Genomic DNA, 576,716 nt, shown 5'->3' with positions numbered 1-576,716 from the left:
TACAAGCCATGAGCCTGTTTCTGAATATACCAAGCCTAGATGCATAAAAGAACTAGATGCGCTCTGCATCTAGAACCCATTTGTGTCTAGATGGGCAAATTTCCAAACATTATTATTTTGGCTTAGATTTGTTACATAAACTCCTATATATTTGTTTATATTGACTGTTTTTGATAAGACAAACTGGCTTATAAAAAAATTGTTGTTGCTAATAGATATACACAGTAACTGAACCAAAAAGACTGGAATACTTGTTGTGTTGCCCTCATATTATAATCTTTATAATTCAAAGTTGAATAAATGTTTAAAGAGATATATTTTAGTTTAAGATTCCTTAGGACCAAAAACACTGGACAGATGCCTATGGACCAGCACATCTCTGAAAACAGCTATAGACTCTATGCTCAACTGCAGAGGATGAGAAGTTTTGAGGCTAGATCATGTAGCCCCATCCGAGAGTGGGTGCCCTGCACACGATCAGACCTCCAACTATGAGCCTATGGACTCTATGAACTGTTACATCATTTGCTTATAGATTGTTGTATTGTTGCTTTCTTTGAGTTTCTGAAGTTATATAGACATTTGATTCTAAATGCTTTCAGACAAGTTGGAGTAGTCCCACACCAAACTCAATTAGCCCAAAAGTCATATATTGATTCTTAAAGGTGGTTATTGATATTAAGTGGCTGAAGATATGCTAAAAGGTTAGAGGCAAAATAATAATCTGGGGAAAAAAGGCTTCACAAACAACACTGTTGTTTTTAATGTATGTCCTGAAAAGTGCCGAAGACTCGTCGTTTTTTCCTAGTCCTGGTCATGACACTCAGAGGTTGTTCTAAAAGGGGTATTAGATACTGTCAGAGGCCCTCCTGATATGTTCTCCAAGTCCCTGATGGCCCAGATGCCGCCAGGATCAGATGCTTGAGAGACAGGGCATTGAGGGCTGGGTAGAGCTTTGGTGTTTGCAACGTATATATAATGTCACCTCTGGCCCCAGCCGTAATGATGGCTGTGTGGAGCTCTGGTGTACAACATCACCTCTGGCCCCAGCCACGCCTTGTGGGCTGACATATCACCCCATGTTCACTATGTTCCAGCATTTGTTTCGGAGAAGAGGTTAAAGATCTAGACATGAATTCGTTCCATGGCACAAATGGACTATAACATCCAGAAATTATAGCAATAACAGTGTTGCTTGTTAAGTCTGAAGGAAAAAACTATCCAATTGGTAGATGTAGTTCTACAAACACAGTTGAAAATGGATTGGTTAAACCTCATGGTTACCTAATTAGACATGGCTTAAGAGTCTGTTTATATTGATACTAAAAATAAGAGTAATATTCCTTGTTACTCACTCATTGTTTCTCACACATTGCTCAGCGGTATAGGGGGTCAATAGAGGCTTTGTTCAAAGGTTACATAACACAAAAAAAAAGAAAAAGAAAAACTGAGGAAATGAAGTAGGCCTCAAGGGTCTCTGAGTAAGGGGCTTTTGGGTGAAAAGCTAACAAAAATCAGCAAAAGAGAGAGATACGCTTTCTCTGACATAAAAAGAGCAATATGGAAGAAAGTGTTTTTTAAGAAACAAGAAGTGACATTTAAAATGTACTTCCTACACAGGTTGTCTGTGGTTAGCTTCAAAGACTGTTTTTAAAGCACAGAGGCCACGTGCACAAAAAGATACTTCCATCAAAAGGTCAGAAAGAGGAGGCTGGAAAGAGAGTACTTTTCCATGACAAAAAATGTTCCTGTTTACTTGAGGCTATATATTTGGTGGTCAAAAGCCGACGGCACGGCAGTCACTTGAAAGATGGCATCTGCGTATGCTATCGGCTGTCCGTCTTTCTTCTGGAAGAAACTAAAATAAAACCTTGTTTTTTTTATCTTTCATTGGGACTGTCTCCTTCCTTCCATGCTCCCGCGACTGGACCTAAAAAGACCCAAATTTAGGGTCTCTAACACTTGTAGTGCCTTTGCCAAAATGTTTGCACGGACTCTTTTCTGCGCTGCCTTCTGTTGGATGCACGACAACTTTAGCTTCACCTCTAACTCGGCTTGTGTCCGCTCGAAGTTCAGGCCTAAATCTGTAGCTGCTGCCTCAGCTTCAGCCTCGAGAATTTTTTTCTGCAGCTCCATCCGCTTGGCTTCTTTGTTGTAAAGGGCCGCCATCGTTGAGGAGCTGCTCCTGCTGATGGAAGACCCTGAAGCAGAGCCATGTCTGCTGCTATGCTTCCTGCTGGTGTGGCTGTGCTTGCTGTAGGCAGATGTGCTTGCCTGGCTGCTCTTTGCACTTGAAGCCTTTGGGGAACGCTTAAGTGGCTCAGAAGTCACACTGCCAGCGGGCGAAGCTAGACCTTCTTTGTCCTTTCTCGGGGAGGGACCAAAGTTGGCCGCCTGAAACAAATGGGCATAGCTAACTTCCCTAAGCCTCACACTGTTTAAAAACTGAATTGCCCTAGAATCTGCATCCCGATTGTTAATTTTAGTAAGGACCTGGGCGATGTGGTCAACCAGGCCCCTCCACTGATTAACCAAGACTTTAAGATCTGCTTTGATGTCTGGTGACTGCTTTATATCCCCTGAACATTGCAACTGGTTGTCCAATTTGACAATAGAAAGCCAGATGTTTTCAGCCCTATCTGTGAGCTAAACTTCTTGCTGCAGAAGTAAATCTAAGGTTTTGTGCGATGGGTGTCTAGAACCCTGGGAACGGAGACTATAAGCTTTACCTTCAGACTTTGGGGAACCTGAGATGTGAGCCATGACAGCAAATTGCCCAAACAGTATAGCAATACAGGTAAGATAAAAAGTAGAGCAATCAGTATATCAATAACCAACAGTCAATAGAACACACAATATAAAATGCGATCATAAGCACAAAGAGCAGGCGATATAGCATGCAGTAATAAAGCAGTCAGTGTAATAATGCAGGTACAACAAGCAATATTTCGATGCAATTTCAATAGGATGCAGCAAACAGCATATAAATGCAATTGCAACAACAAATAGAGCAAGCAATATAACAGTGCAATTGGCACACACAATGGCTTATCACTCTAAGGCAGAGAGTAAAACACAGTAGACACAATAATTCAAATGCACATTAAACTTTTGTTGTAAGGCTGCAAAAAGCCAAAAGGAAGGTGCAAAAGCCCCTCTGCAAACCGGAAAAGCAAAGCACCAAAGCTGTTGCAAAGCTGAGCTCCAAAAGGGCGGGAAAAGCTTGCTCTTGTGGCCGAAGAAATGTAGCAATGCTGTGCAGGATTTAGCAGGACTTGCTACAAAAGGGCGGAAAAACTCTTGCTTCTGGCTGGAAACTGTAGCTGGAACAAACTGTTGCAGTTCCGTGAAGACTTGCTGTGCAAAACTGGAGGAGGAATGTAGCAACTTGCAAACTGCAGAGTAGATCTTCAAAAGGGTGGGAAGAGAGCTGAAGCAAAGAAGGAGGCTGCCAGCCCCTTCCTTCTGGTCTTCCAAGATGGCCGAAAATGAAGAAGCACGAACAGATGGGCTCCTCTTCAAGATGGCCAAAACTCTTCAGACAGACACAGATGGATGCTGGTAATAAAGGCTTGAAATGGCTGATACAGGCTTCTTTATACGCTGTTTGTAACTCTAAAAGTCCTTTTTCTTTACTCCCGGGTGACAAAGGCCACCAGCATCATTCCTCAATGTTCTGTCGCCACTGGGTCCGAACAAAATGTCTTTATTCTATAGAACACACACTTTAAACCCAGTGGGAAGCTGGGGTGCCCGAAGAGATATTGTTAGAGACTTCCAAAAATAATGGGCTTTAGAGTCTTTAAAAGTACAACGAAGTCTTTATTAAGGAACAAATCTTCAAACAAAACTTCAAGGCTTTACTATTCAAGTCTTTAAGAGACTGGCACTAACTTGGTTTGACTGTACTATCTCAGCATAAGGAAGAACTCTTTATAATCCCTCCCAGGCCGCTTTCTATCTATACCTAGTCGGCGTGGGTGCTGCTACCAAAATCCACATGCGTCTGGGTATCGAGCAGACCTTACCGGCTGAGGCTTGAAGATATAGCAGCTGGAGTTCCGTTGTTCTGTAATGCTGTCCTGTGGAAACTTCAGGACTGTTTTCCCCCTCTGGTGCTGTGAGGCTGAGAGGCTGTGAGGTCTCAGCCAGAGCATTCGGGACCTTTACCTTCCGTTTCCCTGGAACTGGATAGTCAGTTTGGACCCCGGATGGTCACTGGATGGACCCCGGATCGCTGTTTCTATTTTCCCGGAAGGTTTTGAGGAATGAAGCCTTTCCTACGGGACAAACTGATTTGCGTCCTATAGGCTGGCTTCCTTGTGAGTGACTGAAAAATGGCCCCTTCCCTCCAAAAAACCCCCAGAGAGGGGCGGGACCAGGGATCCTAACTCTTATTGACAGGTGGCTTGCCCTATGAATGCAGCCAAAGGAAGCCACCTATCTGCAAAGTCCCTGAAACTTAGGACTATGAACAAACACTCAGTGCAAAACACAAAATTGGAGCCCCTGGAACACCTGTTCCAGAACATCCTCACTTACTTCAACTTTAACAAAGTAGCAAAAGTTGTTTACTTGTTTTGCTTTATAGCTCATCTACACTGATTTATCTGCAATCAAAATGAGAGAGAAAATATTATAAAATTACCCTTGATATTCAGAATATTTTACGATTTCTCCAGGAACAACCACTGGGCTCCAAAACATAAAGTGCTTCATATTGGTGGAGACAATTGGGATGTTCTGAGGGGCTGGTAGTAAAGCACCTTTGCACGGGAATCACAAGTGATGCAGAAAGGGAGTAAATCAGAAATTATAGCTTTCTTACAAAGGAATTGAGTTACTATTGTATTACTCTGAAGGATGTAGACAACCAGAGGAACAGTGGACATAGAATCACGGAATCATAGAATTGGAAGAGACCTCAGAGATCCAGTCCAACCCCTTGCCAAGAAGCAGGAAAATCTCATTCAAAGCTTCAATGCATGACAGCTCCAAGAAAAATGCAGGGAACAAAATCAACCTCTTTACATCACATTCATTGATATTGCAAAGGCATTGACACAGTGAATCGCAGTGCTTTCCACACCATCATTCAAAAAATCAGGTGCCCTGACAAATTTGTGAACATCCTGCACTGAAACTGGGGTCAGCTGTGACCAACGGTGCTGCAGAATTCGAAGATGTACAAATGGAGGGCGAAAGCGAGAAGCGTGTCAAGAGGAAGGAGCATCAACCCAACTCTGACTGGGACTGCCTTCTACCTGGAAACTGATGCCCTCACTACGGGAGAACATGTGGATCAAGAATAGAGATCCACAGCCACCTATGGATCTATCGCCAAGACACTACACTTGGAGGACCATCATCCTCAGGTTACAAGAGATTGCCAAAGTGAAGTGAAGACAAGTAGATGGATACTGGAATACAGTGTATGTTCTGTATCTCAAAAACAAAAGCTGATAGGGGAAAACGGGTGCCCATTTTGGAATCAGCAGGTCAAATATACCCAGGCACAGGTCCAATAGTTGAGGCATCAAAATGTGTTCAGTCTTCCATGTGATCTAGAGAGCAGTGCTAAAGAAAGTGGTGGCATGTAGATATGGGATTTCGCCTTTTACATCGCAGGACCACAACCTAACCAAACCTAACTATTTTTTAATGATAATAATAGAATTTAAGTGTGCCAGGAAGCCCAATTAAGCCATAATGTTGATTTGTTTTAGGGTTGTTGTTTTTTGTTTTTGTTTTTGCAATAACTCATCTTAAAGCCCAATTAAGCCATAATGTTGATTTGTTTTGGGGTGGTGGTGGTGGTAGTTGTTCTTGGAATAACTCATGTTAAATTATTTGCCACCATGCTATAAATGTTACAGAAGAATTTAACATTTTTGGTGATGGCAGAAGCATGATCAATATTTTAAGCTGTATTGCATATTTTTATGGTGAAATAGCTATATGTGCAATGCTATACAAAACTGGAATTAGTTTGACTTAGTTTTATGAAGGCACGCATAAGGTTGCAGTGTGGAGGAAATTTTGTTTCACAAGCTGTAGGCTGGGGAAAAAGAGGTCACAAGACCTTGTGTGTCACCTTTCGAGGAGAGAAATACTCAGAAGCCTATGTGTACAATTCATTCCTTATTACTCATAAATTTGTATTTGTTCCTCTTTTTTTTTTTGGAGAATGGGTCATATATTTAATAAAAAATAATAATAACACTTTATTTATATACCGCTCTATCTCCCCCAAGGGACTCAGGGCGGTTTCCATACATGCAATAACACAGAAAATATATACATAGTATTCAAAACATAGACACAAGGTTATTAACACACAAACATATACATTAAAACCAGTTCAAAACTATTCTATCATATGGAATGAGCTGCTAAAGGTCGGAGTAGTTGAGGGGCCTAGACCATCTAAAGGGGCTGGGTGCAGGTTAGTGCAGAGTAATATAGGACCGGGGAGATGGAGAGAGTGCAAGGAACCGATCCTAACAGTGACCATAGTAAGGCCTGGGCTACATTTCCAGGACCTATTAATGGACTATGAGACTGGAAAGAACAAATACTCAAAGATGACAGGGGTCAGGAAAGAGAATGAAGAGCAAGGTTGAGACCTAGCTAAGGCCTAAGGGCTGGAACAAGTTAGACCTGGGGGCTAGGACTAGTAACTAGTCATTCTCAAAGGCCTGATGAAACCACCAAGTCTTCAAGTTCTTGTGAAAAGAGGAAAGTGATGGGGCCTGTCTTAACTCTCTGGGGAGGGTGTTCCAGAGGTGGAGGGCCACCACTGAGAAGGCCTTCTTCCTCATCCCCACCAGCCAAGCATGAGACACCGTGGGAGCAAGAGATGGCCCTCCCCGCAGAATCTTAGGGTATTTGCCCTTAAAGTAGTGTTCCTTTAGTGAAGAAAGTATATTTTATGAAAACCTTTGTAATGCCTTTATAGCAAAGAGTCAGTGAAGTGGTTTAAGTGTTCAGCCGAGACTTGGAAGATTGGGACCATCTACCAAGCATGGGCAAACTTTGGCCCTCCAGATGTTTTGGACTTCAACTCCCACAATTCCTAACAGCCAGTAGGCTGTTAGGAATTGTGGGAGTTGAAGTCCAAATTCCTAACCGGCTCTTAGGAATGGTGGAAGTTGAAGTCCAAAACACTTGGAGGGGCGAAGTTTGCCCATGCCTGATCTACACTGACCAGTGGCAGACTGGGTCTAAACATATTGGTTGCAAGAAGATAAAGCATGCCTACCCATAACTATAAGGCTATCATTTAATTTTTATAAGAAATAAATGCATTTTAAAAATACATAGGTAGAAAAAGGTAGAATGAAAATTATTATTCGGTTCTTGTGGGTTTTTTCGGGCTATATGGCCATGTTCTAGAGGCATTTCTCCTGACGTTTCGCCTGCATCTATGGCAGGCTTCCTCAGAGGACTGCTGGAGCTGGGAAAAAAGAGGTTTATATATCTGTGGACTGACCAGGGTGAGACAAAAGGCTTTTGTAAGTTGGGCTAGGTGTGAATCTTTTCAACTGACCACCTTGATTAGCATACAATGGGCTGACTGTGCCTGGAGCAAACTCTTAATGAAGGTGCTTAGATGTCCCTGCCTGTTTTTCTCTCTGCTGTTTTAATTTTAGAATTTTTTAATACTGGTAGCCAGATTTTGTTCATTTTCATGGTTTCTTCCTTTCTGTTGAAATTGTCCACATGTTTGTGGATTTCAATGGCTTCTCTGTGTAGTCTGACATGGTGGTTGTGAGAGTGGTCCAGCATTTTTGTGTTCTCAAATAAAATGCTGTGTCCAGGTTGGTTCATCAGGTGCTCTGCTATGGCTGATTTCTCTGGTTGGAGTAGTCTGCAGTGCCTTTCATGTTCCTGGATTCTTGTTTGGGCGCTGCGTTTGGTGGTCCCTATGTAGACTTGTCCACAGCTGCATGGTATACGGTAGACTCCTGCAGAGGTGAGAGGATCCCTCTTGTCCTTTGCTGAACGTAGCATTTGTTGGATTTTCTTGGTGGGTTTGTAGATTGTTTGTATGTTGTGTTTCCTCATCAGCTTTCCTATGCGATCAGTGGTTCCCTTGATGTATGGCAGGAACACTTTTCCTCTGGGTGGATCTTCATCTTTACTCTTGTGGCTTGTTCTTGGTCTTTCAGCTCTTCTGATGTCTGAGGTGGAATATCAATTGGCCTGGAGATTATTATTAAAATAACAATACAACACAAGTTTTAGTTGCATACAGTAATAATACTGGGACTTCTATTACCATACATTTTCAAGCTATGAAAAGGTCATGTACACTTTTAATAGATCAAATATTTAAAGGGACCCCTTGCCATTGGGCAAGCTGACACACATTTAAGGGTATACAGCATATTAATAAAAGTTACAGGAAAGTCTAAGCTCGGGCAAATAATGTTCTGCAGGAGATGCCAGTGCATTCCAGATCCAGGGAGAAATCAGTTTCACAAAATAGGGAATGCATTGCACCCTACTCCCTCCCTTGCCTTAGTGCATTCTAGACTCCAGAACAGGAACGGCTGAAAAGCAGTCCAAGGTCATAGCTGAGGAGCAGAGGGGTAACTAGCCCCTGGGAAGGGTAATTGATAACCTCATTCATACATGCCCTCCCTTTGCCATGCCAGTATGCCTCCAGAGCCCTGATGTGCATCCCTCCCAGAAACGGGGTGGGGGGAGACCCACACACTGGTTTGAGTCCAGATTTTGCATTCAATATAATGACCCACTGCCCTTAAAACAGATTCAAACCTGCCAATTTTATTATCTACAAAGTAAAACCAGTTGTTCCCAAACCAGTTCTATTATTATCATCCATGTATATGTCTCCTGATGAGACATAGTCACACTGAAGCATATAATTCACAGGGTGGCCTAGAGCCAGCAATTCTCTCTCAGCTTGTCTACTTTTGCAGGGTTTTTGTGTGGATAGCATGGAAAAGAGGTGAGCCCCCTATTGCGCTTGAACTTTGGATACACACTTGGGAATATGTTTGACTGAACTCAGAGGCCAGATTAGCATTCAGCATGAAACTTTGGTTTATTCTGCATAATTGTGGTTTGCCTGTGAGATCAAAGCACCCCAGCCAGCTAGGACCAGGTCACATGTGCCCTAGGTAAAGTTTAATGGTTTTCCTTGATGTTAAGTCTAGTCATGTCTGACTTTGGGGATTGGGGCTCATCTCCATTTCTAAGCCGAAGAGCTGGTGCAGTCATGTGGCCTGCATGACTGCATGGAGCGCTGTTACCTTCCAGCTGAAGCGGTACCTATTGATGTACTCACATTTGCATGTTTTTGAACTGCTAGGTTGGCAGAAGCTGGAGCTAACAGCAGGAGCTCACTCCGCTCCCCAGATTCGAACTGCTGACTTTTTGGTCTGCAAGATCAGCAGCTCAGCGCTTTAATCCACTGTGCCACTGGGGGCTCCCGCATATGTCCTAGTTTTCCCCAAACATTGTAATTTTCAGCTTGGTGACAGTGCTAACAATTCTGTGTTGCTCTCTAATTAAGATCCCCAGAATCCTCTGGGAAGAATATGTAATATGTCATGTAGATGTATCAAGGATATACTATTTCCTTATTCATCTATCTCTCTTTCTAATGTTTCATTTTTCTCCCAATATGGGACCCATAGTGTTGCTAGGTCAGCAGTAGTCCATTCCCTACAATTCTAAGGACAAAACTTAAAATCAGACTGATGTAGAAGGGCAGAGTCTTGTGATAAATGTCACATTACAAGAGTCAGGCAGTGAAGCTAGGTGAGTCACCTAGGTGGGGAAACAGGTGAAACCCAATTAACCCAAGGGAAAATCCCATTTTGTTAGTTATTCAGATGCTAAAAAGCATCCAACAGCTTCAATTGTTTGTCACTGTGATCTGCCATTTAGGGAGAGCTATTTGGAATTCTTAGCCAGAGAACCCTAGCGCCTCGCCAAATTACAAACCCCACGGTTGCATAGGTTGCGGAGGAATCCTAGTGCTGCAACTGTGTATGGTGGAAGTCCCCTGTGCTAAATGTATAATCACAAGCAGCACACTAAGCAAAACTTTCATTAAGACATTACATTATATTTTGAGCATTTAGTCCCCCATTATGTCTAAATGTTATGTTGCAGACATTGTGGGCCCTTTCATGTTATACCACTATAGTTCTGTGGTTCCAATTTAACTGCCAAGCAACATCCTGGCAGTTAAAATTTACAGTTAACATTTGTAGTTTTCAGAGAGATATTTTAATGTTCTGCCACATGGCTCTAGTGCCTCATGAAACTACAAACCTTAGGATTCCACAGGATATTGCCTTAGAAATTAAAGTGGAATCGTAGTGCTATAATAATGAAGTGGAAAGAGCTCTTACAACATTAATTTGAAAACCAAATATAACCAGAATAGGTTTTTCTGATCACACTGAAAGCACTATGACAACAAGGAAGAAAGTACACCGTGCTCTAGTGAAACAATAGAGATTTTGTTCTTTTAGCCAAGACCACGACAAACAGGATCAACTTGCAAATTGTTGAATCATTTGCACTTTGGTGCTTCCAGTGCACTTGCAATGGATTTTGGACATAGTGCTATTACCAGGGCTAAAAATGTGGCTTGACACATCTAGTAACAGCCTGGGGCACGCCTACACTGACCACATACTGCAAAGGGAAGTAAATCAGTTTTGTGGCAATCAAATTATGCACGGAACTGATCTGGGTTAACATGGGGGAAAGCCACCTTGATAGGGCCTTGACCTGCATTGACCAAAGTTGTGGGTTGCTCTGAATCCTGCTACAGAATTCAGAGCAACCCATGACTTTGGGTCATGTTAAAAATTGGGCTGATTCTAAGATGGGACGTAAGTCTTTACTTAGCATCCTCTTCCATTCTTTGCAGCTGCCATTTCTGGGAGTAACATGGTTTCTGCCAGTTAGTTGACATTGACCTGGGTGGTTGCGGATGGGAGGAGTGATTCCTCCTCTCCTCCCTCACTGCAGTGTTGCCCTAGCCAACGTCACTGCAGGTGAGGACTATCTGGCAGGACCAATGTCATGCTCAGAGACTGTCTCAACAAGGAGAACAAAAAGGGGTATTAAATTTGGCTTACCAGCAATGCCAAACTGTTTTGGCACTTTTGGACAACAAAGACTCCCACCTCTACAGCAGCCAGGGAAGTGGATGGTCATAAACCAGGCCTGCACAACCTGCGCCTCCCCAGATGTTTGGATCTGCAACTCCCAGAAACCCTAATCAGCATGTCTGATAGCCAGGAATTCTAGGAGCTGAAGTCCAAATCACCTGGAAAGCCACAGGTTGGGCAGGCCTGTCGTAAACCATACGGGTACCATATTGGCCCTGGGATGACAGGTCAGTGTAGAACTGCCACTGGAGCCTCAACTTTTCATTTTGCCTCCATCATATTTATACTATAAGTTATCTCCTACTGCCACTACCTGTTTTCAAAGCCAGATTAAGATGCTTGTGGTTCTGGAGCAGTTTAAAATGTGTTGTGCAATGCTAGCTCTATAGTGTCCAGAGGAAGAGGGCGTCTCAACAGATCAAAGGTCTGGATACCATGAATAATTCCTCTGACGAGCGTCTTAAAGAGATGGGTATGTTTAGCTGCAGAAGAGAAAGTTGAGACATGAGAGGAACCATGTATAAATATATGAAAGGGTGTCATAAGAAAGAGGGAGCAGACTTCCTTTCTGCTGCCCTGGAGACTAGGACTCAATGGGGCCATGGGATCAAAGGACAAGAGAAAGGATTCCACCTGAACATTAGGAAGAACTTCCTGACTGTAAAAAGATCCGTTTAGCAGTGGAACTCTCTGGTTTGGAGTCTGGTGGAAGCTCCTTAAATAGAAGCTGGATAGCCATCTGTCTTTGATTGTGCTTTTCCTGCATGTCAGGTGGTTGGACTAGATGGCCCACATGGTTTTGTCCAACTCTATATTCTATGATGTACTGCCTCTACCAGAAAGAAATTTCCCTGGGCAAGAACCAGCCCACATTTCAGGCTGGAGCAAGGGTGCCTTTGAGCACCCACTCCTTCTGTATCCTAGTTGTGTGGTAATTATAGCATATACTTCCTCCTGATAGGAAAAAAAACTTTTTCAAATTGCAGTCAAAGATACAGACACACACACCACTAGCAAGATTTGGTTCAGCTTACTCTCCCAATTTAAAAAAATCACAGGAACAGAGAAAACATCTTTATATCACTGTCTACAACTTCATCTATAAAATGGTCAGGCACAAGATAGACTGGAATCTACTGAAATGGCTCTAGACAATTTGTGGCATAGAGCTTTGGGTTTCCATAAATGGTGGTGTGTTCACTCCTCTCTCCCCATGGGATTTTCCAGCCTGTGTTATTGTTATGCCTTTGTTGAAATATGAGTTGCTTATTGCTCTACATCACTTGAGCTATACTGAGATCATCTGGACCAGGGGTCCTCAAACTTTTTAAACGGGGGGCCAGATTACTGTCCCTCAGACCATTGGAGAGACGGACTATAGTTTCTTTAAAAAACGATGACCAAATTCTTATGACCATTGCACATGTCTTATTTTGCTACTGTTATGAATCGCAATGTAAATATTTGATATGCAGGATGTATTTCTATTGTTACAATCTGAACCTAAATCACAAAAACAATATACATTGTGAAATATTTATTTCTAATTACAAATAAATGAAATTTTGATTTCAAGCATGTCACAGCATGTGTAAGAGTCTTAATATAACAGCAGGAAATCCATGAATATGTTTACTGATCAGCCTATCACCTGAACTATCAGCAGTGTGGATTCAGATAACCCAGGGCAATTCCACACTGCCAGATAACTCAGAATATCAAAGCAGAAAACCCCACAATATGTGGTTTGAATTGGATTATATGACAGTGTGGACTCAGATAACCCAGGGCCTTGACAGTGCAAGCCAAGGACATTGTAAAACTACAAATCCAGGGATTCCATAGCTTCGAGCCATAGCATTTAAAGTGACGTACCATTGTTTTGTTTTGTTTTTAGCAGTGAAAGCAAAAGACATTGTAAAACTTCTATTTTTCCAGACATATATATCTGGTGGTGGGGTTTGGGCAGTTTCTGATAAAATCCACACTGTTCCATTCACCAGGTAATATTTGATGCTTTTCAAGGGCAAGAAATTATTTACCTTAAACAGAATTGAGCCTTTGGTGTTTTTCTCCAATACTGGGAGGTGTAGTATGATATGTTACTGGCCCTCTTAAGCAGAGAGGAACTGAACTTGTGTTGGTTGAGGTGATGTCAGACACCGGTTCTTCTCCCTTTTGGTGTCCTCCAGCCCTTTAAGGCAACATGTGAGGTCACCAGCACCACTTGAAGTTAGACAGGCAGGAAGGCACTTTGCAGGCTTGTACCTCAGGCTGCAGCCTGGCCCCTTTCTGAGAGGTGTGGAGGAGGGAGCAGCGATGCAGTACATTCTGCACCATTTCCTGAGCTACTTTGTTATCCCTGCCTTGCTCCTTAGCTGTTTCTCTCCTTCCCCTCTTCCTTCTCCTGCAGCCAGCTGGAGGAGGAGAATCGGGAGGAACAGGGTGGCGGTGATGCTGAGCACCCCCCCGCAAAGTAAGGGATAGTGACTTATAGTTCTGCAAAGGGCAAGGGCACCAGACTACACAACATGGGTTAAGTCTTGGTCACACTGCCAAGGCACTGACAACAACAAGGACCCCACGAGGCTTTTGGGAAATGGCTGGATCTTGGGACTTCTGCCCTTTGTGAGAGTTGTAGTTTCCAAAAGCGTGAATCAGTTGCAGCACAGCTGGGGTTTCATCTGCCAGCCTTCCCAATGACCATGGACCCTCGGCCTGCATGTCTTGGACTTCACTACATACTATCTCCCTTTTAAAACATTGGACTTCAGGCTTCTTCATGAAAATTAATTCTCTTATTAAATATACTTGGAATGTGGGACAAAGATGGGTTTTTTGTTGCTATGGATGCTTATGATTTGAATGTATGTATCTTGCTATGAAATATTGTCTTCCCCCTTTGCCTTTTGCCCTAGAAAATGTGACCCAGGACTGTTGAAATGCTTGAGGGAGAACCCCTGCCTCCCTCGAAACTTCTTTTTTGATTAACTCATCAGCATGGACAAAAAAAGCCATTTATGATTTCCTTTGTCTTGCTCTCTGAGTTGGTCTGGTGAGATGAGGAAGTCTATTTGGATACGGACATTATAATTGATTCTACAAAGGGCAGCATTGATCCCCCCCCCCCCCCGAGGTCCGCTGCCCTGATCCTGTTTGTTTTTTTGGTGAAAGCCTTTGTTTATGGAGATCACACCTTGCCAGCCAAAACAAAGCCTCACATTCCAGCTGGCTGGCAATCCATAATCCCATCATTTCCTCCATTGTCCACGGTCGGCCCGCCTTCTCGCTTCTGATTCGTCCATCTTCAGAAGCGAGAGAAATGTGCTGATTGGCCCTCCAGAGGCGGAGGAACTCGTTGATTGGCCCAGAGCAAGGCGGGCTGCCAAGCCTCCTCCCCGCTGTTTGAGTTGTCAATCAATCAGCGCGAAGCCGGGCGGAGAGGGGCGGATGGGTAATTCAAAAGGTTTTACTGTGTTTTCTCTATAAATATGATTGTAAATTCTTTAAGGGCATGCTTGTAGTGGAATTATTCCTACAATGCATCCGATCTCAGCTGAATCGCTAATAAAGACACCTCGGTCGCTGAACTTCTTCCGCTTTGGTGAGGATTTATTATTTTAATTATTTTTGCTGCTGAAATTGGCTTCGCTGGCCTCACCAAGATTCAAGGACTCTCTTTGGTGCGGTCCTCAGGATCTCCTCGGCTGGGGAGATCCTCCTAAAAGCTGCTCGATATCAGCAGCAGACTGGACACTGTCTCTCTCCTTCTTTCCCCTCTTCCTTCTCCAGGAGGAGGAGGAGGAGGATGAGGAGGAGGAAAGGCAGCCCTGGCAACTTTTCTCTCCTTCTTTCCCCTCTTCCTTCTCCAGGAGGAGGAGGAGGAGGATGGGGAGGAAAGGCAGCCCTGGCAACTTTTCTCTCCTTCTTTCCCCTCTTCCTTCTCCAGGAGGAGACGGAGGGTGGGAGGAAAGGCAACCATGGCACCTTTTCCCTCCTTCTTTCTTCCTTCTCCAGGAGGAGGAGGAGGAGGAGGAGGAGGAGGAACGGCAACCCTGGCACCTTTTCCCTCCTTCTTTCCTCTCTTCCTTCTCCAGGAGGAGGAGGAGGAGGAGGAGGATGGGGAGGAACGGCAACCCTGGCACCTTTTCTCTCCTTCTTTCCCCTCTTCCTTCTCCAGGTGGAGGAGGCTGGGGAAGAAGGGAGGAACAGTGTCCCTGGCTCCCTTTCTGTCTCCCCCCCTTCCTTCCTTCTCTAAGAGGAGGAAGATCGGGAGGAACAGTGGCCCCGGTGCCGTTTCTTTCATTCTCCCCGTGTCACCTGAACCATTTCTCTCCTTCCCCTCTTCCTTCTCCAGCAGCCAGCTGGAGGTGGGGGAGGAGGAGGATCAGGACGAACAGCTTGGCCTGGGTGCCCCTGTGCAGTCTCCGCAACTTTTTCTCCTCCTCCTCATGGCTAGCTGGCTTAGGAGTCTCATGTACAGGCTCCGCTGCCAGGCTTGACTCGAATATAAGCTGAGCCTGAAGAAGGAGGAGGAGGAGAAGCAGCAGCAGCCGCCTTGCCGTCATCGTCTCCACCTTCTTCTTCGAGCCGCTTCGTGAGCAGTAGCAGTAGCCGCCGCCGTCCTCCTCACCATTGGCAAGCCGAAGTGGGAGGGGGCCAGCCTCCTCCCCCTCCGCCGCATCTGCCTTTTCCTCCTCCACTGAGGCTCCGCGCCCTCTGTGCCCTGCAGCTGCCACCGTGCTTGTCTGCCCTGTTCCTTAGCGGCTCTTGGCTCCCAGGTTAGGCCACGGGGAGCGGATAAATGCCCTTGGCGGGCCACATGTGGCCCGTGGGCCTTAGTTTGAGGACCCCTGATCTGAACGGTCACAGGTTCATGTAAACATAAAACCATGTCTTATACTGAAGCCCTATTCAAACATATCACAGTGTGTAAAGAGAGAACTAAAGAGTCTTGTGGTGCCTTGAGGACTCACCAGTTATTGCAGCATATGCTTTTGTGGACTACAGATCAATATGATGAAATAAATTGGCTAGTCTTAAAAGCATCACAAGACCATGCTTTCTTTCTTTTTTTCTTTTGAAACAGATTAATGTGGCTACATTTTTACATTTTGTAATGTAGCTTGAGTAAACATCTCCACATCCAGTTTCTATCCATATGAGGAGGCTCTCCGTGTATTCTGTTTCCTCATTATCCAGAACTCTCTTTTTCCAGAATTCTGGATTATATGGAAAGCCTCCAACACATAGAAGAGAATCTCCTTTTGAAGTTAGTCACTTCCCAGGTGCTCCTTTCCCTAATTTCCCCTTTATACAGCTGTCTGGTCTACCTAGAGCAGTACTGTTTACAAAGACTGGCAGCGGCTTTTCAGGGCTTCACAAGGGATAGTCTTTCTTAACCATAATGGAAATGCTAGGGTTTGAATCTGGAAATTTCCAGGTGCAAAGTATGTGCTCAGTCTCTGAGCTATAGCCCTTCTTCCCAAAACTTACTATAATAAAATCTTAATACTAGCAATGAAATAGCATAATCCTCTGTATCAGAAGACTAGAGGCTAGCTGAGTGGGCTCAGGTGTAGAGGAAGGGGTGCCATCATTCCCTTCATACACCCAACATGTACTGCCTGAGACTAAGGACTTTCTAGTCATATTTTTTGTTTTTATTTTGTTAACATGACAAAACACACACACACACACACACACACACACACATATCTCAAAAGTTCCCTGAGTTGCCATAGACTCTCTGTGGTGCTGACCTATCTATCCAGCACCATAGTGAGTCTATGGCAACTCAGGGAGCTTTTGTATTCTTATTTGAGCAAAAATATCTTTCCTCACTATCTGGAGAAGGGATCTAAGAGCACAGCCCTGGGTCTGTCCCATGGTCATCTTGGCCGTCAGCACTAAGGTTAAAGGACACTTTTTATTTATTTTTTGAAAGCCGTGCGTAAGTTTAAGTCTGCTTTATGACAGCTGCATTACTCTCTTGGCTAAGTCTACATCTGATGCAGTGGGTCACACACCTCGTACCTCTCTAACAATTTGTCCAAACTACATTTTTAAATTAAACTTCTGCCTCCCTAGATGTTGTTGAACTATAGCTTCCATCATTCCTGGTCATGTTGACTGGAATGAAAGGGTCCAGCTATAAAGCCAGTGGTTTATTGATTTCCATTATCTTTGTCACCAGAGACAACCCTTTGTTAGGAGCAACTTCGGGTTCTTCTACACAGCCATATAACCCAGAATATCAAGGCAGAATAATCCACAATATCTGCTTTGAACTGTGTTATCTGAGTCCACACTGCTATATATCCCAGTTCAAAGCAGATAATGTGGGATTTTATTCAGCTGTGTGGAAGGGGCCTTAGGAGCATAACAACATAAGATAGGGCAGCTAATGTCAGAAGGCATTATTGTCTATCGGCTTGTTCTTACAATGTATTTGTAGTTAGACAGTGGTTAAAATGTACCAGTTACTTGAAATGTCTCATTGTTATAATGATTAAATAATCACCCACCTGAGATGAAAAGTGGCATCATGAAAAGGAAAAAGGAATGGGAGCTAATTGCCATTTCACTGTACATTAGGAAGTTTGCCCGGATGTAGCTGGAGGTGGCATTTTCTGCTCTGGGTCCCAGAACCACTACATGTTCCAAGTGAAGTGCTGACTGTAGGAGGATCTCCTTTGCTGCTCCTATAGTAGATAAACTGCTCCTACAGTTGAGAGCTGCTACTACTAGATCCTGCCTTCACACATTGCTCAGGAAGGTGTGGCCACCTGTAATTTAGGTTCAGTCATAGGTTTAGCTAATTTCATTCTGGTATTTTCCAAAAAGTTGTGTAACTGACCTGGAGAGAGAAAACTGAAGCTACTTATATGGTGCAATCAACATCTTGGAGGACAGCAGAGTTTAGGAATCTGGCAGTTTCCAAATCCTGAAATTATTTCTAAGGACTTTTGGGAAAAACCCCACAATTAATTTTTACTGCAACCAGTCAGTATTTTGGGCACTTGTAGGAAAGTCGTCCATGACTCCATGAAGTGGTGGGGTGGTTAGGCTCACACTACAATCATGCCTGCTGTATCCAACTCCCATTTAGAGAAGCAGAATCCTGTTTAATAATCCTTCATAGGTGGCACTTGATCAACAGACATATCGAGAGTTCTGCACTAATCTCCAAGAAGTCACTAAATAAACAAACCAAACTGCCACCACTATCACAATCCACCTGAAGTTGTCTTAGATTCATACAGATAGACAGAAAGGGAAAGTGCTCCATGTAGATCTAAGGCTCTTGATTTGACCTCCCTGGAGTTCCCTCTTTTTTTTTCATAGGTAAGGATCACCCCAAAATTAATGCTCCTAAAGACACTAGGAAATGCAGTTTACCAATATGTTGCCATGCATCCCACTCTAGTATCTGAATGGAAAGCAAATTTACAATGATTTTGAACTCATATTTTGGCAAATTGAACGTAGAAAAAATAGATTGATGAGGGTCCACAAATAACATGAATTTAGGTAGCTGATTTTTTTTTACAGTCACAGACTAAGGGGCTACACACACACACACACACACACACACACACACACTTATTATTCAAACCTATATGCCGCCACTCCCCTGGGGCTCGGAGCAGCTTACAAGAACAGGCTAAAATCTAACACAATTTAAAAACAATTTAAAACAATTTTAAAACAGCAATATCAAAAATCAAAGGCCTGTCGAAACAGATATGTCTTATATGCCCTGCAGAAAGCTGATAAGTCCCGCAAGGCATGGACTTCAGGTGGCAGAGTATTACAGAGTGATGGTGCCACTGCTGTAGAGGCTCTGCGTCTGGTTGCTGTTAGATGCAAGGTCTTGACATTGGGAATGTCCAACAAATCTTGGTCCTCAGAACGGAGGGATCCCTGGAGTTGGTAGGGGGTGAGGCAGTCCCTCAGGTGCATGGGCCCCAGACCATGCAAGGCCTTAGGTCAGTACCATCACTTTGAAAGTGATCCGGTGCTCAATTGGTAACCAATGCAGCTGTAGTAAGACTGGTGTTATGTGGCATCTCATTGGAATTCCCACAAGAAGCCGAGCAGCTGCATTTTGTACCAACTTGAGCTTTCGGATCACCGAGGAAGGCCAATGTAGAGGGTGTTACAGTAGTCCAGTCTTGAGATGACTGTAGCCAGGATCACCGTAGCTAGGTCAGCCATCTAGCCTGCCGCAGATGGAAAAAGGCGGTTCTGCTAACGGCGGAGTCCTGGGCCTCCATCATCATCAGAGGGTCCTAAAGGACTCCCAGACTTTTTACCAATGATGACGGGTGTAGCACCTAGCCATCCAGAGTAGGCAGCTGGATAGCCCCACTGCCCGGTTGACCCAGCCATAGGATCTCCGTCTTTGCTGGATTCACCCACAACCTGCTGGCACGCATCCAGTAACAACTCTTACTTATTACTGATGGAAATAATTGGGTACAGAGTCTGGTTGGCCTTCCATCATCAGCACAAGCTGAGTGTCATCAGCGTACTGGTAACACTCAAGCCCAAAAGCTTGAATGAGCTGAGCAAGTGGTCGCATATAAATGTATAAATGTTGAGGAACCCCACAAGATAGAGGGGACCTCTCAGAGACCAGGCCTCCCCTCTCCACTCGCTGTCCACGGTTGTGAAGAAAGGAGGACAGCCAATTTAAAGCTGTCCCCCTGACTCCAACAGCAGCAAGGCGGTGGGTCAAAAGATTGTGGTCGACTGTGACAAATGCTGCTGTGAGAGCCAATAACACAAGCAGCGCCGACCCGCCCTGGTCAAGCTGGCATTGAAGGTGATCCGTGATGGAGACCAGAACAGTCTCTGTCCCATGCCGCACACAGAAGCCGGACTGGAAGGGATCTAGTCCGGCTGTGTCGTCTAGGAATTGCTGCAACTGCTCTGCTGCTGCCCTCTCAATTACCTTGCCCAGAAACGTGAGATTCGAAACTGGGCGGTAACTGGAGGGAACCGAAGGATCTAAATCTGGTTTCTTCAGCAGGGGAGAGACCACCGCCTCTTTTAAACCCTCTGGAAAAACTCCTTGCTCAAGGGAGCTGTTTATAATCTTCAACAGAGGGTCACATAATCCCTCCAAGCAGGATTTCACCAACCAAGAGGGACACGGATCGAGGGAGCAAGTGGTCAGTCTAACTGGAGTTATGAGCCTATCGACAGCCTCTGCGTCCAGCGCATGAACCGGTTGAGGACGGGCCCAGCAAGTGGCCACAGAGTTGTTCTGGTACAGCCGCACCAGGAGCTCCAGCTTATCTTGCTATTTGTTGATTACTGCATGTATTTTAAAGTTTTATGCCGTTGCAGTTAGATGCCTTTCCCTAGTTTGCATTTATTGGATCTATGACCTGTCAATTATTGTTAGGTTCTCTCGTCCCGCCCCCTTTTTGGGTTTTGGAGGAAATAGGAGCCATTTTGGGTCAGTCCACACAGAGAAGTCTTTCATACAGGACATAAAACCAGGAGCTCCTGTAGAAAGCTTCGTCTTCTACAGCTTGGCCAGGGATATACAGCCCATAGATTGGCCAGGGATATAAAGCCCCATAGCTTGGCCAGAGAGATGCAGTCTCAGCACAGCTCTTTTGCAGAGGATTTTACAGCCTTACAGCTCCTTTCCTGAGGGAATCTGGTCCCACAGCACTTCGGCCAACCATCACTGAAACCTGAACTCCTTCCTTTCCCCTGGAAGTCTACAAAGCTCTGCTTGGTAAGGGTCACTCACGGCAGCCAGAAGCAATTGGTACCGGGTGTAGGGGCTCTCTACGCCAACAGAGGCAAAGACAGACTGCCCACATAAGAGGTTAAAGATTTCCCCATTAGTTAAAATACAGTTATGAAGATAGTGCCTGTTCCCTGTGGAGAAGATTGAGAGAGCCCAATAGACTATTAAGAAAGCCTTGAGGTAGCTGTTTGATTTCAATAATAAAGAACTTTGTTGAACCTTTAAGCAATCTAAAGACTCTGTTTAAGGAAATCCAAAGGCATTTAATCTGAGGCAGCCTCGGCGTCCCATTGGGCACACGGAATTTATGTTCTGTCTGCAGTCTTTTGTTCTGGCCCAGAGTGCGACAGCACACTAGAAGACATATGCTGGTGGCTTCTGTCACCCAGGAGTAGAGAAAAGGACCTTTAGAGCTACAAAACAGTGTTTAAGGGAGCCTGTACAAGCCATTTCAAGTCTTCATTAACAGCATCCATCTGTTCGTGTCTGGGGAGTTTTGGCCATCCTGGAGAGGAGCCCATCTGTTCGTGTTTCTTCATTTTTGGCCATTTTGGAAGACACCCCATGTGACCATAAGGGAGGGGCTAACAGCCTACTTCTTTGCTCCAAGCTCCACCTTCCTTGCAAGAGGAGCCTGAAGGTCTGCATCAGCTCTCTTCCCGCCCTTTTTGAAGATCTACACAGCTAGCTTTGCAAGTTTGCTATAATTCTTCCTGCCCTTTTTGGAATCTTGCACATTATTGCTACAGTCTCCAGCCAGAAGCAAATTCCTGCCCTTTTGAAGCTCAGCTTTGCAGCAGCTTTTGGTTCTTTGCTTCTCAGGTTCCTGGAATGGAGCCCTTTGCAATTCCTTTTGGTTTTGCAGACTGCCAGCAAGAGTTTAACCTGCATTTGATTTATTGTGTCTGCTTTAAAGTGATAATTTTTTTTAGTGTGCTTGTAATTGCACTAATATATTGCCTGCTGTGTCTATTCCCTGCCTTAAAGTGATAAGTTTTTTGAGTGTGCTTGTAGTTGCACTGTCATATTGCTTGCTCTATCTGTTATATCTGCATTGATACACTGACTGCTTTATTACTGCATCTGCTATGTCGCCTGCGCTTTGTGCTTATGATTGCATTTACGTATTATGTGTACTATTGACTGTTGGTTAGTGATATACTGATTGCTCTGCTTGTCATTTTACCAGTTACAGCATTTGGAGGATTTAGAGAAATCTCAGGACCTCAAGGCACATCTTAAGGTTTTGATTAAGAAGTGGAGATGATTAGTTGATGACATCACCCAGTTGCTTAGCAAAATAAACAGCCAGGATACAGATCTTAGGGCAATTCAGTTTTTGAACAGTGTTAAGTTTAGGGAAACTAGTTATGCACACTTGTTTCATGTAGCTGATTTTAGCCCCTCCCCCAGAAGGGAAAGGGATGGTCAGGTCTCTCCCACTCATAGTGTGATCCCTGAGCTCCTTAAGCATTCCCCAAAGGCTTCAAGCGCAAAGAACAGTCAGGCAAGCGTGTCTGCCCATAGCAAACATAGCCTCGCCAGCAGGAAGCATAGCAGCAGACGTGACTCAGCATCTGGATCATCTTTCTCCAGAAGCAGCTCCTCATCAATGACAGCCTTATACGCCAAGGAAGCAAGACATCTCGAACTGCAAGAAAAAATACTTGAGGCTGAAGTTGAGGCAACAGCTGCGGATCTAGGCCTGGACTTTGAGCGGGCTTAAATAGAATTAGAGACAAAGCAGAAGTTGTGACAAGCCAAGTTAGAGGCGAAGTTGAAGTTGTCGTGCATCCAGCAGGAGACAGCGCAGAAAGGGGTCTGTGTCAGCATCCTGGCGAAGGCGCTGCAAGGAGAGCTGTCTCAAGAAAACGTCAACCTTTTGCCAACCCCTCCAACCACGCCTCTTCTGCCAGCCCATGTTGGTTTCCAAGACAGCAAGCTGGTGCATGCGGACAGCGACGTCGTGCCACACAGGCAGGCCGAATAATTCAGGGCCAGGAGTCCGCAGGTGTCCCTTGGAATGGACCTTCTAGATTTCAGAAGAACTTCACCATTACACCTGACCAAACACCCCTTCCGTTTCTGCAAACTCCTCAGTCACAGCTTGAGTCTTTGTTCAGGATCCCGAAGAAGGATTTGAGGGACAAAGGTGTGGAAAAATTCTCTGACCGGCCAGAAGATTTCCTGCTTTGGAAAAAGACCTTTCAGCGAGCCATACAGAGTTTAAGACTCACCTCTGAGGAACAATTGACTCTTATGATCGCCTGGCTCGATCCAGTATCAGTTCAGCAGGTGAGATGGATTTTCTCTGCTCTCATCGACCAACCAGTTAGAGCATTGGACACTGCATGGACGAGGCTTGATCAACGCTACGGGTCCAGCACCCAGATCGAAGCCTTGCTGATGGAGAGACTTTATCAGTTCCCAGTGCTCAAACTTAAGGACTTTAAACAGCTTTGGGACCTGTCAGACTTACTGATTGAGCTTCAGTCAGCCAAGGGAAACCCACAGCTTCCAGGGTTTGCCTGCCCGGACCAACACTTGTCCCAAACTGCCATCACTCAGAAACTGCCGTTCTCCTTACAAGAAGAATGGGGCAGAGAAGTCTTCAGATTCAAGCAGGCCAACCATCAGGTCTACCCACCGTTCACCCATCTTGTGGATTACAAATGCCGCCATGCAACTCAACGACCCACAGACGGGATTTCCAACTCTTTATGGGACTCCAAGGATGGACAGGCCCATCAAAGAGCCCAAGAAACCTGCAAAAGACAGTGGCACCAAGAGAAACATTGCCGTCAAGTCCACGGAGACCAACCCTTCTCCAGATGATGCTAAGACAACGCCTAAGAATGTTTTTTGCCCACTGCATGCAAAACCCCACAGTTTGGCCGACTGCAGGCAGTTTGCCAAGAAGCCTCACGCAGACAAGGTTGAGATCCTCAAGAAGTCCAGGATCTGCTTCAGGTGCTGCGGTGCAACTTCCCACCAACGTCATGCAAAGAAAAGATAAAGTGCGAGGTGTGTCAATCCAAAAAGCATTGCTCAGTCATTCAAGACAAGGATTTCATGCCCTCCAAGGTCAACAGCGGAGCCAAGTCAGCACTCCCCAGAAGTTTCAGCTGGACCTTCACCGAAGCACCCTCTGTGGCCTGCACACAGTTGTGCGGCGGCCCAAAAAAGACTAGGATTTGCCACCCCATCTGTTTGACAGAGGTCTATCCTGCCAGCAGGCCTTGGATGAAGAAGAAAAAGTACGTGACCCTCGACAACCAAAGAGACGGGTCCCTGGCTACCCCTGACTTCTTCAGAATCTTTAAGGGGCAGGCAAAGACTTTTGACTATTGTATTTCTACTTGTACAGGCAAACAACGAAGACAGGGCCGCGTTGCATCTGGATTTATCATTTCGCCATGTGGCAAAGACATTTGTTTTGCGTTACCTGACCTTATTGAGTGTGCGTCTATCCCACGCAATAAGGACCAGATTGCTACCAGAGAGATGATGCAAGCGCATCCTCACCTGAAAGGACTACAGGACCTCATTCCACCCTTTGAGCCGGGCATTGACATAGTCCTGCTCATCGGATCGAACTGCCCCAGCTTGATGAGCATCCGAGATGAAAAGAAAGGTCCTCCTGGTGCACCTTTGGCACAGAAGACTCCTTTAGGATGGACCATACAGGGACCTGTATGTGTTGACAGAATGCATCCTCCATCTTCTCTGTGTCCAGATCAGCCAAACACCCTCAGCTGTGGCAGAGTCACCCTCATGCAAAGTTGCCTCAGCCACATTTCTGTTTGCTGCCAAGGAGTTTCGTCTGAGTTCTCATCCATCTTCGACGTATCCCGGGATGACGAGAACACAGCGCTCTCCCGAGATGAGCAAGCGTTACTGAACATCATGAACTCCAAGGTCACTCTCAGCGAGGAAGGGAATTGGATCGCCCCTTTGCCCTTCAAAGCAGACAGGCCTACCCTGCCTCCCAACAGACAGGTAGCAGAGAAGAGACTGCAGTCTTTAAAACGCAAAATGCAGCGTGATCCCAAGACTAATCAGCAAATCGTTCAGTTTATGGATGACATGTTTACAGCAAGGTATGCTGAGCCATCCAGCCCTGGCTCAGACAAAGAAGAGTCTTGGTTTCTTCCCTTCCATAAGGTCACTCACGCGCAGAAGCTGGAAAAGGTGCGCATTGTGTTTGATGCCAGCACCAAATGCAAGGACATCTCATTGAATGATATGCTCCTGAAGGGACCAGACCTTCTGAACAGCCTCATCGGAGTCATACTTAGGTTCAGGGAATCCAAGTATGCTGTCATCGCTGACATCTTCAAAATGTTTTATGCGTTCCTGGTCACACCGGAGCAAAGAAAGTTCTTAAAATTTTTATGGTTTGAAGACACCCAGGCTCTGGCGGGTTTAAAAGCTTTCCAGAGGTGGGTCCATGGAGACACGCCATCTCCTGCGGTGGCCAACTACGAAAGACTGCTGAGAGGTTTGGACATTCCTTTGACCCTCGGGTTGCCCAAGTTATCAACCTGAATTTTTATGTTGATGACTTGCTCGTGTAATTTTCCACCATACAATCTGCAGTTAGTAGAGTGAAGGATGTCCAATCCCTGTTAAAAAAGGCCAACATCAGGCTGCACAAGATTAACTCTAACAGCACCGACATTTTAAGAGCCTTCCTGACTGAGGATCTGATGCAAGACAATGTATTGGAGTTGTTCCAGGATGTGAGCGCCCAGTCCAGCTTAGACTTGCTTTGGGACATTCGTCTGGACCTCTTGTCAGTCAGGGCCACAAGGTTCACTGGCGTGAACCAAGAGACAGATGTTATTGGCAACTAATGGTGTTTTCGACCCATTGGGAATGGCTGCCCCTGTCATGATAACAGCCAAGCTCCTCTTTCAAGAGGTCATTGAAAGCAAACTGAACTGTGATCAGGAAGTTTCTCAGTCCATTAAAAACTCTTGGACTGCTTGGGCTGCCCAGGCCCAAGATTTACACAAGCTGAGCATCCTGTGCCAATTCACGCCCAGGAGCCCTTTGCAAGGCTCACACACTGAACTCCATGTCTTTTGCGACGCCTCGGAGAAAGCCATTGCAGCTGTGGCTTACGCCAGGCAAAAAGACTCTAGATCTTGTACTTTAGGTTTTGTCATGGCCAAGGCCAAGATTGCTCCATCTAATGCCACCATTCCTAGGTTAGAACTCTGTGCTGCTGTGCTAGCCATCAAATTAGCTCAGATAATTAGGAGAGAGACTAGCCATTTCTTTTCAGTCATCTTCACTTGTTTAGTCATCCGAGCCATTCACATCGAGGTGATTGAGTGTATGGATACTTCAGCCTTTTGAATGCAGAAAAGGTTACATGGCTATTTAATGTACCGCATGGGTCTCACATGGGGTGTGTGTGGGAATGTATGATTGGTTTGTGTAAAAAGATTTTAAATGCTATGTTTTTAGAGTGTAAGAATTTGACTCATGATGTTTTGGTCACATTAATGGCAGAAGTGATAGCAATTTTAAATAGCCGCCCATTGGTGCCCATCACTAAAGACTCAGACATTCCACAGCTTCTCACTCCTGCTTCCATTTTGACTCAAAAGACTTCTGAATGGCAGGAAATTATGTATCCTGTCCCCGAAGGATCTTATAAAGCACTCTGGAAACAAACTCAAACTCTTGCCAATCAGTTCTGGAGATGCTGGAAGGCAGAGTACCTGGCTCAACTCCAGAGTCGCAGGAAGTGGAAAGACTAAACCCAACATCCAAGTTGGAGACATTGTTTTGCTGAAAGACAAATCCTTACCTCGTTTCAAGTGGCCTTTGGCCAAAGTTACAGAGACCTTGCCAAGTCCGGACGGATTGATAAGGAAGGTAAAGCTAAGAGTGTGCCAAAATGGCAATGTTTCTGTTTTACACAGACCAATTTGTGATATTGTGTTGTTGATTATATAGATAACTGTTTTGTCACCAAATCGGATTTGGTAATTTTATACTGTAGATTTCTTGCCATTGAGAAATCTAGGCCAGGAGTGTTCTGGTACAGCCACACCAGGAGCTCCAGCTTATCTTGCTATTTGTTGATTACTGCATGTATTTTAAAGTTTTATGCCTTTGCAGTTAGATGCCTTTCCCTAGTTTGCATTTATTGGATCTATGACCTGTCAATTATTGTTAGGTTCTCTCGTCCCGCCCCCTTTTTGGGTTTTGGAGGAAATAGGAGCCATTTTGGGTCAGTCCACACAGAGAAGTCTTTCATACAGGACATAAAACCAGGAGCTCCTGTAGAAAGCTTCGTCTTCTACAGCTTGGCCAGGGATATACAGCCGCATAGCTTGGTCAGAGAGATGCAGTTTCAGCACAGCTCTTTTGCTGAGGATTTTATAGCCTTACAGCTCCTTTGCTGAGGAAATGCGGTCCCACAGCACTTCAGCCAGCAATCACTGAAACCTGAACTCCTTCCTTTCCCCTGGAAGTCTACAAAGCTCTGCTTGGTAAGGGTCACTTGCGGTAGCCAGAAGCAGTTGGTACCGGATGTAGTGGCTCCATGCCAAAAGAGGTAAAGATAGACTGCCCTGATAAGAGGTTAAGGATTTCCCCATTAGTTAAAATACAGTTATGAAGATAGTGCCTGTTCCCAGTGGGCAAGATTGAGAGAGCCAATAGACCATTAAGAAAGCCCTGAAGTACCCATTTGATTTCAATAATAAAGAACTTTGTTGAACCTTTGTTGAACCTTTGTTGAACCTTTAAAGACTCTGTTTAAGGAAATCCAAAGGCCTTTAATCTGAGGCAGCCCCGGCGTCCTATTGGGCACACAGAATTTATGTTCTGTCTGCAGTCTTTTGTTCAGGTCCAGCGTGCGATAGCACAGGAATCTCAAATTCTCTCACTGTATCAATTGTGGCGGGGAGGTCCCGGTGAAGTAGCGAGATCTTGTCTGCAAAATAACTCTGAAAAACCTCGGCTGAAGGGGCCTGATCACCTTTTGGGACGGTAGGAACCGTTGTTAGAGATCGAATTATTTTGAACAATTTTGCCAGGTGTGAGCTAGCAGATGCTATCAAAGAAGCATAATATACTCGCTTTGTCTCGGTGATACATGCTCATAGGACTCCCTAAATGCCTCATAAGCTGATCTCGATGCTCTGTCACGGAGTTCTTGCAACAAGCCCTCTAGCCATCTCTTTTCCCGCTTCATCAGTCGAAGTTCCTTGGTGAACCAAGGAGACCAATTTCGGTGGGGTCAGAGAGGGCATCTAGGGGTGATCTCATCTAGTGCATTGGATAGCCTATACTAGAGGATCTCAAACTTTTTTGTTCCATGGACCCCTTCTCAGAATTATGTGACAGATAGTATTCTGACACTCAATGTCATGTCCTAAATTAAAGTTTAGCTTGTACACAGCAGAACTGTGATCATGTGTGAACTAATATCAGGTCTAACTACTGAATTGTGATATCAAAAGCAGGAGGGCAGAAATAAAGTGACACTTAAAGATGAGAATCAAGTAGAAAGTTAAAATCAGCAGGAAATGAGCATTAGGTTTGTAGATTAGTTCTGTTTAGGTTGTACTTGCAGTCACTCCTGACACGACAAAAAAAAAATGTACAGTCAGTCCTTGTGTCAGAATCCACTTGAGAAACTGCATGTCACTTCTGGTGTGAGAATTGGCCATCTGAAAGGACATTGCCCAGGGGATGCCTGGATGTTTTACCATCCTGTGGGAGGCTTCTCTCATGCTGGAACTGCCAGATGGGAGCTCACCCTGTCTCGTGGATTCAAATCACCACCTCCAGGTCAGCAGTTCAGCCGGTGCAAGGTTTTAACTAGGGCTGGTCAATTCGTTTCGTTAATTCGTAATTCGTTAAAAAATTCATTAATTTTTGAATTACGAAACGATTACAAAACTTTTTTTTAACCTGGAAGTGTTTTTAAATATCAAAACGGCAGGTGCCAAAAATTTTTGTATTTCCGTCCATTTTGGAAATACGTAAGATGGCCACCTGCCGATGCTTGCTGGGAGCTCTCCTCTCTCGGCGCCGGCTGAGCAAGCGAGCGAGAGGGCGAGCGAGAGGGGCGAGCGAGCGGCGAGCGAGCGGCGAGCGAGAGGGCCCGCCAGAGTGAGTGCCTGCCTTCCCTCCTTAATAATAATTTTAATTTCTCCTCCCTATTCTACTAAATTAATAATTAAATTTAAAAAATATTGAAAAAATATTGGAAAAAAAAAGGGCGCCATCTTTACAAAATGTTTTGTAAATATTTACAAAATTTCGTAAATACCAAACTTTTTTTTGGGAAAATTTTGTAATTATTTTAAATATCGAAACAAAAAAAAAACCCCAATTACAAATCGATTTTAGAAACAAATTTTTGCGTTGTTACCCAGGCCTAGTTTTAACCCATTGCGCCACCACAGCTCCTTGACTTACAAATGACTCAGTTAAAAAAGGGGAATGATACAGCATACAATGATAAATATATTCCTAGGAAAGGAAATTCACTCCTGAAATAGTGATTATGATGGAAAGATGCCTCTGCTTAAGCTTTATCTCCAATCCTTGTTTCTACAAAAAGCCAAAATATTCAAAATCCAATTTTAACTGGGACCAAAAGTGAGGTTAAATTTTCCAAGCAAACGCATAGACAGAAAAAAACCCTCATTCTCATGCTAGCTGGTAGTACTTTTTGCTTCATTCCTTCTGTATTCTTAGTTTTACTTGTTTATTTCTTTCATTTTGTATAAGTCTGTATATCTGATATGTTTGAATAAAAACTATTTTAAAAATAACTACTGTGATTTCAAAGTTTTGATGAGAAGTGATTTAAAAAAAGATATGCCACAAGTTCAACATGAAATGAATACCACTGCAATGTACTGCCAACATACCTAAGTGAGGGAACAAGCCCTATGAGGAGTGGCTTAAAGAGCTGGGCATGTTTAGCCTGCAGAAGAGACATGATGACCATGTATAAATATGTGAGGGAGGAAGGAGCAAGCTTGTTTTCTGCTGCCCTGGAGACCAGGACGCGGAATAATGGCTTCAAACTACAGAAAAGGAGATTCCACCTAAACATTAAAATGAACCTGACTGTGAGAGGTGTTCAGCAGTGGAAAAATTCAAAGTTGGCCAACAAGGTATTTGCTGGAGGTGCAGGAAACAGAAAGGGACATTCTTCCATATGTGGTGGACCTGTGTTATCATACAGGAATTTTGGGACAAGGTAATTAAAGAGACAAATAAAATGTTACATAACAAGATTTAAAAAACCCAGGATTGTGTCTGCTAGGTCTACATAGAGAAAACAATAATCAAAAGGACCAAGAAATATATCAATATAGCTTTGCAGTGGCAAGATTGACCATAGCCAAAGATTGGAAAGGGGAAAAAGGTCTAACCAAAAAAGATTGGAGGGAAAGAATGGGAGAATATATGCTAATGGCCAGACTAAGTTATAACAGGATGAATAAGAGCAATGAGGACTTTTTAGAAAAATGGAAGTTGGCCATGACATATCTGAATAGAGAGTCAGTAATATAGAGGAGCTCCATTAGGAATTTAGGTTTACCATGAATAAGAATAGATAAATAGGCTTAAACGCTTCATAGTGTTTCAGTGTGGGAAGTCATGGTGAAGGGTGCACGGGTGTGGGGATGAGGGTTTATTTTGTTTAGGATAGGGGTTTAGGGATGAGTGTAAGGTCTGATGTGTGTAAAATGCCATGTGCTGATTTCCTGAATGTTATAGAAAAAAATTAATAGAAAGCTTTGACTGAAAGCAGTGGAAAACAGGCAGAAATAGCAGATCTATGTGTATTAAGATATGTAAATGATAATAATTTGTACTTAACGTCAAAATTAACTGATTGATTGAATAAGGTAGATAGGCATGTACATGTCAAAAATATTGGTATCTGATTATACCTGCCATGATTTGCTTTTCTGTTATGTACCATAATCAAAATAAATAGTTTTAACAAAAAACAAAAACAAAAAAGAATCCTTTATATTGAGTATTTAATGCAGTTTCAAACCAGTATTGGATGTCAGAGGATTACATAGGAAATCCTGTAACCAGTTTGAGGCCTGTTGGTGGTGATTCCAGGCACCACATAGCACCCAGGCACATTAAGGAAGTTATTTTGTGCACTTTTTTGGGAGCTTGAATGTCTCAATCTAGTTTCGAATACATATTATGTTGAACTGCATTACAATGGTTAGTGCAGATGGGGGACAAAAAGTTCAGCTGCTGAAAGCCACGGATATTTGTCTAAGACCCCTAGGGCCCTTCCACACTGCCCTCGGATAACCCAATTGAAAGCAGATATAGGATTTTCTGCCTTGATATTCTGGGATATAAGGCTGTGTGGAAGAGCTCCCAAACTATCATGGAAGAAAATCCTATATCTGCTTTCAATTGGGTTATTTGAGTCCACAGTCAGATAATGTAGGTGTCTCTGCTTTGATATTCTGGGTTATATGGCTGTATGGAAGGGTCCTGAGAAGACATGGCTATTAGGCCTGGGTAACAACGGAAAAATTTGTTTCTAAAATCGCTTTGTTTTTTGGGGTTTTTTGCGTTTCGTTATTTAAAATAATTACAAAATTTTCCTTTTAAAAAGTTTGATATTTATGAAATTTCGTTATTATTAACGAATCAATTAGTTAAAACGGCGGACCCCCCGCGCATGCACAAATCACTTCCGAAACTTCGTTATTAAAACGGGGTCGATTTGTTAAGGTAATAACGAATCGATTCGTAAAAATGGCAGAAGCGATCGCGCATGCGCAAAAACGACTTCCGAAACTTCGTTATTAAATACGAATTGATTCGTTATTAAACTGATAACGAATCGATTCGTTAAAATGGCGGACGCGATTGTGCAATGCTAAATGCTCTATAAACAAAATCATTTCATAAAATAAATCAAATCAAATAATCAAATAGAACAAGATATTAAGATATTAAATAAAAAAGTAATAAGATAAAGTAGCCAAAACTGAGTCAAATAATATAATGAAATAAACAATAATATAATAATTAAATTTAAATAAATATAATAAATAATAATAATAATTAATAATAATAAATATTAATAATAAATAATATAAAATTATATAATATAATATAATATAATATAATAATATATTATTATATATATAAATGAAATAAATAATAATATAAAATATAAATATTTAAATAAAATATAATTAAATTTATAAAATATTTATAAAATATAATTATAAATAATAATAAAAATAATATATAAAATTAAATTATAAATTATTAATAATATATAAAAATAATGTTATTATAAAAACTTAGAAAGTAAATATAAGAAATAAATAAAGAAAAAGTAACAAAAAGTAACAGAAATTGCACTTTGAAAAAATTATCTGGGAAGTATTGCATACATACTAATTTCTGTAGCAGTATTGCAAGTTAAGTAAGAAGGACCAATTCCCACTGGGTGGGTGGGTGGTTGGTTGGTTGGTTGGTTGTTTGGCTTCAAAATCGATATCATTAAGTATATAATTTAGAAATTAATTTATAAATGAAAAAACATTACATATCCGTCCCCTAGTGAGACAGCCTCTAAGACCTCCCGGGGGAGTGGGGGTGGGGTGGGTGGGCTTGACCCTGCCCCCCCCCCCAGGGTTGGCTGCCTTTTTGCCTGCTGTGAGAAGGCCAAAGCCCTTTCCCGGCCTGCCCCCCCCTCCCGGATTGGCTGCCTGCTGCTTGATTGCATGTTGCCTGGGAGATGATGGCTCTCCACCAGCCATCATCTTCCAGGCAACATGCAATCATGCAGTATGGTGGAATGGGAAGGTTTTCGCTGATTTGTTCAGTTCACCTCCTGGCACCATGGTACAATACAATATCCCGAATCGCAAAACTTTCTCTCGAACAGTCATTCCCCTTTGTTCGAGGGATGCAAGCAACGTCTCAGAACCCTGTTGAACAAATCACAACCCGTCCATGTACATTTCACCTCAGACATCTGGACGAGCACGGGAGGAGGGCTTTCCTATTTGTCCCTGACTGCTCACTGGTGGGAGACGGAGGGTTGCCTAGACTCGAGTCATCGTTGGGCACTCCTGTCACTGGAGGTGATCGATACGGATCACAGGGCCGACACCATTTCTGAGTACTTGAGAGACTGGATGCAGCATACTCATTCAGGTGGTACTAACTCGGGACTTATGGTCACAGACGCAGGAAGAAACATGATCCGGGCGGTCGAAAGTGCCGGCTTCTCAAACGTAACATGCATGGCGCACTTCCTGCATAACTGCGTAAAAGATGGCTTCAAGGGGCCCGATGAGAACAGCGCCACCGCCGTCACTCAACTCATTGAGCGCTGCCGCAGAATCGCGGGCTTCTTCCACCGTAGCTCTAAGTCTGCAAAACTGGAGTGCCTCCCACAACACCGGTTACTGCAGGATGTCTCAACCCGCTGGAACTCCACCTACATCATGTTGGAGCGCATGGTGGAGCAACAGAGGGCAGTCCATGCTGTCTCACTATCAATTGCGGCTCCGATAAACAAGCTGGTCCCCAACAACCAGGAGTGGATGACCATCACTCAGCTGGTCGAGATCCTAGAACCATTCAAATTAGCCACCGAAAATCTTTCAGCACAGAAAGCACTACTCAGCCATGTGGTCCCTGTCGTCCTGCGTTTGAAGAGGCATTTGGAGTCGCTGGGTGGACAAAGTACATTGCAATCGTCACCCTCCAACGTAACTCGCTCGACCCCCTTGCTGTGGAAAAGCTGGTCTTCTTGAAGGCCAACTTGCCAGTTTTGGGCTATCCTCTGATTTTGATAGCACGGACCCGTAGATCACTACAGCCTTTTTTTTTGTAAGTCGCTGGGTGGACAAAGTACATTGCAATCTACGGCTGGGCCCCTGTTGACTCCACAGGCTCAGGAGGTGGTCAGAAAGTTGACTTTCGCCATCCGTAAACGTCTTCACATTTGTCTTTGGTGAAACAAAAGCTGTTTCACCCAGTTGTTGTGTGCCCTGTGGCTGTTTCGCTCCACAACAGGGCAAGCATTTCATTTGTGTAGTTCCAACCAGTGTGGCCCATAAGCCAACACAAAGTGCTTACAGTGCTCATTATTTGTGTAGTTCCAACCAGTGCGGCCCTTCTGCTGCGACCCCCAGTTGAAGACCTAAGGCCAAGTTGACACACATATTAACCACAATGACCCGGTTTATTTTCTTGCAAGATTTGGGGGAGGACAGACAATGGCTTAAGGGAAGTTTACTAGGGCTGGGTGGTTTCGTTCGTTAAAATTGTATTTCGTAATTTTTTCGGGGGGTTTTTTTTTGATAAAGAATTGATTTTGGTTTTTCTTTTAACCAGGAAGTGTGTCTTAAATTTCAAAGCAGCATCCGCCATCTTTGAAACGATTTCCGCCAGTTTCGGAAGTGACGTTACAGATGGTAGGATGCTGGGAGCGCTGGTAGCCAATACGGGGTTAGTAAGGGCAGCCATTGCCCTTTAAAAGCGGCTGTGCGTCCGTGTGGCAGCATTGTAGCTGGGGAAGCGAGGGTGGACGGAGGGCTTTTTCTTGCGCAAGTGGTGGGGAGTCTGGCTTTGGCATGCATGGGGCTGGGGACAGGGAGCTTGTAGCTGTATGCCTCCCAGTCCCTGGCTGTGGCTTGTGCTGGCTTTTTTTGGGAGGGGAAGCATTGGGTTAAATTTATCTTTTATTATTATTGTTTTTATTTGTAATATTTATTAACAATTATTAATTACTTTTAATTCATTATAACGAAATAATTTCTTTTCTTTTTTTTCTGAAACTGGTGGAAGTCATTTCAAAGATGGCGGATGCCGTTCCTCTTTTTTGGTGCCAAGGGGATTTCTCCGTGGCAATAAGTGTGTTTTGGAAATCCAGTGTTCTTTGCTTTTCTGTTAACTCAAAAGTAGTTACTTACAACCAGTGACTGTCTGCGGCCTTTATGGCCCATTTTGGTCCAGCCCTTTTTGAAATATAATTGCCAGATAATTTGCAAGATAATTTGGCCATCATTTAATATCTTCATAGTTTGTTTCAACAGGAGCAGGGAGGGAACAACTGGGGAAAGGGTGTATGAAAGGGAGTTGGGGGGGGGGAGGGTTCCAGAGTAATTGCAGTGCTCGTATTTGGATAGATCCAACTGATCCAGACTCACCCAGTAATCAAGCAGTAGTTGCCCGGAGACAAAGGAGGTAAAGAGGAATTTTTGTCCAGGACGGGGAAAAAAAGAGGATGACCGTATAGGTCAGGGATGGGGACTGACTTACAGCTGGCATGAGAAAAAAAGGGAGGGGTCAAAGGCACTCCGTCAAACTTCAGGAGTACGTTCCTTTATTGCGGTCAATTCTGGGAGGGATGGGCATGCCATAGCAGTTGCACGCGTAGAGCAGAGAGTTGTGGAGTAGAGGAGTGCCTCTTTTCCGGGTAATGCCCAACAGGGGTAATGCCCAACAGGTAATGCCCAACAGGGGACCGGCAGGGAACCACTGGGGAAAGAGTGTATGAAAGGGAGTTGGGGGGGGGGGGAAGCGTACACAGTAGAGGAGTGCCTTTTTTCCAGGCACTCCAGAGGTGATGCCCAACAGTTAAGGAGTCAAAGGCCAATAATACCCTTCCCAGCCTTAACCAAGTCCTCCCAGGGGGGGGGGGGGGTAGTGTCTAGGCCTGGGTAACAACAGAAAAATTTGTTTCTAAAATCGATTTGTTTTTTGGGGGTTTTGGCGTTTCGTTATTTAAAATAATTACAAAATTTTCCTTTAAAAAAGTTTGATATTCACGAAATTTTGTAAATGTGAAAAAAATACAAAACAATAACGAATCGATTTCCGAAACAATAATGAATCGATTCGTTAATGGCGGACGTGACCGCGCAATACGCTAAAAAACCTCCAAATGGGACAGGGGGAACTTCTGAAGCTTAATTAAACCAAAAACAACTATAAAAACCCTTAGAAAACCAAAAACAACTATAAAACTTGCCCCAGACATGCGGAAATAATAATGAAACGACCTCAAAACGATAACGAAACGAATACAATAACAAAATACAAAACATTTACGAAACGATTTAAAAATTCGTTTTTTTAAAAAAATTGCTCCAGACTGGTTTGTTATCGTTTTGTAATTGAAAAATTAACGAATTTTTAAACGAATTACGAATTAACAAAACGAAACCGCCCAGCCCTAGTAGTGTCCCCCCGGTAGTGTCTCTCTGCAGTAATCTTTCACAGCATATCAGTCGCGCTCCAGTGAGACTGCCTGCAAGGGGCGGCCGGTAACGACTGGGGAAAGGGTGTATGAAAGGGAGTTGGGGGGGGGGGGAAGCGTACACTGGAGTACAGGAGTGCCTCTTCTCCGGGCACCCCAGAGGCGATGCCCAACAGGCTGAAAGGGGAAAAAGGAAAAAAAACAGGGGCACAGAGAGATTGAAGCCAAGAATACAGTGGCCATGCTCTAGGTATGCTGCAGCATTCGGTCGGAGGAGAAAACCAACACTGTTTGGGATGTCAAAGAGAAGAGGAAGAAACCAGGCACCAGCTATGCATAGAAAATGTCATCCAAAGACAAAGGAAACTTCTGAGAACATCACTGTGTGGCAACACAAAGCAAAGTAAACTTGATTTTCAATGTTCCCACATTGATTTTTCCGAATTGATTTTCAAGAAGGGCAGGAAAACAGTGGGGCACTGTATTACAAAATGATACACTGCAATAAGTAAATAAAGTAAAAAAGTAGTTTCCAAAAAGCACTGATTGCCAGGGATAAATCCCCTTGGCAACCAAAACAAAGGATCAACACTACACTACTAAAGTACTAACTATTTATTTATAATTATTTGTAATTTTTATTTGTAATATTTTTTTATTTTTTTTGGTAATTTTTTTAATTAAATAAAAATATTATATAACCCTAAAATAAATTGTTAAAAATAAAAATCAACTAAATGCTTGCCCTCCCAAGATTCAGTAAGGCAAGCAACAGCCACTGCCAGGGACTGGGACTTCTCCGTGTCCCCAGCCCCAAGTAATCAGTGCCACCAGTTGAAGGAAAAAAGAACCCAAAAAGGCAGTCACAAAGGCAATGTTGTTCCCGCATACAGCAGGCAATAGTAATTTTAGGCAACACAAAGCAAAGTAGACTTGATTTTCAATGTTCCAATGTTCCAAAATAATGCGTGGGGCTCTCCATCAAACTTCATAGGAACGTTCATAAATTTCATTAAGTTCTGGGTGGGATGGGCATACCAAGCCGCCTTGACTATCTCCCAGGGAGGAAATAAAATAAAGAGTACTGAAAAAATGTAGCAGCTCTGTTCTCTGATAAATAATACATGCAAGTCCCTTCATTTCTAATGGGTTTTTTCATTTTTTTGTTTGTTTTTTGGGTGGGTTTTTTGTGGTTTTTTTGTGGGTTCTTTTGTGGTTTTTTTCTGGTTTTCTTGTGGGGTTTTTTGTTTTGTTTTTTGGGGGATTTATTCTTGTTTTTTGTGGGGTTTTTTTGTTTTTGTTTTTTAAAAAATTAAATATATAAATAAATAATAGAGGCAGTTTTTTGGTGAGTTTCTTTGTTTTCCTTTTTTAAATAATTAAATAAATAAATAATAGCAGCTGTTCTCTAATAAATATTAAAATAAAAATATACATGCAAGTCCCTTCATTTTTAATGGGTTTTTCATTAGGTTTTTTTTGTAGGTTTTTTTTATGAGGTAGGTAGTTTATGGGTAAGGGAGTTGGGGGAAAGCGTACACAGGAGTAGAGGAGTGCCTCTTTTCCGGGCACTCCAGAGGCAATGCCCAACAGGCTGAAAGGGGACCGGCAGGGAACGACTGGGGATAGGGTGTATGAAAGGGAGTTGGGGGGGAGGGTTCCAGAGTAATTGCAGTGCTTGTATTTGGATAGATCCAACCAATCCAGACTCACATTTTTCCTCACACTATTACGAAATGGATCTGTATTTGATTGTAAAATAATTTAATTTCAAATCATTAATGAAATACAAAAGTATCAAACGAAAACGGCCAAGCCTACTAAGTCTTTTGAGGGACCCAAATGGGTACCGTGGTTGGATCTTGCGATCGAGCTGGCAGTCTGCCGCGAGGCGAGCTACCGCCAGTCCCAGCCCCTGCCTCTCGGCGCTCCCCCTGTGCTCTTAAATGAGTGTCCCTGTGGTCCGAAGCGTTTACTTTGAAAAAATTAGTGTGTTCAAAGCAGGCCGCTCGCATTAATCAAGAACGAAAGTCGGAGGTTTTTGTTTTTTTGTGGATTTATTTCTTGTTTTTTGTGGTTATGCATATTTTCTATCTAGAGGTGCCTGTGGTGAGGTCAAGCTTGCTTTTGAAAGAGAAACTTGCCTAAAAGTCGCCATTAAAATCATCAATAAAAAGAAGTGCTTCCACGAAAATGTAGAGAGGACGGCGCTCCCCCAATGCTCTTAAATGAGTGTCCCTGTGGTCCGAAGTGTTTACTTTTAAAAAATTAGTGAGAGCTAAGGGCACGCAAACACTGGTTGAAAGTGACAGCAGGCAATACTTATATTACAAAAGCCCTATGCCTGGCCCTCTTTTCCAGGCACCCCAGAGAAACGTAGGCTGAGAAGTGCACCCCAGAGGCGATGCCCAGCAGGCTGAAAGGGGACCGGCAGGGAGTGACTTGGGAAAGGGTGTACAAAAGGGAGTCGTGAGTAGGGGGGAAGCGTACATTGCCACAGTGGGGCAATGTTTCCGCATTCAGCAGGCAGTAGTAATATTAGGCACGAGGCAACACAAAGCAAAGTAAAGTTGTTTTTCAAAGTTCCAATGTTCCCGCATTCAGCAGGCAGTAGTAATTTTAGGCAACACAAAGCAAAGTACACATGGTGATCAATAAGGGCAATGTTCCCACATTCAGCAGGCAGTAGTAATTTAAGGCAACACAAAGCAAAGTACACTTTTTTTTCAATTTTTTGTTTGTTTTTTGGGTGGGTTTTTTTGTGGGTTTTTTGTGGGTTCTTTTGTGGGGGTTTTTTGGTTTTCTTGTGGGTTTTTTTGTTTTTTTGTTTTGTTTTTTTGGGGATTTATTTCTTGTTTTTTGTGGGGTTATTTTTGTTTTTTGTTTTTTAAATTGAATAAATATATAAATAAATAATAGCAGCAGTTTTTTGGTGAGTTTCTTTGTTTTCCTTTTTTAAATAATTAAATAAATAAATAATAGCAGCTGTTCTCTAATAAATATTAAAATAACAATATACATGCAAGTCCCTTCATTTTTAATGGGTTTTTCATAAGTTTTTTGTGTTTTTTTTGTTTTTTGTGGGTTTTTTTGGTTTTTTGTGGGTTTTTGTGGTTTTTTTCAGGTTTTTGTGGTATTTTGTTTTTTTGTGGATTTATTTCTTGTTTTACGTGGGTTTTTTTGTTTTTTGTAAATTAAATAAATATATAAATAAAGAATAGCAGCTGTTTTTTGTGAGTTTCTTTGTTTTCCTTTTTTCCTGTAAATTAAATAAATAAATACATACATACATAATAGCAGCTGTTCTCTAATAAATATTAAAATAAAAATATACATGCAAGTCCCTTCATTTTAAATGGGTTTTTCATTAGGTTTTTTTTGGTGTGGTTTTTTTGTGTTTTTTTTTAATGAGGTAGGTAGTTTGTTTATGGGTAAGGGAGTTGGGGGAAAGCGTACACAGGAGTAGAGGAGTGCCTCTTTTCAGGGCACCCCAGAGGCGATGCCCAACAGGCTGAAAGGGGACCGGCAGGGAACGACTGGGGAAAGGGTGTATGAAAGGGAGTTGGGGGGGGGGAAGCGTACACTGGAGTAGAGGAGTGCCTCTTTTCAGGGCACCCCAGAGGCAATGCCCAACAGGCTGAAAGGGGACCGGCAGGGAATGACTGGGGAAAGATGGGCAGAGATGCTGTGAAAGCGAAGTGCACAAATGACAATCCCAGGGGCGGTAGGGAATGACGGCTCCCTTGTTATGAATGCCCTATGCAGGCGCCCTCTTTACCGGGCACCCCAGAGAGACGTAGCCTGAGAAGTGGACTTTGGCCACAACAGGAGGTAAGGGAGTTGGGGGAAAGCGTACACACTACACAGGAGTAGAGGAGTGCCTCTTTTCCGGGCACTTCAGAGGCGATGCCCAACAGGCTGAAAGGGGACTGGCAGGGAATGACAGGGGAAAGGGTGTATGACAGGGAGTTAAGGGAGGTAAAGAGGACGTGAAAGTGTGTATGAAAGGGAGTTAAGGGAGGTAAAGAGGAATTTTTGTCTCATTGCAGATGTCATCCTTCGATGCCATGGCAAAGTCAAACTTCCATTTGAGCGAGCGAGAGGGACGGCAGAGATGCTGTGAAAGCTAAATGCACACATGACAATCACAGGGCGGCCGGTGACGACTGGGGAAAGAGTTGGGGGGGGAAGCGTACAGAGGAGTAGAGGAGTGCCTCTTTTCTGGGCACTCCAGAGGCGATGCCCAACAGGCAGAAAGAGGACCGGCAGGGAACGACTGGGGAAAGGGTGTATGACAGGGAGTTGGGTGGGGAAGCGTACACTGGAGTACAGGAGTGCCTCTTCTCCGGGCACCCCAGAGGAGATGCCCAACAGCTGCCTTTTTGCCTGCTGTGAGAAGGCCAAAATCTTCCTGGCCTTCTCCATGCCCTCCCGGGGGGGGGCATAGGACATTCACAGCATCTTTCGCTGCATCTTTCACAGCATCTCAGCCGTCCCCCAGTGAGACAGACTGTAAGTCATCCCGGGGGAGGGGCTCTTGACCCTGGCCCCCCGGGATTGGCCACCTGCTGCTTGATTACTGGGTGTAGGCCAATACCCTTCCCGGCCTTCTCCCATGCCCTCCATGCCCTCCCGGGGGGACATTGGTCAGTGCCCCCCGGGAGTGTCATGGTGTGCACTTATCTTTCACAGCATATCAGCCGTCCCCCAGTGAGACAGGCTGTAAGTCCTCCTGGGGGGGCTCTTGACCCTGGCCCCCCGGGATTGGCCGCCTGCTGCTTGATTACTGGGTGTAGGCCAATACCCTTCCCGGCCTTCTCCCATGCCCTCCATGCCCTCCCGGGGGGGCATTGGTCAGTGCCCCCCGGGAGTGTCATGGTGTGCACTTATCTTTCACAGCATATCAGCCGTCCCCCAGTGAGACAGGCTGTAAGTCCTCCCGGGGGGGCTCTTGACCCTGCCCCCCGGGATTGGTTACCTTTTTGCCTGCAGTGAGAAGGCCAAAACTTTCCCGGCCTTCTCCATGCCCTCCCAGGGGGGGCATTGGACATTCAACCCCCCCCCCCCGGAGTGTCATGCTGTGTACTTATCTTTCACAGCATCTAATCCCAGCTGTCCCCCAGTGAGACCGACTGTACGACCTCCCGTGGGGGGGGGGCTTGACCCTGCCCCCCTGGGAATGGCTGGCTGCCTGCTTTGTGAAGGCCAATTCCCTTCCCGGCATTCTCCAAATCCTTTCAGGGGGGGGCCTTGACCCTGGCCCCCCGGGATTGGCTGCCTTTTTGTCTGCTGTGGGAAGGCCAAGACCCTTCCCGGCCTTCTCCCATGCCTTCTCCCTTCTCCCCCCGGGAGTATCATGGTGTGCACTTATCTTTCACAGCATATCAGCCATCCCCCAGTGAGGCAGTGAGATAGTGAGACAGACTGTAAGCACATGCTTATGTTGCGTCTGAATGACCGCTCCTCTGCAGTGATGGTGCCTGGTTTCTTCCTCTTCTCTTTGTCAACCAATGCTGTGTTGACACCCCAAAGAATCTCTGGCTGTACAGGAGGTCAGGGTATGAATATGCCCATGAAGTAATCGGGTTGGGTGGTTTCGTTCGTTATTTTCATATTTAGGTTTTTTTTTATAATGATAACACAATGATATCGATGTTTTTTTCAAACCCGGAAGTGTATTTTCTAAATCGAAGCATCATCCGCCATCTCACAGGGAGCTTGTAGCTGTCTGCCTCCCGGTCCCTGGCTGTGGATGCGGCTTGTGCCACCTTTTTTTTTGGGAGGGGAAGTATTGGGTTAAATTGATATTTTATTATTATTGTTTTTATTTTTAATATTTATAAACAATTACAAATTCCTTTTAAATCATTACAACGAAATAATTTATTTTCTTTTTTTTCCTAAACTGGTGGAAGTCGTTTCAAAGATGGTGGATGCTGTTCCTCTTTTTTGGTGCCAAGGGGATTTCTCCTTGGCAATAAGTGTGTTTTGGAAATCCAGTGTTCTTTGCTTTTCTGTTATCTCAAAGTAGTTACAACCAGTGACTGCGGCCTCTGTGGCCCATTTTGGTCCAGCCCTTTTTGAAAATCTACTGTGCTTTGCAGTGGCAGAGCAAGATCGAACTTGGCGCACAGAGCCAACATAACCCACTCTACATTCAGGGGATGAGTGGAGAAGGATTAACCATGCATAATGGGATTTGATTTGCAGTACCTTCACGAACTGATAACCGATAAAGAACACCTTCGTAACATTATGCCTTTCTCAAGTAATCCTGCTTGCGCCATGTCCCCAATGTTGTTGTTGTTGTTCATTCGTTCAGTCGTCTCCGACTCTTCGTGACCTCATGGACCAGCCTACGCCAGAGCTCCCTGTCGGCCGTTACCACCCCCAGCTCCCTCAAGGTCAGTCCAGTCACTTCAAGGATGCCATCCATCCATCTTGCCCTTGGTCGGCCCCTCTTCCTTTTGCCTTCCACTTTCCCCAGCATAATTGTCTTCTCTAGGCTTTCCTGTCTCCTCATGATGTGGCCAAAGTACTTCAACTTTGTCTCTAGTATCTTTCCCTCCAGTGAGCAGTCGGGCTTTATTTCCTGGAGGATGGACTGGTTGGATCTTCTCGCAGTCCAAGGCACTCTCAGCACTTTCCTCCAACACCACAGCTCAAAAGCATCGATCTTCCTTCGCTCAGCCTTCCCTAAGGTCCAGCTCTCACATCCGTAGGTGACTACAGGGAATACCATGGCTTTGACTAGGCGGATCTTTGTTGCCAGTCTGATGTCTCTACTCTTCACTATTTTATCGAGACTGGACATTGCTCTCCTCCCAAGAAGTAAGCGTCTTCTGATTTCCTGGCTACAGTCTGCATCTGCAGTAATCTTTGCACCTAGAAATACAAAGTCTGTCACGGCCTCCACGGTTTCTCCCTCTATTTTCCAGTTGTCAATCATTCTTGTTGCCATAATCTTGGTTTTTTTGACGTTTAGCTGCAACCCGGCTTTTGCGCTTTCTTCTTTCACCTTGATTAGAAGGCTCCTCAGCTCCTCCTCGCTTTCGGCCATCAGAGTGGTGTCATCTGCATATCTGAGGTTGTTAATGTTTCTTCCAGCAATTTTCACCCCAGCTTTGCATTCATCCAGCCCCACACATCGCATGATGTGTTCTGCATACAAGTTAAAAAGGTTGGGTGAGAGGATGCAGCCTTGCCGTACGCCTTTCCCAATCTTGAACCAGTCTGTTGTTCCGTGGTCAGTCCTGACTGTTGCTACTTGGTCCTTGTACAGATTCCTCAGGAGAGAGACAAGGTGGCTTGGTATGCCCATCCCACCAAGAACTTGCCACAATTTATTATAATCTACACAGTCAAAGGCTTTAGAGTAGTCAATGAAGCAGAAGTAGATGTTTTTCTGAAACTCCCTGCCTTTCTCCATTATCCAGCGGATATTGGCAATCTGGTCTCTCGTTCCTCTGCCTTTTCTAAAACCAGCTTGAACATCTGGCAACTCTCGCTCCATGTATTGCTGGAGTCTTCCTTGCAGGATCTTGAGCATTACCTTACTGGCATGAGAAATAAGGGCCACTGTACGGAAGTTGGAGCAGTCTTTCGCATTTCCCCAATGTAGTTTGTAATAAATGTCAATTTGTAACACCACGAACGAGGAAGACAAGGAAGCCTTTAAGTGAATTTATGCAGTACTCCTTATATCGGGTAACACAAAAAAAAAAAAAGACAAAAAGGTAACTCATCAAGGAATGTCGAACAGAGCACAGATTCATAGAGTGCAATCAGTTTGCAAACTGTGAGCAAGTAAGAACCACTAACACTCTTCAAGCTGAGGATGATGGTGGAGGCAAATCTGGGATGAAACATGATTTTCTTCACCAAGGGTCTTATGACTCTTATTCATTAGAGAAACGTGATGGTTGTACCATCAAGGTACATCCTCTGCCGATAGATCCAACCGATCCACACTCACCCAGTAATCAAGCAGTAGTTGCCCGGAGACAAAGGAGGTAAAGAGGGAAGTTTGTTATGGGTGGATAGCAGACAGATTGGAGTTCCAGGAGCAGGGAGGGAACAACTGGGGAAAGGTTGTAGGAAAGGGAGTTGGGGGGGAGGGTTCGAGAGTAATTGCAGTGCTTGTATTTGGGATGGCAATTTGCATTGCATTGCATTGCATTGCATTGCATTGTAACACGGGATGAAGTACTGGCCTACACACAGCAGGCAAGAAGACATTTCAAACCAGAAAATTTGTACATTTTCCAAAACGGCAAGAGAAGACTCACAGAACTGCCCTGCAAGAAATCGTGCTTGAGAAGAAAAATCGACGACTAATTGCAGAAACGTCCCAAATCCACCTAGAACGAAACTCTTGCAGGCTAAGGGAAAGCACATTGGTTCCACCACGGAAGAGTGCACTAATAAGTTCTGGCCCAACTTATCTATCCGAACGGATCTCAGCCTATCAGCCCACCAGGACACTAAGATCTTCTGGGGAGTCCCTGCTCTCTATCCCGCCGGCTTCACAAGTGCGGCTGGCGGGAACGAGAGACAGGGCCTTTTCTGTGGTGGCCCCTCGGCTTTGGAACACCCTCCCCATAGAGGTACGATCAGCTTCTTCGCTGATGATGTTTCGGAAGAGATTGAAGACATGGATGTTTTAACAAGCATTTGGTTAATCCGTTGCAACGAATTTTGATGACTAAGGATTGGTAATCATGGACGACGAATCTTGAATTGTGATTTCAGTTATGAGATGCGTAGGATTTTTATTGGTGGCCCAATAATTTGTACTGTATATGTTGTTTTATGCTTTTAAATTGAATACTGTTTTTTAAATGTTGTAAACCGCAATGAGTCGCCGACTTAGGCTGAGATATTAGCGGTATACAAGCGTATAAATAAATAAATAAATAATAAAGCAGTAAAGCAGACACACGACCACCACAACACAGCAGACATACTGAGAACCCTCAAGGAGAGGAAACCTACGGTAAGCTCCAGAGGTTAGAGAGTATGCAACTGAAGCAGACTCTTGAAAACCTTGGAAGGCTCAGAACAAGCAAGAAGCATTGAGCAGAGGATACTGTATTCCAGTTGAAACTCTGCGAAAAAAGAACTTGCCTACACAAAGCAGCCAGGCAGACACAACCCTCTGGGTACCATACTATTAAAGCGTTAGGAAAACTAGTTTCTTAGGAGTACTCCTTTTTTATAAACAAAAAGAAATTAGGAGGCCACCCAGGAATTGCACACATAAGGTGATGTGAGGCAATCAGAGTAATTCCGGATGACAGCGCACGTAACACAGAACTTTGTAATGCATCGGAAGATGGGAAAGACGATTACAGATTTCCGAACTAACGATCACGTAGTGGTCCAGGAGGGAAGAGAAACGGAGATTGTAACACTTGCACCAGACATACAAAAAAGTTACAAAACAATTACAAAAATTGAAGTCATTAATTTGATTCTTCATTGTTCCTCACACTATTACAAAATGGCTCTATATTCGATTGCAAAATAATTTAAATACAAATCATTAACAAAATACAAAAGTATTGAACGAAACTGGCCAAGCCTAGTAAGTCTTTCGAGGAAACAGAAAGCAAAGTAAAATTGATTTTCAATAAGTGCTGGACCCCAAACGGCCAATGTCCCCGCAATAAGTGCTGGGATTTATTAAAAGTGTGGCCAATGTCCCCGCATGCAGCAGGTATGTGTGTCTGTGTAACTCATTTGAGGTTAAAGTAAAGCAAAGCAAAATTGATTTTCAATAAGTGCTGGACCCCAAAGGGCCAATGTCCCCGCAGACAGCAGGTGTGTGTCTGTGTAACTCATTTGAGGGTAAAGTAAAGCAAAGTAACATTGATTTTCAATAAGTGCTGGGATTTATTAAAAGTGCGGCCAATGTCCCCACATGCAGCAGGTGTGTGTGTCTGTGTAACTCATTTGAGGTTAAAGTAAAGCAAAGCAAAATTGATTTTTAATATGTGCTGGACCCCAAAGGGCCAATGTCCCCACAGACAGCAGGTGTGTGTGTGTGGGCAGGGGCTGTGGGAAGGGGCTCCGGGAATGCCTGCCTGCTTGCCTGCTGTGAAAGCTAAATGGATCTTGGGATCGAGCTGGCGGTCCGCCGCGAGGCGAGCTACCGCCTGTCCCAGCCCCTGCCTCTCAGCGCTCCCCCGATGCTCTTAAATGAGTGTCCCGGGGGTCCGAAGCGTTTACTTTGAAAAAATTAGTGTGTTCAAAGCACTTTGTGTTGGCTTATGGGCCGCACTGGTTGGAACTACACAAATGAAATGCTTGCCCTGTAGCTTGGCAAAAACAGCTACAGGGCAAATGTGCAGTGTTTTCTTTTTAAAAAAATATTTTTTAAATTTTTTTTAAGAATAAAAGAAATATATTTAGCAGGAAAAGTTTTTAAAAAGAAAATAATCAAAATGCTTGCCCTGTAGCGGGGCAAAAACAGCCACAGGGCACACAATAACTGGGTGAAACAGCTTTTGTTTCACCAAAGACAAATGTGCAGTGTATTCCTTTTTTTTCCAGTATTTTTTATTTTTTTAAGAATAAAAGAAATATTTAGCAGAAAATTATCTAAATGCTTGCCCTGTAGTGGGGCAATATTTTTTAAAAAATTTTTATGAATAAAAGAAATATTTAACAGTAAAATTATCTAAATGCTTGCCCTGTAGTGGGGCAATATTTTTTTAATTTTTTTATGAATAAAAGAAATATTTAGCAGTAAAATTATCTAAATGCTTGCCCTGTAAAAATAAAAATACAAATAGTGGGGCAAAAACAGCCACAGGACACACAACAACTGTGCAAATGTGGAGTGTATTCCTTTTTTTACAGTATTTTTTTAAAAAAGCAAAAGTACACATGGTGATCAATAAGGGCAATGTTCCTGCATTCAGCAGGCAGTAGTAATTTAAGGCAACACAAAACAAAGTAAACTTTTTTTCAATGTTCCGATGTTCCCGCATTCAGCAGCCAGTAGTAATTTAAGGCAACACAAAGCAAAGTAAACATGGTGATCAATAAGGGCAATGTCCCCGCATTCCACAGGCAGTTGTAATATTTGGCAACACAAAGCAAAGTAAAGTTGTTTTTCAAAGTTCCAATGTTCCCGCATTCAGCAGGCAGTAGTAATTTTAGGCAACGCAAAGCAAAGTTGTTTTTCAAAGTTCCAATGTTCCCGCATTCTGCAGGCAGTTGTAATTTTAGGCAACGCAAAGCAAAGCAAAGTTGTTTTTCACAGTTCCGATGTTCCCGCATTCAGCAGGCAGTAGTAATTTTAGGCGACACAAAGCAAAGTACACATGGTGATCAATAAGGGCAATGTTCCCGCATTCAGCAGGGAGTAGTAATTTAAGGCAACACAAAGCAAAGTACACATGGTGATCAATAAGGGCAATGTTCCTGCATTCAGCAGGCAGTAGTAATTTAAGGCAACACAAAGCAAAGTACACATCAGGACAATGTTCCCGCATTCAGCAGGCAGTAGTAATTTTTCAAGGCAACACAAAGCAAAGTACACATCAGGACAATATTCCCGCATTCAGCAGGCAGTAGTAATTTTAGGCAACACAAAGCAAAGTACACATGGTGATCAATGAGGGCAATGTTCCCGCATTCAGCAGGGAGTAGTAATTTAAGGAAACACAAAGCAAAGTACACATCAGGAGAATGTTCCCGCATTCAGCAGGCAGTAGTAATTTTTCAAGGCAACACAAAGCAAAGTACACATGGTGATCAATAAGGGCAATGTTCCCGCAATCAGCAGGCAATATACCGATCTACGGGACAGAGCAAGGGTTAGGGTTAGGGTAAGGGTATTCAAAGTAATTCAATTCGGGTTTTTGAAAACAGGAGGCTACTAAGGTGATCTACGGCACGGAGCAAGGGTTGCTGTCGAAATCAATCTCTGGGTAGCCCAAAAGTGGCAAGTTGGCCTTTAAGAAGATCAGCTTTTCCACCGCAAGGGGGTCGAGCAAGGTACGTTGGAGGGTGATGACATCTCCTGCCAGGCTGAAGACCCTCTCACTCTGCACGCTAGTTGGTGGGCAGCTGAGATACTTACATGCAACGGTTGAGAGGTCAGGCCATGTATTGCTTCGGGAGGACCAGTACGCCAATAGATCGCTGGGTACAATCTCCTGAGGCTCCTCAAAGTAACGACTGACAGAGAACTCTGCCGAGTCAATCTTTGCCGCTTGGGCCGACAAAGATGTTCCTTTCCCTGCCATCAAAATGATACTGTCGGTTATGAAATGCTCCGCTCTCCTCTTTTTCAGCTGCACTGCTCTTCCTTCATCCCTGGTAGGTGGCAAGGTGGGACTAATGTTATCGGTGCTGCCGTAACCGCTGGTGTTTCGGGGAGTAATGGCAGCAGGAATTTGCTCTGAGCGTTCCCCCACCCTCCGAGAGTATTCTTCTCTCACGAGCGAGAGAAGTTCGGCCTTCCACTTTGGCAGTTCTTTGGGGCAGACAGAGTCCTTGATGCAAGGGTCACAGAGTGCTGCCAAAACATGAGTCTTACTCTCCGTCAACGGTAGAAGACGTTTACGGAGGGCGAAATTCAACTTTCTGACCACCTCCTGGGCCTGTGGAGTCAGGGGCCCAGCCATAGACTGCAATGTACTGTGTCCATCCAGCGACTCCAAATGGCTCTTCAAACGCAAGATGACTGGGGCCACATGGCTGAGTAGTGCTTTCTGTGCTGAAAGTTGTTCGGTGGCCAGTTTGAATGGTTCTAGGATCTCAACCAGCTGAGTGATGGTCATCCACTCCTGGTTGTTGGGGACCAGCTTGTTTATCGGAGCCGCAATTGATAGTGAGACAGCATGGACTGCCCTCTGTTGCTCCACCATGCGCTCCAACATTATGTAGGTGGAGTTCCAGTGGGTGGGGACATCCTGCGGTAACCGGTGTTGTGGGAGGCACTCCAGGATCTGCCTGTCACGCAGCAGTTTTGTGGACTTAGAGCTACGGTGGAAGAAGCCCGCGATTCTGCGGCAGCGGTCAATGAGTTGAGTGACGGCGGTGGCGCTGTTCTCATCGGGCCCCTTGAAGCCGTCTTTTACACAATTATGCAGCAAGTGCGCCATGCATGTTACGTTTGAGAAGCCGGCATTTTCGACTGCCCGGATCATGTTCCTTCCTGCGTCTGTGACCATGAATCCCGAGTTAGTACCACCGGAATGAGTATGCCGCATCCAGTCTCTCATCATCTCTCGCAAGTACTTAGAAATGGTGTCGGCCCTGTGATCCGTATCTATCACCTCAAGGGACAGGAGTGCCCAACGATGACCCGAGTCTAGGCAACCCTCCGTCTCCCACCAGTGAGCGGTCAGGGACAAATAGGAATGCCCTCCTCCCGTGCTCGTCCAAATGTCTGAGGTGAAATGTACATGGACGGGTTGTGATTTGTTCAACAGGGTTCTGAGACGTTGCTTGCATCCCTTGAACAAAGCGGGAATGACTGTTCGAGAGAAAGTTCTGCGACTTGGGATATTGTACCATGGTGCCAGGAGGTGAACAAATCGGCGGAAACCTTCCCGTTCCACCATACGGAAGGGCTGGTGGTCCAGAGCCATCATCTCTCCCAGGCGACGTGTTATTTCCTTCACTGATGGCGGCTTAAATCCAGATCTCACCCTTGTAACTTGCACGCCCCAAGCATCGATGGTTTTCTGCATGGGGCCTGTTGGTGTGGTTGGAGTGCTCTGTGTACTGCTGCATGTGCTGGCGACTTCAACTGCGTCCAACTTCACATTTGGGTGGTGTCTCTTAATGTGCATCCTTAGCCCTGTTGTGGCAAGATGCCTCATATCTTTTCCTCTGCTGACGCTCACACCGCAATGCCTGCAAACTGCCAAAGTGGCCCTCTGATTATGGACGTCGTAATGATCCCATAGGAGCGATCTCAGCCTACCCCTACTACGCACTTCAGATGTACTCATGCTCATGTTTGGACTGTCGGTGTTTGTGGAAGGGAGTATAATTGTTGGTTTTTTTCTGTAGCTCGCCCTCCAGCAGCATGCAGTCCTCTTGATCACTAATTCCTGTGGTGGAAGCAGATTCCATATTGTCTTCCTCCCATTCCTCTGACACGTCCGCCTCCTCGCCCTCCTCTTCGTAACAAGTAGTATAAGAGGTACTTGGAAGGACATCAGGATCTGAACGTAGAGTCTTTTGAAATGATGAAGAAGGTTCTGCTATCTCACAGCTGGTTGAAGCATCTGTGGGTGTTTCAATAACCATCTCGTTGGTTGAATGTTCCCTTCTTGTCAATGTGTTCATCTTCAGTCCCCTGCCTTTCTTAGGTATTTGCGATAGCACTTGGCCCTTGCGACTAGAAAAGCCGGGAAGGAAGCGTTTCATCACACTGGTTGGAACTACACAAATAAGGAAGGAGCAATGTATTATAGCACTTTGAGGTGGCTAATGCGCCGCACTGGTTGGAACTACACAAATAAGGAAGGAGCACTGTATTATAACACTTTGTGTTGGCAACTGGGTGAAACAGCTTGTGTTTCACCACCAAAGAGAAATGTTTCTTTTCTTTTTTTTGGAATATTTTTTAATTTTTTTTAATAATAAAAGAAATATTTAGCAGAAAAAGAAAATTAACAAAATGCTAGCCCTGAAGTGGGGCAAAAACAGCCACAACAAATGGGTGAAACAGCTTGTGTTTCACCACCAAAGAGAAATGTGGTTTTTTTCTCTTTTTTTGGAATATTTTTTAAATTTTTTTAATAATAAAAGAAATATTTAGCAGAAAAAGAAAATTAACAAAATGCTAGCCCTGAAGTGGGGCAAAAACAGCCACAACAACTGGGTGAAACAGCTTGTGTTTCACCACCAAATAGAAATGTTTTTTTCTTTTTTTTTGGAATATTTTTTATAATAAAAAAGAAATATTTAGCAGAAAAAGAAAATTAACAAAATGCTAGCCCTGAACAACAACTTGAAACACACACACACAGCAAGCAATGCCTCCTGCTCTCTCCCACCCTCCTCGCTAGTCCCAAGCAGCAGCCTCCTCGCTAGTCCTCCCTAGTCCCAAGCAGCAGCCAGCAACGCTAAAGCCTCCCAACCCGCTCCTCCCGGCTCCTCGCCTCAGCCCAGAATGAGAAATGTGGCCACGTGGAGCCGCTTTTAAAGGGCAGCCCGCCCAATCAGAATGAGCCACGGTGCTTGGGAGCGCCGGATTGGCTCCCGGCGCACCCAGCATCCTCCATCCTTAAACGTCATTTCCAAAACGGGCAGAAGCACGTAAAAAAGATGGAGGATGCCGTTTCGCTATTTAAAAACACTCCCGGGTTTGAAAATAAGTTTTTAAATCATTTTGTAATTGTTAAAAATAACAAATAATTAACGAATTACAAAATTAACGAAACCGCCCAGCCCTAATGGCTATATATTCCAGATCAAAGCAGAAAAGGTGGTATTTTGTTCAGCTGTGTGGAAGGGGGCTGGGCGCTTTTCCACACAGCCCTATATCCCAGGAACATCAAGGCAGAATATCCCACATTATCTGAGTGTGGACTCTGATAACCCAGTTCAAAGCAGACATTCTTGGATACAGCACTGTGTGGAAGGGCCCTTCAACACATTATCTAAAGTTTAGGTGGAAATCCTTTTCCTGCTATTTGAATCCATTGCTCTGTGTCCTAGTTTCCACAGCATCTAGATAAAAAGGCTTGCCCTCCTCAATGTCGCATCCTTGCAAAGATTTAATCCTGTCAGGGCCCTTCCACACAGCCACATAGCCCAGGACATCAATGCAGCATCCTTTGTAATCCTGCAGTTTGGAACTTGATCAGAAAAGCAACCAGGCTGAGAATGCAATACTTCTAAAAAAAAACCTGCCAAAATGGAGAGGTTTGAAGATTATACTATGGCTGGATAATCCCCGCTCAGGGCCCTTCCACACAGCTCTATATCCCAGAATATCAAGGCAGAAAATCCCACAATATCTGCATTGAACTGTAATAATAGGCAGCATGGACTCAGTTAACTCAGTTCAAAGCAGATAATATAGGATTTTCTGCCTTGATATTCTGGGATATGGGGTTGTGTGGAAGGGCCCTGAGAAATGAAAACCCGACAGACAACCTTCGCCCTTTCCACACACACAGTTGAATAAAACCCCACATTTTCTGCTTTGAACTGGAATATGGGTTATCTGAGTCAGTGTGGACTCAGATAACCCAATTCAAAGCAGATATTGTGCCTTGATATTTTGGGTTATATGGCTATATGGAAGGGCCCTTTTTGCAAGTTACACACTAAGGGCTCTTCCACACAGCCCTATATCGCACAATATCAAGGCAGAAAATCTCACAATATCTGCTTTGAACTGGGTCATCTTGAAATGGCAGGGTCAAAGTTTCAGGAAAGGAGAGGCAAAGAGAGTTCTGGAGGTCTAAAAGCACGGATTTATTACCAGCTGGGACCCTGGGCTGGACTAGCGCCCAAAAGCAAACCAGATGCAAACCAGAGCAAATGATAGAGGGCCGCACTGTGGCTTTTATAGATTCCAGGTTCAGGCAAACAAAGAACATGCTACTACATACATTTACATGATTCACTGCGTCATCTTAGCATCATAAGAATATCAAATTCTACCTTCCAACATGCAAGAAGGCATATCTGTGTATTTCTAGGAGCAGCCTGCATCCATCAGTCAAGAGGCCCACTTTGAGTTGTCAGGAGGGAGGGGGGAATTGGCTCCTTCCTAAGAAGGAAGACACTGGGCCTTTCATACCAGCCTCTGTGGCATATCTCTCTCTTGGATTGTTCCCCCTCCCTCTTGGCTGTGCCTGGGACGTAGCCTGCTTGTCTTGTCAGCATTGGGTTTCTTATAGAGAGAGAACTTGATTTTTCTATACATTTAAAGTACATATAATTTTATGCATAAATCAATAAATATCTATTTTTCCAGGTTCTTGTGGGTTTTTTCGGGCTGTAGGGCCATGTTCTAGAGGCATTTCTCCTGACGTTTCGCCTGCATCTATGGCAAGCATCCTCAGAGGTAGTGAGGTCTGTTGGAAATAGGACAATGGGTTCATATATCTGTGGAATGGCTGCGGTGGGGCAAAGAGCTCTTCTCTGCTAGAGCTAGGTGTGAATGTTTCAGCTGACCACCTTCATTAGCATTTGAACGCCTGCCTGAGCCTGGGAAAATGTTCTGTTGAGAGGTGTTAAGATGTGCCTGGTTGTTTCCTCTCTGCTGTTTTGCTGTTGTAATTTTAGAGTTTTTTTTAATACTGGTAGCCAGATTTTGTTCATTTTCATGGTCTCTTCCTTTCTGTTAAAATTGTCCACATGCTTGTGGATTTCAATGGCTTCTCTGTGTAGTCTGACATGGTGGTTGATGGTGTGGTCCAGCATTTCTGTGTTCTCAAATAATATGCTGTGTTCAGACTGGTTCATCAGGTGCTCTGCTATGGCTGACTTCTCTGGTTGAAGTAGTCTGCAGTGCCTTTCATGTTCCTTGATTAACGTTTGGGCGCTGCGTTTGGTGGTCCCTATGTAGACTTGTCCACAGCTGCATGGTATATGGTCAGCCGCAAGGCCGAAGAGGGCATAGGGTTACAGCCTGTGTTGGATGGGGTTGCACTCCCCCTGAAGATGCAGGTTCACAGCTTGGGTGTGACCCTGGACTCATCGCTGGGCCTGGAACCCCAGGTTTCGGTGGTGACCAGGGGAGCATTTGCACAGCTAAAGCTTGTGCGCCAGCTGCGCCCATACCTTGGGAAGTCTGACTTGGCCACGGTAGTCCACGCTCTGGTTACATCCCGTTTAGACTACTGCAACGCTCTCTACGTGGGGTTGCCTTTGAAGACGGCTTGGAAGCTCCAACTAGTCCAACGCTCGGCAGCCATGATTTTAACTGGAGCGGAGCGCAGGGAGCATACAACCCCCCTGTTGCGCCAACTCCACTGGCTACCGATTTGTTACCGGGCCCAATTCAAAGTGCTGGCGTTGGCCTTTAAAGCCCTAAACAGTTCCAGCCCAAGCTACCTATCCGACCGCATATCTGCCTATGAACCCACCAGGACTTTGAGATCTTCCGGGGAGGCCCTGCTCTCGATCCCACCTGCTTCTCAAGCACGGCTGGCGTAGGCGAGGGATAGGGCCTTCTCGGTGGTGGCTTCTCGGCTGTGGAACGCCCTTCCTATGGACATTAGACTAGCACCATCTCTAATGGTGTTCCGCAGGAAAGTGAAGACCTGGCTGTTTGAGCAGGTGTTCGAATAATTAATGCAATGATTGCTTAATGAACATTGGAACAGAATAATGGATGACAAATCTGGATCATGTTTCTGATGGTGAGACAATAGCGAATAGTGAATGGTTACTGTAGTAATTGTTTATTAATTATGTAATATGTTAAGTTGTTAACTGTTTTTACACTGTAGCATTGAATTTTTGCTGTTCTTATCTGTTGTGAACCGCTGTGAGTCGTCTTTGGGCTGAGAACAGCGGTATATAAGTAAATAAATAAATAAATATAGGGCTGTGTGGAAGGGCCCTTAGATTACCCAGTTTAAAGCAGATATTGTGGGATTTCCTCCCTTGATATTGTGGGATATAGGGCTGTGTGGAAGGGTCCTTAGATTAACCAGTTCGAAACTGATATTGTGGGATTACCTGTCTTGATATTGTGAGATATAGGGCTGTGTGGAAGGGCCCTTAGATTACCCAGTTCAAAGCAGATATTGTGGGATTTCCTGCCTTGATATTGGGGGATATAGGGCTGTGTGGAAGGGCCCTTAGATTACCCAGTTCAAAGCAGATATTATGGGATTTCCTGCCTTTATTTTCTGGGATATAGGGCTGTGTGGAAGGGCCCTTAGATTACCCAGTTCAAAGCAGATATTGTGGGATTTCCTACCTTGATATTTTGAGATATAGGGCTGTGTGGAAGGGCCCTTAGATTACCCAGTTCAAAGTAGATATTGTGGGATTTCCTGCCTTGATATTGTGGGATATAGCGCTGTGTGGAAGGGCCCTTAGATTACCACCTCTTGGGGTAACAGTAGCTGATAATTCTCAGGGGAGAATTCTCTCAATCTTTTGAGCTCCCTTTCCTCTTGTCCTTTCCTTAGGTTATTGTATTTGTTATCACCATCTTCTTCTTCGTCTGTCTCCAATGCTTCCTCTGGGTTCGTTTTCTGCTCCTTTGATTGTTTCCCCTTCGCATTGCCAAATGACTTTTTCTGTGTTGGCTCTTGCGTTTTGACTTTTATGTGCTCCATATAAAAGGCTCTCGCCTTTCCTTCGTGTTCAACCAAATAATCCCCAAATCTTGGGAGATAGCCAACATAACTATAATCCATAAAGAAGACATTGACCCAATGGAAATCAAAAATTATCGACCGATATCATTATTAAATAATGATTACAAAATCTTCACATCAATCATGGCTGAAAGATTAAAAGGATTTCTAAAAAAACTGGATCTCGGAAGACCAAGTGGGTTTTCTCCCAAACAGACAAATAAAAGATAACACAAGAATATTGCTAAATATGATAGAATACTATGAGAAACACAATGAGAAGCAAATGGCACTACTCTTTATAGTTGCTGATAAAGCATTCGACAAAGTAAGTTGGAAGTACTTAAAACTATTATTAAGTGAATTAGATATTGGATATCAATTTAAAAACGCAATAGAGTCTATATATACATTACAGGAAGCAACCCTAATTATAAATGGCCAAGAAGTCCAAAAACCAATTAAAATTATGCAGGGGACCCGTCAAGGTTGTCCATTCTCCCCACTTTTATTTATTCTGATAATAGATACCCTAATAAGGAATATAAATAACAACCTAAATTTAAAAGGAATGAAAATCTTAAAACATCATTACAAAATAAGAGTCTACGCTGATGACGTGGTATGTATAATAGAGAATCCATTAGATAACATCAAACTTTGGCTAGAAAAGATAGGTTTTGGTAATCTGGCAGGTTTTAAATTAAACATGCAAAAAACCAAATTACTAGTTAAAAATATGGACAAAAAACATCTAAGAATTCATTACAAGAAATTCCAGGAATAAAATTGAGAAAAAATAAAATATTTAGGAGTAATTATTACACAGAACAACTCAAAGCTAATATAAATTAATTATGAAGCTCTGTGGAAGAAGATACAGAAGGATTTAGAAAAATGGAAACACCAAAACATCTCATTACTGAGATGAATCGCAATAGTGAAAATGACTATACTCCCCCAACTCCTATTTCTTTTCCAAACCCTACCAATTAAAGCGGTGCTTGGATACAACCCAAAAAATGACAGAATTATCTCAATTCGAGTGCAAGGAAAGCCTTTCAACATTACAGTGATCCAAATATACGCCCCAACCACAGCTGCTGAAGAAGCAGAAGTAGATCAGTTCTATGAGGATCTGCAGGACCTACTGGATAATACACCAAAAAGAGACATTATTTTCATTACAGGAGACTGGAATGCCAAGGTGGGAAGTCAAATGACAACTGGGATCACAGGCAAGCATGGTCTGGGAGAACAAAATGAAGCGGGACGCAGGCTGATAGAATTCTGCCAGGAAAACTCGCTGTGTATAACGAATACTCTCTTCCAACAACCTAAAAGACGGCTTTATACATGGACCTCACCAGATGGTCAGCACCGAAATCAGATTGACTACATCCTTTGCAGCCAAAGGTGGCGGACATCCATCCAGTCGGTGAAAACAAGACCTGGGGCTGACTGTAGCTCAGATCACGAACTTCTTATTGCCCAATTTAGAATAAAACTAAAGAGATCAGGGAAAATACACAGACCAGTTAGATATGATCTCACTAACATTCCTAGCGAATATACAGTGGAAGTGAAGAACAGATTTGAAGGACTTGATTTAGTAAACAGAGTCCCAGAAGAACTATGGACAGAAGTCCGCGACATTGTTCAGGAGGCGGCAACAAAGTACGTTCCAAAGAAAAAGAAAACCAAGAAGGCAAAATGGTTGTCTGCTGAGACACTGGAAGTAGCTCAAGAAAGGAGGAAAGCAAAAGGAAACAGTGAAAAGGGGAGATATACCCAGTTAAATGCGCAATTCCAGAGGTTAGCCAGAAGAGATAAGGAACTATTTTTAAATAAGCAATGCATGGAAGTGGAAGAAGACAACAGAATAGGAAGGACAAGAGACCTCTTCCAGAAAATTAGAAACATTGGAGGTAAATTTCAGGCAAAAATTGGTATGATAAGAAACAAATTTATTTATTTATTACAGGTTCTTATACCCCGCCCTTCTCACCCCGGGGGGGGGGGGGGACTCAACAAAGATGGCAGGGACCTAACAGAAGCTGAAGAGATCAAGAGAAGGTGGCGAGACTATACAGAAGATCTGTATAGGAAGGATAACAATATCGAGGATAGCTCTGACGGTGTGGTGAATGAATTAGAACCAGACATCCTGAGGAGTGAGGTTGAATGGGCCTTAAGAAGCATTGCTAACAACAAGGCAGCAGGAGATGATGGGATCCCAGCTGAACTGTTTAAAATCTTAAAAGATGATGGTGTCAAGGTGATGCATGCCATTTGCCAGCAAATATGGAAAACACAAGAATGGCCATCAGACTGGAAAAAATCAACTTATATCCCCATACCAAAAAAGGGAAATGCGAAAGACTGCTCAAACTTCCGTACAGTGGCCCTTATTTCTCATGCCAGTAAGGTAATGCTCAAGATCCTGCAAGGAAGACTCCAGCAATACATGGAGCGAGAGTTGCCAGATGTTCAAGCTGGGTTTAGAAAAGGCAGAGGAACGAGAGACCAGATTGCCAATATCCGCTGGATAATGGAGAAAGGCAGGGAGTTTCAGAAAAACATCTACTTCTGCTTCATTGACTATTCTAAAGCCTTTGACTGTGTGGATCATAATAAATTGTGGCAAGTTCTTGGTGGGATGGGCATACCAAGCCACCTTGTCTCTCTCCTGAGGAATCTGTACAAGGACCAAGTAGCAACAGTCAGAACTGACCACGGAACAACAGACTGGTTCAAGATTGGGAAAGGCGTACGGCAAGGCTGCATACTCTCACCCAACCTTTTTAACTTGTATGCAGAACACATCATGCGATGTGCGGGGCTGGATGAATGCAAAGCTGGGGTGAAAATTGCTGGAAGAAACATTAACAACCTCAGATATGCAGATGACACCACTCTGATGGCCGAAAGCGAGGAGGAGCTGAGGAGCCTTCTAATCAAGGTGAAAGAAGAAAGCGCAAAAGCCGGGTTGCAGCTAAACGTCAAAAAAACCAAGATTATGGCAACAAGAATGATTGACAACTGGAAAATAGAGGGAGAAACCGTGGAGGCCGTGACAGACTTTGTATTTCTAGGTGCAAAGATTACTGCAGATGCAGACTGTAGCCAGGAAATCAGAAGACGCTTACTTCTTGGGAGGAGAGCAATGTCCAGTCTCGATAAAATAGTGAAGAGTAGAGACATCAGACTGGCAACAAAGATCCGCCTAGTCAAAGCCATGGTATTCCCTGTAGTAACCTACGGATGTGAGAGCTGGACCTTAGGGAAGGCTGAGCGAAGGAAGATCGATGCTTTTGAGCTGTGGTGCTGGAGGAAAGTGCTGAGAGTGCCTTGGACTGCGAGAAGATCCAACCAGTCCATCCTCCAGGAAATAAAGCCCGACTGCTCACTGGAGGGAAAGATACTAGAGACAAAGTTGAAGTACTTTGGCCACATCATGAGGAGACAGGAAAGCCTAGAGAAGACAATTATGCTGGGGAAAGTGGAAGGCAAAAGGAAGAGGGGCCGACCAAGGGCAAGATGGATGGATGGCATCCTTGAAGTGACTGGACTGACCTTGAAGGAGCTGGGGGTGGTAACGGCCGACAGGGAGCTCTGGCGTAGGCTGGTCCATGAGGTCACAAAGAGTCGGAGACGACTGAACGAATGAACAACAACAACAACCAATTATCAGAAACAATTTTCTTTTCAAAAAATGGAACACGGACATAATTAAATTTATTTGGAAAAATGGAAAGCCAAGAATAAATAAATAAATCTTAACTGATGAAAAAAAAAAGGAGGCCTAGGACTCCCAAACTTTAAGGCCTATTATGAAGCCTGTAATCTGGTTGGGATCAAAGAATGGGCAACCCTAAAAAATACCAAATTATTAACCCTTGAATGCCATGACCTGAGGGCAGGTTGGCATGGTTATTTGTGGTATAATAAAAGAAAAGTGGAAAAAAAATTCAACAATCATTACATCAGAGTGGCATTAATAAAAACATGGGAGAAATATAAATTAAAATTTTATAGCAAAATGCCATTATGGATAGCCCCAATAGAGGCAAGGCATAAAAGAGAATTGGGAGAAGAAAATTGGCTAACTTATCACCAAATATTAAAAAAAAGATGGGAAACTCGAAATATTATTATTATTATTATTATTATTATTATTATTATTAAACTTTATTTGTACCCCGCTAGCATCTCCCAAAGGATTCGATGCGGCTAACACAGGCCGAGGCCTCAACACACAACACAACAATACAATCTAAGCAAATCAAACAATTAAAAACAGAATAAAGCAAAATAAACAACAGGCACAATACACTAAACACAATAAAACTGGGCCGGGTCAGAGTAATGGGTACAAGATTAAAAGTGCTGATGTGACAGGAGGTGTATATAGGGCTTCCAGGGCAAGTGCGATGTGCGATGTGCAGCAATCATTGGTTCTGATAAAGTGCTTATGGGACTTGGTAGTGGAGATTTCCTAATCTGGGAAGGCACATCGGAAAAGCCAGGTCTTCAAGTTCTTTCTGAAGACAGCCAATGTAGGGGCCTGTCTAAGGTCTTTGGGGAGAGTGTTCCAGAGTTGGGGGGCCATCACGGAAAAGGCGTCAACTGTCCCGCGTCCCCACCAAGCGCGCTTGCAATGCCGGTGGGATCACGAGCAGGGCCTCTCCAGATGACCGAAGTGAACGTGTGGGTTCATAGATGGAAATGCGGTCACGCAGGTAGGCTGGTCCCAAACCGTTCAAGGCTTTGTAGGTAAGCACCTGCACCTTGAATTGGGCTCGGAAAATAAATGGCAGCCAGTGGAGCTCCTTGAACAGGAGGGTTGACCTCTCTCTGTAAGGGGCCCCAGTTAGCATCCTGGCTGCTGATCGTTGGACCAGTTGGAGCTTCCGAGCAGTCTTCAAGGGCAGCCCCACATAGAGCGCATTGCAGTTGTCCAATCTGGAGGTGACCACTCCGGCCAGACCTGCCTTCGCAAGGGACGGTCGCAGTTGGTGCACGAATCTCAGTTGTGCGAAAGCCCTCCCAGACACCGCCGACGCCTGAGCCTCAAGCGTAAGCATTGAATCCAAGAGGACTCCCAAACTGCGGACCTGTGACTTCAGGGGGAGTGTAAGCCCGTCCAGCACAGGTTGCCACCCTATACCCCGGTCAGGTTTATGATCGACCAGAAGGACCTCTGTCTTGTCGGGATTGATCTTCAGCTTGTTCCTCCTCATCCAGATAGACACAGCGGTCAGGCACTAGTCCAGCACCCGAGAGGCCTCCTTGGAATTAGGTGGAAAGGAGTAGTAGAGCTGTGTGTCATCTGCATAGAGGTGGCACCTAGCTCCAAAACTCCGGATGACCTCTCCCAGTGGTTTCATGTAGATATTAAAGAGCATGGGAGACAGAATAGAGCCTTGCGGGACCCCACAGATCAAAAGCCAGGGGTCCGAGCAGGCGTCTCCCAGCTTCACCATCTGGGATCGACCTTCAAGGAAGGATCGGAGCCACGACAAAACCGTGCCCCTGAGACCCATCCCAGAGAATCGTCCCAGAAGGATACCATGATCGATGGTATCAAAAGCCGCTGAGATGTCCAAGAGAACCAACAGAGTCACACTCCCCCTGTCCAGCTCTCTACGGAGGTCATCCACCAAGGTGACCAAGGCTGTCTTGGTACCATGACCAGGCCTGAAACCAGACTGTGACTGATCTAGGTAGTTGATGTCATCTAAAAAGCCCTGGAGCTGGGAGGCAACCACCCGCTCCAACACTTTACCCAAGAAAGGGAGGTTGGAGATCGGTCTGAAATTGTTCAGTACCGTGGAGTCAAGGGAAACCTTTTAAAGGACTGGACGAACCACAGCTTGTTTCAGGAGAGATGGAAAAAACCCCTGCTCCAATGATGCATTGATGATCAACCCAAACCAATCAACCAAACCCTCCCTGGCCGATTTAATTAGCCAGGACGGGCAAGGGTCCAGAGCTGAAGTGGTTGCCCTCACAGCCTCAAGGACCTCCTCCACAGTCTCAGGAGGAACAAGCCTAAAAGAATCCCACAAAGTTGGACAAGCAGATGCCTCAATCACCTCCTCTGGCACTGCGGTGAAATTGGAGTCGAGCTCAAGGCGTATCTGAGCGACTTTGCCTGCAAAATGGTGTGCGAAATCGCTACACGAGTTTCCGGGTCGTGAAAAACCTCCTCCACCACAGGTGGCTGTATAGCCATGGTATACGCCCTAAGAGAGGCTGTAGCCCGTGCTCGATCAGACATGTCCGAGATCTCCTCCAAGTGCGCTCTAGCCCCCTCCTCGCATGCTTCATCACAGCCAGCTCCCCGGTGAACCAGGGAGATGGCTTGTCATGACTCAATGTGATGGAGCGTTCGGGGGCGATCGTATCTATCACCCTGGTCATTTCCCTATTGTAGAGATTGACCAAGACGTCGATCTCTACAATAAATAAATAAAATCATTTAAAGAAATAAAGCAATTAACAGCCAAAATAAGCTGGCTGCAATACTATCAAATTCTTCAGGATCATAGAATCATAGAATCATAGAATCAAAGAGTTGGAAGAGACCTCATGGGCCATCCAGTCCAACCCCCTGCCAAGAAGCAGGAATATTGCATTCAAATCACCCCTGACAGATGGACATCCAGCCTCTGCTTAAAAGCTTCCAAAGAAGGAGCCTCCACCACACTCCGGGGCAGAGAGTTCCACTGCTGAACGGCTCTCACAGTCAGGAAGTTCTTCCTAATGTTCAGATGGAATCTCCTCTCTTGTAGTTTGAAGCCATTGTTCCGCGTCCTAGTCTCCAAGGAAGCAGAAAACAAGCTTGCTCCCTCCTCCCTGTGGCTTCCTCTCACATATTTATACATGGCTATCATGTCTCCTCTCAGCCTTCTCTTCTTCAGGCTAAACATGCCCAGTTCCCTAAGCCGTTCCTCATAGGGCTTGTTCTCCAGACCCTTGATCATTTTAGTCGCCCTCCTCTGGACACATTCCAGCTTTTCAATATCTCTCTTGAATTGTGGTGCCCAGAATTGGACACAATATTCCAGATGTGGTCTAACCAAAGCAGAATAGAGGGGTAGCATTACTTCCCTAGATCTAGACACTATGCTCCTATTGATGCAGGCCAAAATCCCATTGGCTTTTTTTGCCGCCACATCACATTGTTGGCTCATGTTTAACTTGTTGTCCACGAGGACTCCAAGATCTTTTTCACACGTACTGCTCTCGAGCCAGGCGTCACCCATTCTGTATCTTTGCATTTCATTTTTTCTGCCAAAGTGGAGTATCTTGCATTTGTCACTGTTGAACTTCATTTTGTTAGTTTTGGCCCATCTCTCTAATCTGTCAAGATCGTTTTGAATTCTGCTCCTGTCCTCTGGACTATTGGCTATCCCTCCCAATTTGGTGTCGTCTGCAAACTTGATGATCATGCCTTCTAGCCCTTCATCTAAGTCATTAATAAAGATGTTGAACAGGACCGGGCCCAGGACGGAACCCTGCGGCACTCCACTTGTCACTTCTTTCCAAGATGAAGAGGAAGCATTAGTGAGCACTCTCTGTGTTCGTCCACTTAACCAATTACAGATCCACTTCACTGTAGTTTTGCCTAGCCCACATTGGACTAGTTTCCTTGCCAGAAGGTCATGGAGGACCTTGTCGAAGGCCTTACTGAAATCCAGGTACGCTACATCCACGGCATTCCCCGCATCTACCCAGCTTGTAGCTCTATCGAAGAAAGAGATCAGATTAGTCTGGCATGACTTGTTTTTGATAAATCCATGTTGACTATTAGCGATGACTGCATTTGTTTCTAAGTGTTTGCAGACCGCTTCCTTAACAATCTTTTCCAGAATCTTGCCCGGTATCGACGTGAGGCTGACCGGACGGTAGTTGTTTGGGTCATCCTTTTTTCCCTTCTTGAAGATTGGGACCACATTGGCCCTCCTCCAATCTGCTGGAACTTCTCCCGTTCTCCAAGAACTCTCAAAGATGGTTGCCAATGGTTCCGAAATGACTTCCGCTAGTTCCTTCAATACTCTGGGGTGTAGTTGATCTGGCCCTGGGGACTTGAACTCATTAAGAGCGGCCAGGTATTCCTGGACGACTTCTTTCCCAATTTGAGGTTGGATGTCCTCCAATCCCTCATCCACTCCATCTTGCTGGGGTTGAAGACTCTCTTTTTGTGAGAAGACCGAGGCAAAGAAGGCATTAAGTAGTTCTGCCTTTTCCCTATCCCCTGTCAGCATTGCCCCGTCTTCTCCGCGAAGAGGTCCTATCGCCTCCTTGTTTTTCCTTTTTCTACTGACATAAGAATAGAAGCCCTTTTTATTGTTTTTAATGTCCCTGGCAAACCTGAGCTCGTTTTGTGCTTTAGTCTTGCGGACCTTTTCCCTACAGGTGTTGGCTATTTGTTTGAATTCTTCTTTGGTGATTTCTCCCTTTTTCCACTTCTTGTGCATGTCTTTTGTGTCTTAGCACAGTTAGAAGTTCTTTGGACATCCATTCTGGCTTCTTTGCACTTGTCCTATTTTTTCTCTTTGTTGGCACGGTTTGCAATTGCGCCTTGAGTATTTCACTCTTGAGAAATTCCCATCCATCCGTAACTCCCTTGTCTTCTAGTATCTGTGTCCACGGAATGCTGCTCAACGTTTCCTTCATTTTTTGGAAATCAGCTCTCCTAAAGTCCAAAATGCGGGTTTGACTTGTCTTAGTTTCGGCCTTCCTTTGTACCTCAAATTGCAGGAGCACATGGTCACTTGCCCCTAAGGATCCTACCACTTCAACCGCATCGATCAGGTCCTCCGCATTTGTTAGGATGAGATCAAGAGTAGCCAATCCCCTTGTTGCCTCTTCTACCTTCTGGACCATGAAATTGTCTGCAAGGCAAGCGAGGAATTTGTTGGACCTTGTACTCTTGGCCGAGTTTGTTTTCCAGCAAATATCGGGATAGTTGAAATCGCCCATGACTACTACATCTCTTCTCTGTGCCTGTTTGGTCAACTGTTGGCAGAAGACTTCATCAAGTTCTTCCTCCTGGCTTGGGGGTCTGTAGTAGACGCCTACAACGCCATCTTTTTGAGTCCCAGTTCCCTTGATTCTTATCCAGATGATTTCAAGCTGGTTTCCCAGATTGCTGTCTTGAATCTCTTCTGCAGCATAAGAGTTTTTGACATATAAGGCTACTCCGCCTCCTCTCCCCTTTGTTCGGTTTCTGTGAAAGAGGTTATACCCCTCGATATCTACATTCCAACGATAGGAGTCATCCCACCAGGTTTCAGTGATCCCTATGATATCATATTTGTGGTGTTGTGCTAAAAGTTGGAGTTTGTCTTGTTTATTTCCCATGCTCTGTGCATTAGTGTAAAGACATGTGAGCCCCTGGGATCTTCCCTTGAGCTGTTTAATTGGGATTATTGTGCTTTTGGTATTTGGTCCTTGTTGTGTTTGTGCAGCCCTCCTGGCGATTCCCAGACATTATGGGTAAAGTAGTGTTCGCAAGGCTGTTGTCCCCCTCCCCCGGTGGACCTAGTTTAAAGTGCGTCTAATGAGGTTTGCAAGTCTGTGAGCAAAAAGGTGTTTTCCTACTTGTGTGAGATGCACCCCATCCCTTGCCAGTAGGCCATCCTCCTGGAAAAGCAGGCCATGGTCGAGGAAGCCAAAGCGTTCCTCCTGACACCATTTTCTAAGCCAGTCATTGACCTGTACTATTTTTCTGGCTCTTGTGGGTCCGTGTCTTACAACAGGGAGGAGGGATGAAAAGACCACCTGTACATTACATTCTTTTAGCTTTGCTCCTAGAGCTCGAAAATCATTTGTGATCTTTTGAAACGTATGCTTTGCAGTATCATTGGTTCCTACATGAATCAACATGAGGGGAGGACGGTGATAGGGCTTGAGGAGCCTGGTGAGCCTCTGAGTGATATGGTGTATTTTTGCTCCCGGTAGGCAGCATATTTCTCGAGCCATCCCATCCGGTCTGGAAATGACAGCTTCCGTTCCTCTAAGGAGGGAGTCGCCTACTACCAAGACCTGTTTACTTTCAGGAATGACAGGGCCCCTTTTGTGCAATGTAGTGTGTAGGTCTCCAGAAAAGTGATCCTGTTGGTGTAAATTGTGTAGGTGAAAAGTGTTGTCCTCCTCCTCGACATCCCCGGTGCATTCGTCAAGGACAATCCATTGAGATTCGTCCAAGAGCCTATGGTTCTCCTGTATGTGTTCCTGTTGCTTCTGGTCTATGGTTGGGGATGGTACACCTGCAGGATTGTGCAAGTGTGAATGTTGTGAAGTGTTGTCCCAGTCAGGGCTATCCCCTGCACACTGATCAAGGATGAGCCACTGATCAGTATCTAAGCCATTCTGGTCTTCCCCAATATGTTGTGTTTCTTGGTCAGGTGGTAGTTGTGTGAGAATTTGGAATCTATTGTGTAACTGCAGCTGAGCGGAAGTATTCTGAGGAGGCTTCCGGGTCCTATGTGTCCTTCTAAGGGTGACATTTCTCCAAGCCTGAGGGTTGTCGACATCTGAGGTGCTGTTCTGTTGAGCCTCCCCGTAATGTTGGTGTGATATGGGCTGCGTGTCTAGGCCAGTGTGGTGTGTGGTGTCTAAGAACAGCTCAAGTTCCTGAATGTCCTTAAGGGTGTTAATACGGTCCTCGAGTTGTCGTATCCTGTGTTCCATGCGAGTGATCTGTGTACACTTGGGGCAGATGTAATTGCGTAATTGTAGTGTGATAAAGCTGAACATGCCACAGCTTGTGCATGAGACGGGAAGTTTTCGTGTTTGTTCCATCTGGAGGTTGCTAATGACCTCCTCTTGGTGTGTGTTTGATGTTGTCTGTATGCAGGGGTGAAAGTATAGGTAACTGAGTGTACGAGTGTACGAGCCCCGCCTCCTCAAACAAGGCAGTAAATTTTTAAACTCAGGAAGCCCCTCCTCTCAAACTAAGCTGTGCTGAAAGCAGCTAAATTTAAACAAAGCTTACCCTGAAGCAGAAGGAAACAAAATGGGTTCCTGCTTCCTCAACTTCTGTGGAAAGCCCAGAATACAAAGAGGATGGAAAAAATGGCTTTAGAATAGATAAAGGAATTTGGGACTCAGTATTATCGAAAAGTAAAAAAATAATTAAAATTTTATACCAACAGCTGCTAAGCTGGTATACAGAAGAGCAACAAATAAAAGAATGTCAAATTAAATGGGCTAGGGATTTAAAAACAACATATTAACAAAACAATGGGAAGAAATTTGAAAAATTAAACTAAAATACACAATAGCAAGTGATTTGTGGGAAAATTGGTATAAAAATGTTTTACCAATGGTACTATTCACCAGAAAAACTAGCAAAATTTAATAAAAATATATCAAGTAGCTGTTGGAAATGCAGAAAGGAGAAGGGATCCTTTTTCCACCTATGGTGGTCTTGCAAGAAAGTTACAAAATATTGGAAGAAAATTCATCAGGCAACACAAGAGATATTAAAAATTAACTTCCCCCTAAAACCAGAGATTTATCTACTAGGTATAACACCACAGAAATTAAACAGAAATCAGGACAAAATATTCTTCCTAGAGAGTACGGCAGTGAGAATACTGCTGGCGAAGTCATGGAAACAAAGAGAAATGCCAACCATCGAAGACTGGATCCTGAAATTATTCGACATTATACAAATGGAAGGACTTTCACAAAGAATAAAAGGAGTAACCAAGAAGACGGACTGGTCAGGTTTCAAAGATTTTATTGTAAAAAGAGGTGTTCCAATACTATTAGACTTATCCAGCATATAAAAAGCATCAGTGACAGAAGAAAAGCTGGAAAACGGACTTGAGAACATAAGAATGAACACAAAGAGAAGATATAGGTCTCCTATCTCTTGATATACTCTCAGAAGACATTGGGAAGTCATATCACGGGCACTAAAGGGAATCATCCAGGGATTTGTTATTCCTTGTGCCTACTTTTTCCCCCCTCTTCTTTTTTTTTTAAATTTTCCTTCTCTTTCTAGTCTATTTACTATGCATATTACTTATTTGTCTATTGTTAAGAAGCACATAAAATAATAATTTTTTTTTAAAAAAAGCAGATATTGTGTGATTTCCTGCCTTGATATTGTGGGATATAGGGCTGTGTGGAAGGACACTTAGATTACCCAGTTCAAAGCAGATTTTGTGGGATTTCCTGCCTTGATATTGTGGGATATAGGGCAGGGTGGAAGGGACCTTAGATTATACAGTTCAAAGCAGATATTGTGGGATTTCCTGTCTGTATATTCTGCCTTGATATTGTGGGATATAAGGCTTTGTGAAGTTCCCTTAGACAACCCAATTGAAACAAGATATTGTGGGATTTCCTGCCTTGATATTCTGGAATATAGGGCTGTGTGGAAGGGCCCTTAGATTACCCAGTTCAAGGCAGATATTGTAGGATTTCCTGCCTTGATATTGTGGGATATAGGGCTGTGTGGAAGGGCCCTTAGATAACCCAGTTCAAAGCAGATATTGTTGGATTTCCTGACTTTTTATTATGGGATATAGGGCTGTGTGGATGGGCCCTTAGATAATCCAGTTGAAAGCAGATGTTGTGAGATTTCCTGCCTTCATATCGTGGGATATTTGGCTGTGTGGAAGGGCCCTTAGATTACCCTGTTTAAAGCAGATATTGTGGGATTTCCTGCCTTCATATAGTGGGATATAGGGCTGTGCGGAAGGGCCCTCAGATTATCCAATTCAAACCAGATATTGTGGGATTTCCTGCCTTGATATTGTGGGATATAGGGCTGTGTGGAAGGGCCCTTAGATAACCCAGTTCAAAGCAGATATTGCTGGATTTCCTGACTTTTTATTATGGAATATAGGGCTGTGTGGATGGGCCCTTAGATAATCCAGTTGAAAGCAGATATTGTGAGATTTCCTGCCTTCATATCGTGGGATATTTGGCTGTGTGGAAGGGCCCTTAGATTACCCTGTTTAAAGCAGATATTGTAGGATTTCCTGCCTTAATATTGTGAGATATAGGGCTGTGCGGAAGGGCCCTTAGATTACCCAATTCAAACCAGATATTGTGGGATTTCCTGCCTTGATATTGTCGGATATAGGGCTGTGTGGAAGGACACTTAGATTACCCAGTTCAAAGCAGATTTTGTGGGATTTCCTGACTTTTTATTATGGGATATAGGGCTGCGTGGATGGGCCCTTAGATAATCCAGTTGAAAGCAGATATTGTGAGATTTCCTGCCTTCATATCGTGGGATATTTGGCTGTGTGGAAGGGCCCTTAGATTACCCTGTTTAAAGCAGATATTGTGGGATTTCCTGCCTTGATATAGTGGGATATAGGGCTGTGCGGAGGAGCCCTTAGATTACCCAATTCAAACCAGATATTGTGGGATTTCCTGCCTTGATATTGTGGGATATAGGGCTGTGTGGAAGGGCCCTTAGATAACCCAGTTCAAAGCAGATATTGTTGGATTTCCTGACTTTTTATTATGGGATATAGGGCTGTGTGGATGGGCCCTTAGATAATCCAGTTGAAAGCAGATATTGTGAGATTTCCTGCCTTCATATCGTGGGATATTTGGCTGTGTGGAAGGGCCCTTAGATTACCCTTTTTAAAGCAGATATTGTAGGATTTCCTACCTTGATATTGTGAGATATAGGGCTGTGTGGAAGGGCCCTTAGATTACCCAATTCAAACCAGATATTGTGGGATTTCCTGCCTTGATATTGTCGGATATAGGGCTGTGTGGAAGGGCCCTTAGATAACCAAGTTCAAAGCAGATATTGTGGGAATTCCTGCCTTGATATTGTGAGATATAGGGCTGTGTGGAAGGGCCCTTAGATTACCCAATTCAAACCAAATATTGTGGGATTTCCTACCTTGATATTATGGGATATAGTGGTGTGTGGAAGGGCCCTTAGATTACCCAATTCAAACCAGATATTGTGGGATTTCCTGCCTTGATATTGTGGGATATAGGGCTGTGTGGAAGGGCCCTTAGATTACCCAATTCAAACCAGATATTGTAGGATTTCCTGCCTTGATATTGTGAGATATAGGGCTGTGCGGAAAGGACCTTAGATTACCCAATTCAAAGCAGATATTGCGGGATTTCCTTCCTTGATATTGTGGGATATCGGGCTGTGTGGAAGGGCCCTTAGATTACCCAGTTTAAAACAGATATTGTTGGATTTCCTGATTTTTTATTATGGGAGATAGGGCTGTGTGGATAGGCCCTTAGATAATCCAGTTGAAAGCAGATATTGTGAGATTTTCTCCCTTCATATCGTGGGATATTTGGCTGTGTGGAAGGGCCCTTAAATTACCCTGTTGAAAGCAGATATTGTGGGATTTCCTGCCTTGATATTGTGGGATATAGGGATGTTTGGATGGGCCCTTAGATTACCCAGTTTAAAACAGATATTGTTGGATTTCCTGACTTTTTATTATGGGATATAGGGCTGTGTGGATGGGCCCTTAGGTAATCCAGTTGAAAGCAGATATTGTGAGATTTTCTGCCTTAATATCGTGGGATATTTGGCTGTGTGGAAGGGCCCTTAGATTACCCAGTTGAAAGCAGATATTGTGGGATTTCCTGCCTTGATATTGTGGGATATAGGGATATTTGGATGGGCCCTTAGATAATGCAGTTGGAAGCAGATATTGTTAGACTTCCTGCCTTGATAGTGTGGATATTTTGCTGTGCGGATGGGCCCTTAGATTACCCAGTTCAAATGAGATATTGTGGGATTTCCTGTCTGTATCTTTTGGGATATAGGGCTGTGTGGAAGGGCCCTTAGATAACCCAGTTCAAATCAGATATTGTGGGATTTCCTGTCTGTATCTTCTGGGATATAGGGCTGTGTGGAAGGGCCCTTAGATAACCCAATTCAAAGCAGATATTGCGGGATTTCCTTCCTTGATATTGTGGGATATCGGGCTGTGTGGAAGGGCCCTTAGATTACCCAGTTTAAAACAGATATTGTTGGATTTCCTGATTTTTTATTATGGGAGATAGGGCTGTGTGGATAGGCCCTTAGATAATCCAGTTGAAAGCAGATATTGTGAGATTTTCTCCCTTCATATCGTGGGATATTTGGCTGTGTGGAAGGGCCCTTAAATTACCCTGTTGAAAGCAGATATTGTGGGATTTCCTGCCTTGATATTGTGGGATATAGGGATGTTTGGATGGGCCCTTAGATTACCCAGTTTAAAACAGATATTGTTGGATTTCCTGACTTTTTATTATGGGATATAGGGCTGTGTGGATGGGCCCTTAGGTAATCCAGTTGAAAGCAGATATTGTGAGATTTTCTGCCTTAATATCGTGGGATATTTGGCTGTGTGGAAGGGCCCTGAGATTACCCAGTTGAAAGCAGATATTGTGGGATTTCCTGCCTTGATATTGTGGGATATAGGGATGTTTGGATGGGCCCTTAGATAATGCAGTTGGAAGCAGATATTGTTAGATTTCCTGCCTTGATAGTGTGGATATTTTGCTGTGCGGATGGGCCCTTAGATTACCCAGTTCAAAGGAGATATTGTGGGATTTCCTGTCTGTATCTTTTGGGATATAGGGCTGTGTGGAAGGGCCCTTAGATAACCCAGTTCAAATCAGATATTGTGGGATTTCCTGTCTGTATCTTCTGGGATATAGGGCTGTGTGGAAGGGCCCTTAGATAACCCAGTTCAAAGAAGATATTGTGGGATTTCCTGCCTTTTTATTATGGGATATAGTTCCCTTATATAATCCAGTTGAAAACAGATATTGTGAGATTTCCTACCTTAATATTTTGGGATACAAGGCTGTATGGAAAGGCTCTTAGACAACCCAGTTCAAAGGAGATATTGTGGGATTTGCTGCCTTGATATTCTGAGATATAGGGCTGTGTGGAACGGCCCTTAGATCACCCAGTTCAAAGCAGATATTGTGGGATTAACTGCTTTGATATTGTGGGATATAAGGCTGTGTGGAAGGGCCCTTAGATTACCCACTTCAAATCAGATATTGTGGGATTTCCTGTCAGTATATACTGGGATATAGGGCTGTGTGGAAGGTCCTTAGATTACCCACTTCAAAGGAGACATTGTGGGATTTCCTGCCTTCTTATTGTGGGATATAGGGCTGTGTGGAAGGGCCCTTAAATTACCCAGTTCAAAGCAGATATTGTGGGATTTCCTTCCTTGATATTGTGGGATATAGGTCTGTGTGGAAGGGCCCTTAGATTATCCAGTTTAAAACAGATATTGTTGGATTTCCTGACTTTTTATTATGGGATATAGGGCTGTGTGGATGGGCCCTTAGATAATCCAGTTGAAAGCAGATATTGTGAGATTTCCTGCCTTCATATCGTGGGATATTTGGCTGTGTGGCAGGGCCCTTAGATTACCCAGTTCAAAGGAGATATTGTGGGATTTCCTGTCTGTATCTTCTGGGATATAGGGCTGTGTGGAAGGGCCCTTAGATTACCCAGTTCAAAGCAGATATTGTGGGATTTCATGTCTGTATATTCTGGGATATAGGGCTGTGTGGAAGGGTCCTTAGATTACCCAGTTCAAAAGAGATATTGTGGGATTTCCTGCTTTGATATTGTGGGATATAGGGCTGTGCGGAAGGGCCCTTAGATTACCCAATTCAAACCAGATATTGTGGGATTTCCTGCCTTGATATTATGGGATATAGTGGTGTGTGGAAGGGCCCTTAGATTACCCAATTCAAACCAGATATTGTGGGATTTCCTGCCTTGATATTGTGGGATATAGGGCTGTGTGGAACGGCCCTTAGATAACCCAGTTCAAAGCAGATATTGTTGGATTTCCTGACTTTTTATTATGGGATATAGGGCTGTGTGGATGGGCCCTTAGATAATCCAGTTGAAAGCAGATATTGTGAGATTTCCTGCCTTCATATCGTGGGATATTTGGCTGTGTGGAAGGGCCCTTAGATTACCCTGTTTAAAGCAGATATTGTGGGATTTCCTGCCTTGGTATTGTGAGACATAGGGCTGTGTGGAAGGGCCCTTAGATTACCCAATTCAAACCAGATATTGTGGGATTTCCTGCCTTGATATTGTCGGATATAGGGCTGTGTGGAAGGGCCCTTAGATAACCAAGTTCAAAGCAGATATTGTGGGATTTCCTGCCTTGATATTGTGAGATATAGGGCTGTGTGGAAAAGCCCTTAGATTACCCAATTCAAACCAAATATTGTGGGATTTCCTACTTTGATATTGGATATAGTGGTGTGTGGAAGGGCCCTTAGATTACCCAATTCAAACCAGATATTGTGGGATTTCCTGCCTTGATATTGTGGGATATAGGGCTGTGTGGAAGGGCCCTTAGATTACCCAATTCAAACCAGATATTGTAGGATTTCCTGCCTTGATATTGTGAGATATAGGGCTGTGCGGAAAGGACCTTAGATTACCCAATTCAAAGCAGATATTGCGGGATTTCCTTCCTTGATATTGTGGGATATCGCGCTGTGTGGAAGGGCCCTTAGATTACCCAGTTTAAAACAGATATTGTTGGATTTCCTGATTTTTTATTATGGGAGATAGGGCTGTGTGGATGGGCCCTTAGATAATCCAGTTGAAAGCAGATATTGTGAGATTTTCTCCCTTCATATCGTGGGATATTTGGCTGTGTGGAAGGGCCCTTAGATTACCCAGTTCAAATGAGATATTGTGGGATTTCCTGCCTTGATATTGTGGGATATAGGGATGTTTGGATGGGCCCTTAGATTACCCAGTTTAAAACAGATATTGTTGGATTTCCTGACTTTTTATTATGGGATATAGGGCTGTGTGGATGGGCCCTTAGGTAATCCAGTTGAAAGCAGATATTGTGAGATTTTCTGCCTTAATATCGTGGGATATTTGGCTGTGTGGAAGGGCCCTTAGATTCCCCAGTTGAAAGCAGATATTGTGGGATTTCCTGCCTTGATATTGTGGGATATAGGGATGTTTGGATGGGCCCTTCGATAATGCAGTTGGAAGCAGATATTGTTAGATTTCCAGCCTTGACAGTGTGGATATTTTGCTGTGCGGATGGGCCCTTAGATTACCCAGTTCAAAGGAGATATTGTGGGATTCCCTGTCTGTATCTCTTGGGATATAGGGCTGTGTGGAAGGGCCCTTAGATAACCCAGTTCAAATCAGATATTGTGGGATTTCCTGCCTTTTTATTATGGGATATAGTTCCCTTATATAATCCAGTTGAAAACAGATATTGTGAGATTTCCTACCTTAATATTTTGGGATACAAGGCTGTATGGAAAGGCTCTTAGACAACCCAGTTCAAAGGAGATATTGTGGGATTTGCTGCCTTGATATTCTGAGATATAGGGCTGTGTGGAACGGCCCTTAGATCACCCAGTTCAAAGCAGATATTGTGGGATTAACTGCTTTGATATTGTGGGATATAAGGCTGTGTGGAAGGGCCCTTAGATTACCCACTTCAAATCAGATATTGTGGGATTTCCTGTCAGTATATACTGGGATATAGGGCTGTGTGGAAGGTCCTTAGATTACCCACTTCAAAGGAGACATTGTGGGATTTCCTGCCTTCTTATTGTGGGATATAGGGCTGTGTGGAAGGGCCCTTAAATTACCCAGTTCAAAGCAGATATTGTGGGATTTCCTTCCTTGATATTGTGGGATATAGGTCTGTGTGGAAGGGCCCTTAGATTATCCAGTTTAAAACAGATATTGTTGGATTTCCTGACTTTTTATTATGGGATATAGGGCTGTGTGGATGGGCCCTTAGATAATCCAGTTGAAAGCAGATATTGTGAGATTTCCTGCCTTCATATCGTGGGATATTTGGCTGTGTGGATGGGCCCTTAGATTACCCAGTTCAAAGGAGATATTGTGGGATTTCCTGTCTGTATCTTCTGGGATATAGGGCTGTGTGGAAGGGCCCTTAGATTACCCAGTTCAAAGCAGATATTGTGGGATTTCATGTCTGTATATTCTGGGATATAGGGCTGTGTGGAAGGGTCCTTAGATTACCCAGTTCAAAAGAGATATTGTGGGATTTCCTGCTTTGATATTGTGGGATATAGGGCTGTGCGGAAGGGCCCTTAGATTACCCAATTCAAACCAGATATTGTGGGATTTCCTGCCTTGATATTGTGAGATATAGGGCTGTGTGGAAAAGCCCTTAGATTACCCAATTCAAACCAAATATTGTGGGATTTCCTACCTTGATATTATGGGATATAGTGGTGTGTGGAAGGGCCCTTAGATTACCCAATTCAAAACAGATATTGTGGGATTTCCTGCCTTGATATTATGGGATATAGTGGTGTGTGGAAGGGCCCTTAGATTACCCAATTCAAACCAGATATTGTGGGATTTCCTGCCTTGATATTGTGGGATATAGGGCTGTGTGGAACGGCCCTTAGATAACCCAGTTCAAAGCAGATATTGTTGGATTTCCTGACTTTTTATTATGGGATATAGGGCTGTGTGGATGGGCCCTTAGATAATCCAGTTGAAAGCAGATATTGTGAGATTTCCTGCCTTCATATCGTGGGATATTTTGCTGTGTGGAAGGGCCCTTAGATTACCCTGTTTAAAGCAGATATTGTAGGATTTCCTGTCTTGATATTGTGAGATATAGGGCTGTGTGGAAGGGCCCTTAGATTACCCAATTCAAACCAGATATTGTGGGATTTCCCGCCTTGATATTGTCGGATATAGGGCTGTGTGGAAGGGCCCTTAGATAACCAAGTTCAAAGCAGATATTGTGGGATTTCCTACCTTGATATTGTGAGATATAGGGCTGTGTGGAAGGGCCCTTAGATTACCCAATTCAAACCAAATATTGTGGGATTTCCTACCTTGATATTATGGGATATAGTGGTGTGTGGAAGGGCCCTTAGATTACCCATTTCAAACCAGATATTGTGGGATTTCCTGCCTTGATATTGTGGGATATAGGGCTGTGTGGAAGGGCCCTTAGATTACCCAATTCAAACCAGATATTGTAGGATTTCCTGCCTTGATATTGTGAGATATAGGGCTGTGCGGAAAGGACCTTAGATTACCCAATTCAAAGCAGATATTGCGGGATTTCCTTCCTTGATATTGTGGGATATCGCGCTGTGTGGAAGGGCCCTTAGATTACCCAGTTTAAAACAGATATTGTTGGATTTCCTGATTTTTTATTATGGGAGATAGGGCTGTGTGGATGGGCCCTTAGATAATCCAGTTGAAAGCAGATATTGTGAGATTTTCTCCCTTCATATCGTGGGATATTTGGCTGTGTGGAAGGGCCCTTAGATTACCCAGTTCAAATGAGATATTGTGGGATTTCCTGCCTTGATATTGTGGGATATAGGGATGTTTGGATGGGCCCTTAGATTAACCAGTTTAAAACAGATATTGTTGGATTTCCTGACTTTTTATTATGGGATATAGGGCTGTGTGGATGGGCCCTTAGGTAATCCAGTTGAAAGCAGATATTGTGAGATTTTCTGCCTTAATATCGTGGGATATTTGGCTGTGTGGAAGGGCCCTTAGATTCCCCAGTTGAAAGCAGATATTGTGGGATTTCCTGCCTTGACATTGTGGGATATAGGGATGTTTGGATGGGCCCTTAGATAATGCAGTTGGAAGCAGATATTGTTAGATTTCCTGCCTTGACAGTGTGGATATTTTGCTGTGCGGATGGGCCCTTAGATTACCCAGTTCAATGGAGATATTGTGGGATTTCCTGTCTGTATCTTTTGGGATATAGGGCTGTGTGGAAGGGCCCTTAGATAACCCAGTTCAAATCAGATATTGTGGGATTTCCTGTCTGTATCTTCTGGGATATAGGGCTGTGTGGAAGGGCCCTTAGATAACCCAGTTCAAATCAGATATTGTGGGATTTCCTGTCTGTATCTTCTGGGATATAGGGCTGTGTGGAAGGACCCTTAGATAACCCAGTTCAAAGAAGATATTGTGGGATTTCCTGCCTTTTTATTATGGGATATAGTTCCCTTATATAATCCAGTTGAAAACAGATATTGTGAGATTTCCTACCTTAATATTTTGGGATACAAGGCTGTATGGAAAGGCTCTTAGACGACCCAGTTCAAAGGAGATATTGTGGGATTTGCTGCCTTGATATTCTGAGATATAGGGCTGTGTGGAACGGCCCTTAGATCACCCAGTTCAAAGCAGATATTGTGGGATTAACTGCTTTGATATTGTGGGATATAAGGCTGTGTGGAAGGGCCCTTAGATTACCCACTTCAAATCAGATATTGTGGGATTTCCTCTCAGTATATACTGGGATATAGGGCTGTGTGGAAGGTCCTTAGATTACCCACTTCAAAGGAGACATTGTGGGATTTCCTGCCTTCTTATTGTGGGATATAGGGCTGTGTGGAAGGGCCCTTAAATTACCCAGTTCAAAGCAGATATTGTGGGATTTCCTTCCTTGATATTGTGGGATATAGGTCTGTGTGGAAGGGCCCTTAGATTATCCAGTTTAAAACAGATATTGTTGGATTTCCTGACTTTTTATTATGGGATATAGGGCTGTGTGGATGGGCCCTTAGATAATCCAGTTGAAAGCAGATATTGTGAGATTTCCTGCCTTCATATCGTGGGATATTTGGCTGTGTGGATGGGCCCTTAGATTACCCAGTTCAAAGGAGATATTGTGGGATTTCCTGTCTGTATCTTCTGGGATATAGGGCTGTGTGGAAGGGCCCTTAGATTACCCAGTTCAAAGCAGATATTGTGGGATTTCATGTCTGTATATTCTGCGATATAGGGCTGTGTGGAAGGGTCCTTAGATTACCCAGTTCAAAAGAGATATTGTGGGATTTCCTGCTTTGATATTGTGGGATATAGGGCTGTGCGGAAGGGCCCTTAGATTACCCAATTCAAACCAGATATTGTGGGATTTCCTGCCTTGATATTGTGAGATATAGGGCTGTGTGGAAAAGCCCTTAGATTACCCAATTCAAACCAAATATTGTGGGATTTCCTAGCTTGATATTATGGGATATAGTGGTGTGTGGAAGGGCCCTTAGATTACCCAATTCAAAACAGATATTGTGGGATTTCCTGTCTGTATCTTCTGGGATAGAGGGCTGTGTGGAAGGGCCCTTAGATAACCCAGTTCAAATCAGATATTGTGGGATTTCCTGTCTGTATCTTCTGGGATATAGGGCTGTGTGGAAGGACCCTTAGATAACCCAGTTCAAAGAAGATATTGTGGGATTTCCTGCCTTTTTATTATGGGATATAGTTCCCTTATATAATCCAGTTGAAAACAGATATTGTGAGATTTCCTGCCTTAATATATTGGGATACAAGGCTGTATGGAAAGACTCTTAGACGACCCAGTTCAAAGGAGATATTGTGGGATTTGCTGCCTTGATATTCTGAGATATAGGGCTGTGTGGAACGGCCCTTAGATCACCCAGTTCAAAGCAGATATTGTGGGATTAACTGCTTTGATATTGTGGGATATAAGGCTGTGTGGAAGGGCCCTTAGATTACCCACTTCAAATCAGATATTGTGGGATTTCCTGTCAGTATATACTGGGATATAGGGCTGTGTGGAAGGTCCTTAGATTACCCACTTCAAAGGAGACATTGTGGGATTTCCTGCCTTCTTATTGTGGGATATAGGGCTGTGTGGAAGGGCCCTTAAATTACCCAGTTCAAAGCAGATATTGTGGGATTTCCTTCCTTGATATTGTGGGATATAGGTCTGTGTGGAAGGGCCCTTAGATTATCCAGTTTAAAACAGATATTGTTGGATTTCCTGACTTTTTATTATGGGATATAGGGCTGTGTGGATGGGCCCTTAGATAATCCAGTTGAAAGCAGATATTGTGAGATTTCCTGCCTTCATATCGTGGGATATTTGGCTGTGTGGATGGGCCCTTAGATTACCCAGTTCAAAGGAGATATTGTGGGATTTCCTGTCTGTATCTTCTGGGATATAGGGCTGTGTGGAAGGGCCCTTAGATTACCCAGTTCAAAGCAGATATTGTGGGATTTCATGTCTGTATATTCTGCGATATAGGGCTGTGTGGAAGGGTCCTTAGATTACCCAGTTCAAAAGAGATATTGTGGGATTTCCTGCTTTGATATTGTGGGATATAGGGCTGTGCGGAAGGGCCCTTAGATTACCCAATTCAAACCAGATATTGTGGGATTTCCTGCCTTGATATTGTGAGATATAGGGCTGTGTGGAAAAGCCCTTAGATTACCCAATTCAAACCAAATATTGTGGGATTTCCTAGCTTGATATTATGGGATATAGTGGTGTGTGGAAGGGCCTCTTAGATTACCCAATTCAAAACAGATATTGTGGGATTTCCTGTCTGTATCTTCTGGGATAGAGGGCTGTGTGGAAGGGCCCTTAGATAACCCAGTTCAAATCAGATATTGTGGGATTTCCTGTCTGTATCTTCTGGGATATAGGGCTGTGTGGAAGGACCCTTAGATAACCCAGTTCAAAGAAGATATTGTGGGATTTCCTGCCTTTTTATTATGGGATATAGTTCCCTTATATAATCCAGTTGAAAACAGATATTGTGAGATTTCCTGCCTTAATATTTTGGGATACAAGGCTGTATGGAAAGACTCTTAGACGACCCAGTTCAAAGGAGATATTGTGGGATTTGCTGCCTTGATATTCTGAGATATAGGGCTGTGTGGAACGGCCCTTAGATCACCCAGTTCAAAGCAGATATTGTGGGATTAACTGCTTTGATATTGTGGGATATAAGGCTGTGTGGAAGGGCCCTTAGATTACCCACTTCAAATCAGATATTGTGGGATTTCCTGTCAGTATATACTGGGATATAGGGCTGTGTGGAAGGTCCTTAGATTACCCACTTCAAAGGAGACATTGTGGGATTTCCTGCCTTCTTATTGTGGGATATAGGGCTGTGTGGAAGGGCCCTTAAATTACCCAGTTCAAAGCAGATATTGTGGGATTTCCTTCCTTGATATTGTGGGATATAGGTCTGTGTGGAAGGGCCCTTAGATTATCCAGTTTAAAACAGATATTGTTGGATTTCCTGACTTTTTTTTATGGGATATAGGGCTGTGTGGATGGGCCCTTAGATAATCCAGTTGAAAGCAGATATTGTGAGATTTCCTGCCTTCATATCGTGGGATGTTTGGCTGTGTGGAAGGGCCCTTAGATTACCCAGTTCAAAGGAGATATTGTGGGATTTCCTGTCTGTATCTTCTGGGATAGAGGGCTGTGTGGAAGGGCCCTTAGATTACCCAGTTCAAAGCAGATATTGTGGGATTTCATGTCTGTATATTCTGGGATATAGGGCTGTGTGGAAGGGTCCTTAGATTACCCAGTTCAAAAGAGATATTGTGGGATTTCCTGCTTTGATATTGTGGGATATAGGGCTGTGCGGAAGGGCCCTTAGATTACCCAATTCAAACCAGATATTGTGGGATTTCCTGCCTTGATATTGTGAGATATACGGCTGTGTGGAAAAGCCCTTAGATTACCCAATTCAAACCAAATATTGTGGGATTTCCTACCTTGATATTATGGGATATAGTGGTGTGTGGAAGGGCCCTTAGATTACCCAATTCAAAACAGATATTGTGGGATTTCCTGTCTGTATCTTCTGGGATAGAGGGCTGTGTGGAAGGGCCCTTAGATAACCCAGTTCAAATCAGATATTGTGGGATTTCCTGTCTGTATCTTCTGGGATATAGGGCTGTGTGGAAGGACCCTTAGATAACCCAGTTCAAAGAAGATATTGTGGGATTTCCTGCCTTTTTATTATGGGATATAGTTCCCTTATATAATCCAGTTGAAAACAGATATTGTGAGATTTCCTGCCTTAATATTTTGGGATACAAGGCTGTATGGAAAGACTCTTAGACGACCCAGTTCAAAGGAGATATTGTGGGATTTGCTGCCTTGATATTCTGAGATATAGGGCTGTGTGGAACGGCCCTTAGATCACCCAGTTCAAAGCAGATATTGTGGGATTAACTGCTTTGATATTGTGGGATATAAGGCTGTGTGGAAGGGCCCTTAGATTACCCACTTCAAATCAGATATTGTGGGATTTCCTGTCAGTATATACTGGGATATAGGGCTGTGTGGAAGGTCCTTAGATTACCCACTTCAAAGGAGACATTGTGGGATTTCCTGCCTTCTTATTGTGGGATATAGGGCTGTGTGGAAGGGCCCTTAAATTACCCAGTTCAAAGCAGATATTGTGGGATTTCCTTCCTTGATATTGTGGGATATAGGTCTGTGTGGAAGGGCCCTTAAATTATCCAGTTTAAAACAGATATTGTTGGATTTCCTGACTTTTTATTATGGGATATAGGGCTGTGTGGATGGGCCCTTAGATAATCCAGTTGAAAGCAGATATTGTGAGATTTCCTGCCTTCATATCGTGGGATGTTTGACTGTGTGGAAGGGCCCTTAGATTATCCAGTTCAAAGGAGATATTGTGGGATTTCCTGTCTGTATCTTCTGGGATAGAGGGCTGTGTGGAAGGGCCCTTAGATTACCCAGTTCAAAGCAGATATTGTGGGATTTCATGTCTGTATATTCTGCGATATAGGGCTGTGTGGAAGGGTCCTTAGATTACCCAGTTCAAAAGAGATATTGTGGGATTTCCTGCTTTGATATTGTGGGATATAGGGCTGTGCGGAAGGGCCCTTAGATTACCCAATTCAAACCAGATATTGTGGGATTTCCTGCCTTGATATTGTGAGATATAGGGCTGTGTGGAAAAGCCCTTAGATTACCCAATTCAAACCAAATATTGTGGGATTTCCTACCTTGATATTATGGGATATAGTGGTGTGTGGAAGGGCCCTTAGATTACCCAATTCAAAACAGATATTGTGGGATTTCCTGTCTGTATCTTCTGGGATAGAGGGCTGTGTGGAAGGGCCCTTAGATAACCCAGTTCAAATCAGATATTGTGGGATTTCCTGTCTGTATCTTCTGGGATATAGGGCTGTGTGGAAGGACCCTTAGATAACCCAGTTCAAAGAAGGTATTGTGGGATTTCCTGCCTTTTTATTATGGGATATAGTTCCCTTATATAATCCAGTTGAAAACAGATATTGTGAGATTTCCTGCCTTAATATTTTGGGATACAAGGCTGTATGGAAAGACTCTTAGACGACCCAGTTCAAAGGAGATATTGTGGGATTTGCTGCCTTGATATTCTGAGATATAGGGCTGTGTGGAACGGCCCTTAGATCACCCAGTTCAAAGCAGATATTGTGGGATTAACTGCTTTGATATTGTGGGATATAAGGCTGTGTGGAAGGGCCCTTAGATTACCCACTTCAAATCAGATATTGTGGGATTTCCTGTCAGTATATACTGGGATATAGGGCTGTGTGGAAGGTCCTTAGATTACCCACTTCAAAGGAGACATTGTGGGATTTCCTGCCTTCTTATTGTGGGATATAGGGCTGTGTGGAAGGGCCCTTAAATTACCCAGTTCAAAGCAGATATTGTGGGATTTCCTTCCTTGATATTGTGGGATATAGGTCTGTGTGGAAGGGCCCTTAGATTATCCAGTTTAAAACAGATATTGTTGGATTTCCTGACTTTTTATTATGGGATATAGGGCTGTGTGGATGGGCCCTTAGATAATCCAGTTGAAAGCAGATATTGTGAGATTTCCTGCCTTCATATCGTGGGATGTTTGGCTGTGTGGAAGGGCCCTTAGATTACCCAGTTCAAAGGAGATATTGTGGGATTTCCTGTCTGTATCTTCTGGGATAGAGGGCTGTGTGGAAGGGCCCTTAGATTACCCAGTTCAAAGCAGATATTGTGGGATTTCATGTCTGTATATTCTGGGATATAGGGCTGTGTGGAAGGGTCCTTAGATTACCCAGTTCAAAAGAGATATTGTGGGATTTCCTGCTTTGATATTATGGGATATAGTGGTGTGTGGAAGGGCCCTTAGATTACCCAATTCAAACCAGATATTGTGGGATTTCCTGTCTGTATCTTTTGGGATATAGGGCTGTGTGGAAGGGCCCTTAGATAACCCAGTTCAAATCAGATATTGTGGGATTTCCTGTCTGTATCTTCTGGGATATAGGGCTGTGTGGAAGGGCCCTTAGATAACCCAGTTCAAATCAGATATTGTGGGATTTCCTGTCTGTATCTTCTGGGATATAGGGCTGTGTGGAAGGACCCTTAGATAACCCTGTTCAAAGCAGATATTGTGGGATTTCCTGCCTTGATATTGTGAGATATAGGGCTGTGTGGAAGGGCCCTTAGATTACCCAATTCAAACCAGATATTGTGGGATTTCCTACCTTGATATTGTCGGATATAGGGCTGTGTGGAAGGGCCCTTAGATAACCAAGTTAAAAGCAGATATTGTGGGATTTCCTGCCTTGATATTGTGAGATATAGGGCTGTGTGGAAGGGCCCTTAGATTACCCAATTCAAACCAAATATTGTGGGATTTCCTACCTTGATATTATGGGATATAGTGGTGTGTGGAAGGGCCCTTAGATTACCCAATTCAAACCAAATATTGTGGGATTTCCTACCTTGATATTGTGGGATATAGGGCTGTGCGGAAGGGCCCTTAGATTACCCAATTCAAACCAGATATTGTGGGATTTCCTGCCTTGATATTGTGAGATATAGGGCTGTGTGGAAAAGCCCTTAGATTACCCAATTCAAACCAAATATTGTGGGATTTCCTACCTTGATATTATGGGATATAGTGGTGTGTGGAAGGGCCCTTAGATTACCCAATTCAAAACAGATATTGTGGGATTTCCTGCCTTGATATTATGGGATATAGTGGTGTGTGGAAGGGCCCTTAGATTACCCAATTCAAACCAGATATTGTGGGATTTCCTGTCTGTATCTTTTGGGATATAGGGCTGTGTGGAAGGGCCCTTAGATAACCCAGTTCAAATCAGATATTGTGGGATTTCCTGTCTGTATCTTCTGGGATATAGGGCTGTGTGGAAGGTCCTTAGATTACCCAATTCAAAGGAGACATTTTGGGATTTCCTGCCTTCTTATTGTGGGATATAGGTCTGTGTGGAAGGGCCCTTAGATTATCCAGTTTAAAACAGATATTGTTGGATTTCCTGACTTTTTATTATGGGATATAGGGCTGTGTGGATGGGCCCTTAGATAATCCAGTTCAAAGGAGATATTGTGGGATTTGCTGCCTTGATATTCTGAGATATAGGGCTGTGTGGAACGGCCCTTAGATCACCCAGTTCAAAGCAGATATTGTGGGATTAACTGCTTTGATATTGTGGGATATAAGGCTGTGTGGAAGGGCCCTTAGATTACCCACTTCAAATCAGATATTGTGGGATTTCCTGTCAGTATATACTGGGATATAGGGCTGTGTGGAAGGTCCTTAGATTACCCACTTCAAAGGAGACATTGTGGGATTTCCTGCCTTCTTATTGTGGGATATAGGGCTGTGTGGAAGGGCCCTTAAATTACCCAGTTCAAAGCAGATATTGTGGGATTTCCTTCCTTGATATTGTGGGATATAGGTCTGTGTGGAAGGGCCCTTAGGTTATCCAGTTTAAAACAGATATTGTTGGATTTCCTGACTTTTTATTATGGGATATAGGGCTGTGTGGATGGGCCCTTAGATAATCCAGTTGAAAGCAGATATTGTGAGATTTCCTGCCTTCATATCGTGGGATGTTTGGCTGTGTGGAAGGGCCCTTAGATTACCCAGTTCAAAGGAGATATTGTGGGATTTCCTGTCTGTATCTTCTGGGATAGAGGGCTGTGTGGAAGGGCCCTTAGATTACCCAGTTCAAAGCAGATATTGTGGGATTTCATGTCTGTATATTCTGCGATATAGGGCTGTGTGGAAGGGTCCTTAGATTACCCAGTTCAAAAGAGATATTGTGGGATTTCCTACCTTGATATTGTGGGATATAGGGCTGTGCGGAAGGGCCCTTAGATTACCCAATTCAAACCAGATATTGTGGGATTTCCTGCCTTGATATTGTGAGATATAGGGCTGTGTGGAAAAGCCCTTAGATTACCCAATTCAAACCAAATATTGTGGGATTTCCTACCTTGATATTATGGGATATAGTGGTGTGTGGAAGGGCCCTTAGATTACCCAATTCAAAACAGATATTGTGGGATTTCCTGCCTTGATATTATGGGATATAGTGGTGTGTGGAAGGGCCCTTAGATTACCCAATTCAAACCAGATATTGTGGGATTTCCTGTCTGTATCTTTTGGGATATAGGGCTGTGTGGAAGGGCCCTTAGATAACCCAGTTCAAATCAGATATTGTGGGATTTCCTGTCTGTATCTTCTGGGATATAGGGCTGTGTGGAAGGGCCCTTAGATAACCCAGTTGAAATCAGATATTGTGGGATTTCCTGTCTGTATCTTCTGGGATATAGGGCTGTGTGGAAGGACCCTTAGATAACCCTGTTCAAAGCAGATATTGTGGGATTTCCTGCCTTGATATTGTGAGATATAGGGCTGTGTGGAAGGGCCCTTAGATTACCCAATTCAAACCAGATATTGTGGGATTTCCTACCTTGATATTGTCGGATATAGGGCTGTGTGGAAGGGCCCTTAGATAACCAAGTTAAAAGCAGATATTGTGGGATTTCCTGCCTTGATATTGTGAGATATAGGGCTGTGTGGAAGGGCCCTTAGATTACCCAATTCAAACCAAATATTGTGGGATTTCCTACCTTGATATTATGGGATATAGTGGTGTGTGGAAGGGCCCTTAGATTACCCAATTCAAACCAAATATTGTGGGATTTCCTACCTTGATATTATGGGATATAGTGGTGTGTGGAAGGGCCCTTAGATTACCCAATTCAAAACAGATATTGTGGGATTTCCTGCCTTGATATTATGGGATATAGTGGTGTGTGGAAGGGCCCTTAGATTACCCAATTCAAACCAGATATTGTGGGATTTCCTGTCTGTATCTTTTGGGATATAGGGCTGTGTGGAAGGGCCCTTAGATAACCCAGTTCAAATCAGATATTGTGGGATTTCCTGTCTGTATCTTCTGGGATATAGGGCTGTGTGGAAGGGCCCTTAGATAACCCAGTTGAAATCAGATATTGTGGGATTTCCTGTCTGTATCTTCTGGGATATAGGGCTGTGTGGAAGGACCCTTAGATAACCCTGTTCAAAGCAGATATTGTGGGATTTCCTGCCTTGATATTGTGAGATATAGGGCTGTGTGGAAGGGCCCTTAGATTACCCAATTCAAACCAGATATTGTGGGATTTCCTACCTTGATATTGTCGGATATAGGGCTGTGTGGAAGGGCCCTTAGATAACCAAGTTAAAAGCAGATATTGTGGGATTTCCTGCCTTGATATTGTGAGATATAGGGCTGTGTGGAAGGGCCCTTAGATTACCCAATTCAAACCAAATATTGTGGGATTTCCTACCTTGATATTATGGGATATAGTGGTGTGTGGAAGGGCCCTTAGATTACCCAATTCAAACCAGATATTGTGGGATTTCCTGCCTTGATATTGTGGGATATAGGGCTGTGTGGAAGGGCCCATAGATTACCCAATTCAAACCAGATATTGTGGGATTTCCTGCCTTGATATTGTGAGATATAGGGCTGTGCGGAAAGGACCTTAGATTACCCAATTCAAAGCAGATATTGCGGGATTTCCTTCCTTGATATTGTGGGATATCGGGCTGTGTGGAAGGGCCCTTAGATTACCCAGTTTAAAACAGATATTGTTGGATTTCCTGATTTTTTATTATGGGAGATAGGGCTGTGTGGATGGGCCCTTAGATAATCCAGTTGAAAGCAGATATTGTGAGATTTTCTCCCTTCATATCGTGGAATATTTGGCTGTGTGGAAGGGCCCTTAAATTACCCTCTTGAAAGCAGATATTGTGGGATTTCCTGCCTTGATATTGTGGGATATAGGGATGTTTGGATGGGCCCTTAGATTACCCAGTTTAAAACAGATATTGTTGGATTTCCTGAATTTTAATAATGGGATATAGGGCTGTGTGGATGGGCCCTTAGGTAATCCAGTTGAAAGCAGATATTGTGAGATTTTCTGCCTTAATATCGTGGGATATTTGGCTGTGTGGAAGGGCCCTTAGATTACCCAGTTGAAAGCAGATATTGTGGGATTACCTGCCTTGATATTGTGGGATATCGGGATGTTTGGATGGGCCTTTAGATAATGCAGGTGGAAACAGATATTGTTAGATTTCCTGCCTTGACAGTGTGGATATTTTGCTGTGCGGATGGGCCCTTAGATTACCCAGTTCAAAGTAGATATTGTGGGATTTCCTGTCTGTATCTTTTGGGATATAGGGCTGTGTGGAAGGGCCCTTAGATAACCCAGTTCAAATCAGATATTGTGGGAATTCCTGTCTGTATCTTCTGGGATATAGGGCTGTGTGGAAGGGCCCTTAGATAACCCAGTTCAAATCAGATATTGTGGGATTTCCTGCCTTTTTATTATGGGATATAGTTCCCTTATATAATCCAGTTGAAAACAGATATTGTGAGATTTCCTACCTTAATATTTTGGGATACAAGGCTGTATGGAAAGGCTCTTAGACAACCCAGTTCAAAGGAGATATTGTGGGATTTGCTGCCTTGATATTCTGAGATATAGGGCTGTGTGGAACGGCCCTTAGATCACCCAGTTCAAAGCAGATATCGTGGGATTAACTGCTTTGATATTGTGGGATATAAGGCTGTGTGGAAGGGCCCTTAGATTACCCACTTCAAATCAGATATTGTGGGATTTCCTGTCAGTATATACTGGGATATAGGGCTGTGTGGAAGGTCCTTAGATTACCCAATTCAAAGGAGACATTTTGGGATTTCCTGCCTTCTTATTGTGGGATATAGGGCTGTGTGGAAGGGCCCTTAAATTACCCAGTTCAAAGCAGATATTGTGGGATTTCCTTCCTTGATATTGTGGGATATAGGTCTGTGTGGAAGGGCCCTTAGGTTATCCAGTTTAAAACAGATATTGTTGGATTTCCTGACTTTTTATTATGGGATATAGGGCTGTGTGGATGGGCCCTTAGATAATCCAGTTGAAAGCAGATATTGTGAGATTTCCTGCCTTCATATCGTGGGATATTTGGCTGTGTGGAAGGGCCCCTAGATTACCCAGTTCAAAGGAGATATTGTGGGATTTCCTGTCTGTATCTTCTGGGATATAGGGCTGTGTGGAAGGGCCCTTAGATTACCCAGTTCAAAGGAGATATTGTGGGATTTCATGTCTGTATATTCTGGGATATAGGGCTGTGTGGAAGGGTCCTTAGATTACCCAGTTCAAAAGAGATATTGTGGGATTTCCTGCTTTGATATTGTGGGATATAGGGCTGTGCGGAAGGGCCCTTAGATTACCCAATTCAAACCAGATATTGTGGGATTTCCTGCCTTGATATTGTGAGATATAGGGCTGTGTGGAAGGGCCCTTAGATTACCCAATTCAAACCAGATATTGTGGGATTTACTGCTTTGATATTGTGAGATATAGGGCTGTGTGGAAGGGCCCTTAGATTACCCAATTCAAACCAGATATTGTGGGATTTCCTGCTTTGATATTGTGAGATATAGGGCTGTGTGGAAGGGCCCTTAGATTACCCAATTCAAACCAGATATTGTGGGATTTCCTGCTTTGATATTGTGAGATATAGGGCTGTGTGGAAGGGCCCTTAGATTACCCAATTCAAACCAAATATTGTGGGATTTCCTACCTTGATATTATGGGATATAGTGGTGTGCGGATGGGCCCTTAGATTACCCAGTTCAAATGAGATATTGTGGGATTTCCTGTCTGTATCTTTTGGGATATAGGGCTGTGTGGAAGGGCCCTTAGATAACCCAGTTCAAATCAGATATTGTGGGATTTCCTGTCTGTATCTTCTGGGATATAGGGCTGTGTGGAAGGACCCTTAGATAACCCAGTTCAAAGAAGATATTGTGGGATTTCCTGCCATTTTATTATGGGATATAGTTCCCTTATATAATCCAGTTGAAAACAGATATTGTGAGATTTCCTACCTTAATATTTTGGGATACAAGGCTGTATGGAAAGACTCTTAGACAACTCAGTTCAAAGGAGATATTGTGGGATTTGCTGCCTTGATATTCTGAGATATAGGGCTGTGTGGAATGGCCCTTAGATAACCCAGTTCAAAGCAGATATTGTGGGATTTCCTTCCTTGATATTGTGGGATATAGGTCTGTGTGGAAGGGCCCTTAGATTATCCAGTTTAAAACAGATATTGTTGGATTTCCTGACTTTTTATTATGGGATATAGGGCTGTGTGGATGGGCCCTTAGATAATCCAGTTGAAAGCAGATATTGTGAGATTTCCTGCCTTCATATCGTGGGATATTTGGCTGTGTGGAAGGGCCCCTAGATTACCCAGTTCAAAGGAGATATTGTGGGATTTCCTGTCTGTATCTTCTGGGATATAGGGCTGTGTGGAAGGGCCCTTAGATTACCCAGTTCAAAAGAGATATTGTGGGATTTCCTGCTTTGATATTGTGGGATATAGGGCTGTGTGGAAGGGCCCTTAGATTACCCAATTCAAACCAGATATTCTGGGATTTCCTGCATTGATATTGTGAGATATAGGGCTGTGTGGAAGGGCCCTTAGATTACCCAATTCAAACCAGATATTGTGGGATTTCCTGCTTTGATATTGTGAGATATAGGGCTGTGTGGAAGGGCCCTTAGATTACCCAATTCAAACCAAATATTGTGGGATTTCCTACCTTGATATTATGGGATATAGTGGTGTGTGGAAGGGCCTTTAGATTACCCAATTCAAACCAGATATTGTGGGATTTCCTGCTTTGATATTATGGGATATAGTGGTGTGTGGAAGGGCCCTTAGATTACCCAATTCAAACCAGATATTGTGGGATTTCCTGCCTTGATATTGTGGGATATAGGGCTGTGTGGAAGGGCCCTTAGATTACCCAATTCAAACCAGATATCGTAGGATTTCCTGCCTTGATATTGTGAGATATAAGGCTGTGCGGAAAGGACCTTAGATTACCCAATTCAAAGCAGATATTGCGGGATTTCCTTCCTTGATATTGTGGGATATCGGGCTGTGTGGAAGGGCCCTTAATTACCCAGTTTAAAACAGATATTGTTGGATTTCCTGATTTTTTATCATGGGAGATAGGGCTGTGTGGATGGGCCCTTAGATAATCCAGTTGAATGCAGATATTGTGAGATTTTCTCCCTTCATATCGTGGGATATTTGGCTGTGTGGAAGGGCCCTTAAATTACCCTGTTGAAAGCAGATATTGTGGGATTTCCTGCCTTGATATTGTGGGATATAGGGATGTTTGGATGGGCCCTTAGATTACCCAGTTTAAAACAGATATTGTTGAATTTCCTGACTTTTTATTATGGGATATAGGGCTGTGTGGATGGGCCCTTAGGTAATCCAGTTGAAAGCAGATATTGTGAGATTTCCTGCCTTCATATCGTGGGATATTTGGCTGTGTGGAAGGGCCCCTAGATTACCCAGTTCAAAGGAGATATTGTGGGATTTCCTGCCTTAATATTTTGGGAAATAGGACTGTGTGGAAGGGCCCTTAGATTACCCAGTTTAAAACAGATATTGTTGGATTTCCTGACTATTTATTATGGGATATAGGACTGTGTGGATGGGCCCTTAGATAATCCAGTTGAAAGCAGATATTGTGAGATTTTCTGCCTTAATATCGTGGGATATTTGGCTGTGTGGAAGGGCCCTTAGATTCCCCAGTTGAAAGCAGATATTGTGGGATTTCCTGCCTTGATATTGTGGGATATAGGGATGTTTGGATGGGCCCTTAGATAATGCAGTTGGAAGCAGATATTGTTAGATTTCCTGCCTTGACAGTGTGGATATTTTGCTGTGCGGATGGGCCCTTAGATTACCCAGTTCAAATGAGATATTGTGGGATTTCCTGTCTGTATCTTTTGGGATATAGGGCTGTGTGGAAGGGCCCTTAGATAACCCAGTTCAAATCAGATATTGTGGGATTTCCTGTCTGTATCTTCTGGGATATAGGGCTGTGTGGAAGGGCCCTTAGATAACCCAGTTCAAATCAGATATTGTGGGATTTCCTGTCTGTATCTTCTGGGATATAGGGCTGTGTGGAAGGACCCTTAGATAACCCAGTTCAAAGAAGATATTGTGGGATTTCCTGCCTTTTTATTATGGGATATAGTTCCCTTATATAATCCAGTTGAAAACAGATATTGTGAGATTTCCTACCTTAATATTTTGGGATACAAGGCTGTATGGAAAGGCTCTTAGACAACTCAGTTCAAAGGAGATATTGTGGGATTTGCTGCCTTGATATTCTGAGATATAGGGCTGTGTGGAACGGCCCTTAGATAACCCAGTTCAAAGCAGATATTGTGAGATTTCCTTCCTTGATATTGTGGGATATAGGTCTGTGTGGAAGGGCCCTTAGATTATCCAGTTTAAAACAGATATTGTTGGATTTCCTGACTTTTTATTATGGGATATAGGGCTGTGTGGATGGGCCCTTATATAATCCAGTTGAAAGCAGATATTGTGAGATTTCCTGCCTTCATATCGTGGGATATTTGGCTGTGTGGAAGGGCCCTTAGATTACCCAGTTCAAAGGAGATATTGTGGGATTTCCTGTCTGTATCTTCTGGGATATAGGGCTGTGTGGAAGGGCCCTTAGATTACCCAGTTCAAAGCAGATATTGTGGTATTTCATGTCTGTATATTCTGGGATATAGGGCTGTGTGGAAGGGCCCTTAGATTACCCAGTTCAAAGCAGATATTGTGGTATTTCATGTCTGTATATTCTGGGATATAGGGCTGTGTGGAAGGGTCCTTAGATTACCCAGTTCAAAAGAGATATTGTGGGATTTCCTGCTTTGATATTGTGGGATATAGGGCTGTGCGGAAGGGCCCTTAGATTACCCAATTCAAACCAGATATTGTGGGATTTCCTGCCTTGATATTGTGAGATATAGGGCTGTGTGGAAAAGCCCTTAGATTACCCAATTCAAACCAAATATTGTGGGATTTCCTACCTTGATATTATGGGATATAGTGGTGTGTGGAAGGGCCCTTAGATTACCCAATTCAAACCAGATATTGTGGGATTTCCTGCCTTGATATTATGGGATATAGTGGTGTGTGGAAGGGCCCTTAGATTATCCAATTCAAACCAGATAGTGTGGGATTTCCTGCCTTGATATTGTGGGATATAGGGCTGTGTGGAACGGCCCTTAGATAACCCAGTTCAAAGCAGATATTGTTGGATTTCCTGACTTTTTATTATGGGATATAGGTCTGTGTGGATGGGCCCTTAGATAATCCAGTTGAAAGCAGATATTGTGAGATTTCCTGCCTTCATATCGTGGGATATTTGGCTGTGTGGAAGGGCCCTTAGATTACCCTGTTTAAAGCAGATATTGTAGGATTTCCTGCCTTGACATTGTGAGATATAGGGCTGTGTGGAAGGACCCTTAGATAACCAAGTTCAAAGCAGATATTGTGGGATTTCCTGATTTTTTATTATGGGAGATAGGGCTGTGTGGATGGGCCCTTAGATTACCCAATTCAAACCAAATATTGTGGGATTTCCTACCTTGATATTATGGGATATAGTGGTGTGTGGAAGGGCCCTTAGATTAACCAATTCAAACCAGATATTGTGGGATTTCCTGCCTTGATATTGTGGGATATCGGGCTGTGTGGAAGGGCCCTTAGATTACCCAGTTTAAAACAGATATTGTTGGATTTCCTGATTTTTTATTATGGGAGATAGGGCTGTGTGGATGGGCCCTTAGATAATCCAGTTGAAAGCAGATATTGTGAGATTTTCTCCCTTCATATCGTGGGATATTTGGCTGTGTGGAAGGGCCCTTAAATTACCCTCTTGAAAGCAGATATTGTGGGATTTCCTGCCTTGATATTGTGGGATATAGGGATGTTTGGATGGGCCCTTAGATTACCCAGTTTAAAACAGATATTGTTGGATTTCCTGACTTTTTATTATGGGATATAGGGCTGTGTGGATGGGCCCTTAGGTAATCCAGTTGAAAGCAGATATTGTGAGATTTTCTGCCTTAATATCGTGGGGTATTTGGCTGTGTGGAAGGGCCCTTAGATTACCCAGTTGAAAGCAGATATTGTGGGATTTCCTACCTTGATATTATGGGATATAGTGGTGTGTGGAAGGGCCCTTAGATTACCCAATTCAAAACAGATATTGTGGGATTTCCTGCCTTAATATTATGGGATATAGTGGTGTGTGGAAGGGCCCTTAGATTACCCAATTCAAACCAGATATTGTGGGATTTCCTGTCTGTATCTTTTGGGATATAGGGCTGTGTGGAAGGGCCCTTAGATAACCCAGTTCAAATCAGATATTGTGGGATTTCCTGTCTGTATCTTCTGGGATATAGGGCTGTGTGGAAGGGCCCTTAGATAACCCAGTTCAAATCAGATATTGTGGGATTTCCTGTCAGTATATACTGGGATATAGGGCTGTGTGGAAGGTCCTTAGATTACCCAATTCAAAGGAGACATTGTGGGATTTCCTGCGTTCTTATTGTGGGATATAGGTCTGTGTGGAAGGGCCCTTAGGTTATCCAGTTTAAAACAGATATTGTTGGATTTCCTGTCTTTTTATTATGGGATATAGGGCTGTGTGGATGGGCCCTTAGATAATCCAGTTGAAAGCAGATATTGTGAGATTTCCTGCCTTCATATCGTGGGATATTTGGCAGTGTGGAAGGGCCCTTAAATTACCCAGTTCAAAGGAGATATTGTGGGATTTCCTGCCTTAATATTGTGGGAAATAGGACTGTGTGGAAGGGCCCTTAGATTACCCAGTTCAAAAGAGATATTGTGGGATTTCCTGCTTTGATATTGTGGGATATAGGGCTGTGCGGAAGGGCCCTTAGATTACCGAATTCAAACCAGATATTGTGGGATTTCCTGCCTTGATATTGTGAGATATAGGGCTGTGTGGAAGGGCCCTTAGATTACCCAATTCAAACCAAATATTGTGGGATTTCCTGCCTTGATATTATGGGATATAGTGGTGTGTGGAAGGGCCCTTAGATTACCCAATTCAAACCAGATATTGTGGGATTTCCTGCCTTGATATTATGGGATATAGTGGTGTGTGGAAGGGCCCTTAGATTACCCAATTCAAACCAGATATTGTGGGATTTCCTGCCTTGATATTGTGGGATATAGGGCTGTGTGGAAGGGTCCTTAGATTACCCAATTCAAACCAGATATTGTAGGATTTCTTGCCTTGATATTCTGAGATATAGGGCTGTGCGGAAAGGACCTTAGATTACCCAATTCAAAGCAGATATTGCGGGATTCCCTTCCTTGATATTGTGGAATATCGGGCTGTGTGGAAGGGCCCTTAGATTACCCAGTATAAAACAGATATTGTTGGACTTCAGGACTTTTTATTATGGGATATAGGGCTGTGTGGATGGGCCCTTAGATAATCCAGTTGAAAGCAGATATTGTGAGATTTTCTCCCTTCATATCGTGGGATATTTCGCTGTGTGGAAGGGCCCTTAGATTACCCTGTTGAAAGCAGATATTGTGGGATTTCCTGCCTTGATATTGTGGGATATAGGGATGTTTGGATGGGCCCTTAGATTACCCAGTTTAAAACAGATATTGTTGGATTTCCTGACTTTTTATTATGGGATATAGGACTGTGTGGATGGGCCCTTAGATAATCCAGTTGAAAGCAGATATTGTGAGATTTTCTGCCTTCATATCGTGGGATATTTGGCTATGTGGAAGGGCCCTTAGATTACCCAGTTGAAAGCAGATATTGTGGGATTTCCTGCCTTGATATTGTGGGATATAGGGATGTTTCGATGGGCCCTTGGATAATGCAGTAGGAAGCAGATATTGTTAGATTTCCTGCCTTGACAGTGTGGATATTTTGCTGTGCGGATGGGCCCTTAGATTACCCAGTTCAAAGGAGATATTGTGGGATTTCCTGTCTGTATCTTCTGGGATATAGGGCTGTGTGGAAGGGCCCTTAGATAACCCAGTTCAAATCAGATATTGTGGGATTTCCTGTCTGTATCTTCTGGGATATAGGGCTGTGTGGAAGGGTCCTTAGTTAACCCAGTTCAAAGCAGATATTGTGGGATTTCCTGCCTTTTTATTATGGGATATAGTTCCCTTATATAATCCAGTTGAAAACAGATATTGTGAGATTTCCTGCCTTAATATTTTGGGAGACAAGGCTGTATGGAAAGGCTCTTAGACAACCCAGTTCAAAGGAGATATTGTGGGATTTGCTGCCTTGATATTCTGAGATATAGGGCTGTGTGGAACGGCCCTTAGATCACCCAGTTCAAAGCAGATATTGTGGGATTTACTGCTTTGATATTGTGGGATTTACTGCTTTGATATTGTGGGATATAAGGCTGTGTGGAAGGGCCCTTAGATTACCCACTTCAAATCAGATATTGTGGGATTTCCTGTCAGTATATACTGGGATATAGGTCTGTGTGGAAGGGACCTTAGATTATCCAGTTTAAAACAGATATTGTTGGATTTTCTGACTTTTTATTATGGGATATAGGGCTGAGTGGATGGGCCCTTAGATAATCCAGTTGAAAGCAGATATTGTGAGATTTCCTGCCTTCATATCGTGGGATATTCGGCTGTGTGGAAGGGCGCTTAGATTACCCAGTTCAAAGGAGATATTGTGGGATTTCCTGCCTCAATATTGTGGGAAATAGGACTGTGTGGAAGGGCCCTTAGATTACCCAGTTCAAAGCAGATATTGTGGGATTTCATGTCTGTATATTCTGGGATATAGGACTGTGTGGAAGAGTCCTTAGATTACCCAGTTCAAAAGAGATATTGTGTGATTTCCGGCTTTGATATTGTGGGATATAGGGCTGTGCGGAAGGGCCCTTAGATTACCCAATTCAAACCAAATATTGTGGGATTTCCTACCTTCATATTATGGGATATAGTGGTGTGTGGAAGGGCCCTTAGATTACCAGATTCAAACCAGATATTGTGGGATTTCCTGCCTTGATATTGTGGGATATAGGGCTGTGTGGAAGGGCCCTTAGATTACCCAATTCAAACCAGATATTGTAGGATTTCCTGCCTTGATATTGTGAGATATAGGGCTGTGCGGAAAGGCCCTTAGAATACCCAAGTCAAAGCAGATATTGTGGGATTTCCTTCCTTGATATTGTGGGATATCGGGCTGTGTGGAAGGGCCCTTAGATTACCCGGTTTAAAACGGATATTGTTGGATTTCCTGACTTTTTATTATGGGATATAGGGCTGTGTGTATGGGCCCTTAGATAATCCAGTTGAAAGCAGATATTGTGAGATTTTCTGCCTTCATATCGTGGGATATTTGGCTGTGTGGAAGGGCCCTTAGATTACCGAGTTGAAAGCAGATGTTGTGGGATTTCCTGCCTTGATATTGTGGGATATAGGGATGTTTGGGTGGGCCCTTAGATAATGCAGTTGGAAGCAGATATTGTTAGATTTCCTGCCTTGACAGTGTGGATATTTTGCTCTGCGGATGGGCCCTTAGATTACCCAGTTCAAAGGAGATATTGTGGGATTTCCTGTCTGTATCTTCTGGGATATAGGGCTGTGTGGAAGGGCCCTTAGATAACCCAGTTCAAATCAGATATTGTGGGATTTCCTGTCTGTATCTTCTGGGATATAGGGCTGTGTGGAAGGGCCCTTAGATTACCCACTTCAAATCAGATATTGTGGGATTTCCTGCCTTTTTATTATGGGATATAGTTCCTTTATATAATCCAGTTGAAAACAGATATTGTGATATTTCCTGCCTTGATATTTTGGGATACAAGGCTGTATGGAAAGGCTCTTAGACAACCCAGTTCAAAGAAGATATTGTGGGATTTGCTGCCTTGGTATTCTGAGATATAGGGCTGTGTGGAACGGCCCTTAGATCACCCAGTTCAAAGCAGATATTGTGGGATTAACTGCTTTGATATTGTGGGATATAAGGCTGTGTGGAAGGGCCCTTAGATTACCCACTTCAAATCAGATATTGTGGGATTTCCTGTCAGTATATACTGGGCTATAGGGCTATGTGAAAGGTCCTTAGATTACCCATTTCAAAGGAGACATTGTGGGATTTCCTGCCTTCTTATTGTGGGATATAGGGCTGTGTGGATGGCTCTTAGACAACCCAGTTCAAAGCAGATATTGTGGGATTTCCTGCCTTGAGATTGTGGGATATAGGGCTGTGTGGAAGGGCTCTTAAATTACCCAGTTCAAAGCAGATATTGTGGGATTTCCTTCCTTGAGATTGTGGGATATAGGTCTGTGTGGAAGGGCCCTTAGATTACCCAGTTTAAAACAGATATTGTTGGATTTCCTGACTTTTTATTATGGGATATAGGGCTGTGTGGATGGGCCCTTAGATAATCCAGTTGAAAGCAGATATTGTGAGATTTCCTGCCTTCATATCGTGGGATATTTGGCTGTGTGGAAGGGCCCTTAGATTACCCAGTTCAAAGGAGATATTGTGGGATTTCCTGCCTTAATATTGTGGGAAATAAAACTGTGTGGAAGGGCCCTTAGATTACCCAGTTGAAAGCAGATATTGTGGGATTTCATGTCTGTATATTCTGGGATATAGGGCTGTGTGGAAGGGTCCTTAGATTACCCAGTTCAAAAGAGATATTGTGGGATTTCCTGCTTTGATATTGTCGGATATAGGGCTGTGCGGAAGCGCCCTTAGATTACCCAATTTAAACCAGATATTGTGGGATTTCCTGCCTTGATATTGTGAGATATAGGGCTGTGTGGAAGGGCCCTTAGATTACCCAATTCAAACCAAATGTGGGATTTCCTACCTTGATATTATGGGATATAGGGGTGTGTGGAAGGGCCCTTAGATTACCCAATTCAAACCAGATATTGTGGGATTTTCCTGCCTTGATATTGTGGGATATAGGGCTGTGTGGATGGGCCCTTAGATAATCCAGTTGAAAGCAGATATTGTGAGATTTCCTGCCTTCATATCGTGGGATATTTGGCTGTGTGGAAGGGCCCTTAGATTACCCAGTTCAAAGGAGATATTGTGGGATTTCCTGCCTTAATATTGTGGGAAATAAAACTGTGTGGAAGGTCCCTTAGATTACCCAGTTGAAAGCAGATATTGTGGGATTTCATGTCTGTATATTCTGGGATATAGGGCTGTGGAAGGGTCCTTAGATTACCCAGTTCAAAAGAGATATTGTGGGATTTCCTGCTTTGATATTGTCGGATATAGGGCTGTGCGGAAGCGCCCTTAGATTACCCAATTTAAACCAGATATTGTGGGATTTCCTGCTTTGATATTGTGAGATATAGGGCTGTGTGGAAGGGCCCTTAGATTACCCAATTCAAACCAAATGTGGGATTTCCTACCTTGATATTATGGGATATAGGGGTGTGTGGAAGGGCCCTTAGATTACCCAATTCAAACCAGATATTGTGGGATTTTCCTGCCTTGATATTGTGGGATATAGGGCTGTGTGGAAGGGCCCTTGGATTACCCAACTCAAACCAGATATTGTAGGATTTCCTGCCTTGGTATTGTGAGATATAGGGCTGTGCGGAAAGCCCTTAGATTACCCAATTCAAAGCAGATATTGTGGGATTTCCTTCCTTGATATTGTGGGATATCGGGCTGTGTGGAAGGGCACTTAGATTACCCAGTTTAAAACAGATATTGTTGGATTTCCTGACTTTTTATTATGGGATATAGGGCTGTGTGGATGGCTCTTATACAACCCAGTTCAAAGCAGATATTGTGGGATTTCCTGCCTTGAGATTATGGGATATAGGGCTGTGTGGAAGGGCCCTTAAATTACCCAGTTCAAAGCAAATATTGTGGGATTTCCTTCCTTGATATTGTGGAATATAGGTCTGTGTAGAAGGGCCCTTAGATTACCCAGTTTAAAACAGATATTGTTGCCATTGAAATCCACAAACATGAGGACAATTTCAACAGAAAGGAAGAAACCATGAAAATGAACAAAATCTGGCTACCAGTATTAAAAAATTCTAAAATTAAAACAGCAGAGAGAAAAACAGGCAGGGACATCTAATCACCTTTCAAGAAGAGTTTGCTCCAGGCACTGTCAGCCCATTGTATGCTAATCAAGGTGGTCAGTTGAAAAGATTCACACCTAGCCCAACTTACAAAAGCCTTTTGTCTCACCCTGGTCATTCCACAGATATATAAACCCCTTTTTCCCAGCTCCAGCAGACCTCTGAGGATGCTTGCCATAGATGCAGGCGAAACGTCAGGAAAAATGCCTCTAGAACATGGCCATATAGCCCGAAAAAACCCACAAGAACTGAGTGATTCCGGCCATGAAAGCCTTCGACAATACAGATATCGTTGGATTTCCTGACTTTTTATTATGGGATATAGGGCTGTGTGGATGGGCCCTTAGATAATCCAGTTGAAAGCAGATATTGTGAGATTTTCTGCCTTCATATCGTGGGATATTTGGCTGTGTGGAAGGGCCCTTAGATTACCCAGTTGAAAGCAGATATTGTGGGATTTCCTGCCTTGATATTGTGGGATATAGGGATGTTTGGATGGGCCCTTAGATAATGCAGTTGGAAGCAGATATTGTTAGATTTCCTGCCTTGACAGTGTGGATATTTTGCTGTGCGGATGGGCCCTTAGATTACCCAGTTCAAAGGAGATATTGTGGGATTTCCTGTCTGTATCTTCTGGGTATAGGGCTGTGTGGAAGGGCCCTTAGATAACCCAGTTCAAATCAGATATTGTGGGATTTCCTGTCTGTATCTTCTGGGATATAGGGCTGTGTGGAAGGGCCCTTAGATAACCCAGTTCAAAGCAGATATTGTGGGATTTCCTGCCTTTTTATTATGGGATATAATGCCCTTATATAATCCAGTTGAAAACAGATATTGTGAGATTTCCTGCCTTGATATTTTGGGATACAAGGCTGTATGGAAAGGCTCTTAGACAACCCAGTTCAAAGAAGATATTGTGGGATTTGCTGCCTTGATATTCTGAGATATAGGGCTGTGTGGAACGGCCCTTAGATCATCCAGTTCAACGCAGATATTGTGGGATTTACTGCTTTGATATTGTGGGATATAAGGCTGTGTGAAAGGGCCCTTAGATTACCCACTTCAAATCAGATATTGTGGGATTTCCTGTCAGTATATACTGGGATATAGGGCTGTGTGGAAGGTCCTTAGATTACCCACTTCAAAGGAGACATTGTGGGATTTCCTGTCAGTACATCCTGGGATATAGGGCTGTGTGGAAGGGCCCTTAGATTACCCAGTTGAAAGCAGATATTGTGGGATTTCCTGCCTTGATATTTTGGGATACAAGGCTGTATGGAAAGGCTCTTAGACAACCCAGTTCAAAGAAGATATTGTGGGATTTGCTGCCTTGATATTCTGAGATATAGGGCTGTGTGGAACGGCCCTTAGATCATCCAGTTCAACGCAGATATTGTGGGATTTACTGCTTTGATATTGTGGGATATAAGGCTGTGTGGAAGGGCCCTTAGATTACCCACTTCAAATCAGATATTGTGGGATTTCCTGTCAGTATATACTGGGATATACGGCTGTGTGGAAGGTCCTTAGATTACCCACTTCAAAGGAGACATTGTGAGATTTCCTGTCAGTACATCCTGGGATATAGGGCTGTGTGGAAGGGCCCTTAGATTACCCAGTTGAAAGCAGATATTGTGGGATTTCCTGCCTTCATATTGTGGGATATAGGGCTGTGTGGATGCCCCCTCGATGGACTGTCACCTTGTCGTGGTGAGGGGGCTTGCGTGTTCCGATGAACCTGTGGGCACAACAACTGGAGTCGTGCACTCCCAGGAGTGGCCGCGGGGGAGGTCCCAGACCAAGCACAGTCCGAAGACCCAAAGACCTCAACGGCGGAGCAGGCGGAGGATAACATTGCACATGTTACAACGGCTGCGAAGGCGGAAGAAAGCTGCAACAGACTGAGAAGCCATGGTCATTTGTTAAACTACATCACCAGTGGAACCTCATCTGTGAAGACTGTGTGTTGTTCAGTTGTGCACTGACCTCCACACATTAAAAAAACGCACGCACAGGCGTCTTCCAAAGAAAATAAAAACCAAGCAACCAAAGTCCCATGCCGATCAGCGAGTGGCGACGGGGGCAGGACTGTGAAATCTGGAAGCCCCTAGTCACAGACTGGCACATGGGCGGTGGGTACGGACTCAGTCGTTCTACTTATGGCTCTTAGACAACCCAGTTCAAAGCAGATATTGTGGGATTTCCTGCCTTGAGATTGTGGGATATAGGGCTGTGTGGAAGGGCCCTTAAATTACCCCGTTCAAAGCAGATATTGTGGGATTTCCTTCCTTGATATTGTGGGATATAGGTCTGTGTGGAAGGGACCTTAGATTATCCAGTTTAAAACAGATATTGTTGGATTTTCTGACTTTTTATTATGGGATATAGGGCTGTGTGGATGGGCCCTTAGATAATCCAGTTGAAAGCAGATATTGTGAGATTTCCTGCCTTCATATCGTGGGATATTCGGCTGTGTGGAAGGGCGCTTAGATTACCCAGTTCAAAGGAGATATTGTGGGATTTCCTGCCTCAATATTGTGGGAAATAGGACTGTGTGGAAGGGCCCTTAGATTACCCAGTTCAAAGCAGATATTGTGGGATTTCATGTCTGTATATTCTGGGATATAGGGCTGTGTGGAAGGGTCCTTAGATTACGCAGTTCAAAAGAGATATTGTGGGATTTCCTGCTTTGATATTGTTGGATATAGGGCTGTGCGGAAGGGCCCTTAGATTATCCAATTCAAACCAGATATTGTGGGATTTCCTGCCTTGATATTGTGAGAGATAGGGCTGTGTGGAAGGGCCCTTAGATTACCCAGTTCAAAGCAGATATTGTGGGATTCCCTGTCTTTAGATTGTGGGATATAGGACTGTATAGAAGGGCTCTTAAATTACCCAGTTCAACGCAGATATTGTGGGATTTCCTGCCTTCATATTGTGGGTTATAGGGCTGTGTGGATGGATCTTAGACAACCCAGTTCAAAGCAGATATTGTGGGATTTCCTGCATTGAGATTGTGGGATATAGGGCTGTGTGGAAGGGTCCTAAGATTACCCAGTTCAAAAGAGATATTGTGGGATTTCCTGCTTTTATATTGTGGGATATAGGGCTGTGCGGAAGGGCCCTTACATTACCCAATTCAAACCAGATATTGTTGGATTTCCTGCCTTGATATTGTGAGATATAGGGCTGTGTGGAAGGGCCCTTAGATTACCCAATTCCAACCAAATATTGTGGGATTTCCTACCTTGATATTATGGGATATAGGGGTGTGTGGAAGGGCCCTTAGATTACCCAATTCAAACCAGATATTGTGGGATTTCCTGTCTATCTTCTGGGATATAGGGCTGTGTGGAAGGGCCCTTAGATATCCCAGTTCAAATCAGATATTGTGGGATTTCCTGCCTTTTTATTATGGGATATAGTTCCCTTATATAATCCAGTTGAAAACAGATACTGTGAGATTTCCTGCCTTGATATTTTGGGATACAAGGCTGTATGGAAAGGCTCTTAGACAACCCAGTGCAAAGAAGATATTGTGGGATTTGCTGCCTTGATATTCTGAGATATAGGGCTGTGTGGAAAGGCCCTTAGATCACCCAGTTCAATGCAGATATTGTGGGATTTACTGCTTTGATATTGTGGGATATAAGGCTGTGTGGAAGGGCCCTTAGATTACCCACTTCAAATCAGATATTGTGGGATTTCCTGTTGTATATACTGGGATATAGGGCTGTGTGGAAGGTCCTTAGATTACCCACTTCAAAGGAGACATTGTGGGATTTCCTGTCAGTACATCCTGTGATATAGGGCTATGTGGAAGGGCCCTTAGATTACCCAGTTCAAAGCAGATATTGTGGGATTCCCTGCCTTTAGATTGTGGGATATAGGACTGTATAGAAGGGCTCTTAAATTACCCAGTTCAACGCAGATATTGTGGGATTTCCTGCCTTCATATTGTGGGATATAGGGCTGTGTGGATGGCTCTTAGACAACCCAGTTCAAAGCAGATATTGTGGGATTTCCTGCCTTGAGATTGTGGGATATAGGGCTGTGTGGAAGGGCCCTTAAATTACCCAGTTCAAAGCAGATATTGTGGGATTTCCTTCCTTGATATTGTGGGATATAGGTCTGTGTGGAAGGGCCCTTAGATTACCCAGTTTAAAACAGATATAGTTGGATTTCCTGACTTTTTATTATGGGATATAGGGCTGTGTGGATGGGCCCTTAGATAATCCAGTTGAAAGCAGATATTGTGAGATTTCCTGCCTTCATATCGTGGGATATTTGGCTGTGTGGAAGGGCCCTTAGATTACCCAGTTCAAATGAGATATTGTGGGTTTTCCTGCCTTAATATTGTGGGAAATAGGACTGTGTGGAAGGGCCCTTAGATTACCCAGTTGAAAGCAGATATTGTGAGGTTTTCTGCCTTCATATCGTGGGATATTTGGCTGTGTGGAAGGGCCCTTAGATTACCCAGTTGAAAGCAGATATTGTGGGTTTTCCTGCCTTGATATTGTGGGATATAGCGATGTTTGGATGGGCCCTTAGATAATGCAGTTGGAAGGAGATATTGTTAGATTTCCTGCCTTGACAGTGTGGATATTTTGCTGTGCGGATGGGCCCTTAGATTACTCAGTTCAAATGAGAGATACTGTGGGATTTCCTGTCTGTATCTTCTGGGATATAGGGCTGTGTGGAAGGGTCCTTAGATATCCGAGTTCAAATCAGATATTGTGGGATTTCCTGTCTGTATCTTCTGGGATATAGGGCTGTGTGGAAGGGCCCTTAGATAACCCAGTTCAAAGCAGATATTGTGGGATTTCCTGTCAGTACATCCTGGGATATAGGGCTGTGTGGAAGGGCCCTTAGATTACCCAGTTGAAAGTAGATATTGTGGGATTTCCTGCCTTCATATTGTGGGATATAGGGCTGTGTGGATGGCTCTTAGACAACCCAGTTCAAAGCAGATATTGTAGGATTTCCTGCCTTTAGATTGTGGGATATAGGGCTGTGTGGAAGGGCCCTTAAATTACCCAGTTCAAAGCAGATATTGTGGGATTTCCTTCCTTGATATTGTGGGATATAGGTCTGTGTGGAAGGGCCCTTAGATTACCCAGTTTAGAACTGATATTGTTGGATTTCCTCACTTTTTATTATGGGATATAGGGCTGTGTGCATGGGCCCTTAGATAATCCAGTTGAAAGCAGATATTGTGAGATTTCCTGCCTTCATATCGTGGGATATTTGGCTGTGTGGAAGGGCCATTAGATTACCCAGTTCAAAGGAGATATTGTGGGATTTCCTACCTTAATATTGTGGGAAATAGAACTGTGTGGACGGGCCCTTAGATTACCCAGTTCAAAGCAGATATTGTGGGATTTAATGTCTGTATATTCTGGGATATAGGGCTGTGTGGAAGGGTCCTTAGATTACTCAGTTCAAAAGAGATATTGTGGGATTTCCTGCTTTGATATTGTGGGATATAGGGCTGTGCGGAAGGGCCCTTAGATTACCCAATTCAAACCAGATATTGTGGGATTTCCTGCCTTGATATTGTGAGATATAGGGCTGTGTGGAAGGGCCCTTAGATTACCCAATTCAAACCAGATATTGTGGGATTTCCTGCCTTGATATTGTGGGATATAGGGCTGTGTGGAAGGGCCCTTGGATTACCCAATTCAAACCAGATATTGTAGGATTTCCTGCCTTGATACTGTGAGATATAGGGCTGTGCAGAAAGGTCCTTAGATTACCCAATTCAAAGCATATATTGTGGGATTTCCTTCATTGGTATTGTGGGATATAGGGATGGGTGGAAGTGCCCTTAAATAACCCAGTTCAAAGCAGAAATTGTGGGATTTCCTTCCTTGATATTGTGGGATATCGGGCTGTGTGGAAGGGCCCTTAGATTACCCAGTTTATAACAGATATTGTTGGATTTCCTGACCTTTTATTATGGGATATAGGGCTGTGTGGATGGGCCCTTAGATAATCCAGTTGAAAGCAGATATTGTGAGATTTTCTCCCTTCATATCGTGGGATATTTGGCTGTGTGGAAGGGTCCTTAGCTTACCCAGTTGAAAGCAGATATTGTGGGATTAACTGCCTTGATATTGTGGGATATAGGGATGTTTGGATGGGCCCTTAGATTACCCAGTTTAAACCTGATATTGTTGGATTTCCTGACTTTTTATTATGGGATATAGGGCTGTGTGGATGGCCCCTTTGATAATCCAGTTGAAAGCAGATATTGTGAGATTTTCTGCCTTCATATCGTGGGATATTTGGCTGTGTGGAAGGGCCCTTAGATTACCCAGTTGAAAGCAGATATTGTGGGATTTCCTGCCTTGATATTGTGGGATATAGGGATGTTTGGATGGGCCCTTAGATAATGCAGTTGGAAGCAGATATTGTTAGATATCCTGCCTTGACAGTGTGGATATTTTGCTGTGCAGATGGGCCCTTAGATCACCCAGTTCAAAGGAGATATTGTGGGATTTCCTGTCTGTATCTTCTGAGATATAGGGCTGTGTGGAAGGGCCCTTAGATAACCCAGTTCAAATCAGATATTGTGGGATTTCCTGTCTGTATCTTCTGGGATATGGTGCCCTTATATAATCCAGTTGAAAACAGATATTGTGAGATTTCCTGCCTTGATATTTTGGGATACAAGGTTGTATGGAAAGGCTCTTAGACAACCCAGTTCAAAGAAGATATTGTGGGATTTGCTTCCTTGATATTCTAAGATATAGGGCTGTGTGGAACGGCCCTTAGATCACCCAGGTCAAAGCAGATATTGTGGGATTTACTGCTTTGATATTGTGGGATATAAGGCTGTGTGGAAGGGCCCTTAGATTACCCACTTCAAATCAGATATTGTGGGATTTCCTCTCAGTATATACTGGGATATAGGGCTGTGTGGAAGGTCCTTAGATTACCCACTTCAAAGGAGACATTGTGAGATTTCCTGTCAGTGCATCCTGGGATATAGGGCTGTGAGAAAGGGCCCTTAGATTACCCAGTTCATAGCAGATATTGTGGGATTACCTGCCTTTAGATTGTGGTATATAGGACTGTATAGAAGGGCTCTTAAATTACCCAGTTCAACACAGATATTGGGGGATTTCCTGCCTTCATATTGTGGTATATAGGGCTGTGTGGATGGCTCTTAGACAACCCAGTTCAAAGCAGATATTGTGGGATTTCCTGCCTTGAGATTGTGGGATATAGGGCTGTGTGGAAGGGCCCTTAAAAAACCCAGTTTAAACCCGATAATGTTGGATTTCCTGACTTTTTATTATGGGATATAGGGCTGTGTGGATGGGCCCTTAGATAATCCAGTTGAAAGCAGATATTGTGAGGTTTTCTGCCTTCATATCGTGGGATATTTGGCTGTGTGGAAGGGCCCTTAGATTACCCAGTTGAAAGCAGATATTGTGGGTTTTCCTGCCTTGATATTGTGGGATATAGGGATGTTTGGATGGGCCCTTAGATTTTCAGTTGGAAGCAGATATTGTTAGATTTCCTGCCTTGACAGTGTGGATATTTTGCTGTGCGGATGGGCCCTTAGATTACCCAGTTCAAATGAGAGATACTGTGGGATTTCCTGTCTGTATCTTCTGGGATATAGGGCTGTGTGGAAGGGCCCTTAGATATCCCAGTTCAAATCAGATATTGTGGGATTTCCTGTCTGTATCTTCTGGGATATAGGGCTGTGTGGAAGGGCCCTTAGATAACCCAGTTCAAAGCAGATATTGTGGGATTTCCTGCCTTTTTATTATGGGATATAGTGCCCTTATATAATCCAGTTGAAAACAGATATTGTGAGATTTCCTGCCTTGATATTTTGGGATACAAGGCTGTATGGAAAGGCTCTTAGACAACCCAGTGCAAAGAAGATATTGTGGGATTTGCTGCCTTGATATTCTGAGATATAGGGCTGTGTGGAAAGGCCCTTAGATCACCCAGTTCAACGCAGATATTGTGGGATTTACTGCTTTGATATTGTGGGATATAAGGCTGTGTGGAAGGGCCCTTAGATTACCCACTTCAAATCAGATATTGTGGGATTTCCTGTCAGTATATACTGGGATATAGGGCTGTGTGGAAGGTCCTTAGATTACCCACTTCAAAGGAGACATTGTGGGATTTCCTGTCAGTGCATCCTGGGATATAGGGCTGTGTGGAAGGGCCCTTAGATTACCCAGTTCAAAGCAGATATTGTGGGATTCCCTGTCTTTAGATTGTGGGATATAGGACTGTATAGAAGGGCTCTTAAATTACCCAGTTCAACGCAGATATTGTGGGATTTCCTGCCTTCATATTGTGGGATATAGGGCTGTGTGGATGGATCTTAGACAACCCAGTTCAAAGCAGATATTGTGGGATTTCCTGCCTTGAGATTGTGGGATATAGGGCTGTGTGGAAGGGCCCTTAAAAAACCCAGTTTAAACCCGATAATGTTGGATTTCCTGACTTTTTATTATGGGATATAGGGCTGTGTGGATGGGCCCTTAGATAATCCAGTTGAAAGCAGATATTGTGAGGTTTTCTGCCTTCATATCGTGGGATATTTGGCTGTGTGGAAGGGCCCTTAGATTACCCAGTTGAAAGCAGATATTGTGGGTTTTCCTGCCTTGATATTGTGGGATATAGGGATGTTTGGATGGGCCCTTAGATTTTCAGTTGGAAGCAGATATTGTTAGATTTCCTGCCTTGACAGTGTGGATATTTTGCTGTGCGGATGGGCCCTTAGATTACCCAGTTCAAATGAGAGATACTGTGGGATTTCCTGTCTGTATCTTCTGGGATATAGGGCTGTGTGGAAGGGCCCTTAGATATCCCAGTTCAAATCAGATATTGTGGGATTTCCTGTCTGTATCTTCTGGGATATAGGGCTGTGTGGAAGGGCCCTTAGATAACGCAGTTCAAAGCACATATTGTGGGATTTCCTGCCTTTTTATTATGGGATATTTGTTGTTGTTCATTCGTTCAGTCGTCTCCGACTCTTCGTGACCTCATGGACCAGCCTACGCCAGAGCTCCCTGTCGGCCGTCACCACCCCCAGCTCCTTCAAGGTCAGTCCAGTCACTTCAAGGATGCCATCCATCCATCTTGCCCTTGGTCGGCCCCTCTTCCTTTTGCCTTCCACTTTCCCCAGCATCATTGTCTTCTCTAGGCTTTGCTGTCTCCTCATGATGTGGCCAAAGTACTTCAACTTTGTCTCTAATATCTTTCCCTCCAGTGAGCAGCCGGGCTTTATTTCCTGGAGGATGGACTGGTTGGATCTTCTCGCAGTCCAAGGCACTCTCAGAACTTTCCTCCAACACCACAGCTCAAAAGCATCGATCTTCCTTCGCTCAGCCTTCCCAAAGGTCCAGCTCTCACATCCGTAGGTTACTACAGGGAATACCATGGCTTTGACTAGGCGGATCTTTGTTGCCAGTCTGATGTCTCTACTCTTCACTATTTTATCGAGACTGGACATTGCTCTCATCCCAAGAAGTAAGCGTCTCCTGATTTCCTGGCCACAGTCTGCATCTGCAGTAATCTTTGCACCTAGAAATACAAAGTCTGTCACGGCCTCCACGGTTTCTCCCTCTATTTTCCAGTTGTCAATCATTCTTGTTGCCATAATCTTGGTTTTTTTGACGTTCAGCTGCAACCCGGCTTTTGCGCTTTCTTCTTTCACCTTGATTAGAAGGCTCCTCAGCTCCTCCTCGCTTTCGGCCATCAGAGTGGTGTCATCTGCATATCTGAGATTGTTAATGTTTCTTCCAGCAATTTTCACCCCAGCTTTGCATTCATCCAGCCCCGCACATCGCATGATGTGTTCTGCATACAAGTTAAAAAGGTTGGGTGAGAGGATGCAGCCTTGCCGTACGCCTTTCCCAATCTTGAACCAGTCTGTTGTTCCGTGGTCAGTTCTGACTGTTGCTACTTGGTCCTTATACAGATTCCTCAGGAGAGAGACAAGGTGGCTTGGTATGCCCATCCCACCAAGAACTTGCCACAATTTATTATGATCCACACAGTCAAAGGCTTTAGAATAGTCAATGAAGCAGAAGTAGATGTTTTTCTGAAACTCCCTGCCTTTCTCCATTATCCATCGGATATTGGCAATCTGGTCTCTCATTCCTCTGCCTTTTCTAAACCCAGCTTGAACATCTGGCAACTCTCGCTCCATGTATTGCTGGAGTCTTCCTTGCAGGATCTTGAGCATTACCTTACTGGCATGAGAAATAAGGGCCACTGTACGGAAGTTTGAGCAGTCTTTCGCATTTCCCTTTTTTGGTATGGGGATGTAAGTTGATTTTTTCCAGTCTGATGGCCATTCTTGTGTTTTCCATATTTGCTGGCAAATGGCATGCATCACCTTGACACCATCATCTTTTAAGATTTTAAACAGTTCAGCTGGGATCCCATCATCTCCTGCTGCCTTGTTGTTAGCAATGCTTCTTAAGGCCCATTCAACCTCACTCCTCAGGATGTCTGGTTCTAATTCATTCACCATACCGTCAAAGGTATCCTCGATATTGTTATCCTTCCTATACAGATCTTCTGTATAGTCTCGCCACCTTCTCTTGATCTCTTCAGCTTCTGTTAGGTCCCTGCCATCTTTGTTTCTTATCATACCAATTTTTGCCTGAAATTTACCTCCAATGTTTCTAATTTTCTGGAAGAGGTCTCTTGTCCTTCCTATTCTGTTGTCTTCTTCTTTAGCGAATTTCTTATTAATTATGAAGGCTACTCCATTTCTTCGATGTTCCTCTTGTCCACAGTAGTAGATCTGGTGGTCATCTGATGTGAAGTGGCCCATTCCAGTCCATTTCAGTTCGCTGACCCCCAGAATGTCTATCTTTAGTCTTGACATCTCACCAATAACAACATCCAATTTGCCCTGGCTCATAGATCTTACATTCCAGGTTCCTATAGTGTGTTGATCTTTAGAGCATCGGATTCGTCATTCACCTCCAGTACCGTCGGCCGCTAGCCTTCCTTTCGGCTTTGAGCTAGCTGCGTCATCACATCTGGGGCTACTTGAACTTATCCTCTGCTCCTCCCCAGTAGCATTTTGGCCATCTTCCGACCTGGGAGTCCCATCTTCCAATGGCATACCGACATATCTCTGGTTGTACTGGTCCATTTAGTTTTCTTGGCAAGGATACTGGAGTGGTTTGCCATTGCCTTCCCCAGGGATCACGCTTGGTCTGACCTCTCTGCCACAACCGTCCCGTCTTGGGTGGCCCTTCACGGTTTCGCTCATGACATCATTGAGGTGCTCAAGCTCCAGCACCCCGACAAGGCGGTGATCCTTTGCTGGAGATTATGGGATATAGTGCCCTTATATAATCCAGTTGAAAACAGATATTGTGAGATTTCCTGCCTTGATATTTTGGGATACAAGGCTGTATGGAAAGGCTCTTAGACAACCCAGTGCAAAGAAGATATTGTGGGATTTGCTGCCTTGATATTCTGAGATATAGGGCTGTGTGGAAAGGCCCTTAGATCACCCAGTTCAATGCAGATATTGTGGGATTTACTGCTTTGATATTGTGGGATATAAGGCTGTGTGGAAGGGCCCTTAGATTACCCACTTCAAATCAGATATTGTGGGATTTCCTGTCAGTATATACTGGGATATAGGGCTGTGTGGAAGGTCCTTAGATTACCCACTTCAAAGGAGACATTGTGGGATTTCCTGTCAGTACATCCTGGGATATAGGGCTGTGTGGAAGGGCCCTTAGATTACCCAGTTCAAAGCAGATATTGTGGGATTCCCTGTCTTTAGATTGTGGGATATAGGACTGTATAGAAGGGCTCTTAAATTACCCAGTTCAACGCAGATATTGTGGGATTTCCTGCCTTCATATTGTGGGATATAGGGCTGTGTGGATGGATCTTAGACAACCCAGTTCAAAGCAGATATTGTGGGATTTCCTGCATTGAGATTGTGGGATATAGGGCTGTGTGGAAGGGTCCTTAGATTACCCAGTTCAAAAGAGATATTGTGGGATTTCCTGCTTTGATATTGTGGGATATAGGGCTGTGCGGAAGGGCCCTTACATTACCCAATTCAAACCAGATATTGTTGGATTTCCTGCCTTGATATTGTGAGATATAGGGCTGTGTGGAAGGGCCCTTAGATTACCCAATTCAAACCAAATATTGTGGGATTTCCTACCTTGATATTATGGGATATAGGGGTGTGTGGAAGGGCCCTTAGATTACCCAATTCAAACCAGATATTGTGGGATTTCCTGTCTGTATTTTCTGGGATATAGGGCTGTGTGGAAGGGCCCTTAGATATCCCAGTTCAAATCAGATATTGTGGGATTTCCTGTCTGTATCTTCTGGGATATAGGGCTGTGTGGAAGGGTCCTTAGATAACCCAGTTCAAAGCAGATATTGTGGGATTTCCTGCCTTTTTATTATGGGATATAGTTCCCTTATATAATCCAGTTGAAAACAGATACTGTGAGATTTCCTGCCTTGATATTTTGGGATACAAGTCTGTATGGAAAGGCTCTTAGACAACCCAGTTCAAAGAAGATATTGTGGGATTTGCTGCCTTGATATTCTGAGATATAGGGCTGTGTGGAAAGGCCCTTAGATCACCCAGTTCAACGCAGATATTGTGGGATTTACTGCTTTGATATTGTGGGATATAAGGCTGTGTGGAAGGGCCCTTAGATTACCCACTTCAAATCAGATATTGTGGGATTTCCTGTTGTATATACTGGGATATAGGGCTGTGTGGAAGGTCCTTAGATTACCCACTTCAAAGGAGACATTGTGGGATTTCCTGTCAGTACATCCTGTGATATAGGGCTGTGTGGAAGGGCCCTTAGATTACCCAGTTCAAAGAAGAAATTGTGGGATTCCCTGTCTTTAGATTGTGGGATATAGGGCTGTGTGGAAGGGCCCTTAAATTACCCAGTTCAAAGCAGATATTGTGGGATTTCCTTCCTTGATATTGTGGGATAAAGGGCTGTGTGGATGGCTCTTAGACAACCCAGTTCAAAGCAGATATTGTGGGATTTCCTGCCTTGAGATTGTGAGATATAGGGCTGTGTGGAAGGGCCCTTAGATTACCCAATTCAAACCAAATATTGTGGGATTTCCTACCTTGATATTATGGGATATAGGGGTGTGTGGAAGGGCCCTTAGATTACCCAATTCAAACCAGATATTGTGGGATTTCCTGTCTGTATTTTCTGGGATATAGGGCTGTGTGGAAGGGCCCTTAGATATCCCAGTTCAAATCAGATATTGTGGGATTTCCTGTCTGTATCTTCTGGGATATAGGGCTGTGTGGAAGGGTCCTTAGATAACCCAGTTCAAAGCAGATATTGTGGGATTTCCTGCCTTTTTATTATGGGATATAGTTCCCTTATATAATCCAGTTGAAAACAGATACTGTGAGATTTCCTGCCTTGATATTTTGGGATACAAGTCTGTATGGAAAGGCTCTTAGACAACCCAGTTCAAAGAAGATATTGTGGGATTTGCTGCCTTGATATTCTGAGATATAGGGCTGTGTGGAAAGGCCCTTAGATCACCCAGTTCAACGCAGATATTGTGGGATTTACTGCTTTGATATTGTGGGATATAAGGCTGTGTGGAAGGGCCCTTAGATTACCCACTTCAAATCAGATATTGTGGGATTTCCTGTTGTATATACTGGGATATAGGGCTGTGTGGAAGGTCCTTAGATTACCCACTTCAAAGGAGACATTGTGGGATTTCCTGTCAGTACATCCTGTGATATAGGGCTGTGTGGAAGGGCCCTTAGATTACCCAGTTCAAAGAAGAAATTGTGGGATTCCCTGTCTTTAGATTGTGGGATATAGGGCTGTGTGGAAGGGCCCTTAAATTACCCAGTTCAAAGCAGATATTGTGGGATTTCCTTCCTTGATATTGTGGGATAAAGGGCTGTGTGGATGGCTCTTAGACAACCCAGTTCAAAGCAGATATTGTGGGATTTCCTGCCTTGAGATTGTGGGATATAGGGCTGTGTGGAAGGGCCCTTAAATTACCCAGTTCAAAGCAGATATTGTGGGATTTCCTTCCTTGATATTGTGGGATATAGGTCTGTGTGGAAGGGCCCTTAGATTACCCAGTTTAAAACAGATATAGTTGGATTTCCTGACTTTTTATTATGGGATATAGGGCTGTGTGGATGGGCCCTTAGATAATCCAGTTGAAAGCAGATATTGTGAGATTGCCTGCCTTCATATCGTGGGATATTTGGCTGTGTGGAAGGGCCCTTAGATTACCCAGTTCAAATGAGATATTGTGGGTTTTCCTGCCTTAATATTATGGGAAATAGGACTGTGTGGAAGGGCCCTTAGATTACCCAGTTCAAAGCAGATATTGTTGGATTCCTTCCTTGATATTGTGGGATATAGGTCTGTGTGGAAGGGCCCTTAGATAATCCAGTTGAAAGCAGATATTGTAAGGTTTTCTGCCTTCATATCGTGGGATATTTGGCTGTGTGGAAGGGCCCTTAGATTACCCAGTTGAAAGCAGATATTGTGAGATTTCCTGCCTTCATATCGTGGGATATTTGGCTGTGTGGAAGGGCCCCTAGATTACCCAGTTCAAAGGAGATATTGTGGGATTTCCTGCCTTAATATTTTGGGAAATAGGACTGTGTGGAAGGGCCCTTAGATTACCCAGTTTAAAACAGATATTGTTGGATTTCCTGACTATTTATTATGGGATATAGGACTGTGTGGATGGGCCCTTAGATAATCCAGTTGAAAGCAGATATTGTGAGATTTTCTGCCTTCATATTGTGGGGTATTTGGATGTGTGGAAGGGCCCTTATATTACCCAGTTCAAAGGAGATATTGTGGGATTTCCTGCCTTAATATGGTGGGAAATAGGACTGTGTGGAAGGGCCCTTAGATTACCCAGTTCAAAGCAGATATTATGGGATTTCATGTCTGTATATTCTGGGATATAGGGCTGTGTGGAAGGGTCCTTAGATTACCCAGTTCAAAAGAAATATTGTGGGATTTCCTGCCTTGATATTGTGGGATATAGGGGTTTTTGGATGGGCCCTTAGATAATGCAGTTGAAAGCAGATATTGTTAGATTTCCTGCCTTGATATTGTGGATATTTTGCCGTGTGGAAGGGCCCTTAGATTACCCAGTTCAAATCAGATATTGTAGGATTTCCTGTCTGTATCTTCTGGGATATAGGGCTGTGTGGAAGGGCCCTTAGATAACCCAGTTCAAATCAGATGTTGTGGGATTTCCTGTCAATATATACTGGGATATAGGGCTGTGTTGAATGTCCTTAGATTACCCACTTCAAAGGAGACATTGTGGGATTTCCTGTCAGTACATCCTGGGATATAGGGCTGTGTGGAAGGGCCCTTAGATTACCCAGTTCAAAGCAGATATTGTGGGATTCCCTGCCTTTAGATTGTGGGATATAGGACTGTATAGAAGGGCTCTTAAATTACCCAGTTCAACGCAGATATTGTTGGATTTTCTGCCTTCATATTGTGGTATATAGGGCTGTGTGGATGGCTCTTAGACAACCCAGTTCAAAGCAGATATTGTGGGATTTCCTGCCTTGAGATTGTGGGATATAGGGCTGTGTGGAAGGGCCCTTAAATTACCCAGTTCAAATCAGATATTGTGGGATTTCCTGACCTGATATTGGTGGATATAGGTCTGTGTAGAAGGGCCCTTAGATTACCCAGTTTAAAACAGATATTGTTGGATTTCCTGACTTTTTATTATGGGATATAGGGCTGTGTGGTTGGGCCCTTAGATAATCCAGTTGAAAGCAGATATTGTGAGGTTTTCTGCCTTCATATCGTGGGATATTTGGCTGTGTGGAAGGGCCCTTAGATTACCCAGTTGAAAGCAGATATTGTGGGATTTCCTGCCTTGATATTGTGGGATATAGGGATGTTTGGATGGGCCCTTAGATATTCAGTTGGAAGCAGATATTTTTAGATTTCCTGCCTTGACAGTGTGGATATTTTGCTGTGCGGATGGGCCCTTAGATTACCCAGTTCAAATGAGATATTGTGCGATTTCCTGTCTGTATCTTCTGGGATATAGGGCTGTGTGGAAGGGCCCTAAGATATCCCAGTTCAAATCAGATATTGTGGGATTTCCTGTCTGTATCTTCTGGGATATAGGGCTGTGTGGAAGGGCCCTTAGATAACCCAGTTCAAAGCAGATATTGTGGGATTTCCTGCCTTTTTATTATGGGATATAGTGCCCTTATATAATCCAGTTGAAAACAGATACTGTGAGATTTCCTGCCTTGATATTTTGGGATACAAGTCTGTATGGAAAGGCTCTTAGACAACCCAGTTCAAAGAAGATATTGTGGGATTTGCTGCCTTGATATTCTGAGATATAGGGCTGTGTGGAAAGGCCCTTAGATCACCCAGTTCAACGCAGATATTGTGGGATTTACTGCTTTGATATTGTGGGATATAAGGCTGTGTGGAAGGGCCCTTAGATTACCCACTTCAAATCAGATATTGTGGGATTTCCTGTCAGTATATGCTGGGATATAGGGCTGTGTGGAAGGTCCTTAGATTACCCACTTCAAAGGAGACATTGTGGGATTTCCTGTCAGTACATTCTGTGATATAGGGCTGTTTGGATGGGCCCTTAGATAATCCAGTTGAAAGCAGATATTGTGAGATTTTCTGCCTTCATATTGTGGGGTATTTGGATGTGTGGAAGGGCCCTTATATTACCCAGTTCAAAGGAGATATTGTGGGATTTCCTGCCTTAATATTGTGGGAAATAGGACTGTGTGGAAGGGCCCTTAGATTACCCAGTTCAAAGCAGATATTATGGGATTTCATGTCTGTATATTCTGGGATATAGGGCTGTGTGGAAGGGTCCTTAGATTACCCAGTTCAAAAGAAATATTGTGGGATTTCCTGCCTTGATATTGTGGGATATAGGGGTTTTTGGATGGGCCCTTAGATAATGCAGTTGAAAGCAGATATTGTTAGATTTCCTGCCTTGATATTGTGGATATTTTGCTGTGTGGAAGGGCCCTTAGATTACCCAGTTCAAATCAGATATTGTAGGATTTCCTGTCTGTATCTTCTGGGATATAGGGCTGTGTGGAAGGGCCCTTAGATAACCCAGTTCAAATCAGATGTTGTGGGATTTCCTGTCAATATATACTGGGATATAGGGCTGTGTTGAATGTCCTTAGATTACCCACTTCAAAGGAGACATTGTGGGATTTCCTGTCAGTACATCCTGGGATATAGGGCTGTGTGGAAGGGCCCTTAGATTACCCAGTTCAAAGCAGATATTGTGGGATTCCCTGCCTTTAGATTGTGGGATATAGGACTGTATAGAAGGGCTCTTAAATTACCCAGTTCAACGCAGATATTGTTGGATTTTCTGCCTTCATATTGTGGTATATAGGGCTGTGTGGATGGCTCTTAGACAACCCAGTTCAAAGCAGATATTGTGGGATTTCCTGCCTTGAGATTGTGGGATATAGGGCTGTGTGGAAGAGCCCTTAAATTACCCAGTTCAAATCAGATATTGTGGGATTTCCTGACTTGATATTGGTGGATATAGGTCTGTGTAGAAGGGTCCTTAGATTACCCAGTTTAAAACAGATATTGTTGGATTTCCTGACTTTTTATTATGGGATATAGGGCTGTGTGGTTGGGCCCTTAGATAATCCAGTTGAAAGCAGATATTGTGAGGTTTTCTGCCTTCATATCGTGGGATATTTGGCTGTGTGGAAGGGCCCTTAGATTACCCAGTTGAAAGCAGATATTGTGGGATTTCCTGCCTTGATATTGTGGGATATAGGGATGTTTGGATGGGCCCTTAGATATTCAGTTGGAAGCAGATATTGTTAGATTTCCTGCCTTGACAGTGTGGATATTTTGCTGTGCGGATGGGCCCTTAGATTACCCAGTTCAAATGAGATATTGTGGGATTTCCTGTCTGTATCTTCTGGGATATAGGGCTGTGTGGAAGGGCCCTAAGATATCCCAGTTCAAATCAGATATTGTGGGATTTCCTGTCTGTATCTTCTGGGATATAGGGCTGTGTGGAAGGGCCCTTAGATAACCCAGTTCAAAGCAGATATTGTGGGATTTCCTGCCTTTTTATTATGGGATATAGTGCCTTTATATAATCCAGTTGAAAACAGATACTGTGAGATTTCCTGCCTTGATATTTTGGGATACAAGTCTTTATGGAAAGGCTCTTAGACAACCCAGTTCAAAGAAGATATTGTGGGATTTGCTGCCTTGATATTCTGAGATATAGGGCTGTGTGGAAAGGCCCTTAGATCACCCAGTTCAACGCAGATATTGTGGGATTTACTGCTTTGATATTGTGGGATATAAGGCTGTGTGGAAGGGCCCTTAGATTACCCACTTCAAATCAGATATTGTGGGATTTCCTGTCAGTATATGCTGGGATATAGGGCTGTGTGGAAGGTCCTTAGATTACCCACTTCAAAGGAGACATTGTGGGATTTCCTGTCAGTACATTCTGTGATATAGGGCTGTGTTGAAGGGCCCTTAGATTACCCAGTTCAAAGCAGATATTGTGGGATTCCCTGCCTTTAGATTGTGGGATATAGGACTGTATAGAGGGGCTCTTAAATTACCCAGTTCAACGCAGATATTGTGGGGTTTCCTGCCTTCATATTGTGGGATAAAGGGCTGTGTGGATGGCTCTTAGACAACCCAGTTCAAAGCAGATATTGTGGGATTTCCTGCCTTGAGATTGTGGGATATAGGGCTGTGTGGAAGGGCCCTTAAATTACCCAGTTCAAAGCAGATATTGTGGGATTTCCTTCCTTGATATTGTGGGATATAGGTCTATGTGGAAGGGCCCTTAGATAATCCAGTTGAAAGCAGATATTGTGAGATTTCCTGCCTTCATATCGTGGGATATTTGGCTGTGTGGAAGGGCCCTTAGATTACCCAGTTCAAATGAGATATTGTGGGTTTTCCTGCCTTAATATTGTGGGATAAAGGGCTGTGTGGATGGCTCTTAGACAACCCAGTTCAAAGCAGATATTGTGGGATTTCCTGCCTTGAGATTGTGGGATATAGGGCTGTGTGGAAGGGCCCTTAAATTACCCAGTTCAAAGCAGATATTGTGGGATTTCCTTCCTTGATATTGTGGGATATAGGTCTGTGTGGAAGGGCCCTTAGATTACCCAGTTTAAAACAGATATTGTTGGATTTCCTGACTTTTTATTATGGGATACAGGGCTGTGTGTATGGGCCCTTAGATAATCCAGTTGAAAGCAGATATTGTGAGATTTCCTGCCTTCATATCGTGGGATATTTGGCTGTGTGGAAGGGCCCTTAGATTACCCAGTTCAAATGAGATATTGTGGGTTTTCCTGCCTTAATATTGTGGGAAATATGACTGTGTGGAAGGGCCCTTAGATTACCCAGTTCAAAGCAGATATTGTGGGATTTCCTTCCTTGATATTGTGGGATATAGGTCTGTGTGGAAGGGCCCTTAGATTACCCAGTTTAAAACAAATATTGTTGGATTTCCTGACTTTTTATTATGGGATATAGGGCTGTGTGGATGGGCCCTTAGATAATCCAGTTGAAAGCAGATAATGTGAGATTTCCTGCCTTCATATCGTGGGATATGGTAGGATCCTTAGGGGCAAGTGACCATGTGCTCCTGCAATTTGAGGTACAAAGGAAGGCCGAAACTAAGACAAGTCAAACCCGCATTTTGGACTTTAGGAGAGCTGATTTCCAAAAAATGAAGGAAACGCTGAGCAGCATTCCGTGGACACAGATACTAAAAGACAAGGGAGCTACGGATGGATGGGAATTTCTCAAGAGTGAAATACTCAAGGCGCAATTGCAAACCGTGCCAACAAAGAGAAAAAATAGGACAAGTGCAAAGAAGCCAGAATGGATGTCCAAAGAACTTCTAACTGTGCTAAGACACAAAAGACATGCACAAGAAGTGGAAAAAGGGAGAAATCACCAAAGAAGAATTCAAACAAATAGCCAACACCTGTAGGGAAAAGGTCCGCAAAGCTAAAGCAAAAAACCAGCTCAGACTTGCCAGGAACATTAAAAACAATAAAAAGGGCTTCTATTCTTATGTCAGTAGAAAAAGGAAAAACAAGGAGGCGATAGGACCTCTTCGAGGAGAAGATGGGGCAATGCTGACAGGGGACAGGGAAAAGGCAGAACTACTTAATGCCTTCTTTGCCTCGGTCTTCTCACAAAAAGAGAGTCTCCAACCTCAGCAAGATGGAGTGGATGAGGGATTGGAGGACATCCAACCCCAAATTGGGAAAGAAGTCGTCCAGGAATATCTGGCCGCTCTTAATGAGTTCAAGTCCCCAGGGCCAGATCAACTACACCCAAGAGTACTGAAGGAACTAGCGGAAGTCATTTCGGAACCATTGGCAACCATCTTTGAGAGTTCTTGGAGAACGGGAGAAGTTCCAGCAGATTGGAGGAGGGCCAATGTGGTCCCAATCTTCAAGAAGGGAAAAAAGGATGACCCAAACAACTACCGTCCGGTCAGCCTCACGTCGATACCGGGCAAGATTCTGGAAAAGATTGTTAAGGAAGCGGTCTGCAAACACTTAGAAACAAATGCAGTCATCGCTAATAGTCAACATGGATTTATCAAAAACAAGTCATGCCAGACTAATCTGATCTCTTTCTTCGATAGAGCTACAAGCTGGGTAGATGCGGGGAATGCCGTGGATGTAGCCTACCTGGATTTCAGTAAGGCCTTCGACAAGGTCCCCCATGACCTTCTGGCAAGGAAACTAGTCCAATGTAGGCTAGGTGAGGTGAGGTGAGGTGAGGTGGATCTGTAATTGGTTAAGTGGACGAACACAGAGAGTGCTTACTAATGCTTCCTCTTCATCTTGGAAAGAAGTGACAAGTGGAGTGCCGCAGGGTTCAGTCCTGGGCCCGGTCCTGTTCAACATCTTTATTAATGACTTAGATGAAGGGCTAGAAGACATGATCATCAAGTTTGCAGATGACACCAAATTGGGAGGGATAGCCAATAGTCCAGAGGACAGGAGCAGAATTCAAAGCGATCTTGACAGATTAGAGAGATGGGCCAAAACTAACAAAATGAAGTTCAACAGTGACAAATGCAAGATACTCCACTTTGGCAGAAAAAATGAAATGCAAAGATACAGAATGGGGGACGCCTGGCTCGAGAGCAGTACGTGTGAAAAAGATCTTGGAGTCCTCGTGGACAACAAGTTAAACATGAGCCAACAATGTGATGTGGCGGCAAAAAAAGCCAATGGGATTTTGGCCTGCATCAATAGGAGCATAGTGTCTAGATCTAAGGAAGTAATGCTACCCCTCTATTCTGCTTTGGTTAGACCACATCTGGAATACTGTGTCCAATTCTGGGCACCACAATTCAAGAGAGATATTGAAAAGCTGGAATGTGTCCAGAGGAGGGCGACTAAAAATGATCAAGGGTCTGGAGAACAAGCCCTATGAGGAGCGGCTTAGGGAACTGGGCATGTTTAGCCTGAAGAAGAGAAGGCTGAGAGGAGATATGATAGCCATGTATAAATATGTGAGAGGAAGCCACAGGGAGGAGGGAGCAAGCTTGTTTTCTGCTTCCTTGGAGACTAGGATGCGGAACAATGGCTTCAAACTACAAGAGAGGAGATTCCATCTGAACATGAGGAAGAACTTCCTGACTGTGAGAGCCGTTCAGCAGTGGAACTCTCTGCCCCGGAGTGTGGTGGAGGCTCCTTCTTTGGAAGCTTTTAAGCAGAGGCTGGATGGCCATCTGTCAGGGGTGATTTGAATGCAATATTCCTGCTTCTTGGCAGGGGGTTGGACTGGATGGCCCATGAGGTCTCTACCAACTCTTTGATTCTATGATTCTATGATATTTGGCTGTGTGGAAGGGCCCTTAGATTACCCAGTTCAAAGGAGATATTGTGGGATTTCCTGCCTTAATATTTTGGGAAATAGGACTGCGTGGAAGGGCCCTTAGATTACCCAGTTTAAAACAGATATTGTTGGATTTCCTGACTTTTTATTATGGGATATAGGGCTGTGTGGATGGGCCCTTAGATAATCCAGTTGAAAGCAGATATTGTGAGATTTTCTGCCTTCATATGGTGGGATATTTGGCTGTGTGGAAGGGCCCTTAGATTACCCAGTTCAAAGGAGATATTGTGGGATTTCCTGCCTTAATATTGTGGGAAATAGGACTGTGTGGACGGGCCCTTAGATTACCCAGTTCAAAGCAGATATTATGGGATTTCATGTCTGTATATTCTGGGATATAGGGCTGTGTGGAAGGGTCCTTAGATTACCCAGTTCAAAAGAAATATTGTGGGATTTCCTGCCTTGATATTGTGGGATATAGGGGTTTTTGGATGGGCCCTTAGATAATGCAGTTGAAAGCAGATATTGTTAGATTTCCTGCCTTGATATTGTGGATATTTTGCTGTGTGGAAGGGCCCTTAGATTACCCAGTTCAAATCAGATATTGTGGGATTTCCTGTCTGTATCTTCTGGGATATAGGGCTGTGTGGAAGGGCCCTTAGATAACCCAGTTCAAATCAGATGTTGTGGGATTTCCTGTCTGTATCTTCTGGGATATAGGGCTGTGTGGAAGGGCCCTTAGATAACCCAGTTCAAAGCAGATATTGTGGGATTTCCTGCCTTTTTATTATGGGATATAGTGCCCTTATATAATCCAGTTGAAAACAGATATTGTGAGATTCCCTGCCTTGACATTGTGGGATACTACGCTGTATGGAAAGGCTCTTAGACAACCCAGTTCAAAGAAGATATTGTGGGATTTGCTGCCTTGATATTCTGAGATACAGGGCTGTGTGGAATGGCCCTTAGATCACCCAGTTCAAAGCAGATATTGTGGGATTAACTGCTTTGATATTGTGGGATATAAGGCTGTGTGGAAGGGCCCTTAGATTACCCACTTCAAAGGAGACATTGTGGGATTTCCTGTCAGTACATCCTGGTATATAGGGCTGTGTGGGAGGGCCCTTAGATTACCCAGTTCAAAGCAGATATTGTGGGATTCCCTGCCTTGAGATTGTGGGATATAGGACTGTATAGAAGGGCTCTTAAATTACCCAGTTCAACGCAGATATTGTGGGATTTCCTGCCTTCATATTGTGGGATATAGGGCTGTGTGGAAGGGCTCTTAGACAACCCAGTTCAAAGCAGATATTGTGGGATTTCCTGCCTTGAGATTGTGGGATATAGGGCTGTGTGGAAGGGCCCTTAAATTACCCAATTCAAATCTGATATTGTGGGATTTCCTGCCTTTTTATTATGGGATTTAGTGGAGGCTTCAAGGGTCTCTGAGTAAGGGGCTTTTGGGTGAAAAAGCTAACAAAATCAGCAAAAGAGAGATACGCTTTCTCTGACGTAAAAAGAGCAATATGGAAGAAAGTGTTTTTTTAGAAATGAGATGTGACATTTAGAAGGTACTTCTCACACAGGATGTTTGTGGTGAGCTTCAAATATTGTTTTTGAAGTGCAGAGGCCACGTGCACAAAAAGGTACTTTCCATCAAAAAGGTCAAGAGAGGGGGCTGGAAAGAGAGTACTTTTCGATGGCAAAAATGTTCTTGTTTACTTGAGGGTATATATTTGGTGGTCAAAAGCCAAGACGGCATGGCAGTCACTTGAAAGATGGCATCTGTGTATGCTATCGGCTGTCTGTCTTTCTTCTGGAAGAAACTAAAATAAAACCTTGTTTTTTTTTGTCTTTAATTGGGACTGTCTCAGTCCTTCCGTGCTCCCGCGCCGTGGACCTAAAAAGACCCAAATTTTGGGTCTCTAACATAATTTGGGGGCTCGTGGCCGGGATGTTAAAACAGTCGCGGTGACTGCATGGAAGGAGTGAGCCAGGGACTGTTGCCAGTCCGTTCTGACCTGACAGTTGGCGCTGGGTCGCGACATACCAGGGAGAGTTGAGAAGGATACCCGAAAAGCAAATAGACCAACTTCCTTGGTTGTCCTGATCAGGAGCCGTCTGTCCGAGGGAATGCTCGGATAGGAGAGACAAAAAAAAAAACAACGTCAGAGGTTCTCCTGGATTGGAAAAGCAAGAGGAAGAATCCAGGACAGGCAAGTATTTTTTTCAGATTTATGGAGAAAGAGAAGCGCGCTAGGGAGGCCAGGGCCGAAGAGTGGCCACCAGTTCCTGGTAGTCTAGCCTTTGAAGTGAGATACGGAATGGTAGACTCTGCCTCAGACTAATAGAAGTTACCTGTGAGAGGGGTAGAGGTCAAGGGGACCACTAGTCTAGTCTTGAAGCTTGCAACAGATAGATAGACACTGCCACAGGAGGGTAACTTAGAAGTTGGGTAAATGGGATCCCAGGGTTAGGATCCAGGATGGAACCTTTTCTCAGTAGTAAAGAGACCGAAGTGGTCCAAAAGGGGACCGCAGATAGAAGCCAAAAGAGAAACTAAGGTGTCAAGGATGGTCATTTGGACAATAAAAAGCCTTAGGGGAAAGATAGGATAAGAAATAGTTGACAGGTAAAAGGGAATTCAATGATAGGGAGAGTATTATAGGAAAAGAGTAATAGTAAAATCAGTGGACATTGGATTCCTCAAGAAGTAACAAAGATCGTATGAAAATTGTGTGTGAGAATGATTTGTCTTTGAAAGGTGTGTTAAAGATTTGGTTGAAGAAAGTGTCAACTGTCTGTCTTTTGTTCCTTGTTGTTTGTCTTTTGTTTGGCAAGCCAAAAACTTTATACATACTTAAGATAGTAAACTAGTATTGATACAATTCATCCAAAAGGAAAGGATAAATTTGTTTGTTTTTTTCAGGAGCAATAAAGATAAATAATGATTATGTCTGCATTTGTGTCCGCATACAAGAGAACAAAAACCACTTAAAAGACAAATAAGTCAAGAGAAACGTGATAAAGAAAATGTTTGAGTGTGCTGTTGAGGGCTTTCATGACCGGAATTGCTAGGTAGTTGTGTAGTATTTTCCTGGAGGGCATTCTCGGAGGTTGTGAAGCCTGTTGAAAAAATAAACAAGTGAGGTTTACATGTCTGTAAAATGCCCAGGATAGGATAGAGGTTTTGCCTGCTTGAAGAACATGTGAATGTCTTGATTGATCACCTTGATAGATATCTAATGGCAAAATAATTCCAGTAAGGTTAAAAGTGACTAAAAGTGGATTGGATATGCTGACATATGTGGGATGTGAATGAATGGATTCTCTGCATGTCTAAATGAATATTTTTGGCCAGTTATATTATATTTCTAACAGAACAAAGCAAACAAACAGACAAAATACAAAATTTGTGAGTTTGATAGTTGATTAAAATGTCCCTTGACCAGTAGCTGGCCACTTGAAGTGCTTCTGGTGCTGCTGCAAGAGGGTCCTCCATTGTGCATGTGGCAGGGCTCAGGCTGCATTGCAACAGATGGTCTGTGGTTTGCTCCTCTCCACACTCGCATGTCATAGATTTCACTTTGTAGCCCCATTTCTTGAGGTTGGCTCTGCATCTTGAAGTGCCCGAGCGCAGTCTGTTCAGTGCCTTCCAAGTCGCCCAGTCCTCTGTGCGCCCAGGGGGGAGTCTTTAATTTGGTATCAGCCTTTGATTGAGGTTCTGGGTTTGAGCCTGCCAATTTTGGACTCTCGCTTGCTGAGTTGTTCCAGCAAGTGTCTCTGTGCATCTTAGAAAACTATTTCTAGATTTAAGTCGTTGGCATGCTGGCTGATACCCAAACAGTTTGAAGTTAGATGGTCCAGTGAATGGAATGTGTGAATATATGAATTACTAGCCGCTCCCTGCCACACGTTGCTGTGGCCCAGTCTGGTGATCTGGGAGAGTAATGAGAAAGTGTTGGTTTTTAATGTATGTAATTTCTTTATGCTTGTGGGAAAACAGTATTTCTCCTTGTTTCTTTGTAAGTACTGGTGTGGAGATTGTCTGGTTTGCCTACTCTAGAACATGCAGCATATGGTTGTCCTTCTTTAGGGGTCTTTTTCTGAAATCTGTGATACTATATGTCATATAAATATGTGTGTGAATCATATCTATCTATATCTATGGCTAGATAGTTGTTTGTCAGGAGGGTTTTGATTATGTTTCCTTGCCCTGGTGAAGGTAGTTGGACTGGATGGACCATAGATAGCATTTCTCAACGTGGGGGCTGGGACCCTTGTGAAGGTCATGAGGGGACTGTGAATAAAGTTGTTGTTGTAGTTTTTCTTTCGGGCTATATGGCCATGGTCTCTCCTGACGTTTCACCTGCATCTATGGCAAGCATCCTCAATGGTAGTGAGGTCTGTTGGGACTGGCAAAATGGGTTTATATATCTGTGGAATGATCAGGGTGAGACAAAGGACTCTTGTCTGCTGGAGCTAGGTGTGAATGTTTCAACTGACCACCTTGATTAGCATATAATGGTCTGACTAAGCCTGCGGCAAATTTTTGCTGAGATGTGATTAGATGTCCTTGTTTGTTTCCTCTCTGTTGTAATTTTAGAGTTTTTTAATACTGGTAGCCAGATTTTTTTCATTTTTATGGTTTCTTCCTTTCTGTTGAAATTGTCCACATGCTTGTGGATTTCAATGGCTTCTCTGTGTAGTCTGACGTGGTGGTTGTGAGAGTGGTCCAGCATTTCTGTGCTCTCAAATAAAATGCTGTGTCCAGGTTGGTTCATCAGGTGTTCTGCCGTGGCTGAATTCTCTGGTTGAAGTAGTCTGCAGTGCCTTTCATGTTCCTTGATTCGTGTCTGGGCAATGCTGCTGCCTTTGGTGGTCCCTCTGTAGACTTGTCCACAGCTGCATGATACACGGTAGACTCCTGCAGAAGTGAGAAGATCCCTCTTGTCCTTTGCTGAATGAAGCAAGTGTTGGATTTTCTTGGTGGGTCTACAGATAGTTTGTATGTTGTGTTTCCTCATCAGCTTTCCACTGCGATCAGTGGTTCCCTTGATGTATGGCAAGAACACTTTTCCTCTGGGTGGATCTTCATCTTTACTCTCGTGGCTTGTTCTTGGTCTTGCAGCTCTTCTGATGTTTGAGGTGGAGTACCCATTGGCCTGGAGAGCCCAGTTGAGGTGGTTCAGTTCATCTTGAAGGAGGTGGGCTTCGCAGATTATTTTTGCACGGTCTGCCAAGGCTTTAAATGGTGCTTCTTTTCAGTTTGGTTCAGTTCTATCGTTGGTGGGGTTCGGAGTGCCCTTTGATTATGGATGAGCTGTGGATCCCAGAAACTACAACTCCTAAATGACAATCTACATTTTATTCATACAGATGTGTATATGTTTAAAATATTGATAAACTCACTCATTTTTGCCTTTCTGTGATTGCTTGTTTAAAAAACAAATCAAAGTGGAAAATGAATCAATTTGGCTGAAAGAAAATTAATTAAAATGTCATTACATTGTCGGGAAAGCATCCAAAGCTGGCCACTTGGATGTTCTCCGGACGCAAGTGAAAAAGATTATTATAAGGTAATTGAAATTGTGGACTTCCGGTTGGTGGCCGCAAAATGGTGGACGTGCTTTGAAGCCCTGCAGATCAGGCTTCAGAACAACTAGTTTTTGCAACGTCAGGGGGGAGAGCCCCCACCCGCTGATGGTCGGAGATCACGGGGGAATACCCTGGGTGCCATTGGCCGACGGCTTCTGAGCGGTACCCCCCTCAAGGGGGTGTCCAAGACGCCCGGCAACGAGGCACGACAGGAGGGCGCAATCTCGTGGTGGGAGGCAGCGGCAGCGGTAGCCTCCGATCCTCCATTGACCACCAACACACCGAATGAAAGAAATGTAAACAAGAACTCCAAAACACAAAGCGAACAGTTCATCCGGGATTTAGCAGCCGACAAGAACAGAACAAAGGGTGATAACATCTACCAAGCTGCAAGACAGAAAAGTACTCCGAAAGTGATAAATAGAGGAATGCTTCGTGCCAAGAATCAACAAAGGTAAGCAAGGAGCAAGGAGAAAAGAACGTGTGGGAAGAGAAAGAGCAGAAAGAGAGGAGAGAAGTGAGAGAGGGGAGAAGAAAGAGAAGGATAGAGAAGATAACAGAGGAACGGTGGAACGGAGGAAAGAGGGATCGAACCAATCAGATTGCCACAGTTGGGTAGAGCGGAACGCTCCCTCCCAAAGGGACAGCAGAACCAAGAGTTCCTCCATACCCAAAGGACCGTCCTTAAAGGGCCGGCGATGGGAGTTTGGAGGCCTGAGGTATTGTGGGCTGTTGTGGACAGAAAGCATATGATGGACTTGAAAGAAAGAAAGAGAGAACTGTAAAATATATAATACATAATACTTGGGAATAATAAATATATTATTGAGAACTACAAAAGAAGGATCTCCACCCCTCTTTCAAAGCCTACGTACACAAAACCTCTACAATAACTCTCTCCCCTGTATCTATACTATTCTGACCTTGAAGACGCGCTGGGCGAAGGCCAGCAGAGAGGCGGAAGACCCATTCTTATCAGAAGAAACCTGAAACCGTCCTTGGAAAGGCCTGCCTCCACCCACGCAAGGGTCTGCAAACAAACAAGCAGCAAGCTGCAAGGCTCTACGACGAGCTCTCGCGAGACTGCAGGAGATTACGCTGATCAACACGAGGACCTCCAAAGAGCAGTGCTCTCGCGAGAAGAGGCAATCCTGGGACGAGAACAAATCCAACCTCGCGAGAAGAGAATAGCAGAGGACAATAAGAAAGCAGGAAGCGGGAAGGCAAGAAAGGGACGTAACGAATGAAACTCAGCCTCTGGTAAAAGCTACGGAAAGGAACAGAAAAGGAAAAGAGGGGCACACTGAAGAAAGGAAACAGAAGAGCAACCAGAGAGAGGAGAACAGAATGCAGAAGGAAGGCGAAGAGGGGAAAAAGGTAAGAAAGTTATATAATTTCGGGTCCAACACACACAAATGACCTGAGATTAATTGAAGACAAATAAGAAGACAATATTATATACAAAACTCAGCGACAAATAGTGGTTAATTAAATATGGCAAAATATTAAGGGGAAAAACCTACAGACAACCAAAGGTCAAACGAGAAGAGACACCCTCTGTAAGCTAGACCCCACAATCGAAGGACAATTAAAGAAAGACCAACCGGCAGAGGACTCCGTTCTGGACAAAATCCTAGCGGAAATTAAGAAGCTTTCTGCGAAGCATGAGGAACAACACAAGGAATTGAAGACTGAAATACACAACATGAAAAAAGAACTAAAGGAAGAAATCAGCAAAATAAAAGAAGATGTAGATAAGATGAAAACAGAGAACCAGAAAATAATTAAAAATCAAGGGAAAATGGAAACAAAAATAAATAAAATGGAAACGCTCACGCAAAAAATACAACAACAAGCAGAAAGGTTAGAATTCAGAGAGTCTGAATTTCAACTAAGAATCCGAAATCTTCAAGAAGTAAAGGACGAAAACGTGAAACAAAATCTGATCGAACTTCTAGCCGGGTTATTAGATGTGAGCACCGAAACCATCGGACAGGATGTTGATAGAGCATATAGAGTACCGACAGGATACGCGAAAAAACATAAGACCCCTCGCGATGTCGTGGTAAGCTTTTGCCGGAAGAGCACTAGGGACGAAATCCTCAAGGAAAACATGAAAAAATCAATATTCTTCAAAGATCAAAAGATAACGATTATGAAGGAAATTCCTCAACAAATACTGGCGAAACGAAGGAAATTCTTCTTTCTCACAGAACAACTAATAAGGAAAAAAATAAAATTCAGGTGGGAAAAAACTGACGGCATAACGGTGACACTGAATGACAAAAAATACTGGTTAAACTCAGAAGAGAGTGCCCGGACCTTTTACAACATGCATATTAAAGACAGTACGTCCGAACCAAAGCAGAGGAAATTTCATAACAGCACAAAGAGGAACGACTCAAAAGGAGAGAAAAATGACCCAAAAATGGACAAGGAAACAGAAGACGAGGAAGATGAAGGAGGGAAAAATGCATATAAATGGTCAAGGGATCCATTAGAAGAAGACGCAAGAGAACTTAAAAGACTGAGAGAGTTCTCTCCGGAGAACTACCAGCTGGTGGTACCGCAGGATATGCTACAATGGGAAATGCCTGAAAATAACTATGAACAGGAAAAGTGTCAGAATATACTCTAATAATATTAATGGCCTAAATTCTCCCAGCAAGAGAAAAAAATTCTTCAATTTCCTAAAGCAAAAGAACTTTGATTTGATAACTCTGCAAGAGACACATATAGCTGATAGACACTCAAAACACCTAACCCAAGACAAATTAGGAAAGACATTTCAAGCATCCTTTAGTGAAAAAAAAAGGAGTCGCAACTTATGCCAAAAAATGGCTAAGCCCAAAACAAGTTTTTAAAGATACACAAGGAAGATACTTAGGAATCACAATTGTAATAAAAAGTCAAAAAATCTTATTGTGTAATATTTATTGCCCAAATGGGCCAAAAATCAAATTTATGAAAGACTTGGTCAAAGAGATAAATAATTCCGAATACGATGAATTAATCCTTATTGGAGATTTCTATGGGGTGGTTGACGGGTTGCTAGACAAATCTCAACATAAAGGGAAGAAAAATAGAGGCACAAATAGAACTGGCCTGCTACCTAAAAAATTCATATCACAACTAGAAAAATTAAACTTAAAAGATGCATGGAGGCATCATAACAGAACAAATGATTATTTATTTATTTATTTATTTGCTTTATTTTTATACCGCATTTTTCAGCCCTTAACAGGTGACTCAATGTGGTTTACATGGTACAATTATCAACAGTGTCAGTGCGATTGAAACATAACAATGCAACAAACAGGATCAACAGCATCGATCCACAACAGTTAACAATCAACAAGACAGAACAACAAAACAGACATAACATAACGCCTCAGTTGAAATCAGATCCATTCTCATAATCCTTGTGCCATTCCTATGTTCCATTTACCATCTTCCTATGATTGGTTGCACTGCTTAACCAAACGCTTGTTCATAAAGCCAGGTCTTAACCATTCTCTGAAACGTCAGCAGCGAAGGTGCCTGTCTGATGTCTGCCGGTAGGGCATTCCATAGCCAAGGGGCCACCACTGAGAAGGCCCTGTCTCTCGTCCCCGCCAAGCGCACCTGTGACGCAGGCGGGATCGAGAGCAGGGCCTCCCCAGACGATCTTAATGTTCTGGTCGGTTCATAGGTGGAGATGCGTTCAGAGAGGTAAGCAGGGCCAGAACCGTTTAGGGCTTTATAGGCTAAAGCCAGCACCTTGAATTGTGCCCGGTAGCGGATTGGCAGCCAGTGGAGCTGGTTCAGCAGAGGAGTGGTATGCTCCCTGAGTGCCGCTCCCGTTAGCAACCTGGCCGCCGAGCGCTGGACCATCTGAAACTTCCGGGCAGTCTTCAAGGGCAACCCCACGTAGAGCAGTTGCAGTAATCAATCCGGGATGTAACCAGAGCGTGGACTACCATGGTCAAGTCAGACTTCCCAAGGTACGGGAGCAACTGGCGCACAAGTTTGAGTTGTGCAAATGCTCCCCTGGACACCGCCGAAACTTGGGGTTCCAAGCTTAGCAAAGAGTCCAGGATCACACCCAAGCTGTGAACCTGCGTCTTCAGGGGGAGTGTAACCCCGTCTAACACAGGCTGTAACCCTATACCCTGTTTGGCCTTTCGACTGACCAGGAGTGCCTCTGTCTTATCTGGATTCAGTTTCAATTTGTTAGCCCTCATCCAGTCCGACACAGCGGCCAAGCAGCGGTTCAGGACCTGAACAGCCTCCTTAGTAGTAGGTGGGAAGGAGTGACAGAGTTGGACGTCATCTGCGTACAGATAACACTGCACCCCGAAACTCCGGATGATCTCTCCCAACAGCTTCATGTAGCTGTTAAATAACATGGGGGACAATATTGAGCCCTGCAGGACCCCACAAGACAAAGGTTGTGAGGTAGAGCAGTTGTCCCCCAGCAACACCTTCTGAGTACGATCCTCTAGGAAGGACCTGAGCCACTGCAGAACAGTGCCACCAAGGCCCATTCCCACGAGGCGTCTCAGAAGGATACCGTGGTCGACGGTATCGAAGGCCGCTGAGAGGTCCAGCAGAACTAACAGGGACACACTCCCCCTGTCTAGCTCCCTGCGCAGATCATCCACTGAGGCGACCAAGGCTGTCTCGGTACCATGTCCCGGCCTGAAACCAGACTGTGCCAGATCTAGATAATCAGTGTCTACCAAGAATACCTGGAGTTGTGAGGACACCACACGTTCCAGGACTTTGCCCAAAAAGGGAAGATTGGAAACAGGCCGATAGTTGACGAATTGAGTGGGATCCAGTGATTTCACATACTACTCAGGAAGACATGATTCGTGGACACGAATCGACATGGCTTGGATTAGTAACTCCCTAAACACAAAAATAAAAAAAATCGAGATAATGCCAAGGGTCTTCTCAGACCACTGTGCACTCGAGCTCGTAATTAAAGGGGACAATATACCAAATAGATGGAGATTGAATGAAAATTTATTAAGAAAGGAAATTGATATCGAAAGGAATAAAAAATTACTAGTTGAGTACTTAGAGCTAAACAAAGGGGAAGAAACTTCAAAAATCACCCAATGGGAAGCAATGAAGGCAGTTATGAGAGGCTACCTGATACAACAAGAAGCCATAAGAAGGAAAAAAAACAAAGAAAATGTGGAAATAATGGAAAAGTTAAATAAAACTGAAGATTCCCTAAAGAAAAAACCAAAAGACAAAAAATTATTACATACCTCCAAAATGCTTAGAAAACAATTGGATCTATTACAAACAGAAGCTATAGAGAAACAAATGAAGTTTACCAAATTATACCACTTCCAAAATGCTAATAAGATTGGGAAATGGTTGGCCAGGAAAATCAAGAAACGTAAACAAAAACAGATAATTACAAAAATAGAAGCAAAAGGGAAAATATACACGGCAGATAAAGACATAGCGGACCAATTTTTCCAATTTTACCAAGGCTTATATAAAAAAAAAATATTCCCCCGGAAAATATCTCAAAGCATCTGGGTAACTTAAAAATACCAAAATTAATGGACGCACAAAGAGAAATCCTGAATGGTAATATCACCCCTTTTGAAATAGAGGAGGGTATCCGCAAACTTAAACCCAACAAGTCACCAGGCCCAGATGGCTTTACAGCCACCTTCTATAAGATATTTAAGGATGAACTGAGCCCCCTGTTAAAAGACATCTTAAATAATATTCTAGAAAATAAAATAATACCCAAATCGTGGGAAAAAAACCAATATTGTCCTGATACAGAAAGAAGGAACGGACCCAACAGAAGTAAAAAACTATAGGCCCATTTCGCTTTTAAATACGGATTATAAGATATTTGCAATAATCATGGCAGAGAGGTTGAAAAATTTTCTAAAAAAATGGATTTCAATGGATCAGGTGGGATTTCTCCCAAATAGGCAAATAAAAGACAATATCAGGATAATTATCGACACAATAGAGTATTATGAGAGGCATAATGAGAAACAATTAGCCCTTATGTTTATTGATGCCAAGAAGGCTTTTGATAGAATTAATTGGAAATATCTAAAATTACTAATAAAAGAATTAGATATGGGGTTTCATTTCAAAAATGCTATAGAGGCAATCTAAACAAACCAGGAGGCTACACTCATAATAAATGGGGTGGAGACCAAAAAAGTCATAAAGCTCACGCAAGGCACACGTCAGGGATGCCCTCTGTCCCCCTTACTCTTTATCCTAGTTATGGAGACACTGATCAGAGTGATAAACGAGGATCAGGCACTAAAAGGGATCAAAGTAGGAGGCTACCACTTCAAACTAAGAGTTTACATGGATGATGTGGTATGCATAGTAGAGGACCCAATAAGCAATATTAAGAAGTGGCTAAACAAGATAGAGAGTTTTGGAGAGGTAGCGGGGTTTAAATTGAACAAACAAAAAACAAAACTACTGACCAAAAACATGGACCAAAAGGCAAAAGTGACATTACAAGAGCTTGCAGAAATAAAAATCAAAAATAAGGTAAGATATCTAGGGATAAATATTACAAAAAGTAACATAAATTTAATAAAAAATAATTATGAGCCATTGTGGGGTAAAATTCAAAAGGACATGAACAGGTGGAAATACCAGAATATCTCGCTATTAGGACGAATTGCTATACTTAAAATGACAATATTACCCCAACTCCTATTTCTCTTCCAAGCCTTACCGGTGCTTAGGAACGACTATCTATTCAAAAAATGGAAATCGGAGATGATTACATTTATATGGAAAGATCATAAACCAAGAATTAGTCTAAAAATACTAACTGATGAAAAAAAAAGGGGGAGGCCTCGGATTGCCAGATTTTAAACTCTACTATGAGGCGTGTAATTTGGTTGCACTAAAAGAGTGGGCTACATTAGAGAACCAACCATTATTGGCATTAGAAGGACACGACCTCAGGGCCGGGTAGCACGGGTACCTGTGGTACAATAAGAGAAGGGTGGAAAAAGCTTTTAGCAATCACTATATTAGATCAGCCCTAATAAAAACGTGGGAAAAATACCGACCTAGGCTATATACCAAAACGCCGCTGTGGATATCTCCAACAGAAGCGAAGCATAAAAGAGAGTTAGAAGAAAAGAAATGGTTAACATACCAGCAGTTATTGAAGAAAAACGAGGAGGAGGAGGGGGGGGAGCTTGATGTTAAAATCGCTAGAAGAAATTAAACAGAAAAACGAAAAGATCTCATGGCTTAACTATTATCAAATCCATCAAGAATTTAAGGAAGATAGTAAATTGGGTTTTAGTCAGGACCAAGGAATTTGGGAACTGGTAATGAAGAAGAAAAGCAAGCTTATAAAAATCCTCTACCAACAATTACTTTCGTGGAGTACAGAGGAAGAACAAATAAAAGAATGCCAGGTGAAATGGGCAAAAGACTTAGGACATAATGTTTTAATAAAACAATGGGAAGAAATTTGGATGACTAAATTAAAATATACAGAAGCCAGTGATCTACGCGAAAACTGATATAAAATGTTCTTTCAATGGTATTTCACCCCTGTAAAATTAGCAAAATTCAATAAAAATGGGTCAAGCATGTGTTGGAAGTGTGGGAAAGAAAAGGGAACTTTCTTCCACCAGTGGTGGTCCTGTGAACTAGTTAAAAAATATTGGAAGGAGATACATAAAGCAACCCAAAAAATTATGAAAATTAAATTTCCTCAAACACCAGAAACATATTTATTAGGTATCACAAATATAAAATTAGATAAGAATCAAGAAAAGATGAGCTTCCTCCTCAGTACAGCCGCAAGAAGGCTTCTCGCTAAGGTCTGGAAACGGAAAGAGATCCCAATCCTGGAAGAATGGACTATAAAAGTACTGGATATCATACAAATGGATAACCTCTCACAGAGACTTAAAGAAAAGCACAAAGACACAATCTGGGCAGGCTTCATAGACTTTATTAAAACTGAAGGCTTTCCGCTTCATATAGACCTGTCTAGCTTGTGAACAAGGTAAAGTACAGAAGTCGGAGCTGGCAAGAAGAAGAAAGTAGAATGCAATCACAAAGGAAGATTCCGGAAGACTGGCGGGAAGTCACCACCAACCCCCACCCCCCCCTACCCCGCTACATTACCCAACCCACCCCTCCCCTCCCCCCTTTCCCCCCTCCCTCACACGTTTTCCTCTACCCTGCACCCCGTACCCCACTTTTCCACCCTTTGAATCATGTATAATCAAAAGCTCAATAAAGATTATTAAAAAAAAAAGGTAATTGAAATTGTGGGATAAAAATTGTATCTTCAAAAATGTTAAATTACCTGCTTTATAGAATGCTTCCATGAATCTCAAACTGAAGAAAGATATTGACAAGCAAAAATGTGTCTAGAAGAGGGTAACTAAAAATGATAAAGTGTCTGGAGAACATGCCTATGAGGAGTGGCTTAAAGAGTTGGGCATGTTTAGCCTGGAAGAAAAAAGCTGAGAGGATACATGATAGTCATGTATAAATATGAGAAGGTTATAAAGATCAGGGAACAAGTTTGTTTTCTGCTGCCCTGGAAACTAGGATGCAGAGCAATGTTTTCAAACTACAAGAAAGGAGGTCTGAACTTTAGAAGAAATTTCCTGATTGTGATTGCTGTTCGACAGTGAGGCTCTCTGGCCCAGAAGCTCCTTCTTTGGAGGTTTTTGTGCAGAGGTTGGATGGCCCATGTGGTCTCTTCCAACCCTACGATTCTATGAAATGTGGAATAAAGAGTGTTTTTAAATCATCTCTAAATGCAATGTTTTTTTTAAAAAAAACCTATGTGCTTCAAAAGGTCTATTTTTTTTAAAAAAAGTTAAAGACTGTGTTAATGTAATAATTCTTTGATCCTTTTTTTAATGCATCAAACAGAAGAAAAAAAACGTTGCGGTAAACAGCTTCCTCCAAGCTATAGTCATTTCGAAACTTGTTAAGAAGAGGAAGTATCTCTTATCAAAAGAACTGATGCATTAGAAAGGGGTTCTCAAAAACAGAGGTCATCCAGCCTCACCCCCGTTTGTTGAAAAAAAAACCAACAAAACACAATGCTAATATAATGAGGTGTTTTAAATATATTGCATAAGGAAGAGGTGATGATAAAATAATATGTTTGCCTATGGAGGGGATTAGTTTTGCTAAACAAAGATAATTATTTGTTATAAAAAAAACATGTTTGTTAAAATGATAGAATATATTTCTAGCTTTGTTCTGACTGCAGCAGCGGTGGTCTTAATGTTAACACTAATAACTGTCTTAGAAAATGTTGATTGTGCTTGTTCCAGTATTGGGAATTTGCTTAGGCCCCATATTTCAGTTCAATATGATATCATGGGGATAATTTTTGTTTTGTAAACTGTGAACTATCTGAGATAAAGATCCAGAATATCTATGAGATAGCAATCTTGCCAGTATGTTAGAGCATGCCCTAAATTTTGACTGCACAAGACTGTAAGTTTACAAGCCATGAGCCTGTTTCTGAATATACCAAACCTAGATGTATAAAAGAACTAGATGCGCTCTGCATCTAGAACTCATTTGTGTCTAGATGAACAATTTCTGAACACCAGTGTTTTGACTTAGATTTGTTATATAAACTCCTATATATTTATATTCTACTTCAAGAGGACCAGACATATGTTGTATGTTGTGTTTATAATGACTGTTTTTGATCAGACAAACTGGCTAATCAAAAAAAAATTGTTGTTGCTAATAGATATACACAGTAACTGAACTAAAAGACTGGAATACTTGTTGTGTTGTCCTCAGATTATAATCTACACTTTGTAATTCAAAGTTGAATAAATGTTTAAAGAGATAGATTTTAGTTTAAGATTCCTTAGGACCAAGAAGACTGGACAGATGCCTATGGACCAGAACATCTCTGAAAACAGCTATGGACTCTATGCTCAACTGCAGAGGACAAGAAGTTTTGAGGATAGATCAAGTAGCCCCATTCGGGTGCCCTGCACACGATCAGACCTCCAACTATGACCCTATGGACTCTATGGACTGTTTACATCCTTCGTTTATAGATTGTGATATTGTTGTTATAATCTTTGCTTTCTTTGAGTTTCTGTAGTTGTATACACATGTGATTTTAAATACTTTCAGACAAGTTGGAGTAGTTCCACACTGAACTCAATTAGCCCAAAAGGTATATATTGTTTCTTAAAGGTGGTTATTGGTATTAAATGACTGCAGATATACTAAAAAGATTAGAGACAAAAATTTATATTCTGAAAAAAAAGGCTTCACAAACAACACTGTTGTATTTAATATATGTCCTGGGAAGTTCCGAAAACTCGTTTTTTCCTAGTCCTGGTCATGACACTCAGAGGTTGTTCTGAAAGGGGTATTAGATACTGTCAGAAGCCCTCCTGATATGTTCTCCAAGTCCCTGATGGCCCAGATGCCGCCAGGATCAGATGCTTGAGAGACAGGGCAATGAGGGCTGTGTGGAGCTTTGTGTGAAACACCTCTGGCCCCAGCCACAATCATAGAATCATAGAATCAAAGAGTTGGTAGAGACCTCATGGGCCATCCAGTCCAACCCCCTGCCAAGAAGCAGGAATATTGCATTCAAATCACCCCTGACAGATGGCCATCCAGCCTCTGCTTAAAAGCTTCCAAAGAAGGAGCCTCCACCACACTCCGGGGCAGAGAGTTCCACTGCTGAATGGCTCTCACAGTCAGGAAGTTCTTCCTAATGTTCAGATGGAATCTCCTCTCTTGTAGTTTGAAGCCATTGTTCCGCGTCCTAGTCTCCAAGGAAGCAGAAAACAAGCTTGCTCCCTCCTCCCTGTGGCTTCCTCTCACATATTTATACATGGCTATCATATCTCCTCTCAGCCTTCTCTGCTTCAGGCTAAACATGCCCAGTTCCCCAAGCCGCTCCTCATAGGGCTTGCTCTCCAGACCCTTGATCATTCCAGTCGCCCTCCTCTGGACACATTCCAGCCTGTCAATATCTCTCTTGAATTGTGGTGCCCAGAATTGGACACAATATTCCAGATGTGGTCTAACTAAAGCAGAATAGAGGGGTAGCATTACTTCCTTAGATCTAGACACTATGCTCCTATTGATGCAGGCCAAAATCCCATTGGCTTTTTTTGCCGCCACATCACATTGTTGGCTCATGTTTAACTTGTTGTCCACGAGGACTCCAAGATCTTTTTCACACGTACTGCTCTCGAGCCAGGCGTCCCCCATTCTGTATCTTTGCATTTCATTTTTTCTGCCAAAGTGGAGTATCTTGCATTTGTCACTGTTGAACTTCATTTTGTTAGTTTTGGCCCATCTCTCTAATCTGTCAAGATCGTTTTGAATTCTGCTTCTGTCCTCTGGAGTATTGGCTATCCCTCCCAATTTGGTGTCGTCTGCAAACTTGATGATCATGCCTTCTAGCCCTTCATCTAAGTCATTAATAAAGATGTTGAACAGGACCGGGCCCAGGACGGAACCCTGCGGCACTCCACTTGTCACTTCTTTCCAAGATGAAGAGGAAGCATTAGTGAGCACTCTCTGTGTTCGTCCACTTAACCAATTACAGATCCACCTCACCGTAGTTTTGCCTAGCCCACATTGGACTAGTTTCCTTACCAGAAGGTCATGGGGGACCTTGTCGAAGGCCTTACTGAAATTCAGGTACGCTACATCCATGGCATTCCCCGCATCTACCCAGCTTGTAACTCTATCGAAGAAAGAGATCAGATTAGTCTGGCATGACTTGTTTTTGATAAATCCATGTTGACTATTAGCGATGGCTGCATTTGTTTCTAAGTGTTTGCAGACCGCTTCCTTAACAATCTTTTCCAAAATCTTGCCCGGTATCGACGTGAGGCTGACCGGACGGTAGTTGTTTGGGTCATCCTTTTTTCCCTTCTTGAAGATTGGGACCACATTGGCCCTCCTCCAATCTGCTGGAACTTCTCCCGTTCTCCAAGAACTCTCAAAGATGGTTGCCAATGGTTCCGAAATGACTTCCGCTAGTTCCTTCAATACTCTGGGGTGTAGTTGATCTGGCCCTGGGGACTTGAACTCATTAAGAGCGGCCAGGTATTCCTGGACGACTTCTTTCCCAATTTGGGGTTGGATGTCCTCCAATCCCTCATCCACTCCATCTTGCTGAGGTTGAAGACTCTCTTTTTGTGAGAAGACCGAGGCAAAGAAGGCATTAAGTAGTTCTGCCTTTTCCCTATCCCCTGTCAGCATTGCCCCATCTTCTCCGCGAAGAGGTCCTATCGCCTCCTTGTTTTTCCTTTTTCTACTGACATAAGAATAGAAGCCCTTTTTATTGTTTTTAATGTCCCTGGCAAGCCTGAGCTCATTTTGTGCTTTAGCCTTGCGGACCTTTTCCCTACAGGTGTTGGCTAATTGTTTGAATTCTTCTTTGGTGATTTCTCCCTTTTTCCACTTCTTGTGCATGTCTCTTTTGTGTCTTAGCACAGTTAGAAGTTCTTTGGACATCCATTCTGGCTTCTTTGCACTTGTCCTATTTTTTCTCTTTGTTGGCACGGTTTGCAATTGCGTCTTGAGTATTTCACTCTTGAGAAATTCCCATCCATCCGTAACTCCCTTGTCTTTTAGTATCTGTGTCCACGGAATGCTGCTCAGCGTTTCCTTCATTTTTTGGAAATCAGCTCTCCTAAAGTCCAAAATGCGGGTTTGACTTGTCTTAGTTTCGGCCTTCCTTTGTACCTCAAATTGCAGGAGCACATGGTCACTTGCCCCTAAGGATCCTACCATTTCGACCGCATCGATCAGGTCCTCCGCATTTGTTAGGATGAGATCAAGAGTAGCCAATCCCCTTGTTGCCTCTTCTACCTTCTGGACCATGAAATTGTCTGCAAGGCAAGCGAGGAATTTGTTGGACCTTGTACTCTTGGCCGAGTTTGTTTTCCAGCAAATATCAGGATAGTTGAAATCGCCCATGACTACTACATCTCTTTTCTGTGCCTGTTTGGTCAACTGTTGGCAGAAGACTTCATCAAGTTCTTCCTCCTGGCTTGGGGGTCTGTAGTAGATGCCTATAACGCCATCTTTTTGAGTCCCAGTTCCCTTGATTCTTATCCAGATGATTTCAAGCTGGTTTCCCAGATTGCTGTCTTGAATCTCTTCTGCAGCATAAGAGTTTTTGACATATAAGGCTACTCCGCCTCCTCTCCCCTTTGTTCGGTTTCTGTGAAAGAGGTTATACCCCTCGATATCTACATTCCAGCGATAGGAGTCATCCCACCAGGTTTCAGTGATCCCTATGATATCATATTTGTGGTGTTGTGCTAAAAGTTGGAGTTCGTCTTGTTTATTTCCCATGCTCTGTGCATTAGTGTAAAGACATGTGAGCCCCTGGGATCTTCCCTTGAGCTGTTTAATTGGGATTATTGTGCTTTTGGTATTTGGTCCTTGTTGTGTTTGTGCAGCCCTCCGTTTAGCCTTCTGGCGATTCCCAGACATTATGGGTAAAGTAGTGTTCGCAAGGCTGTTGTCCCCCTCCCCCGGTGGACCTAGTTTAAAGTGCGTCTAATGAGGTTTGCGAGTCTGTGAGCAAAAAGGTGTTTTCCTACTTGTGTGAGATGCACCCCATCCCTTGCCAGTAGGCCATCCTCCTGGAAAAGCAGGCCATGGTCGAGGAAGCCAAAGAGTTCCTCCTGACACCATTTTCTAAGCCAGTCATTGACCTGTACTATTTTTCTGGCTCTTGTGGGTCCGTGTCTTACAACAGGGAGGAGGGATGAAAAGACCACCTGTACATTACATTCTTTTAGCTTTGCTCCTAGAGTTCGAAAATCATTTGTGATCTTTTGAAACGTATGCCTTGCAGTATCATTGGTTCCTACATGAATCAACATGAGGGGAGGATGGTGATAGGGCTTGAGGAGCCTGGTGAGCCTCTGAGTAATGTGGTGTATTTTTGCCCCCGGTAGGCAGCATATTTCTCGAGCCATCCCATCCAGTCTGGAAATGACAGCTTCCGTTCCTCTAAGGAGGGAGTCGCCTACTACCAAGACCTGTTTACTTTCAGGAATGACAGGGCCCCTTTTGTGCAATGTAGTGTGTAGGTCTCCAGAAACGTGATCCTGTTGGTGTGAATTGTGTAGGTGAAAAGTGTTGTCCTCCTCCTCGACATCCCTGGTGCATTCGTCAAGGACAATCCATTGAGATTCGTGCAAGAGCCTATGGTTCTCCTGTATGTGTTCCTGTTGCTCCTGGTCTATGGTTGGGGATGGTACACCTGCAGGATTGTGCAAGTGTGAATGTTGTGAAGTGTTGTCCCAGTCAGGGCTATCCCCCGCACACTGATCAAGGATGAGCCACTGATCAGTATCTAAGCCATTCTGGTCTTCCCCAATATGTTGTGTTTCTTGGTCAGGTGGTAGTTGTGTGAGAATTTGGAATCTATTGTGTAAGTGCAGCTGAGCGGAAGTATTCTGAGGAGGCTTCCGGGTCCTATGTGTCCTTCTAAGGGTGACATTTCTCCAAGCCTGAGGGTTGTCCACATCTGAAGTGCTGTTCCGTTGAGCCTCCCCGTAATGTTGGTGTGATATGGGCTGCGTGTCTAGGCCAGTGTGGTGTGTGGTGTCTAAGAACAGCTCAAGTTCCTGAATGTCCTTAAGGGTGTTAATACGGTCCTCGAGTTGTCGTATCCTGTGTTCCATGCGAGTGATCTGTGTACACTTGGGGCAGATGTAATTGAGTAATTGTAGTGTGAAAAAGCTGAACATGCCACAGCTTGTGCATGAGACGGGAAGTTTTCGTGTTTGTTCCATCTGGAGGTTTATTTATTAGTACACTTGTATACCGCTAATATCTCAGCCTAAATCGGCGACTCATTGCGGTTTACAACATTTAAAAACAACAATATTCAGATTAAAAATATAAAACACAAGTACATATACAATACACAGTATTGGGCCACCAATACAGACCAAAGCATCTCTTAATTAAAATCATAATCCAATTTCGTTGTCTGTGATTGCCAGTCCTTGATCATGAACTTCATCGCACCGGATTAGCCGAATGCTTGTTCAAACATCCATGTCTTCAGTTTTTTTCGAAATACCATCAGCGAGGAGGCTGATCTTATCTCTACAGGGAGGGCATTCCAAAGCCGCGGGGCCACCACAGAAAAGGCCCTGTCTCTCGTTCCCGCCAGCCGCACCTGTGAAGCAGGTGGGATAGAGAGTAGGGCCTCTCCCGAAGATCTTAGGGTCCTGGTGGGCTGATAGGCCGAGATACGTTCGGATAGATATGTTGGGCCAGAACCGTTTAGGGCTTTAAAGTCCAATGCCAGCACTTTGAATTGGGCCCGGTAGCTAATCGGCAGCCAGTGGAGCTGGTACAGCAGGGGAGTTGTATGCTCCCTGCGCCCTGCTCCTGTTAATACCATGGCTGCCGCCCGTTGGACTAGTTGGAGCTTCCGAGCCGTCTTCAAAGGCAACCCCACGTAGAGAGCGTTGCAGTAGTCAAGGCGGGATGTAACCAGAGCGTGGACTACCATGGCCAAGTCAGACTTCCCAAGGTACGGTCGCAGTTGGCGCACGAGTCTTAACTGTGCGAATGCTCCCCTGGTCACCGCCGAAACCTGGGGGTCCAGGCTCAGCGATGAGTCCAGGATCACACCCAAACTGCGAACCTGTGTCTTCAGGGGGAGTGCGACCCCGTCTAACACAGGCTGTAACCCTATACCCTGTTCGGCCCTGCGACTGACCAGGAGTACCTCTGTCTTGTCTGGATTCAATTTCAATTTGTTCGCCCCCATCCAGACCGTCACAGCGGCCAAGCACCGGTTCAGGACCTCGACAGCCTCCTTAGTAGCAGGTGGAAAGGAGTGACAGAGTTGGACATCATCTGCGTACAGATGACATCGCACTCCGAAACTCCGGATGATCTCGCCCAGCGGCTTCATGTAGATGTTAAACAACATGGGAGACAGTATTGAACCCTGAGGGACCCCACAAAACAAAGGTTGTGGGGTAGAACAGGAGTCCCCCAGTAACACCTTCTGAGACCGACCCTCGAGGAATGACCGGAGCCACTGCAAAGCAGTACCTCCGAGACCCATCCCCGCGAGGCGTCCCAGAAGGATACCGTGGTCGACGGTATCGACCACGGTTGCTAATGACCTCCTCTTGGTGTGTGTTTGATGTTGTCTGTATGCAGGGGTGAAAGTATAGGTTACTGAGTGTACAGTGGCGCGCGCGACACTGGTTTATATAGGATAACCAGGAAGCCCCGCCTCCTCAAACAAAGCAGTTAATTTTTAAACTCAGGAAGCCCCTCCTCTCAAACAGAGCAGTTAATTTTGAAACTCAGGAAGCCCCTCCTGTCAAACAGAGCAGTTAATTTTTAAACTCAGGTAGCCCCTCCTCTCAAACAAAGAGGTTAAACAAAGCTTACCCTGAAGCAGAAGGAAACAAAATGGGTTCCTGCTTCCTCAACTTCTGTGGAAAGCCCAGCTTCCCCTTGGGTTCAGACACTGGTTTATATAGGATAACCAGGAAGCCCCGCCTCCTCAAACAAAGCAGTTAATTTTTAAACTCAGGAAGCACCTCCTCTCAAACAAAGAGGTTAATTTTTAAACTCAGGAAGCCCTTCCTCTCAAACAAAGAGGTTAATTTTTAAACTCAGGAAGCCCCTCCTCTCAAACAGAGCAGTTAATTTTTAAACTCAGGTAGCCCCTCCTCTCAAACAAAGAGGTTAAACAAAGCTTACCCTGAAGCAGAAGGAAACAAAATGGGTTCCTGCTTCCTCAACTTCTGTGGAAAGCCCAGCTGCCCCTTGGGTTCAGACACTGGTTTATATAGGATAACCAGGAAGCCCCGCCTCCTCAAACAAAGCAGTTAATTTTTAAACTCAGGAAGCCCTTCCTCTCAAACAAAGAGGTTAATTTTTAAACTCAGGAAGCCCCTCCTCTCAAACAGAGCAGTTAATTTTTAAACTCAGGAAGCCCCTCCTGTCAAACAGAGCAGTTAATTTTTAAACTCAGGAAGCCCCTCCTCTCAAACAAAGAGGTTAAACAAAGCTTACCCTGAAGCAGAAGGAAACAAAATGGGTTCCTGCTTCCTCAACTTCTGTGGAAAGCCCAGCTGCCCCTTGGGTTCAGACACTGGTTTATATAGGATAACAAGGAAGCCCCGCCTCCTCAAACAAAGCAGTTAATTTTTAAACTCAGGAAGCCCCTCCTCTCAAACAAAGAGGTTAATTTTTAAACTCAGGAAGCCCTTCCTCTCAAACAAAGAGGTTAATTTTTAAACTCAGGAAGCCCCTCCTCTCAAACAGAGCAGTTAATTTTTAAACTCAGGAAGCCCCTCCTGTCAAACAGAGCAGTTAATTTTTAAACTCAGGAAGCCCCTCCTCTCAAACAAAGAGGTTAAACAAAGCTTACCCTGAAGCAGAAGGAAACAAAATGGGTTCCTGCTTCCTCAACTTCTGTGGAAAGCGCAGCTGCCCCTTGGGTTCAGACACTGGTTTATATAGGATAACCAGGAAGCCCCGCCTCCTCAAACAAAGCAGTTAATTTTTAAACTCAGGAAGCCCCTCCTCTCAAACAAAGAGGTTAATTTTTAAACTCAGGAAGCCCCTCCTCTCAAACAAAGAGGTTAATTTTTAAACTCAGGAAGCCCCTCCTCTCAAACAGAGCAGCCAATGATGGCTGTGTGGAGCTCTGGTGTACAACATCACCTCTGGCCCCAGCCGCGCCTTGTGGGCTGACGTATCACCCCATGTTCACTATGTTCCAGCATTTGTTCCGGAGAAGAGATTGAAGATCTAGACATGAATTCATTCCATGGCACAAATGGACTACAACATCCAGAAATTATAGCAATAACAGTGTTGCTTGTTAAGTCTGAAAAAACTATCCAATTGGTGGATGTAGTTCTACAAACACCACCTTTTTCATCACACAAATCCGTTAAAAATGGATTGGCTAAACCTCATGGTTACCTAATTGGACATGGCTTAAGAGTCTGTTTATATTGATACTAAGAATAAGAGTAATATTCCTTGTTTCTCACTCATAGTTTCTCACACATTGCTCGATGGTATAGGGGGTCAATAGACAGCACAAAGACATGACACAATAAAAAAAGAAAAAGAAAAGAAAAAGAAAAAATGAGGGAATGAAGGAGGCCTCAAGGGTCTCTGAGTAAGGGGCTTTTGGGTGAAAAAGCTAACAAAATCAGCAAAAGAGAGATACCCTTTCTCAGACTTAAAAAGAGCAATATGGAAGAAAGTGTTTTTTTAGAAATGAGATGTGACATTTAGAAGGTACTTCTCACACAGGATGTTTGTGGTGAGCTTCAAATATTGTTTTTGAAGTGCAGAGGCCACGTGCACAAAAAGGTACTTTCCATCAAAAAGGTCAAGAGAGGGGGCTGGAAAGAGAGTACTTTTCAATGACAAAAACGTTCTTTTTTACTTGAGGGTATATATTTGGTGGTCAAAAGCCAAGACGGCATGGCAGTCATTTGAAAGATGGCATCTGCGTATGCTATCGGCTGTCCGTCTTTCTTCTGGAAGAAACTAAAATAAAACCTTGTTTTTTTGTCTTTAATTGGGACTGTCTCAATCCTTCCGTGCTCCCGCGCCGTGGACCTAAAAAGACCCAAATTTAGGGTCTCTAACAATAGTGCTGTATGGATGGGCCCTTATATAACCCAGTTGAAAACAGATATTGCGAGATTGCCTGCCTTGATATTGTGGGATGTTTGGCTGTTTGAAAGGGCCCTTAGATTACCCAGTGGAAAGCAGATATTGTGGGTTTCCTTCCTTGATATTGTGGGACATAGAGCTGTGTGGAAGGGCCCTTAGATAACCCAGTTCAAAGCTGATATTGTGGGTTTTCCTGCCTTGATATTATGAGATATAAGGCTGTGTGGAAGGGCCTTTAGATTACGCAGTTCAAAGCAGATATTGTGGGATTTCCTGCCTTGATATGGTGAGATCTAAGCCTGTGTGAAAGGGCTCTTAGACAACCCAGTTGAAAGCAAATATTGTTGGATTTCCTCCCTTGATATTGTGGGATATTACCCTGTTTAAGCAGGCTGTGTGGAAAGGCTTTTAGACAACCCAGTTCAAAGCAGATATTGGGGGATTTCCTGCCTTGATATTGTGGGATATAGGGCTGTGTGGAGGGACCCTTAGATTACCTAGTTGAAAGCAGATATTGTGGGAATTCCTGTCTGTATATTCTGGGATATAAGGCTGTGGGAAGGGGCCCATACATAATCCAGTTGAAAGCAGATATTGTGATATTTCCTGCCTTGATATTGTGGGATATAGGGCTGTGCGGAAGGGTCCTTAGATTACTCAGTTCAAAGCAGATATTGTAGGATTTCCTGCCTTGATATTGTGAGATAAAGGGCTGTGCGGAAGGGCCCTTAAATTACCCAATTCCAACCAGATATTGTGGGATTTCCTGCCTTCATATTGTGAGATATAGGACTGTGTAGAAGGGCCCTTAGATAACCCAGTTCAAAGCAGATATTGTTGGATTTCCTGCCATTTTATTATGGGATATAGGGCTGTGTGGATGGGCCCTTAGATAATCCAGTTGTAAGCAGATATTGTGAGATTTCCTGCCTTCATATCATGGGATATTTGGCTGTGTGGAAGGGCCCTTAGATTACCTTGTTTAAGCAGATATTGTGGGATTTCCTGCCTTGTGGGAAATAGGGCTGTGTGGAAGGGCCCTTAGATTACCCAGTTCAAAGGAGATATTGTGGGATTTCCTGCCTTGATATTGTGGGATACAAGGCTGTATGGAAAGGCTCTTAGACAACCCAGTTCAAAGAAGATATTGGGGGACTTCCTGCCTTGATATTGTGGGATATAGGGCTATGTGGATGGGCCCTTAGACAATCCAGTTGAATGCAGATATTGTGAGATTTCCTGCCTTGATATTGTGGGATAAAGGGCTGTGTGGAAGGGCCCCTAGATTACCCATTTCGAAGCAGATATTGTGGGATTTCCTGTCTGTATATTCTGCCTTGATATTGTGGGATATAAGGCTTTGTGAAGTTCTCTTAGACAACCCACTTGAAACCAGATATTGTGGGATTTCCTGCCATGATATTGTAGGATATAAGGCTGTGTAGAAGGGCTCTTAGACAACCCAGTTCACTGCAGATATTGTGGGATTTCCTGCCTTGTGGGAAATAGGGCTGTGTGGAAGGGCCCCTAGATTACCCAGTTCACTGCAGATATTGTGGGATTTTCTGCCTTGATATTGTGGGATACAAGGCTGTGTGGGAAGGCTCTTACACAACCCAGTTCAAAGAAGATATTGTGGGATATCCTGCCTTGATATTGTGGGATTAAGGGGTGGGTGGAAAGGCCCTTAGATTACTCAGTTAAAGAAGATATTGTGGGATTTCCTGCCTTGATATTGTGGGATATGGGTCTGTATGGAAGGGCCCTTAAATTAACCAGTTCAAAGCAAATATTGTGGGATTTCCTGCCTTTATATTGTGGTATATACGACTGTGTGGAAGGGCCTTTAGATTACCCAGTTCAAAGCAGATATTGTGGGATTTACTGCCTTGATATGGTGAGATCTAAGGCTGTGTGGAAGGGCTCTTAGATAACCCAGTTGAAAGCAAATATTCTTGGATTTCCTGCCTTGAAATTGCGGGATATAAGACAGTGGGCCTTATTTCTCATGCCAGTAAGGTAATGCTCAAGATCCTGCAAGGAAGACTCCAGCAATACATGGAGCGAGAATTGCCAGATGTTCAAGCTGGGTTTAGAAAAGGCAGAGGAACGAGAAACCAGATTGCCAATATCCGCTGGATAATGGAGAAAGGCAGGGAGTTTCAGAAAAACATCTATTTTTGCTTCATTGACTATTCTAAAGCCTTTGACTGTGTGGATCATAATAAACTGTGGCAAGTTCTTGGTGGGATGGGGATACCAAGCCACCTTGTCTCTCTCCTGAGGAATCTGTACAAGGACCAAGTAGCAACAGTAAGAACTGACCACGGAACAACAGACTGGTTCAAGATTGGGAAAGGCGTACGGCAAGGCTGCATACTCTCACCCAACCTTTTTAACTTGTATGCAGAACACATCATGCGATGTGCGGGGCTTGATGAATGCAAAACTGGGGTAAAAATTGCTGGAAGAAACATTAACAACCTCAGATATGCAGATGACACCACTCTGATGGCCGAAAGCGAGGAGGAGCTGAGGAGCCTTCTAATCAAGGTGAAAGTAGAAAGCGCAAAAGCCTTGTTGCAGCTAAACATAAAAAAAACCAAGATTATGGCAACAAGCATTATTGACAACTGGGAAATAGAGGGAGAAAACGTGGAGGCCATGACAGACTTTGTATTTCAAGGCACAAAGATGACTGCAGATGCAGACTGTGGCCAGGAAATCAGAAGACGCTTACTTCTTGGAAGGAGAGCAATGTCCAGTCTCGATAAAAAAATAAAGAGTAGAGACATCAGACTGGCAACAAAGATCCGCATAGTCAAAGCCATGGTATTCCCTGTATTCACCTAAGGATGTGAGAGCTGGACCTTAGGGAAAGCTGAGCGAAGGAATATCGATGCTTTTGAGCTGTAGTGCTGGAGGAAAGTGCTGAGAGTTCCTTGGACTGCGAGAAGATCCAACCAGTCCATCCTCCAGGAAATAAAGCCCGGCTGCTCACTAGAGGGAAGGATACTAGAGACAAAGTTGAAGTACTTTGGCCACATCATGAGGAGACAGCAAAGCCTAGAGAAGACAATTATGCTGGGTAAAGTGGAAGGCAAAAAGAAGAAGGGCCGACCAAGGACAAGATGGATGGATGGCATCCTTGAAGTGACTGGACTGACCTTGAAGGAGCTGGGGGTGGTGACGGCCGACAGGGAGCTCTGGCGTGGACTGGTCATAAAGTCACGAAGAGTCGGAAACGACTGAACGAATGAACAACAAAAGACTGTGTGGAAAGGCTTTTAGACAACCCAGTTCAAAGCAGATATTGGGGGATTTCCTGCCTTGATATTGTGGGATATAGGGCTGTGTGGAGGGAGCCTTAGATTACCTAGTTGAAAGCTGATATTGTGGGATTTCCTGTCTGTATATTCTGGGATATAGGGCTGTGGGATGGGCCCTTACATAATCCAGTTGAAAGCAGATGTTGTGATATTTCCTGCCTTGATATTGTGGGATATAGGGCTGTGTGGAAGGGCCCTTAAATTACCCAATTCAAACGAGATATTGTGGGATTTCCTGCCTTGATATTGTGGGATACAAGGCTGTGTGGAAAGGCTCTTAGTCAACCCAGTTGAAAGAAGATATTGTGGGATTACCTGCCGTGATATTGTGGGATATAGGGCTGTGTGGAAGGGCCCTTAGATAACCCAGTTCAAAGCAGATATTGTGGGCTTTCCTGCCTTGATATAGTGGAATATAGGGCTGCATGGAAGGGCCCTTAGATTATCCACTTCAAAACAGATATTGTGGGATTTCCTGCCTTGATATTGTGGGATATAGGGATGTTTGGATGGGCCCTTAGATAATGCAGTTGAAAGCAGATATTGTTAGATTTCCTGCCTTGATATTGTGGATATTTGACTGTGTGGAAGGGCCCTCAGATAACCCAGTTCAAAGCAGATATAGTCTGATTTCCTGCCTTTTTATTATGGGATATAGTGCGCTTATATAATCCAGTTGAAAATATATACTGTGAGATTTCCTGCATTGATATTGTGGGATAGATGGCTGTTTGGAAGGGCCCATAGATTACCCAGTTGAAAGCAGATATTGTGGGATTTCCTGCCTTGATATTGTGGGAAATAGGGCTGTGTGGAAGCGCCCTTAGATAACCCAGTTCAAAGGAGATATTGTGGGATTACCTGCCTTGATATTGCGGGATACAAGGCTGTATGGAAAGGCTCTTAGACAACCCAGTTCAAAGAAGATATTGTGGGATTTCCTGCCTTGATATTCTGGGATATAGGGCTGTGTGGAACGGCCCTTAGATCACCCAGTTTAAAGCAGATATTGTGGGATTTACTGCGTTGCGATTGTGGGATATAGGTCTGCGTGGAAGGGCCCTTAGATTACCCACCTCAAATCAGATATTGTGGGATTTTCTGTCTGTATATACTGGTATATAGGGCTGTGTGGAAGCGCCCTTAGATTACCCACTTCAAAGGAGATATTGTGGGATTTCCTGTCAGTACATACTGGGATATAGGTCTGTGTGGAAGGGCCCTTAGATTACCCAGTTCAAAGCAGATATCGTGGGATTTCCTGCCGAGATTGTGGGATATAGGGCTGTGTGGAAAGGCTCTTAGACAACCCAGTTCAAAGCACATATTGTGGGATTTCCTGCCTTGACATTGTGGGTTATAGGGCTGTGTGGAAAGGTTCTTAGACAACCCAGTTCAAAGCAGATATTGTGGGATTTCCTGCCTTGAGATTGTGAGATATAGGACTGTTTGGAAGGGCCCTTAGATTACCCACTTCAAAACAGATATTGTGGGCTTTCCTGCCCTGATATAGTGGGATATAGGACTGTTTGGAAGGGCCCTTAGATTACCCACTTCAAAACAGATATTGTGGGATTTCCTGCCTTGATATTGGGGGATATAGAGATATTTAGATGGGCCCTTAGATAATGCAGTTGAAAGCAGATATTGTTAGATTTCCTGCCTTGATATTGTGGATATTTGCCTGTGTGGAAGGGCCCTTAGATTACCCAGTTCCAATCAGATATTGTGGGATTTCCTGCCTTGAGATGGTGGGATATAGGGCTGTGTGGAAGGACCCTCAGATTACCCAGTTCAATACAGATATTGTGGGATTTCCTGCCTTGAGATGGTGGGATATAGGGCTGTGTGGAAGAGCCCTTAAATTACCCAGTTCAAATCAGATATTGTGGGATTTCCTGTCTGTATATACTGGGATATAGGGCTGTGTGGAAGGGCCTTTAGATTGCCCACCTCAAATCAGATATTGTGGGATTTCCTGTCTGTATATACTGGGATATAGGGCTGTGTGGAATGGCGATTAGATTACCCAGTTCAACTCAACTATTGTGGGATTTCCTGCCTCAATATTGTGGTATATAGGGCTGTGTGGAAAGGCCCTTACACAACCCAGTCCAAAGCAGATATTGTGGGATTTCCTGCCTTGAGATTGTGGGATATAGGGCTGTGTGGAAGGGCCCTTAAATTACCCAGTTCAAATCAGATAGTGTCGGATTTCCTGCCTTTTTATTATGGGATATAGTGCTGTATGGATGGGCCTTTATATAATCTAGTTGAAAACAGATATTGTGAGATTGCCTGCCTTGATATTGTGGGATGTTTGGCTGTTTGGAAGGGCCCTTAGATTACCCAGTTCAAAGCAGATATTGTGGGTTTCCTGCCATTTTATGATGGGATATAGTGCCCTTATATAATCCAGTTGAAAACAGATATTGTGAGATTTCTTGCCTTGATATTGTGGGATAGTTGACTGTTTGGAAGGGCCCTTAGATTCCCCAGTTGAAAGCAGATATTGTGGGATATCCTGACTATTTATTATGGGATATAGGGCTGTTTCGATGGCCCTTTAGATAATCCATTTGAAAGGAGATACTGTAAGATTTCCTGCCTTCATATCGTGGGATATTTGGCTGTGTGGAAGGGCCCTTGGATTACCATGTTTAAAGCAGATATTGTGGGATTTCCTGCCTTGATATAGTGGCCTATAGGGCTGTGTGGAAGGGCCCTTAGATAACCCAGTTGAAAGCAGATATTGTGGGATTTCCTGCCTTTTTATTATGGGATATCGTACCCTTATATAATCCAGTTGAAAACAGATATTGTGAGATTTCCTGCCTTGATATTGTGGGATAGTTGGCTGTTTGGAAGGGCCCTTAGATTCCCCAGTTGAAAGCAGATATTGTGGGATTTCCTGCCTTGATATTGTGGGAAATAGGGCTGTGTGGAAGGGCCCTTAGATTACCCAGTTCAAAACAGATATTGTGGGATATCCAGCCTTGATATTGTGGAATACAAGGCTCTGTGGAAAGGCTCTTAGACAACCCAGTTCAAAAAGATATTGTGGGATTTCCTGCCTTGATATTCTGGGATATAAGGCTGTGTGGAACGGCCCTTAGATCACCCAGTTCAAAGCAGATATTGTGGGATTTACTGCTTTGATATTGTGGGATATAGTGCTGTGTGGAAGGGCCCTTAGATTACTCAGTTGAAAGCAGATATTGTGGGATTTCCTGTCTGTATATACTGTGATATAGGGCTGTGTGGAAGGGCCCTTCAATTACCCAGTTCAAAGCAGATATTGTGGGATTTACTGCCATAAGATTGTGGGATATAGGGCTATGAGGAAGGGCCATTAAATTACCCAGTTCAATGCAGATATTGTGGGATTTCCTGCCTGGATATTGTGGGATATAGGGCTGTGTGGAAAGGCCCTTAGACAACCCAGTTCAAAGCAGATAATGTGGGATTTACTGCCTTGAGATTGTGGGATATAGGGCTGTGTGGAAGGGTCCTTAAATTACCCAGTTCAAATCAGATATTGTGGGATGTTTGGCTATTTGGAAGGGCCCTTAGATTACCCAGTTGAAAGCAGATATTGTGGGATTTCCTGCCTTGATATTGTCGGATATAGGGCTGTGTGGAAGGGCCCTTTGATTACACAGTTCAAAGCAGATATTGTGGGTTTCCTTCCTTGATATTGTGGGACACAGGGCTGTGTGGAAGGGCCCTTAGATTACCCAGTTTAAAGCTGATATTGTGGGTTTTCCTGCCTTGATATTATATAGGGCTGTGTGGAAGGTCCTTTAGATTACCCAGTTCAAAGCAGATATTGTGGGATTTCATATCTGTATATTCTGGGATATAGGGCTGTGTGGAAGGGCCCTTAGATTTCCCAGTTAAAAGGAAATATTGTGGGATTTCCTGCCTTGATATTGTGGGATACAAGGCTGTGTGGAAAGGCTCTTAGACAACCCAGTTCAAAGAGGATATTGTGGCATTTGCTGCCTTGTTTTTCTAAGGTATAGGGCTGATTGGAAGGGCCCTTAGATTACCCAGTTTAAAGCAGATATTGTGGGCTTTCCTGCCTTGATATAGTGGGATATAGGACTGTTTGGAAGGGCCCTTAGATTACCCACTTCAAAACAGATATTGTGGGATTTCCTGCCTTGATATTGTGGGATATAGAGATGTTTAGATGGGCCCTTAGATAATGCAGTTTAAAGCAGATATTGTGGGCTTTCCTGCCTTGATATTGTCGGATATAGGGCTGTGTGGAACGGCCCCTAGATCACCCAGTTCAAAGCAGATATTGTGGGATTTACTGCTTTGATATTGTGGGATATAGTGCTGTGTGGAAGGGCCCTTAGATTACCCAGTTGAAAGCAGATATTGTGGGATTTCCTGTCTGTATATACTGTGATATAGGGCTGCGTGGAAGGGCCCTTCAATTACCCAGTTCAAAGCAGATATTGTGGGATTTACTGCCTTAAGATTGTGGGATATAGGGCTATGTGGAAGGGCCCTTAAATTACCCAGTTCAATGCAGATATTGTGGGATTTCCTGCCTTGATATTGTGGGATATAGATATGTTTAGATGGGCCCTTAGATAATGCAGTTGAAAGCAGATATTGTTAGATTTCCTGCCTTGATATTGTGGATATTTACCTGTGTGGAAGGGCCCTTCGATTACCCAGTTTCAATCAGATATTGTGGGATTTCCTGTCTGTATCTTCTGGGATATAGGGCTGTGTGGAAGGGCCCTCAGATTACCCAGTTCAATACAGATATTGTGGGATTTCCTGCCTTGAGATGGTGGGATATAGGGCTGTGTGGAAAGGCTCTTAGACAACCCGGTTCAAAGAGGATATTGTGGCATTTGCTGCCTTGTTTTTGTAAGGTATAGGGCTGATTGGAAGGGCCCTTAGATTACCCAGTTTAAAGCAGATAGTGTGGGATTTCCTGCCTTGATATTGTGGGATATAGGGCTGTGTGGAAGGGCCCTTAGATTACCCAATTCAAACGAGATATTGTGGGATATCCTGCCTTGATATTGTGGGATACAAGGCTGTGTGCAAAGGCTCTTAGACAAACCAGTTGAAAGAAGATATTGTGGGATTTCCTGCCTTGTTATTGTGGGATATAGGGCTGTGTGGATGGGCCCTTAGATAATCCAGTTGTAAGCACATATTGTGGGATTTCCTGCCTTCATATCGTGGGATATTTGGCTGTGTGGAAGGGCCCTTAGATTAACTGTTTAAAGCAGATATTGTAGTATTTCCTGCCTTGATATAGTGGGATATAGGGCTGTTTGGAAGGTCTCTTAGACAACCTAGTTGAAAGCAGATATTGTGGGATTTCCTGCCTTGATATTGTGGGATATAGGGCTGTGTGGAAGGGCCCTTAGATTACCCAGTTCAAAGCAGATATTGTGGGATTTCATGTCTGTATATTCTGGGATATAGGGCTGTGTGGAAGGGCCCTTAGATCACCCAGTTCAAAGCAGATATTGGGGGATTTCCTGCCTTGATATTGTGGGATATAGGGCTGTGTGGAGGGACTCTTAGATTACCTAGTTGGAAGCAGATATTTTTGGGAATTCCTGTCTGTATATTCGGGGATATAGGGCTGTGGGATTGGCCCTTACATAATCCAGTTCAAAGCAGATATTGTGGGATTTCCTGCCTGGATATTGTGGGATATAGGGCTGTGTGGAAAGGCCCTTAGACAACCCAGTTCAAAGCAGATAATGTGGGATTTACTGCCTTGAGATTGTGGGATATAGGGCTGTGTGGAAGGGTCCTTAAATTACCCAGTTCAAATCAGATATTGTGGGATGTTTGGCTATTTGGAAGGGCCCTTAGATTACCCAGTTGAAAGCAGATATTGTGGGATTTCCTGCCTTGATATTGACAGCGAGCGCAGCCGGTAGCCCCGCCTTTACATTAGTATGAACTGCAGCAGGGAGTTCCGCAGTTCCTGGGCCAAGCTTTGAGGCCAGCAGATGAAATGTGCCTCAGCCGCCAGCTCCAAGACCAGGAATGCCTGCAACCTCAGCTAACTTTCCCTCTCCCTTTACTTTGTATCATTCCCCAATATAAACACTTGAAAGTTGAAACTTTTTGTCTTCCCGCATGCTACTTTTGTATCCCTTCCTGGCTCAGCACTCCATGAACGCTTCCATAAACCCCTTTCTGGGCTCCGGAGGGCCGTGAGCCCGCGGGGGGCGCCTCCAGGTGCCCCCCGGACCCCGAATCTGCGTTAAATCAAACCGCGGATACGGAAACCTCCATTACAAACCCCGCTATCCACAAAAACACATAACATGGCGGATCGCCGCCGTTCCAATTTTGCCTTGTTCTATGACTAATTCTAAGCCTATCTGCCATCTCCTTTTCTCTGTTTTGGGCTGCACCTCCCGGGAGAAAAATTGGTTTTGTTTTGAGAACCTCTGTCTTGCAGAGAAACAGCTGATTGTCAGTTAGCCGGGTTTCCCGCTTCTTCGCGGCAGTACTCGCTCCACGTTGATCCAAGCCGCCTGGGACCTGCGGCAGCCGGCTGCAGCAGCCCCGGGGAGGGGGCCAGATGGGTCCCAGGTCTTGGCTGGGAGATGCAGTTCTCCAAAGGACATTGCCCCACTCTCCACCATTTGCGGACTCTTTGCGGACCTTTCTGCCCTCACTGATTGACTTGATGCCCCATCATCATGAACTTCCTTTACGAACTCAAAACCAAGCCGCTTGGGGAGAATGGCCCCCGCGTGTGTGTGTGTCCTTGCTAAGAAGATCATACCTCAAGAACTCTACTGATTGCCTTTATCAATTGCTGTGGTTTTCTAATAAACTTTGCTGGGATGGGGATGGGATGGGGACCCCCTTTTATGAAATCTATGAGTTTATGAAAGTCTATGAAGAGTATATATGAAATATATGATATGAGATGAGATGTACCCTCACCCTCTTTCCTTACTTTTCCCCTTTTGAACTTTACCCTACTAAAGTATGTGACCTGGGGATTACAGTTAAGGAATCCAATTTCCTTAGAAGAAACTCCATTCATATGGACATTGCATGGATCAGGGCTGGCAATATCTTAAGGCTTTGTTTTCAGAGTCAGACAAACAGAGCCAAAGATTTGTCAGCCGAAAACCCGGAGAATGGACTGATTAAATCAATCATGGTATTTGTGTACGCTCCTTTGTGACTAAGGACCCCCTTTGTCCACAAGGTTGAGATCCAAATGCCACCCATAGCCCTCCCTTTATGCCTATACACATCTGTTATCGGAACTCAGGAAATCCCTTGTTTCCTCGGTCTGCCTCCCTGCCGTGTAAGAACAAAAGATTATCAATCAGCTGGCGGACGCCTCCCAGGCATTCCGCCCCTCTGCGCTGTCAAACTACATCCCGCCTCCTGGCCGCTGATTGGACGATCTCCAGAGGCGCTCCGAGGGCTCTGATTGGCCCCCTGGAGGCGACAGCGGCCGGCGATTGGAGGGAAGGCGGGACCAGCGGCCAAGCCTCCTCCCAGCTGTTCCGGAGCCGGCCAATCAGGACAAAGGAAACTGACAGAAGGCGGGCGGGAGATTCAAACCGGGTTTTCTTTGTTTTGCCTGTATAAATATGCCTGAAAATCACTGTACTGTATGCTTATGGAGGATTCATCCCTGTAACGCATCCTTTTCAGCTGAATCGCTAAATAAACGCCTCGGTTGCAGATTTCTCTTCAGCCTGGTGAGATTGATTCTTAATATTTTTGCGTCTTTTTTGGATTGGCATCCGCTGGCAGCTCACCAAGGTCAGGACCCCATTCGCGGTCCTTAGGGATCCCCCTCGCTGGGAGAACCCCCCAAAAGAGCTCGATATCATTTGGCTTTACCACGAAGGGACTCTGCTTGAGGTTCCAGACTAAATTATAGCCTAAATTCTCAAGCAGGCGCCTTGGACTGATTCTTCGGGCCAGTGGCGGCGGAGGAGCGGCTCGGGAAAAGAGGCGCCTCTCCCAATTCGGACTTTCATTTGACCAGCTAACCAAAACTACAAATTCTCCCGCAGCCACCTCCTCCCAAGCTCTGACCTGGGGTTTCAGCACAAAGGAGCGCCAGGGAAGCCTTGATCTAAGGACTTCCAGGAAGAGGAGCGACCGACGCGGAAAAGGGGGGAAGAAAACGTCCGGACGGGTAAGAGAATCAACCGCGGGCTGCCTTGGCCGTCAGGTGGGAGGGGATTCTAGGTTTTCCGAACCAGCTTCGGAGTTGGCCCACTGGGGAGGGATTCTCTAGGTCTCGGTAACAAATTCCTGGCGGGGGGTAGCGAACATCCACGTTTGAGGCCCGGAATAGCAACTCAGCTCGTTTTTGCGGACTTGGCGGGAGCTACGTGGGAAAGGGGGCCCTTCCCTTTCGGACTGCCTAGCTGCCAGGTGCTGATCGCCCCGAGCTCTCCTGTTCAGGGACCGTTCAGGCTCTAGCCTGCCTTACGGTTGGGGGGGCTACCCTGATTAGCCACTGGATTGTGGGGCTGACAGATTGAGAGATGGGCGCATGTCATTCTGGGGTCAAACGTCCTGTTCCATCGGAAACACCTTTGGGAAGGATACTGGCGGAATGGGACAGGGTTGCATCGCGATCGCTGACACAGGCCAGTATGGTGAAATATAGCATGAAGAAGTGGCCCACCAGGCCCTTGGAAGGCGGAGCTTCGTGGCCCCCTCACGGCAGCACTAATCCGGAGCTCATCTTGAAGCTCCAGCAGGACTGTTGTGAAAGGGCCAAATGGGCCGAGCTAGCCTATGCTTCGTGTTTTTTCGCCTTGCACCGGAGGGAGGTGGAAGGGGGTAGTCGTGCCCAACTCCTACCATGCAAGGAGAAGGGAACGAAGCCCCAACCCCCGGGAAGCCTTCCTCCAGACCCTTTGCCTCCTCCTGAGGAGGACCTCCTTGACACACTTGCTTGTCCCCCTCCTTACCGCCCCAGTCTTCCCCTTTCCCCTCCTACAACTACCCCTGCGTCCCCTCCTTCCGAGTCTCTCCTTCCTGGGATCCCTGCCCTCCTGACCTCTCCCGCCCAGGCCCCTAGCCAGTCCAGATCTCCGGAGGGGAGAGCCACCTCCCCTGGGGGATCAGGGCCCTCCATCCAGAATGCCTCCACCCCACTGTACCCTCCTCTGCCATTTGCCCCGACACGCAGCCCCACTCCTGCTGTCTCCTCCACTCCCAGCTCATCCAGGACCCCCTCCTTGGGCCTCAGTTGCCCTCCTTCCTCTGCCTCCTCCTCCTTTGCCCCAGCCGTGCACAGCAGCCCCCTTGATCACCTCCTCCCTCCAGCCCAGACCCCTCAGAGGCGCCCCAGCCCACAGCTGGAGCCCCTCTCCCTGCAAGAACTCGACCCCCTCGCCCCCTGCTTCTCTCCCCAGCCAAAACTCCCCGCCATCTGCGCCCCAGCACCTTCCACCCCCACACACACTCACTCCCATACCCCCTGCTGCCCCCAGGGCACCGCAGGGGCCCCATCCCCTTCCCAGCAGCTCATGGTCCCCTCTCCTGCTCCTCCTCCAACCTCCCACAGCGCCCCCACTGATCCAAACGACCCCTTTGAGCCCTTGATCACCAAGGGCAGCCTGCGCAGCCACCCTGCCCACATCCAGGCCCCTTTAAGGGAGACCGTGGGCCCGGGGGGCACCTCCTTCCTTATACACGTCCCCTTCACAACTTCCGACCTCATCAACTGGAAGAGGAACACAGCTCCCCTCTCCCAGGACCCCACCGAGATGTATGAGCTGCTCAAAACCATTTTCCTAACCCATCGCCCCACATGGGGGGATGTCATGACCCTTCTGGGTTCACTTCTCACCCAGGAAGAGAAGCGCCGCCTACTGGCCGCTGCTCAGGCTGAAGCCATGAAGGGGGAGGTGGACGATAGTGAGGACAGGGAGGCCGTCTTCCCCATCAAGGAAGATCCTGGGTGGAACTTCAATACTGAGGATGGCAGGAAGGCACTGAAAACCTTCCATCGCCATGTCTTGGTAGGTATACCTTTGGTATACCCTCGGCCCTTGAACCTCTCCAAGCTCTTGGACATCCAGCAGAAGCCGGACGAGAGTCCCTCGGACTTCTACGACCGGATCTGCCGAATGGCCAAGAATTGGACCAACATAGATCCCACTGACCCCAAGAGCCAGCGCATGCTGAACACTCTCTTAATTGGAAAATCCACCAGGGACATCAAACTCAAACTCCAAAAGATAGAGGGAGGGGAGGAAATGCCCATCTCCCAGCTCATCAACATAGCTTTCAAGGTCTTCCACAACCGGGAAGACGCTGCTGCACAGAAAGAGGAGGACGACAGGAAGGCACAGGCTGAGGTTCAGGCCACTTGCATGGTGGCTGCCCTGGCAGAGAGGGATAGGGACAGGGATGGATGGAGGAGCTACAGGGACAACAGGGACAGACAGCATGGGGGGGATGGGAACCCGGGGAGGCAGGGGGGCCAGAGGGACATCCGATGCTTTGGGTGCAGGAAGATAGGACACATCAAAAGGGACTGCCCAGAGGCAAGGGAAAGGGGGGCCCACGAGAGGGTCCTGTGACTAGGAAGAAGGATCTCCCTGGCACCCTCAGACCCCATCGTGCCATTGAAGTTTGGGAGGAGGACTGTCGACTTCCTCCTGGATTGTGGGGCCACCCACTCAGTGCTCACAGAGGGGTTCAGGGGAACAGAATTGGGGAGCAGGAAGGCTCAGGTAGTTGGGGTCTCGGGGAAAGAGGCAGAGCGTTCCTTCATGAAACCCATGGAGTGTGAAGTGGGGGGGGAGGACCTTGTCTCACGAGTTCCTGTACATGCCTGAGTGTCCTGTCCCCCTTCTGGGCAGGGATATCCTTTGCAAAATCAGGGCCCAAGTTGCTTTTGGGCCAGAAAAGATCATCCTAGCAGTGCCTGAGGAGGAGGGATGGAGAGCTCAGGCCTTCCTCCTCCATCAGCCCAGCCCAGAGGCTGATCTGATCCCTCTGGCAGTCCTACAGCAGGTGGATCCCATAGTTTGGGCAGATGGGATCCCGGGCAGGGCTAAGAACATTGCCCCTGTCTCCATCACCCTCAAACCTGACATCACTCCCCCCAGGATCCCCCAGTATAGGATTTCCATGGAAGCTAGGAAGGGCCTCCAGCCCATCATTGATAATTTCTTAGAGCACTCTCTGCTGAGAGAGTGTGCCTCTCCATTCAACTCCCCTGTCCTCCCAGTTCGTAAAGGTGATGGTTCCGAATTTCGTTTTGTTCAAGACCTTAGGGCTATCAATGCTGTGGTGGTGGATCTGCACCCTGTGGTGCCAAATCCTTACACTTTACTCTCTACTATTCCCCCTTCCTGCTCTTGCTTCACTGTTTTGGATCTTAAAGACGCGTTTTTCTCAATTCCTCTTCACAAGGATAGCCAGGAGATCTTTGCATTCGAGTGGGAGCATGTGGGCACTGCCAGGCGGGTGCAACTTTGCTGGCAGGTCCTGCCTCAAGGCTTCACTTCCAGCCCTACCATCTTCAGCCAAAGCCTCGCCTCAGAGTTGGAGAAGTGGCCTGACCGCGACCAGGGAGTCCTGCTGCAGTATATTGACGACCTGCTGCTTTGTTGTGGGGACAAGGATACCTGTGAACGCCTCACCATCAGCCTCCTCAACTTCCTGGGGGAAGCTGGCTTCAAGGTATCCAAGAAGAAGGCCCAGATCTGTAAGGACACTGTGAGGTACCTGGGGTTTGACGTTAGCCAAGGGCAGAGGGCATTGGGACCAGAGAGGAAGGAGGCCATCTGCAGGGTCAGGGAGCCCAGGACGAAGAAACAGCTGAGGGGCTTCTTGGGCATGGCTTCATTTTGTCGGATTTGGGTTCCAGGCTTTGGACTGATCGCCAAGCCTCTGTATGAGGCGACGTCGGGGCCAGAGACGTTCCTAGTTTGGTCCGCCGAATGCAGGACAGCCTTTGAAGCCATCAAGAAAGCCCTTATGTCAGCCCCTGCCTTGGGACTTCCTGACATGACCAAGCCCTTCTTCCTCTATGTCCATGAACGCAAGGGGGTGGCAGCGGGGGTGCTTACCCAGCCACTGGGCAGCACCAAGAGACCAGTTGCATACTTCTCCAAGCGCCTAGACAACACCAGCCTCGGGTGGCCTGCCTGCCTGAGAGCCGTGGCTGCGACTGCCTTGATAGCTGAGGAGCCCAGGAAGCTGACGTTGGGCCAACCGACGACCGTCTACGTTCCCCACAGCGTCTTGGCGGTCCTGGATGCCAAGGGGACCAACTGGCTGTCCGCCGGCCGGCTCACGCGCTACCAGGCCCTGCTCATCGACCAAGGAGACCTCACCCTGGCCACCACCAACTGTCTCAATCCTGCCACCCTGATGCCCATTGACCTGGCTGAGGGAGATGACCAGGAGCCCCATGACTGCATCGCCACCATCGAAGAAGTCTACTCCAGCCGCCCTGACCTCAAGGACCAGCCCCTTCCTGACGCTGAGCTTGAGTTTTTCACCGACGGCAGCAGCAGCTGTCATCAGGGCGAGAGGAGAGCCGGGTATGCTGTGGTCACTCTCTGGGACACCATCGAGGCTGAACCACTTCCTCCTGGCACCTCCGCCCAGAAGGCAGAGCTCATCGCCCTCACCAGAGCCTTAGAGCTGGCCGAGGGAAAGACTGCCAACATCTATACGGACTCTAAGTTTGCCTTCCATGTGCTCCATGCTCATGGGGCTATTTGGAAGGAGAGGGGGCTGCTGACAACAGCTGGCAGCCCCGTGAAGCATCAGGCTGAGATACTAAGACTCTTGGAGGCTGTCTGCAAGCCTGCTGCAGTAGCTGTCATCCACTGCAGGGGGCATCAGACCGGGGACCAGGACACAGCTAAGGGGAATCGAAGAGCAGACGCTGCAGCCAAGGCGGCTGCCAACCGGGAGCCCACCTTCCTTGGTGCCCTGATCCCAGACACAACTGTGACCTCTCTCCCTGTGTATGGAGCCACGGATGATGAGTTCGCGAAGGGAGAGGGTCTGAAGCAGGAGGAGGGCTGGTGGAAGGACAACCAAGGCCGTCTGTTGCTGACTGATCCCCTTATGCGTGAAGTGGCCCTGCGCCTCCACAAGAGCACCCACTGGGGCCATGATGCTATGCTGGAGCATCTCAGGACTTTCTTCATCGGCCCTCGCATGGCCCAGCAGTCCATTTGGGCTTGTCGTCGATGTCTCCTCTGCCTCAAGAACAACCCCAAGATCCAGAAGCGGCCAGAAGTGGGGCATCTCAAGTCAGGCCTCCAACCAGGACAAGTGTGGCAGGTGGACTTCGCAGAACTGCCATCTAGCAGGAAGTACAAATATCTGCTGGTATTTGTGGACTGTTACAGTGGTTGGCCTGAGGCCTTCCCCTGCTACACCTGTGCTGCCAAGGAGGTGAGCCATGCCCTGCTCAACCACATCATCCCCCGTTTCGGACTTCCCATCTGCCTCTCCTCAGATAACGGGGCATCTTTCGTCTCCAAGGTCACTCAGCAGGTCGCCCAGGCCCTCCAGATCCAATGGAACCTACATACCAGCTGGCACCCTGAAGCAAGCGGGAAGGTCGAGCGGATGAACCAGACCATCAAGAGGCAATTGGCTAAGATCTGCCAGCAGGCGAGCCTGCCCTGGCCAGATGCTCTCCCATTGGCTCTCACTCGAATCAGGGCTGCTCCTAGGGGGGGTTTGAAGTTGAGCCCTTTTGAGATCCTCTATGGTAGGCCTTTCCCTTCCTCACGGGTCCCCCTCAAGGCTGAACACCTGCATGAGGTGGGATCCGAGAGCATCAGGGAAAGACTGTCTCTTCTCACCTCCATTCTTTCCTCTCTGAATAGGTACCTGCTTTCCCATCTTCCTGTTCCTTTGGATGCTCCTGTCCACAACTTCTGTATCGGTGATTGGGTCCTGGTCCGAACATACCGACCGGAGGCACTGTCAGAAAAGTGGGTCGGGCCCCACCAGATCCTCCTCACCACCCACACCGCAGCTAAGGTAGCGGGTATCCGGTCCTGGGTTCACCATTCCAGGCTGAAACTCGCCCCAGAGCCGCAAGTGGGGACCGCTGAGGGAAGAGGTGATGACGAACAGTGGGCTGTCGAGCCGGGGGAGGATCTGCGGCTTCTATTCCGGAGGTTGCCGCCGAAAGACCCTCCAGCTCCTGGGCCCACCGGTCCACCCCCTTCCAGAACATCTAAGAGGAGGAAGCGTCGTGCCCCCGGTCGAGGAGGGCCCCCAAAAGATCCTCACCAAGTTTCAAGCCCGTAGCCCCACGGGAAGCCACCTTTTTCGTCTACTTCCGGGTTCAGAAGGTCCTCTGACAGCTTTTGACGGATGTCAAATCCGCAATCAGCTGAGTTTGACAGCTCTTGACAAGTGCGCTTGGAGCATCTTTGCTGCCTTCGCTTCCCCGTTGACCTGCCGCGACCGCTGGGAGCTGTCCAGCACTTCAGCACTCTCTGCAAGCAGTAAGTCTATTTGGCCACTAGGGGGAGGAGCTGTCCAACACCTTTCAGCATGAAATTTCTCTTATTATTTTGCCTGCTTTTCCCTTCTCAATGCATGACTTCCAGCCCTGTACTGTATGAGTGGCTGTCAACTAAGGTCAACTTTTGGCAGCAGTTGGCATACCGGGTCTTGAATGTCTCTGACTTCTGTCTGACTAGTGGGGCCACAGCCACTGATATCTTCTCTTCCTGCCTAATAGGGGTTCCAGAGCCCCTGGAGATTTTTCGTAATTTTACTGTTTTCCAAAACATTCCCTCGAAGGCCATGTCCTATAGAGACATCTCTGTGTGGGGCAGGGCCGTCAGGGAGAGGGAGCCGGGCATGGTGGCCATTAAATTGGCACATCAGCCACATGCCCACCACTGCTTCCAAATCCCCAGGTGTGTGGGGAAGTGCCATGATTTGCCCAAAGAAAATCTTCTAAATTGTTCTTCCGTTGAAGTGCTGCCTTACATGAATGCCCATTTGGTCTTGCCCCCGGGATGGTTCTTCCTGTGTGGGCAGACAGCCTATAGCTACCTCCCAGCCAATTCCACCATTGGGAATTGTGCCTTGGGCAGGCTGTCTATCTTTTTGCCTTCCAAAAGCGATCTGGAGCTGGCACACTCCATGACTCGAGAGGCTAGGTCCATTCAAAACTTGGACCCAAATTGTGATCCCTCTATGGTAATTAAGGGCATTCCTCAATTTGTGGCAGCGGCCCTGTTTACCCCTGGGGTTGCAGCGGCAATGAACTACAGGGCCGTTAAACATCTGGCCTGCGCTCTGGTCAAGAACATCAATTACACCTCACAAGCCTTGGCCTCCATAGCTACTGAGATGCATGAGCTAAGGGAGGCCGTGTTGGACAATCGGGCTGCCATTGATTTTCTTTTGTTGAAGAATCACTACGGCTGTGAGAGTGTGCGACACATGTGTTGCTTCAATTTGACAGACCGGACCCCTGTAGTTAGAAAAGCCATAGAGGGCATGAATGATTTGGCGGCAGGGATAAAAGAATCAGTAGGCTTTGATCTCAGTTTTCTGACAGACTGGCTTCCCTCACTAGCATGGCTTAGAAAGGGTTTTCTGGTTTTCCTGGGTCTTATTGTTCTCTTACTGGTCTTGAGCTGCTGCTGGTCGCACATTCCCTCTCTGCTCAGAATTTGCCAAAAGAGGGGACGCTCAGATCCGTCTAGGCAGATGGCCATGCTGCCATTAGTGGGCTACCGTGCGTGGGCGGAGGCTTTAGGAGGTCGCCTCCAGTGGCCTCCTTCGCCTCCGAGTGGGGATTTGACAGCGAGCGCAGCCGATAGCCCCGCCTTTACATTAGTATGAACTGCAGCAGGGAGTTCCGCAGTTCCTGGGCCAAGCTTTGAGGCCAGCAGATGAAATGTGCCTCAGCCGCCAGCTCCAAGACCAGGAATGCCTGCAACCTCAGCTAACTTTCCCTCTCCCTTTACTTTGTATCATTCCCCAATAAAAACACTTGAAAGTTGAAACTTTTTGTCTTCCCGCATGCTACTTTTGTATCCCTTCCTGGCTCAGCACTCCATGAACGCTTCCATAAACCCCTTTCTGGGCTCCGGAGGGCCGTGAGCCCGCGGGGGGCGCCTCCAGGTGCCCCCCGGACCCCGAATCTGCGTTAAATCAAACCGCGGATACGGAAACCTCCATTACAAACCCCGCTATCCACAAAAACACATAACATGGCGGATCGCCGCCGTTCAAATTTTGCCTTGTTCTATGACTAATTCTAAGCCTATCTGCCATCTCCTTTTCTCTGTTTTGGGCTGCACCTCCCGGGAGAAAAATTGGTTTTGTTTTGAGAACCTCTGTCTTGCAGAGAAACAGCTGATTGTCAGTTAGCCGGGTTTCCCGCTTCTTCGCGGCAGTACTCGCTCCACGTTGATCCAAGCCGCCTGGGACCTGCGGCAGCCGGCTGCAGCAGCCCCGGGGAGGGGGCCAGATGGGTCCCAGGTCTTGGCTGGGAGATGCAGTTCTCCAAAGGACATTGCCCCACTCTCCACCATTTGCGGACTCTTTGCGGACCTTTCTGCCCTCACTGATTGACTTGATGCCCCATCATCATGAACTTCCTCTACGAACTCAAAACCAAGCCGCTTGGGGAGAATGGCCCCCGCGTGTGTGTGTGTCCTTGCTAAGAAGATCATACCTCAAGAACTCTACTGATTGCCTTTATCAATTGCTGTGGTTTTCTAATAAACTTTGCTGGGATGGGGATGGGATGGGGACCCCCTTTTATGAAATCTATGAGTTTATGAAAGTCTATGAAGAGTATATATGAAATATATGATATGAGATGAGATGTACCCTCACCCTCTTTCCTTACTTTTCCCCTTTTGAACTTTACCCTACTAAAGTATGTGACCTGGGGATTACAGTTAAGGAATCCAATTTCCTTAGAAGAAACTCCATTCATATGGACATTGCATGGATCAGGGCTGGCAATATCTTAAGGCTTTGTTTTCAGAATCAGACAAACAGAGCCAAAGATTTGTCAGCCGAAAACCCGGAGAATGGACTGATTAAATCAATCATGGTATTTGTGTACGCTCCTTTGTGACTAAGGACCCCCTTTGTCCACAAGGTTGAGATCCAAATGCCACCCATAGCCCTCCCTTTATGCCTATACACATCTGTTATCGGAACTCAGGAAATCCCTTGTTTCCTCGGTCTGCCTCCCTGCCGTGTAAGAACAAAAGATTATCAATCAGCTGGCGGACGCCTCCCAGGCATTCCGCCCCTCTGCGCTGTCAAACTACATCCCGCCTCCTGGCCGCTGATTGGACGATCTCCAGAGGCGCTCCGAGGGCTCTGATTGGCCCCCTGGAGGCGACAGCGGCCGGCGATTGGAGGGAAGGCGGGACCAGCGGCCAAGCCTCCTCCCAGCTGTTCCGGAGCCGGCCAATCAGGACAAAGGAAACTGACAGAAGGCGGGCGGGAGATTCAAACCGGGTTTTCTTTGTTTTGCCTGTATAAATATGCCTGAAAATCACTGTACTGTATGCTTATGGAGGATTCATCCCTGTAACGCATCCTTTTCAGCTGAATCGCTAAATAAACGCCTCGGTTGCAGATTTCTCTTCAGCCTGGTGAGATTGATTCTTAATATTTTTGCGTCTTTTTTGGATTGGCATCCGCTGGCAGCTCACCAAGGTCAGGACCCCATTCGCGGTCCTTAGGGATCCCCCTCGCTGGGAGAACCCCCCAAAAGAGCTCGATATCAATATTGTCGGATATAGGGCTGTGTGGAAGGGCCCTTAGATTACACAGTTCAAAGCAGATATTGTGGGTTTCCTTCCTTGATATTGTGGGACACAGGGCTGTGTGGAAGGGCCCTTAGATTACCCACTTCAAAACAGATATTATGGTATTTCCTGCCTTGATATTGTGGGATATAGATATGTTTAGATGGGCCCTTAGATAATGCAGTTGAAAGCAGATATTGTTAGATTTCCTGCCTTGATATTGTGCATATTTGCCTGTGTGGAAGGGCCCTTCGATTACCCAGTTTCAATCAGATATTGTGGGATTTCCTGTCTGTATCTTCTGGGATATAGGGCTGTGTGGAAGGGCCCTCAGATTACCCAGTTCAATACAGATATTGTGGGATTTCCTGCCTTGAGATGGTGGGATATAGGGCTGTGTGGAAAGGCTCTTAGACAACCCAGTTCAAAGAGGATATTGTGGCATTTGCTGCCTTGTTTTTGTAAGGTATAGGGCTGATTGGAAGGGCCCTTAGATTACCCAGTTTAAAGCAGATAGTGTGGGATTTCCTGCCTTGATATTGTGGGATATAGGGCTGTGTGGAAGGGCCCTTAGATTACCCAATTCAAACGAGATATTGTGGGATATCCTGCCTTGATATTGTGGGATACAAGGCTGTGTGCAAAGGCTCTTAGACAAACCAGTTGAAAGAAGATATTGTGGGATTTCCTGCCTTGTTATTGTGGGATATAGGGCTGTGTGGATGGGCCCTTAGATAATCCAGTTGTAAGCACATATTGTGGGATTTCCTGCCTTCATATCGTGGGATATTTGGCTGTGTGGAAGGGCCCTTAGATTAACTGTTTAAAGCAGATATTGTAGTATTTCCTGCCTTGATATAGTGGGATATAGGGCTGTTTGGAAGGTCTCTTAGACAACCTAGTTGAAAGCAGATATTGTGGGATTTCCTGCCTTGATATTGTGGGATATAGGGCTGTGTGGAAGGGCCCTTAGATTACCCAGTTCAAAGCAGATATTGTGGGATTTCATGTCTGTATATTCTGGGATATAGGGCTGTGTGGAAGGGCCCTTAGATCACCCTGTTCAAAGCAGATATTGGGGGATTTCCTGCCTTGATATTGTGGGATATAGGGCTGTGTGGAGGGACTCTTAGATTACCTAGTTGGAAGCAGATATTTTTGGGAATTCCTGTCTGTATATTCGGGGATATAGGGCTGTGGGATTGGCCCTTACATAATCCAGTTCAAAGCAGATATTGTGGGATTTCCTGCCTGGATATTGTGGGATATAGGGCTGTGTGGAAAGGCCCTTAGACAACCCAGTTCAAAGCAGATAATGTGGGATTTACTGCCTTGAGATTGTGGGATATAGGGCTGTGTGGAAGGGTCCTTAAATTACCCAGTTCAAATCAGATATTGTGGGATGTTTGGCTATTTGGAAGGGCCCTTAGATTACCCAGTTGAAAGCAGATATTGTGGGATTTCCTGCCTTGATATTGTCGGATATAGGGCTGTGTGGAAGGGCCCTTAGATTACACAGTTCAAAGCAGATATTGTGGGTTTCCTTTCTTGATATTGTGGGACACAGGGCTGTGTGGAAGGGCCCTTAGATTACCCAGTTTAAAACTGATATTGTGGGTTTTCCTGCCTTGATATTATATAGGGCTGTGTGGAAGGTCCTTTAGATTACCCAGTTCAAAGCAGATATTGTGGGATTTCATATCTGTATATTCTGGGATATAGGGCTGTGTGGAAGGGCCCTTAGATTTCCCAGTTAAAAGGAAATATTGTGGGATTTCCTGCCTTGATATTGTGGGATACAAGGCTGTGTGGAAAGGCTCTTAGACAACCCAGTTCAAAGAGGATATTGTGGCATTTGCTGCCTTGTTTTTCTAAGGTATAGGACTGATTGGAAGGGCCCTTAGATTACCCAGTTTAAAGCAGATATTGTGGGCTTTCCTGCCTTGATATAGTGGGATATAGGACTGTTTGGAAGGGCCCTTAGATTACCCACTTCAAAACAGATATTGTGGGATTTCCTGCCTTGATATTGTGGGATATAGATATGTTTAGATGGGCCCTTAGATAATGCAGTTGAAAGCAGATATTGTTAGATTTCCTGCCTTGATATTGTGGATATTTGCCTGTGTGGAAGGGCCCTTCGATTACCCAGTTTCAATCAGATATTGTGGGATTTCCTGTCTGTATCTTCTGGGATATAGGGCTGTGTGGAAGGGCCCTCAGATTACCCAGTTCAATACAGATATTGTGGGATTTCCTGCCTTGAGATGGTGGGATATAGGGCTGTGTGGAAGGGCCCTTAGATTACCCAATTCAAACGAGATATTGTGGGATATCCTGCCTTGATATTGTGGGATACAAGGCTGTGTGGAAAGGCTCTTAGACAACCCAGTTCAAAGAGGATATTGTGGCATTTGCTGCCTTGGTTTTGTAAGGTATAGGGCTGATTGGAAGGGCCCTTAGATTACCCAGTTTAAAGCAGATAGTGTGGGATTTCCTGCCTTGATATTGTGGGATATAGGGCTGTGTGGAAGGGCCCTTAGATTACCCAATTCAAACGAGATATTGTGGGATATCCTGCCTTGATATTGTGGGATACAAGGCTGTGTGCAAAGGCTCTTAGACAAACCAGTTGAAAGAAGATATTGTGGGATTTCCTGCCTTGTTATTGTGGGATATAGGGCTGTGTGGATGGGCCCTTAGATAATCCAGTTGTAAGCACATATTGTGGGATTTCCTGCCTTCATATCGTGGGATATTTGGCTGTGTGGAAGGGCCCTTAGATTAACTGTTTAAAGCAGATATTGTAGTATTTCCTGCCTTGATATAGTGGGATATAGGGCTGTTTGGAAGGTCTCTTAGACAACCTAGTTGAAAGCAGATATTGTGGGATTTCCTGCCTTGATATTGTGGGATATAGGGCTGTGTGGAAGGGCCCTTAGATTACCCAGTTCAAAGCAGATATTGTGGGATTTCATGTCTGTATATTCTGGGATATAGGGCTGTGTGGAAGGGCCCTTAGATCACCCAGTTCAAAGCAGATATTGGGGGATTTCCTGCCTTGATATTGTGGGATATAGGGCTGTGTGGAGGGACTCTTAGATTACCTAGTTGGAAGCAGATATTTTTGGGAATTCCTGTCTGTATATTCGGGGATATAGGGCTGTGGGATTGGCCCTTACATAATCCAGTTCAAAGCAGATATTGTGATTTTTCCTAACTTGATATTGTGGGATATAGGGCTTGGTGGAAGGTCCCTTAGATTACCCAATTCAAACGAGATATTGTGGGATATCCAGCATTGATATTGTGGGATACAAGGCCAAATGGAAAGGCTCTTAGACAACCCAGTTGAAAGAAGATATTGTGAGATTTCCTGCCTTTATATCGTCGGATATTTTGCTGTGTGGAAGGGCCCTTATATTACCCTGCTTAAAGCAGATATTGTGGGCTTTCCTGCCTTGATATTGTGGGATATAGGGATGTTTAGTTGGGGCCTTAGATAATGCAGTTGAAAGCAGATATTGTGAGATTTCCTGCCTTCATATCGTGGGATATTTGCCTGTGTGGAAGGGCCCTTAGATTACCCAGTTCAAATCAAATATTGTGGGATTTCCTGCCTTGAGATGGTGGGATATAGGGCTGTGTGGAAGAGCCCTTAAATTACACAGTTCAAATTAGATATTGTGGGATTTCCTGTCTGTATATACTGGGATATAGGGCTGTGTGGAACGGCCCTTAGATTACCCACCTCAAATCAGATATTGTGGGATTTCCTGTCTGTATATACTGAGATATAGGGCTGTGTGGAAGGGCCCTTAGATTACCCAGTTCAATGCAGATATTGTGGGATTTCCTGCCTCGATATTGTGGATATTTGCCTGTGTGGAAGGGCCCTTAGATTACCCAGTTCCAATCAGATATTGTGGGATTTCCTGTCTGTATCTTCTGGGATATAGGGCTGTGTGGAAGGGCCCTTAAATTACCCAGTTCAATGCAGATATTGTGGGATTTCCTGCCTGGATATTGTGGGATATAGGGCTGTGTGGAAGGGCCCTTAGATTACCCAATTCAAACGAGATATTGTGGGATATCCTGCCTTGATATTGTGGGATACAAGGCTGTGTGGAAAGTGTCTTAGACAAGCCAGTTCAAAGAGGATATTGTGGCATTTGCTGCCTTGTTTTTGTAAGGTATAGGGCTGATTGGAAGGGCCCTTAGATTACCCAGTTTAAAGCAGATAGTGTGGGATTTCCTGCCTTGATATTGTGGGATATAGGGCTGTGTGGAAGGGCCCTTAGATTACCCAATTCAAACGAGATATTGTGGGATATCCTGCCTTGATATTGTGGGATACAAGGCTGTGTGCAAAGGCTCTTAGACAAACCAGTTGAAAGAAGATATTGTGGGATTTCCTGCCTTGTTATTGTGGGATATAGGGCTGTGTGGATGGGCCCTTAGATAATCCAGTTGTAAGCACATATTGTGGGATTTCCTGCCTTCATATCGTGGGATATTTGGCTGTGTGGAAGGGCCCTTAGATTAACTGTTTAAAGCAGATATTGTAGTATTTCCTGCCTTGATATAGTGGGATATAGGGCTGTTTGGAAGGTCTCTTAGACAACCTAGTTGAAAGCAGATATTGTGGGATTTCCTGCCTTGATATTGTGGGATATAGGGCTGTGTGGAAGGGCCCTTAGATTACCCAGTTCAAAGCAGATATTGTGGGATTTCATGTCTGTATATTCTGGGATATAGGGCTGTGTGGAAGGGCCCTTAGATCACCCTGTTCAAAGCAGATATTGGGGGATTTCCTGCCTTGATATTGTGGGATATAGGGCTGTGTGGAGGGACTCTTAGATTACCTAGTTGGAAGCAGATATTTTTGGGAATTCCTGTCTGTATATTCGGGGATATAGGGCTGTGGGATTGGCCCTTACATAATCCAGTTCAAAGCAGATATTGTGGGATTTCCTGCCTGGATATTGTGGGATATAGGGCTGTGTGGAAAGGCCCTTAGACAACCCAGTTCAAAGCAGATAATGTGGGATTTACTGCCTTGAGATTGTGGGATATAGGGCTGTGTGGAAGGGTCCTTAAATTACCCAGTTCAAATCAGATATTGTGGGATGTTTGGCTATTTGGAAGGGCCCTTAGATTACCCAGTTGAAAGCAGATATTGTGGGATTTCCTGCCTTGATATTGTCGGATATAGGGCTGTGTGGAAGGGCCCTTAGATTACACAGTTCAAAGCAGATATTGTGGGTTTCCTTTCTTGATATTGTGGGACACAGGGCTGTGTGGAAGGGCCCTTAGATTACCCAGTTTAAAACTGATATTGTGGGTTTTCCTGCCTTGATATTATATAGGGCTGTGTGGAAGGTCCTTTAGATTACCCAGTTCAAAGCAGATATTGTGGGATTTCATATCTGTATATTCTGGGATATAGGGCTGTGTGGAAGGGCCCTTAGATTTCCCAGTTAAAAGGAAATATTGTGGGATTTCCTGCCTTGATATTGTGGGATACAAGGCTGTGTGGAAAGGCTCTTAGACAACCCAGTTCAAAGAGGATATTGTGGCATTTGCTGCCTTGTTTTTCTAAGGTATAGGACTGATTGGAAGGGCCCTTAGATTACCCAGTTTAAAGCAGATATTGTGGGCTTTCCTGCCTTGATATAGTGGGATATAGGACTGTTTGGAAGGGCCCTTAGATTACCCACTTCAAAACAGATATTGTGGGATTTCCTGCCTTGATATTGTGGGATATAGATATGTTTAGATGGGCCCTTAGATAATGCAGTTGAAAGCAGATATTGTTAGATTTCCTGCCTTGATATTGTGGATATTTGCCTGTGTGGAAGGGCCCTTCGATTACCCAGTTTCAATCAGATATTGTGGGATTTCCTGTCTGTATCTTCTGGGATATAGGGCTGTGTGGAAGGGCCCTCAGATTACCCAGTTCAATACAGATATTGTGGGATTTCCTGCCTTGAGATGGTGGGATATAGGGCTGTGTGGAAGGGCCCTTAGATTACCCAATTCAAACGAGATATTGTGGGATATCCTGCCTTGATATTGTGGGATACAAGGCTGTGTGGAAAGGCTCTTAGACAACCCAGTTCAAAGAGGATATTGTGGCATTTGCTGCCTTGTTTTTGTAAGGTATAGGGCTGATTGGAAGGGCCCTTAGATTACCCAGTTTAAAGCAGATAGTGTGGGATTTCCTGCCTTGATATTGTGGGATATAGGGCTGTGTGGAAGGGCCCTTAGATTACCCAATTCAAACGAGATATTGTGGGATATCCTGCCTTGATATTGTGGGATACAAGGCTGTGTGCAAAGGCTCTTAGACAAACCAGTTGAAAGAAGATATTGTGGGATTTCCTGCCTTGTTATTGTGGGATATAGGGCTGTGTGGATGGGCCCTTAGATAATCCAGTTGTAAGCACATATTGTGGGATTTCCTGCCTTCATATCGTGGGATATTTGGCTGTGTGGAAGGGCCCTTAGATTAACTGTTTAAAGCAGATATTGTAGTATTTCCTGCCTTGATATAGTGGGATATAGGGCTGTTTGGAAGGTCTCTTAGACAACCTAGTTGAAAGCAGATATTGTGGGATTTCCTGCCTTGATATTGTGGGATATAGGGCTGTGTGGAAGGGCCCTTAGATTACCCAGTTCAAAGCAGATATTGTGGGATTTCATGTCTGTATATTCTGGGATATAGGGCTGTGTGGAAGGGCCCTTAGATCACCCAGTTCAAAGCAGATATTGGGGGATTTCCTGCCTTGATATTGTGGGATATAGGGCTGTGTGGAGGGACTCTTAGATTACCTAGTTGGAAGCAGATATTTTTGGGAATTCCTGTCTGTATATTCGGGGATATAGGGCTGTGGGATTGGCCCTTACATAATCCAGTTCAAAGCAGATATTGTGATTTTTCCTAACTTGATATTGTGGGATATAGGGCTTGGTGGAAGGTCCCTTAGATTACCCAATTCAAACGAGATATTGTGGGATATCCAGCATTGATATTGTGGGATACAAGGCCAAATGGAAAGGCTCTTAGACAACCCAGTTGAAAGAAGATATTGTGAGATTTCCTGCCTTTATATCGTCGGATATTTTGCTGTGTGGAAGGGCCCTTATATTACCCTGCTTAAAGCAGATATTGTGGGCTTTCCTGCCTTGATATTGTGGGAAATAGGGATGTTTAGTTGGGGCCTTAGGTAATGCAGTTGAAAGCAGATATTGTGAGATTTCCTGCCTTCATATCGTGGGATATTTGCCTGTGTGGAAGGGCCCTTAGATTACCCAGTTCAAATCAAATATTGTGGGATTTCCTGCCTTGAGATGGTGGGATATAGGGCTGTGTGGAAGAGCCCTTAAATTACACAGTTCAAATTAGATATTGTGGGATTTCCTGTCTGTATATACTGGGATATAGGGCTGTGTGGAACGGCCCTTAGATTACCCACCTCAAATCAGATATTGTGGGATTTCCTGTCTGTATATACTGAGATATAGGGCTGTGTGGAAGGGCCCTTAGATTACCCAGTTCAATGCAGATATTGTGGGATTTCCTGCCTCGATATTGTGGATATTTGCCTGTGTGGAAGGGCCCTTAGATTACCCAGTTCCAATCAGATATTGTGGGATTTCCTGTCTGTATCTTCTGGGATATAGGGCTGTGTGGAAGGGCCCTTAAATTACCCAGTTCAATGCAGATATTGTGGGATTTCCTGCCTGGATATTGTGGGATATAGGGCTGTGTGGAAGGGCCCTTAGATTACCCAATTCAAACGAGATATTGTGGGATATCCTGCCTTGATATTGTGGGATACAAGGCTGTGTGGAAAGTGTCTTAGACAAGCCAGTTCAAAGAGGATATTGTGGCATTTGCTGCCTTGTTTTTGTAAGGTATAGGGCTGATTGGAAGGGCCCTTAGATTACCCAGTTTAAAGCAGATAGTGTGGGATTTCCTGCCTTGATATTGTGGGATATAGGGCTGTGTGGAAGGGCCCTTAGATTACCCAATTCAAACGAGATATTGTGGGATATCCTGCCTTGATATTGTGGGATACAAGGCTGTGTGCAAAGGCTCTTAGACAAACCAGTTGAAAGAAGATATTGTGGGATTTCCTGCCTTGTTATTGTGGGATATAGGGCTGTGTGGATGGGCCCTTAGATAATCCAGTTGTAAGCACATATTGTGGGATTTCCTGCCTTCATATCGTGGGATATTTGGCTGTGTGGAAGGGCCCTTAGATTAACTGTTTAAAGCAGATATTGTAGTATTTCCTGCCTTGATATAGTGGGATATAGGGCTGTTTGGAAGGTCTCTTAGACAACCTAGTTGAAAGCAGATATTGTGGGATTTCCTGCCTTGATATTGTGGGATATAGGGCTGTGTGGAAGGGCCCTTAGATTACCCAGTTCAAAGCAGATATTGTGGGATTTCATGTCTGTATATTCTGGGATATAGGGCTGTGTGGAAGGGCCCTTAGATCACCCTGTTCAAAGCAGATATTGGGGGATTTCCTGCCTTGATATTGTGGGATATAGGGCTGTGTGGAGGGACTCTTAGATTACCTAGTTGGAAGCAGATATTTTTGGGAATTCCTGTCTGTATATTCGGGGATATAGGGCTGTGGGATTGGCCCTTACATAATCCAGTTCAAAGCAGATATTGTGGGATTTCCTGCCTGGATATTGTGGGATATAGGGCTGTGTGGAAAGGCCCTTAGACAACCCAGTTCAAAGCAGATAATGTGGGATTTACTGCCTTGAGATTGTGGGATATAGGGCTGTGTGGAAGGGTCCTTAAATTACCCAGTTCAAATCAGATATTGTGGGATGTTTGGCTATTTGGAAGGGCCCTTAGATTACCCAGTTGAAAGCAGATATTGTGGGATTTCCTGCCTTGATATTGTCGGATATAGGGCTGTGTGGAAGGGCCCTTAGATTACACAGTTCAAAGCAGATATTGTGGGTTTCCTTCCTTGATATTGTGGGACACAGGGCTGTGTGGAAGGGCCCTTAGATTACCCAGTTTAAAACTGATATTGTGGGTTTTCCTGCCTTGATATTATATAGGGCTGTGTGGAAGGTCCTTTAGATTACCCAGTTCAAAGCAGATATTGTGGGATTTCATATCTGTATATTCTGGGATATAGGGCTGTGTGGAAGGGCCCTTAGATTTCCCAGTTAAAAGGAAATATTGTGGGATTTCCTGCCTTGATATTGTGGGATACAAGGCTGTGTGGAAAGGCTCTTAGACAACCCAGTTCAAAGAGGATATTGTGGCATTTGCTGCCTTGTTTTTGTAAGGTATAGGGCTGATTGGAAGGGCCCTTAGATTACCCAGTTTAAAGCAGATAGTGTGGGATTTCCTGCCTTGATATGGTGGGATATAGGGCTGTGTGGAAGGGCCCTTAGATTACCCAATTCAAACGAGATATTGTGGGATATCCTGCCTTGATATTGTGGGATACAAGGCTGTGTGCAAAGGCTCTTAGACAAACCAGTTGAAAGAAGATATTGTGGGATTTCCTGCCTTGTTATTGTGGGATATAGGGCTGTGTGGATGGGCCCTTAGATAATCCAGTTATAAGCACATATTGTGGGATTTCCTGCCTTCATATCGTGGGATATTTGGCTGTGTGGAAGGGCCCTTAGATTAACTGTTTAAAGCAGATATTGTAGTATTTCCTGCCTTGATATAGTGGGATATAGGGCTGTTTGGAAGGTCTCTTAGACAACCTAGTTGAAAGCAGATATTGTGGGATTTCCTGCCTTGATATTGTGGGATATAGGGCTGTGTGGAAGGGCCCTTAGATTACCCAGTTCAAAGCAGATATTGTGAGATTTCATGTCTGTATATTCTGGGATATAGGGCTGTGTGGAAGGGCCCTTAGATCACCCAGTTCAAAGCAGATATTGGGGGATTTCCTGCCTTGATATTGTGGGATATAGGGCTGTGTGGAGGGACTCTTAGATTACCTAGTTGGAAGCAGATATTTTTGGGAATTCCTGTCTGTATATTCGGGGATATAGGGCTGTGGGATTGGCCCTTACATAATCCAGTTCAAAGCAGATATTGTGATTTTTCCTAACTTGATATTGTGGGATATAGGGCTTGGTGGAAGGTCCCTTAGATTACCCAATTCAAACGAGATATTGTGGGATATCCAGCATTGATATTGTGGGATACAAGGCCAAATGGAAAGGCTCTTAGACAACCCAGTTGAAAGAAGATATTGTGAGATTTCCTGCCTTTATATCGTCGGATATTTTGCTGTGTGGAAGGGCCCTTATATTACCCTGTTTAAAGCAGATATTGTGGGCTTTCCTGCCTTGATATTGTGGGATATAGGGATGTTTAGTTGGGGCCTTAGATAATGCAGTTGAAAGCAGATATTGTGAGATTTCCTGCCTTCATATCGTGGGATATTTGCCTGTGTGGAAGGGCCCTTAGATTACCCAGTTCAAATCAAATATTGTGGGATTTCCTGCCTTGAGATGGTGGGATATAGGGCTGTGTGGAAGAGCCCTTAAATTACACAGTTCAAATTAGATATTGTGGGATTTCCTGTCTGTATATACTGGGATATAGGGCTGTGTGGAACGGCCCTTAGATTACCCACCTCAAATCAGATATTGTGGGATTTCCTGTCTGTATATACTGAGATATAGGGCTGTGTGGAAGGGCCCTTAGATTACCCAGTTCAATGCAGATATTGTGGGATTTCCTGCCTCGATATTGTGGATATTTGCCTGTGTGGAAGGGCCCTTAGATTACCCAGTTCCAATCAGATATTGTGGGATTTCCTGTCTGTATCTTCTGGGATATAGGGCTGTGTGGAAGGGCCCTTAAATTACCCAGTTCAATGCAGATATTGTGGGATTTCCTGCCTGGATATTGTGGGATATAGGGCTGTGTGGAAAGGCCCTTAGACAACCCAGTTGAAAGCAGATAATGTTTGATTTACTGCCTTGAGATTGTGGGATATAGGGCTGTGTGGAAGGGCCCTTAAATTACCCAGTTCAAATCAGATATTGTGAGATGTTTGGCTATTTGGAAGGGCCCTTAGATTACCCAGTTCAAAGCAGATATTGTGGGTTTCCTTCCTTGATATTGTGGGACACAGGGCTGTGTGGAAGGGCCCTTAGATTACCCAGTTTAAAGCTGATATTGTGGGTTTTCCTGACTTGATATTATATAGGGCTGTGTGGAAGGGCCTTTAGATTACCCAGTTCAAAGCAGAAATTGTGGGATTTCGTGCCTTGATATTGTGGGATATAGGGCTGTGTGGAGGGACTCTTAGATTACCTAGTTGGAAGCAGATATTTTTGGGAATTCCTGTCTGTATATTCTGGGATATATGGCTGTGGGATTGGCCCTTACATAATCCAGTTGAAAGCAGATATTGTGAGATTTCCTGCCTTTATATCGTGGGATATATGGCTGTGTGGATGGGCCCCTATATTACCCTGTTTAAAGCAGATATTGTGGGTTTTCCTGCCTTGAGATTGTGGGATATAGGTCTGTGTTGAACAGCTCTTAGACAACCCAGTTCAAAGCAGATATTGTGGGATTTCCTAACTTCATATTGTGGGATATAGCTCTGTGTGGAAGGTTCCTTAGATTACCCAAGTCAAACGAGATATTGTGGGATATCCTGCCTTGATATAGTGGGATATAGGGCTGTTTGGAAAGTCTCTTAGACAACCCAGTTGAAAGCAGATATTGTGGGATTTCCTGCCTTGATATTGTGGGATATAGGGCTGTGTGGAAGGGCCCTTAGATTACCCAGTTCAAAGCAGATATTGTGGGATTTCATATCTGTATATTCTGGGATATAGGGCTGTGTGGAAGGGCCCTTAGATTACCCAGTTTAAAACTGATATTGTGGGTTTTCCTGCCTTGATATTATATAGGGCTGTGTGGAAGGTCCTTTAGATTACCCAGTTCAAAGCAGATATTGTGGGATTTCATATCTGTATATTCTGGGATATAGGGCTGTGTGGAAGGGCCCTTAGATTTCCCAGTTAAAAGGAAATATTGTGGGATTTCCTGCCTTGATATTGTGGGATACAAGGCTGTGTGGAAAGGCTCTTAGACAACCCAGTTCAAAGAGGATATTGTGGCATTTGCTGCCTTGTTTTTGTAAGGTATAGGGCTGATTGGAAGGGCCCTTAGATTACCCAGTTTAAAGCAGATAGTGTGGGATTTCCTGCCTTGATATGGTGGGATATAGGGCTGTGTGGAAGGGCCCTTAGATTACCCAATTCAAACGAGATATTGTGGGATATCCTGCCTTGATATTGTGGGATACAAGGCTGTGTGCAAAGGCTCTTAGACAAACCAGTTGAAAGAAGATATTGTGGGATTTCCTGCCTTGTTATTGTGGGATATAGGGCTGTGTGGATGGGCCCTTAGATAATCCAGTTATAAGCACATATTGTGGGATTTCCTGCCTTCATATCGTGGGATATTTGGCTGTGTGGAAGGGCCCTTAGATTAACTGTTTAAAGCAGATATTGTAGTATTTCCTGCCTTGATATAGTGGGATATAGGGCTGTTTGGAAGGTCTCTTAGACAACCTAGTTGAAAGCAGATATTGTGGGATTTCCTGCCTTGATATTGTGGGATATAGGGCTGTGTGGAAGGGCCCTTAGATTACCCAGTTCAAAGCAGATATTGTGAGATTTCATGTCTGTATATTCTGGGATATAGGGCTGTGTGGAAGGGCCCTTAGATCACCCAGTTCAAAGCAGATATTGGGGGATTTCCTGCCTTGATATTGTGGGATATAGGGCTGTGTGGAGGGACTCTTAGATTACCTAGTTGGAAGCAGATATTTTTGGGAATTCCTGTCTGTATATTCGGGGATATAGGGCTGTGGGATTGGCCCTTACATAATCCAGTTCAAAGCAGATATTGTGATTTTTCCTAACTTGATATTGTGGGATATAGGGCTTGGTGGAAGGTCCCTTAGATTACCCAATTCAAACGAGATATTGTGGGATATCCAGCATTGATATTGTGGGATACAAGGCCAAATGGAAAGGCTCTTAGACAACCCAGTTGAAAGAAGATATTGTGAGATTTCCTGCCTTTATATCGTCGGATATTTTGCTGTGTGGAAGGGCCCTTATATTACCCTGTTTAAAGCAGATATTGTGGGCTTTCCTGCCTTGATATTGTGGGATATAGGGATGTTTAGTTGGGGCCTTAGATAATGCAGTTGAAAGCAGATATTGTGAGATTTCCTGCCTTCATATCGTGGGATATTTGCCTGTGTGGAAGGGCCCTTAGATTACCCAGTTCAAATCAAATATTGTGGGATTTCCTGCCTTGAGATGGTGGGATATAGGGCTGTGTGGAAGAGCCCTTAAATTACACAGTTCAAATTAGATATTGTGGGATTTCCTGTCTGTATATACTGGGATATAGGGCTGTGTGGAACGGCCCTTAGATTACCCACCTCAAATCAGATATTGTGGGATTTCCTGTCTGTATATACTGAGATATAGGGCTGTGTGGAAGGGCCCTTAGATTACCCAGTTCAATGCAGATATTGTGGGATTTCCTGCCTCGATATTGTGGATATTTGCCTGTGTGGAAGGGCCCTTAGATTACCCAGTTCCAATCAGATATTGTGGGATTTCCTGTCTGTATCTTCTGGGATATAGGGCTGTGTGGAAGGGCCCTTAAATTACCCAGTTCAATGCAGATATTGTGGGATTTCCTGCCTGGATATTGTGGGATATAGGGCTGTGTGGAAAGGCCCTTAGACAACCCAGTTGAAAGCAGATAATGTTTGATTTACTGCCTTGAGATTGTGGGATATAGGGCTGTGTGGAAGGGCCCTTAAATTACCCAGTTCAAATCAGATATTGTGAGATGTTTGGCTATTTGGAAGGGCCCTTAGATTACCCAGTTCAAAGCAGATATTGTGGGTTTCCTTCCTTGATATTGTGGGACACAGGGCTGTGTGGAAGGGCCCTTAGATTACCCAGTTTAAAGCTGATATTGTGGGTTTTCCTGACTTGATATTATATAGGGCTGTGTGGAAGGGCCTTTAGATTACCCAGTTCAAAGCAGAAATTGTGGGATTTCGTGCCTTGATATTGTGGGATATAGGGCTGTGTGGAGGGACTCTTAGATTACCTAGTTGGAAGCAGATATTTTTGGGAATTCCTGTCTGTATATTCTGGGATATATGGCTGTGGGATTGGCCCTTACATAATCCAGTTGAAAGCAGATATTGTGAGATTTCCTGCCTTTATATCGTGGGATATATGGCTGTGTGGATGGGCCCCTATATTACCCTGTTTAAAGCAGATATTGTGGGTTTTCCTGCCTTGAGATTGTGGGATATAGGTCTGTGTTGAACAGCTCTTAGACAACCCAGTTCAAAGCAGATATTGTGGGATTTCCTAACTTCATATTGTGGGATATAGCTCTGTGTGGAAGGTTCCTTAGATTACCCAAGTCAAACGAGATATTGTGGGATATCCTGCCTTGATATAGTGGGATATAGGGCTGTTTGGAAAGTCTCTTAGACAACCCAGTTGAAAGCAGATATTGTGGGATTTCCTGCCTTGATATTGTGGGATATAGGGCTGTGTGGAAGGGCCCTTAGATTACCCAGTTCAAAGCAGATATTGTGGGATTTCATGTCTGTATATTCTGGGATATAGGGCTGTGTGGAAGGGCCCTTAGATTACCCAGTTCAAAGCAGATATTGGGGGATTTCCTGCCTTGATATTGTGGGATATAGGGCTGTGTGGAGGGACTCTTAGATTACCTAGTTGGAAGCAGATATTTTTGGGAATTCCTGTCTGTATATTCGGAGATATAGGGCTGTGGGATTGGCCCTTACATAAAGCAGATGTTGTGATTTTTCCTAACTTGATATTGTGGGATACAGGGCTTGGTGGAAGGTCCCTTAGATTACCCAATTCAAACGAGATATTGTGGGATATCCTGCCTTGATATTGTGGGATACAAGGCCATGCGGAGAGGCTCTTAGACAACCCAGTTCAAAGAAGATATTGTGGGATTTCCTGCCTTGTTATTGTAAGGTATAGGGCTGAGTGGAAGGGCCCTTAGATTACCCAGTTCAAAGCAGATATTGTGGGCTTTCCAGCCTTGATATAGTGGGATATAGGACTGTATGGAAGGGCCCTTAGATTACCCACTTCAAATCAGATATTGTCGGATTTCCTGCCTTTTTATTATGGGATATAGTGCCCTTATATAATCCAGTTGAAAACAGATATTGTGAGATTTCCTGCCTTGATAATGTGGGATAGTTGGCTGTTTGGAAGGGCCCTTAGATTACCCTGTTTAAAGCAGATATTGTTGGATTTCCTGACTTTTTATTATGGGATATAGGGCTGTGTGGATGGGCCTTTAGATAATCCAGTTGAAAGCAGATATTGTGAGATTTCCTGCCTTCATATCGTGGGATGTTTGGCTGTGTGGAAGGGCCCTTGGATTACCCTGTTTAAAGGAGATATTGTGGCATTTCCCGCCTTGATATAGTGGGATATAGGCCTGTGTGGAAGGGCCCTTAGATAACCCAGTTGAAAACAGATATTATGGGATTTCCTGCCTTTTTATTATGGGGTATAGTGCCCTTATATAATCCAGTTGAAAACAGATATTGTGAGTTTTCCTGCCTTGATATTGTGGGATAGTTGGCTGTTTGGAAGGGCCCTTAGATTACCCAGTTGAAAGCAGATATTCTGGGATTTCCGGCCTTGATATTGTGGGAAATAGGGCTGTGTCAAGGGCCCTTAGATCACCCAGTTCAAAGCAGATATTGTGGGATTTCCAGCCTTGATATTGTGGTATACAAGGCTGTGTGGAAAGGCTCTCAGACAACCCAGTTCAAAGAAGGTATTGTGGGATTTCCTGCCTTGATATTCTGGGATATAGGGCTGTGTGGAATGGCCCTTAGATCACCCAGTTGAAAGCAGATATTGTGGGATTTACTGCTTTGATATTGTGGGATATAGTGCTGTGTGGAAGGGTGCTTAGATTACCCAGTTCAAAGCAGATATTGTGGGATTTCCTGTCTGTATATACTGTGATATAGGGCTGTGTGGAAGGACCCTTAATTTACCCAGTTCAAAGCAGATATTGTGGGATTTCCTGCCTTGAGATTGTGGGATATAGGGCTTTGTGGAAGGGCCCTTAGATTACCCACTTCAAAACAGATATTGTGGGATTTCCTGCCTTGATATTGTGGGATATAGATATGTTTAGATGGGCCCTTAGATAATGCAGTTGAAAGCAGATATTGTTAGATTTCCTGCCTTGATATTGTGCATATTTGCCTGTGTGGAAGGGCCCTTCGATTACCCAGTTTCAATCAGATATTGTGGGATTTCCTGTCTGTATCTTCTGGGATATAGGGCTGTGTGGAAGGGCCCTCAGATTACCCAGTTCAATACAGATATTGTGGGATTTCCTGCCTTGAGATGGTGGGATATAGGGCTGTGTGGAAAGGCTCTTAGACAACCCAGTTCAAAGAGGATATTGTGGCATTTGCTGCCTTGTTTTTGTAAGGTATAGGGCTGATTGGAAGGGCCCTTAGATTACCCAGTTTAAAGCAGATAGTGTGGGATTTCCTGCCTTGATATTGTGGGATATAGGGCTGTGTGGAAGGGCCCTTAGATTACCCAATTCAAACGAGATATTGTGGGATATCCTGCCTTGATATTGTGGGATACAAGGCTGTGTGCAAAGGCTCTTAGACAAACCAGTTGAAAGAAGATATTGTGGGATTTCCTGCCTTGTTATTGTGGGATATAGGGCTGTGTGGATGGGCCCTTAGATAATCCAGTTGTAAGCACATATTGTGGGATTTCCTGCCTTCATATCGTGGGATATTTGGCTGTGTGGAAGGGCCCTTAGATTAACTGTTTAAAGCAGATATTGTAGTATTTCCTGCCTTGATATAGTGGGATATAGGGCTGTTTGGAAGGTCTCTTAGACAACCTAGTTGAAAGCAGATATTGTGGGATTTCCTGCCTTGATATTGTGGGATATAGGGCTGTGTGGAAGGGCCCTTAGATTACCCAGTTCAAAGCAGATATTGTGGGATTTCCTGCCTGGATATTGTGGGATATAGGGCTGTGTGGAAAGGCCCTTAGACAACCCAGTTCAAAGCAGATAATGTGGGATTTACTGCCTTGAGATTGTGGGATATAGGGCTGTGTGGAAGGGTCCTTAAATTACCCAGTTCAAATCAGATATTGTGGGATGTTTGGCTATTTGGAAGGGCCCTTAGATTACCCAGTTGAAAGCAGATATTGTGGGATTTCCTGCCTTGATATTGTCGGATATAGGGCTGTGTGGAAGGGCCCTTAGATTACACAGTTCAAAGCAGATATTGTGGGTTTCCTTCCTTGATATTGTGGGACACAGGGCTGTGTGGAAGGGCCCTTAGATTACCCAGTTTAAAACTGATATTGTGGGTTTTCCTGCCTTGATATTATATAGGGCTGTGTGGAAGGTCCTTTAGATTACCCAGTTCAAAGCAGATATTGTGGGATTTCATATCTGTATATTCTGGGATATAGGGCTGTGTGGAAGGGCCCTTAGATTTCCCAGTTAAAAGGAAATATTGTGGGATTTCCTGCCTTGATATTGTGGGATACAAGGCTGTGTGGAAAGGCTCTTAGACAACCCAGTTCAAAGAGGATATTGTGGCATTTGCTGCCTTGTTTTTCTAAGGTATAGGACTGATTGGAAGGGCCCTTAGATTACCCAGTTTAAAGCAGATATTGTGGGCTTTCCTGCCTTGATATAGTGGGATATAGGACTGTTTGGAAGGGCCCTTAGATTACCCACTTCAAAACAGATATTGTGGGATTTCCTGCCTTGATATTGTGGGATATAGATATGTTTAGATGGGCCCTTAGATAATGCAGTTGAAAGCAGATATTGTTAGATTTCCTGCCTTGATATTGTGGATATTTGCCTGTGTGGAAGGGCCCTTCGATTACCCAGTTTCAATCAGATATTGTGGGATTTCCTGTCTGTATCTTCTGGGATATAGGGCTGTGTGGAAGGGCCCTCAGATATCCCAGTTCAATACAGATATTGTGGGATTTCCTGCCTTGAGATGGTGGGATATAGGGCTGTGTGGAAGGGCCCTTAGATTACCCAATTCAAATGAGATATTGTGGGATATCCTGCCTTGATATTGTGGGATACAAGGCTGTGTGGAAAGGCTCTTAGACAACCCAGTTCAAAGAGGATATTGTGGCATTTGCTGCCTTTTTTTTGTAAGGTATAGGGCTGATTGGAAGGGCCCTTAGATTACCCAGTTTAAAGCAGATAGTGTGGGATTTCCTGCCTTGATATTGTGGGATATAGGGCTGTGTGGAAGGGCCCTTAGATTACCCAATTCAAACGAGATATTGTGGGATATCCTGCCTTGATATTGTGGGATACAAGGCTGTGTGCAAAGGCTCTTAGACAAACCAGTTGAAAGAAGATATTGTGGGATTTCCTGCCTTGTTATTGTGGGATATAGGGCTGTGTGGATGGGCCCTTAGATAATCCAGTTATAAGCACATATTGTGGGATTTCCTGCCTTCATATCGTGGGATATTTGGCTGTGTGGAAGGGCCCTTAGATTAACTGTTTAAAGCAGATATTGTAGTATTTCCTGCCTTGATATAGTGGGATATAGGGCTGTTTGGAAGGTCTCTTAGACAACCTAGTTGAAAGCAGATATTGTGGGATTTCCTGCCTTGATATTGTGGGATATAGGGCTGTGTGGAAGGGCCCTTAGATTACCCAGTTCAAAGCAGATATTGTGGGATTTCATGTCTGTATATTCTGGGATATAGGGCTGTGTGGAAGGGCCCTTAGATCACCCAGTTCAAAGCAGATATTGGGGGATTTCCTGCCTTGATATTGTGGGATATAGGGCTGTGTGGAGGGACTCTTAGATTACCTAGTTGGAAGCAGATATTTTTGGGAATTCCTGTCTGTATATTCGGGGATATAGGGCTGTGGGATTGGCCCTTACATAATCCAGTTCAAAGCAGATATTGTGATTTTTCCTAACTTGATATTGTGGGATATAGGGCTTGGTGGAAGGCCCCTTAGATTACCCAATTCAAACGAGATATTGTGGGATATCCAGCATTGATATTGTGGGATACAAGGCCAAATGGAAAGGCTCTTAGACAACCCAGTTGAAAGAAGATATTGTGAGATTTCCTGCCTTTATATCGTCGGATATTTTGCTGTGTGGAAGGGCCCTTATATTACCCTGTTTAAAGCAGATATTGTGGGCTTTCCTGCCTTGATATTGTGGGATATAGGGATGTTTAGTTGGGGCCTTAGATAATGCAGTTGAAAGCAGATATTGTGAGATTTCCTGCCTTCATATCGTGGGATATTTGCCTGTGTGGAAGGGCCCTTAGATTACCCAGTTCAAATCAAATATTGTGGGATTTCCTGCCTTGAGATGGTGGGATATAGGGCTGTGTGGAAGAGCCCTTAAATTACACAGTTCAAATTAGATATTGTGGGATTTCCTGTCTGTATATACTGGGATATAGGGCTGTGTGGAACGGCCCTTAGATTACCCACCTCAAATCAGATATTGTGGGATTTCCTGTCTGTATATACTGAGATATAGGGCTGTGTGGAAGGGCCCTTAGATTACCCAGTTCAATGCAGATATTGTGGGATTTCCTGCCTCGATATTGTGGATATTTGCCTGTGTGGAAGGGCCCTTAGATTACCCAGTTCCAATCAGATATTGTGGGATTTCCTGTCTGTATCTTCTGGGATATAGGGCTGTGTGGAAGGGCCCTTAAATTACCCAGTTCAATGCAGATATTGTGGGATTTCCTGCCTGGATATTGTGGGATATAGGGCTGTGTGGAAAGGCCCTTAGACAACCCAGTTGAAAGCAGATAATGTTTGATTTACTGCCTTGAGATTGTGGGATATAGGGCTGTGTGGAAGGGCCCTTAAATTACCCAGTTCAAATCAGATATCGTGAGATGTTTGGCTATTTGGAAGGGCCCTTAGATTACCCAGTTCAAAGCAGATATTGTGGGTTTCCTTCCTTGATATTGTGGGACACAGGGCTGTGTGGAAGGGCCCTTAGATTACCCAGTTTAAAGCTTATATTGTGGGTTTTCCTGACTTGATATTATATAGGGCTGTGTGGAAGGGCCTTTAGATTACCCAGTTTAAAGCTGATATTGTGGGTTTTCCTGACTTGATATTATATAGGGCTGTGTGGAAGGGCCTTTAGATTACCCAGTTCAAAGCAGAAATTGTGGGATTTCGTGCCTTGATATTGTGGGATATAGGGCTGTGTGGAGGGACTCTTAGATTACCTAGTTGGAAGCAGATATTTTTGGGAATTCCTGTCTGTATATTCTGGGATATAGGGCTGTGTGGAAGGGCCCTTAGATCACCCAGTTCAAAGCAGATATTGGGGGATTTCCTGCCTTGATATTGTGGGATATAGGGCTGTGTGGAGGGACTCTTAGATTACCTAGTTGGAAGCAGATATTTTTGGGAATTCCTGTCTGTATATTCGGGGATATAGGGCTGTGGGATTGGCCCTTACATAATCCAGTTCAAAGCAGATATTGTGATTTTTCCTAACTTGATATTGTGGGATATAGGGCTTGGTGGAAGGCCCCTTAGATTACCCAATTCAAACGAGATATTGTGGGATATCCAGCATTGATATTGTGGGATACAAGGCCAAATGGAAAGGCTCTTAGACAACCCAGTTGAAAGAAGATATTGTGAGATTTCCTGCCTTTATATCGTCGGATATTTTGCTGTGTGGAAGGGCCCTTATATTACCCTGTTTAAAGCAGATATTGTGGGCTTTCCTGCCTTGATATTGTGGGATATAGGGATGTTTAGTTGGGGCCTTAGATAATGCAGTTGAAAGCAGATATTGTGAGATTTCCTGCCTTCATATCGTGGGATATTTGCCTGTGTGGAAGGGCCCTTAGATTACCCAGTTCAAATCAAATATTGTGGGATTTCCTGCCTTGAGATGGTGGGATATAGGGCTGTGTGGAAGAGCCCTTAAATTACACAGTTCAAATTAGATATTGTGGGATTTCCTGTCTGTATATACTGGGATATAGGGCTGTGTGGAACGGCCCTTAGATTACCCACCTCAAATCAGATATTGTGGGATTTCCTGTCTGTATATACTGAGATATAGGGCTGTGTGGAAGGGCCCTTAGATTACCCAGTTCAATGCAGATATTGTGGGATTTCCTGCCTCGATATTGTGGATATTTGCCTGTGTGGAAGGGCCCTTAGATTACCCAGTTCCAATCAGATATTGTGGGATTTCCTGTCTGTATCTTCTGGGATATAGGGCTGTGTGGAAGGGCCCTTAAATTACCCAGTTCAATGCAGATATTGTGGGATTTCCTGCCTGGATATTGTGGGATATAGGGCTGTGTGGAAAGGCCCTTAGACAACCCAGTTGAAAGCAGATAATGTTTGATTTACTGCCTTGAGATTGTGGGATATAGGGCTGTGTGGAAGGGCCCTTAAATTACCCAGTTCAAATCAGATATTGTGAGATGTTTGGCTATTTGGAAGGGCCCTTAGATTACCCAGTTCAAAGCAGATATTGTGGGTTTCCTTCCTTGATATTGTGGGACACAGGGCTGTGTGGAAGGGCCCTTAGATTACCCAGTTTAAAGCTTATATTGTGGGTTTTCCTGACTTGATATTATATAGGGCTGTGTGGAAGGGCCTTTAGATTACCCAGTTTAAAGCTGATATTGTGGGTTTTCCTGACTTGATATTATATAGGGCTGTGTGGAAGGGCCTTTAGATTACCCAGTTCAAAGCAGAAATTGTGGGATTTCGTGCCTTGATATTGTGGGATATAGGGCTGTGTGGAGGGACTCTTAGATTACCTAGTTGGAAGCAGATATTTTTGGGAATTCCTGTCTGTATATTCTGGGATATATGGCTGTGGGATTGGCCCTTACATAATCCAGTTGAAAGCAGATATTGTGAGATTTCCTGCCTTTATATCGTGGGATATATGGCTGTGTGGATGGGCCCCTATATTACCCTGTTTAAAGCAGATATTGTGGGTTTTCCTGCCTTGAGATTGTGGGATATAGGTCTGTGTTGAACAGCTCTTAGACAACCCAGTTCAAAGCAGATATTGTGGGATTTCCTAACTTCATATTGTGGGATATAGCTCTGTGTGGAAGGTTCCTTAGATTACCCAAGTCAAACGAGATATTGTGGGATATCCTGCCTTGATATAGTGGGATATAGGGCTGTTTGGAAAGTCTCTTAGACAACCCAGTTGAAAGCAGATATTGTGGGATTTCCTGCCTTGATATTGTGGGATATAGGGCTGTGTGGAAGGGCCCTTAGATTACCCAGTTCAAAGCAGATATTGTGGGATTTCATGTCTGTATATTCTGGGATATAGGGCTGTGTGGAAGGGCCCTTAGATTACCCAGTTCAAAGCAGATATTGGGGGATTTCCTGCCTTGATATTGTGGGATATAGGGCTGTGTGGAGGGACTCTTAGATTACCTAGTTGGAAGCAGATATTTTTGGGAATTCCTGTCTGTATATTCGGAGATATAGGGCTGTGGGATTGGCCCTTACATAAAGCAGATGTTGTGATTTTTCCTAACTTGATATTGTGGGATACAGGGCTTGGTGGAAGGTCCCTTAGATTACCCAATTCAAACGAGATATTGTGGGATATCCTGCCTTGATATTGTGGGATACAAGGCCATGCGGAGAGGCTCTTAGACAACCCAGTTCAAAGAAGGTATTGTGGGATTTCCTGCCTTGTTATTGTAAGGTATAGGGCTGAGTGGAAGGGCCCTTAGATTACCCAGTTCAAAGCAGATATTGTGGGCTTTCCTGCCTTGATATAGTGGGATATAGGACTGTATGGAAGGGCCCTTAAATTACCCACTTCAAATCAGATATTGTCGGATTTCCTGCCTTTTTATTATGGGATATAGTGCCCTTATATAATCCAGTTGAAAACAGATATTGTGAGATTTCCTGCCTTGATAATGTGGGATAGTTGGCTGTTTGGAAGGGCCCTTAGATTACCCTGTTTAAAGCAGATATTGTTGGATTTCCTGACTTTTTATTATGGGATATAGGGCTGTGTGGATGGGCCTTTAGATAATCCAGTTGAAAGCAGATATTGTGAGATTTCCTGCCTTCATATCGTGGGATGTTTGGCTGTGTGGAAGGGCCCTTGGATTACCCTGTTTAAAGGAGATATTGTGGCATTTCCCGCCTTGATATAGTGGGATATAGGCCTGTGTGGAAGGGCCCTTAGATAACCCAGTTGAAAACAGATATTATGGGATTTCCTGCCTTTTTATTATGGGGTATAGTGCCCTTATATAATCCAGTTGAAAACAGATATTGTGAGTTTTCCTGCCTTGATATTGTGGGATAGTTGGCTGTTTGGAAGGGCCCTTAGATTACCCAGTTGAAAGCAGATATTCTGGGATTTCCGGCCTTGATATTGTGGGAAATAGGGCTGTGTCAAGGGCCCTTAGATCACCCAGTTCAAAGCAGATATTGTGGGATTTCCAGCCTTGATATTGTGGTATACAAGGCTGTGTGGAAAGGCTCTCAGACAACCCAGTTCAAAGAAGGTATTGTGGGATTTCCTGCCTTGATATTCTGGGATATAGGGCTGTGTGGAATGGCCCTTAGATCACCCAGTTGAAAGCAGATATTGTGGGATTTACTGCTTTGATATTGTGGGATATAGTGCTGTGTGGAAGGGTGCTTAGATTACCCAGTTCAAAGCAGATATTGTGGGATTTCCTGTCTGTATATACTGTGATATAGGGCTGTGTGGAAGGACCCTTAATTTACCCAGTTCAAAGCAGATATTGTGGGATTTCCTGCCTTGAGATTGTGGGATATAGGGCTTTGTGGAAGGGCCCTTATTTTTCCCAGTTCAAAACAGATATTGTGGGATTTCATGTCTGTATATTGTGGGATACAGGGCTGTGTGGAAGGGCCCTTAGATTACCCTGTTTAAAGGAGATATTGTGGCATTTCCCGCCTTGATATAGTGGGATATAGGCCTGTGTGGAAGGGCCCTTAGATAACCCAGTTGAAAACAGATATTATGGGATTTCCTGCCTTTTTATTATGGGGTATAGTGCCCTTATATAATCCAGTTGAAAACAGATATTGTAAGTTTTCCTGCCTTGATATTGTGGGATAGTTGGCTGTTTGGAAGGGCCCTTAGATTACCCAGTTGAAAGCAGATATTCTGGGATTTCCGGTCTTGATATTGTGGGAAATAGGGCTGTGTCAAGGGCCCTTAGATCACCCAGTTCAAAGCAGATATTGTGGGATTTCCAGCCTTGATATTGTGGTATACAAGGCTGTGTGGAAAGGCTCTCAGACAACCCAGTTCAAAGAAGGTATTGTGGGATTTCCTGCCTTGATATTCTGGGATATAGGGCTCTGTGGAAGGGCCCTTAGATTACCCAGTTCAAAGCTGATATTGTGGAATTTCCTGACTTTTTATTATGGGATATAGGGCTGTGTGGATGGGCCTTTAGATAATCCAGTTGAAAGCAGATATTTTGAGATTTCCTGCCTACATATTGTGGGATATTTGGCTGAGAGGAAGGGCCCTTAGATTACCCAGTTGAAAGCAGATATAGTCGGCTTTCCTGCCTTGATATTGTGGGATATAGGGCTATGTGGAAGGGACCTTAGAATACCCACTTCATATTAGATATTGTGTGATTTTCTGTCTATATATTCTGGGATATAGGGCTGTGTGGAAGGACCCTTACATTATCCTTTTTAAAGCAGATATTGTGGGCTTTCCTGCCTTGATATAGTGGGATATAGGACTGTATGGAAGGGCCCTTAGATTACCCACTTCAAAACAGGTATTGTGGGATGTCCTGCCTTGATATTCTGGGATATAGGGGGTGTGGAATGGCCCTTAGATCACCCAGTTCAAAGCAGATATTGTGGGATTTACTGCTTTGATATTGTGGGATATAGTGCTGTGTGGAAGGGTGCTTAGATTACCCAGTTCAAAGCAGATATTGTGGGATTTCCAGTCTGTATATACTGTGATATAGGGCTGTGTGGAAGGACCCTTAATTTACCCAGTTCAAAGCAGATATTGTGGGATTTCCTGCCTTGAGATTGTGGGATATAGGGCTTTGTGGAAGGGCCCTTATTTTTCCCAGTTCAAAACAGATATTGTGGAATTTCATGTCTGTATATTGTGGGATACAGGGCTGTGTGGACGGGCCCTTAGATTACCCAGTTCAAAGGAGATATTGTGGGATTTCCTGCCTTGATATTGTGGGATAGAAGACTGTTTGGGAAACCTCTTAGACAACCCAGTTCAAAGAAGATATTGTGGGATTTCCTGCCTTGATATTCTGGGATACAGGGCTGTGTGGAAGGACCCTTACATTACCTTTTTTAAAGCAGATATTGTGGGCTTTCCTGCCTTGATATAGTGGGATATAGGACTGTATGGAAGGGCCCTTAGATTACCCACTTCAAAACAGATATTGTGGGATTTCCTGCCTTGATATTGTGGGATATAGGGATGTTTAGATGGGCCTTAGATAATGCAGTTGAAAGCAGATATTTTTAGATTTCCTGCCTTGATATTGTGGATATTTGCCTGTGTGTAAGGGCCCTCAGAATACCCAGTTCAAATCAGATATTTTGGGATTTCCTGTCTGTATCTTCTGGGATATAGGGCTGTGTGGAAGGGCCCTTAGATAACCCAGTTCAAAGCAGATATTGTGAGATTTCCTGCCTTGATATTGTGGGATAGTTGGTGTAAAGGTCCCTTACCTTTTAGCAGTCAGGATGCAGGGCCTAGAGTAAGCCTGCCAGCTAATAGACAGATTAGGTGTGGGCCTGGCGAAGCATCTGCAGCCATTTCAGAGTAGGGATGACGCCACCTTAGAGAGAGTTTAGAGAGAAGGCGTGTCTTAGGCCTGAATCAGCAGGGAATGGCCAGGATTGGTGGAGAAAAGTGGGTGGAGTTTAAGAGAAGCTGAGAGGGAAAAAAGAATATTTTAAGTCAGAGAGGGGGAGTTGAAGTTTAGTGTTTGAAGAGAAAGGGTGTGTAGGAGTTTGTGGTTTAAGAGTTAGGAGAGGGCAAAGTTTGCCAGTGGTTTGCCAGCAAGTTAGCTGAAGCAAACTGACAGCTATTGGGGATATAGCTGGGTGGTAGCTAGATAAAACTAGGTTAGTGCATCTGGGCTACTGAAGGATTTCTGACAGAGACACAGTCCTGTTAAGATTTCTTGTTGGTGAAGAGAGAGAAGATTTCTCTAAAGTAACAAAGATAGCAACATTATTGTAACCGTCATGCATTCAAGACAAAAAAACCTTTCTGTAACAGCCAAGAATTGAACTGCACTTATTTTCCTGTTTCCAATTAATAAACTTTTATTGATTATTTGTTATTCAAAGCTTGACTCAAGTATGCCTTTGTGCCTGAAGTTTCCTAAACAACCTTACTTGCTTTAAAAGAACAAAAAGAAGGCAACAGTGTCTAGTGATCTCAATAGATCTTTAGTATTTGGCAGCTAGTGAGTTCCCTTACATTTGGTGGCAGCGGAAGAAACCTGAAATATACCCCTCGATCATTATATTTGGTTTACAACAAAGTAGGAATTGATAAGATCCCTAAGTACCCATCGAACTTCCTTTATAATTGGTTGACATTCGGGGACATTGAAACTGTCTTCTTTGTCTGTCATTTTTTTATATTGGTGGCACAGCGGTGTGGGATCTGATATTGATTGATCCCAAGGTATATCGTTATAATTGGTTTGCAGTGGTGTGGATCGTGTAACATCTCAATCCAGTACATTTTTAGATAATCCTGAGGTAAATTTTTGCCAAAAAGTGACACTTGAAAATTACCTCAGAGAAAGGACATCACTAGCGCCATTTTGAAATACATTAGGCACCATGGCACCGCCCAAAGCAAAGAAGGGTACTTCTGGAGAATCAGAAAGAGAAGAGGCTACCTCAGAGAAAGGACATCACTAGCGCCATTTTGAAATATATTAGGCACCATGGCACCGCCCAAAGCAAAGAAGGGTACTTCTGGAGAATCAGAAAGAGAAGAGGCTACCGAAGCAGTTGAGGAAACTGAGACCCAAGTGCAAGAGAGAAGACAGGAACAAATAGCTACCTCTTTGACAATTGAAAAGCTTAGACTAGAAATGAGATTGAAAGAACTTGAGTTTCAAGAGAGGGAGAAAGAAAGAATGATTGAGATGGAAAGAGAAAAGATGCAGGCTGAGAGAGAAAGAGAAAAGATGCAGATGGAGAGGGAAAGAATGCAAGCTGAGATAGAAAGAGAAAAAGAACGTTTAAAACATGAGGAGAGAATGGCAGAACTACAATTGAGAGAGAAAGAGGGTACTCCTAACTCCTAAAGCAACAGCCTGACAATTGAAAAGGGTTTTAAAGAACTTTCCTCGATATGTAAAAGGGGATTGTGTAGAGTCATTTTTGGCTAGCTTTGAATGAGCTTGCCATGATTTTGAGGTACCTGAAGCCAAAATGATGGTGTACCTGAGACCACTACTTTGTGGAGAACTTAGTGAGGTTTACGCTGATCTTCGAGAGTCAAAAAGTGCGAATTACCTCATATTTAAAGAGAGGGTTAAGCTGAGGTTTGGCTTGACGCCTGAACAGAGCAGGAAAACGTTCAGGGAGGTTAAATGAAAACCAGGAGAAAACTTTTCACAATTAGGAAGCCGATTAGAGAAAGCCTTAGATAGATGGCTAGAAGGAAGTAAAATGATCACTTTCGACGAGTTAAAACATTTGATTTGTATGGAACAGTTTTACCGGCTGATCCCCATACAAATGAGGTGGTTCGTTAAAGATAAGAAAAGTAAACAGGTGTCAGATCTCGCAGCTTGGTTGGATGAAATGGGGTATGACTGGAATTTGAGTCATACCTCAGTAGCCACCAAAAGGCCGAGAGAATGGGTTCCAAAGGAGAAAACTGACATGGGAAGTCAAAACCCAGTCAGGAGGGACGCCATTTCTGAGATTGCCACAGGAAAATTTTTCTGTTACTTTTGTCACCAAGAGGGTCATAAGAGAACGGCTTGCCCTAAATTGACCAATCAGAAAAGGCCAATCACACCACCTAGAGCAATAAACATGGGGAAGCGAATACCATCACCAAAAGTAAGCCACACTCCACCCTTACAGGAAGAACCTGTGAGCATTATGAGAATAAGGAGTGTTGGAAAAGAGATTAATAAAGATTATCTGGAGGTGATAAAATTTAAAGAACAAGAATTGTTGGGATTTAGAGACACTGGGTCAGATGTGTCTGTAATACAGTCAGAGCTTGTCAAAGAAGAACAGCTACTTCCAGGCCAGAAGTACATAGTGAAAGGAATGTATGGCCCAGAATTTGAAGTACCTGTCATAGAAATCCCAATAGAATATGGACAATAGAATATGGACAATACTCTGGGAGTTTTGAATGATCTTGAAGTTCCAGTGTTGTTGGGAAATGATTTGGCTGACCGCTGTCGTCATGTTAACATGATTAACAGAAGCCAAGATAAACTGGAGGGAAAGTCTGAGTGCAGTGTTGCCAATGAGCAGCCCTCTGTATCACAGGCAAAGTGTGACAGTATCGAGATTTCCCTTCATTTGTCCCAGCAGCCTGAAGAACCTATAGAAATCCTGAGAGAAGAAGTTATAGAAACAATGGATCCTGCAAAACAAGTAATAACCTCTGAGGAGAAAAAAGAGAAAAAAGAATCGACCTTAAAAGATGTATTACCTCCAGCTCCACATAAAGAAATTACCTCAGCTGAACTTTTTCACAAAAACAGTGGAATACAATCAAAAGAGAAAGCTGAAGAAAAGCAGACTCTTGATTTGACAGTAGAAACTGATGGGAGTACAAAATATCAAAGGGCCTTCTGTGAAGCAAAGGATCATGTACCCGAAAGACTAGTTGAAGTTAAGATGGCTTCCAAACATGATTCCTTCACTATAAAGGTTCCAGAAGATCGCACAAAAGAAGTTTTAAAGATCAGAACTGTCGTTGAAGTTAAGAATCTAAGTGAACCCTATCAAAAAGCTGTCATCGGGCCCTCTGAGGACAACCAATAATGTAACATCAGATCATATGGCTCAGCCAACCGCAGCTCGTGTTCAGGACCAACATCTCCTAACAGACAATTTTGGGGTGGACATTGATAAACAGAGGCAGATGGACCTCTAGGAGGGCAGTCCGTGATTCATTAGCTGAAATTTTAGGAAAGAGACCACGGGAAATAAGATTGGAGGCCATTACATGGCTGTGGAGGGACTATCAATCTCCTGACTGTTCCTCGCGTCTTCTAATTACACCAGAAGACAACCGATGGCTTGGCGAGCTAATGACAATGCAATCTTGTCTAAAGAAATGGGGCATCACCATCAGAAGGGTAGTTGTGGACCCCTGCATTCGCCCCCTTCTTGACAGCGGGGTGACTTCTTGCCCTGTTCCATCAGGCCCCTGCGAGAATTCTACAGACAGCTCCCCGGTTAGGGCCCCCCCTCCTGGTTTGTACCAATTCGAGACCCCATCTGCCCCAGTTGTCCCTTCACAATCAGCCACTCTTTCTTGCCCAAGGACACTTCCCCTATTCAGTCCACTTAGCTCATTTGCTGATTCTCCATCCACTCCATCATCGGAAGCATCCCTACCTAACATCCAAGGGAGATTGTACTCCAGCCTTACCTCTTCCAAGAGTTGACTAGCCACAGGTTCTAACCAGGTGGGGGGGGAGGCTGAGGAGGTGGGCGCCATCCAAGTCGTGTGGGGGAGGAGACTCGTGGGTCACCATTATCCCAGGGAGAAGTGCAACAGAGTTCTTGCGACCCTGGAGAAGGTATGAAGTGGTAGGCGCGTGGCAGTCCCCTTGGTCTTAAGGTCCTGCTGATCAATGCCAGATCCGTTAATGGTAAGACCTCTGCCATTCAGGACCTGATTCTGGATGAGAGAGCGGATTTGGCATGCATCACGGAAACCTGGCTGGATGAGCTGGGGGGAGTAAATCTCACCCAGCTGTGCCCACCGGGTTTCGGGGTGCATCAGCAGGCTAGACAAGGGGGGCGGGGAGGAGGGGTCACAGTGGTCTTTTGGCAATCCATCACCGTGACCAGATGTGCTGTACCGCAAGCTCCTGGGTTTGAGTGTGTCCACCTGAGGGTGGGGAACCGTGACAGTCTGGGGTTTCTGCTGGTGTACCGCCCACCCCGCAACCCAGTAGTTTCCCTGTCTGAGCTAGCAGAGGTGGTCTCTAATTTGGCCCTGGTCTCCCAGCGCTTGGTGGTGTTGGGAGATTTTAACATTCATGCTGAGACCTCTTTGTCTGGCACAGCTCAGGATTTTATGGCCACCATGATGACCATAGGACTGTCACAAATTATATCTGGACCCACCCATCAGGCTGGACATACTCTTGACCTAGTTTTTGTGGTGGACAGTGGAATGATCAGAATGGAAGAACAAAACATCCTTCCAGTGTCATGGTCTGATCACTATCTGGTCAGCTTTAGGCTTGCTGCGATCCCCAACCTTCGCAGGGGTGGAGGACAAATTAAGATGGTCCGCCCCAGGAGACTGATGGATCCGGATGGATTCCTGAGGAATCTTGGGGTTCTTCCTGCCATGGAACCTGGTGATCCTGTTGACACCTTGGTCAATCTTTACAATAGGGAGATGTCCAGGGCGATAGACACGATCGCTCCCGAACGCCCCATCTCGTTGTGTCATGACAGGCCGTCTCCTTGGTTTACCAAGGAGTTGGCTGCAATGAAGTACACGAGAAGGGGGCTAGAGCGCAAGTGGAGGAAATCTCGGGACGTGTCTGATCAAGCATGGGCTAAGGCCTCTCTTAAGGCATACTCTGTGGCTATACGGGCGGCCAGGGAATCTTTCACGACCGCCCGGATAGCGTCTGCAGCAAATAGGTCATCAGAGCTGTTTCGGGTTGTCGGAGAGCTCCTTCACCCACCTGTGGTGGACGAGATCTCTGACGACCCAGCAGCTCGGTGTTGCGATTTCGCACACCATTTTGCAGGCAAGGTTGCCCAGATACGTCTTGAGCTCGACTCCAATTTCATCGCAGTGCCAGAGGAGGTGACCGAGGCATCTGCTTGTCCAATTTTGTGGGATTCTTTTCGGCTTGTTCTTCCTGAGACCGTGGAGGAGGTTCTTGGGGCTGTGAGGGCGACCACTTCGGCTCTAGACCCTTGCCCATCCTGGCTCATTAAATCTGCCAAGGAGGGGCTGGTTGATTGGTTTGTGTTGATCATTAATGCATCGTTGGAGCAAGGGATTTTTCCATCTAACTTGAAACAGGCTGTGGTTCGTCCACTCCTAAAAAAGTTGTCCCTTGACTCTACGGTGCTGAACAATTACAGACCGATCTCCAACCTTCCTTTTTTGGGTAAGGTGCTAGAGCGGGTGGTCGCCCTCCAGCTCCAGGGGTTCCTGGATGACATCAATTACCTGGATCGGGCACAGTCTGGTTTCAGGCGTGGTCATGGCACCGAGACAGCCTTGGTCGCCTTGGTGGATGACCTCCGTAGAGGACTGGACAGGGGGAGTGTAACCCTGCTGGTCCTCTTGGACATCTCAGCGGCTTTCGATACCATCGATCATGGTATCCTTCTGGGTCGGCTCTCTGGGATGGGTCTTGGGGACACAGTCCTGTCGTGGCTCCGGTCCTTCCTGGAGGGACGAACCCAGATGGTGAAGCTGGGAGATGCCTGCTCGGACCCCTGGCCTTTGACCTGTGGGGTCCCGCAAGGCTCTATTTTATCTCCCATGCTTTTTAACATCTACATGAAACCGCTGGGAGAGGTCATCCGGAGTTTTGGAGTTGGGTGCCATCTCTACGCAGATGACACACAACTCTACTACTCTTTTCCACCTAATTCCAAGGAGGCCTCTCTGGTGCTAGACGAGTGCCTGGCCGCTGTGTCCATCTGGATGAGGATGAACAAGCTGAAGATCAATCCCGACAAGACAGAGGTCCTCCTGGTCGATTGCAAACCAGACCGGGGTATAGGGTGGCAACCTGTGTTGGACGGGGTTACACTCCCCCTGAAGCCACAGGTCCGCAGCTTGGGAGTCCTCCTGGACTCATCGCTCACGCTTGAGGCTCAGGTGTCGGCGGTGGCCGGGAGGGCTTTTGCACAACTAAGACTTGTGCACCAGCTGCGCCCGTACCTCGCTAAGGCTGATCTGACTGGGGTGGTCCATGCCTTAGTCACCTCCAGACTGGATTACTGCAATGCGCTCTACGTGGGGCTGCCCTTGAAAACGGCTCGGAAACTCCAATTGGTCCAACGGGCAGCAGCCAGGATGTTAATGGGGGCCCATTACAGAGAGAGGTCAACCCTCCTGTTTAAGGAGCTCCATTGGCTGCCATTTGTTTTCCGAGCCCAATTTAAGGTGCAGGTGCTTACCTACAAAGCCCTGAACGGTTTGGGACCACCCTACCTGCGTGACCGCATCACAGTCTACGAACCCACACATTCACTCCGGTCATCTGGAGAGGCCCTGCCCATGATCCCGCCCGCGTCGCAGGCGCGTTTGGTGGGGACGCGGGACAGGGCCTTCTCTGTGGTGGCTCCCTGCCTCTGGAATGCCCTCCCGAAAGATCTCAGACAGGCCCCTACTTTGGCGGTTTTCAGAAAGAACCTGAAAACTTGGCTGTTCCAACGTGCCTTCTCAAATTAGGAACCCCACTACCAAAGCCCAGAAGCACTTTAGTAGAGTCAAGATCACCTTCACCACACACTGCACATATTTTAATCCCATATCCCTCCGGCACTTCAGCACTTTTAACCCTGTACCCCACTCCGGCCGGCTCAGTTTTTAATAATGTCCTGTTGTATTGCTATTGCTATTGCTTTTCTGCTTTAACTGTTTTATTTGCTATGTATTGTGTTGTTGTATTGTGTTGGGCTCCGGCCTATTGTAAGCCGCATCGAATCCCTTGGGAGATGCTAGCGGGGTACAAATAAAGTTATAATAATAATAATAATAATAATCAACAATTTGACTGAAGCAAGCTCGTATACTATAACAGTTGATGGGGAAGATAAGAAGACTCTCAAACATTCTACACTTCATCTGAAGGAAGAGAGATGTTTTGCTGAGAATAAACCATTAGATGAGATCCTCCTTACTAACCCTGAGCATTTCTATATGCCTATAACTGAAAAGAAAATAATCAGAGAAAGATGATCTAATCATACACCAGATAAAGATGGAAAAAACCAAGCTGATGGACTGTCAAGAGAAATAATATACACTGACTATGTTAATGGTGATAAAAGGAAAAATCTACAATTTCCAGCTTCGGAGGTTCGTCCAGACTACAGTGATGAGATTGCAATGGAGAGAGAAGGTGTTCTTGTTCGTTCTTCCAACGGTGGCGAGTTCTCTTCAAGGCCAGGAGAGGATATTCAAGGAAGTTCTGCTTCTTCGCAACAACACGAGGCTATGCTGAAGCAAGTCTCATTTCAAGCCTTAGAACTCGATAAAAGCAGAACTGTTCCTGATAATTGGAAGACTAGGTGGAAAGAAGATAACTCCAGCAGCAAATAACAGAAAAGAATGTGGTACTGTGGGGAGTATACTGGCTGGTTGTAATTTGAGACTGAGTAGCGGGGGAAGGAGAATTGGAATTGGGTAAAAGAAAAAAAAGCAACTTTATTCTCTACAAGGGCCAGACCAAATAACACATTGAGTAATATAGGTATAATGTAGTGTAATGTTTTAAAGAATGGTTAATCTGTTTTATTGCAGACTTGCAAAATATATGGTGTCATTACAATGGTGAACTGTATGTGTTTCATACAATAGGTATGATGTAAAAATACATTATATTGAAGTGTGTTAGGTATGTAGGTTTTGCAATAGGCAAAGAGTATTTACAAAGTCACTGTATAAATATAGGAATATTTGGATAGTTTATTTATATGGATAATAGTAATGTATTTAACGTGTTTTTTCTTCCACAGGAGTGTATTTATTGTGTATAATGTATTGATTGCTTGATATGTAATATTAACATTTGCACATGTGTTTATTGCAAAATGTGTTTAGATATTGTTGTTTACAATAGATAAGATAGATAGATTAGTTAGAGGGGTTAGTTAGGCTTAGAATAATGTTAGGCTTTGCTTCAGAAGAGGTAAGCAAACCTCTTCACTCCGCAAACCGTATCGAGGTGGGGAGGGATGTAAAGGTCCCTTACCTTTTAGCAGCCAGGATGCAGGGCCTAGAGTAAGCCTGCCAGCTAATAGACAGATTAGGTGTGGGCCTGGCGAAGCATCTGCGGCCATTTCAGAGTAGGGATGACGCCACCTTAGAGAGAGTTTAGAGAGGGGGCGTGTCTTAGGCCTGAGTCAGCAGGGAATGGCCAGGATTGGTGGAGAAAAGGGGGCGGAGTTTAAGAGAAGCTGAGAGGGAAAAAAGAACATTTTAAGTCAGAGAGGGGGAGTTGAAGTTTAGTGTTTGAAGAGAAAGGGTGTGTAGGAGTTTGTGGTTTAAGAGTTAGGAGAGGGCAAAGTTTGCCAGTGGTTTGCCAGCAAGTTAGCTGAAGCAAACTGACAGCTATTGGGGATATAGCTGGGTGGTAGCTAGATAAGACTAGGTTAGTGCATCTGAGCTACTGAAGGATTTCTGACAGAGACACAGTCCTGTTAAGATTTCTTGTTGGTGAAGAGAGAGAAGATTTCCCTAAAGTAACAAAGATAGCAACATTATTGTAACCGTCACGCATTCAAGACAAAAAAACCTTTCTGTAACAGCCAAGAATTGAACTGCACTTATTTTCCTGTTTCCAATTAATAAACTTTTATTGATTATTTGTTATTCAAAGCTTGACTCAAGTATGCCTTTGTGCCTGAAGTTTCCTAAACAACCTTACTTGCTTTAAAAGAACAAAAAGAAGGCAACAGTGTCTAGTGGTCTCAAAAGATCATTAGTATTTGGCAGCTAGTGCGTTCCCTTACATTTTGGTGGCAGTGGAAGAAACCTGAAATATACCCCTCGATCATTATATTTGGTTTACAACAAAGTAGAGATTGATTAGATCCCTAAGTACCCATCGAACTTCCTTTATAATTGGTTGACATTCGGGGACATTGAAACTGTCTTCTTTGTCTGTCATTTTTTTTATATTGGTGGCACAGCGGTGTGGGATCTGATATTGATTGATCCCGAGGTATCATTATAGTTGGCTGTTTGGAAGGGCCCTTAGATTACCCAGTTGAAAGCAGATGTTGTTGGATTTCCTGACTTTTTATTAATGGGATATAGGGTTGTGTGGATGGGCCTTTAGATAATCCAGTTGAAAGCAGATATTGTGAGATTTCCTGCCTTCATATCGTGGGATATTTGGCTGTGTGGAAGGGCCCTTAGATTACCCCTTTTAAAGCAGATATTGTGGGACTTCCTGCATTGATATAATGGGATATAGGGCTGTGTGGAAGGGCCCTTAGATAACCCAGTTGAAAGCAGATATTGTGGGATTTCCTGCCTTTTAATAAGGGATAAAGTGCCCTTATATAATCCAGTTGAAAACAGATATTGTGAGATATTCCGCCTTGATATTGTGAGATAGTTGGCTGTTTGGAAGGGCCCTTAGATTACCCAGTTGACAGCAGATATTGTGGGATTTCCTGCCTTGATATTGTGGGATATAGGGCTCTGTGGAAGGGCCCTTAGATTAACCAGTTCAAAGGAGATATTGTGGGATTTTCAGCCTTGATATTGTCTAAGGCTCTTAGACAACCCAGTTCAAAGAAGATATTGTGAGATTTCCTGCCTTGATATTCTGGGATAGAGGGCTGTGTGGAACGGCCCTTAGACAACCCAGTTGAAAGCAAATATTGTTGGATTTCCTGCCTTGATATTGCAGGATATAAGGCTTTGAGGAAAGGCTTTTAGACAACCCAGTTCAACTCAGATATTGGGGGATTTCCAGCCTTGTTATTGTGAGATATACGGCTATGTTGAAGGGCCCTTAGATTACCCAGTTCAAAGCAGATATTGGGGGATTTCCTGCCTTGATATTGTGAGATACAGGGCTGTGTGGAAGGGTCCTTAGATTATCCGGTTCAAAGCAGATATTGTGGGATTTCCTGCCATTTTATTTTGGGATATATGGCTGTGAGGAATGGCCCTTAGACTACCCAGTTTAAAGCAGATGCTGTGGGATTTCCTGCCTTGATATTGTGGGATATAAGGCTGTGTGGAAGGGCTTTTTCACAACACAGTTGAAAGCAGATATTGTGGGATTTCCTGCTTTGATAGTGTAGGATTTAGGGATGTGTGGAAGTGCCCTGAAATTACCCAGTTGAAAGCAGATATTGTGGGATTTCCTGCCTTGATATTCTGGGATATAGAGCTGTGTGGAAGGGCCCTTAGATTACCCAGTTCAAAGCAAATATTGTGGGTTTCGTTCCTTGATATTGTGGGACATAGGGCTGTGTGGAAGGGCCCTTAGATTACCCAGTTTAAAGCTGATATTGTGGGTTTTCCCGCCTTGATATTATGGAATATAGTGCTCTATGGATGGGCCTTTATATAATCCAGTTGAAAACAGACATTGTGAGATTGCCTGCCTTGATATTGTGGGATGTTTGGCTGTTTGGAAGGGCCCTTAAATTACCCAGTTTAAAGCAGATATTGTGGGATTTCCTGCCTTGATATTCTGGGATATAGCGCTGTGTGGAATGGCCCTTTGATTACCCAGTTGAAAGCAGATATTGTGGGATTTCCTGCCTTGATATTGTGGGACATAGGGCTGTGTGGAAGGGCCCTTAGATTACCCAGTTTAAAGCTGATATTGTGGGTTTTCCCGCCTTGATATTATGGAATATAGTGCTGTATGGATGGGCCTTTATATAATCCAGTTGAAAACAGATATTGTGAGATTGCCTGCCTTGATATTGTGGGATGTTTGGCTGTTTGGAAGGGCCCTTAGATTACCCAGTTGAAAGCAGATATTGTGGGATTTCCTGCCTTGATATTGTGGGATATAGGGCTGTGTGGAAGGGCCCTTAAATTACCCAGTTCAAAGCAGATATTGTGGGTTTTACTGCCTTGATATAATATAGGGCTGTGTGGAATGGCCCTTAGATTACCTAGTTCAAAGCAGATATTGTGGATTCTTCCTTCCATGATATTGTGGGACATAGGGATGTGTGGAAGGGCCCTTAGATTACCCAGTTTAAAGCTGATATTGTGGGTTTTCCTGCCTTGATATTATATACGGCTGTGTGGAAGGGCCTTTAGATTACCCAATTCAAAGCAGATATTGTGAGATTTCCTGCCTTGATATGGTGAGATCTAAGGCTGTGTGGAAGGGCTCTTAGACAACCCAGTTGAAAGCAAATATTGTTGGATTTCCTGCCTTGATATTGCAGGATATAAGGCTTTGAGGAAAGGCTTTTAGACAACCCAGTTCAATGCAGATATTGGGGGATTTTCAGCCTTGTTATTGTGAGATATAGGGCTGTGAGGAATGGCCCTTAGACTACCCAGTTTAAAGCAGATGCTGTGGGATTTCCTGCCTTGATATTGTGGGATATAAGGCTGTGTGGAAGAGCCATAAGATTATGCAGTTCAAAGCAGATATTGTGGGATTTCCTGCCTTTTTTTTTTTTTAATCTTTATTAGCATTTTCAATTAAGTACATACAAGTTGAAGACACAAATGGAGATAGGGCAGGTGAGGGAAAGGGGGAAAAAAAGGGGGGGAGGGCATAGGGTCACTGGGAGGAGGAGGGAGTGAGGGGGAACAGGGGAGGTAAGTCCGAGGGGGGGGGGGGAGTGCGGGGTAGTAAAAAAAGCTTGACTTCCAAAATAGTCGGCGGATGGTGGTCCATAATTAGTGATCTCTGTTCTTCTTCCTTTGTTGTTTTTCTTCCATTACCCTAGTACTCGTAGATTAGTGAGATATTTTTCTTTTCTTTCAGGTATGACCTCATTGGTTCCCAATCCGTTCTTCTTTTCCTATTTTTGTCATATACTAGATTGGCAAGGGAGTCCATCTCCATCAAGTCTCTGGTTTTTAGAAGCCAGTCTTCTACTGAGGGTATCTCTTGTTGTTTCCACCTTCTCGCTAGCACTGTTCTTGCTGCAGCGGTTAGGTGGTAAAGAATTTTATCATTATTTGGATCTAGGTCAAAGTCTATTAGGTGAAGTAGATAATATTCGGGTTTTAAATCAAATTTAGTCTGGATTATCAGTTGGATCTGTTTATGAATCTCTGTCCAGAATCTCTTTACCTTCTTGCATTGCCACCAAGTGTGTAGATATGTGCCTAGTTGGGAGCCGCACTTCCAGCAATTGCTGTTTATTCCTTTGTAATATCTCGATATTTTTTGCGGGGTGAGATGCCACCTGAAGGCCATTTTATACCAATTTTCCGTGATGTCGGCCGAGGTGGCATATCTGATCTTTTTCCTCCAGATAGCCTCCCAATCTCGAAGCAGGATGGAATGTTCAAAGTCTTTGGCCCAGGCAATCATGCATTCTTTGACTAAATCCTTTTCCGTGTCCCATTCTAATAACTTGCTGTAGATCATTTTAATGAGTTTTTTTTCTTTTATCATGACTGAGTCCCAAAAATTATCTGGCGATGCAAATCCCGCTTTTTTGTCCTCCTTGAAAGCATTTGCTACTTGGTGGAAGTGGAACCATGAAAGATTTTCGTCGGTTCTCCTAAGCGATTCCATTGTTTTTAGTCTCCACTCGCTGTCCTTTTTTTCTATCAACGTTTTATAAGAATGCCATCTGCTGCTTGGAAACTCTCTCTTATGGTTGGCTTCAATAGGAGAGAGCCAAAGGGGTGTTTTACAATAGAAAAAATTCTTGTATTTGATCCAAACTTTGAGGAGAGCTGCTCTGACAAAATGGTTGGTAAAGCCTTTCTCGATTTTTGCTTTATCATGCCATAAATAGGCGTGCCAGCCTCTTCTCGCATCGAAGCCTTCTAGGTTGAGCATTCTTATTTTTGATAAAGAGGCCCACTCTTTCACCCAAGTTAAGGCGCAGGCTTGGTAGTACAGTTGCAGGTTTGGCAGGCTTAGCCCTCCTCTTTCTTTAGCATCCGTTAACGACTTGTAGTTGATCCTGGCTTTCTTGCCATTCCACACAAACTTTAAGATGTCCTTTTTCCATTGCGTGAAGCAGTAGTTCGTTCTCAAGATCGGGATCATTCTAAATAGGAAGATCATTTTGGGGAGTAGGCTCATTTTTATGATAGCTATTCTGCCAAGTAGACTCAGATTCAGATGTTTCCAACTTTCAATCTTTTTAGTGATGTCTTTCCATGTAGATTCATAATTATTTTTCACCAATTGAGCATTGTTTGGTGTGATTTGAATTCCTAGATATTTTATCTTACTGACAATCTCAAATTGTGATAATTTTTGTAGTTCTTCCTTTTTTTCGGGGGTCATGTTTTTAGTTAGAATTTTGGTTTTAGATTTGTTTATCTTTAATCCAGAGACCTTCCCGTAGTGATCTATTTTTTCTGTCCATTTTGGTATCGTGTGGAGGGGGTTTTCTATAATGTAGACGATATCATCTGCGTATGCCTTTATTTTAAATTCATCCTTCCTGATCTTTGTACCCCTCAGGTTGTTGTCTGCTCTTATTTCCTCCAACAAAACTTCCAGTGTAAAGACAAAAAGCAGGGGGGAGAGCGGACAACCCTGCCTTGTGCCCCTTTCGATATCGATACTAGCTGTTTCCAGTCCGTTGACCCTAATTTTTGCTCTCTGTCTTGAGTATATTGTTTTAATTGTGTTTGTAAAGTGAAAGCCCATATCTTTTTCACTGACTAGATGGAGTATAAAGTCCCAGCTGACCCGATCGAAGGCTTTCTCGGCATCGAGAAACAGCAAGCCTAGTTCTTTCTGAGGATTACTTGTGTAGTACTCGATTATATCCAGAATTGTCCTCAGATTTTCACACATATGTCTTGCTGGGAGGAAACCCGTTTGATCTTCGTTGATGGTGTTACTTAGATATTTTTTCATTCTACTAGCCATAACACTGGTGAAAATCTTGTAGTCTGTATTCAACAGCGATATTGGCCGGTAGTTTTTGATGTTTTCCGTTTCCGTTGTATCTTTTTGGATGAGTGTGATGGCTGCTTCTTGCCAGGAGTCCGGCATTTTGGCCTCCGTTAGTATGTTGTTAAATATTATTTTTAAGTGTGGGGTCAGGTCTTCCTGAAAAATCTTATAATATTTTGCAGTAAAGCCATCAGGGCCTGGTGCTTTATTATTTGGTAAGTCACTGATTGCTTTCCTTATTTCCTGTTCTGTTATTGGTGTGTTGAGGAGTTCTCTTTGTTCATCCCTTAGCTTTTCTAATTTCCGTTTGGCTAGGTATTCAGCTATGTCTTCCGATCTAATGTCGTCTTTCTGGTAGAGTTCCTTGTAAAATTCTTTGAATTGGTTTGAAATCTCTTCGTCCGTGTAGTATACTTTCCCGTTTCTTAGAATTTTGGAGACATGCTGTTGTTGTTTTTTTTTCATGAGTTTCCTGGCTAGCCATTTGCCCGGTTTGTTAGCATTGGCGAAATAATTGACTCTCATGTATTTTAGATTTTTTGCGACTTTTTCCAATTGGGAGGAGTTCAACTGTTTCTTGAGGAGGTCCAGTTCCAGCTTTATTTGTTTGTTTCTTGGTTTTTTTTTTCAATTCCATCTCTTTACTCTTTATTTTCTCTGTAATTGATAGCAGCTCCTCTTGTCTCCTCCTGTTTCTTATTGCGCCTTTCTGAATAAAAAGACCTCTTAACACTGCCTTGCTAGTGTCCCAGATCACTTCCGGTTGTATTTCATCATTTATATTTAGTTCAAAGAATTCTTGGATGTTTTTTCTGAAGAACTCTATATCTTCTTCTTTCCTTAAGAGGAATTCGTTTAGTTTCCATTTCCGTTGTCGCCTGGGCCCTTGAATGTCTATTAAGATCGGGCAGTGGTCGGACAGCGTTCTGGGCAGAATCTGAATTTCATTCAGTTTGGTCATTAAGAATTTTGAAGCCCAACAGGCGTCTATTCTGGACCATGTTGAGTGTCTGTCCGAATAGAAGGTATAATCCCTTCCCTCCGGGTTTCTGGCCCTCCAAGCATCTTCGAGGAATAGATCTTTCCGCAGTTCGAGGAAGCTAGTTGGTAACTTTCCTCCGTTGATGTCTTTTCTATTTTTCTTTGTTCTGTCGCGTTCGCAATCTATTACACCGTTGAAATCTCCCACAATCATTAAGTCTGCTTGCATATGTTCTGAGAGTCTTTTTCGAAGTTCTTTTACAAATTTTGTTTTGGGGCCCGTGGGGGCGTAGATGTTACAAAGTAGTATCTCTTGTTCGTTGTTTCTAAACTTAATCCCCACCATCCTCCCCTCCTCGTCCTTGAACGCCAGTGATGCGTTTAGAGAGCTTTTTGCGTAGATTACTACTCCTTTTTTTTTTGTGGTGCTAGTGAATGGAATTCCTTTCCCAGTTGGGGTTGTGATAGATATGTGCAATGTTTTGTCGTGATGTGTGTTTCTTGCAACGCGATTAAATCGTAGTTGCCTTTTTTTAATAAGTTGAATATTAGTCTTCTTTTCTGCGGGGTGTTCATTCCGTTGACATTGTTAGAGTATATTCTTATATTACTTGTCATCAGGTGGTTGTTTTCCGGTGTTTGAAGGTCCCATGTCCTTCTTTCCCTCCTCCTCATCTAGCGGTTCCGGTCTTGGTCTCTTCTTGTCTCTTTTCTTCCCCTCCTCATCTTTGTGTTTGGTCCTTGTAGAGTCGTGGTTCGCTTTGCTCAGTTCCGTTACATCTGCAGTATCTGATGTAAGATTCAGGTCTTTTTGGAGTCGCCTGTAGAAGTCCCTTGCTTTCTCCTCGGATGTAAGCCAAAATTTGCTCTCTCTGTATGTCACTTGAATTCCCTCTAGACGTTCCCATCTGAATTTGATCTTGTGTTTTTTTAATACGTCTGTAAGGAAATAGTAATTTTTCCTCTTGTTCATAGAAGTGGACGTAAATTCTTTAAGTATTATCACTTTTTTGCCGTTGTATGAGGGTTGATCTTTTGCTTTCATCCTATTGATCTCATCACGGACATTTTTTCTGCAGAAACTGACCAGAATATCTCTGGGAACATTGTTCCTTTTAGCGTAACTGGAATTAATTCTCTGTGTCATGTCGATTTCCTTGTTCATTTCCTCCGGAGTGATATTAGTCATGCGGGTCGTAATTTCCATAATTATTTCTCTAAGATTTTCTCCTTCTTTCTCTTCGATGTTTCTAAATCTGAGTTGATAGTCGGTCTCTTTGCTTGCCCAGAGTTCTTGTTGTTTCTCTAGTTTTTCTTTCGCTTCTTCTAGTTTCTTTAATTTGGCTTCAGTTTTGTCCTGTACTTTTTTTAAACTTGAGTTTTCTTTCTTCAAGATCTTTAATTCATCCTGCACGTTAGAGACCTCTTTCTTTATTTGCGCTACGTCTTCCTTCAGTTCATGCCTTAACTTCCCCATTTCTTTTTGAAACAATCTTTCCATATTCTGTTGTGTTTTTTCCTGGCTTTCTTCTATTTTTTTTTCAATCTTTTCTTGCATCTTCAACATTTCTTGCAAGAGATCTTTGAAGGTTGTTTCTTTTGGATTCACATCATATTGTGTGGAGAGTCTTCTGGCGGGTGTAGGAATCAGGGCTGGAGTCTGCATTGTAGTTGTGATTGTGGTTGCCAGTGGTGGATTAGTTGTGACATTTGCTGTGGGATTGGTGGGGTTTGTCTTATTACTTTGTTTAGTTGCTGATGAGGTTTTTTCGGCCATTGTGTCCCTTTCTCTTTATTGGTGTGGTTTGATTCCTGGGGTGCTTGTTCTGTTGGTATGACCTGTCTGCTTTCCTATTTTTTCTCTTTCTTCTTGTCTTCTTTTTTTTTTTTCTTTTTCCTTTTTTTCTTTCCCCCCCCCCTATTAATTCACTTTAGTTTATTTCTTCCCTCTTTTAGCCGTTCCAGCTCTCACCCTTTCACTCTGCGTCTCCCCGTTTTCTCTTCACTTCTTATGGCTTGCGGTATTCTTTGCTTTCCGGCTTGTTTTTCCTTTGTCGTTTCCCCTCCCCCTCAGCTCTTTCCCGCCGCTCGCTATTTCCGCTATTTCGAGATTCTTAGGTAGCTTAAATAGATTTAGGCTCCCTACCTTATCTTCCTTTTCTTCACTCGGCTATTCGCCTGTTCCCTTCCCAGGCGGTCGATGTTGCCCCTTTTCTTTCTTTCTTCTCCCGTTGCTTCCTTCTTCCCTTCGCCGGCAGCCCTTCTAATGTCTTCCTGGTTGGGGAGGCCGTTCCTCCCTCTCTCCTTGTCCCCTTTCTCTTCTCGCGAGAATGGTTGCGCCTGCGCGCTATGCCGCGGGGCGGGGGCGCGCGCCGTGCGTTCTGGGTGCTCTGTCCTGGCTGCTAGGGCCCTTCTCGTGAGGAAGAGGGAGCAAGGTAGCGTACAGGAGTGGGATTGCTCTATTTACTTTAAGATTTTATCATATTTGCTCGTGTTTGCCCGTATTTGCACTGTTGAGGGGCTAGGCCGGAGAGATTGGCAGGGAGGGTGTTAGTTGAGGGGGGTGGGGAAGCTGAGAGGGGGGTTGTTTAGTGAGATATAGGCCGAAGCTGCAAACAAGCTTGTAGTTACTCACAGTTTCCCGCTTTGGTTCCTCCGATTCCTTCAGTTTCGGCCGGGCGGCGTGAAAAGGGTGATGGGGGATGATGGGGGAGAAAAGACTGATCTCAGCCCCTCGGTGATATACCTTTGTTTGGCTGTTGTGTAGCCCTTCTGGCCTGTATAATCTTTATAGTTTTGTCATACCGTTGCCTGTGTGTCCTTTGCGTTTGTTGTCCTTAGTCCTTAGTCTCAATTAGAAGGATAATGGTAGGTCTGATAATCCGCTTCTCTATTTTTCTCTTTCTTTTATTTCTTTCTCGGTGTTGCAAAACTTGCTGCTTTGTGGAGGCAGGCTGCGTTTGCGGCTCTTTCGGGCCGTGCTATCCCCCTGGGTGCCGTTCCTGGGAGTTGCCAGGCGAGTTTGACCACCCCCCTTGGGGGAGGGCAGTGCCACTCGCCCCCGCCACTCACCAGGTTAGGCAGGCAGGCCGGCCTCTGTCCGCCGGCTTGTGGGGTCTCTGTCGCCCCTAACCCAATTGGGGGATGCTCAGGCCTTCCACTGGCGCGCGGAGCCTTGGAAGCCTGCTGCTGCCGCCATAACGCCTCCACCGGAAGTCCGGATTTCCTGCCTTGATATTGTGGGATATAAGGCTGTGTGGAAGGGCTCTTTCACAGCATAGTTGAATGCAGATATTGTGGGATTTCCTGCCTTGAAAGTGTAGGATTTAGGGATGTGTGGAAGTGCCCTTAAATTACCCAGTTCAAAGCAGATATTGTGGGATTTACTGCCTTGATATTCTGGGATATAGCGCTGTGTGGAATGGCCCTTTGATTACCCAGTTGAAAGCAGATATTGTGGGATTTCCTGCCATGATATTGTGGGATATAGAGCTGTGTGGAAGGGCCCTTAGATTACCCAGTTCAAAGCAGATATTGTGGGTTTCCTTCCTTGATATTGTGGGACATTTAATGACTTAGATGAAGGGCTAGAAGGCATGATCATCAAGTTTGCAGACGACACCAAATTGGGAGGGATAGCCAATAGTCCAGAGGACAGGAGCAGAATTCAAAACGATCTTGACAGATTAGAGAGATGGGCCAAAACTAACAAAATGAAGTTCAACAGTGACAAGTGCAAGATACTCCACTTTGGCAGAAAAAATGAAATGCAAAGATACAGAATGGGGGACGCCTGGCTCGAGAGCAGTACGTGTGAAAAAGATCTTGGAGTCCTCATGGACAACAAGTTAAACATGAGCCAACAATGTGATGTGGCGGCAAAAAAAGCCAATGGGATTTTGGTCTGCATCAATACGAGCATAGTGTCTAGATCTAAGGAAGTAATGCTACCCCTCTATTCTGCTTTGGTTAGACCACATCTGGAATATTGTGTCCAATTCTGGGCACCACAATTCAAGAGAGATATTGACAAGCTGGAATGTGTCCAGAGGAGGGCGACTAAAATGATCAAGGGTCTGGAGAACAAGCCCTATGAGGAGCGGCTTAGGGAACTGGGCATGTTTAGCCTGAAGAAGAGAAGGCTGAGAGGAGATATGATAGCCATGTATAAATATGTGAGAGGAAGCCACAGGGAGGAGGGAGCGAGCTTGTTTTCTGCTTCCTTGGAAACTAGGACGCGGAACAATGGCTTCAAACTACAAGAGAGGAGATTCCATCTGAACATTAGGAAGAACTTCCTGACTGTGAGAGCCGTTCAGCAGTGGAACTCTCTGCCCCGGAGTGTGGTGGAGGCTCCTTCTTTGGAAGCTTTTAAGCAGAGGCTGGATGTCCATCTGTCAGGGGTGATTTGAATGCAATATTCCTGCTTCTTGGCAGGGGGTTGGACTGGATGGCCCATGAGGTCTCTTCCAACTCTTTGATTCTATGATTCTATGATTCTATGATTCTATGACATAGGGCTGTGTGGAAGGGCCCTTAGATTACCGAGTTTAAAGCTGATACTGTGGGTTTTCCTGCCTTGATATTATATACGGCTGTGTGGAAGGGCCCTTAGACTACCCAGTTTAAAGCAGATGCTGTGGGATTTCCTGCCTTGATATTGTGGGATATAAGGCTGTGTGGAAGAGCTATAAGATTATGCAGTTCAAAGCAGATATTGTGGGATTTCCTGCCTTGATATTGTGGGATATAAGGCTGTGTGGAAGGGCTCTTTCACAACACAGTTGAAAGCAGATATTGTGGGATTTCCTGCCTTGATAGTGTAGGATATAGGGCTGTGTGGAAGGGAACTTAGATTACCCGGTTCAAAGCAGATTTTGTGGGACATCCTACCTTTTTATTCTGGGATATAAGGCTGTGTGGAAAGGCTCTAAACAACCCAGTTCAAACTGGTATTATGGGATTTCCTGCCTTGATATATGGGATATATGTCTGTGTGCAAGGGCCCTTAGATTACCCAGTTCAAAGCAGATATTGTGGGATTTCCTGCCTTGATATTGTGGGATATTTGGTTGTGTGGAAGAGCCCTTAGATTATCCAGTTCAAAGCAGATATTGTGGGATTTCCTGCCTTGATATTGCGGGATATAAGGCTGTGTGGAAGGGCTCTTAGACAACCCAGTTGAAAGCAGATATTGTAAGATTTCCTGCCTTGATATTGTGGGATTTAGGGCTGTGTGGAAGGGCCCTTAAATTACCCAGTTCAAAGCAGATATTGTGGGATTTCCTGCCTTGATATTGTGGGATTTAGGATTGTGTGGAAGGGCTCTTAGATTTACCAGTTCAAATCAGGTATTGTTGGATTTCCTGCCTTGTTATTATGGGATATAGGGTGTAAAGATGACGCTACCAATTAGTGAGGAAGCGCCTAGGTTTAGGAGAAAGGAGCCACTGATTTGTAAAAGGCTCTGGTATTAAAGGCTCTGTTTGTGTTGTGAGGTAATTTTGGTAGAGTGGGTGCACCGAACGTAGAATTAATGGAGAAGAGGCAGTTTTAAAAAAACAGAGAGAACAAGTTTATTTTTAAACAAAGCGTATGGTTGCAGTATGAAGATGTTAAGCTTGGCAAATACTTGATGGTTACATGTAACTTGGTTGCGATACAATTCAGACTTTCGATGTTACATTTTATGAACTCTTGCTGTGGTGAAGCGCTTTATTAACCAGTGTTCCCTGCAGTGAATAGTCTCCCTGTTTGATCTATCCTTGATCAAACTACAGATCTCTAGTCTTCTCCCGACTAGCGATCTTAACAAGCCTCTGTTAGTTCTTTCTAACTAAAGCAACTAACAAGGTTTTCCCCTTCAGCTTCCTAGCTGAAGAAATCTCTACTATTCACGAACACTAAAAACTGACTCTTCACTTCTTCACTCCTCAGAGTCTAAAAACCTGACTGCTGCTCTCTCAGAGTCTCCTTCCTGACTGACTCTAACTGTCACTTTTTAAAACCTTCACTCTCTAAGCTCCTCCCACCTCCTCTTCTGCCTCGTTTCCATGGTAACACATTTCTCACAGCTAGGCCGCTCCAGCCTTAGGGCAACCAATGCAAACATAAATACAGTTATAAGCATATTATTATAAACACTTCTGTACATAGGGCTGCCTTGATATTGTGGTATATAGGGCTTTGTGGAAGGACCCTTATATTACCCACTTCAAATCAGTTTTCCTGCATTTTTTTTAATTATGGGATATAGGGCTGTGTGGATGGGCCCTTAGATAATCGAGTTGAAAGTAGATATTGTGAGATTTCCTGCCATGATTTTGTGGGATATAAGGCTGTGTGGAAGGGCCCTTAGACAACCCAGTTCAAAGAAGATATTGTGGGATTTCCTGCCTTGATATTGTGGGATATACGGCTGTGTGGAAGGACCCTTAGATTACCCAGTTGAAAGCAGATATTGTGGGGTTTCCTACCTGTATATCCTGGGATATAGGGCTGTTTGGATGGGCCCTTAGATAATCCAGTTGAAAGCTGATATTGTTAGATTTCCTGCCTTGATATTGTGAGATATTTGGCTCTGTGGAAGCGCCCTTAAATTAACCAGTTCAATGCAGATATTGTGGGATTTCCTTCCTTGATATTGTTTATATAGGGCTATGTGGAAGGGCTCTTAGAGAACTCAGTTGAAAGCGGATATTGTGCGATTTCCTGCATGATATTGTGGGATAAAGGGCTCTGTGGAAGGGCCCTTAAATTACCTAGTTGAAAGCAAATATTTTGGGATTTCCTGCCTCGTTACTGTGGGATATAGGCCTATATGAAAGGGCCCTTAGATTACCCTGTTCAAAGCAGATATTGTGGGATTCCTGGCCTTGATATTGTGGGATATAAGGCTGTGTGGAAGGGCTCTTAGACAACCCAGTTGAAATCAGATATTGTGGGATGTCCTGCCTTGATATTGTGGGATATAATGCTGTGTGGAAGGGTTCTTAGACAACCCAGTTGAAATCAGATATTTTGGGATTTCCTGTCTTGATATTGTGGGATTTAGGGCTGTGTGGAAGGAATCTTAGATTACCCTGTTCAAAGCAGACATTGTGGGATTCCCGGCCTTGATATTATGGGATATAGGGCTGTGTGGAAGGGCACTTAGATTACCCAGTTCAAAGCAGATATTGTGGGATGTCCTGCCTTGGTATTGTGGGATATAAGGCTGTGTGGAAGGGCTCTTAGACAACCCAGTTGAAATCAGATATTGTGGGATTTCCTGCCTTGATATTGTGGGATTTAGGGCTGTGCGGAAGGGCTCTTAGATTACCCAGTTCAAAGCAGATATTTTGGTATTTCATGTCTGTATATTGTGGGATACAGGACTGTGTAGGAGGGCCCTTAGATTACCCTGTTCAATGGAGATATTGTGAGATTTCCTGCCTTGATATTGTGGGATACAAGACTGTGTGGAAAAGCTCTTAGACAACCCAGATCAAAGAAGATATTGTGGGATTTCCTGCCTTGATATTCTGCGATATAGGGATGTGTGGAATGGCCCTTAGATCACCCAGTTCAAAGCAGATATTGTGTGATTTCCTGCCTTTATATTTTGAGATATAGGGCTGTGTGGAAGGGCCCTTAGATTACCCAGTTCAAAGCTGATATTGTGGAATTTCCTGCCTTGGTATTGTGGGATACCAGGCTGTGTGGAAAAGCTCTTAGGGAACCCAGTTCAAAGAAGATATTTTTGAATTTCCTGCTTTGATATTCTGCGATATAGGGCTGTGTGGAATTTATTTATTTATTTATTATTTGCATTTGTTAACCGCCACTCTCAGCCCGAAGGCGACTCGTGGCGGTGTACAGAACATAGAACATAAAGACAACAGTTACAGTAAATCAAGATCATGACGCACATCAACTAACACACAACTAATTAAACTAAAAATCCGCTTCGTCTTGTTTGGGTCATAATCCATCTCGTGGTCATAGTCCATTCCGGTGGTCATTCCAATACATAGCACTTAATTGAAGGCCTTTTCGAAGAGCCAGGTCTTCAGGCCCTTACGGAAGGCCATGAGGGAAGGCGCCTGTCTAATTTCAGCAGGGAGGGAGTTCCACAGCCGGGGGGCCACCACCGAGAAGGCCCGCTCTCTAGTCCCCGCCAAGCGTGCCTGTGAGGCAGGCGGGACTGAGAGAAGGGCCTCCCCGGATGATCTCAAGGTCCTCGTGGGCTCGTAGGCCGAGATGCGGTACTCAAGGTATTTTGGGCCGGAACCGTTTAGGGCTTTGTAGGTTAGCACCAGCACCTTGAATTGGGCCCGGTAGCTGATCGGCAGCCAGTGGAGCTGGGACAGCAAGGGCGTTGTGCGCTCCCTGCGTCCCGCTCCGGTTAACAACATGGCTGCCGCGCGCTGGACTAGCTGGAGCTTCTGGGCCGTCTTCAAGGGCAGCCCCACGTAGAAAGCGTTGCAGTAGTCGAGGCGGGATGTGACCAAAGCGTGTACCACCGTGGCCAAGTCAGACTTCCCAATGGAATGACCCTTAGATCACTCAGTTGAAAGCAGATATTGTGTGATTTCCTGCCTTGATATTGTGGGATATAGCGCTGTGTGGAAGGGCTCTCAGATTACCCAGTTCAAAACTAATATTGTGGGATTTCCTGACTTTTTATTATGGGATATAGGGCTGTGTGTATGGGCCCTTAGATAATCCAGTTGAAAGCAGATATTGTGAGATCTCCTGCCTACATATTGTGGGATATTTGGCTGTGTGGAAGGGCCCTTGGATTACCCTGTTTAAAGCAGATATTGTGGCATTTCCTGTCTGTCTATTCTGGGATATAAGGGCCCTTACATTACCCTTTTTAATGCATATATTGTGGGATTTCCTGCCTTTGTATTGTGGGATATAGGGATGTTTAGATGGACACTTAGATAATGCAGTTGAATGCAGATATTGTTAGATTTCCAGCCTTGATATAGTGGATATTTTGCTGTGTGGAAGGGCCGTTAGATTACCCAGTTCACATCAGATATTGTGGGATTTCCTATCTCTATTTTCTGGGATATAGGGCTGTGTGGAAGGGATCTCAGATAACCCAGCTCAAAGCAGATATTGTAGGATTTCCTGCCTTGATATTGTGGGATATAGGGCTGTGTGGAAAGGCTCTTAGACAATCCAGTTCAAACAGATATTGTGTGATTTCCTGCCTCGATATTGTGGGATATAGGGCCCTGTGGAAGGGCCCTTAGATTACCCAGTTCAAAGCTGATATTGTGGGATTTCCTGCCTTTTTATTATGGGATATAGTGCTGTGTGGATGGGACCTTATATAATCCAGTTGGAAACAGATTTTGTGGGTTTTCCTGCATTTTTTTATTACGGGATATAGGGCTGTGTGGATGGGCCCTTAGATAATCGAGTTGAAAGTAGATATTGGGGGATTTCCTGCCTTGATATTGTGGGATATACGGCTGTGTGGAAGGACCCTTAGATTACCCAGTTGAAAGCAGATATTGTGGGGTTTCCTGCCTCTATATCCTGGGATATAGGGCTGTGTGGATGGGCCCTTAGATAATCCAGTTGAAAGCAGATATTGTAAGATTTTCTGCCTTGATATTGTGGGATGTAAGCCTGTGTGGAAGGCCTCTTAGACAGCCCAGTTGAAAGCAGATATTGTGGGATTTCCTGCCTTGGTATTGTGGGATATAGGCTGCGTGGAAGGGCTCTTAGACAACCCAGTTGAAAGCAGATATTGTGGGATTTCCTGCCTTGATATTGTGGGATATACGGCTGTGTGGAAGGACCCTTAGATTACCCAGTTGAAAGCAGATATTGTGGGGTTTCCTGCCTGTATATCCTGGAATATAGGGCTGTGTGGATGGGCTCTTAGATAATGCAGTTGAAAACTGATATTGTGAGATTTCCTGCCTTGATATTGTGAGATATTTGGCTGTGTGGAAGGGCCCTTAGATTACCCAGTTCAATGCAGATATTGTGGGATTTCCTGCCTTGATATTGTTTGATATAGGGCTGTGTGGAAGGGCTCTTTCACAACACAGTTGAAAGCAGATATTGTGGAATTTCCTGCCTTGATAGTGTAGGATTTAGGGATGTGTGGAAGTGCCCTTAAATTACCCAGTTCAAAGCAGATCTTGTGGGATTTCCTGCCTTGATATTCTGGGATATAGCGCTGTGTGGAATGGCCCTTTGATTACCCAGTTGAAAGCAGATATTGTGGGATTACCTGCCTGTATATTCTGGGATATAGGGCTGTGTGGATGGGCCCTTAGATAATCCAATTAAAAGCTGATATTGTGGGATTTTTGGCCTTGATATTGTGAGATATTTGACTATGTGGAAGGGCCTTTAAATTACCCAATCCAAAGCAGATATTGTGGGATTCCCTGCCTTGATATTGTTTGATATAGGGCTATGTGGGAAGACTCTTCGATAACTCTGTTGAAAGTCGATATTGTGGGAAATCCTGCCTTTTTATTCTGGGATATAAGGCTGTGTGGAAAGTCTCTAAACACCCAGTTCAAACTGGTATTGTGGGATTTCCTGCCTTGATATTGTGGGATATATGTCTGTGTGGATGGGCCCTTAGATAATCCAGTGGAAAGCAAATATTGTGAGATTGCCAGCTTTCATATTGTGGGATGTTTGGCTGTTTGGAAAGGCCCTTAGATTACCCAGTTGAAAGCAGATATTGTGGGATTTCCTGCCTTGATATTGTGGCGTATAAGGCCGTGTGGAAGGGCTCTTAGACAACCCAGTTCAAAGCAGATATTGTAATATTTCCTGCCTTGATATTGTGGGATTTAGGGCTGTGTGGAAGGGCCCTTAAATTACCCAGTTCAAAGCAGACATTGTGGGATGTCCTGCCTTGATATTGTGGGATTTAGGACTGTGTGGAAGGGCTCTTAGATTTCCCAGTTCAAATAAGATATTGTGGGATTTCCTGCCTTTTTATTATGGGATATAGGGCTGCCTTGATATTGTGTGATATTGGGCTTTGTGGAAGGACCCTTATATTACCCACTTCAAATCAGATTTTGTGGGTTTTCCTGCATTTTTTTATTACGGGATATAGGGCTGTGTGGATGGGCCCTTAGATAATCAAGTTGAAAGTAGATATTGTGAGATTTCCTGCCTTGGGATACAGGGCTGTGTGGAAGGACCCTTAGACAACCCAGTTCAAAGAAGATATTGGGGGATTTCCTGCCTTGATATTGTGGGATATACGGCTGTGTGGAAGGACCCTTAGATTACCCAGTTGAAAGCAGATATTGTGGGGTTTCCTGCCTCTATATCCTGGGATATAGGGCTGTGGATGGGCCCTTAGATAATCCAGTTGAAAGCTGATATTGTTAGATTGGTCGACATGGTCACCTACCGAGGAGGCGGAAAAATCCCCAAGAGCCGTCAGGAATCCATTCGGATCCATAAGCCTCCTGGGGCGGACCATCTTAATGGAGAGATAGACAACTCCTCCACACCGCCACCCTGCTCCCAACCCTGGCAGAAAACCAAGTCCAATGTATGTCCAGCACAGTGGGTGGGGCCAGATATTTGTTGGGACAGCCCCATGGTTGCCATGGCGGACATGAAGTCCTGAGCCGCTCCTGTGAGGGTCGCCTCGGCATGGACATTGAAGTCTCCCAGCACAAGAAGCCGTTGAGACTCCAATGCCAGGCTCGAGCCTACCCCCGCTAGCTCAGGTAGGGAGACTGTAGTGCAGTGAGGTGGACGGTACACTAGCAGAATCCCTATTCTGTCCCGGTCACCCACCCTCAGGTGGACGCATTCAAAATTTGCGGTCTGCGGGATGGGACTCCTGGTCAGATGGATGGAATCTCTATAGACCACTGCGACCCCGCCTCCCCGACCTCCAGATCTCGGTTGGTGCTGCACGGAGAAGCCTGGAGGACAAAGCTGGGTCAGATTCACTCCTCCAGCTTCATCCAGCCAGGTCTCCGTGATGCACGCCAGATCTGCCCGCTCATCCAGGATTAAATCCTGGATAAAGGTCATTTTTCCGTTGACAGATCTGGCGTTCAGCAGCACCACCTTCAATCCGGAGGGCCCGCCAGCCTGGTTACACCAATTTACCCTAGGAGACCGGTTTGGGATTGTTAATGTAGATAAGCGGTCCGAATTAGGCCAAATTTGAGGTCTCCTTTTTCCGCATCTCCTCCTCCCCACCACAACCTCTATGGGGGCCCCTCGGCTAGTGGAACACCTCCCCTCCTCCATGCCGCAGTCCAAAACCAAGGTTTTAGTCTCTATTTCGTTGTTGTTTGATTTGTTGGTGTTTTTTCTTGCCAATTACCTTGATTCTCTTTCTCCCCCCTCCCCACCTCATTGTTATCCATGGGCTCCAGCCCACTCCCTCCCTTGCCCCTTCCACTAGTCACCAATATCAAGGACAGTATAAATAGGAGAGTGGGGGACCACATGGGTGATAATAGTACACTTCAGTAGGAATGATAGTGATAAAGTGTAATAAACGTTTCAGCCGCGTAAGTAAGATAGTTCATAAAGTGCAAGAGTCTTAAAGTGCAACACAGTAGGCTCCACGGCTGCGTGCCACTAGGGCAATTCATAAAGTGCAAAGATCTTAAAGTGCGACAAAATACCCAAATCTGGCCCTCAACGCTAACTAAAGTGCGGCAAGGAGGGATCAGGAAGGGGGCGTAGTGCAAGTATGGTTTAGCAGCAGAGGCAGGCGCCTTAAAGTGCTATATTGCGTTCTTAATACCAATTAGCAGCAAGGTGGACAAGGAACAATAATGTGCTATGTTCGCAGTATGTAAACACAATGTTAAGGAGATTAGCAATGGCATCATTTGGTAAAGATGCTATGATTCAGATGTAATCTATAGACGGCTGATGTAGAATAGCGGATTAGTCTCTCAGTCTTCCGGAGATGGTCAAACACGGTGGTGGTCAGCCCAAGTTGGTCTATATCCAGCTTAAGTTGCACAAACAGGCAACACACTATCGGTCAACACAGAAAAAGGTCCGCACAACAAGGTCTACACAATATCTGTCTGCACAATATCGGTCACCACAAAAAGGTCAGCACCAAAAGAAGGATACCCGCGGCTTGCCCCGATGGTGAGGGCCCAAATGATGGAAGATGGTAAAGGCCCAGGTGGACAGGGTCCAGCTCAGGTACCCCAGGGCCCGGTTCAAGTAGCCCTCGCAGTGCCACGGCCCGCCTGGCAAGGCCCAGGTAGTAGAGGCCAGCGTCTGGTAATGGCCCAGATGGTAGCAGCCCAGTTAGAAGGAGCGACGATGCTGGGCGATGTTGAGCCCGGCGGCGAGGCGTCTTGTACAGGCCAGATGATGGGGGTCCAGATGGTAGGGCCAGCCGGAGCGACGCTCGCCACGCGGCAGCCTGCTTGTTGGGCCCTGGAGGCAGAGGCCTAGCCAGCCCCACGGAGGGGCGGAGGGAAGAACAGGCCCAGATGGTAGGGCAGCAAGGCCTAGATGACCGGGGCCCGACGTAGTAGGCCCAACGGGGGGGGGGGCAGAGGGAAGAATAGGCCCAGATGGTAGGGCAGCAAGGCCTAAATGACCAAGGCCTGGATCGAGCAGCCCCCGCGGCGCAGCGGTCCGCCTGGCAGAGACCCCCGCAATAGAGGCCCAGCCAAACGAACGTTCGCGGTGCTCGCGGTGGCCGCCTTGGCGCCGGCTGCTGCAAAGTCCCGACTCACTCTTCCGCCGTTATAACCGTCGGCCTCGTCTCAGTCCTCTCGGTCTCTCAGCTGCCTCTCTCTCCAGCAGCCTCCTCCAGTAGGCTCTCCCTCGCAGCCTCCTCCGGCAGCTTCAATGCAGATATTGTGGGATTTCCTACCTTGATATTGTTTGATAAAGGGCTATGTGGAAGGGCTCTTAGAGAACTCAGTTGAAAGCGGATATTGTGTGATTTCCTGCCTTGATATTGTGGGGTATAGGGCTCTGTGGAAGGGCCCTTAAATTACCCAGTTCAAAACAGATATTTTGGGATTTCCTGCCTTGATATTGTGGGATATAAGCCTGTGTGGAAGGCCTCTTTGACAACCCAGTTGAAAGCAGATATTGTGGGATTTCCTGCCTTGTTATTGTGAGATTTCCTGCCTTGATATTGTGAGATATTTGGCTGTATGGAAGGGCCCTTAAATTACCCAGTTCAATGCAGATATTGTGAGATTTTCTGCCTTGATATTGTGGGATATAAGCCTGTTTGGAAGGCCTCTTAGACAACCCAGTTGAAAGCAGATATTGTGGGATTTCCTTCCTTGGTATTGTGGGATATAACGCTGTGTGTAAGGGCTCTTAGACAACCCAGTTGAAAGCAAATATTGTGGGATTTCCTGCCTTGATATTGTGGAATTTAGGGCTGTGTGGAAGGGCCATTAAATTACCTAGTTCCAAGCAGATATTGTGGGATTTCCTGCCTTGATATTGTGGGAATTAGGGCTGTGTGGAAGGGCTCTTAGATTACCCAGTTCAAAGCAGATATTGTGGTATTTCCTGCCTTGATATTGTGGGATATAGGGCTATGTGCAAGGGCCCTTAGATTTCCCTGTTCAAATCAGATATTGTGGGATTTCCTGCCTTGATATTGTGGGATATTTGGCTGTGTGGAAGAGCCCTTAGATTATCCAGTTTAAAGAAGATATTGTGGGATTTCTAGCCTTGATATTGTGGGATATTTGGCTGTGTGGAAGGGCTCTTAGAAAACCCAATTGAAAGCAGACATTGTTTGATTTCCTGCATTAATATTGTGGGATTTAGGACTGTGTGGAAGGGCCCTTATATTACCCAGTTCAAACTGGTATTGTGGGATTTCCTGTGTTGATATTGTGGGATATATGTCTGTGTGGATGGGCCCTTAGATAATCCAGTGGAAAGCAGATATTGTGAGATTTCCTGCCTGTATATTGTGGGATATAGGGCTGTGTGGATGGGCCCTTAGATAATCCAGTGGAAAGTAGATATTATGAGATTGCCTGCCTTGATATTGTGAGATGTTTGGCTGTTTGGAAAGGCCCTTAGATTACCCAGTTGAAAGCAGATATTGTAAGATTTCCTGCCTTGATATTGTGGGATTTAGGGCTGTGTTGAAGGGCCCTTAAATTACCCAGTTCAAAGCAGATGTTGTGGGATTTCCTGCCTTGATATTATGGGATTTAGGGCTGTGTGGAAGGGCTCTTAGATTACCCAGTTCAAATCAGATATTGTGGAATTTCCTGCCTTTTTATTATGGGATATAGGGCTGCCTTGATATTGTGGAGGATAGGGCTTTTTGGAAAGACCCTTATATTACCCACTTCAAATTAGATATTGTGGGTTGTTCAGAGATTTTTAAATATACAACTAAACACTTACAGTAACAAATACTGCAACCTCATGATACATCTGCTTTGTTTGGTCATCCTCCGTAACTACTCAGGAGTCTCAACAAAGCCTATTCCTACATGTGGAGAAAGGACTACAGTGAAAAACTCCAGAGATTCCTCTGTTCTAATAGTTCTTTCATTTATAAAACAAATCCAACTCAACTAACCTTCTGGAAATCATGCTTTCATTTTTTGTGTTATTTTTTGTTAGTGACACTTGCAGGGAAATAAGATATAGAAAGAAAAGACAGTTGCCAGCCTTTTGGGAAGAGGTAAGTATATTGATGGATGTCAACTGGAAATAAAATATCCACAATATATCCAGAGTGTCTGAAAGATTGGAAATAAAACCACAGAGATGTGCTGATTCATACAAGTGAATATGCAAACAGAATCTGCAACAGCGGATGTCTTGCACTATAACCCAATCCTTCATACCTCGATCAAATGCATCCTTTCCTTCCTCCAATGTGCTTATTTCTATCTACTTCTTCTCTCTGCTCTGTCTCCCCTCACCTGCTTTCCCCCACATGCCTATGCCTATACAAATTGAAACTGAATCCAGACAAGACAGACGTCCTCCCAAAAGGCCGAACAGGGCATAGGTTTACAGCCTGTGTTGAATGGAGTTACAGTCCCCCAGGTTTGCAGCTTGGGAGTGATCCTAGACTCATCGCTGAGCCTGGAAACCCAGATCTCAGTGGTGGACAGGGGAGCTTTTGCACAGTTAAAGCTAGTGCACCAGCTACACCCGTACGTTGGGAAGTCTGATCTGGCCACAGTGGTCCACAGTCTTGTTACATCCCAAATAGATTACTGCAACGCATTCTACATGGGGTTGCCTTTGAAAATTGTTTGGAAATTCCAACTAGTCCAACGGGCGGCTGCCAGATTATTCACTGGAGCGACATACAGGGAGCATACCATCCCCTGTTACATCAGCTCCATTGGCTGCCACTCCATTTCCAAGCATAATTCAAAATGCTGGTCTTGGCCTATAAAGTCCTATATGGTTCTGGCTCAGCTTACTTCTCCAAACGTATTTCCTTCTACAATCCACCACTGAGTCTAAGATAATCAGGAGAGGCCCTGCTTTCAATCCCTGTCTCCTTCGCAAGCGCAATTGGCAGAGACGAGAGACAGGGCCTTCTCGGTGGTGGACCCCAGTCTGTGGAACGCGCTCTCCAGTGAAATTAGGTCAGTTCCATCTCTCCTTTCCATTAGGAAAAAGCTCAAATCATGGTTTTGGGACCAGGCATTCGGGTAGCAGGTTTGACAGTAATCACAATGATTCTAGAGAATTGGTAATGGACAGGCTTTGGACTGGGACTCTTGACACTAAATTGAACTTGAATGTGGCTATATTGTTGTTAATAATGTTTTTTATTGATATTTTATCATTTAATGTTTTAACTAATGTTTAATTTGTGTTTGTTTGTATGTGTTGGCATCAAATTGTTGCCAGCTGTAAGCTGCCCTGAGAAGTTGAGAGGGACGAGATAAAAATGTTTGAAATAAATATGTCTACCTATGTCTGCACACCTAAACATGAGCGAAACTGTAACAAAAATATTGAAACAATATGTCTTAATGAAATGTCGCTAGTATGATCTGCTTAGGCAGTCCCCTGTCCCTCTATATCTTAGTTTATGAAATAAAGTAATCAAATGTGATTTCTCCACAAAGCCAGGCATAGAGGTTGTACAGAAGTGTTTATTATAATGTGTTTAAATCTGTATTTGTGTTTTACATTGGTTGCCTGTGGCTGGAGCGGCCCAGCTGTGAGAGATATGTTGCCATGGAAACAAGGCAGAAGAGGAGGTGGGAGGAGCTTAGAGAGAAAAAGGTTTGAAAGTGACAGTTAAGTTTCTGTCAGGAGGAAGAGACCCTGAGAGAGAGCAGAGTCAAATAGGGACTCTGAGAGAGTAACTCAGTCAGGAGGAAGAGACCCTGAGAGAGAGCAGAGTCAAATAGGGACTCTGAGAGAGTAACTCAGTCAGGAGGAAGAGACCCTGAGAGAGAGTAGCAGAGTCAGGGAAGAGACTCTGAGGAGTGAAGAAGTGTAGTGTAGTTAGTGTTCGTGAATATTTCTTCAGCTAGGGAGCTGAAGGGTAAAACTTTGTTAGATTTCTTTAGTTAAAAAGAACTAACAGAGGCTTTGTACGAGTGCCAGTCGGTGGAAGACTGGAGTTCTATTATTTGATCCAGTATAGATCAAACAGTGAGAATATTCATAGCAGGGAACACTGAATAATAGACACCTTCACCAGAGCAAGAGTTTAAAAGTTGTAACATCAAAGGCTGAATTGTATCTCTACCAAGTCATATTGTAACCATCAAGTATATGCCAAGCATAACCTCTCCATATTGTAACCATCAAGTATATGCCAAGCTGAACATCTTTATATTGCAACCACAAGCTTTGTTCAACAATAAACTTGTTCTCTTTGTTATTTTAAAAACTGCCTCATCTCCATTGATTTTACGTTCGGTGCATTCCACTCTACCAAAATTACCTCACAACATAAACAGAGACTAACAGAGACTTTAATACCAGCGTCTCTATACATTATGGTGGCAGTTTAATTAGCATTGACGGAGGTTCCTTACAGTATTTGGTGGCATTAATACTTCTTTACAGAGGTCATCGCCCCTTGTTAATTCCGCTGAGGAATTTCCTGGGATATTTGGGATGTGTGACAAATGTGAAAATCAAGATCCATTATGCACACAGGCTGGAAAACAGGCGGTTTCGCCTAAAAGATCCGATTACTGCCAGTCGACGCCCACCAACTGATTGCTTCTATTGAGCCAACCATGAAAAGCAGGAACTCCAAGGATACATGCACATCTGGTCCCTTTGTCTGACACCCAAGGCTTGATTAAAGGGAATCATCACCCTTGGTCTCAGGGCATGTCATCCTCACCTTTTCCAGGAAACATCCTCCTCATCCAACATCAGGTCAATGAAAACAATCAAAGACTTATTTGCATCTCTTGGGGCAGACATCGCTTTTTGCAGGGCTCACCTCCTCCCAGGAAACCCACCCCTCCACAGCTGATTGGCCCTCCTTGGACCAATTCCCCTCCATCTCCTCCCCTCCGTCAGAAAATCTCTGTCTAGGGGCAGTGGGCAATGGCTGTGCAGATCCTAGCCTGCCCTCCTGCTGGCCAATCGGGGAAGGGAGTGGATGGAGCGGGAAGATTTAAATAGCTGTCAAGTGTATAGTCTTGTACCTTCTGGGCCCATGTGATGCATGTATTTTTGGTGCTAGCCTTACACACATCTTGTTGGACGGATTACAAATATATTTATTTATTTTATTTATTTGTAGTGCTTCTACCCTGCCCTTCTCAACCCCCTAGGGGGGACTCAGGGTGGCTTACAAAAGGCACAATTCAATGCCCAACAATTCACAAAATACAAAATACAATTTACAATTTAACATCAACAGTCAGTACTAGTTAAAACAATCAAATCAATACAATAACAGCAATAAAATCATTTTGTGGTCAATGTTCACCGATTTATAAATCCATCATCCAGCATTGTCATTGTCCTTTCCTACTCTGGTCGTCATTGTCTTTTGCCCATCTGCCAGCTTACCCAAAAGCCTGGTCCCAAATCCAGGTTTTTAACTTCCTCCTGAAGGAGAGGAGGGATGTTGATGACGTAATTTCCCTGGGGAGCGCATTCCACAGGCGAGGGGCCACCACCGAGAAGGCCCTGTCCCTCGTCCCCACCAGTCTCACTTGTGATAAAGGAGGAGCCGAGAGCAGGGCCTCCCCGGAAGATCTTAAACTCTGAGGTGGGACGTAGAAGGAGATATGTTCGGACAGGTACACTGGGCCTCTGTTGCTGCTTTCAGCTTTGGTGAGTGATCATTTGATTGGGAAAGAATCTGATTTAACATAATGCTCCCTGGGCCTGACCCTCTTATCCGCGGTTCCTACTCTAAATTTGATCTCATTATTATATATAGGGGAGCCCCGGGTGGTGCAGTGGGTTAAAGCACTGAGTGCTGAGCTTGTTGACTGATTCGATTCCAGGGAGCGGCGTGAGCATTTGCTGTCAGCCCCAGCTTCTGCCAACCTAGCAGTTCGAAAACATGCAAATGTAAGTAGATCAATAGGTAACGCTCAGGTGGGAAGGTAATGGTGATCCATGCAGTCATACCGGCCACATGACCTTGGAGGTGTCTATGGACAATGCCGGCTCCTCAGCTTATTATTTCATTATTATTTCATGCATTTTTACCCCGCCCTTCTCTCCCCTAAGGGGGACTCAGAAATGAAGATAAGCACCACATCCCAGAGTTGGACTTAATGTCAGGGGAAAATCTTCATCTTATTATATATAGACTAGGGTCACATTTTGCTGCCTGAAGCAAAGGGCAATATATATCTCTCTCCAGTCCATATCCAGAAGCTAGCTGGACTGCAGTTGAACTTATTTCAATACTGGCAATAGGCGCAGCAGCCTAGTTTAGAGTTGGACAACATCACATTCAAAACAGGGAATATTTTCTGAGAATAGATGTTGATTTTTCCTCTCTATTTCCCCAATAAAGAGATGAGCCAGATATTGGAGGAAAATCTACCTTTGCGGCTGCCACTGCTGTCTTCCCACAAAACCACCTGAGGTCATTTGCTCCATCTATTTCATGGTAGGACTGGCTTTGATACAGGCAGACTTGGGCATCTAGATTTCCCTTTTTGACAGATCTTTTCTGATCTCTCCCAGTTTCCTAGGTTGCCCTCACTGCTCTCCTGGAAGCTAACCTTGGATACATACTTCTACAAAGTGTAAGCAGTGCACCATGCCTACATTCTCAACCACAATTACAGAAAAACTGGAAGCAATTTTCAGAGGCAGGTGTGTTCTTTGTCACTTTTGATGAAGCAGTGTCATAATCTTAAATTAACCTTCCTTAGAGACATTTTAGTCTCCTTACTCTTCAAAGTAACAATAGGTTAATTGTTAAAATAAAGGAGTTCTCAGAAGCTGGGTAGTGGCTGTCCTCAACATGTTTTCACAATAAATAATCCAAGGAGGAAACTGGAGTGAAAGAGGGAAGCATTGTGTTGCAAAATCAAAAGTGTCACAGTTTGGAAATGCTGGATGGGCATGATTCAGATTTGAGAAAAAGGATGGGTGAGGATTCTGTTCTAAACAAGATGCAAACAAAATGCACACATTTCTTCATGGCTGGACTAGAAAAGATGTTGATTTTTAAAAAAATTAAATGAAGAATAATACAAAATTAGCAACTAAAATTGTTAGATTCAAGGATTCAAATGTAGAAGATTATTGTTATACATGACAATGGCAACAAGAATTATCTTTGCTCAAAGATGGAAAGACTCAACAATTCCAACACAAAATGATTTACTTATGAAAATAAGTGAACTTGCAAAAACAAATAATCTTACTGTATTGATTAAGGAGAGATCTTGATCTAACTTTAGCATAGGCTGGGGTTTATTCATTGTGTTTCTCCAGCAAAGATGGGGTCAAACTTCCATCACTGAGAGAATATAGCTATTAGACAGAGAAGGTAAAGCCCTTAAATTAGATAATGTAGATTGTTTGTGGTTAAAATTATTTTGGTGTTGAGAATGTAGTAGTAATATGATTTCTTTTATTCTAGAAAAACTATTTTAACTTTGTTTTTGTTTGTTTGTTTCAGGTTTTGTATTAATTTGTCTAAAGAAAACTATTTCAGAAAAAAAGATTCAAGGACAGAGAGGTTTTTGAAGCCTTAAACATCTGGCTTTGACTCTGTATATGCAGTCAATATAGCCCTCTTTTCTATGCCTATTGGATCCTGTGAGGCAAGAGGTGATGCTGATGGGGTGTGTGTGTATGTGTGTCAGGAGCAACTTGAGAAACTACAAATCACTTATGATGTGAGAAAATTGGTCCTCTGCAAGGACGTTGCCCAGGGCATGCCTGGGTTTATTTTTTTTTGATGTTTTACCATCCTTGTGGGAGGCTTTTCTCATGTCTCCACATTTATTTATTGATTGATTGATTGATTGATTTCCTATATTTATACCCCGCCCTTCTCCCCCCAGGGGGACTCTGGGCGGCCTAACAAAAGCATCATACGATGCTAGCATCATAAAAACAACCACAGTACAATCAAAATATTAAAAATTAAAACAACAATTAAAACAATTAATTAAGACACATCCATTAAAATTGAAATCCAAAAACCAGTCTGGGTCAATCTATTGCCATAAGTTGTGTGATCTTCTTCCACTTGCTGCTCACTGATCAAACGCTTGGTCCCATAACCAGGTCTTGATTTTCCTTCTAAAGGACAAGAGGGAGGTAGGCAATCTGATATCCCTAGGGAGGGCCACTGCTGAGAAGGCCCTGTCTCTCGTCCCATCAACCATGTTTGTGATACTGGTGGGATCAAGAACAGGGCATCTCCTGAAAACTTTGTGATGGTTCATGGCAGGAGATACGTTCGGACAAGTAGTGTGGGCCAGAACCGTTCAGGGCTTTAAAGGTTAAAACCAACACTTTGAATTGTGCTTGGAAGCTTATCGGTAGCCAGTGGAGTTGGCGTAACAAAGGAGTTTTATGTTCCCTGTACATTGCTCCGGTGAGCAACTTGGCTGCCGACCATTGGACTAGTTGAAGCTTCCAAGCAGTCTTCAAAGGTAGCCCACATAGAGTGTGTTGCAGTAGTCTATTCAGGATGTAACAAGAGCATGGATTACCATGGTTGAGTCAGACTTCTCAAGGATTGGGCACAGCTGGTGCACAAGTTTTAATTGTGCAAAAGCTCTCCCAGCCACCGCCGAGACCTGGTGTTCCAGGCTCAGTGATGAGTCCAGGATCACTCCCAAACTGTGAACCTGTGTCTTCAGAGGGAGTGTAACCCCATCTAACACAGGCTGTTACCCTATCCCCTGTTCGGCCTTTCAACTGACCAGGAGTACCTTTGTCTTGTCTGGATTAAGTTTCAATCATTTCGCCCTCATCCAGACCAACACAGCAGCCAAGCACCGGTTCAGGACCTGCACAGCCTCCTTAGTGACAGGTGGGAAGGAGTGATAGAGCTGAACATCATCCACGTACAGATGACATCTGATCCCAAAACTCTGGAGGATCTCTCCCAGTGGCTTCATTTAAATGTTAACCAACATGGGAAGCTGGAGCTAACAGAGGGAGCTCACCTGCACTCTCCAGATTTGAACCTCCGACCTGTCAGTCTTCAGTCCTGCCAGCACAAGGGTTTAACCCATTGCGCCACCAAGAGCTCCATCAGTGCCGCTAGACGATGTTCTATCCAAACTGGCTTTTCCTAAGGAGCCAGAGTAACTCCTGGGCAGCAATAGTAGTGAGAGGTGCATTGACAGATGATATCTCAGAGGCAACTACCATGGTGCCATGGCTAACACTTCTTAGTACTGCAAAGAGCACACAGCAAAGATCCTTTTGAAGGTGGGACAATGATAAAGATTGTTGTGCCAGAAATGAAGCTCCCATGTTGGATAGTACTTAAGAAGGTGTTGGGATATAGCAGAGGACAACCACAAGTATCAATGTGTGAGCTGGTCATTGACCGTAATAAAGTGAACTTGAACTTGAGTATCACTGTGTTTAATTATTCTATTGGATTCAAGCCAAAAGTATGTTCAGCTATTGACATGCTCAGAGGCAATAGGAAAGTCTGAAGCTGCAATACACATATTATAGGAACATGGAATGTGAGAAGCATGAATCAGGGGAAGCTAGACATAGTAAAAACAAGAAAAGCAATGTACATACATTGCAATATTTGGAGTGAATGATCTAAAGCGGACAGGATCAGGACATTTTGTGTCAGGTTTGTGTCATTGTTTCTAAGAAGAAATGGGGTGGTATAAACAGTCGAAGGAGATAATGCAAATTCTGACCAAATCATGTCAATAAGATATTCTGGAAAACCCATCAATACCATCTTGATACAAGTTTATTCTGAAACTATAGGAGCGGAAGACAATATTGAAATAGTCTATGCTAGAGTCCAGGGGAAAACTGACTGCACATGATAACAGGACTGCTTGGCAGCCACAAGGATTAAATGCAAAAATAGTTAACACAGCAGTAGTGAAAGCCATCTACTACATGGCTACCAGCCTCCTCCCAGTAGACTCAAATCAAGGAAAAGCCTTATGAGAATTACCACTTCTCTTGGCATCCCCCCAGCAACAGCAAGGGTATCCCTCTGGGCAACTAAATCAGTAAATCCCAATTAGATCCCCCCACCCCATGAGGGTCTTCCTCCAGGGGCAAACCAAAAATGGCCAACTTGGAAGTCCCTGAACAGACTCAGAAGTGGAGTGGGCAGATCAAAAGACAACCTGGCAATATGGCACTACCTAAAAGAATCCCATACCTTGTGTAACTGTGAAGCAGAACAGACAACTCCGCATCTGTATGCTTGTCCACTATGCCCTGCCTCATGTACAGAGGAAGAATTGTTGGAGACTACGGACAATGCTGTTGCCCGTTTCTGGTCAAATGACCTTCAGCCGCCTGCACTCCTTCTATTTTTATCTGTTTTACATTAATTTATGCAATGCTTTTGATATGAAATAAATAAAGCAGAATCAAAGCTTGTAAGAAAAATTAGTTTAGAATTGAGAAATGAAGCAGTGGACTGACTGACTGAATTTTGCAAGCGCAACGTTTGCTTATTGCAAACCCATTTTTCAAGCAGCTTTTGACATCTGAATTCAGGGGCGGATCTAACGTCCAAGATTTCAGTTCAGGGAACATATTCAAGAGCAGCCTTTCCAAACTGGGACCCCAAAAATTGTTGAAAACTCCCAGCACCCTCAACCACAAGGGTGCCAGTGGGTGATGGGAATTATAGCTGAATAAACTGGCATATGCTGGGCTAGAGAATTCTACTCCACAATATCATAAAGAGGACCACAGTTGACCTAGAGCGCACAAAATATTACTTGTTGTGGTCTCTATTATATCTCAATTTACAACCCACAGGTGTTTGTTGGTGAAAAGAGCTATCCCATTCCCCTTAATAGCAGACCCACGACCTCATCACACGGGGTTAAAATTATCGGCATGTGCCAATCCGGTCATACATGGAGCCAGCTGGCTCCCATCAGATAACGTTGTGTTGGCTCTGTGGGTGGAGGGTAGAACCGGTGCACCACTGCAGCAACACAAGAGACTTCCTGTGTTGTCATTTACTTGAATGGGGGGAAGCTGCACGCTACACACATGCACCACACTTCTCCCCAAGGGATGAATAGGTTCAAGAGCTGGACAATGCAGGGCAAGGGGCAGTGGCTTCCCTATACCTCATGGCAAAGTGAAGCAAGGGGAGCCTTTCTCAGCAACCATCTACCTATTCAAGTCAGAAGAAGCAATATTTGGGAAAGTCAGTCACATTGGGTTGCTATTAGACTTCACAACCTCTGAGGATGACTGCCCTAGATGTGGGTGAAATGTTAGGAGAGAATGCTTCTGGGTCATGGTCATACAGCCCAGAAATCTCACAACAACCCAGTGATCCTGGCCATGAAAGCCTTCCAGATGACAGTCACGGACTAGTAGACTGTGCCATCTTGTGGACAAATTTTATATCACAACCCAGTATATGTATGTAGACTGAAGCCAGGAAATCAGAAGATTTTTACTTCTTGGGAGGAGAGCAACGATCAGTCTTGATAAAATAGTGAAGAGTAGAGACATCACATTAGTAACAAAGATCTGCATAGTTAAAGAAATGGTATTCCCCGCAGTAACCTATGGATGTGAAAGCTGGGCCATAAGGAAGGCTGAGTAAAGGAAGATAGATGCTTTTGAACTGTGGTGTTGAAGGAAAGTTCTGGGAGTGCCTTGGACCACCAGAAGATCAAACCAGTCCATACTCCAGGAAATAACGCTGCTCACTGGAGGGAAGGATATTAGAGGCAAAGATGAAGTACTTTGGCTACATAATGGGAAGACAGGAAAGCTTGGAGAAGATAATGATGCTGGGGGAAATGGAAGGAAAAAGGAAGAGGGGCCGACCAAGGGCAAGATGGATGGATGGATGGTATCCTTGAAGTGACTGGCTTGTCCTTGAAGGAGCTGGAGGTGGTGACCAGATATGTTGTAACCTGCCTTGAGCCATGAGTAGAGGTAGGCAAGAAATAAAATCATGATGATGGTGGTGGTGGTGATTCTGTCTCTCTGTTCTTTTCGGTAGGTAGAAAACATTAACTGATGGAAAACAGCTACTCAAAAACAGTTAATGAGTTGGAGAAAAAAAGCCCATAATTGCTTTGTGGCTGCAAATCTCCTTTGCACATGTCAGGCTTGAATAACCTACGTGTCAAAATTGGTTCCCTTTAGGATGATCACATATTCATTACACACTTCCAAAAGTATATACTATATATATACATGTTAATTTATATATCTCAAATCAAATTTGGAAATAATGACTATAGGTTGGAATTCAGTGTGGTATTTATAAGTACTTACAGGAAATAGTACCTAGTAGTTTCACAACTTTCACTGTCACCTTGGGTCTCTCTGTGTGATGTTACTACATATGGGCATCCATTGCACATGGTAGTCATTTTTTATCGTGTCAGAAGCCACATAGGAGTGTACTGCAAGTTGATTCTGGTGTGAGAGAATTGGCTGTCTGCAAGGATGTTGCCCAGGAGACACTCGGATGTGTTACCATCCTGTGGGAGGCTTCTCTCATGTCCACGCATGGGAAGCTGGGGCTGACAGACAGGAGCTCATCCTGTCTTGCAGGTTTGAACCATCAACCTTCAGGCTTTCAGGTCAGCAGTTCAGCTGGCACAAGGGTTTGCCCCATTCCACCACCATGACTCCCTATGGTAGTCATTAATGTGCCATGACCCAGTGGACACCAATATGCATTAGGGTATTGCACAATGGATATTTGTACGCTTCCTAGGAAGTGCTGGAAGACAAGAGCACCCTATTCATGTCTGACATTTTTCATGCCTGCATTGTCTGATATTTTTCTATTGCTTTTTGCTAACCTTTCTAAACCTTAAGACTGAAACCCTTTTGCATGAAAATTGGAACATTCTTGTGCTTTTAGTTAATTGGTTATGCTAAGAAAGCTTGACTCTTATTCACACACAAAAATGTCTAATGCTTCTCAGAAGAGCTCAGTCTGTATTAGAAACATGCAATGCACATCAGAAGTGCCTAATCATATGTGCCTGATGCACATTGATTCATTAAAGAAATAATAATAATAATAATAATAATAATAATAATAATAAGTTCTGTTTCTGGTTTGAAAGTGTACTTACTTTGACAGTTGTTATACTTCAGAAACTTTGTTTTTGTGTCTGCAACATGGTGTATTGGTTGAGTCTCTTGAGATATTCATTGAAAAACTATAGCAAAATGTGCTGCAGGAAATCCTGCAAAAACGTTTTCACAGTTTAATAAACTTTCCCCCCATGTTTTTATGATAGAATCAATTCAGAAATGACATTGATAACCCAGGAACAAAAAATGTGTTACATAGTGTGATTTTATTTCTTACTCACCTCTCCTCATGTAAGGTTAAAATATAGTGAAAACAATATGTGAGTTTGAAATCATGATTAAAACTGACATGGTTTTATTGCAGTGGTTCCCAACCTGTGATCCGTGGACCACCAGTGGTCTGCAAGAACTAACATATGGTCTGCGGTCTCGCTGTTACCATACCACTGCAACAAGAGCGACTGGTTTCGCAAAAACCTCTTATAGTGCTGAGGCTTATTAAATATGTTTTCATGTGGACAAGCAGATGGTGTCTACTGGATGGCATGTGTTCTGTATCCAAAACTAGAGCTGATGAGGTATATCCAATGCAATTTTGTGAATCAGCACCCCAAATAACCAAACTGAATCTAAAGTTGACCAAAATCTGATTTGTAACCCTTTTGGTACTAATGTTGGAGAGTGGTTCCTGGTCAAGTGGTCCTTGGGAAAAAAAGAAAAAGGTTGGTACCCACTGTTTTATTGTATCCAAGATTCCAGAATGTAACACACCATAGATGTATGTGGGCAAACTAGGATGGCAGTCTGGTGGGATGCTGCTGCTGCCGCCAACATACAAACCATAAGGAACAATGGGGCACGTGAGATGGGAAAGTGTCTTCTGCTGCCCGCTATTGCCAAGATTTGCCATGGAGGCAGTTGAATCATGGCTCTGGACCTCATCCATGTGATGAGGTCCTATGTGGATATGTGCATGTTAAATCGTTTTAAGACTGTGAAACTGTGCAGAGACTTCTACAAGTAGAAGAAAGAGACCACAATTAAGAAGTTGGTTCACTGTGACTTTTCCTTGATGTAGGTGGGAACTGTGTTTGAGCTGGGTTTTTTTAAATGGAAATGAAAAGACTCTTGCAGGTTTTAAAGAAATCAAATTTGAGAGTATGAAACTGTTACAGAGAAAAACTTTGCAGATATGTTCCTGCGTTGAGTTTGCATGAGTGGGTGTTAAGCAACACTTGAGAGTAACTGAAAGCAGCCAAACCCAGAATAGTGGGAGGAAGGGTCTCTTAGGGGAGATAGGAATTATTTCTTTTCAAGGGTGTGTGCATCTTTGTGGCCTCAGTTCAGAGTGGAAGAAAGTCAGATATTACTCTTTTTGAGTTCTGTTATGTTTTGGAACTTGGAATTGCAACTTGTTAAAACATGGCCCATGCTGTATGGTGTAGTAAATAGGCTTGGTTGATCCAGTTCGTTAATTTCTTATCTCATTATTAAATCGTTAATTTAATACCTTTAGAAGTGATATTGATGCGTTTTAGCAACCCAGAAGTGTTTTTGCCATATCGAAGCTGTGTCCGCCATCTTTAAAACGCCTTCCGCCAGTTTAGTAAGTGATGTCACAGGTGCTGGGATACTGGGAATGCTGGGGTTCCAGCCAATGAGGAGAAGCCAGGTATTGGGGCGTGGTTTCTGCAGGGCAGCCATTGGCCTTTAAAAGGAGCCGCGCGTGCCTTGTGGTTCCGTTGCGAGCCGCAAAAGGGATGGGAAAGGAGGCTCTGCTGCTGCTGCTTCAGGGTCCAGGGTGCAGGGTGCTGGAAAGTGTCTGCCTGCTTGTGGCTTCCACAGGGAAAGGCAGAGACCAGACAGGTTGTGAAGAGAAGCCCTGGTTGTTTCTCTGTCTTTGGTTCCTAAAAGGAGAAATCTTTTTCCTTTATTTTTGCCGCATTTAGTAATTTTTCCTTTTTTAAAATTTTATTTTTATCATTTTTATATATTATTTTCATTTTTTTCTTGGGGAAAAAAATCAAGCTAGAATTCTTAGCTATTTGTAAACAAAGTATAAATGGGACTTTAAAGAAAAAAAGTCCCATTTATAATTCAATCCCCATTTTTTTTCAATTTTTTATTACTTTTTAATTCTTTTTTTTCCTTGGTAAAAGAAATAGAAGCCAAGAAACTGGGCTTCTTGGGTGTGCAGCTTTTTCAAAGGAGTGCATTATTGCGCCCTGTGTGTGTAACACTGTGTGTGTAACACTGGTGTCTCTGCTGTCCTTTTTGTCCAATCCATTGTTGCACCCCTGTGTTTCTTCAACTGCTGCCAGACAGCCTGACCCTATCACTGTCTCTGCTGTCCTTTCTGAAAGGGGTCCAATCCATTTTTGCACCTCTGCGTTTGCTCAACTGCTGCCAGACAGCCTGACCCTATCGCTGTCTCTGCTGTCCTTTTTGTAAGGGGTCCAATCCATTGTTGCACCTCTGTGTTTGCTCAACTGCTGCCAGACAGTCTGACCCTATCGCTGTCTCTGCTGTCCTTTTTGTAACGGGTCCAATCCATTGTTGCACCCCTGCGTTTGCTCAACTGCTGCCAGACAGCCTGACCCTATCGCTGTCTCTGCTGTTCTTTTGTAAGGGATCCAATCCATAGTTGCACCCCTGCGTTTGTTCAACTGCTGCCAGAAAGCCAGACCCTATCGCTGTCTCTGCTGTCCTTTTTGAAAGGGGTCCAATCCATTGCTGCACCCGTGTTAGCCTCCTGTAACAAAACCTCACCCTAAAATGGCTCAGCTGTGGTGCAACACACCGCCATCTGGTGCACTGCATCAGCCACATTTGTGTTGGCCTCTGGCCCCTTTCTGTTGCCCTGTAAGAAACCCTACGCCTAATAGGGCTCAGCTCTCGTGCAATGCATTTCCATCTGGTGCATTGCATCAACCACATTTGTGTTGGCCTCTGGCCCATTTCTGCTGCCCTGTAAGAAACCCTAACCCTAATAGGGCTCAGCTCTGGTGCAACGCATCGCCATCCGGTGCATTGCATCAACCACATTTGTGTTGGCCTCTGGCCCCTTTTGGTTGCCCTGTAAGAAACCTTTACCCTGTGTAATACGCCTCTTCTCTGCTGCAACGCATTGCATTAAGCCACAATAAACAACCCAACTACATCTTTGCTGCCATCCTTTCTGTGTTGCCCTTACACAAGGGGCCTGAAAGACCAAGTTAGATGGTTTCGCTCAGCTGCATTGGATCCCCTCATTTTCATCCTTTATATGTCCTTTCCATTTCCTTGTCTTACATTCTCTCTTTTTAAGTTTATTGGCCTGGAAGCACACCATTCTAGGTGCGGGAAAAGTTAACCGTTTGGTCTTTGGGTTCCCCTTTTTGTGTAGTAACTTGTAAGCACAAATGTTCCTTGCCTTTGAGTAAACCTCAGCCAGTGCTTGCAGCCTTTGCCTTTGGCTTGTGTCATAAAACATTTCCTTCCAAGCACTTCGGGACGCAAGGGCCCTGTGTGTGGTTCATGAACATATAAGAAAGGCAGGGGTATGATGATGAACATCTCAAACTGGCGGAACCATTCGACTATCAATCATGGCTAGTGCTACAGAGGCCACTGCTTCCTCAAGCTGTGAGAGAGCAGAAATTTCTGTATCTGTTCAAAATTCTCAATGTCATGGCCGCGATGCTCTCGAAAGTAACTCCGATCAAACAAAAACTGTTTGTGAAGAGGAGGAGGAGGAGGAGGAGGAATGGGCGGAAGAAAACATGGAATCTTCTTCCAGCTCGGGACTTAGTGATCCAGAGGAGGACTGTTTGCAGGAGGGTGAGCTAGAGGAACCATCCCCTCTAGCTCGCCACCCCACCCCCTTCCACCGATACTGTTACTCAAAACCACAACACTACAGCACTTGTGTGTGTGGGTAGGCCGAGGTCACTTCTCTGGGATCACTACGACGTCCATCCTCAGAAGGCCACTTTGGCAGTATGTAGGCATTGCAGTGGGAGCGTCAGCAGAGGCAAAGATGTGAGGCATCTTGCGACAACTGGCCTAAGGATGCACATCAAGAGACACCACCCTAATGTTAAGCTTGACATAGTGTAAAGCGGCAGCACCTGCAGCAGTAGCCAGAGCACTCCAACCATGCTAACAGACCCCATGCAGACAACCATTGAAGCTTGGGGCCTGCCAGTGACAAGGATGAGATCGGGGCAGAAGCTGCCATCCGTGAAGGAAATCACATGTCACCTGGGAGAGATGATGGCTCTCGACCACCAGCCCTTCCATATGGTGGAACGGGAGGGTTTTCGCCGATTTGTTCAGCTCCTAGCACCGTGGTACCACATCCCGGCTCGCCATACCTTCTCGAGAACTGTCATCCCTGCTTTGTATGAGGGATGCAAGAAACACCTGAAAACCTTGCTGTGTGCCACATAATTCGGCCACATCAATTTCACCTCAGACATTTGGTCCAGCACGGGAGGAGGCCATTTCTATCTGTCCCTCACTGCTCACTGGTGGGAGACGGAGGGTTGCCTTGCCTCGGGTCATCGCTGGCCCCTGCTGGCCCTGGAGATGATAGATATGGATCACAAGGCCAACACCATCTCCAAATACATGCAAGACATGATGAGGGATTGGATGCGGCATACTCATTCAACTGGTAACATGGGGTTCATGGTCACCGACGCCGGCAAGAACATAAGGGCGGTGGAAAGTGCCGGCTTCACAAACGTTACCTGCATGGCGCACTTACTGCATAATTGTGTAAAAGATGGCTTCAAGGGGCCCGAAGAACACGGCACCATCCACGTCACGCACCTCATAGAGCGCTGCCGCAGAATCGTGGGATTCTTCCACCGTAGCACAAAGTCCGCATGTATGCTGTGAGACAGGCAGGCCCTGGAGTGCCTCCCTCAACACAGGTTACTGCAGGATGTTTCCACCCACTGGAACTCCACCTACAAGATGCTGCAGTACATGGTGGAGCAACAGAGGACGGTCCACACCGTCTCACTGTCAATTGCTGCACCGGTCAACAAGCTGGTCCCTAACAACCAGGAGTGGATAACCATCACTCAGCTGGTCAACATCCTCCATCCCTTTAAAAACGCCACCGACATCCTTTCTGGCCAGAGAGCTTTACTCAGCCAGGTGCTCCCAGTCATCTTACGGTTGAAGAGGCATTTAGAGATTCTGGGGGGGCCACAGTACGCTGCACTCCATGGCTGGGCCCCTGACTCCACAGGCCCAGGAGGTGGTCAGGAAGTTGACTTTCGCCGTCCACAAACGTCTCAACCCGCTGATTGAGAGTAAGACTCATGTCTTGGCAGCACTCTGCGACCCTCGCATCAAGGACACCGTCTGCCCCAAAGATTTACCGAGGTGGAAGGCAGAGCTTGTCGTGCTCGTGAGAGGGGCATACTCTCTGAGGGTGGGGGAACACTCTGATCAACTTGGCGTTCTTCCCCAGAACCCCTGCAGTACCTCCAGCAACACTTCCAACAGCCCCACCTTGCGACCAAGGGATGGAAATGCACCACGGCAGAAAAGGTGGAGCGAGAATGCTTTCTTTGAGGAGACCATCACTTTGCTTTCAGCGGAAGGAACATCTTTGGCGGCTAAGAGAGACTTGGCCGAGTATTCTGTAAACCGTTACTTCGAGGAGCCTCAGGAGAGTTTCTTCAGCGATCCCTTGTCTTACTGGTCCTCCCGAAGCAAGGCATGGCCCGACCTTTCAAACATCGCACGCAAGTTCCTCAGCTGTCTGCCAACTAGTGTGCAGAGCGAGAGGGTCTTCAGCCTGGCAGGAGATGTCGTGACCCTTCAACGGAGCTTGCTGACCCCCTTGCGGTAGAAAAGCTGGTCTTTCTGAAGACTAACCTGCCAGTTTTGGGATACCCGCAGATTGATTTTGACAGCACCGTCCAGTAGATCACTTTTGTTATGTGTTTTTGAGAACCAGAAATGTTTTACTTTGAAAAATCACCACAGATTTCTTTTCGGCCCTGTGCGGCACGAGACTTTTTCTGCTGTATTGTTCCTCAAGACCAAGTCGGTTCCTTGAGAAATGAGGCAGGATTATGATCCTTCCTCTGGTACGGGGGATCGCACAATATTTTGGTTATCTCCAACTTTACCTTGATACAAAGGAATGGTCAATCAAAATAAAAGGAATTAAAAAATGAAATCATCAAAACAAAAAAAGGGGCCTTGCGTTTCTCAGAGAACTGCTGCCACATCTATTTCGTTATGAATTGGGTTCTCAACCCAAAAACTTTGGTTCTCCTCTTGAATCAATCCACTCTAACTACCTCACCCCCTATTCCCCTATACCCCGTACCTGCCACGCTACTATCCAAATCTTCATCACAACAAGAACCACACCAATGACTCTGGGCATACCCCCTCCCTCAAGAAGTAACCCCTAATAATCAGCTGGGGCCTTGCATTTCTCTGAGAACTGCTGCCACATCAATTTGGTTATGAATTGGGTTCTCAACCAAAAAAAATTGATTCACCTCTTGAATAAATCCACTCTAACTACCTCACCCTCTATTCCCCTATATCCCATGCCTGCCATGCTACTATCCAAATCTTCATTACAACAAGAACCACACCAATGACTTTGGGCACATACCCTTCCCCCAAGAAGTAACTCCTAATAATCAGCTGGGGCCTTGCGTTTCTCTGAGAACTGCTGCCACATCAATTTAGTTATGAATTGGGTTGTCCACAAAAAAAAAATTGTTCTCTCGAATCAATCCACTTTAACTACCTCGCTCCCTCTTCCCCTATATCCCATGCCTGCCACGCTACAAACCAAATCTCCATCACAACAACCACACCAATGACTCAAGGCACACACCCCTCCCCCCAAAAAGGAACTCCTAATAATCAGCTAGGGCCTTGCATTTCTCTGAGAAATGCTGCCACATCAATTTGGTTCTCTTTTTCTAAAAGCATTATTTTTATTGAGGATATATAATGAAAGTCACAGGAAAAGGGGAAAAATACTTCCAAGAAAATAGAAAAGTAGGAAAAAAGTAGGAAAGACACAGCAAACCAAAAAAAAAGGGGGGGGGGGCTTTAAAAAGGGTTGACTTCCGCTCTTCCTTCTTAGGCAGTTCAATCTGACTGAAAATAAACATGTTCTGGAACTTCTGATCATTTGATTTCACACTTGGATTACCATATTGCAAACCTATTTTCTTTTTTAATGTTGCTATCTTTATCCCAAGAGTTTATTTTATTTTCATTTCTTATGTAGTCATGAATTGCCTTCAAGGGGGCGGAGTCAGCCATGGCCGGGTAAAGACGTCTTTCCCTGTAGCTCTCAAGGAAAAAGCAAATATGCAGTGAAATAATGGGTCGATGGACTATCTTTTTGGATTGAAAAGGAGAGGAAAGCTGTGAAGCATTCAAGGTGCAGAAAAAAAGCTTTAAAAGGTAATTTACTACCGCTTAATAGCTTTGATTTATGGGTCCTGGCAGAGACGACTGTGAAAGCTGGTGGCTGTGAAAGCGAAAGTAACTTAATGCTAAGTGCATAGTAGCTGGAAAAGGAAAAAACAGCCCAGCAATTTAAATAAACATCCAGATAATTAGAAATACTTTGCCTAATAATCCTAATTGGAATGGAAATTGTAAAGTCACAGCAATGATTAAAGGCATGTTCCTCCTTTGAAGAAGGAGTGAGTTATTCTCGTCAGTTTAAAAGTGAATCTCCTGGTTTCAAGGGAAGCATTGCAAGGCATATTTAATTGGAATCTTTTGGATTGTGCCAAACGGAGGGAAATCAAATAAATAAAAATTGATAACAAGTGGAAGAAGCAAATTTGACGGGATTGACAGGACGTTGAATGAGAAGGGAGAAACAAAGACAAGGGAAAGAGCAGGAGAGTCTCCCAAAAAATCATCTGTGGTCACTTATAAGGCCTTCTGATAGAGCTTATTCGAGACTGGAAAGATTGGAAAGGGTGGGGGCTCCCCAAGCCCTTCAGCCTCCCCAGGAAATGAGTCCCCCCTCAATGAAGGGAAAACAATTTAAAAGGACCCCCCCCCAAATGGGGGGGGCAGCAGGGGGAGGAAGTATCTCTACTTCACTGCCATCTTTAATGGCAGAAGCAGAAGGAGGCAGTGAAAAGAAGAAAGAAATGGACAATAGCCAATTGTTAAGTAAAATAGCAGAATTAATTAAAGAGGAGAGCAAAAAGAAAACAAGAGAGTTGAACTCGATGTTTGTGTACATGCAAAATAACCAAAGAAAGAACAATGTAATAATTAAAAACTTTCCAGAAGGGAATAAAAAAGAAGATTTCAAAGCTGAAATTCTGAAATGGCTGCAGAAAATCATACCAACACTAAATTGGACAGAATTGGATTTGGAACGAGTCCATCGTCTTCCAGCTGGAAGAAATAAAATAATACCCAGAAATATAATAATTCGAGTTCATAACTTTGCAAAGAAAGAAGAGCTGATGAAAATACTAAAGAAGAACCCAGGATATTTAAAGATGGGTGAATTAAAACTGGAAATTTTTAATGACTATTGTCCTGAAACCAAGAATTGGAGATACTCAATGAAGCCAATTACGATCCAATTAATGAAGGCTGGAATTTTGTATACCTGGGGATATCTGATCTTTCTCAAATTCCAATGGAAAGGCAAGAGATACAGAATAGACTCGCTGGAACAAGGACATCAACTACTGGAGGAGCTTGGCATAGCAAGAAAACAAGAGAGAGATTGAAAGGAAAAGGAAAAGAACGGATCAGAGGGAGGAGAACTGGAGGGAATAATCGATGCCATTGGAGGAATCGAGATGTAAGAAGAAATTAAACACTGCAATCAAAATTTACTTACTTAAAAATGAGCACTCGGGGGGAGGGAGACTCTGGGCCACGGAATGACTTCACCCCCCCCCTCCAATTGGGAAGGACGGGGGCCATGGTTGGGACCAGAAGTTCTGAAGAATGGATGGGGAGGAAGGGGGGAATGAGGAGAGGGGGGAAGCAGGGGGAGGGGGAGGGGGGAAAGGGAGGGGAGTGCAAGGGACAAGGGTTCACATTGGTTCAAGCCACAAAAAAGCTTTTAAAGGGAAATGGAAATGATGTTCCATAAATTAAGAATCTCAACACTTAATACGAGAGGTTTAGGGACAGTAATTAAAAGAAGGAGGATTGAAGCCTTACTGAAGAAGGACGTGGCAGACGTTATCTTCCTTCAGGAAACGCATCAGAATAAACCGGGTTCAAATGAACTAAAATTGAGTTGGATAAGGAATTATGAAAAATCTTGTATGGCGAAATAGGGGAAGATAAATATGTATTAGTAAATGTATATGCACCAAATGTAAAACAGCAAGAATTTTATGAAAAAGTATTAGAACAAATAGAGAATTATCACCAGCAAAATGTAATATTTGGAGGTGACTGTAATTGTTATATGGACCCAAAAAAGGATAAAACTATGCTAGCATCAAAAATTAGAAATATTGGAACAACGGATTTAAGTAGAGTAATGAATAAATGGCAACTAAAGGATGTGTGGAGATTGGTAAAAGGGAATGAAAATAGATATACATATTATTCAGCAGTGCATAAGATGTATACAAGAATAGATTATATTTTTGTTTCTAAAAATATGTTAAGTAAAGTGTTAAATGCTGATATTAGAACAATTAAGATCTCGGATCATGCCCTGGTATCAACTGAGATTGCTTTGGAATGTGATTATAATAAAATGAGGAGGTGGAGATTAAATACAAAAATATTGAATTATAAAGAGATAGTGGATAGAGTGAAAGCAGAATGGCAAGAAACTTGGGGTTTTAATGAAAAGGAGGTAACAAAAGGAGTGCTATGGGACACTATGAAAGCAGTGATTAGAGGGTTATGTATAACAGAGACAATTAATCTCAAAAAAAAGGCAAGAAGAAAGGAAAAGGAATCTAGAAAAAGAAATTGAAGAGATTGAAAAAGCATATGTAATAAAGGTTGAGAGCAAAAAATGAGGAATTGGATAAAATGGAAATACATGAAGTACAAGAAAATCTAATTTATTTAAAAAGGGAATATTTTGAGTTTAGTGAAAGGAATTCAAAGATGTTAGCCAAATCCACACACAAAAAGAAAATGGAAGGCATGATAAATACGATAAAAGATAAAACAGGTAAACTATGTAGAACTATGAAAGAAAAATTGAAGGTATTTGAAGAATGTTATAATGAATTATACCAAACCAAAGCTAGTTCTATAGAAGCAATTAGGAAATGTGTGGAGGAAAATTGGGAGAGTAAGTTGGAGGAGAAAGATAAAGAGCTACTGGAACAACCTATTAAGATGACAGAAATAGAGGAAGTTATTAAGAATTTAAAAGTTGGGAAAGCCCCAGGCTTGGATGGCCTAGGGACAGAATATTATAAAAGCTTTAGAGAAGTTTTGACTCCAAAATTATTAGAATTGTATAATGGAATAATGAAGGGAGATAAAATACCAGAATCATGGAGGAGATCACTAATTATATTAATACCAAAACCTGACAAAGACTTAACGGACCCGGGGTCATATAGGCCCATATCGTTACTTAAAGATGGAAAGATCTTATCTGCGATAATAGCCAATAGAATGAGTAAATGCATGTATAAGTATATAAAAAAAAGATCAGTGTGGTTTGTAAAAGGAAGACAAATGTCAAATTTGATAGGGAGAGTATTAAATAAAATTTATTGGGCTAAAGAGGAGAAAAAAAGTAGGGATATTATCATTATACATCTTCAAAGCGTTTGATTGTGTGGAATAAGAGACATTAAGGGAAATTTTGAATAAATTTGGAATGGGAAATAGAATAAAAGGAATTTTAGAACAATATTACTCAAGGAACTCAGCAGTGGTAACTATAAATGACGGAGTGACAAATGAAATAAAAGTGACAAGAGGAACAAGACAAGGTTGCCCTTTGTCGCCGATTTTATTTGCCATGGTGATAGAACTGCAAATGCCATAAGGAAAGACAAGAATCTAGAAGGGTTAGGAAAAAAAGGAGAAACAGAAGGTGAGTTTGTTTGCTGATGACACACTGCTATTTATAGAAAATATAGCAAAGAAAATGGATAAAATAAAAGATCATTTGGAGATTTTGGGGGAAATAACAGGCTTACAAGTTAATTGGAATAAGTCAGAAATGATGCTACTCAATTATACAAAGGAAGAAGAAAAAGATTTTATAGAACAGAGTAAAATGGGAATAAGAATTAAGAATAAATTAAAATACCTGGGAGTAATAATAAGAAAGGATTTAAAAGAAATGAAGAGGTAAATGTAGTAACATTGAGGAAAGTGGTTCAGAAAAAGTTAATAGAGTATGAAGATATACACTTATCTTGGTTTGGAAGAATAGCATTAGTAAAAATGAAAATACTTCCAAAGATAAATTTTATATTTAAGATGCTGCCACTTCAAATCACAGAAGAAGAATTAAATAGATGGCAACAAATGATAAACAAATACTGCAATGGTAGTAAAAGAAATAGATTAAATAAACAGTTATGGTATAGAGAGTGGATTAGTGCTACCTAATATTAAAAAATATTATGAAGCAAGTAGATTAAGATTGGCTATAGAAGGAATGATAAAAAAAGAGGGAACAGACTGGCTTAGTAATGACTCAGAAGAAGTGGAAGAAGAAATTTGGAATATATTTTTTAAACAGTTTATGAGAAAGGAAATTAGGGAAATCAGAAACCCAATGCTGAGCAATACATTAGAAGTATGCAACAAATATAGGAGAAAGTTAATAACGGATGGGTCAATTATAATCCCAATTGTAATGGAAAAGAAGTTTCCAAAAAATCTTTAAAAAGTAATGGATAAAAAGTTAAGGGATTTTTTTTTAGATAAGATAGGGGATTGGATAAAGGTGGGAATGAAGAAGGAATTGATTATGGAAGAGTTTAAAGAAATAAAATTGACATGGTTCCATTGTGTACAATTAGAACAATGGCTCAAAAATTGGGAAAAAATAATAGAAATGGAAGCAAACTTAACCAATTTGAACAAATAATACAGAAGGGATTGTAGAAGAGCATGAAAATTTGAGAGGAATAACTAGTAAAATATATAAGATAATAATTGAAATAAAGGAAGGAAATACAAATAATAACATCCTTAAAGAGGTTTGGGAAGAAGACTTAGGGATAAAAATAAACAAAACAGAGTGGCAACAATTATGGGGACAAAGACATTTAAAAAAATTATCAATACAGGTTAAAGAAAATTATTATAAGCTAATATGTAAGTAGTATCTGACGCCAGTAAGAATAGCATATATAAATTAATTCAAAAAATTGTTGGAGAGGGTGTCAAGAACCAGGAACATATATACATATGTGGTGGCAATGTAAATATGTAAATAATTTTTGGGAGAAAGTATTTAGAGAAATAGAAGATATAATGAATATGAAAATTGAGAAAAGTCCTAGTATAGCCTTATTATCACTATATAACAACAAACAATTGAAAAAGGAGGATAAAGAAGCGATAACAATAGCAAGACTGCTCATAGCAAGGAACTGGAAAAAAGGAATAAATATAGAAATAGAGGAGTGGTACAAGGAAGCATGGAAACTGGCAATAAATGATAAGCTGACATGTATATTAAAAGTTTTAAAAGGTATATGGAAACAAAGTGATTTTGATGTATGGGGAAAATTTGTTGTAAATGGTTTAAAAAATAAAGAAGGAAGGTTACCGCCACAAGAAGAAATGAGATTTTGGACAGATGATATGTAAAAGTTGTGGCTTGAAATGGGGGGGAGGAGCACAGTGGTGGGGGAAAAAAAGGGGGAATAAAATGCTTAAGCAGAAGAATAAGATTATATGTTAAAGAGGGTGTTGAATAATATGTAACTGCTATAAACAAATGTATAATAAATGTAATAATTATGATAAAGCAATAAAAAAGTAAAAAAAATGAATTGCCTTCAAAGTTGTTTTTGTAATACCTTTCCCATTATTTGGTTGTAAGAAAAATGTAAGTTTGTGTTTTTGGTGTTATGAACCATCAATGTAACAATGTTAACATTTCCCTAAAGATCTGTTCCATAGGTGTATTTTAGGCATTTATTCCAAATTAGTTCTCTTTTTTTCAAAAGAATTGAACTAAAAAATATTTTTCGCCCATTGAATCATGGAATGTTTCACCTCTTCCTTTTCAGTGGACCACTGCAGTAGTTTATTGAAAATGACTAATGGATTTCTTTTCAATTCATAATATTTTGTACAAGATGTCCTCTTATTCTTATTTTTCTAGTGTTTTCAGTATACGTTTTTAAATTAATTAATGTATATTTTGATAAGTAGGACACTGAATCCACCACAATAGTTTCTCTGATTTGCTTCAAGTGGTGAAATCCATGTAGGGGTTTTTCAAAACATCTATCTTTCCTATGTCTCCCAGGTTTTTATTAAAGAAGATTTTATGAAATGGTTTCCAATGTTCCTTTCCACTTTTTTCCCTTCATACCAAAGGTATGAATGCCAGCCCTTGCATAAATCCAACCCTTCCAAAGATAATGTTTTATTTTTTGTCATTTTGCCATTCCCAAATGAAAGTAAAGGCGCTGGCCTCGTTAATATAATTTAAGAGTTGGTTATCCAAAACCACCTCTATTTTTAAGATCAGTCAGTATTGTGAATTCAATTCCTGGTTTCTTATCTATCAATATATAAATTTTCATTCTTTGAAGATCTTAACATTCCTTACATCTAGTACGTTTTAGAATAGAATTTTTTTTAGGAAGCATATTCATTTAAATTGCGGAAATTCTTCCTAGTAACAATAAAGATTGCTCCAATTTTCAATTTTTTAAAATTCCTTTCAAGTATTCAATAAAATTATTTTCTATAAATGCATGATTCTTGTCTTGATCCATATACCTTATATTTGAATCTATATGTTATTTACAGTTCAGAGATTTCTTAAAGGTTTTCTTCTTTCTTTTGTGAAATAGTCTTCGTCATCATCATTGCTTTTGCTTCATTACTTTTGAATCCAGCTACCTCACCGAATTCTTTTTCCTTCCTGGGGGGCATTGGGGGGGGGGGGGAGACTGTCCCTTTCAGGGACTGACAGATTGTCTGCAGTGTGGTGATGTGCCATGTAGGCCAGACATTTTCTCAAAGGCCAGCTTGACTTACCCATGCCTGCTGTAACTGCCAGGCTGCATAGTGTTAGCGAGAAAGGAAATTGTTCACTGATGCATATTTGTGCAGGGGCTTCAACTTACAAACTGCCTCCCAGGACCCTCTGTTCTTCTCTGCCTCGTTCCAGTCAGTCGCAGCCACCGAGTATTCCTCCTTGTTTCTCTTATCTCTTTCCCTTTAATACATGGCTTTTGACCCTCTCTGTGAGGAGGCTACGGTTTCTTAAGTTCTTTTTTCCTTTAAACACTCTCTGGGTCGACTACCTTCGTGGTGTATCCGATGCAATCTTCACAATCTGCACCCCAAATAACTGTACGCTATGACAGGCAGGAAGTCAATTTGAGGCCAGGTGTCGAATGCAATGTCGGCATGCGCATCCTTATCGTCAATGTCTCACGGGACTGCTTGTCTGACTGCTGCGTTCTGAGTTATGAAGATGACCGTCTTACTCTAGAAATAGAGACATATTCCAATGAAGGGATTCATTCAGTGTTTGGCTGGACAGGGCAGCATTACTCCCTGGCAGTTTCAGAGTCCAGACATCTTGATCTCTTTCGTCTCTGGGGAGCTACTGCTTGACTGCTGTGTGTCTTCGAATGGATCAATCCTCTGAAGACGTTCCATCACATTTCTCGAATGAATCTGTGAGGAAATGAGTGTGTATTCAGTTCACGTTTCTCCTTCCTGGGGGCCATGGGGGGGGGGGGGAATTGCTGTCCCTTTCTGCAACTGACTGACTGCTGTTTGGTGGAGTGCTATTGAGGCCAGACATTTTTTTTGAAATGCCAGCTTGACTTCCCCATCTACTCCAGCTGGGTCTTCTCTGCCCCCAGGATCCCCCTCTGACTCCTACCTCTCCATATGATACTTTCCTCTTGATCTCCTTTGTCTCTGAGGAGCTACTGCTTGACTGCTGAGTGTCTTTAAATGGGATCAATCCTCGGAAGATGTTCCATCTCGTTTCTCGAATGAATCTGGATGGCCAGATGGCCATCCAGAGGCTGGATGGCCATCTGTCAGGGGTGATTTGAATGCAATATTCCTGCTTCTTGGCAGGGGGTTGGACTGGATGGCCCATGAGGTCTCTTCCAACTCTTTGATTCTATGATTCTGTGAGGAAATGAGTGTGTACTCTGGACGGGCCTTCGTGCCCCCGGGATCTCCCTCTGCCTCTTACCTCTCTATAAAAAAACTTTCCTGTCTTTAGGGGGTGCCTGATTGTCTGCTGTGTGGTGGTGTGCAATGATGACACTTTACACTATGCGAACATTTAGCCGAGGGCCTCGGTGTGGGTTATATGAAGCTCTGTCCTCATCATCCTTCCAGTCCCTCCCTGTGGAGGGAGACATTTCTTAAATGTCGCCTTTCAGGACTGACTGATTGTCTGCAATGTGGAAGTGTGCCGTGGAGGCCAGACATTCTTTCAAACCCCAGCTCGACTTCCCCATTCCTGCTGTAACTGCCTGGCTGCATCATTATTATTTTGGATTATTATTATTACTATTATTATTATTGTTATGTGTCCTCCAAAAGTAATTTGAAATTGTAGTCACAGTTCATTTCTGGCCCACCCCTCTATTGTCTCAGTTCACTTTGTTCCTTCCTGGGGGGAGGGGCATTGGGGGGAAGGGGTGTGCCATCCCTTTCTGGGACCGACTGATTGTCTGCAGTGTGGTAGTGTGCCATGGAGGCCAGACATTCACTCAAAGCCCAGCTTGACTTCCCCATTCATGTCGTAACTGCCTGGCTGAATCATGTTGTCGTAGTCACAACTCAGTTCTTGGCCACCCCTCTATTGTTTCAGTTCACATTTATCGTTCCTAGGGGGGGCTTTTGTGGGGGTTGCTGTCCCTTTTTGGGACTGACTGTTGGTCTGTAGTTTGGTGGAGTGCCATTGACGGCAGACATTTTTTCTCATGCCAGCTTGACTTCCCCATCCCTGACCTGTACAGTCTCAGTTTGCTTGGTTCCGTCCTGGGGAGCATTTGGGGGGGGGGGGTATGCCGTCCTTTTCTGGGACTGACTGATTGTGTGCAATGTGGTGCTATGCCATTGAGGCCTCCAGGCTCCCTTTCAAAGGCCAGCTTGACTTCCCCATTTGTGATGAAACTCCCTGGCAGCTCAAACTGCCGTTTTCTGACGTATTATTTCTTGAAGTAACATGTTGAAATAAGCTGTAAAGGAGAAACCTGTAAAAACAAAAAATATAACTCTTGGCTCTATGCCCACCTATTTGATCATAGCTGGAAGGCCATCCTGAAGGCATCCCCCCCACCCAACCTCTGAGTTCTTCAAAACTGAGAACTCTCAATCCAGCCCCAAGGGTAGCTCCCATTATATTTAAACTTAAGGGGACAAAGACAGTTTGCCTGTGCAGTCCTTGACTGTTTGACATTTGTCCTCCATCTGCTGGTCATCACTTATGGCTCCAGTGCCATTTGGGCCACACACACCCCTCCATTGGAGGCATGCCACATTGCTTGCTCTCTCTTGTCTGGCTTTCCAACACTGTGCCTCGTTGACAGATGGCCTACGAACCCTTTGTATGGGAAATCAATGCCTGTTTATCTGCCCTGTGCATTTGGACCGTGTTCTTTTTCCTTAACCTTTTAGCCTTCCGATGTGCCAAGTGACTTTGAACGGACAATGAATGCCGTGTTCTGAGTTTGCTAGCAGCTACCCTTCTTCCAGTCTCATCTCCAGTGATCACAAGTAATGGTCCGTATCCAATGCGACTTTAGGGCTGTGCAGTGGCTGCCTGTACGTTGCCAGGATGGCCTTTTGGTGCATTCCTGTTTTCTCTCAACCATCTTTTATTTTTCCCACTTCTTTCAGGTACATCCTGTAGTAGTTCTTGAAAATGCAATTGCAACTTTGTCAATTTATGACTTTTTGAAATTCCTTTTGGGGGAGCAAAACTAATGATACGTCATTGCCATATCCTTCTGTTTGTAATCACTTATTCACTTTGATTATTTTGAATACTAACCAACTGATGGTCCCCTTGGTTATTAAAAAGTATTTTTCTTTCAGTAATTGAGTAAGGTGGGAGTTTGCTCATAGCGTTGGTGGGTTCCGTAGAATGTAAGGCCTCCCGGAGGAGTGTCAGTTTGTCTGCTCTGAGGAGGACAGCTTTTGTTTCTAGAGATAGAGAGATTTTGGTTTGCTGTAATACTGGCATACAGAGTAGTTGGTTCAGGTCATTTAAGATTTCTTACAGGACACTTCGTGAGACTTCTCTTTCCATTTTGGAGGGAGGGGTGGACCTTCCCACGCATGGTTGCGTCGCGTTCCTCAAACACCCCTACAGAAGAGCTTTCTTTATTGTCGGGGGCCTATCCTTCTCTTCTGGGCAAGGGAACTTTTCTTCCATCTGTCTGTTCTTTGTGGTGTCAATTTCATTGCTGCTTTTTGGCTGTGTTCAGTGGCTTGCTGTCGTTTCCCAGTGCTTGTCTGGTGACTTCCCATCATCTCTTTCCATCTGCTCCAGGGTGGTATCGAAAGAAGACATCTTCATATGAGACGTGTACCACAGGTGTACGAAATGTCTTGGGGAAACTGTCTGCCTGGCTCCAGAGTGTAGGCCAGTACTTCATCCTGGAGTTTTCTCAGGGAGAACCACCACCCTCTGCTCAATGGGTGCTACAGCTTCTTGCTTGTTCTGAGTTTCCCAGTCTCTGGTCCAGTGTTCCATAGTCCTTCCATTCTTGAGCTTACCATATCCTTTCCTATCTTTGAGGGGTGTCTGTTTGTCTGTGGTGTTGTCCAGCGATGCGGTTTTCTGGCCAGGTCTTGTTGCTTTGCCATCTGTTCTTTCCCGCATCTGTGGGAGTACCTGCTTGTTAGAAGTCAGGTATATGACTGGGTTTTAACATAGGTATTTCATGTGTAAAGGCCAGCTTGGCAGCCCTGAGTTATGTACTGTTCTGTTACGGCTTCATCAACATGAAAGTGACTTGGTCCCCCTGTGTTCCTTCAGATGCGAGCAATCCTTTCTCAGCTATCTGCTACCTTGTTGTTGTCTTTCAGGACTGCCTGGTTGTCTGCTGTGTGTTGGTCCGGGGGGGGGGGATGGCAAGAGTGACAGTTGGATATAGCTTAGAGTGCATCTCTGCTGTCCTGCAGTACTGGAGGCCGACGGACCTGGGAGGTGTTGGAGAAAGTGGTCGTGAGGGGGGTCCTCAGACCATGGGTCAGGCAAGTGGACAGTCCCAGGGGGAGTGGCAAGAGTGACTGTTGGATATAGGTTAGACTGCATCTCTGCTGTCCTGCGGTACTGGTGGCCACGGTTCTGGCAAGCGGTCAGTCCCGGGGGGAATGGCAAGAGTGACGGTTGGATATAGGTTAGACTGCATCTCTGCTGTCCTGCAGTACTGGTGGCCGCGGTTCTGGCAAGTGGTCAGTCCCGGGGAAATGGTAAGAGTGACGGTTGGATATAGCTTAGACTGCATCTCTGCTGTCCTGCAGTACTGGACATTAAGATTGTCTGGGGAGGCCCTGCTCTCGATTCCGCCGGCTTCACAAGCACGCCTGGCAGGGACAAGAGACAGGGCCTTCTCAGTGATGGCCCCTCGGCTGTGGAACGCCCTTCCTGCAGATATGAGATCGACCCCCTCCTTGCTGGCATTCCGGCGGAAAGTAAAGACCTGGCTGTTTGAACAGGCATTTGACTAAGCAGTGTGATTGATTGACTGACTATCGGAACACGGAAATCGGATAACGAGTTTGGATTCTGATTTCATTGATGAGACCTGATGGATTTGTTATATTGATGTAGTGATGTATTGATATTGATGTTTAATGGTACTGGTGGCCGCGGTTCTGGCAAGCGGTCAGTCCCGGGGGAATGGTAAGAGTGACGGTTGGATATAGCTTAGACTGCATCTCTGCTGTTCTGCAGTACCAGTAGCCGCCGGGCCTGGGAGGTGTTGGAGAAAGTTGTCGTGAGGGGGGTCTGCAGACCACAGGTCAGGCAAGCGGTCAGTCCCGGGGGAATGTCAAGAGTGACAGTTGGATATAGCTTAGACTGCACTTCGCTTCCTTCACTGCCTCTTCAGCAGCCTTTTACTTGGATTCTACTTTCTTGGATTCTCCCAGCCGGCATGTCCACAGGGTTGAATCTCTTGCCCTTTCTCTCCTTTGGGGGAGAATTACTCTGCATCATCAGCATCTGGCTTCTTCCTCTTCCCTTTGGCATCCAAACTGGCGTTGGCTTTCTCCTTCACTGGTTCGTCATAGCTGCCGTTGATGAAGAGCATCTTCTCCTCGGTGTCTGTCTTACAGTTAACCTGGTGGCCAACGGGCCTGAGAGGTGTTGGAGAAAGTGGTCGTGAGGGGGGGTCCTCAGACCACAGATCAGCAAGCGGTCATTCTCGGGTGAATGGCAAGAGTGACGGTTGGATATAGCTTTGAGTGCATCTTGGCTGTCCTTAAGTAGTGGTGGCTGCGGTTCAGCCAAGCGGTCATTCCCTGGGGGAATTGCAGGAGTGACGATTGGATCTAGCTTTGAGTGTGTGACATTGTGTAAGTTTTATTTCTTTGGTTATGTGTAGTTTGGACAGTGGTTTAGGGATGGTAAGTATGGGAGATTATGTTTTGTGGGAGAGGGTGGCTTGGTGTTAGCTGAGTTGCCATAGCAACAGGGGCGGAGCCAACTGCCTCTTCAGGAGGCAGCTGTTTTAAAAAGCCAGTTGTAAGCCGGTGAGCTACAGGAAGGGACTGATTTCTCTAGTGGGAGAAACAGGGAATTGGTCAGTACGCCAGTGAGCGGCTGGGAGGACTGGGTTTCTGGGTGGAGATTCAGGGAATGTGTCTGTAGCCAGTGTGCTATAGGGAATTCTGTTAAAATAAGCCTTTTAGCTTATTTGTTATCTTAGGGCAGTTGTCCAGAAGGGTTACATCTGCTTAAAGAAACTTCTTGAAGACTGTGCCTGAGATTACTCATGAAACATCACTATTGTAACCATCAAGATTTGTGCCTCTTGTGCAGAAACAGCTAAACCTATTATACTGCTGTTAAAATAAACTTGTTACTGTCTTCCTCAAGCCTTGCCTGATACAGTTTCTTCTAAGCTGAACAGCCTGCAATAGTAAAGTCAGCCAGAGACAGTAAACATTACGCTATTCACTGAATAAAACCTTCTGTAATTAACAGTCCCTTTATAAAATAGTTCCTAGGCTGATATTGATCGTTGCCCGGCTTCCCTCATAGATTAGGTGGCAGTGGGTGTTTTACAACACGCACCTTCACATTTGGTGGCATTCGGTGGCATTAAAACGGTCTCCTTTACAATTGCTGGCATTCGGTGGCATTAAAACGGTCTCCTTTACAATTGGTGGCAGCAGTTTAACAATCACTCCTTGACATTTGGTGGGAAGCAACGGGATACGTTTAACATCTGATTTAGTGCCTAAGATCGCCTAAAGAAAAAATCTTGAGGTAAAAGTTGGAGCCAAAGATGGCGGCTAAAAAGCAAGGCAAAATAACAAAGGAGGTTGAGGCTTATCAAGAAGAGGGAAACTCAGACTCAGACCAAACTCCTATGTCTGAGTTACAGTACAAATATCAACTAGAGTTAAGGAAATTGGAAATTGAGGCACAGGACAGGGCGAGACAGGCAGAAATGGAAGCTCAAAAGAGACAGGCAGAACTGGAAGCCCAAAGGGCACAAATGGAGTTTGAGGAGAGAGAAAAAGTCAGGCAGGCTGAATTACGGAAAATGGAATTAGAAATTGAAAAACAATGTTTAACTCTCCCTCAGACACAAGTGAATATACAGGAGAGACCAGAGGAGATCCCTATGGATCATATTTTGAGAAAATTCCCAAGATACAATAAAGATGACAATATTGAAAAGTTCCTAATTTCCTTCGAAAGATGTTGTAGGGACTTCAATGTGGCTGAGGAAAAATGGATGGCATATTTAAGGCCACAGATTTGTGGTAAACTCTTGGAGATTTACAGCGACATGGCAGAGACAGAACAGAGATTATTCTAAGTTCAAACGACAAGTCCAACAGAAATTACAGCTGACACTTGAATTTTATTGGATGAAGTTCAGGATGATCAAAAAAGAAAAATATGAGTTATTCTCAATTAGCTTCCAAGCAGGCACAATCCTTTGAGAGCTGGATCAAAGGTGCTGAGATAAATGACTTCCAGCAGCTCAAAAACTTAATTCAAAAGGAGCAGTTTTATCAACAGGTCCCCCTTGATTATAAATGGATTATACAGGATAGAAACCCCGAAACTTCAACACAAGCAGCTATCATGGTGGACCAGTTGTTTAATTTAAAGGAAGGATTTAAAGAAGAAGGAGTCAAAAAGGAAACAAGAAAATCCCAACCGCCATTAAAAAAAATCCCCTCACAGTCAGCCAGGGAGAGGCTTTTCAGTAGAAAACACCACCTGGAGGATGGCAGGTGCCATGCAGCCTAACAGTACTGAGGGAAATAAGGGCTGTTTTCATTGTGAAAAATTAGGACATTTTAAGTCCCAATGTAATCTCCTGAGAAAAGAGAAATCCACCTTCTTCATTAGAAAAAGAAATACCCCTGAAGAAGAAATGGAACCCAGTGCTAAGAAGGATTGCACTGACGTGGTTCAAAAAGGGGAACAGATTGAAAAACAGTGTTTGTTTATGATACTAAACACAGTCCCAAATGACTATTTGGAACCCATCAAAATAGATGGAAACCTGTTACAGGAGTGGAGAGACACGGGTTCCGAATTTTGTGTAATTCATCCAAAGTTGGTACCTGAGAAGTATCAAAATCCTACTTCTCAGATTAATTTAAAAGGTTTAGGACCAGCGATTACTTCAAACGTGGTCTCTTTGCCTATAAAATATGGCAATTGGACAGGCATGTGGGATTTTGCCATAAGTTCAGAGATCCCTTACTCATGCTTGATTGGAAATGACCTGGCCAGAAGGATTAAAAAAATATCAGAGATACCTAAAGAGGGAAAAGACCTGACTGTGGAACAGACTGGAGAACAAAACACTTCATGTTTACCCATCTGTCAACCTCTGGGGCAGAAACCCGAAGCAAGCTCTATTATAACTGAGTTAGTTCAAGGGACGAAAGGAGAAAATGAAATTTCTAAAGAACAAAAGGCTGATGACACACTCCACACCTTGTTTGATACAACTCAAACGGAAAAGACAGAGTTAACCCCAGAGAAACCAAACCGATTTGTAATCAGAAATGAAGTTCTATATAGGGAAGTTTTAGACCACAAGTCTCCAGCTGTTTCTTACACCCAAAGTGTGGTACCTCAGAAACATGATGAGCACCCAGATAGAGCCAGTGATGAGAATATAGAAACAGTGGTTCCTGCAGAACAAGTGATAAATTCTGAGGAGAAAAAAGAGCTGAAAGAATCGTTGACTTTCAAAGATGTATTACCTTCAGCTGCAAATAAAGAAATTACCTCTGCTGAGCTCATTGATAAAAACAATGAAATACAATCAGAAGAGAAAGTTGAAGAAAAGCTAACCCTTAAGGAACCTATTTATTTGGCAGTAGACATGGTTGAGAGTACAAAACATCAAAAAAAAAAAAACCTTGTGTAAAGCAGAGATCAACACACCTAAAACTAGTTGAAGTGAAGATAACTTCCAAACTTGATTCATTCACTATAGAGGTTTCAGATGATCACACAAAAGAAGTTTTAAAGATCGGAACTGTAGTTGAAGTTAAGAACCTAAGTGAAACTTATCAAAAAGAAGAGAGACATTTTGCTGAGAATAAAACATTAGATCAGCTTCTCCTTACTAACCCTGAGCATTTCAATATGTCTACAACTGAAAAGAAAGTAAGCAGAGAAAGAAGATCTAATCATATATCGGAGGAAGAAGAGGATACAAACCAAGCTGATGGACTGTTAAAAAAAGTAATATACACTGACTGTGTTAGTCTTGATAGAAAGACAAATCTCCAGTTTCAAGGTTTGAAGGTTCATCCAGACAGTAGTGATGAGACTACAATAGAGAAAGACAATATTCTGGTTCGTTCTTCCAATGATGGCGAATTCTCTTCAATACCAAGAAAAGATGTTCAAGGAACTACAAATTCTTCACTAAGACCTGATGCTATGTTAAAGCAAGCCTTTATTCAAGCCTTAAAACTCAATGAAAGTAGAACTGTTCCTGATAATTGGAAGATCAGATTGAAAGAAAAAGCTCCAGCAGCAAAGAAAGAGAGGGGAAAAGATTTCCTGCAACAGCGTGGACCAAGAGACTCTTTATTGTGAACAACCTGTGATTGACTATAGAGACTTGAATCTCTTCAAATTGTTCAGACTTGCTCATAAGTTTAAAGGACTTAATGATATTAAAAGACTGATATATGTAAAAATACTGAGAATATATGTCAGTAGAGTCACAGGGAAATTAACCAAGTATATTGCAAAAGAGATAGGAAAAATGTTGAAAGTGTGAGACTTTGATATTGCATAACTGAACAAAATATGGTTTGTATATAGTTATATGATGTTGATATTATCCAAATTATTTTTGACCATTCCAGTTGGTAGAAAAGTCAAAAATAATCCCTATGGGTTGGGAGGTGTGACGATGTGTAAGTTTTATTTCTTTGGTTATGTGTAGTTTGGACAGTGGTTTAGGGATTGTAAGTATGGGAGATTATGTTTTGTGGGAGAGGGTGGCTTGGTGTTAGCTGAGTTGCCATAGCAACAGGGGCGGAGCCAACTGCCTCTTCAGGAGGCAGTTGTTTTAAAAAGCCAGTTGTAAGCCGGTGAGCTACAGGAAGGGACTGATTTCTCTAGTGGGAGAAACAGGGAATTGGTCAGTACGCCAGTGAGCGGCTGGGAGGACTGGGTTTCTGGGTGGAGATTCAGGGAATGTGTCTGTAGCCAGTGTGCTATAGGGAATTCTGTTAAAATAAGCCTTTTAGCTTATTTGTTATCTTAGGGCAGTTGTCCAGAAGGGTTACATCTGCTTAAAGAAACTTCTTGAAGACTGTGCCTGAGATTACTCATGAAACATTACTATTGTAACCATCAAGATTTGTGCCTCTTGTGAAGAAACAGTTAAACTTATTATACTGCTGTTAAAATAAACTTGTTACTGTCTTCCTCGAGCCTTGCCTGATACAGTTTCTTCTAAGCTGAACAGCCTGCAATAGTGAAGTCAGCCAGAGACTGTAAACGTTACGCTATCCACTGAATAAAACCTTCTGTAATTAACAGTCCCTTTATAAAATAGTTCCTAGGCTGATATTGATCGTTGCCCGGCTTCCCTCATAGATTAGGTGGCAGTGGGTGTTTTACAACACGCACCTTCACATTTGGTGGCATTCGGTGGCATTAAAACGATCTCCTTTACAATTGGTGGCATTCGGTGGCATTAAAACGGTCTCCTTTACAATTGGTGGCAGCAGTTTAACAACCACTCCTTGACAGAGTGCATCTCAGCTGTCCTCCAGTAGTGGTGTCCACTGGGCCTGGGAGGTGATGGAGGAAGTGGTTGTGAAGGCAGTCTGCAGACCACAGGTCAGGCAAATGGTTCAGTTCAAGTTCAAGTGAGAGTTCAGTTGCCACTGGCGGCGTGCTCTGCCCCTACCTTGTGGAGCCTTTGTCTGAAGGGTCTCGTTCAGGACTGCCTGGTTATCTGCCGTGTGGTGGTGTGCTATTTCCCCAAGGGACTCGATGCAAATTATATGAGGCTCTGTCCTCATTGTTCTTCAGGGCTCTCAATGCTTTCTTTCATGACTGACTGTCTGCTGTGTGTTGGTGGGCATCAAGGCCTCCAGGCATTCCCGTGTCGTTAATTATAATTTGTGGTTATTATTATTATTATTATCATTCCTATTATTGTTATTCTTACAAAATTTTATTTTTCTCGAAGCAACATTTCTTCAAGGGACTCGGTGTGGAATATATGAGGCTCTATCCACATTGTCCTTCAGGTCCCTCGATGTTGTCTTTCAGGACTGACTGATTATCTGCTGTGTGGTGGTGGCCATTGAGGCCTCCAGACATTCGCTCAAATGCCAGCTTGACTTCCCCATTCCTGCAGTAACTGCCTGGCTACATCGTATCATTTATTGTTATTTTTGGATCCTACAATTATTATTATTATGTGTCCTCCAAAAGTAATCGGGAACCGTAGTCACAACTCGGTTCTTGGCCACTCCTCTATTTTCTCAGTTCACTTTGTTCCTTCTTGGGGGTCATTTGGGGGGGGGGGGGATTGCAGTCCCTTTCTGGGACTGACCGATTGTCTGCAGTGTGGTGGTGTGCCATTGAGGCCAGAGTCTTTTTCAAAGGCAAGCTTGACTTCCCCATTCCTCTATTGTCTCAGTTTGCTTGGTTATTTCCTGGGGGGCATCCGGGGGTGAGGGTTGCCGTCCCTTTCCAGGACTGTCTGATTGTCTGTAGTGTGGTGGTGTGCCATTGAGGGCAGACATTCTCTCTCACCAGCACTTGTCTGGTGACTTCCCATCATCTCTTTCCTGCAACTCCAGGGTGGCATCGGAACGTTTTCCAAAAGAAGTAATCTTCGTAAGAGACGTGTCTCTACCACAGGTGTATGAAATATCCTGGGTAAACTGTCTGCCTGGCTACCGAGTGTAGGCCAGTATTCCATTCCGGAGTTGCCTCGGGAAGAAGCACCACTCTCGGCTCGAAGGGTGCTACTGCTTCTTGCTTGTTCAGAGTCTGCCAACTTTTTACAGACTCTGCTTCAGTGTTCTGTAGTCTGTCCCCTTTCAAGCTTACTGTAGCTTTTCTCTCTTTGAGGGGTGTCTGTTTGTCTGCTGTGTTGTGGTACCCCATTCAAGGTCTGCTGCAGACATTTGCTCAAATGCCAGCTTCTCTTCCTCATTCATGCTGTAACTTCATCATTTTCTCTTATATGTTAATTGCTACATTTGGTGCTTTGTTTCGTTAAATGTTATTATCAGAAATATATTATCGCAACCTTTGTTAATTTAATTTTTCCGTAATCTGATTTTTACTTTGAATATTCATACCCTGTCCTTCTCTAGACCAAGGGTGGCCACTTTACTGCTATGTGTATTCCAGCACTCCTCCATGGTGGGTGGACTTGACTTCTTAGGTGCCAGCAGGAGTTCTGACATTCCCTGCTGGGCTTGCTTTTCTTCCTCCTCACATATTATTCCAGTTGGTAGGATCTCTTGCAGCGCTGTAAAATCATTATCTCCCTAGTAATTGGAGGATGCAATATATTTGGAATACATAATCCAAGCCTTAGGGTGTCTTTAGAAGTTTTACTTTTTATTGGAGTATGTTAAAGACATAATAATGGCAACTTTGGGTTTTATTAACCAATTATTTGATTAACATTAAGTATGTGTTATACGTTACCCCAACTTTTGGTTATATCAAGAACTAATTTCCTTTGAGTACTTAGATCACAGATATTCACAGAGCTGATGAACGATCATTCCCAGAGGAGATTGTAAGGGGGGTCGGAAGGAATTGCAGTCTAAGCCGTATCCAGTCTGTCGTTCCCAGGGGGTTAAAGACCAATGCCCCCCGGGAGAACTTGGAGATGGCCGGAATGGGGCGCTGGCCTTCACTGCAGGCAAGCAGTCAGTCCCGGGGAGCCTGGATCGATGCCCCCCGGGAGGTGTTGGAAAAGGTGGGCGGAATGGGGCGCTGGCCTTCAGTGCAGGCAAGCAGTCACTCCCGGGGGGTGAGGATCAATGCCCCCTGGGAGGGGTTGGAGAAGGTGACCGGATTGGGGCACTGGCCCTTCACTCTTCAGGCAAGCAGTCACTCCTGGGGGGTTAGGATTGATGCCCCCCAGGAGGTGTTGGAGGACGTGGTAATGCTGGTGGTCATACTGGAGGATGGCTGGCATGCATACTAAGCTGCCCAATGTGTCGTTCCTGGGGGGAATGTTCCCGCAGGGGTGTTGGAGGTGGTGGTGTTGCTGCTGGTGGAGGTGGGGTCAAATTGATCAGCTCCTGTGGACATAGGAATGCTCCATATGCAAAGCATCCATGTGCAATGTAGAGAAAGAATAATCATAGCAGTCGAGCAATTATCATCCCCTATTCCCTTATCCCATCTATTTTCAATCTAATCCTACTAATTAAATTTAAATTTTTATTTATGGAATGAACACCACATCCAAAACCGCTGCACAAATTTATGCCGAATTTGACCACAAGTCACTTAGTGAGTACTGACTCACCATCAGCCCCTCCCTCCAACCCCTCCCAGGGGGCATCAATCCTTACTTAACTTGCAGAAGTGCTATTGGGATTATAATTATTGTACACTTCATACAGATTTCTTCAGAAGAGGTTTCCATTGCCTTTTGAGACTGAGTCTGGATCTACACTTTCTATATCTCAGCATCTGATCCCAGATTATTTGCTTTGAACTGGATTCTATGAGTCTACACTTGCCAGATAATTCGGCAATAATTTAATAATTTAATTGTAAGTGCAATTTTTATTGATTTTTATTTGGTTTTTTTTACTTTATTTTATTTAATTTCTATATTTTTTATTTATGTATTTTATTACATTTTATTTTATTAGTTTTATTTTATTTAATGTTTTTTAATTTATAAATTAACTAGCTGTCCCCTGCCACGCGTTGCTGTGGCCCAGTCTGTTGATCTGGAAAATAAAGTAATGAGAAAATGTTGGTTTCTAATATATGTAATTTCTTTCTGCTTGTGGGTAAACAGTATTTCTTGCTGTTTCTTTGTTAGTGTTGATGTGGAGAGTACCTGGTTTACCTACCCTGGAACATGGAACATATAGTTGTCCTTCTTTAAGGGTCCCTTTCAAATCTATGATACTATATCTCTGTGTGTGAATCATATCTATCTATCTATCTATCTATCTATCTATCATGTCTATGGCTGGATGGGTCTTTGTGAGGAGGACTTTGATTACATTTTCTTGCCCTGATGAAGGGAGCTGGATTGGATGGCCTCAAGTATTTTCTGTTGGTCATGGGGGTTCTGTGTAGGAAGTTTGCCCTGATTCTGTCATTCGTGGGGTTCAGAATGCTCTTTGATTGCAGGAGAACCATAAATCCCAGTAACTAAAATTCCCAAATGTCAAGGTCTATTTCCCCCAAACTCCATCTGTGTTCATATTTGGGTGTATTGAGTGCTTGTGCCAAGTATGGTCCAGACCCATCATTGTTTGAGTCTGTAGTGGTCTCTGGATGTAGGTGAACTACAACTCCAAAACTGAAGGTCAATGGCCCACCAAACCCTTCAAATATTTTCTGTTGGTCAGGGGATTCCTGTATGCCAAGTGTGGTTCAATTCCATTGTTGGTGGAGTCCAGAATGCTCTTTGAATATAGGTGACCTATAAATCCCAGCAGTTACAACTCCCAAATGACAAAATCATAATTTTTTGAGTGATGGTCACTCCTTGTTGTGAGATTTTTTTAACCAAATTTGGTGTGATTTCGTTCATTGGTTCTTTTGTTTTTAAGGTAGTCATTATGCACAGAGCATTTTTATGGAAGAGACCTCCAAGGGCCATCTAGTCCAGCCCCTTCTGGCATAAGGGAAAAGCATAATCAAACCACTCCTGAGAGATGGCCATTCAGCCTCAGTATACTACTACTACTACTACTACTACTAATAATAATAATAATAATAATAGAAGAATCCTAGTATAGAAGAGACCTGAAGGGTCCATCCAGACTAGCCCCTTTTGGGAAATGGGAGAAGCACAATCTAACCAGTCCTTTGAGATAGCCAGCTCCAGGTTAATAATAAGAATAACAACAACAGCAACAACAACAATAATAATAGCAGTCCACTTACATCTGGAGAACACTGGGAACCAACAGAAAGATGGCAAAATTTGAACACGGTGGAGTTTGGGGAAGACCTTGACATTTGAGAGTTGCTTGCGGCGGGGGGGGGGGGGGGGGCGGCAAAGGGCTCTTCGCTCTTTCACCCCACATAGGACAGAAGGGGAATGAAGGGAGGGAAAGACATAAGATAAGGGGAAGAAGGAAATGGAAGGAAGGAAGGAAGGGGAAGGGTATGAGGGAGGAGAAACAGAAGGGGCAGAAGGGAAGGAAGGAAAGAACAGGCAGAAGATAACAAAGAAAGAAAGGAAGGACAAAAGATAAGGTGAAGAAGTGAAGAATGGAAAGGAAAGGTAGGACAGAAGGAGAAAGAATGGAAGGAAAGGGAAGGGAAGAAAAGGGAAGGGAGGGAGGAAGGAAACAAAGAACAGAAGATAAAGTAAAGGAAGGAAAGACAGGATAAGGGGAAGAAGGGAAGGAAGGAAGGAAGGAAGGAAGGAGGAGGGGAGGGGAGGGAGGAAAAACAGAAGATAAGGGAAGGAAGGATCAGAGCACAGGGAAGCGGGCGGGGGGGGGGGGGGGAGGGAAGAGCCACGCTTGGCCAGGAAGGCGGAGGGGCTCGGGAAGAGAGGGGTGCTGCATTGGAAGGCCGGGCGGGGCTTGGTGCAGGACCTCTGGGAGACCTCTTGGGGGGAACGGGGGGAGGGAGGGAGGACGCGGGCCCAAAAGGCTGTGTGGTGAGGGCCAAACCTCTGGCGACGGAGGGGTCAGAAGCAGGAGTCCTCTCTGCCTGCAACTCCTCCTGGGAAAGGCGGGGAGGCCTCTCCCAGGCGCAGGTGCTATGGCAGGCTCAGCACCAGCAGCACGGCGACTGAGTGGAGAAGGCGCCTCCTGCTTCTGCTCCCTCCTTCGAAGAGGCCCCTCTGTCTCCATCGGTCAGGCTGGTGTTTCAGATTTTAAATTTTGGTGGAGCTGTGGCTGGCTCCGGGAGGCCCAGCAGCCCTTGCCCAGCAGCCCTTGCCGCCACAAGTTCCGCTGCGAGACGATGGAGGAGCTCTCTTACATGCACGTGCACTCCCCCCACAGCTGCACGCATGCGCTGTAATGGCTGCTCCTTTTATTAAGGATTTCTAAGTTGTTTTCAGTTTTATTTTATTTTTTATTATTGATGGTCACACCTTGTATGTTGAGGAGTTTTGTTGCCAAACTTGGATATTGGCCCAGCTGTTTTTGTTTTTAAGCCACTCATTACAACATTGAGCATTTTTATATATATAGATTAATTTTTGATTTTAATTTATATTTATTATTTGCTTAATTTACTTAATGTATTTTAATTTCACCCACCCCTCCCTCCAACCCCTCCCGGGGGGGGGGGGGCATCGGTCCTTACTTAACTTGCACTAGTGGTAGAGGGATTATAATTAATATGTACACTTGGTACACATTTCTACAGAAGAAGTTTCCCATTGCCTTCTGAGACTGAGGCTGGATCTACACTTCCCTATATCCCAGGATCTGATCCCAGATTATCTGCTTTGAACGGGATTCTATGAGTCTACACTTGCCAGATAATTTGGCAATAATTTAATAACTTAATTGTTTATTTGTAAGTGCAGTTTTATTGATTTTTGTTTTTTACTTTATTTTATTTAATTTCTGTATTTTTATTTTATTTTTATTTATGTATTTTATTACATTTTATTTTATTACTTTTATTTTATTTAATGTATTTTATTGAATAAATTAATTAATTTTATTGATTTTAATTTATTTATTTACTTACTTAATGTATTTTAATTTCACCCTAAATTTATTTTAATTTGGTTTTGGTTAGTTGTTAGTTTTATCACCAACAGTCAACCACAGAGGGAGAGGGGAGCTTGAGAAGTTCCCCCTGTCCTGTTTGGAGGTGTTTTTCGTGCATTGCACAATCGCGTCCACCATTAATGAATCAATTTGTATATTTACAAAATTTCATAAATATAAAAATTTTGAAATCGGAAATTTCGGAATTCCTATCAGATTCAAAACGCTGGCGCCTCCTAGAAACAAAACGAGTTTAGAACCAAATTTCTTCTTGATCAACCAGGCCTAGTAAATAATGTTGAACTCTCCTGGTAATTTCTAAAACTGACTTTACTTATTTACTTAGGCAATCTCTTGTCTTCTGAGTATGATGGCCTTCCAAATGTTATGTCTTGGCAATGGGTTCATAGCTGACCGTGGAGCCCTATTCTTGACCCACATGTTCTCCCACATTGGTTTCCAGGTGAAAGGTGGTCCCGGTCAGGGTTGGTTTGATGCACCTTCCTCTTAGCATGTTTATCCCTTTCGCCCTCCATTCATGCCTCTTCAAATTCCACAGCACTGCTGGTCACAGCTGACTCTAATAGTTAGAGTACTCAAGGGCTAGGGCTTCCCAGTTGAAATGGCAATTTATTAAAACTACCCATTCAATATGGCATAGTTAGTGATATTGAACTCTTGTGGTAATTTCTAAAACTGACTTTAACCTTGAATGGAAGGGCGGGTCACACTTCCAATCAAAAAAACTTATTTTTAAAGCAATCTCTGTATCTAACACTCTGATTTATCTCTGTGCTATAGCTTCTTGTCTTGCCCTATATAAACGCCTGGGACACGTACTGATCACTTGCAGAAATCTTTTCAAATTAATCCAGAGGCCATTGATTACCCACCCCAAGTTCAAGTTTGGCCATTTGTATTTACTTTTCCTTGCAATTGTAGCTATATCTCTTGCAGCAGTGAGAAGATGCACCAAAGGCTTGGTTGCAGCTAGGAAATTCCTGCTGTTTTGGAATTTGTGTGCTGCTTCTTTCCAGAACAAAAACACACAGCCACATAGCAAACCTTGGTCCCACCTTGCAACAGGAAAAACTAGTCGGCAGAATCTCTTCCTTCCTTCCAGGCTTTCCTTTAACAGAAATGCCTTACATAAAGCTGCATATTTCAGAGGTGTTACTGCCATTAGTCTGGTGGATAATATAGTAGCTGGATTCCGAGAGCTTCAGATGCTTATATGGGGGTAAAACATGATGAACTGAATTTATCATGTTTCTTAGTAGATAAATACTGTAAAAAAAGTTATACAGCAAAGTTTTGTGGGTGACACATGATTCTTATGATAGAAAGCTCAGTCACTTGCTTCCTACAAGAAATGTGTTACTTTTTAGGAAATTAGGATTAGAATGATCACAAAAATCAAACATAATTACTTAAGTCCACCAAAAATACTTGACATCCTTAACCATAATGTGCCTTTTTATTGCTGCACTGTGCCTTCGACTCCATCTTATGGTGACCATAACATGATTTAAAAAAAACAATACTTATTCCAATAAGGTTTGATATTGTGTTGTCGAAGGCTTTCGTGGCCAGAATTACTGAATTGCTATGAGTTTTTTCTGTATGGCCATGTTCTAGAAGCATTCTCTCCTGACATTTCACCCACCTTTGTTGCAGACATCCTCAGAGGTTAAGGGGTCTGTTGGAAACCAGGCAAGTGAGGTTTATGTAGCTGTGGCCATGTTCCAGAAGCATGTATGGCCGTGTTCCAGAAGCATTCTCTCCTGACATTTTGCCCACACATATGGCAGGCATCCTCAGAGGTCTGTGAGGTCTGTTGGAAACTAAGCAAATGAGGTTTATATATCTGTGGAATGTCCAGGGTGGGAGAAAGAACTTTTGTCTGCTTGAGGCAAGTATGCTTGTTGCAATTGGCCAACTTGATTAGCATTTAACAGCCTTGTAGCTTCAAAGCCCAGCGGATTGAAACAAGCATGTGGACAATTTCAACAGAAAGGAGGAAACCATGAAAATGAACCGAATCTGGCTACCAGACAGCAAATAAAGAGCAATACTAAAAAAAGGAAATTCCAGACAAGAATCAATCAGGGCCAGCTAACACTTCCAAACAAAGGATTCCTCCAGGCAGGAATCAGCCAAGCTAATCTGCAAAGCCATTAAATGCTAATCAAGGTGGCCAACTGCAATTCACATTTGTCTCAGATTGTCCCACCCTGAACATAGATAATCCCCATTTGCCTAGTTTCCAACAGACCTCACAACCTCTGAGGATACCTGCCATAGGTGTGGGCAAAACGTCAGGAGAGAATGTTTTTGGAACGTGGCCATACAGCCCACAAAACTCACAGCAACCCACTAAGATACTGTAACTTGCCAAAGATGGGTTTCCATAATTGAGTGAGGATTTGAACCTTGGTCTCCTGGTCCAGTACGGACTGCTTGCAATGAGTCCTGTTTTAGAGCAAATAGCCTTCTATTAAAGGGTGTCAGAAGATCCTGTTTGATGGATTCACCATCAATCTGGTTAAATGTAACAATAAAAAGTCAGAAACAGAGTGGATCAAAGATTATTTAGTCCAACCCCCATCACATAGGTACTTCCGAAAAATGCCCATTAACTCTATTTAAAGACCTCCAGGGGAGAGTCCACCTCTTCAAGGCATTCCACTACTGTTCTTCCTAATATTTAGATGGAATCTTTGAAATTTGAAATGATTGGTGGAGCAAACATGCTTTTGAAATTGTTCATCCGAACCTAAAACCTGGGCAGCACATTGAGCCATAGATACACAGTTGAACAGATTACTGCCTCCCCAATTATATGAACATACAATCCTATTTCAAAAATTTCCAGATTTTTTCCCTGTAGATATAAGTTTGCTCCTTAAATTTTAACAAATTTCTCCTTTGTGAAGATGTTCAGGTAGTTGCTTCACTTTAGCTCAATTAGAGCCAGGGCAATAATTGTGTGCCCTGGTATAAAACCCAAGGCATATATCTGTGCTCACATGCTGGGCCCATATCTTAACAAGTGCTAGCATTTTATGACATTTTCAATACTATCTGAAGAATGTTGTTTTGTTTGGAGGAAAACTCCCTCAGAATCCATAGCATAGTAATCCCCAAAGTAATTATTGCAAACCCATCTTAATGGATGGACAGGGAAACATAAAAAGCACTAATAGTATGTACTATGTATTGTCGAAGGCTTTCATGGCCAGAATCACTGGGTTGTTGTAGGTTTTTTTGGGCTATATGGCCATGTTCTAGAGGCATTCTCTCCTAACGTTTCGCCTGCATCTATGGCAAGCATCCTGAGGTTGTGAGGTCTGTTGGAACTAGGAAAATTTGGTTTATATATCTGTGGAATGACCAGGGTGGGACAAAGAACTCTTTGTCTGTTGGAGCTAGGTGTGAATGTTTCAACTGACCACCTTGATTAGCATTTAATGGCCTGGCAGTTTTCTAGTGTCTTGTTAGTGCCTGGGGGAATCTTTTGTTGAGAGATGGTTAGCTGTCCCTGATTGTTTCCTCTTTGTTATTTTGCTGTTGTAATTTTAGAGTTTTTTTTTAATACTGGTAGCCAGATTTTGTGCATTTTCATTGTTTCCTCCTTTCTGTTGAAATTGTCCACATGCTTATGGATTTCAATGGTTTCTCTGTGTGGGTCTGTAGATAGTTTGTATGTTGTGTTTCCTCATCAGCTTCCCTATGCGGTCAGTGGTTCCCTTGATGCCATACATCACTTGAAGCCATACATCAAGGGAACCACTGACCACATAGGAAAGCTGATGAGGAAACACAACATACAAGCTACCAAGAAAATCCAACAAATGCTATATTCAGCAAAAGACAAGAGGGATCCTCTCACTTCTGCAGGAGTCTACTGTATATTATGCAGCTGTGGACAAGTGTACAAAGGGACCACCAAACGCAGCCTTGCCCAAACACGAATCAAGGAACATGAAAGGCACTGCAGACTACTTCAACCAGAAAAGTCAGCCATAGCAGAGCACCTGATGAACTAACCTGGACACAGCATATTATTTGAGAACACAGAAATGCTGGACCACTCTAACAACCACCATGCCAGACTACACAGAGAAGCCATTGAAATCCACAAGCATGTGAACAATTTCAAGGTGGTCAGTTGAAACATTCACACCTAGCTCCAACAGACAAGAGTTCTTTGTCCCACCCTGGTCATTCCACAGATATATAAACCCAATTTTCCTATCTCCAACAGACCTCACTACCTCTGAGGATGTTTGCCATAGATGCAGGAGAAACATCAGGAGATAATGGCTCTAGGACATGGCCATATAGCCCAAAAAAAACACACCCTACAACCCACTAATAGTCCTCATTACAGAAATGACCAGTCGTAACAGACCTAAGTAGGAGAGGGTGTTTTCAAAAATCTCCCCATCCAAGGAACAAGTTTAAATAGTTTTGTCACTTAGCAGTTGTAGTTGCTGGGATTTATAGTTCACCTACAATCTAAGAGCATTCTCCAACAATGATGGAACTAAAGTAATCTTGGCACATAAAACTCCCATGACCAACAGAAAATACTGGAAGTATTTGGTGGGCACTGACCTTGAGTTTTAGAGTTATAGTTCACCTACATCCAGAGAGCACTATGGACTCAAACAATGATGAATCTGGACCAAACTTGGCACCAATACTCAATATACCCAAATGTGAACACTGGTGGAGTTTAGGAGAAAATAGACCTTGACATTTGGCAGTTGTCATTGCTGGAATTTATAGTTCACCTACAATCAAAGAGCATTCTGAACACCACCAATTATATAATTGGGCCAAACTTCCCACAAAGAACCCTCATGACCAACAGAAAATATTGTGCTTTCTGATGGTCTTTGGCAATCCCTCGGACATCCTCACGACCCACCGAGGGGTTCCGACCCCCAGGTTGAGAAACACTGCCCTAAGGGTACCCACTTAGCTTTAAAAGGGTGTAGCTGAGTCCTCTGACCCCCATGATCAACGGAAAATGCGGTGTTTTCTGATGGTCTTTGGCGACCACCCACGAGTCCTGACCCCCAGGTTGAGAACAGCTTGTCTTGAGCCTCTGAATGAAAGATTACAACTTCACTTCCATCTTCAACTAATCATTGCTCTTCTTTCTTTCATGTTTATTAAATACTAGCTGTGCCCTGCCACACGTTGCTGTGGCCTATAGTAAAACTTATCAAAGTTGAGGTAGATATCTGGACTTTTATGAAAGAGAGGTACCTACCTATTCCTTCCCCCTTTTCCTCCCCCTTTCTCTCCTTTCTTCCTTCTCTACCTCTTTCTTTCTTTCCTTCTTTCACTACTTGGTTTCATCCTTCTCTCTTTCCTTCATTCCCTCCCCCTTTCTTCCTTTGCCTTTCTTCCCTCCCTGTTTGCTTCCTTCTTTCACTTTTTATTTCCTTTTATTTCACCACCATCATTACAATAACAATAATGCAATGCATTGCCTCTGGGACCTGACACCTCTCCCATTCCCCCTAAAAGGGTCTCAGAGGAACAATAGCATAATAATAATAATAGAAATAACAACCTTTACCCGCCACGTGTTGCTGTGGCTAATCTTCCCTCTTTCTCTCCTTCTTTCCCTCCCTCCCTCCTTCCTTCCTTCCTTCCTTCCTTCCCATCTTTCCTTCTCCTCTTCTTTCTCTATCTCTTTCCTTCCTTCCCCCTTTTTCTTTCTCTTCTGCTGTCTCTCTTTCCTTTCCTTCCATCTTTCCTTTTCTTTCCTTTTCTTCTTCCTCTAACTTTCCTCCCTTCCCCCTTTTTCTTTACCTCCCTTTCTCTTTCTTCCTTCTTTCCTTCCTTCCTGTCTTTCCTAGATTTTGACAGGGCGGGAAGGGGCGGGGTGGGGTTTGGAGGTGACCTGAAGTAAAAGGAGGTAAGATTGGGGCAGGGGAGCGATGGAGCGTGGGGTTGCGTGTGTGTGCGGCGGCGGGGGGAGTGATGGAGCCTGGGGTTGCGTGTGTTTGTGCAGCGGCAGGAGGAGTGGGGTTGCGTGTGTGTGTGCGGCAGGGTGTGTGTGTGTGCGGGAAGCGGCGCAGCGGGGCTTGGAGTGGGCATGGTTTCCGCAGAGGGAACGTTGGCCTAAAAGGGTCTCAGAGGAATAATAATAGCATCATCATAATAATAGAAATAACAACCTTTACCCGCCACGTGTTGCTGTGGCCAACCTTTCCTCTTTCTCTCCTTCTTTCCTTTGTTTCCTTCCTTCCTTCCCTCCCATCTTTCCTTCTCCTCTTCCTTCTCTATCTCTTTCCTTCCTTCCCTTTTTCTTTCTCTTCTGGTCTCTTTTCTTCCTTCTCTCTTTCCTTCCCTCCCTCTTTCTCTACATCTTCCCCCTTCCTTCACTCCCTCTTTCCTTCCTTCATTCTCTTTTTTTTCCTTCTCTCCTTCCTTCCTTCCTTCCCCCTTTTTCTTTCTCTTCTGGTCTCTTTTCTTCCTTCTCTCTTTCCTTCTTTCCTTCCCTCCCTCTTTCTCTACATCTTCCCCCTTCCTTCACTCCCTTTCCTTCCTTCATTCCCTTTTTTCCCCTTCTGTCCTTCCTTCCTTCCTTCCCCCTTTTTCTTTCTCTTCTGGTCTCTTTTCTTCCTTCTCTCTTTCCTTCTTTCCTTCCCTCCCTCTTTCTCTACATCTTCCCCCTTCCTTCACTCCCTCTTTCCTTCCTTCATTCCCTTTTTTTCCTTCTCTCCTTCCTTCCTTCCTTCCCCCTTTTTCTTTCTCTTCTGGTCTCTTTTCTTCCTTCTCTCTTTCCTTCTTTCCTTCCCTCCCTCTTTCTCTATATCTTCGCCCTTCCTTCACTCCCTCTTTCCTTCCTTCATTCTCTTTTTTCTTTCCTTCTCTCCTTCCTTCCTTCCCCCTTTTTCTTTCCCTCCCTCTGTCTCTCATTTCTTCCTTCTCTACCTCTTTCCTTCCCCCTTTTTCTTTCTCTTCTGCGGCTGGGCACCAATGCGCATGCTCAGTTGTTTTGCCGTTTTGTGAGTGTGTTGTGTTGTTTTTCATTTTGAGTAGATATGTTTGTACCTTGTGGGTTGTGTTATGGGCATGGGAATTTTGGTTAAGTTTCGTTGGGGTTTTTTTGAGTTTTGTTGTTTTGCCGTTTTGTGAGTGTGTTGTTGTGTTGTTTTTCATTTTGAGTAGGTATGTTTGTACCTTGTGGGTTGTGTTATGGGCACGGGGATTTTGGTTAAGTTTCGTTGGGGGATTTTTGAGTTTTGTTGTTTTGCCGTTTTGTGAGTGTGTTGTTGTGTTGTTTTTCATTTTGAGTAGATATGTTTGTACCTTGTGGGTTGTGTTATGGGCACGGTGATTTTAGTTAAGTTTCGTTGGGGGATTTTTGAGTATTGTTGTTTTGCCGTTTTGTGAGTGTGTTGTTGTGTTGTTTTTCATTTTGAGTAGATATGTTTATACCTTGTTGGTTGTGTTATGGGTACGGGGATTTTGGTTAAGTTTCGTTGGGGGATTTTTGAGTTTTGTTGTTTTGCCGTTTTCTGAGTGTGTTGCTGTGTTGTTTTTCATTTTAAGTAGGTATGTTTGTACCTTGTGGGTTGTGTTATGGCACGGGGATTTTAGTTAAGTTTCGTTGGGGGATTTTTGAGTTTTGTTGTTTTGCCATTTTGTTAGTGTGTTGTTGTGTTGTTTTTCATTTTGAGTAGGTATGTTTGTACCTTGTGGGTTGTGTTATGGGCACGGGGATTTTGGTTAAGTTTCGTTGGGGGATTTTTGAGTTTTGTTGTTTTGCCGTTTTGTGAGTGTGTTGTTGTGTTGTCTTTCATTTTGAGTAGATATGTTTGTACCTTGTGGGTTGTGTTATGGGCATGGGGATTTTAGTTAAGTTTCGTTGGGGGATTTTTGAGTTTTGTTGTTTTGCCATTTTGTGAGTGTGTTGTTGTGTTGTTTTTCATTTTGAGTAGATATGTTTGTACCTTGTGGGTTGTGTTATGGGCACAGGGATTTTGGTTAAGTTTCGTTGGGGGATTTTTGAGTTTTGTTGTTTTGCCGTTTTGTGAGTGTGTTGTTGTGTTGTTTTTCATTTTGAGTAGATATGTTTGTACCTTGTGGGTTGTGTTATGGGCATGGGAATTTTGGTTAAGTTTCGTTGGGGGGTTTTTGAGTTTTGTTTCCTCGTTGGATGCCCCTAACAAATTTATATATATAGATTCACATGACCTAGATACCTTTTTAAATTAATACTAAGATTTATCAGAACATCTAAAAATGGTGGACTATAGATAAGATTATGTTCAACCACAGTGCATTCTAGAAAAAGGCATTCACAATTCAGAACATGTATATTTAGTGAGCAAATATTTTTATTACACTGACTGTGTACAGAACATATACATGTTTCTCAAACAGTTCTAATGGGGAGGGGGAGAGGACAAAATGTTGCATGTAAGACCACTTTCGTTACAAAATGAATCTGGATTCCATCTCTTCGTATCTCAGAAAAAGCACAAAAATTAGCAAAACAAAATTTTAAAAGTAAAAGATGGTATCCACTTTTCATTCCAGCAAGTACAATTGATTGGAGTATTCACATTACACAGTTATTACACTTTGATGCCACTTTAATAAAACCTCACCACAGAGGGACCCCCAGTGGTGCAATGGGTTAAACCAGGGGTCCTCAAACTAAGGCCCGAGGGTCGGATATGGCCCTCCAAGGTCAATTATCCGGCCCTCGCTGAGGGTCAACCTAAGTCTGAAACAGCTTGAAAGCACACAACAACAACAATCCTATCTCATCAGCCAAAAGCAGGCCCACACTTCCCACTGAAATACTAATAAGTTTATATTTGTTAAAATTATTCATTTTAAGTATTTTATTTTTAAGTGTGTTATTTTGCACTACAAATAAGGTATGTGCACTATGCATAGGAATTAATTCATGTTTTTTCAAATTATAATCCGGCCCTCCAAAAGTTTGAGGGAGTGTAACCTGGCCCTCTGTTTAAAAAGTTTGAGGACCGCTGGGTTAAACCCTTGTGCCGGCAGGACTGAAGACCAATAGGTCAGAGGTTCAAATCTGGGAAGAGCGCAGATGAGCTCCCTCTGTCAGCTCCAGCTCCCCATGCAGGGACATGAGAGAAGCCTCCCATAAAGACGTTAAAACATCAAAATATCCGGGCGCCTCCTGGGCAACGTCCTTGCAGATGGCCAATTCCTTCACACCAGAAGTGACTTACAGTTTTTCAAGTCACTCCTGACACACACACACACACACACACACACACACACAAAACCCAGAGCACAAATCCCAGTATCCCATGGGATGGAGTTGTTGCAATTGAAGTGGTATCAAACTGCTATAATAGTGGAGTGTGGATATACCACAGGAATAAAACTCCATACTTATATATGAAGCCCACTGATCAATGGTTTAGATGAGACAAAGCCAATCTTCTTGAAAAGAAAAAAGTGCATTTCCTTGTGCTAACTATATGGGAAGGGAATGATTTAGGAGAGATCTAAGATCACAAGTAAGCAAATAGTGAGGAGTTATGTTAATATATCCTTTCAGGAGAGAAGACATTAGCTATATTTCTACTTCAATCCCACCCCACCCTGAAAACATTCTTGCATTCCGCTTTAATAAGAAATTAAAAAGCATTATTTGCAAACATTTGCATAGTTTTTCAGCTTTAAAAGCTTCCAGTGTTTAAATGACTATACAAGAGCTAAAGATGGATTTCAGGGGGTTACCAACATGACCACTTTCTTTCAATCCATACAGCCATCCCTTAAGTCCTCCACAGACGAAAAGCTCATATGTGAAGCTAAGTAGGTAGAAGAGAATTACTGAAATTCATTAAATCTGTCACCACTAAATGAAAAGTGCAATCACTCTTTTGAAACTTCAATTTTTTGGGGGAAAAGGATTTTCTTTAACTATTTTTTAGAATTTCCTCTGCATGCACAATATGTTTTTGTTTCAACCCGGAGGTCATCTGGATGCTATTTTCCTAGCTCTATAGGCTCATTGGGGAAGCAGAGGAAGCAGGAAGTGGTGCTTAGCTCAATCAGATGATAAACATCCATCTGGCTAAGGCAAAAGACAAAATGGTGAAGGGTGGCTGAGATGTTGGGGCTTGGACCCTTTCTCTCTCAGAGGTAAAACAGTATTTTAAAAACCCCTAAAACCAGAGCAGTTTGGGCCTGGGGCCCTTTTTTGGAGGAAAGACAATGTAAAAACAAAAAAAACAAAAATAAGAAATCTAAAAATCTAAGGCATCATTGATTGTAAGGTGCATCCTATTTTGGGAGCCCCTAAAATCAAATCAAATCAAAACATTTATTTCGGTCATTGACCAGCACAGGAAATAGTGACACATTTCCTTACAAACCTGGCATGTTTGGTACATTAAAAATATAAATACAACTACTAAAAACACAATATGGGTGAGGGAGCAGAAGGAGAAACAGGGTAAAAACATACAATGTCCAGATCCATCACCAAATTGTAGATTCAGGGAAGACGATTACTGGACACACAGTTGACTTTTGGAACTAGTCATTCCCTGGCGGATTTTGTATGCTGCTGCACAAAACTTTGCGACATTGTAGGTTGTAGCTGAATTAGTATCCGCAAGTAGCAGGGAGGTATAAAATTGTCCTGAATGGCCTGGGTGCTTGTCTATCAGGGGTAAGATAAGCCTGGCACGGGTATCCCTGTAGAACGGACACTGAAGGAGCACATGTTCTATTGTTTCCACATGGCCCGAGTCACAGGGGCAGAGTCTCTCTGGGAAAGGGATCTTCCGGTAGCGGCCTTCGAGTACAGCTGATGGGAGAGCGTGGCATCGGGCCAGGGTAAAAGCCCTCCGATGAATAGGAACCTCTAAGTATGTTAAATATGCCATAGGGGAGGCAAGGTATCTGCTGTCTTCACTGACAAGAAAGGTTGGAGCCGAGGCCAGATCTAGTTGGCGCTCTGTGTCTGTGATACGTTGTTTAATAAGTGCTTTGGCTTGATTGTAATCCATAGCTAATAGTAGACCTGGAGAAAATCTCAACGAGGAAAGTAGTGCACCTTACAATCAGGGAAATATATATATATGGTATTTTAGTTTCCTCCCATTCTCTGATTTTGTCACCCCTATTTTTTAAAAAAAAAACCCCAAAAAATCATGTGTGAGGGATGTGTAACATCTGTAGATAGCCACATGTTCTCCTTTAGTTTATTGGAAAAAGACAAGTGATTACTGTATCTAAGGGCCAGTTCCCACATCTGGAATGTCATACAGCCAGTCCTGAACATGGAGCCTGGGAGAATATCAGGAATCCATGCATCATCATCAGACTCTACCCAGAATGGGAAAGCATGGGTATTCTCATTTTGGATTACAGTATCTATAAGAGCTTCTATCCAGCATGGTTGATGGTAGGAGTTGGTATAGTCACAGTCCAAAGTATTTGGAGAACCAACAGTTATCCATCCCTTCTACTTTTATTTCAGACATTTATGTGAGAAACTCAATTCTATAAAACAGAGCTTTCCAAACACATGTTGGTGACATACTTTTTAGACATGCATCATTTTTTGACTGGATAATTTAGTTTTTGCTAGAAAATCGGAAGGTAAACCAACTTCTCATATGTGATACAAACACATACATACATTTTAATAACAAAATGTATTGGGGGGGAGGGGCTGGTGGTGCAGCGGGTTAAACCACTGAGTTGCTGAACTTGCTGACTGAAAGGTTGGCAGTTCAAAACATGGGAGCAGGGTGAGCTTCTCCTGTTAGCCTCAGCTTGTGCCAACCTACGAGTTCGAACACATGTAAATGTGACTAGATCAATAGGTACCGCTTCTGTGGGAAGGTGACAGCGCTCCATGCAGTCATGCTGGCCACATGACTTTGGAGGTGTCTACGGACGACGTCGGCTCTTTGGCTTAGAAATGGAGATGGGCACCACCGCTCAGAGTCGGACACGACTAGACTTAATGTCAGGGGAAACCTTTACCTTTTTATGGGGACACTACGTATCACATGAAAACCTTTCCTTTATATTTTTAAGTGTAGGATTTGTAGGATTATACATTTCCAAGATTTGTGACTTTCTTGTTAACATTCATGTGACACTGCAGCTTACACACTAATATATCACGACACAGTTTGGAAAGTTCAGCTATGAATGCTTATTGGTCAATGTTATTTTTTTAAAAAAAAATCTGAGAAAAGGGTAATAATTTGCTTGTTGTCCTCATTTGGGCAATTCCTTACTTACACGTGCATTTCAAATAATTGTGGACTTAGTAGGCTGGATTGAAATAGCCCCCAAAGTGGCTTTAATTCAGCCCTGAGAGAAAGCAGAAAAGTAATATTCAAAACATGAAACTGGATAAGCCTGAATGATTCACAGACCTCTAAGAAGCATCTTTGTAAGGCATACTTCTTTGTTTTCAGCCAAGCATTTCACTTATACCCCTGGAGTAAGCAGGAAGCAGCATGGCAATGAGGAGGAATAGACGCTTGTTTGTTTAAAATTAAGGCTGAGATACTTATGAGTCTGCCTTTGAGATCACATTCTGCATTCTTTAGCACCAAGCACCATGCAGATTTCAAGACGCGTTGAGGATAAAGATTTAAAATAATGGAGAATATTAAGGCTTTCTTTCAACTTTCAACAAGGTGCTTAGTGTTATGGATCAATTGTTAGCTCAACTTGTTTGGCGCATATAAAACTCACTAGAAAAAATAGCTTCATCTTAGAAATTTATGAACTTAGTGCTCAGTGAAGTATCAAGTGGTTGGTACTGCTTGTACTTCTGGATTAGTAATCCTTAAGATGGGGAGATAAAACTTAATGTAAGTGTATAAAACTGTGTATCTTTCTGAATAGCTGTTTTTTGCATGCAGTCAACAAATTCAAAACCTGACTAGTATTTGAGCTGCAGTTCAGCAAGATTACAAAATATTAATAGCATCAATAAGCTACACATCGGGGGACGGGGGGCGGACTATATATAAGATCTGGGGCACAATGCTTAATCTGGAATTAATATGTGACAATTTATTAGGAAATGGTCAATTTTTATTTCTTAGTATTTGACCTCTTTGGGGCTTGCACATGTAGAGTAAGAGGCAGTTATTTTAAGTCTTCCAGATCTGGTTCCATTTTCATAAGCCCTGACTGCAAGTTATGGATGTTGCAGCTCTAATTAGAAACAAAATGAATGTTATAAATAGGGAGATATCGTTTGTTCCAGGCTACACTCTCAGTGCACACAGGTTGCTGGTTAGGCCCCAAAAGATCTTGCTAAGCCCCTGAAGAAGCCAAGGGTTTGTTCAGGAATGTGGCCCAGAATCCACTGCAACATATCGAAGTTTCTTAGCATACATGACAATGGGAGGAAATCTGCTGCACACACACTGAAAACTTCCTGACTCACAGAACAAACTTGGGGCCCTTTCACATTAAACAATTTTATCACTTTGCTTCCACTACAATGACATCCTATAAAATCCTGTAGTTTAGGGAGGCACTAAAACTCTCTGGCTGACCATTCTAAATTCCTCCCCCTCAGTTGCAAATTCCATAGGATGCCACTATGGCAGTTCAAGTAGAATCTCAGTGCCATAATTGGGTAATCTGAAAGGCCTTTTGAGAACAGCAAAGAAAAAGACTGAGTTATTCACTCAATCAAAAATGACTTTCACAATTTTGTTTAGAAGATGGCTCAAACTTCCTTTCTTGAACTATAACAAGAGAGTTTATATATGAGGAGGGAATATAACAAAGATCACGCATAGGAAGGATTACCAAATGTGATCTTCTGGTACATCAGTCTTACTCAGCAGCAGCTGATATTCAGGAATTATGAAAACTATCCTTCAAAAATAGTTGAACCACGGTGCAAACAGCCACAGTTGCCTATACTGACTTAATTTCCTTTTCTCGTAGTTAATGTGACAATAAAGTATTTTTTAAAATGCAATAATGCAAAAAGAAATTACTATAACCAACATCAAGCGTGGTATGAACTGCACAAGACTCTCAACCTCTCTACATCTTAGAATTATGTAACAAAGGCACTTAGTTTGGGTGACACCACAGCTGCAATCCTAATCACATTTCTTGGGGAATAAAACCCACTGAATCAGTGAAGTTGCCTTCCAAGTGAATAGGATCAGGTGCATAGCTGTACAACTCTGCTCCAGCTCCAAAATGTATACTGACTGCACCAGCTGACAAAGCCAGCTACTGGAGGCAGGAGATTTCTGGTTCTGTGACACTTTTAATCAATAAACCCTTGCCTTTTCAATACACAGAATAAGCTTCAATACAGTAGAACAACCCTCTTGCATGAATGGAGAGGAGATCACAATTCTTTCCTCTTACAAGGCATTAGAGCAACCAAAAAGGGAGGGGAGGGGAGGGGAGGATAAAAAAAGGAAAACCATCTGTTTCCGCACATCAAGTGCATAAATGTGGAGTGGGGCAGAGCTGCTGCAGTGACCATCCTGCGGTGAAAGATGATGCTCCATACCAGGGGGCTTTCTGTGTTCCTTACATCCCTGAAGGAGATGAGACGCTGGTTGGGTTTGGAGGAGAAGCTGCTGGAGGGTTGTGGAGACTCGTTTCCTTGTAGACAAACCAAGCATTTCCTGCCCACAAGATCAAGTTGAGGAAACCAATGACCTGAGAGAGAAGGGGCGGGGGGGGGGGGGGGGGGAGAGAAGAGTGAGCAGACTTATAACTTTGTATAATTTGGGTGCATAACACTGGCATAGCAAAAATCCTGAGCAGATTACTGTTTCTCTTCTTTACTACATCAGAAAGTAGGATCAAAATGAATTAACATACAAGTCCTTTTTATTTATAACTAGCTTGGGGACCCGGTGTTGCCTGGGTTATTAGAGAAAGTGGGTAATGGTGGTTTTGTATGCCAAGTTTGGTCTTTATTGGTATATGGATAATGGCTGCATTATTTTCAGGAAGTGAGTGAAGGTACTTGAAGTCCCATCATCCATGGCCCCTCCTCCTACAAACAGCAGCAGGATATAGAGTGGGTCATGGGGGCTCTGTGTGCCAAGTTTGGTCTTTATCAGTCATTAGATGAGGGTGGCAGTGGTGTTAGTAAGTGAGTGAAGGTACTGTAAGTCCCATCATCCAAAATCTATCCTCTTTCAAACTGTAGCAGGATGTAGAGTGGATCATGGGGGCTGTGTGCCAAGTTTGGTCTTGATCGGTCATTAGAAGAGGGTTGCAGCAATTTTCGGAAGGGAGTGGAGGTACTTGAAGTCCCATCATCCACGGTCTGTCCTCCTCCAAACTGCACCAGGATGTAGGGGGTCATTGGAGCTCCATGTGCCAAGTTTAATCTTGATTAGTCATTGGTGAGGGGCTCAGTGGTCTCAGGAAGTGAGCAAAGGTACTGCAAGTCCCATCATCCATCTCCAAATTTTTCCAAACATCACCAGGACGTAATGTGGGTCATGAGAGGTCTACGTGCCAAGTTTGGTCTTCATCCGTCATTGGATGAGGTTTGCAGAGGTCTCAGAATGTGAGTGAAGGTACTGGAAGTTCCATCATCCATGGTCCATCCTTCTCCAAAACTGCAGCAGGATATAGAGTGGGTCATTGGGGCTCTGTGTGCCAACTTTGGTCTTGATTGGTCATTAGATGAGTTTTGTAGCAATCTTGGGGAGTGAAGGTACTTGAAGTCTCTGTGTAAATGCTGGGTTTCTGTGTAAATTGTGGTCCTGATCCATCATTGTTGGCAGTTGTAGTGTGTTAGGAAGGGAGTGCAGGTATTGCAAGTCCTTGGCGAGGGGCTCAGTGGTCTCAGAAAGTGAGTGAAGTTACTGCGTCCCATCATCCGCCTCCAAATTTTTCCAAACGACGCAAGTAGGTCATGAGAGGTCTATGTGCCAAGTTTGGTCTTGATCAGTCATTGGATGAGGTTCGAAGAGGTCTCAGAACGTGAGTGAAGGTACTGCAAGTCCCATCATCCATGTTCCATCCTCCTCCAAGCAGCACCAGTTGCCCGGTTAATTAGAGAAAGGAATTGTATATCAAGGTTGGTGTTTATCAGTTATTTATATGGCTTGCAGTGATCTCAGGAAGTTAGTGAAGGTACTGTGAGTCCCATCATCTATGGTCCATCATCCTCCAAACTGCACCAGGATGGAGAGAGGGTCATGGGGGCTCTGTGTGCTAAGTTTGGTCCTGATCAGTCATTGGATGAGGGTCACAGCAGTCTCAGAAAGTGAGTTAAGGTACTGCAAGTCCCATCATCTATAGTCTCCCTCAAACATCACCAGAATGTTGAGTTGGCCACGGGGGCTCTCTGTGCCAAGTTTGGTCTTTCTTGGTATTTGGATGAATGTCACTGTGGTTTCAGGAAGTGAGTGAAGGTACTGCAAGTCCCATCATCCATTGTCCGTCCTCCTCCAAACAGCACCAGGATGTAGAGTCTCTCATGGGGGCTCTGTGTGCCAAGTTTGGTCTTGATTGGTCATTAGATGAGGGTTGCAGCAGTCTTGGGAAGTGAGTGGAGGTACTTGAAATCCCATCATCCATAGTCTGTTCTCCCCCCAAACCTCACCAGAAAGTTGAGTTGGACACGGGGGTTCTGTGTGCCAAGTTTGGTCTTCATCAGTCATTGGATGAGGGTCTCAGTAGTTTAACTAAGTGAGTGAAGGAACTGCAAGTCCCATCGTCCATGGTGCATCCTCCTCCAAACCGCACCAGGTTGTAGAGTGCATCATGGAGACCCGGTGTGCCAAGTTTGGTCCTTATCGGAAATTGGATGATGGTTGCAGTGGTCTCAGGAATTGAGCGAAGATACTGCAAGTCCCATAATCCATGCTCGATCCACAGTCAAACCACACTATGGCGTAAAGTGGGTCATGAGAGGTCTATGTGCCAAGTTTGGTGTTGTTCAGTCATTGTTGAGGGTCACAGCAGTCTTGGAAAGCTAGTAGGGGTACTTCAAGTCCCATCATCCATGGTATGCCCTACTCCAAACTGCAGTAGGATGTAGAGTGGGCCATGGGGGCTCTGTGTGCCAAGTTTGGTTTTGTTCAGACATTAGATGAGGGTTGCAGCAGTCTTGGGAAGAGAGTGCAGGTACTTGAAGTCCTATCATCCATGGTCTGCCCTCCTCGAAAGTACACCAGGATGTAGAGTGGGTCATGGGGACTCTGTGTGCCAAGTTTGGTCTTTATCGGTAATTGGATGAGGGTTGCAGTGGTCTCAGGAATTGAGCGAAGATACTGCAAGTCCCATAATCCATGCTTGATCCACAGTCAAACCACACCATGGCGTAAAGTGGGTCATGAGAGGTCATAATCCATGGTCCATCCCCGGCCAAATCACACCAGGACATAAGATGGGTCATGAGTGGTCTATGTGCCAAGTTTGGTCCTGATCAGTCATTGGAAGAGGTTAACAGCGGTTCAGAATGTGAATGATGGTACTGCAAGTCCCATCATCCATGGTTGCAGTAGGATGTTGAGCGGGTCTTGCAGGCTCTGTGAGCCAAGTGTGGTCTGTATTGGTAATTTTGTGACTCAGCCCCTAGCCTTTTCCTTTCCTCTCTTTGTCATCTCGGAATCTTGGAATTGAGGCTGGCCAATCAGAGACCATATGCAAATTTCCTTCTCATGTCCCCGTTTCTGTCATGAACTCTTTTCTCCACCAGCTGTTCCTCTTGAAGCTGGTCAATCAGAGACCATATGCAAATAGCACCGCTGCCCAGCCAATCGGAATCTTGGAACTTTCAGGCTGGCCAATCAGAGACTACAGTGGCAGCCAATCAGAAAGCTAGTACATACACCGCCATAGTTTTCTCCTCTGCATACAAACCTTCACCTTTATTATATACTAGCTTGGGGACCCGGTGCTGCCCGGATTATTAGAGAAAAGAATTGTATATCAAGGTTGGTGTTTATCAGTTATTTATATGGCTCGCAGTGGTCTCAGGAAGTTAGTGAAGGTACTGTGAGTCGCATCATCTGTGATCCATTGTCCTCCAAACTGCACCAGGATGGAGAGAGGGTCATGGGGGCTCTGTGTGCCTAGTTTGGTCTTGATCAGTCATTGGATGAGGTTAACAGCGGTCTCAGAATGTGAGTGATGGTACTGCAAGTCCCATCATCCATGGTTCATCCTCCTCCAAACTGCAGTAGGATGTCGAGAGGGGCATGGCGGCTCTGTATGCCAAGTCTGGTCTGTATTGGTAATTGACTCAGCGCCCTCTGGCCTTTTCCTTTCCTCTCTTTGTCATCTCGGAATCTTGGAATTGAGGCTGGCCAATCAGAGACCATATGCAAATTTCCTTCTCATGTCCCCGTTTCTGTCATGAACCCTCTTCTCCACCAGGGGCTCCTATTGAAGCTGGCCAATGAGAGACCGTATGCAAATAGCACCACAGCCGCAGCCAATCAGAAAGCTGCCACAAACTTTTCCGCCCTACGTCCTCCCTCTGTCCTCCCTCACATACAAACTTTCACTTTTATTATATACTAGCTTGGGGACCCGGCGTTGCCCGGGTTATTAGAGAAAGTGGGTAATGGTGGTTCTGTATGCCAAGTTTGGTCTTTATTGGTCTTTGGATAACGGCTGCATTATTTTCAGGAAGTGAGTGAAGGTACTTGAAGTCCCATCATCCATGGCCCATCCTCCTACAAACAGCAGCAGGATATAGAGTGGGTCATGGGGGCTCTGTGTGCCAAGTTTGGTCTTTATCAGTCATTAGATGAGGGTGGCAGTGGTGTCAGTAAGTGAGTGAAGGTACTGCAAGTCCCATCATCCAAAGTCCATCCCCTTTCAAACTGCAGCAGGATGTAGAGTGGATCATGGGGGCTCTGCGTGCCAAGTTTGGTCTTGATCGGTCATTAGAAGAGGGTTGCAGCAATGTTTTGAAGGGAGTGGAGGTACTTGAAGTCCCATCATCCATGGTCTGTCTTCCTCCAAACTGTAGCAGGATGTAGAGTGGGTCACTGGAGCTCCATGTGCCAAGTTTAGTCTTGATTAGTCATTGGCGAGGGTCTCAGTGGTCTCAGGAAGTGAGCAAAGGTACTGCAAGTTCCATCATCCATCTCCAATTTTTTCCAAACAACACCAGGACGTAAAGTGGGTCATGAGAGGTCTATGTGCCAAGTTTGGTCTTGATCCGTCATTGGATGAGGTTTGCAGAGGTCTCAGAATGTGAGTGAAGGTACTGGAAGTTCCATCATCCATGGTCCACCCTTCTCCAAAACTGCAGCAGGATGTAGAGTGGGTCATGGGGGCTCTGTGTGCCAAGTTTAGTCTTGATGAGTCATTGGCGAGGGTCTCAGTGGTCTCAGGAAGTGAGTGAAGTGACTGCAAGTCCCATCATCCATTGTCAAATTCTTCCAAGCCGCACCAGGATGTAGAGTGAGTTATGCGGGCTCTCTGTAAATTGTGGTCCTGATCCATCATTGTTGGCAGTTATAATGGTCTTAGGAAGGGAGTGCAGGTATTGCAAGTCCCATCGTCCATGGTGCATCCTCCTTCAAACTGCACCTGGATGTAGAGTGCGTCATGGAGACTCAGTGTGCCAAGTTTGGTATTTATTGGTAATTGGATGAGGGTTGCAGTGGTCTGAAGAATTGAGCAATTGTACTGCAAGTCCCATAATCCACGGTCCATCCCCGGCCAAACCACACCAGGACGTAAAGTGGGTCATGAGAGGTCTCTGTTTGAAGTTTGGTCCTGATCAGTCATTGGATAAGGTTAACAGTGGTCTCAGAATGTGAGTTGTGGTACTGCAATTCCCATCATCCATGGTTCATACTCCTCCAAACTGCAGTAGGATGTAGAGTGGGTGATGGGGGCTCTGTGTGCTTCTTTCGGTCTGTATTGGGAGTGTTCTGACTCAGCCCCCTTTGGCCTTTCCTTTCCTCTCTTTGTCATCTCGGAATCTTGGAATTGAGGCTGGCCAATCAGAGACCATATGCAAATTTCCTTCTGTCATGCCCCGTTTCTGCCATGAACCCTCTTCTCCACCAGGGGCTCCTATTGAAGCTGGCCAATCAGAGACCATATGCAAATAGCACCACAGCGGCAGCCAATCAGAACGCTGGCACATACACCGCCCTCCCTCCGCCCTTCCTCTGTCCAATACAAACACTCTTCTTTATTATATATATAGATATAGATATAGACTAGCTTGGGGACCCGGCGTTGCCCGGGTTATTAGAGAAAGGAATTGTATATCAAGGTTGGTGTTTATCAGCTAATTATATGGCTCGCAGTGGTCTCAGGAAGTTAGTGAAGGTACTGTGAGTACCATCATTTGTGGTCCATCGTCCTCCAAACTGCACCAGGATGGAGAGAGGGTCATGGGGGCTCTGTGTGCTAAGTTTGGTCTTGATCAGTCATTGGATGAGGGTCACAGCAGTCTCAGAAAGTGAGTTAAGGTACTGCAAGTCCCATCATCTATAGTCTCCCTCAAACATCACCAGAATGTTGAGTTGGCCACGGGGGCTCTCTGTGCCAAGTTTGGTCTTTATTGGTATTTGGATGAATGTCACTGTGGTTTCAGGAAGTGAGTGAAGTTACTGCAAGTCCCATCATCCATTGTCCGTCCTCCTCCAAACAGCACCAGGATGTAGAGTCTCTCATGGGGGCTCTGTGTGCCAAGTTTGGTCTTGATTGGTCATTAGATGAGGGATGCAGCAGTCTTGGGAAGTGAGTGGAGGTACTTGAAATCCCATCATCCATAGTCTGTTCTCCCCCAAACCTCACCAGAAAGTTGAGTTGGCCACGGGGGTTCTGTGTGCCAAGTTTGGTCTTCATCAGTCATTGGATGAGGGTCTCATTAGTTTAACTAACTGAGTGAAGGAACTGCAAGTCCCATCGTCCATGGTGCATCCTCCTCCAAACCGCACCGGGATGTAGAGTGCATCATGGAGACCCGGTGTGCCAAGTTTGGTCCTTATCGGAAATTGGATGATGGTTGCAGTGGTCTCAGGAATTGAGCGAAGATACTGCAAGTCCCATAATCCATGCTCGATCCCCAGTCAAACCACACCATGGCGTAAAGTGGGTCATGAGAGGTCTATGTGCCAAGTTTGGTGTTGTTCAGTCATTGTTGAGGGTCACAGCAGTCTCGGAAAGCTAGTAGGGGTACTTCAAGTCCCATCATCCATGGTATGCCCTACTCCAAACTGCAGTAGGATGTAGAGTGGGTTATGCGGGCTCTGTGTGAAAATTGTGGTCCTGATCCATCAATGTTGGTAGTTATAATGGTTTTAGGAAGGGAGTGCAGGTATTGCAAGTCCCATCGTCCATGGTGCATCCTCTTCCAAGCCGCACCAGGATGTAGAGTGCGTCATGGAGACTCAGTGTGCCAAGTTTGGTTTAGTTCAGACATTAGATGAGGTTTGCAGCAGTCTTGGGAAGAGAGTGGAGGTACTTGAAGTCTTATCATCCATGGTGTACCTTCCTCGAAAGTACACCAGGATGTAGAGTGGGTCATGGGGACTCTGTGTGCCAAGTTTGGTCTTGATCAGTCATTGGCAAGGGTCTCAGTGGTCTCAGGAAGTGAGTGAAGTGACTGCAAGTCCCATCATCTATTGTCAAATTCTTCCAAACTGCACCAGGATGTAGAGTGGGTTATGCGGGCTCTGTGTGTAAATTGTGGTCCTGATCCATCAATGTTGGTAGTTATAATGGTTTTAGGAAGGGAGTGCAGGTATTGCAAGTCCCATCGTCCATGGTGCATCCTCCTCCAAGCCGCACCAGGATGTAGAGTGCGTCATGGAGACTCAGTGTGCCAAGTTTGGTCTTTATCGGTAATTAGGTGAGGCTTGCAGTGGTCTCAAGAATTGAGCAAGTGTACTGCAAGTTCCATAATCCATGGTCCATCCTCGGCCAAACCACACCAGGACATAAAGTGGGTCATGAGAGGTCTATGTGCGAAGTTTGGTCCTGCTCAGTCATTGGATGAGGTTAACAGCGGTCTCAGAATGTGAGTGGTGGTACTGCAAGTCCCATCAACCATGGTTCATCCTCCTCCAAACTGCAGTAGGATGTCGAGTGTGTCTAGTGTGCTCTGTGTGCCAAGTCTGGTCTTTATTGGTAATTGTCTGACTCATCCCACCCTGGCCTTTTGCTTTCCTCTCTTAGTCATCTCGGAATCTTGGAATTGAGGCTGGCCAATCAGAGACCATATGAAAATTTCCTTCTCATGTCCCTGTTTCTGCCATGAACTCTTTTCTCCACCAGGGGCTCCTATTGAAGCTGGCCAATCAGAGACCATATGCAAATAGCACCACTGCGGCAGCCAATCCGAATGTTGGAACTTTCAGGCTGGCCAATCAGAATGCTGGCACATACACTGCCACACCGCCACACGTCCGCCCCATACAAACTTTTCACCCTTATTATATACTAGCTTGGGGACCCGGCGTTGCCCGGTTTATTAGAGGAAGTGGGTAAAGGCGGTTCTGTATGCCAAGTTTGGTCTTTATTGGTCTTTGGATAATGGCAGCATTATTTTCAGGAAGTGAGTGAAGGTACTTGAAGTCCCATCATCCATGGGCCATCCTCCTACAAACAGCAGCAGGATATAGAGTGGGTCATGGGGGCTCTGTGTGCCAAGTTTGGTCTTTATCAGTCATTAGATGAGGGTGTCAGTGGTGTCAGTAAGTGAGTGAAGGTACTGCAAGTCCCATCATCCAAAGTCCATCCCCTTTCAATTGCAGCAGGATGTAGAGTGGATAATGGGGGCTCTGTGTGCCAAGTGTGGTCTTGATTTGTCATTAGAAGAGGGTTGCAGCAATCTTTGAAAGAGAGTGGAGGTACTTGAAGTCCCATCATCCATGGTCTGTCCTCCTCCAAACTGCACCAGGAGAGTGGGTCATTGGAGCTCCATGTGCCAAGTTTAGTCTTAATTAGTCATTGGCGAGGGTCTCAGTGGTCTCAGGAAGTGAGCAAAGGTACTGCAAGTCCCATCATCCATCTGCAAAGTTTTCCAAACAATACCAGGACATAATGTGGGTCATGAGAGGTCTATGTGCCAAGTTTGGTCTTGATCCGTCATTGGATGAGGTTTGCAGAGGTCTCAGAATGTAAGTGAAGGTACTGGAAGTTCCATCATCCATGGTCCACCCTTCTCCAAAACTGCAGCAGGATGTAGAGTGGGTCATGGGGGCTCTGTGTGGCAACTTTGGTCTTGATTGGTCATTAGATGGGTTTTGCAGCAGTCTTGGGTAGTGGAGGTACTTGAAGTCCCATCATCCATAGTCTGTCGTCCTCCAAACTGCTCCAGGATGTAGAGTGGATCATTGAAGCTCCATGTGCCAAGTTTAGTCTTAATGAGTCATTGGCGAGGGTCTCAGTGGTCTCAGGAATTGAGTGAAGTGACGGCAAGTCTCATCATCCATTGTCAAATTCTTGCAAACCGCACCAGGGTGTAGAGTGAGTTATGCGGGCTCTCCTCCAAACTGCAGTAGGTTGTAGAGTGAGTCATGGGGGCTCTGTGTGCCAAGTGTGGTCTGTATTGGTAATTGTCTGACTCAGCCCCCTCTGGCCTTTTCCTTTACTCTTGTTTGTCATCTCAGAATCTTGGAATTAAGGCTGGCCAATCAGAGACCATATGCAAATTTCCTTCTCATGTCCCTGTTTCTGCCATGAACCCTTTTCTCCACCAGGGGCTCCTATTGAAGCTGGCCAATCAGAGACCATATGCAAATAGCAGCACAGCGGTAGCCAATCAGAACGCTGGCACATGCACCTTCCGCCCTCTGTCCGCCCGCTGTCCTTCCTCTGTCCCATACAAACAAACACTCTCTTTTATTATATACTAGCTTGGGGACCCGGCGCTGCCCTGGTTATTAGAGAAAGTGGATAATGGTGCTTCTGTATGCCAAGTTTGGTCTTTATTGGTCATTGGTTGACGGTGGCATTGTTTTCAGGGAGTGAAGGTACTTGAAGTCCCATCATCCATGGGGGCTCTGTGTGCTAAGTTTGGTCTTTATCAGTCATTGGATTAGGGTCGCAGTGGTTTCAGTAAATGAGTAAAGGTACTGCAAGTCCCAGAATCCATAGTCAACCCTCCTCCAAACAGTATCAAGATGTAGAGTGGGTCATAGGGGCTCTGTGTGCCAAGTTTGGTCTTGATCGGTCATTGGTGAGGGTCTAGGTGGTCTCAGGAAGTGAGTGAAGTGACTGCAAGTCCCATCATCCATTTGCAAATCTTTCCAAACCACACCAGGATGTAGAGTGGGTCATGCGGGCTCTCTGTGCGAATTCTGATCCTGATCCATCACTGTTGGCAGTTGTAATGGTCTCAGGAATGGAGTGCAGGTATTGCAAGTCCCATTGTCCATGGTGCATCCCTCCCCCCTAAACCGCACCAGGATGTAGAGTGCATAATGGAGACTCAGTGTGCCAAGTTTGGTCTTTATCAGTAATTGGATGAGGGTTGCAGGAATTGAGCTAAGGTACTGCAAGTCCCATAATCCATGGTCCATCCCTGGCCAAAACACACCAGGACGTAAAGTGGGTCATGAGAGGTCTGTGTGCCAAGTTTGGTCCTGATCAGTCATTGGATGAGGTTAACAGCAGTCTCTGAATGTGAGTGATGGGACTGTAATTCCCATCATCCATGGTTCATCCTCCTCCAAACTGCAGTAGGATGTAGAGTGGGTCTTGTGGGCTCTGTGTGCCAAGTCTGATCTGTATTGGTAATTTTCCGACCCAGCCCCCTCTGGCCTTTTCCTTTCCTCTCTTTGTTATCTCGGAACCTTGGATTTGAGGCTGGCCAATCAGAGACCAAATGCAAATTTCCTTCTGTCATGTCCCCATTCCTGTCATGAGCCCTTTTCTCCACCAGGGGCTCCTGTTGAATCAGGCCAATTAGGGAGCATATGCAAATAGCACCACAGCGGCAGCCATTCAGAATCTTGGAATTGAGGCTGGCCAATCAGAGACCAAATGCAAATTTCCTTCTGTCATGTCCCTGTTTCTGTCATTAACCCTTTTCTCCACCAGGGGCTCCTGTTGAAGCTGGCCAATCAGGGAGCATATGCAAATAGCACCACAGCGGCAGCCATTCAGAATCTTGGAATTGAGGCTGGCCAATCAGAGACCAAATGAAAATTTCATTCTGTCATGTCCCCATTTCTGTCATGAACCCTTTTCCCCACCAGGGGCTCCTGTTGAAGCAGGCCAATCAGGGAGCATATGCAAATAGCACCACAGCGGCAGCCATTCAGAATCTTGGAATTGAGGCTGGCCAATCAGAGACCAAATGCAAATTTCCTTCTGTCATGTCCCCGTTTCTGTCATGAACCCTTTTCCCCACCAGGGGCTCTTGTTGAAGCAGGCCAATCAGGGAGCATATGCAAATAGCACCACAGTGGCAACCATTCAGAATCTTGGAATTGAGGCTGGCCAATCAGAGACCAAATGCAAATTTCCTTCTGTCATGTCCCCATTCCTGTCATGAACAATTTTCTCCACCAGGGACTCCTGTTGAAGCAGGCCAATCAGGGACCATATGCAAATAGCACCACAGCAGCAGCCAATCAGAATCTTGGAACTTTCAGGCTGGCCAATCAGAAAGCCGGAACATACACCGTCACACATCCGCTGCATACAAGTTTTGACTTTTATTATATACTAGCTTGGGGACCCGTCGCTGCCCGGGTTATTAGAGAAAGTGGGTAACGGCGATTCTGTATGCCAAGTTAGGTCTTGATCAGTCATTGGAGTAGGGTCGGAGTGGTTTCAGTAAGTGAGTGAAGGTACTGCAAGTCCCATCATCCATGTCTGTTCTTCCTCCAAACCTCACCAGAATGTTGAGTTGGCCAAGGGGGTGCTCTGTGCCAAGTTTGGTCTTTCTTGGTATTTGGATAAGTGGCGCTGTGGTTTCAGGAAGCAAGTGAAGGTACTGCAAGTCCAATCATCCATCATCCATCCTCCTCCAAACAGCATCGGGATGTAGAGTGGGTCATGGGGGCTCTGTGTGCCAAGTTTGGTCTTCATCGGACATATGAGGGTTGCAGCTGTCTTGGGAGGGGAGGTACTTGAAGTCCCATCATCCATGGTCTGTCCTCCTCAAAAGTGCACCAGGATGTAGAGTGGGTCATGGGGAGTCTGTGTGTCAAGTTTGGTCTTGATCAGTCATTGGCGAGGGTCTCGGTGGTCTCAGGAAGTGAGTGAAGTGACTGCAAGTCCCATCATCCATTGCCAAATTCATCCATACCGCACCAGGATGTAGAGTGGGTCATGCTGGGTCTCTGTGTAAATTGTGGTCCTGATTCATCATTGTTGGCAGTTGTAATGGTCTTATGAAGGAAGTGCAGGTATTGCAAGTCCCATCATCCATGGTGCATCCTCCTCCAAGCCGCACCAGGATTTGGAGTGCATCATGGAGACTCGGTGTGCCAAGTTTGGTTTTTATCGGTAGTTGGATGAGGGTTGCAGTGGTCTCAAGAACTGAGCAAAGGTACTGCAAGTCCCATAATCCATGGTCCATCCTCGGCCAAACCACACCAGGACGTAAAGTGGGTCATGAGAGGTCTATGTGCCAAGTTTGGTCCTGATCAGTCATTGGATGAGGTTAACAGCAGTCTCGGAATGTGAGTGATGGTACTGCAAGTCCCATCATCCATGGTTCATCCTCCTCCAAACTGCAGTAGGATGTCGAGTGGGTCATGGGGGCTCTGTGTGCCAAGTCTGGTCTGTATTGATAATTTTCTGACGCAGCCCCCTCTGGCCTTTTCTTTTCCTCTGTTTGTCATCTCGGAAACTTGGAATTGAGGCTGGCCAATCAGAGACCATATGCAAATTTCCTTCTGTTATGCCCCGTTTCTGCCATGAACCCTCTTCTCCACCAGGGGCTCCTATTGAAGCTGGCCAATCAGAGACCATATGCAAATAGCACCACAGCGGCAGCCAATCAGAACGCTGCCACATACTCCTCCCGTCGCACTTCCTTTGTCCCATACAAACACTCTCTTTTATTATATACTAGCTTGGGGACACGGCGTTGCCCGGGTTATTAGAGAAAGTGGGTAATGGTGGTTCTGTATGCCAAGTTTGGTCTTTATTGGTCTTTGGATAACGGCTGCATTATTTTCAGGAAGTGAGTGAAGGTACTTGAAGTCCCATCATCCATGGGCCATCCTCCTACAAACAGCAGCAGGATATAGAGTGGGTCATGGGGGCTCTGTGTGCCAAGTTTGGTCTTTATCAGTCATTAGATGAGGGTGGCAGTGGTGTCAGTAAGTGAGTGAAGGTACTGCAAGTCCCATCATCCAAAGTCCATCCCCTTTCAAACTGCAGCAGGATGTAGAGTGGATCATGGGGGCTCTGCGTGCCAAGTTTGGTCTTGATCGGTCATTAGAAGAGGGTTGCAGCAATGTTTTGAAGGGAGTGGAGGTACTTGAAGTCCCATCATCCATGGTCTGTCTTCCTCCAAACTGTAGCAGGATGTAGAGTGGGTCATTGGAGCTCCATGTGCCAAGTTTAGTCTTGATTAGTCATTGGCGAGGGTCTCAGTGGTCTCAGGAAGTGAGCAAAGGTACTGCAAGTTCCATCATCCATTGTCAAATTCTTCCAAACCGCACCAGGATGTAGAGTGAGTTATGCGGGCTCTCTGTAAATTGTGGTCCTGATCCATCATTGTTGGCAGTTATAATGGTCTTAGGAAGGGAGTGCAGGTATTGCAAGTCCCATCATCCATAGTCAAATCCTCCTCCAAGGTGCACCTGGATGTAGAGTGTGTCATGGAGACTCAGTGTACCAAGTTTGGTCTTTATCGGTAATTGGATGAGGGTTGCAATGGTCTCAAGAATTGAGCAAAGGTACTGCAAGTCCCATAATCCATGGTCCATCCCCGACCAAACCACACCAGGACGTAAAGTGGGCCATGAGAGGTCTATGTGCCAAGTTTGGTCCTGATCAGTCATTGGATGAGGTTAACAGCGGTCTCAGAATGTGAGTGGTGGTACTGTAAGTCCCATCATCCGTGGTTCATCCTCCTCCAAACTGCAGTAGGATGTCGAGTGGGTCATGGGGGCTCTGTGTGCCAATTTTGGTCTGTATTGGTAATTGTCTGACTCAGCCCCCTCTGGCCTTTTCCTTTCCTCTCTTTGTCATCTCGGAATCTTGGAATTGAGGCTGGCCAATCAGAGACCATATGCAAATTTCCTTCTCATGTCCCTGTTTCTGCCATGAACTCTTTTCTCCACCAGGGGCTCCTATTGAAGCTGGCCAATCAGAGACCATGTGCAAATAGCACCACTGCGGCAGCCAATCAGAATGTTGGAACTTTCAGGCTGGCCAATCAAAACGCTGGCACATACTCCTCCCGTCGCACCGCCACACTTTTGTCCGCCACATACAAACTTTCACCTTTATTATATACTAGCTTGGGGACCCGGCGTTGCCCAGGTTATTAGAGAAAGTGGGTTATGGCAGTTCCGTATGCCAAGTTTGGTCTTTATTGGTCTTTGGATAATGGCAGCATTATTTTCAGGAAGTGAGTGAAGGTACTTGAAGTCCCATCATCCATGGGCCATCGTCCTACAAACAGCAGCAGGATATAGAGTGGGTCATGGGGGCTCTGTGTGCCAAGTTTGGTCTTTATCAGTCATTAGATGAGGGTGGCAGTGGTGTCAGTAAGTGAGTGAAGGTATTGCAAGTCCCATCATCCAAAGTCCATCCCCTTTCAAATTGCAGCAGGATGTAGAGTGGATCATGGGGGCTCTGTGTGCCAAGTGTGGTCTTGATTGGTCATTAGAAGAGGGTTGCAGCAATCTTTGGAAGGGAGTGGAGGTACTTGAAGTCCCATCATCCATGGTCTGTCCTCCTCCAAACTGCACCAGGATGTAGAGTGGGTCATTGGTGCTCCATGTGCCAAGTTTAGTCTTGATTAGTCATTGGCGAGGGTCTCAGTGGTCTCAGGAAGTGAGCAAAGGTACTGTAAGTCCCATCATCCATCTCCAAAGTTTTCCAAATAACACCAGGACGTAAAGTGGGTCATGAGAGGTCTATGTGCCAAGTTTGGTGTTGATCCGTCATTGGATGAGGTTTGCAGAGGTCTCAGAATGAGAGTGAAGGTACTGAAAGTTCCATCATTCATGGTCCACCCTTCTCCAAAACTGCAGCAGGAGGTAGAGTGGGTCATGGGCACTCTGTGTGCCAACTTTGGTCTTGATTGGTCATTAGATGAGTTCTGCAGCAGTCTTGGGTAGTGGAGGTACTTGAAGTTCCATCATCCATGGTCTGTCATCCTCCAAACTGCTCCAGGATGTAGAGTGGGTCATTGAAGCTCCATGTGCCAAGTTTAGTCTTGATGAGTCATTGGCGAGGGTCTCAGTGGTCTCAGGAAGTGAGTGAAGTGACTGCAAGTCCCATCATCCATTGTCAAATTCTTCCAAACCGCACCAGGATGTAGAGTGAGTTATGCGGGCTCTCTGTGTAAATTGTGGTCCTGATCCATCATTGTTGGCAGTTATAATGGTCTTAGGAAGGGAGTGCAGGTATTGCAAGTCCCATCGTCCATGGTGCATCCTCCTTCAAACTGCACCTGGATGTAGAGTGCGTCATGGAGACTCAGTGTGCCAAGTTTGGTCATATTCGGAAATTGGATGATGTTTTGCAGTGGTGTCAGGAGTTGAGCAAAGGTACTGCAAGTCCCAAAATCCATGCACGATCCACAGTCAAACCTCACCAGGGCATAAAGTGGGTCATGAGAGGTCTATGTGCCAAGTTTGGTGTTGTTCAGTCATTGTTGAGGGTCGCAGCAGTCTCGGAAAGCGAGTAGAGGTACTTCAAGTCCCATCATCCATGGCATGCCCTACTCCAAACCGTATTAGGATGTAGTGGGTCATGGGGGCTCTGTGTGCCAAGTTTGGTTTTGTTTGGACATTAGATGAGGGTTGCAGCACTCTTGGGAAGGGAGTGGAGGTACTTCAAGTCCCATCATCCATGGTCTGTCCTCATCGAAAGTGCACCAGGATGTAGAGTGGGTCATGGGGACCCTGTTTGCCAAGTGTGGTCTTGATCAGTCATTGGCGTGGGTCGCAGTGATCTCAGGAAGTGAGTGAAATGATTGCAAGTCCCATCATCCATTGCCAAATTCTTCCAAACCGCACCAGGATGTAGAGTGTGTCATGCAGGCTCTCAGTGTAAATTGTGGTCCTGATCCATCATTGTTGGCAGTTGTAATGGTCTTAGGAAGGGAGTGCTGGTATTGCAAGTCCCATCGTAACTGGTGCATCCTCCTTCAAACTGCACCTGGATGTAGAGTGCGTCATGGAGACTCAGTGTGCCAAGTTTGGTCTTTCTCGGTAATTGGATGAGGGTTGCAGTGGTCTCGAGAATTGAGCAATGGTACTGCAAGTCCCATAATCCACGGTCCATCCCCGGCCAAACCACACCAGGACGTACAGTGGGTCATGAGAGGTCTATGTGCGAAGTTTGGTCCTGATCAGTCATTGGATGAGGTTAACAGCGGTCTCAGAATGTGAGTGGTGGTACTGCAAGTCCCATCATCCATGGTTCATCGTCCTCCAAACTGCAGTAGGATGTAGAGTGGGTGATGGGGGCTCTGTGTGCCTATTTCGGTCTGTATTGGGAGTGTTCTGACCCAGCCCCCGGCCTTTCCTTTCCTCTCTTGGTCATCTCGGAATGTTGGAAATGAGGCTGGCCAATCAGAGACCATATGCAAATTTCCTTCTGTCATGCCCCGTTTCTGCCATGAACCCTCTTCTCCACCAGGGGCTCCTATTGAAGCTGGCCAATCAGAGACTATATGCAAATAGCACCACAGCGGCAGCCAATCAGAACGCTGGCACATACATTTCCGCCCTCCCTCCACAATTCCTCTGTCCTATACAAACAAACACTCTTCTTTATTATATACTAGCTTGGGGACCCGGCGTTGCCCGGGTTATTAGAGAAAGTGGGTAATGGCGGTTCTGTATGCCAAGTTTGGTCTTTATTGGTCTTTGGATAACGGCAGCATTATTTTCAGGAAGTGAGTGAAGGTACTTGAAGTCCCATCATCCATGGGCCATCCTCCTACAAACAGCAGCAGGATATAGAGTGGGTCATGGGGGCTCTGTGTGCCAAGTTTGGTCTTTATCAGTCATTAGATGAGGGTGGCAGTGGTGTCAGTAAGTGAGTGAAGGTAGTGCAAGTCCCATCATCCAAAGTCCATCCCCTTTCAAACTGCATCAGGATGTAGAGTGGATCATGGGGGCTCTGTGTGCCAAGTGTGGTCTTGATTGGTCATTATAAGAGGGTTGCAGCAGTCTTGGGAAGGGAGTGGAGGTACTTGAAGTCCCATCATCCATGGTCTGTCCTCCTCCAAACTGCAGCAGGATGTAGTGTGGGTCATTGGAGCTCCATGTGCCAAGTTTAGTCTTGATTAGTCATTGGCGAGGGTCTCAGTGGTCTCAGGAAGTGAGCAAAGGTACTGCAAGTCCCATCATCCATCTCCAAAGTTTTCCAAACAACACCAGGACGTAAAGTGGGTCATGAGAGGTCTATGTGCCAAGTTTGGTCTTGATCCGTCATTGGATGAGGTTTGCAGAGGTCTCAGAACGTGAGTGAAGGTACTGGAAGTTCCATCATCCATGGTCCACCCTTCTCCAAAACTGCAGCAGGATGTAGAGTGGGTCATGGGGGCTCTGTGTGCTAACGTTGGTCTTGATTGGTCATTAGATGAGTTTTGCAGCAGTCTTGGGTAGTAGAGGTACTGGAAGTCCCATCATCCATGGTCTGTCGTCCTCCAAACTGCTCCAGGATGTAGAGTGGGTCATTGAAGCTCCATGTGCCAAGTTTAGTCTTGATGAGTCATTGGCGAGGGTCTCAGTGGTCTCAGGAAGTGAGTGAAGTGACTGCAAGTCCCATCATCCATTGTCAAATTCTTCCAAGCCGCACCAGGATGTAGAGTGAGTTATGCGGGCTCGCTGTGTAAATTGTGGTCCTGATCCATCATTGTTGGCAGTTATAATGGTCTTAGGAAGGGAGTGCAGGTATTGCAAGTCCCATCGTCCATGGTGCATCCTCCTTCAAACTGCACCTGGATGTAGAGTGCGTCATGGAGACTCAGTGTGCCAAGTTTGGTATTTATTGGTAATTGGATGAGGGTTGCAGTGGTCTGAAGAATTGAGCAATGGTACTGCAAGTCCCATAATCCACGGTCCATCCCCGGCCAAACCACACCAGGACGTAAAGTGGGTCATGAGAGGTCTATGTGCCAAGTTTGGTTATGATCAGTCATTGGATGAGGTTATCAGCGGTCTCAGAATGTGAGTGATGGTACTGCAAGTCCCATCATCCATGGTTCATCCTCCTCCAAACTGCAGTAGGATGTCAAGTGGGTCATGGGGGCTCTGTATGCCATGTCTGGTCTGTATTGGTAATGTTCTGACTCAGCCCCCTCTGGCCTTTTCCTTTCCTCTCTTTGTCATCTCGGAATCATGGAATTGAGGCTGGCCAATCAGAGACCATATGCAAATTTCCTTCTCATGTCCCCGTTTCTGCCATTCACTGTTTTCTCCACCAGGGGCTCCTATTGAAGCTGGCCAATCAGAGACCATAGGCAAATTTCCTTTTCATGTCCCCGTTTCTGCCATTCACTGTTTTCTCCACCAGGGGCTCCTATTGAAGCTGGCCAATCAGAGACCATATGCAAATTTCCTTCTCATGTCCCCGTTTCTGCCATGAACTGTTTTCTCCACCAGGGGCTCCTATTGAAGCTGCCCAATCAGAGACCATATGCAAATAGCACCACTGCGGCAGCCAATCCGAATGTTGGAACTTTCAGGCTGGCCAATCAGAATGCTGGCACATACACCGCCCTTCCACCCTCCCTCCACAATTCCTCTGTCCGATACAAACACTCTTCTTTATTATATATATAGATATATAGATAGATATAGATAGATATAGATAGATATAGATAAGGGGTGAAAACTATTACGGAAGAATGGAAGAGACAGCACAGCGGATTGAGTGTTGCACTAAAGGTCTGGTCGACCAGGGATCAAATGCCTACTCATCCACAGAAACCCATTAGGTCACCTGGGGCAAGTCACAGACTCTCAGCTTCAGAGGAAGGCAAGAACAGGCCCCTGAACAAACATATAGCATTGTCATACCTCTGAGTCAATTTGAGCCCCCGGTGGTGCAGCGGCTGAAACCGCTGAGCTGCTGAACTTGCTGACCAAAAGGTCAGCAGTTTGAATCTGGGGAGTGGGTGAGCTCCCAGTGTTAACCCCAGCTTCTGCCAACCTAGCAGTTTGAAAACATGCAAATGTGAGTAGATCCCAATTCAGTGGGAAGGTACCGGCACTCCATGCAGTCATGCTGGCCACATGACCTTGGAGGCGTCTACGGCTCTTTGACTTAGAAATGGAGAAATGCCCAGAATCGGACATGACTAGACTTAATGTCAAGGGGAAACCTTTACCGTTAACAAAACATGGAAAAATGGGAAGGGGTGTTGTGATTTGCTCAGTTAACAAGCTCAACTTGGAGGGTGTCTTTTAACTATTAAGTGCTATATATATTTTCTTAAACAGAAGTGTTTCAAAATTATATTCATATTTTACACTTCTATTATTTTTCTATATTACTTCGACCCATTTGTGGAAAAAAGGATGGATACAAATTGAAATGAGGACGATAAAATATTAACACTACTTCTGAAGCTTATTTGGGTCACCGGATTCTTTCAATATTTGATAAAAGCTGCAGGTCCCCTCTCAAAATAATGTTCATAAGCCAATTTTCAAAGTCAAAGGAAGGAAACTACAGAAAACAAAATTCACAGATCTTCTGAAATCCCAGGACTTCACAGGATGGCAATTAAAGTAGAACCATAGTGCTACAATGGGGCAGTGTGAAACATCCTTAGAAGATAATTGCTAAGAGTAGGTGGAGGGTAGGGTTCCTCCACTTTTTATTTGCAAACTCGTACAAAGCTGTCATGTTCCTAAGCATCCAAGCTTAGCCCATGCACAAAGATTAGACATAGGAAAAACTGTCACATTATATCCCTACAAAGCATGATTACACATTTAGCACACATTATTTTAGGGCCATATATGTATATATGGGAGAATTACCTTGACAGCTGATCTAAATTACAGAAAATTAAATGTAGAAAACAATTAGATCTGTGAGAAATTTTGTGGTTAGCTACGCTTTTTGATGGCAATGACTGAAAATTGTTTCCTTCCTAATTAGATTGATAAAAAAGTACACTGGGGGAACTCTATGGATTTTTGAGAAAAAAGAATCAAGAACTTGATATCAATAGCAATCTGCTGAGAAATGGGTCCCATGAAAAAGAGGAAAAGACTCCTGTGTCTCTTAATAGCTGTCTGGAAGGGAAAATTTAAGTACATGTAAGTACATGCTTGCTAACCTTATTTATTTATGTATTTATTTGCAATATTTATATTCCACCTTTCTCACCCCAAAGGGGACTCAAGGCAGATCACAGAACACATATACGACAAACATTCAACACCGATTATACAATGACAAGATAGACAACAGATAGAGGTAAATATATAGGCTTTTTCTCACCATTCACCATCTTTGGAGGCTTTGCTCAGTTCCAGCCACAGAGGGGCGCTGTTCCTCCATCTCCTTGCCAAAGAGCTTTCTTTGTTCATAAACTTTCCTCTGAAATGCCGTGCCTAAAATGCTTCCCGCTTAATGCAGTTCCTATTCATCTACTCACATTGATGTTTTTGTGAGGTAGTTGGGAAGCTGGGCTGAAGGTCAAGAGCTCACTCTAACCCGGTTTCAAACTGTCAACCTTTTGGTTGGCAAGATTTACTGCAGTTGCAGCTGATGATTAACCTGATGTGCTAAAGCTGGCCCTTTCTCTCTTTCATGCAACTATTAAAAGCATGAGAGTCCTGTCCTCATCTCAGTGCTGTGATTTTCTCATCAGTTTGCTTGTAAATTGTTTTTATTTCATTTTTATGAATCAAATAACTATGTTTTAACATTGTAACTTTGTCTTTATATGTAATTATTCTATATTTTGTTCTATATTGGATAAAAGAATCTATTCTTTGTTCTATATTGTTTGGCGTTCAACTTCCAGAAATCCTAATAGAACTGATTACCGGGAGGCCAAAACACCAGGGGACTCACAGGTTGAGAACCACTGATCTAGAGATTGTGTCTGTACTAGAAACTGACGAAGTGACATTAAAGACCCTGCAAGGGAAGCACAAGAATAATCCACTGTTTGTCCCAAGCACCTGCTACTAACATATACCTACCACTGAGATATTCAAAGACCCCAGGCTTCGTATTTCTTTGAAGTGGCATAAGTGAGGGGTGGCTTTGCAAGCCTCAATCTCTGACACCAGGTTATCGCCAGTTGATGTTTTGATGTCAGTGAGGGCTTTTGCCCAAGCCGATGTACTCACCAGCCAGAGGAAAGAAATTACCACTGTGATAACAAAGTCCTGTAACAAGACAAAATATGACAGTTATTTCAAAAGGAACTCAAAGGAATTCATACACTATGATTGGCATTACGTTGGTTAATCCCTAAATGCGTAATCTCATTTAATCTTTTATTGGAAAGATTCAACAATAGTCAACAACTAGGCAAATTCCATTGATTCAATTACGCTATTTTAGTCAAGCGAATATTTAGGATTATGAGAGCTGATCTGCATATGCCTTTATTACTCATTGAGGAGAGAGAGCGTGGCCTGTTTAGTGTTCAATTAGAAGTTTAAAAATCCCAGTTCAAGACCCCATAGAGCACAGGCTCCAGAATGAGGAGGTACACAGGGCTGATTTTTTCCCCATCCCAGTCTAAACTGGCAGAGATGTGCCTCTTAAAACAATCAGGCAAAGACTCATATAATTCCCCTGAGAAATTATCAGACAAATGTATTCTAAGTAGAACAAATGCACTGAGGCTTTTTTGTGAAATTGGACCTCCCTTTGGGTAGGCTTTAATGAGGAGGGCAAATGAACGGTGGAACAAAATCCTATCTGCCATGCTTTGTACCCACTCATTGAACAAGGAAATGGGGCAAGCTAAGTATAGTATAGTGCTTAAAGTAGCGCTTCAGACAACAGTGAAGTTCACATGTAATAGTAAGCTAGAAATGATCTGGTATATTCTGGCTTGTTATCGTATCTAAACTCATCCCTACAAACAAACTACAGTTGGATAGCAAATTTCAAACTTTAATTAGAAGCCATGGTTCACTGGATCCTGGCCAAGATGGCTGTGCTATGTGCATGGTGTTCTAAGTTGACAGGATTTATAATTACCTTTAAACACATACAAATACTGAAGGGCAGAAATGGAGTCTAGTAGATATCACTTGCACCACCCACTACCTCAGGAATGGCCCGGGGGGATGTCTGGTAGAGATGAATACCCTACACACGGCAACATTCCTCATTACAAAGCTGAAGAACCACAAAGATTCAATAGGCTTGGCTAGACAGAAACTTCTCCAAACAAAAATGTACATTATTATTATTGGACTTTTAATAGCCCATCATAAACAACAAAGGGGAAATTGAAACAATAACCACAATTATTATTATTTACTAGTACAAATGATCTGCATCATGAATATTCAGATTCCAGACTCCATTGATACATTGCTTGAAAATGAAACCTATTTCTTTTAATCTTAGTTCAGGCGAAAGTTTCTATTTTTCCTCCCCATTGAAAGTGTCTCCAATATTTTACTTTTCAGAAAGTTCAATTGATCATTAACTTCTTTTAATATTCCTGGCCATGGGATCGAACTCACTTGTTCCCTAAGTTGACAGAAATTATATCTCTTAAAGTCTCACAATGCTTGACTTCCATTGTATAACAACCTCTAGGAGTACATGGGCACCTCTGCCTAAGGAACATGTCACTTTCATTCCATTTACCAGCTCTTCACTGCCGGTTAGGATCAGATCTAAAATAGCTGATACCCTTGTTGTCTCTCCCATCTTCTGGACCATTAAATTGTCTACAAGACAGGTGAGGAATATGTAGGACCTGATATTTTTAGCAGGTTCCCACATGGACTAAATCGAAGGAGTAACGGTCTGTGGGCCTGACAAGCCTTGTCAATCTCTCTCAATGTCCTATCTTGATAATAATGATGAAATTCAATAAACAGAAAGGAATGGCACACTTACCTGTGCTCCTGGGATCCCAATGGCAAACACAGAAGGAAAAAAGAAAGAATAATTGCATCACATTTTAAGAGGGAAGGTGAGGGGAGTGTACCAAGACTTTTTCTGCACTAAGGGAAACCAGCACCTCAAATACATTGGGGCGAAGGGGTGTGCTTCATATTCAATAAATGGACTTTTAAAATGTGTACAGAAACACACATTTTGGATTGCAAAAAATCCAAGCATAGGCCAAATACAAAGTAAACTTTGGAAAAATTCCAAAGTAAACGATAGGGATTTATAGGACACACTATCAAAGTAGTCTAAGTCAAGTATTTGTCTCTCAGCCCCACATCATCAGTTGAATGCTATAATATAGCAACCCACCTTGCAGGTTTGCTACAGAGAAAAGTCAAGGAAAACCATCAAAATAATTCTGAAGCTTAAAATACCAAAGGGTTTTTTCCCCTGTATTTACTTGACTACAATGCACACCTGAATTTTGAAGGTGCACTTTACAAAAATGGATTTGCCCTCAAACATAATGAATCCAACAGTGCAGTCATAGTATGTCAGGGAAGCAGGCAGCAGGAATAAGGTCATTTGGGAAATCACATCTCTTTGTTAGGCTAAGGCTGGCAATTCCCAACTGTCCTCATTCATGAGGCCTTCAAAACCAAGGAGGATGTTTTGAAGGCCTCGTGGATGAGGACAGTTGGGAATCATATAGGACTGAGCCCCAGGGAGCGAGCAAGAGACCCCAAGGACTGCCCCTAGGAAGCAGTATCATGAGCAGTTAGGTCATCAGCCAGGCGTTCCTCCTCCTTTTATGGGGCCATGGAGCCCTGGGGTTGCCACTAGGAACAGCCTCTTCGCAGCCCTGCCTTTATGTCTGGCTTCCAGGACTCTGGGTTCCTCTGGGCCTTTTCTTTCTTTCTTTTTTATAAATTTTGATTGAGTTTTATAATTACAGCAAAAGTGGGAGAATAATCCAAGAAGATAGAAAAGCAGGAAAATTAAGAAGATAGTACCCATAACCCCGTGTGAAAAAAAAAAAAAAGATTCAAAGATCCAAAAATCAAATAACAGCAAAAAATCACACACACAGAAAAATAAAAAAATAAAAAAAATAAAAATTGGACTTCCTTCTGATACTGCCCGTTCAGTCATCTCTTGTCCATGTCTTGAATTTAATCCAGTTTACATCTCGATTGTGTCCTCAATACTGTTATAAGTCCTTATAATTAGTTTCCATATAATCATCAATTGTTGACCAATTAGTCTGTTTAATTGGATTGCCTGTATTCTTTTTTCAATAAAAACGTTAACTTGTCCATATCCTTAATTTCATTCACCTTATTTATCCAAAGGAGTTATCTGGTATTTCTTTCAGTTTCCAAAGTTTCGCAAAGACCATTCTAGCGGCAGTTGTCATATACATAAACAGAATATCCTCATTCGAATCTAATTTTATATCAGCGTCTGTAATTTCCAGTAAGTCATATTCTGCTTTTCTTGGAAATTTTTTGTTAAGTATTTTCTGCAATTCCTCATGGATAACTTTCCAATACTTTTGAGATTCTCCGCAGCTCCACCATAAGTGGAAAACGCTGCCTTCATGCACATTACATTTCCAACACGATTTTGATACCTCCTTATACATATGATTTAATTTAACTGGGGTCATATACCACCTATGAAACATTTTCATCCAATTCTCCTTTAAGTCCGTTGCATAGGTGTATTTAATTTTTTTCTTTCACATTATCTCCCAGTCACAGTGCTATAGGTCTTATAAAGTTTTCTGCCTATTTCACCTTGCGGCCTTTTATTAATTTGGTCTCCGTTGACCATTCTAATAATTTGTCATATAATTTTGTAATGCACTTTGTTTCTGTTTTTAGGAATTTATCCCAGAATACTTCCTTAATTTGAAAGCCCAGCTTTTTATCTTGGTTATGTTGTTCCTTTATTTGTAGATAGCTCAACCACGTAATCTTTGGAAAACTTTGATTTATTTCTACTTGAGATTTCAATTCCATTGAGTCTTTTATTAAGAGTTCTTTATAGGTTGGCCAATTTGTCCAGCCCAATAACCTTCTCTGTTTGGCTTCCATAGGCGAAATCCAAAGAGGTGTTTTTGAATAAAAATATTTTTTATATCTATCCCAAATTCTAATTAATGAAGAGCGGACCAAGTTATTGCCGAAGTTTCTTTCCTTCTGTTCTCTTCCATACCAGACATATGCATGCCAGCCAACTCAAAGATCGTGACCTTCTAATGTATTTCCTCTCTTTAGTGTTATCCATTCCCTTAGCCAAATCAAAGCACATGCTTCATGGTACAATTTAAGATTGGGAAATCCAAATCCTCCTCTATTTTTTTTTATCTGTCAGAACTTGATATTTTATTCTGGCTTTTCCCCCCATTCAAACAAATTTCATGAGGTCTTTTGTCCAGTCTTTGAATGTATTAATGTTTCTTATTATAGGTATGTTTTGAAACAGGTAAAGTAGTTTTGGAAGCACCGACATCTTAATCATTGCAATTCTTCCCATAAGAGATAAATTTAAAAATCTCCACTTCTCCAAATCTCTTCGTATTTCCTTCCATAGTCTTTCATAATTATTAGAGAGAAGCTGAGCATTTTTTGAGGTAATCCAGATGCCCAAGTATTTCATCTTGAGAGGCCCGTAATTTCTTTTAATTCTTCTTGTTTCTCTTTTGTCATATTCTTCATTAAAATAGTAGTTTTTTGTTTATTTAATTTAAAGCCTGCCAGTTTGCCAAATTCATCTATAGTGCTTAGCCAATTTTTAATATTCTCTCGTGGGTTCTCTATTATTCCAATTATGTCATCTGCATATGCTCTGGCCTTGTATTCCTGTCTTCCAATTTTAACCCCTTTGATCTTTTCATCTTCCTTTAGTCTTTTCATCAAAATTTCTAATGACATTATATAGATCAGGGGAGAGATAGGGCATCCTTGTCTAGAACCTTTCCCTATCGCAAATTCTTCAGATATTTGTCCATTTATTTGTACTTTAGCCTTTTGATTCTTATAAATTTCTTCCATTGCATTAACGAACTGATAGCCCAAGTCCATTACTTTCATTAAAATCTTAAAGAAATCCCAGTTCAAATTATCAAAGGCTTTTTCAGCATCGATAGCAAGAAAGGCTACTTCTTTTTTAGGGTTAACTTCAAAATATTCAATCATGTTGATAACTATTCTCAGGTTATCTTTCATATTCCTTTTAGGTAAGAAACCAACTTGTTCCTCCCCTATCCAACTACTTAAAAAGTTATTTAATCTTTGGGCCAGAATGTTTGTAAAAATTTTATAGTCCACATTTAAGAGTGAAATGGGCCTATAATTTCGTACATCCGATGGTTCTGTCTGTTCTTTATGAATAACTATTATTTCTGCAGAGTTATGCCATTCATTACTTTCCTTAATATTGGCATAACTCCTTTTTAAAAGTCTTATAATACCCAGCGGTAAACCCATCTGGTCCTGGCGCTTTATTTGCATCCATTTTCATTATGGCAGCTTCAATCTCCTCTTCCGTAATTTCTTTATTTAAATCTTCTCTTTGGACATCTGTAATTTTAGGGATCTTAAATTTACTTAAATATTCCATTATATCCTGTTTTGAAATATTATCACTCGCATAGAGTTTTTCATAGTATCTTTTGAATTCCTTTACAATCTCATTGTCAGTTGTTGCCTCCTCATTCACTTTTTAAAATTTTAATTATTCGTTGGGCCTGCTTCTTTTTTCATACTTGTTTTGCCAACCATTTGCCTGCTTTGTTTGCATTTTCAAAATGGCTTTGTTTTAAAAACTTTAATTGTTTAGCTTGCTCCTCTATTTCTATATTATGCCTTTTCTGGTGTAGCAATTCAATTTCTTTAAGTATAGCTTTATTCCCAGGTTTGATCTTCAATTCAGTTTCCTTTGCTTTTAATTTATTCAGTATTTCTTTTAGGTCTTTTTGTCTAAGTCTATAATTTCTAGAATTATGTTGAATAATATGACCTCTTAAAACAGCTTTAGAGGCATCCCATATTACATTATGATGGGTATCTGAATCATTATTTATTTCCATATATGTATTAATAATCTCTTTATATTTCTTTATATCTTGTTCCGTTTTCATTAAATTCTCATTTAGTCTCCATCTTCCTTTTAGTTTCCTTTGGTTAAGAATAATTTCTAAGGAAGCATGGTCTGAAATGTCTCTTGGTAAAATATTTACATCCCAAACCTTTGTGATGACATTCTTTGTGGCCCAACACATATCTATTCTTGACCACGTATGGTGTCGATGAGACTAGAATGTATAGTCTTTTTTTGAGGGATTTCTCCATCTCCATACATCTTCTAACATCTGGTCATCTTTTAGGTCCGTAAAATTTTTTGGTAAAGTGATCATTTTTCCCTTAGGACCTTTCTTTGGAATTTTTGTTTTATCCAATTGACTGTTAAGTATTTCATTGAAGTCACCCAGAAGGATGAGATCATCAAATTCCACTTCGTCCAATTTCCCCTTCAGGGTTTCCACAAATTTGGTTTTAGGCCCGTTGGGAGCATAAATGTTACAAATTAATATTTTTTTATTACCTGATAGGATTGTGACTGCCAAAAATCTTCCCTCCTGATCCTTAAAGGTTAATTCCGATTGTAAAGTTTCTTTAATATATAAAGCTACTCCCCTTTTCTTTTTTTAACCAATTTTCTTATTTATTAAGTGGGCCGTATGTTTGTGCATAATATGAGTTTCCTGTAAAGCCAGAATGTCATACTTTTCCTTTTTTAGCTTATTAAACAATACTTTTCTTTTATTTGGAGAATTGAGACCATTCGAATTCAAAGAAAAAAGCTTTATTTGTTGTTCAATTATCATTGTTAGCATTGTCAATATCCAGTCCAGGGTCATCTCTCTCTTCTTCTGGGTTGGAGGTTTCTTCGTCATCCGTTCCAGTTGCGTCATAGTCAGGGGAGTTAAACCTTGCTCTCTTGCTATTTTTACCCTTTCTCGGGGTGGTTGCCTCCTCATTCTCATGTCTTTCCTACAGTTGGTCCAGCACCTAGTTTACGTTGTTGTTTCGGAGATTCATTTCTTGCCTTGTCTAGTTTTTGATCTTTCATCAAACTCTCATAGAAGTCCTTCGCTTTCTCTATTGAGGTCAGCCAATATTTTTGGTCATTAAAAGTAGTCATTATCCCCTCCGTTTTCTCCCACCTAAATCTTATGTTTCTTTTCTTTAACTCATTGGTGAGAAAGAAGTACGGTCTACGTTTTAACAGCGTTGTTTGTGGAAATTCTTTTAACACCACTACTTTTGTTCCATTAAACTGTAGGGGAATTTTACTGTTGGCTTGCATCACTTCATCTCTTGTCCGTTTTCTAACAAATTTCACAATAATATCTCTAGGTGTTTTATTCTTCCTTGAGTAATTAGTAGAAATGCGATAGATTTGGTCCACCTCTTTATCTAGTGCCTCCGTTGAAATTTTCAATGCCTTTGCCAATAATTCTAAAGTAATTCTTATATCTTCATTAGGGTTCTCTTGTAGATTTCTTAGTCTAAGCTGGTTCTCAAGATCTCTCAATTCCAAAAATTCCTGATTTTTTTTCCAGTTTCTGTCTTTGTTTATCCCAAGTATTCATTTTCTCTTCGATACTTTTCTGCAATTTTTCCTTCTCCTTTGTTTTGACTTTTAAGTCTTTTAACTCTTGTTTCATCATGGATAACTCTTTATCCACTTTGCCAAATTCTTCTTTAAATTCTTTCTTTAGCTCATTTTTTAATTCAACTTTCAGTTCATCAAATTTATTTTGCATCTCCTTATGATGTTTCTCGTTTGTCATTCAGATCTTTAATTCCTTTTTCAAAGGATGCTTGCAGGTTAGTTTGTGTTGCAGCTAAGTTTTGAATTTCTTTTACTACATCTTTTAGGCTTAATTCCTGCGATCCCTGGGAATTTCTTCTTTGCAGCAAAGATTGATCTACTTTCAAATCTTGTTTTATTTTAGATGCAGGGTCTTGCTTCACCTTTGGTGTTGCCATTTTATTACTTCCAATTCAAATTAATTATAATTAATTATATAATACAATAATTTACAAATATTTTAAATCAGTATCAAACTATGCTTTGAAATCTATAGTGCTGGAATGTTTTATTTCTGACCAAAAATCAAATCTTAAAATTAATTATCACTTGGCCGGTTAATCAGTTGATTAATCAATTAGTTAATCAGGCAATTAATTAATATTTATATAATAATTCAATATAAGTAGCAAAGTGTCAAAAATTACGTGTTGTCCTTCTTTACTCTTCTTTCTGAACTGTCAATCTTCGCTTTCGTGTCCTTTGTCTCTTGTTGTCTCTCAATCTTCAATGTCTTCTTCAATCCGCTTCTCCGTCTTCTTCACCGGTTATAAACTCCTTCGTCCCTCGATCTCTCTCTCCTTTCTCCCTCCTCCTTTCTTCCCCTCCCCTCTTACCTAGTCTGCAGTATTGTTATGTAAAGTATTTGTTGTCTTTATGCTTTTAATTGCTTTTATTCCTCCATTATTTTTCCCCACTCCTTTTCCCTTCCGCCCTTTTTAAAGATGGCGATTTTATCTCTTCCGCCCTTCGCTGATGTCAATTGCTTCACTTCCGCCCTTACTGCTGTCTTTAGTCCGCCCTTCCTGTTCCTTCCTCTCCCAGCGCTCTTCTCCTTCTCTCCGATACGTCACTTCCTCTCCTGGCTTTTCACTGTCTTTATTTACAAGAAGGCGAGGGGGAAGTCAAAACAACATGGCGTCAAGGTCGGTATTTATCTTTAAATTTTTCTGTAAGATTCTTCTAAATTTCTTCCAAAAATTCAGCGGGTAAGGGAGGGTTGGGGAGATAATTTTAAGTCCAAATTTTAAGTCCAAATAAAATCCAATACTATAGGGAGAGATGTTTTCCGGAGGGGGGGGGGGTTGAAGATTTCGGGAGGTTTCTCAGTTTAGATCAGTTAATCCGTTGCCGAGTTAATCCACAATATTCCTTAATTATAGTCAAATTTGGTCAATTTTCAATCCCAATTCAGTCCCAATTTCAGTCTCTATTTTCCAATTCAGTCCAATTTCGATCCAATTAAGTACTGGGGTTCTCGGGTACTTTTGTTCCCGAGGTCTTGTCCTTATTGTTTCGCACCAGAGTCAGAAAAAAATAAGATCTTCTTACGTACTTACCCCCTCCTTCAGGGGAATTAATTCTTTGTTTCCATTCTTAGTTAGATGGGAGGTGGCGGTAGTTATTGCAGGGATTTCCCCCGCTTCCCATGGCGCAGCCCACTACTGGTTGAATTCAACCCGGACCCCTCTGCCCCCACCCTTGAGGGGATAGCGGCTTTCTGGGGTCTTGGGTGATTCTACCCGGTTTCGCATCCCCTCAGCTCTCGATCCGGCTGAGGAGGGGAGCTACTTGCTCTACCTGGCCGCTCGACGTGGGTCCTCCCCGAAGAGCTTCAGCAAGGCACTCCTGCCGCCATGCCATCCCACCGGAAGTCCCTCCTCTGGGCCTTTTCACGCAGGTGGGTTTATGTATGCAATTCTAATGTGCCATTGAATCTAATGTGCACCTCAATTTTGGCAATGCAATTTAATAGAAAAAAGATGAGGAAATATGGTAATTAGCCAAGCAGAAAATAAGAAATGCTCCTATTTTCCAGAGTTTGGAAAAGTTATTTTTGGCATGGAATGGAAATACTAAGAACTCTAATTCAAAAAAGTAACTTACACAGGTTCTGGTACTACTACCTAATAATAGAAATAGATCTTTAAAATGGATAATAATCAGTATTTAAATACTATTTGAAAATAATACCCTTTTAACTATTTTAAATTCTAAGTTTTGTTAAAGTAAAACAAGCCATTACAGATGGCCCCCACCCCCTTTTGATATCTGTGGATTTGATCTGTGGATTTGCCATTGCCCCATTTGGGATGATTTCCTCATTTCCCAGGAGATAAGCAATGTTTGACTTAAGTTCCTTTGCCAATAGAGATAAGTGACACCAAACCTTGATTCAGCTTGTTTGGGTTAAGGGGCAGGAATGCATTCCTGGTGGCTGGACACTGCAGCTATGCCTTCTCCCTAAAGACTTGAGGCTCCTGGGTTTCAGGAGAGAAGCAATCACTACCATCTGCCCCCTAAAGCCAGAGCTGTCATGTGAACAGTCAGGAGAAGAAGGCAAGTGAGTGCCAACACAACTTATCACCTGAAGTTGAGGCTGCTATGTGTACACTCCCCAGGTGGTGAGAGTGAAGATTGCTACCAGCCATCTCCCAAACCTGAGGCTGTCTCTCTCTGCTTCTCCATGCCAAGAGTGGGTGTTGCTTCTTTCAGACTCTCCCGGCATGGAATGAGTTCCTGTCTCACTCTGGAGCTTACTCTGTGCTGAGGGATACTGAAGACTGCTTTGTACTTACCCCATTTCGAGTCGATTGTTTAGTACCTGGCCACATTTATAGCAGCTTATTGCTATTTGCTGATAAGCTCTGTTTTTAACTGAATGTTATTTGTTGTATATATCTCCATTTAATTTTAATTGTATTTTTTTTTCATTTTATGTTCTATTTTTAGGCACCTTGTGCCATGTGTAAATTGCCCCGAGTCCCTTTGGGGAGATGGTGGCGGGATTCAAGAATAAAATTATTACAATAAGAAACACATCCTCTTTCCTCTGCTTTCTCAACTGTGGCAAATAAGCCCCAAGACAGCAGTAGCAGAATGGGCATTGCTTCTTTCAGACTTTCCCATGGACTAAGCTCCTATCACACTATAGTAAAGTATTTCATGCTGAGAGAGAACAAAAAAATACCTTACAATTTGCTCTCTGCCATGTACAGGGAAGCCCTAACAGAAGATCAGTTGCTGTTTTAATGGTTTCCCATAATGGACTAAACTCTCAAACCTTGGGAGCTTACTCTGCTAAAACAGCTGGGGGTTAGTGACAGCTGCTGCCACTGCCTCCCCTCATACCTCCAGAAGCTGAGACTTCTGTGTGAATGTGAGCGTGGCAGCCCTGATTCAGGAGGTGGCAGAGACAATTTGTCCTTGCCTTTGAAGCCAGGGGTACTGTCTGAGTGTGTATACAACAACTGAAGCTTTAGGCGATGGGTAGTAGTGGTGATCACTTGGCTCACCCTTCTGGAGTCAGGTCTGCTGCATTATTCATGCGCACAGTCCCTAGGCTACAGAGCTAGCACAGATTCTTCATGCCTGCCATTCAGGAAGCCTCCCAACCAATCACTTGGCAAACCTGAGGACGTTCCCCTACCACCAATATATTTACATTCTTCCACTTTTGCAGGGAGCCTGCACCCCTAAACCCTGCTAATGTGGAGGGGTGACTGTATGTACATACCAGCCTAATTATTTCTCTCTTTTAAGGAGCACAGAGCACGAAGAAATTTATTGTTTTATTTGCTTCTTTGCTGGATTTCCTTCCCAATTTTCTCCTCGAAATAGCATCAAATTAATCTGCATTTTTCTGAAACACTGTTAGGCAATATTTGTAGCTTGCCACATTTGACACATCATGGGGAAATAAAAAGCTATCAACTTACAATCATTGGGAGTTTGCCAGCACCCCGATATAAGTGTAGATAGCCCAAATACAGCACCAAAGCGCCCATGCAGTACAGGAATACCAAGACTGCAAAGGTGACAAAGAACTGTGCTGAAGAGGAGTAGTTTCCCACCAGGTGGACCGTGGTCCATGACGTGTTGCATTGTGATCGTTCGAAAGGATCAAAAGTAGCCTTGTTCAACCTTAAATTGAGACAATAAAAAGAGAACATTTTGAAAACGTGGTTTTGTTAAATCTCCATCAACAAAGTTTTAAACTAAAAAGAACACAGAAACATCAACTTGAAGACAGCATAGGCTACTCTGGATTTGAAAGGCAACAATGGTTTGATTGTGCACCCGTAGATGCAGCATCTGGGAATCAAAACTACCATATATTCTGGCATATAAGATGACTGGGCATATAAGACGACCCCTAACTTTTCCAGTTAAAATATAGAGTTTGGGATATACTCGCCATATAAGACCACCCCTCTTCCAATGCACACCAAATAAAAAAAATTAAAAAATCAGATTTGAATTCAATATGGTAATTTTAATTCAAATGCTTCTGACATGCAGGTTCCTATGAGAGGGACATTGTACCTTATATTGGACATTACAGTTGGTCTTCCTCCCTTGAATTTCATTTACACTTTGGGTCCTTTACATCATGCTGGCAAGTATGAAAACAGGCTTTAAATGGCTCAGATTACATTTATGTTGGCATAGAAGCTTGCATGCAAATAGAAGTCAGGCTTTGTACTATGACTACTGAGGTGAAGGCAAAGCATTTGTAGAATTTTTATCTATATGCAGTCTTTAAAAATCATTACCTCCTATCAGAAGAGAGGGGAAAATTGGACCCTAATCCTTCAGAAATGTAGCATTTGGCATGGCACATGTTTACTGGGTCACATCTTGACATGTCTTTATCCTTAAATCACTGAAACAGCTTGAATTGTTTTAGAGTTTCTCAAGAACACAGTCAGGTGATGTTTAATTGTTAGAAGGGAGAAAGAGATCAGAAAAGAGGAAGGGGGACCCTGGGTCAATAAGAGCTTTCCAGTTTGACTTCTGTCAAAAATTAAATGCAAAGATACAGGATGGGGGACACGTGGCTCGAGAGCGGTATATATGAAAAAAGATCTTGGGATCCTTGTGGACAACAAGTTAAACATGAGCCAACGATGTCATGCGGTGGCAAAAAAACCTAATAGGATTTTGGCCTGCATCAATGGGAGCATAGTGTCTAGATCCAGGGAAGTCTTGCTCCCCATGCTCTATTCTGCCTTGGTTAGATCAAACCTGGAATTACATTGTGTTCAATTGTGGGCACCATAACTGAAGGGAGATGTTGACAAGCTGGAATGTGTCCAGAGGAAGAGGGCGACTAAAATGATCAAGGGTCTGGAGAACAAGCCCTATGAGGAGTGGCTTAAAGAGCTGGGCATGTTTAGCCTGAAGAAGAGAAGGCTGAGGAGACATGATAGTCATATATAAATATGTGAGAGGAAGTCATAGGAAGGAGAGAGCAGATCAACGGTCTGGAGAACAAGCCCTATGAGGAGTGGCTTAAAGAGCTGGGCATGTTTAGCCTGAAGAAGAGAGGGCTGAAAGGAGGCATGATGAGAGCCATGTATAAATATGTGAGAGGAAGTCATAGGGAGGAGAGAGCAGATCAAGGGTCTGGAGAACAACCCCTATGAGGAGCGGCTTAAAGAGCTAGGTATGTTTAGTCTGAAGAAGAGAAGGCTGAGAGGAGACATGATAAGAGACATGTATAAATATGTGAGAGGAAGTCATAGGGAGGAGAGAGCAGATCAAGGGTCTGGAGAACAAGCCCTATGAGGAGCGGCTTAAAGAGCTGGGCATGTTTAGCCTGAAGAAGAGAAGGCTAAGAGACATGATGAGAGCCATGTATAAATATGTGAGAGGAAGCCACAGGGAGGAGGGAGCAAACTTGTTTTCTGCTTCCCTGGAAACTAGGACACAATGGAACAATGGCTTCAAACTATAAGAAAGGAGATTCCATCTGAACATGAGGAAGAACTTTCTGACTGTGAAAGCTATTCAGCAGTGGAACTCTCTGCCCTGGAGTATGGTGGAGGCTCCTTCTTTGGAGGCTTTTAAACAGAGGCTGGATGGCCATCTGTCAGGGGTGCTTTGAATGCGATTTTCCTGCTTCTTGGCAGGATGGCGTTGGACTGGGTGGCCCATGAGGTCTCTTCCAACTCTAGAATTCTATGATTCTATATGAAAACGTTTAGTTTGCACTTCAGTACATAATGTGGACAGAGGGTCCTGAAGAGAAATAAAATGTTGTTTTTGGCAAGCCAGGTGCTGTCTGTATTCATGATCTGAATGGCTGAAACAGAGTTCGCCTTTCAGGAAAAAAAGCTGCATTAAGGCAGGAGGAAAAGAAATCCACTTTTGACATCCAAAATATTTTGATCAGCAGTTGCATTTCTGTTACCATTATCAATAAAAGGATCACTTACCAGTGTTTTTGGTTTGTATTTCATCTTAAATATTGTATTTACTCATTCAAATGAAAATGCCTCAATAGTCTTCCTCCTGAAAAGCAAGCTCCTGCCTGGCTCCTCCCCTTTCCCCCTCTGCTCGGTTGCTAGAGAACATGCCCTTTGCTTGCAAGCTGCAAAAGAGAAGTAGCATGTTCTGGACCTTACCACTGTCCTATTGGCAGCGGGGGGGGGGGGGGGGGGGATTGGAGCTGTGAAACTTTGGCCACCAATTTCACAGCCGTTTTCTCCCCCTCCCCTGGATTCAAACTAAAGAGTTTGCGTTATTGCTTAAACCCAGCACAGAAATAGTTGAGTTACTTGCTGTGGGTGCTGGATTGAAATACCAAGGACTGTACCATTACTTTTACAGCATGGAGTGAACTTCTCGGCCCTCCGCAATAGCCTGGTTTGTGTATTACTTTCTTATTTAGGGTCCTTCTAGGCCCCTTCAGTTTATATCCGGAAGATAAGATGACCCCCAATTTTTAAAGGGTTTTTAAAGTTTCAAAAGTCGTGTAATAGCCCGGAATATACGGTAGGTAAGATGCCGGACATCATCTGATCATAATGTCTACCTGTACAGTATTTCTATTAAAATAAACAAGAGAAAGAAGGAAAGGTACCGGAGAACTAAAGAGTTGCACAATGAACTCTCTGAATCTTATTCTATTACTTTCTGGTGTAAAATTTCCTATTTAGCTGAAACTTGCACTATTGTTGTTTTCCCTTTTGGGATTGCCCTTAACAGAAATTGAAAAACACAATGACTCAATGAATCCCCAAAATCTTTTCCAGCTTGACCCTAAGAGTTCTTTAGAGAAAACAACAATTTTGTGGCTACTACCTGTAGACCTCATGGCTGCTAAAAGACTTATTGGGCTGCATTATTACTACATCTGTTTTCAAATGGAATGGAATGAATAGGAAATGGAATGAACAGGAAATGTTATATAGAGTAAAACATTTACAAAACAGAAAGGTCTTTTTTGCAGGATTATCTTTTAAGGCAAAGAATACTGACATATAAAACCATTTTGATGAACTAAAAAACCAAAAACACAACACAACACCCTCAACTTAGATGGGCATACTGCTCCAGGATTTTCTTCAACCAGAATAAGGCCAGCACATTCAGCAGTCCTCTGTCACAGGCTGCAATTTCAAGGCCACTTACTGTGTTTTACTGTAGAAACAATTATAAGGGTTTCTATGTATGTTGACACCAGAGTTACAGATAAATATTTTTACCTGAAAGGGTAGCCAAAATTAGCTTCCAAAGTCACATTTCTGTTATCACGACAGGTGAGGAAAATGGCTGTTTTTCCACTGTAACCTCCACAGGTAGCAAAGGCAAAGATAGAGAAAATCTAAAAAAGGCCCAAGACAAAAATAAGTATTAGTGCAACATTTCAAATAGATATGCAAGTAAAGTAGGAGTAGGAAATACATGCATTTTACTATCTCTTTGAGGTCAAAGGAGACGTTTCTGCTGCTTTATCGAATTCATTACTCATGGGTGGAACTCAAATTGCTGGGTGTCCTGGGAACTTCTTTGAAGAACCAACCTTAAGCCATTGCCTTTGGAGAAGGGGAGGGGTATAGAGTCCTTTCAGTTAAAGACATTGTACAAAGCAAAGAGGGAACTGCATGCAAGGCAGAATTGTACTGCTTGAACGTTATTATCTTTATCATTTATCTTATGTTACAAAAAATCAAACACTGAGAGCCTTACTATTACCATCACCATCTCCATTTAAAATTAATTCTATTTTATTTTGGGGGTTGAGGGGAAATTACTGCAATATAAACTGAATTATGTGCATAACAGTCCACTGCATTGTTTGTATAAACCTTTTCCAAGAATGCAAGTTTTCAATTTTGAGAGTTTAATCCACACTCTTACATTTCTGCTTCCTGCCACCTTCCCTCTCCTTACCTAAGAAAATCTGGAGAAAATAAGAGTTGTCAGGCTTAAGGCAAACAAATGGATAAACCATTTATGCAAAATTGTATGCTTAACATACTTTTTAACACACAATGTTTTTCCATGGTGCAGGATTTGAAGTTAGAGCACCTCTACTCAAGAATGATTACGGAGCAACATCAGATCAACATAATAAAACTCAATGGAGCTGTCCTGCTATAATTGTCACATGTACTCTGTCCCGGAGGGATGAGGGACTGTGTCCTTCCAGGTACTAATAGTACCCGCTCTATCGTCAGAATAAAGATGGAGAAAGACAGGCACTGCAGTTCAGCAATTACTCAATGTAACCTGTTATCGCTAGTAACATGGTATGCACATGGTGAAGACAAAGACTGAAGGGTGAGGTATAGCTATTTATAATTCCCATAACTCATGGCTGAATGAGAATTGGATTCCGTATCTCTATAGCACTAATGAATTGTACTATTTGTCTACTTGACACTTGGCAGCATTTCAAAAGTACTCCTAACTTCAGAAGTAGTATTTCTTTCTCATGGCATGTTCTGATAGCTCGGTTGGTGGCAGATTAGACTTTTAATGCCAGGTTCAGACTTCCAATGCCAGTATCTGATGTTTAAGTCCCTGTTTTGGTGATAACACAAGAGTCAGTGCATTAGTTAGAGGATTTGACCACAGAGATAAAACTTCAAATTTCTACTCAAGCTTGAAACTCACTGGGTGATCTTTGGCTAGCCATCAACTCTCACCCTGACCAACCTCAGTTTTTAAAAGAATAAAAATTGTGAGTGCAACCATGTTTGGGAGTTGTCTGAAAGAAAGCAACTGTAATAAAAGAGATAAGAAAGAAGCAACGCAATCCTAATTATATCGCTGAATCTAATGCACTTTATTTCATGTGAAGTGTGTACTGCAGTTTTAATCAATTTATACGATTAATTGAGTAATATTTCTTTAATCAGGAAACAGACCTACTTCTTTTTTACCACACTTTTCTTTAAAAGTGCCTTGATAATTTCATAAACAATCACAGAATCCCAGTTTTGGTACACATCTGGAAGAACTCTGTTACGAATCTACATTTACATTTTCCAGACAAAGCATATTTTATGCTCTGCCTTTCTGTTCCAAACAAATATTGTGAACAGGAAAGTTGAGAGTTTGGGAATAAAAAAGGTGCTGCTGGAATTCCTCTAACAACCAATGAGGGGGGAAACAGGGTGTGGGAGAAAGAATGTATATGAATGTAGTAGTAGATAGGGAAAATGAAAGTGTTCACTTAATTGTTTTCTTCCTTTCTTTCTGATTGACACATTTTTATATTATAAACAGATGTGTTTATTTTGAATATACTATATACTATTCTCCCCCTTCCAATTACTGTTTACCACATTTTTTGCAAAAAGTAATCATGAGATATCTGGGCAAGAAGACCACAGTGACTAATAGGGATAAAAAATCCACATCTACATCGTAAAGTTTTCTAGACTGCCAACTAACTGAGTCTAGTACCATTTCCAAGTCCTGGATAATCTGTATATGCAATTATAAATCTATATTTAAAAGATCAGGGTTTATAAAAGCATAATGGAGTGGAAGAAAGAAAATGATTTTTTTTGTTGCTGCTGCTGTCGAAACAAGTGTCGAAACAACCTCAGTCAATCTGCTGAAAACCAACTGTAGATCAGTATCTTCCCAACCATTAGCCACAACAGAATACTGTACTGTTTCCAACAACTGAAACAATGCCTTCTGTTAAAAACTCGCTAGATCTGTACTAGAACATCTCACTATGCAAAGTTACCTGACCATATCCTACTACAACTCCTACACAGCTTATTTAACTAGGTTGTGCACAGTTCATACTTTTTCTGGTGGTAAAAACCCAACACAATTTTAATTGGAAATGAAAAGGAAAGTTAGAACGATAAGACTCATAAGGCTGGAAGGGATGACAACGGCTGTACAATCCATCCCCCCCCCCTACCATACAGGAATACTTAGGGCCTTTCCACACAGCCATATAACCCAGAATATCAAGGCAGATAATCCACAATCTCTGCTTTGAATTGGATTATCTGAGTCCACACTGCCAAATAATCCAGTTCAATTTGGATTTTATAATCCAGTTCAATTTGGATTTTATAATCCAGTTCAATTTTGATTTTATACAGCTGGGTGGAAGGGGCCTCAGTTGCCTTTTTAAAAATTTATCAAACAATCTATATCCTGTTCTGTGAAAGTTATGTATTTTACATGCTTAATACAAAACCACTTAAATGAGTATAAAAAATCACCATCAACCTCTAGATTTAACCAACAGCTTGTAATAGTCTTTTCATTCCGCAATCCCAGAACAGTCACAATCTACTTGGGAACAAAAAAGGGAACCAAAAATTCAATTACCAAAAAGAGAATTTCCAATGAAATATGTCAAACTAACTCCTTCTCCTCAAGCTAGTGTCTTGAACTCCCCAACCTTCCTGGAACAACTCCTTTGTTGCGACAGCTTCATCAGCTGCCAGTCTATTTCTAAAAATAATTCAAAGTGTTAGCTTTGATGTATAAAGACCTTTATTGGTCTAAATCAGTCCCAATGGAAACTTAAATCCAAAAACATCTAAAAAGGGTTCTCAGTCCTGCTTTAGTTCAATGTTTCTGGGCTAAAATCATAAAGGCTTCAGCCAAATAAAGCCTGCAAGGTTGTAAAATCCAGAATATTGGCTACAACGACTCACTCCAAAAGAGACAGAGGGTGGATCTACACTGCAAAATAATGCAGACAGAACTGCATTATTTGGCAGTGGAAACCCAGCTAGAGAAACTCAAATTACTGAAGTGTGGTCTCTAATTCCCCTCCTGGCTGATCACACAGAAAACTCCCAGCCTGGAAACTTATTTATTTATTTACCTCACTTGTTTACCACTTTTCTCACCCGGGGGGGTGGGGGGCTCAAAGCGGTTTTCAAAATATTTATGGCAAAATTTAATGCCTCACATATATATGAAACCTAACATAAAACAACAATAACATATAATTATCAATTTGATCATAAAAACGAAAGAACATTTGGACATTAAAATGTGGAGTTAAAAACATCTTAATATAAACATTAAAATCACATAATCCAGAAATTGTAGTCCAGGCCATATCATATATCAATTGCAGGTAATCCTTAATCATTCCTTGTATTGCTTACTGCCCAAAGGCTTGGTCCCACAGCCAAGTTTTTACTTTTTTCTGAAGGCCAGGAGGCCATGGCTTGTTTGAAAACATAACAAATATGCAAAATTGATATGGAGAAAGAAAGGGCCTAAGAAAGCGTGGCCAGTTGCAAGGATTTAGGTCCCCATCTCCACTACCCATTTGAGTGCAGTTTCATATCAGTGGTTTCACAGTACAGGTGATTATTTATTTATTTACGATGTTTGTACCTCACCTTTCTCAAACCCAAAGGTGACTCAAGGCAGCTTTACAACATAGGCAGCTATTCAATGTCATTAAAACATTGTAAAAATTACAATAAACATTTAAAACAGAATGATAAAATACATACATTGGAACCATTAAAAACACATAAAACCACTACCTTCACTATTAGCCTTGTCGTCCAAAAACATTGCCTATTCGATTTCGATTTCACATAGTTCCATGTTTATCTATTGCACTAGGTTCCCAAAGACTTTTATATAAGCTTTTTTGTCATGTCAGGAGCAACTTAAGAAACTGCAAGTCGCTTCTGGTGTGAGAGAATTGGCCGTCTGCAAGGATGTTGCCCAGGGGATGCCTGGATGTTCTGAAGTTTTATCATCCTTCTCTCATGTCCCCGCACGAGGAGTTGAAGCTGATAGATTTATTTATTATTTCTTTATTATTTAGTACATTTCTATACCGCCCCTTTCAGCCTTCTGGCGACCCGAGGCGATTTACAAGGCAAGAATTCAATGCCGCCAAGGACACAATTACAATATCTATATATATAAATTTGTTAGGGGCATCCAACAAGGAAACAAAACTCAAAAACCCCCCAACGAAACTTAACCAAAATTCCCATGCCCATAACACAACCCACAAGGTACAAACATATCTACTCAAAATGAAAAACAACACAACACACTCACAAAACGGCAAAACAACAAAACTCAAAAAAACCCCAACGAAACTTAACCAAAATCCCCGTGCCCATAACACAACCCACAAGGTACAAACATATCTACTCAAAATGAAAAACAACACAACAACACACTCACAAAATGGCAAAACAACAAAACTAAAAAAAACCCCCCAACGAAACTTAACCAAAATCCCCGTGCCCATAACACAACCCACAAGGTACAAACATATCTACTCAAAATGAAAAACAACACAACAACACACTCACAAAATGGCAAAACAACAAAACTTTAAAAAAACCCCAACGAAACTTAACCAAAATCCCCGTGCCCATAACACAACCCACAAGGTACAAACATATCTACTCAAAATGAAAAACAACACAACAACACACTCACAAAATGGCAAAACAAAAAAACTCAAAAAAACCCCAACGAAACTTAACCAAAATCCCCGTGCCCATAACACAACCCACAAGGTACAAACATATCTACTCAAAATGAAAAACAACACAACAACACACTCACAAAATGGCAAAACAACAAAACTAAAAAAAACCCAACGAAACTTAACCAAAATCCCCGTGCCCATAACACAACCCACAAGGTACAAACATATCTACTCAAAATGAAAAACAACACAACAACACACTCACAAAACGGCAAAACAACAAAACTCAAAAATCCCCCAACAAAACTTAACCAAAATCCCCGTGCCCATAACACAACCCACAAAAATATCTACTCAAAATGAAAAACAACACAAAGTTAGAGGAAGAAGAAAAGGAAAGAAAAGGAAAGATGGAAGGAAAGAAAAGAGAGACAGCAGAAGAGAAAGAAAAAGGGGGAAGGAAGGAAAGAGATAGAGAAAGAAGAGGAGAAGGAAAGATGGGAAGGAAGGAAGGAAGGAAGGAAGGAGGGAGGGAGGGAAAGGAGAGAAAGAGGGAAGGTTGGCCACAGCAACACGTGGCGGATAAAGGTTGTTATTTCTATGATTATTATGATGATGCTATTGTTCCTATGAGACCCTTTTAGGGGGAATGGGAGAGGTGTCAGGTCCCAGAGGCAATGCATTGCATTATTGTTATTGTTATGATGGTGGTGAAATAAAAGGAAATAAAAAGTGAAAGAAGGAAGCAAACAGGGAGGGAAGAAAGGCAAAGGAAGAAAGGGGGAGGGAATGAAGGAAAGAGAGAAGGATGAAACCAAGTAGTGAAAGAAGGAAAGAAAGAAAGAAAGAGGTAGAGAAGGAAGAAAGGAGAGAAAGGGGGAGGAAAAGGGGGAAGGAAGAGGTAGGGACCTCTCTTTCATAATAGTCCAGATATCTACCTCAACTTTGATAAGTTTTACTATAGGCCACAGCAACGCGTGGCAGGGCACAGCTAGTACAATATAAAAACATCAGCAACAATAAAATCAAATATTATAATAAAACATACTTCAATCGATAATCATTAAAACAATGTCCAGTTCCACCATTTAGTTATTCTATTATATCCATTACTCCGTATTTTCAAATGCCCGCTTAAATAGCCATGTCTTAAGATTCTTCCAGAATGATAGGAGCAAGGAAGCCGATCTAATCTCCCTAGGAAGGGCGTCCCACTGAGAAGGTCCTGTCTCTTGTTCCCGCCAACGGTACTTGTGATGATGGCAGGACCGAGAGCAGGGCATCCCCAGATGATCTTAAAGTCCTTGCAGGTTCATAAGGGGAGATTCATTCGGGCAGGTAAGTTGGGCCAGAAGCGTTTAGGGCTTTATATGCTAAAGCCAGTAGATGGAGCTCATCCACGCTCTCCCTGGATTCAAACCCGAGACCTGTTGTCTTCAGTCTTGCCTGCACAGGGGTTTAACCCACTGCACCACCGGGGGCTTCTTTATATATGCTGATAATATGGAAAATCAAAAGGAAGAGGGAAGCTTGTTTTCCGCTGCTCTGGACTTGGAGTAATGGGCTCAAATTACATTAAAGTAGATTCCACATGAGCATAAGGAAGAACTTCCTAACTGTTAGAAGACCTGGTCAATAGTGGAACTCCCTGCCTCGGAGTGTGGTGGAAGCTCCTTCCTTGAAGACTTTTAAACAAGGCTGGTGCTCGCTTTTGCGGGCATTTGTCATCTGACCGCCAGACCAGCTTGAGGCTAGTTTCGAACTGTACTCAATGGTCAGTTCGGAGAGGGCACGAGCCCCCTTCCAAGCTGCAAACAGCTCCCCCGACTCATTACGCAAGGGCGAGTTCACGGTCTGGCTGCGTACGGCGGAGCATGGGGTTTAGGCCTCAAAACACAGGGGAGACAGTCAGGCCCGTAGCCAGGATTTTTATTTGGGGGGGGGGGGAGGGGCTGAGTTTGATTCGGGGGAGGGGCTGAGTCTGAGTGAAAGAGGGTCTAGCCTAGCAAACCTTTTTGTATCGTCACCCCAATAACCCCAGGCATATGGGATATATTGAGCATGGTGATCAGATCGTGATATGAATAAACATAACAGTTTTTAAAAATGCACCAGTAAGGCCTTCTCGCAGACCACCATGAGAATTTCGGGGGGGGGGGGGGCTGAAGCCCCCCAAGTCCCCCTCACCCCCGGCTACATGCCTGGAGGCAGTGAGGGCGTCAACCGGCCTCGCTTATCGTTGCCTTGCACCTCGGGCCCTCCGGACTTACCCATTGCAGGATTTTGATGAAACCTAAGGGCTCCTTCACGGGCCCCAAGTTCAGCTGCAGCTCCGACATTTTCTGAGGAGAGTTTTCCGAGGCGAGAGACGCTCAGAAGGGAAGGGAAGGGCTGAGGGCGGGACTTCCGGCCTCTACTTGTCTCTCTGGGTCGCTCCCTCCCTCAGAGAGGCTGGAACAGTTTGGCCAATCAGGAGACTGGACTCGACGCTCCTCCCTCCTCTTGAGCGCCGACATTTTCTGAGGAGAGATACCCAAGAAGAAAAAGAGAGATCGAGGGCGGGACTTCTGGTCTCTCTTTGCCTCCCTCCCTCAGAGCGCAGGGAGAGGCCTTGAGAATCTGACCAATCAGAGGACTGGACTTGGCGCCCCTCCCTCCTCTGTGATAGTTGCACCATTAGTAAGTCCATATCCCTTAGGTCGGACTACTTGAGGCTGCTTGAGGCTGGGGACACAACGCCCGGCGACATTATGGGTAGTATGGGCTAGAGTCCACGCAAGCGCAGAGACACTGGATACGGCTGTCAGGGCTGCAGGGCATACAATGCATTTGCTTCCCTTCAACAACATAAACAGACTTACAAGAGACATGGCCCGATTCCACTTAAGGAGGCACGTTATTACTCTTTGCGATAGAAACGCCTGTGCAGATAGTCCGACCTAAGGGATATTGACTTACTAATGGTGCAACTATCACAGGCATAGCCAAGCGAGAAAAAAAAAAACTGGTCCACAAAAGTGCGCCTACCTGCAAGTATTCAGGGAAAGTATTCAAGGCCTTGCGCCAGGGGCCCTCGCCTGCATTGCTCTCCCGCCGGCAGGCAGGGGTGCGGAGCAGGCGGGGGCCTTTGGCGCAAGGCCTTCCGCCAGGCGCCCTCGCCTGCTTTGCTCTCTTGCCGGCATGCAGGGGTGCGGAGCAGGCGGGGGCCTTTGGCGCAAGGCCTTGTGCCAGGGGCCCTCGCCTGCTTTGCTCTCCCGCCAGCAGGCAGGGGTGCGGAGAAGGCGGGGCCCTTTGGCGCAAGGCCTTGCGCCAGGCGCCCTTGCTTGATTAGCTCTCCCGCCGGCAGGCAGGGATGCAGAGCAGGCGGGGGCCTTTGGCGAAAGGCCTTGCGCCAGGGGCCCTCACTTGTTTTGCTCTCCCACCGGCAGGCAGGGGTGCGGAGCAGGCGGGGCCCTTTGGCGCAAGGCCTTTTGCCAGGCACCCTCGCCTGCTTTGCTCTCCCGCCGGCGGGCAGGGGTGCAGAGCAGGCGGGGGCCTTTGGCGCAAGGCCTTGGGCCAGGCGTCCTCACCTGCTTTGCTCTCCCGCCGGCAAGCAGGGGTGCGGAGCAGGCGGGGGCCTTTGACGCAAGGCCATGCGCCAGGCGCCCTTGCCTGCTTTGCTCTCCCGCCGGCGGGCAGGGGTGCGGAGAAGGCGGGGCCCTTTGGCGCAAGGCCTTGCGCCACGCGCGCTCGCTTGCTTTGCTATCCCACCGGCAGGCAGGGGTGCGGAGCAGGCGGGGCCCTTTGGCGCAAGGCCTTGCGCCAGGCGCTCTCGCCTGCTTTGATCTCCCGCTGGCAAGCAGGGGTGCGGAGCCGGCGGGGGCCTTTGGCGCAAGGCCTTGCGCCAGGTGCCCTCGCCTGCTTTGCTCTCCCGCCGGCAAGCAGGGATGCGGAGCAGGCGGGGGCCTTTGACGCAAGGCCATGCGCCAGGCGCCCTTGCCTGCTTTGCTCTCCCGGCGGAGGGAAGGGGTGTGGAGAAGGCGGGGCCCTTTGGCGCAAGGCCTTGCACCACGCGCGCACGCTTGCTTTGCTCTCCCACCGGCAGGCAGGGGTGCGGAGCAGGCGGGGCCCTTTGGCGCAAGGCCTTGCGCCAGGCGCCCTCGCCTGCTTTGCTCTCCCGCTGGTAAGCAGGAGTGCGGAGCTGGCGGCCTTAGGCGCAAGGCCTTGTGCCAGGCGCCCTCGCCTGCTTTGCTCTCCCGCCGGAAGGCAGGGGTGCGGAGCAGGCGGGGGCCTTTGGCGCAAGGCCTTACGCCAGGCGCCCTCGCCTGCTTTACTCTCCCGCCCGCAAGCAGTGATGCGGAGCAGGCGGGGGCCTTTGGCGCAAGGCCTTGCGCCAGGCGCCCTCGACTGCTTTGCTCTCCCGCTCGCAAGCAGGGATGCGGAGCAGGCGTGGGCCTTTGGCGCAAGGCCTTGCGCCAGGCGCCCTCGCCTGCTTTGCTCTCCCGCCCGCAAGCAGTGATGCGGAGCAGACGGGGGCCTTTGGCGCAAGGCCTTGCGCCAGGCGCCCTTGACTGCTTTGCTCTCCCGCCGGAAGGCAGGGGTGCGGAGCAGGCGGGGGCCTTTGGCGCAAGGCCTTGCGCCAGGCGTCCTCGCCTGCTTTGCTCTCCCGCCCGCAAGCAGTGATGCGAAGCAGGCGGGGACCTTTGGCGCAAGGCCTTGCGCCAGGCGCCCTCGACTGCTTTCCTCTCCCGCCCGTAAGCAGGGATGCGGAGCAGGCGGGGGCCTTTGGCGCAAGGACTTGCGCCAGGCGCCCTCGCCTGCTTTGCTCTCCCGCCCGCAAGCAGGGATGCTGAGCAGGCGGGGGCCTTTGGTGCAAGGCCATGCGCCAGGCGCTCTCGACTGCTTTGCTCTCCCGCCGGCGGGCAGGGGTGCGGAGCAGGCGTGGGCCTTTGGCGCAAGGCCTTGCGCCAGGCGCCCTCGCCTGCTTTGCTCTCCCGCCCGCAAGCAGTGATGCGGAGCAGACGGGGGCCTTTGGCGCAAGGCCTTGCGCCAGGCGCCCTTGACTGCTTTGCTCTCCCGCCGGAAGGCAGGGGTGCGGAGCAGGCGGGGGCCTTTGGCGCAAGGCCTTGCGCCAGGCGTCCTCGCCTGCTTTGCTCTCCCGCCCGCAAGCAGTGATGCGAAGCAGGCGGGGGCCTTTGGCGCAAGGCCTTGCGCCAGGCGCCCTCGACTGCTTTCCTCTCCCGCCCGTAAGCAGGGATGCGGAGCAGGCGGGGGCCTTTGGCGCAAGGACTTGCGCCAGGCGCCCTCGCCTGCTTTGCTCTCCCGCCCGCAAGCAGGGATGCTGAGCAGGCGGGGGCCTTTGGTGCAAGGCCATGCGCCAGGCGCTCTCGACTGCTTTGCTCTCCCGCCGGCGGGCAGGGGTGCGGAGCAGGCGGGGGTCTTTGGCGCAAGGCCTTGCGCCAGGCGCCCTCGCCTGCTTTGCTCTCCCGCCGGCAAGCAGGGATGCGGAGCAGGCGGGGGCCTTTGACGCAAGGCCATGCGCCAGGCGCCCTTGCCTGCTTTGCTCTCCTGCCGGAGGGCAGGGGTGCGGAGAAGGCGGGGCCCTTTGGCGCAAGGCCTTGCGCCACGCGCGCACGCTTGCTTTGCTCTCCCACCGGCAGGCAGGGGTGCGGAGCAGGCGGGGCTCTTTGGCGCAAGGCCTTGCGCCAGGCGCCCTCGCCTGCTTTGCTCTCCCGTCCGCAAGCAGTGATGCGAAGCAGGCGGGGGCCTTTGGCGCAAGGCCTTGCGCCAGGCGCCCTCGACTGCTTTCCTCTCCCGCCCGTAAGCAGGGATGCGGAGCAGGCGGGGGCCTTCGGCGCAAGGACTTGCGCCAGGCGCCCTCGCCTGCTTTGCTCTCCCGCCCGCAAGCAGGGATGCTGAGCAGGCGGGGGCCTTTGGTGCAAGGCCATGCGCCAGGCGCCCTCGCCTGCTTTGCTCTCCCGCCGGCAAGCAGGGATGCGGAGCAGGCGGGGGCCTTTGACGCAAGGCCATGCGCCAGGCGCCCTTGCCTGCTTTGCTCTCCTGCCGGAGGGCAGGGGTGCGGAGAAGGCGGGGCCCTTTGGCGCAAGGCCTTGCGCCATGCGCGCACGCTTGCTTTGCTCTCCCACCGGCAGGCAGGGGTGCGGAACAGGCGGGGCCCTTTGGCGCAAGGCCTTGCGCCAGGCGCCCTCGCCTGCTTTCCTCTACCGCTGGCAAGCAGGGGTGCAGAGCCAGCGGCCTTTGGCGCAAGGCCTTGCGCCAGGCGCCCTCGCCTGCCTTGCTCTCCCGCCGGAAGGCAGGAGTGCGGAGCAGGCGGGGGCCTTTGGCGCAAGGCCTTGCGCCAGGCGCCCTCGCCTGCTTTGCTCTCCCGTCAGCGGGCAGGGGTGCGGAGAAGGCGGGGCCCTTTGGCGCAAGGCCTTGCGCCAGGCACCCTCGCTTGATTAGCTCTCCCGCCGGCATGCAGGGATGCAGAGCAGGCGGGGGCCTTTGGCGCAAGCAGGGGTGCGGAGCCGCAGCAGGGGTGCGGAGCCGGCGGCCTTTGGCGCAAGGCCTTGCGCCAGGCGCCCTTGCCTGCTTTGCTCTCCCGCCCGCAAGCAGTGATGCGGAGCAGGCGGGGGCCTTTGGCGCAAGGCCTTGCGCCAGGCGCCCTCGCCTGCTTTGCTCTCCCGCCCGCAAGCAGGGATGCGGAGCAGGCGTGGGCCTTTGGCGCAAAGCCTTGCGCCAGGCGCCCTCGCCTGCTTTGCTCTCCCGCCCGCAAGCAGTGATGCGGAGCAGACGGGGGCCTTTGGCGCAAGGCCTTGCGCCAGGCGCCCTTGACTGCTTTGCTCTCCCGCCGGAAGTCAGGGGTGCGGAGCAGGCGGGGGCCTTTGGCGCAAGGCCTTGCGCCAGGCGCTCTCGCCTGCTTTGCTCTCCCGCCCGCAAGCAGTGATGCGAAGCAGGCGGGGGCCTTTGGCGCAAGGCCTTGCGCCAGGAGCCCTCGACTGCTTTCCTCTCCCGCCCGTAAGCAGGGATGCGGAGCAGGCGGGGGCCTTTGGCGCAAGGACTTGCGCCAGGCGCCCTCGCCTGCTTTGCTCTCCCGCCCGCAAGCAGGGATGCTGAGCAGGCGGGGGCCTTTGGTGCAAGGCCATGCGCCAGGCGCTCTCGACTGCTTTGCTCTCCCGCCGGCGGGCAGGGGTGCGGAGCAGGCGGGGGTCTTTGGCGCAAAGCCTTGCGCCAGGCGCCCTCGCCTGCTTTGCTCTCCCGCCGGCAAGCAGGGATGCGGAGCAGGCGGGGGCCTTTGGCGCAAGGCCTTGCGCCACGCGCGCACGCTTGCTTTGCTCTCCCACCGGCAGGCAGGGATGCGGAGCAGGCGGGGCCCTTTGGCGCAAGGCCTTGCGCCAGGCGCCCTCGCCTGCTTTGCTCTCCCGTCCGCAAGCAGTGATGCGAAGCAGGCGGGGGCCTTTGGCGCAAGGCCTTGCGCCAGGCGCCCTCGACTGCTTTCCGCTCCCGCCCGTAAGCAGGGATGCGGAGCAGGCGGGGGCCTTTGGCGCAAGGACTTGCGCCAGGCGCCCTCGCCTGCTTTGCTCTCCCGCCCGCAAGCAGGGATGCTGAGCAGGCGGGGGCCTTTGGTGCAAGGCCATGCGCCAGGCGCTCTCGACTGCTTTGCTCTCCCGCCGGCGGGCAGGGGTGCGGAGCAGGCGGGGGTCTTTGGCGCAAGGCCTTGCGCCAGGCGCCCTCGCCTGCTTTGCTCTCCCGCCGGCAAGCAGGGATGCGGAGCAGGCGGGGGCCTTTGACGCAAGGCCATGCGCCAGGCGCCCTTGCCTGCTTTGCTCTCCTGCCGGAGGGCAGGGGTGCGGAGAAGGCGGGGCCCTTTGGCGCAAGGCCTTGCGCCACGCGCGCACGCTTGCTTTGCTCTCCCACCAGCAGGCAGGGGTGCGGAGCAGGCGGGGCCCTTTGGCGCAAGGCCTTGCGCCAGGCGCCCTCGCCTGCTTTGCTCTCCCGCCGGCAAGCAGGGATGCGGAGCAGGCGGGGGCCCTTGATGCAAGGCCATGCGCCAGGCGCCCTTGCCTGCTTTGCTCTCCTGCCGGAGGGCAGGGGTGCGGAGAAGGCGGGGCCCTTTGGCGCAAGGCCTTGCGCCACGCGTGCACGCTTGCTTTGCTCTCCCACCGGCAGGCAGGGGTGCGGAGCAGGCGGGGCCCTTTGGCGCAAGACCTTGCGCCAGGCGCCCTCGCCTGCTTTGCTCTCCGGCTGGCAAGCAAGGGTGCGGAGCCAGCGGCCTTTGGCGCAAGGCCTTGCGCCAGGCGCCCTCGCCTGCTTTGCTCTCCCGTCAGCGGGCAGGGGTGCGGAGAAGGCGGGGCGCTTTGGCGCAAGGCCTTGCGGCAGGCGCCCTCGCTTGATTAGCTCTCCCGCCGGCAGGCAGGGATGCAAAGCAGGCGGGGGCCTTTGGCGAAAGGCCTTGCGCCAGGGGCCCTCAATTGTTTCGCTCTCCCGCCGGCAGGCAGGGGTGCGGAGAAGGCGGGGCCCTTTGGCGCAAGGCCTTATGCCAGGCGCCCTCGCCTGCTTTGCTCTCCCGCCGGCGGGCAGGGGTGCGGAGAAGGCGGGGCACTTTGGCGCAAGGTCTTGCGCCAGGCGCCGTCGCTTGATTAGCTCTCCCGCCGGCATGCAGGGATGCAGAGCAGGCGGGGGCCTTTGGCGCAAGCAGGGGTGCGGAGCCGCAGCAGGGGTGCGGAGCCGGCGGCCTTTGGCGCAAGGCCTTGCGCCAGGCGCCCTCGCCTGCTTTGCTCTCCCGCCCGCAAGCAGTGATGCGGAGCAGGCGGGGGCCTTTGGCGCAAGGCCTTGCGCCAGGCGCCCTCGCCTGCTTTGCTCTCCCGCCCGCAAGCAGGGATGCGGAGCAGGCGGGGGCCTTTGGCGCAAGGCCTTGCGCCAGGCGCCCTCGACTGCTTTGCTCTCCCGCTGGCAAGCAGGGGTGCGGAGCCAGCGGCCTTTGGCGCAAGGCCTTGCGCCAGGCGCTCTCGCCTGCTTTGCTCTCCCGCCGGAAGGCAGGGGTGCGGAGAGGGCGAGGGCCTTTGGCGCAAGGCCTTGCGCCAGGCGCCCTCGCCTGCTTTGCTCTCCCGCCCGCAAGCAGTGATGCGGAGCAGGCGGGGGCCTTTGGCGCAAGGCCTTGCACCAGGCGCCCTCACCTGCTTTGCTCTCCCGCCCGCAAGCAGGGATGCGGAGCAGGCGGGGGCCTTTTGCGCAAGGCCTTGCGCCAGGCGCCTTTGCCTGCTTTGCTCTCCCGCCGGTAGGCAGGGATGCGGAGCAGGCGGGGGCCTTTGGCGCAAGGCCTTGCGCCAGGCGCCCTCGCCTGCTTTGTTCTCCCACCGGCAAGCAGGGGTGTGGAGAAGGCGGGGGCCTTTGGCGCAAATCCTTGCGCCACGCGCGCTCGCTTGCTTTGCTCTCCCGCCAGCAAGCAGGGATGCGGAGGCAAGGGTGCGGAGCAGGCGAGGGCCTTTGGCGAAATGGCTTGCGCCAGGGGCCCTCACTTGTTTCGCTCTCCCGTCGGCAGGCAGGGGTGCGCAGCAGGGGGGGGCCTTTGGCGCAAGGCCTTGCGCCAAAGCCCTCGCTTGCTTTGCTCTCCCGCCGGTTGGCAGGGGTGCGGAGAAGGCGGGGGCCTTTGGCGCAAGGCCTTGCGCCACGCGCGCTCTCTTGCTTTGCTCTCCCGCCGGCAGGCAGGGGTGCGGAGCAAGCGAGGGCCTTTGGCGCAAGGCCTTGCGCCAGGCGCCCTCGCCTGCTTTGCTTTCCCGCCGGCAAGCAGGGATGCGGAGCAGGCGGGGGCCTTTGGCGCAAGGCCGTGCGCCAGGCGCCCTCGCCTGTTTTGCTCTCCCACCGGCAGGCAAGGGTGCGGAGCAGGCGAGGGCTCTTCGTTGCAGGTGAACTATAAATTCCAGCTACTGCATCTCCCAAATTTCAAGGTCTATTTTCCCCAAACTCCACCAGTGTTCACATTGGGGCATATTGAGTAACGTAAGGTAAAAGTTTTCCCCTGACATTAAGTCCGGTCGTGTCCAACTCTGGGAGTTGGTGCTCAATTTCTAGGCCAAAGAACCGGTGTTGTCCATAGACACCTCCAAGATCATGTGGCTGACATGATGGCATGGAGCGCTGTTGTTGGGTATTTGTGCCAAATTTGGTCCAGTGAATGAAAATACATCCTGCATTTCAGATTTTTACATTATGATTCATAACAGTAACACAATTACAATTAGGAAGTAGTAATAATAATAATTTTATGGTTGGGGGTCACAACAACAAGAGGCACTATTAAGTGGTCGCGGCATTGTTCTAGAATCGCGGCCACTGTTCTAGAAGCATTCTCTCTTGACGTTTCGCCTGCATCTATGGCAAGCATCCTCACAACCTCTGAGGATACTTGGCATAGATGCAGGGCAAATGTCAGGAGGGAATGCTTGTAGGCGCCCTTGCCTGCTTTGCTCTCCCGCTGGCAAGCAGGGGTGCGGAGCCGGCGGCGTTTGGCGCAATGCCTTGCGCCAGGCGCCCTCGCCTGCTTTGCTCTCCCGCCGGAAGGCAGGGGTGCGGAGAGGGCGGGGGCCTTTGGCGCAAGGCCTTGCGCCAGGCGCCCTCGCCTGCTTTGCTCTCCCGCCCGCAAGCAGTGATGCGGAGCAGGCGGGGGCCTTTGGTGCAAGGCCTTGCGCCAGGCGCCCTCGACTGCTTTGCTCTCCCGCCGGAAGGGAGGGGTGCGGAGCAGGCGGGGGCCTTTGGCACAAGGCCTTGCGCCAGGCGCCCTCGCCTGGTTTGCTCTCCCGCCCGCAAGCAGTGATGCGGAGCAGGCGGGGGCCTTTGGCGCAAGGCCTTGCGCCAGGCGCACTCGACTGCTTTCCTCTCCCGCCCGCAAGTAGGGATGCGGAGCAGGCGGGGGCCTTTGGCGCAAGTCCTTGCGCCAGGCGCCCTCGCCTGCTTTGCTCTCCCGCCCGCAAGCAGGGATGCGGAGCAGGCGGGGGCCTTTGGTGCAAGGCCATGCGCCAGTCGCTTTCGACTGCTTTGCTCTCCCGCCGGCAAGCAGGGATGCGGAGCAGGCGGGGGCCTTTGACGCAAGGCCTTGCGCCAGGCGCACTTGCCTGCTTTGCTCTCCCGCCGGAGGCCAGGGGTGCGGAGAAGGCGGGGCCCTTTGGCGCAAGGCCTTGCGCCACGCGCGCACGCTTGCTTTGCTCTCTCACCGGCAGGCAGGGGTGCGGAGCAGGCGGGGCCCTTTGGCGCAAGGCCTTGCGCCAGGCACCCTCGCCTGCTTTGCTCTCCCGCTGGCAAGCAGGGGTGCGGAGCCGGCGGCCTTTGGCGCAAGGCCTTGCGCCAGGCGCCCTCGCCTGCTTTGCTCTCCCGCCGGAAGGCAGGGGTGCGGAGTAGGCGGGGGCCTTTGGCGCAAGGCCTTGCGCCAGGCGCCTTCGCCTGCTTTGCTCTCCCGCCTGCAAGCAGTGATGCGGAGCAGGCGGGGGCCTTTGGCGCAAGGCCTTGCGCCAGGCGCCCTCGACTGCTTTGCTCTCCCGCCGGCGGGCAGGGGTGCGGAGGAGGCGGGGGCCTTTGGCGCAAGGCCATGCACCAGGCGCCCTCACCTGTTTTGCTCTCCCACCGGCAGGCAAGGGTGCGGAGCAGGCGAAGGCTCTTCGTTGCAGGTGAACTATAAATCCCAGCTACTGCATCTCCCAAATGTCAAGGTCTATTTTCCCCAAACTCCACCAGTGTTCACATTGGGGCATATTGAGTATTTGTGACAAGTGTGGTCCAGATCCATCACTGTTTGAGTCTGCAATGTTCTCTGGATGCAGGTGAACTACAACCCCCAAACTCAAGGGCAGTGCTCACCAAATCCTTCCAGTATTTTTCGTTGGTTGTGGGAGTTCTGTGTGCCAAATTTGGTCCAATTCCATCATTGGTGGAGTTCAAAATGCTCTTTAATTGTAGGTGAAGTATAAATCCCAGCAACTACAACTCCCAAATGACATAATCAATTTTCCCTCCAACCCCACCAGTATTCAAATTTGGGCATATTGGGTAACGTAAGGTAAAAGTTTTCCCCTGACATTAAGTCCAGTCGTGTCCAACTCTGGGAGTTGGTGCTCAATTTCTAGGCCAAAGAACCGGTGTTGTCCATAGACACCTCCAAGATCATGTGGCTGACATGATGGCATGGAGCGCTGTTGTTGGGTATTTGTGCCAAATTTGGTCCAGTGAATGAAAATACATCCTGCATTTCAGATTTTTACATTATGATTCATAACAGTAACACTATTACAATTAGGAAGTAGTAATAATAATAATTTTATGGTTGGGGGTCACAACAACAAGAGGTACTATTAAGTGGTCGCGGCATTGTTCTAGAATCGCGGCCACTGTTCTAGAAGCGTTCTCTCTTGACGTTTCGCCTGCATCTATGGCAAGCATCCTCACAACCTCTGAGGATACTTGGCATAGATGCAGGGCAAATGTCAGGAGGGAATGCTTGTAGGCGCCCTTGCCTGCTTTGCTCTCCCGCTGGCAAGCAGGGGTGCGGAGCCGGCGGCGTTTGGCGCAATGCCTTGCGCCAGGCGCCCTCGCCTACTTTGCTCTCCCGCCGGAAGGCAGGGGTGCGGAGAGGGCGGGGGCCTTTGGCGCAAGGCCTTGCGCCAGGCGCCCTCGCCTGCTTTGCTCTCCCGCCGGCAAGCAGTGATGCGGAGCAGGCGGGGGCCTTTGGCGCAAGGCCTTGCGCCAGGCGCACTTGCCTGCTTTGCTCTCGCGCCGGAGGCCAGGGGTGCGGAGAAGGCGGGGCCCTTTGGCGCAAGGCCTTGCGCCACGCGCGCACGCTTGCTTTGCTCTCTCACCGGCAGGCAGGGGTGCGGAGCAGGCGGGGCCCTTTGGCGCAAGGCCTTGCGCCAGGCACCCTCGCCTGCTTTGCTCTCCCGCTGGCAAACAGGGGTGCGGAGCCGGCGGCCTTTGGCGCAAGGCCTTGCGCCAGGCGCCCTCGCCTGCTTTGCTCTCCCGCCGGCGGGCAGGGGTGCGGAGAAGGTGGGGCACTTTGGTGCAAGGTCTTGCGCCAGGCGCCCTCGCTTGGTTAGCTCTCCCGCCGGCAGGCAGGGATGCAGAGCAGGCGGGGGCCTTTGGCGAAAGGCCTTGCGCCACGGTCCCTCACTTGTTTTGCTCTCCCGCCTGCAAGCAGGGATGCGGAGCAGGCGGGGGCCTTTGGCGCAAGGCCATGCGCCAGGCGCCCTTGCCTGCTTTGCTCTCCCGCCGGCGGGCAGGGGTGCGGAGAAGGCGGGTCCCTTCGGCGCAAGGCCTTGCGCCACACGCGCTTGCTTGCTTTGCTCTCCCACCGGCAGGCAGGGGTGCGGAGCAGGCGGGGCCTTTGGCGCAAGGCCTTGCGCCAGGGGCCCTCGCCTGCCTTGCTCTCCCGCCCGCAAGCAGGGTTGCGGAGCAGGTGGGGGCCTTTGGCGCAAGGCCTTGCGCCACGCGCGCTCGCTTGATTTGCTCTCCCGCCGGCAGGCAGGGGTGCGGAGCAAGCGAGGGCCTTTGGTGCAAGTCCTTGCGCCAGGCACCCTCGCCTGCTTTGCTCTCCTGCCGGCAAGCAGGGATGCAGAGCAGGCGGGGGCCTTTGGCGCAAGGCCTTGCGCCAGGCGCCCTCGCCTGCTTTGCTCTCCCGCCGGCAAGCAGGGATGCGGAGCAGGCGGGGCCCTTTGGTGCAAGGCCTTGCGCCACGCGCGCTTGCTTGCTTTGCTCTCCCACCGGCAGGCAGGGGTGCGGAGCAGGCGGGGGCCTTTGGCGCAAGGTCTTGCGCCAGGTGCCCTCGCCTGCTTTGCTCTCCCGCCCGCAAGCAGGGATGCTTGCGGGCGGGAGCCTTTGGTGCAAGGCCATGCGCCAGGCCCCCTCGACTGCTTTGCTCTCCCGCCGGCGGGCAGGGGTGCGGAGAAGGCAGGGGCCTTTAGCGCAAGGCCTTGCGCCAGGCGCCCTCGCTTGCTTTGCTCTCCCTCCGGCAGGCAGGGGTGCGGAGAAGGCGGGGGCCTTTGGTGCAAGGCCATGCGCCAGGCGCCCTCGACTACTTTGCTCTCCCGCTGGCGGGCAGGGGTGCAGATTAGGCGGGGGCCTTTGGCGCAAGGCCTTGCGCCACGCGCGCTCGCTTGCTTTGCTCTCCCGCCTGCAGGCAGGGGTGCGGAGCAAGCGAGGGCCTTTGGCGCAAGGCCTTGCACCAGGCGCCCTCACCTGCTTTGCTCTCCCGCCGGCAAGCAGGGATGCGGAGCAGGCGGGGGCCTTTGGCGCAAGGCCCTGCGCCAGGCGCCTTTGCCTGCTTTGTTCTCCCACCGGCAAGCAGGGTTGCGGAGCAGGCGGGGGCCTTTGGCGCAAGGCCATGCGCCAGGCGCCCTCGCCTGCTTTGCTCTCCCGCCGGCGGGCAGGGGTGCGGAGAAGGCGGGGGCCTTTGGCGCAAGGCCTTGCGCCACGCGCGCTCGCTTGCTTTGCTCTCCCGCCGGCAAGCAGGGATGCGGAGCCGGCGGGGGCCTTTGGCGCAAGGCCTTGCGCCAGGCGCCCTCGCCTGCTTTGCTCTCCTGCCCACAAGCAGGGATGCGGAGCAGGCGGGGGCCTTTGGCGCAAGGCCTTGTGCCAGGGGCCCTCGCCTGCCTTGCTCTCCCGCCCGCAAGCAGGGTTGCGGAGCAGGTGGGGGCCTTTGGCGCAAGGCCTTGCGCCACGCGCGCTTGCTTGATTTGCTCTCCCGCCGGCAGGCAGGGGTGCGGAGCAAGCGAGGGCCTTTGGCGCAAGTCCTTGCGCCAGGCACCCTCGCCTGCTTTGCTCTCCTGCCGGCAAGCAGGGATGCAGAGCAGGCGGGGGCCTTTGGCGCAAGGCCTTGCGCCAGGCGCCCTCGCCCGCTTTGCTCTCCCGCCGGCAAGCAGGGATGCGGAGCAGGCGGGGCCCTTTGGCGCAAGGCCTTGCGCCACGCGCGCTTGCTTGCTTTGCTCTCCCACCGGCAGGCAGGGGTGCGGAGCAGGCGGGGGCCTTTGGCGCAAGGCCTTGCGCCAGGTGCCCTCGCCTGCTTTGCTCTCCCGCCCGCAAGCAGGGATGCGGAGCAGGCGGGGGCCTTTGGCGCAAGGCCTTGCGCTAGGCGCCCTCGCCTGCTTTGCTCTCCCACCGGCAAGCAGGGATGCGGAGCAGGCGGGGGCCTTTGGTGCAAGGCCATGCGCCAGGCCCCCTCGACTGCTTTGCTCTCCCGCCGGCGGGCAGGGGTGCGGAGAAGGCAGGGGCCTTTAGCGCAAGGCCTTGCGCCAGGCGCCCTCGCTTGCTTTGCTCTCCCTCCGGCAGGCAGGGGTGCGGAGAAGGCGGGGGCCTTTGGTGCAAGGCCATGCGCCAGGCGCCCTCGACTACTTTGCTCTCCCGCTGGCGGGCAGGGGTGCAGATTAGGCGGGGGCCTTTGGCGCAAGGCCTTGCGCCACGTGCGCTCGCTTGCTTTGCTCTCCCGCCTGCAGGCAGGGGTGCGGAGCAGGCGGGGGCCTTTGGCGCAAGGCCTTGCGCCAGGCGCCTTTGCCTGCTTTGTTCTCCCACCGGCAAGCAGGGGTGCGGAGCAGGCGGGGGCCTTTGGCGCAAGGCCATGCGCCAGGCGCCCTCGCCTGCTTTGCTATCCCGCCGGCGGGCAGGGGTGCGGAGAAGGCGGGGGCCTTTGGCGCAAGGCCTTGCGCCACGCGCGCTCGCTTGCTTTGCTCTCCCGCCGGCAAGCAGGGATGCAGAGCAGGCGGGGGCCTTTGGCGCAAGGCCTTGCGCCAGGCGCCCTCGCCTGCTTTGCTCTCCCGCCGGCAAGCAGGGATGCGGAGCAGGCGGGGGCCTTTGGCGCAAGGCCTTGCGCCACGCGTGCTCGCTTGCTTTGCTCTCCCGCCGGCAAGCAGGGATGCGGAGCCGGCGGGGGCCTTTGGCGCAAGGCCTTGCGCCAGGCGCCCTCGCTTGCTTTGCTCTCCCTCCGGCAGGCAGGGGTGCGGAGAAGGCGGGGGCCTTTGGTGCAAGGCCATGCGCCAGGCGCCCTCGACTACTTTGCTCTCCCGCTGGCGGGCAGGGGTGCAGATTAGGCGGGGGCCTTTGGCGCAAGGCCTTGCGCCACGCGCGCTCGCTTGCTTTGCTCTCCCGCCTGCAGGCAGGGGTGCGGAGCAAGCGAGGGCCTTTGGCGCAAGTCCTTGCACCAGGCGCCCTCACCTGCTTTGCTCTCCCGCCGGCAAGCAGGGATGCGGAGCAGGCGGGGGCCTTTGGCGCAAGGCCTTGCGCCAGGCGCCTTTGCCTGCTTTGTTCTCCCACCGGCAAGCAGGGGTGCGGAGCAGGCGGGGGCCTTTGGCGCAAGGCCATGCGCCAGGCGCCCTCGCCTGCTTTGCTCTCCCGCCGGCGGGCAGGGGTGCGGAGAAGGCGGGGGCCTTTGGCGCAAGGCCTTGCGCCACGCGCGCTCGCTTGCTTTGCTCTCCCGCCGGCAAGCAGGGATGCGGAGCAGGCGGGGGCCTTTGGCGCAAGGCCGTGCGCCAGGCGCCCTCGCCTGCTTTGCTCTCCCACCGGCAAGCAGGGATGCGGAGCAGGCGGGGGCCTTTGGTGCAAGGCCATGCGCCAGGCCCCCTCGACTGCTTTGCTCTCCCGCCGGCGGGCAGGGGTGCGGAGAAGGCAGGGGCCTTTAGCGCAAGGCCTTGCGCCAGGCGCCCTCGCTTGCTTTGCTCTCCCTCCGGCAGGCAGGGGTGCGGAGAAGGCGGGGGCCTTTGGTGCAAGGCCATGCGCCAGGCGCCCTCGACTACTTTGCTCTCCCGCCGGCGGGCAGGGGTGCAGATTAGGCGGGGGCCTTTGGCGCATGGCCTTGCGCCACGCGCGCTCGCTTGCTTTGCTCTCCCGCCTGCAGGCAGGGGTGCGGAGCAAGCGAGGGCCTTTGGCGCAAGTCCTTGCACCAGGCGCCCTCACCTGCTTTGCTCTCCCGCCGGCAAGCAGGGATGCGGAGCAGGCGGGGGCCTTTGGCGCAAGGCCTTGCGCCAGGCGCCTTTGCCTGCTTTGTTCTCCCACCGGCAAGCAGGGGTGCGGAGCAGGAGGGGGCCTTTGGCGCAAGGCCATGCGCCAGGCGCCCTCGCCTGCTTTGCTCTCCCGCCGGCGGGCAGGGGTGCGGAGAAGGCGGGGGCCTTTGGCGCAAGGCCTTGCGCCACGCGCGCTCGCTTGCTTTGCTCTCCCGCCGGCAAGCAGGGATGCGGAGCCGGCGGGGGCCTTTGGCGCAAGGCCTTGCGCCAGGCGCCCTCGCCTGCTTTGCTCTCCCGCCGGCAGGCAGGGGTGCGGAGCAGGCGAGGGCTTTTGGCGAAATGGCTTGCGCCAGGGGCCCTCACTTGTTTTGCTCTCCCGCCGGCAGGCAGGGGTGCGCAGCAGGTGGGGGCCTTTGGCGCAAGGCCTTGCGCCAAAGCCCTCGCTTGCTTTGCTCTCCCGCCGGTTGGCAGGGGTGCGGAGAAGGCGGGGGCCTTTGGCGCAAGGCCTTGCGCCACGCGTGCTCTCTTGTTTTGCTCTCCCTCCGGTAGGCAGGGGTGCGGAGCAAGCGAGGGCCTTTGGCGCAAGGCCTTGCGCCAGGCGCCCTCGCCTGCTTTGCTCTCCCGCCGGCAAGCAGGGATGCGGAGCAGGCGGGGGCCTTTGGCGCAAGGCCGTGCGCCAGGCGCCCTCGCCTGTTTTGCTCTCCCACCGGCAGGCAAGGGTGCGGAGCAGGCGAGGGCTCTTCGTTGCAAGTGAACTATAAATCCCAGCTACTGCATCTCCCAAATTTCAAGGTCTATTTTCCCCAAACTCCACCAGTGTTCACATTGGGGCATATTGAGTATTTGTGACAAGTGTGGTCCAGATCCATCATTGTTTGAGTCTGCAATGTTCTCTGGATGCAGGTGAACTACAACTCCCAAACTCAAGGGCAGTGCTCACCAAATCCTTCCAGTATTTTTCGTTGGTTGTGGGAGTTCTGTGTGCCAAGTTTGGTCCAATTCCATCATTGGTGGAGTTCAAAATGCTCTTTAATTGTAGGTGAAGTATAAATCCCAGCAACTACAACTCCCAAATGACATAATCAATTTTCCCTCCAACCCCACCAGTATTCAAATTTGGGCATATTGGGTAACGTAAGGTAAAAGTTTTCCCCTGACATTAAGTCCAGTCGTGTCCAACTCTGGGAGTTGGTGCTCAATTTCTAGGCCAAAGAACCGGTGTTGTCCATAGACACCTCCAAGATCATGTGGCTGACATGATGGCATGGAGCGCTGTTGTTGGGTATTTGTGCCAAATTTGGTCCAGTGAATGAAAATACATCCTGCATTTCAGATTTTTACATTATGATTCATAACAGTAACACAATTACAATTAGGAAGTAGTAATAATAATAATTTTATGGTTGGGGGTCACCACAACAAGAGGCACTATTAAGTGGTCGCGGCATTACGAAGGTTGAGAACCACTGTTCTAGAAGCATTCTCTCTTGACGTTTCGCCTGCATCTATGGCAAGCATCCTCACAACCTCTGAGGATACTTGGCATAGATGCAGGGCAAATGTTAGGAGGGAATGCTTGTAGAACAGGGGTCCTCAAACTATGGCCCGGGGGCCAGATGTGACTCTCCAAGGTCATTTATCTGGCCCTCGCTCAGGGTCAACCTAAGTCTCAAACGACTTGAAAGCACACAACAACAACAACAACAACAATCCTATCACATTAGCCAAAAGCACGCCCACACTTACCATTGTAATACTAATAAGTTTATATTTGTTAAAATTGTTCTTCGTTTTAATTATTGTATTGTTTTGAAGTGGGGTTTTTTTTTGCACTACAAATAAGGTATGTGCAGTGTGCATAGGAATTCGTGTTTTTTTTTTTTCAAATTATAATCTGGCCCTCCAACCGTTTGAGGGACTGTGACATGGCCCTCTGTTTAGGCACCTCTGTTCTAGAACATGGCTATATAGCCTGAAAGACCTACAGCAGTCCACTTATGAATATCACTTGTTCAAAGAGCTGACTTCTAACAAGGGGCCCTTCCACACAGCCCTATGTCCCAGTATATCAAGGCAGAAAACCCCACATTATCTGAGTGTGGACTCAGATAACCCAGTTCAAAGCAGATATTGTGGGATTTTCTTCCATACTACTCTGGGATATAGGGCTGTGTAGAAGGGCCCCTGTTCAACTTGCACAATTCCCAACAGCTGGTATGCCTGGTATAATCGAACCAGAATTGATAAAATAATGTATGATTAAATGGGCACAAAATGTCCAGCAGAACACAGAATTAGATAAATGGGAAAATGTGGACTGTTGGCTTAAGGCATTTCCACACAGCCCTATATCCCAGAATATCAAGGCAGAAAATCCCACAATATCTGCTTTGAACTGGGTTACCCAAGGGCTCTTCCACACTGCCCTATATCCCAGAATATCAAGGCAGAAAATTCCACATTATTCTGCCTTGATATTCTGTGATATAGGGCTGTATGGTGAAGGGGACAATAAAGAGCATTTGATGCTGCAATCTTAGATATATTTTTAAATAAAATTATGAACAGGTACTGGACACTGGCAAATCTAGCTAAAATTATTATCAAGGGAAGAAAAAAACATGTGCTGGAAGTGTAAAGAACAGGAAGGAATTTTCTTTCTCGTGTAGTGGTCCTGTAAAAAAACAAGAAAATTCTGGAGCAAGATACAAAAAAAGACTGCAAGAATCCAGAGCCCTTCCACACAGCCCTATATCCCATAATATCAAAGCAGAAAATCCCACAATATCTGCTTTGAATGGGGTTGTCTGAGTCCACAGAGCCATATATTTCAGTTCAAAGGAGATAATGTGCGGTTTTCTGTCTTGATGTTCTGGGAAATAGGGCTTTGTGGAAGAATGCCCACCCCCCCTTCCACACAGCTGAATAAAATCTCACATTTATTGTCGAAGGCTTTCATGGCTGGAATCATTGGGTTGTAGTTTTTTCAGGCTATGTGGCCATGTTCTAGAAGCATTCTCTCCTGACGTTTTGCCTGCATCTATGGCAAGCATCCTCAGAAAATCCCACATTTTCTGCTTTGCTCTGGAACATATGGCTGTGTGGTCTCAGGGCCCTCCCACACAGCCCTATATCCCAGAATATTAAGGCAGAAAATCCCACATTATCTGAGTGTGAACCCAGATAATCCAGTTGAAAGCAGATATTGTAGGATTTTCTGCCTTGATAGTCTGGTGGCTCTTCCACACAGTCCTATAACCCAGAATATCAAGGCAGAAAATTACACAATATCTGCTTTCAACTGGATTATCTGAGTTCACACTCAGTTCTGCCATGATATTCTGGGATACAGGGCTGTGTGGAAGGACCCTGGGTTTTATGGCTGTGTGGAAGGGCCCACAGTTGGAGCCCAAATTATTTTTATTGAGAGAGTCAAATGAACAAGTAAAATCATTAAACTACGAAGTATTGCACCACATGATAATAGTATCGAGGATATTACATGCACAGTTTTGGAAGTAGACAGACCTCCCAACAATAGAAGAATTGATGGTTATGGTCTTTAAAATAGCAGAAATAGCAATATTAGCAATGATGAACAAATAAAAAACACAAAAAACTTCATCAAGAATTGGGAACTATTTCTAAACTTTGTAAGAGAGAGAGAGAGAAGTTTGTGTAGAAGGCTTCATAATTTAATCTGTTAGAATTTGTGTAGCGAGCTTGTAAACAATAACTATCAGGCCAGAAGGAAGAACAGAAAAACAATGTAATAGAAAAGATGAAAGGAATTATATATCAGTCTCCAACCCAAGGGACAAGAAGTCACCAAAATGGGTGGAGTGGGAGGAGCAGGCAGTATAACCAAATGTTAGGTAGTATTGTATTGGTTCGTACACACGCACACATACATATATATTTGGTTCATTGTGGGTTTTTTTATGAATATGTAAATGGAAAATTAAAAAATAAAAAATAGATAAAATGCAGATTAATGTGAAAATGGGACAGAAAATACACAGGAATGAAACCTTGTGTATTGTGAGAAGCATTTCTGAGAAGCATTTCTGTGATGTTAGATCATTGAGCCATTAAAAAATACATTATGTCTAATAATGGAAACAGACTGATTTGTCCATCTATCTTAATTGCTGATGATTATTCAATCACAGATGGGTTGAAATGTGGACTACACTAGGGCTCCTTCAACTGTCCACTTTTTATGTAACATATATGGTACATATAGGTATGTACCGGTAACAGGGGTATAAAAACATTTCCTGAGAATAAATAATCATTTGCAAGGCTTATTAAACAGGCTGTTTTTTCCTTTTGTATTCAGTACAGCTGCATTGAATGACAGGAGCTGTGGTGGCGCAATGGATTAAACCCTTGTGCCGGCTGAACAGCTGACCTGAAGGTCGGTGGTTCAAATCCGTGAGACAGAGTGAGCTCCTGTCTGTTAGCTCCAGCTTCTCATGCAGGGATATGAGAGATGTCTCCAAGATGGTAACACATCCGGGCATCCTCTGGGTAACATCTCTGCAGATGGCTCATTCTCCCACATCAGAAGCGACTTGCAGTTTCTCAAGTTGCTTCTGACACAATAAAAAAGCTGCATTAAATTAAAATAAGGCTGTCAATACACATGGCCAAAGTACTTCATCCTTGCCTCTACTATCGTTCCCTCCAATGAGCAGTCGGGCTTTATTTCCTGAAGTATGGACTGGTTGGATCTTCTTGGAGTCCAAGACACTCTCAGAACTTTCCTCCAGCATCACAGTTCAAAAGCATCTTTCTTCCTTCGCTCAGCCTTTCCTAAGGTCCAGCTCTCACATCCATAGGTAACTATGGGGAATACCATTGCTTTAACTATGCAGATCTTAATTGCCAGTGTGATGTCTCTACTCTTCACTATTTTATCGAAATTCTCAGGAGAATTAAACCTGAGTATTTAACAAGACTTCTGAAGAGTTCACAGTAAACACTGCATGTTCTTGCTGACAGATTCGTGTAAATGAGCAACATTCAGAAACCTTTTACTGTTGCCAATTTTTCCGTGACCCCCAAAATAGCTCATGTGGTCCAGGATCCACAGTTTAAGACACACCCTTACAAAAATAAGTCCCCCCACTTTGCTTTGTAAATGGGTACTTTACTTGTCATGTACTGTATATACTCGGGTATAAGCTGAGTTTTTCAGCCCTTTATTTAGGCTGAAAAAGCCCCCCTCAGCTTATACTTGAGTCAAGTTATTTATTATTTTATTGGGTTATCATTATTATTTTATTGCATTTATTATTTCATTATTATTTTTATTATTTTACTCTTTTATTATTATTGCATGTATTTTTTTACTCTATTATTATTATTTGTATTACGTTTCCATTGTTGTACTCTCTTTATTATTATTGAAAGGATGCATAAGCACAATTACTTTGAGGAAGGTTAGAATAATGGTTCAATCAGAGTTGGTCTTATCTTAAATGATAGTTTGACGTAAATATTCAAAAACATCTAACCTGATGTCACAATTAATGAAATTTTATTGGTATCTATTTTTTATTTCAAAATTTAGCTGCTGCATTTCTCACCATTCCATAATTATTATTCTAAGTACTAGTCAAGAGGTTTCTTTTAAAGCAGGGGTTCTTAATCTTTTTGTCCCATTGATCCCTTTGACAGGTGAAAAAACAAGAGATTTCTTTCAGAATGTAACAGCAGAGTTTGATGACACACAGCACCATCATATCTTTAAAGTAAATTTTCAGGATTATTCAAAATGATATAATATTCTGAGTTGAAATATAATTGGTCAACTATGTGCTGTCAGTTCTTGTGGGTTTTTTCGGGCTATATGGCCATGTTCTAGAGGCATTTCTCCTGACGTTTCGCCTGCATCTATGGCAAGCATCCTCAGAGGTGAGGTCTGCTGGAACTGGGAAAAAAGGGGTTTATGTATCTGTGGAATGACCAGGGTGAGACAAAGGGCTTTTGTAAGTTGGGCTATGTGCTAAGTGCTGGTTTTAACCTATAACTTCCTGTACAGTTCCGGCCCAGTTTACCCGTCCCAACAAATTCTCCCCTATGAACCATCAAGGACGTTAAAATCTTCCGGAGAGGCCCTGCTCTCGGTCCCACCACCTTCGCAAGGGTGTTTGGTGGGAACAAGAGACAGGGCCTTCTCTTTGGTGGCCCCTCGGGTATGGAACTTTCTCCCAAGCGAGATAAGATCTGCCCCTCCCTCTTGTCCTTCAGGAGGCTAGTGAAATCCTGGTTATGGGAAGCATTCCCAGAATAATGGCTGAGACTGGTTACAGACCAAAGTGAGTGACCACATTTGCGGTCTGAGTTGAACATGATTTGATCTTGGCGATTTGGTATATATGTATTTTATCTATATGTATTTTAATCTTGTATTGTTGTACGATGTCTTAACTTGTATTAGTAGCATTGAATCCTTGCTGTAAGCTGGTCCGAGTCCCTCTACGGAGGTGAGAAGATTGGGATATAATTTTTTTTAAATAAATATGTTACTCAGTAGTTTGTACATAGCAGAATGAGGATCACGTAGACATAAAAAACTGGATTGGTGAAGGATAAACAAAATTTAAGGAAAAGGCATTAGAAGTTTGAAAGTGTCAGCATTCAACTTATTCATGTCATATGGCATTTGGGCAATTCAGGGTGCATCTGCACTGCAGAATTAACGCAGTTTGATACCATCTCAATGCTATGAGATTTTACAAGGACTTTCAATTTCTCTGCCAAAGAGAATTCTATACCATTGAGCCAAGGCAATAAAGGTGGTGTCAATCTGGATTAATTCTACAGTATAGAATAGATCAGGCATGGGCAAACTTGGGCGCTCCAGGTGTTTTGGACTTCAACTCCCACAATTCCTGGCCTCAGGCCCCTTCAGGGGCCTGAGGCCAGGAATTGTGGGAGAGTTTTTTTTTAATTTTTTTAAAATAAAACTGTTCATTTGTTCTGACCGCATCTCTGCCTATGAACCCACCAGGAGTTTGAGATCTTCCGGGGAGACCCTGCTCTCGATCCCGCCTGCTTCTCAAGCTCGGCTGGCGGGGACGAGAGATAGGGCCTTCTCGGTGGTGGCTCCTCGGCTGTGGAACGCCCTTCCTACGGACATTAGACTAGCACCATCTCTAATGGTATTCCGCAAAAAGGTGAAGACCTGGACGTTTGTGCAGGCGTTTGAGTAATTTAGTGCAATCTGGTAATGGAACATAGGAATGGAACAATGGACGACGAACCTGGACTATGCTTGGATGATGAGAAGATTGGGTATGGTTGTTTTTTGTAATAATTGTGCATTGTAATTGCTTATTGGTAATTTATGGATAATGTGTTAAGTCAATGGTTATATGTTGTATGGAACCACTGCTGTTTCTACTGTTTTTACTGTTTGTGAACCGCTGTGAGTCGCCTTCGGGCTTGAGATACAGCGGTATATAAGCAAAGTAAATAAATAAATAAATAAATAATAAATTTTGATTATGGTACATAATAGAAAAGCAAATCGTGGCAGATATAATCAGGTATCAATATTTTTGACGTGTACATGCCTATCTACCTTATTCAATCAACCAATTAATTTTGACATTGAGTACAAACTATTATCATTTACATCACTTAATATACATAGACTTGCTATTTCTGCCTGTTTTCCACTACTTTCAAAGTTTTCTATTCAATTTTTTCCATAACATTCAGGAAATCAGCACATAGCATTTTACACACAGCAGACCATACACTCATCCCAAAACCCCTATCCTAAACAAAATAAAACCTCTTCCCCACACTCGTGCACCCTTCACCATGGCTTCCCACACCGAAACACTATGAAGTCTTTAAGCCTATTTATCTATCTTTATTCATGGTAAACCTAAATTCCTAATGGAGCTCCTCTATATTACTGACTCTCTATTCCATTTTTCTAAAAAGTCCTAATTGCTCTTATTCATTTTGTTATAAGTTAGTCTGGCCATTAGCATATATTCTCGCATTCTTTCCCTCCAATCCTTTTTGGTTAGACTTTTTTCCCTTTCCAATCTTTGGCTATGGTCAATCTTGCCGCTGCAAAGCTATATTGATATATTTCTTGGTCCTTTATAGTTTTCTCTATGTAGACCCAGCAGACACAATCCTGGGCTTTTTAAAATCTTTAAAATCTTCTTATGTAGCATTTTATTTGTGTTATGTAGCATTTTATTTGGGACAAGGTATTTTATTTACCTTGTCCCAAAATTCCTGTATAACACAGTTCCACAACAAAAGAAGGAATGTCCCTTTCTGTTTCCTGCACATCCAGCAAATACCTTGTTGTGATTTGTCTATTTTAGCCAATGTTGCTGGAGTGATATAACACCTATAGTTGTATCAATTAAACATCATTTTGTATTGATTCACCCTAACTGAACCCGATAATGTAAATTTGAATTCTTTATTCTATAGGTATTCCCATTTGTCCAATTCTATTGGTCTGCCTAGGTCTTTGGCCCAGGATATCATTACTGTCTTGACTCTGTTGTCCCCCATGTTATAGCTTAATATGTATTTGTATAATATAGAGATTAACCCTTTATCCCCCTTTTCCCGTATTCTTTCCAATTCTGATTCTTTGGTTGCAAATCCAATCCTCCTGTCTTTTTTATATCTTTCATGCAATTGGTGATATCGAAACCAATCATTAATCTCCAATTCTTCCCGCAATTTTAATTTCCATTTTTCATTTTCTCTGATATGTTCTTGTTTCTACCCTTAAGGTTGGTCTTGTAAATGCTTCTAGTGGTCTCAGCCAAAGGGGGTTTTTTGGTTCCATACCTTTTCTGTATTTTTTCCAAATATCCAATAATCCCCCTGTAAAGAAGCGTTAATCCCACCGCTTGTCAACAAAAAATGTAAAGAAGCAGCGCTAATCTCACTAGATGCCACCAAAATTATGTGAGGAACCTTTTTTTAAAATATCAATTAAGCTGCCACCAATATGTTTAGAGACGCTGGATTATGTCTCTGTTTATCTTTAGTTGTGTTGTGAGGTGACTTTGGTAGTGTGGAATGCACCAAGCATAAAAGAAATGGAGGAGGCAGGTTTGAAATACAAAGAGAACAAGATTTATTGTTAACAGAACGTAATTGTTGCAGTTTTGAGAATTTGAACTTGGCACAAGGCTTGATGTTACAAAATGGCTGGGTTGAGATACATGCTTCTGATGATACAATTCTACAAACTTCTTCTTTAGTGAAGTGCTTATACTACTTCAGAGTTCCCTATTGTGAATGTCCACACTGTTTGCCCTATACTCGGAACAAACCACTGATCACCAGTCTTTCCTTACTGGCAATCCTGAAGACCCCCTCTGTTAGATTCTTTTAACCTAAGCAATCTAACAAGGTAACCCCTTCAGCTCTCTTGCTGAAGAAATATTCACAAATTCTAGGAACTACTGAATTCTCACAGCTTCACAACAGAGCCCTAACTGGCTCTCCTCTTCCCCGGGTCTCAATCACCGGACTGAACTACTTTTCCCAGAGTCCTTTCTTGACTCTGCTATTTCCCAGAGCCCTTAACTGGCTCTGCTCTTCTCCGGGTCTCCTCCACCGGACTGGAGCTTAACTGCCACTTTCAAACCTTTTACTCCTTTAGCTCCGCCCACCTCCTCTGCTGCCTTGTCTCGTCACCATGGCAACCTATCCCTCACAGCTAGGCCATGGCAACAAATGTAAACCACAAATACAGTTTTAAACACATTATAAATAACACTTTATAATAAACATTATAAATACGGTTTAAACACATTATAAATAACACTTTATAATAAACACATCTCTACACCCCCTTTAATTAAATTTTTATTAAAATCTTTATTTAATTTATCTCCATTATACCACATGTATGCGTGCCAGCCAAATCGTAATCCAAATCCTTCCAAATCTAGTAGGGTCTTGTTTTCTAATTTTATCCATTCTTTCAGCCAGGACATTGCTGCAGCCTCATAATAGGTCCTTAAATCAGGTATGCTTAGCCCCCCTATTCCTTTATCATCAATTAAATTTCGGTATGCTATCATCACTCTCTTTCCAGCCCAAATAAAGTTAGTTATCTCACTTTTCCATTTCTCAAAGATTTTTGTTCCTTTAATAATAGGTATATTTTGAAACAGGAATAGCATTTTGGGAAGTACCATCATTTTTATTACTGCAATTCTGCCCATCCACCTTAGAGGGATTGTTCACCATCTGGTGAGATCTTTTTTATCTCTTCCCATGTTCTAATATAATTATCCTGGAATAAATTGATATTTTTGTTTGAAATCCATATTCCTAGATACTTTACTTTTGTTATCACCTCGCAGTCTGCTGCGGCCTCCAATTTCTTGCGACTTTTAGCATCTATATTTTTTACTAAAAATTTAAATTTCTCCTTATTTATGATAAATCCTGATATGTCACCATATCTTTGAATTGTATCCAATAATTTTTAATACTTTGTAGTGGGTTAGTTAGGATACAGACTATATCATCTGCATAAGCCCTAATGTTTAGTTCTTTCTTTCTTTATTTTTTATTTACTGCGCTTATATACCGCAATTCTCAGCCCTTTAAGGGAGACTCATTGCGGTGTACAACATGAAAAAACAAGTGGCCGCTGATTCTTGGCCGCTGATCTTTAAACCAGTAATTTCTTTCTCTTCCCTTATCCTTACATTTAAGATTTCTAATCCCATAATAAACAATAGTGGGGACAACGGACAGCCTTGTCTTGTCCCTTTTTGTATTGTCAATGTAGTCTGATAGTTGACCATTTATTTTTAATCTTGCTCTTTGATTGGTGTATATTGCCCCTACTGCCCTTTTGAATTGGTGACCAACTTCGAATTTTTCTAGCACTTTTTCCAAATAAACCAAACTGACATGGTCAAAAGCTTTTTCTGCGTCAATAAAGAACAATGCCAAATCTCTATTTGGGTCTTTTTCTGCTATTTCCAGCGTGTTCAGTATCAGTCTGATGTTTTGGTTTACTTGTCTTCCTGAGAGGAACCCCACTTGATCTTTATGTATTAACTGTGCCAGTGCTTGCTTGAGTCTATTTGCCAATATAGTGGCAAATATTTTATAATCACAGTTCAATAAAGATATTGGTATGTAATTTTTAATCAAATCTAAATCTTTATCCTGTTTGGGCACTAAAACAATTATGGATTCCTTCCATGACTCTGGAAGTTCCCCCTTTTTCATTACCGAATTCATCACTGACACCAACAATGAGACCAGCTCTTCTTTGAACATTATATAATATAGGATTGAGAGTCCATCTGCCCGAGGGGACTTGTTTAGCCAAATTTATTGTCCTAATTACTTCCTCTGGTGTGATTTCTCTATCTAAATCAGCTTTCATTGCTTCTGAGATTTGTTTTAAATTTGTCTCCTCTACATACTGCGAGATTGTCCTGATCTCCCCCTGAGTTCTTTTATATAGGTTTGCATAGTATTCTTCGAATAGTTTTTGTATCTGTTGTGAATCAGTGATAATTTCACCTTTATTTTTCTTTACATCTTTTATTAGCCAAGCTAATAATTTCCCTGGCTTGTTTGCGTTTTCAAAAAAGTTGTATCAATTAAACATCATTTTCCTTTCTGTTTCACTAGCAATTAGCTGATCATATTGTTGGTGCAGTTTTTTAAATTCACCTTGTAGTCTCATCTTGGTTCCTTTTTCTTTTTCTAGTTCTAATTCTTTTGTCCTAATTTTTGCCAACAACTCCAGTTGGGCCTTATTTTTTCCTTTGAACCAAATCGAGTTTCGTTGTATAAATAACCCTCTAATTACTGCTTTCCCAGCCTCCCAAACTATTCCCTCCTTCATTCCTTCTTTAGAATTGTCCTTTAAGTAATTAATAATTCCCGTTCTAAGTTTCTCTCTATGTGACTTAATTTTCAAAATGTAATCATTCATTCTCCAAGCTCTATTTCTTTTGTATCCCACTCGTAATTTCATTAATATTAGGTTATGGTCGGCTAATACTTTAGGTAATAACTCGATTTTCTCTGTTTTTCCCACTAGTTCCTTAGTATCAAAGACCAAGTCAATTCCCGAGGATGTGCCATGTCTATGTGAATAATATGAATACTCTTTTCTTGTTGGGTTGTGGACCCTCCAAATATCATAAAGTTCCCAATGCTGAATTTCCCTTAGGAAGGATCCCGGGAGTTTGCCTTACTTCCTGTCCTTTTTTTACTTTACTATCTCTATCCTCTTTGGGCACCATGACTCCATTAAAATCCCCCACCCATAACATTTCCTTTTCACCATATTCTGCTAATATCCATGTTAGTTTTTTATAGAATACTTTTTGTTTGTTGTTGGGAGCATACACTCCTACTAATACTACAGGGTTTTTTTTTTAAATATACACCTTTATTATTAATATTCTACCATCCTCATCACAAAATATTTTCTCTGGTGCCAGATCTTTTCTTATATAGAACAGTACTCCATTGGTCTTTTTGTGGTTACATGCTGTAAATAATTGGCCCAACCTTTCTTCTTCTTTTTTTAAACAGGTGACTATCCTCATAAATCAGGTGTGTCTCAACCAAACATGCTATGTCTGGTTTGATTTTCTGCAAGTAATGAATCACTTTCTTGCGTTTATAGCCGTTATTTAAACCGTTAATATTAGAAGATATAATTTTTAAGTTTTGTATAGACATTTTAATCTACTCTACCCTATCCTATCCCCCCACACCCTTTACCCTTTCCAGTAAGAAAATAAAACATATTACATTTCCAAATACACATTTCATTGTTCTTAATGTTCCATTATTTATTAGTCTATTCCCCCACTGTTTCATCTTCTTCTGTTCCGTCTCCCAGGAGACTGGGTTTATTGTCTTTTTGGGTTGCTTAAATTGGTTGCCCCTTGCCTTTCTCCTAGGCTGCTTATCCTTTGCAAGGCCTAAAAGGGTTAGCAGCCAGACGTAGGAAAGCCAGTTTGCAGGCCGTCTGCAATGATTGGCCAAAGAGTAGCTCTTTGGGCCTGCCCCTGCTTCCAGGGTAGAAGCAGCCATTTTCCCTGCCCCTTCAGTCTTAAGGAAGAATCCATGATGTGCTGTTGGCAGACAGGTACCTCCGAAGATACCATTGTAAAAACCATTGAGACCTATAGATAGAAAGATAGATGGATAAATTTATTGAGTAATTGAGTCATAGATAGAAAACAATTCAGTTTGATTGAGTTATTAGTTAGAGATAGATAGATTAAAATAGAACTATTTAGATAGTTATAGAGGATTATCTAGATAGTTATAACCTTTTTGGAGAAAGTTATACCCTTTTTGAAGAAAGATTGCCTTAACTATTGTTCCAGAGGCTCCAAATTTGTGTTTTGCACTGAGTGTTTGTTCATAGTCTTAAGTTGCAGGGACTTTGCAGATAGGTGGCTTCCTTTGGCTGCATTCATAGGGCAAGCCACCTACCAATTATAGTTAGGATCCCTGGTCCCGCCCCCCTTTTGCCTTTTGGAGGGAAGGGGCCATTTTTCAGTTAGTCACAACAAGGGAAGCCAAGGCAGAGGATGCGTACAGATGTTCCTCCTGTGCAAAGGCTTCGTCTTTTAAGAGTTCCCGGGGAAGAACAGATTAAAGGCCTCTACAGATTCCCAAAGGGTTCCAGGGAAAAAGCTTCACAGCCCTGAGGACCTCCGGAGGGAATAACAGCTCTTCATCTTCAGCTTAGTGATTTCTAGCCTGATGATACGTCTGTTCGGTTCTGAGACGCAGTTCAGCCGGTAGCAGACTCAAACTAGTTAGGTTTAAGTTCACAGAAGCCTGGGAGGAGCTTTAAAGGGGAATTTTTCTGTTAAACAAAGTTTCTTGAAGATAGTGCCTGTTTCTTGTAAACAAGACTGCAATTCCTGCTTATTCGTTAATAAAGACTATTGTATTTAAGTTCAAGTTTCCTAAAGCCTGCTTAGTAGGGAAAGTTCTTCTAAAGGCTCTTTCTTGGGCCCCCGGGCTTCCCGCTGGACACAAGCCTTGCATCCTCTCTTAGAAGTGTTTAATTTTAGCTGCAGCGGCGACAGAACAAATTGTATTATACAATCCCTAGGTACTTTTTTTTGTCTTACAACCCTGCCTCTTTCTGCAAAGTATTTCAAAGTATTTCAGTGCAGCCTTTAAACTTGCAACACAATCGTTTGAGGCTCTTCACTCTCAAAGAGTCAGATTGGCAAATTATCTTGCCTCTAACAGGAAAGTTAACGTTTTTAACTGTCAAGGAGCTTTATTTATAGCTTCAGTGCTCAGTGCTAAAACAAATAAACGTAAGTCATGTGCTTACTTAGGAAAAGCCGGAGCCTTGAACGAAGAGAGAATCCAGAGATGGGAGATGTTTCTTTGTGCCTTTAAGCTGTCCGTTTCCAGATGTTTTTCGTTGGAAACTGCTGGCAACTGCTCTCCTCCCTTTGTCTCGGCCGAAGATGAGGAATTTGAGGGGTGTAGATATGCTTTCCCCCTCCGACCACCTCTCAGATGCACGGAGCCGAAGCTCCATGCGACTTTCCCTCCTCAGCTCCAACCGGAATTGTGGGAGTTGAAGTCCAAAATACCTGGAGCGCCCAAGTTTGCCCATGCCTGATCTACAGTGTAGAATTAATCCAGATTGACACCGCTTTAACTGCTATGGAATCGTGGGAGGTATTGTTTTAATTTCTGCCCAAGAGGACCAATGCCTCCAGTGATTCCACAGTACTGAAACGCGTCAAACTGCATTCGTTCTACGGTGTAGACACCCCTAACAGAAAGATCCGAGCCTGATTCCACAAGTAGACATCTGGCTGCCAATCCCGCCCGACTCCTGCATTTCAGCCGACTCAATGGCCCACTCTGCCTGAAGGTCGTGCAGCCCGCGTGCGGCCGCGGTGCTTCACGGGAAATGTAGTTCACCGTCTCACTGCCTTCGCTTTGTTCCGCAAGTCTCCTTTCCGGAAAAGAACCTGTCGTCCCAGAGGGCACCGGAAGAGAAGAGGCTCGTATCCGTGCCGCGCTACCTGACGGGAACTGTGGTTCTGTCGCCTAATCCTGGCCTTGCGATGTATGCAGAGCGCCTGGCGGAGGGACTCGCTTTCCCAGGCCGCCCCGCGCGGAGCTTGGCAAGGCTCTGGCGGAGGGTTGTTATTGTGGCGGCCCGGCCCCTATCCAGGCTCGGATCGGAGCTTAAAGATGGCGGCGGGAGCGGCAGTGGGAGGCGGCGGGGGCTCCTCCTGGGCTTCGGTGCCGCGGGGCCGCTTCCCGGGCAGGCCTGGCGGGTGCCGAGGGCGGGGCGCCGGGGCCGGGAGTCACGCGCGGGTCCCGCTGCTGGCGCCGCGGCTGCTGCTCTGGGCGGCGGCGGGGGAGGGCGAGCGGGCCGCGGCGGTGGCGGGAGACACCACCCTGGGCAGCCTGCTGGGCCTCAGCCGCGGGTGGAGACGCCTCCAGCGCCTTGTGGAGAGCAGCGGCGGGAGCAGCAGCGAGGACGAGCCGGTGAGTCCCCTTTCCTTGGGCCTTCCGACCGGCGGGAGAAAGGGCCTCATCTCTGGGCCGCAGAGCCTGAGGGAGGCGCTGCTGGCAGGCGGCCCTTGGCGCCCAGGCAGGAACTCTTTCGGGCGGGGTGTCATCGCAGTGTCACCCAGGGCCAGATCCGCTTTCCAAGAGCCCTTCCAGCCATGCCAACTCTAATTTCTGTACAAAGCAGTTGGTTCCCTCGCTTATCATTATCTTGTTGTTGTTGTTTTCATTGATTGGGGATCATGGGAATTGCAACTGAAATACACTTGTGGCTCAGAGGTCGAGGAAGGTTAAAGAAGATGTTAAAAGTCAGGCAGGAGATCCACAAGCCATGTAGCTCAATGTAAATCCCACGCTCCTGTTTAAAGCAGTGGTTCCCAACCTTTTTTTGACCAGGGACCACCATGACCAGGGACCATCTTGACTATGGCCCACTTTGACCAGGGTCCACTTCACCAGAGATCTCTCTGACCATGGACCACTTCACCAGTGACCACTTTGTCCGGGGACCACTTTGACCGTGGGCCACTTGACAAGGGAATACTTTCATCAAGGGCGACTTTGACCTGGGCCCACTTGACCATGGCCCACTTTGACCAGAGTCCACTTGACCAGGGACCACTTTGACCATGGACCAATTGACCAGGGAATACTTTGACCACGTCCCACTTTGACCAGGGTCCACTTTGACTTAGACCAGTGACCACTTTGTCCAGGGACCATTTTGATCTGGGACCACTTTGACCGTGGGCCACTTGACAAGGGAATACTTTGACTTGGGCCCACTGGACCTTACTTTACTTACTTAGGCGATCCCTCGTTGGCCGAGTAGGATAGTCTTCCAGGATCAGTGTTCTGGTGGGTCCGTAGGTGACTGACTGTGGAGCCCTATTCTTGATCTGCATCTTCTCCCGCAGTGAGGGCATTGGTTTCCAGGTGGAAGGCAGTCTCGGTCGGGGTTGGCTTGACGCGCCTTCCTCTTGGCACGTTACTCTCTTTTGCCCTCCATTCGTGCCTCTTCAAATTCTGCAGCACTGCTGGTCACAGCTAACCTCCAGCTGGAGTGCTCACAGGCCAGGGCTTCCCAGTTCTCAGTCTCTATGCCAGAGGTTTTAAGGTTGGCTTTGGGCCCATCTTTAAATCTCTTTTCCCGTCCTCCAACATTCTGTTTTCCGTTCTTGAGTTCAGAGTGGAGCAACTGCTTTGGGAGACAGTGGTCGGGCATCTGGACAACGTGGCCGGTCGAGCAGAGTTGATGACGGAGGACCATCGCTTCAGTGCTGGTAGTCTTTGCTTCTTCCAGCACACTGACGTTTGACTGCCTGTCTTCCTAAGAGATTTGCAGGATTTTCCGGAGGCAGCGCTGATGGAATCATTCCAGGAGTTGCATGTGACGTCTGTAGACAGGCATATAGAAGGGTTGGGAGGACAATAGCTTTATAAACAAGCACCTTGGTATCCCTACGGATGTCCCGGTCCTCAAACACTCTCTGCTTCATTCGGAAAAATGTTGCACTTGCAGAGCTCAGGCGGTGTTGTATTTTGGTGTCAATGTTGACTTTGGTGGAGAGGTGGCTGCCAAGGGAGCGGAAATGGTCAACATTTTCTACTGTTATACCTTTAAGCTGTATCATTGGCATTGGAGAGGGGTTGGCTGGTGTCTGCTGGAACAGCACTTTGGTTTTCTCGATGTTCAATGACAGGCCGAGCTTCTTGTATGCTTCTGCGAAGGTGTTTAGAGTGACTTGTAGATCTTCTTCTGAATGAACACAGATGACGTTGTCATCAACATATTGGAGTTCTATAACAGATGTTGTTGTAACCTTGGTTTTAGCTTTCAGTCTGCTGAGGTTAAACAGCATGCCATCTGTCCGATAGATAATTTCCACTCCGGTGGGAAGCTTCCCATCAACAAGATGAAGTATCATAGCGATGAAGATGGAGAATAAAGTTGGGGCAATAACACATCCCTGTTTGACACACTTGACCATGGCCCACTTTGACCAGGGACCAATTGACCAGGGAATACTTTGACCAGGGGCCACTTTGTTCTCCAACATAAGTACCAAAAGAATTACAAATCACTTTTTGGTCAACTTTAGATAAAAGATAAAGGTAAAGGTTTCCCTATGATATTAAGTCTAGTCATATCTGACTCTGGGGCTCCGGGGTGGGTGGGGGGGGGGGGATTCTCATGGTTCTCATCTCCATTTCTAAGGCAAAGACCAGGGATGCCTCCAAAACCAGCATGATTGCCTGGAGCGCTTTTACTTTCCTGCATTTGCATGTTTTTGAACTGCTAGGTTGGCAGAAGCTGGGGCTAAGAATGGGAGGTCACCTCGCTCCCTGGTTTAACCTGCTGCTCCACTGGGGACTTCTGTGGTGCATGTATCCCAATCCAAATCCCACTCTCTTGTCTAAAGCAGTGGTTCCCAACCTTTTTTTGGCCAGAGACACTCTCCAACATTAGTACCAAAAGAGTTACGAATCAGTTTTTGGTCAACTTTAGATTCGGTTTGGTTATTTGAGGTGCTGATTCAGAAAATTTAATTGCATAGATCACATCAGCTCTAGTTTCTGATACAGAACATATGCCATCCAGTAGTCGCCATCTGCTCGCCCACAGAAAAACCATATTTAATAATCTAGAGCTGGTGGTCTATCCAATTCAATTTTCTGAATCAGAACCCCAATAACCACAGGAACAGGCCTGAAAACGAATATGCTAAGGCACCCTTGCTTCCAGGTGCCACATGAACTCAGGGGGAGGGAGGAGGAGGAGGAAAGCAGCAGCCAGGAGGCTTGTTGTCGTGCCTTTCATGGGTAGTCAGCCTCTCCCCTCCCGACATCCCCATCCCCGTTGCCTTAGTTCTATAAGAGGGTTTTGCGAGGCCAGTTGCTTTTGTTGCAATGGTGTAGTAATGGTGACGCTGCGGACCATATTCTTGGGGACCACTGGTGGTTCATGGACCAAAGGTTGGGAACCACTGGTCTAAAGGGAACAACAGGTGTTGCTGTATCACAACTCCCATCAGCTCTAGTCATGAATTTGAATGATGAGGCAGACAGGACTTGTAGTCCAGCATCTGGAGGGCCACATAAAATGACATGGCGGACCAGATTTGTCCCAAAGGCCTTGAGTTCGACACATGTGGCCTAAGAAGGAACCAAGCTTGGGGAGAGTGTTGCTCCTGTTGGAGCACCTGGTAATGTTCTGACAAGCTGTCCTTTGCACATTGAGTCTTCGGATCGACATGTGCCACACCAAAAAAAGTACCTTCACCAACTGTTGCGGCGCATGGCGATCCCAAGAGACCCAGCCAAAGTGGGGGGGGGGGGGATGAGATTGCCATCTGGGATGTGTATCCCTCCTTGAGCGTCATGGGTTCCCTGAGGGCTTTTGGCAGAGGGACAGTGGACTGCCGAGGGTATCGTCAGACCACTTCTCCTTTGTATAGACTGGAGCTTTCCAAACGTGTCATATTGATGACACATTTTTCGACGTGCATCATTTCGCAACACAGTCATTAGTTTTTACTAGCTAACCGGAGGCTAAACCAACCACTTAGAAGAGACACATATATTGTCCGAACAAAATGTATGGGACACAACATCTCATGAAAACCTTCCTTTTATATATTTATCTATCTATATTTATTTATCTATTTATTTATCCATTTATATATTTATATAAGCAGCCCTGAGTCCTATAGCTGCCCCGAATCCTGTTTGGAGAGGGGGCAGAATATAAATATTGTTTATTATTATTATTTGAAGATATATGATTTATTGTTTATTTTGCATAGACTTGGAGGTTGTTTGTTATGGTCATGCAACACACCTATGCACTGCAGCCAACACATTGAATGTATCATGGCACACAGTTTGAAAACCTCTGGTATAGACTGTTCCTGGCACTGCCTTGTTCATGCAACTCCTCCAGGTGCAAGCAGTAGCCATGGAGAAGTGATGACACGCTCCTTGGGAGGAGTTGTGAGCTCCCATGTCACCTGTAGGCAGCTGCTAGGCTTCTGGGTGTTTTTAGATGATTTGGGCAGGTGAGACCAGACTCCGACTGAGGTGGGAGGTGAGGGGTGGTCAAACGTATGGTGCTTTTGTTCCTGCTTTGGTTCTTGAAAGCTGATCTTCTTGTGCTGTTCAGTTGCTGCTGCATCATCTTTTTCTCCATTGCAGGTTACATATTAAAATCCTGTTTATATGCAGCATCAAACACCTGGGAGAAACAACCCCTTTCCTACAAAACTGCATGCCAGATTCTTCCTGCAATTCCATTTTGCTGAAATTTGGGCAAATAGTTTCATTGTTGGAAGGACTATAGTAAAATTGTTGTTCCCCGTTCAGGGATGAGGTGCTGAAGCCGGGAATAGTAACTCTGTCCAAAGGTTTGTGCTGGGAGAAAGGGTTGGCTTTTTCATTTTTATATTTAAGGTGGAAAAGGTCAGTGCTTGAGTCCTGGGGGAATATATTACAAGAGATGGTTGAGATTGGTTGGGAGTGTAATGGCTCACAATGTTAAGAAAGCAGCCTTTTATGACTGTGGCTTGTCTTTAATATTCATGTTTCTATCTCAACCGCTTCATATGTGAATTCAGGTTACACTTCTGAGATCCTCATGAATGGGATATGAACATTTAGCAGATACTGAGAAAGAAACTGAATGAGATGCTGCTTCACAGCAAATTGTCACTATTTCAGAAGCTTGGCCATTACATGATGTGGTGCTCATCTCCATTTCTAAGCCGAAGACCCCGCATTGTCTGTAGATGCCTCCAAGGTCATGTGGCCAGCATGACTGCATGTAGCACCGTTAACTACCACCAAAGTGATACCTATTGATCTACTCACATTTGCATGTTTTCGAACTGCTAGGTTGCAGAAGCTGGGGCTAACAACGGGAGCTCACCTGCTCCCAAATTCGAACTGCCAACCTTTTGGTCAGCAAGTTCAGCAGCACAGTGGTTTCACCCGCTGTACTTCTGAGGGCTCATAATAATAATAATAATAATTATTATTATTATTAATATTATTATTATTATTATTATTATTATTATTATTATTTGTGGGCCACCCTATCTCCTCAAAGGGACTGAAAAGTTATAGAATCTAGAATATGTCTTTAAAGATGATGATGATGATAACAACAACAATAATAACAACAATAACAACTTCATTCTTATACGCCGCCATCATCTCCCCGAAGGAACTCAGGGCAGCTTACATATGGAGCAAAATGCCCACAAGACACAAAAGCAAAGCAATCCATTAAAGCTAAAACACAATCCAAATAAACACACAATTAAATAAAATATAAGAATCTAAACAATGCTCAACAAAACCAATAACCGGTAATACAATGAGCATGACCAGGCTATAAAAAGGGCCGGGCATGGGATAGTGCAAAGCAGCATACCATAGGGCCGGGGTATTGGATGAAGTGCAGAGAATAGGATATTATCAGGTGACCTAATATTATGAAGACTGAAGTCTCGGCCTAGTTTTTACCCCTCTGTTTGTTCCCTGTAGTTGGACTGTTCCATTCTGCCAAGTTTTAGAACAGTAGCTTAGGATCCCCCATAGGCCGAGCTCTGTTAGTACAGCCCATTCTGGCTCAGAGCTTGGTAGAAAGACTTTTTATTCCATTCTTTTTGGACAATAGCTTATAGTTGGTAGATAGAAAGTGTCTGGTCTGGCTTAGCAGTCTGAACAGGCCATCCTTAGCACATATTTGCCTTATATTACATAGTACGTGTACATGCCATAGTTTATAGTTATATTTGCCTTAGAGTCTATAGATTATAGTATATGTTATAAAGAATAGTTGTATTTGCCTCATAGATTATAGTATTTGCCTCAGAAACTAGTTCATAGATAGTACATGCCACATAGAACTTTAGTTTATATCATTATAGCTTATATTTGCCTCATAGAATATCTATATTTGCCATATAGATTAGAATATATATGCCTTATAGATTACATAGTACATATACATGCCCCAGAGTTCATAGATAGTACATGCCACATAGAACTTAGAGTTTATATCATTATAGAATATATTTGCCTATAGTCTATAGATTATAGTATATGTTATAAAGAATAGTTGTATTTACCTCATAGAATATAGTTGTTGTTACCTCAGAGTTATACCTTATACCTGTTCCTTATTTTTCTAATTCTATACCATCATAATTAAACTGCACCTTTGTATACCTTGTTTTGATTCATCTTGATTGTTTAGTAAATTTAATTGGTGAATTTTAGTCTTACCTCTAGAGTTTTATTTTGGGGGAATTAAAGTACATGGCTTATTGGCCTATGCATTTTGACTAACCCTGTACATAGAGGGCATACCGATGGTCACTGGGAAAATATTCACACATATAGTTTTCCCTTAATCTTCCCGGTTGTGCCATCATAAAGTAATCATGATAGAAGATAACCTTGTTGGAAACCTGGTTTCAAGCAATCTGTTATGCACAGGCCATACCTTTTTAACTTGCAGTGCTGTATTTAGTAAAAGAAGAATTGAAGGGGAGGCAAGTCAAGGGGAAAACGTAGCAGTGGAAACTTTTGTGAAAGCATGCAAAAGAGCAAGTAAGTAGCAGACAAAGTTGTAATGTGAAAGATCTGATCGGATTTTCACAATGTGGGTAGAATACAATGGAAAACCGTTACTGTGGTTGGGAATTATTTCTTCTTCTAAAGCAGTGGTTCTCAACCTGGGGTCCCTAGATGTTTTTGGCCTACAGCTCCCAGAAAGCCCAGCCAGTTTACTAGCTGTTAGGATTTCTGGGAGTTGAAGGCCAAAAACATCTGGGGACCCCAGGTTGAGAACCACTGTTCTAAAGGAAAGTATTGGCGAAATTGCGTGTTAAAATGCAATGCTTAAAACTTGTGTGACTTCATATCAAGGGCTATTCTTTCTTTTTTTTCTTCCCCTATGTGTGAGCAAGGTTGATCCTTATATCCTGCTAATATCCATATGCAGATTAAGCTTCTGTATCTGGTTTACTGGAGCTATATGGATGCTTGATCCAGTCCTGTGTAGAGGGTCTTCTACTGGAATTATCTGGAAGGGATATGTGAAGTTGGATAACCTCCACCTGCCATAAAGACACTGATTCTCCAGGTTGTCCTGCTCTTGCGGTTTACGAGAGATATTGCCTAGCTGTGTTAAAAGATAGGGCATGTTTAATAATACTATGTTTTGCAAGCTTTACTCATCTAATTATTTAGTGTAGGTAATGTGATTCATTCTGGAGGATTTTTGTACACCAGTATCCTCACTTCACAACTCTGCATTCGACCTCTCAACCATGTTACTGAAGAGTCCTGTTGCTCTCTTTTCAGTACGTGATAGCTGCTCAGCCATCAATTGAATTATTTTATTTCAAGTTGATATTGACTGATAAAGGTAGGACATCTAGATCGGGGTCCTCAAACTTTTTAAACAGAGGGCCAGGTCATAGTCCCTCAAACTGTTGGGAGGGCTGGATTAGAATTTGAAAAACATGAATGAATTCCTATGCACACTGTACATATCTTATTTGTAATGCAAATAACACTTAAAACAATACAATAATTAAAATGAAAAACAATCTTAACAAATATAAACTTAATAGTATTTCAATGGGAAGTGTGGACCTGCTTTTGGCTGATGAGATAGGATTGTTGTTGTTGTTGTGTGCTTTTAAGTCATTTCAGACTTAGGTTGACCCTGAGTGAGGGCCGGGTAAATGACCTTGGAGGGCCGTATCTGGCCCTCAGGCCTTAGTTTGAGGACCCCTGATCTAGATAGTCACATCGGCTTAGCTTTCCTTGTGATACCTAGGAGGTAACAAGATGTCAAGAAGGTCAAGGTCTCTGAGGGACCTCAGTACACATCACATAGGGCTTGGCGAAAGCCCTAAATGGAAGACCTGCCTCCATCTCTTGCTTGACAGCAATAGCTGTGTGTGTCTTGCTGGCATAGAGAGGTGCATTGAGCATGGGAGTCCATAGGGTTTCTAGGCTCCAGTATCTATTGAGCTACTTGATTTTTGAAACAATGTTTGAAGAAACCATGGTTGAATTCCTCAGGAGGAAAGAGGGTGATCACTTTCTGCCCACAGCTGACTGTCACATGAAAAGTACAGTTTCAGAGAGCACTCCTGTTTAAAGGGGGAATATTTAAGGTGCGTACTTGGTCTGTTTAAACAGCCCTGTGCCGTTACGCCCCGACGCTTTAAAATAAAACTTTGACGTGCTGCTATCTAGGTCTGGGTGAACTGCTGGGGTCTTTCTTTAGAAGATTGAGCTTTCTTGAATAATTGAGTCCACTTCAAGTTTGAAACATCAAACAGGGTATTTATTCACGAAGTCCTGGTAGACTTGGCTCAGCTTATCAATATTACAAAACAAACAGTCAATTGGGGTTCAATAGTTGAGGCAATCTTTCTCCTAAAAGGGTATCTCTATAACTATCTAGATAATCCTCTATAACTATCTAAATAGTTCTCTTTTAATCTTATCTATCTCCAACTAAATAACTCAAACTCAATTGTTTTCTATCTATGATTCAATTACTCAATCTATCAATCTATCTATCTATATCTATCTATCTATCTATCTATCTATCTATCTATCTATCATCTATCGGTCTCAATTGTTTTTACAATGGTATCTTTGGAGGTACCTGTGCCAACAGCACATTATGGATTCTTCCTTAAGACTGAAGGGGCAGGGAGACCTCCAAAATGGATGCTACTACCCTGGAAACAGGGGCGGGCCCAAAGAGCTACTTTTTGGCCAATCATTGCAGAGTGCCTGCAAACTGGCTTTCCTGCCTCTGTCTGCTAACCTTTTAGGCCTAGCAAAGGCTAAGCAGCCTAGGAGAAACACAAGGAGAGGCTGTTTCCAGCAACTAACAGGTAATGCAAAACCCATTCTCCTGGGAGACGGAACAAGCCCTCTTCAATTTGATATCTTCTCCATGTGCTGGGCTACTGCTTCCCTTAGTTAGCATGACCAAAGCCAAAATGTTGGGAATGATGGGAGTTGCAGAGCAGGACACTATGCTGACAATGAAAGATCTATTACATATTTGTAAGTAACAGATCTTTAGATAGCCTACCATATCGTGAACCTTTTTAGATGTTTTGGTCTGAAACTCTTGTCATTTTTGACTGTTGGTGGAGCAGGTTGTGGCTACCGTCCAATGTATATAGAAGACTCCTAATTGGGACAAGGTAATTTAGGGCAGCCATGAAGCCCAGCAGGCACTTCGCATAAATTGAGCGGTACATAAATGGCAGTCCTTGAATTGGCAAATTAATGTAGAAAGAAAACCTTGAGTGTGGCAATAATAATTGGTCACCGTGTGTGAAATGCATGGGGACTTCTGTGCTTTCTGATGTCAAAGGAGTTGTGAGCTAGGAACAACAGCTGAGGTTGCTTTTAGAACACCCTCTAATTTACAGACAATACACAGAAGAGCAGATCCCTTCATTGTAACTGAAGCTAGCTATAAAATCAGCCGTTTCTCTTATAAGCATAGGTAAAGGTAAAGGTAGTCCCCTGACATTAAGTCCAGTCATGTCTGACTCTGGGGTGTGGTGCTCATCTCCATTTTTAAGCCGAAGAGCCAGTGTTGTCCATAGACACCCCCAAGGTCATGTGGCCGGCATGACTGCATGGAGCACCGTTACCTTCCCGCCGGAGCGGTACCTATTGATCTGCTCATATTTGCATGTTTTCAAACTGCTGGTTGGCAGAAGCTAGGGCTGACAGCGGAAGCTCACGCCGCTCCCCGGAATCGAACCTGCGACCTTTCAATCAACAAGCTCAGCAGCTCAGCGCTTTAACCCACCGCGCCACCAGGGGCTCCTCTTATAAGCTTAAGTTATCCCTATAGCATGAACAGAGACTCCTCATTTCTCTCAACCAAATACAAATGGTAAAGGAATCACATTAATGTTGTGTGCATGTGTACATATATATATATATATTCACCTTGCACATAAATAGGAGTTTTTTTTCCCCTCCTACAGTTGGTAAATACCTAATCTCAGTACAGAAACAAGTTAGTAATTCTAGAGGCATGGCTTTAATTATAATTAAGTTGTTCTGTTCCACCTTGCTGTTCTGTATTACCATGGATGCCCATTTTCCTGTAATGTGTGCTGGAATACTCTCTAGACATTTCACTTTTTCATAGAAGGGTAATAAAAACATTACAACTTGTCATCCCAGCTCCTTTTTCGTTTTGGAACACTAAACTGCTCAGAAGAAGTTTTAATATAATTTATTGGTACTTGGAAAAATCTTGCCTAAATGAGAAATCTTTCAGTATTGCAGGGTTTGACCTGGCACAGTCAGAATAGCCTATTCTTTTGATTCCAGTCCTGCATCCAATTTTCACAGGTCTTTCCAGGTTTCTGAGGCAGTTACATCCTGTACCTTGGGAAGTCCGACTTGGCCATGGTAGTCCATGCTCTGGTTACATCCCGAATAGACTACTGCAACTCGCTCTACGTGGGGCTGCCTTTGGAGACTGTTTGGAAGCTACAAGTGGTCCAATGGGTGGCAGCCAGATTTCTCACCACAGCGGCCTACAGGGAGCATACAACCTTCTTGTTACATCAGCTGCACTGGCTGCCAATCTGCTACCGAGCACAATTCAAAGTGCTGGCTTTAGACTATAAAGCTCTAAATGGTTCTGGCCCAGCTTATCTGTCCGAATGTATCTCCCTCTATGAACCACTGTGGAGTTTAAGGTAATCTGGGGAGGCCCACAGCAGCACCCCAGGCTGACTCTTAAAAACTTTCTTCTTTAAAGGCCTGCCTGAATAAAAAATTGCTTGCTACCAGAAGAATATCATTGAAGGCGATGTTCTGGCCTCCTGAGAAGGAAGTTCCAGAGTTGATTACCAGCCACTGAGAGGGCCCTCTCTTGTGTCCCCCACTAAACCATACTTATGATGGTGGAGGTACTAAGAGAAGAGCCTCTCCTGAGGATCTAAGAGCCAGGTAGATGCTTACCAGGAGATACGATCTTTGGACCTGAGCCATATAGAGCTGTGTGGGTTATGACCAATACTTTGAATTGTGTGCAACAACAAACTGGCAGCCAATAGAGGTGTTGCAGCCGGATTGTTTTGCCTTCCCTCTAGCTAGCCCTGGTCAACAGTCTGGCCACAACTTTTTAGACCAGCAGAACGAATTATGGACGACGAATTGGATCACGATTCTAGTTACGAGATGTTATTGTGCTGTTATTGATGTGTCATTATTTTGTATACTATGCTTTTAATGGTTTTTAAATTGTATATCGTTTGATTGACTTTTTACCCTTGCTGTAAACCGCGTTGAGTCGCCTGTCGGGCTGAGAAACTGCAGTATACAAGTAGAGTAAATAAATAAATAAATAAATAAACACACTTCAGAGGCAGCCCCAAGTAGAGCATGTTACATTAATACAAACAGGATGTAACTAAGGCATGTACCACCACCATAGTTAGATCTGACAGTTCACAGAAGTTGGCACACAAGTTTTAAATATGCAAAGGTGCTCCTGGCCACCACAGAAACCTGGATCTCCAGCTTCAGTGCAGAGTTCATGAGAACCCCCAAATTGCAGATCCGTGTCTTCAGAGAGAGTGTAACCGCATCTAGTACAGGCTGGACAATTTTTCCTGATCTGCCTTATAGCTGACTAGGGGTACCTCTGTCTTGTATATATTAAGTTTGCCCCTATCAAGTCCATTACTGATGACAGACACTTATTTCAGGATCAGTACAGCTTTCTTGACTTGGGTTTGAAAGTAGTAGTTTCATCTAGAACCCCTAGAGTTGGCCACTACACACTCCCAATGTCTTGCTCAAAATGGAAGGTTGGACACTGGCCAATAGTTGTCCATTATAACAGAGTTTAGGGACAGCCTTTTTACTACATGCCTCACAACTGCTTCCTTTATCTAATGTGTAATTCTTGTTTTCAGGAGGCATTGACAACACCCTTTAGCCACTTTGCCAGTCCTCCTCTGGCCTGTTTGATAAGCAAGGAAGGGCAAAGATCTAAAACACATGTGGTGGTTCTTACCTCCCCAAGGATTCTGTCCACATCTCCAGGCTGCACAAATTGTAAAGTAACTATCAACACTGGACAAGTAAGAGCCAAGGTTACATCCACTGAAGTGTATCAACTACAGCATCCAAGTCAGAGCAAATCTGAACGGGATTATTTGCAAATTCTGTGGTCAGCATTTGAGGACCACATTGTAATAGTCCTCCGACTATTCTAAATAGTGTCACTAGGCAGTTCTTTGTAGGTACAATGGTGGCAGCAAAAATATTTCCTTGCTGCCCACCTTGCTGCAGAGGCTAAATGGATTGTTCCTAGGAGTCCTCTTTCACTTTATTTATTTATTTATTTATTTATTATTTCAGGCTTTTATATCCCGTCCTATCTCAACCTCCGAAGAGGGATTCAGGATGGCTATATTTCAGTCTCGTTGATCATTTAGATTTTCAAAGAGGCCTTCCTTTGTGGATAGATAGGAAAGGACCTTGTCTGGTGAGGTTTCCCAATGTAAGAATGTCCTCCCCTTCGAAATCAGTCTGGTGCTCATATTCTCCTAATGTGATTAATATTTTGGTTTACACCAGAGTTTTTGGAACTTAGAAACTATAGCTTAGTTAGCTAATTTAATTCTTTTATACAATGTATGGACCTTTTAAAATTGTTCAATTGTGTTTTGGTAACATCAGTATTAGATTACATTAGTTCACATAGAATGAACTAATCTTCCCTTTTGACTAGTGCAGAAACTGTGATTATTGCAAAACACAGTTAGTAGAATAACCTATGGCGAACATACTATACTTTGGGTAAGATAACTGCACTAGCCTCTAGTGTCTCCAGGTCAAAGGTGATATTATCAAATAATGCCATTAAACACTAGGAACTGGGTTAGCTGAGGGAAGACTTTCCCATTTCACCTGTGTTGCCTATGCACTTGATATACATGTCAAGGCTTTATGGTCCATTGCCTGCATGTGTTTATAAGTATAGTTAGCACAAAAGAGTCTTATGATGGTGTTCTCTTCCTTCACATTTCCTCTTCCAAGAGTTCTTTCTCTCACCCTGGACATTACATAAATATATAAACCTTACTTGCCTAGTTTCCAACAGACCTCCCCCCCCCCCCCCAAACCTCTGAGGATGCCTGCCATAGAAGTGGGTGAAACATCAGGAGAGAATGCTTCTGGAACATAGCCATACAGCCCGGAAAACTCACAGCAACCCAAAAGAGTTTTAGCTTTCCAGAGCAATGGTTCCCAAAATATGTTCTATGGAACCCTAGGGTCCTACAAAAAAATCATAGGGATTCCACAAAAAATCTTTTAAAGCTTTTTTAAAAAGATGTGACAGTATGAAGATCATATCGAAATCAATGTACCTCTGCTTTCAAAATGAAATTTGATTCTGTGCCACTGAATTACTGTTGGGTAGGACTATCCGAGCAATACTCCCCTTCATGCCCACCTATTGATGCAAATCAGTCCTTTTAGCTTATGCTTTCACCCAAAACAAGTTTAAGAGTTGGATGCCGCCCTGGATTTACGTATTCTGTTGAACATAGATGAAACAAGTTCATTTTAGGTGTGAATCCAATATTTTCTTCTACCAAAATAAATGTTTGTGGTTTCATTTAAAATGTTTTCTCTGTATTTCCAAATCTGCTACATTATACAAAATACTTTAGGCAATAAAAGTAGATGAAAGAAGGAAGGGCTTTGGGGAAAAAACTTTCTCAAAAAATCAAAAGAGAGAAAGTTCCTGCTGCCTAATTGGGGTGGGGTTTAGAGAATGAAAAAAGGAAGAGCTGATCATGAGTAGAGAGTGAAAAAGGCCAACGATAAAGAAAAAGAGGTGTCTGTTGGGGATGGAGAGATAATTTGCAGTAGAAAAGAGAGAGAACAGTAGGATATGAAGATTGCTACTAAATAAAAAGAATCATACCTGAGGTTAGTCTCTCCATATCTGAAGATATATATGGTTTGCAGATTTATCTCAGTACGAAAAATGATACAGGGACCATTTTTTTCATACTGAGTTCCTCCAGCATTAGGATTTGGACTTAAACAATGTGGCTCTTTATTACTGCATTGATTAACAGGCTTGAGTTGATGTATTTCTCTCCTATTTTTGAAAATTTTGTGAGCGACATTCCATACCTGTCCTTGGTCCAGTAGTGTTGAAGAAAAGGACTTTAACCATGGCCACATCTGTGATCTGCTTCTGAGTAGAATGTGTTGCCTGAAATGAATGTGGTGTCTTCTTTTGTTGTGACATTGTCTCTTTTCCTTTTATGCAACAGGAAGAGTTCCTGGGCTTTCATTTGGAGAATGAAGTCACTCAAAGCTCACGATGGGCTGCATTGCGATCTAAAAGAGGTAACAGTGTTATTGCAGGTGTTGCTTGGTTGTTTCTTATGGAAAATCTGAAGTAATGGGTTCAAATTACAGGACAGGAAATTCCACCTGAATTTTAGGAAGAACTTCCTGGCCATAAGAGCTGTTTAACTACAGAATTCACTGACTTGGAGTATGGCGAATGCTTCTTCTTTGGAGGCTTTTAAACAGAGGCTGGATGGCTATCTGTCGGGGTACATTGAATGTGCTTTTCCTGCATGACAGGGGGTTGGACTAGATGACCCTTGATTCTATGAAGTATCAATAAAAGCTGTAGGCCCAGCAATGGATATATTGAAACATAACACATAAAAACCCTTTTGGACAGAAAAGATTTAACATAGGGTAAGAAAAATACAATAACACCCTAACAACCCAATGAAATCAAACTACACATTTCATCAATAGAATGTTGAGATATCATACTGGCTTTTGCTACTAATAAGAAAGCAGTCACATTGAAAGATCACATTGATGCTTTTTGTTAAAAGAGATTTGGCTGGTCCTGAGCATCTTTATTATACATATTCTTTATAATTATTATTACTTTATTGTTTTCTGCCCTTTGGTTCACGGGGAACCTGCATTTACTTTCCAGCATAATAATATACAACACTGTTAAAAGAATGAAATACATACCAATATTAAATTATATGTTAGAAAAAAGCACTTACAATCTACACAGAGCAATCAAAATGTGATTGAACAATAAAGCTAAATGCATGTAAATCCTCTAAAAATGATGTGTTTAAATCACCCACAAAGGAAGCACAATGCTCCTTAAGGGAAAGTATTCCATAGCCATCATCATGCCACTTTATTATTGTAATATTAATAAGTTTACCGCACTCTTGATCTGAAAACAATTTGTGTCCAGGCTGTTTGTCTAATCGCATTTCTCTGTATAGACCATCATGTGCACTGCAGTCTACAGAGGAGGTCCTCCTCTCAGTGCCATCCTCAGGCACAAGCTCAGGTGAGAATGAGAGAGGGTCCTTCTCCTTGATCGCTCCCCTGTGATCTGGGAGTACTGAAGAAATAATAATGCCCTCCCATTCCTCTCCTTTAAGAATCTTCTAAAATGCACCTATACACTTTAGCGTGTGGAGAGGAGGAGGAGTAGGACTTTTGGCTAATCTGCGTGTATTAGATGGTTATTATGATACATCTTAAATGAAACACCATTGTCAGCCATTTTTCATATACTATCTCATAATTTGTTTTAGGGTGGACATTGTAGTGTTTATTTATGTTTTAGTTTTTATTCCTTAATGGATTGTTCTTGTTTTTATTTTATTTTGATACTGAATTATTTTGTTGTAAGTTTTCTGTTGTTACTCATCATTGTTTTGTATTATTTTGATGTGTCTGTACCTATTTTGAAGCATTTAATGTTTGCCTTTTTTGTGTAAACCACTTTGAGTTCTTCTTGTTCGAGTATCATTTCTTAAGTAACAAGTAGTGCAGGGATTAGGGCAGCCAGCAGTGGGAGCCGGGCCACCTGGCAAGCATCGAGTAGTTGCAGCCAGGGTGGGGTAACTCCTGGGATAATAAAGGAGTAAAAAAGGGTTAGTCCTTGGTGGATTGTGGCAGAGTGTGAAGGAGTTTGGAGGTACTGGAAGGTTGGAGGTTTTGTGAAGGTATTGGAAGGAAGTTGGCATTCTGAGAGGCTTGTAGCTTGAGGAGAAGAATTGGACTCTGTATATATATTTTGTATAAACTCTGCTACAAGACAAACGTGTGAGTTTGCTCCTTGATCAGAGGGAGAAAGCTTCCACATCAGTGTGAGTCTAAACATAAATCTTCATTGCTACACTTCTGGGGAGAGAGGGCAGTCTAGAAATAAAGTTTTGTTATTTTTTAATTATAATCTCAAGCAAACAGTTTTGCAAAAGACAAAAAAAAATGTCTTTTGCTTAAGGCTTAAGATTGAAAATATTTGACATAAAAGAGGCATGGGAAAGGAAGAAGAAAAAAACATATGGGTAGAAGTCTTTAAAAGAAACAGTTTTTATAAAACTAAGATAAAGCCGTTAAAGCTAAGATGAAACTGTTTAGGTAGCAGATAAATATAATTTCTGAATGTCTGAGTACATATAAAGCCAGCAGAGGACAGCATGTGTGGTTACCTGGTTTTAATTAATACATCTATTTTATCTCATCATAGTCTGTTAATTTTTTAAATTTTTTTATTTTATTCAGAATATGTGGCCCGCCCATTGTAATTTCTTTTTTTTTATTAAATTTTATTAAAGTTAAATATAAATACATAGATAGAGGGAGAACAATATATAGTGGATAGTATAGTAGGAAAAGTACAGGAAAGTCCTGTTATTGGTGGAACTCCCACAGGGTGTAGGGGGAGGGGTAAGGTAAGAAAGGGGGTAGGTAAGGGAGAGGTCAAGGGGGGGGTGGTATGGAGGAGAGGGGGGGAGAGGTGAGAGGGGATGGGTTGGTGATGGGGTAGTTAAAAACGATGAACTTCCATCTATTCGATGAGGATTTTTATGTATATGTATATATTCCTTTTAGGTTCGTTCACGCTTCTTCCTTCCTTGAGATACTGTTTTTGTGATTTACTTTTTTTTTTTATAATTATTATTGTTGTTATTGTTATTGTTGCTAATAAATGACGTCAATTTTCCATTTCTTAAGGAAGGCCTTTACCAGGTCCCAGTTCGTAGAGTTGTTTGGAATACCATGGTTTGGTGTTAACCAATAAGTCAGTTCGTCCATGGTCATTATATCTAGGATTTTATTAAGCCAGTCTTCTCGTTGGGGGGCTTCTCTCTGTTTCCATTTTTTCGCGTATACAATACGTGCTGCTGTAGTTAGATAGTGAAATAGTTTGTCATTGTTTTTTCCCCCCTCGATGTCGTACATTTCTAAAAGAAAGAATTCTGGTTTGTTTTCTATTTGTATTCCTAAAATCTCTTGAATATCTTTCTGAATCATTGTCCAATATCTTTTAGCTACGGGGCAGGACCACCAGCTGTGGAAGAAAGTCCCAATCTGATCTTCGCACTTCCAACATTTGTTTGAAGCGTTTCTATAGCATTTTGATATTATTTGGGGTGTCAGATACCACCGGTGTATCATTTTGACAAGGTTTTCTTTCAATTCATATGAGTAAGTCGATTTCATTCTTTGGTTCCAAACTCTCTCCCATTTGTCCAGTTCTATTTGGTGACTTATATTTTGAGCCCACTTAATCATTGAGTCTTTTATTAGTTCCGTTTCGGTGGTCCACTCTAGTAGTTTTTTATAGAATTTTGTAATAAGCTTGTTATTTGATTTCAATATACTATCCAAAAAGCCATTTTGATCATCAAACTCTACGGTTTTATCTATCTTGTAGTGTTCAGCCAATTGTCGATAATTCAGCCAAGAAAGGTTGGGAAAGGTTTCTTTTATTTTTTTTCCTCTCTAAGTACATATTTTCCTTCTGTCTTCTCTAAGATATCGCGATATGTGGGCCAGTGTTGCCAGCCCATTTCTCTCCGATGGAGGGCTTCTAGGGATGAAAGCCATAATGGAGTTTTGTTATATAGTCTCTTTTTGTGTCTCTCCCATACTTTCATTAAACCTGCTCTTATGTAGTGGTTCCCGAAGTTCCTTTCAATCCTTGTTTTGTCATAATGCAAGTAGGCATGCCAGCCTCGTCTAAGATCCACAACTTCTAGGGAGAGCAGGTTTCTGTTTGTTAATAGGATCCAGTCTCTGATCCAAACGAGACAGCAGGCCTCGTAATAACACCTCAGGTCTGGAAGGCCGAGAGCACCTCTTCTTTTATCGTCAATCAATATCAGGCGTTTGATCCTAGGCTTTTTCCCTTGCCAGACGAATTTAGAAATTATTTTGTTCCATTCCCTGAAGATATTAGCATTTCTCATTACCGGCAGACATTGGAATAAAAATAGCATCTTAGGCAAGACGTTCATCTTTATTATAGAGATTCTCCCTAGCAGAGATAGCTTCAAGTTTTTCCAGTTATCTAGGTCTTTCTGGACTTCTTTCCATTTCTTTTCATAGTTATTTTTTTTTAGTTGTGAATTTTTAGCTGTTAGCGTTATTCCTAGATAGCGTATTTTCTCTACTACGTTGAATTCTGTTAAAGTGGAGAGTTCCTCCTTTCTCTTTTGGGGCATGTTTTTAGTTAAGATCTCCGTCTTCCTTTTGTTTATCCTTAGGCCCGCAACGGACCCATATTCTTTAATTTTAATTATCCATTTGGAGATTGTTTCTATGGGGTTACTAATAATGCATATTAAGTCATCCGCAAAAGCCCTTAGTTTATAGCTTTCCTTGTTTATTTTAATGCCTCTTAAGTCAGGGTCCTCTCTGATGGAATTGAGAAGGGTTTCTAAGCTCAAGATGAATAATAGAGGCGACAGGGGGCAGCCTTGTCTCGTGCCTTTACAGATTTTCAGAGGTTTTGATTCTTGCATGTTTATTATCATCCTGGCCTCTTGGGAGAAATAAATTGAGTTGATGGCGTTGTAAAACTGATATCCTAGGTCTAGCTCTTTGGTTAATAATTTTAGATAATCCCAGTTGAGATTATCAAACGCCTTTTCGGCGTCAAGGCTTAGTAGTGCTAGCTCTTCTTGGTTGTTCTTCTCAAAGTATTCTATGGTGTTTAGGATTATTCTAATATTATCTTTTAATTGCCTATTAGGCAGGAATCCTGCTTGTTCCTCTTTCACCCACTCTTTCAGAAATAGTTTAAGTCTCTCGGCAAGTATGCTGGCAAAGATCTTATAGTCCACGTTAAGGAGAGATATGGGCCTGTAGTTTCTAACATCCCTTGGGTCCTGGCTCTCTTTATGTAACATTGTAATATAAGCTGTTTTCCAGGTACTCGGTGGCGGGTTTTCTCCATTTAATATTCCATTCATGATTGTCATGAGATGGGGTGTTATTTCTTCTATCATTAGCTTGTAATAAATCGCCGTGAACCCGTCCGGCCCTGGAGCTTTGTTGTTATCCATCCTTTTGATTGCATTTTGGATTTCCTCCCTTGAGATCTCTCTGTTTAGATTTAGTCTTTGTTGGTCTGTTATTTTTTGCAATTTTTGTTTATTTAAAAAGGATATTATGTCTTCTTTTTTTATGTTGTCCCTAGTGTAGAGTTTTTGATAATATTTATGGAATTGACCTATTATGTCCTGTTCCTTAGTGTAACATTTCCCCTCATTTTCAATTTCTGTTATAATTTGTGATTGCTTTTTCTGCCATGTTTTCCTAGCCAGCCATCTACCTGGCTTATTGGCATGTTGAAAATTTCTTTGTTTCATAAATTTAAGTTGATTGGCTAGTTGGTCCGTTTCTAATTTTTCCTTTTGGGAAGACCAGACTTTGAGTTCTTGCTTTAATGTCTTATCTAGGGGATTTCGTTTAAGCTCATCCTCAATTCGGGAGATTTGATGGATCACATTGTCCATTCTTTGTTTTTTCAGTTTTGTTTTAATTGAGTTTTGCTTAATGAAATGTCCTCGCATCACTGCCTTACTGGCATCCCAGACAGTGTGCAAGGGGGTTTCTTTTGAGGCGTTTAGTTGAAAGAATTCCCTTAGAAGATCTTTATTTTTCTTAATATCCTCCTTCGATCTAAGGAGATTGTCCTTTAGTCTCCATCTATATGTCTTTTTTATTTCCATTAGAGAGAACTCAATTGGGCAATGGTCAGATAGTGATCTTGGGGGGATTTTTATGTTGGTATTTTTTGTAAGGATTGAATTGGACACCCAGACCATATCAATCCTGGACCAGGATTGGTGACGGTCTGATAGAAAGGTATAATCTTTATCTTTAGGATGTGTCGTCCTCCACAGATCTTTTAACTTAAATTCTTCCTTCAAATTTAAGAATGTTTTAGGTAATTGGTTTGCTTTGGGATCTGATTTTCTACCTGGCGTCAATTTATCTAATTTAGCGTCTAATACCCCATTAAAGTCGCCGGTAATTATTAAATTATCGAAGGTTTGGTTGGAGAGATTTTCCCTTTATTCTTTGACGAATTTCGTCTTCGGGCCGTTGGGGGCGTATATGTTACAGAAGAGTAGCTTCTGACCATTTTGATTGATGTTAATACCTATCATTCTGCCTTCTTGGTCTTTAAAGGCCAGATTTGTCACTAACTTTGAGTTTGCATATATTACTACTCCTCTTTTTTTCTCGTCTGCTGATGCGATGTATTCCTTGCCTAAGATTTTTTGTACTAAATTAGAGGATTGTCTGTTGTTTATGTGTGTTTCTTGAATAGCAATTAGATCGTACTTGCCTTGTTTTATTTGGTTAACCATCTTCCTTCTTTTCGCTGGCGAATTTAAACCGTTAATATTATTACTCCAGACTTTTAATTGCATTGAAATATTTTATTGTGTGGTTACATCAGGTGCGTCTAAATCCAATTTGGGAGTGTTCAGGGTCGTCATCTCGATGAGAGAGTTCGGAGAGAGGAGTCTTGCCCTCTTACTCTCCCTGCTGTCGTGGTCGTCGGGGGTTCTATCTCTTTCCAGGTCTTTCAGCATTCTTTTATGAAACTCTTTCGCTTTTTCTTCAGATGTTATCCAAAATTTCTCCTCTTTGTACGTAATCATCATTCCTTCGATTTTCTCCCACCTGAAGCGGGTTTGGTGTTTTCTTAAGAACTCTGCTAGAAACATATATTTCTTTCTTCTGTTGAGGATACTTGGGGGGTGTTCTTTCAAGATAGAGATTTTCTTCCCCTTATAGTATTGTGGCTTCTTGTTATTTTCTCTTAATATTTGTTCTCTGAAGTTTCTTTTTGTGAAGTGGACTATAACATCCCGGGCTACTTTATTTCTTTTTTTGCATAGTTCGTCATAATCCTGTATGATTTTTCTATATTTTCTGATACTTCGTCCTCAGGGCGTTCCAATATTTCCGCTGTTAATTTACATATTATTTTGTTGATATTTTCATTGGATTCCTCTTCGATATTTCTAAATCTAAGCTGATATTCCATCTCTTTTATCTCAAGCTTTTCTTGTCTAACTTCTAATTTGCTGCTCATGTTTTCCAGTTTGTCCAATCTTGCCAATCTTGCACAAGATTATCTTGTGTTTGTTCGATTTTCTTTTTATCCATTTTGATTTCATTTACGTCTTGCTGGAGTGTGTTTAGTTTTTCTTTCATGCCACTTATTTCCCCTATAAGTTCTCCTTTCATTTCTAGCATTTTTTCCTGAAAGGCCTTTTGTGCTTCCTGTGATGCTTTTTGATTTTCTGCAAGTTTTAATAATTCCCTCAGTATATCCTTTGAGCTTGGATTTTCAGGTAGGGATTGTTTCCTTTGTTGGATTTTTGGCTCCTCTTTGTCTTTGTCTGTCTTAGCTTTTGGCGTAGCCATTTTTTCCCCCCTCCCTTCCTTTCCCCCTTATTCTTCCTCTATTTCCTCCCTCTCCCTTTTCTTCTCTCCTCTGGGTTGGGAAAGCGGGCCAAGAATGGTGGTGTTGATACTAATAATCGTGGTGATCTATATGGCTTGTAGGGTTTGTTGTAATATTTGTTAAAGAAGTGGTGTGTGGATTTGATTTACTGATGTATTCTAATAATACTCGGTTTAGCCCTGAAGCCTTTGCCTTCTAGTTCTGACTCTTAGGCTTTATTTTTTGTCACTTGAAGAGAATGAATTGATTCAATTATTTAATTATTTATTAATTTGTTTATATTTATAGTTGGTTTTTTACTATTATTAATATTAATGTTCTTCTTCTTATTATTATTATTTGTTTTTATTTATTGTTATTATTATTATTATTGTTTATTATTTTCCGTTATTATTATTATTTAAAGAAAAAGAGGGGAGGGGAGAATGAGAGGAAAAGAAAGAAATATTTTTTTAATTTATTAATTAAAATATATATATATATGTATATATTTAGTATAATTTTATTTTGTTGTCCTTTTTTATTATTATTATAATTTATATATGTGTTTATGTATTTATTAATTTTATTTAATTTTATTTAGATTTATCTATCTATTTATTTATTTATTTTTATTTATTTGGTTTATTGTTATTTAGGGGTTTTTGTTATGTGGCAACGTCCCGATCGTTTCTAGTCTCGGGGAGGGGGGAGCAAATGTGCTTGGTTTTTATTTTTAAGATTTTTACTATAGGGATGGTCTTGGGTCTTTTCCCTTTCTTGTCCCCTTTCCTTCTCTTTTCTCTTTTCCAAAGAGTTATGACAAGCTTCTTTTCTTTTCTTTTTTACTTTTCTCTTTTCCCTTGGGTTGTTTCTGTTTCTTTCCCACTTTTCTATCTTGCCCTTCCTTGCCCTAGTAAAATAATTCCTAGTTTTGTGCTTCTTTTTGTAGCTCTGTTCCCTTTCTGAGGTTATTTATCTCACTTCTTCCCGGGCTTCTTCCCCTCCCCTCGCTCTTCCCCTCTGTTGTCCTTATTGTCCTTATTTCTTACTTCTTTTTCTTCCCTGACCGTTTATCTGTCGTCTGTCCGTCTTTCTTGTCTTCCGTGTTGTCTAGGAGTATTATGTTGGTCTCTATGATGTGGTTCGTATACTTCCTGCTTCCTACTTCCTGCTTCTTGTTTCCTGCTTCCTGCCTTGCGTTGCTCTGCATTGTCGCGGCGCCATGCTGGCACCGTGCTGCCTCTGTCGCAAAGTCCTCCCTCCTGGACCCTCCTCGTCTGGGCGTGGTTGCCTCAGCTCCTCCACGGCGGCCCCGGCGCTCCCGCTGCCCGTCTGTCCTTTCGTCGCTCTTTTGCTTCGACCAGCGGGGGTAGGCGCTTATTGTCCAAGCTCCCTCTTTGTCTCGGTTTTCTTTGTCCTTTCTGGCCACCGCTCCCCGACTGTTGAGTTCTGTAACTTCTCTCACAACTTTCACAGCGCCTCGGTGTTACCCCTCCCTGGTGTCCCCAGATTTATTGGTGCCGGCGTCTCTGTTGTGTCCTTGGGTCCCGGGGTGTCCCTTAAGGTTTTCTCGCGGCGTGTGTTAAAGTCGCCGCATGAGGTGATTCTTCTTTTTGGAGCTTCTAGCTGCCTTCTCCCAGCTGATTTCCAGCTGGTTTCCGTCACTATTGTGAGGTTCTTTGGGTTGCAAGGATCTTTGGGTTGTTAAACACTTCAGTGCTTGAATATTAATAGAGTTTGAGGAATAATCAGCTAACTAGTTGCTAGTTGCTAATTATCTGTTGGCTTATTGGTTGTTGGAGTTGGCTTGTACCGAGGGAAGCTGATCAGCTGGTTTTTGATTTGTTCTCTTCGCATCTGGTACTCCTAACCCCTTTACTCGTTCCCTTATTCCTTTCTTCCCTTACAATGAGGGTGCATTAAAGGGAACGTAGCTCTATTTCAGGAATTAGCTTGTTGTGTATTCATTCAAGGATTTTGTCTGGCTTTCAATCACTAAATTTATCTTTTTAATTTCGGAGTGTGAAGGAAGTTGTTCAAAATCCTCAAAGGTAGATTCTTTGTTGTTTGTACTTACATTTATGTAGTTTGGTTAATCTTGAAAGCGGACGAGCCAGCAGTTGGGCGGAGGTGCGTCCTCCGCATCAGCTTCTCTCCGACCCGCTAACCCTTTGGGCAACCTTGCCGGGTCCGTTGTGTCTCCCCCTTGGGGGGGGGGCAACTCAGGACCGTCGGCGGTTCACCCCTTGGGCTTGGCAGTCTACCTGGTCATGTATCCACCAAGTAGAGGGAGCCTTCTTGGCTCAACCCGGTCAGAGAGGCAAAGTGTTCCAGGAGCACTCAGAACACTCGACCTGCCGCCATGACGTCCGCCCGGAAGTCCCGCCCATTGTAATTTCTATCGTGATTGTGTGTATTGGAATTTTATTTTATTTTATTATTACAATTATTATTTTATTATTATTATTTTAATATCATTTTGATAATGTTGTTGTTGTCTGATGTATAAGCTTTGATTTTATTGCTGTATTATGTTGTCCGGGCTTGGCTCCATGTAAGCCAATCTGAATTTTGTACTACAGGTCTAACAAAACAAATGTTGAATGTACATATGAAACCATAGAACAATCTTCAGCTGCATGGAATAGTATTTCCAAGTGTGTTGTGCTGAAACTTTATACATTGGCCTTTTATAGAAACTACAGGTAACTGATACATTAGCTTTTGACTCTATGATAGAGTCACCTCTGCCATTCTAAGGACTCTTTCACTTTCTGCAGGTGCAGCTCTGCCAGTGCGTAGCAGAAAAAAGAGAGCAGCTCCTGAAGACACCCCTTCAAAAAGGCTCGTCAAGCAGAAGGCTGTGGCATCCCAGCGGGAGCGAATGGTAAAAGCTTTGGCAGAGTTGCTCCAGAAGAGCACAGGATCTCCAGCAAGGATAGGTCAGCCACAAACTTCTGGTCCTAAAGTTGGCAGGATGCTTCCTAAACAGACTAAACAAAGCCCAGAGCCTGACAATTCCATAAAATCCACAATTTCTCCTACTCTTCCATCACAAGTAGAGAAGACCATCAACTGCATTGTATCACCCAGACCACGAGGCCGACCACCCGGCACCTCCAGAAAAAGACTTGTTACAGAAGCTGAATCTTCTTGTGAAAGCACTAAAGCACCATCTCCCATTCCAGAACCCAGCAAAAGCCCTCAATCATCTTCACCATGCCAAGTAGACAGCCCATCCTCTCAGCCCCCTGAAGATTTAAAGAAGCCACCTCTCATCCTGAAGTTCTTCTCAAAGGCTAGGCAGCATAAATCTGGCCAATTGGTGGTGACCCATGTCCGGCTAAAGACACCTGGCCATAGGAGGGGTTGCAAGAGGAAGTGGAGTGTTGTACCCAGCAAGAAAATGTCACCCCTTCCCTCTCAATCTGTCTCAGAATCTGAAAGGCCATTGTCTGAGTCAGAGGCCTCTGCCCCAGAACCAGAACAAAAAGAGGAGTCTTTAACACCAGAGTCCCAGCCTCAAGAAGTTCTTGCTCCAGATCCAGAGCCACAGCCTGAACATGTTGTCCCAAAACCAGAGCCACAGCCAGAAGTAATAACCCAAGAACCAGAACAACCACCAGAGGTTTCCTTGGAGCCAGCACCCTTTGAGGTAGAACAGAAGACTCCAGCACAAGGAGCAGATGTTCCTGCCTTGCTCAATGAAGTGTCCTGGAAAGAAGAGTCACAGGAGCCCTGTCCAGAGCATGATGAATCTGGAGGCCTTTCTGAGGAGGGGTCTTCAAGTATTGCCCATTCTACGCGGGCACAGTGCTTGAAACGGGGCCGTGGCCGGCCGCCCCTCACTCCAACCCAGCGAGCCCAACATATGGCTATTCAGCAGCTGCCAGCAAAGCATAAAGAGGAAGGGTTGGGAGCTGTTCAGCCATCTGCAAATACTTACCAGGAGGAGGCATTGTCTCACAAGACCAACTTTCTGAAGAATATTCGCCAATTCATAATGCCCGTGGTGAGTGCCCGTTCATCACGCCTTATTCGGACCCCACGTCGCTTTATGGATGAGATCCCCCAGAAAACACCCAAGCCTACAGAAAGTCCTGTGACGGATGGGATTTCTCTAGACAAGCAGGAGAGCTCTCCGTTGCCTTTACAAGGGGTTTCCCTTAGGGTTGCTCATCCCGACCCTGTCTGCCCTGATGAAGAAATCAGTAGAGTCCTTTCTTCCCCTCCTTCCCCAAGTGTGCCCCAAATCACTTCTCCTGCTGCTCCTGCCCTGCCTGAGAAGCGTCGTTCCATCCTTCGGGAGCCCACATTCCGATGGACCTCACTGAGCCCCACTTCATCCCCCAAGGATGTGAGCAAGACACTCTTTCAACTTCCTTGCGAAGATTCATCTCCTTTGCCCAGTACTCCAGCGCCCTCTCCCCCGGCCAAGCGAACCCCTCTGCTGCGGGCACCACAGTTCACTCCTAGTGAGGCACATCTCAAAATCTATGAATCGCTGACAGTGTCTCCTGAGGATTTTGAATTGGTGCCTACTTCTCCTGAAGTCAGGAGGGACCCCCCAGCATCACAACATGACTCTTCCACATTATCTTATGAGCCTGTGGTGACACGTAGTGGCAAGAAACTGTTGGGCAGAGTGAACCATCTTGCCTTGCCCCTGTTCACTGAGGTTTCTAGTCCATTAAAGCCTCAAGACAAAGAGCTCATCACTATGGAGGATGTTAATTCTCCTGGCATTGTCCACAAGGTGGCCATCCGAAGGGTTTTGCCTCCATCCATCCAGGTAGAGCAAGAGCGGACTTCAGATAAATCAGAGATTGAGGTGGAACCAGCCAACCTGATCCCTAAGGAGCAGAAATCATCTGAAACGCCCAAACCCATTATAACACAGCTGTCAAGCATGGATAAAGTTTACAGTCTTCTCACTCGTGCCAAGGTGCAGCTCTACAAGATTGACCAGCAGAAGCAGTTCAAATTCATACCGGTAAGAAGCCCTGAGAATTGTTATGGTGAGATTTTGGATAGAATTGCAGAACTGACATGTGGAGGAAAATGTAGGTAGTCTTTGGAGGTAATGGATGTTTCGCTTTCTTTGAGCTAGGGTATGTTTATTTCATACCAATACCCTTGGTAGCACTATGATGCACTGTTCACCAAGAGGAGGTACTATGGGTAAGAGTTTGCCCCAGATGGCCATTTCATAGATATTTTTTTTGTGTGTGTCAGGAGCGACTTGAGAAACTGCAAGTCTGAGAGAATTGGCTGTCTGCAAGGATGTTGCCCAGGAGACGCTCAGATGTCTTGATGTTTTACCATCCCTGTGGGAGGCTTCTCTCATGTGCCTGCATGAGGCACTGGAGCTGACAAAGGGAGCTCAACCTGCTCTCCCTGGATTCAAACCGCTGGCATAAGGGTTTAACCCATTGTGCCACCACAGCTCCATCTTGCTGCTGATCATAGAGCTGTTGAATGTCTTCAGGTCATAGATGAAGAGGTTATAATATTTGGATCATCCCAAATAATCTTTCAGTTATTCTTGCTTTTTATCATGTCAGAAGCCACTTGAGAAACTACAAGTTGCTTCTGGTGTGAGGGAATTGACCATCTGCAGAGATGATGCCCAGGGGCTTTCAAGTTTTTCTCCACACCCACCAAAGCCAGAATGCTGGGCTGGGGCTAATTTAGTAGATTCTCAATCAGAAGTGAACTGTGGCTCATACTACCCCATCCCCTTTTATCCTGTCAGCCTAGATTCTTTATACCAGGAATGGAACTATTTGAGTTGTGAAATACTGTACTTTGCAATATTGTTGTGGCCCTGTGTATGATGACACAGGTTGTTTCGTGAAAACTTAAAAATGCCAGCCTTCCCTATGCATCTTCCGAACTCATTGCATTATTTTTTTAAAAGAGGAAAAGAGCCATGACACACTACAGTCCAGTCCCTGTACAAGCAGACCCCAACTTACCAACATCTAACTTACAAACAACTCGTAGATATGAAGCTTTGGGGCGGGGGGGGGGGGGGCAGCCAGGTGGGGAGTGGTGGAGCTAGCTGTTCCTCCCCAACCAAGGTGAAGAAGGCTGCTGAAGGAAGACAGCAACAGGCTCCTTTGCCCCTTGTCTCCAGCCACGGCTGGGGAGCCTTGGCTTCCAGCCAGCCCCTCTTGCCCCAGCGATGGCTATGGAGGAAGGGAGGGAGCTTTCTGACACCCTCCCTTGTGCTCACCACTTAATAATGCTTGTAAAGGTCTTCCATATTTATGTGTTTGAATTTCCCTTCATAGATAAGCCCGTACCTTGGGAAGTCAGACTTGGCCACGGTAGTCCATGCTCAAGTTACACCCCGAATAGATTACTGCAATGCACTCTATGTGAGATTGCCGTTGAATACTGTTTGGAAGCTCCAATTGATCCAATGGGCAGCAGCCAGATTGCTCACTGGAGCAGGGAACAGGGAGCACACAACCCCCTTGTTATACCAGCTCCACTGGCTGCCAGTCTGCTACCGAGCACAAATCAAAGTTCTGGCTTTAGCCTATAAAGCCCTAAATCAAGCATCCTCAGACTGCGGTCCTCCAGCTGTTTGAGCCTCCAACTCCCAGAAGCCCTAACGAGTTTGTTAAATTGTCAGGAATTCTGGGAGTTGAAGGCCCAAACAGCTGGAGGGACGCAGTTTGAGGTTGCTTGCCCTAAATAGTTACAGCCCAGCTTACCTGTCCAAATGTAACTCCCTCTATGAATCATCTTGGAGGTTAAGATCACCTCCTTTGCAGTTGCGATTACTGGGGATGAGAGACAGGGCCTTCTCAGTGATGGCTCCTCGACTATGGAACTCCCTCCCCAATGCAATTAAATTAGCACCCTCCCTCTTGGCCTTCAGAAAAAGAGGAAAAACATGGCTGTGGGACCAAGACTTTGGTCAGTAAGCAATACAAGGAATGAACAGGGATTAGTGCAATTGATATTTGATATTGGAATGTCCTTGGACTATGATTTTCAGATTATGTGATTTTAATATTTATATTATGTTTTTAACCTCACGTTTTAATGTTTAAATGTTATTACATTTTTATAAATTAAATTGATAGTCATATGCTATTGTTTCATGTTAGGTTTTTCGTATGTATGTTAGGTATTGAATTTTGCCGTGAATATGTTGGAAACTGCTTTGAGCCTCCCCTCCCCCCCCTCCACCTGAGGGTGGGGTGGGGTGTGAAAAGCAGTATATAAATGAAGTAAATAAATAAGTCTTTTGGATCAGAAATGCCAGTATGACATACGTTTCTTCCCTATAGGGATGCCAAAGTGTCAGGGCCGGTGCCTTTGAGGTACCAAAGGTTCCAACTGAGAAACCTGTGACTTCTGAACTCAAAGAAGAAGAAGAAGATAGGAATGATGCCAGAAAACAGGTAACTCACAGATGTATTTGTTCCTGCATTCAAAGGGGGCGTTTATATGAATGAACTAAATGCTGAGGCATGGGAATACAACATTATATTAGCTTGGTCTACCTATGCTGCAAGAAAGCCCTCACATCAATCACAGTTTTCTTCTTCTCTGTCTGCCAGGCAAATGCTAGTTCAAGGACAAGGTTGAGGCCGTAGTTTTCTTGGACTACAGCTCCTTGAATTCCTGAATTCTGCTAATCCTAATCGTAGGGTTGGAAGGACCAATTAATCCAGCCCACTGCTATTTAGAAATCTATAGCTAAATCCCTTTCTGATAGATGGCCATCTGACTGTTTCACATCCTCCCAGGAAAGAGAATCTACCACTTTCCAAGGCCGTCCCAATCCCAAGCACTGGTCAGGAGTAGGAAGTGAAGAATGCTTGGCTTTCCAGAGGCTGTTGGATTACAGTTCCAATCACACCTATACAGCATACCCAACAGTGAGCACTCCAAAAAAATCTGGAAATCCACACATTCTCCATCCCTATGCTAAATGATAATAATGGAGAGATAGGTTTGGTTTCTAAAAGCCAGTTTCTGAGACTTTGTTTGTCCAACTAATGACATCTCTTACTGCTTTTTCCTTTCAGGCCCAGGAATCCCCCGTGCAAGGTCCTCGGATTAAACATGTGTGTCGCCATGCCTCGGTGGCTCTAGGACAGTCTCGGGCCATTGTGACAGAGGATGTGCCACGCCTCAGTGCCCTGCCACTGCAGGAGAGGGAGGAGATTACTGTATCACCCACAGTGGAGGGTGAGTGGCTCTGCAGTGAGCTGGCTGCATGACCTGCTTCCTCTTCCAACCTGCCCTCTATTTTCATGGGTGGGCTTAAGAACTTTTGTGCCGAAAGCTCACCAATTACTCCATATGCATTAATATGTGACACTCCCATTATTTTGGAAAAAGGCATTCATAATCTTTTTGAAAAGACAGATGATGTTATATCCTTTTAACAAATGTGAATCTCCACACACATCTGGAGACCGCCTTTTGAAAATCACTAGTCAAGGAAAGGCATGACCTTGTCAGAAGTCAACCCTTTGAAAAAGTGATGTTCACAAGCATTCATGTAATGGCACACAGATAACTCAGCTGTTAAACTAATAAATCATGCCTTTGAACTGTTAGAGACAAAGATATACCACTGCACAAAAAAACTTATACTTGGCTAGCAGAGTTTTAAAATGTTTAGTTGAAGTTGAAATTTCAGTTGTAGTTGCCCAAAATGTATACTCTCCCTTGACACCTCTTAGTTTAAAATACACACTCAGAGACAAAAAACAAAGTCTTTAAAAATAATAATAATATACCTTGTTTACGTATAAACATATGTATTAATTCAGCATACAGGTACATTTATAGCTAGGATGTAATTTCTCTGTGTTGAGAACACAGGACATCAGTCTCAATCAATAGTCTATAGTCCAAAGTTTTTAAGTGTACATCTTATGAAAGTCCAAACTGTCTAAGTGTACTCACTGCTTTTCAAGGCAAACATATAGTAAATGGTTCCTACATAAATCCAAAAGACATCTGTTTCCATTGAAATCCAAAAGCATACTGCATCCAGCTTCACTGAGGTCTAAAGTGAACTGCTAACAATGAAATCCAAAAACATACTGATAAAAATGGAGTCTTGTGCCTGAACATGTTCAGTACAATCACATGTCTGTAGCCCCTCCCACACCGAAGAGGTCAGTCAAACTGACAAATCAATATATACATAGAATACAGGTTAGCAAATATATACATTTACAAACAAATAGTGAAGGCTTGGAAGGTTGCTATTTCCAACACAGTATGGCATAAAAGATTAGAGTTGATCTCTAGAAGAATGAAGTTATTGCAAGGAGGATGGGGGAAATGGGTTGACTCTAGAATGATTGTTATAGTTGCTTATATTCATGTAGTTACTTCACATACGTTACTTCTGAAATCTATGTTTCTAAAATTTTGTAGACTTCCTGTTGCTTCACATTATTGCAATTCCTGATCTTGGTTGTGGGTTCAAAATTTCCTAATTTTTATCTCTAAAGAGGTTCTCTCCTTTGGTATCTCCCCCCCCCCCCCCCAATCAACACACTAATTTATATCTGGTGCATTTTAATTCATAATTTTGCATCTTAACCCAAAAGTCCTATGGAAAGTGGTTGGCCCTTGATTGGAAATGAACCTTCAACTAAGTATATGTTAACTGAATACATAATAAAGGAATCTAGTGCATCTCAAACTCACAATATTCTCACAACTGTGTTGATTTTCTAACGTCACTATCATTATTCCTATTATATTTATTTATATCCCACTTTATGTCTCTAAAAAGAGTTCCAAAGCAGCTTTTCTTGGTGGAATGAATTTAAGAGGAGTCTGTGCAACTACTTGCTCCAAAGTAGCTTTTTCCTACTCCCAACAATAGCTGCATATGTAGTTAATCAATCAAAAATATGTGGCCTCTTGCACATAAAAACTACCATCATAACAGCTCCAAAATTAAATGCATATTCAGATAATCTTGTCTTCTTGACCTAATTGGTGAATTGGCCCCATTTGTGATCTAATTCATTTCATGTGGGATAGTCTCATCCTGGGAGAAAGGCGGGATCTTAGATAAATGACCTAGATACAGCTGTTCTTTTCTTTTTATTTATATCCTACCTTCCTCCAGCATAGAACCTATAGTTTAACATGTAAAATATATACCAAAGAAATTCAAAAGATACATATAGGATACATATAGGGCTAGAGACTGCAGCTTTGGGTTATCTTTCTGGCCTTTCTCTACCACAGAAACCTCCTCAGCCTCTGAAAGCGAGAATGGCCTCCAGAAGCAAGTGAAGGTAGAGACCAGCATCAAAACTGTGCCACCCCCAGTGCGTCGCCACGTGTCCCACCATGGCAAGAAGAACCGAATGACACGCTGTGGGAGGTGCAAGGGCTGCCTGAAGCTGCTGGATTGTGGGGAGTGCAACAACTGCCTAGACAAGCCAAAGTTTGGCGGACCTAACACTAAGAAGCAGTGCTGTGTGTGAGTGTATCTGAGGGGTCCCCAGTTCCAACCTTATCATTTCCCTTGGCAGATTTACTTTTTTATGGTCATTAAGAGCTAGAACTGAGAGAGTCAGGAGTCTTTGTTCAATGAACAGGAGAGTGAAGTACAGATCTTGTGGACTGGGGCTCTATGGGATCTGCAGTTGTATAGTACAAGCATTTGATTCACTTTAGGATGCACAATTGGTAGTTACTTCTTAAAAAGTATATGTATAGCTTTTCAGAGTGGGAAGATAGGCATGAAAAATGTACCTCTTCTATTTAAGTCAGGAGTGTGCAGCAGTTGAAGGTCACAGTGCCCCCCATACTTCTCAAAAACTTTTTTGCAACTATATATCCCCAAACATTACATACTATTTTTTTCATGTCAGGAGCGACTTGAGAAACTTCAAATCGCTTCTGGTGTGAGAGAATTGGCCATCTGCAAGGACATTTCCCAGGGGATGCCCGGATGTGATTTTAATAGTGAATGCAATGTTTTAAATGTTTTAATGTGTATTTAATTTTCATTTTAATTTTTAACTTAAGTGTATTCTAACTGTCCAAAGGCATTGAATAGTTGCCATATGTAAAGCCGCTTTGAGTCCCCTTTGGGGTAGAGAAAGGCGGGATAAAATAGAGCAAATAAATAAATAAATAAATCCCATCCTGTGGGAGGCTTCTATCATGACTTCGCATGGGAAGCTGGAGATGACAGATGGGTGCTCACCCTGCTCGCCAGATTCAAACTGCCAACATTTTGGTCAGCAGTCCTGCCTGCAGAAGGGTTTAACGCACTGCACCACCGGGGACGCAATGTGTTAAACCCTTGTGCCGGCAGGACTGCTGACCGATAGGTCAGTGGTTCAAATTCGGGGAGAGTGAGTTGAGCTCCCTCTGTCATATCCAGCTCCACATACGGCAGTGGTTCTCAACCTTCCTAGTGTTCCTAGTGCCGTGACCCCTTAATGCAGTTCCTCATGTTGTGGTGACCCCCCAACCAAATTTGGCACAATTACGAGATACACCCAAAATTGAATACTGGTGGGGTTGGTGGGGGGGGGGGGGGGGGTGTTGGTTTTGTCATTTGGGAGTTGTAGGTAAAGGTTTTCCCCTGACATTATGTCCAGTCATGTCTGACTTGGGTGTGGTGCTCATCTCCATTTCTAAGCCAAAGAGCCAGCGTTGTCTGTAGACACCTCCAAGGTCATGTGGCCAGCATAACTGCAGGGAGCATGGTTACCTTCCCACCAGAGCAGTACCTATTGATCTACTCACATTTGCATGTTTTTGAATTGCTAAGTTGGCAGAAGCTGGGGCTCACAGCTGAAGCTCATGCCGCTTCCTGGATTTGAACCTGCACCCTTTCGGTCAACAAGCTCAGCAACTCAGGGGTATCGTTGTTGGGATTTATTGTTAATCTACAATCAAAGAGCATTTTGAACTCCACCAACGATGTAATTGAAACAAACTTGGCACACAGATATCCCCTAACCAACAGAAAATACTGGAAGGGTTTGGTGGCCATTGACCTTGGTTTTGGAACTGTAGCTCACCTACATCAGGCGAGCACTGTGGACTCAAAACAATGATGGAGCTGGACCAAACCTGGCAAGAATACTCAATCTGCCCAAATGTGAACACTGGTAGAGTTTGGGGAAATTAGACCTTGACACTTGGGAGTTGTAGTTGCTAGGATTTATAGTTCACCTACAATCAAAGAGCATTCCGAACTCCATCAACGATGAAATCAAATCAAATGTGGCACACAGAACTCCCATGACCAACAGAAAATACTGGAAAGATTTGGCAGGCATGGACCTTGAGTTTTGGAATTGTAGTTCACCTACCTCCAAAAGCACTGTGGACTCCCTCCCTGGGCTCGTCCGCGGGCTCGTCAAATGGCCGGGGGCTCCTTTGTGCGAGTCCTCTCTCGGCTCATTCACGGCCCCGTCATTTGGCGAGCGCGCGGGGGAGCCCAGGGAGGGTTCGTGCGAAGGCTGCCTCGGCTCCCTTGGCTCCCTCGCGGCCTCGCCATTTGGTGAAGCCGCAAGGGAGCCAAGGGAGCCTTCACACGAGCCCTCCTTGGGCTCCTCCACGGCCTCGCCATTTGGCGAGCGTGCGGAGGAGCCCAGGAAGGGCTGGTGCGAAGGCTGCCTCGGCTCCCTTGGCTCCCTTGCGGCTTCACCAAATAGCGAGGCCGCAAGGGAGCCAAGGGAGCCTTCACACGAGCCCTCCTTGGGCACCTTCACGGCCTCGCCATTTGGCGAGCGCGCGGGGGAGCCCAGGAAGGGCTCGTGCGAACACTGCCTCGGCTCCCTTGGCTCCCTCGCAGCCTTGCCATTTGGTGAAGCCACAAGGGAGCCAAGGGGAGCCTTCACACGAGCCCTCCTTGGGCTCCTCCACGGCCTCGCCATTTGGCGAGCGCGCGGAGGAGCCCAGGAAGGGCTGGTGCGAAGGCTGCCTCGGCTCCCTTGGCTCCCTTGCGGCCCTGCTATTTGGTGAAGCCGCAAGGGAGCCTCCACACGTGCCCTCCTTGGGCTCCTTCATGGCCTCGCCATTTGGCGAGCGCGCGGGGGAGCCCAGGGAGGGTTCGCGCAAAGGCTGCCTCGGCTCCCTTGGCTCCCTCGTGGCCTCGCCATTTGGTGAAGCTGCAAGGAAGCCTTCACACGAGTTCTCCCTCGGCTCCTTCCCGGACCTCGTCATTTGGCGAGCGCGCGGGGGAGCCCAGGGAGGGTTCGCGCAAAGGCTGCCTCAGCTCCCTTGGCTCCCTCGCAGCCTCGCCATTTGGTGAAGCCGCAAGGGAGCCAAGGGAGCCTTCACACGAGTCCTCCCTCGGCTCCTTCACGGCCCCGTCATTTGGCGAGCGCGCGGGGGAGCCCAGGGAGGGTTCGCGCGAAGGCTGCCTCGGCTCCCTTGGCTCCCTCGCGGCCTCGCCATTTGGTGAAGCCACAAGGGAGCCAAGGGAGCCTTCACACGAGCCCTCCTTGGGCACCTTCACGGCCTCGCCATTTGGCGAGCGCGTGGGGGAGCCCAGGAAGGGCTCGTGCGAACACTGCCTCGGCTCCCTGGCTCCCTCGCGGCCTTGCCATTTGGTGAAGCCGCAAGGGAGCCTTCACACGAGCCCTCCTTGGGCTCCTTCACGGCCTCGCCATTTGGCGAGCGCGTGGCAGAGCCCAGGAAGCGCTCGCGCGAAGGCTGCCTCGGCTCCCTCGCGGCCTCGCCATTTGGTGAAACCGTGAGGGAGCCGAGGCAGCCTTCACACGAGCCCTCCCTGGGCTCCCCCATGGGCTCGCCCAATGGCGAGGCCGTGAAGGAGCCCAGGTAGGGCTCACGCAAAGGAGCCCACGGCTGCCTCGCCGCCTCGTCATTTGGCGAAGCCGCAAGGGAGCCGAGGCAGCCTTCACGCGAGCCCTCCCTGGGCTCCCCTGTGGACTCGCCAAATGGCGAGTCTGCGAAGGAGCCCAGGGAGGGCTCGCAGCCTTGTGGGTGGGGCCTATGGAGGCGGCCTCGCGACCCCTCCAAAATGGCCAAACGACCCCCTGGGGGGTCGCGACCCCCAGGTTGAGAACCGCTGACATATGGGGACATGAGAGAAGCCTCTCACAATGATGGTAAAACATCAAAGATCCGAGTGTCCCCTGGGCAACGTCCTTGTAGATGGCCAATTCTCTCACTCAAGAAGCGACTTGCAGTTTCTCAAGTTGCTCCTGACACACACACACACACACACACACACACACACAAAATTACACACTAGTCAGTTTTGGTCTAGGAAGATGTCTCTCCTGGGTCTAAAATATCCTGCATGGTACCCAAATACTGTGAGACTAGAAAAAGGTACTCAAATGTTTTGGTATGGAGACTTCTTTTTCTTGATCTCCAATCTATTTTTGATATGTTTTCCAGTAGACTCTTAGCAGGGACTATTGCCATTGGTGAAGAACCAGACTGTTTCCAGTTAGTTTTAGTGAAGGGGTAGATAATATAGCTCCCTCAATATGTTTTAGCCTACAACTCCATCAGAACTAGCAAATGTGAATAGTGATCAGCAATTATTAATAATTCAAAATTTCTGGAGAGTATCACGTTTGCCATCCTTTGCCAGTTTGACCTCACTCTGCCAGGTTTATTATCGCCCTCATCCTGGTCATGTATTTACAGATTTTCTTTCTATCTTTTAAGCCAATTCCCACCAGTTGCAACTGACATAGTTATTATTGAAATATTCTACATGTTGTAATCTTAACAGCATCTGAAAGTAACAATTTTTCTAGGACAACCAAGTGTCCTGGTGTCCAGTAACTAGATATAAGAGGCTGGTATTTTTAAAACTTGGCACCTGGTTCCTTTTCTTGTGTAGCTGTTAAATACTAATATTCTTTTAAGAACATAAGCATAACCATATTGGATTAGAACAGTGTTTCTCAACTTTCCTAATGCCACAACCCTTTAATACAGTTCCTCATGCTGTGGTGACCCCCAACCATAAAATTATTTTCATTGCTACTTCATAACTGTAATTTTGCTACTGTTGTGAATCATAATGTAAATATCTGATATGCAGGATGTATTTTCACCCACTAGTCCAAATTTGGATTAATTTTGTCATTTGGGAGTTGTAGTTGCTGAGATTTATAGTTCACCTACAATCAAGGAGCATTCTGAACTCCACCAATGATGGAATTGAAACAAACTTGACACATAGAACTCCCCTGACAAACAGAAAATACTGGAAGGGTTTGGTGGGCATCAACCTCGAGTTCTAGAGTTCTAGTTGGTAGTTTTTGTTACTGGGATTTATAGTTCACCTACAATCACAGAGCATTCTGAACCTCACCAAGGATAGAATCGGTCCAAATTTGACACACAGAACCCCCGTGGTTTGAAGGGACTTGCTGGCGCGAGCCTCCTTCCAGCTTCGCATGCTTTCCCCCGCCTGCACATGCACACCATGCAGCCATGCTCCAGGCACGCCTGCACTCCCCTCTTTGAGTGTCAGAAATAGCCCTCCCCTTGGCTGAGAAACTGGCTAATGACAGTGGAGGAGAGCTTTTGGTGGGAGGGTTCACCATCTGTTTCCAAAAAGAAAGAGAAGAACCGGGCTTCTTTGTCAAAGGGGTCACTACAGAAATCTATGTTGTCTGAGGGTGTTTGGCGATCCCTCTGAAACACACTCAGCCCCCCCCCCCCCCCCCCCCAGGAGTCCAGACTCCCTACTTGAGAAATGCTGGATTAGATCAAAGGCCTATCTGGTTTAACATTCAGTTCACACAGTGGTCAGCTAAATGCCTCTGGGAAGTCCACAAGCAGGGCAGTAGTGTTTTTTCATGGTAGTATATGCCACAGGCATGTAGCCAAGCCCCCCCCCCCCCAGCTTGAGGGGCTTCAGCCCCCCCCCCCCCCCGAAATTCTCATGGTGGTTCGCGAAAAGGCCTTACTGGTGCATTATTTAAACTTATGTTTATTCATATCATGATCTGATCTCCATACTCAATATATCCCATATGCATGGGGGTATTGGGGTAAGATACAAAAGGTTTGCTAGGCTAGACCCTCTTTCACTCAGACTCAGAGCCCCCCCCCCTGAAAAATATTTAGCCCTCCCCCCCCCCCCCCCCCCCCCGAAATGAAATCCTGGCTACGGGCCTGGCCACAGTTAGTCTTTGATGCTTGGTTTTTTAATCTCTTTAGGTTAGAGTATTTGTGAGCAGCCCTAGGGTACATAAAATGAGTCATTTGAATAGTAAGGTGGGAAAGGTAGTGGATTGTAACTCTGAGAGCTGTTCCACATACCTAGCGGAAGTTCTTCATCAGAAATGTATATGCATGCCAAGACAGATGGTTCTCCTTATGTCTTTAATAAGTGTGCAGAAATTAAAACTCTAATAATACGATGACAACAATGATAACAGAAATCCCACCCTTCTTTCGAGTATTTTGTGGCACAATATGTGTCCACCTTCCATCTTTATACAGTATTGCAACCCTCCAGCCCAAGGATAAGCAACCCACTGCTCTACAGATATTGGGACTAATGCCCTCATAATCCATGACCTGCTGTCTCAGGTTGATCAGAATTATAGTCCCACGTCATCTGGAGAGCATCATTTGGTCTACCCCGTCTTAACTGCAAGATTGTGCTGGCTCTTACATCATCTTGCTAACCTTGGTTGGCACTGCCAAGATCAATAGGCCTCTTGTCTGTATGACCAAACTCATAATTTTTCACCTTTCTACTTTTCTTGCTTCCTGAGTCACCAGGCCTGAAGAATCTCTTTTTGGACTTAACTTGGAAAATCATTGCACTCCCAACTCCCAAACCACCCTAGCCAGTATGAGGAGGGCTATTGATTGTGGGATTCTGGGAGTCTTGGTGCCACCTCCAAATACCCTTTCCAGGCTGGTTTGGGGATATCTCCTCTAATACTATATATCTGGCTTACTGGCAGGTATCGGAAGTGCGACAAGATTGAAGCACGTCGGGTGGAGCGGCTGTCTAAGAAAGGTAACAGTTGAGTGGCTATAAATGGGGGGACTAATGTTCCACCGTGAGTTGGATGTGTGATTATGTGTGGTCTCTTTTTCATTAGATTTGATGTGACTTACTGATGTAGGGACATTGTGGATATATACTTTCTTGTAATTGTGTTGACTCCAGTCCTACACATGTAGGGTGGAAAGGGCAGAATGCTGTACTGAATATCCAACTTGGATCGCATGCACTGATTTCTACATTATACTGCAGTGGATTATACATTTGGCACTTAATGTCCCAAATTGCCTGCATTTTGGTGGGCTATGAAAACTTTGTTTAAATAGAATTTTAATGTTTAGCACTTTGCCATTTAAAACTTTGTATAAATCTGAGGCTGCTGTGTTCACTGTCTAAATTGTTGATTCTTGAAATTGTGTGTCTGAGAAATTATCATTGTTTTACTGATTGTTGTTTTTGTTTGTTTTTATCTTCTTGTAAGCCACTTTGGGCATTAACTTTTTGTAGGAAAGTGTGGCACAAATGCCATTGATACAACTACAGATTTCTATTAACATTGTATTTTGGTGAATTATCTTTTGCACATTGTGATAATTTATGTATTAAATGGTTACATGTTGTTATATGTTATTTTGTGAAGCAGTTGGAATTTGGTATCTAAATCACTTGCCAGATAACATGACAAGATGTGGCATATGTACTGAAACAAGTTTGGTTCCTCTGAATCCTTTTGCAAGTCTTAGGGGAAATATTGCTGTTTTGTATGTTTTCCTGAAGCAATTGCCAATAATATTTCTAAATTGCTGAGTAGAGAGGGGAAACCTTTTGCTTTCTAGATGTTTTCCTCACCTAGCATGGCCAATGGTAAATAACAGTTGGAATTCAAAATATCAAGGTGGCCAAAGATTCTCCATCCCTGCTAAAAAGAATGGGAGGGAAACCTCGTGGGATCTGCTTTTTTCTTTTACTAAGATGCTCTGTAATACTCAATGGTGGAAAAGATGCAAAAATAATGGGTGAAAAGATGGTGGCATTTATCTCCCACCCCCACATCACAGGCATGCATAAATGTGACAACCAGAGTTATACAGATCAGGGATTCTCAAAAGCGGCTGGTAAACAATGGGCAGTTAGCAATCCATGATGATCTCCAGCAAGTTACCAAGCAGATCTATAGCTTCTCCCTGCTGTGAATAATGCTGAGAGCCAAAAATATAGGTTACTACTGCTTCAAAATATTTCACCAAAGTACTAGTAGCTATATTTTTGTCTTGCTTTCAGGAGGGGGGAACCCAAACATGTAAACCTAAGTGAGAAAATTGGCAGTGGGAAGGTAAAAATCTATCCACTCATCTGCATGGTTCATGTTGCTGACAGATGAGTTTCTAAATATATTACTACATAAAAGATATATAAGTCACAGGAATCAGTGTATGATATTTCTGTTAGCAGCCAAACACTGTATTTTTCTGTCTTGACTGCATATCTTGTGTCAATTGGATGACACAATATCTTCAGCCCATTAAACAGCAGCTGTCCTTGATTTCAATCTGACACATGTTATGTGTTGTTTAGAGCACAGCCAGTGGCCTTGTTCCAACTTCCAGCATATTTTGAAGAATCCTTCAGGAACCCTGTAATGTTACTTTCTTCAGACATGCCATAAGGCTATGTGTACCAGCTTCATGATACATGGAAGCTTCTTTCACAGATACCCTTCCTTTTTGTGCAAATGCAGCCATCTCAGTCCCTCAAAGAATAGCAGAATTCATAATTCCTCTAGCTGTGCTGGCTAGGGATTTTAGTCCAGAAAGAAGACATACTGTAGTAGAAGTTGTCCTCTCCCAAAATGACTTCCGAGGCTTTGATCCATCTGTGATAATAATCTTAGCATATATTCACTTGTTGTCTTTGGATTTTCAATTATAATGCCCATTAATTTTAACCAGCAGAGCCAATGAAAAATGCTGATAGCTGTAATTCAACAACATCTATAGGACCACAGTTTACTCATGTCTGCTTTATGGAAATCATTTTTTCATAGCTTAAACATTTGTTTGATTTCAAAAGGTGAGAACACATCACAAAAAACCAGGAGTGATGCGAAGTTCTTAGTTCCTTGCTTTTAAATGAATAGAAAGTTGCCCAGAATCATAGAATTGGAAGAGACTTCGTGGACCATCCAGTCCAATCCCGTGCCAAGAAGCAGGAAAATCGTATTCAAAGCACCCCTGATAGATGACCATCCAGCCTCTGTTTAAAAGCCTCCAAAAAAGGAGCCTTCACCATACTCCTGGGCAGAAAGTTCTACTGTTGAACACCTCTCACAGTTAGGAATCTTCTTTCCTGTAGTTTGAAGCCATTGTTCTGTGTCCTAGTCTCCAGGGCAGCATAAAACAAGCTTGCTGTCTCTTCTCTAATAATAATATACAGTCATTAGTGGATTTTAAATACAGGTAGTCCATGATTTATGAACATTTGACTTATGAACAACTTGTAGATATAAACGGGGTGGAGGCAGCCAGCTGGGGAGTGGTGGAGCTAGCTATTTCTCTCCAGCAAAGGTGAAGGAGGCTGACAAAGGAAGACTCCTTCACCCCATGTCTCCAGCTGCTGGTTGGGGAAGCCTTGGCTTCCAGATAGCGTCTCTTGCCCCAGTGTGGATGAAGGAAGGGAGCTTGCTGACAGGCTCTCTCGCATACCTCCTCAGCTAACCTTGAGGCGAGGGGCGAAGGAGCTTGTCACCAGCCTCCCTTGCCTATCACCACACCTTGGGCTGAGGAGGAATGCGCGGGAGCCAATCAGCAAGCTGTCTTCCTTTCTACTCAGCCAACTGGCTCAAGTTTTATTTTAAATTTTACCAGTCCCAACTTACACAACAAATTAAACTTCATCTACAGAACTTATCTTGTTCATAATTTGGGGACTGCCTGTACATCTAAGTAAATTCAACACTTTTCTGATGTATTTTTTTTCTACCAATTCATAACTGAAATCTTAACTGATTAGTCCAGCACTTGGAATCACTGCCTTTTGGATTATAACTCCCAGAATCTCTCAGCCACCATTGCCATTTCCAAAGATCATTTTTCCAAGCTCTGAGTCAGGCTGTTGCAAGAAAGCAGGGAAGCGGAAGGTGATTTATTGTATATTTCTTTAACCACTGCCACCAACGCGAGGTATGAGGTTTTACTATGAGATATGGCACCTCAGACGCAGTATGGATGGAGATGAGACTGTTTTAACTAAAGATAACAGGTTTATTTGGTAAACAGCATATGGTTGCAAGTTGTAAACTTTCTTATTGAACTTTGGTTTGAATTGCTTTCCACTCTTCTAGGTTACACAGTATCATTTACTCTTCCTGAGGTGACTTTCTTTTTATTAAACAATGTTTCAATATAGGTATATCTCTCCTATCTGATCTGTCCTTGATGAAATGACTCAACAAGCTTATTCTTTAGCCTTAACCTAACTAAAGACTGGCTGTGTTTCTCCTTACAGCCTTGTTAGACTGAGAAACCTCCAGATTGCTTATTCAGGCTTCCCAAAGCCTCACTATTTTACTTCACCCTTCCTTTCACTCTCTCACTGCTCCCCATACAAACTCACTGCTTCTCAGAACACTAATCAACTCCCAACTGACACAAACTGTCCGTTGCTCCACTCTCTCCCCTTGGCTCCTCCCACTTCTCTAACTGCTGCCAGCTTGACTAGATCACCATGGCAACGCTGACTGAGGTTTTCTTTGAAATAGGCCGCTCCAGTGTTACTGTAGCTAACTCCCATATATATATACACAATTTAAAACATGCAAAGTATTAATAACTTCCTCACACCGTCCATCTGTTTGCTTTTAAGATGTCAGGGCTCTCCAGGATCTACTGCTCTCATTTGTTTAATTGGAGATGTTGGAGATTAAAATCAGGGACATTCCGCTCTAAACCGTGCCATTGAGCTATCATCCATGTTTTGGCAATAGAACCAGCTATGTACTTACTTTAGTCTTGACATTCTACCATTTGTTTCAATTCACTTTGTGTGTGTATTGTTGCCAACATCACACTGAAATTAAACTGTACCTCTCTCTCCCATGGATTAGTGTGCTCCAACCTGGGATTTTTAAAAAATCACCAGTCTACACATTTGGCAGCTGGGGATCATGGATCTTGTAATAATATCTAGCTGGACAGCATTTAAGGGGAGTAGCTGTTCCCCAAATGATGGTTCTCTCCAAATCTCATTACTTCATGCATGGCTATCTTTCAAATGGGCAGTCAGCCCAGCTGTTCTCTTGGGGAGTGAACTTTTTGAAGTTCTTCCTTGAAATTTCCCAGGTTGCTGCCTATCTGAGGCATTGACCAGAGCCAGCCCTGCTTTGCTTCAGCAAGGCAGCCACATCACATAACTTCTGGTCTTGCCTTGGATTTTGGAGCCCTATTTATCCCTTATTTGTCCTTCTTTGAACAATGGTTTCCTTGGGACTTTCTGAACTGCTGCAAATGTGGGAACTTAATTGGGTGTAAGGGTGAAATGTGGGGTGCTATAACAGTAGGACATTTTAAAAATTAGCATATTGCATCCCCCCCCCCCCCCCGATACTTTCAAGTTACCTTTTTTGGCTGGATTTTCTGTAAGCTTATTTGTTCTGACATCAGAGAGCCTTGCACTGCAGAGATGATGCCACATTCCCAATGGATTGTTTTCTCAATTCAGGGATTAAAAAAAAAACTTGGTGTCTCCTGGGGCTGTGCTACTACAGGGGCCATAGAACCTGAACTGCCATCAATGCTGTTGAGGAGAACAATCTGTGATCAAATCTCCGAAATCAATTTGTCTACTGCTGTGTTTAGTCACGTGTTCCTTCTAATCCCCTTCCCTTCCCTTTTTGAGAGCAGATTGTGCAGGATCCTGTTTTGTAGCAGTTTTAATTCTTAGACTATTAAAATATTGTGGTCATCACCTAGTGTTTGTATACTGCTTTCAAATATTTTAAGTACTTCACATGCACTTTCTTATGCCAACATCTAACAACAACCTTGTGAGGTAGGCTAATGCTACCATCCCCATATGGGAAGGGTTGGGTACTGATTCATTGAGCAGCTGGCTTCCCTAAGGAAAGGTAGATTTGGCTCAATGACTTCCCAATTCAAAGCTCAGAAATGGCCGTCTCTATATATGGGTTTTTTACATGTTCGAATTCGTCTTTTTCTGCATATATGGTGAAGAAAGTAGGTGTGAATGATTTTTGCACCTGATTTCAGCCTTCCCCTTTGGGACTACAGCTCCTACCATTCCTGAACCCTGACCAGACCAAGCCAGTTGGAGACAAGAATCTAATTAGACTGTTTTGCCCAGTGGCACAGTTAAACCAGTGGTTCTCAACCTGTGGGTCTCCAGACCTTCAACTCTCAGAATTCCTAACAGCTGATAAACTGGTTGGGAGTTCTGGGAGTTGTAGGCCAAAACACGTGGGGACCCAGAGGTTGAGAACCACCGGGTTAAACCCTTGTGCCAGCAGGACTGAAGACCAACTGGATTTAAAGTGGATTCATTCTCTAGTGTGATTAGGTCCAAACAGGTTCACAAATACTTTCGACATCAATTCCTTACTTCCACACCCTTCTCTTGCTCCCCCCCCCCCCCCAGGAGTTTGTGTGGGTAAGAATAAAGACTTTTAGTTGTAAGCAATTAAATCTCTCACTGACTTACCAGTAGATTTTAACCTATTTTCTATTCATCTTTGCTTTAAGTAATTCCACGATCAAACATACCTGCTGTTGTCACATTATTTTCATTTATCCTTATCTCTTTTCCCTTTCTTTTCTGTTTTTATATGTTAAATTTTAAATTGTGAGCTGTTTAAGGCAGGGATCCAATCCTTTTACAATGTGCAAAGCCTCATGCACCTTGATTTTCCTGTATCAATTTTAAATCTACCCCAGAGCTCTCAGTGTTTACTTCTTGGGACTATAGCTTGAGGCATCCCCCAGCTAGCAGGACCAGTCCTGACTAGAGGATCCTGGGTGTTGTAGTTTGTTAAAAATGCCCAACAATTCCAACAGCATTAAAAGAATTACTTGAAGACACTGGAAAAATCCGCAGTGGTGCTAACAAATAACTGTAGGCCTTGGTTTTGTAACAGTGCATAAAAAGAGAAGACTGTCCTCTGCTGACTAACGTAATAAGGTATCAGGTAGCTCCCTGGCCATGTGTGGAGGTGGGATAGGATCTCTCTTCTGCCTTGGGAGGGGTGTGTGGAAAGGAAGTGGGCAGAAATCAGGAAGGGGTGGCGTTGGCTCTTTCAAGGGAAGTCCTCGCCATCTGAGCAGAGCCTACCTGGGGTCTTTGTATGGGAGAGAATTGCATTATTTGCCTCCAGACTGAAGAGACACTGACTATGTGAGCAGACAACCTGGGGAAACAGTCTGAGTGTGTGTGTGTGTGTGTGTGGGGGGGGGGGGGGGTTCTGTGGGCACCTAAAGCCAAGAGATGGGTTGAATGTTTCTGTCTCTGCTCTGGGCAGGAATGGTTTTCCTAGCTGTGCCATGAGCCAAGGCCCCTGGCTTCTCTTTCCTTGAGATTGGAAAGGAGGGAAACAAAACATTTCAATTAAATCTCTGGGTCCTATTCTGTAGCAAGACTTGGGAGATGCTATTTTTGGGGTACATTGTCCAGAATTCCCAGGTATGATCATGTTGGTTGAAGGATTCTGGCTGTTGTAATCCAAACAATTAACTCTTCCATGTTCTGCTTGCAACCCTCTTTGCCCATGAACTTACCCAATTGCTTTTTTTCCTGATTACCCAATTGCTGTTTTTTTCAGTGTTACTATGGAGGATATAGTTATAGTTTATGTTTTTCACAAGACATATTTCTAGCACAAAGAAAACATTGAAATGATTAAAGGAAAGGTGTTCTAAACCGCATTGAGTTGCCTGTTAAGGACTGAAAAATGCGGTATAGAAATAAAGCAAATAAATAAATAAATATTCTGATTACTTTTTAAAAGCAAAGTTATTCAGAAAATTAAGTATTTAACAAATGAAACATTGACTGGGTCCTGCTCTTGTACAGAAATCAATCAGTCAATTAATCTTTTAAAGTGCCAGAAGGCTGAGATTTTGCTATAATGAACTAATTCAATTTGGAATTCCTATCAAGTTCATAGTCTCATGCTGCATCTGCCATTCTGGAATTTAATATAGCAGAGTTGTGCTCTGATAACCTACCTGGACTTATCTTTCCTATTGGCCAAAGTCAGTGTGTGGGAAGCTTGACCATTCAGTCTTCACATTCCTCCCCCTCTTTCAATGCTTCATATCTCTTTTGTGTTGGAAATGCAGTAGTTAAAGAAGATAAAAACATCCTCCCCAAGACAAGCAGCAGTTTGGCAACCTATTGTTTAGAGGCAGGGTGTGTGCCAGCAGAGCAGGCCAGGGGGTCTGCTGGCACCCACCAGGTCAGGGGATAGTTGGAAATTGCATAAGAGTGCTAGAGCTGGAGGTGAGGGGCTCTGGCCCATTGTTTCAAGGAGTGGAAGAGGATAAGTGGAAAAGGTAAGTGAGCTAATGAGTAGCTTAGCATAGATCTGTCTTACATAGTCAGCCCTAAGCAGAATTGCTACACAGTATGTTTTTTTTGTTGTTGTTGTTGTGTCAGGAGTGACTTGAGAAACTCCAAGTCACTTCTGGTGTGAGAGAATTGGCCGTCTGGAAAGACGTTGCCCAGGGGACGCCTGGATGTTGTGATGTTTTAACATCCTTATGGGAGGCTTCTCTCATGTCTCCGCATGAGGAGCTGGAGCTGATAGAGGGAGCTTATCCGCGCTCTCCCCGGATTTGAACCTGCGACCTGTCGGTCTTCAGTCCTGACGGCACAGGGGTTTAACCCACTGCACCACCGGAGGCTGTTATGTTATGTTATTTTATTTTAATTTTGCATGTATATCCTACCTATGATTCAAGGAACTCTAAAGCCAATGGTAACTTTCCAGTTCTTCTTCACCTGCTACTCTTCTTATGCCTGCAATTACCCTTAGGGAGAAATGCCATCTATCCCAAGAACCTGGATATCTTTAGTCCTAGTCCAAAACCCCTGAAAATATTCCACTACATCGATGAAGCAACAGTCAGCACTGGCTGTTGTTCTTAATCCTGGTAGTCCTGTCTGCAGTACAACCTTTTTGGTCTGCAACCCCATGATTAAGGCAGTTGCAATAAAAAATGCACCTTTCCTGCTCTACATATATCTTCTGTGCATACATCAAAATGGGCTATCAGCTTTGTGATGTATGTGATGGGGGTGAGAAACTGCTCCCACCGGCTAGTACGCACAGCCAGTTGAAGGCAGCCTGTGAGACCCCCTGCTCAACCCTGTCTTTGCTTTCAGGCCGTACAGTAGTGAAGGCCATCGTTCCCTGGGATTCAGAGGATTCTCAAGAGGCCTTCCCAGCCCCCTTGGAGGTCACACTGGGGGCCACAGAGACGGCTGAGCAAGACTCCTTGCTGCAGCGTAAGTCAGCCCGACGTTGTGTCAAGCAGAGGCCCTCATACGACATATTTGAAACCTCTGACTCTGACACAGAGGCAGTGTCTGGCTCAGCGACGCATCGCAGGAAATCCTCACGGGACTCAGGTGAGATGCAAACTCTGGCCTGTTTTATCTATGACTTCCATGTGGGGATTCTGCTGGTTCTGCAGGTAGGTAATAAATAGCATATGTCAAATATAATGAGCATTAGTTAGACCACATCAGCTCTAGTTTCTTAGATATGGCTATGCTGGTTTCCTGTGGGTGAGCAGATGAACCGTGATATATGGCATATGCTCTGTATCTCAAAGCCTAGTGCTGATAGGGAAAATTGCTACCATTTTTTTTAATCAACGGGTCAAATGCACACAGAAACAACTAACATTTGAAGCTCCATTCCACACAACTGAATAAAATTCCACGTTTCTGCTTTGAACTGTCATATATGGTAGTGTGGACTCAACGTAACTTAGATATTGTGGGATTTTCTGCCTTGATATCCTGGGTTATATGGCTGTGTGAGACACCAAAATGCATGTTGGCCAATGACATTGAATGTGTCTATAGGAATTACATGCAGAGCTTAGAAATGTTTTTTGATAACCATTTCCTGACACCTCCCATTTGCATTAATGTGTATGCAGATTGGTCTTTGGTGCGGGATTTGGTGTGTATGAATATGTGAGGAAGAGAATGATAGAAATATTGTTCTATAGCCTTGGAGCCAAGTCAGCAATCATAGATCACATCCCATCTTCTTTCCACATAGGAAAACAAAGTTCCAAGCATGTGCCCTATTTAGAGATTTCTGAACACATTCTGAACACTCCCTGCTTCATTTCAGCAGCACAGTTACCGCCCCTCCCCCCCTCCCCCCCATTGTGCTAAACTTAATTCCATGTTATACAGTACTTGAAGCTTCCCATTTGTCAAAAAAATAATATGGCTTCGTATGATCAGAAGTGATTGGGAAAGAATAATAGAAATACAGAGTTGGAAGAGACCACAAGGACTATCCTCTCCAACCCCCTGCCTTGCAAGGAAAAACATGATCAAAGCACTCTCAACAGATGGCCATCCAGCCTCTGCTTAAAAGCTCCAGAGAAGGAGACTCCCACATTCCGAGATAGCACATTCCACCGGCCAACAGGTTTTACCATCAGGAAGTTCTTTCTAATGTTTAGGTGGAATGTCTTTTCTCACTATTTAAATCCATTGTTCCATATCTTAGTCTCCAAAGAACAAGCCTGTCCCCTCCTCAATATGACATCCTTTCAGATTTTTAAACATGGCTGTCATGTCCCCTCTCAATCTCCTTTTCTCCAAGCTAAGCATACCAAGCCCCTGAATCTGCTGCTCATAGGACTTGGCTTCCAGACCTTAGATTGTTTTAATCATGCTTCTCTGGACACGTTCTAGCTTATCAATACCCTTCATGAATAGCAGTATCCAGAACTGGACACAATATTCCAAGAGAGGTCTAACCAAAGCAGAATAGAGGGACACTATGACTTCCTTTGATCTAGACACTTATTCTCCTATTACATGATCCAGAAGTGCATTGGCTTTTTAAGCTGCCGCATCACACTGTTGATTCACATTCAGTTTGCAGTCTACTAAGGCTCCTAAATCCCTTTCACATGTACTGTTTTCAAGCCAGATGTTACTCATCCTAAATGGCTTTTTGACCGGCAGTGCCTTACTGTCTTCCCAGATTTACTTCCCATGGATTCTGAGGAGCAAAGTCGACCCCGAAGAACACCACTGCAACCTGTGGTGCAGCTAAAAGTCAGGAAGAAGCCTGAGAAGGTGAGGCTTCAGCAAGAAATGAGTAGAAGATGATAACGTCAAACTTTGGGAATCACTTTTTTTACTGGAATTCTCGAAATCCCACAGCAAGCCTAGAGTAATTGGCAGTTGGTGCCCTTAGAACAGAAGAGCACCAACTGGAATGGACGATAGTAGAGCATTGGACTTAAAATATTACAGATCACTATGTCTTGGATTTCTCTGTTGAGATGAAATTGCTGCTTTGCCTTAGTCATGAAATGTATGGTGACAATAAGTGTATTGGGCCATATGTATATATGCTAAATGTCTGAATTTTTTTCCTTAAAAAGGATTGCAAAACAGATGGACTTAAGTGGATATTTTACTAATGAAGGAATTTGACAATGGTTTAGATTTTATTTGGTGGTTTTTCTATTAGGGTTCCCACTCCACCCCATTACCTTTACAAAAGACCTGCTGCTGGTGATAATTAAAGCTGCTAAAGCTAGTTATTTGATATGGTTGAATAGCCACTTACATTTTTGGTTTCTTCTTGTGGTCTCTATTATGGAGGTTGTCGTGATAAATGACTGTAATTCAATATTTATTATTGAAACTTTCTATGCAACATTTCAAATAAACCTTGTATTCAAAGTTTGCTGGTCTAAGTATAGAAGCCATTACCTCATTTTGCAGAATGTAGAATATATTTATTTCCTGTTGTGTACACACAAGGTTTTGGGACAATCTCTTACCTTTTCACTGCCCTTCTTTTTTGTAGGATTTCACCAATTCTGGCTCATTCCCATCCTTTTCCAATGGCTGGAATGGGAAACAGAAATCCACAGATGGCATCCACCGGCTCAGGGTTGATTTCAAGGTGAGGGTATGCCTTGTCTTCCTGAAAGACATCTGGAGCCATTTCACCATCTGTCTTGTTGAATTTCCTGCAATAATTGTATTAGTTGCAGCCCCTGGTGGCACAATGGATTAAACCCTTGTATCGGCAGGACTGAAGACCGGCAGGTTGGAAATTCGAATCTGGGGAGAGGGCGGATGAGCTCCCTCTCTTGGCTTCAGCTCCCCATGCAGGGACATGAGAGAAGCCTCCCATAAGGATGGTAAAATATCAAAACATCCGGGCATCCCCTGGGCAACGTCCTTGCAGACGACCAATTCTCTCACACCAGAAGCGACTTGCAATTTCTCAAGTTGTTCCTGACATGAAAAAAAAATTCTATTAGTCAAATGTTTTTTAATACGTTTATTTATTTCTCATTGTAAATTTATTTTCATAGGTTATTGTTTTACATATGCAGATTGTCTTGTATGTAATGCTGTAAGCAGCTTTGGGTCCCGTTTAGGGAGCAAAGCGGGATAGAAATAAACATTTATTATTATTACTATAATTATAGTGCTGTGCTCCACTATAACTGCTATGGCAGCACCCTGCTAAATCCTTGATTTTATAGGGTTTTTTGTTAGGTTGGGTTTTTAAGAATTTATTTAGAGCTTTTTGATTTATAATTCTAAATACAGGCAGCCCCAACTTATAAACAAGGTAGGTTCTGTAGGTGTGTTCTTCAGTTAAGTTTGTATGCAAATCTGAACAGCTACATTTTTGTGTAACTCCAGTGCTAGTGCTCTCTCTCTCTCTCTATATATATATATATCTGGAGTCACACAATATTTGTGTAACTCCAGCCAACCATCCATATGTGGGTGTGTGTATGTATATATGTGTAACTCCAGCCAGCCAGCCAGCCGTGTGTGTGTATGTGTGTGTGTGGATGGATGGCTGACTGGCTGGAGTTACACAAAAGATGTACACACAAATTCATAGCATATAGATAGAATAGGGAAGTAAACTATAGACACCCCCTTGGCATTTGTTTTGCTGTCTGTGCCCCAGTTCAGAAGATTTCTCCTCACTTCCTAACCCTGTGAGAATTGAATTTTGAAAAATTTGGCTTGTTGTGGAAACGATAGGTAATAATGCTTCAGTGGAACCACCTTTTCCCCATGATAACTCTTTCAGATGTGATTTTCCCTTCGTTGGGGTAGATTTCTCTCACTTCCTCTTGTCTCATGCCCATTCTTAACTATGAGTCATTTGTAAGTCAAGTGTAACTCGGGGACTGCCTGTACAGCTTTCTAATCTGCAAATGCCAGAATTTCACAGGTTGCTACCAAAGCAATTAAAGTGGAATCTTTGCACTGTAAGTGTGTAGTGTGAAACGACATGAATTGAGACAACATCTAAAACCTCAAATAAGCTGTCTGGGAGAATGCAAGTCTCTTTGAGGGCTTCCCCCATTAATCTGACTTGGTACCTTTATCTTGTTTGTGACACCTTTGATCAGGGGTCCTCAAACTTTTTAGAAAGAGGGCCAGATCACAGTCTCTCAAACTGTTGGAGGGCCGGATTATAATTTGAAAAACCCATGAATGAATTCCTATGCACACTGCACATATCTTATTTGTAGTGCAAAAAAACACTTCAAAACAACACAATAATTAAATGAAGAACAATGTTGACAAATATAAACTTATTAGTATTTCAATGGGAAGTGTTGGCCTACATTTGGCTGATGAGATAGGATTGTTGTGGTTGTTGTGTGCTTTCAAGTAATTTCAGACTTAGGTTTACCATGAGCGAGGGCCTGCCTTTGATCATATCAAGATCAGGTATGATGGTTGGGAAAGGTGTGGTCCTCAGATGCTACTGAACTGGAGCACCCCATATCCTTCAATAGACTGAGTTGCACAGATGGGGCTTGAGATGCAACAGTATTTGGTGCCCACACGTCTCTTCACACTTGCACAATTGAACTGCCCCAACTGCCCTATCATTCACAAATCACTTATCTGTACAGGTGGTGCTAAATAAATCTAGTAGGGTGTGAATGATGATGGGACATTATAAGCTGTTCTCACTATCTGAACATGTTGCCCAAGAGAAGGCACAGAAAAGGCTGCAAAGTGCATTCATACCTTGTCTCCTAGAATGACTAAAAACTGCTTTTATTCAAACTTCAAATGCCTTAAAGAGACAAGGGGAGATGCTTTCCCGTGTTTTTGATACACTGTAGACTGTTTTGTTGGGCGAGTGGGCTTATTAACAAAAGACCCTCCTCATAAATGTATAGCAAAGTAACTTATCAGCCACAGCATAACCCAACACCAGTAGCCCAAAGTGATAAAAATAACAAAAACACACAGACCAATGTTATATCTTCCATAGGAGGCTTTTCTTTGTAATAATATAATATGGTTGCAGTATTTACAAAAATAAGATTTCCATAACACAAATAAATACATAGTATCCTTTACACAGCAGCCTTCATACTGGACTTTCTCACATGAGGCTTCTGTCACACTCCTCAGGACGACACTAGCTTTGGCCCACTAACTCTCACAGGCTTCGGCCTACTCATTCTCCTCAGGACAAAACTAGCTTTGGCCCACTGACTAAAAGGTTTCGGCCTACTCACGCTCCTCAGGACGACACTAGTTTTGGCCCACTAAATCTCACAGGCTCCGGCCTACTCATTCTCCTCAGGACAACACTAGCTTTGGCCCACTGACTAAAAGGCTTCGGCCTACTCACGCTCCTCAGGATGTCACTAGCTTTGGCCCAGTGACTAACAGGCTTCGGCCTACTCATTCTCCTCAGGACAACACTAGCTTTGGCCCACTGACTAACAGGCTTCGGCCTACTCACACTCCTCAGGATGACACTATCTTTGGCCCACTGACGCTAACAGGCTTCGGCCTACTCCATTTCCTCAGGACAACACTAGCTTTGGCCCACTGACTAACAGACTTTGGCCTATTTACTCTCCTCAGGACAACACTAGCTTTGGCCCTCTGACTCTTAACAAATCCAGCCTATTCACTCTCCTCAGAATGACACAAGCTTTGGCCCACTAACTCTTAACAGGCTTTGTCCTACTCACTCTCCTCAGGATGAGACCAGTTTGGCCCACTAACTAACAGGCTTCGGCCTACTCACGCTCCTCAGGAAGACACTATCTTTGGCCCACTGACTAACAGGCTTTGGCCTACTCATGCTCCTCAGGACGACACTAGCTTTGGCCCACTGACTAACAGGCTTCGGCCTACTCATTCTCCTCAGGGCAACACTAGCTTTGGCCCACTGACTAACAGGCTTTGGCCTATTTACTCTCCTCAGGACAACACTAGCTTTGGCCCACTGACTCTTAACAAACTCCAGCCTATTCACTCTCCTCAGAACGACACAACCTTTGGCCCACTAACTCTTAACAGGCTTCGTCCTACTCACTCTCCTCAGGACGAGACCAGTTTGGCCCACTGACCAACAGGATTCGGCCTACTCATGCACCTCAGGACGACACTAGCTTTGGCCCACTGACTAACAGGTTTCGGCCTACTCATTCTTCTCAGCACAACACTAGCTTTGGCCAACTGACTAACAGGCTTAGGCCTACTCATTCTCCTCAGCACAACACTAGCTTTGGCCCACTGACTAACAGGCTTCGGACTACTCACACTACTCAGGATGACACTAGCTTTGGCTCAATGATTAACAGGCTTCGGCCTATTCATGCTCCTCATGACGACACCAACTTTTGCCCACTGACTAACAGGCTTTGGCCTGCTCACGCTCCTCAGGATGACACTAGCTTTGGCCCACTTACTAACAGGCTTCGGCCTACTTACGCTCCCCAGGATGACACTAGCTTTGGCCAACTGACTAACAGGCTTCGGCCTACTCACGCTCCTCAGGACGACACTAGCTTTTGTTGTGCATTCATTCAGTCGTCTCCGACTCTTCGTGACCTCATGGACCAGCCCACGCCAGAGCTCCCTGTCGGCCATCACCACCCCCAGCTCCTTCAAGGTCAGTCCAGTCACTTCAAGGATGCCATCCATCCATCTTGCCCTTGGTCAGCCCCTCTTCCTTTTACCTTCCACCTTCCTCAGCATAATTGTCTTCTCCAGGCTTTGCTGTCTCCTCATGATGTGGCCAAAGTATTTCAACTTTGTCTCTAGTATCCTTTCCTCCAATGAGCAGTCGGGCTTTATTTCCTGGAGGATGGACTGGTTGGATCTTCTCGCAGTCCAAGGCACTCTCAGAACTTTCCTCCAACACCACAGCTCAAAAGCATCTATCTTCCTTCGCTCAGCCTTCCCTAAGGTCCAGCTCTCACATCCGTAGGTAACTACAGGGAATACCATGGCTTTGACTAGGCGGATCTTGCCAGTGTGATGTCTCTACTCTTTACGATTTTATAGAGATTGGACATTGCTCTCCTCCCAAGAAGTAAACGTCTTCTGATTTCCTGGCCATAGTCTGCTTCTGCAGTAATCTTTGCACCTAGAAATACAAAGTCTGTCACGGCCTCCACATTTTCTCCCTTTATTTTCCAGTTGTCAATCATTCTTGTAGCCATAATCTTGGTTTTTTTTATGTTTAGCTGCAACCCAGATTTTGCACTTTCTTCTTTCACCTTGATTAGAAGGCTCCTCAGCTCCTCCTCGCTTTCAGCTATCAGACAGTAGCTTTGGCCCACTGATTAACAGGCTTTAGCCTACTCACGCTACTCAGGACGACACTAACATTGGCCCACTGACTAACAGGCTTCCGCCTACTCATGCTACTCAGGACAACACTAACTTTGGCCCACTGACTAACAGGCTTCTGCCTACTCACGCTGCTCAGAACGACACTAGCTTTGGCCCATTGACTAACAGGCTTCGGCCTACTCACACTACTCAGGACGACACTAGCTTTGGCCCACTGATTAACAGGCTTCAGCCTACTCACGCTACTCAGGACAACACTAGCTTTTGCCCACTGACTAACAGGCTTCGGCCTACTCACGCTCCTCAGGACGACACTAGCTTTGCCCCGCTGACTAACAGGCTTCAGCCTACTCACGCTCCCCAGGATGACACTAGCTTTGGCCCATTGACTAACAGGCTTCGGCTACTCACGCTCCTCAGGACACTAGCTTTGGCCCAATGACTAACAGGCTTCGGCCTACTCACACTCCTCAGGACGACAGTAGCTTTGGCCCACTGACTAACAGGCTTCGGCCTACTCACGCTTCTCAGGACGACACTAGCTTTGGCCCACTGATTAACAGGCTTCAGCCTATTCACGCTAGTCAGGACAACACTAGCTTTGGCCCACTGACTAACAGGCTTCGGCCTACTCATTCTCCTCAGCACAACACTAGCTTTGGCCCACTGACTAACAGGCTTCGGCCTACTCAGGCTCCTCAGGATAACACTAGCTTTCCCCGCTGACTAACAGGCTTCGGCCTACTCACGCTCCCCAGGATGACACTAGCTTTGCCCACTGACTAACAGGCTTCGGCCTACTCACGCTCCTCAGGACAACACTAGCTTTGGCCCACTGACTAACAGGCTTCGGCCTATTCACGCTCCTCAGGACAACACTAGCTTTGGCCCACTGACTAACAGACTTCGGCCTACTCACGCTCCTCAGGATGACATCAGCATTGGCCCACTGCCTAACAGGCTTCGGCCTACTCACGCTCCCCGGGATGACACTAGCTTTGGCCAACTGATTAACAGGATTTGGCCTACTCATGCTCCTCAGAATGACACTAGCTTTGGCCCAATGATTAACAGGCTTTGGCCTATTCATGCTCCTCATGACGACACTAGCTTTGGCCCACTGACTAACAGGCTTCGGCCTACTCATTCTCCTCAGCACAACACTAGCTTTGGCCCACTGACTAACAGGCTTCGGCCTACTCATGCTCCTCATGACGACACTAGCTTTGGCCCACTTACTAACAGGCTTCGGCCTACTCACACTCCTCAGGATGATACTAGCCTTGGCCCAATGATTAACAGGCTTTGGCCTACTCATGCTCTTCATGACGACACAAGCTTTGGCCCACTTACTAACAGGCTTCGGCCTACTCACGCTCCTCAGGATGACACTAGCTTTGGCCCACTGATTAACAGGCTTCGGCCTACTCACGCTCCCCAGGATGACACTAGCTTTGGCCAACTGACTAACAGGCTTCGGCCTACTCACGCTCCTCAGGACGACACTATCTTTGGCCCACTGACTAACAGGCTTCGGCCTACTCACGCTCCTCAGGAAAACACTAGCTTTGGCCTACTGACTAACAGGCTTTGGCCTACTCACGCTCCTCAGGACGACACTACCATTGGCCCACTGACTAACAGGCTTCGGCCTACTCATGCTCCTCAGAATGACACTAGCTTTGGCCCAATGATTAACAGGCTTTGGCCTATTCATGCTCCTCATGACGACACTAGCTTTGGCCCACTGACTAACAGGCTTCGGCCTACTCATTCTCCTCAGCACAACACTAGCTTTGGCCCACTGACTAACAGGCTTCGGCCTACTCATGCTCCTCATGACGACACTAGCTTTGGCCCACTTACTAACAGGCTTCGGCCTACTCACACTCCTCAGGATGATACTAGCCTTGGCCCAATGATTAACAGGCTTTGGCCTACTCATGCTCTTCATGACGACACAAGCTTTGGCCCACTTACTAACAGGCTTCGGCCTACTCACGCTCCTCAGGATGACACTAGCTTTGGCCCACTGATTAACAGGCTTCGGCCTACTCACGCTCCCCAGGATGACACTAGCTTTGGCCAACTGACTAACAGGCTTCGGCCTACTCACGCTCCTCAGGACGACACTATCTTTGGCCCACTGACTAACAGGCTTCGGCCTACTCACGCTCCTCAGGAAAACACTAGCTTTGGCCTACTGACTAACAGGCTTTGGCCTACTCACGCTCCTCAGGACGACACTACCATTGGCCCACTGACTAACAGGCTTCGGCCTACTTACGCTCCCCGGGATGACACTAGCTTTGGCCAACTGATTAACAGGATTCGGCCTACTCACACTCCTCAGGATGACACTCGCTTTGGCCAACTGACTAACAGGCTTTGGCCTACTCACGCTCCTCAGGATGACACTAGCATTGGCCCACCGACTAACAGGCTTCGGCCTACTCACGCTCCTCAGGACGACACTAGCTTTGGCCTACTGACTAACAGGCTTCAGCCTACTCATTCTCCTCAGCACAACACTAGCTTTGGACCACTGATTAACAGGCTTCGGCCTACTCACGCTACTCAGGACAACACTAGATTTGGCCCACTGACTAACAGGCTTCGGCCTACTCACGCTCCTCAGGAAAACACTAGCTTTGGACCACTGATTAACAGGTTTCAGCCTACTCACGCTACTCAGGACAACACTAGCTTTGGCCCATTGGCTAACAGGCTTCGGCCTACTCACGCTCCTCAGGAAAACACTAGCTTTGGGCCACTGACTAACAGGCTTCGGCCTACTCATTCTCCTCAGCACAACACTAGCTTTGGCCCCTCTGACTAACAGGCTTCGGCCTACTCACACTCCTCAGGATGACACTAGCTTTGGCCCAATGATTAACAGTCTTTGGCCTATTCATGCTCCTCATGACGACACTGGTTTGGCCCACTTCCTAACGGACTTCGGCCTACTCACACTCCTCAGGACGACACTAGCTTTGGCCCACTGCTTAACAGGCTTCGGCCTACTCATTCTCCTCAGCACAACACTAGAATCATAGAATCATAGAATCAAAGAGTTGGAAGAGACCTCATGGGCCATCCAGTCCAACCCCCTGCCAAGAAGCAGGAATATTGGATTCAAATCACTCCTGACAAATGGCCATCCAGCCTCTGCTTAAAAGCCTCCAAAGAAGGAGCCTCCACCACACTCCGGGGCAGGGAGTTCCACTGCTGAACGGCTCTCACAGTCAGGAAGTTCTTCCTAATGTTCAGATGGAATCTCCTCTCTTGTAGTTTGAAGCCATTGTTCCGCGTCCTAGTCTCTAAGGAAGCAGAAAACAAGCTTGCTCCCTCCTCCCTGTGGCTTCCTCTCACATATTTATACATGGCTATCATATCTCCTCTCAGCCTTCTCTTCTTCAGGCTAAACATGCCCAGTTCCCTTAGCCGCTCCTCAGAGGGCTTGTTCTCCAGACCCTTGATCATTTTAGTCGCCCTCCTCTGGACACATTCCAGCTTGTCAACATGTCTCTTGAATTGTGGTGCCCAGAATTGGACACAATATTCCAGATGTGGTCTAACCAAAGCAGAATAGAGGGGTAGCATTACTTCCTTAGATCTAGACACTATGCTCCTATTGATGCAGGCCAAAATCCCATTGGCTTTTTTTGCCGCCACATCACATTGTTGGCTCATGTTTAACTTGTTGTCCACGAGGACTCCAAGATCTTTTTCACACGTACTGCTCTCGAGCCAGGCGTCCCCCATTCTGTATCTTTGCATTTCATTTTTTCTGCCAAAGTGGAGTATCTTACATTTGTCACTGTTGAACTTCATTTTGTTAGTTTTGGCCCATCTCTCTAATCTGTCAAGATCGTTTTGAATTCTGCTCCTGTCCTATGGACTATTGGCTATCCCTCCCAATTTGGTGTCGTCTGCAAACTTGATGATCATGCCTTCTAGCCCTTCATCTAAGTCATTAATAAAGATGTTGAACAGGACCGGGCCCAGGACGGAACCCTGCGGCACTCCACTTGTCACTTCTTTCCAAGATGAAGAGGAAGCGTTAGTGAGCACTCTCTGTGTTCGTCCACTTAACCAATTACAGATCCACCTCACCGTAGTTTTGCCTAGCCCACATTGGACTAGTTTCCTTGCCAGAAGGTCATGGGGGACCTTGTCGAAGGCCTTACTGAAATCCAGGTACGCTACATCCACGGCATTCCCCGCATCTACCCAGCTTGTAGCTCTATCGAAGAAAGAGATCAGATTAGTCTGGCATGACTTGTTTTTGATAAATCCATGTTGACTATTAGCGATGACTGCATTTGTTTCTAAGTGTTTGCAGACCGCTTCCTTAACAATCTTTTCCAGAATCTTGCCCGGTATCGACGTGAGGCTGACCGGACGGTAGTTGTTTGGGTCGTCCTTTTTTCCCTTCTTGAAGATTGGGACCACATTGACCCTCCTCCAATCTGCTGGAACTTCTCCCGTTCTCCAAGAACTCTCAAAGATGGTTGCCAATGGTTCCGAAATGACTTCCGCTAGTTCCTTCAATACTCTGGGGTGTAGTTGATCTGGCCCTGGGGACTTGAACTCATTAAGAGCGGCCAGGTATTCCTGGACGACTTCTTTCCCAATTTGGGGTTGGATGTCCTCCAATCCCTCATCCACTCCATCTTGCTGAGGTTGAAGACTCTCTTTTTGTGAGAAGACCGAGGCAAAGAAGGCATTAAGTAGTTCTGCCTTTTCCCTATCCCCTGTCAGCATTGCCCCATCTTCTCCTCGAAGAGGTCCTATCGCCTCCTTGTTTTTCCTTTTTCTACTGACATAAGAATAGAAGCCCTTTTTATTGTTTTTAATGTCCCTGGCAAGTCTGAGCTCGTTTTTTGCTTTAGCTTTGCGGACCTTTTCCCTACAGGTGTTGGCTATTTGTTTGAATTCTTCTTTGGTGATTTCTCCCTTTTTCCACTTCTTGTGCATGTCTCTTTTGTGTCTTAGCACAGTTAGAAGTTCTTTGAACATCCATTCTGGCTTCTTTGCACTTGTCCTATTTTTTCTCTTTGTTGGCACGGTTTGCAATTGCGCCTTGAGTATTTCACTCTTGAGAAATTCCCATCCATCCGTAGCTCCCTTGTCTTTTAGTATCTGTGTCCACGGAATGCTGCTCAGCGTTTCCTTCATTTTTTGGAAATCAGCTCTCCTAAAGTCCAAAATGCGGGTTTGACTTGTCTTAGTTTCGGCCTTCCTTTGTACCTCAAATTGCAGGAGCACATGGTCACTTGCCCCTAAGGATCCTACCACTTCGACCGCATCGATCAGGTCCTCCGCATTTGTTAGGATGAGATCAAGAGTAGCCAATCCCCTTGTTGCCTCTTTTACCTTCTGGACCATGAAATTGTCTGCAAGGCAAGCGAGGAATTTGTTGGACCTTGTACTCTTGGCCGAGTTTGTTTTCCAGCAAATATCGGGATAGTTGAAATCGCCCATGACTACTAAATCTCTTTTCTGTGCCTGTTTGGTCAACTGTTGGCAGAAGACTTCATCAAGATCTTCCTCCTGGCTTGGGGGTCTGTAGTAGACGCCTACAACGACATCTTTTTGAGTCCCAGTTCCCTTGATTCTTATCCAGATGATTTCAAGCTGGTTTCCCAGATTGCTGTCTTGAATTTCTTCTGCAGCATAAGAGTTTTTGACATATAAGGCTATCCTGCCTCCTCTCCCCTTTCTTCGGTTTCTGTGAAAGAGGTTATACCCCTCGATATCTACATTCCAGCGATAGGAGTCATCCCACCAGGTTTCAGTGATGGCTATGATATCATATTTGTGGTGTTGTGCTAGAAGTTGGAGTTCGTCTTGTTTATTTCCCATGCTCTGTGCATTAGTGTAAAGACATGTGAGCCCCTGGGATCTTCCCTTGAGCTGTTTAATTGGACCACTGATTAACAGGCTTCAGGCTACTCACGCTCCTCAGGACAACACTAGCTTTGGCCCACTGACTAACAGGCTTCGGCCTACTCACGCTCCCCGGGATGACACTAGCTTTGGCCAACTGATTAACAGGATTCGGCCTACTCACACTCCTCAGGATGACACTCGCTTTGGCCAACTGACTAACAGGCTTCGGCCTACTCACGCTCCTCAGGATGACACTAGCATTGGCCCACCGACTAACAGGCTTCGGCCTACTCACGCTCCTCAGGACAACACTAGCTTTGGCCCACTGATAACAGGCTTCGGCCTACTCACACTCCTCAGGATGACACTAGCTTTGGCCCAATGACTAACAGGCTTTGGCCTATTCATGCTCTTCATGACGACACAAGCTTTGGCCCACTGACTAACAGGCTTCGGCCTACTCACGCTCCTCAGGATGACACTAGCTTTGGCCAACTGATTAACAGGATTCGGCCTACTCACACTCCTCAAGATGACACTCGCTTTGGCCAACTGACTAACAGGCTTCGGCCTACTCATGCTCCTCAGGACGACACTAGCATTGGCCCACCGACTAACAGGCTTCGGCCTACTCACGCTCCTCAGGAAAACACTAGCTTTGGCCCACTGACTAACAGGCTTCGGCCTACTCATTCTCCTCAGCACAACACTAGCTTTGGCCCCTCTGACTAACAGGCTTCGGCCTACTCACACTCCTCAGGATGACACTAGCTTTGGCCCAATGATTAACAGTCTTTGGCCTATTCATGCTCCTCATGACGACACTGGTTTGGCCCACTTCCTAACAGACTTCGGCCTACTCACGCTCCTCAGGACGACACTAGCTTTGGCCCACTGACTAACAGGCTTCGGCGTACTCACGCTACTCAGGACGACACTAGCTTTGGCCCACTGCTTAACAGGCTTCAGCCTATTCACGCTAGTCAGGACAACACTAGCTTTGGCCCACTGACTAACAGGCTTCGGCCTACTCATTCTCCACAGCACAACACTAGCTTTGGCCCACAACCAACAGGCTTCGTCCTACTCACGCTCCCCAGGATGACACTAGCTTTGGCCCACTGACTAACAGGCTTCGGCCTACTCACGCTCCTCAGGACAACACTAGCTTTGGCCCAATGATTAACAGGCTTCGGCATACTCACGCTCCCCACGATGACACTAGCTTTGGCCAACTGACTAACAGGCTTTGGCCTACTCACGCTCCTCAGGACGACACTACCATTGGCCCACTGACTAACAGCCTTCAGCCTACTTACGCTCCCCGGGATGACACTAGCTTTGGCCAACTGATTAACAGGATTCGGCCTACTCACACTCCTCGGGATGACACTCGCTTTGGCCAACTGACTAACAGGCTTCGGCCTACTCACGCTCCTCAGGATGACACTAGCATTGGCCCACCGACTAACAGGCTTCGGCCTACTCACGCTCCTCAGGACGACAAAAACTTTGGTCCACTTACTAACAGGCTTCGGTCTACTCACGCTCCTCAGGATGACACTAGCTTTGGCCCACTGACTAACAGGCTTCGGCATACTCACGCTCCCCACGATGACACTAGCTTTGGCCAACTGACTAACAGGCTTTGGCCTACTCACGCTCCTCAGGACGACACTACCATTGGCCCACTGACTAACAGCCTTCAGCCTACTTACGCTCCCCGGGATGACACTAGCTTTGGCCAACTGATTAACAGGATTCGGCCTACTCACACTCCTCGGGATGACACTCGCTTTGGCCAACTGACTAACAGGCTTCGGCCTACTCACGCTCCTCAGGATGACACTAGCATTGGCCCACCGACTAACAGGCTTCGGCCTACTCACGCTCCTCAGGACGACACTAGCTTTGGCCTACTGACTAACAGGCTTCAGCCTACTCATTCTCCTCAGCACAACACTAGCTTTGGACCACTGATTAACAGGCTTCGGCCTACTCACGCTACTCAGGACAACACTAGCTTTGGCCCACTGACTAACAGGCTTCGGCCTACTCACGCTACTCAGGACAACACTAGCTTTGGCCCATTGGCTAACAGGCTTCGGCCTACTCATTCTCCTCACGACAACACTAGCTTTGGCCCACTGACTAACAGGCTTCGGCCTACTCACGCTCCTCAGGAAAACACTAGCTTTGGGCCACTGACTAACAGGCTTCGGCCTACTCATTCTCCTCAGCACAACACTAGCTTTGGCCCCTCTGACTAACAGGCTTCGGCCTACTCACACTCCTCAGGACGACACTAGCTTTGGCCCACTGCTTAACAGGCTTCGGCCTACTCATTCTCCTGAGCACAACACTAGCTTTGGACCACTGATTAACAGGCTTCAGCCTACTCACGCTCCTCAGGACAACACTAGCTTTGGCCCACTGACTAACAGGTTTCGGCCTACTCACGCTCCTCAGGAAAACACTAGCTTTGGCCCAATGACTAACAGGCTTCGGCCTACTCACACTCCTCAGGATGACACTAGCTTTGGCCCAATGATTAACAGGCTTCGGCCTACTCACGCTCCTCAGGATGACACTAGCTTTGGCCCACTGACTAACAGTCTTCGGCCTACTTACGCACTCCAGGATGACACTAGCTTTGGCCAACTGACTAACAGGCTTCGGCGTACTCACGCTCCTCAGGAAAACACTAGCTTTGGCCTACTGACTAACAGGCTTTGACCTACTCACGCTCCTCAGGTCGACACTAGCTTTGGCCCACTGACTAACAGTCTTCGGCCTACTCACGCTTCTCAGGATGACACTAGCTTTGACCCACTGACTAACAGGCTTCGGCCCACTCACACTCCTCAGGATGACACTAGATTTGGCCCAATGATTAACAGGCTTTGGCCTACTCATGCTCTTCATGACGACACAAGCTTTGGCCCACTTACTAACAGGCTTCGGACTACTCACGCTCCTCAGGATGACACTAGCTTTGGCCCACTGACTAACAGGCTTCGGCCTACTCACGCTCCCCAGGATGACACTAGCTTTGGCCAACTGACTAACAGGCTTCGGCCTACTCACGCTCCTCAGGACGACACTATCTTTGGCCCACTGACTAACAGGCTTCGGCCTACTCACACTCCTCAGGATGACACTAGCTTTGGCCCAATGATTAACAGTCTTTGGCCTATTCATGCTCCTCATGACGACACTGGTTTGGCCCACTTCCTAACAGACTTCGGCCTACTCACGCTCCTCAGGACGACACTAGCTTTGACCCACTGACTAACAGGCTTCGGCCTACTCACGCTCCTCAGGAAAACACTAGCTTTGGCCTACTGACTAACAGGCTTTGGCCTACTCACGCTCCTCAGGACGACACTACCATTGGCCCACTGACTAACAGGCTTCGGCCTACTCATGCTCCTCAGAATGACACTAGCTTTGGCCCAATGATTAACAGGCTTTGGCCTATTCATGCTCCTCATGACGACACTAGCTTTGGCCCACTGACTAACAGGCTTCGGCCTACTCATTCTCCTCAGCACAACACTAGCTTTGGCCCACTGACTAACAGGCTTCGGCCTACTCATGCTCCTCATGACGACACTAGCTTTGGCCCACTTACTAACAGGCTTCGGCCTACTCACACTCCTCAGGATGATACTAGCCTTGGCCCAATGATTAACAGGCTTTGGCCTACTCATGCTCTTCATGACGACACAAGCTTTGGCCCACTTACTAACAGGCTTCGGCCTACTCACGCTCCTCAGGATGACACTAGCTTTGGCCCACTGATTAACAGGCTTCGGCCTACTCACGCTCCCCAGGATGACACTAGCTTTGGCCAACTGACTAACAGGCTTCGGCCTACTCACGCTCCTCAGGACGACACTATCTTTGGCCCACTGACTAACAGGCTTCGGCCTACTCACGCTCCTCAGGAAAACACTAGCTTTGGCCTACTGACTAACAGGCTTTGGCCTACTCACGCTCCTCAGGACGACACTACCATTGGCCCACTGACTAACAGGCTTCGGCCTACTTACGCTCCCCGGGATGACACTAGCTTTGGCCAACTGATTAACAGGATTCGGCCTACTCACACTCCTCAGGATGACACTCGCTTTGGCCAACTGACTAACAGGCTTTGGCCTACTCACGCTCCTCAGGATGACACTAGCATTGGCCCACCGACTAACAGGCTTCGGCCTACTCACGCTCCTCAGGACGACACTAGCTTTGGCCTACTGACTAACAGGCTTCAGCCTACTCATTCTCCTCAGCACAACACTAGCTTTGGACCACTGATTAACAGGCTTCGGCCTACTCACGCTACTCAGGACAACACTAGATTTGGCCCACTGACTAACAGGCTTCGGCCTACTCACGCTCCTCAGGAAAACACTAGCTTTGGACCACTGATTAACAGGTTTCAGCCTACTCACGCTACTCAGGACAACACTAGCTTTGGCCCATTGGCTAACAGGCTTCGGCCTACTCACGCTCCTCAGGAAAACACTAGCTTTGGGCCACTGACTAACAGGCTTCGGCCTACTCATTCTCCTCAGCACAACACTAGCTTTGGCCCCTCTGACTAACAGGCTTCGGCCTACTCACACTCCTCAGGATGACACTAGCTTTGGCCCAATGATTAACAGTCTTTGGCCTATTCATGCTCCTCATGACGACACTGGTTTGGCCCACTTCCTAACGGACTTCGGCCTACTCACACTCCTCAGGACGACACTAGCTTTGGCCCACTGCTTAACAGGCTTCGGCCTACTCATTCTCCTCAGCACAACACTAGAATCATAGAATCATAGAATCAAAGAGTTGGAAGAGACCTCATGGGCCATCCAGTCCAACCCCCTGCCAAGAAGCAGGAATATTGGATTCAAATCACTCCTGACAAATGGCCATCCAGCCTCTGCTTAAAAGCCTCCAAAGAAGGAGCCTCCACCACACTCCGGGGCAGGGAGTTCCACTGCTGAACGGCTCTCACAGTCAGGAAGTTCTTCCTAATGTTCAGATGGAATCTCCTCTCTTGTAGTTTGAAGCCATTGTTCCGCGTCCTAGTCTCTAAGGAAGCAGAAAACAAGCTTGCTCCCTCCTCCCTGTGGCTTCCTCTCACATATTTATACATGGCTATCATATCTCCTCTCAGCCTTCTCTTCTTCAGGCTAAACATGCCCAGTTCCCTTAGCCGCTCCTCAGAGGGCTTGTTCTCCAGACCCTTGATCATTTTAGTCGCCCTCCTCTGGACACATTCCAGCTTGTCAACATGTCTCTTGAATTGTGGTGCCCAGAATTGGACACAATATTCCAGATGTGGTCTAACCAAAGCAGAATAGAGGGGTAGCATTACTTCCTTAGATCTAGACACTATGCTCCTATTGATGCAGGCCAAAATCCCATTGGCTTTTTTTGCCGCCACATCACATTGTTGGCTCATGTTTAACTTGTTGTCCACGAGGACTCCAAGATCTTTTTCACACGTACTGCTCTCGAGCCAGGCGTCCCCCATTCTGTATCTTTGCATTTCATTTTTTCTGCCAAAGTGGAGTATCTTACATTTGTCACTGTTGAACTTCATTTTGTTAGTTTTGGCCCATCTCTCTAATCTGTCAAGATCGTTTTGAATTCTGCTCCTGTCCTATGGACTATTGGCTATCCCTCCCAATTTGGTGTCGTCTGCAAACTTGATGATCATGCCTTCTAGCCCTTCATCTAAGTCATTAATAAAGATGTTGAACAGGACCGGGCCCAGGACGGAACCCTGCGGCACTCCACTTGTCACTTCTTTCCAAGATGAAGAGGAAGCGTTAGTGAGCACTCTCTGTGTTCGTCCACTTAACCAATTACAGATCCACCTCACCGTAGTTTTGCCTAGCCCACATTGGACTAGTTTCCTTGCCAGAAGGTCATGGGGGACCTTGTCGAAGGCCTTACTGAAATCCAGGTACGCTACATCCACGGCATTCCCCGCATCTACCCAGCTTGTAGCTCTATCGAAGAAAGAGATCAGATTAGTCTGGCATGACTTGTTTTTGATAAATCCATGTTGACTATTAGCGATGACTGCATTTGTTTCTAAGTGTTTGCAGACCGCTTCCTTAACAATCTTTTCCAGAATCTTGCCCGGTATCGACGTGAGGCTGACCGGACGGTAGTTGTTTGGGTCGTCCTTTTTTCCCTTCTTGAAGATTGGGACCACATTGACCCTCCTCCAATCTGCTGGAACTTCTCCCGTTCTCCAAGAACTCTCAAAGATGGTTGCCAATGGTTCCGAAATGACTTCCGCTAGTTCCTTCAATACTCTGGGGTGTAGTTGATCTGGCCCTGGGGACTTGAACTCATTAAGAGCGGCCAGGTATTCCTGGACGACTTCTTTCCCAATTTGGGGTTGGATGTCCTCCAATCCCTCATCCACTCCATCTTGCTGAGGTTGAAGACTCTCTTTTTGTGAGAAGACCGAGGCAAAGAAGGCATTAAGTAGTTCTGCCTTTTCCCTATCCCCTGTCAGCATTGCCCCATCTTCTCCTCGAAGAGGTCCTATCGCCTCCTTGTTTTTCCTTTTTCTACTGACATAAGAATAGAAGCCCTTTTTATTGTTTTTAATGTCCCTGGCAAGTCTGAGCTCGTTTTTTGCTTTAGCTTTGCGGACCTTTTCCCTACAGGTGTTGGCTATTTGTTTGAATTCTTCTTTGGTGATTTCTCCCTTTTTCCACTTCTTGTGCATGTCTCTTTTGTGTCTTAGCACAGTTAGAAGTTCTTTGAACATCCATTCTGGCTTCTTTGCACTTGTCCTATTTTTTCTCTTTGTTGGCACGGTTTGCAATTGCGCCTTGAGTATTTCACTCTTGAGAAATTCCCATCCATCCGTAGCTCCCTTGTCTTTTAGTATCTGTGTCCACGGAATGCTGCTCAGCGTTTCCTTCATTTTTTGGAAATCAGCTCTCCTAAAGTCCAAAATGCGGGTTTGACTTGTCTTAGTTTCGGCCTTCCTTTGTACCTCAAATTGCAGGAGCACATGGTCACTTGCCCCTAAGGATCCTACCACTTCGACCGCATCGATCAGGTCCTCCGCATTTGTTAGGATGAGATCAAGAGTAGCCAATCCCCTTGTTGCCTCTTTTACCTTCTGGACCATGAAATTGTCTGCAAGGCAAGCGAGGAATTTGTTGGACCTTGTACTCTTGGCCGAGTTTGTTTTCCAGCAAATATCGGGATAGTTGAAATCGCCCATGACTACTAAATCTCTTTTCTGTGCCTGTTTGGTCAACTGTTGGCAGAAGACTTCATCAAGATCTTCCTCCTGGCTTGGGGGTCTGTAGTAGACGCCTACAACGACATCTTTTTGAGTCCCAGTTCCCTTGATTCTTATCCAGATGATTTCAAGCTGGTTTCCCAGATTGCTGTCTTGAATTTCTTCTGCAGCATAAGAGTTTTTGACATATAAGGCTATCCTGCCTCCTCTCCCCTTTCTTCGGTTTCTGTGAAAGAGGTTATACCCCTCGATATCTACATTCCAGCGATAGGAGTCATCCCACCAGGTTTCAGTGATGGCTATGATATCATATTTGTGGTGTTGTGCTAGAAGTTGGAGTTCGTCTTGTTTATTTCCCATGCTCTGTGCATTAGTGTAAAGACATGTGAGCCCCTGGGATCTTCCCTTGAGCTGTTTAATTGGACCACTGATTAACAGGCTTCAGGCTACTCACGCTCCTCAGGACAACACTAGCTTTGGCCCACTGACTAACAGGCTTCGGCCTACTCACGCTCCCCGGGATGACACTAGCTTTGGCCAACTGATTAACAGGATTCGGCCTACTCACACTCCTCAGGATGACACTCGCTTTGGCCAACTGACTAACAGGCTTCGGCCTACTCACGCTCCTCAGGATGACACTAGCATTGGCCCACCGACTAACAGGCTTCGGCCTACTCACGCTCCTCAGGACAACACTAGCTTTGGCCCACTGATAACAGGCTTCGGCCTACTCACACTCCTCAGGATGACACTAGCTTTGGCCCAATGACTAACAGGCTTTGGCCTATTCATGCTCTTCATGACGACACAAGCTTTGGCCCACTGACTAACAGGCTTCGGCCTACTCACGCTCCTCAGGATGACACTAGCTTTGGCCAACTGATTAACAGGATTCGGCCTACTCACACTCCTCAAGATGACACTCGCTTTGGCCAACTGACTAACAGGCTTCGGCCTACTCATGCTCCTCAGGACGACACTAGCATTGGCCCACCGACTAACAGGCTTCGGCCTACTCACGCTCCTCAGGAAAACACTAGCTTTGGCCCACTGACTAACAGGCTTCGGCCTACTCATTCTCCTCAGCACAACACTAGCTTTGGCCCCTCTGACTAACAGGCTTCGGCCTACTCACACTCCTCAGGATGACACTAGCTTTGGCCCAATGATTAACAGTCTTTGGCCTATTCATGCTCCTCATGACGACACTGGTTTGGCCCACTTCCTAACAGACTTCGGCCTACTCACGCTCCTCAGGACGACACTAGCTTTGGCCCACTGACTAACAGGCTTCGGCGTACTCACGCTACTCAGGACGACACTAGCTTTGGCCCACTGCTTAACAGGCTTCAGCCTATTCACGCTAGTCAGGACAACACTAGCTTTGGCCCACTGACTAACAGGCTTCGGCCTACTCATTCTCCACAGCACAACACTAGCTTTGGCCCACAACCAACAGGCTTCGTCCTACTCACGCTCCCCAGGATGACACTAGCTTTGGCCCACTGACTAACAGGCTTCGGCCTACTCACGCTCCTCAGGACAACACTAGCTTTGGCCCAATGATTAACAGGCTTCGGCATACTCACGCTCCCCACGATGACACTAGCTTTGGCCAACTGACTAACAGGCTTTGGCCTACTCACGCTCCTCAGGACGACACTACCATTGGCCCACTGACTAACAGCCTTCAGCCTACTTACGCTCCCCGGGATGACACTAGCTTTGGCCAACTGATTAACAGGATTCGGCCTACTCACACTCCTCGGGATGACACTCGCTTTGGCCAACTGACTAACAGGCTTCGGCCTACTCACGCTCCTCAGGATGACACTAGCATTGGCCCACCGACTAACAGGCTTCGGCCTACTCACGCTCCTCAGGACGACAAAAACTTTGGTCCACTTACTAACAGGCTTCGGTCTACTCACGCTCCTCAGGATGACACTAGCTTTGGCCCACTGACTAACAGGCTTCGGCATACTCACGCTCCCCACGATGACACTAGCTTTGGCCAACTGACTAACAGGCTTTGGCCTACTCACGCTCCTCAGGACGACACTACCATTGGCCCACTGACTAACAGCCTTCAGCCTACTTACGCTCCCCGGGATGACACTAGCTTTGGCCAACTGATTAACAGGATTCGGCCTACTCACACTCCTCGGGATGACACTCGCTTTGGCCAACTGACTAACAGGCTTCGGCCTACTCACGCTCCTCAGGATGACACTAGCATTGGCCCACCGACTAACAGGCTTCGGCCTACTCACGCTCCTCAGGACGACACTAGCTTTGGCCTACTGACTAACAGGCTTCAGCCTACTCATTCTCCTCAGCACAACACTAGCTTTGGACCACTGATTAACAGGCTTCGGCCTACTCACGCTACTCAGGACAACACTAGCTTTGGCCCACTGACTAACAGGCTTCGGCCTACTCACGCTACTCAGGACAACACTAGCTTTGGCCCATTGGCTAACAGGCTTCGGCCTACTCATTCTCCTCACGACAACACTAGCTTTGGCCCACTGACTAACAGGCTTCGGCCTACTCACGCTCCTCAGGAAAACACTAGCTTTGGGCCACTGACTAACAGGCTTCGGCCTACTCATTCTCCTCAGCACAACACTAGCTTTGGCCCCTCTGACTAACAGGCTTCGGCCTACTCACACTCCTCAGGACGACACTAGCTTTGGCCCACTGCTTAACAGGCTTCGGCCTACTCATTCTCCTGAGCACAACACTAGCTTTGGACCACTGATTAACAGGCTTCAGCCTACTCACGCTCCTCAGGACAACACTAGCTTTGGCCCACTGACTAACAGGTTTCGGCCTACTCACGCTCCTCAGGAAAACACTAGCTTTGGCCCAATGACTAACAGGCTTCGGCCTACTCACACTCCTCAGGATGACACTAGCTTTGGCCCAATGATTAACAGGCTTCGGCCTACTCACGCTCCTCAGGATGACACTAGCTTTGGCCCACTGACTAACAGTCTTCGGCCTACTTACGCACTCCAGGATGACACTAGCTTTGGCCAACTGACTAACAGGCTTCGGCGTACTCACGCTCCTCAGGAAAACACTAGCTTTGGCCTACTGACTAACAGGCTTTGACCTACTCACGCTCCTCAGGTCGACACTAGCTTTGGCCCACTGACTAACAGTCTTCGGCCTACTCACGCTTCTCAGGATGACACTAGCTTTGACCCACTGACTAACAGGCTTCGGCCCACTCACACTCCTCAGGATGACACTAGATTTGGCCCAATGATTAACAGGCTTTGGCCTACTCATGCTCTTCATGACGACACAAGCTTTGGCCCACTTACTAACAGGCTTCGGACTACTCACGCTCCTCAGGATGACACTAGCTTTGGCCCACTGACTAACAGGCTTCGGCCTACTCACGCTCCCCAGGATGACACTAGCTTTGGCCAACTGACTAACAGGCTTCGGCCTACTCACGCTCCTCAGGACGACACTATCTTTGGCCCACTGACTAACAGGCTTCGGCCTACTCACACTCCTCAGGATGACACTAGCTTTGGCCCAATGATTAACAGTCTTTGGCCTATTCATGCTCCTCATGACGACACTGGTTTGGCCCACTTCCTAACAGACTTCGGCCTACTCACGCTCCTCAGGACGACACTAGCTTTGACCCACTGACTAACAGGCTTCGGCCTACTCACGCTACTCAGGACAACACTAGCTTTGGCCCACTGATTAACAGGCTTCAGCCTATTCACGCTAGTCAGGACAACACTAGCTTTGGCACACTGACTAACAGGCTTCGGCCTACTCATTCTCCCCAGCACAACACTAGCTTTGGCCCACTGACCAACAGGCTTCGGCCTACTCATGCTCCCCAGGATGACACTAGCTTTGGCCCACTGACTAACAGGCTTCGGCCTACTCACGCTCCTCAGGATGACATTAGCTTTGGCCCACTGACTAACAGGCTTCGGCCTACTCACGCTCCCCGGGATTACACTAGCTTTGGCCAACTGACTAACAGGATTTGGCCTACTCATGCTCCTCAGAATGACACTAGCTTTGGCCCAATGATTAACAGGCTTTGGCCTATTCATGCTCCTCAGCACAACACTAGCTTTGGCCCACTGACTAACAGGCTTCGGCCTACTCATGCTCCTCATGACGACACTAGCTTTGGCCCACTTACTAACAGGCTTCGGCCTACTCACGCTCCTCATGACGACACTAGCTTTGGCCCAATGATTAACAGGCTTTGGGCTATTCATGCTCTTCATGACGACACAAGCTTTAGCCCACTTACTAACAGGCTTCGGCCTACTCACGCTCCTCAGGATGACACTAGCTTTAGCCCATTTACTAACAGGCTTCGGCCTACTCACGCTCCTCAGGATGACACTAGCTTTAGCCCACTGACTAACAGGCTTCGGCCTACTCACTCTCCGCAGGATGACACTAGCTTTGGCCAACTGATTAACAGGATTCGGCCTACTCACACTCCTCAGGATGACACTCGCTTTGGCCAACTGACTAACAGGCTTCGGCCTACTCACGCTCCTCAGGATGACACTAGCATTGGCCCACCGACTAACAGGCTTCGGCCTACTCACGCTCCTCAGGACGACACTAGCTTGGGCCTCCTGACTAACAGGCTTCAGCCTATTCATTCTCCTCAGCACAACACTAGCTCTGAACCACTGATTAACAGGCTTCGGCCTACTCACGCTACTCAGGACAACACTAGCTTTGGCCCACTGACTAACAGGCTTCGGCCTATTCACGCTCCTCAGGCAAACACTAGCTTTGGACCACTGATTAACAGGCTTCAGCCTACTCACGCTACTCAGGACAACACTAGCTTTGGCCCATTGGCTAATAGGCTTCGGCCTACTCACGCTCCTCAGGAAAACACTAGCTTTGGCCCACTGACTAACAGGCTTCGGCCTACTCACGCTCCCCACGATGACACTAGCTTTGGCCAACTGACTAACAGGCTTTGGCCTACTCACGCTCCTCAGGACGACACTACCATTGGCCCACTGACTAACAGCCTTCGGCCTACTTACGCTCCCCGGGATGACACTAGCTTTGGCCAACTGATTAACAGGATTCGGCCTACTCACACTCCTCGGGATGACACTCGCTTTGGCCAACTGACTAACAGGCTTCGGCCTACTCACGCTCCTCAGGATGACACTAACATTGGCCCACCGACTAACAGGCTTCGGCCTACTCACGCTCCTCAGGACGACACTAGCTTTGGCCTACTGACTAACAGGCTTCAGCCTACTCATTCTCCTCAGCACAACACTAGCTTTGGACCACTGATTAACAGGCTTCGGCCTACTCACGCTACTCAGGACAACACTAGCTTTGGCCCACTGACTAACAGGCTTCGGCCTACTCACGCTACTCAGGACAACACTAGCTTTGGCCCATTGGCTAACAGCCTTCGGCCTACTCATTCTCCTCACGACGACACTAGCTTTGGCCCACTGACTAACAGGCTTCGGCCTACTCACGCTCCTCAGGAAAACACTAGCTTTGGGCCACTGACTAACAGGCTTCGGCCTACTCATTCTCCTCAGCACAACACTAGCTTTGGCCCCTCTGACTAACAGGCTTCGGCCTACTCACACTCCTCAGGATGACACTAGCTTTGGCCCAAGGATTAACAGTCTATGGCCTATTCATGCTCCAAATGACGACACTGGTTTGGCCCACTTCCTAACGGACTTCGGCCTACTCACACTCCTCAGGACGACACTAGCTTTGGCCCATTGATTAACAGGCTTCGGCCTACTCATTCTCCTGAGCACAACACTAGCTTTGGACCACTGATTAACAGGCTTCAGCCTACTCACGCTCCTCAGGACAACACTAGCTTTGGCCCACTGACTAACAGGTTTCCGCCTACTCACGCTCCTCAGGAAAACACTAGCTTTGGCCCAATGACTAACAGGCTTCGGCCTACTCACACTCCTCAGGATGACACTAGCTTTGGCCCAATGATTAACAGGCTTTGGCCTATTCATGCTCCTCATGACGACACTAGCTTTGGCCCACTGACTAACAGGATTCGGCCTACTCACGCTCCTCAGGATGACAGTAGCTTTGGCCCACTTACTAACAGGCTTCGGCCTACTCACGCTCCTCAGGATGACACTAGCTTTGGCCCACTGACTAACAGGCTTCGGCCTACTTACGCTCTCCAGGATGACACTAGCTTTGGCCAACTGACTAACAGGCTTCGGCCTACTCACGCTCCTCAGGAAAACACTAGCTTTGGCCTATTGACTAACAGGCTTTGACCTACTCACGCTCCTCAGGTCGACACTAGCTTTGGCCCACTGACTAACAGTCTTCGGCCTACTCACGCTTCTCAGGATGACACTAGCTTTGACCCACTGACTAACAGGCTTCGGCCCACTCACACTCCTCAGGATGACACTAGATTTGGCCCAATGATTAACAGGCTTTGGCCTATTCATGCTCTTCATGACGACACAAGCTTTGGCCCACTTACTAACAGGCTTCGGCCTACTCACGCTCCTCAGGATGACACTAGCTTTGGCCCACTGACTAACAGGCTTCGGCCTACTCACGCTCCCCAGGATGACACTAGCTTTGGCCAACTGACTAACAGGCTTCGGCCTACTCACGCTCCTCAGGACGACACTATCTTTGGCCCACTGACTAACAGGCTTCAGCCTACTCACGCTCCTCAGGATGACACTAGCTTTGGCCAACTGACCAACAGGCTTCGGCCTACTCACGCTTCTCAGGATGACACTAGCTTTGACCCACTGACTAACAGGCTTCGGCCCACTCACACTCCTCAGGATGACACTAGATTTGGCCCAATGATTAACAGGCTTTGGCCTATTCATGCTCTTCATGACGACACAAGCTTTGGCCCACTCACTAACAGGCTTCGGCCTACTCACGCTCCTCAGGATGACACTAGCTTTGGCCAACTGACCAACAGGCTTCGGCCTACTCACGCTTCTCAGGACGACACTAGCTTTGGACCACTGAACAACAGGCTTCGGCCTACTCACGCTACTCAAGACAACACTAGCTTTGGCCCACTGACTAACAGGCTTCGGCCTACCCACACTCCTCAGGATGACACTAGCTTTGGCTCACTGACTAACAGGCTTTGGCCTACTTATGCTCCTCAGTACAACACTAGCTTTGGCCCACTGACTAACAGGATTCGGCCTACTCATTCTCCTCAGCACAACACTAGCTTTGGCCCAGTGACTAACAGGCTTTGGCCTACTCACACTCCTCAGGATAACACTAGCTTTGGCCCAATGATTAATAGGCTTTGGCCTATTCATGCTCCTCATGACAACACTAGCTTTGGCCCACTGACTAACAGGCTTCGGCCTACTCACACTCCTCGGGATGACACTAGGTTTGGCCCAATGACTAACAGGCTTTGGCCTACTCATGCTCTTCATGACGACACAAGCTTTGGCCCACTTACTAACAGGCTTCGGCCTACTCACACTCCTCAGGATGACACTCGCTTTGGCCAACTGACTAACAGGCTTCGGCCTATTCATGCTCCTCAGGACGACACTAGCATTGGCCCACCGACTAACAGGCTTCGGCCTACTCACGCTCCTTAGGAAAACACTAGATTTGGCCCACTGACTAACAGGCTTCGGCCTACTCATTCTCCTCAGCACAACACTAGCTTTGGCCCCTCTGACTAACAGGCTTCGGCCTACTCACACTCCTCAGGATGACACTAGCTTTGGCCCAATGATTAACAGTCTTTGGCCTATTCATGCTCCTCATGACGACACTGGTTTGGCCCACTTCCTAACAGACTTCGGCCTACTCACGCTCCTCAGGACGACACTAGCTTTGACCCACTGACTAACAGGCTTCGGCCTACTCATGCTACTCAGGACAACACTAGCTTTGGCCCACTGATTAACAGGCTTCAGCCTATTCACGCTAGTCAGGACAACACTAGCTTTGGCCCACTGACTAACAGGCTTCGGCCTACTCATTCTCCTCAGCACAACACTAGCTTTGGCCCACTGACCAACAGGCTTCGGCCTACTCACGCTCCCCAGGATGACACTAGCTTTGGCCCACTGACTAACAGACTTTGGCCTACTCACGCTCCTCAGGACGACACTAGCTTTGGCCCACTGACTAACAGGCTTCGGCCTATTCACGCTCCTCAGGACGGCACTAGCTTTGGCCCACTGACTAACAGACTTCGGCCTACTCACGCTCCTCAGGATGACATTAGCATTGCCCCACTGACTAACAGGCTTCGGCCTACTCACGCTCCCCGGGATGACACTAGCTTTGGCCAACTGACTAACAGGATTTGGCCTACTCATGCTCCTCAGAATGACACTAGCTTTGGCCCAATGATTAACAGGCTTTGGCCTATTCATGCTCCTCATGACGACACTAGCTTTAGCCCACTGACTAACAGGCTTCGGCCTACTCATTCTCCTCAGCACAACACTAGCTTTGGCCCACTGACTAACAGGCTTCGGCCTACTCATGCTCCTCATGACGACACTAGCTTTGGCCCACTTACTAACAGGCTTCGGCCTACTCACACTCCTCAGGATGATACTAGCTTTGGCCCAATGATTAACAGGCTTTGGGCTATTCATGCTCTTCATGACGACACAAGCTTTGGCCCACTTACTAACAGGCTTCGGCCTACTCATGCTCCTCATGACGACACTAGCTTTGGCCCACTTACTAACAGGCTTCGGCCTACTCACACTCCTCAGGATGATACTAGCCTTGGCCCAATGATTAACAGGCTTTGGGCTATTCATGCTCTTCATGACGACACAAGCTTTGGCCCACTTACTAACAGGCTTCGGCCTACTCACGCTCCTCAGGATGACACTAGCTTTGGCCCACTGACTAACATGCTTCGGCCTACTCACGCTCCCCAGGATGACACTAGCTTTGGCCAACTGATTAACAGGATTCGGCCTACTCACACTCCTCAGGATGACACTCGCTTTGGCCCACCGACTAACAGGCTTCGGCCTACTCACGCTCCTAAGGAAAACACTAGATTTGGCCCACTGACTAACAGGCTTCGGCCTACTCATTCTCCTCAGCACAACACTAGCTTTGGCCCCTCTGACTAACAGGCTTCGGCCTACTCACACTCCTCAGGATGACACTAGCTTTGGCCCAATGATTAACAGTCTTTGGCCTATTCATGCTCCTCATGACGACACTGGTTTGGCCCACTTCCTAACAGACTTCGGCCTACTCACGCTCCTCAGGACGACACTAGCTTTGACCCACTGACTAACAGGCTTCGGCCTACTTACGCTACTCAGGACAACACTAGCTTTGGCCCACTGATTAACAGGCTTCAGCCTATTCACGCTAGTCAGGACAACACTAGCTTTGGCCCACTGACTAACAGGCTTCGGCCTACTCATTCTCCCCAGCACAACACTAGCTTTGGCCCACTGACCAACAGGCTTCGGCCTACTCACGCTCCCCAGGATGACACTAGCTTTGGCCCACTGACTAACAGGCTTCGGCCTACTCACGCTCCTCAGGATGACATTAGCATTGGCCCACTGACTAACAGGCTTCGGCCTACTCACGCTCCCCGGGATTACACTAGCTTTGGCCAACTGACTAACAGGATTTGGCCTACTCATGCTCCTCAGAATGACACTAGCTTTGGCCCAATGATTAACAGGCTTTGGCCTATTCATGCTCCTCAGCACAACACTAGCTTTGGCCCACTGACTAACAGGCTTCGGCCTACTCATGCTCCTCATGACGACACTAGCTTTGGCCCACTTACTAACAGGCTTCGGCCTACTCATGCTCCTCATGACGACACTAGCTTTGGCCCAATGATTAACAGGCTTTGGGCTATTCATGCTCTTCATGACGACACAAGCTTTAGCCCACTTACTAACAGGCTTCGGCCTACTCACGCTCCTCAGGATGACACTAGCTTTAGCCCACTGACTAACAGGCTTCGGCCTACTCACTCTCCGCAGGATGACACTAGCTTTGGCCAACTGATTAACAGGATTCGGCCTACTCACACTCCTCAGGATGACACTCGCTTTGGCCAACTGACTAACAGGCTTCGGCCTACTCACGCTCCTCAGGATGACACTAGCATTGGCCCACCGACTAACAGGCTTCGGCCTACTCACGCTCCTCAGGACGACACTAGCTTTGGCCTCCTGACTAACAGGCTTCAGCCTACTCATTCTCCTCAGCACAACACTAGCTCTGAACCACTGATTAACAGGCTTCGGCCTACTCACGCTACTCAGGACAACACTAGCTTTGGCCCACTGACTAACAGGCTTCGGCCTACTCACGCTCCTCAGGCGAACACTAGCTTTGGACCACTGATTAACAGGCTTCAGCCTACTCACGCTACTCAGGACAACACTAGCTTTGGCCCATTGGCTAATAGGCTTCGGCCTACTCACGCTCCTCAGGAAAACACTAGCTTTGGCCCACTGACTAACAGGCTTCGGCCTACTCATTCTCCTCAGCACAACACTAGCTTTGGCCCCTCTGACTAACAGGCTTCGGCCTACTCACACTCCTCAGGATGACACTAGCTTTGGCCCAATGATTAACAGTCTATGGCCTATTCATGCTCCTCATGACGACACTGGTTTGGCCCACTTCCTAATGGACTTCGGCCTACTCACACTCCTCAGGACGACACTAGCTTTGGCCCACAGATTAACAGGCTTCGGCCTACTCATTCTCCTCAGCACAACACTAGCTTTGGACCACTGATTAACAGGCTTCAGCCTACTCACGCTCCTCAGGACAACACTAGCTTTGGCCCACTGACTAACACGTTTCGGCCTACTCACGCTCCTCAGGAAAACACTAGCTTTGGACCACTGACTAACAGGCTTCGGCCTACTCACACTCCTCGGGATGACACTAGCTTTGGCCCACTGACTAACAGTCTTCGGCCTACTCACGCTTCTCAGGATGACACTAGCTTTGACCCACTGACTAACAGGCTTCGGCCCACTCACACTCCTCAGGATGACACTAGATTTGGCCCAATGATTAACAGGCTTTGGCCTATTCATGCTCTTCATGACGACACAAGCTTTGGCCCACTGACTAACAGGCTTCGGCCCACTCACACTCCTCAGGATGACACTAGATTTGGCCCAATGATTAACAGGCTTTGGCCTATTCATGCTCTTCATGACGACACAAGCTTTGGCCCACTCACTAACAGGCTTCGGCCTACTCACGCTCCTCAGGATGACACTAGCTTTGGCCAACTGACCAACAGGCTTCGGCCTACTCACGCTTCTCAGGACGACACTAGCTTTGGACCACTGAACAACAGGCTTCGGCCTACTCACGCTACTCAAGACAACACTAGCTTTGGCCCACTGACTAACAGGCTTCGGCCTACCCACACTCCTCAGGATGACACTAGCTTTGGCTCATTGACTAACAGGCTTTGGCCTACTTATGCTCCTCAGTACAACACTAGCTTTGGCCCACTGACTAACAGGATTCGGCCTACTCATTCTCCTCAGCACAACACTAGCTTTGGCCCAGTGACTAACAGGCTTTGGCCTACTCACACTCCTCAGGATAACACTAGCTTTGGCCCAATGATTAATAGGCTTTGGCCTATTCATGCTCCTCATGACAACACTAGCTTTGGCCCACTGACTAACAGGCTTCGGCCTACTCACACTCCTCGGGATGACACTAGGTTTGGCCCAATGACTAACAGGCTTTGGCCTACTCATGCTCTTCATGACGACACAAGCTTTGGCCCACTTACTAACAGGCTTCGGCCTACTCACACTCCTCAGGATGACACTCGCTTTGGCCAACTGACTAACAGGCTTCGGCCTATTCATGCTCCTCAGGACGACACTAGCATTGGCCCACCGACTAACAGGCTTCGGCCTACTCACGCTCCTTAGGAAAACACTAGATTTGGCCCACTGACTAACAGGCTTCGGCCTACTCATTCTCCTCAGCACAACACTAGCTTTGGCCCCTCTGACTAACAGGCTTCGGCCTACTCACACTCCTCAGGATGACACTAGCTTTGGCCCAATGATTAACAGTCTTTGGCCTATTCATGCTCCTCATGACGACACTGGTTTGGCCCACTTCCTAACAGACTTCGGCCTACTCACGCTCCTCAGGACGACACTAGCTTTGACCCACTGACTAACAGGCTTCGGCCTACTCATGCTACTCAGGACAACACTAGCTTTGGCCCACTGATTAACAGGCTTCAGCCTATTCACGCTAGTCAGGACAACACTAGCTTTGGCCCACTGACTAACAGGCTTCGGCCTACTCATTCTCCTCAGCACAACACTAGCTTTGGCCCACTGACCAACAGGCTTCGGCCTACTCACGCTCCCCAGGATGACACTAGCTTTGGCCCACTGACTAACAGACTTTGGCCTACTCACGCTCCTCAGGACGACACTAGCTTTGGCCCACTGACTAACAGGCTTCGGCCTATTCACGCTCCTCAGGACGGCACTAGCTTTGGCCCACTGACTAACAGACTTCGGCCTACTCACGCTCCTCAGGATGACATTAGCATTGCCCCACTGACTAACAGGCTTCGGCCTACTCACGCTCCCCGGGATGACACTAGCTTTGGCCAACTGACTAACAGGATTTGGCCTACTCATGCTCCTCAGAATGACACTAGCTTTGGCCCAATGATTAACAGGCTTTGGCCTATTCATGCTCCTCATGACGACACTAGCTTTAGCCCACTGACTAACAGGCTTCGGCCTACTCATTCTCCTCAGCACAACACTAGCTTTGGCCCACTGACTAACAGGCTTCGGCCTACTCATGCTCCTCATGACGACACTAGCTTTGGCCCACTTACTAACAGGCTTCGGCCTACTCACACTCCTCAGGATGATACTAGCTTTGGCCCAATGATTAACAGGCTTTGGGCTATTCATGCTCTTCATGACGACACAAGCTTTGGCCCACTTACTAACAGGCTTCGGCCTACTCACGCTCCTCAGGATGACACTAGCTTTGGCCCACTGACTAACATGCTTCGGCCTACTCACGCTCCCCAGGATGACACTAGCTTTGGCCAACTGATTAACAGGATTCGGCCTACTCACACTCCTCAGGATGACACTCGCTTTGGCCAACTGACTAACAGGCTTCGGCCTACTCATGCTCCTCAGGACGACACTAGCATTGGCCCACCGACTAACAGGCTTCGGCCTACTCACGCTCCTAAGGAAAACACTAGATTTGGCCCACTGACTAACAGGCTTCGGCCTACTCATTCTCCTCAGCACAACACTAGCTTTGGCCCCTCTGACTAACAGGCTTCGGCCTACTCACACTCCTCAGGATGACACTAGCTTTGGCCCAATGATTAACAGTCTTTGGCCTATTCATGCTCCTCATGACGACACTGGTTTGGCCCACTTCCTAACAGACTTCGGCCTACTCACGCTCCTCAGGACGACACTAGCTTTGACCCACTGACTAACAGGCTTCGGCCTACTTACGCTACTCAGGACAACACTAGCTTTGGCCCACTGATTAACAGGCTTCAGCCTATTCACGCTAGTCAGGACAACACTAGCTTTGGCCCACTGACTAACAGGCTTCGGCCTACTCATTCTCCCCAGCACAACACTAGCTTTGGCCCACTGACCAACAGGCTTCGGCCTACTCACGCTCCCCAGGATGACACTAGCTTTGGCCCACTGACTAACAGGCTTCGGCCTACTCACGCTCCTCAGGATGACATTAGCATTGGCCCACTGACTAACAGGCTTCGGCCTACTCACGCTCCCCGGGATTACACTAGCTTTGGCCAACTGACTAACAGGATTTGGCCTACTCATGCTCCTCAGAATGACACTAGCTTTGGCCCAATGATTAACAGGCTTTGGCCTATTCATGCTCCTCAGCACAACACTAGCTTTGGCCCACTGACTAACAGGCTTCGGCCTACTCATGCTCCTCATGACGACACTAGCTTTGGCCCACTTACTAACAGGCTTCGGCCTACTCACGCTCCTCAGGATGACACTAGCTTTGGCCAACTGACCAACAGGCTTCGGCCTACTCACGCTTCTCAGGACGACACTAGCTTTGGACCACTGAACAACAGGCTTCGGCCTACTCACGCTACTCAAGACAACACTAGCTTTGGCCCACTGACTAACAGGCTTCGGCCTACCCACACTCCTCAGGATGACACTAGCTTTGGCTCACTGACTAACAGGCTTTGGCCTACTTATGCTCCTCAGTACAACACTAGCTTTGGCCCACTGACTAACAGGATTCGGCCTACTCATTCTCCTCAGCACAACACTAACTTTGGCCCAGTGACTAACAGGCTTTGGCCTACTCACACTCCTCAGGATAACACTAGCTTTGGCCCAATGATTAATAGGCTTTGGCCTATTCATGCTCCTCATGACAACACTAGCTTTGGCCCACTGACTAACAGGCTTCGGCCTACTCACACTCCTCGGGATGACACTAGGTTTGGCCCAATGACTAACAGGCTTTGGCCTACTCATGCTCTTCATGACGACACAAGCTTTGGCCCACTTACTAACAGGCTTCGGCCTACTCACACTCCTCAGGATGACACTCGCTTTGGCCAACTGACTAACAGGCTTCGGCCTATTCATGCTCCTCAGGACGACACTAGCATTGGCCCACCGACTAACAGGCTTCGGCCTACTCACGCTCCTTAGGAAAACACTAGATTTGGCCCACTGACTAACAGGCTTCGGCCTACTCATTCTCCTCAGCACAACACTAGCTTTGGCCCCTCTGACTAACAGGCTTCGGCCTACTCACACTCCTCAGGATGACACTAGCTTTGGCCCAATGATTAACAGTCTTTGGCCTATTCATGCTCCTCATGACGACACTGGTTTGGCCCACTTCCTAACAGACTTCGGCCTACTCACGCTCCTCAGGACGACACTAGCTTTGACCCACTGACTAACAGGCTTCGGCCTACTAATGCTACTCAGGACTACACTAGCTTTGGCCCACTGATTAACAGGCTTCAGCCTATTCACGCTAGTCAGGACAACACTAGCTTTGGCCCACTGACTAACAGGCTTCGGCCTACTCATTCTCCTCAGCACAACACTAGCTTTGGCCCACTGACCAACAGGCTTCGGCCTACTCACGCTCCCCAGGATGACACTAGCTTTGGCCCACTGACTAACAGACTTTGGCCTACTCACGCTCCTCAGGACGACACTAGCTTTGGCCCACTGACTAACAGGCTTCGGCCTATTCACGCTCCTCAGGACGGCACTAGCTTTGGCCCACTGACTAACAGACTTCGGCCTACTCACGCTCCTCAGGATGACATTAGCATTGCCCCACTGACTAACAGGCTTCGGCCTACTCACGCTCCCCGGGATGACACTAGCTTTGGCCAACTGACTAACAGGATTTGGCCTACTCATGCTCCTCAGAATGACACTAGCTTTGGCCCAATGATTAACAGGCTTTGGCCTATTCATGCTCCTCATGACGACACTAGCTTTAGCCCACTGACTAACAGGCTTCGGCCTACTCATTCTCCTCAGCACAACACTAGCTTTGGCCCACTGACTAACAGGCTTCGGCCTACTCATGCTCCTCATGACGACACTAGCTTTGGCCCACTTACTAACAGGCTTCGGCCTACTCACACTCCTCAGGATGATACTAGCTTTGGCCCAATGATTAACAGGCTTTGGGCTATTCATGCTCTTCATGACGACACAAGCTTTGGCCCACTTACTAACAGGCTTCGGCCTACTCACGCTCCTCAGGATGACACTAGCTTTGACCCACTGACTAACATGCTTCGGCCTACTCACGCTCCCCAGGATGACACTAGCTTTGGCCAACTGATTAACAGGATTCGGCCTACTCACACTCCTCAGGATGACACTCGCTTTGGCCAACTGACTAACAGGCTTCGGCCTACTCATGCTCCTCAGGACGACACTAGCATTGGCCCACCGACTAACAGGCTTCGGCCTACTCACGCTCCTAAGGAAAACACTAGATTTGGCCCACTGACTAACAGGCTTCGGCCTACTCATTCTCCTCAGCACAACACTAGCTTTGGCCCCTCTGACTAACAGGCTTCGGCCTACTCACACTCCTCAGGATGACACTAGCTTTGGCCCAATGATTAACAGTCTTTGGCCTATTCATGCTCCTCATGACGACACTGGTTTGGCCCACTTCCTAACAGACTTCGGCCTACTCACGCTCCTCAGGACGACACTAGCTTTGACCCACTGACTAACAGGCTTCGGCCTACTTACGCTACTCAGGACAACACTAGCTTTGGCCCACTGATTAACAGGCTTCAGCCTATTCACGCTAGTCAGGACAACACTAGCTTTGGCCCACTGACTAACAGGCTTCGGCCTACTCATTCTCCCCAGCACAACACTAGCTTTGGCCCACTGACCAACAGGCTTCGGCCTACTCACGCTCCCCAGGATGACACTAGCTTTGGCCCACTGACTAACAGGCTTCGGCCTACTCACGCTCCTCAGGATGACATTAGCATTGGCCCACTGACTAACAGGCTTCGGCCTACTCACGCTCCCCGGGATTACACTAGCTTTGGCCAACTGACTAACAGGATTTGGCCTACTCATGCTCCTCAGAATGACACTAGCTTTGGCCCAATGATTAACAGGCTTTGGCCTATTCATGCTCCTCAGCACAACACTAGCTTTGGCCCACTGACTAACAGGCTTCGGCCTACTCATGCTCCTCATGACGACACTAGCTTTGGCCCACTTACTAACAGGCTTCGGCCTACTCATGCTCCTCATGACGACACTAGCTTTGGCCCAATGATTAACAGGCTTTGGGCTATTCATGCTCTTCATGACGACACAAGCTTTAGCCCACTTACTAACAGGCTTCGGCCTACTCACGCTCCTCAGGATGACACTAGCTTTAGCCCACTGACTAACAGGCTTCGGCCTACTCACTCTCCGCAGGATGACACTAGCTTTGGCCAACTGATTAACAGGATTCGGCCTACTCACACTCCTCAGGATGACACTCGCTTTGGCCAACTGACTAACAGGCTTCGGCCTACTCACGCTCCTCAGGATGACACTAGCATTGGCCCACCGACTAACAGGCTTCGGCCTACTCACGCTCCTCAGGACGACACTAGCTTTGGCCTCCTGACTAACAGGCTTCAGCCTACTCATTCTCCTCAGCACAACACTAGCTCTGAACCACTGATTAACAGGCTTCGGCCTACTCACGCTACTCAGGACAACACTAGCTTTGGCCCACTGACTAACAGGCTTCGGCCTACTCACGCTCCTCAGGCGAACACTAGCTTTGGACCACTGATTAACAGGCTTCAGCCTACTCACGCTACTCAGGACAACACTAGCTTTGGCCCATTGGCTAATAGGCTTCGGCCTACTCACGCTCCTCAGGAAAACACTAGCTTTGGCCCACTGACTAACAGGCTTCGGCCTACTCATTCTCCTCAGCACAACACTAGCTTTGGCCCCTCTGACTAACAGGCTTCGGCCTACTCACACTCCTCAGGATGACACTAGCTTTGGCCCAATGATTAACAGTCTATGGCCTATTCATGCTCCTCATGACGACACTGGTTTGGCCCACTTCCTAATGGACTTCGGCCTACTCACACTCCTCAGGACGACACTAGCTTTGGCCCACAGATTAACAGGCTTCGGCCTACTCATTCTCCTCAGCACAACACTAGCTTTGGACCACTGATTAACAGGCTTCAGCCTACTCACGCTCCTCAGGACAACACTAGCTTTGGCCCACTGACTAACACGTTTCGGCCTACTCACGCTCCTCAGGAAAACACTAGCTTTGGACCACTGACTAACAGGCTTCGGCCTACTCACACTCCTCGGGATGACACTAGCTTTGGCCCAATGATTAACAGGCTTCGGCCTACTCACGCTACTCAGGACAACACTAGCTTTGGCCCACTGACTAACAGGCTTCGGCCTACTCACGCTCCTCAGGCGAACACTAGCTTTGGACCACTGATTAACAGGCTTCAGCCTACTCACGCTACTCAGGACAACACTAGCTTTGGCCCATTGGCTAATAGGCTTCGGCCTACTCACGCTCCTCAGGAAAACACTAGATTTGGCCCACTGACTAACAGGCTTCGGCCTACTCATTCTCCTCAGCACAACACTAGCTTTGGCCCCTCTGACTAACAGGCTTCGGCCTACTCACACTCCTCAGGATGACACTAGCTTTGGCCCAATGATTAACAGTCTTTGGCCTATTCATGCTCCTCATGACGACACTGGTTTGGCCCACTTCCTAACAGACTTCGGCCTACTCACGCTCCTCAGGACGACACTAGCTTTGACCCACTGACTAACAGGCTTCGGCCTACTTACGCTACTCAGGACAACACTAGCTTTGGCCCACTGATTAACAGGCTTCAGCCTATTCACGCTAGTCAGGACAACACTAGCTTTGGCCCACTGACTAACAGGCTTCGGCCTACTCATTCTCCCCAGCACAACACTAGCTTTGGCCCACTGACCAACAGGCTTCGGCCTACTCACGCTCCCCAGGATGACACTAGCTTTGGCCCACTGACTAACAGGCTTCGGCCTACTCACGCTCCTCAGGATGACATTAGCATTGGCCCACTGACTAACAGGCTTCGGCCTACTCACGCTCCCCGGGATTACACTAGCTTTGGCCAACTGACTAACAGGATTTGGCCTACTCATGCTCCTCAGAATGACACTAGCTTTGGCCCAATGATTAACAGGCTTTGGCCTATTCATGCTCCTCAGCACAACACTAGCTTTGGCCCACTGACTAACAGGCTTCGGCCTACTCATGCTCCTCATGACGACACTAGCTTTGGCCCACTTACTAACAGGCTTCGGCCTACTCATGCTCCTCATGACGACACTAGCTTTGGCCCAATGATTAACAGGCTTTGGGCTATTCATGCTCTTCATGACGACACAAGCTTTAGCCCACTTACTAACAGGCTTCGGCCTACTCACGCTCCTCAGGATGACACTAGCTTTAGCCCACTGACTAACAGGCTTCGGCCTACTCACTCTCCGCAGGATGACACTAGCTTTGGCCAACTGATTAACAGGATTCGGCCTACTCACACTCCTCAGGATGACACTCGCTTTGGCCAACTGACTAACAGGCTTCGGCCTACTCACGCTCCTCAGGATGACACTAGCATTGGCCCACCGACTAACAGGCTTCGGCCTACTCACGCTCCTCAGGACGACACTAGCTTTGGCCTCCTGACTAACAGGCTTCAGCCTACTCATTCTCCTCAGCACAACACTAGCTCTGAACCACTGATTAACAGGCTTCGGCCTACTCACGCTACTCAGGACAACACTAGCTTTGGCCCACTGACTAACAGGCTTCGGCCTACTCACGCTCCTCAGGCGAACACTAGCTTTGGACCACTGATTAACAGGCTTCAGCCTACTCACGCTACTCAGGACAACACTAGCTTTGGCCCATTGGCTAATAGGCTTCGGCCTACTCACGCTCCTCAGGAAAACACTAGCTTTGGCCCACTGACTAACAGGCTTCGGCCTACTCATTCTCCTCAGCACAACACTAGCTTTGGCCCCTCTGACTAACAGGCTTCGGCCTACTCACACTCCTCAGGATGACACTAGCTTTGGCCCAATGATTAACAGTCTATGGCCTATTCATGCTCCTCATGACGACACTGGTTTGGCCCACTTCCTAATGGACTTCGGCCTACTCACACTCCTCAGGACGACACTAGCTTTGGCCCACAGATTAACAGGCTTCGGCCTACTCATTCTCCTCAGCACAACACTAGCTTTGGACCACTGATTAACAGGCTTCAGCCTACTCACGCTCCTCAGGACAACACTAGCTTTGGCCCACTGACTAACACGTTTCGGCCTACTCACGCTCCTCAGGAAAACACTAGCTTTGGACCACTGACTAACAGGCTTCGGCCTACTCACACTCCTCGGGATGACACTAGCTTTGGCCCAATGATTAACAGGCTTTGGCCTATTTATGCTCCTCATGACGACACTAGCTTTGGCCCACTTACTAACAGGCTTCGGCCTACTCACGCTCCTCAGGATGACACTAGCTTTGGCCCACTTCCTAACAGGCTTCGGCCTACTCACGCTCCTCAGGATGACACTAGCTTTGGCCCAATGACTAACAGACTTCGGCCTACTTACGCTCTCCAGGATGACACTAGCTTTGGCCAACTGACTAACAGGCTTCGGCCTACTCACGCTCCTCAGGAAAACACTAGCTTTGGCCTATTGACTAACAGGCTTTGACCTACTCACGCTCCTCAGGACGACACTAACTTTGGCCCACTGACTAACAGTCTTTGGCCTACTCACGCTTCTCAGGAGGAAACTAGCTTTGACCCACTGACTAACAGGCTTCGGCCCACTCAGACTCCTCAGGATTACACTAGCTTTGGCCCAATGATTAACAGTCTATGGCCTATTCATGCTCCTCATGACGACACTGGTTTGGCCCACTTCCTAATGGACTTCGGCCTACTCACACTCCTCAGGACGACACTAGCTTTGGCCCACAGATTAACAGGCTTCGGCCTACTCATTCTCCTCAGCACAACACTAGCTTTGGACCACTGATTAACAGGCTTCAGCCTACTCACGCTCCTCAGGACAACACTAGCTTTGGCCCACTGACTAACACGTTTCGGCCTACTCACGCTCCTCAGGAAAACACTAGCTTTGGACCACTGACTAACAGGCTTCGGCCTACTCACACTCCTCGGGATGACACTAGCTTTGGCCCAATGATTAACAGGCTTTGGCCTATTTATGCTCCTCATGACGACACTAGCTTTGGCCCACTTACTAACAGGCTTCGGCCTACTCACGCTCCTCAGGATGACACTAGCTTTGGCCCACTTCCTAACAGGCTTCGGCCTACTCACGCTCCTCAGGATGACACTAGCTTTGGCCCAATGACTAACAGACTTCGGCCTACTTACGCTCTCCAGGATGACACTAGCTTTGGCCAACTGACTAACAGGCTTCGGCCTACTCACGCTCCTCAGGAAAACACTAGCTTTGGCCTATTGACTAACAGGCTTTGACCTACTCACGCTCCTCAGGATGACACTAACTTTGGCCCACTGACTAACAGTCTTTGGCCTACTCACGCTTCTCAGGAGGAAACTAGCTTTGACCCACTGACTAACAGGCTTCGGCCCACTCAGACTCCTCAGGATTACACTAGATTTGGCCCAATGATTAACAGGCTTTGGCCTATTCATTCTCTTCATGACGACACAAGCTTTGGCCCACTTACTATCAGGCTTCGGCCTACTCACGCTCCTCCGGATGACACTAGCTTTGGCCCACTGACTAACAGGCTTCGGCCTACTCACGCTCCCCAGGATGACACTAGCTTTGGCCAACTGATTAACAGGCTTCGGCCTACTCACGCTCCTCAGGATGACACTATCTTTGGCCCACTGACTAACAGGCTTCGGCCTACTCACGCTTCTCAGGACGACACTAGCTTTGGACCACTGATTAACAGGCTTCAGCCTACTCACGCTACTCAAGACAACACTAGCTTTGGCCCACTGACTAACAGGCTTCGGCCTACCCACACTCCTCAGGATGACACTAGCTTTCGCCCACTGACTAACAGGCTTTGGCCTACTTATGCTCCTCAGCACAACACTAGCTTTGGCCCACTGACTAACAGGATTCGGCCTACTCATTCTCCTCAGCACAACACTAGCTTTGGCCCACTGACTAGCAGGCTTCGGCCTACTCATGCTCCTCATGACGACACTAGCTTTGGCCCACTTACTAACAGGCTTCGGCCTACTCACACTCCTCAGGATGATACTAGCTTTGGCCCAACGATTAACAGGCTTTGGGCTATTCATGCTCTTCATGACGACACAAGCTTTGGCCCACTTTCTAACAGGTTTCGGCCTACTCACGCTCCTCAGGATGACACTAGCTTTGGCCCACTGACTAACAGGCTTCGGCCTACTCACTCTCCCCAGGATGACACTAGCTTTGGCCAACTGATTAACAGGATTCGGCCTACTCACACTCCTCAGGATGACACTCGCTTTGGCCAACGGACTAACAGGCTTCGGCCTACTTACGCTCTCCAGGATGACACTAGCTTTGGCCAACTGACTAACAGGCTTCGGCCTACTCACGCTCCCCACGATGACACTAGCTTTGGCCAACTGACTAACAGGCTTTGACCTACTCACGCTCCTCAGGACGACACTAACTTTGGCCCACTGACTAACAGTCTTCGGCCTACTCACGCTTCTCAGGAGGACACTAGCTTTGACCCACTGACTAACAGGCTTTGGTCCACTCACACTCCTCAGGATGACACTAGATTTGGCCCAATGATTAACAGGCTTTGGCCTATTCATGCTCTTCATGACGACACAAGCTTTGGCCCACTTACAATCAGGCTTCGGCCTACTCACGCTCCTCCGGATGACACTAGCTTTGGCCCACTGACTAACAGGCTTCGCCCTACTCACGCACCCCAGGATGACACTAGCTTTGGCCAACTGATTAACAGGCTTCGGCCTACTCACGCTCCTCAGGACGACACTATCTTTGGCCCACTGACTAACAGGCTTCAGCCTACTCATTCTCCTCAGCACAACACTAGCTTTGGACCACTGATTAACAGGCTTCGGCCTACTCACGCTACTCAGGACAACACTAGATTTGGCCCACTGACTAACAGGCTTCGGCCTACTCACGCTCCTCAGGAAAACACTAATTTTGGACCACTGATTAACAGGCTTCAGCCTACTCACGCTACTCAGGACAACACTAGCTTTGGCCCATTGGCTAACAGGCTTCGGCCTACTCACGCTCCTCAGGAAAACACTAGCTTTGGGCCACTGACTAACAGGCTTCGGCCTACTCACACTCCTCAGGACGACACTAGCTTTGGCCCACTTCTTAACAGGCTTCGGCCTACTCATTCTCCTCAGCACAACACTAGAATCATAGAATCATAGAATCAAAGAGTTGGAAGAGACCTCATGGGCCATCCAGTCCAACCCCCTGCCAAGAAGCAGGAATATTGGATTCAAATCACTCCTGACAAATGGCCATCCAGCCTCTGCTTAAAAGCCTCCAAAGAAGGAGCCTCCACCACACTCCGGGGTAGAGAGTTCCACTGCTGAACGGCTCTCACAGTCAGGAAGTTCTTCCTAATGTTCAGATGGAATCTCCTCTCTTGTAGTTTGAAGCCATTGTTCCGCGTCCTAGTCTCTAAGGAAGCAGAAAACAAGCTTGCTCCCTCCTCCCTGTGGCTTCCTCTCACATATTTATACATGGCTATCATATCTCATCTCAGCCTTCTCTTCTTCAGGCTAAACATGCCCAGTTCCCTTAGCCGCTCCTCATAGGGCTTGTTCTCCAGACCCTTGATCATTTTAGTCGCCCTCCTCTGGACACATTCCAGCTTGTCAACGTGTCTCTTGAATTGTGGTGCCCAGAATTGGACACAATATTCCAGATGTGGTCTAACCAAAGCAGAATAGAGGGGTAGCATTACTTCCTTAGATCTAGACACTATGCTCCTATTGATGCAGGCCAAAATCCCATTGGCTTTTTTTGCCGCCACATCACATTGTTGGCTCATGTTTAACTTGTTCTCCACGAGGACTCCAAGATCTTTTTCACACGTACTGCTCTCGAGCCAGGCGTCCCCCATTCTGTATCTTTGCATTTCATTTTTTCTGCCAAAGTGGAGTATCTTACATTTGTCACTGTTGAACTTCATTTTGTTAGTTTTGGCCCATCTCTCTAATCTGTCAAGATCGTTTTGAATTCTGCTCCTGTCCTATGGACTATTGGCTATCCCTCCCAATTTGGTGTCGTCTGCAAACTTGATGATCATGCCTTCTAGCCCTTCATCTAAGTCATTAATAAAGATGTTGAACAGGACCGGGCCCAGGACGGAACCCTGAGGCACTCCGCTCGTCACTTCTTTCCAAGATGAAGAGGAAGCGTTAGTGAGCACTCTCTGTGTTCGTCCACTTAACCAATTACAGATCCACCTCACCGTAGTTTTGCCTAGCCCACATTGGACTAGTTTCCTTGCCAGAAGGTCATGGGGGACCTTGTCGAAGGCCTTACTGAAATCCAGGTACGCTACATCCACGGCATTCCCCGCATCTACCCAGCTTGTAGCTCTATCGAAGAAAGAGATCAGATTAGTCTGGCATGACTTGTTTTTGATAAATCCATGTTGACTATTAGCGATGACTGCATTTGTTTCTAAGTGTTTGCAGACCGCTTCCTTAACAATCTTTTCCAGAATCTTGCCCGGTATCGACGTGAGGCTGACCGGACGGTAGTTGTTTGGGTCGTCCTTTTTTCCCTTCTTGAAGATTGGGACCACATTGACCCTCCTCCAATCTGCTGGAACTTCTCCCGTTCTCCAAGAACTCTCAAAGATGGTTGCCAATGGTTCCGAAATGACTTCCGCTTGTTCCTTCAATACTCTGGGGTGTAGTTGATCTGGCCCTGGGGACTTGAACTCATTAAGAGCGGCCAGGTATTCCTGGACGACTTCTTTCCCAATTTGGGGTTGGATGTCCTCCAATCCCTCATCCACTCCATCTTGCTGAGGTTGAAGACTCTCTTTTTGTGAGAAGACCGAGGCAAAGAAGGCATTAAGTAGTTCTGCCTTTTCCCTATCCCCTGTCAGAATTGCCCCATCTTCTCCTCGAAGAGGTCCTATCGCCTCCTTGTTTTTCCTTTTTCTACTGACATAAGAATAGAAGCCCTTTTTATTGTTTTTAATGTCCCTGGCAAGTCTGAGCTCGTTTTTTGCTTTAGCTTTGCGGACCTTTTCCCTACAGGTGTTGGCTATTTGTTTGAATTCTTCTTTGGTGATTTCTCCCTTTTTCCACTTCTTGTGCATGTCTCTTTTGTGTCTTAGCACAGTTAGAAGTTCTTTGAACATCCATTCTGGCTTCTTTGCACTTGTCCTATTTTTTCTCTTTGTTGGCACGGTTTGCAATTGCGCCTTGAGTATTTCACTCTTGAGAAATTCCCATCCATCCGTAGCTCCCTTGTCTTTTAGTATCTGTGTCCACGGAATGCTGCTCAGCGTTTCCTTCATTTTTTGGAAATCAGCTCTCCTAAAGTCCAAAATGCGGGTTTGACTTGTCTTAGTTTCGGCCTTCCTTTGTACCTCAAATTGCAGGAGCACATGGTCACTTGCCCCTAAGGATCCTACCACTTCGACCGCATCGATCAGGTCCTCCGCATTTGTTAGGATGAGATCAAGAGTAGCCAATCCCCTTGTTGCCTCTTTTACCTTCTGGACCATGAAATTGTCTGCAAGGCAAGCGAGGAATTTGTTGGACCTTGTACTCTTGGCCGAGTTTGTTTTCCAGCAAATATCGGGATAGTTGAAATCGCCCATGACTACTAAATCTCTTTTCTGTGCCTGTTTGGTCAACTGTTGGCAGAAGACTTCATCAAGATCTTCCTCCTGGCTTGGGGGTCTGTAGTAGACGCCTACAACGACATCTTTTTGAGTCCCAGTTCCCTTGATTCTTATCCAGATGATTTCAAGCTGGTTTCCCAGATTGCTGTCTTGAATTTCTTCTGCAGCATAAGAGTTTTTGACATATAAGGCTATCCCGCCTCCTCTCCCCTTTCTTCGGTTTCTGTGAAAGAGGTTATACCCCTCGATATCTACATTCCAGCGATAGGAGTCATCCCACCAGGTTTCAGTGATGGCTATGATATCATATTTGTGGTGTTGTGCTAGAAGTTGGAGTTCGTCTTGTTTATTTCCCATGCTCTGTGCATTAGTGTAAAGACATGTGAGCCCCTGGGATCTTCCCTTGAGCTGTTTAATTGGACCACTGATTAACAGGCTTCAGGCTACTCACGCTCCTCAGGACAACACTAGCTTTGGCCCACTGACTAACAGGCTTCGGCCTACTCACGCTCCCCGGGATGACACTAGCTTTGGCCAACTGATTAACAGGATTCGGCCTACTCACACTCCTCAGGATGACACTCGCTTTGGCCAACTGACTAACAGGCTTCAGCCTACTCACGCTCCTCAGGATGACACTAGCATTGGCCCACCGACTAACAGGCTTCGGCCTACTCACGCTCCTCAGGACGACACTAGCTTTGGCCTACTGACTAACAGGCTTCAGCCTACTCATTCTCCTCAGCACAACACTAGCTTTGGCCCACTGACTAACAGGATTTGGCCTACTCATTCTCCTCAGCACAACACTAGCTTTGGCCCACTGACTAACAGGCTTCGGCCTACTCACACTCCTCAGGATAACACTAGCTTTGGCCCAATGATTAATAGGCTTTGGCCTATTCATGCTCCTCATGACGACACAAGCTTTGGCCTACTGACTAACAGGCTTCAGCCTACTCATTCTCCTCAGCACAACACTAACTTTGGCCCACTGACTAACAGGATTTGGCCTACTCATTCTCCTCAGCACAACACTAGCTTTGGCCCACTGACTAACAGGCTTCGGCCTACTCACACTCCTCAGGATGACACTAGCTTTGGCCCAATGACTAACAGGCTTTGGCCTATTCATGCTCTTCATGACGACACAAGCTTTGGCCCACTGACTAACAGGCTTCGGCCTACTCACGCTCCTCAGGATGACACTAGCTTTGGCCAACTGATTAACAGGATTCGGCCTACTCACACTCCTCAGGATGACACTCGCTTTGGCCAACTGACTAACAGGCTTCGGCCTACTCATGCTCCTCAGGACGACACTAGCATTGGCCCACCAACTAACAGGCTTCGGCCTACTCACGCTCCTCAGGAAAACACTAGCTTTGGCCCACTTACTAACAGGCTTCGGCCTACTCATTCTCCTCAGCACAACACTAGATTTGGCCCCTCTGACTAACAGGCTTCGGCCTACTCACACTCCTCAGGATGACACTAGCTTTGGCCCAATGATTAACAGTCTTTGGCCTATTCATGCTCCTCATGACGACACTGGTTTGGCCCACTTCCTAACAGACTTCGGCCTACTCACGCTCCTCAGGACGACACTAGCTTTGACCCACTGACTAACAGGCTTCGGCGTACTCACGCTACTCAGGACGACACTAGCTTTGGCCCACTGCTTAACAGGCTTCAGCCTATTCACGCTAGTCAGGACAACACTAGCTTTGGCCCACTGACTAACAGGCTTCGGCCTACTCATTCTCCTCAGCACAACACTAGCTTTGGCCCACAACCAACAGGCTTCGGCCTACTCACGCTCCCCAGGATGACACTAGCTTTGGCCCACTGACTAACAGGCTTCGGCCTATGCACGCTCCTCAGGACGGCACTAGCTTTGGCCTACTGACTAACAGACTTCGGCCTACTCACGCTCCTCAGGATGACATTAGCATTGGCCCACTGACTAACAGGCTTCGGCCTACTCACGCTCCCCGGGATGACACTAGCTTTGGCCAACTGACTAACAGGATTTGGCCTACTCATGCTCCTCAGAATGACACTAGCTTTGGCCCAATGATTAACAGGCTTTGGCCTATTCATGCTCCTCATGACGACACTAGCTTTGGCCCACTGACTGACAGGCTTCGGCCTACTCATTCTCCTCAGCACAACACTAGCTTTGGCCCACTGACTAACAGGCTTCGGCCTACTCATGCTCCTCATGACGACACTAGCTTTGGCCCACTTACTAACAGGCTTCGGCCTACTCACACTCCTCAGGATGATACTAGCTTTGGCCCAATGATTAACAGGCTTTGGCCTATTCATGCTCTTCATGACGACACAAGCTTTGGCCCACTTACTAATAGGCTTCGGTCTACTCACGCTCCTCAGGATGACACTAGCTTTGGCCCACTGACTAACAGGCTTCGGCCTACTCACGCTCCCCAGGATGACACTAGCTTTGGCCAACTGACTAACAGGCTTTGGCCTACTCACGCTCCTCAGGACGACACTACCATTGGCCCACTGACTAACAGCCTTCGGCCTACTTACGCTCCCCGGGATGACACTAGCTTTGGCCAACTGATTAACAGGTTTCGGCCTACTCACACTCCTCAGGATGACACTCGCTTTGGCCAACTGACTAACAGGCTTCGGCCTACTCACGCTCCTCAGGATGACACTAGCATTGGCCCACCGACTAACAGGCTTCGGCCTATTCACGCTCCTCAGGACGACACTAGCTTTGGCCCACTGACTAACAGGCTTCGGCCTACTCATGCTACTCAGGACAACACTAGCTTTGGCCCACTGACTAACAGGCTTCGGCCTACTCACGCTCCTCAGGAAAACACTAGCTTTGGGCCACTGACTAACAGGCTTCGGCCTACTCATTCTCCTCAGCACAACACTAGCTTTGGCCCCTCTGACTAACAGGCTTCGGCCTACTCACACTCCTCAGGATGACACTAGCTTTGGCCCAAGATTAACAGTCTATGGCCTATTCATGCTCCAAATGACGACACTGGTTTGGCCCACTTCCTAACGGACTTCGGCCTACTCACACTCCTCAGGACGACACTAGCTTTGGCCCACTGATTAACAGGCTTCGGCCTACTCATTCTCCTGAGCACAACACTAGCTTTGGACCACTGATTAACAGGCTTCAGCCTACTCACGCTCCTCAGGACAACACTAGCTTTGGCCCATTGACTAACAGGTTTCGGCCTACTCACGCTCCTCAGGAAAACACTAGCTTTGGCCCACTGACTGACAGGCTTCGGCCTACTCATTCTCCTCAGCACAACACTAGCTTTGGCCCACTGACTAACAGGCTTCGGCCTACTCATGCTCCTCATGACGACACTAGCTTTGGCCCACTTACTAACAGGCTTCGGCCTACTCACACTCCTCAGGATGATACTAGCTTTGGCCCAATGATTAACAGGCTTTGGCCTATTCATGCTCTTCATGACGACACAAGCTTTGGCCCACTTACTAATAGGCTTCGGTCTACTCACGCTCCTCAGGATGACACTAGCTTTGGCCCACTGACTAATAGGCTTCGGCCTACTCACGCTCCCCAGGATGACACTAGCTTTGGCCAACTGACTAACAGGCTTTGGCCTACTCACGCTCCTCAGGACGACACTACCATTGGCCCACTGACTAACAGCCTTCGGCCTACTTACGCTCCCCGGGATGACACTAGCTTTGGCCAACTGATTAACAGGATTCGGCCTACTCACACTCCTCAGGATGACACTCGCTTTGGCCAACTGACTAACAGGCTTCGGCCTACACACGCTCCTCAGGATGACACTAGCATTGGCCCACCGACTAACAGGCTTCGGCCTACTCACGCTCCTCAGGACGACACTAGCTTTGGCCCACTGACTAACAGGCTTCGGCCTACTCACGCTACTCAGGACAACACTAGCTTTGGCCCATTGGCTAACAGGCTTCGGCCTACTCATTCTCCTCACGACAACACTAGCTTTGGCCCACTGACTAACAGGCTTCGGCCTACTCACGCTCCTCAGGAAAACACTAGCTTTGGGCCACTGACTAACAGGCTTCGGCCTACTCATTCTCCTCAGCACAACACTAGCTTTGGCCCCTCTGACTAACAGGCTTCGGCCTACTCACACTCCTCAGGATGACACTAGCTTTGGCCCAAGGATTAACAGTCTATGGCCTATTCATGCTCCAAATGACGACACTGGTTTGGCCCACTTCCTAACGGACTTCGGCCTACTCACACTCCTCAGGACGACACTAGCTTTGGCCCACTGATTAACAGGCTTCGGCCAGCTCATTCTCCTGAGCACAACACTAGCTTTGGACCACTGATTAACAGGCTTCAGCCTACTCACGCTCCTCAGGACAACACTAGCTTTGGCCCATTGACTAACAGGTTTCGGCCTACTCACGCTCCTCAGGAAAATACTAGCTTTGGCCCAATGACTAACAGGCTTCGGCCTACTCACACTCCTCAGGATGACACCAGCTTTGGTCCAATGATTAACAGGCTTTGGCCTATTCATGCTCCTCATGACGACACTAGCTTTGGCCCACTGACTAACAGGATTCGGCCTACTCACGCTCCTCAGGATGACAGTAGGTTTGGCCCACTTACTAACAGGCTTCGGCCTACTCACGCTCCTCAGGATGACACTAGCATTGGCCCACCGACTAACAGGCTTCGGCCTACTCACGCTCCTCAGGACGACACTAGCTTTGGCCCACTGACTAACAGGCTTCGGCCTACTCACGCTACTCAGGACAACACTAGCTTTGGCCCATTGGCTAACAGGCTTCGGCCTACTCATTCTCCTCACGACAACACTAGCTTTGGCCCACTGACTAACAGGCTTCGGCCTACTCACGCTCCTCAGGAAAACACTAGCTTTGGGCCACTGACTAACAGGCTTCGGCCTACTCATTCTCCTCAGCACAACACTAGCTTTGGCCCCTCTGACTAACAGGCTTCGGCCTACTCACACTCCTCAGGATGACACTAGCTTTGGCCCAAGGATTAACAGTCTATGGCCTATTCATGCTCCAAATGACGACACTGGTTTGGCCCACTTCCTAACGGACTTCGGCCTACTCACACTCCTCAGGACGACACTAGCTTTGTCCCATTGACTAACAGGTTTCGGCCTACTCACGCTCCTCAGGAAAACACTAGCTTTGGCCCAATGACTAACAGGCTTCGGCCTACTCACACTCCTCAGGATGACACCAGCTTTGGTCCAATGATTAACAGGCTTTGGCCTATTCATGCTCCTCAGGACAACACTAGCTTTGGCCCATTGACTAACAGGTTTCGGCCTACTCACGCTCCTCAGGAAAACACTAGCTTTGGCCCAATGACTAACAGGCTTCGGCCTACTCACACTCCTCAGGATGACACCAGCTTTGGTCCAATGATTAACAGGCTTTGGCCTATTTATGCTCCTCATGACGACACTAGCTTTGGCCCACTGACTAACAGGATTCGGCCTACTCACGCTCCTCAGGATGACAGTAGGTTTGGCCCACTTACTAACAGGCTTCGGCCTACTCACGCTCCTCAGGATGACACTAGCTTTGGCCCACTGACTAACAGGCTTCGGCCTACTTACGCTCTCCAGGATGACACTAGCTTTGGCCAACTGACTAACAGGCTTCGGCCTACTCACGCTCCTCAGGAAAACACTAGCTTTGGCCTACTGACTAACAGGCTTTGACCTACTCACGCTCCTCAGGTCGACACTAGCTTTGGCCCACTGACTAACAGTCTTCGGCCTACTCACGCTTCTCAGGATGACACTAGCTTCGACCCACTGACTAACAGGCTTCGGCCCACTCACACTCCTCAGGATGACACTAGCTTTGGCCCACTGACTAACAGGCTTCGGCCTACTCACGCTCCCCAGGATGACACTAGCTTTGGCCAACTGACTAACAGGCTTCGGCCTACTCACGCTCCTCAGGACGACACTATCTTTGGCCCACTGACTAACAGGCTTCAGCCTACTCACGCTCCTCAGGATGACACTAGCTTTGGCCAACTGACCAACAGGCTTCGGCCTACTCACGCTTCTCAGGACGACACTAGCTTTGGACCACTGATCAACAGGCTTCGGCCTACTCACGCTACTCAAGACAACACTAGCTTTGGCCCACTGACTAACAGGCTTCGGCCTACCCACACTCCTCAGGATGACACTAGCTTTGGCTCACTGACTAACAGGCTTTGGCCTACTTATGCTCCTCAGCACAACACTAGCTTTGGCCCACTGACTAACAGGATTCGGCCTACTCATTCTCCTCAGCACAACACTAGCTTTGGCCCAGTGACTAACAGGCTTTGGCCTACTCACACTCCTCAGGATAACACTAGCTTTGACCCAATGATTAATAGGCTTTGGCCTATTCAAGCTCCTCATGACAACACTAGCTTTGGCCCACTGACTAACAGGCTTCGGCCTACTCACACTCCTCGGGATGACACTAGCTTTGGCCCAATGACTAACAGGCTTTGGCCTACTCATGCTCTTCATGACGACACAAGCTTTGACCCACTTACTAACAGGCTTCGGCCTACTCACGCTCCTCAGGATGACACTAGCTTTGGCCAACTGATTAACAGGATTCGGCCTACTCACAATCCTCAGGATGACACTCGCTTTGGCCAACTTACTAACAGGCTTCGGCCTACTCATGCTCCTCAGGACGACACTAGCATTGGCCCAACGACTAACAGGCTTCGGCCTACTCACGCTCCTAAGGAAAACACTAGTTTGGCCCACTGACTAACAGGCTTCGGCCTACTCATTCTCCTCAGCACAACACTAGCTTTGGCCCCTCTGACTAACAGGCTTCGGCCTACTCACACTCCTCAGGATGACACTAGCTTTGGCCCAATGATTAACAGTCTTTGGCCTATTCATGCTCCTCATGACGACACTGGTTTGGCCCACTTCCTAACAGACTTCGGCCTACTCACGCTCCTCAGGATGACACTAGCTTTGACCCATTGACTAACAGGCTTCGGCCTACTCATGCTACTCAGGACAACACTAGCTTTGGCCCACTGATTAACAGGCTTCAGCCTATTCACGCTAGTCAGGACAACACTAGCTTTGGCCCACTGACTAACAGGCTTCGGCCTACTCACGCTCCCCAGGATGACACTAGCTTTGGCCAACTGATTAACAGGCTTCGGCCTACTCACACTCCTCAGGATGACACTATCTTTGGCCCACTGACTAACAGGCTTCGGCCTACTCACGCTTCTCAGGACGACACTAGCTTTGGACCACTGATTAACAGGCTTCGGCCTACTCACGCTACTCAAGACAACACTAGCTTTGGCCCACTGACTAACAGGCTTCGGCCTACCCACACTCCTCAGGATGCCACTAGCTTTGGCACACTGACTAACAGGCTTTGGCCTACTTATGCTCCTCAGCACAACACTAGCTTTGGCCCACTGACTAACAGGATTCGGCCTACTCATTCTCCTCCGCACAACACTAGCTTTGGCCCAGTGACTAACAGGCTTTGGCCTACTCACACTCCTCAGGATAACACTAGCTTTGGCCCAATGATTAATAGGCTTTGGCCTATTCATGCTCCTCATGACAACACTAGCTTTGGCCCAGTGACTAACAGGCTTCGGCCTACTCACACTCCTCAGGATGACACTAGCTTTGGCCCAATGACTAACAGGCTTTGGCCTATTCAAGCTCTTTATGACGACACAAGCTTTGGCCCACTTACTAACAGGCTTCGGCCTACTCACGCTCCTCAGGATGACACTAGCTTTGGCCAACTGATTAACAGGATTCGGCCTACTCACGCTCCTCAGGATGACACTCGCTTTGGCCAACTGACTAACAGGCTTCGGCCTACTCATGCTCCTCAGGACGACACTAGCATTGGCCCACCGACTAACAGGCTTCGGCCTACTCACGCTCCTAAGGAAAACACTAGATTTGGCCCACTGACTAACAGGCTTCGGCCTACTCATTCTCCTCAGCACAACACTAGCTTTGGCCCCTCTGACTATCAGGCTTCGGCCTACTCACACTGCTCAGGATGACACTAGCTTTGGCCCAATGATTAACAGTCTTTGGCCTATTCATGCTCCTAATGACGACACTGGTTTGGCCCACTTCTTAACAGACGTCGGCCTACTCACGCTCCTCAGGACGACAATAGCTTTGACCCACTGACTAACAGGCTTCAACCTACTCACGCTACTCAGGACAACACTAGCTTTGGCCCAATGATTAACAGGCTTCGGCCTATTCACGCTAGTCAGGACAACACTAGCTTTGGCCCACTGACTAACAGGCTTCGGCCTATTCATTCTCCTCAGCACAACACTAGCTTTGGCCCAGTGACCAACAGGCTTCGGCCTACTCACGCTCCCCAGGATGACACTAGCTTTGGCCCACTGACTAACAGGCTTCGGCCTACTCACGCTCCTCAGGACGACACTAGCTTTGGCCCACTGACTAACAGGCTTCGGCCTATTCACGCTCCTCAGGACGGCACTAGCTTTGGCCCAATGACTAACAGACTTCGGCCTACTCACGCTCCTCAGGATGACATTAGCATTGGCCCACTGACTAACAGGCTTCGGCCTACTCACGCTCCCCGGGATGACACTAGCTTTGGCCAACTGACTAACAGGATTTGGCCTACTCATGCTCCTCAGAATGACACTAGCTTTGGCCCAATGATTAACAGGCTTTGGCCTATTCATGCTCCTCATGACGACACTAGCTTTGGCCCACTGACTAACAGGCTTCGGCCTACTCATTCTCCTCAGCACAACACTAGCTTTGGCCCACTGACTAACAGGCTTCGGCCTACTCATGCTCCTCATGACGACACTAGCTTTGGCCCACTTACTAACAGGCTTCGGCCTACTCACACTCCTCAGGATGATACTAGCTTTGGCCCAATGATTAACAGGCTTTGGGCTATTCATGCTCTTCATGACGACACTAGCATTGGCCCACTTACTAACAGGCTTCGGCCTACTCACACTCCTCAGGATGACACTCGCTTTGGCCAGCTGACTAACAGGCTTTGGCCTACTCACGCTCCTCAGGATGACACTAGCATTGGCCCACCGACTAACAGGCTTCGGCCTACTCACACTCCTCAGGACGAAACTAGCTTTGGCCTACTGACTAACAGGATTCGGCCTACTCATTCTCCTCAGCACAACACTAGCTTTGGCCCACTGACTAACAGGCTTCGGCCTACTCACGCTTCTCAGGACGACACTAGCTTTGGACCACTGATTAACAGGCTTCGGCCTACTCACGCTACTCAAGACAACACTAGCTTTGTCCCACTGACTAACAGGCTTCGGCCTACCCACACTCCTCAGGATGCCACTAGCTTTGGCCCACTGACTAACAGGCTTTGGCCTACTTATGCTCCTCAGCACAACACTAGCTTTGGCCCACTGACTAACAGGATTCGGCCTACTCATTCTCCTCCGCACAACACTAGCTTTGGCCCATTGACTAACAGGCTTTGGCCTACTCACACTCCTCAGGATAACACTAGCTTTGGCCCAATGATTAATAGGCTTTGGCCTATTCATGCTCCTCATGACAACACTAGCTTTGGCCCAGTGACTAACAGGCTTCGGCCTACTCACACTCCTCAGGATGACACTAGCTTTGGCCCAATGACTAACAGGCTTTGGCCTATTCAAGCTCTTTATGACGACACAAGCTTTGGCCCACTTACTAACAGGCTTCGGCCTACTCACGCTCCTCAGGATGACACTAGCTTTGGCCAACTGATTAACAGGATTCGGCCTACTCACGCTCCTCAGGATGACACTCGCTTTGGCCAACTGACTAACAGGCTTCGGCCTACTCATGCTCCTCAGGACGACACTAGCATTGGCCCACCGACTAACAGGCTTCGGCCTACTCACGCTCCTAAGGAAAACACTAGATTTGGCCCACTGACTAACAGGCTTCGGCCTACTCATTCTCCTCAGCACAACACTAGCTTTGGCCCCTCTGACTATCAGGCTTCGGCCTACTCACACTGCTCAGGATGACACTAGCTTTGGCCCAATGATTAACAGTCTTTGGCCTATTCATGCTCCTAATGACGACACTGGTTTGGCCCACTTCTTAACAGACGTCGGCCTACTCACGCTCCTCAGGACGACAATAGCTTTGACCCACTGACTAACAGGCTTCAACCTACTCACGCTACTCAGGACAACACTAGCTTTGGCCCAATGATTAACAGGCTTCAGCCTATTCACGCTAGTCAGGACAACACTAGCTTTGGCCCACTGACTAACAGGCTTCGGCCTATTCATTCTCCTCAGCACAACACTAGCTTTGGCCCAGTGACCAACAGGCTTCGGCCTACTCACGCTCCCCAGGATGACACTAGCTTTGGCCCACTGACTAACAGGCTTCGGCCTACTCACGCTCCTCAGGACGACACTAGCTTTGGCCCACTGACTAACAGGCTTCGGCCTATTCACGCTCCTCAGGACGGCACTAGCTTTGGCCCAATGACTAACAGACTTCGGCCTACTCACGCTCCTCAGGATGACATTAGCATTGGCCCACTGACTAACAGGCTTCGGCCTACTCACGCTCCCCGGGATGACACTAGCTTTGGCCAACTGACTAACAGGATTTGGCCTACTCATGCTCCTCAGAATGACACTAGCTTTGGCCCAATGATTAACAGGCTTTGGCCTATTCATGCTCCTCATGACGACACTAGCTTTGGCCCACTGACTAACAGGCTTCGGCCTACTCATTCTCCTCAGCACAACACTAGCTTTGGCCCACTGACTAACAGGCTTCGGCCTACTCATGCTCCTCATGACGACACTAGCTTTGGCCCACTTACTAACAGGCTTCGGCCTACTCACACTCCTCAGGATGATACTAGCTTTGGCCCAATGATTAACAGGCTTTGGGCTATTCATGCTCTTCATGACGACACTAGCATTGGTCCACTTACTAACAGGCTTCGGCCTACTCACGCTCCTCAGGATGACACTAATTTTGGCCCACTGACTAACAGGCTTCGGCCTACTCACGCTCCCCAGGATGACACTCGCTTTGGCCAACTGACTAACAGGCTTCGGCCTACTCATGCTCCTCAGGACGACACTAGCATTGGCCCACCGACTAACAGGCTTCGGCCTACTCACGCTCCTAAGGAAAACACTAGATTTGGCCCACTGACTAACAGGCTTCGGCCTACTCATTCTCCTCAGCACAACACTAGCTTTGGCCCCTCTGACTAACAGGCTTCGGCCTACTCACACTGCTCAGGATGACACTAGCTTTGGCCCAATGATTAACAGTCTTTGGCCTATTCATGCTCCTCATGACGACACTGGTTTGGCCCACTTCCTAACAGACGTCGGCCTACTCACGCTCCTCAGGACGACAATAGCTTTGACCCACTGACTAACAGGCTTCGGCCTACTCACGCTACTCAGGACAACACTAGCTTTGGCCCACTGATTAACAGGCTTCAGCCTATTCACGCTAGTCAGGACAACACTAGCTTTGGCCCACTGACTAACAGGCTTCGGCCTACTCATTCTCCTCAGCACAACACTAGCTTTGGCCCAGTGACCAACAGGCTTCGGCCTACTCACGCTCCCCAGGATGACACTAGCTTTGGCCCACTGACTAACAGGCTTCGGCCTACTCACGCTCCTCAGGACGACACTAGCTTTGGCCCACTGACTAACAGGCTTCGGCCTATTCACGCTCCTCAGGACGGCACTAGCTTTGGCCCAATGACTAACAGACTTCGGCCTACTCACGCTCCTCAGGATGACATTAGCATTGGCCCACTGACTAACAGGCTTCGGCCTACTCACGCTCCCCGGGATGACACTAGCTTTGGCCAACTGACTAACAGGATTTGGCCTACTCATGCTCCTCAGAATGACACTAGCTTTGGCCCAATGATTAACAGGCTTTGGCCTATTCATGCTCCTCATGACGACACTAGCTTTGGCCCACTGACTAACAGGCTTCGGCCTACTCATTCTCCTCAGCACAACACTAGCTTTGGCCCACTGACTAACAGGCTTCGGCCTACTCATGCTCCTCATGACGACACTAGCTTTGGCCCACTTACTAACAGGCTTCGGCCTACTCACACTCCTCAGGATGATACTAGCTTTGGCCCAATGATTAACAGGCTTTGGGCTATTCATGCTCTTCATGACGACACTAGCATTGGCCCACTTACTAACAGGCTTCGGCCTACTCACGCTCCTCAGGATGACACTAGTTTTGGCCCACTGACTAACAGGCTTCGGCCTACTCACGCTCCCCAGGATGACACTCGCTTTGGCCAACTGACTAACAGGCTTCGGCCTACTCATGCTCCTCAGGACGACACTAGCATTGGCCCACCGACTAACAGGCTTCGGCCTACTCACGCTCCTAAGGAAAACACTAGATTTGGCCCACTGACTAACAGGCTTCGGCCTACTCATTCTCCTCAGCACAACACTAGCTTTGGCCCCTCTGACTAACAGGCTTCGGCCTACTCACACTGCTCAGGATGACACTAGCTTTGGCCCAATGATTAACAGTCTTTGGCCTATTCATGCTCCTCATGACGACACTGGTTTGGCCCACTTCCTAACAGACGTCGGCCTACTCACGCTCCTCAGGACGACAATAGCTTTGACCCACTGACTAACAGGCTTCGGCCTACTCACGCTACTCAGGACAACACTAGCTTTGGCCCACTGATTAACAGGCTTCAGCCTATTCACGCTAGTCAGGACAACACTAGCTTTGGCCCACTGACTAACAGGCTTCGGCCTACTCATTCTCCTCAGCACAACACTAGCTTTGGCCCACTGACCAACAGGCTTCGGCCTACTCACGCTCCCCAGGATGACACTAGCTTTGGCCCACTGACTAACAGGCTTCGGCCTACTCACGCTCCTCAGGACGACACTAGCTTTGGCCCACTGACTAACAGGCTTCGGCCTATTCACGCTCCTCAGGACAGCACTAGCTTTGGCCCAATGACTAACAGACTTCGGCCTACTCACGCTCCTCAGATGACATTAGCATTGGCCCACTGACTAACAGGCTTCGGCCTACTCACGCTCCCCGGGATGACACTAGCTTTGGCCAACTGACTAACAGGATTTGGCCTACTCATGCTCCTCAGAATGACACTAGCTTTGGCCCAATGATTAACAGGCTTTGGCCTATTCATGCTCCTCATGACGACACTAGCTTTGGCCCACTGACTAACAGGCTTCGGCCTACTCATTCTCCTCAGCACAACACTAGCTTTGGCCCACTGACTAACAGGCTTCGGCCTACTCATGCTCCTCATGACGACACTAGCTTTGGCCCACTTACTAACAGGCTTCGGCCTACTCACGCTCCTCAGGATGACACTAGCTTTGGCCAACTGACTAACAGGCTTCGGCCTACTCACGCTTCTCAGGACGACACTAGCTTTGGACCACTGATAAACAGGCTTCGGCCTACTCACGCTACTCAGGACAACACTAGCTTTGTCCCACTCACTAACAGGCTTCGGCCTACTCACACTCATCAGGATGACACTAGCTTTGGCCCACTGACTAACAGGCTTTGGCCTACTTATGCTCCTCAGCACAACACTAGCTTTGGCCCACTGACTAACAGGATTCAGCCTACTCATTCAACTCAGCACAACACTAGCTTTGGCCCACTGACTAACAGGCTTCGGCCTACTCACATTCCTCAGGATAACACTAGCTTTGGCCCAATGATTAACAGGCTTTGGGCTATTCATGCTCTTCATGACGACACAAGCTTTGGCCCACTTACTAACAGGCTTCGGCCCACAAACACTCCTCAGGATGACACTAGCTTTGGCCCACTGACTAACAGGCTTCGGCCTACTCACGCTCCCCAGGATGACACTAGCTTTGGCCAACTGACTAACAGGCTTCAGCCTACTCACGCTCCTCAGGACGTCACTACCATTGGCCCACTGACTAACAGGCTTTGGCCTACTTACGCTCCCCGGGATGACACTAGCTTTGGCCAACTGATTAACAGGATTCGGCCTACTCACACTCCTCAGGATGACACTCGCTTTGGCCAGCTGACTAACAGGCTTTGGCCTACTCACGCTCCTCAGGATGACACTAGCATTGGCCCACCGACTAACAGGCTTCGGCCTACTCACACTCCTCAGGACGAAACTAGCTTTGGCCTACTGACTAACAGGATTCGGCCTACTCATTCTCCTCAGCACAACACTAGCTTTGGCCCACTGACTAACAGGCTTCGGCCTACTCATGCTCCTCATGACGACACTAGCTTTGGCCCACTTACTAACAGGCTTCGGCCTACTCACGCTCCTCAGGATGACACTAGCTTTGGCCAACTGACTAACAGGCTTCGGCCTACTCACGCTTCTCAGGACGACACTAACTTTGGACCACTGATAAACAGGCTTCGGCCTACTCACGCTACTCAGGACAACACTAGCTTTGTCCCACTGACTAACAGGCTTCGGCCTACTCACACTCCTCAGGATGACACTAGCTTTGGCCCACTGACTAACAGGCTTTGGCCTACTTATGCTCCTCAGCACAACACTAGCTTTGGCCCACTGACTAACAGGATTCGGCCTACTCATTCAACTCAGCACAACACTAGCTTTGGCCCACTGACTAACAGGCTTCGGCCTACTCACACTCCTCAGGATAACACTAGCTTTGGCCCAATGATTAACAGGCTTTGGGCTATTCATGCTCTTCATGACGACACTAGCATTGGCCCACTTACTAACAGGCTTCGGCCTACTCACGCTCCTCAGGATGACACTAGTTTTGGCCCACTGACTAACAGGCTTCGGCCTACTCACGCTCCCCAGGATGACACTCGCTTTGGCCAACTGACTAACAGGCTTCGGCCTACTCATGCTCCTCAGGACGACACTAGCATTGGCCCACCGACTAACAGGCTTCGGCCTACTCACGCTCCTCAGGATGACACTAGCTTTGGCCAACTGATTAACAGGATTCGGCCTACTCACACTCCTCAGGATGACACTCGCTTTGGCCAACTTACTAACAGGCTTCGGCCTACTCATGCTCCTCAGGACGACACTAGCATTGGCCCAACGACTAACAGGCTTCGGCCTACTCACGCTCCTAAGGAAAACACTAGTTTGGCCCACTGACTAACAGGCTTCGGCCTACTCATTCTCCTCAGCACAACACTAGCTTTGGCCCCTCTGACTAACAGGCTTCGGCCTACTCACACTGCTCAGGATGACACTAGCTTTGGCCCAATGATTAACAGTCTTTGGCCTTTTTCATGCTCCTCATGACGACACTGGTTTGGCCCACTTCCTAACAGACGTCGGCCTACTCACGCTCCTCAGGACGACAATAGCTTTGACCCACTGACTAACAGGCTTCGGCCTACTCACGCTACTCAGGACAACACTAGCTTTGGCCCACTGATTAACAGGCTTCAGCCTATTCACGCTAGTCAGGACAACACTAGCTTTGGCCCACTGACTAACAGGCTTCGGCCTACTCATTCTCCTCAGCACAACACTAGCTTTGGCCCACTGACCAACAGGCTTCGGCCTACTCACGCTCCCCAGGATGACACTAGCTTTGGCCCACTGACTAACAGGCTTCGGCCTACTCACGCTCCTCAGGACGACACTAGCATTGGCCCACTGACTAACAGGCTTCGGCCTATTCACGCTCCTCAGGACGGCACTAGCTTTGGCCCAATGACTAACAGACTTCGGCCTACTCACGCTCCTCAGATGACATTAGCATTGGCCCACTGACTAACAGGCTTCGGCCTACTCACGCTCCCCGGGATGACACTAGCTTTGGCCAACTGACTAACAGGATTTGGCCTACTCACGCTCCTCAGAATGACACTAGCTTTGGCCCAATGATTAACAGGCTTTGGCCTATTCATGCTCCTCATGACGACACTAGCTTTGGCCCACTGACTAACAGGCTTCGGCCTACTCATTCTCCTCAGCACAACACTAGCTTTGGCCCACTGACTAACAGGCTTCGGCCTACTCATGCTCCTCATGACGACACTAGCTTTGGCCCACTTACTAACAGGCTTCGGCCTACTCACGCTCCTCAGGATGACACTAGCTTTGGCCAACTGACTAACAGGCTTCGGCCTACTCACGCTTCTCAGGACGACACTAGCTTTGGACCACTGATAAACAGGCTTCGGCCTACTCACGCTACTCAGGACAACACTAGCTTTGTCCCACTGACTAACAGGCTTCGGCCTACTCACACTCATCAGGATGACACTAGCTTTGGCCCACTGACTAACAGGCTTTGGCCTACTTATGCTCCTCAGCACAACACTAGCTTTGGCCCACTGACTAACAGGATTCAGCCTACTCATTCAACTCAGCACAACACTAGCTTTGGCCCACTGACTAACAGGCTTCGGCCTACTCACATTCCTCAGGATAACACTAGCTTTGGCCCAATGATTAACAGGCTTTGGGCTATTCATGCTCTTCATGACGACACAAGCTTTGGCCCACTTACTAACAGGCTTCGGCCCACAAACACTCCTCAGGATGACACTAGCTTTGGCCCACTGACTAACAGGCTTCGGCCTACTCACGCTCCCCAGGATGACACTAGCTTTGGCCAACTGACTAACAGGCTTCAGCCTACTCACGCTCCTCAGGACGTCACTACCATTGGCCCACTGACTAACAGGCTTTGGCCTACTTACGCTCCCCGGGATGACACTAGCTTTGGCCAACTGATTAACAGGATTCGGCCTACTCACACTCCTCAGGATGACACTCGCTTTGGCCAGCTGACTAACAGGCTTTGGCCTACTCACGCTCCTCAGGATGACACTAGCATTGGCCCACCGACTAACAGGCTTCGGCCTACTCACACTCCTCAGGACGAAACTAGCTTTGGCCTACTGACTAACAGGATTCGGCCTACTCATTCTCCTCAGCACAACACTAGCTTTGGCCCACTGACTAACAGGCTTCGGCCTACTCACGCTTCTCAGGACGACACTAGCTTTGGACCACTGATTAACAGGCTTCGGCCTACTCACGCTACTCAAGACAACACTAGCTTTGGCCCACTGACTAACAGGCTTCGGCCTACCCACACTCCTCAGGATGCCACTAGCTTTGGCCCACTGACTAACAGGCTTTGGCCTACTTATGCTCCTCAGCACAACACTAGCTTTGGCCCACTGACTAACAGGATTCGGCCTACTCATTCTCCTCCGCACAACACTAGCTTTGGCCCATTGACTAACAGGCTTTGGCCTACTCACACTCCTCAGGATAACACTAGCTTTGGCCCAATGATTAATAGGCTTTGGCCTATTCATGCTCCTCATGACAACACTAGCTTTGGCCCAGTGACTAACAGGCTTCGGCCTACTCACACTCCTCAGGATGACACTAGCTTTGGCCCAATGACTAACAGGCTTTGGCCTATTCAAGCTCTTTATGACGACACAAGCTTTGGCCCACTTACTAACAGGCTTCGGCCTACTCACGCTCCTCAGGATGACACTAGCTTTGGCCAACTGATTAACAGGATTCGGCCTACTCACGCTCCTCAGGATGACACTCGCTTTGGCCAACTGACTAACAGGCTTCGGCCTACTCATGCTCCTCAGGACGACACTAGCATTGGCCCACCGACTAACAGGCTTCGGCCTACTCACGCTCCTAAGGAAAACACTAGATTTGGCCCACTGATTAACAGTCTTTGGCCTATTCATGCTCCTAATGACGACACTGGTTTGGCCCACTTCTTAACAGACGTCGGCCTACTCACGCTCCTCAGGACGACAATAGCTTTGACCCACTGACTAACAGGCTTCAACCTACTCACGCTACTCAGGACAACACTAGCTTTGGCCCAATGATTAACAGGCTTCAGCCTATTCACGCTAGTCAGGACAACACTAGCTTTGGCCCACTGACTAACAGGCTTCGGCCTATTCATTCTCCTCAGCACAACACTAGCTTTGGCCCACTGACCAACAGGCTTCGGCCTACTCACGCTCCCCAGGATGACACTAGCTTTGGCCCACTGACTAACAGGCTTCGGCCTACTCACGCTCCTCAGGACGACACTAGCTTTGGCCCACTGACTAACAGGCTTCGGCCTATTCACGCTCCTCAGGACGGCACTAGCTTTGGCCCAATGACTAACAGACTTCGGCCTACTCACGCTCCTCAGGATGACATTAGCATTGGCCCACTGACTAACAGGCTTCGGCCTACTCACACTCCCCGGGATGACACTAGCTTTGGCCAACTGACTAACAGGATTTGGCCTACTCATGCTCCTCAGAATGACACTAGCTTTGGCCCAATGATTAACAGGCTTTGGCCTATTCATGCTCCTCATGACGACACTAGCTTTGGCCCACTGACTAACAGGCTTCGGCCTACTCATTCTCCTCAGCACAACACTAGCTTTGGCCCACTGACTAACAGGCTTCGGCCTACTCATGCTCCTCATGACGACACTAGCTTTGGCCCACTTACTAACAGGCTTCGGCCTACTCACACTCCTCAGGATGATACTAGCTTTGGCCCAATGATTAACAGGCTTTGGGCTATTCATGCTCTTCATGACGACACTAGCATTGGCCCACTTACTAACAGGCTTCGGCCTACTCACGCTCCTCAGGATGACACTAGTTTTGGCCCACTGACTAACAGGCTTCGGCCTACTCACGCTCCCCAGGATGACACTCGCTTTGGCCAACTGACTAACAGGCTTCGGCCTACTCATGCTCCTCCGGACGACACTAGCATTGGCCCACCGACTAACAGGCTTCGGCCTACTCACGCTCCTAAGGAAAACACTAGATTTGGCCCACTGACTAACAGGCTTCGGCCTACTCATTCTCCTCAGCACAACACTAGCTTTGGCCCCTCTGACTAACAGGCTTCGGCCTACTCACACTGCTCAGGATGACACTAGCTTTGGCCCAATGATTAACAGTCTTTGGCCTATTCATGCTCCTCATGACGACACTGGTTTGGCCCACTTCCTAACAGACGTCGGCCTACTCACGCTCCTCAGGACGACAATAGCTTTGACCCACTGACTAACAGGCTTCGGCCTACTCACGCTACTCAGGACAACACTAGCTTTGGCCCACTGATTAACAGGCTTCAGCCTATTCACGCTAGTCAGGACAACACTAGCTTTGGCCCACTGACTAACAGGCTTCGGCCTACTCATTCTCCTCAGCACAACACTAGCTTTGGCCCACTGACCAACAGGCTTCGGCCTACTCACGCTCCCCAGGATGACACTAGCTTTGGCCCACTGACTAACAGGCTTCGGCCTACTCACGCTCCTCAGGACGACACTAGCTTTGGCCAACTGACTAACAGGCTTCGGCCTACTCATGCTCCTCAGGACGACACTAGCATTGGCCCACCGACTAACAGGCTTCGGCCTCCTCACGCTCCTAAGGAAAACACTAGATTTGGCCCACTGACTAACAGGCTTCGGCCTACTCATTCTCCTCAGCACAACACTAGCTTTGGCCCCTCTGACTATCAGGCTTCGGCCTACTCACACTGCTCAGGATGACACTAGCTTTGGCCCAATGATTAACAGTCTTTGGCCTATTCATGCTCCTAATGACGACACTGGTTTGGCCCACTTCTTAACAGACGTCGGCCTACTCACGCTCCTCAGGACGACAATAGCTTTGACCCACTGACTAAGAGTCTTCAACCTACTCACGCTACTCAGGACAACACTAGCTTTGGCCCACTGATTAACAGGCTTCAGCCTATTCACGCTAGTCAGGACAACACTAGCTTTGGCCCACTGACTAACAGGCTTCGGCCTACTCATTCTCCTCAGCACAACACTAGCTTTGGCCCACTGACCAACAGGCTTCGGCCTACTCACGCTCCCCAGGATGACACTAGCTTTGGCCCACTGACTAACAGGCTTCGGCCTACTCACGCTCCTCAGGACGACACTAGCTTTGGCCAACTGACTAACAGGCTTCGGCCTACTCATGCTCCTCAGGACGACACTAGCATTGGCCCACCGACTAACAGGCTTCGGCCTCCTCACGCTCCTAAGGAAAACACTAGATTTGGCCCACTGACTAAAGGCTTCGGCCTACTCATTCTCCTCAGCACAACACTAGCTTTGGCCCCTCTGACTATCAGGCTTCGGCCTACTCACACTGCTCAGGATGACACTAGCTTTGGCCCAATGATTAACAGTCTTTGGCCTATTCATGCTCCTAATGACGACACTGGTTTGGCCCACTTCTTAACAGACGTCGGCCTACTCACGCTCCTCAGGACGACAATAGCTTTGACCCACTGACTAAGAGTCTTCAACCTACTCACGCTACTCAGGACAACACTAGCTTTGGTCCACTGATTAACAGGCTTCAGCCTATTCACGCTAGTCAGGACAACACTAGCTTTGGCCCACTGACTAACAGGCTTCGGCCTATTCATTCTCCTCAGCACAACACTAGCTTTGGCCCACTGACCAACAGGCTTCGGCCTACTCACGCTCCCCAGGATGACACTAGCTTTGGCCCACTGACTAACAGGCTTCGGCCTACTCACGCTCCTCAGGACGACACTAGCTTTGGCCCTCTGACTAACAGGCTTCGGCCTATTCACGCTCCTCAGGACGGCACTAGCTTTGGCCCAATGACTAGCAGACTTCGGCCTACTCACGCTCCTCAGGATGACATTAGCATTGGCCCACTGACTAACAGGCTTCGGCCTACTCACGCTCCCCGGGATGACACTAGCTTTGGCCAACTGACTAACAGGATTTGGCCTACTCATGCTCCTCAGAATGACACTAGCTTTGGCCCAATGATTAACAGGCTTTGGCCTATTCATGCTCCTCATGACGACACTAGCTTTGGCCCACTGACTAACAGGCTTCGGCCTACTCATTCTCCTCAGCACAACACTAGCTTTGGCCCACTGACTAACAGGCTTCGGCCTACTCATGCTCCTCATGACGACACTAGCTTTGGCCCACTTACTAACAGGCTTCGGCCTACTCACACTCCTCAGGATGATACTAGCTTTGGCCCAATGATTAACAGGCTTTGGGCTATTCATGCTCTTCATGACGACACTAGCATTGGCCCACTTACTAACAGGCTTCGGCCTACTCACGCTCCTCAGGATGACACTAGTTTTGGCCCACTGACTAACAGGCTTCGGCCTACTCACGCTCCCCAGGATGACACTCGCTTTGGCCAACTGACTAACAGGCTTCGGCCTACTCATGCTCCTCAGGACGACACTAGCATTGGCCCACCGACTAACAGGCTTCGGCCTACTCACGCTCCTAAGGAAAACACTAGATTTGGCCCACTGACTAACAGGCTTCGGCCTACTCATTCTCCTCAGCACAACACTAGCTTTGGCCCCTCTGACTAACAGGCTTCGGCCTACTCACACTGCTCAGGATGACACTAGCTTTGGCCCAATGATTAACAGTCTTTGGCCTATTCATGCTCCTCATGACGACACTGGTTTGGCCCACTTCCTAACAGACGTCGGCCTACTCACGCTCCTCAGGACGACAATAGCTTTGACCCACTGACTAACAGACTTCGGCCTACTCACGCTACTCAGGACAACACTAGCTTTGGCCCACTGATTAACAGGCTTCAGCCTATTCACGCTAGTCAGGACAACACTAGCTTTGGCCCACTGACTAACAGGCTTCGGCCTACTCATTCTCCTCAGCACAACACTAGCTTTGGCCCACTGACCAACAGGCTTCGGCCTACTCACGCTCCCCAGGATGACACTAGCTTTGGCCCACTGACTAACAGGCTTCGGCCTACTCACGCTCCTCAGGACGACACTAGCTTTGGCCCACTGACTAACAGGCTTCGGCCTATTCACGCTCCTCAGGACGGCACTAGCTTTGGCCCAATGACTAACAGACTTCGGCCTACTCACGCTCCTCAGGATGACATTAGCATTGGCCCACTGACTAACAGGCTTCGGCCTACTCACGCTCCCCGGGATGACACTAGCTTTGGCCAACTGACTAACAGGATTTGGCCTACTCATGCTCCTCAGAATGACACTAGCTTTGGCCCAATGATTAACAGGCTTTGGCCTATTCATGCTCCTCATGACGACACTAGCTTTGGCCCACTGACTAACAGGCTTCGGCCTACTCATTCTCCTCAGCACAACACTAGCTTTGGCCCACTGACTAACAGGCTTCGGCCTACTCATGCTCCTCATGACGACACTAGCTTTGGCCCACTTACTAACGCTTCGGCCTACTCACGCTCCTCAGGATGACACTAGGTTTGGCCAACTGACGAATAGGCTTCGGCCTACTCACGCTTCTCAGGACGACACTAGCTTTGGACCACTGATAAACAGGCTTCGGCCTACTCACGCTACTCAGGACAACACTAGCTTTGTCCCACTGACTAACAGGCTTCGGCCTACTCACACTCCTCAGGATGACACTAGCTTTGGCCCACTGACTAACAGGCTTTGGCCTACTTATGCTCCTCAGCACAACACTAGCTTTGGACCACTGACTAACAGGATTCGGCCTACTCATTCAACTCAGCACAACACTAGCTTTGGCCCACTGACTAACAGGCTTCGGCCTACTCACATTCCTCAGGATAACACTAGCTTTGGCCCAATGATTAACAGGCTTTGGGCTATTCATGCTCTTCATGACGACACAAGCTTTGGCCCACTTACTAACAGGCTTCGGCCCACAAACACTCCTCAGGATGACACTAGCTTTGGCCCACTGACTAACAGGCTTCGGCCTACTCACGCTCCCCAGGATGACACTAGCTTTGGCCAACTGACTAACAGGCTTCAGCCTACTCACGCTCCTCAGGACGTCACTACCATTGGCCCACTGACTAACAGGCTTTGGCCTACTTACGCTCCCCGGGATGACACTAGCTTTGGCCAACTGATTAACAGGATTCGGCCTACTCACACTCCTCAGGATGACACTCGCTTTGGCCAGCTGACTAACAGGCTTTGGCCTACTCACGCTCCTCAGGATGACACTAGCATTGGCCCACCGACTAACAGGCTTCGGCCTACTCACACTCCTCAGGACGAAACTAGCTTTGGCCTACTGACTAACAGGATTCGGCCTACTCATTCTCCTCAGCACAACACTAGCTTTGGCCCACTGACTAACAGGCTTCGGCCTACTCATGCTCCTCATGACGACACTAGCTTTGGCCCACTTACTAACAGGCTTCGGCCTACTCACGCTCCTCAGGATGACAATAGCTTTGGCCAACTGACTAACAGGCTTCGGCCTACTCACGCTTCTCAGGACGACACTAACTTTGGACCACTGATAAACAGGCTTCGGCCTACTCACGCTACTCAGGACAACACTAGCTTTGTCCCACTGACTAACAGGCTTCGGCCTACTCACACTCCTCAGGATGACACTAGCTTTGGCCCACTGACTAACAGGCTTTGGCCTACTTATGCTCCTCAGCACAACACTAGCTTTGGCCCACTGACTAACAGGATTCGGCCTACTCATTCAACTCAGCACAACACTAGCTTTGGCCCACTGACTAACAGGCTTCGGCCTACTCACACTCCTCAGGATAACACTAGCTTTGGCCCAATGATTAACAGGCTTTGGGCTATTCATGCTCTTCATGACGACACAAGCTTTGGCCCACTTTCTAACAGGCTTCGGCCCACAAACACTCCTCAGGATGACACTAGCTTTGGCCCACTGACTAACAGGCTTCGGCCTACTCACGCTCCCCAGGATGACACTAGCTTTGGCCAACTGACTAACAGGCTTCAGCCTACTCACGCTCCTCAGGACGTCACTACCATTGGCCCACTGACTAACAGGCTTTGGCCTACTTACGCCCCCCGGGATGACACTAGCTTTGGCCAACTGATTAACAGGATTCGGCCTACTCACACTCCTCAGGATGACACTCGCTTTGGCCAGCTGACTAACAGGCTTTGGCCTACTCACGCTCCTCAGGATGACACTAGCATTGGCCCACCGACTAACAGGCTTCGGCCTACTCACACTCCTCAGGACGAAACTAGCTTTGGCCTACTGACTAACAGGATTCGGCCTACTCATTCTCCTCAGCACAACACTAGCTTTGGCCCAGTGACTAACAGGCTTTGGCCTACTCACACTCCTCAGGATAACACTAGCTTTGGCCCAATGATTAATAGGCTTTGGCCTATTCATGCTCCTCATGACAACACTAGCTTTGGCCCAGTGACTAACAGGCTTCGGCCTACTCACACTCCTCAGGATGACACTAGCTTTGGCCCAATGACTAACAGGCTTTGGCCTATTCAAGCTCTTTATGACAACACAAGCTTTGGCCCACTTACTAACAGGCTTCGGCCTACTCACGCTCCTCAGGATGACACTAGCTTTGGCCAACTGATTAACAGGATTCGGCCTACTCACGCTCCTCAGGATGACACTCGCTTTGGCCAACTGACTAACAGGCTTGGCCTACTCATGCTCCTCAGGACGACACTAGCATTGGCCCACCGACTAACAGGCTTCGGCCTACTCACGCTCCTAAGGAAAACACTAGATTTGGCCCACTGACTAACAGGCTTCGGCCTACTCATTCTCCTCAGCACAACACTAGCTTTGGCCCCTCTGACTATCAGGCTTTGGCCTACTCACACTGCTCAGGATGACACTAGCTTTGGCCCAATGATTAACAGTCTTTGGCCTATTCATGCTCCTAATGACGACACTGGTTTGGCCCACTTCTTAACAGACGTCGGCCTACTCACGCTCCTCAGGACGACAATAGCTTTGACCCACTGACTAACAGGCTTCGGCCTACTCACGCTACTCAGGACAACACTAGCTTTGGCCCACTGATTAACAGGCTTCAGCCTATTCACGCTAGTCAGGACAACACTAGCTTTGGCCCACTGACTAACAGGCTTCGGCCTATTCATTCTCCTCAGCACAACACTAGCTTTGGCCCACTGACCAACAGGCTTCGGCCTACTCACGCTCCCCAGGATGACACTAGCTTTGGCCCACTGACTAACAGGCTTCGGCCTACTCACGCTCCTCAGGACGACACTAGCTTTGGCCCACTGACTAACAGGCTTCGGCCTATTCACGCTCCTCAGGACGGCACTAGCTTTGGCCCAATGACTAACAGACTTCGGCCTACTCACGCTCCTCAGGATGACATTAGCATTGGCCCACTGACTAACAGGCTTCGGCCTACTCACGCTCCCCGGGATGACACTAGCTTTGGCCAACTGACTAACAGAATTTGGCCTACTCATGCTCCTCAGAATGACACTAGCTTTGGCCCAATGATTAACAGGCTTTGGCCTATTCATGCTCCTCATGACGACACTAGCTTTGGCCCACTGACTAACAGGCTTCGGCCTACTCATTCTCCTCAGCACAACACTAGCTTTGGCCCACTGACTAACAGGCTTCGGCCTACTCATGCTCCTCATGACGACACTAGCTTTGGCCCACTTACTAACAGGCTTCGGCCTACTCACACTCCTCAGGATGATACTAGCTTTGGCCCAATGATTAACAGGCTTTGGGCTATTCATGCTCTTCATGACGACACTAGCATTGGCCCACTTACTAACAGGCTTCGGCCTACTCACGCTCCTCAGGATGACACTAGTTTTGGCCCACTGACTAACAGGCTTCGGCCTACTCACGCTCCCCAGGATGACACTCGCTTTGGCCAACTGACTAACAGGCTTCGGCCTACTCATGCTCCTCAGGACCACACTAGCATTGGCCCACCGACTAACAGGCTTCGGCCTACTCACGCTCCTAAGGAAAACACTAGATTTGGCCCACTGACTAACAGGCTTCGGCCTACTCATTCTCCTCAGCACAACACTAGCTTTGGCCCCTCTGACTAACAGGCTTCGGCCTACTCACACTGCTCAGGATGACACTAGCTTTGGCCCAATGATTAACAGTCTTTGGCCTATTCATGCTCCTCATGACGACACTGGTTTGGCCCACTTCCTAACAGACGTCGGCCTACTCACGCTCCTCAGGACGACAATAGCTTTGACCCACTGACTAACAGGCTTCGGCCTACTCACGCTACTCAGGACAACACTAGCTTTGGCCCACTGATTAACAGGCTTCAGCCTATTCACGCTAGTCAGGACAACACTAGCTTTGGCCCACTGACTAACAGGCTTCGGCCTACTCATTCTCCTCAGCACAACACTAGCTTTGGCCCACTGACCAACAGGCTTCGGCCTACTCACGCTCCCCAGGATGACACTAGCTTTGGCCCACTGACTAACAGGCTTCGGCCTACTCACGCTCCCCAGGATGACACTAGCTTTGGCCAACTGACTAACAGGCTTCAGCCTACTCACGCTCCTCAGGACGTGACTACAATTGGCCCACTGACTAACAGGCTTCGGCCTACTTACGCTCCCCGGGACGACACTAGCTTTGGCCAACTGATTAACAGGATTCGGCCTACTCACACTCCTCAGGATGACACTCGCTTTGGCCAGCTGACTAACAGGCTTTGGCCTACTCACGCTCCTCAGGATGACACTAGCATTGGCCCACCGACTAACAGGCTTCGGCCTACTCACACTCCTCAGGACGAAACTAGCTTTGGTCTACTGACTAACAGGATTCGGCCTACTCATTCTCCTCAGCACAACACTAGCTTTGGCCCAGTGACTAACAGGCTTTGGCCTACTCACACTCCTCATGACAACACTAGCTTTGGCCCAGTGACTAACAGGCTTCGGCCTACTCACACTCCTCAGGATGACACTAGCTTTGGCCCAATGACTAACAGGCTTTGGCCTATTCAAGCTCTTTATGACGACACAAGCTTTGGCCCACTTACTAACAGGCTTCGGCCTACTCACGCTCCTCAGGATGACACTAGCTTTGGCCAACTGATTAACAGGATTCGGCCTACTCACGCTCCTCAGGATGACACTCGCTTTGGCCAACTGACTAACAGGCTTCGGCCTACTCATGCTCCTCAGGACGACACTAGCATTGGCCCACCGACTAACAGGCTTCGGCCTACTCACGCTCCTAAGGAAAACACTAGATTTGGCCCACTGACTAACAGGCTTCGGCCTACTCATTCTCCTCAGCACAACACTAGCTTTGGCCCCTCTGACTATCAGGCTTTGGCCTACTCACACTGCTCAGGATGACACTAGCTTTGGCCCAATGATTAACAGTCTTTGGCCTATTCATGCTCCTAATGACGACACTGGTTTGGCCCACTTCTTAACAGACGTCGGCCTACTCACGCTCCTCAGGACGACAATAGCTTTGACCCACTGACTAACAGGCTTCGGCCTACTCACGCTACTCAGGACAACACTAGCTTTGGCCCACTGATTAACAGGCTTCAGCCTATTCACGCTAGTCAGGACAACACTAGCTTTGGCCCACTGACTAACAGGCTTCGGCCTATTCATTCTCCTCAGCACAACACTAGCTTTGGCCCACTGACCAACAGGCTTCGGCCTACTCACGCTCCCCAGGATGACACTAGCTTTGGCCCACTGACTAACAGGCTTCGGCCTACTCACGCTCCTCAGGACGACACTAGCTTTGGCCCACTGACTAACAGGCTTCGGCCTATTCACGCTCCTCAGGACGGCACTAGCTTTGGCCCAATGACTAACAGGCTTCGGCCTACTCACGCTCCTCAGGATGACATTAGCATTGGCCCACTGACTAACAGGCTTCGGCTTCGGCCTACTCACGCTCCCCGGGATGACACTAGCTTTGGCCAACTGACTAACAGAATTTGGCCTACTCATGCTCCTCAGAATGACACTAGCTTTGGCCCAATGATTAACAGGCTTTGGCCTATTCATGCTCCTCATGACGACACTAGCTTTGGCCCACTGACTAACAGGCTTCGGCCTACTCATTCTCCTCAGCACAACACTAGCTTTGGCCCACTGACTAACAGGCTTCGGCCTACTCATGCTCCTCATGACGACACTAGCTTTGGCCCACTTACTAACAGGCTTCGGCCTACTCACACTCCTCAGGATGATACTAGCTTTGGCCCAATGATTAACAGGCTTTGGGCTATTCATGCTCTTCATGACGACACTAGCATTGGCCCACTTACTAACAGGCTTCGGCCTACTCACGCTCCTCAGGATGACACTAGTTTTGGCCCACTGACTAACAGGCTTCGGCCTACTCACGCTCCCCAGGATGACACTCGCTTTGGCCAACTGACTAACAGGCTTCGGCCTACTCATGCTCCTCAGGACGACACTAGCATTGGCCCACCGACTAACAGGCTTCGGCCTACTCACGCTCCTAAGGAAAACACTAGATTTGGCCCACTGACTAACAGGCTTCGGCCTACTCATTCTCCTCAGCACAACACTAGCTTTGGCCCCTCTGACTAACAGGCTTCGGCCTACTCACACTGCTCAGGATGACACTAGCTTTGGCCCAATGATTAACAGTCTTTGGCCTATTCATGCTCCTCATGACGACACTGGTTTGGCCCACTTCCTAACAGACGTCGGCCTACTCACGCTCCTCAGGACGACAATAGCTTTGACCCACTGACTAACAGGCTTCGGCCTACTCACGCTACTCAGGACAACACTAGCTTTGGCCCACTGATTAACAGGCTTCAGCCTATTCACGCTAGTCAGGACAACACTAGCTTTGGCCCACTGACTAACAGGCTTCGGCCTACTCATTCTCCTCAGCACAACACTAGCTTTGGCCCACTGACCAACAGGCTTCGGCCTACTCACGCTCCCCAGGATGACACTAGCTTTGGCCCACTGACTAACAGGCTTTGGCCTACTCACGCTCCCCAGGATGACACTAGCTTTGGCCAACTGACTAACAGGCTTCAGCCTACTCACGCTCCTCAGGACGTCACTACCATTGGCCCACTGACTAACAGGCTTCGGCCTACTTACGCTCCCCGGGACGACACTAGCTTTGGCCAACTGATTAACAGGATTCGGCCTACTCACACTCCTCAGGATGACACTCGCTTTGGCCAGCTGACTAACAGGATTTGGCCTACTCACGCTCCTCAGGATGACACTAGCATTAGCCCACCGACTAACAGGCTTCGGCCTACTCACACTCCTCAGGACGAAACTAGCTTTGGCCTACTGACTAACAGGATTCGGCCTACTCATTCTCCTCAGCACAACACTAGCTTTGGCCCAGTGACTAACAGGCTTTGGCCTACTCACACTCCTCAGGATAACACTAGCTTTGGCCCAATGATTAATAGGCTTTGGCCTATTCATGCTCCTCATGACAACACTAGCTTTGGCCCAGTGACTAACAGGCTTCGGCCTACTCACACTCCTCAGGATGACACTAGCTTTGGCCCAATGACTAACAGGCTTTGGCCTATTCAAGCTCTTTATGACGACACAAGCTTTGGCCCACTTACTAACAGGCTTCGGCCTATTCATGCTCCTCAGGATGATACTAGCTTTGGCCCAATGATTAACAGGCTTTGGGCTATTCATGCTCTTCATGACGACACTAGCATTGGCCCACTTACTAACAGGCTTCGGCCTACTCACGCTCCTCAGGATGACACTAGTTTTGGCCCACTGACTAACAGGCTTCGGCCTACTCACGCTCCCCAGGATGACACTCGCTTTGGCCAACTGACTAACAGGCTTCGGCCTACTCATGCTCCTCAGGACGACACTAGCATTGGCCCACCGACTAACAGGCTTCGGCCTACTCACGCTCCTAAGGAAAACACTAGATTTGGCCCACTGACTAACAGGCTTCGGCCTACTCATTCTCCTCAGCACAACACTAGCTTTGGCCCCTCTGACTAACAGGCTTCGGCCTACTCACACTGCTCAGGATGACACTAGCTTTGGCCCAATGATTAACAGTCTTTGGCCTATTCATGCTCCTCATGACGACACTGGTTTGGCCCACTTCCTAACAGACGTCGGCCTACTCACGCTCCTCAGGACGACAATAGCTTTGACCCACTGACTAACAGGCTTCGGCCTACTCACGCTACTCAGGACAACACTAGCTTTGGCCCACTGATTAACAGGCTTCAGCCTATTCACGCTAGTCAGGACAACACTAGCTTTGGCCCACTGACTAACAGGCTTCGGCCTACTCATTCTCCTCAGCACAACACTAGCTTTGGCCCACTGACCAACAGGCTTCGGCCTACTCACGCTCCCCAGGATGACACTAGCTTTGGCCCACTGACTAACAGGCTTTGGCCTACTCACGCTCCCCAGGATGACACTAGCTTTGGCCAACTGACTAACAGGCTTCAGCCTACTCACGCTCCTCAGGACGTCACTACCATTGGCCCACTGACTAACAGGCTTCGGCCTACTTACGCTCCCCGGGACGACACTAGCTTTGGCCAACTGATTAACAGGATTCGGCCTACTCACACTCCTCAGGATGACACTCGCTTTGGCCAGCTGACTAACAGGATTTGGCCTACTCACGCTCCTCAGGATGACACTAGCATTGGCCCACCGACTAACAGGCTTCGGCCTACTCACACTCCTCAGGACGAAACTAGCTTTGGCCTACTGACTAACAGGATTCGGCCTACTCATTCTCCTCAGCACAACACTAGCTTTGGCCCAGTGACTAACAGGCTTTGGCCTACTCACACTCCTCAGGATAACACTAGCTTTGGCCCAATGATTAATAGGCTTTGGCCTATTCATGCTCCTCATGACAACACTAGCTTTGGCCCAGTGACTAACAGGCTTCGGCCTACTCACACTCCTCAGGATGACACTAGCTTTGGCCCAATGACTAACAGGCTTTGGCCTATTCAAGCTCTTTATGACGACACAAGCTTTGGCCCACTTACTAACAGGCTTCGGCCTATTCATGCTCCTCATGACGACACTAGCTTTGGCCCACTGACTAACAGGCTTCGGCCTACTCATTCTCCTCAGCACAACACTAGCTTTGGCCCACTGACTAACAGGCTTCGGCCTACTCATGCTCCTCATGACGACACTAGCTTTGGCCCACTTACTAACAGGCTTCGGCCTACTCACGCTCCTCAGGATGACACTAGCTTTGGCCAACTGACTAACAGGCTTCGGCCTACTCACGCTTCTCAGGACGACACTAGCTTTGGACCACTAATAAACAGGCTTCGGCCTACTCACGCTACTCAGGACAACACTAGCTTTGTCCCACTGACTAACAGGCTTCGGCCTACTCACACTCCTCAGGATGACACTAGCTTTGGCCCACTGACTAACAGGCTTTGGCCTACTTATGCTCCTCAGCACAACACTAGCTTTGGCCCACTGACTAACAGGATTCGGCCTACTCATTCAACTCAGCACAACACTAGCTTTGGCCCACTGACTAACAGGCTTCGGCCTACTCACACTCCTCAGGATAACACTAGCTTTGGCCCAATGATTAACAGGCTTTGGGCTATTCATGCTCTTCATGACGACACAAGCTTTGGCCCACTTTCTAACAGGCTTCGGCCCACAAACACTCCTCAGGATGACACTAGCTTTGGCCAACTGACTAACAGGCTTCGGCCTACTCACGCTCCCCAGGATGACACTAGCTTTGGCCCACTGACTAACAGGCTTCAGCCTACTCACGCTCCTCAGGACGTCACTACCATTGGCCCACTGACTAACAGGCTTCGGCCTACTTACGCTCCCCGGGATGACACTAGCTTTGGCCAACTGATTAACAGGATTCGGCCTACTCACGCTCCTCAGGATGACACTAGCATTGGCCCACCGACTAACAGGCTTCGGCCTACTCACACTCCTCAGGACGAAACTAGCTTTGGCCTACTGACTAACAGGCTTCAGCCTACTCATTCTCCTCAGCACAACACTAGCTTTGGACCACTGATTAACAGGCTTCGGCCTACTCACACTCCTCAGGATGACACTAGCTTTGGCCCAATGATTAACAGTCTTTGGCCTACTCATGCTCCTCATGACGACACTGGTTTGGCCCACTTCCTAACAGACTTCGGCCTACTCACGCTCCTCAGGACGACACTAGCTTTGACCCACTGACTAACAGGCTTCGGCCTACTCACGCTACTCAGGACGACACTAGCTTTGGCCCACTGATTAACAGGCTTCAGCCTATTCACGCTAGTCAGGACAACACTAGCTTTGGCCCACTGACTAACAGGTTTCGGCCTACTCATTCTCCTCAGCACAACACTAGCTTTGGCCCACTGACCAACAGGCTTCGGCCTACTCACGCTCCCCAGGATGACACTAGCTTTGGCCCACTGACTAACAGGCTTCGGCCTACTCACGCTCCTCAGGACGACACTAGCTTTGGCCCACTGACTAATAGGCTTTGGCCTATTCACGCTCCTCAGGACGGCACTAGCTTTGGCCCACTGACCAACAGGCTTCGGCCTACTCACGCTCCCCAGGATGACACTAGCTTTGGCCCACTGACTAACAGGCTTCGGCCTACTCACGCTCCTCAGGACGACACTAGCTTTGGCCCACTGACTAATAGGCTTTGGCCTATTCATGCTCCTCATGATGACACTAGCTTTGGCCCACTTACTAACAGGCTTCGGCCTACTCACACTCCTCAGGATGATACTAGCTTTGGCCCAGTGATTAACAGGCTTTGGGCTATTCTTGCTCTTCATGACGACACAAGCTTTGGCCCACTGACTAACAGGCTTCGGCCTACATACGCTCTCCAGGATGATACTAGCTTTGGCCAACTGACTAACAGGCTTCGGCCTATTCATGCTCCTCATGACGACACTAGGTTTGGCCTATTGACTAACAGGCTTTGACCTACTCACGCTCCTCAGGACGACACTAGCTTTGGCCCACAGTCTAACAGTCTTCGGCCTACTCACGCTTCTCAGGAGGACACTAGCTTTGACCCACTGACTAACAGGCTTCGGCCTACTCACACTCCTCAGGATGACACTAGATTTGGCCCAATGATTAACAGGCTTCGGCCTATTCATGCTCCTCATGACGACACTAGGTTTGGCCTATTGACTAACAGGCTTTGACCTACTCACGCTCCTCAGGACGACACTAGCTTTGGCCCACAGTCTAACAGTCTTCGGCCTACTCACGCTTCTCAGGAGGACACTAGCTTTGACCCACTGACTAACAGGCTTCGGCCTACTCACACTCCTCAGGATGACACTAGATTTGGCCCAATGATTAACAGGCTTTGGCCTATTCATGCTCTTCATGACGACACAAGCTTTGGCCCACTTACTAACAGGCTTCGGCCTACTCACGCTCCTCCGGATGACACTAGCTTTGGCCCACTGACTAACAGGCTTCGGTCTACTCACGCTCCCCAGGATGACACTAGCTTTGGCCAACTGACTAACAGGCTTCGGCCTACTCACGCTCCTCAGGACGACACTATCTTTGGCCCACTGACTAACAGGCTTCGGCCTACTCACGCTCCTCAGGATGACACTAGCTTTGGCCAACTGACTAACAGGCTTCGGCCTACTCACGCTTCTCAGGACGACACTAGCTTTGGACCACTGATTAACAGGCTTCGGCCTACTCACGCTACTCAGGACAACACTAGCTTTGTCCCACTGACTAACAGGCTTCGGCCTACTCACTCTCCTCAGGATGACACTAGCTTTGGCCCACTGACTAACAGGCTTTGGCCTACTTATGCTCCTCAGCACAACACTAGCTTTGGCCCACTGACTAACAGGATTCGGCCTACTCATTCAACTCAGCACAACACTAGCTTTGGCCCACTGACTAACAGGCTTCGGCCTACTCACACTCCTCAGGATAACACTAGCTTTGGCCCAATGATTAATAGGCTTTGGCCTATTCAAGCTCCTCATGACGACACTAGCTTTGGCCCACTGACTAACAGGCTTCGGCCTACTCACACTCCTCAGGATGACACTAGCTTTGGCCCAATGACTAATAGGCTTTGGCCTATTCATGCTCTTCATGACGACACAAGCTTTGGCCCACTTACTAACAGGCTTCGGCCTACTCACGCTCCTCAGGATGACACTAGCTTTGGCCAACTGATTAACAGGATTCGGCCTACTCACGCGCCTCAGGATGACACTAGCTTTGGCCAACTGACTAACAGGCTTCAGCCTACTCACGCTCCTCAGGACGACACTACCATTGGCCCACTGACTAACAGGCTTCGTCCTACTTACGCTCCCCGGGATGACACTTGCTTTGGCCAACTGATTAACAGGATTCGGACTACTCACACTCCTCAGGATGACACTCGCTTTGGCCAACTGACTAACAGGCTTTGGCCTACTCACGCTCCTCAGGATGACACTAGCATTGGCCCACTGACTAACAGGCTTTGGCCTACTCACGCTCCCCAGGATGACACTAGCTTTGGCCAACTGACTAACAGGCTTCAGCCTACTCACGCTCCTCAGGACGTCACTACCATTGGCCCACTGACTAACAGGCTTCGGCCTACTTACGCTTCCCGGGACGACACTAGCTTTGGCCAACTGATTAACAGGATTCGGCCTACTCACACTCCTCAGGATGACACTCGCTTTGGCCAGCTGACTAACAGGCTTTGGCCTACTCACGCTCCTCAGGATGACACTAGCATTGGCCCACCGACTAACAGGCTTCGGCCTACTCACACTCCTCAGGACGAAACTAGCTTTGGCCTACTGACTAACAGGATTCGGCCTACTCATTCTCCTCAGCACAACACTAGCTTTGGCCCAGTGACTAACAGGCTTTGGCCTACTCACACTCCTCAGGATAACACTAGCTTTGGCCCAATGATTAATAGGCTTTGGCCTATTCATGCTCCTCATGACAACACTAGCTTTGGCCCACTGACTAACAGGCTTCGGCCTACTCACACTCCTCAGGATGACACTAGCTTTGGCCCAATGACTAACAGGCTTTGGCCTATTCAAGCTCCTCATGACAACACTAGCTTTGGCCCACTGACTAACAGGCTTCGGCCTACTCACGCTTCTCAGGACGACACTAGCTTTGGACCACTGATAAACAGGCTTCGGCCTACTCACGCTACTCAGGACAACACTAGCTTTGTCCCACTGACTAACAGGCTTCGGCCTACTCACGCTCCTCAGGATGACACTAGCTTTGGCCAACTGATTAACAGGATTCGGCCTACTCACGCTCCTCAGGATGACACTCGCTTTGGCCAACTGACTAACAGGCTTCGGCCTACTCATGCTCCTCAGGACGACACTAGCATTGGCCCACCGACTAACAGGCTTCGGCCTACTCACGCTCCTAAGGAAAACACTAGATTTGGCCCACTGACTAACAGGCTTCGGCCTACTCATTCTCCTCAGCACAACACTAGCTTTGGCCCCTCTGACTATCAGGCTTTGGCCTACTCACACTGCTCAGGATGACACTAGCTTTGGCCCAATGATTAACAGTCTTTGGCCTATTCATGCTCCTAATGACGACACTGGTTTGGCCCACTTCTTAACAGACGTCGGCCTACTCACGCTCCTCAGGACGACAATAGCTTTGACCCACTGACTAACAGGCTTCGGCCTACTCACGCTACTCAGGACAACACTAGCTTTGGCCCACTGATTAACAGGCTTCAGCCTATTCACGCTAGTCAGGACAACACTAGCTTTGGCCCACTGACTAACAGGCTTCGGCCTATTCATTCTCCTCAGCACAACACTAGCTTTGGCCCACTGACCAACAGGCTTCGGCCTACTCACGCTCCCCAGGATGACACTAGCTTTGGCCCACTGACTAACAGGCTTCGGCCTACTCACGCTCCTCAGGACGACACTAGCTTTGGCCCACTGACTAACAGGCTTCGGCCTATTCACGCTCCTCAGGACGGCACTAGCTTTGGCCCAATGACTAACAGGCTTCGGCCTACTCACGCTCCTCAGGATGACATTAGCATTGGCCCACTGACTAACAGGCTTCGGCTTCGGCCTACTCACGCTCCCCGGGATGACACTAGCTTTGGCCAACTGACTAACAGAATTTGGCCTACTCATGCTCCTCAGAATGACACTAGCTTTGGCCCAATGATTAACAGGCTTTGGCCTATTCATGCTCCTCATGACGACACTAGCTTTGGCCCACTGACTAACAGGCTTCGGCCTACTCATTCTCCTCAGCACAACACTAGCTTTGGCCCACTGACTAACAGGCTTCGGCCTACTCATGCTCCTCATGACGACACTAGCTTTGGCCCACTTACTAACAGGCTTCGGCCTACTCACACTCCTCAGGATGATACTAGCTTTGGCCCAATGATTAACAGGCTTTGGGCTATTCATGCTCTTCATGACGACACTAGCATTGGCCCACTTACTAACAGGCTTCGGCCTACTCACGCTCCTCAGGATGACACTAGTTTTGGCCCACTGACTAACAGGCTTCGGCCTACTCACGCTCCCCAGGATGACACTCGCTTTGGCCAACTGACTAACAGGCTTCGGCCTACTCATGCTCCTCAGGACGACACTAGCATTGGCCCACCGACTAACAGGCTTCGGCCTACTCACGCTCCTAAGGAAAACACTAGATTTGGCCCACTGACTAACAGGCTTCGGCCTACTCATTCTCCTCAGCACAACACTAGCTTTGGCCCCTCTGACTAACAGGCTTCGGCCTACTCACACTGCTCAGGATGACACTAGCTTTGGCCCAATGATTAACAGTCTTTGGCCTATTCATGCTCCTCATGACGACACTGGTTTGGCCCACTTCCTAACAGACGTCGGCCTACTCACGCTCCTCAGGACGACAATAGCTTTGACCCACTGACTAACAGGCTTCGGCCTACTCACGCTACTCAGGACAACACTAGCTTTGGCCCACTGATTAACAGGCTTCAGCCTATTCACGCTAGTCAGGACAACACTAGCTTTGGCCCACTGACTAACAGGCTTCGGCCTACTCATTCTCCTCAGCACAACACTAGCTTTGGCCCACTGACCAACAGGCTTCGGCCTACTCACGCTCCCCAGGATGACACTAGCTTTGGCCCACTGACTAACAGGCTTTGGCCTACTCACGCTCCCCAGGATGACACTAGCTTTGGCCAACTGACTAACAGGCTTCAGCCTACTCACGCTCCTCAGGACGTCACTACCATTGGCCCACTGACTAACAGGCTTCGGCCTACTTACGCTCCCCGGGACGACACTAGCTTTGGCCAACTGATTAACAGGATTCGGCCTACTCACACTCCTCAGGATGACACTCGCTTTGGCCAGCTGACTAACAGGATTTGGCCTACTCACGCTCCTCAGGATGACACTAGCATTGGCCCACCGACTAACAGGCTTCGGCCTACTCACACTCCTCAGGACGAAACTAGCTTTGGCCTACTGACTAACAGGATTCGGCCTACTCATTCTCCTCAGCACAACACTAGCTTTGGCCCAGTGACTAACAGGCTTTGGCCTACTCACACTCCTCAGGATAACACTAGCTTTGGCCCAATGATTAATAGGCTTTGGCCTATTCATGCTCCTCATGACAACACTAGCTTTGGCCCAGTGACTAACAGGCTTCGGCCTACTCACACTCCTCAGGATGACACTAGCTTTGGCCTAATGACTAACAGGCTTTGGCCTATTCAAGCTCTTTATGACGACACAAGCTTTGGCCCACTTACTAACAGGCTTCGGCCTATTCATGCTCCTCATGACGACACTAGCTTTGGCCCACTGACTAACAGGCTTCGGCCTACTCATTCTCCTCAGCACAACACTAGCTTTGGCCCACTGACTAACAGGCTTCGGCCTACTCATGCTCCTCATGACGACACTAGCTTTGGCCCACTTACTAACAGGCTTCGGCCTACTCACGCTCCTCAGGATGACACTAGCTTTGGCCAACTGACTAACAGGCTTCGGCCTACTCACGCTTCTCAGGACGACACTAGCTTTGGACCACTAATAAACAGGCTTCGGCCTACTCACGCTACTCAGGACAACACTAGCTTTGTCCCACTGACTAACAGGCTTCGGCCTACTCACACTCCTCAGGATGACACTAGCTTTGGCCCACTGACTAACAGGCTTTGGCCTACTTATGCTCCTCAGCACAACACTAGCTTTGGCCCACTGACTAACAGGATTCGGCCTACTCATTCAACTCAGCACAACACTAGCTTTGGCCCACTGACTAACAGGCTTCGGCCTACTCACACTCCTCAGGATAACACTAGCTTTGGCCCAATGATTAACAGGCTTTGGGCTATTCATGCTCTTCATGACGACACAAGCTTTGGCCCACTTACTAACAGGCTTCGGCCCACAAACACTCCTCAGGATGACACTAGCTTTGGCCCACTGACTAACAGGCTTCGGCCTACTCACGCTCCCCAGGATGACACTAGCTTTGGCCCACTGACTAACAGGCTTCAGCCTACTCACGCTCCTCAGGACGTCACTACCATTGGCCCACTGACTAACAGGCTTCGGCCTACTTACGCTCCCCGGGATGACACTAGCTTTGGCCAACTGATTAACAGGATTCGGCCTACTCACACTCCTCAGGATGACACTCGCTTTGGCTAGCTGACTAACAGGCTTTGGCCTACTCACGCTCCTCAGGATGACACTAGCATTGGCCCACCGACTAACAGGCTTCGGCCTACTCACACTCCTCAGGACGAAACTAGCTTTGGCCTACTGACTAACAGGCTTCAGCCTACTCATTCTCCTCAGCACAACACTAGCTTTGGACCACTGATTAACAGGCTTCGGCCTACTCACACTCCTCAGGATGACACTAGCTTTGGCCCAATGATTAACAGTCTTTGGCCTACTCATGCTCCTCATGACGACACTGGTTTGGCCCACTTCCTAACAGACTTCGGCCTACTCACGCTCCTCAGGACGACACTAGCTTTGACCCACTGACTAACAGGCTTCGGCCTACTCACGCTACTCAGGACGACACTAGCTTTGGCCCACTGATTAACAGGCTTCAGCCTATTCACGCTAGTCAGGACAACACTAGCTTTGGCCCACTGACTAACAGGTTTCGGCCTACTCATTCTCCTCAGCACAACACTAGCTTTGGCCCACTGACCAACAGGCTTCGGCCTACTCACGCTCCCCAGGATGACACTAGCTTTGGCCCACTGACTAACAGGCTTCGGCCTACTCACGCTCCTCAGGACGACACTAGCTTTGGCCCACTGACTAATAGGCTTTGGCCTATTCACGCTCCTCAGGACGGCACTAGCTTTGGCCCACTGACTAACAGGCTTCGGCCAACTCATGCTCCTCATGATGACACTAGCTTTGGCCCACTTACTAACAGGCTTCGGCCTACTCACACTCCTCAGGATGATACTAGCTTTGGCCCAGTGATTAACAGGCTTTGGGCTATTCTTGCTCTTCATGACGACACAAGCTTTGGCCCACTGACTAACAGGCTTCGGCCTACATACGCTCTCCAGGATGATACTAGCTTTGGCCAACTGACTAACAGGCTTCGGCCTATTCATGCTCCTCATGACGACACTAGGTTTGGCCTATTGACTAACAGGCTTTGACCTACTCACGCTCCTCAGGACGACACTAGCTTTGGCCCACAGTCTAACAGTCTTCGGCCTACTCACGCTTCTCAGGAGGACACTAGCTTTGACCCACTGACTAACAGGCTTCGGCCTACTCACACTCCTCAGGATGACACTAGATTTGGCCCAATGATTAACAGGCTTCGGCCTATTCATGCTCCTCATGACGACACTAGGTTTGGCCTATTGACTAACAGGCTTTGACCTACTCACGCTCCTCAGGACGACACTAGCTTTGGCCCACAGTCTAACAGTCTTCGGCCTACTCACGCTTCTCAGGAGGACACTAGCTTTGACCCACTGACTAACAGGCTTCGGCCTACTCACACTCCTCAGGATGACACTAGATTTGGCCCAATGATTAACAGGCTTTGGCCTATTCATGCTCTTCATGACGACACAAGCTTTGGCCCACTTACTAACAGGCTTCGGCCTACTCACGCTCCTCCGGATGACACTAGCTTTGGCCCACTGACTAACAGGCTTCGGTCTACTCACGCTCCCCAGGATGACACTAGCTTTGGCCAACTGACTAACAGGCTTCGGCCTACTCACGCTCCTCAGGACGACACTATCTTTGGCCCACTGACTAACAGGCTTCGGCCTACTCACGCTCCTCAGGATGACACTAGCTTTGGCCAACTGACTAACAGGCTTCGGCCTACTCACGCTTCTCAGGACGACACTAGCTTTGGACCACTGATTAACAGGCTTCGGCCTACTCACGCTACTCAGGACAACACTAGCTTTGTCCCACTGACTAACAGGCTTCGGCCTACTCACTCTCCTCAGGATGACACTAGCTTTGGCCCACTGACTAACAGGCTTTGGCCTACTTATGCTCCTCAGCACAACACTAGCTTTGGCCCACTGACTAACAGGATTCGGCCTACTCATTCAACTCAGCACAACACTAGCTTTGGCCCACTGACTAACAGGCTTCGGCCTACTCACACTCCTCAGGATAACACTAGCTTTGGCCCAATGATTAATAGGCTTTGGCCTATTCAAGCTCCTCATGACGACACTAGCTTTGGCCCACTGACTAACAGGCTTCGGCCTACTCACACTCCTCAGGATGACACTAGCTTTGGCCCAATGACTAATAGGCTTTGGCCTATTCATGCTCTTCATGACGACACAAGCTTTGGCCCACTTACTAACAGGCTTCGGCCTACTCACGCTCCTCAGGATGACACTAGCTTTGGCCAACTGATTAACAGGATTCGGCCTACTCACGCGCCTCAGGATGACACTAGCTTTGGCCAACTGACTAACAGGCTTCAGCCTACTCACGCTCCTCAGGACGACACTACCATTGGCCCACTGACTAACAGGCTTCGTCCTACTTACGCTCCCCGGGATGACACTTGCTTTGGCCAACTGATTAACAGGATTCGGACTACTCACACTCCTCAGGATGACACTCGCTTTGGCCAACTGACTAACAGGCTTTGGCCTACTCACGCTCCTCAGGATGACACTAGCATTGGCCCACTGACTAACAGGCTTTGGCCTACTCACGCTCCCCAGGATGACACTAGCTTTGGCCAACTGACTAACAGGCTTCAGCCTACTCACGCTCCTCAGGACGTCACTACCATTGGCCCACTGACTAACAGGCTTCGGCCTACTTACGCTCCCCGGGACGACACTAGCTTTGGCCAACTGATTAACAGGATTCGGCCTACTCACACTCCTCAGGATGACACTCGCTTTGGCCAGCTGACTAACAGGCTTTGGCCTACTCACGCTCCTCAGGATGACACTAGCATTGGCCCACCGACTAACAGGCTTCGGCCTACTCACACTCCTCAGGACGAAACTAGCTTTGGCCTACTGACTAACAGGATTCGGCCTACTCATTCTCCTCAGCACAACACTAGCTTTGGCCCAGTGACTAACAGGCTTTGGCCTACTCACACTCCTCAGGATAACACTAGCTTTGGCCCAATGATTAATAGGCTTTGGCCTATTCATGCTCCTCATGACAACACTAGCTTTGGCCCACTGACTAACAGGCTTCGGCCTACTCACACTCCTCAGGATGACACTAGCTTTGGCCCAATGACTAACAGGCTTTGGCCTATTCAAGCTCCTCATGACAAAACTAGCTTTGGCCCACTGACTAACAGGCTTCGGCCTACTCACGCTTCTCAGGACGACACTAGCTTTGGACCACTGATAAACAGGCTTCGGCCTACTCACGCTACTGAGGACAACACTAGCTTTGTCCCACTGACTAACAGGCTTCGGCCTACTCACACTCCTCAGGATGACACTAGCTTTGGCCCACTGACTAACAGGCTTTGGCCTACTTATGCTCCTCAGCACAACACTAGCTTTGGCCCACTGACTAACAGGATTCGGCCTACTCATTCAACTCAGCACAACACTAGCTTTGGCCCACTGACTAACAGGCTTCGGCCTACTCAGACTCCTCAGGATAACACTAGCTTTGGCCCAATGATTAACAGGCTTTGGGCTATTCATGCTCTTCATGACGACACAAGCTTTGGCCCACTTACTAACAGGCTTCGGCCCACAAACACTCCTCAGGATGACACTAGCTTTGGCCCACTGACTAACAGGCTTCGGCCTACTCACGCTCCCCAGGATGACACTAGCTTTGGCCCACTGACTAACAGGCTTCAGCCTACTCACGCTCCTCAGGACGTCACTACCATTGGCCCACTGACTAACAGGCTTCGGCCTACTTACGCTCCCCGGGATGACACAAGCTTTGGCCAACTGATTAACAGGATTCGGCCTACTCACACTCCTCAGGATGACACTCGCTTTGGCCAGCTGACTAACAGGCTTTGGCCTACTCACGCTCCTCAGGATGACACTAGCATTGGCCCACCGACTAACAGGCTTCGGCCTACTCACACTCCTCAGGATGAAACTAGCTTTGGCCTACTGACTAACAGGCTTCAGCCTACTCATTCTCCTCAGCACAACACTAGCTTTGGACCACTGATTAACAGGCTTCGGCCTACTCACACTCCTCAGGATGACACTAGCTTTGGCCCAATGATTAACAGTCTTTGGCCTACTCATGCTCCTCATGACGACACTGGTTTGGCCCACTTCCTAACAGACTTCGGCCTACTCACGCTCCTCAGGACGACACTAGCTTTGACCCACTGACTAACAGGCTTCGGCCTACTCACGCTACTCAGGACGACACTAGCTTTGGCCCACTGATTAACAGGCTTCAGCCTATTCACGCTAGTCAGGACAACACTAGCTTTGGCCCACTGACCAACAGGTTTCGGCCTACTCATTCTCCTCAGCACAACACTAGCTTTGGCCCACTGACCAACAGGCTTCGGCCTACTCACGCTCCCCAGGATGACACTAGCTTTGGCCCACTGACTAACAGGCTTCGGCCTACTCACGCTCCTCAGGACGACACTAGCTTTGGCCCACTGACTAACAGGCTTCGGCCTATTCACGCTCCTCAGGACGGCACTAGCTTTGGCCCACTGACTAACAGGCTTCGGCCTACTCATGCTCCTCATGATGACACTAGCTTTGGCCCACTTACTAACAGGCTTCGGCCTACTCACACTCCTCAGGATGATACTAGCTTTGGCCCAGTGATTAACAGGCTTTGGGCTATTCTTGCTCTTCATGACGACACAAGCTTTGGCCCACTGACTAACAGGCTTCGGCCTACATACGCTCTCCAGGATGATACTAGCTTTGGCCAACTGACTAACAGGCTTCGGCCTATTCATGCTCCTCATGACGACACTAGGTTTGGCCTATTGACTAACAGGCTTTGACCTACTCACGCTCCTCAGGACGACACTAGCTTTGGCCCACTGACTAACAGGCTTCGGCCTACTCACGCTCCCCAGGATGACACTAGCTTTGGCCCACTGACTAACAGGCTTCAGCCTACTCACGCTCCTCAGGACGTCACTACCATTGGCCCACTGACTAACAGGCTTCGGCCTACTTACGCTCCCCGGGATGACACAAGCTTTGGCCAACTGATTAACAGGATTCGGCCTACTCACACTCCTCAGGATGACACTCGCTTTGGCCAGCTGACTAACAGGCTTTGGCCTACTCACGCTCCTCAGGATGACACTAGCATTGGCCCACCGACTAACAGGCTTCGGCCTACTCACACTCCTCAGGATGAAACTAGCTTTGGCCTACTGACTAACAGGCTTCAGCCTACTCATTCTCCTCAGCACAACACTAGCTTTGGACCACTGATTAACAGGCTTCGGCCTCCTCACACTCCTCAGGATGACACTAGCTTTGGCCCAATGATTAACAGTCTTTGGCCTACTCATGCTCCTCATGACGACACTGGTTTGGCCCACTTCCTAACAGACTTCGGCCTACTCACGCTCCTCAGGACGACACTAGCTTTGACCCACTGACTAACAGGCTTCGGCCTACTCACGCTACTCAGGACGACACTAGCTTTGGCCCACTGATTAACAGGCTTCAGCCTATTCACGCTAGTCAGGACAACACTAGCTTTGGCCCACTGACCAACAGGTTTCGGCCTACTCATTCTCCTCAGCACAACACTAGCTTTGGCCCACTGACCAACAGGCTTCGGCCTACTCACGCTCCCCAGGATGACACTAGCTTTGGCCCACTGACTAACAGGCTTCGGCCTACTCACGCTCCTCAGGACGACACTAGCTTTGGCCCACTGACTAACAGGCTTCGGCCTATTCACGCTCCTCAGGACGGCACTAGCTTTGGCCCACTGACTAACAGGCTTCGGCCTACTCATGCTCCTCATGATGACACTAGCTTTGGCCCACTTACTAACAGGCTTCGGCCTACTCACACTCCTCAGGATGATACTAGCTTTGGCCCAGTGATTAACAGGCTTTGGGCTATTCTTGCTCTTCGTGACGACACAAGCTTTGGCCCACTGACTAACAGGCTTCGGCCTACATACGCTCTCCAGGATGATACTAGCTTTGGCCAACTGACTAACAGGCTTCGGCCTATTCATGCTCCTCATGACGACACTAGGTTTGGCCTATTGACTAACAGGCTTTGACCTACTCACGCTCCTCAGGACGACACTAGCTTTGGCCCACAGTCTAACAGTCTTCGGCCTACTCACGCTTCTCAGGAGGACACTAGCTTTGACCCACTGACTAACAGGCTTCGGCCTACTCACACTCCTCAGGATGACACTAGATTTGGCCCAATGATTAACAGGCTTCGGCCTATTCATGCTCCTCATGACGACACTAGGTTTGGCCTATTGACTAACAGGCTTTGACCTACTCACGCTCCTCAGGACGACACTAGCTTTGGCCCACAGTCTAACAGTCTTCGGCCTACTCACGCTTCTCAGGAGGACACTAGCTTTGACCCACTGACTAACAGGCTTCGGCCTACTCACACTCCTCAGGATGACACTAGATTTGGCCCAATGATTAACAGGCTTCGGCCTATTCATGTTCCTCATGACGACACTAGGTTTGGCCTATTGACTAACAGGCTTTGACCTACTCACGCTCCTCAGGACGACACTAGCTTTGGCCCACAGTCTAACAGTCTTCGGCCTACTCACGCTTCTCAGGAGGACACTAGCTTTGACCCACTGACTAACAGGCTTTGGCCTATTCATGCTCTTCATGACGACACAAGCTTTGGCCCACTTACTAACAGGCTTCGGCCTACTCACGCTCCTCCGGATGACACTAGCTTTGGCCCACTGACTAACAGGCTTCGGTCTACTCACGCTCCCCAGGATGACACTAGCTTTGGCCAACTGACTAACAGGCTTCGGCCTACTCACGCTCCTCAGGACGACACTATCTTTGGCCCACTGACTAACAGGCTTCGGCCTACTCACGCTCCTCAGGATGACACTAGCTTTGGCCAACTGACTAACAGGCTTCGGCCTACTCACGCTTCTCAGGACGACACTAGCTTTGGACCACTGATTAACAGGCTTCGGCCTACTCACGCTACTCAGGACAACACTAGCTTTGTCCCACTGACTAACAGGCTTCGGCCTACTCACTCTCCTCAGGATGACACTAGCTTTGGCCCACTGACTAACAGGCTTTGGCCTACTTATGCTCCTCAGCACAACACTAGCTTTGGCCCACTGACTAACAGGATTCGGCCTACTCATTCAACTCAGCACAACACTAGCTTTGGCCCACTGACTAACAGGCTTCGGCCTACTCACACTCCTCAGGATAACACTAGCTTTGGCCCAATGATTAATAGGCTTTGGCCTATTCAAGCTCCTCATGACGACACTAGCTTTGGCCCACTGACTAACAGGCTTCGGCCTACTCACACTCCTCAGGATGACACTAGCTTTGGCCCAATGACTAATAGGCTTTGGCCTATTCATGCTCTTCATGACGACACAAGCTTTGGCCCACTTACTAACAGGCTTCGGCCTACTCACGCTCCTCAGGATGACACTAGCTTTGGCCAACTGATTAACAGGATTCGGCCTACTCACGCGCCTCAGGATGACACTAGCTTTGGCCAACTGACTAACAGGCTTCAGCCTACTCACGCTCCTCAGGACGACACTACCATTGGCCCACTGACTAACAGGCTTCGTCCTACTTACGCTCCCCGGGATGACACTTGCTTTGGCCAACTGATTAACAGGATTCGGACTACTCACACTCCTCAGGATGACACTCGCTTTGGCCAACTGACTAACAGGCTTTGGCCTACTCACGCTCCTCAGGATGACACTAGCATTGGCCCACTGACTAACAGGCTTTGGCCTACTCACGCTCCCCAGGATGACACTAGCTTTGGCCAACTGACTAACAGGCTTCAGCCTACTCACGCTCCTCAGGACGTCACTACCATTGGCCCACTGACTAACAGGCTTCGGCCTACTTACGCTCCCCGGGACGACACTAGCTTTGGCCAACTGATTAACAGGATTCGGCCTACTCACACTCCTCAGGATGACACTCGCTTTGGCCAGCTGACTAACAGGCTTTGGCCTACTCACGCTCCTCAGGATGACACTAGCATTGGCCCACCGACTAACAGGCTTCGGCCTACTCACACTCCTCAGGACGAAACTAGCTTTGGCCTACTGACTAACAGGATTCGGCCTACTCGGACCCCTGGCCTTTGACCTGTGGGGTCCCGCAAGGATCTATCTTGTCGCCCATGCTCTTCAACATCTACATGAAACCGCTGGGAGAGGTCATCCGGAGTTTTGGAGTTGGGTGCCATCTCTATGCGGATGACACACAACTCTACTACTCCTTTCCACCTAATTCCAAGGAGGCTTCTCGGGTGCTGGACGAGTGCCTGGCCGCTGTGTCGATCTGGATGAGGAAGAACAAGCTGAAGATCAATCCCGACAAGACAGAGGTCCTCCTGGTCGATCGTAAACCGGATCGGGGTATAGGGTGGCAACCTGTGTTGGATGGGGTTACACTCCCCCTGAAGCCACAGGTCCGCAGTTTGGGTGTCCTCCTGGATTCTTCGCTTACACTTGAGGCTCAGGTGTCGGCGGTATCCGGGAGGGCCTTTGCACAACTGAGACTTGTGCGCCAGCTGCGACCGTACCTCGTGAAGGCGGATCTGGCCGGGGTGGTCCACGCCTTGGTCACCTCTAGAATGGATTACTGCAATGCGCTCTACGTGGGGCTGCCCTTGAAGACGGCTCGGAAACTACAATTGGTCCAGCGGGCAGCAGCCAGGATGCTAACTGGAGCTCATTATCAAGAGAGGTCAACCCTCTTGTTCAAGGAGCTCCACTGGCTGCCATTTATTTTCCGAGCCCAATTCAAGGTGCAGGTGCTCACCTACAAAGCCCTGAACGGTTTGGGACCACCCTACCTGCGTGACCGCATCTCCATCTACAAACCCACACGTTCGCTCCGGTCATCTGGGGAGGCCCTGCTCGTGATCCCACCTACATCGCAAGCGCGCTTGGTGGGGACGCGGGACAGGGCCTTCTCTGTGGTGGCCCCCCGACTTTGGAATGCCCTTCCAAAAGAGCTTCGTCAGGCCCCTACTCTGGCAGTTTTCAGAAGGAACTTAAAAACTTGGCTGTTCCGATGTGCCTTCGCAGATTAGGAATCCCCATCTCGAGTCCTAGATGCACTTTAGCACAACTAATGTTGCTGCACACCGCACTTTTAATCCTACGTTCCTCCTGCCATCTCAGCACTTTTAACCCTGTACCCCATTGCGCTGGCCGAACCAGTTTTAATAGTGTCTTGATGTATTGTCATTGTGGTTATTTGCTTAATTGTTTGATTTGCTTTGTTTATTGCTGTGTTATGTTTTCTATTGTATTGTGTTTTGTGGCTTCGGCCCGTGTAAGCCGCATCGAGTCCTTCGGGAGATGCTAGCGGGGTACAAATAAAGTTAATAAATAATAATAATAATACTCATTCTCCTCAGCACAACACTAGCTTTGGCCCAGTGACTAACAGGCTTTGGCCTACTCACACTCCTCAGGATAACACTAGCTTTGGCCCAATGATTAATAGGCTTTGGCCTATTCATGCTCCTCATGACAACACTAGCTTTGACCCACTGACTAACAGGCTTCGGCCTACTCACACTCCTCAGGATGACACTAGCTTTGGCCCAATGACTAACAGGCTTTGGCCTATTCAAGCTCCTCATGACAACACTAGCTTTGGCCCACTGACTAACAGGCTTCGGCCTACTCACGCTTCTCAGGACGACACTAGCTTTGGACCACTGATAAACAGGCTTCGGCCTACTCACGCTACTCAGGACAACACTAGCTTTGTCCCACTGACTAACAGGCTTCGGCCTACTCACACTCCTCAGGATGACACTAGCTTTGGCCCACTGACTAACAGGCTTTGGCCTACTTATGCTCCTCAGCACAACACTAGCTTTGGCCCACTGACTAACAGGATTCGGCCTACTCATTCAACTCAGCACAACACTAGCTTTGGCCCACTGACTAACAGGCTTCGGCCTACTCACACTCCTCAGGATAACACTAGCTTTGGCCCAATGATTAACAGGCTTTGGGCTATTCATGCTCTTCATGACGACACAAGCTTTGGCCCACTTACTAACAGGCTTCGGCCCACAAACACTCCTCAGGATGACACTAGCTTTGGCCCACTGACTAACAGGCTTCGGCCTACTCACGCTCCCCAGGATGACACTAGCTTTGGCCCACTGACTAACAGGCTTCAGCCTACTCACGCTCCTCAGGACGTCACTACCATTGGCCCACTGACTAACAGGCTTCGGCCTACTTACGCTCCCCGGGATGACACAAGCTTTGGCCAACTGATTAACAGGATTCGGCCTACTCACACTCCTCAGGATGACACTCGCTTTGGCCAGCTGACTAACAGGCTTTGGCCTACTCACGCTCCTCAGGATGACACTAGCATTGGCCCACCGACTAACAGGCTTCGGCCTACTCACACTCCTCAGGATGAAACTAGCTTTGGCCTACTGACTAACAGGCTTCAGCCTACTCATTCTCCTCAGCACAACACTAGCTTTGGACCACTGATTAACAGGCTTCGGCCTACTCACACTCCTCAGGATGACACTAGCTTTGGCCCAATGATTAACAGTCTTTGGCCTACTCATGCTCCTCATGACGACACTGGTTTGGCCCACTTCCTAACAGACTTCGGCCTACTCACGCTCCTCAGGACGACACTAGCTTTGACCCACTGACTAACAGGCTTCGGCCTACTCACGCTACTCAGGACGACACTAGCTTTGGCCCACTGATTAACAGGCTTCAGCCTATTCACGCTAGTCAGGACAACACTAGCTTTGGCCCACTGACCAACAGGTTTCGGCCTACTCATTCTCCTCAGCACAACACTAGCTTTGGCCCACTGACCAACAGGCTTCGGCCTACTCACGCTCCCCAGGATGACACTAGCTTTGGCCCACTGACTAACAGGCTTCGGCCTACTCACGCTCCTCAGGACGACACTAGCTTTGGCCCACTGACTAACAGGCTTCGGCCTATTCACGCTCCTCAGGACGGCACTAGCTTTGGCCCACTGACTAACAGGCTTCGGCCTACTCATGCTCCTCATGATGACACTAGCTTTGGCCCACTTACTAACAGGCTTCGGCCTACTCACACTCCTCAGGATGATACTAGCTTTGGCCCAGTGATTAACAGGCTTTGGGCTATTCTTGCTCTTCATGACGACACAAGCTTTGGCCCACTGACTAACAGGCTTCGGCCTACATACGCTCTCCAGGATGATACTAGCTTTGGCCCACTGACTAACAGGCTTCAGCCTACTCACGCTCCTCAGGACGTCACTACCATTGGCCCACTGACTAACAGGCTTCGGCCTACTTACGCTCCCCGGGATGACACAAGCTTTGGCCAACTGATTAACAGGATTCGGCCTACTCACACTCCTCAGGATGACACTCGCTTTGGCCAGCTGACTAACAGGCTTTGGCCTACTCACGCTCCTCAGGATGACACTAGCATTGGCCCACCGACTAACAGGCTTCGGCCTACTCACACTCCTCAGGATGAAACTAGCTTTGGCCTACTGACTAACAGGCTTCAGCCTACTCATTCTCCTCAGCACAACACTAGCTTTGGACCACTGATTAACAGGCTTCGGCCTCCTCACACTCCTCAGGATGACACTAGCTTTGGCCCAATGATTAACAGTCTTTGGCCTACTCATGCTCCTCATGACGACACTGGTTTGGCCCACTTCCTAACAGACTTCGGCCTACTCACGCTCCTCAGGACGACACTAGCTTTGACCCACTGACTAACAGGCTTCGGCCTACTCACGCTACTCAGGACGACACTAGCTTTGGCCCACTGATTAACAGGCTTCAGCCTATTCACGCTAGTCAGGACAACACTAGCTTTGGCCCACTGACCAACAGGTTTCGGCCTACTCATTCTCCTCAGCACAACACTAGCTTTGGCCCACTGACCAACAGGCTTCGGCCTACTCACGCTCCCCAGGATGACACTAGCTTTGGCCCACTGACTAACAGGCTTCGGCCTACTCACGCTCCTCAGGACGACACTAGCTTTGGCCCACTGACTAACAGGCTTCGGCCTATTCACGCTCCTCAGGACGGCACTAGCTTTGGCCCACTGACTAACAGGCTTCGGCCTACTCATGCTCCTCATGATGACACTAGCTTTGGCCCACTTACTAACAGGCTTCGGCCTACTCACACTCCTCAGGATGATACTAGCTTTGGCCCAGTGATTAACAGGCTTTGGGCTATTCTTGCTCTTCGTAACGACACAAGCTTTGGCCCACTGACTAACAGGCTTCGGCCTACATACGCTCTCCAGGATGATACTAGCTTTGGCCAACTGACTAACAGGCTTCGGCTTATTCATGCTCCTCATGACGACACTAGGTTTGGCCTATTGACTAACAGGCTTTGACCTACTCACGCTCCTCAGGACGACACTAGCTTTGGCCCACAGTCTAACAGTCTTCGGCCTACTCACGCTTCTCAGGAGGACACTAGCTTTGACCCACTGACTAACAGGCTTCGGCCTACTCACACTCCTCAGGATGACACTAGATTTGGCCCAATGATTAACAGGCTTCGGCCTATTCATGCTCCTCATGACGACACTAGGTTTGGCCTATTGACTAACAGGCTTTGACCTACTCACGCTCCTCAGGACGACACTAGCTTTGGCCCACAGTCTAACAGTCTTCGGCCTACTCACGCTTCTCAGGAGGACACTAGCTTTGACCCACTGACTAACAGGCTTCGGCCTACTCACACTCCTCAGGATGACACTAGATTTGGCCCAATGATTAACAGGCTTTGGCCTATTCATGCTCTTCATGACGACACAAGCTTTGGCCCACTTACTAACAGGCTTCGGCCTACTCACGCTCCTCCGGATGACACTAGCTTTGGCCCACTGACTAACAGGCTTCGGCCTACTCACGCTCCCCAGGATGACACTAGCTTTGGCCAACTGACTAACAGGCTTCGGCCTACTCACGCTCCTCAGGACGACACTATCTTTGGCCCACTGACTAACAGGCTTCGGCCTACTCACGCTCCTCAGGATGACACTAGCTTTGGCCAACTGACTAACAGGCTTCGGCCTACTCACGCTTCTCAGGACGACACTAGCTTTGGACCACTGATTAACAGGCTTCGGCCTACTCACGCTACTCAGGACAACACTAGCTTTGTCCCACTGACTAACAGGCTTCGGCCTACTCACTCTCCTCAGGATGACACTAGCTTTGGCCCACTGACTAACAGGCTTTGGCCTACTTATGCTCCTCAGCACAACACTAGCTTTGGCCCACTGACTAACAGGATTCGGCCTACTCATTCAACTCAGCACAACACTAGCTTTGGCCCACTGACTAACAGGCTTCGGCCTACTCACACTCCTCAGGATAACACTAGCTTTGGCCCAATGATTAATAGGCTTTGGCCTATTCAAGCTCCTCATGACGACACTAGCTTTGGCCCACTGACTAACAGGCTTCGGCCTACTCACACTCCTCAGGATGACACTAGCTTTGGCCCAATGACTAATAGGCTTTGGCCTATTCATGCTCTTCATGACGACACAAGCTTTGGCCCACTTACTAACAGGCTTCGGCCTACTCACGCTCCTCAGGATGACACTAGCTTTGGCCAACTGATTAACAGGATTCGGCCTACTCACGCGCCTCAGGATGACACTAGCTTTGGCCAACTGACTAACAGGCTTCAGCCTACTCACGCTCCTCAGGACGACACTACCATTGGCCCACTGACTAACAGGCTTCGTCCTACTTACGCTCCCCGGGATGACACTTGCTTTGGCCAACTGATTAACAGGATTCGGACTACTCACACTCCTCAGGATGACACTCGCTTTGGCCAACTGACTAACAGGCTTTGGCCTACTCACGCTCCTCAGGATGACACTAGCATTGGCCCACCGACTAACAGGCTTCGGCCTAGTCACGCTCCTCAGGACGAAACTAGCTTTGGCCTACTGACTAACAGGCTTCAGCCTACTCATTCTCCTCAGCACAACACTAGCTTTGGACCACTGATTAACAGGCTTCGGCCTACTCACACTCCTCAGGATGACACTAGCTTTGGCCCAATGATTAACAGTCTTTGGCCTACTCATGCTCCTCATGACGACACTGGTTTGGCCCACTTCCTAACAGACTTCGGCCTACTCACGCTCCTCAGGACGACACTAGCTTTGACCCACTGACTAACAGGCTTCGGCCTACTCACGCTACTCAGGACGACACTAGCTTTGGCCCACTGATTAACAGGCTTCAGCCTATTCACGCTAGTCAGGACAACACTAGCTTTGGCCCACTGACTAACAGGTTTCGGCCTACTCATTCTCCTCAGCACAACACTAGCTTTGGCCCACTGACCAACAGGCTTCGGCCTACTCACGCTCCCCAGGATGACACTAGCTTTGGCCCACTGACTAACAGGCTTCGGCCTACTCACGCTCCTCAGGACGACACTAGCTTTGGCCCACTGACTAACAGGCTTCGGCCTATTCACGCTCCTCAGGACGGCACTAGCTTTGGCCCACTGACTAACAGGCTTCGGCCTACTCATGCTCCTCATGATGACACTAGCTTTGGCCCACTTACTAACAGGCTTCGGCCTACTCACACTCCTCAGGATGATACTAGCTTTGGCCCAGTGATTAACAGGCTTTGGGCTATTCTTGCTCTTCATGACGACACAAGCTTTGGCCCACTGACTAACAGGCTTCGGCCTACATACGCTCTCCAGGATGATACTAGCTTTGGCCAACTGACTAACAGGCTTCGGCCTATTCATGCTCCTCATGACGACACTAGGTTTGGCCTATTGACTAACAGGCTTCGGCCTACTCACGCTCCCCAGGATGACACTAGCTTTGGCCCACTGACTAACAGGCTTCGGCCTACTCACGCTCCTCAGGACGACACTAGCTTTGGCCCAATGATTAACAGGCTTCGGCCTATTCATGCTCCTCATGACGACACTAGGTTTGGCCTATTGACTAACAGGCTTTGACCTACTCACGCTCCTCAGGACGACACTAGCTTTGGCCCACAGTCTAAAAGTCTTCGGCCTACTCACGCTTCTCAGGAGGACACTAGCTTTGACCCACTGACTAACAGGCTTTGGCCTACTCACACTCCTCAGGATGACACTAGATTTGGCCCAATGATTAACAGGCTTTGGCCTATTCATGCTCTTCATGACGACACAAGCTTTGGCCCACTTACTAACAGGCTTCGGCCTACTCACGCTCCTCCGGATGACACTAGCTTTGGCCCACTGACTAACAGGCTTCGGCCTACTCACGCTCCCCAGGATGACACTAGCTTTGGCCAACTGACTAACAGGCTTCGGCCTACTCACGCTCCTCAGGACGACACTATCTTTGGCCCACTGACTAACAGGCTTCGGCCTACTCACGCTCCTCAGGATGACACTAGCTTTGGCCAACTGACTAACAGGCTTCGGCCTACTCACGCTTCTCAGGACGACACTAGCTTTGGACCACTGATTAACAGGCTTCGGCCTACTCACGCTACTCAGGACAACACTAGCTTTGTCCCACTGACTAACAGGCTTCGGCCTACTCACTCTCCTCAGGATGACACTAGCTTTGGCCCACTGACTAACAGGCTTTGGCCTACTTATGCTCCTCAGCACAACACTAGCTTTGGCCCACTGACTAACAGGATTCGGCCTACTCATTCAACTCAGCACAACACTAGCTTTGGCCCACTGACTAACAGGCTTCGGCCTACTCACACTCCTCAGGATAACACTAGCTTTGGCCCAATGATTAATAGGCTTTGGCCTATTCAAGCTCCTCATGACGACACTAGCTTTGGCCCACTGACTAACAGGCTTCGGCCTACTCACACTCCTCAGGATGACACTAGCTTTGGCCCAATGACTAATAGGCTTTGGCCTATTCATGCTCTTCATGACGACACAAGCTTTGGCCCACTTACTAACAGGCTTCGGCCTACTCACGCTCCTCAGGATGACACTAGCTTTGGCCAACTGATTAACAGGATTCGGCCTACTCACGCGCCTCAGGATGACACTAGCTTTGGCCAACTGACTAACAGGCTTCAGCCTACTCACGCTCCTCAGGACGACACTACCATTGGCCCACTGACTAACAGGCTTCGTCCTACTTACGCTCCCCGGGATGACACTTGCTTTGGCCAACTGATTAACAGGATTCGGACTACTCACACTCCTCAGGATGACACTCGCTTTGGCCAACTGACTAACAGGCTTTGGCCTACTCACGCTCCTCAGGATGACACTAGCATTGGCCCACCGACTAACAGGCTTCGGCCTACTCACGCTCCTCAGGACGAAACTAGCTTTGGCCTACTGACTAACAGGCTTCAGCCTACTCATTCTCCTCAGCACAACACTAGCTTTGGACCACTGATTAACAGGCTTCGGCCTACTCACACTCCTCAGGATGACACTAGCTTTGGCCCATTGATTAACAGTCTTTGGCCTACTCATGCTCCTCATGACGACACTGGTTTGGCCCACTTCCTAACAGACTTCGGCCTACTCACGCTCCTCAGGACGACACTAGCTTTGACCCACTGACTAACAGGCTTCGGCCTACTCACGCTACTCAGGACGACCCTAGCTTTGGCCCACTGATTAACAGGCTTCAGCCTATTCACGCTAGTCAGGACAACACTAGCTTTGGCCCACTGACTAACAGGTTTCGGCCTACTCATTCTCCTCAGCACAACACTAGCTTTGGCCCACTGACTAACAGGCTTCGGCCTACTCACACTCCTCAGGATGACACTAGCTTTGGCCCAATGATTAACAGTCTTTGGCCTATTCATGCTCCTCATGACGACACTGGTTTGGCCCACTTCCTAACAGACTTCGGCCTACTCACGCTCCTCAGGACGACACTAGCTTTGGCCCACTGATTAACAGGCTTCAGCCTATTCACGCTAGTCAGGACAACACTAGCTTTGGCCCACTGACTAACAGGCTTCGGCCTACTCATTCTCCTCAGCACAACACTAGCTTTGGCCCACTGACCAACAGGCTTCGGCCTACTCATGCTCCCCAGGATGACACTAGCTTTGGCCCACTGACTAACAGGCTTCAGCCTACTCACGCTCCTCAGGACGGCACTAGCTTTGGCCCACTGACTAACAGGCTTCGGCCTATTCACGCTCCTCAGGACGGCACTAGCTTTGGCCCACTGACTAACAGACTTCGGCCTACTCACGCTCCTCAGGATGACATTAGCATTGGCCCACTGACTAACAGGCTTCGGCCTACTCACGCTCCCCGGGATGACACTAGCTTTGGCCAACTGACTAACAGGATTTGGCCTACTCATGCTCTTCAGAATGACACTAGCTTTGGCCCAATGATTAACAGGCTTTGGCCTATTCATGCTCCTCATGACGACACTAGCTTTGGCCCACTGACTAACAGGCTTCGGCCTACTCATTCTCCTCAGCACAACATTAGCTTTGGCCCACTGACTAACAGGCTTCGGCCTACTCATGCTCCTCATGATGCCACTAGCTTTGGCCCACTTACTAACAGGCTTCGGCCTACTCACACTCCTCAGGATGATACTAGCTTTGGCCCAATGATTAACAGGCTTTGGGCTATTCATGCTCTTCATGACGACACAAGCTTTGGCCCACTTACTAACAGGCTTCGGCCCACAAACGCTCCTCAGGATGAAACTAGCTTTGGCCCACTGACTAACAGGCTTTGGCCTACTCACGCTCCCCAGGATGACACTAGCTTTGGCCAACTGACTAACAGGCTTCAGCCTACTCACGCTCCTCAGGACGACACTACCATTGGCCCACTGACTAACAGGCTTCGGCCTACTTACGCTCCCCGGGATGACACTAGCTTTGGCCAACTGTTTAACAGGATTCGGCCTACTCACACTCCTCAGGATGACACTCGCTTTGGCCAACTGACTAACAGGCTTCAGCCTACTCATTCTCCTCAGCACAACACTAGCTTTGGACCACTGATTAACAGGCTTCGGCCTCCTCACACTCCTCAGGATGACACTAGCTTTGGCCCAATGATTAACAGTCTTTGGCCTACTCATGCTCCTCATGACGACACTGGTTTGGCCCACTTCCTAACAGACTTCGGCCTACTCACGCTCCTCAGGACGACACTAGCTTTGACCCACTGACTAACAGGCTTCGGCCTACTCACGCTACTCAGGACGACACTAGCTTTGGCCCACTGATTAACAGGGTTCAGCCTATTCACGCTAGTCAGGACAACACTAGCTTTGGCCCACTGACTAACAGGTTTCGGCTTACTCATTCTCCTCAGCACAACACTAGCTTTGGCCCACTGACCAACAGGCTTCGGCCTACTCACGCTCCCCAGGATGACACTAGCTTTGGCCCACTGACTAACAGGCTTCGGCCTACTCACGCTCCTCAGGACGACACTAGCTTTGGCCCACTGACTAACAGGCTTCGGCCTATTCACGCTCCTCAGGACGGCACTAGCTTTGGCCCACTGACTAACAGGCTTCGGCCTACTCATGCTCCTCATGATGACACTAGCTATGGCCCACTTACTAACAGGCTTCAGCCTACTCACACTCCTCAGGATGATACTAGCTTTGGCCCAGTGATTAACAGGCTTTGGGCTATTCTTGCTCTTCATGACGACACAAGCTTTGGCCCACTTACTAACAGGCTTCGGCCTACTCATGCTCCTCAGGATGACACTAGCTTTGGCCCACCCACTAACAGGCTTCGGCCTACTCACGCTCCCCAGGATGACACTAGCTTTGGCCAACTGACTAACAGGCTTTGGCCTACTCACGCTCCTCAGGACGATACTACCATTGGCCCACTGACTAACAGGATTCGGCCTACTTACGCTCCCCGGGATGACACTAGCTTTGGCCAACTGATTAACAGGATTCGGCCTACTCACACTCCTCAGGATGACACTTGCTTTGGTCAACTGACTAACAGGCTTCGGACTACTCACGCTCCTCAGGATGACACTAGCATTGGCCCACCGACTAACAGGCTTCAGCCTACTCACGCTACTCAGGACAACACTAGCTTTGGCCCATTGGCTAAGAGGCTTCGGCCTACTCACGCTCCTCAGGAAAACACTAGCTTTGGGCCACTGACTAACAGGCTTCGGCCTACTCATTCTCCTCAGCACAACACTAGCTTTGGCCCCTCTGACTAACAGGATTCGGCCTACACACGCTCTTCAGGAAAACACTAGCTTTGGCCCAATGATTAACAGTCTATGGCCTATTCATGCTCCTCATGACGACACTGGTTTGGCCCACTTCCTAACAGGCTTCGGTCTACTCACGCTCCCCAGGATGACACTAGCTTTGGCCAACTGACTAACAGGCTTCGGCCTACTCACGCTCCTCAGGACGACACTATCTTTGGCCCACTGACTAACAGGCTTCGGCCTACTCACGTTCCTCAGGATGACACTAGCTTTGGCCTACTGACTAACAGGCTTTGACCTACTCACGCTCCTCAGGACGACACTAGCATTGGCCCACTGACTAACAGGCTTCGGCCTACTTACGCTACCCGGGATGACACTAACTTTGGCCAACTGATTAACAGGATTCGGCCTAATCACACTCCTCAGGATTACACTCGCTTTGGCCAACTGACTAACAGGCTTCGGCCTACTCACGCTCCTCAGGATGACACTAGCATTGGCCCACCGACTAACAGGCTTCGGCCTACTCGCGCTCCCCGGGATGACACTAGCTTTGGCCCACTGACTAACAGGATTTGGCCTACTCACGCTCCTCAGGATGACACTAGCTTTGGCCCAATGATTAACAGGCTTTAGCCTACTCACGCTCCTCAGGACGACACTAGCTTTGGTCCACTGACTAACAGGCTTCTGCCTACTCACGCTGCTCAGGACGACACTAGTTTTGGCCCACTGACCAACAGGCTTCGGCCTACTCACGCTCCCCAGGATGACACTAGCTTTGGCCCACTGACTAACAGGCTTCGGCCTACTCACGCTCCTCAGGACGACACTAGCTTTGGCCCACTGACTAACAGGCTTCGGCCTATTCACGCTCCTCAGGACGGCACTAGCTTTGGCCCACTGACTAACAGGCTTCGGCCTACTCATGCTCCTCATGATGACACTAGCTTTGGCCCACTTACTAACAGGCTTCGGCCTACTCACACTCCTCAGGATGATACTAGCTTTGGCCCAGTGATTAACAGGCTTTGGGCTATTATTGCTCTTCATGACGACACAAGCTTTGGCCCACTTACTAACAGGCTTCGGCCTACTCATGCTCCTCAGGATGACACTAGCTTTGGCCCACTGACTAACAGGCTTCGGCCTACTCACGCTCCCCAGGATGACACTAGCTTTGGCCAACTGACTAACAGGCTTTGGCCTACTCACGCTCCTCAGGACGATACTACCATTGGCCCACTGACTAACAGGCTTCGGCCTACTTACGCTCCCCGGGATGACACTAGCTTTGGCCAACTGATTAACAGGATTCGGCCTACTCACACTCCTCAGGATGACACTAGCTTTGGCCAACTGACTAACAGGCTTCGGACTACTCACGCTCCTCAGAATGACACTAGCATTGGCCCACCGACCAACAGGCTTCAGCCTACTCACGCTACTCAGGACAACACTAGCTTTGGCCCATTGGCTAAGAGGCTTCGGCCTACTCACGCTCCTCAGGAAAACACTAGCTTTGGGCCACTGACTAACAGGCTTCGGCCTACTCATTCTCCTCAGCACAACACTAGCTTTGGCCCCTCTGACTAACAGGGTTCGGCCTACTCACGCTCCTCAGGAAAACACTAGCTTTGGCCCAATGATTAACAGTCTATGGCCTATTCATGCTCCTCATGACGACACTGGTTTGGCCCACTTCCTAACAGGCTTCGGCCTACTCACGCTCCCCAGGATGACACTAGCTTTGGCCAACTGACTAACAGGCTTCGGCCTACTCACGCTCCTCAGGACGACACTATCTTTGGCCCACTGACTAACAGGCTTCGGCCTACTCACGCTCCTCAGGATGACACTAGCTTTGGCCTACTGACTAACAGGCTTTGACCTACTCACGCTCCTCAGGACGACACTAGCATTGGCCCACTGACTAACAGGCTTCGGCCTACTTACGCTACCCGGGATGACACTAACTTTGGCCAACTGATTAACAGGATTCGGCCTAATCACACTCCTCAGGATTACACTCGCTTTGGCCAACTGACTAACAGGCTTCGGCCTACTCACGCTCCTCAGGATGACACTAGCATTGGCCCACCGACTAACAGGCTTCGGCCTACTCGCGCTCCCCGGGATGACACTAGCTTTGGCCCACTGACTAACAGGATTTGGCCTACTCACGCTCCTCAGGATGACACTAGCTTTGGCCCAATGATTAACATGCTTTGGCCTACTCACGCTCCTCAGGACGACACTAGCTTTGGTCCACTGACTAACTTGCTTCCGCCTACTCACGCTGCTCAGGACGACACTAGCTTTGGCCCACTGACCAACAGGCTTCGGCATACTCACGCTCCCCAGGATGACACTAGCTTTGGCCCACTGACTAACAGGCTTCGGCCTACTCACGCTCCTCAGGACGACACTAGCTTTGGCCCACTGACTAACAGGCTTCGGCCTATTCACGCTCCTCAGGACGGCACTAGCTTTGGCCCACTGACTAACAGGCTTCGGCCTACTCATGCTCCTCATGATGACACTAGCTTTGGCCCACTTACTAACAGGCTTCGGCCTACTCACACTCCTCAGGATGATACTAGCTTTGGCCCAGTGATTAACAGGCTTTGGGCTATTATTGCTCTTCATGACGACACAAGCTTTGGCCCACTTACTAACAGGCTTCGGCCTACTCACGCTCCTCAGGATGACACTAGCTTTGGCCCACTGACTAACAGGCTTCGGCCTACTCACGCTCCCCAGGATGACACTAGCTTTGGCCAACTGACTAACAGGCTTTGGCCTACTCACGCTCCTCAGGACGATACTACCATTGGCCCACTGACTAACAGGCTTCGGCCTATTCACGCTCCTCAGGACGGCACTAGCTTTGGCCCACTGACTAACAGGCTTCGGCCTACTCATGCTCCTCATGATGACACTAGCTTTGGCCCACTTACTAACAGGCTTCGACCTACTCACACTCCTCAGGATGATACTAGCTTTGGCCCAGTGATTAACAGGCTTTGGGCTATTCTTGCTCTTCATGACGACACAAGCTTTGGCCCACTGACTAACAGGCTTCGGCCTACATACGCTCTCCAGGATGATACTAGCTTTGGCCAACTGACTAACAGGCTTCGGCCTATTCATGCTCCTCATGACGACACTAGGTTTGGCCTATTGACTAACAGGCTTTGACCTACTCACGCTCCTCAGGACGACACTAGCTTTGGCCCACAGTCTAACAGTCTTCGGCCTACTCACGCTTCTCAGGAGGACACTAGCTTTGACCCACTGACTAACAGGCTTCGGCCTACTCACACTCCTCAGGATGACACTAGATTTGGCCCAATGATTAACAGGCTTCGGCCTATTCATGCTCCTCATGACGACACTAGGTTTGGCCTATTGACTAACAGGCTTTGACCTACTCACGCTCCTCAGGACGACACTAGCTTTGGCCCACAGTCTAACAGTCTTCGGCCTACTCACGCTTCTCAGGAGGACACTAGCTTTGACCCACTGACTAACAGGCTTCGGCCTACTCACACTCCTCAGGATGACACTAGATTTGGCCCAATGATTAACAGGCTTTGGCCTATTCATGCTCTTCATGACGACACAAGCTTTGGCCCACTTACTAACAGGCTTCGGCCTACTCACGCTCCTCCGGATGACACTAGCTTTGGCCCACTGACTAACAGGCTTCGGCCTACTCACGCTCCCCAGGATGACACTAGCTTTGGCCAACTGACTAACAGGCTTCGGCCTACTCACGCTCCTCAGGACGACACTATCTTTGGCCCACTGACTAACAGGCTTCGGCCTACTCACGCTCCTCAGGACGACACTAGCTTTGGCCAACAGACTAACAGGCTTCGGCCTACTCACGCTTCTCAGGACGACACTAGCTTTGGACCACTGATTAACAGGCTTCAGCCTACTCACGCTACTCAGGACAACACTAGCTTTGTCCCACTGACTAACAGGCTTCGGCCTACTCACTCTCCTCAGGATGACACTAGCTTTGGCCCACTGACTAACAGGCTTTGGCCTACTTATGCTCCTCAGCACAACACTAGCTTTGGCCCACTGACTAACAGGATTCGGCCTACTCATTCAACTCAGCACAACACTAGCTTTGGCCCACTGACTAACAGGCTTCGGCCTACTCACACTCCTCAGGATAACACTAGCTTTGGCCCAATGATTAATAGGCTTTGGCCTATTCAAGCTCCTCATGACGACACTAGCTTTGGCCCACTGACTAACAGGCTTCGGCCTACTCACACTCCTCAGGATGACACTAGCTTTGGCCCAATGACTAATAGGCTTTGGCCTATTCATGCTCTTCATGACGACACAAGCTTTGGCCCACTTACTAACAGGCTTCGGCCTACTCACGCTCCTCAGGATGACACTAGCTTTGGCCAACTGATTAACAGGATTCGGCCTACTCACGCGCCTCAGGATGACACTAGCTTTGGCCAACTGACTAACAGGCTTCAGCCTACTCACGCTCCTCAGGACGACACTACCATTGGCCCACTGACTAACAGGCTTCGTCCTACTTACGCTCCCCGGGATGACACTTGCTTTGGCCAACTGATTAACAGGATTCGGACTACTCACACTCCTCAGGATGACACTCGCTTTGGCCAACTGACTAACAGGCTTTGGCCTACTCACGCTCCTCAGGATGACACTAGCATTGGCCCACCGACTAACAGGCTTCGGCCTACTCACGCTCCTCAGGACGACACTAGCTTTGGTCCACTGACTAACTTGCTTCCGCCTACTCACGCTGCTCAGGACGACACTAGCTTTGGCCCACTGACCAACAGGCTTCGGCATACTCACGCTCCCCAGGATGACACTAGCTTTGGCCCACTGACTAACAGGCTTCGGCCTACTCACGCTCCTCAGGACGACACTAGCTTTGGCCCACTGACTAACAGGCTTCGGCCTATTCACGCTCCTCAGGACGGCACTAGCTTTGGCCCACTGACTAACAGGCTTCGGCCTACTCATGCTCCTCATGATGACACTAGCTTTGGCCCACTTACTAACAGGCTTCGGCCTACTCACACTCCTCAGGATGATACTAGCTTTGGCCCAGTGATTAACAGGCTTTGGGCTATTATTGCTCTTCATGACGACACAAGCTTTGGCCCACTTACTAACAGGCTTCGGCCTACTCACGCTCCTCAGGATGACACTAGCTTTGGCCCATTGACTAACAGGCTTCGGCCTACTCACGCTCCCCAGGATGACACTAGCTTTGGCCAACTGACTAACAGGCTTTGGCCTACTCACGCTCCTCAGGACGATACTACCATTGGCCCACTGACTAACAGGCTTCGGCCTATTCACGCTCCTCAGGACGGCACTAGCTTTGGCCCACTGACTAACAGGCTTCGGCCTACTCATGCTCCTCATGATGACACTAGCTTTGGCCCACTTACTAACAGGCTTCGACCTACTCACACTCCTCAGGATGATACTAGCTTTGGCCCAGTGATTAACAGGCTTTGGGCTATTCTTGCTCTTCATGACGACACAAGCTTTGGCCCACTGACTAACAGGCTTCGGCCTACATACGCTCTCCAGGATGATACTAGCTTTGGCCAACTGACTAACAGGCTTCGGCCTATTCATGCTCCTCATGACGACACTAGGTTTGGCCTATTGACTAACAGGCTTTGACCTACTCACGCTCCTCAGGACGACACTAGCTTTGGCCCACAGTCTAACAGTCTTCGGCCTACTCACGCTTCTCAGGAGGACACTAGCTTTGACCCACTGACTAACAGGCTTCGGCCTACTCACACTCCTCAGGATGACACTAGATTTGGCCCAATGATTAACAGGCTTCGGCCTATTCATGCTCCTCATGACGACACTAGGTTTGGCCTATTGACTAACAGGCTTTGACCTACTCACGCTCCTCAGGACGACACTAGCTTTGGCCCACAGTCTAACAGTCTTCGGCCTACTCACGCTTCTCAGGAGGACACTAGCTTTGACCCACTGACTAACAGGCTTCGGCCTACTCACACTCCTCAGGATGACACTAGATTTGGCCCAATGATTAACAGGCTTTGGCCTATTCATGCTCTTCATGACGACACAAGCTTTGGCCCACTTACTAACAGGCTTCGGCCTACTCACGCTCCTCCGGATGACACTAGCTTTGGCCCACTGACTAACAGGCTTCGGCCTACTCACGCTCCCCAGGATGACACTAGCTTTGGCCAACTGACTAACAGGCTTCGGCCTACTCACGCTCCTCAGGACGACACTATCTTTGGCCCACTGACTAACAGGCTTCGGCCTACTCACGCTCCTCAGGATGACACTAGCTTTGGCCAACAGACTAACAGGCTTCGGCCTACTCACGCTTCTCAGGACGACACTAGCTTTGGACCACTGATTAACAGGCTTCAGCCTACTCACGCTACTCAGGACAACACTAGCTTTGTCCCACTGACTAACAGGCTTCGGCCTACTCACTCTCCTCAGGATGACACTAGCTTTGGCCCACTGACTAACAGGCTTTGGCCTACTTATGCTCCTCAGCACAACACTAGCTTTGGCCCACTGACTAACAGGATTCGGCCTACTCATTCAACTCAGCACAACACTAGCTTTGGCCCACTGACTAACAGGCTTCGGCCTACTCACACTCCTCAGGATAACACTAGCTTTGGCCCAATGATTAATAGGCTTTGGCCTATTCAAGCTCCTCATGACGACACTAGCTTTGGCCCACTGACTAACAGGCTTCGGCCTACTCACACTCCTCAGGATGACACTAGCTTTGGCCCAATGACTAATAGGCTTTGGCCTATTCATGCTCTTCATGACGACACAAGCTTTGGCCCACTTACTAACAGGCTTCGGCCTACTCACGCTCCTCAGGATGACACTAGCTTTGGCCAACTGATTAACAGGATTCGGCCTACTCACGCGCCTCAGGATGACACTAGCTTTGGCCAACTGACTAACAGGCTTCAGCCTACTCACGCTCCTCAGGACGACACTACCATTGGCCCACTGACTAACAGGCTTCGTCCTACTTACGCTCCCCGGGATGACACTTGCTTTGGCCAACTGATTAACAGGATTCGGACTACTCACACTCCTCAGGATGACACTCGCTTTGGCCAACTGACTAACAGGCTTTGGCCTACTCACGCTCCTCAGGATGACACTAGCATTGGCCCACCGACTAACAGGCTTCGGCCTACTCACGCTCCTCAGGACGAAACTAGCTTTGGCCTACTGACTAACAGGCTTCAGCCTACTCATTCTCCTCAGCACAACACTAGCTTTGGACCACTGATTAACAGGCTTCGGCCTACTCACACTCCTCAGGATGACACTAGCTTTGGCCCAATGATTAACAGTCTTTGGCCTACTCATGCTCCTCATGACGACACTGGTTTGGCCCACTTCCTAACAGACTTCGGCCTACTCACGCTCCTCAGGACGACACTAGCTTTGACCCACTGACTAACAGGCTTCGGCCTACTCACGCTACTCAGGACGACCCTAGCTTTGGCCCACTGATTAACAGGCTTCAGCCTATTCACGCTAGTCAGGACAACACTAGCTTTGGCCCACTGACTAACAGGTTTCGGCCTACTCATTCTCCTCAGCACAACACTAGCTTTGACCCACTGACTAACAGGCTTCGGCCTACTCACACTCCTCAGGATGACACTAGCTTTGGCCCAATGATTAACAGTCTTTGGCCTATTCATGCTCCTCATGACGACACTGGTTTGGCCCACTTCCTAACAGACTTCGGCCTACTCACGCTCCTCAGGACGACACTAGCTTTGGCCCACTGATTAACAGGCTTCAGCCTATTCACGCTAGTCAGGACAACACTAGCTTTGGCCCACTGACTAACAGGCTTCGGCCTACTCATTCTCCTCAGCACAACACTAGCTTTGGCCCACTGACCAACAGGCTTCGGCCTACTCATGCTCCCCAGGATGACACTAGCTTTGGCCCACTGACTAACAGGCTTCGGCCTACTCACGCTCCTCAGGACGGCACTAGCTTTGGCCCACTGACTAACAGGCTTCGGCCTATTCACGCTCCTCAGGACGGCACTAGCTTTGGCCCACTGACTAACAGACTTCGGCCTACTCACGCTCCTCAGGATGACATTAGCATTGGCCCACTGACTAACAGGCTTCGGCCTACTCACGCTCCCCGGGATGACACTAGCTTTGGCCAACTGACTAACAGGATTTGGCCTACTCATGCTCCTCAGAATGACACTAGCTTTGGCCCAATGATTAACAGGCTTTGGCCTATTCATGCTCCTCATGACGACACTAGCTTTGGCCCACTGACTAACAGGCTTCGGCCTACTCATTCTCCTCAGCACAACATTAGCTTTGGCCCACTGACTAACAGGCTTCGGCCTACTCATGCTCCTCATGATGCCACTAGCTTTGGCCCACTTACTAACAGGCTTCGGCCTACTCACACTCCTCAGGATGATACTAGCTTTGGCCCAATGATTAACAGGCTTTGGGCTATTCATGCTCTTCATGACGACACAAGCTTTGGCCCACTTACTAACAGGCTTCGGCCCACAAACGCTCCTCAGGATGAAACTAGCTTTGGCCCACTGACTAACAGGCTTTGGCCTACTCACGCTCCCCAGGATGACACTAGCTTTGGCCAACTGACTAACAGGCTTCAGCCTACTCACGCTCCTCAGGACGACACTACCATTGGCCCACTGACTAACAGGCTTCGGCCTACTTACGCTCCCCGGGATGACACTAGCTTTGGCCAACTGATTAACAGGATTCGGCCTACTCACACTCCTCAGGATGACACTCGCTTTGGCCAACTGACTAACAGGCTTCAGCCTACTCATTCTCCTCAGCACAACACTAGCTTTGGACCACTGATTAACAGGCTTCGGCCTCCTCACACTCCTCAGGATGACACTAGCTTTGGCCCAATGATTAACAGTCTTTGGCCTACTCATGCTCCTCATGACGACACTGGTTTGGCCCACTTCCTAACAGACTTCGGCCTACTCACGCTCCTCAGGACGACACTAGCTTTGACCCACTGACTAACAGGCTTCGGCCTACTCACGCTACTCAGGACGACACTAGCTTTGGCCCACTGATTAACAGGGTTCAGCCTATTCACGCTAGTCAGGACAACACTAGCTTTGGCCCACTGACTAACAGGTTTCGGCTTACTCATTCTCCTCAGCACAACACTAGCTTTGGCCCACTGACCAACAGGCTTCGGCCTACTCACGCTCCCCAGGATGACACTAGCTTTGGCCCACTGACTAACAGGCTTCGGCCTACTCACGCTCCTCAGGACGACACTAGCTTTGGCCCACTGACTAACAGGCTTCGGCCTATTCACGCTCCTCAGGACGGCACTAGCTTTGGCCCACTGACTAACAGGCTTCGGCCTACTCATGCTCCTCATGATGACACTAGCTATGGCCCACTAACTAACAGGCTTCAGCCTACTCACACTCCTCAGGATGATACTAGCTTTGGCCCAGTGATTAACAGGCTTTGGGCTATTCTTGCTCTTCATGACGACACAAGCTTTGGCCCACTTACTAACAGGCTTCGGCCTACTCATGCTCCTCAGGATGACACTAGCTTTGGCCCACCCACTAACAGGCTTCGGCCTACTCACGCTCCCCAGGATGACACTAGCTTTGGCCAACTGACTAACAGGCTTTGGCCTACTCACGCTCCTCAGGACGATACTACCATTGGCCCACTGACTAACAGGATTCGGCCTACTTACGCTCCCCGGGATGACACTAGCTTTGGCCAACTGATTAACAGGATTCGGCCTACTCACACTCCTCAGGATGACACTTGCTTTGGTCAACTGACTAACAGGCTTCGGACTACTCACGCTCCTCAGGATGACACTAGCATTGGCCCACCGACTAACAGGCTTCAGCCTACTCACGCTACTCAGGACAACACTAGCTTTGGCCCATTGGCTAAGAGGCTTCGGCCTACTCACGCTCCTCAGGAAAACACTAGCTTTGGGCCACTGACTAACAGGCTTCGGCCTACTCATTCTCCTCAGCACAATACTAGCTTTGGCCCCTCTGACTAACAGGGTTCGGCCTACACACGCTCTTCAGGAAAACACTAGCTTTGGCCCAATGATTAACAGTCTATGGCCTATTCATGCTCCTCATGACGACACTGGTTTGGCCCACTTCCTAACAGGCTTCGGTCTACTCACGCTCCCCAGGATGACACTAGCTTTGGCCAACTGACTAACAGGCTTCGGCCTACTCACGCTCCTCAGGACGACACTATCTTTGGCCCACTGACTAACAGGCTTCGGCCTACTCACGCTCCTCAGGATGACACTAGCTTTGGCCTACTGACTAACAGGCTTTGACCTACTCACGCTCCTCAGGACGACACTAGCATTGGCCCACTGACTAACAGGCTTCGGCCTACTTACGCTACCCGGGATGACACTAACTTTGGCCAACTGATTAACAGGATTCGGCCTAATCACACTCCTCAGGATTACACTCGCTTTGGCCAACTGACTAACAGGCTTCGGCCTACTCACGCTCCTCAGGATGACACTAGCATTGGCCCACCGACTAACAGGCTTCGGCCTACTCGCGCTCCCCGGGATGACACTAGCTTTGGCCCACTGACTAACAGGATTTGGCCTACTCACGCTCCTCAGGATGACACTAGCTTTGGCCCAATGATTAACAGGCTTTGGCCTACTCACGCTCCTCAGGACGACACTAGCTTTGGCCCACTGACCAACAGGCTTCGGCATACTCACGCTCCCCAGGATGACACTAGCTTTGGCCCACTGACTAACAGGCTTCGGCCTACTCACGCTCCTCAGGACGACACTAGCTTTGGCCCACTGACTAACAGGCTTCGGCCTATTCACGCTCCTCAGGACGGCACTAGCTTTGGCCCACTGACTAACAGGCTTCGGCCTACTCATGCTCCTCATGATGACACTAGCTTTGGCCCACTTACTAACAGGCTTCGGCCTACTCACACTCCTCAGGATGATACTAGCTTTGGCCCAGTGATTAACAGGCTTTGGGCTATTATTGCTCTTCATGACGACACAAGCTTTGGCCCACTTACTAACAGGCTTCGGCCTACTCACGCTCCTCAGGATGACACTAGCTTTGGCCCACTGACTAACAGGCTTCGGCCTACTCACGCTCCTCAGGATGACACTAGCTTTGGCCAACTGACTAACAGGCTTTGGCCTACTCACGCTCCTCAGGACGATACTACCATTGGCCCACTGACTAACAGGCTTCGGCCTACTTACGCTCCCCGGGATGACACTAGCTTTGGCCAACTGATTAACAGGATTCGGCCTACTCACACTCCTCAGGATGACACTCGCTTTGGCCAACTAACAGGCTTCGGACTACTCACGCTCCTCAGAATGACACTAGCATTGGCCCACCGACTAACAGGCTTCAGCCTACTCACGCTACTCAGGACACTAGCTTTGGCCCATTGGCTAAGAGGTTCGGCCTACTCACGCTCCTCAGGAAAACACTAGCTTTGGGCCACTGACTAACAGGCTTCGGCCTACTCATTCTCCTCAGCACAACACTAGCTTTGATCCCTCTGACTAACAGGGTTCGGCCTACTCACGCTCCTCAGGAAAACACTAGCTTTGGCCCAATGATAAACAGTCTATGGCCTATTCATGCTCCTCATGACGACACTGGTTTGGCCCACTTCCTAACAGGCTTCGGCCTGCTCACGCTCCCCAGGATGACACTAGCTTTGGCCAACTGACTAACAGGCTTCGGCCTACTCACGCTCCTCAGGACGACACTATCTTTGGCCCACTGACTAACAGGCTTCGGCCTACTCACGCTCCTCAGGACGACACTAGCATTGGCCCACTGACTAACAGGCTTCGGCCTACTTACGCTACCCGGGATGACACTAACTTTGGCCAACTGATTAACAGGATTCGGCCTAATCACACTCCTCAGGATTACACTCGCTTTGGCCAACTGACTAACAGGCTTCGGCCTACTCACGCTCCTCAGGATGACACTAGCATTGGCCCACCGACTAACAGGCTTCGGCCTACTCGCGCTCCCCGGGATTACACTAGCTTTGGCCCACTGACTAACAGGATTTGGCCTACTCACGCTCCTCAGGATGACACTAGCTTTGGCCCAATGATTAACAGGCTTTGGCCTACTTACGCTCCTCAGGACGACACTAGCTTTGGTCCACTGACTAACAGGCTTTGGCCTACTCACGCTCCTCAGGACGACACTTACTTTGGCCCACTGACTTACAGGCTTCCGCCTACTCACGCTGCTCAGGACGACACTAGCTTTGGCCCACTGACTAAGAGGCTTTGGCCTACTCATTCTCCTCAGCACAACACTAGCTTTGTCCACTGATTAACAGGCTTCGGCCTACTCACACTCCTCAGGATGACACTAGCTTTGGCCCAATGATTAATAGGCTTTTGCCTATTCATGCTCCTCATGATGACACTAGCTTTGACCCACTGACTAACAGGCTTCGGCCTACTTACGCTCTCCAGGATGACACTAGCTTTGGCCAACTGACTAACAGGCTTCGGCCTACTCACGCTTCTCAGGACGACACTAGCTTTGGACCACTGATTAACAGGCTTCGGCCTACTCACGCTACTCAGGACAACACTAGCTTTGGCCCACTGACTAACAGGCTTCGGCCTACTCACGCTCCTCAGGAAAACACTAGCTTTGGACCACTGATTAACAGGCTTCAGCCTACTCACGCTACTCAGGACAACACTAGCTTTGGCCCATTGGCTAACAGGCTTCGGCCTACTCACGCTCCTCAGGCAAACACTAGCTTTGGCCCACTGACTAACAGGCTTTGGCCTACTTATGCTCCTCAGGACGACACTAGCTTTGGCCCACTGACTAACTGGCTTCGGCCTACTCATTCTCCTCAGCACAACAATAGCTTTGGACCACTCATTAACAGGCTTCAGCCTACTCACGCTCCTCAGGACAACACTAGCTTTGGCCCACTGACCAACAGGATTCGGCCTACTCACGCTCCTCAGAACGACACTAGCTTTGGCTCACTGACTAACAGGCTTCGGCCTATTCGTTCTCCTCAGCACAACACTAGCTTTGGCCCTCTGACTAACAGGCTTCGGCCTACTCATTCTCCTCAGCACAACAGTAGCTTTGGCCCACTGACTAACAGGGTTCGGCCTACTCACGCTCCTCATGACGACACTAGCTTTGGCCCACTGATTAACAGGCTTCGGCTTACTCACGCTCCTCAGGATTGCACAAGCTTTGGCCCACTGACTAAGAGGCTTCATCCTACTCACTCTCCTAAGGACGACACTAGCTTTGGCCTACTGACTAACAGGCTACAGCCTACTCACTTTCCTCAGGACGACACTAGCTTTGGCCCACTGACTAACAGGCTTCAGCCTATTCACTCTCTTCAGGACGACACTAGCTTTGGCCCACTGACTAACAGGCTTCAGCCTACTCACTCTCCTCGGGACGACACTAGCTTTTGCCCACTGACTCTAACAGGCTTCGGCCTACTAACTTGACTCACATTTTTGTAATCCAAAATACCTAGTTGACTTAATATTTCTGACATGTTTGAGTCCAGAAAATGTCTTTTTGTAAAGTTCAGCAGCCCATTGCCTATGGTTCTGAAATTTTCACAACAATCCTTTTCCCATATTGGTGTCTTGTAGGAAGACTGTAACCTGGAAAACGTCTGGCTCATGGGTGGCCTCAGCATCCTTGCCTCAGTGCCAGTGACCACACGGCTTGTGTGCCTGCTCTGTGCTAGCAAGGGCTTCCATCAGGTGCGTCTGAGAATCTGGATGGGGGTAGTTCAGATGTTCAGATGACTCTCACCTTGGGAGAAAAGTGGTCTGGGTGGGAGAGAAGAGTTTAGGTTCCTCACCTTGGATGCACAATGGAATGGGATGGAATAGCATAGTTTTCAGAACTCGGGAAAGTTTTCTTTTTTAAATTCAATCTCCCAGAAAGTGCTGACTGAGGGAGATTTGTAATTAAACAAAGGAATGTCTTTAAACATCCAGTTTAAAATAAAAGAATCTTCAATGTGCAAGGTTTTCTGTTTCTGTCAACCATGCTTGTCTAATGCAACTCTCTCTTGTATCCCTTGCAGCTTGTGTTCTGCCAAGTATGTTGTGACCCCTTTCATGTCTTCTGCCTGGAGGAGGATGAGCAGCCACTACCTAAGCAGGAGGAGAACTGGTGTTGCAGACGTTGCAAATTCTGCCATGTCTGTGGCCGCAAAAACAAGGCATCCAAGGCAAGTGAGGAGAGTTACTCAACCTGGGTGTTCTCTGCAGGGAGTGTCCAGGACATGCCATTTCAACAGAGGCTGCATGGCCATCTATCAGGGATACTTTGATTGTGCTTTTCCCGCATGGCAGGGGGTTGGACTAGATGGCGCGCGTGGTCTGTTTTAACTCTATTATTCTATGATTTTATGCATACATATTATGCAGCCAAGTTGCACATCTGCCATGATTGTGGAAATGTGGGGAAAGGGCACAGAATTCTTGAAATTATTTTTTATGAGTAGATTCTGTAGTAAAATTAAAAATTTCCCTTAACAATTAGTTGAATTGTGTTCGACTCAGGGGGGGTGGCATTGTCCATAGATACCTCTAAGCCAAAGAGGTGGCATTGTCCATAGATACCTCCTAGGTCATGTTGCCAGCATGACTACATGGAGCACTGTTACCTTCCCGCAGAAGCAGTGCCTATTGATCTACTCACATTTGCATGTTTTCAAACTGCTAGGTTGGCAGAAGCTGGTCCTAAGAGTGGGAACTCATCCTGCTCCCCAGATTCAAAACACCAACCTTTCGGTCAACAAGTTCAGCAGCTCAACGGTTTAACCTCAACTCTATTTTGGATCAGTTCAAGGCACAATTTGAATCGCCTGTAATTCAGTCAGCCCTGTACATCTTTTGTTTAGACCAGGTTTTTACAACCTGCAACCCTTCAGGTGTTTGGGCCTTCAACTCCCAGAAGTCCTAGCTAGCTTGTGAGTGGTCAAGAATTCTGGGAGTTGATGTCCAAAACACCTGGAACGCTGCAGTTTATAAGGGCCTGATTTAGATGATCCCAAGGCCTGTATTTTCCCATATGAGCCTGCATAAGTTTTTGAAGGAAGGATAACTTGCAATGTAACTTGATTGTTTTTAATTGTTTTACATTATTGTAATAATTGACTGGCTATTCATTGATTTTAAACTTCTGTACTACATATTGCTTTATCTGGTTTAATTTATATGATAAGCCGCTTTAAATCCCATATTGGGAGAAAGGGAATATAAATTACATATTTATTTACTTTATTTGTATACACTTTTCTCACCCCGGGCAAGGGGGGGCTCAAAGTGGTTTCCAACATATTTATGGCAAAACTTAACGCCTGACATACATATGAAATCTAACATAAAACAACAATAGCATATAACTATGAATTAGATCATAAAAGCATAACAACATTTGGATGTTAAAACTTAAGAATATATTAATATAAACATTAAAATCACATAATCCAAAATGATTCAACAAATGAATCAATGGATACTTAATGGATTCTCATTCCAAACTCCTGGGTAACAATTTGCTCCCCTTTGTCCTTTTCTTCCACTGTTGCAGCAACTAGTGGAATGTGAGCGTTGCCGGAACTGCTATCACTTGGCTTGTCTGGGGCCCAACTACCCCACTAAACCCTTCCGTAAGAGGAAAGGCTGGGTAAGTACCTGTCAAGCACAAAGTTTACAAGTCTAGATAATGTCCTGGCTAACATTTTGCAATTTATAATCTGTTTTATTGCTTTATATATTTGTTCACATGTCTTCAGTATAGTTGATGGAGTCTGTTTTTATTATGTTGTAAATAGCATTGAATTTTGCCGGAGTTGTAAGCCACCTTGAGTCCCCTTCGGGGTGAGATAAAAATAAATGCTAAATAATAATATTCACTCTTAGTCCTGCAGACAGTATTTTCTTTTTCATGTTTCACTCATTGGTCTTCTTCATGCTCTTCAGGTTTGTTCAGCCTGCATCCGCTGCAAGAGTTGTGGGACAGCTCCAGGAAAGAACTGGGACACTGAGTGGTCGAATGACTACAGCTTGTGCTCTGCCTGCTCTGTACTGTATGATAAAGGTGAGAGAAATGGGACCATTTGAAAAATTGTGCTGGTTTCATCTTTAATTCAGCTTGGCTAAAGAGTGAAGAGGGCCTTGAGGGAGCGATCTCGGGACATGAACGCTTTAGATGAGCTGAAATTGAGGGAATTAGTCTGTGTTCTGATTGCAGTCCTTATACACCATTAAATAAGGTGGTGATGCAATAGTGGGATCCAGTATAACTACAGGCATGTATTTACACAAAAAATGTGTATATTCATAGCTTCTGCAGGATGTTGATGGACCACAACCTCTATCAGCTGTTACCAGCATATCAGTTGTAGGTGATACCAATGAGTGGAAACACAAAATTTGTACATCTCTGTTCTCTGCTCTTCCAAAGCTGGTAATTATAATTCTCCAGTGACTGATTCACAGAAGACTATATTTCCATGTATAGCCAGCCCCAAGTTATGAACATGATAAGTTCTGTAGGTTTGTTCTTAAGTTGAATTTGTTTAGAAGTCAGAACAGATACATTTTTAAAGTGTAACTTCAGCCAGATAAATAGATAGATAGATAGATAGATAAGCTCAGGATAGCATAGGAAAAGTTTAACACTCCTGTGGTTTGGTTTTGCTGTCTGTGCCCCTGTTCAGAAGATTTCACCCCACTTTCTGTCCCTGTGACAATTGGCTTTTGAAAAACTTGACTTGTGGAAATAAGGATTTGTGTTAAAATTTCCATTGAGACATCTTTTTCTCCATGAAAACTCTTCACAAATGAATTTCCCTTCCAAAGGGTAGAATTCTCTCCCTTCCTGTTGTCTCACCACGGTTCTTAACTGTGAGTCATTTGTAAGTCGGATGTTTGCAATTCTAGAACTTTGTGTACGAGGAAAGTGTTGTGTTCTCAAATTGCATTTTTTTAAAAAAAATATCCTGTCTTAATAAACTTGAATTTTGATTGTTCGGATCACCTTACTGTGTTTTTAGAATAGCCTTATATGAGGATTGCTTAGCATCTTGAGGCCTGCTAGATTATCTCCTCCAATAGTAGCCCACTATTACAGTATTGTCTTGAGGCATAGCTTTCCAAATGTTTCATGTTACTGGCATACTTTTTTGGCTTGCATCTTTTGTGACACATTAATTGACACAATAATTGGGCCCCCTGGTGGCGCAGCGGGTTAAACTGCTGAACTTGCTGACCAAAAGGTTGGTGGTTCGAATCTGGGAAGCGGTGTGAGCTCCCACTGTTAGGCCCATCTTCTGCCAACCTAGCAGTTCGAAAACATGCAACTATGAGTAGATCAATAGGTAAGGCTTCTGCAGGAAGGTAATGGTGCTCCATGCAGTCATGCTGGCCACATTACCTTGGAGGCACCTACAGACAACGCCAGCTCTTTGGCTTAAAAATGGAGATGAGCATTACTCCCCAGAGTCGGACATGATTAGACTTAATGTCAAGGGGAAACCTTTACCTTTATCTTAATTGAGTTTTACTAGCAAACCAGAGATTAAACCAATCTCATATAAGAGATATGGACACATCTGCAAACTGTAATAATGAAATTTATGGGGATACAATGTATGTCATAAAAACCCTTTCATTTATATATTTAAAAATATATGATTTATTGCGTATTTCAGATAGACTCAGATAGTTGTCATTATGTTCACTTGCCCTATACATTGCAGCTAAAACACTAATGAGTTAAGACACACAGTTTGGAAAAATCTGCTTTAAGGTATCCTCAAGCTGCCTCTGCCTTCTGACTTGTGCTCAGTAGTAGCAAGAAAGCCTTTTCAGTGATGATTACTTATATTTGGAATCCTTTGCTTAGGAGACCTGTCTAGTGTGTGAACTGATGGGGAAGTTTTTTAAAAAAATTCCCCAGACTTAGGAATACTTAATTTTTGAAGTTGCTGAAATAAAGCTTCCTTGATGTTTGCTGATGCTATTCCAGTTATTATTTGTTACCAATACATTATGTTGAGTTTTTGTTAATTGAAGATTACTTGCAGGCTGAAAGTTTATAAGATAAGTGAAAAAAATAGTGGAGTGACACAAAGCCTTTTGATTACATCAGATGTAATTAGATTGTCACAAGAAAGGTTCCATTCATTTGTCCTCTCGCTTTCCCATCCAGGAAACTACTGTCCAATTTGCTTGCACTGCTATGAAGACAATGACTATGAGAGTAAAATGATGCAATGCGCCAAGTGCGACCACTGGGTTCATGCCAAGTGTGAGGGGCTTTCAGGTTTGTGCTATGCTTATCTTGAGGTATATAGAGACATTTCAATTCTGACCTGGCTAGGTGGGAGGAGTAGCACACACAGGTGTATGAGTTTTTGCACACACTCTCCGTGTACGTATTTTCTTACAGCCTCCCAAAATTGTCCACATCCTTTGGATTTCAATGTCTTCACTGTGCAGCCTGACATGGCCCAAACACAAATCAAGGAACATGAAAGGCACTGCAGACTAATTCAACCTGAGAAGTCAGCCATAGCAGATCATCTGATAAACCAACATGGACATGGCATGGCATATTGTTTGAGAATACAGAAATGCTGCACTACCAACCACCATGTCAGACAACAAAGAGAAGCCATTGAAACCCACAAGCATGTGGACAGTTTCAGCAGAAAAGAGGAAACCATGAAAATGAACAAAATCTGGCTACCAGTTTAAAAAAAAATTCAAAAATCAGGACAGTAAATAAAGAGAAACACTCAAAAAGCAGGAGAATTCCAGACAAGAATAAATCAGGGCCAGCTAACATCTCCCAACGAAGTATTCCCCTAGACAGCAACCAGCCAGGCTTTGAAGCTCCAAGGCCATTCAATGCTAATCAAGGTGGCCAATTGCAACATTTACACTTGCCTCAAGCAGGCAAGAGCTCTTTCTCCCACCCTGAACATTCCACAGATATATCAACCTCACTTGCCTAGTTTCTAACAAACCTCACAACCTCTGAGGATGCCTGCCATAGATGTGGGTGAAACGTCAGGAGAGAATGCTTCTGGAACATGGCCATACAGCCCAAAAACTCACAGCAAACTAGTGATTCTGGCCATGAAAGCCTTCGACCACTGCTATGCTCAAGAAGCTTCTGTTCGGTAAAAACTTCTGCTGTTGTTGCCGATTTACCTTTTAAATGCTTTTTCCTTTTTGAAATTACCCAACATTCTCAACCCTCTCAGCAGACACCTAATGTGGATTTTCCCCTCCTTTTGTTGGAGCACCTTGAAAATGAGAGGTTTAACACCTTCTTTTTTCCAAAAATCACTTCCAAACTCATGATTTCTCTGCCACTACTAATAGTGGGAAAATTAGAGTCTTGAGTGTAAAGCAGGAATGTTTTCCTTACTTTGCATCCCAGGTTAGCTACAGGGTTATAGGCTTGGTTTGGGGGTTGGGATGGAGGTAAGAGTGCCCAAAAGCCACAAGTAGCCCAAGGTCACAAGCTGTGCTCTTCTGTTCTGCAACAGAGTCCCCTCCTTCGTACACATATTAACTCTTCTCCCCTATGCAAACACACAAAGGGATGCTGGGTTTGGGAAAGTTGTTATAGGTGAGAAAAATGACAAAATGACAGAAACATTTTGTTGGGTTGCCTGTCTGAGATAATTTCTACTTTGGGATCCTCGCCACTCTTTGCACTTGGTAGGATGAGTCCAACATTCATGTAGGCATGTGAGAAGAGCTTGTCAGTTGTAGTATTAGGACTGAGCTTGTCTGATGTACTACTCTGCTCTCTTTCCATTAAGATGAAGGCTATGAGATCTTATCCAACTTGCCTGAGAGTGTTGTCTATGCTTGCCGGCCCTGCTGTGGCAGTGACAAGGCCAAGTGGCGAGAGGTCCTCGGCATGGAGCTGAGAAAGGGCCTTCGACAAGTGCTACAGGGACTGATGAGCTCCAAGTGTGCAACTCCACTACTCCAGTGTGTGCAGGTATCCTCTTTGTATTTATTTACGGCATTTAAAATGCCACCCTTATCACCCCGAAGGGGACTCAGAGCGGCTTACAATATATATTTTCATACAATATATTATATTATTAGCATAGTACAATATCAGTGTGCAGAAGTCATTGTTATTATGTTTGTGTTTAACTGTTAGAGCATGTATTTGTGTTTGTAACAGTAGCTAAAACTGGAGTTATCTGGTTTGAGTCCACAATGAGTGTTGCCAAGGAGACGAGGCTGGCTAGCTCATGAGAGGGAGAAGTGGGCGGAGCCAAGCAGAAAAAGTTATGTGCGTTTAAAAAAAAAAACAGGAGAGAGGCTTGGAAAGGCCTGAGAGAGAGGCTTGTGTGTGAGTGGCTGGTGTTTTTTCAGTCTAGGAGGGCTGAAGAAAGAAACCTGGCCAGATTCTTTAGTCAAAGAAGACTAAAGGAAGCCTAGTTAAGATCCCTAGTTAAGGAAGGACTAGAGATCAGAGATTTGATCGAGGGAAGATCAAATTGAAAGTCTATTTATAGTAGTGAAACATTGTTCACCAGAGAGCTTCACCTCAGTGAAAGTTAGCCACAAGCTGTGTTATCTGGAAGAGTGGACTGTATTATAAACCACGTGATATTCAAAGTTCCATAAGTTATTTAACAGCCTGCAACCATAAGCTTTGTACACAATAAACTTGTTATCTTTTGTTGAAAACCGTCTCATCTCAACTAATCTGCGTCTGTAGAGCCAGATCTCATTGGTGGTACCTCAAATACCTCACGGTGGCAGTTACCTTAATTTACAAATAATAATTGGCCTCCTCCATAATATACTCTTCTACACAATTAAGGCCTGAGGTAAATTCCCTCCATAACATCCACATCTGTATAATTGGTGGCAGCGGTGGGATTAAAAAGTGCCTGAGGTAAAATACCTCCATTATTAGGGCCTGCCGTTGCCAACCTCAGCAACACACAAGCACCTCCTCGCAATTGGTGATAGCAGTGGGGATCTTCAAAGATAAAATCCCTATACCCTGTCCATCGTTGTGTTCACATCTTCCCAATCAGTATTATATATTACTATATTGCACTATACCATTATATTGTAATATTATTAGTAATAGGTTCTTGTGGGTTTTTTTGAGCTAAAGAGCCATGTTCACGTTTCGCCTGCATCTATGGCAAGCATCCTCAGAGGTAGTGAGGTCTGTTGGAATTAGGACAAAGGGTTTATATATCTGTGGAATGGCTGGGGTGGGGCAAGGAGCTCTTCCCTGCTGCAGTTAGGTGTGAATGTTTCAGCTGATCACCTTCATTAGCATTTGAAGGCTTGCCTGAGCCTGGGAAAATCTCTTGCTGGGAGGTGTTAATCTGTGCCTGGTGCTCCCTTCCTCATGGATGTCAAATTTAGAGCTATAGATTGTATTACGTTCATGGATGCAACCCTCAGAATTCTGTAGCCCACATAACTACAGCTTTTTAAGGCTTTGATTGTATTGAAAGAGATGATCTTGACACAAATGCAGCTTTTTGTGACCCTAAAATTCCATATTTGGGCCAAATGAAATAGAGTTGAACATTTAATAAAATAATAATAAAGCTTTATTTGTATCCCACAACCATCTCCCCGAGTGGACTCGGGGCAGCTCACAAAAGCACTCAATGGTGCAACATGCCTAAAATACAACAAGTACATACCAAAAGGCAATAACAAATTTACAACCTGTATTTCTGGTTTTTTTTATTTAAAAAAATGAGTTGCCTTTGGATTTGGATTCTCTCTAAAATTAATTTTCATTTAAAACTTTATTAGACAAATAAAGGGCAAGTAAAAAAGTCAGGAATTATCTTGGAAGTAAAGAATGAACAACTTAGAGCTACCTATCTACTTCTAACTGTTTTCCGTTCATGAACCCTACATAGCTCCTGGTTTAAGGGACTCATAGAGACCATGAAAGATTACCAGTTCTGTTTTTGCTGGGCAACAATTGCTGTGATCAATGGGGTGGGTTCCCTTGTCAGTAAGCAAGTAGCTGTCTGTTCCATATCCCCCTCATGTAATTGATCTCTGACCCAAGAAAGGGGTCCTATTTCTGCCCGCCACACCACAAGCCACTTATAAGAAGTCAGATTTTCCATCAGGGAAATTGTCTTCTATTTATTGTTATTGCTGCCCTCTGGTAAATGGGGCTTTGGGTGGGAATGGCTGCATATCACATAACTATAGCATTTAATGCATTCATAACTTCTGAATAAAATTCCAGATAATATTTTAAAATAGAAAATATAATAAATTTCTTTAAAATAATTCATTAAATATCTATGTATATTTTATTATTAATTTATTATGTATTTATTTATTTCTTCCATTTGTATGCTGCCCTTGACCAAAGTAGTCTCTGTTACTGATGGAAAGGACTCTGCAGTGGAATTCAGACTAGAATAGATCTTAGTTCTCTGTTTTACTTGTCTCTCTGCTTATTTTTCAGTGTTGTCCGGATGATGGTGTGAGGGTTCATCTGCGGCCCTGTGACCTGTGCACTGTCAACAAGCTTTTTGAACAGGGTCACTACTCATCTGTGGTGAGTGTTGGGAACAGGGGTTCCAGGGTGAAGCTGGCAAATAAGAGCTTAGTTTCTGGCCTCTGCTTAGCTTCTTTCTCTCTTTGCAGCACAGCTTCAATGAGGACATGGTAGGAGTCCTTTTGAGGCAAACTGAAGATCAGCAGAACAGCCTTCTTGCAAAGGCACTCTATGTTGAGGTACTCTGTATGATCTAGATTTGTGGCATGGGTCCTAGCAGGGTTGACCTGTCTTGATCGGGAAATGGAAGCAGGAGTATGTGCACGCATGTGTGCATGTACATTCCTGGACATGTACCATGGAATACCACCTCTCCAGCTATAATAATGATATGATTGTCCCTGCTTTTTCTCCTTCCAGTTAATAGGAAAGTTCTTCAGCTGGTTTGATGCTCGGGATGAAAAGCACTGGATACGGAATACCACCCTTCCCAAGTGAGTGTTCAGAGGATGAAACTGAAGTTCAAGCTGAAAAGCACTGCAATGCTGTTTAAGCAGAGGACAGGGAGGGCTGAAATTCCAAGTTTATTGGAATGTATATGAAACTTTCTGTTTATAATGTTCTGGGTTAGGGTTAGGGTTAAGGTTAGGGAGAAAGGTGGGATGTCTATGTTGGGATTCAACTCCACACTGCCCAAGTCCTCAAGGAGGAGCTATTAGTTTAGTATAGGGTTAAGGTTAGGGTTAGAGTAAAGTATAGACCAGGGGTCCTCAAACTAAGGCCTGAGGGCCAGATACGGCCCTCCAAGGTCATTTACTCAGCCCTTTCTCAGGGTCAACCTAAGTCTGAAATGACTTGAAAGCACACAACAACAACAATCTTATCTCATCAGTCAAAAGAAGGCCCACATTTCCCATTAAAATACTAATAAGTTTATATTTGTTAAAATTGTTCTTCATTTTAATTATTGTATTGTTTTAAGTGTTTTTTGCACTACAAATAAAATATGTGCAGTGTGCATAGGAATTCATTCATTTTTTTTCAAAATATAATCCGGCCCTCCCAACAGTTTGAGGGACTGTGACCTGGCCCTCTGTTTAAAAAGTTTGAAGACCCCTGGTATAGACTAAAGGTTTTCCTTCCCCTATGTCTCCTGATTATTAAGCAAGCAAACAAAGTTTATTGATTAGTCCATTGACCGTATCAACATTAAAAACAAAAACAGAAACGGGCCCAAATAGACAATAATCACTATCCTAAGACTTCCATAATAGTGAACTAACATACATACATTCAAACTTGAATAAGTTAAAAGATAATTACAAATATCATCATTAAAATGCCAAGGTAAAATTTCAAACCACAAAAATTAAAAATAAAGGTTAAAACGAAGGTTAAAATAGACCAGCTATTACACAATCCCAAGCCACTTCAGATATCTGCGTCACAGTTTACCTCAATGGCCACCAGATACACAGTTCTCAGCTGCATTGCTTTATAAAGGAAAAGGGCTGTTTGGTGTGTTATCTTAGCATTCTGGCCAGCCATTAAGAATGTAGTTTTGATATGGGGATCCCAGTGAGTCTTCTGTATGATGAATGGTCCGAGGTATTGATTTCTCCCTTTGTTGTACAAAATACAATTAAACAGTACATGTGTAATATCCTCTACCTCTGTCGCCCCACAGATACAGAAACTTTCATTATATGGAATATTGTATCTGTCTGTTCAAATCGGGTTCTAGTGAATACCCTCCTTAGATGTTTAGGCATTTCTGTCTTTAGGTATTCGGCTGTTTGAAAAGTTTGTTTGAAGCAACTTAACCATTTCAGTGAACCAGCTTTACTAAGGGTGGCAATGTCTTTCTGAACTTCTATATCCTGTATTCGTTGTGCCACTATTTTTGTATCTAATTCTTTTAGGAGATTTGGGTATAGAATTGGAAGTCCACAACTCCTGATGTATTTTGTCAGTTGCACTAGCCAAGAGGACTGATGATGGTTTTTGGTCTGCTCTAACAGGAACAATTTTGGTAGCCTATCATTTGCCATGGCATTTAGTTTTATCCAAGATTTATATGCCCTAATTTTGGATAACCTATCGACTGTATATACTCCTATTTCTTCTCTCACTGCTGCAGCTGGGGTCCTTTTACCCACTCCTAGAAAGTTACGGAGATGCTTGCTTGAGATTGCTCTAATAATGATACCTGGTTTAGGCCCCAGACTTCCTCTCCATACAGGAGCATGGGGGTAACTTTGGCCTTATATTCTTTAAGAAGTGGGTCTAAGGAACCTGGTTGGCTATGGTTTGTTTATTTTAGCAGTTGGTTTGCCCATGCTCTCGCTCTGGCTGAGCTCCTTTGATGATGTGGGAGCCAAGAATCAGTCTCAGAAATAACGACACCTAGGTATGTAAATGTGCAGACTTGCTCTATTGGTTCACCATCCAGAAGCCATCTATGTCTATTGGGTTGTTTGCACTAGATTATTAAGAAATGCAGCTATTTCTTATTATTGTAAATAAACCTTTTGTGATTTATTTAAGATTGCACTCTGCATGTTTGCCTCCTAAGCTCTATTTTTTTTTTACAGCCACATTACATACATTTCACACTCTGCTCACTAATAAGCTGATGCTCATTTTGTATCCTGCTTGTTTTTGGATGCTCTGCTATATTATAGGGTAGTTTTCCTTAATAGTATAGAGAATTAACAAATAAGAATAAATAGAATTATTATACTTCCTAAAAGAATTAAGAGAGCTTTTGTAGAGGAGTTTGAGTACTAAGGAAATATTCCTCTGTGCTTCCTGGCAAATCTCTTGATATAAAAACTATATAGGCTATTTTGCTAAATAAAATATCAACTGCTACAACAGAATGGAATCGAGCTCCATTCTGTATGTCAAGGGAATGTGGTATGTTCAGCCCACTGTTTTTTTTATTCTTGTTTGTAACATTTATAGCCCAATCTGTATCTTTGAAATAATCCTGCAAGGTGAGTTATTGTTTATACTCTATAGAAGGGAGTGTGAAGGGATAGTATAGAAGGGAGCATTTTGCCTCTTGGCACTAAGAGATAAACAGCCTCCTTTTTGTGACCCTGAAATTCCATATTTGGGCCAAATGAAATAGAGTTGAACATTTAATAAAATAATAATAAAGCTTTATTTGTATCCCACAACCATCTCCCCGAGTGGACTCGGGGCAGCTCACAAAAGCACTCAATGGTGCAACATGCCTAAAATACAACAAGTACATACCAAAAGACAACAACATAAATTTACAACCTGTATTTCTGTTGTTTTTTTTAAAAAATGAGTTGCCTTTGGATTTGGGTCAAATTTTAGGGTCACAAAAAGGAGGCTGTTTACCTCTTAGTGCCAAGAGGCAAAATGCCTCTTTACCAAACTGCATGTGCACATGACTTCAGGCTGTGTTCTTCCTCCTGCTCCTTAAAATTCAATTCCTGGCTTCAGGCCGTTACTACTATTGCCTTTCCTCAGTCTTTTTCTCAAGAGAAAGTTTCAGGAACAGGAAAGCACAAATATGAAGGAAGAAAGGAGATTCCATCTGAACATTACAAAGAACTTCCTGACTGTGAGAGCTGTTCAGCAGTGGAACTCTGCCCCGGAGTGTGGTGGAGGCTCCTTCTTTGGAAGCTTTTAAACAAGCTGGATGGCCATCTGGCAGGGATGCTTTGAATGCAATATTCCTGCTTCTAGGCAGGGGGTTGGACTGGATGACCAATGAGGTCTCTTACAACTCTATGATTCTGTGATTCTAAGATGGCTGCAAACAAATTATTTTGTTTTTTCTGATAACACTGGCAAACACACATTTTGGTGCCTCAAATGTTAGATTTGTTTCTGAGCCTATTCAACCTGCTGATTCCAAAAATTGCACCCATTTTTCACTTTCAGCTACAGAACATATGTCATGTTTCAGTCACCTTCAGCTCACCCATAAAAAATCATGATAACCATATCTGAGAAACTAGATCTGAAGCAATCCATCCAATGCAATTTTCCTCTTCCATTGGGGAAGGGAAAGCCTCAGACTTTTCTAATGTTAACTTAGGACTGCAGACTGCAGCGGAAACTACCCTTCAATATAGCAGAGCATCCAAAAACTAACATGAGACTAAAAGTTTGAGCATCCGTTCACAGCAAGCAAAGTGCGAAGTGCCGTGTGATGAGGCTGTAAAGAATGTAGAGCTTAGGTAGGCAAAGATGCAGAGTCCATTTTAAAAAAAAAAATCACAAAAGGTTTATTTATAATAAATAAGAACTAACTACATTTCTTCTGAATACAGCACTGGGTCTGAACTGCTCTAACACCCATCTCTTCCAAGGTTTCAAAGAAAGGGAAAAACTCACTCTCCTGACACATAAGCAGAGAGAGATCTCAAAGCACACAGCACATACTCTCCATACTAAAGTGTAAGAAGGCAGAAGTCAGATTAAAAAAACTTGCAATATAAACAACCAATCAGAATGAGAGTTGAAACAGAGAAGAGAGATGAAAAAGAAACATTCCCAACTGTTATACAGGAAGACATAAGGGGAGGGAAAGCTTCAGATCATTCTAATGCTAACTAACTTCTCCTCATTGAGGACTGCAGACTTGAGCAGTGTGGGATAGAATTCCAACACAAATATCCCCAGGAATAGGCCTAAAAACCAAAACACCAAGAAAATGGGTTGTGTAATGGAAATAGCTGTTCCCTTAGAATGAAATGCTTTGGAATCATCTCTGCAGCACCTGATGTCCCTTCTCTTTTGCTCCTTCAACAGTGGCATGCTTCCTAATGCTGTCCTGCCTCCTTCCTCTGACCACATCTATGCTCAATGGAGGCAGCCCAAGGAGACCAAGCCAGCTACTAAGAGTCATTCGACTTTCAGTGGTTCTGAAAAAATAGGTAAGGCTCTGCGAAAAAGGTCTTCAGGGGAAGTGGGCATTTAATAATATAATAATAAACATTATTTATACTCCTCCACCATCTCCCCCAAAGGGATTCGGGGTGGCTAACATGAGGTCAAGCCCAAAAGTAACAATACAACAAGACAAAATTCAAAGAAACAAAATAGCATCAAAATAAACACATGAAATGACGGAATAAAATAAACAGTCTCAAAAACAACATAATAGAAAGATAAAATATGGGGAGGACCAAATGCGCTAGGAGTAAAATGGATAAAACCCTGGGTGAGATAAGAAGAATGTGTGTCTGAGGGAGAATAGGTTTCCAAGGGAGGAGGTAGGCCTTCAATTAAGGGTTGGGGGAGAGTGTGTTTTGAGGGCAGAAACTGAAGTGCAGGAAGGTTACCTCAAAATTTCTATGTGCCAAGGAGGGCTTTGGCTGTTAGATTTCCACTCATTGTGAATATAATAACACCACTGAATCAGACCTGTGGTCTATCCTTATGGGCATTATTTTGTACCAGGGATGAGAAACTTGTGGCCCCCTTATCTTGTTAAACTCTAATTGCCAGCAGACCACCAGCAATGAGGAGTGTTGGGAGCTGTCATTCAGCTTCTGGAGTACACTTGCCAGCAGCAGCTCTTTGGGATTTTAGTACTTTCACACTTCACCATTTTCACACTAGATTGTCTATTTCTTGTCCTATGGAACCCTGGGGTTTGTAACTTGGAACTGTCTGGTCCTTCCCAAATTGCAATGTCAGAATTCCCTAGGTTGGAGCCATGGCAGTTAAAATGGAAACATAGCGTGACAACTATGTAGGGTAAAAGAACCCCTGCATGAGGTACTGTATATACTAGAGTATAAGCTGAGTTTTTCAGCCCTTTTGTAGGCTGAAAAAGCCCCCCTCACTTATACTCGAGTTCAAAGATTTATTATTTTACTCTATTAATATTATTATTATTATATTTACATTATTTTACTCTATTATTATTACATGTATTATTTTATTCTATTATTATTGTTATTATTACATTTACATTATTTTACTCTATTATTTTATTACATTAACTATTTTACTCTATTATTACTGTTATTATTACATTTTCATTATTTTACTCTATTATTATTGTTATTATTACATTTATTATTTTACTCGTTCTATTATTACTGGAAGGTTACGTAAGCACATTTACATTGAAGAAGGTTAGAATAATGGTTTAATCAGAGTTGGACAGTGTGACGATGTGTAAGTTTTATTCCTTTGGTTATGTGTAGTTTGGACAATGGTTTAGGGATGGTAAGTATGGGAGATTATGTTTTGTTGGAGAGAGTGGCTTGATGTTAGCTAAGTTGCCATAGCAACAGGGGCGGAGCCAACCGCCTCTTCAGAGGCAACTGTGTTTTAAAAAGTCTGTCAGTGGCCGGAGAGCTACTGAGAGGACACTGAATCTTTTGGTGGAGATTCAGGGAACGAGTCAGTAGCTGGAGAGCTACTGAGAGGATACTGAATCTTTTGGTGGAGATTCAGGGAATGAGTCAGTGGCTGGAGAGCTACTGAGAGGACACTGAATCTTTTGGTGGAGATTCAGGGAATGAGTCAGTGGCCGGAGAGCTACTGAGGGGACACTGAATCTTTTGGTGGAGATTCAGGGAATGAGTCAGTGGCCGGAGAGCTACTGAGGGGACACTGAATCTTTTGGTGGAGATTCAGGGAATGAGTCAGTGGCTGGAGAGCTACTGAGAGGACACTGAATCTTTTGGTGGAGATTCAGGGAATGAGTCAGTGGCCGGAGAGCTACTGAGAGGACACTGAATCTTTTGGTAGAGCTTCAGGCAATGTGTCTGTAGCCAGTGTGCTATAGGGAAAAACTGAATCTCTTGGAGATTCAGGGAATCAATTGGTGACCAAAGTGGTTGCAGAGAAGGACCCGGTACAGGGGGTTGTTGATTCTGAATTAAGAATCAAGGTATGGCTGGGTTTAAGCCTGTTGTGCCAGCTGTGAAACCTTATGAAGTGTTTGCCTGAGTTTACTCATGAAACCTTTCCAATGTATCCATCAAGATTTGTACCTCTTTTGAAGAACAGTTATACATTGTTATACTCCTGTTAAAATAAACTTGTTACATTTTCCTCAAGCCTTGCCTGATACAGTTCCTTATAAGCTGAACAGCCTGGAATAGTAAAGTCAGGCCAGGAAAGTAAACGCTACGCTATCACTGAAACAAAGCCTTCTGTAATTAACAGTTCCTTTGTAAAGTAGTTCTAGGCTGATATTGATCGTTGCCCAGCTTCCCTCATAGATTAGGTGGCAGTGGGTGTTTTACCACGCGCACCTTCACATTTGGTGGCATTCGGTGGCATTAATACAGTCTTCTTTACAATTGGTGGCAGCAGTTTAATAATGGACCTCCTCACAGACAGTCATCTTAAATTACAGTTTTATGTAAATATTCAAAAACATTTAACCTACTGATGCCTCAATTAATGTAATTTTATTGGTATCTGTTTTTATTTTGAAACTAGCTGTACCCGGCCACGCGTTGCTGTGGCATAGTGTGATGAGATGTGTTTTGTGTGTGTGTGTATCTATTTGCATGTATGACTTTAAGGGTGTGTTTGTATGTGGTGGTTTATTGTTTGGCTGTGTAAGTCCTTTTCACGGTGGGTTGGATTGTGTTTATGAGTGATCGTCTGTGGTTGGCCTTGTAGGTGTATTATGGCGAACTGTGGGGTGAGTAGATGTCTTGGTTTCGTTGTGAACTAAATTTCAGAAAGGAGTATTTCCTTTTTTTTATGTTGATGGTGTGCTGTTGTCCTGTAAAGGAAGTAAGAAATATCACAGTCGGAGGAGACGGGGGACGGGTAGGAGGGAAGGATGGTGTATAGGCGGGTAGGGGCGGGGCAGCGGAGGGTGGGGGTGTGGCTTTCGCAGAGGGGGCATGGGCAGCGGAGGAGGAGGAGGAGGGGGAGGAGGGAAGGATGGCGTATGGTCGGGTAGGGGCGGGGGAGAGTGGGAGAGTGGTTGTGTTGGAGGGTGCAGGGCGGGGGCGGAGGGGGAGGAGGGAAGGATGGCGTATGGGCGGGTAGGGGCGGCAGAGGATGGGGGAGTGGTTGTGTCAGGGGGCGTGAGCGGCGGAGGAGGGGGAGGAGGGAAGGATGGCATATGGGTGGGTAGGGGCAGGGCAGCGGAGGGTGGGGGCATGGCTGTCTCAGAGGGGGCAGGGGAGGAGGGGGAGGAGGGAAGGATGACGTATGGGCGGGCAGGGGCGGCGGAGGGTGGGGGAGTGGTTGTGTCGGAGGGGGCATGAGCAGCGGAGGAGGGGGAGGAGGGAAGGATGGTGTATGGGCGGGTAGGAGTGGGGTGGCAAAGGGAGGGGCGTGGCTTCTGCAGAGGGGTCGTGGTCCAGCCATGTGCACGCGCCGGGACGCCCTGCGCATGCTGTGTTTGTTTCTGTGATTGTGAGTTTGTTGTAATGTTGTTTTGAATTGTGATGCGTGTTGTGCATACCTTGTGGTTTGAGGTATGTGTACGGCAAGTTTGGTGAGTTTTTGTCTGGGGGTTTTTGCGTTTTGCGGCCCCTAAGGACGCCCTTTTGGATTTTATATATATAGATTTACCAGTAGCTGCTGCATTTTCCACCCTCAACACTCAAGTCAGTACGTTTTCCCAGTTTTTTGTGGTAAAATTAGGTTCCTCAACTTATAGTCAGGTCAGCTTATACTTGAGTATATATCCCTTTGTGCTGCCTCAGTCTTCTTGGATTCTCTCTGTGTGAAAGATCTCCTCTTTTCTGGAATATTTTCTGGGATGGCTATTTATGGGGCTCCTTGCCCTGCAGTAGCTACAGCTTTGTGTGTCCGTTCCATTCCTCCTTTTGCTGTAGCTCCGAAAGATGCAGAGCATGCCTCACCACAGGAGCCGTTGGCTGACCCAGAGGATAAGAGACAATGTGCTCTATGTCTCCAGTATGGTGATGCTCCCTCCAAGGTAAGGGTAGATGCTATTGAGAAGGTAAGAGCTCTGCTGGATTTCATTGCATGCTTCATCTTGTGATAGATGTAGTCCACATACTATTTTTCACAGTAGCCAGCCAGATGCCTTGCTCAACAAGGAGACCTGAGGCCTTGAAGGCCAGAGCCCTCTTTCACTTTTGATTCCTAGCAATGGGTATTTGAAGGCACACTATTTCTGATCCTGGAATTAACATATACCGTATATTCTGGCATACAAGACTACTTTTTAACCCAAGAAAATCTTCTCAAATGTCTTATACGCGGGAGTCATCTTATACACGGGAGTCGTCTTATAGAGCAGGTGCTGAAACTTCCAATCCAGATTGGAGAATCTGTAGTTGCTGCATATCGTGGGGGGAGCTCAAAAATGGCAGTGGCCACGTTCCTGCCGTATGCAGGGACTGTATGAAAGCATTAAGGGCAACACTGTACAAGTCTAGTAGAAGAAAATCCATTCATCAGGATTCATGGACTAAATCGGTCCCGATGGTGAGGTGAAGAGGTGCCTCACTGGGAAGGTGTAAGTGAAGACCGGAGCAAGCTGCAGGTGTCCGGAGCGCCCAGAGTATGGAAAAAAGAGATAGAGTGGCTCTGGGCCCAGAAAAACACAACTCTTTTACCTGTCTGGCCTGCCCTTGTATTCTATTACCGTACCTCCTCCTCTGCCTCTCAGATCTCACTCCTGAATACTGCAGTGAAGTGGTGCAGGTGCGCAGGTGCGAGATCTGAGAGGCAGAGAAGGAGGCACAGTAATAGGAAAATTACCATATTGAAATCAAATCTGATGCTTTTAAAAATTTTATTTGGTGTGTGTTGGAAGAGGGGTAGTCTTATACAGCGAGTATATATCAAACTCTGTATTCTAATTGGAAAAGTTGGGGGTCATCTTATATGCCCAGTCGTCTTATATGCGGTAGCTATGATAATTAGTACTCATAGATGATAAGTTAAAATAATTACTGCATTTCTTCAATTCTGAGGTGCAGTTTTTACTATAATGTATAACCATATCAAAAAATGGGGTGAATCTTGGAATTGTGCGTGTTTTTTATACATATAAATAAAGTTATTTTTTCTATTTGTGGCATTGAAATTACAATAAATGGCATCTTAGAATTGAAGAACAATAATAATAACCACTGATAAAAAGGGTCCATCCCACTTGAGTATTGGTATTCACCGCTCTCTCCTAGAGAAGCCACACCGCGTCCCTTGGGGAGATGGTAGTGGGGTATAAATATAGTTTTATTATTTATTATCAAGAATAGGGAAAGATGCTGGTGATCTCCAGCTTCTTCACATGCTCCAGAATGTTCTGGAGCAGGAAGGAGGTGGATTCAAATCTTCAGTTGAGTACTGCCTTCTTTCAGAAAGAATAGGGTTTGCATCTCATGCAACATCCTTGGTGGTTCCTCTTCTTAACACAAGTTTTGGCCTCCTTCCAGGATGCTGGAAGGCTACTGTACATTGGTCAAAATGAATGGACTCATGTCAACTGTGCTATCTGGTCAGCCGAGGTCTTTGAGGAGAATGATGGCTCCCTTAAGAATGTACATGCTGCTGTGGCCCGAGGTCGACAAATGGTGAGTCGGTGCTGTCTCTGAGAAGTATCGCATTGAATTGCAGTGGCTGCCATTACATCATTGCCATTGCATCATTAACCTTCAGACAAAATCAATGAAGAGACAAGATTTATGAAACCCTACAGATAAAAAACATAGATTAGTGCACCATGGAACTACCTCATCTCACTTGCTGGTTACCATAGTGGTGGTGGTGTTCCAGCTGCCACGGCACTGGCTCTTTTATCATCCGTCACTATCAACTATGCCAGATGGGCCTGATGAGAATTGCCATCCAACAGTATCTGGCTATTTCCCAGCCTTGAGCATGGAAAGCCAAGCTGAGCTCTGTTTTGGATATGCTAAGTGCTGCCTGTGTTTCAAGATAGCTTTTGTACTGAAGGTTTTTATGGCTGGAATCACTGGGTTGGATCATTTGGATCTATAGCAGGCATCCTCAGATGTTGTGAGTTCTGTTGGAAACTAGGAAAATGGGGTTTAGTATCTGGAATCTCCAGGGTGGGAGAAAGAAAGTTATGCGACCCCCGAGTTGCAACGCTCTCTACGTAGGGTTGCCTTTGAAGACAGCTCGGAAGCTCCAACTAGTCCAACGCTCGGCAGCCATGATTTTAATAGGAGCGGAGCGCAGGGAGCATACAACCCCCCTGTTGTGCCAACTCCACTGGCTACCGATCTGCTACCGGGCTGAATTCAAAGTGCTGGCCTTAAACGGTTCCGGCCCAAGCTACCTATCTGACCACATCTCTGCCTATGAACCCACCAGGATCTTCCGGGGAGACCCTGCTCTCGATCCCGCCTGCTTCTCAAGCTCGGCTGGCGGGGACGAGAGATAGGGCCTTCTCGGTGGTGGCTCCTCGGCTGTGGAACACCCTTCCTACGGACATTAGACTAGCACCATCTCTAATGGTATTCCGCAAAAAGGTGAAGACCTGGCTGTTTGAGCAGGCGTTCGAATAATGCAATGATTGGTTAATGAACACTAGAATGGAACAATGGATGACGAATCTGGAATATGTTTTTGATGACGAGACGACAGTGAATGGGTATTGTAGTAACTGTTTATTAATTGTGTAATGTGTTGGGTTGTTAACTGTTTCTATACTGTAGCACTGAATTTTTGCGGTTCGTATTTGTTGTGAACCGCTGTGAGTAGCCTTCGGGCTGAGAACAGCGGTATATAAGTAAGGTAAATAAATCTATATCTATATAATAAAAGTCAAAACTTGTATGCGGCGGATGTGTGGCGGTGTATGTGCCGGCTTTCTGATTGGCCAGCCTGAAAGTTCCAAGATTCTGACTGGCTGCTGCTGTGGTGCTATTTGCATAAGATCCCTGATTGGCCTGCTTCAACAGGAGCCCCTGGTGGAGAAAAGGGTTCATGACAGAAACAGGGACGTGACAGAAGGAAATTTGCATATGGTCTCTGATTGGCCAGCCTCAATTCCAAGATTCCGAGATGACAAAGAGAGGAAAGGAAAGGCCAGGGACTCTGTCAGAAAATTACCAATATAGACCACACTTTGCAAACAGAGCACACAAGACCCACTCTACATCCTACTGCAGTTTGGAGGAGGATGAACCATGGATGATGGGACTTGCAGTGCCATCACTCACATTCTGAGACCGCTATTAACCTCATCCAATGACTGATCAGGACCAAACTTGGCACATAGACCTCTCATGACCCACTTTACGTCCTGGTGTGTTTTGGCCAGGGATGGACCATGGATTATGGGACTTGCAGTACCTTTGCTCAATTCCTGCAACCCTCATCCAATTACCGATAAAGACCAAACTTGGCACACTGAGTCTCCATGATGCACTCTACATCCTGGTGCAGTTTGGAGGAGGAGGCACCATGGACGATGGGGCTTGCAATACTTGCACTCCCTTCCTACGACCATTACAACTGCCAACAATGATGGGTCAGGACCATAATTTACACAGAGAGCCTGCATGACCCATTCTACATCCTGATGCAGTTTGGAATAATTTGTCAATGCATGATGGGACTTGCAGTCACTGCACTCACTTCCTGGGACCACTGAGACCCTTGCCAATCACTGATCAAGACCAAACTTGGCACACAGTCTCCATGACCCACTCTACATCTTGGTGCAGTTTGGAGGAGGACAGACCATGGATGATGGGACTTCAAGTACCTCCACTTCCTTCCCAAGATCGCTGCAACCCTCATCCATAGACCATTCTAGACCAAACTTAGCACACAGAGCCCCCATGACCCAAACTACATACTGCTGCAGTTTGAAGGAGGATGGACTTTGGATGATGGGACTTGCATTACCTTCACTCACTTACTGAAACCACTACCACCCTCATCCAATGGCTGATAAAGACCAAACTTGGCACACAGAGCCCCCATGATCCACTCTATATCCTGCTGTTTGGAGAAGGGTGGACCATGGATGATGGCACTTCAAGTACCTTCACTCACTTCCTGAAAACAATGCAACCATCATCCAATGATCAATAAAGACCAAACTTGGCATAGAGAACCACCATTACCCACTTTCTCTAATAACCCGGGCAGCGCCGGGTCCCCAAGCTAGTATATAATAAAAGTCAAAACTTGTATGCGGAGGACAAAAGTGTGGCGGTGTATGTGCTCGCTTTCTGATTGGCTGCCACTGTGGTCTCTGATTGGCCAGCCTGAAAGTTCAAAGATTCCGATTGGCTGGGCAGCGGTGCTATTTGCATATGGTCTCTGATTGGCCAGCTTCAAGAGGAGCCCCTGGTGGAGAAAAGAGTTCATGACAGAAACGGAGACATGAGAAGGAAATTTGCATATGGTCTCTGATTGGCCAGCCTCAATTCCAAGATTCCGAGATGACAAAGAGAGGAAAGGAAAAGGCCAGAGGGGGCTGAGTCAGGCAATTACCAATACAGACCACACTTGGCACACAGAGCCTACAAGACCGACTCGACATCCTACTGCAACCATGGATGATGGGACTTGCAGTACCATCACTCACATTCTGAGACGGCTGTTAACCTCATCCAATGACTGATCAGGACCAAACTTGGCACATAGACCTCTCATGACCCACTTTACGTCCTGGTGCGACTTGGCGGAAGATGCACCATGGACGATGGGACTTGCAATACCTGCACTCCCTTCCTAAAACCATTATAACTGCCAACAATGATGGATCAGAGAGCCCACATAACCCACTCTACATCCTGGTGTGGTTTGGAAGAATTTGACAATGGATGATGGGACTTGCAGTCACTTCACTCACTTCCTGAGACCACTGAGACCCTTGCCAATGACTGATCAAGACCAAACTTGGCACAGAGTCCCCATGACCCACTCTACATCCTGGTGTACTTTCGAGGAGGGCAGACCATGGATGATAGGACTTCAAGTACCTCCACTCTCTTCCCAAGACTGCTGCAACCCTCATCTAATGTCCGAACAAAACCAAACTTGGCACACAGAGCCCCCATGACCCACTCTACATCCTACTGCGGTTTGGAGTAGGGCATACCATGGATGATGGGACTTGAAGTACCTCTGCTCGCTTTCCGAGACTGCTGCGACCATCAACAATGACTGAACAACACCAAACTTGGCACATAGACCTCTCATGACCCACTTTACGCCATGGTGTGGTTTGACTGTGGATCGAGCATGGATTATGGGACTTGCAGTCTCTTCGCTCAATTCCTGAGATCACTGCAACCATCATCCAATTTCCGATAAGGACCAAACTTGGCACACCGGGTCTCCATGATGCACTCTACATCCTGGTGTGGTTTGGAGGATGATGCACCATGTACGGTGGGACTTGCAGTTCCTTCACTCACTTAGTGAAACTACTGAGACCCTCATCCAATGACTGATGAAGACCAAACTTGGCACACAGAACCCCCATGGCCAACTCAAAATTCTGGTGAGGTTTGGGAGAGAACAGACTATGGATGATGGGATTTCAAGTACCTCCACTCACTTCCCAAGACTGCTGCAACCCTCATCTAATGACCAATCAAGACCAAACTTGGCCAGGCCACTCATCGGAGCCCGCGCAGCCGCCGGGGCTGCCTGGGAGGTGGGGCTGCTGTTTCCGCCGCCTCTGTAAAGACCGCGCCGCCGCCATCTGCGGCCTTGTTCCTGGGGCAGCTGACGGAGCCCAGAGGGGAGCGTGGAGAGGAGAGGTAGAGCGCCAAGGCCGCCTCCATCTGCGACCTTGCTGGAGCGCTCCCTCTCAGAAGCCGGGCCACCCGTCGAGGCCGCGGCCTGTGCTGCCGTTGGGGCCGCCTAGGAGGTGGGGCTGCCGCTTCCACCGCCTCCGTAGGACCACGCCGCCGCCATTGCGGCCTTGTGTTTGGGTCAGCTGCCGGAGCCAAGAGGTGGAACGCGGAGAGGTAGAGCGCTGAGGCCGCCTCCATCTACAGCCTTACTGGAGCGTTCCCTCTTGGAAGTCAAGTCACCCGGGGCGTTTGCCGCTCTAATCATCTGAGCCGTCTCTGGACGCTGCCGAGGCCCCTTCCCCTCCGCGGAGTGCTACTGCTTAGCCGGCAGGCCCAACTGCGCTGCTCTTTACCATCTGGGCCTTACCATCTGCGAGGGCTGTGTGCATGCCGCTGCGCTTTACCATCGGGGCCTACCATCTGCGAGGGCTGTTTGCGGGCCCTGGCTACCTGGGCCTTCACCATCTTTTACCACCTGGGCCCAACACCTGAGCAAACCGTGTGTAGTCCTCTGTGCCGACCTTTCTGTGTTGACCGAGATTACAATTTTTATGCTGACCTCCCTGTGTTGACCGATATTGTAGACCATCTTGTGCTGACCACCGCCGCGTTGACCAGCAGTTTTTGTGCTGACCTTCCTGTGTTGACTGATATTGTAGATCATCTTGTGTTGACCATCGCCGTGTTGACCATCTCCGGAAGACTGAGAGACTTATCCGCTGTTACATCAGCCGTCTATATACTACATCTTGAATCATAATAATTTTTACCAACTGAGATTACTGCCAACTCATTAATACTGTGCTTATATATTGCTTAATAGCACTTTAATCTTCCGATCTACCTGCTGCTATTTGGTACTAAGAACTTGATAGAGCACTTTAAGGCGCCTGCCTCCTTGCTGCTAATCGAACTAGCACTTACGCTCCTCTCCCTATCCCTCCATGCTGCACTTTAGATAGCGTTTAGAGCTAGACGTGGGTATTTCTTGCACTTTAAGATCCTGCACTTTACGAATTGTCCTAGCGACACGTAGCTGTGACATCTTTGTACTTGCATTTGAAGACTATTGCACTTTAGGAACTATCTAACCATCGCAGCTGGGCGTTTACTACATTTTACTACGATCAATCTCACTGAAGTGTACTATTTCTATCCATGTGGCTCCCCATTCCCCTGATTGTATTGTCCCTGATATTAGTGACTAGTGGAAGGGGCAAGGGACGAAGTGGGCTGGAGTCCGTGGGTAACGATGAGGGGGGGAGGGAGGAGAAAGGGAAGCAAGGGAAGTGGCAATAAAAAACGCCAACAAACCAAATAACTAACAATGAAACAGAAATTAAGATCTTGGACCTGGACTGCGGCATGGAGGAGGGGAGGTGTTCCACGAGCCGAGGGGCCCCCATAGATGTCGTGGTGGGAAGGAGGAGATGCGGGAAAAGGAGACCTCAAATTCGGCCTAATTCGGACCACCTATCTACACTAATAATTCCAAACCGGTCTCCTCTGGTAAATTGGTGTAACCAGGTTGGCGGGCCCTCCGGACTGAAGGTGGTGCTGTTGAACGCCAGATCTGTCAACGGAAAAACGACCTTTATCCAGGATCTAATCCTGGATGAGCGGGCAGATCTGGCGTGCATCACGGAGACCTGACTAGATGAAGCTGGAGGTGTGAACCTTACCCAGCTTTGTCCTCCAGGCTTCTCCGTGCAGCACCAACCGAGGTTCGGAGGACGGGGAGGCGGGGTCGCAGTGGTCTATAGAGATTCCATCCATCTTACCAGGAGTCCCATCTCGCAGACCACAAATTTTGAATGCGTCCACCTGAGGGTGGGTGACCGGGACAGAATAGGGATTCTGTTAGTGTACCGTCCACCTCGCTGCACTACAGTCTCCCTACCTGAGCTAGCGGGGGTAGTCTCGAGCCTGGCGTTGGAGTCTCAACGGCTTCTTGTGCTGGGAGACTTCAATATCCATGCCGAGGCGACCCTCACAGGAGCGGCTCAGGACTTCATGTCTGCCATGGCAACCATGGGGCTGTCCCAACAAATATCTGGCCCCACCCACTGTGCTGGACATACATTGGACTTGGTATTCTGCCAGGGATGGGAGCAGGGTGGCGGTGTGGAGGAGTTGTCTGTCTCTCCGTTGCCATGGACCGACCACTTCCTGATCAGATTTAGGCTCACTGCGCCCCCTAACCTCTGCAAAGGTGGAGGACCCATTAAGATGGTCCGCCCCAGGAGGCTTATGGATCCGAATGGATTCCTGACGGCTCTTGGGGATTTTCCCGCCACCTCGGTAGGTGACCATGTCGAGGCCTTGGTCACTCTCTGGAATGGGGAGATGACCAGGGCAATTGACATGATCGCTCCGGAACGTCCCCTCTCAAGTAGCCGAGCTAAACCAGCTCCTTGGTTTACTGAGGAACTGGCAGTGATGAAGCGAAGGAAGAGGGAACTAGAGAGCGTGTGGCGTTCGGATCCGAGCGAGTCAAATCGAGCACGGTTTGTGTCCTTTCTAAGGGCGTATGCCGCGGCAATAAAAGCCGCAAAGAAAACTTTCTTTGCGGCCACTATTGCGTCTGCAAGGAACCATCCGGCGGAGTTGTTTCGGATTGTCAGAGGTCTTTTAACTCCCGCCACCTCAGGCGGGAGCCCTGACAATTCGGTCACGCGCTGCGAAGCATTTGCTCGGTTCTTTGCAGACAAAGTCGCCTTGATCCGTTCTGGGCTGGACGCCGCGTTAAATGCAGTCTCTGAGGATGCGACAAGAGCACCCGCTTGTCCTATTTTGATGGATTCTTTTCAGTTTGTGAAACCCGAGGATGTGGACAAGATACTTGGAGGAATGAGGCCCACCACGTCCATCCTAGACCCCTGCCCATCCTGGCTTCTGAGGGAGGCCAGAGGGGGATTGGCTGAGTGGTAACGGTGGTGGTTAATGCCTCCCTTCGGGAAGGCAAGATTCCAGCGAGCCTAAAACAGGCTATTATAAAACCGCTGTTGAAGAAACCATCATTGGACCCCACTAAATTTGACAACTTTCGGCCTGTTTCCAATCTCCCCTTTTTGGGCAAAGTCATGGAAAGCGTGGTGGCCTCACAACTCCAGGTATTCTTGAGAGACACAGATTATCTGGATTCGGCACAGTCTGGTTTCAGACCGGGACATGGACCCGAGATGGTCTTGGTCGCCTTAGTGGATGATCTGCGCCGGGAGCTAGACAGGGGGAGTGTGTCCCTGTTGGTGCTCCTGGACCTCTCAGCGGCCTTCGATACCGTCGACCACGGTATCCTTCTGGGGCGCCTTGCGGAAATGGGCCTTGGGGGCACTGCTCTGCAGTGGCTCTAGTCATTTCTGGAGGGCCGCACCCAGAAGGTGTTATTGGGGGACTCCTGTTCTACACCACAGCCTTTGACTTGTGGGGTTCCACAGGGTTCTATACTGTCCCCCATGCTGTTTAATATCTACATGAAGCCGCTGGGTGAGATCATCCGGAGTTTCGGGGTGCGGTGTCATCTGTACGCAGATGATGTCCAACTCTGTCACTCCTTTCCACCTGCTACTAAGGAGGCTGTCGAGGTCCTGAACCGGTGCCTGGCCGCTGTAATGGTCTGGATGAGGGCGAACAAACTGAAATTAAATCCAGACAAGACGGAGGTACTCCTGGTCAGTCGCAAGGCCGAACTGGGTATAGGGTTACAACCCGTGCTGGATGGGGTCGCACTCCCCTTGAAGGCGCAGGTTCGCAGCTTGGGTGTGATCCTGGATTCATCGCTGAGCCTGGATCCCCAGGTTTCAGCGGTGACCAGGGGAGCATTTGCACAGCTCAGGCTCGTGCGCCAGCTGCGCCCGTACCTCGGGAAGTCTGACTTGGCCACGGTGGTACACGCTCTGGTCACATCCTGCCTTGACTACTGCAACGCTCTCTACGTGGGGCTGCCCTTGAAGACGGCCCGGAAGCTTCAGCTAGTCCAGCGCGCGGCAGCCATGTTACTAACTGGAGCGGGACGCAGGGAGCACACAACGCCCTTGTTGTTCCAGCTCCACTGGCTGCCGATCTGCTACCGGGCCCAATTTAAGGTGCTGGTGTTATCCTACAAAGCCCTAAACGGTTCCGGCCCAAAATACCTTTCAGACCGCATCTCGGCCTATGAGCCTACGAGGACCTTGAGATCGTCTGGGGAGGCCCTTCTCTCGATCCCGCCTGCCTCACAGGCACGTCTGGCGGGGACGAGAGAGAGGGCCTTCTCGGTGGTGACCCCCGGCTGTGGAACGCCCTCCCTGTTGACATCAGACAGGCGCCCTCCCTTATGTCCTTCCGTAAGAGCCTGAAGACATGGCTATTCGAGAAGGCATTCAATTAAGTGCTACAGTAACTGGAAATGACAACTGGAACGGAATATGACTACGAGACTGATTATGATTCTACTATGAGACGAAGCGGATTATTTTAGTGTAATTAGATGTTTGTGTAGTAGTGATATGTTGTCTTTCTGTCATGTTGGCTTATTGTAAATTGTCTTTTATATGTTGTACACCGCCTCGAGTCGCCCCAGGGCTGAGAGCGGCGGTTAATAAATGCAGCAAATAAATAAATAAATAAATAAACTTGGCACACAAAGGCCCCATGAGAGACTCTACATCCTGGTGCTGTTTGGAGGAGGATGGACAATGGATGATGGGACTTGCAGTACCTTCACTCACTTCCTGAAACCACCGTGACATTAATCCAAATACCAATAAAGACCAAACTTGGCACTGAGAGCCCCCATGGCCAACTCAACATTCTGGTGATGTAGAGGGAGACTATGGATGATGGGACTTGCAGTACCTTAACTCATTTTCTGAGACTGCTGTGACCCTCATCCAATGACTGATCAAGACCAAACTTAGCACACAGAGCCTCCATGACCCTCTCTCCATCCTGGTGCAGTTTGGAGGATGATGGACCACAGACGATAGGACTCACAGTACCTTCACTAACTTCCTGAGACCACTGCGAGCCATATAAATAACTGATAAAGACCAACCTTGATATACAATTCCTTTCTCTAATCCAAAAACAAACAATACCCTTTTAAAATAACCCGGGCAGCGCCGGGTACCCAAGCTAGTAAATAATAAATAAGAACTCTTGTATGTTTGAGGTAGGTGTGAATGTTTCAATTGGCCACCTTGAATAGCATTTAATGCCCCAACAGTTTCAAGGTGTGATTTTTTTTACTGCCTGGTGGAATCCTTGGTTGGGAGGTTCTCCCTTTGTTGGGAAACAATCAGGGCCAGCTAATCACCTCCCAACAAAGGATTTCCCCCAGGCTGTAAGAAGCCACTGCTGGGCCATTAAATGCTAATCACCATGGCCAATTGAAACATGCATAGGGAGATGTTGCCAAGCTGGAAGGTGCCCAGAGAAGGGTGACTAAAATGATCAAGTGTCTGGAAGACAAGCCCTATAAGGAGTGGTTTAAAGAACTGGGCATTTTTGACTGCAGAAGAGAAGGCTGAGAGGAGACATGATGAGGGCCTTGTATAAATAAGTGAGGGGAAGTCATAGGGAGGAGGGAGCAAACTTTTTTTCTGCTGTCACAATGGCTTCAAACTACAGGAAAGGAGATTTCGCCTGAACATTAGGAAGAAATTCCTAACTATGAGAGCTGTTCAGCAGTAGAACTCTCTGCCCCAGAGTGTGGTGGAGGCTTTTCTTTGGAGGCTTTTAAACAGAGTCTGGATGGCCATCTGTTGAGGGTGCTTTGGATGGGATTTTTCTGCTTAGCAGGGGGTTCGATTAGTTGGCCCACAAGGTCTCTTCCAACTGTATGATTCTATGACTCTACAATGACCCACTAAAGATGGATAATTTATTTCTTGGTGAGGTTCCCTCTTTCCGACATGCCACTCTGCTTCTTTGCTTTCTGCCATAATCCAAAGCTGCAGTGGTGGTGTTAATTGCACTGCTGACATGCCTTTCCCTTCCTTTAGCGCTGTGAACACTGTCAACGCAACGGGGCCACAGTTGGCTGCTGCCTTTCTGCATGTCTCAGCAACTACCACTTCATGTGTGCGCGTCTTCGCCAGTGCACTTTTCAGGATGATAAGAAAGTCTTCTGCCAGAAGCATGTTGATCTTCTTGATGGGACGGTAAGAGTTGTGGGAGACGCAGAGAGAGAGGGTGGCGGGGCTTTTGTTTTTCTCCTGGGATGAGTGGATTATGGCTGGGACCGTGACCTTTTTGAAAGCTAGAGTTTTGATTCCTTTTGATATTTTAAAATAGCGAGACGTGGCCACTGCAAAAAAGTAACACTTGGTCATGGTCAAGCCAAGTCCTCAGTCATGTTGTTTGTCCTTTAGGAAATTGTTACCGACGATGGGTTTGATGTCCTGCGCCGTGTCTACGTTGACTTTGAGGGTATCAGCTTTAAGAGGAAATTCATGGTGGGCCTAGAACCGGACATCATCAACATGATGATAGGTAATTTTGGGGTGGGTTGAAAAGAGTTGCAGTCTGCCAGATGACTTGGCAGCACAGGTCACCTTACCCTGATGGATCCTTCAGAGTAATGCTCTGGACCTGGTGATATATAGCAATGTTGGGTAATTTCAAAAGGAAAAGGCATTTAAAAATGGTGAAGCAGCAATAACAGCAGTAATTTAGCAGATCGGAGCCTTTTTGAGTATAGCAGTTGAGCAAATGAGCTTCAGTAATTATAGGAGTAGAGTCAAGTTTTAAATGTTACAAAATACCAAACTGAAAGAACTAGATTTCTGTATAGGAAAATTAGGGGCTATCTATCTAACTATCTCTCTGTATTGTTGTAAGTTTTTCAGGCTGTATGGCCATGTTCCAGAAGCATTCTCTCATGAGGTTTTTCTGCATCTGTGGCAGGCATCCTCAGAGGTTGTGAGGTGACAACCTCTGAAGATGCCTGTAATAGATGCAGGCAAAATTTATTTATTATCTATTTACTATATTTGTATACTGCCTTTCTCAGCCCTCAGGCGACTCAGGATGGTTTACAATTCGAAGCCCAAGAACATCATAAAACATTTAAAACAGTAACGCATAGTATAAAACCAAACAAAAGTGATAAAAACATAAGCCATTTGTGTCTCCCAATTAAAGATGTTAATTAAAAACATCAGGAAAGGATGCTTCTGGAACATGCTTCTGATACATCCTGAAAAACTTTCAATAACCCAGTGATTCCGGTCATGAAAGCCTTCAACAATACATTGAATATCCCTCTGCAGACATCTTATCTCTCTCCATGCTCACAGGAAAAGAACAAAATAGAAGACTTAGCAACTTTGAATTTAAAAAGGCATGTCCCCAAGAAGTATGAGTCTAAAATACAGGGAATAGCAAGAGAGAGGGAGACAAAGAGGGGAGGGCTTTATTTCTTTACTGTATTTTTACCCCGCTCTATTTCAGCTCCGAAAGGGACCTAGAGCAACTTTCTTTGCCAGCTCACTCATCTGCCTATCTTTTTCCTTGATTAGGACTATAAACTTGTGCAGGATATGGTTGAGTTCCAACAGGCAACAATACATGAAAGGATAGGCAGCATGAACTTGACAGGTGGCAGGCAGGAGGAGGAGTACAGGCTATTGCCAGAGCCAGATTAATCAGAATGTCTCATGGGAAGATAATTTTAACTGTGCTGAGAAGTATAGCATGCCCTTTATATGGAGAAAGCGCTAACTTCACTTCCTGCCTTCTCCAGGTAGTACTAAGAGCCTGTCACCATACAGAGGTAGATGGACTAATGGTCTGACTTGCTAGATGATGGCTTCTTGTGTTCTTTTCACAGGAAAGACTAGCTCAGTGGTAGAACACGTGATTTGCATGCAGAATGTCCCAAGTTCAGTCCCCAGCGTCTCCAGGTAGGGCTGGGAAAATCCCCTGCCTGAGACTGGAGAGCTATGGCCATTCAGTCTAGACTATAAAGCTAGATGAAACCATGGTCTGACTCTGTATAAGGCAGCTTCATGTCTTTGGGCCTACTCTGTAACAGCTGCCAGAAGGGCTAGCAAATAAATGGTAGCACTCAAGGCAGAACATCCAAATAGCTTCCCCTTCTCCTCCCCACATACATTCAGGAGTAGGCAGCTTGGTACTCTTCAGGTGCTTTGGACTACAACTGCTGTTATTCCTGAACATTGGTCATGTAGTATGGGGTTTGTGGGAGATGTGCCCCCAGAATTGTAGAAGTCACCAGGTTGTCTAGTCCTGCACTAATTATAATGAGACACCGCTCATGGGATCATTCTCCAAAACTTCACACAGCACAACTCATCAGTTTTTGTACCCAGAAAGTCAGACACTGACTATGCATTCTGTATGCAATGTTGCTGACACCCAAAATGCACCAGGTTGTGCAGTTGCCTCCCCCTTTTCCTCAGCTTTGGACCATTTCCAGATAGCAGATGCCTCTCTGCTCATTCTAAATGTATGCATTTCAGGTTCAATGAAGATAGACAGTTTGGGAATGCTGACAGACTTGTCGGAATGTGAGGGACGCCTCTTTCCTGTAGGCTACCAGTGAGTATGAGCTTCCAAAATAACTGTGATTCCATCCTGTGTTGATGTCCTGGGATCTTCACTTGGGGACTGGCTCTAGCATATACGCACATTTCATGCAGAAATATCAAGTAGTTGGTAGGGCTGGAGCATTCTTTCCATACCAGCTTACTTTCAAGGGGAGCTCCATCAGCCCCAATCCAATATGACCAATAATAATGAATCGTTGAAATTTATCATTCTAAACATCTGGAGGTCAACAGGATGGGAGACATATCAATACGGTGTTCTGTTTGATTATGGTCTCCTTTTGGCTGTTTGTGACTAGTGGAAGTGATAACAAGAAAAAGTTTTATTGGTCCTGTAAAAACTGATGGGTTTTAGTTGCTGCAAGCTTTTATGGACTGCAGTCTACTTCAGCATTTTTTATTTTATTTTTTTGGTCGTGTCAGGAGCGACTTGATAAACTGCAAGTCGCTTTTGGTATGAGAGAATTGGCCGTCTACAAGGACATTGCCCAGGGGATGCCCGGATTTTTGATGTTTTTATCATCCTTGTGGGAGGCTTCTCTCATGTCTCCGCATGAGGAGCTGGAGCTGATAGAGGGAGCTCATCCGAGATGCAAAGTGGTGTTGTTCCATTTGGCAAATTAATATCTACATCAGTGGTTCTACTACCGAACTAAGGGTTTTTTAAATGCCTGCTGTTTAGTATATTATCACATTTTGTACTTATTTCTGGTCCCACTGGTTACCTTCCCTAATTCTTAAGGAACACCTGTCTCTTGTGACTTCACTAGGATGAAGGCTTTCTATCGGAACATGTGTATTATTCAGCTTATCTGTGCTAAACTGTATGGGCTGCTGACAAACATGTTTTTGTTAATAAATACTATTAAGGAAATGGAAATGGAGGACACTAACACATACACACACTTAAATCTCTTGTGAAATATCAGCATTAACCAAATGGGCTCTCAGTACATTGCAAGCATTTAATTAACAAGTTGAAGACATTTTTCCTGCACACTTTCCAGCATTCTTTTCACCCATCTTTGCACATTAGTAAAGGTAAAGGTTTCCTCGACATTAAGTCTAGTTGTGTCTGACTCTGGGGGTGGTGATCATCTCCATTTGTAAGCCGAAGAGCCACCGTTGTCCGTAGACACCTCCAAGATCATGTGGCTGGAATGACTGCATGGAGCGCCGTTACCTTCCCGCAAAGGCGGTACATACTGATCTACACAAATTTGCATGTTTTCTAACTGCTAGGTTGGCAGAAGCTAGGGCTAACAGTGGATCTCACCCTGCTCCCCGGATTCGAACTACTGACCTTTTGGTCAGCAAGTTCAGCAGCTCAGCAATTTAACCCACTGCGCCACCAAGGGGCTATCTTTGCACATTACTTTAATTAATTATGACCTCATCATACACATTTCTGAGCTTTCTGTAGATAGCAGCAGCAGCACATCCTTCTTTGGCTGTTCTTTGTTTCTGCTTTGTTTCTGCTCATTAAAGGTCCAGAAATAAAAATAAACTTGTCAGTCATGCAGTAAGGATTCCCCCAATTTAATAGCATCACATTTGGGTTAATGGCCTCAGAGAAAATGAAGTCCAGCCATCTATATATATAAATCTGTTAGGTTGGTTCAACGGGACAGCAAAACTCCACAACCCCCCAACGAAACTGCACCAAAATTGCCATGCCCCAAGGACAACCCACTCGGTACAAACTAATCCACTCAGAATTGAAAACAACACAACAACACACAGATAAATCGCCAAAACAACTGAGCATGCGCACTGGAGCAAAGTCCCCAGCGCGCGCGCACACATGGCCGAACGGCCAACGCACCCTCCGCACTTCCCTCCCTCGCCCCGCCCAGCACGAACACATCGCCGCCCACACACACACACACACACACAAACAACACAACTTTTCCCCCGTCCCCTTCCCTCCACCCCCTACATCTTACCCTTCCCACGCTGCCTCCAAGCCCCACTCCGTACACTCCAAGCCTCGCCACGCCTCATCCCCATGGGAAAGACACGCCCCCTCCCTTCGCCCCACCCCTTCCCTCCGTGACTTACTCCTTCCCTCCTCCCACCACCTCCAGAAAGACACGCCGGAAAGGAGTAAGTCACGGAGGGAAGGGGTGGGGCGAAGGGAGGGGGCGTGTCTTTCCGGAGGGGGAGGGAGGAGGGAAGGAGTAAGTCACGGTGGGGTGGGACAAAGGGAGTGGGTGTGTCTTCAAAGTCGCCCCCTCCCTTCGCCCCCACCCCTTCCCTCCCTGACTCACTCCTTCCTTCCTCCCTCCCTCTCCGGAAAGACATGCCCCCTCCCTTCGCCCCACCCCTTCCCTCCGTGACTTACTCCTTCCCTCCTCCCTCCCTCTCCGGTTAAATACGCCTCCTCCCTTTGCCCCACCCCTTCCCTCCGTGACTTACTCCTTCCCTCCTCCCTCCCTCTCCGGTTAGATACGCCCCCTCCCTTCGTCCCACCCCTTCCCTCCGTGACTTACTCCTTCCCTCCTCCCTCCCTCTCTGGAAAGACACGCCCCCTCCCTTCACCCCACCCCTTCCCTCCGTGATCTTATGGGAGTTGTAGTTCACCGACATCCAGACAGCACTGTGGATTCAAACAATTATGGATCTGGACCAAACATGGCATAAGCATTCAATACGCCCAAATATGAACACAGATGGAGTTTGAGGGAAATAGACCTTGACATTTGGGAGTTGTAGTCACTGGGATTCAGAGTTCACCAACACTCAAAGAGCATCCTGAACCCCACCAACGACAGAATTGGGGCAAACATGCCACACTGAACCCCCATGAGCAACAGAAAATACTCAAATTTACACACAAGCATTAAGAAGGGGGAGGAAGGAGGGATGCCAGAGAGAGAAAGAGAGAGAGAGAGAGAGAGAGAAAGAGGGGAAAGGAAGGAGTGTGAGAGAGAGAAAGAGGGAAAGAGAGCGAGGGAAGGAAGGAAGAGAGGCCAGGCAGAGACTTCAAAACTCTTACTAAAGGCCACAGCAACGCGTGGCAGGGCACAGCTAGTTACTTACAATATGATCCTTGCAGAATTGATGAAATATGTTTGGTATTATGAAGAATAGTGTTTGTTTGTATACATTGTTGTAGTTGTAGCAATTATTGATAGCTTTGTATTGTTGATTTTGGGTGGGTTACAATAAAGTGCGTAATTGAGTGCATTCTCAATGTGGCTGTCCAGGTATTGCATGGCACCTGATTAATAATGTATTTGTTAGCTCTTGCAATTGCAGACAAAGGTGATAGTTAACAAGATTTACAACCATAAAAAGGAAACACTAAATGTTCCTTTCGTCATCATGGTCTCTGTGAAATTGCACATATGGTAGTTATGTTGCTTGCCCAGCAATCTCCTTCATCTTTGAGTGTTGCCATGACTGGGAATTGTGAAAATTAGAGTCCAGCAACAGCTGCAGGGCTGTTGGTTCCATGCAATGGACTATTTTTGTTGAGCTAATCCTTTCTGCTAATCCACGCAGAAGGATATCACTTGGCTTCCTCAACTGCCATGCAGATTCTCTTTGAAAACCTTGATAATCGGAGTAAGTGCAGAGAGGCAAGAAGATCAATTCTTAGGAATCGGAACAAGACCCTGTAGTATCACCAGTTTTTACTAGCACTTGAAATTTACCTTTCTTTCAGAGTACAGACATCTTGGCACTCAAACCCTTGGTGCCAAACTTAAAGTACTACATCAGTAGCCTGCTAGAATTATTTGATTTTATGAAAAACTGAAGACCCACATTGGCAAATGTAGTAATGGAGACATTAAGCTATAGAATGACCTGAATGCAATATCCCATAGTCCTTTTTTTCTTCAAAACAGATTTCCTGATTGTCAGATTATTTAGAATAGTAGATCTCACCACTTAATTGTACAGGGGGTTTTGCACTGGCATTTACTCCAGTCAGCATGGCCAATGGTCATAGAATATGGAAATGGAAGACCAACAGCAGAGAGACAGAGGTTGAGAACCAGTCACTTAGAGCAAATAGCTACCTGAATGCCACACTAGTGAGGCAAGATTGTTTTCTTTTGAGGTGTTCCCGGATGTATTGGAGTACGGTGGATGCCCGCAGGCGATGCTGGTATAAATGTCGTGTCTTAGAGTATCGGCCAAAGCAAAGCCAGGAGGAGCCAGATGCATTGGGGGTGCAGGAAGAGAACCACACTATTGTCCACAGTCCAGCTGTCCCTGCAGGTAAGGTTGATCAGCCCTTTTAGGAAAGTGCTGTTTTGGGAATGGATCATGTCATGCCTCCTTTATATGATGTGGCAACTTGGGAGACAGTACAGCTAAAGGGTTGCTTTCAAAGCATCTGACCTGGCAATGTGAGAAAACAGAAATTCTTTTGGGACAGCTATGCTGTTATCTATTTACCTATATGGGAAGTAACTCTCCTATGTTAATTAAAACCGTCTTTTAAGACCATAAAAACTAAAACAAGGTTTAAGATTATGAGGACAGTATCTCTTGCAGTCCAGCACTATAACCACTAAAGTACACTGGTTTTGTGTGTAATGCTTGTCTGTCATGCTGCCATTAGGCATTGCTTCTTAGAGGCATTATTCTTGCTTTTTTATTTGAATAACCAGCCCTTGTGGCAAAGGATACCAAGCCCTTAAACATAACTATCAGTGTAATAACAAAATTTTAAATCCAAGTAGCATTTTACCAAAAGAATGATTTGCAGCATGATTGCTGTCTATACTGCCAAAGGAGCATTCTTCTGCTCGGCCTGGGACCATAGTTCCATGCATGCCTTGCACAAGCACACAAATCCCAGGTTGGTTCAGTCTCAGTAAAGCATGTGAGATGGTATTGGTAAAGGTAAATGTAAAGATTTCCTCTGATAATCAGTCTAGTTTTGTCCAACTCTGGGGGTTGGTGCTCATCTCTGTTTCTAAGCTGAAGAGCCTCTTAGTTCATGTGGTCAGCATGACTGCATGGAACACCATTACCTTCCCACAGAAGCGGTACCTATTGATCTACTAACATTTGCATGTTTTCAAACTGCTAGGTTGGCAGAAGCTGGGCCTAACAGTGGGAGCTCACTACACTCCCTGGATTCAAACCGCCAACCTTTTGGTCAGCCAGTTCAGTAGCTCAGCGGTTTAACCAGTACCTCCCTTTTAGCATTCCAAAGAAAAGTTAATACTTGGCTGTTTGAGCAAGCATTTGGCAATGCAGTATAACAGACATAGGAATATGGAACGATTGGATGATGATATTGGACAATGTTTTTAACTAAGACATGATTTATGTAGTAACAGGTTTTATTATGATTTTGTGTTTTATGCCAATGCTTTTAAACGCTTTATACTGTAATTGACATTGCATTGCTGCCTTTGTTAACTGCCCTGAGTCGCCTGAGGGGGGCGGTATACAAATATAGTAAACAAACAAATAAATAACCCACTGCACCACCAGGGGGCCCGAGGGATGGGAATAGCCAGACAAAAATATCTCTTTGTTTTCTGCTCCAAACCCAGAAGAAGGGCCACAGGCTCTTTCCACTATTTTTGTTCTATCTCTGATGCTGTCATTTCCAGATTCAACCATAGAAGAAAAGCACCTTAAGGATGTGTCCACTTCCATACCTTCCCTGGAGCATCACTCTCCTATACAGAACCAAGGGTCTCTGTTACACCCAGAGGCTGCTGTCACCAAGCCTAAATCTCTTACCGGAGCTCGCATCAAAGTGCCCAACTTTTCCCCTACTCGGAGGCCCATCAGCGGCGTGTCATCCCGTCCACTGCCATCCCCTGGTGTGTACTTTAAGTGGATACTTTTTGTAGAAGAAAGGTGGGGAATCTTTGGGCTTGTCTCATCCCTTGGATTTCATCGTTCATGCTTGGTATCCCACCTGCTGAATGAATCTTTTCCCACTCCTAAAGACTAAAAATGCCTCTCATAAGGCTTAATTATATATTATGTTTGGGAATTTCTCTTGTACTTTTATTCCAGAATAGGACTCAAGGCAGCTTACAGTGAAATGGAAACAAGATAAACCTTAAAAGTCAAAATACAATCCAACAAATAACATAAACCAACATGTGTTTTTCATCAGATATCATTTTAGGTCATTCTTATAGAGTTTTGTGCGCTGAATTCAGATCTGTGTTCATTTTTTCTCTATCACATGTTTTTATGATGAGGCTAATGAAATAGTTAATGCATTTATGCATTGATATCAATAGAATCTACATATTTTTGGGGGAAAGTATTTAGAGAAATAGAAGATATAATGAACATTAAAATAGAAAAAAGTCCTAGTATAGCTTTATTATCATTATATAATAATAAACAATTGAAAAAAAAGATACGATAACAAATGTATTAACAATAGCAAGACTGCTTATAGCAAGGAACTGGAAAAGAGAAATAAATATACAAATAGAGGAGTGGTACAAGAAAGTATGGAAATTGGCAATAAATGATAAGTTGACATGTATATTAAAAGTTAAAGAGGTATATGGAAACAAAGTGATTTTGATAATGTATGGAGAAAATTTATTGAAAAATTATTAAAAAATAAAGAAGGAAAGTTACTTCCACAAGAAGAATTGAAATTTTGGACAGATGATATGTAAAAGCTGTGGCTTGTGGGGGGAGGGGAAGCTCAGCGGTGAGGGATAGATAATATGTATAAGCAGGAAAATGACACTAGATGCCAAAAGTTAAGGTATGGTAGGTTGTATTGAACAATATGTATCTGCTGTAAAACAAATAATGTATAACAAATGTAATAAACCATGATAAAATAATATTTTTTTTAAAAGAGATCAATAGAATCTAATAGATATCAGTGCATATATGCATTAATTATTCAATTAGCGTCATCACAAAAACTGCATGTGATAGAGAAAAAATAAACACAGATCTAAATTCAGCGCAAAAAAACTATAAGAATGACCTAAAATTATATCTGATGAAAATTGTGTTGCACTAATATGATGCAAAATGTGCAGACTTTACAGTAGTCTGCTGTAATGTACCATTCGTCATATTTTAAAAAGTTGACATGATGGGGGGGAAAAACATATTTAAAATTGATTCTAACTATGCTTCCCTCATTTTTGATTATTACAAAAATGTTTGATTTTGTTGATGTGTGTAATCATATGCAAACACCATTAAATTTGAGAACATAAAAACAAAGATTAAAATGTAGTAACATCTTTAAGTTAAATGATATTACAGTAGAATCTCGCTTTTCCAACATAAATGAGCCGGCAGAACATTAGATAAGTGAAAATATTGGATAATAAGGAGGGATTAAGGAAAAGCCTATTAAATGTCAAATTACAAATTAAGCACCAAAACATCATGTTTTACAACAAATCAACAGAAAAAGGAGTTCTCAATACATGGTAATGTTATGTAGGAATTACTGTATTTACTAATTTAGCACCAAAATATTGCAATGTATTGAAACAGCTGTGGATTTGGACAGGAGGCAAACTGCGTTGGATAATACACAACGTTGGATGAGCAAAGCTTGGATAAGTGAGACTACTGTAGTATTTTTTTTTCTCCTATACTTTTGTCTCTGGTCCCAAGCACCAGTGGCTCCCAGTAACTTCTGTGAAATTAAACTCAGGCCTTAGACTCATATAGTTCATAGCATCCCCTTCAATATGGCAGTGCATCCTCAACAAGATGACAATAATAATAATAATAATAAATTATAATAATAAAACTTTATTTATACCCCGCCACCATCCCCCCAAGGGGACTCAGGGCGGCTTACATGAGGCCAAGCCTGACAATACATCAATAAAACAAAAAACAATAAGCAAAAACAATACAATTAATATAGCTCACATATAAATAGTAACACACAAGGATTTTAAAAACCTATGGCTGGACCTGCTTTCATGCCTTGCGTAGCCACTGCAATCCATTACAGCCAGTCAGTCTCTCAATGCACCATTTTATTTTCTTCCCTTCTGTTTCTGCAGGGAGTGCATCTTCCATGTCTCATCATATCTTGACTGTGGGTGATCCAGACTTCCCTCCTCCGCGTCGCACTCAGCGCCTCAGCCCCCTGTCCCCTAGCAGTGCCCACTGTACCCACCGGTCCTCATTTCCACCTCCAGCCATGGCTAACAGGACTAGTCCCCCCAGCACCTCTCTCAGGGCAATGCCTCCCCTCCCAGACATCCCCACAGCTGGGAATGGATTCAGGCAAAATTCTACCTCTGATGGGCAACTGCCCTTACTTACCTCACCCCCTCCCTCACGGCCACCTGTGCCATCAGAGCTGGCTTTTGAGCTCAACGTCTCTGACCTGGAATTTGACGACAGCCTTCTGGATGAGCCATTCCAGGAAGAGGAGCTGGGAGTGCCACGGATGTGCCCCCCCTCTCCTGGACTGGGCCTGCCCCAGTTGGATGGGTTAGGTGATGCCGAGAGTGAGGAGGAAGGAGAGGAGAGCCGCTACTTTCGCTTCCCGCGCACAGTGGTGACACGAGAGTCACCCCTTCCGCCATACCCTCTGGACCTCCCCTTGCCTCACATTAACCAGCTGGATGGGATAGACGATGGTACCGACAGTGAAGCAGATTCAGCTGGGGGGCACCCGTCTGCCAAGGGCAAGCAGGCTGAGCCAAGGGTGGAGCGAGAGCTGGCTGGACCCGCTCCTGCTCCTGAGGACTTGCCTTCTGACATTGTGGACTTTGTGCTAAAGATCATGGATACTCCCGAGAGCAAAGCCCCACTGCCTTCCTGCCGCAATCCAATGCCGATGCCTCCAGCACCTGCTACCTCCACTAGCTTCAATGGCACTGAATCGGCCCACCCCAACCCTGCCCCAGATTTGACCCCAACCCTAACCCTTAGTTGTGCTCAGGTGCTGGGCACCCCTGAGGTAAGGATGCTGGGACCCGAGGGGCAAAAGCCTAGCTCCAGAATCATTCTTGTGAATAAGCTGGGACAGGTGTGTGTCAAAGTGCAGGGTGAAGAAGACATCCTGAACTCTCAAGATGGGGAGCAGGCCTCCAGCTGTGACGCAAAACCAAACTCCGCACCAGCACCACTGCCCGCACCCAGCCCTGTTCCCAGCCTTGGCACAGTCATTTTACAGGCACCTTTGGGCCTGAATCCAAACCCTTTGCCTACTTGGACTATTCGAGGCCCAGTGATCAGCATGGTCCCCATGGTGAATGTGGTGAGCACTACCCCTCAGGCTATTGGTGGAGGGCAGTTGGCCCTGAGCACCCCAGCTCTGATTACTCCCTCCCTTGGCCTCCAGCAGAACTGTCTCCTCCAGCCTGTGGCTATGAATTCCGGTGTGCTGAGCATTCCTGGTTTGGTGTCTTTGCCTGGTCCCCGCCCGGCCATCCGGGTCAAGAGGGTCTCCACCTTTGTAGGAAACGTTCCTGTCAAGAAGGTGAAGATGGACAGAGTCAACAAAGAGGAGCTGTTGCCCATGTCTCCTACAGCAACTCCTGATTACTTGACTAATAATTTCATTTCTGGCAGCACTGTAGGCTCCGGGTAAGGATATCACCTGTTGCCCCCTCCCCAATTTCATAATACAGAAGGTTTCTTTACAAAGCAAAAGCAAACCAATTTTGTTCTAAAATTATTTTTTAGTGGTTAAATCTTTAACTCTTAATCAGTCTTGAAGATGGTTGTGGGGAAGCTGGCAATAAATGAGTGCAACTGAAAGCTGAGGGAATTCTCCTAACCTTACTGCCAAGTCCCCACATCTGCATGAGATTTTATGAGAGTCACATGTGCTGTTTGGCACAGTCTCAGGCTCTTTCCTTTCCTCCTCAGTTGCTTAGTTTTCTGGGAGAGGACAGGATATAGGTAGCTAAGATCTTTTAAGTGGAGTTTAAGGGGGAAGGGGGGTGCATTCTTCATAATTAGAGAGACATTCAAGCAAGGTCTGGACATCAGTCCATTAAAGACTATTCTTGATTCCTTCATCAAATCCTAGTGTGGATTATGGCCTAAAGGCAAAGGTTTCCCCTGACATTAAGTCTAGTTGTGTCCAACTCTTGGGATTTGTTCTCATCTCCATTTCTAGGCCAAAGAGCTGACATTGTCCGTAGACACCTCCAAAGTCATGTGGCAGCATGACTGCATGGAGTGCTGTTGCCTTCCCACAGAAGTGATACCTATTGATTTACTCACACTTACATGTTTTTGAACTGCTAGATTGGCAGAAGCTGGGCCTAACAGCGGGAGCTCACCCTAATCCCTGGATTCAAACAGCTAACCTTTTGGTCAGCTGCTCAGCAGTTTAACCCGTTGCGCCACCCTGGGTTTTTGTCCTACAATCTAGAATTTGGGGTGAAGGAAGTAAACGTATACTATGTTAGCAATGTTTCAGTTCAGCAGTAGCCACTCCCGTACAGTAAGCATATAGCATATCTTCATGCAGCATTCCTGCCAAAGCGCCTCCCCTTTTTTGGTGTTTCCATTTCCACTTTGATTAATGTGGAAATTGTGTAGGTAAATCCTAGTGCAGGGGTCCTGAAACATTTTAAACAGAGGGCCAGGTCACAGTTCCTCAAACTGTTGGAGGGCCGGATTATAATTTGAAAAATATATATGAATGAATTCCTATGCACACTGCACATATCTTATTTGTAGTGCAAAAAAACCCACTTAAAAACAATACAATAATTAAAATGAAGAACAATTTTAACAAATATAAACTTGTTAGTATTTCAATGGGAAGTGTGGGCCTGCTTTTGGCTGATAAGATAGGATTGCTGCTGCTGCTGCTGTTGTTGTGTGCTTTCAAGTCATTTCAGACTTAGGTTGACACTGAGCGAGGGCCAGGTAAATTACCTTGGAGGGCGGCCGTATCCAGCCCCCAGAACCCCTGTCCTAGTGTATCAAATAATCTGGATACTTTAATAATTGCACAAAGAAGCAAGAATCACAGAGTTGGAAGAGACCACAAGGGCCATCTAGTCCAACCCGTGCCATGCAGAAAAAGCACAAAGAATGTGCAACAGATGGCCACCCAGCCCCTGTTTAAAGAAGGAGCTTCCACCACACTCTTGAGGCAGAGTTCTACTGTTCAACAGCTCTTGAGTTGTTCAATAGTGTTGGTGATGTTTCATAGAAGAGCTGATGATATTTTATAGAAGACATTTGGGACTGCCAGCATAGGACTTATTTTCAGGACTAGCTTCAAAGCTTGCTTTATATGGACTTTCCAGAAAGAAAATTGTACAATGATTAGGAGCCTCTAGGAGGAAGTGATGGACCTCCACAGGCCACAATGGGCTAAAACATGTAGTTAGATCTTCAGCTCCAGTGGTGCTTCATCCATATAGAGCAGGAGAAAGAACACCATCTGAGAGCATCTTCCACTATAGCTGTTTCCAAAGTGATAGCTGTGCTAGTCTGTTTGATCATGAAGGAATACAGTAGCACATTTGAAACTAAGAAATTTCTAGCTGTTTTCCTGGATACAGTACACATACAAGGTTTACTGTATCTAATGAGGTGGACTGTACTCATGAAACCTTGTGCCTTAATATTTTTTTCTTCCCAAGTTGTCTCTAAGGTGCTACTGGATTTTTAATGTTTTTTTTTATTGCTATAGTTACTATTTCATCACATCTGCAAGGGGCCAAGTTGGGAAATTAAATAATTATTTTGAATTAATTCAGATGTTTTATGTCCATGTTTTATGTTAGTTATAATTTTGATAGATTACGTGTTATTAGTTGTTATGTTTAAGATGTCTTTTATGTGGGATTATTCTGGGTTATTATATTTGTACTTATTGTTATTGAGGCATTAAATGTTGCCTTTTTGTTAGTTGGAATCCGCTCTGAGTCCCAGGGGAGATAGAGCGGAATATAAATAACGTTTATTATTATTATTATTATTATTATTATTATTATTATTATTATATGTGATGATTCAGGGGTCTATGGGAGGGGAGGATTATACTACGGTTAATATTTATGCACCAAATACAAAACAGAAGGAATTTTATGAATTGATTTTTAAAGAGTTAGAAGAAATTAAAAAGGGGTATGTAATTTTAGGAGAGGACTTCAATGGAGTTATGGATAGAAAGCTGGATAAATCCCACCCCCCAAAAGAAGAAAAGGGGGAAAGGAATATAACAGAACTTAATAAAGTAATAACTAGAGAGGGATTGATAGATGTTTGGAGAACGATAAAGGGTAATGAAAAAATATTTACTTTCCACTCCTCAGTGCATAAAAATTATTCGAGAATAGATTATTTCTTTGTTTCAAAAGACTTAATTTCCAAAACTCAAGATGCTGAAATAGAGATTATAAAAATTTCAGATCATGCACCCATTAGTATTATAATACAAATTAAAAAAAATTATAGGCTAGCTAAAAGATGGAGAATTGACAATAAAGTACTAGAAGATAAAAAAAATATCAGGAAAAATAGCAAAAGAACTAGAGGAAATTTGGGAGATAAACGACAATAATCAATGTTCTGTCGCAATAGTATAGGATACAATGAAGGCAGGGGCCAGAGGACTCTTCATTAAAGAATATAATAGTTTTAAAAAACAACGGGAGGCAGAAGAAGAAAAAACTAGAGGCAGAAATCAAGGAATTAGAGAGAAGTTATATGACAGAACAAAATAGAATGAGTTATGCAAAATTAATAGCAAAGACGCAAGAACTTGAAAAAAGAGGGATTGAAAAAGCAGAGAGATTTGATTTATTTAAACAGAGTATTTTGAGTATAGTAAAAGCCTTCGACAATACATAGTAATAAAAACTCTAAGTTATTAGCTAATGCAGCACAAATTAGGAAACAAAAGAAATTGATAACTGTGATTAAAGATAAAGATGGAAAACAGTGCATGAGAATGGAGGATAAAATACTAATTTTTCAGGAATTATATCAGGAGCTGTGTACAGCAAATGAAGCCCCTAGAAAGAAAGTTGAAGAGTATATAGATAAACATTGTAAAATAAAGATTCAAGAAACAGATAAATTAATTATGGAACAAGCAATATCAGAGAAAGAGATTGAGGAAACTATAGACAATTTAAAACCTGGAAAGACCCCAGGGCTGGATGGGTTGGGACCAGAATATTACAAAAAATTCAAAACATTATTGATACCTAAATTAAAAGATCTATATAATAAAATAATAAAAGGAGAAAAAATTCCGCCATCATGGGAACAGTCATTGATCACTTTGATATTAAAACCCAATAAAGACCCTACAGACCCAGAATCGTACAGACCTATCTCATTAATAAACCAAGACGCAAAAATATTAACTGCTATACCGGCTAAAAGGATGAATAAATGTATATATAAATATATCAAAGAAGATCAGTGTGGATTTATAGGAGGAAGGCAAATGTCAAATTTAATGGGTAGGGTATTAAACGTAATTCATAGTATTAAAAAAAATTAGTGGCAGGAGTATTAGCTCTGGATATTTATAAGGCATTTGATAGTGTATCCTGGCAGACAATGAAATTAATATTAGCTAAATTTGGATTTGGAGAAAAATGTAGAAATCTAATTGATAAATTATATTCCAAAAATTGTGCCCAAGTAATGGTGAATGATGGTTTAACAGGGAAAATAGATATAATACGAGGCACGCGGCAGGGATGTCCTCTTTCCCCAATTTTATTCGCAATTGTAATGGAATTATTAGCTAATGTAATTAGAGATGATAGTAGTATAAAAGGAATAGGAATAAAACAGAAATATAAAATAAATTTGTTTACAGATGACACCCTTTTATCAATGGAACATCCAATAAAACAATGGGAGAAAATTGAGGCTCATTTAACAGAATTTGGATTAATGACAGGGTTACAAACTAATTGGAATAAATCAGAAATGATGATATTTAATTATCAAAAGGAAGAGATAAAAATATAAAACAGGAGGGGAAAATCAAAATCAAAATCAAAGAAACAATTAAATATTTAGGAATAAATATAACTAAAGATTTAAAAAACTTAGAAATAAATAATCTAACCAAATTAAGAAAGGAAATTGATAAGAAATTGCTGGAATACAATAAGCTCAAATTATCATGGTTTGGTAGGATAGCATTAATTAAAATGAAGATATTACCCAAATTAAATTTTTTATTTAGAATGCTACCTGTAAAAATTTCAGATCAAGAAATAAAAATGTAGCCAAACATGTTAAATCTGTACTGTAATGGGAACAAAAAAGCTAGAATAAATAAAAGTTTATGGTATAAGTCACAGAAAGAGGGAGGTCTTGGATTACCAAACCTCAAGTTATATTATCAATCAAATCAAATTAGATATATAGTAGAAAGTTTAGCAAAACAAAAGAGCTTGGAGTGGTTAGAAGAAGATGATAAAAAATTAGAACTGAAATTAGAATACATTTTTAATAGGGGTAATAGAGAAAAGGGTAAAAAGAAATGGTATAACAATTTAAACAATCCCTTTCTAAAAATATTTTAGAGATTTGGGGGAGATATAAAAAAAAACCCCTAATGCGAGGTATTTCTCCTATCATGCCAGTTTTAATGACAGAAAACTTCCCAGAAAATTTAAAAAAAAACTTGAAGTAGAACTTAATGGAAGAGGTTTAATGAAAGTAAAAGACTGGGATCTGAAAATGGTAAATATGGAAAGAATAAAAGAGGAATTAGGAGACTTAGATTGGTATAAGTATCTACAATTGGGCCAAGTGATATAAGGAAAAAGTATAATAGAGGTAGGGAATACACAAAAATAGAAAAGATGATAACTCAAAGGGAGACTAAAGAAGAGAATATAACATTAAAAGGCACAGTAAGTGATATCTATAAACTTATTAATGAATGAACAGGAATATTTGAAGGAAGTATGGGAAACAGACTTGGGGGAAAAATGAATAATCAAGAATGGGCAAACATATGGAATATGATAATACTAAAAATATGTCTATCAGAATTAAAGAAAATTACTACAAAATGATATGGAGGTGGTATCTAACCCCTATTAGATTAAATCAGATTGATAAAAAATATTCAAATCAGTGTTGGAGAGGTTGTCAGGAAATAGGGACGTATCTTCATATGTGGTGGTCATGTTATATTATACAAACATTTTGTGAAAGCATATTCAAAGAAATAAGAGCAATAATAAAAATAGAGACTGAGATTACACCAAAATTAGCTTTATTACTTATACATGATAATATAATTCCTGTACAAGAGGAGAAAGAATTGATTTCTAATTTGATAACAGCAACTAAATTGTTAATAGCAAAAAATTGGAGGGGAAAAAAAGAAATTCAATTAGAAGAATGGTATAGGGAAATTTGGAATATAGCAATTAATGATAAGCTAACTTGCAATATTAAAATTAAAAGGGGAATATGTAAACAAACAGACTTTTGGAAAATATGGGGAAAATTTATCAAGTATGTGTTTAATGAGGAAAAGGGGTATAAGCCAGCAAGAGAAACAATGATATTTTGGAATGGTGAAACAACATGAATTGCTTGGTCCTGGTGGAGGGGGCACAAACTAAGGGGAAGGGGAAGAGGAGGAAAAAAAGTATCAAAGAGAAACAACAGGAATGGACCATGGTCAATATCCAAAGAGTGCTCATCATTATGTTTCCAAAACAGAATAAGATTGAATGATGGGACATGTCTAGAATTTGCATGTTGCATATATGTTACGATCATATTGTATTTGGAGAGTGAATGAGTGACCTGATTATAAGGATTGGTCAGATTCTAATTATTATTTTTTGTTTTGTAAATTGAGGGAAGTCTGAATTGATTTATAGTTAGTTGGAATTTGTAGTAGTTGTAGAATATAGGAATAATTTAGTGATAAAGGTATGTTTACTTAATGTGTTTATGTTAAATTGAATAAATGCAATAAAAATAATTTAAAAAATATTATTATTTAGATTTTCACTTAGAGTGGTGCATCCAGACAGATCTTTCATCCTACTTGATAAAAAAGATATTTCAAACTGTACCAAATCCATCAGACCTACTTATTTGGTTCAGACGGAGGAGGTGCAGCAAACTATGCTCAACTCTAAATAAACAATTGCCTCATGTGTGGCAAAAAAACAAATGTACCAGACTGTGTCCTCATTCGTTTCTGGAGCAGCTGTCTTCTCTCAAAAACCAACTTGGTATCCATTCCTTTGGGATCCTCCTGTTTATTTGTTTGCATTCACACATTAACTTGAACCTTTTGATCTGCAGCATCGGGAGGGTGCGAATGAAGACTCCCACAATGAAGGGTGTTCTAGACCTGGATGCACTCAAAGAAGAGGCAGGGGTTGTTGGCGGCAGTGATCAGTAAGTGTCAAGTTAGGGCTTCAGGAGCTCCTTTCTCGGGTTATTTAAATGCCTGGTGAAAACAAAGCTGTTCATGATGAAAACTAGTCTATTTCTGATGAGCACTATTTTGTTTCTGTTTTTATTTTAATACACTTTTTTCTTTGTTTTTCTGTATATGAAATGTGAAATTTCTTGAGAAGCACTTAAACAAATTTTGCTATATCAAAAACTTTACAAATACCAATTAATAAATAGCCTAGTATGGCTTGTAACTTCCCTCTGTGCCTCTGCAGTTCCCCAGTGGAGCATTGCCCTTCCCTGGTGCCATTGAACTCCCATCCTGGAAGCCCGGAGCAGAACCAGGACCTTCTCTTGGAACCAGCATGGCATAGATATGCAGGTATAGGAATGTCAGCTTATTCTTCTTCATGTTCGGAATGGGATGGCCATTGTTTAGCTAGAAGTTGTGGCCCAATATCAAGAGTATAAGCTAATAATGTATCCAAGGATAAAAAGTACCTACATGCCCTATAACAGTGTTTGTCAACCTAGGGGTCGGGACCCCTGGGGGGGGGGTTATGAGGGGGTTTCAGAGAGGCCACCAAAGACCATAAGAATACATATGTTTCTGATGGTCTTAGGAACCCTTTTGGCAGAGAAGACTGATTATCTCTCCTTTTTGGTGTTGGTGAACTACAACTCCCAAAATTCAAAAACAGTCCATCCAACCCCACCAGTATTCAATGTTGGCCATGAGGTAGTATGCCAAGTTCAGTGCTCTTTGATTGTAGGTTAGCTATAAATCCCAGCAACTACAATTCCCAAAGTCAAGGTCTCTTTCCCTCAAACTCCACCACTGTTCACATTTGGGCATATTGAGTATTTGTGCCAAGTTTGGTCCAGATCTATCATTGTTTGAGTCCACAGTGCTCTTCGGATGTACTGCCTATTACAGGGAAAACCAGCTGATCCCCAACCCATCTAAAACACAGACATGCGCATTTCATCTCAAGAACAGAGAAGCATCCTGAGCTCTGAAGATCACCTGGGAAGGAATCCCACTGGAGCATTGCAGCGCACCCAAATACCTGGGAGTCACTCTGGACCGTGCTCTTACCTACAAGAAGCACTGCCTGAACATCAAGCAAAAAGTGGGTGCTAGAAACAACATCATACGAAAGCTGATTGGCACAGCCTGGAGATCACAACCAGATACAGTGAAGACATCTGCCCTTGCGCTGTGCGACTCTGCTGCTGAGTATGCATGCCCAGTGTGGAACACATCTCACCACACTAAAACAGTGGATGTGGCTCTTAATGAGACATTCCGCATTATCACGGGGTGTCTGCACCCTACACCACTGGAGAAATTACACTGCTTAGCCGGTATTGCACCACCTGACATCTGTCAGGAAGTAGCAGCCAATAGTGAAAGGACCAAGGCAGAGACATCTCCAGCTCATCCCCTGTTTGGGTATCAGCCAGCACGTCAACGACTTAAATCTAGAAATAGTTTTCTAAAATCTACAGAGACACTCGCTGGAACACCTCAGCAAGTGAGAGTCCAAAAGTGGCAGGTTCAAACCCAGAACCTCAACCAATGGCTGATACCAAATGAGAAACTCCCCCCTGGGAAACTCCCCCCCTGGGCGACTTGGAAGGCGGTGAACAGACTGCACTCTGGCACCATGAGATGCAGAGCCAACCTTCAGAATGGGGCTACAAAGCGAATGTGGGGCTACATGCGAGTGTGGAGAGGAGCAAACCACTGACCACCTGCTGCTGCAACCTGAGCCCTGCCATATGCACAATGGAGGACCTTCTTGCGGCAACACCAGAAGCACTCCAAGTGGCCAGATACTGGTCAAAGAACATTTAATCAACTACCAAACTCACAAATTCTGTATTTTGTTTGTTTGCTTTCTTCTGTTAGAAATGTAATATAATTGACTGGTTGCCCTGATACGACAAATAAATATCTGGATGTACAGCTCCAAAACTCAAGGTCAATGCTCACCAAACCCTCCCAGTATTTTCTGCTGGTCACGGGAGATCTGTGTGCCAAGATTGGTTCAGTTCCATCATTGGTGGTGTTCAGAATGCAATTTGATTGTAGGTGAATTATAAATCCCATCAACTACAACTCCCAAATGACAAAATCAATTCCCCCCCCCCTCCCCCCCAACCTCACCATTATTCAAATTTGGGCATATCGGGTATTTGTGCCAAATTTGGTCCAATGAATGAAAATACATCCTACATATCAGATATCACACTGGCAACAAAGATCCGCCTAGTCAAAGCCATGGTATTCCCTGTAGTAACCTACGGATGGGAGAGCTGGACTTTAGGGAAGGCTGAGCGAAGGAAGATAGATGCTTTTGAACTGTGGTGTTGGAGGAAAGTTCTGAGAGTGCCTTGGACTGCGAGAAGATCCAACCAGTCCATCCTCCAGGAAATAAAGCCCGACTGCTCATTGGAGGGAAGGATACTAGAGACAAAGTTGAAGTACTTTGGCCACATCATGAGGAGACAGCAAAGCCTAGAGAAGACATGCTGGAGAAAGTGGAAGGCAAAAGGAAGAGGGGCCGACCAAGGGCAAGATGGATGGATGGCATCCTTGAAGTGACTGGACTGACCTTGAAGGAGCTGGGGGTGGTGACGGCCGACAGGGAGCTCTGGCATGGGCTGGTCCATGAGGTCACGAAGAGTCGGAGATGACTGAACGAATGAACAACAACATCAGATATTTATATTATGATTCATAACAGTAGCAAAATTACAGTTATGAAGTGGTGACGAAAATAATGTTCTGGTGGGGGGCGGTGTCACTACAACATGAGGAACTGTATTAAGGGGTCGCTGCATTAGGAAGGTTGCTTTGCCCTATCGCAAAGCAACTATGTGACTTATGAGGGGCACATTGCACCCCTTAGATTTCAGTGAGTACACATCCCAAATTGTCCTAATTCAGCTGAAAAGTTGAATTGTCAGTAGTAACCGATGTTGGGCGAGTGGGCTTATTAACAAAAGAACCTCCTCATAAATGCACAGTAGAGTAACTTACTAGCAGTAGCGGGACTGGCTGCTTTAGTTCTCTGTCATAAAGAAGGGAGGTGGGGAAAGAGAGACTGGGTACAGTTAGGGAAGGTATTGTAGATAAGACATCTGTTTTGTGAGGGAAATTGAAACTGCAGTTCTGTGACCACAGTGTTTGGCCACTAGGGGGCAGATGGGAGTTGGGGCAGATATATACTGGAGGTTTGAGTGGGGAAACTTTAGAACTGTCTTTTTATGATTGTGGAAAGAAGGAATAAACCACTGGTCTCCAGTGTTTTATTGTTGTGAGCTTGATTTTAACTCCACAATTTTCCAGAGTCTAATAGCCAGGCCCCTTCACACTAACTGTGACCAGCTAGCAGAGTTGAAAGACTTCACCATCCTTGTCCTTTTTGCCCCTAGGGGAACTATCCAGTTCTGATGAGGACAACCTGCACCAGGAGGACAAAGAGAATGAGATACCTCGCAAAACACAGCCCCACCTGTGTTTCGAGATCACCAATGAGGATGGGTTGAATGTGCAGGCTGCTACCATCGATGGTGAGGAGGAGGCTATATGGCTAAGAAGGGGCGGGGGGAGGGGGGGTACTGTAAGCAACTGCTGTAATGCTACAACAGGAGTGCAACATATACAATGATATAGATGGCTGCCACCTGATTCAGGAAGTCTTTTAAGATTCTCTGGAGAACAGCACCCTGTGTCTACTTATAACGATGCACAATTCAGTTGATTTCAGGGTGTCTAATTTCTGGTGTGTCTAATTCAGGTGCCTGGAAAGCTGTGGTTGAAAAGGTTCAGGAGACCCGTACTAATGCCCAGCTCAAGCATTTGTCCTTTGCAGGTGAGAAATAGTTGTGTGTTGGGTTAGAGACATGTTATTGCTTCCCAGGCCAGCATCAAAGGTAGAGCTGGAGAGTGGTCTCAGCCGTTGGAGCCAGATGACCCCTTAAGTCCAGACTAGCAGGTTGGATGGTGCAAGGTGTGATAATGATCTGAAGTTCTCCCCAGTATCCTCTGGCCTATTTTTCATTTCTCCCTATCTTGTCTTGGCACTGAGAATTTTTTTTCCACCCTTCAACTTCCTGATTGATGGCAACAAGCACAAAAAGAAAATATGCCTGCCTATACTTACAGTGCGCCACCTGGTGGCACAGTGGGTTAAACCGCTGAGCTGCTGAATTTGCTGAATGAAAGATTGGCAGTTCAAATCCAGGGAGTGGGGTGAGCTCCTGCTGTTAGCCCCAGCTTCTGCCAACCTAGCAGTTTGAAAACATGCAGTGTGAGTAGATCAATAGGTATCAATCCAGTGGGAAGGTGACAGCACTCCATGCAGTCATACTGGCCACGTGACCTTGGAGGTATCTATGGACAATGCTGGCTCTTCGGCTTAGAAATGGAAATTAGCACCAGCCCCCAGAATCAGACACAACTAGACTTAATGTCAGGGGAAATCTTTACCTTTTATCCTTACAGTGTCCACATTTGTAGGAGGAAGACTAAATCCCCAAACATTACCTTCCCCCACCCCAAACTGGCTAGTTGGGACCACACATGGGCCAGGATCTATATGGGATTCTCCCTGATCTGCAGCATTATCAGCTTCAGACTACAGTGGGACAGAGCAAAAGGGAATAATCCTTGTCACTAAAAATAGCCAAGATAGCTTTTCAGGGGAATTTATGGATGGTGTTCCAGGGCTTTGAATTCCCTCCTGTAGAATGGATCAGCTTGGACTCGGGGTGAATTGTAGACGTCTGCTTTTCTGGCAGGAATGAATGGTGTGCGTATGCTGGGCATGCACCATGATGCTGTCATCTTCCTGGTGGAACAGCTGTATGGTGCCAAGGCCTGCCACAAGTACAAATTCCGCTATCACCAGCATGAAGGCGAGGAGGAGGAGCTGCCCCTCAACCCACATGGCTGTGCCCGGGCTGAAGTTTACTCCAGGTGGGAATATTCATCCTTTTCTAAAAAAAACAAACAAAAACAACAGATTTATTTATCATGCCAGGAGCAAACCAAACAGTTGTATTGCATTTTTTAACAAACAAACAAACAAACAAACAAACAAAGCACGAAGTTTGCAAGCTTGGTAGTTGATTGAATGTCCTTTGACCAGTAACTGGCCACTTGGAGTACCTCTGGTGTTACTATAAGAAGGTCCTCCATTGTGCAGGTTGCATTGCAGCAGCTGGTCTGTAAACAGATAATAATGGTTTTCCTAAGAGCCATGTGGCTTCCTGGTTAGCCTGTGGAAAATATGACCTCCATACCTGCACTTTCACTTTTCCGATGTCAAAAAAGGTCATGCAGTGTAATTCTTTGATATGCTTCTGCCAGAAGTTGAACATAGAGTCATACTATGGGAGAACATGGAAGTGCTAGCGGTCTCTTGTTTAGACATTTTCTAGATCCCCCAGTTCGATTCCATGATATGCTTCCACTTGGGCATTCATTTTAATAGGGTTTCCTATATATTCATGGCTTCTCTTTTTCACAGTAAGTCATGAAATGTAACCTCCATGGATATAAGGGTCATACTGTACCCTTAGTCCCAAAATACATCATGGTACATATACCATTTGCAGAAAAAAGGGCCCTCTTTATGGAGTTTGTGGCAAAGCACGTTTCAGATGGTGTTTGAAGGAGCGATAGGCAAGAAATCCAGGGCCCTTTTAATATGGACTTGGCCTACTCTTCTTCTCCAGGAAATGCACATTTGACATGTTCAATTTCCTGGCCTCTCAACATCGTGTTCTTCCTGAGGGAGGCCCCTATGATGAAGAGGAAGATGAAGTACAGCTCAAATCCACCAGGTGAGGACATATCTGGCCTTTGTTGTTCTTGAGTTGGGGAAAACTGCATCATCCATCTTGGCTTAGTGTCTCTTCATATATGGGGTGAGAAAAACAACTATTGGGAAGGAGGATACATTGAAGTTCATGGGATGTGAGCTATGTACTTGTTAACGGGAAAATTCTTCCTTCATATTTGATCAAGATAGCCTGTCCGGACTCAGAGCTTTTCCCACTTCACTTCTTGTAATTGCTTTAACAAGTTATGTGGCAGTCACAGGCATTTAGAGTCTGATTTTGTTTCATACCTAGATTATCCAGTTGGGATTCATCCAGCTATTTTTATATATATATTTGCCCTTTTTCTTGCCTTTTTGATACAAGCCTCAATTAAACTCCATGTAAACATTTCATATTTTCACTTTGTCAATTACGTATTAGTTTTTTTTAAAACTTTCTGGCAAAATTATTTGTCCATTCCTGTCCCAGTTCTAAGAAAACCTGTTCCCAGGTTTATTTCTCAAATCAGTTTTTGGTTTGCTTGAGATCTAGGTCTTGTCTATACTGGTCAGAAACCCCAAATCGGAGCAGAAGTTGCTCCTGGATGTCCAGATTGTGTCTAGGGACTTCTGGTCCAAAATAGAGAGTGAAATCAGTGAAGCCAGTTTTGTTCCACATCACCAAGTGAGGGAATGCTCCAGCATTTCCCTGAAGCAGCCCCACCATTTAGAGTGGGTGTGCTGAGCTGCATAGGTTCACTGTCCACACAGGCCCCTGCCACCATCCCCTTTTCCCTGCACTCCACAATGCAGAGAAAAAGGAATGGAACTTACCCGGGCTGCGTTTTGTTGCTGCAGTAACCAGTTGCAGTAACCAACCACAGAGCTCCAGAGAAGTCCTGACCATGGCCAAACACCTTTGCCAAAGCACCATGCAACCTGCAGAAAGGAGGGGGATTGTGCTTGGCGACAGTTAAGCCTTCTCTAGAGTTCTGTGGACAGCTGCCACTGTGACAAAAGACAACCCAGGAAAGGATGAGCATCCAGTAGAGCTAAACTGCCTTTGGCCTGACTACACGGTCTGGACACCACTTTCACAATTTGAGGGCATGTAAAAGGCTCTTCAGAATCCAGTCCAGCCCCTTATTTGGAGGCTTTATTTATGTACTTACTTACTTACTGACTTACTATATTTATATCCCGCCTTTCTTGACCTCAAAGGGGACTCAAGGTAGCTTACAGATAGGAAACAATTCAATGCCTTAACAACAGAATACAATCACAATAAACATTTAAATTAAAATAAGATCAAAATTGAAATACATTAAAACATTTCTAAAACATTAAAATCACCATAAAACCATGCTATCGGCAAACATAATCCAGGTCATTCCGGTAGTCATTGCAGTCCATCTATTTCACTATAGTTCTTCTCCAAAGGCTTGATCCCAGAGCCACGTTTTCACTCTTTCTGAAGGCCAGGAAGGAGGGGGCTGATCTAATATCACAGGGGAGGGAGTTCCATAGCCGAAGGGCCACCTCATGTCCACAGTAATTTAGTGTTCATTTACTGAGTTGAAATATTGAGATTTTTGTTGATGGCCTGTTCTTAGGCGAGCCACCAGCCTAGAGCTTCCCATGGCAATGCGGTTTCGACATCTGAAGAAGACCTCAAAGGAAGCTGTGGGTGTATACAGGTAATGAACCCATGACAGCCACTGTGTGTGTTGGCCCTTGAACCACAGCCCAGATCTTGCTAATTCCTTGTGTAGCATTGTTATTTAATCCACCTTAAATCCACCTTTACTCTCCAGTTTGCCTTTAGTTTGCTATGTCAATTTTCTTGCTCAAGTCTAGTTTTTGTGACATTTCCTCCACTCCAGGTCAGCCATACATGGTCGGGGTCTCTTTTGCAAGCGCAACATTGACGCAGGCGAGATGGTTATAGAGTACTCAGGCATTGTTATCCGCTCAGTGCTTACAGACAAGCGTGAAAAATACTACGACAGCAAGGTAGTGATGGTCAAGGAAGGACAGAGCCATTCATATAATGGGAAGTGGGATCAGGACTTGCAAAAGTTGGTGGGGAAAGAGCTGACAAAGCTTAGCAAAATTGCTCTTTTGTATTGCAAAAAAGAGTTGTAGTTTTTTAAAAGTACATATTCAAAGCCCTGTCTGAGATCCCTAAATAGTTTTATTTTTTTTATCTTCTTGTGCTTGCAGGGCATTGGATGCTACATGTTCCGTATTGATGATTTTGATGTGGTGGATGCTACAATGCATGGCAACGCTGCCCGCTTCATCAACCACTCCTGTGAGCCCAACTGTTACTCGCGTGTCATCCATGTTGAGGGTCAGAAACACATTGTGATCTTTGCCCTGCGGCGGATCTTCCGGGGAGAGGAACTGACCTATGACTACAAATTCCCCATTGAAGATGCTGGGAGCAAGCTGCCTTGCAACTGTGGAGCCAAACGTTGCCGCCGCTTCCTCAATTAGAAGACTCTTTCCTGCCCTGACTTCTCAGATGTGTATCCTGTCCCCACCCAGCCCTGGAAATAGGAGGCAAACCAAATGGCATGGAGGGAGTTTAGCCTCACCATTCCTTTCCAAGCAGGTTCCTGCAAGACTGTCTCATCCCCTGAACGTAGCTGTGGGATGAGAGTGACTCATCTCCAAGGAACGACTGGGATACCCCTTTTCTGTGAGAAGAGGAGGGGCTCTTGGCAATGGCCTCGCCGTTTTTGAGTTCATGGCTTGAAATTCTGATAAGCAGAGATAATGGGGCAAATGTGGGCTGGGTGATCCTTTATTTGTGCCCATCTGCTTTAAAATCCTAATAGTCTCCCTCCCTCTCCTCATTTGTGGGGCAAGAACGTCCTTTTCTTTAATTTTGTACTTAAGATTTTTGTGATTCCCTTTCCCCCTGCTTTAGGTTTTCTGTTTAAAAAAAAAACATCAAACCCAGGAGGATGTAAATATTTGTACAAATTTCTAAACCTGTTTATTTTCTATGCAGTTTTTTTATTTAAGATGCTCAGTCAACTCAGATGGTAAAGAGTTGGATTCTTGTTGGTATAATTTTAAATAAAATGCATTGGTATACATGCTTCATCTGAGGGCAATTTTTTTTATCAAGGTGGTGTGTTTTAGTTTAGAAACAATGATTTGGAGAAGGGGCTTGGAAAGTGGGCAGCCTGTGATATTAAAATTAAAGGCACAAAAAGGCATACTTTAGTGATTGGGACTCTGTCTCTATGAATCTTCAAGTTCTAGAAACCTAATCATGGAAAATGGCAAAGGGTTACTGGGTATGGAAATCCCAAACATCAGTATGGCTAACAGTTCCCTACCCATCTTACATATCCCTGAATTTTGTATGACCTTGTGGCCAAATAGAATAAAAAACCCTGTGGACCATCCAGTCCAATTCCCTGCCAAGAAGCATTCAAAGTACCCCAACAGATGGCCATCAAGCCTCTGCTTAAAAGCCTCCAAAGAGGGAGCCTCCACCACACCCTGGGACAGAGAGTTTCACTGCTGAACAGCTCTCACTGTTAGGAAGTTCTTTCTAATATTCAGGTGGAATCTCCTTTCCTGTGGTTTGAGGCCATTGTTCCGCATCCTGGTCTCCAGGGCAGCAGAAAACAAGCTTGCTCCCTATGACTTCTCAAATATTTATATACGGCCCTCATCATGTCTCCTCTCAGCCTTCTCTTCTGCAGGTTAAACATGCCCAGCTCTTTAAGCTGCTCTTCATAGGCCTTGTTCTCCAGACCCTTGATCACTTTAGTTGCCTTTCTCTGGACACATTTCAGCTTGTTGACATAACTAGGCTTAATGTCAGGGGAAACCTTTATCTTTAATAAAACGTGCCTGTAATTCCAAAACAGGTCCTTGATATTATAACGCTACAAATCTCAGAAGCCTAGTCATGGGACCATGGTGGTAGGGGCTTTTCGGAACTGTCTAACATCTTGGGGACCCAAACTGAATTCAATATTCTTGATGTAGATCTGCATCTTGAGAAAGCCAACAATCCACAATTGCAAAAACTTTTCCATTGCCATTTGTCTAAAGGAATAAATTAGTGCTGGGACTGCAGGTGACATTAAAAGTGGCTCCTTGAGCTATGCTTACACACCAAAAAGTTTACTTATGGAATGGTTCTGTTTTTTTGATTTAGAGGTGCTTGTGTCCAGCATGCCATGATTATTTTCTTCCTTGTCCTGAGGTTTTTTTCTTTTTCCATGTCAGGAGCAACTTGAGAAACTGCAAGTTGCTTCTGGTGTGAGAGAATTGGCTGTCTGTAAGGACATTGCTCAGGGATGC

The 576,716-nt window shown here is 45.8% G+C and overlaps 3 protein-coding genes and 1 long non-coding RNA gene across 5 annotated transcripts; 1 reads left to right on the top strand and 3 right to left on the bottom strand.

The window, feature by feature from the left end:
* Nucleotides 1-207,724: 207,724 nt before the first annotated feature.
* LOC137095589 (STE20-like serine/threonine-protein kinase) lies at nucleotides 207,725-208,783 on the bottom strand. The gene has a single exon (XM_067462368.1). The coding sequence runs from the start codon at nucleotides 208,781-208,783 to the stop codon at nucleotides 207,725-207,727; it is 1,059 nt and encodes a 352-aa protein (XP_067318469.1).
* A 64,144-nt stretch (nucleotides 208,784-272,927) lies between these two features.
* Nucleotides 272,928-322,771, bottom strand: LOC137095709 (synaptophysin-like protein 1). The gene is made up of 5 exons (XM_067462506.1): nucleotides 322,621-322,771; nucleotides 315,150-315,268; nucleotides 311,376-311,580; nucleotides 299,886-300,074; nucleotides 272,928-279,282 (listed from the first exon to the last, which is right to left on the bottom strand). Exons 1-5 carry the CDS (start codon nucleotides 322,687-322,689, stop codon nucleotides 279,151-279,153), a joined length of 714 nt encoding a protein of 237 aa, XP_067318607.1. The 5' UTR covers nucleotides 322,690-322,771; the 3' UTR covers nucleotides 272,928-279,150.
* Nucleotides 322,772-346,411: 23,640 nt separating this feature from the next.
* Nucleotides 346,412-352,356, bottom strand: LOC137095415 (uncharacterized). Its single transcript, XR_010908839.1, has 2 exons — nucleotides 351,662-352,356; nucleotides 346,412-350,483 (listed from the first exon to the last, which is right to left on the bottom strand). It is a non-coding gene; the product is annotated as an uncharacterized lncRNA (long non-coding RNA).
* Nucleotides 352,357-352,406: 50 nt separating this feature from the next.
* LOC137095414 (histone-lysine N-methyltransferase 2B-like) lies at nucleotides 352,407-575,491 on the top strand. Of its 2 annotated transcripts, none has more exons than XM_067462059.1 (37): nucleotides 352,407-352,842; nucleotides 367,248-367,323; nucleotides 377,518-379,730; nucleotides 382,045-382,158; nucleotides 382,789-382,951; nucleotides 384,986-385,223; nucleotides 391,678-391,733; nucleotides 400,113-400,235; nucleotides 401,968-402,062; nucleotides 402,805-402,903; nucleotides 518,030-518,143; nucleotides 518,473-518,619; nucleotides 519,987-520,082; nucleotides 520,379-520,496; nucleotides 522,612-522,725; nucleotides 524,239-524,423; nucleotides 526,905-526,997; nucleotides 527,087-527,176; nucleotides 527,358-527,431; nucleotides 531,735-531,859; nucleotides 535,751-535,854; nucleotides 537,326-537,463; nucleotides 547,660-547,818; nucleotides 548,029-548,149; nucleotides 550,141-550,219; nucleotides 554,297-554,457; nucleotides 555,810-556,025; nucleotides 558,222-559,758; nucleotides 566,452-566,547; nucleotides 566,823-566,929; nucleotides 569,992-570,129; nucleotides 570,357-570,431; nucleotides 571,360-571,537; nucleotides 572,299-572,406; nucleotides 573,998-574,081; nucleotides 574,268-574,397; nucleotides 574,608-575,491. In XM_067462059.1, exons 1-37 carry the CDS (start codon nucleotides 352,417-352,419, stop codon nucleotides 574,881-574,883), a joined length of 8,466 nt encoding a protein of 2,821 aa, XP_067318160.1. In that variant the 5' UTR covers nucleotides 352,407-352,416; the 3' UTR covers nucleotides 574,884-575,491. The 2 variants fall into 2 exon arrangements, with proteins under 2 accessions (XP_067318160.1, XP_067318159.1); XM_067462058.1 differs by having other exon boundaries at nucleotides 400,113-400,358.
* The last annotated feature ends 1,225 nt before the right edge of the window (nucleotides 575,492-576,716 follow it).

The sequence above is a fragment of the Anolis sagrei genome, chromosome Y (assembly GCF_037176765.1).
Source record: "Anolis sagrei isolate rAnoSag1 chromosome Y, rAnoSag1.mat, whole genome shotgun sequence".
In the NCBI taxonomy this organism is placed as follows: domain Eukaryota; kingdom Metazoa; phylum Chordata; class Lepidosauria; order Squamata; family Dactyloidae; genus Anolis; species Anolis sagrei.
This window is presented reverse-complemented; position numbering and strand designations above follow the sequence as displayed.

Excerpts from the sequence above, each read along its gene's own strand:
- LOC137095414 (XM_067462058.1), top strand. The coding sequence starts at position 352,417 with ATGCAGAGCGCCTGGCGGAGGGACTCGCTTTCCCAGGCCGCCCCGCGC. Across the intron at positions 382,952-384,985 it reads TGTATCACCCACAGTGGAGG|AAACCTCCTCAGCCTCTGAA; the intron begins GTGAGTGGCTCT and ends TCTCTACCACAG. Across the intron at positions 547,819-548,028 it reads TTGATCTTCTTGATGGGACG|GAAATTGTTACCGACGATGG; the intron begins GTAAGAGTTGTG and ends TTTGTCCTTTAG.
- LOC137095589 (XM_067462368.1), bottom strand. The coding sequence starts at position 208,783 with ATGCAGACTCCAGCCCTGATTCCTACACCCGCCAGAAGACTCTCCACA.
- LOC137095709 (XM_067462506.1), bottom strand. The coding sequence starts at position 322,689 with ATGTCGGAGCTGCAGCTGAACTTGGGGCCCGTGAAGGAGCCCTTAGGT. Across the intron at positions 300,075-311,375 it reads CTGGCAAACTCCCAATGATT|GACTTTGTTATCACAGTGGT; the intron begins GTAAGTTGATAG and ends GTCTTGTTACAG. Across the intron at positions 279,283-299,885 it reads GGTCTTTGAATATCTCAGTG|GTCATTGGTTTCCTCAACTT; the intron begins GTAGGTATATGT and ends CTTCTCTCTCAG.